At 35.4% G+C, this 517,511-nt stretch overlaps 1 protein-coding gene, 1 long non-coding RNA gene and 1 other non-coding gene across 5 annotated transcripts; 2 read left to right on the forward strand and 1 right to left on the reverse strand.

Annotated features, from left to right (window-relative positions):
• Nucleotides 1-108,067: 108,067 nt before the first annotated feature.
• Nucleotides 108,068-470,952, reverse strand: KCNT2 (potassium sodium-activated channel subfamily T member 2). Of its 3 annotated transcripts, XM_027613974.2 has the most exons (29): nucleotides 470,491-470,952; nucleotides 369,954-370,033; nucleotides 367,692-367,791; nucleotides 352,150-352,198; nucleotides 349,672-349,731; nucleotides 339,772-339,846; nucleotides 338,163-338,246; nucleotides 329,362-329,456; nucleotides 295,935-296,115; nucleotides 294,587-294,751; nucleotides 292,682-292,818; nucleotides 288,700-288,763; nucleotides 266,736-266,844; nucleotides 238,653-238,761; nucleotides 213,628-213,777; nucleotides 211,987-212,216; nucleotides 203,261-203,474; nucleotides 200,677-200,782; nucleotides 196,414-196,586; nucleotides 188,028-188,099; nucleotides 184,210-184,344; nucleotides 175,360-175,471; nucleotides 164,684-164,785; nucleotides 160,755-160,838; nucleotides 159,768-159,896; nucleotides 152,564-152,584; nucleotides 133,096-133,396; nucleotides 117,249-117,333; nucleotides 108,068-109,221 (listed from the first exon to the last, which is right to left on the reverse strand). In XM_027613974.2, exons 1-29 carry the CDS (start codon nucleotides 470,583-470,585, stop codon nucleotides 109,110-109,112), a joined length of 3,429 nt encoding a protein of 1,142 aa, XP_027469775.1. In that variant the 5' UTR covers nucleotides 470,586-470,952; the 3' UTR covers nucleotides 108,068-109,109. The 3 variants fall into 3 exon arrangements, with proteins under 3 accessions (XP_027469775.1, XP_027469776.1, XP_027469777.1); XM_027613975.2 differs by lacking the exon at nucleotides 152,564-152,584; XM_027613976.2 differs by lacking the exons at nucleotides 152,564-152,584; nucleotides 188,028-188,099.
• Nucleotides 414,416-414,523, forward strand: LOC113933763. The gene has a single exon (XR_003523466.1). It is a non-coding gene; the product is annotated as a U6 spliceosomal RNA (small nuclear RNA).
• A 340-nt stretch (nucleotides 470,953-471,292) lies between the features above and the next one.
• Nucleotides 471,293-487,330, forward strand: LOC113933637. The gene is made up of 5 exons (XR_003523411.2): nucleotides 471,293-471,390; nucleotides 472,372-472,431; nucleotides 478,509-478,561; nucleotides 480,868-480,971; nucleotides 487,274-487,330. It is a non-coding gene; the product is annotated as an uncharacterized LOC113933637 (long non-coding RNA).
• The last annotated feature ends 30,181 nt before the right edge of the window (nucleotides 487,331-517,511 follow it).

Below are 517,511 nucleotides of genomic sequence, written 5' to 3' on the forward strand. Positions count from 1 at the left end.
AGAATTGGGTGTTATACGCAAACAATGAATCATGGAACACTACACCAAAAACTAATGATGTAATGTATGGTGATTAACATAACATAATAATAATAATAATAAATGTCCTTAATGTTCTGGATGAAAATATAGCACTTCCCCAAATTCTTCTTCTACTACATCTATAACCTTACTATAAACTCTAAATATTCTGAATGACTTATTTGACTTATTTGACTTTCTAAAAATGAAACATATTCTATTTTTCCCCTGGCTAACAATATGGGTCTCAAGATTTGTTTCAAGTAGCACTTCCTAAGAGGCATTTTTTCCATGACCTCAAGAAAATGTCCCCAAGCTGTGACAATGAAGCATTATTTGCAATATTCTATCATAGCATGTATCACATGCTGTTATCATTATTGAGATAATTTTCCATCACCCCTCATTAGACATTGGCTCATTGAGAGCAGGAAACCAAGTTTTTATTCTTGGAGTTCTAGAAACTAATAGAATGCCTGGCATTAAGTTTCTTTTTCTTTTTCTTGTTTTATTTTGCTAGTAGAACTAAATCTCTACCATTAGAATCATAAGCACAAGTGAAAGTCCATTTGAGGATATAGGTTAAACACGCTCTTCATAAATCATTTTTGACTAAGTCTTGCAAATTTTATATTAATTTTAAAACTTTGTGAATGATAGTAACTATTCTCATTTGACAAATCATTCTCGTTTTACAAATAAGACAAATATTTTTCGTAAGAGATGGAATCCTCCATTATCATGATGTGATCACATCTTCATCACATTACAAAGGGTGTCTTCCCAAACCTACTCCCACTCCATTTCTTTTGCATTCTCAGAACCTTTCCTAAAAGTCTTTGGGGGAACTGGTATTTCAAACACACGAGAGAGAAATGGAATAACAATAATTCTAAATACAGTTGAAATTTAATAAGCAGGTCAGTATGGCCACTAGAAATTGTGATTGAGGAAAGATGCCAGTCCTGTATAACAGGTATTTAGGTGTATATGTACAGATAGACATACACACATGTACATATACATAAATATGCATGAGTTTATATGTGCTTTATATGTGTATGTGTACACACATATACACAATATATAAACGTGTGCACATATGCATGTATAATAGAAATTCATTACACATACCTGAATTTAGAAGTACTAATAGTTAAATTCTCTGTGTCTGTATCTCATTCTACATAACAAATCATACACTTTATTTCTTTTAGAGAAAAAACCAATAATAATTTTGTGATACTAGGATTAGAAGTCATATTTAATTTTATTATTTTCCAAAGTTTTGGAGGTCATACCTAATTATATTATTATCAATACTTTATACATAAACATTTACTTAGCTTGTAGTATAATCAGATTGATGTTCTAAGTGATGTTATAAAAATACTATATGTAAATCATAAGGAGATATTTATTTTTAAAAATCATACATTTCTTATGATTGTATTTATATGAAAAATCCCTTTTGCTTTTCCCCTTCTGATAGGGAAAGGGATGTTGAAATTATACTTTATAGTTCTACATTGATGCCCTCATCTTTTTTTCTTTAAGATTGATTTATTTATTCCAGGGAGAGAGAGAGCACACAAGTGGGAAGAGGAGCAGAGAGAGAGGGAGACAAGCAGACTTCCCACTGAGTGGGGATCCCAACACGGGGCTCAATCCCAGGACCCTGAGATCATGACCTGAGCCAAATGTTTGCTGTGCCATACAGAAACAATGGGACACAGAGAGGAATTTGAACAGACTTTGCTAGATTCTTCCCAGTCTACCACACCTGATTTATATTGTACTGTAATTATCTATGGTGATAGCTCCCTTCCTCTAAGTAAATTTTTTAAAACAATTATCAATGAGGTAAAAAAGAAAAACTTCTTGTCTCTTTTGTTTCTTAAAAATAGTCAGCCTAAAATAATCCACACACAATTTGGGGTAGCAAATTTTGCTCCCCTACAACTACAATTACAAAAAAAAAAAAAAGAAATTAAAAAGAGAATGCCATTATTATTCATCAAACAATAGTCACAGATAACTATCCTTTAGTTGACACTACAACATATCTTTCCATTATCCCTGCCCTTAATCACTCTGCATCCCAACCTTGCTCTTGTGGTAGGACTTTTATTGTTGTGTTAAAAAGTCAAGAGCATGGGAGTGCCTGTGTGGCTTAGTCAGTTAAGCATCTGACTCTTGGGTTTTGGCTTTGGTCCAGATCTGAGGGTCGTGAGATCGAGCCCTGTATCAGACTCCTTGCTCAGTGGAGAGTCTGCTTGAGATTCTCTACCTCTCCCTCTCCCTCTGCTCCTACCCCCACTCTCTCTCTCTCTCTCTCCTCTCTCTCTCTAAATTAAAAAAAGGATCTTTTTTAAAAAGTCAGAAGCATCAATATAATCTGTGAGTGAGTAAATCAGTCTTTATATCTATATCCATATTGATATCTAAACCTATATCATGTCCAAATCTAGATGTTTCAAATACATACTGAGTATGATAGTTATAACAGACATGAAAATGATATATATTTTGATGGATTTTATATCAACATGTTCTCACCAGCAAATATCAATTTCCATAAGTTACAAACTATTATGTTCACATTAATGTAATTGTGTATATTACAGTACCTTTAAAATAAGGGCCTTTAGTAGACAGGATTTGGGGAATAGGGACAATTGTAATAACACATATCCCCATGCCAAATGCATAATTAACTTTATATTATATTTTCTTTAAAAAAATTAAGATTTCTTCCATATTATCTTTTGCAGAGATAATGACATACAAGTTTTTTACTTTATTCATAGTTAAATAAACAATATAAAAATCTTTGTTAACCAAGTTGAATAGTTGCTTTTTTTTGTGCACTTGAGTGCTATTATAGCAAAAGCAAAATATGGGTCATTTATTTTTCTTTCAATTAGTACATTTATTAAATTCAGACATTTTATGTAGCTGAGAATTTTCTGTGTTTTTCTATTCTGTTACTCAAAGCTGCACAGCTATGATTACAAATGAACACTTCAATTTCAGAAATATTATGAATGTCATTTAAAAGTAGGCTCTGTTCTGGTTATTCTGTTAGAATCCCTTTCCCTGAAGACATGGTTTGTATTATATTTCTTTGTATCATAACAAGTTGCTAGCATCCTGCAGACAGAAAGTCAAAAGTCAGTTTTAAAGCTGATGTTAAATTGATTTATCATCTTTAGCAGAAACACATAGAAATAAGGAAATTAAAAATCTGATTATCTCCCACTGTGATATTTTCTATTCCTTCAAAAACAAAAGTGATGGCATTGGATAATTTCTTTAAAAGTAATTTATTTAAAGATAAATAGTATAGGACTATTTAATCCTGCAATGTTGAAGTTTTTACTCTGGTTGTTTAATTTTAACTCTAATTTATTACTTGAATTTGAAGAATGAACTTTCAATCTTTCAATTCTAGCAGCACAATTTTTATTTGACTTACTCTTTTTTATAAAAAAGCCTTATACTTCAAGTAAATAAATAAATAACACATTATAGTGAAAATCCTGATTTCAGTGAAAATCTAGTTTCTAGGATCCTAATTACCCAACTAAAAAGGTAAAATATAGCTTTTGTAAATGGTCTTTGCTCTAAAATATACCTAACATTTCTTGCTGCTATTCTTCCCTTTTCTGTGTGTTGTTCTTCCTATATTTTCTTGGATTATTTTTCTGCAATTTTTTCAAATCCTGATTATTTTGATTCAAGGTTTAATTCAGGTGAAATTTATTGAGTTACTGCCAAATAACATCTCAGTTACAAGGGAAACAAATATCAAACAGACTTTGTCCTTCAGCAATCACAAAAATTTGACAACGCCAACATTTTTTGAGCCCCTAATGTGTGCCAAACAGCTCCTGATACATATTACAGACTCAGTCACTCATGTTCAAATGGCTATCCTGCAGAGAAGGTTTCCTTATCTATTATTTATTAATATGAAGGGCTCAGAAACATTAGATACATGTGTCTTAAATAGTCGGGCCAAAATGTCAGTGTATTAGCAATAATACCAAACATGCTATGCCTACTACACCACATTACTGACACGATGTTACCATCATAGCATTAAGACCACCCAGAGGCTATGACACAGGGAAGGGAAAGGAAACTCCTGGGGAAGGGACTAGACAGGGGGCATTACACGTCCAAGTGCTGCCACCTAGCAGCATAGCAGAGAGTCTCCGGGTGAATAGTAAATGCCATCAATGTGTTTCCCTTGGCCATCGATGTGGGATCACCTACTCAGGTTCTCTAGGTTGTTTGAACAATGGGTCTTATAAATGAACATTGCTTGGGTTTTTTATTTACCATATCATCCTACAGCAACAGATATTATAGAAAGACATAATGGACTTTTTTAAAATTTAGATTCAATTAGCCAACATGTAGTACATCATTAGTTTCAGATGTAGTGTTCAGTGATTCATCAGTTGCATAACACCCAGTGCTCCACACATCACGCACCCTCTTTACATAATGGACTTTTAACAAAAGCTGTTGAGAGAACTTAGAGAACAATAGTATGCCAAGTGGTTAAAAATGCCACCCAGAGTCCTAATTACATTAAATTTACATTCCAATGGGATGTACAGCACATTTAAATTCACAACAAATGAAAAGACCATGGTGGAGATCCTAGGACCTCTGCCAGTATATTCACCCACATCAAACACAACCACCATTACCAGTTTACACAGGTAAATGCAAACCATTATCTCAACAGCCTATCTCGTTATCTCAACAGCCCTGACATTGCTGACTACAACAAGGTAGATCCACCAGGTACTTTCACCTTTTCCTTGTCCATCTTAGAAAATCTATAGCCTAGCCACTTCCCGAACTCAATCCTGTCAAGGACCTCACTCCAGTCACTAACTCTGGGGCAGTCCTCAACCTGTGTCATCCTCATGATCCAGCATAAGCTGGGTAAACCGCCCTCCACTACCTGAAGAGAGAAACATCCCTCACCTGTTACCACTTACTTTCCTCCTCTCTAGGCACTTTGGGACCAATGTGGACATGTTCCCAATATTCAGAGGTAGAGCTAATCATCCTCAGGCTGGGGAACACCATTTAGACGATACTGAGGGTAAGATCAGATGACCTCCAACTTTAACTTCTACTGTGTTGCTGTCCCTCTTCCTTACATGAGAAGTTCCTACCCTTGCCAGTGTCAGCTACACATCCACTGGTGTGTAGTCTAGCCTTGGCCATTCACACTGAACTGCTGAGAAGGTATGTCTGGAAACGACATGCCAATGCACACCACAGGGAGACAAAGAACACGAGTCTGACTGGGGACAATGGGTTGGCTATTCAGGTCAGTCTCTCATACTAACATGACCACAGACATCAGCTCCTTCTCATTCTACTTCTACCAGCAGCACCCATTCCAGCTAAGCCAGGCTCTCAAATATATCTTGTGATTCATAGATGCCCTCTAAGATGCCTCTATGGGCCAAATTTAACTTCAAATCAGCAAAACAAAACACACTATCATTAACTGGTGCCATCAAACAAACAGCACAATGGGTCACTACCTATCAAGTCTCACTGATGGAACACTCGGCTAATACTGCAATGCTCTTGATTGGTGCAATCAAATCAAAGATGCTATAATTCAGAGCCAATACCAGCACAGTCTACAGCATTACGGAGATAAAACTGTAGTTCTTACTAACCCCTAGGATGATGATAAATGTAACCCCTGCCAACAATGTACACCCTTATAACTATTGGCCTTTTTTTATCTATTAATTTTAATAATCTCTCTCCTTCTCCAGTGGAAGCACCATTTATTGAAGTGGAAAAAAATTGCACTAGCCAAGTGGCCAAGGGCACTTTACTCTGTGTCTCCTCGCTGGCTCCCAGTTACTATATACAAGGAAGGCAATGTATACAGCATACTATGTATACAAAAAGGGCAAGTTTTCCATAACAGTCGATGGCAGCGGGCTCTACAATAATTGCCACTCTGTCTGCCCAAGGTGAACAGTCATAGCTCCTAGCAAGTTAACCTCAGAACACATTAGCCAAGTCTACAGTGCCTAACCATTTATTCGTGTTTTTTCTGAATGTCATCCATTGAAGTAACTATACCTAGTAGACGGAACGGCCTTGTTTAACTCTTGATGATCTGTAGTTAGCCTCCACTCATTAGTAGCTGGCATGAAGCGCAGGCCACACCAGGGAATTGAAAGATGAACTGGTAGGAATCAATACCCTTTCTGTAACTAAGTTAAGACACTGTAACCTTTCAGTGTTTTGCCTTAGTGGTACTATGGAATGTTTACCATAATGGGAAGTTTACTGGTTCCCACCAGGCAGTACTGACCAGTAGTATGAAAGCTTTAGGCTTGTTTCACAAGTTTACCTGCTGACTGAAGAGGTCCATTCCAATAATGAGAAAACGGGCAGTCTGGGGCAGAGGGAGGCAGTGGGGAACAATTGGGACGGAAACATCCTTTTAGCAAATATGAGTCAATTTTAACAATCAAATGGGTAAATACCTCTATAGTCTTCTCAAGAAGCCAGCACCTCCAGGAGCTGGGGTGGGGGCTGGGCGGAGTTGGATCCCATTAAAGCACGAAGGCTTTCTGTGTTTCGCAAGGTCTGGGCACCAAAGTCCAACAAAGCCAGCCAGTGTTATTTATTTTTTTGGAGCACAAACTACAGTTAATGTGGTAAAAGGGAGACTGTCTGCCAGGAAGGACCAGCTGGATCCCCCTCAGCCACTGGCTGAAGAGATAGCAGGAATGGAAGGTAGGGTTGTCTCCAAGCAGACACCTGAAGCCAACTGTAGTCTAAGAACTGTAATTGCTCCATTGATATACCAAAGATCATTCAATTTGGGGCTTGCATGCCCCTTAGGGTCTAATATAACCTCTCTTATTATTTTAGAGTCCATGCATAAATGGTTTGAGGTGGCTTGTTTGGCCGTTGACAATAAGCTTATTATTGAAATCTGAACACCAGGCTCACTTCCTGGCTTATGGTGGGAAGTTGATATATGTTTAGTGAGAGGAAATACATGAATTACATTTATTGATTACTTCCAATAGGCCAGATAGGGGAACTTACAAAGAAATGGCTACATTTGAGCAATGTATTCATTTTCAGGGGTATTACACCAAATTTCTAACTTCAAATTGCAATTGCCAATTACAGTTAACTCTTGAACAACACAAGGGTTAGGGGTGTCAACAGCCCTGCCACAGAGTCAAAAATCTACATATAACTTTTGACTCTCCCCCAGATTTAACAACTAATAGCTTAATATTAGGCCGGAAGCCTTGCCAATAACATAGCCAATTACACATACTTTGCATGTTATATGTATTATATACTATATATTCTGACAATAAGCTAAAGAAAATTTTAAGAAAATCATAAGGAAGAAAAAATACATTTACAGTAATGTGTCAAAAAAATAATAATAATCTGCATATAAGTGGACCTGCACCGTTCAAACCTGTTATTCGAGGGTTGGCAGTACTGAAACTTAAATTAGAGCTGAAAGTATTAAAGTAATTATCCTGCTTCTTCACTTTTGGGCACACAGAGTTCAAATTTGACTATTGTTCTTGCAAATACCTGGTGCCAACAAGGTAGAGAACAGAGAAATAAGTAATCAAAAATAATAAAATGAGATTCTACTCAGGGAAATGATGTGTACCCTAATACGTCGGAAGAAAAAAAATCTGAAACACAAATTGAAAGGGCAAGAGTGACCTAGAAGGTAGAAATGCCAGACAAAGCCCATGTGAGGGTGGATAGCATATTGTGTGTGAGATGATACTAGACATCCAAAAGGCCATTTATTCCCTGTGCTTCGTATCAAATTACATTACACTGCCAAGCACTGAGATTATGGTCACCAGTATATTAAAATAAAAGCAGTACATGATAACTCATCAGCTTCTGTTGGGCTATTATGTCATGGAATATATAGGAAATTGGTGAGTAAAAATTAATTTAGCACATGTTTCTGGATGTTAGTAATACACTTTCAGACTGTCACAGGACTGGGAGAGCAGGTGATAATGCTAAGCTATTTACCATCAAAGTAGAGCTGTGCTGTGAACTGAGAACAGTTGGATTTCAAATCTCCTTTCTGTGAAATTCTTCTTTGCTCTTCACTTTTTTCTCCACAGGACCCGTGTGCATCAGGACCAGCTCAGCCTTGCTTTATCAACACCAGTGCATATTGTCCTAATAATTAGTTCTTCACATCCCATTTTTTTGTTTTTGGCTGTGGAGATATTGATTAATCCTGAATTTGTGATTATAACTCCATTCTCACTTATATCTCCTTAACTTCAAGAACACATAATAATGTGGGAAAAACCATATACAGTATTTGGAGCCTGAAAAAATTACTGTTTCATCTTGCTAAATCACCTATTACCAGTTTGATTTGGACAAATCATTTAATTCATGAGGCTTAAATCTCTTATCTATAAAATGGAAATAATACAATCTTGCTTGTAATATTACGAGTCTTGAAAAGAAGTGTTTATAAAAACTATTGGGAACTCTTTAAATGTTCATTCTCTTCTCTTTCACTTTAATATAAATGATATTTCATTTAAAAAAAAGAGCATTCCATGAATGAGCAAATTGAACTTCATCTGGCATTTTATCCTCTATAAACTTTGTGTAATTAGAGTGAAAACTGTATTCACATTGCCTGAAATACAGTTTGATTAATTAAAGCAATATTTTTATAGTGCACATCATGATCTCTAAAATTAATGAGATTAAAAGTTTCATTTCATATCCAATATTTACCATTATGCTAGTGATAAGATTGGATTCATATTGTTTCATCACTTGGCTCAGAACTAAAATGCGAGACTTAAAATCATACGCATGGCTTCTTATGTGAATCGTTTTGGCAAGATATTAACATCAATATCAGCAGAAGGCTGATAAATTTCCACAGACCATTGAATCAACAACCTCATATTGAACTATCCTACATGATTCTACTGTGAATGATATAAAAAAAAATCACAAAATGATCCCTAACTTCAAGTACTTTTTTCTTTTTGAAGGAACAACTTTTCTAAAAACTGGCTAATTTTTTCCATTTATGAAAAACTGTTGGAAGAAGGAAGTGAAAGTGCAATGGATTAATTTTTAAAGAAAAGACACAATACATATTCACTGAAATTTATATAGTCTACTTTTGGTTTAAGATTTCTACTGCTATATGATGGTCACTGGGAATCAAGTGTGAATTCCCATTTTATTTGAGGAATTGGCATCATTTCAAAAATAGAAGTTTGGTAAAGTTTCATTTTGTTTTAAAATCAAGTGTCCATCTGATTCAACTTGGTCATTTTAATTTAGAAGTTAAACATTAACCTTAACTCTACAATGCAAAAACCTGGAAGTTAGTATTTTATGTTATGCTCCACTGTTACAAAAGTGAAAAAAAAAAGTTTTTTTATGTAGAGCTATCAAAGAAAAGAAAAAAAAAAGTAGTGAGACATCGTGTTCAGAAAACAAGCATCTTGTGCCTGCACATAACCCATTCCGGCAAGCCCTTGGGCAAGGTCATTTCAGGATGAATATAACCCAGCTTGAGTTCAGAGTACCCCTTTGATCATGGGTTCACTCTCCTTGCACCCATATTTATGCAACAGTGGTTTGCTCTCATAGCAGCCTTCAGACCTACCTATAATAGCAGGAGAACTCCAGATATCTTCTTCAAACGATATGCAAACAATGAATAAAAAAAAAAAGAATCAACTGGCAAAAAAAAAAAGATAATGTTTGGTCACTTTTTAGAGAGTCCTGCCAGGAGGTGTCCAACATCTCTCTTTTGAATGCGTGGGTAATTAACACCCATTGTCATTAACAAAAGGACATCAATTAAAACTCTGAGGCCACAGAAAAAGGCAGTTTGACATCTTTCTAAAAAAATACCATTAGATCCTCACAACTTGTCTATGCAGGCAGTATTTTTTTTTAAGATTTTATTTATTTATTTGAGACAGAATGAGATAGAGAGAGAGCATGAGAAGGGAGAGAGTCAGAGGGAGAAGCAGACTCCCTGCTGAGCAGGGAGCCCGATGCAGGACTCGATCCCGGGACTCCAGGATCACGACCTGAGCCGAAGGCAGTCGCTTAACCAACTGAGCCACCCAGGCACCCAGGCAGTATTTTGTTCTATAAGAAAATAAGGACAGGTGCCTGGGTGGCTCAGTTGGTTAAGCATCTAACTCTTGATTTTACCCCAGGTCTTGATCTCAGGGTTGTGAGTTCAAGCCCCACGCTGGGTGTAGAGACTACTTAAAAAAAAAAAAAATACTCTAAGGAGATTAAGTAATTGCCCCAGTATCACAAGCTGGAAGAAAGAATTTCCGGAATTCCAGTGTAAATCTCTTAAACCCACTGCGGTTCTACAAGGTGCAATCTAGGTAGGCACATTCGTTTGTTGGTATGTGTTTGACAAGGACCCTTCTCAAGTTGAGGGCAGCAGTCTGATTTCCAGTTTCATTCACTGGAGAAAATGGGGACACTAATATAACCTGAGGCTTCTTAATAATTGTTTCAGTCAGATAATAGAGCCAAGTCCATGTGGTGAATGATCTTGTATTAATTAGATGGAGTATAAAGTGTAAGCCAGGGGTGCCTGTGTGGCTCAGTTGGTTAAGCATCTGACTTCGGCTCAGGTCATGATCTCAGGGTCCTGGGATCGAGCCCCAAGTCGGGCTCCACGCTTGGTGGGGGAGTCTGCTTGTCCCTCTCCTTCTCCCACTGCCCCTCCACCTGCTCATGTGCTCCTTCTCTCCTTCCTGAGAGTGGGTGGGAGGGGGGAGGGAGAGAAAATCTTGAGCAGACTCTGCACTCAACACAGAACAGATCTGGGGCTCAGTCTCAGGACCCTGAAATCAGGACATGAGCCAAAACCAAGAGTTGAACACTTAGCCAACTGAGCCACCCAGGTGCCCCACTCATTCTCACCTTCTGAAGTAACTATAAATCTCATTCCTGAGACATTCCAGAATTCTGCAGCCACAATTTACTTATTTCTTACTGACTTTCCTCCCTAGAAGCTCAGGTTTCAGATTTCTGCATATGGTTAAGTCATTAATCATCCATTTTTATATTTTTCGTTTCTGGAATTTTGTTGATGTAGCCTCTCTCCTGTTGTTCTCCCCCTTCCTTTTATATTGTCACATTTTAGGTACTGTATAAATATTACCTACCTTCCAGTACTTTCTCCTTTTTTGTCTGAAGAAAAAACACAAAGGCTCTGTGGCAAACTCTGTGGATTGACCACTCAAAACCATTCTCAGGCCTTATTTCCAAGCCTTCCCTTAGTATAGAAGATTCAATATATAAAGCCGCTGTCCTGTCTACCTTTGGCTAGGTACATTCTTAAAAAAAAAAATAAAAAAAAGCAGATGCCATTGGGGCTTTTAAGATAGCGTTTTAATAAGAGGGACTCGGCTCATAAGGCCCTCTTTGTTTTTGGTTTTTAGCTTTTGGTTTTTTGGTTTTCACTTTTTTCTTTACTCTTGCCTGGATTCTTAAGGTAGTGCTTAGAATCTCAGTCATACGGAAACATTGGCTTAAAGCTACATGATGAAGAAATGAACAGAATATTAGGATCTTTGCCTTCTCAGTAACATCACAGAACAACTACGGAAGCCCTTGACTGCTAAATTGAGGCTTCCTAATCCTGGGAATATTCAGTTTGTTATTTCCTGAGCTTTTATTTAGCAGCCTTTCCTAACTGACAGGACCTCTCTAAGCAAGGCACACTTAGTGTCCACATATTAATGAACCCTGGTACCTTTAAAAATCCAAAAATGAAAGTTATGAGCTTGAAAGTGTACGTGTATAAGTTATTTTCTCTAAAAGCAAATACTTGCTTTTTTAAATATTGACAGAATAAACTTTTCTTTCTAAAAAAGATTTATTTTAGAGAGAGAGTACATGCGGGAAAGCGAGAGAGGGAATCCTCAAGTGGACTCCCAGATGAGCAGGGAGCCTGTAGCAGGGCTCCATGACCTGAACCAAAACCAGGAGTCAGCCACTTAATGAACTGAGCCACTCAGGCACCCCCAGAATAAAACTTCTTTAAACTTAAAAGCCCCAGTCTTTGCTTTCAACTTGTCATATTTTGCTTTTTAAATTTTCCTTATTGCTGTAGTGATCATGCATACCAGATCATACACCACTAGTTACCCTTTTAGGACCTTATTTCACATTCTCTATATAAAAGGGAATGTATTGACAATACATATAAGTTTTAGCAGTCTTCTTTCAATATACCATAAACATTGGGATTCAGAATAAATAACAATAAATGTGTCTCTGGCAAAGATATCAATAATTTTTATATGACAATATATAAGTTGTATATTTCTATTAAATAAAAAGAATACATTCTCTAAACAAGTATGTCATATTGATTTCTGTAAGTTAAAAGTGCTAAAATATATTCTCAATACTTTTTATTATTATGCAGTTAATTAGAACATTAGGGAAACTTACTTCGAAAAACTGCCTAGTTTCCTGAAAGCATTGATTTTAAAAACAAATTATTTGGAGAGGGAATTGTGTGGCATGTTTGCATTAGACATCCAGTCCCAGGGGCATTATAAACATCAACAATACCATTTCTGTCACGCTAGCATTACTTTTCATTATAGTTGAGACATCTGACAAGCAGAGTCTCCATGCTACAATACACAAAGTCCCTTGACACCTTAGGCTTAATCCAGTTTGTTGGATTTCAAGAGTTTTAATCAATCAGAAAAACCAGGGGGGTTCTTTTCTCTATACACATTGCACAAACAAGAATCATATTATTGTAAAGTTGAAGAAGATTAGCAATGATGCCATCTGCCTTTTTTCTTTGTTTGGACATCATTTTTATTCTCAAATGAAATAAGTTTGGGAATTCTTGACTCATGAAAGTTGGACCATATCACAACAACAATGAATTAGCTTTTCATTTGTTTTGATTTAATGCACATCACAATATTCTAGAAAAGGTGTGATTTGGTTACACCAGAAGTTAAAGCTGAGACTTTTTCCTTAATATGACTTAGGGAGTAATAGAACTTTGAATGACACTTATACAATTCTCTATCACCTTTCAGTGGACACGTTATCAACATCCTAATCCATGTTAGTATCACTTTTTGCTTGGATTTACAAAACAGACTCATCATCAGTCTTCCCACAAATTTCCTCTCATCAATATTTCATCCACAGATATCATTCTGTAATGCAGAGCTGATCATGTCACTTCTTGAAACTGATGGTTTCCCCTTGCTCTTTCACCCAGATTCTTTAAATCCTTCCTCAAGATCTATAACAACAGCTATCAAAGCCCTCTTTTTGGTTGTTAGAATCACACTTATTTCCAATATGAACCTTCATGCAGCCTTATTATTTTCTTTGCTTAGACGAAGATGTGCTCTCATTCACCCAAAATCACTTTCTACTCATTCTTTAAAACTTCAATTTAATAATCCCACAATCAAGCAAGTCTTTCCTCATCTCTGAGACTCAGCAATTCTCCTATTTTATGATCTCACACTAACCTATATTTCTCTTTTGCAACTATCGTAAACCGATAACTAATTGTATATTTAGTTTATTGATATCTGTCATCCTTTCTAGAATTTAATTTCTATGAGACCAGTTCTGTTTTGTTCACCACTTGAGCATCGTAGTCTTGAATAGAAGAAACTCAATAGCTATTTCTTGAATATACAAATTAATACTGTTTGCCAATCCAAAACACAGCCATAGCAATGACGGAAAATAAAGTACTAAACTAATTTCTAATTATCATTTTAATATACCCAAGGAGCTCTGTCATACAGAAGTTAGGTATATAGTCTATAATATATGATTACTAGTCTGCAAGCTGTGTGCCTTACACTTTCACCACCATCTAAAAAAGAATATTGGATAAAATGAGCAAAAGTGATGTCAATAGAGGAACAACCTGAATCCTCTCTAATTTTGGAGGTTAAACTTTTAAAGTAATCAGTTCCATGTATTAGTTATAAGTAACTTGCAACACATCTCATATTACGATTGAGGACCAGCAAAGTAGGCTACCAAAGCTATGAATAATTTAGAGGCTAAATACAAGTTCTTTTTTCAAAGTATTCAAAGAAAATTATTTCAGACTCTTTTTAAAATATTTAAATTTTGCCCTGAATTCTTTTTTCTTTTTCTTTTTCTTTTTAGTTTCAAGTGTATGTAGAATTTAGTGATTCAACACTTCCATACAACACCCAGTGCTCATCACAAGTGCCCTCCTTAATGCACATCACCCATTTAGCCCATTTCCCCACTCACCTCCCCTTCTGGTAATCATTAGTTTGTTTTCTATAGTTAAAAGCCTGTTTCTTTTTTTTCTTTTTAAGATGTTATTTATTTGAGAGGCAGAGCAAGAGAGGGGGGAGGGCAGAAGGAGAGAGAGAATCCTCGAGTGGACTCCCCACTGAGTGAGGAGCTGGACCCGGGGCTCGATCCCAGGACCCTGGGATCATGACCTGAGCTGCAGGCAGATGTTTAACCAACTGAGCCACCCAGGCACCTCAAGAGTGTTTCTTAGTTTGCCTCTCTTTCCTCCCCAATGTTTGTTCATTTTGTTTCTTAAATTATAAAGTATTTGTCTTTCTCTGACTGACTTATTTCACTTAGCTTTATACTCTCTAGCTCCATCCAAGTCCTTGTAAATTTGCCCTGAATTCTTAACTGCCAGTAGGTAAGAATAGTAGATGAAGATGGCAGTATTGCAATTAACTTATAAGTTATTTCAACTGAATTTTGTCTTTCATTTTGTGGGATGGGGAAGAATATTTGCCTTTTCTAGACCACTGCTTTAGAATCCACAGATGCATAAAAGAGGAGGGAAGAAGGAAGAAAGTTAAAAGTAATGAAGGTCTTCATCTTACAAAATTGTTGAAATTTGACGGTATCTTGGAACAAATCCCATGAACATAAAGAACTAGCTAATCAAAGTCATCTCTGAGGTTGCCCTGAAGGCATGAGTTCATGAACACAACACTGTGTCTGCCCTTTAAGAATTAGGGAACATGAACAAATATGCCACCCATACTACACAGGCACCACAACTGCCTTTGGACACAGGGAGGCCAGAGAATGCACAGTGGGACATGGCGGCAGAAAAAACTCCAATTTCCACAATTCTGTTTATTAGCAGTAAGCACCTAAAAGGAACAGAAGATGACCTTTGTCTTTCTTCTGCCTTCTTAACTGCAGACAAGAGCATCTAAATAGGAAGACCTGATTTGCTTCTTGAACCCTAAGCATACATCACAGCTGTAAAGGGTGGAATAGGTACATATGATTTTAAGTCTACCAAATGGAAAAAATAGCTCAGCTGCAAAACCCACTTCAAATATTGACAAGGCAATCTTTTATAGGACATTTTATGAAGATAACCAGATGACTATGATTTTTACACTGAGAGTACTGTTATTCTTTGTGAACCCCTTAGTTCCTAACCTTAGAGTATGTGTGTGTATGATTGTGTGTGTGTGTGTATGTATTGAGTGAGGGAAGAGCAGATCCTACAAGTTGTATCCACTAATGATCTGACGTTTATCTTATTTTTTTCATGTCATTACTATCAATGTTAATTTCTTACTGAAAGCAGTACTAGTAAGAAAAGCCTATTATTTCTACCATTTGCAAAGGTGTATTGCATCAGGATACACACACACACACAAATACAAATACATATATGTTATTTTAATTAATGCCCGATTTTATTTATTCCATACACCAAATGGTAATTATTAATTTCTTATAAGATATGAGGAATCAGAAACATCAAGAGATAAAAATAATCTTCAATATGTCTCTTGCAGCATTATTTTCAATAGTCAAATGATGGAAGTAGCCCAAGTGTCCATCAATAGAGGAATGGATAAAGAAGATGTGATGTATATATACAACGGACTATTATTCAGCCGTAAAAAGAATGAAGTCTTGCCATTTGCAACAACATGGATGAAGCTAGAGAGTATAATGTTAAGCAAAATAAGTCAATCAGAGAAAGACAAATACCATATGATCTCACTCATATGTGGAGTTTAAGAAACAAAACAAATGAACAAAGGAAAAAAGAGAGAGAGAGAGAGACAAACCAAGAAACAGACTCTTAACTACAAAGAACAAACTGATGGTTACCAGAGGAGATATGACTCGCAGGATGGGTGAAATAAGTAATGGGGACTAAAGAGTATACTCGTCATGATGAGCACCAGGTGATGTATGGAAGTGTTGAATCACTATATTGTACACTTGAAACTAATATAACACTGTATGTTAACTATACTGAAATTTAAAAAATTTAATTAAAAAAAGATAAAATAGAGGTGCCTGGGTAGTGCAGTCGGTTAAGTGACCCACTCTTGGTTTCAGCTCCAGCCATGATCTCAGGGTGCTGAGATCAAGCCATGCGTTTGGCTCCACGCTCAGCCTGAGACTGCTTGAGATTCTTTCTCCCTCTCCTGCTGCCCCTTGTGTTCTCTCTCTCTCAAGTAAATAAATAAATCTTTTAAAAAAAGTTAAAATAATTTTTCTAATGACATGCAGCAGAAAAGAAATAAGATGAAAAAATAATACAGGAACCACACCGAGATCCAAATCTGGATCAATATGTCCCTATTAGGTTAAATTATCAAATCCTTAATACTCAAAATAGAGTGGCATCTAATAATACTCTTGTTATTACCCTAATATTACTAAATATAACATGAAATGAAATTTCAATCACTTTAAAGCAAATCGAAAACAGTGATAATTTTGGACCCTTTGTATGTATGGATGTTAAAATACCTAACCACTAAATTTTTCCAAAAATTTCCCCACAGCTGACACAAAAAAAGAAAGCTTGTTAGCCTCATAAAATGAATTGTCATCTCCAGACTGACAGGCTGCAGAACTAAAATTTCTTTTTTGAAAAGACAAAGCTGGAAAGAAATGTAAAATATGGCATAAATAATATCAAAATGAGTAATGGACAAATGAAGAGCTACATATTATAAGCATTATTTAAAATATAATCTCGGCATGCAATTTAAATTGAAAAATATATTGAACTTTGTAAAAATGTTCATTATAAAGGTTAAGGAAGAAGAAGAAAATAAATCTAGGAAATGGTCCAATTTTTTTCACTTAAAAATATTTATTAGCATATACAATGTTTCAGACATTATTTTGAGCACTGGGAGATTAAAGGATGGGCAAAAATTGATATTCACTGAATGTTATATTAGTAAGAGATCCAGATGTCAGTCAAATTATCACAAAATAAATGGAAAATTATAGTTCTGAATAATATATTAAGGCAGGTACATGATGGTGTGAAGTCACATTACAATGACACTTGATCTTGTCTGTGGATTTTGGAATGGTTTCTCTGAGAATAGTATTTAGTCAAGAAATGACTCAGTGAAGATTTGAGCGACAGAAAATGAGTAACAGTAAAGGAAATAAGAATGGATTCAAAAGCATAAAATTTCAAAAGCCAGTTTAAGAATATAATAAATGATTTGTCTTTCTTTGTGTGATATGGAAAGTACCTCAGTTGGAGAATGAAGGATGTTCATACACACACACATACACACACACTAAACACTATATCATACTCATATAGATAATACACACATGTAGGAAACAGAACATCACAACGACCACTGGTGCATGTTCACTAAGACTCGGAGATCTCTGAGAAAACTCGAGATTGCAGGGTTAAAAAAAATAACCCGAAAGGATCAGAGTGAAATGCCCTTGGAACGTGTGTGGTCAGTTCTAAAGTCCGCAGCAGAAGATGTCTTGTAGATAGGAAGCCAGCTGTAAACCGCACACTGGGCACTCCCCTCTTCGTCCCCTTGTCCTGTAAACAGCACACTGGGCACTCCCCTCTGTTCCTTTATTCTGGCTTAAAGATTCTTACGTGCCTGACTAACCCTGTATACATGGAGCAATGCGCCTTACTATGCCCCTGCTGTAAATCATTATAGATCTATATAGCTGTAGAGGGTATATAAGAGGATAGAAAATAAACCTCGGCGCCACGGGCTGTTAGCTCGGGGTCCCCTGTGCCTCGCTATACTGTCGTCTCTTTCTCAGTTCCTTCACCGCCCCAGGCCCCGACTCTCTGATGTCGGCACACACATAACACACACATATATGTGTGTATATGTATGAAAGATCAAATGGAGGTATTCAAGAAGTTTGGAGGGAAAGAAAAAAACATGAACTCAGCCTCACAGTCTTAGTAGTAGTCTTTTTGGTCCTGACTAGTGTCCAAAAAGATTTTAGCTATTTTCATTCTTTTTGGGTTCATTTGTTTTAGTTTTCCCCCTTTTTTTTTTTTCACTTTTTAGAAATAACCTATTGCAACGATGTGGATGGAACTGGAGGGTATTATGCTGAGCGACATAAGTCAATCAGAGAAAGACATGTATCATATGACCTCACTGATATGAGGAATTCTTAATCTCAGGAAACAAACTGAGGGTTGCTGGAGTGGTGGGGGGTGGGAGGGATGGGGTGGCTGGGCGATGGACATTGGAGAGGGTATGTGCTATGGCGAGCGCTGTGAATTGTTCAAGACTGTTGAATCACAGATCTGTACCTCTGAAATAAATAATGCAATATATGTTATGAAAAAAAAAAGAAGAAGATAGCAGGAGGGGAAAAATGAGGGGGGGGGGAATTAGATGGGGAGACCAACCATGAGAGACGATGGACTCTGAAAAACAGAGGGTTCTCGGGGGGTGGAAGGATGGGTTAACCTGGTGATGGGTACTAAAGAGGGCATGTTCTGCATGGAGCACTGGGTGTTATACACAAACAATGAATCATGGAACACTACATCAAAAACTAATGATGTAATGTATGGTGACTAACATAACAATAAAAAAAGAAAGAACCTATTGATCGGGACACCTGTGCGGCTCAGTTGGTTAAGCGTCTAACTCTTGGTTTTGGCTCAAGTCATGATCTCAGGGTTGTGAGATCAAGCCCGGAGTAGGGTTCAGCACTCAGCACCAGGTCTGCTTGAGATTCTCTCCCTCTCCCTCTCCTTCTCCTTCTGCACCTCCCCTCACTCAAGCTCCTGCTGGAGCGTACTCTCTCTCTCCCAAATAAATAAGTAAACTCTTTTTTAAAAAAAGAAATAACCTCTTGTTCAATTAGTTGTGTGGTTTAAAGTTAATGTAATTAATTAATAACCCCAAAAATGCATTCATTTCTAAATATTTTTAAATACCCATTTTACTGAAAAATTTCTTGAGTTATGCTTACAGTACTACATTTGGTTACATTTTAAATGGGGATTACTTAATGTTTAATGAAATTTTTATGGTACATATGAAGTAATAAACAAAGTTTTAACTTATTAATGTCAAATTAGTAATTATTTCATTAATATTTTATATGTTCCTGTAAAATTCTGTCACTCCTATTCCCCAAGTGTTTGATCGGTTCTGTTCACAACCCAGGTTTAATTGAATTCAAGACTTGCTTCCAGGGTTATACAATTTCCAGCTTTATAAAACCCTAATTCTCCAATGAACACTCGCTACAGAAAAACAGCATAATATAGACTTTGCAACCCAAGAGACACATTCATAATTTCTGACCACCACTACTTGCATGAGTAAATCATTTAATTTATCTCAGCTCCACTTTTGCATCTGAAAAATAGACATTATAAAATTAAACTTCAGGGTTGTTTTGAGGATGAAGATAATGTTTTAAATTACCTGCCACTCTTGATGTGCTTACTAAATTTGCCACAATAAATGCAATATGGTGGAAAGGAAATTAGACCAGGGATAATATGATTTGGGTTTAAGTCCTAACAAAAGCAATTAGCTATTTGATTCTTATATATAACACTTAACTCCTAAGACTCTGTTTTCTTATATATAAAATAGAATAAAACCTGCCCTGACTTTCTATGAACATCAAATGAGATAGTATAGAAGAAAAAATAGCAAAACTAAACTGATACTATAGATGCTCTTTATATAGTACCTAGGAAATTTCTTCCCATGGTATTTGTGCAAGTGCTATTGCTTGGCCAAGGAAATAGCCAACAAAAAAAGTAGGTAGGTTGGAGCTACTCAGTGGCATTCCAAATACCTAGGGAAAAAAACAAAACGAAACATTTCCACTAATTCCTATTTTGGTCATTCACCCCACCAAACCTCAGAACTTCATCCTTGCTTAAAATCACACCCTTCGCAGGAAGGAGAAAACAAGTGGCATCCAAAGAGACCAAGAGTCCAATACGTTTAACTGGCAGAACCACCCAGGTGCCTTTCTTTGCCCCATCTTATTTAACACTACTACTTTAACACATACACCCTTGTACATCCACTTACATATCACACACAATATCAAGTACTACCATCAGCATTGTACATAACAAAACTTACTGGGAAAATTGCTCTAAGATTGCATATTTAAAGAAAGTATATAGCCTTTGCTTTTCATTTTCTGAGGATTATAATGTTGCTAGAACTATGCCAGCAATTTCAATTTTATAAAAAAAAAAAAAAAAAACACTTGTGAAGGAAAGAAGAGGAAAAGAAAGAACTTTGGAAGGCAAAGAATTTAACTGGAAAACAATGAACTCTCTGGGACTACATCATGTTTGCTAAAAATCCCTGTTGTGCATACCTTAGACACTGAGGCTTATTAATATTCAAAAAGCCCAAATGAAAGTAGATATGCATACTCAAATTTAAAAATAGAAGATTTATGAAAGGAAAATCTTCCTGTGACTTGACACAGGTTCAAATTTTGCCTTTGACCAAAATGAATTAACATATAATGAGCACTATAATCGATTAATCCTGAATCAATTGCAGCAAGATACATTTCAGATGGCATAAGGATAATTATTAGAAAAGTGTCCTTTCAGATTAATGGTTTATGATATCCATTACCCTATGTTTTGCTAGTATGACTTTTTAAAATATTATTTTATTGAAGATTAAGGGACAAACAAAAAACTAAAGAATTGAGCCATCTAAGGGTTTGAAATAAATTTCATATCTGTCATAGCCAATACATGAGAAGCCAAGTAATGTTTACACTGCAGTAGAATTCCAAACAAACTGTATTAACTATCTGTTTTGTATTATTCATATGTGAATAATACACTATACAATTGAATACAATATCAATTGTGAATTCGATTTCCAAGAATTTCAAGTCTCATTTTTGGAGCTGCAGCTAAAATGCCGTGCCTGACTCCTATTGGATGTTATATATACTTTTCTGATAATATTTTATTGGTGTCTCTGGAATCATTTTAAAATTTAATTGAATAAAAAGATAAATATTATTATATTATAATAATAAATCCCAAATCTTCATAAATTATTTACCTAGTAAAACAAAAATCATAAAATTAGAGGATTCCACATATATTTCCTGAGCATTTTTTGTGGCTTTGGGGATTCCTGGTACTTAGGATTACAAAAACAAACAATAGCCTCAATGATTTCATAATTTATTAAAAGAAATCAACTCTCTCTTACATGTAACTATCAAAGTAATCAAATCTATGAATTCAGCATTATAAACTATGATGCAGCATTATGAAGAACATTCTCTGAAGCAATGAAGTATACAAAGTATACAATAAAGTATATTTTTTTGTAGAAAGTGAGATGAGGGTGTTACCAAGGGAAATGTTGAGGAAAAGCTTTATGGGAACCGGAATGTTCTATAGATATGAGAATAGGCTATGATGTCAGAAATACATGTAAACTAACGATAACATTGTGACTTCTTTGGTTTTAGTTCACTTATTCTTATGTAATTAATGCACTCCTGAAGTCAATAATGTCTTTTTTACAGAGATCACATATCAAATTTGGAATTGTATGCGAACAACCTGGCACAGAGCAATTCAGCCATTTCTAGCCATCTACATTGTATTCGCAAAGAAAGTAATATTCAAACTCATCCTACAAAATGACTACCATTTCTCCAGATGGAGTATGAAGATGTTAATTTCAATTGGAGAGAAAACATAAGCAATAGATAGAAAGGGAAATGTAGCACATGTACATGGAATATCAAATATTCTGTTATGACTAGACACTGTATAGAGAAAGTGTGTGGGGGGGTGGAATAAGTCACAAGAAAGACTGGGACCTGATAGGAAAAAATGTAAATGCTTCGCTCATAAGTGTAGGTTAGATTGTATAGACAATGGGAATGCAGAATGAGTGATGGAGGGCTCAAATGGACAGTAATAAGTTATCTGTAAATAACATTTATTTTATTAGTCAGTGATATATGAGCAATATTATCACATGATAATCTACTTATTTGTCTATACTGTACATTGAATAAAGATCCAAAACAGTTTAGCCAGAGCCACACTACTTTCAGTGATACATTCACTCTTTGTACTTTTCCTTTTTTAAAAAAACTATAAAATATTACAATGCACAAACAACAGGGAAAGTAAATAACTGTATCTCGTGGAAGAATCAAGTTTAAATAAATGTAAACATGTTGTCATCTTAAATTAGAATGGTCAGTGATAGACTTTGGGCACGACAGCCTGAGACGCTCCACTGGTCTGCTCCCTAGGCAAACTGGTGAAAATTATCAAAACACACACACGACTATTTTAATCCTCTGCAAATGGTCCTAAGAACAACAAACAAATAAAAAAAATCTTTCAAGAAAATCTACAATTTGTAAGAAAGGAGAGATATGTGGTTTGAGCCTAGACCATTCCCTCCCTCCCCACCTTCCTTGTCATGAAGACAGAGACTCTACTCCAGAATACAGCAGCCCAAAACACAAGGCTCAACTTCTTCTCAGCTCCCAGTTAGAGTGTTTGTTCTTTCCCTGAGAAGCAGGACTTTAGGGTTTCTCATCCCACCCCAGGGACAAATTTCTGAGGCCAAATTCTACGGTATAAACTGAAGTGGCTTTACTAATACCAGAGAAAATAAACTTTAAAACAAAAAAAAAAATGTTATTAGAGTTAAAGAATATAACGATAAAAGGGTCAATTCATCAGGAAGAAGCACCTAACATCAAAGCACCTAACCACATAAAGCGAACACTGACAGATCTGAAGGAAGAAATAGACATGAATTAAGATGAGTGGGAGACCTCAGTACCCCATTTCCAATAATAAACAAAATTGTCAGATGGAAAATCAATTGAAAAAAACTACAAAACTAAACAACAGTATGTATCAAATGGAACTAACAGACATATATAGAACATTCCACTCACGAGCGGCAAAATACACATTCTTCTCAAGTGCACATGGAACGTTCTCCTAAATAGATCACATGCTACATAACAAAACAAATCTTAACAAATTTAAGAAGATTGAAATAATTTTATATCTCTTTTCTGATCCCAACACAAGGAAACTAGAAATCAATAAAGAAAGAAAATTAGAAAACCTACAAATACATGAATATTAAAGCACTCTTAAGTAATCACAGGGTCAAAAGAGAAATCAAAAAGGAAATTAGAAAAAAAATCTCAAGACAAATGAAAATAAAAATACAAAATATCAAAATTCATGGGACGCAGCAGAAATAGTACTAGGAGGGAATTTTATAGCAATAAATGCTTATGATAAAAAAAGAAAAATGATTTCAAACAAATCTAACTTTACACCATAAAAAAAAAACAGAAAAGAGAACAAACACCACCTAAAATTAGCTGAAAAGAGAAATTAATTAAAATTAAAGCAGAAATAAATGAAATGCATACTAGGAAAACAACTGAAAAAAATCAATGAAACTAAGAGTTGGGTTTTTGAAAAGAAAAATAAAAATAGCAAACTCTTAGATAGACTAAAGAAAAAAAGAAATAAAACTCGAATAAATAAAATCAGAAATAAAAAAGAAGACATTACAACTGATACCACAGAAGTAAAAAGAATCATAAGAGTCTATTACAAATGATTACGCACCAACAAGGTGGACAACCTAGAATAAATGGATAAAAACAGAAATTGTTGGTGGGAATTTAAACTGGTGTAGGTACTATGGACACGGTATGGAGGTTCCTCAACACTTAAAAATAGAATTACTGTTTAATCTAGCAATGCTACTGATGGGCATATATCCAAAGGAATTGAAGTCAAGATGTTGAAGCGGTTATCTATATTCCCTGTGTTCATTGTAGTTTTATTCACAATACCCAAAGTCTGGAAACAACTTAAATGTCCATCAATAAAGTAATGCATAAAGAAAATGTAGCATATACATACTGTGGAATATTACCCAACCTTCAGAAAAAAAGGAATCCCTGCCTTTTATGACAACACGGATGGACCTGGAGGATACTATGCTAAGTGAAATAAGCAAGACACAAAAGGGCAGATGCTGTATGATCCACTTTTATGAGGAATCTAAAAGTAGAATAATGGTCACCAGGGGGGACATGGGGAGATACTCGTCAAGGATACAAAGTTTCAATAATGTAAATGAATAAGTCTAGAGATCTATGGTACAACATAAAGGCTATAGTTAACAACACTGTATTCTATATTTAAAAATGTGCTAAGAGGGTAGATCTTTTTCTTTTAAGTCATTTTTTTTAGAATATTTTATTTATTTATTTAACAGAGAGATCAAGAGAGAGCATGAGTAGGCAGAACGGCAGGCAGAGGGAGAGGGAGAAACAGACTTCCCGCGGAGCAGGGAACCCGATGCAGGGCTCGATCCCAGGACCCTGGGATTATGACCTGAGCCGAAGGCAGACACTTAACCGACTGAGCCACCCAGGCACCCCAAGGATAGATCTTATATTAAGTGCTCTTACCACAAAAGAGTGAGAGGAGGAGACTTTTGGAAATAAATGCATAAATTTATTATAGTCTAGGTTGTGGTGATGGTTCCATGGGTGTATACTTACCTCCAAACTCATCAAGTTGTATGCATTAAATATCTATAAATTTTTGGATGTCAATTATACCTCAATAAAGTGATTAAAAAAAAACTGTGTCTTATGTATTTGTAAAGCATATAGGGGTAAAGAGGAATGGATTACAAAGATACACCAGGAAACTTTTGGTTGTGATGGTTACATTCATTATCCTGATCGTGGTGATGGTTTTACAGGTATATACATATGTCAAATTGTATCCAATTGTGTATTTTAAATGTCAAGTACTTCCCAACAAAAAAAGAAAAGAATAATTTAAAATCAATATCCAAAAGCACCTGAGGAAGACACACTCTATACATGCCTGTTGTTTCTATAACAACATGAGGGAGGAAAACTGATAATTGAAAAATAAATTTATTCTATGTCCTAGCTTGAAGACCAAATTGTTGCTAGAGCTGTGTGACCTTTGAAATCTTCAATTACTTATTAGTAAGTGAATTTTACTTCTGAGTTTCTTTACAGAGCTTGCCCCAAAACTCATATCAGTCTCTGAGCAAAAGGTCAGAGTGTTCTCCCATGTAATATGGGTTTTCATTATTTCCTTATAAACTATGACATTTTCAAAATGTCAGCATCAGAGAAAACGTGAATGTTTTTTAGTCTTTCTTTTTGATATATAGTATGAGATATATTACATGGAATACATATGAAACAACTCTCTCTCTCTCTATAAAATATACATATTAAATATATATGAAAATATGCATGAGAAGAACACATAGGAAAAGAAAGCCCTGACTAGGTTTTCAGTAAGTTGCAGTCCTCATCTTGCTGTTTTTCTTTTATGTCATAATAACTAATTGGAATAGTTGCTGTGATGAAGTGTCTACTGAATAAGTAGCATCTGAAAGATGAATTAGTATTGCTTGTTAATTTTATTACTCTAAAGGAGCGACAGGGTGAATACCATCAATATATGAATCATACGTTTTGTGATTAGATATAAAATTAGCATGCATGACACTGCATTGTATCTATACAATAATATTACATGCACTATATGATGTTTAAAAATATTACAAAATATGAGTATAAAGGAAACAGATTTTGGCATCTATTAATTACTGATCATGAGAGGTGATTCAGCTGGAATTCCTCATTCCTACCATAATGGAGAAACTGGTACTGGACATGACTTCTGCTGTAAACTACTATGAAATCAGAAAATTTTGATCCCAATGCAGAAATACAATTACTGAAAACACACACACCCACACACACACATAATTTTAGACCCATGTTTAGACCGGATTCCTGCCTGGGAACACCTTTTACTGCATAGTGGAGGGAAGTTGAGTCCAAACAAAACACAGTGGTCTCACTATGTTGAGGAAGCAAAGTCAAGTCTGGAGAGAAGGTAGGACTCTCAGGGTCTAGAGGAGACAGAGTTGTGCAAAGGAAGGGTGTCAGATACTCGCATGGGGATCCTTCGTGTCTCCTGTTTTAAGTGTTGGGCTGCAATGCGCAAGGCAAGAAAACTCCATGAGGACCACCTGAGAAGGGCTGCCTTGAGTTTGAAAGCCAAAAAAGGGTACCAGAGATCACTCAGTCCAGGGATAGGTCAGCATTCAGGTTCAGCCAGGGCTGGGAGATTCTTCTGAACTTGAAAGACCAAAGTTTAGGAGTAAAATAAAGTCCATTCCTTATTACTGAGAACACAACCAAAATAGATTTTCCCTAGAAAAGAATGAAATTAAGCCTGACAGGATCAAAGGATTCTCCACTAATTCAACCACCTGCCCCAACAAAGCACAATAATAAAACAGCAACAAGTGTACAGATCCCAGCAACACCAATGAGCTAATTGACATTTGCAAAATTTTATAGACAACAAGATAAAAGATAACTGATGGTTCCATATATTTTTTTAAAAAAAATCTGTTTTTTGTATGTGAAAACCTTAAAAAAAAAACAAAACAAAACTCAAGACCCAGGTAGTTTCACTGGTAATTTACATCAAATGGAATCAAATATTTAAGGAATTGTATTAGACATCTAAGGAAGACATAATATCAGTAATACGGTGTGGTTCAGCTAATGTGTCCTGTGCACTGCCTCCTCCCATTCAATTCCAGTTATGTTCCTTCCTGGTTTCTTTTTGATGTAGAAGAATATAAAAAAATATCAAAACAAGTATGAAGACACACTCTGTGGCAGAAACTAGTTATTTGTGAACATTCATTTTTTCTTCTTTTTACTTTTTTTGAATTAGTTTCAGAGGTAGACTTGAGTGATTCATCAGTTGCATTTAACACCCAGTGCTCATCACATCATGTGTCCCCCTTAATGCCCATCACCCAATTATCTCTTACTCCCACCCACCTCCCCTCCAGCAGCCCTCAGTTTGTTTCCTAGAGTTCAGTGTCTCTTATGGTTTGCCTCCTTCTCAATTTGCATCTTATTTTATTTTTCCTTCCCTTCCCCATGTTCATCTGTTCTGTTTCTTAAATTCCACATACGAGTGAAATCATATGGTATTTGTCTTTCTCTGACTGACTTATTTTGCTTAGCATAATACCCTCTAGCTCCATCCACATCATTGCAAATGGCAAGATTTCATTCTTTTGATGACTGCATAATATTCCACTGTGTGTGTGTATAAATATATCATATCTTCTTTATCCATTCATCTGTCGATGGACATCTGGGCTCTTGACACCGTTAGATCTTTTTGCCCAGGTTCCTTACAAAATCAGACATGGTTGTTTTCACCAACAGAACAAGAACAGAATTGGCATCTGTCAGCTCTGGCCAATGTAGCTGAGAGCATGTATACCTTCCCCGTAGTCTGAATAGTCCTTGCCTGCTAGCCAGACTAACAGAATTCAGTCCTTAAAACAGAGAGGAGCCACTCCTTGTGGAGCCTGACCTGCTGACGACTGCATAGAGCAGCCCTAGTTAGAACACCTTTATTCCAATGATTCATTTGCATATTGGTCTGCAATGTGAATGAGAAATAAACCTCAATTATGGTAAGCCGCCAAGATTTTAGGTTTGTTTTTATAGCAGTTAATCCGCCCTAACTAAAAAGACTTCCACACTTTACCTCCTCATGCCAAACACTGTAGCTAAACATATACTTAAAAATATAATCTTTTTGTTTGTTTGTTTTGTTTTTATTTTTTATTTATTTGACAGAGAGAGACAGCGAGAGAGGGAACACAAGCAGGCAGAGTGGGAGAGGGAGAAGCAGGCTTCCTGCAGAGCAGGGAGCCCGATGCGGGACTCGATCCCAGGACCCTGGGACCATGACCTGAGCTGAAGGCAGACGCTTAAAGACTGAGCCACCCAGGCGTCCCAAAAATATAATCTTTTATAATTTTTAAAACATTCTAAGTTTTCTCCTTCAGTGCAATCTTCACCTAGGAAGATAAACTTTTGACTAAGCCTCTCTTAATTCTACTGGTTACATATTACTTAGAGCTAACTATATTACTTATTACTGGCAAATTCACAGAAATTCTCCTTTTACTATTCAGAGGTCATCCTATAGCTATTCAAGTGTCATTAATATCTTCCCTTTCATGTAGATTTATATGTTTCTATGCACACAGTGAACCTCCATGGGGGGGGTGCAGGTTTTTCTCAATATCTATTCTACCCTCAAATTAGGGGTTTTCTCTATGCTGTGTCTCAGAAAGGATCTCTCTCCACATTCTCTCCACATTCTCTCTCCACATCCTTTCAGAGAGGATCTCTCTCCACAGATGATATATCCTGTGCAGATATATCACCTTACAACTATTGCCCTCAGAAAAGGAAAGTTATTTCTAAATATGACTGGTTTGGTGCTAGCTGAAAGTACACAATCTTAACTTAATAGTAGAGATATATTAGTCAGTAGATTTTCATTCATTAAAAGATAGATGAATAAGCTGGGGGTAGTATACTGTAGTAGGAAAAGACAACTACTCACAGATTCTGGGAGTTGACTCAATTCTAGCTTTGCTATTACAAGTATTTTCTTAGGCAAGTCTCCCTAATATAGGAGTCTAAATGTCCTCACTGTTACAGGATAGTGGCTAGTAGATAACATTTATTGAGATTCACTGCTGTATAACAAATTATCCCAAAACTTAGAGCTTAAAACAACAAACATTAATCATCTCCCAGCTTCTATAGAACTGGAACCCAGGCCAGTGCAGGCTTGGTGGATAAGATCAGCAGCTCCCATGTGAAGAAAGCCCTTCCTAGATCCTTCTTCCCTATCTCTTCTACAGATCAAAGACTTCAGCTGCTGGAGGAAAGACAACAAACACCATCTCCCTTAGGCCTTAGTGAAAACCTATTATATCTAGGGAAATGGAAGAGTTAAAAAAAAATCCACTTCTGGAGCTGAGACAGAAATCCATCCTGAGTAAAGACCTATCGTCAAGCATGAAACGGTATTACAGAGAAGGTTCCACCTCTATTATTGAAGCTTAATCAGAACAACAGAAAATGCCCTATGTCCAGCGCTTCCCAATATCAAATGGTCCTACTACAGAGACAGTGGTAAGAATGTGGACAGAGATCCTCTCTGAGATGCAGCATAAAGAAAACCCCTAATTTTTTTTTTTTTTTTTTTTTTTTTTTTTATCTTTCACTATTTTATTTTATTTTTTTTTTTTTTTTTTTAATTTTTTATTGTTATGTTAATCACCATATATTACATCACTAGTTCTCGGTGCAGTGTTCCATGATTCATTGTTTGTTCATAACACCCAGTGCTCCATGCAGAACGTGCCCTCCTCAATACCCATCACCAGGCTAACCCATCCCCCCACCCCCCTCCCCTCTAGAACCCTCAGTTTGTTTTTCAGAGTCCATCATCTCTCATGGTTCGTCTCCCCCTCTGACATACTCCCCTTTTCTTCCTCTTCTATTATCTTCTTTTCTTTTTTCTTAAAATATGTTGCGTTATTTGTTTCAGAAGTACAGATCTGTGATTCAACAGTCTTGCACAATTCACAGCGCTCACCGTAGCACATACCCTCCCCAATATCTATCACCCAGCCACCCCATCCCTCCCACCCCCGACCACTCCAGTAACACTCAGTTTGTTTCCTGAGATTAAGAATTCCTCATATCAGTGAGGTCATGTGATACATGTCTTTCTCTGATTGACTTATTTCACTCAGCATAACACCCTCCAGTTCCATCCACGTCGTTGCAAATGGCAAGATCTCATTCCTTTTGATGGCTGCATAATATTCCATTGTGTATATATACCACATCTTCTTTATCCATTCATCTGTCGATGGGCATCTTGGCTCTTTCCACAGTTTGGCTATGGTGGACATTGCTGCTATAAACATTGGGGTACACGTACCCCTTCGGGTCCCTACATTTGTATCTTTGTGGTAAATACCCAGTAGTGCAATTGCTGGATCGAACGGTAGCTCTAATTTCAACTGTTTGAGGAACCTCCATACTGTTTTCCAGAGGGGTTGCACCAGCTTGCATTCCCACCAACAGTGTAGGAGGGTTCCCCTTTCTCCACATCCCCGCCAACATCTGTCGTTCCCTGACTTGTTAATTTTAGCCATTCTGACGGGTGTGAGGTGGTATCTCATTGAGGTTTTGATTTGGATTTCCCTGATGCCAAGCGATGTTGAGCACTTTTTCATGTGCCTGTTGGCCATTTGGATGTCTTCTTTGGAGAAATGTCTGTTCATGTCTTCTGCCCATTTCTTGATTGGATTATTTGTTCTTTGGGTGTTGAGTTTGATAAGTTCTTTATAGATTTTGGATACCAGCCCTTTATCTGATATGTCATTTGCAAATATTTTCTCCCATTCTGTCGGTTGTCTTTTGGTTTTGTGGACTGTTTCTTTTGCTGTGCAGAAGCTTTTTATCTTGATGAAATCCCAATAGTTCATTTTTGCCCTGGCTTCCCGTGCCTTTGGCGATGTTTCTAGGAAGAAGTTGCTGCGGCTAAGGTCGAAAAGGTTGCTACCTGTGTTCTCCTTTAGGATTTGGATGGACTCCTGTCTCACGTTTAGGTCTTTCAACCATTTGGAGTCTATTTTTGTGTGTGGTGTAAGGAAATGGTCCAGTTTCATTCTTCTGCATGTGGCTGTCCAATTTTCCCAACACCATTTGTTGAAGAGACTGTCTTTTTGCCATTGGACATTCTTTCCTGCTTTGTCAAAGATAAGTTGACCATAGAGTTGAGGGTCCATTTCTGGGCTCTCAATTCTGTTCCATTGATCTATGTGTCTGTTTTTGTGCCAGTACCATACTGTCTTGATGATGACAGCTTTGTAATAGAGCTGGAAGTCCGGAATTGTGATGCCGCCAGCTTTGCTTTTCTTTTTCAGTATTCCTCTGGCTATTCTGGGTCTCTTCTGGTTCCATACAAATTTTAGGATTATTTGTTCCATTTCTTTGAAAAAAGTGGATGGTATTTTGATGGGGATTGCATTGAATGTGTAGATTGCTCTAGGTAGCATTGACATCTTCACAATGTTGATTCTCCCAATCCATGAGCATGGAACGTTTTTCCATTTCTTTGTGTCTTCTTCAATTTCTTTCCTGAGTATTTTATAGTTTTCTGAGTACAGATCCTTTGCCTCTTTGGTTAGATTTATTCCTAGGTATCTAATGGTTTTGGGTGCAATTGTAAATGGGATCGACTCCTTGATTTGTCTCTCTTCTGTCTTGTTGTTGGTGTATAGGAATGCCACTGATTTCTGTGCATTGATTTTATATCCTGCTACTTTACTGAATTCCTGTATGAGTTCTAGCAGTTTTGGGGTGGAGTCTTTTGGGTTTTCCACATACAGTATCATATCATCTGCAAAGAGTGAGAGTTTGACTTCCTCTTTGCCGATTTGGATGCCTTTGATTTCTTTTTGTTGTCTGATTGCTGTGGCTAGGACTTCTAATACTATGTTGAATAGCAGTGGTGAGAGTGGACATCCCTGCCGCGTTCCTGACCTTAGGGGAAAAGCTCTCAGCCTTTCCCCATTGAGAATGATATTCGCTGTAGGTTTTTTGTAGATGGCTTTTATGATATTGAGGTATGTACCCTCTATCCCTATACTCTGAAGAGTTTTGATCAAGAAAGGATGTTGCACTTTGTCAAATGCTTTTTCTGCATCTATTGAGAGGATCATATGATTCTTGTTCTTTCTTTTGTTAATGTATTGTATCACGTTGATTGATTTGCGGATGTTGAACCAGCCTTGCAGCCCAGGGATAAATCCCACTTGGTCGTGGTGAATAATCCTTTTAATGTACTGTTGGATCCTATTGGCTAGTATTTTGGTGAGAATTTTTGCATCCATGTTCATCAAGGATATTGGTCTGTAATTCTCTTTTTTGATGGGGTCTTTGTCTGGTTTTGGGATCAAGGTAATGCTGGCCTCATAAAATGAGTTTGGAAGTTTCCCTTCCATTTCTATTTTTTGGAACAGTTTCAGGAGAATAGGTATTAATTCTTCTTGAAATGTCTGATAGAATTCCCCTGGGAAGCCATCTGGCCCTGGGCTTTTGTTTCTTGGGAGATTTTTTATGACTGTTTCAATTTCCTTAGTGGTTATAGGTCTGTTCAGGTTTTCTATTTCTTCCTGGTTCAATTTTGGTAGTTGATACTTCTCTAGGAATGCACCCATTTCTTCCAGGTTATCTAATTTGCTGGCATAGAGTTGCTCATAATATGTTCTTATAATTGTTTGTATTTCTTTGGTGTTGCTTGTGATCTCTCCTCTTTCATTCATGATTTTGTTGATTTGGGTCATTTCTCTTTTCTTTTTGATCAGTCTGGCCAGGGGTTTATCAATCTTGTTAATTCTTTCAAAGAACCAGCTCCTAGTTTCGTTGATCTGTTCTACTGTTCTTTTGGTTTCTAGTTCATTGATTTCTGCTCTGATCTTTATGATTTCTCTTCTCCTGCTGGGTTTAGGCTTTCTTTGTTGTTCTTTCTCCAGCTCCTTTAGGTGTAGGGTTAGGTTGTGTATTTGAGACCTTTCTTGTTTCTTGAGAAAGGCTTGTATTGCTATATACTTTCCTCTCAGGACTGCCTTTGCTGTATCCCAAAGATTTTGAACAGTTGTGTTTTCATTTTCATTGGTTTCCATGAATTTTTTTAATTCTTCTTTAATTTCTTGGTTGACCCATTCATTCTTTAGTAGGATGCTCTTTAGCCTCCATGTATTTGAGTTCTTTCCAACTTTCCTCTTGTGGTTGAGTTCTAGTTTCAAAGCATTGTGGTCTGAAAATATGCAGGGAATGATCCCAATCTTTTGGTACCAGTTGAGACCTGATTTGTGACCTAGGATGTGATCAATTCTGGAGAATGTTCCATGGGCACTAGAGAAGAATGTGTATTCCGTTGCTTTGGGATGGAATGTTCTGAATATGTCTGTGAAGTCCATTTGGTCCAGTGTGTCATTTAAAGTCTTTATTTCCTTGTTGATCTTTTGCTTAGATGATCTGTCCATTTCAGTCAGGGGGGTGTTAAAGTCCCCCACTATTATTGTATTGTTGTCAATGTGTTTCTTTGCTTTTGTTATTAATTGCCTTATATAATTGGCTGCTCCCATGTTAGGGGCATAGATATTTACAATTGTTAGATCTTCTTGTTGGATAGACCCTTTAAGTAGGATATAGTGTCCTTCCTCATCTCTTATTACAGTCTTTGTTTTAAAATCTAGTTTGTCTGATATAAGGATTGCCACCCCAGCTTTCTTTTGGTGTCCATTAGCATGGTAAGTGGTTTTCCACCCCCTCACTTTCAATCTGGGGGTGTCTTTGGGTGTAAAATGAGTCTCTTGCAGACAGCATATGGATGGGTCTTGTTTTTTAATCCAATCTGATAGCCTGTGTCTTTTGATTGGGGCATTGAGCCCATTTACATTCAGGGTAACTATTGAAAGGTATGAATTTAGTGCCATTGTATTACCTGTAAGGTGACTGTTAACTGTCTGTTGTCTGTGTTCGTTTCTGCTCTTTGCTGCTTTTAGGTTCTCTCTTTGCTTAGAGGACCCCTCTCAATATTTCTTGGAGGGCTGGTTTCGTGTTTGCAAATTCCTTTAGTTTTTGTTTGTTCTGGAAGCTTTTTATCTCTCCTTCTATTTTCAATGATAGCCTAGCTGGATATAGTATTCTTGGCTGCATATTTTTCTCGTTTAGTGCTCTGAAGATATCTTGCCAGTCCTTTCTGGCCTGCCAGGTCTCTGTGGATAGGTCTGTTGCCAATCTAATGTTTCTACCATTGTAGGTTACATATCTCTTCTCCCGAGCTGCTTTCAGGATTTTCTCTTTGTCTCTGAGACTCGTAAGTTTTACTATTAGATGTCGGGGTGTTGACCTATTTTTATTGATTTTGAGAGGGGTTCTCTGTGCCTCCTGGATTTTGATGCCTGTTTCCTTCCTCACATTAGGGAAGTTCTCTGCTATAATTTGCTCCAATATACCTTCTGCCCCTCTCTCTCTCTCTTCTTCTTCTGGGATCCCAATTATTCTAATGTTGTTTCGTCTTATTGTATCACTTATCTCTCGAATTCTGCCCTCGTGATCCTGTAGTTGTTTCTCTCTCTTTTTCTCAGCCTCTTTATTTTCCATCATTTGGTCTTCTATATCGCTGATTCTCTCTTCTGCCTCATTTATCCTAGCATTCAGTGCCCCCATTTTTGATTGCACCTCATCAATAGCCTTTTTGATTTCTATTTGGTTAGATTTTAGTTCTTTTATTTCTCCAGAAAGGGTTTCTCTAATAACTTCCACGCTTTTTTCAAGCCCAGCTAGTATCTTTAAAGTCATGATTCTGAACTCTAGGTCTGACATCGTACTAATGTCCGTATTGAGTAGGTCCCTGGCAGACGGTACTACCTCTTGTTCTTTTTGCTGAGGTGATTTCTTTCGTCTTGTCATTTCGTCCAGAGGAGAATAGATGAATGAGAGAACAAAAGGCTAACAGGTTTACAACGTCCCCAGCAAATATACTGTATACAAATCAGAAAAGACCTGAAACCAGGGGAAAGGAAAGGGAAAGAAAGAAAAAAGAAAGAGAAAAAGAAAAAAAAAAGAAAAAAAGATAAAAACAAAAACAAAACAATTCAAAAAAGGCAGAATATGATCAAATATGATCAGGCTAGTGCATAGATCAGTGCCACACACTAGATTTTGGGCGTATTTTGGTCTGTTAGAAAAAAGTGCCTCCTAAAATTTTAAAGGAAGAAAGACATATATGTACAAAATAAGGGTTGATACAATGAAGGGATGGAAGATGACTGTAAAGATGAAAATTATAAAAGATTTAATAAAAGGACTTGGTAAGATAAGTTGTTTGAAAAAAGAAAGAAGATTTAAGGAAAAAAAAAAAGGAAAAAGGGAGAGAATGTGATCAGGCAGGAGACTAGAACAAAGCCATACACTAGTGGTTTAGGGTATATTTTGATCTGTTAGAAGAAACTGTACCTCAAAATTTTAAAGAGAGAACAACTTATATATATATGCCAAAAACAAGGATAACTACTATGAAGGGATAAAATATGACTCTAAAAATGAAAAAAAAATAAAAAATGTTTTTTTTTTTTAAAAAAAGGGATTTATAAGATGTTGGTTGAAAAAGGGAAAAAGAAAAATAAAAAAAAGTCAACAAAAATTAACTTTGATGAAATAATGAATCATGGTAAAAAAAAAAAAAAAAAAAGAAGCCATGAATCTATGTGCAGTATTCCCCTAGCGCTGGAGTTCTCCTATTCTCCTTGATCGATCAACTTGGTCTTGGCTTGCTGGCTGTTTGTGCTGATCTTCTGGGGGAGGGGCCTGTTGCTGTGGTTTCCAAATGTCTTTGCCGGAGGCGGAATTGCCCCGCCCTTGTTGGTCCGGGCTAAGGAAGCTGCTCCAGTTTGCTCTCAGGAGCTTTTGTTCCCTGCAAGCTCTCGGTACAGCTTTGGAGGACCAGGGCGAAAATGGCGGCCTCCCAGTCTCCGCCCGGAGGAGCCGAGAACTCGGGGCCCCACTCCTCAGTGCGCCCCCAGAGAAAAGCAGTCACTCCCGTGTCCCCGGTCTCTGGCCGCACTCCGTGCTCACCCGGCCTGTGACCGAGCGTTGCTATCTCTGGCACCCGACCCCGCTCGGAGTCTCCAAACCCAGCAGATCCCTGCAGTGTGTTCCCGCACCGCTCCTCCCCGGGAAGGAAGGGGAGTCTCCCCGGATCTGCTGCCCGTTGGGTCCCTGCTGGGGGAGCCGTGCCCCGACTGGGCCGCAGATCACAGTTTGTGGCAACCCAGAGCTGAGAGCCCGCGACTCTGCTCCGTCTCTGCAGCCGGCTTCCCTGCTCTGATACCTGGGAGTTCTGCCACACTCAGGCACCCCCGGTCTCTCTGTGACCCCAAGGGTCCTGAGACCACACTGTCCCGGGAGGATTCCACCCCCCGCTTAGCCACTGCAGCGACGTCCCTCCACTGAGCCAACTTTTAAAAGGTCCGATTTTGTGCTCCGCGGCTCTAGCACTTGCCAGAAGCGGCCGGCGGAGGCCCCTCCCCCGCCGTCTATCCTCCCGAGTATCGCCTCGGATTCACTTCTCCGCACGCCCTACCTTCCAGTAAGTGGTCGCTTCTCTGTTCAGAGAGTTGTTGCTACTCTCCTGTTCGATCTCCTGTTGAGTTCGTAGGTGTTCAGAATGGTTTGATCCCTATTCAGCTGAATTCCTGAGACCAGACAAAATCTAGGTCTCCTACTCCTCCGCCATCTTGCTCCGCCCCCAGAAAACCCCTAATTTGAGGGTAGAATAGATACTGAGAAAAACCTACTGGCAAACCAATCCCAACACTAAAAATAAGACAATACTAGAAATATTTGAGGTCTATGGTACACTAAGGATAAAAATAGAAACAGCACATCCTGAACCCAGCTCACCTCCTAACAAACTTACTTCAAAACCCCAATTTAAGGGCCTTCCAGAATAAAAGGCAGGCCCATTTCTAGATGTAAGACTTCTCAGCGTCCACTATCCTGAATAAAATGTCCAGATTTTAACAACAAAACACTATAAAGACACAAAGCAATCAATAAGACAATGCCCATAGATGATTCAGATATTGCAGTATCAGTAAATTTTTTAAAAATTATGATTGTTGTGTTGAAGGTTCTAGAGGAAAGTATGCATGATGAGAATACTAATTTTAGCAGAGATGAAAACTGTAAGAAAGAATGAAATAGAATAACTCAAAATAAAAAAAATCTGGTAAGTAATAAAAAATGCTTTGACAGGTTCATCGTTGACCCAACACAGACAAGAAAAAAATCAGTGAAGTTGAAGTTATATTGAAGATATATGAAGATAGATCAACAGAAATTATTCAAAGTGAAACACAAAGAGAAAAAGGAGATTTGGGAGAGAGGTCTCTCAAGAGAAAACATCCTAAAAGGTAAAAAATGGAAGCAGCTAAGAGGCACAGCATTACTCTGACCTATTCTATTGGCCAAGATAGGCACAATTTCTGCCCACATTCAAGAGGGGGGCAGAAAAAAACACTACACCTCTTGGATAACCAGTGTTACATCGCATAAGAGCAAGCGGGATGGGAGTTACTATTTGCAGCCATCTTTGTAAAATATAGTCTGTCACATTAATACTTACTGACTTTCCCGCATGTGAAATTACTAGATGTTTTAAGATTAGTAGCCCCCAAATCAGCTACCCAAATGGAGTGGAGAGTTTGGCAACAAATCATATAACAGAAGGTAGAATATGCCAAATAGTATAAGCAAAGAAAAGAGTTTCGAAGGAAATAATCAACATTCCTGTGGGTAGGAATTAAAAAATAATGCATGCAAGAGTTGGACCCTTGCATGGACTGCTTGAAGGGACAGATACGATTTTTACAGGTGAGAAAACAGGAAGGGACATAATATCTAGGGAATATTCTTGTTTGTGGAAACAAGGAAGCAAACAAAACAACACCCCCCCCAAAAAAACCACAAAAAACAAGATGGGAAAACCTTCTGGAATCTTTGTAGGAAACATGAAAGAATAGTGTTTATAAATGAGCACTGGAAGTTTAAAAAGCAGTTGAGTGTGTGGATGTTACAAGGCAGAAGGAAGGAAACATTAATTGAGCACCAGCAATGCTTCAGCAAGGATTCTGTGGACTTTAAGCTACTTCACTCATACTATCTCCATAGCCACCCTGGAGCTTTTAGTACAAATAAAGGAAGCGGGGCTCGTTTCAAAAAACTTGCCCAAGGCAGAATAGGGAGTCAATTCACGTCCAGTTCCAGAACCCATATTTTATAGATTTCACCACGTGTCGCTTCTTGAAGGAATCTGATTTGGTCCTTTGTGGAAATTCATAGAAGAGTGTGGACAAGAAAATTGTGCTTTAGAAAGATTTGAATGGCTTGAAAAGAGATCCCAAGGAAGGCAGGGAGACCAGTCGGGAGACCACTACAACATTCCATTACAAGAGTTGTGAGACCTTAGGGGCGCCTGGGTGGCTCCGTCATTAAGCGTCTGCCTTTGGCTCAGGTCCTGATCCCAGGATCCTGGGATCGAGCCCCACATCAGGCTCCCTGCTCAGCGGGAAACCTGCTTCTCCCTCTCCCGCTCCCCCTGCTTGTGTTCCCCCTCTCGCTGTGTCTCTCTCTGTCAAATAAATAAATAAAATCTTAAAAAAAATGATCAAATGCAAAAATAACAACCAACAGCAATCAGCAGTACCGAAAGAGAGATAATGGCAACACAGAAAAGACACCAGCAATAGCCTTGAATATTAAGAGAAGGGTAGAAATTCTTTGAAAGCTCTGTAAGCTTAGCTACCAAAAATATATGAGAAGCAGGTGGAGTTTATGATTGACCTGGCATGCAGTTTTATTACCTGCAAAGAGTTCTGAGTATTTATAAATGAGCCAGCTATAAAACCTACAGCAATATTTTACTATTTCTCACCCACCAGAGGCCCTTCATAACTGAAATATTAAAAAGTGAACCAATGTCACAATTCCAAAGTTTTACTAGTCTATTTCTCTCAAAGAATGATCCAGTATTTTTATGGTAGGCATATGGTCATTTCTCAGGAAAACACCCACCTTCACAAACAAAATGAATGGAGTAACATTTCTTCCAGATTTTTCAGCATGGTCGCTTCTGTTGTGAACTGTTTGATTCATAAAGTAATACTGTGTTTCTAAAGTAATTTTAATTAAAGTCAATATTATATATTAGCTTAATTTTATTCTTACAGCTCCCCTGAGAGGAAGTGAATTACAATATTGTATTCTATTATCTCCATTAAATAATTGTGGAAAGTGCTACTTAGAAGAAATAATTATCTTACCCAAGGTCTTAAAGTATTGGTAAAACCAGCACAAATATTAAAACCCAAGACTCCCAATGCCCAAAAATGATACTTTCCCTTAAACTGAAATACTTTTGTGTCATTAATGAAAAACAAAATATCATATTTACTTAAATAATATTTTATTCCATGCCTATGCCCAACGTATTCATAAGTCTGGAAAAATTATTTGCCCCATGAAATACATGCTAAAATATATATATTCATATATGCTAACTTATTCATATATATTCACCATATATTTATATTTATATACCATATTTATGTTTAGTATTTATATTATATATATATTTATATAGTATTTCAGTAATGTGAAATTTTTCAGAATAACATTCTTGAAAAGATTATAAATTCTTGTTCATTTTTCTTCTGCTCAAGTCTGAATTTTCTGAAGCCAAGAAACGTGAAATAACATACACTTAAAAAGAGAGAGAACAGCGTAAATGCTACCTAGGATAATAAATTACAAAAAGGTACTTGCCCAAAAATGAATGTTCAGTGGTTCACATTTAGTTTTTAAATACCACTTTGTAAGTTTTGTGAATATTAATGAATATGTAAGAATGGATGGTAAATTGCAATGAGACTGTTGCAAGTTAGATCAATTCTGCAAATTGCCAAGTACCTGCTAGCCACTCCATAGTGTTGAACAAACATAAGGGTATCACTCTAAGATTTTTTTTTAATCACTGTAAGATTTTATTGATCATATTTCTCTGTCCTCAGGAACAAGGCCATACTGAAATATTTACTATCTTTTTGTTTATGAGTTTTTTTAGATAGGAGTAAATAATTACTTCTTTGAACTTCTTATTCAAAATAATTACCCTTATAGGTGAATAATAATTATGTGAATGGTATAGGTAATAAGAAAGTGGGGGGTTGGGGTTCCTCAGTAGCTCTGTCCCAGTGCCACTTGAACTCTAGGCTAGTGTTTTATCCCTAGAAAAATCTCTTCCCCTCAAATTCAACTCTGAATCATCCTTTTTTTGTACTCCATAATTGTTCATACTTCTAGTATAGGCTATCTCATCTCAATATAAATAATCAGTCTCTTTTCTGGATTGTAATGTCTTAAAAGACATTTCATCTTTTGCTTTGAATTCCAGGAGTTAGCCTGTCACATAGTAGACACTCATTAGTGATGCAGTGAGCCACTGAAAAACAGAGGGACTTTGGTGGTAGGCATGCCTCTGTGAACTTAAGCAAACTACTTAACCTTTTTTGAGATTTAGTTTCCTTACATGTCAAGTGGAAAGAACAATTTTTACCTCACAGAGCAATATTAAAGTTAAATCCAGTTAATGAATTTAAAAACTAGCTTGTTCTCAGTGTCAATGAATGTTAAAGAAAAAACTTTGTAGAAATAAAATTGAATTCCATGAATCTTAAGAAGTTAATGGAGTATGAAATAGACTAAACAATATGGACAAATACAGTGAAAAACAAACTATGAACCTATCCTTTCACTTCATAAGTAATCGGTACTTTTTTTTAAGATTTTATTTATTTATTTATTTATTTATTTGAGATTGAGAGAGAGAGAGTGCGTGAGCATGAGCCTGGGCAAGGGTGGGAAGGAGCAGAGGGAGAGAGAGAATCTGAAGCAGACTCGCACTGAGCATGGAGCCAGACATAGGGCTCAAACTCATAACCCCGAGATCATGACATGAACCAAAATCAAGAGTTAGACGCTTAACCAACTGAGCCACCCGGACACCCCAAGTAATCTTTTAACTATGAAATGATCATGCTGAAATATTTCCACATTCCTTTCAGAGGGATAACAATGTTATGTAGGAAGTAGCAGGGTATCCAAAAAAAGGGAGGGTGCTATTGTTTTAGAGTTCTTACTCCAAGAAGACACTCAGTTCTTACCACATTTCCCTAGTCCTATGCCAGTTACCAAGAAAGCATTTATTGAGCGGATTATTATTATCCGTTAGTGAATAAATGAGTGAAAAGCCATTCTCCCTTTCTTTCCACTGTAACTCCCTCAACTGCTACCTGGGCATAAACTGTCACCTACAATAAAGACTACCTTTCTCAGCCTCAAGGGAAGATCATAGGACTTCATCAGAAAAATCCCCCAAAACATGAACTCATAAATATATATTTTTAAATTGCAAAACATATAAGGAAACATGACAACATGGGCAAAGGCAAAAGTCATGAACAGTTGAATCAAATCATAAAGGTACCATGCATTACAATTATTGTATATTTATTAAATATTTGTAGTATACTCAAACAGTATTTTGAAAATATAGTGAATAATTACTAAAAAATAGGCATATTTGAAAAAGGACTGAAGAGAACTTCTAAAAATTGAAAATATAATGGTTGAAACAAATAATTAAAACGTGATACCTATTTCAAACGGAGGTAGTGAGAGCTATGGAAGCTTCAATAGGGAAGGAGACAATAATGCACAGCAGTCCCCATGAGTGATACATTCCAAGACCCTCAGAGGATGGCTGAAAATACTGCTAGTACCAAACCAATATACTGTGCTTTTTCCTATACATGTGTACCTATGACAATGTTTAATTTATAAATTTGGCACAGCAAGAGATTAACAATAACAGTTAATAATGAAATAGAACAATTATAACAATAGACTGTAATAAATGTTACGTGAATGTAGTCTCTCTCAAAATCTCTTACACTACTCTACTCACCTTTCTTGTGATGATGTGAGCTGATAAAATGCCTATCATTTTATCAGCTGATGAGATGGGGGGAATGACGTAGACGCTGTGCTCTAGTTTTGAGGCTGCTATTGACTTTGGATCATAAGTCAGAAGGAGGATCATCTGCTTCTGGACCATGGGTGACCTCAGATAACTGAAGCCTGAAGAAGCGCAACCATAGACAAGAGAGATTGTGTGTGTTATTTCATTGTCTTTTCTATTTATAGTAACACAACATTGGAAACAAGATAAAAGATTAAATTAGTGCAATACATGAACAGAATATTTTGCTAGAATTAACATGTTTTCAAAGCAGTTCATGAAGTTAAAATACAACATGTCAATCGGCTGCATGCATTTGACATCCAGAGCAGATTATTTACTAGCACTGCCCCATCCAACAACATTATTTTCAGTAATCATCATGCAATAATCAGTAATAATCATTCACTTTTCAATTTTATTTTAAAACAAAAAAATTTAAACAATAAATGTCAAATTTAAAGACATTACCCAAGGGGTGCAGGGGTGGCTCAATCGGTTAAGCATCTGCCTTTGGCGCAGGTCATGATCCCAGGGTCCTGGGATAGAGCCCTGCGTCGGGCTCCCTGCTCGGCAGGAAGCCTGCTTCTCCCTCTGCCCCTCCCCACCTCTGCCTCTCCTCCATTCTACCCCTCCCCACTCACTTGTGCTCTCTCTTAAATAAATAAATAAGATCTTTTAAAAAAATACATTACTCAAATTGAGTAAAATGTTTCATGTTTATTCAAATGTGCACCAAGCAAAATTATATTTCCTATCTCGCCCTGTTCCACTGTTTTAATTTTATTAAATTTAATTTTCATTTTCATTTAATTTAATTTTAAATACATAACCCAAAAATCTCCAAATGCACAGATAGAATGATAGAATTGAAATAAATCAAGTTCTGTTTCTTCACCTTTATAATCGTTATGCTATTATCTTTAAATTTCAAAAACTAGCATTTCTCAACCAGAGTTCCATGGAACGCTGCGTTCAGCAAGAAGTCACTAGGGTCTCCATGAAAGAATATGATTAAACCAAATAGGGTTGTTGTTTTCTTTTCTTAACTTTACATGACGGGCAGTGGATGGCCCCTTTACCAATTGTATCGGAGGATATTCAGGCCCAGCTGGCAAGGGTACAGAAGAACCATAGTCCTTCGGCTGAGTCCAGGCTCAGTGACATGAGAAAGGCTATCGATAAGTGATGAGTATGTTATTTCTCAGAGCGGCCAACAGCTGAACTTATCATTCTATCCCCTCTTTAATTAGCTCTCCCAAGCTCCACTTACAGCTGACTTACTTGAAAGAAAGAAAATGCTTTACTTCAATGATAAAAAATCACAGGGAAATTTTATTTTTTTAAAGATTTTATTTATTTCTTTGAGAGAGAGCACACTAGCAGGGGGAGAGGGAGAAGCAGACCCCCCACTGAGCTGGGAGCCTGACGCCGGGCTTGATCCTGGGACCCTGGGATCATGACCTGAGCTGAAGGTGGATGCTTAACCAACTGAGCCACCCAGGCACCCCAATCACAGGGAAATTTTAATCATAAAGAAGGAATTTTTACATATTGTGACTCAGCCACCCCTGCCATTCTGCTGTTTTAAATGCTACAAAACATGGCTTATGGAGATTGGAAGTAAATTGTATTGTGAAGTTTTCATGTTTTTAATCTCCTCATTTATTATGCCCTTCCGTTTTGTTGTTGTTGTTGTTGTTGTTTTTAAAGATTTTATTTATTTATTTGAGAGAGAGAATGAGAGAGAGAGAGAGAGAGCACACGAGAGGGGGGAGGGTCAGAGGGAGAAGCAGACTCCCCGCCAAGCAGGGAGCCCGACGCGGGACTCGATCCAGGGACTCCAGGATCATGACCTGAGCCGAAGGCAGTTGCTTAACCAACTGAGCCACCCAGGCGCCCCCGCTTTGTATTTTATTAGTTTTACATTTTACAAACCTGTCTGATAGTTTAATGTGTGTGTGTGTTTAAGATGACGTATGACCAGGAAGAGAAGGATTCTAAGATCTAGAACTACAAATAATTTTTATAGCATTAGTGATAAAGAATTACAATCCTCAAGTCCCTTCACTATACTAGTGCAATAAAGGACACACAAAAAAATTCTTTGTTATAATGAAAACTGCTCATCACTGGGTCCTTCACAGGCTGCTGATCCAAGCTGTCCTATCTTATTGTATGTGGCAAACAAGTGAGATATGCTACAATGTCTCCAGCTGCCTTGTAAAGCAGCTTAATGAAACATCACAGATTCTGAGAAGTGAAGGTCCTGATTATTTTAAACACATATTGGAATTTCAAACAGTATAACTTAAAAAAAAAAAGTCAGTGAAAAGCTTCAAAAAGCAAGTTATTCGGAAGTTACTGCCCAGAAAAGCAAAATCACATAGTTGGTGAGAATCTATTAATGCCAGCATATAGAATTATAGGAATAGTGTTAGGTCAAGATGTGGTATAAAAAAATGGAAAAGATTCCACCCTCATAAAGTGTAATAAGTTGATATATTGATAATATGTCACACGATACTGAAGAGGCTTTGTGTAATAAACTGATAAACAATTGCTTCTATGTCCAAGTTGATGAGTCAACAAATTTTACCAATAATTGTCACACTGCAGCTTTTTTAAGATTTGTAAATGGTAGTGAACTTTAAGAAAACTTTTCGGCTGCAAAGAGCTACTTCAAACAAGGAAAGGTCAAGATAGAGTTCGTGTTTTGTTCTCATATCTGAAAACAAAAGCTCTGTCTTGGAGAGACGTGATATCTTTCCTAATGTTTTCCCATGGTTAGACCCACTTGCAGACCAACTTATAGATGGTCAAACTGATTTGTAAAAATGCAAATTCTCCATAAGATGCTGGGATATGAATGAGTACCTTTTATAAGAAAGACTCTCCACAAAGTACTTGAAAGAAAAAGTCAATTTAGACATAGTACCTGGCTTTGAGGAGCTGAGAAACCAATCTAGGATGCAGCACACACACACACAAGTGCTTTTTTAAATATAATTACTTGGGAAAAAAAAATAAGCTACATAATTTCTGTGATGATCAATGTTCACAAAGACAGGAAAGTGAGATAGAAGTTGATTTTGGTCTCTAAGCACAGATCTTAATTAGGTCAAGTGGAGTGGGTAGAAATTTCCAGACATGGGAAATAATACAGGCAAGTGTAAACAGGTGTATGTCATTGACATATTGAATAACAAATGAGTAAATATTTTATGATTTCACTCAATGGTCAATGAATATATATTGAGCTCTTACTATGCCCCCCATATTGCACTAGGGATTGTTGGATCCAAGAAAACAGAACAGATGTAATAGGTTTGTGGAAGCAAGTATTGGGAGGTCATAAGGGAAGTAGCTAAGATTCAAAGTCTATTTTTCACCAACACAAGTTCATTAGAATACCCTTATGGGGGGAAAGATGTTGGATAATTGACTCACAATTCCAAAATATTAGTTTTCCTTAAAAAAAAAGGAACAACTGAATAGCCTTCATAATACAAATATTCTTTTCATAGACCTGCAAATTATGAGCAGTGTTGATATAATTGGAGCTTTATACTGATAGTATTAGCAAAATGTCAGGAATGCTGAAAGCATTGAGGATACACTTTCCATTCAACTTCCTGAACATGTGTTCTAGACATTAGCCAATGTATGTGTACATTAAAGTGAACATGGCTGAATCTTTTGTTTGAGTTTTTCTCCTAAGTCGAGACATTATTATTTGAGTCAGGCACACAGTCAAGAATACTAATGAGGGGCGCCTGGGTGGCTCAGTCATTAAGCGTCTGCCTTCAGCTCAGGTCATGATCCCAGGTTCCTGGGATCGAGCCCTGCATCGGGCTCCCTGCTCGGCGGGAAGCCTGCTTCTCCCTCTCCCGCTCCCCCTGCTTGTGTTCCCTCTCTCGCTGTCTCTCTCTCTGTGTCAAATAAAAAAAAAAAAAAATCTTTAAAAAAAAAAGAATACTAATGAAAGATTCATTGACTGCTTTCTCTACTCAGGACTGATGACCATGGCAGATGGAAAATATTATAATTCATAATCTCTGACTCTTCATATCACTTCTTGAATTTAATTTTAAAAGGGGAATAGAATGTTTTGTCCATTCTGTGTATCAGTTTATATAGAACAAGTTCAGGTATGTTTTGATTGTTCACAGTTATCTCCAGGGTTATTTATAGCAAACTTTTTACCATCATTTCCTTAATATTTAATCATGTCATACAAAGTAATGTATTTTATATTTATTTAAAAGTAAAATATTTAGGGGGTGCCTGGGCGGCTCAGTTGGTTAAGCATCTGACTTTGGCTCATGTCATGATCTCAGGGTTCTGGGATGGAGCCCCGCATATGGCTCCCTGCTGAGCGGGGAGTCTACTTGTCTCTCTCCCTCTCTCTCTAACCCTCCCCCAGCTCCTGCTATCTCTCTCTCAAATAAATAAATAAAACATTTTAATAAATAAAATAAAATAATAAAATATTTAGCTTTCCCTTATAATGTGTGGGATGTGTGGAACAATGGACAACAATTGAAAATGCCAACTTTGTTTTTTTTTTCAACTTTTTAATTACCTAGAAAGATAATTCATGTTGTAGCAAGCACCCAAATATTAGGCACATATACTCATTCATATTTAAATATAGGTTAAAACTTTTTGAATGCAATAATGTCTAATTATTATTATTTTGTACTGTATAAACATAGCACACCATTACTAATTATCATAAAATTGATTATATTCTTATACATATAAAGTTTTCAATTAAAATCACAATAAAAAAACATAACTTTGTATAATGAACAATAGACTCCTAATTTACTGTTTGAGGAGCACCATGTTTCTAGGGTTACACTGTTATTCTTTCTCTCTACATCATAGTGTGTGACCTGAACTGCTCCTCAAGTGTGACCCAGCCTCCCAGCCACAGTTGTTTGTTTCAGGGGTAGACACTGATCCAAGTCATAGTAATAAGTTCCTTTACTGAGAAATTTAGATCAGCAAATTAGAGAGGGAAACTATTTTCTCCTCAGTGCTGGATGTGCTATTAAGTTTTACTAGGAGATTGTCAGAAGCTATTTTTCTTGCCATATTGAGAAAGCTAAACTGCAGCAACAAACAATAAAGTTGTGAGAATAAACAGAATAAAGCAGATACAACAGGACAGAGGAACTCGCTGGCCCATACAAGTGCCTCTCCTCCCATTTCTAGCTCCGCTTCATCCTTGGTCTTGGATCTACAGAGATATTACAGACATTTTCTCACTTAACCTTCATAACTCTAAGAGGTAGCTTTTAAAATACCACTTTAGGGACACCTGGGTGGCTCAGAGTGTTAGGCATCTGCCTTTGGCTCAGGTCATGATCTCAGGGTTCTGGGATCGAGCCCCACATTGGACTCCCTGCTCTGCGGGAGGCCTGCTTCTCCCTCTCCCTCTGCCCCCCTCCCCACTTGTGCTCTCTCTTTCAAATAAATAAATAAAATCTTTAAAAATAAAATAAAATATCAATTTAAAAATATAGAGCAGAATGATGTCAGGAAGATGGAAGAATAGGAAAACCTAGATTCTTCTTTCCCCACAGAGGCAGAGATTTAACAACAAATTGAAAAAAAAAAAATACCTCTATGAGGAATCCAGAACCAGTTAAAAGATTCCTGCATCCCAGGCAAACATGAAGCCAACCACACTGAAGCCAGCAGGGAAATTTGTGACACTCTCTACTCTCTTGTCAGGGGCCCTCCCTTAACCCCCTTCTCCTTCACTGCTCACTCAGAGCATTTGGGAATAAGAAGGAAGAACTCAGTCTTCCACCTTCTGTGTAGGGAAAATCTAGCTCTGTCCTGCTGTATGTTTCTTTCCTGTGAGTCTCCTTCACTACTCACACAGAACACTTCACTTCTAGTACTTCTGGTCACCAAATGTGTGGAGATTTTTTCCCACAAGAAGCAATTCTCTGGGGTGACCTACAATTTAACTCAATTCTGACACTATCTACCCAGAAATAGCATCACATCCCACAAGGGAAGGGCTCAGTCCCACAAGACTGTCCTTACTCCATTTCTGATGCCAATCACAAGTAGTAGGTCCCCACATTACCCACAGCTTCTATCTGACTTGGCTCCAAATTGGATGTTCCCACAACCCCCTCCTTGGGTTTGATGAATTTGCTATAGTAGCTCACCGAACTCAGGGAAACATTTACTTATTTTAATGAGTTTATTAAAAGATGTGATAAATGATACAGATAAAGAGATACAGAGGGTAAGGTCTGGGAGGGTCCTGAGTGCAGGAGCTTCTGCTCCATGAAATTGGGTGCATCACCCTCCCAGTGTAGATGTGTTTGCCACCCTGGAAGCTCTCTGAATCCCCTACTACTGGTCTTTCATAGAAGCTTCCTCCCATAGGCATGACCATTGACTCTATTCTATCCTTTCTTTCTTCTCTGGAGTATGAGGGTTGGGACTGAATATTTCAAGCTTCAAATCATGGCTTGCTCTTTATGTTTATCAGCCCCCATCCAGAACCCATCCAAGAGCCCAATCAGAGTCATATCAATATCATGTCAATACAGCAAAAAACATTCCTATCACCCAGGAAATTACAAGATTTTCAGAAGCTCTATGTCAGGAAGCAGGACAGAGACCAATATATATTTTTCTATTATCTCATATGGAGCAGATTCCCAATTCTTATATTATCCCTGGGAAGAGAAAGGACTTATCTATCCAACTGACAGGCTCTAGGACTGGTGTCTTTCTTGCCTGTATCTAAGCACTGACAGGTTGGGGGTCTTTGAGAACAAAGACATAAACCATGCACCAGTGTTTGCAGTACCAGTTAAAACCCTAAAGATTCTAGGGAAAAAAAAAAAACTATTAGAACTAATAAATTTTGCAGTATGCAAACCAACTCTCAAAATTAGTTGTATTTCTATATACTAGCAATGACCAATCCCAAAAGGAAACTGAGAAAACATTCCTGTTTACTAAAAGCATCAAAAAGGATAAAATACTTGGGAATAAATTTAACCAAGGAGATGAAAACACACAAAACTATAAAACACTGTTAAAAGAAATCAAAGAAGATACAAGTAAATGAAGATACATCTATACTCATGGATTGGAAGACTTAATGTTATTAAAATGTTCGTACTCCATGAAGATAAAATATATGAACAACATGGATCATTACTATAACCAACCTATTAATTCCTAAACTATAAAAAGGGTGGCATATTTTATACAATCTTCTGTACCTCCTTTTTAATGCATTAAATAACATGTAGATCACTTTCTATGGGTTCGTAAAGATCTTTTTAATTATATTTTATAACTGCCTAATAGTCTATGGTGTACCATAATTCATTTTATTCTTTACCTTTTGTTTAAGAAACAACGTTGTCTGGGGCACCTGGTTGGCTCAGTCAGTTAAGTGTCCAACTTTTGATTTCAGCCCAGGTCATGATCTCAGGATTGTGAGATCAAGCCCCACATCAGGCTCTGCGCTCAGTGGGGTGTCTGCTGCTTGAGATTCTCTCTCTCCTTCTACTTCTTCCCCCCCTTCTAAAATAAATAAATAAATCTTAAAAAAAGAAACAATGTTGTCTACAGTCTTATATATTAGTAAACCAGTCATTTTACACCTGAAATACTATACCTATAGAATAAATTTCTGGAAGTTGAATAACTTAGCAAAAGAGCATGTGCACTTGTAATTTTTATAGATATTGTAAAATTTTATCAGAAAAATTGTACCAATTTATACACCTAGCAAAAATGTGTGAATGTACTAGTTATCCACACTCCTGGTCTACAAGATTTAATCTAACTTTCTAAACTTGGCCAATATGATAAGTAAAAAGCAATGTTTTCATGTGGCTTAAATAAATAAATAAATGTGGCTGAAAAACTTTTCATGTGGTTAATAGCTAGCTCTTTGTACTTTTGTTGATAGCCTTTGACGATTCCTTGCTTATTTGTTACAGTATGCCAGTGATTTAATTTGAATTTTTATAAATGAAAATGTGTATGCTCTTTTCAGCTGTTTGAAAATTCCTATGAAGGTGTGGGCCCTGATTCTTAAATATGTGTTTGATTTGGCCTAATTTATATACTTGATTTGCTCATTCTTCATTTTTTTGGCATTATTTATTAGTATATCTCAGTCTTCTTATTAGCCCCTAGACACTAGAGATGTACATTTGAATAAGACCCTTACCCATAAAGGAATTACAGTTTTGTGGGAATACAATTAAAATAGAATGATAAATCAGATAAGAGTCACACAGAACTGTACATAGGAGCATGTGGGAAATTGCCTAATCCAGAACTGGGGACACAAGAAGTATTACTGAAGGTGAAACCTGACAGTAAAATAAAAAAAAACACATATACCTTTAATTTAAAAAATGTAAATCAAAAATATTCTTTTAACTTCAGTTGTTTAAGTAATCTTGGAACTAGAGTTCCACATCAACGTGAAGGTAGGTATTGTGAGATATGAGGCTAGAGAGGTAAATGAATGTTGAGGAGTCTGGAGTTTACAGTAAAGATCCCCTGAAGGATGGCATGCAACTAACTGACAGGAAGAGTGAAGCATTTGAAGAGGAAAACATTGATTCAGTGAAAGACTAGAGAACGAATTGGAGCAGTAATAATGGCGGCAGTAACTACGCAGGCAGAAAATCACGCAAGACTGAATGTGAGGAGTCAACAAAAGGTCAGTGGATGACCGTGCAAACCAGGCAGCATTTACCTGCAATGCCTGATGTTAAATGCCAGGAATTATCTGGACATGGCTTTTAGAAATAGGGAGAATGCCCCAACCGGAAGGCACGTGGGGTACATAGTTAGACGTAACAGTATGTAGGAGCACACCGGAAGCTACCTAATCTAGAACTGGGGTTACAGGGAGGTGTCTAGACTGCAGCGCTGGACCCTGAACACCTCCAATTTAGAGATCTGCAATGAAGTGGCATCTTTAGGGGATGGAACTAATTTTTTTTAAGGTGGAAAATTATAGTGAACATTCTGTAAACAGATTAAATATACATTTTGCTTATCATTCAGTGAACTTTGCAGAGGTCACAGTCAAAAGACTGTAGAAAGTCAAGCACATTGAGAGGTTGGATCTTGAGGAAAGGATCACAGAGGATGAAATCTGAGGATGAAAGTTAAGTAAAAGAAAATAAGTGACCTGCAGGGGTAACATAATGGGCCAAAAACAAAGACAGCAAGGAGGTGAGTAATGCAAGGTTGATTAGCCTCGAGTGTTCAGATAAAATTCAATGTAAAATTGCCCATAGAGGTGTAAGCTGAGGCCTCAAGTAGAGGTTAGAGGCTTGGCAGAGCTAGCAGCAAATCTGAACTTGATTTTGTATGTTTGTTTCCAAGGAGTACTTGGGTACTAATGCAGACCACCTTCAGCTAGAAACTTTTGTTCCTTTGGTAATTTCTTTTTCTATCATTATTAATAAAACAGCTAGAACACCTCAGATAACAGTTGGGCTTCAGGAAAAATTTTATTTTCTATATCTGCAATAATAGAACTGCATTTTCCCACCTGCTATTGAACTAATACGCTATGAAATTTCCGAGTTTTCTGCATAACACCTGTATTGGCATTGAGTCAGGAGGGAGAAATTATGCTGGTTATTGTAACAGAGAGAAATTGAAATGTTTAACAATATACTAACTTGCAGTAAAGTTAGTAACTTGGCAACTGTAAAGGCAAAATGAGAAGTTAGTGGGGAAGGAGCAATTGCAGGAGGCAGTTACAACCCCTACACCTGCACAGGAAAATGGAGGCTAATGTTATTCAACTTGGAGGCTGGGGAAGAGGCCCTGGGGGATGGAGATGCAGACCTTGGAGAAGGGCATGCAGCTTGGCTGGGGCTGGTGTCTCTGGCTTTGCAGAGGCACCCACGGGCCTCAGACCCAGACTTCTGAGATGAAGTGTCAGGGGGCTGCATCAGCCTGGTCCTGCTTGTGTTAGAAAATCTGCAGGTTAGATTCAAATGCTTCCCAGAGAAGGCCCTGCTTCTGCTCTGAGATGATTCCCAAAACAGCAGGAGCTGACAAGCCATGAAATAGAAGGGATGAGTCCCCAGCCTCCCAGGATCCCTCTAGCAACTTCTGTTGGTGGAATGTAACAGGGAGACAGCGGGCAGAGTGGAAATGTGGTTTGCGACTTCCAGCGTCAGGATCACAAAGCTGAGTGTAGAAGGATGGAGTTAGGTCTGAGACAATAGCTTAATAACCAGCACCAGTACATTACTTACAGAGTTTAAATATGCCTGAATACTTGGACTGGAAAAACTCCTTACATGTAGTTATATGGGTAGGCATGTATGTATGTGTGCATGGGTAGTATGTAATGTATATATAGTATCTATCTGAACATATAATATATATATAATAAAATATGTTTACTATAAAGATTTCTCTTATGTTATAATTAAAAAGCCTTTGTCCTTTAACCATCTCTGATATCAACTTTTTAAAAAAAATGTACTGTGGATTTATTTTAATTTTGTTTTTTCTAGCACTGTTTCTTTACCTTTAGTAATCTAATTTAATATTTGAATAAATTGTCTGCTGTCTAACAGCAGCTAGAAACATTACCCATTGCAGCAATAAAACCTTCTTGGCCTTAGTAAATGAAAAATGCATTAATATCTGGCTTGCAACTCTCGCTGAGCATCCTGCTTCATAATGAGAGAAGGAATCAGCAAATCTGCCATCTGTCAGCACTTTCCCCAATACGGACTCTTCTTTCTCCTGCTACTTCACCTGTGAGCTGAATACTCATAAACATAGATTTCCAGGATTGTGGTATTATGTTTGGCTCCTCTGGAACCGGTATTTGGAAATCCACTGGCCTTGCCATCTTAAATCATGCAAATATTTTTTTTATCTTCTACTGTGTACTTTTCATCAAGCTTAAATGGACATCCTTTTTTATTTAAATTATATTTTCATTCAAGAAAATAGAAATAAAATACAAATATTTATGTGCATATAATAAAGCCATCCATACAGCTGCAAAAGGAAAATGAATATACATTTAAATAATTTGAGCACTGTTATTTCACAGAAGCCTATGCCATTATAGGCAAAAAGGAATCCAAATTCTCCTGACAATTTGCTCAAGGAAAGGAAAAAAACAACAAAAGCTTTAAAGAAGTAAATCATTAGAAAGAATAATGATATCTTTTTTAAAAAATAAATTTCTGTTTTTATGAACTAAATTACTCCTAAAGCATAAGTTACTCATTAAGTCTTCCTGTGAAAATACTGACCAAGAGAAAAGAATAAAATTAAAATATGCGTATCTCATTGTTTCACCAAAATCATTAGCAAATATTCATTCTAACAACATTTCAGAATGCAAATATGTATTAGTACACATCATTTTATTTTTTTAATGTTGGTGGTGTTGTAAGATCGGAGGCTCATATTCATGTAACCTGAATGGTTTATTATTCTTTACTGAGGTCATAAGGCTGCATAGCTGCATAAAAAATCCAAAGTCATTAGTTTAGTTTAGTTTTGTGACAGGAGGATAGTGCATTCAAAGTAGTAGAAGCACAATGATAACATTGAATGATAATGTTTTAGAGAATAAGTTTATTGTGTTATTTAAACTGAAAGATTATAATTTGATTTTTTCACTTGGAAAAGTAAAGCTGGTTGAGTGGGGAGAGAAACTAATTTGTCTAGATGGGAGCTCACAGTCTAATAAGAACTGTTTTTAGAATGTGTGTTCTTGAGTACTATTTAAGAAATATGAGACTGTGCTAACACTACACTGAAGAAAATCAATTTAAATTAGAAAAACTGGACCTTTTCAACTGGCGAGTTTCAATTATATTACAAACATATTACAATATAAATCGATCTTATTTTTCTCCCAAAGAATTGAGGCATACAGTCTCATCATTGATTGACAGATATATCCTTTTTATTTTTTTCCCAATATTACAGTGAGGATTTTAAAAGGACGCTAACCTTATATGTTGTGGTAGCCAGCCTTCAAAATGACCCCCATTGACTCTGATCTCATGGCATTCGTTCCTTCTGGAATCCCTTCCCATATTGAATACACCTAACCTATGTAAGTAATTGGATATTGCGGAAATGAGTGAGTGTCACTTTTAAGGATAAGTCATAAAAGACATTGTGTTTCTGCATTTGTAGGTCCTTAAACCACTGTTCTGGGGAAATAGTTGCTACATCATGAGGACACTCCAGAAGACTTATGGAGGGGCCCAAGTGATGAGGACCTGAGACCTCCCATCCATAGCTGGGAAGAAACTAAGGCCTTCTGCAAACAGCCATGTGAGTGAGCCATCTTAGAAGTGGTACCCACAGTCCCAGTCAAGTGTTGTTAATCGTAACTATGGAGAATATCCTGATGCCACCTCATGAGACAGTCTGAGCCAGAACCACCCACTTAAACTGCTCTTAGAATCCTAATTCTTTTTTTTTTTTAAAGATTTTATTTATTTATTCAAGAGAGATAGAATGAGAGAGAGAGAGCACGAGAGGGAAGAGGGTCAGAGGGAGAAGCAGACTCCCTGCTCAGCAGGGAGCCCGATGTGGGACTCGATCCAGGGACTGCAGGATCATGACCTGAGCCGAAGGCAGTCGCTTAACCAACTGAGCCACCCAGGCGCCCTCTTAGAATCCTAATTCTAATCTACAGAGACAATGGAAGGTAATAAGTGGTTTCTGTTGTTTTACGTCATTATGTTTTAATTTGTTGGGCTAAAGTAGGTAATCAATACAAATGTGTTTAATTTTAACCTTGAATCCATTGTTAGAATAACTTTTTAGGCATCAATAGGTAAATAATATATACATATATGCTCAATATTAACCTTGAATCTTAGGATTTCACGTGGGAAGAAACTCAGAATTCTACTTAAGATTACTCCACATCAGTCACAAAAATGTCTTATGTCCTTGAAGACTAGGTCAGAGGTTATTATAAAGCTGTTCAGTAATTGCACATTGGAAAATGGGACTGAACTTGGGAAGCTTTCTTTCTAACCAAAGAGCCTGTGCGCGCAGAGTACCGAAGGTGAAAGGGGGTAGCTGCATAGATGTAATGATTGTGATAATCACAGGAAATCACCAAAGATGTCAGATGTAGCAGCAAGATCACACCGAGCCCAGTAAGCCAATGTGAATAAAACTAGTTGCAGTCATGTTCTTGAACAAATTTAAGAATGAGGATTTCCTTGAGACGTAAGCTAGTAAAATGTCATATGCATTGGATGTGATTTTAGTTGTTTGAGAAACCAAACCTAAAGAATGACTCTATACCAATGACCAAAGAGTTTGGGGAAATACACAACTTAAGTCAAGATGAGTTGAGAATTATCTGAAAGAAAAGAACAACTGTAATGTGATTGTACTATGCACAGAAACCTGTTTATTTTGTCCCAGTTTGTAGTAAAAATAATAAATTCAATGTAATTCTAATAAAAAATACCCTAAGACTTTTTAGAGAATTTGACAGGTTGACACAAAATTTCATAGAAAAAATAAGAAGCTAAAAACAACCCATGAAATGATTAAGAGTGAATGTGGGGAGAAACTCATCCTACCAAATATCATTTTAAATTTGGTGGGAATGGATAGGACAATGTAGAGTTGATTTTTAAAAGACAACATATGATAAGTTCATCTATGACGGAAGGGTATTACAAATGAGTGAGGAAAAGATGGAGTTGTAAATATATATATATGTATATACATGCACACATTTATCTATTTAAATGCATAATTAAATGTATACATGTATATATAGTATATATAATTTATATATATTTTATTTCTATACATAAATATAGGAATAATATATAAATTATAACTATCCCTATAGAGAAAGCCAAATTATAACCCTACTTCAAGTCAAATACAAAAAGTGAAGAGGTAAAGATAAAATGTGAAAAACCAAACCATAAGAGTAAGCATAGAGACTGTCTTTGAGACATTAGAATCAAACAAAACTTAAATATGGTCTCACCAAAAACCCCACCCATGGTGCAGTGACCCATAATCAGGAGGAATCTCACAAATTCAGAGTTTCTTCCTGAGGAGCAAGGGGTTTGTGCCCCACATCAGACAACCCAATCCCCAAAGTGGCTGGCTTTGAAAACCAACAAGGCTAACATTCAGGACACCCAAAGGTTGTAGGGGAGTGAGATGCTTCTCTTAAAGGGCTCATGCATAGACTCATTCACCCCCAGGACCAGCATAAATACAGCAGTTTGAAAAGTGCCTAGACTATGTGTAAGGGAGACTTATTTGCTAATCTTAAAGCATCTGCCAGAGAAACAAAGGCTTATTGGGATTCTCTTTGGGGATGGAGGTGCAGATGGGCACCATTTTTGCACTCTCTTTCTACCTTTATAAAGCCAGTGGGTGCACCCTGGCCCTGTACTCTCCTGCTGCCTTGTTAAAGCCAACAGCACCCACAGTCCATACAGGGGACACTCCTTGATTGACTGGCTTTGATGGCCAGAAGGAGCTTGCGTTCCTGGGTCCCAGGAGACTGTAATAATCAGATAGACAGTTCTTGGCGGGTTACCACCCCCAGGGCATTGCACAGACAAGCAGGCTAAAACATACCCCCAAGTGTTTCTGTGAAAAAGGCCCATTTACTTGTTCTGGAGTGTGAGGAACAGATCTCAGGTTTACCACACATCTAGAGGGTATTGAGGCGTTCTCAGGGAACACAGACCAGGGACGCCATCTTTGTGTTCTCCCTCAGCCCCCTTACAGCTTACCAGTACCTCCCAGAAAAGAGCTTATATACTTATCTGAAGCCCCGCTTTTTGCAACTGCCACCCAGGGACACCTCTAGATCACCTGGTCCATTGGCCAGCATAACTTTGCAAGAAATAATGGGAGTGGCATATGTTCAATACAAAGGTCATCCTGCAACTCTTTGAGGCAAGTCGGTTGCTTCAAACCACTCAGAGAGATTTGTCTTAACTTCTCCAATTCATTGCCAGACTTATTCAAGAATTTGCAAATTTAAATTCAAAACAGAATAAAACACATCCTGAGGACTTTATATTAAAACAAATTAGAAACCTTGAACCCTTTCCCTCAACAGTACATCTGGCCAGTTGCCACCCTAAATATCGTCCTCATTTAGCATCTTGGCAAATGAGCCAGATGCTATACTAGGTTTGGGGAGAGTTAAAACAAGAGGCTTAGCCATCATTTATTTATGCCTAGGTTATCTAACACCTTGATATTATTCTCCAAAGTTATTTTTGTTCTGAGAACACTGATTTAATAACATCATAATCTTCATAATCACATCATAAAACGTCAGTTGGCCTTACTTTGTTTAGAAGATGAAGTCCAAACTCTTCAGCACAAGCTAAAAGGCCTGTAGGTCTGGATTTGACCTGGCATCCAGATGGTTTCCAGCTATCTTTCCCAACCTTGTTTATGTTCTAGCACAATTGTTCTCAACTCCGGCTACCGCCTGGGCTCACCTGGGAAACAAAATGCCAGTGCCTGGGTCCCACCCCAGAAAAATTAAATGAGTCACTATGAGCACAGACAAGGCAACAGTATTTACTAAAACTTCTCTAGATGAATCTAATGCGCATATGGCTGAAAAGTAGTTAAAAATTACCACGACTGCATATTGCTCTTCCTGTTGGCAAGTTAGCCAATTTTCGGGTGTACAGATTCAAAATCAAATAAAAGAGGGGATAAAATATTACATTGGGCTTCTTATTATTTCTCAAACATATGTAGGTTTCTACATTCCCAAGTGCTTTCAGTCTGCTTGGAGCAATCTTCCCCACCTTCCCCACCTGGCAGCCTTCTATTTATACTTCAAAATGTAGCTTTGATGCCCCTCCTTAAAAGTATCCTCAGGACAGTTAGTAAATTCTAGTTCTAAACACCACAGCACTTTGAATCAATCTCTCTTTAAACATTGTGGAGAGATTACTCACTCACCAGTCTACCTCCTGCATAAGTAAATATCACGCCCATAAGGAAAAGGAACCAGATATTTTTTATCTGCTTATCTGACCTGTTCCTCTTAAGAATGTAACCAGTCAGTCTACGGCCATACCACCCTGAACGTGCCCGATCTCGTCTGATCTCGGAAGCTAAGCAGGGTCGGGCCTGGTTAGTACTTGGATGGGAGAATGTAACCAGTCAGGTAGGAGGAAAATCAGCGTGTGGAGTCCCAGAAGCCAATGGAAGACAAATTTGGGGGGGAAAAAATCAATTTTTTAAATGCTGTTGATAATCAGTTAAAAAGGTGAGGACCAATGATTGATAATTGTATGTATAATATGGATGCTATTTGTGAGTTAGAGAAATAGTATAGTGTAGTGGCTAAATGTGCATGAGAAGCATCTGCCTGGGTTTTTATCCCAATGCCACTTTTTTACTAGCTACCTTGCAGTTTGCTATGAGGTTTAGATTTAGATTACTACTAAATGGTTTTATAAAGTACTTAGAACATAGTGTTATATTAGTGTGAGCTATATTACTAAACTATTAGTAATATTTTTACATAGCCGTTTCACTAGAGTGCAGAGAATAAAATCCTATTTAGAATAAGTTTAAGAGAGATTTAGAAGAGAGAAAGAGTCTGTGTATTCTTTACAGGAATTTACCATAAAAGAAAGCAGAGAGAAGAGTTAGTAGCTGGAGGGGAATATTAAACCAAGAGAGAATTTTTATTTTTAAGAGAAGAGAAATAGTAAGACGCTTGTATGCTGATTGGAATGTTTCGGTAGGGAGAAAGAAAATTTTTCAGGGCAGGAGAAAGTTAGCAGGATTACTGAAGTGATGTCCTTGAGGAGGTTAAAACGGGGAGGGAGGAATCTGTGTACGAGTGGAAAGATTGGATCTGGAAGTACAGTTTATCTGTGATAAAAGAAGGTAGAGAAGAGATTATGATTCCTGAAACTCTGGGGCCTAGGAATGATAGGTGGATAGCCCTGGCGGGGGAAGATTGTGGAAGTTCTTTTCTAATTGTTTTGATTTGCAGAGTGAGATAGAAGGCAGAATAATCGGCTGATGAGCAAGGAGTTGGTGGAGATTTGGGGAGAGCTAGAGATGTGAGGTAGTTGCCTAGGAGGGAAATGGGATTGGGGGCTGTGCTAGGATTGCCAGGGGGCATCACAAGCCACTTAAGATTTAAGGTTATAAATTTTAGGGAGATTGTCAGGATATGCGTCTGTTTTTCTCCTGCCTTATTCAGCGGCATAACTACAGGCACTGAAATGTCATAGAGTTGTAATAAAACAGGGTGTTATGTATTTGACAAAATTCTAGAAGAGAAATAAAGGAGTTGTGAGTGGATGCAAAAGAATGGTTATAATAGTGAACCACTGATCTTAAGATAGGTTATACAGTCAGTGATTGTATGAAGAAAATGAAGGACTCAAAATGGAGTAGGAACAGTGGATTCTAGGTCCAGGTGGGGTCTAAAGCCAGCTAGACATGTGAGTTTAGGTGGTTGAATTCATGTGCTTCTCTCCTTGCACCACATTCAAATTAAGTTATATTAACATTTATCCTTCAACTTTGCCCTTCGGTGTGGCCTCCTCCAGAAAACCTTCCCAAGCCCCACAGATTAGGTTGAGTGCTTCTCCGGTATGCTCCCAGACCACTCTAGGCTTATTAATCATGATCCATGAAAGTAATTGAATTATGCAGCAGACTTGTCATAAGAGGCTTGACTATAGGCTATTTGAGGGCAAAATCGGTGCTTTTTAAGTGGCAAAGTAACTGGCAAAGTAAGCATTCCAAAAAAATTTTGTAGGTACATGAAAATATGTGTGACAGAATCAATAATCAAACAAAAACAAAAACAAAGAATCAATAATCAAGTCCCTTGGTGTGGTAGACAGAATAAGGGCTTCCAAAGAAGTCCATCTTCTGGTTCCCACAATCAGGGACTATATAAGCTTACATGGCAAAAGGGACCTTGCACATCTGATTAAATTTGAGATAGTGGGACTATCCTGGACCATCCGGGTGGGTTCTCTGTAATGATAAGAGTCCTCCTAAAAGGTAAGAGGTGCTATGAGGATGGAAGCAAAGGTTGGAGTGATCCCCTTGATCATGAAGGAGAAGGCAGTGAGCTAGAACATGCAGTCAGCCTCTCCCACTAGAAGAAGCGAAGACATGGATTGTCCCCTGCAGCCTCGAGGAGGAACACACACCTTGAATTTAGCCTCTTAAGACTCATTTAGGACTTCTGACTTCCAGAACTGTAAGATAACACATTTGTGTTGTTTGAAAGCAATAAGCTTGTGGTAATTTTTTACAGCACCAGCAGGAAACTAATAGATATGACCATTAAACTGATGATACTCTTGGACTATAAACAGTACACTTCCTAACTCCTTAAAGGCATTGAAACATCCCTAGCAGATATCACTGTCCTAAGGGCTGAATTTCTATCTCAGTCCCACATAAACACAGATAGTTTTCCTCTGCTTTTGATTACCCCATTGTTTGATCTTCAAGATGGAGAATTAAATGAATTTTATCATGATGACAGATAAGTGTGACACAGTTCTGACTTCATGCCACGTGTGCTTATAAGATGATAACAAAAGCCCCAGCCTTACAGACATGTTTCATTTCAGTTGGATGTTAACATTAGCTGAACCCCCATTATACACATTATAGCAATCCCTTACGTGATTTAGTCTCTAGAAACAGTTTGGCAAATGACATGCAGGTGAATTCAAATTTGAGAAAATATTGGCAACCAGTAATAACTTTTTGCAGTCAGTTGTGAAAGTGACTTACAGTGACAAAATATATTATATACACTAAAATATTTAAGTTCTCTGGACATATCATGAATCATAAGGCAATGGGTATTTTATTTTTGATGCAGCTAAATGCATCTGCAGTTTGATGGCCCTCATAAGTAATAATCTGAATTGCCTATCAGAGGAAAGAGCTGGAGTTATTTACAAAGAAAAAACTAACCCAATAACCCAAGGTGTCACTATTTTATGCAGAAATAAAGTGAATCTGGCAGCAAGAATAATGAAATGAAATAAGCCATACACTTGAAATCTTATATTTCACATAAAAAAACTTCATAAAAACTATTTATAGACATCTATAGGTTTACTGAAATAGAATTCATATAAATTGCATAGATAATGAGCCACAGAGCTGACTCTAAAAATCCTGTAATGACTCCAGTCACCCAAGTGTCTATGCCTACGTCTTCCAACTGTCAGGCCTCAGGCTGACAATCTCTGAGCTTCCCCTTTCCCTCAATGCCTCCAAAACAAAGCCTATTTATTCCACAGAGTGCATCTTATGTCTATTGCTTAATTAAATCGCCCACCTCAGAAGATGCTCTCCATATAAGCCTTAGTTTCATTCAGTAGAGACCAACATTTTTGTTAATATGCAGATTAAACCAAAATCGGTTTTCCTTACATTTAACCTATGACCCCTATTTATTTGTAACTTCCTAACAACAGACTTTTTTCAAGTCATTTCATTTTCCAATTTGTACTATATTCACAACCAATCTTCATTTTCCCCTAATTCCTAATTATTGCTGTATTTTATAATTATTGCTTAAGGGGAAAGTATAAATATTATAGAAAGAACAGAGCCTTGGGAAACAGTTGCCAGTGTTACTTAGTTGTGCATGCCAAGTAAAGTTATTTACCATCTTGAACTTCATTATCCTCCTTTGTAAAACCGGAGATTAACAATTTCTGTGAGAAGGAAGAACAATTCAGAATATATAGGTAAATAAGTAAGATAAGGTGAAAGTGTCAAATACCCAGGTTGGCCCATTTGGCATACGATGTGTTTTCTCTTCTTTCAGTGTTGAAGCATGTTGGTAATCTTGAACAGGGCAAGCTGTAGCCAAGAGTGAGGAAAACCATATTTACCTCTGTCAGTGTCTTATCCAGTAACGACAGCGTCGGCAGCAGCTACAACCATCCATCCACCCATCCCAACCAGTCAATTCTTTTAGGTCTACAGTTCTCAAAGTGTGGTTCGGAAACCCCTGCACGTCCTTTGCAGGTGGCCCATGAAGTCAAAAATATTTTCGAAATAACACTAGGACAGTATTGGTCTTTTTCACTCTCATTCTCTTAATGTTCAGTAGACTTTTCCGGAAGCTGCATGACGCCTTTTTGCAACAGAGTAAAGGAAGGAGCAAATGTGAAAATCTAGCTGTCTTCTATTAAGCCAATAGCCAAGAGGTTTGCAAAAACATAAGATAATGCCACTCTTCTCATTCTATCTTTGAAAATATAGTTATTAGGCAAAAAAAAAATGTTATTTATGTTAAAATGTAATGGGTATATTATTAATTTTAAGTAAATTATTTAATATTTTTAAATGTGTTAGCTCTAATTTCTAATGCAGTAATCAAGACAATCTGCAAATACAAAACCCTTGGGGAGTCCACAATAATTTTTAGTAGTGTCAAGAGGTCCCTAAAAGAAGATTTTGGAACTACTTCTTTATATTTTCTCCTCTTGTGGATCACTCATAGTCACCCCATTCCATATGTGTCATTTTGTGCCTCCACTGCTTTTTACTCTAACATAATCATACTGATATGATTACCTGTGAGTATTAATTCATCATACAGTAATCCTCCTCATCCATGGTTTCAGTTTCCCTGGTTTCAGTTACATGTGGCCAACTGTAGTCCCAGAAGTAAATGATCCTGGTTCTGACCAATTGTCAGAAGGTCGATAGTAGCCTCATGCTCCGTGACAGCGCAGGCATCATTCCCCTCACCTCCTCTCAGCACGGAGGCATTTTATCACCTCACATCATCACAAGAAGCAGGGTGAGTACAGTACAATATTCTGAGAGACATAGATCATATCCACATAACTTTTAAGCCAGCATATTGTTACCATTGTTCTATTTTATTATTAGTTAGTATTGCTAATCTCTTACTATGCCTAATGTATAAATGAAACTTTTATCATAGTTATGTATGTGCAGGAAAAAGAACAATGTGTATATAGCATTTGGTACTATCTGTGGTTTCAAGCATCCACTGGGGGTCTTGGAACATATCCCTTGCGGATAAGGAGGGACTACTGTGCTACCCTTTGGGCTTGACTTTGTTCAACCATGACATACACATGCAAAGTCCTGCCTGCCTAGGAGAGTTCAAACGCTCTAATCTATATTTGCTCATCCCATGAAGGAAGATTGTTTAACACAGGGGGTATGAGGTCTTCTCAGTTTTACTGGATATGGAGGCACCCTTCCATAATACTCAGCCTGAAACCTGTGCCATTCATCTCCCTGCATGTGTTTGGATCCTCTCTCCTTTTTCCAACCAAGCAGAAACTCTGGATACAGAAGCCTGCTTCTCTGCACAGATGTTGCACCATACTTCTTTCTTACATTCAGAGCATGGATTCCAAACATAGCATCTTGCTTTAGAATCCTGGCATATACTAGCTTCTTCCTGTCAAACTAATTTATCCCTAGGGAAAGGCTAATTGTCTTATGCCAATGGACTGATAGAGTCTCCAAAAAAGCATTTACTGTAAAAATCACTGTGCCTGACCCTGTTAACTAAGCCAGAAGTGAAAATTTTTGGTTATTACTTTTTAGAATATCAAATTTTTTAAATATCATACTGTTAACAAAGGGTTTGATTTTTGTTATTGTTTTTCATGTGTTTCCTTGGGAGAGTGGTATTTCTAGAGCACACGAATTCCCGCATTCTACAGCTATACTATCTGATACGGCTAGTGAGCACTTGAATGGAGATGTGTCGTAAGTGTAAAATACACTTTGGGTATGGAAAACTTGGTACAAGAGGAGGTAGTCTATCCCTCTACTTTCTTTTTTAAGATTTTTTATTTGTTCATTTGCGAGAGAGAGAGTGAGCAAGAACATGAGCAGGGGGAGAGGCAGGGGGGAGACACAGAGGAAGAAACAGACTCCCCGCTGAGCAGGGAGCCCAATGTGGGGCTCGATCCCAGGACCCTGGGATCATGACCTATGCCAAAGGCAGAGGCTTAACCAACTGAGCCACCCAGGTGCCCCTATCTCTCTACTTTCACTTACAATGTTCTGTTCTTCCTACTTTCACACTTCTGTCTCTACAGTCCATTTTCCACGTAGCAACCAGAATGGAAACCATAAATCATTCCTCAAGACTGTCAAGGTCATGAAAAACAAAGAAAGTCTGAGAAACTAACAGACCAAAGGAAACTAAAGACACAGGGCAACTAGTCCAGAGGAGACTAAAGAACATGGCAACTAAATGCAAAGGAAAATTTGGTAAAATCCAAATAAAGTCTGGAGTTTAGTTAATAATAAGGTACAAATGCTACTTCCTCAGTTTGACAATGTACCATGGTAATATAAGATGTTAACAATGAGGAAACCAGGTGAGGTGTACACAGGGAGGGACTTTCTATACTATCTTTGCAACTTTCCTGTGAATCTAAGATTATTCCAAAATAAAAAGGGTGTAAAAAATTAAGTCAGACCATGTTATCTCTTTCCTTTCGTCCCTTCCATGTCTTCCTACTTTTCGCACAGTGAAACTAAGGTCTTTACAGAGCTCACAAGGCTCATCGACCTGTCTTTTCCCACCTCTAATGCCCCCCTGCCTTTCCTACTATCTAGCCACCTGGGCCTCCATTCTTCTCCTGGAATATGTCAAGTAATTCCTTCCTGAGGATCTTTGTATTTATTGTTCCTTCTTTTTAAAAATTTTTTTAAAAGATTTTATTTATTTATTTGAGAGAAAGAGAGAGAGAATGAGCTGTGGGAAAGGGCAGAGGCCCTCATAGCGTGGCATCTGCATTTCAAGAGAAAGCAACTAGAGACAGTCAGTACAGCAAAGGACTATACCCAGAACTTTTCTTCTACCTTATTATATTATATTATATTGGTCAAAACAGTGATAGGTCAAAGTCAAGGGAAGAGAAAGGAAAAAAAAAAAAGTCTTCACCTCTTGATGGAGCAGTGGCAAGATCACAAGGTAGAGGACCATGTGGACAGGAGGTATCTCTGACCACAACGATTCACATGCAAAATACACTCACCCCAAACCTAATATTCCCAAAGCATTCAATTAAGGAATCAGATCAGAATCTGCTGTATGATCCCTGAGGCCTTAGCCAGGACCACTCCAACAGCTGGGGGTGAAGTATGAAAAATCGCTGCTTCATCTCCACTAACATGGTGGTGGCTATCACTAACTAGTTGGTACTAGCCGTCAGGTGGGAGGTCAGCTGGGGCTGCCAGCCGGGAGCCATGATTCCTGTCCTTTTTGGCCTCGCCATGACTCCTTTAAGGCTGGCTTCTTAAAGGAATAAAGGAAAGGCTTCCAGGACAAATAAGTCTTGTGTTTGTATTCAATCAGTCAAAAAAGTCATAGGGCCACCCAAGTCGAAGGGTGGAGAAATGGTGTACAATAGTATGATGTTTCAAAATATGACCTCTCCTGGCAGACTACCTGAATTTGCTCTCTGGTTCCGCCAACTAGCATTCTGTGATTTTGTACAATGCTTAAGTCTCTAAGACTTGGTCTCCTTGTTTGTAAAATGAGGTAATAATAAGGACCTTATTGTGTCATTTAAGGATTAAGTGAGTTAAGTCAAATAAAATATTAAAAGCAGTCTTTGGCAAAGAGTAATCAATCACTTTTTATTTTCTCTGCATATTCCTTCACCCCAATCTTTTGGGTTACTATTCTTAGTTTTCAACATTCCAAGGATTATAGATTTTTCTGAGAGCTAGTGTAGGACCTTTTCCCACTCTTATCTCCTCTCTCATTTGCTACGGAGCTCAGATTATGTTTTTTATTTCTTAATTTATTATACATTATGAAAGATAAGAAAATGTAAGGCTAGCTCTCTGGATGAATAAAAGAAAATTTGAATGCAACAAAAGAGTATTGTTCTATCAGGAAGCTAACATTGTTAGAGTTTTGCCACATCGCTTCCTTTTTTTTCCCTTGATATAAGATGTGCCAGACATCAGTGACATGTGTAAAGTAATTGTGTAAAGTAACCCCACTCCCTTAGGAATGTCACAAATTACCTAGAATGCCATGCATAATATTATTTTAACAGTCCAAGAGGTATAACATATGACAACGCAAACAAGTTCACTATTTTAAACAACAAAAAAAGAAGCCCCATTGACTGAATGAAATTTACTGTATTCCTAACAGTGGTCACTTTGTTATAAATTCATACTTAGATATAATCAATTTTACTAGAAAAAATTTGCATGTGGCTCTTTTACAAATTCAAAAGCTAGACTAATACAAATGACATTTTTTCTACATAAAAGTTAAGATATTAAGAATTTTTGAACTGTATTTATTTGTAATCCAAGTGGATATATAAATAAGGATTTTGCAAAATGTACACACAGTTTCCATCAAAAATATTAATTAGAAGTAACAGAAACTAAGTGTGACTTATTTAGGCAGGAAATGCTTAAATGGATATTGAATAGTTAATTTCAGTAGCTCACAGAATCTCCAGGAATACTGCACACAAGGAAGACCATACTACAAAGTCACGAACACTGAAATCTGTTATGCCAGGATTGGACCATCATTGCTCACTTGCTCTTCACAAGACACCACTATTAACCACTGTTCATTTGAAGACCTAGAAATTCCTTTTTTGTTCCATGTGCGGGGTTGAAAATCAACATGTCTGTCGTATTATTGTAAATCTATTATAATTCAACTAAATTAGCTACTAAATTAGTAAAAATCAACTAAGAAAAAATTCTCAATACCGTATCTGCAAAATCCGTGTATGTTTCTATGTCTCTGTTTCAAACTTTGTTGTTTCAATCAATCAGTGGTCTGTTACTGGCTTTCTATATAGATTGAAATCAAACTAAAATTTCTTTTTCTTTTAAAGATTTTATTCATCTATTTGACAGAGAGAGAGACAGCAAGAGAGGGAACACAAGCAGGGGGAGCAAGAGAGGGAGAAGCAGGCCTCCCGACGCAGGGATTGATTCCAGGACCCCAGGACCCAAAGGCAGACACTTAACAACTGAGCCACCCAGGCACCCCTCAAACTAAAAGTTCTAACAGCATATTCAAGCTGCTCACTGACGCCCAGTCTAAAATGCATCCTGTTTTATCTCCAATACAGCTTATAAAACACACATGAAATTTAAAAAACTAAAACATCAAGACAGAAACTAATGAGATGTGGATCCAAGCATCATACAATAAAAGTTAACGTGTTGGGAAAGGATAAAATATTCTGCTCATAATGTGTATATTTTGAATTTGAATTTCTTTGAAACTGTTTTAATGAGGAAACCTAAAGGAAAAATCTCTTTCTAGTCATCTTTATTCTTTATAAAACATCGACTATTTGGCATTAGTGAAATGGATCTTAAATTATGAGCAAAAAGTTACAAAGAAAGGGGAGGAAAAATATGAGCATGAATTTTAGGAGATGGTGATGAGTGGTACACAATTAACATTAAATTATGATGCTATTTGGCTGGGGAACAAATAAGTGTTCTCCCCTGCAAGTTCCTTCGAGATGCCTGAGAGAAATTTATGCACAGAGAATGGAGCAAAGAAAGTAACACTTTGTCATAATTGGGAATTTAGCATCACATCCCCAAAGCAGAAATCTAGTGAGTTAATCAGCCCCCAACTATTTTATATGTTCTAAGCACTCTAGTCAATGCTAGGGACAACAAAATAAGCACTCAACGTGGTACCTGTCCTCTTGGAGCTTAAAGTTGATTGGGAAACATACAGATCAGGCAAATCACCTCAGACAATTGAATTATTCAAACTGTGCCAAGGTGGCAGACAGTGTGTGGGGGGGTGTCTGATAGCGGACATGATTCACTGTAGAGAGCTGAGAAGGGGGTTTCCATTAAGTTGAGACTGGAAAGGTGAGTAAGGGTTAGCCAGACGGAGAGAGGAATATAGAAGAACCGTATGTTCCAAGGCCAGGAGGTGAGAAAAAAGCATGAGAAATTTGAATTTACATAAATCCAGCATAAAGAGTGAGGGGAGAGTGGCATAAGGAGAGTCTTCAGAGGTGGGCAAGGGCGAAATCATTCTGACCTTACAAAGCCCTTTACGGTTTTTGGCTTTGTCTAAAGGTGACAGGGATCTATTGCCTTAGGGAATAGTATGATATAATTTGCATTTTACACATAACTTCCTTGCTCTAATGAGGAGAATAGGTTGGTTGGAAAAAATGCATGGAAGAGAGGAGAATAGATAGACACCCACTTCAGTGGTCTGGGTAGATGGTTGGCCCTGAAATTCCTTACCTACACTAGATGGGCCTAGAAGCAAAGAAGCCCAAGTTGTCGACCCTTCCTGTCACCCTTAAGCCTAAACCCAAAACAAGTTACGTGGAAGCAGTTAGTTGCAAATCGTAAGAATGCGTTTGCCTGTGTTGTTTAAATTGTCCTCTGCTTTGTATTCTGTGAAATATGTTCAGTTACGTTCAAGGACCAGTTTGAACTAGCATGAAATAAGATGCAAGTAGCCTGTTACTGCCTGAAAATCAGAAGTCTGACATCTGGCTAGGATATGAGTATACACTGCCATGAAATCTACCCCCTAAAATTACACAACTTTGGATTTTTTTGTGAAAATAATTAGCATATTTTATAAAGCTTTTCCATTTTCAACAACTGTTTTAAATCTTCTCACTAAGGAGGACATTACCATGTCATATTAAATAAACCCCAAATTTTGGATGAAGTGTGTGTGCGTGTGTGTGCGCATGCGTGCGTGCACATTGGGAGTGAGAGGGTGGGCAGGGCATATGATAGAGAATTTTTCAACCTTAGAGCCTAATAGCAAAATTTAAAAACAAATGACATAAAGATTGTGAATGCATTGAACTGCATGTTGTTTTTAAACATGTAAGTCTGAGAGCGATATCCTGCACCCTAGCAATCGTCCTGCATAGTGAATAACTCTGAGATTAATGTCAAGCTACGCGTTGAACTACTCGAGCCTTGGTAATAAAATACCAGGACTGAAGGAGTTCTGAAATGGCCCTCCACTCGGATGGCATCTTCTGAAACCTGAAAATCTCCAGTAAGAATGTTGAGATCAAAACCTTGCCATCCTGAGTGATGCAACCAGCACTGCTAATGGCTCTACCATGAGTGCCAATGGCCCCAACTTCCTTGTCTATCCTTTAAATAGCAATCCTTGCTTGATGTATTGAAGTGGCATGGGGGGCCGCTCTTTCCCTCTTTCCCTCAGTCTGAACAAACTGTTGCCATGATGATCGTGCACTTTCCCGGCAGAGGTGTGACTACTTGGATTCTGAAAGAATCATAGCCGACTTGCAGATGCACACTTGGGTTGTGTACACGCGTGAATATATAAAGGGTGTGTTTCTGAACTGGTAGTGGAGCAGCAGTAAGCGCTGTGACGGAGATTCAGAAAGACTCAAGCCGAGGCAGCTGGCCTGGGGCGTCGCTAGAGCCCTGCGGCTCTGACGTTGCAAACGGGGCTACAGAGCCCAGGACAAGCGCCTCCTCTAGCAGAAGGGAGTTGCTCCTACGCTTCCCTCATTGGCCCTCTGGGCTCGCCGGCTGTAGATGCAGCGGCTCACTCTGCACCCTCCTATTGGGCCACACGTACGAGCCTCCTATTTGGCACTGTTTGTTGCTAGGTCTGTGCTGGAGACCAGATAATTCTGAGATCAGAGACTCTGATGTCTTTTTTTTTTAAGATTTTATTTATTTATTTGACAGAGACACAGTGCGAGAGAGGGGACACAAGCAGGGGGAGTGGGAGAGGGAGAACAGGCTTCCCATGGAGCAGGGAGCCCGATGCGGGGCTTCATTCCAGGACGCTGGGATCATGACCTGAGCTGAAGGCAGACGCTTAACGACTGAGCCATCCAGGTGCTCCTGAGATTCTGATGTCTTTATATGTAAGGAAAACATTTAAATATGGAAGGAACAGGTTTTTAAAAATTTGCTGATTTAATGATAATGGTAATGAAGTCCCGCTCTCTGGAGAGGGACAGCAACTGGCGGCAGAAACAGGCTCTGAACATTGGCTTACCGGGCACAGATGCTACCGACTGTTAACGTAGGTGGGAAGCAGATTGAGCTAGAAGCCTGCAAGTGGTTGGTAAAGACTGAGTGTGGGCTGTGCTGACAGCGTGACCCCCCTGGTGGCTGCAGACGCCGGGGGATTTACAGTCTTTTGTAGGCTTTTCCTCCAAGGACATTGCCAGGTATCCATGGGAAAGCTGAGGAGGATCCTGGAAAAGGTTAACCGATTTTGCTGCCTACGAGATGGAAACAGCAGTTAGGGCCCCAAGTCTACACGAATCCATCTCCGCTGTGTCCTCTATGGAAAGCTTTAACTTGTACGAGGAAGAAGCACAAACATTTTAGCCTGAGGCATGGTAGAAACCTATAGTACCCAGGGTATGAAGACAGGGGAAAATTCTTTACCCTTGGAGAAGGGGAAAGGATGCATATTAGGCTCAAAATTCTATTTACAAGGGAGGCAGGAAAACTGGTGAGTCACGTGCCAAAGCCCAGGTCCCAGGTCCTGCCTCAGAGGGGGGCTTACCAGCACAGCAGAGAATACCACCACACACCACGCCATCCACCGCAAGTGTGAAATAAAACCAGATGTGGGATACACCTGTAGGCTGTAATAGGCAGATTTTCTTTAGGGAATATCACAAAGGAAGGGCAGGGAAAAGACACTCAGGGATAAAACCCTGGCAATTAGCTCACCATAGACACAAGATTTCACTAGAGTAATTTGAAATCTCTTGTGCAGTGACGGTAACCACAGCGACACTAAAAACCTTAAACTCAGTCCAACTTTTAAAGATATTAACATGAATCTCCACACTAAAGCCCTATCAGAAGGAAAGGAGGACTTAACCTCCAAGCAAAAAGGATATTTACCTTAGTATCAACTGTCTTATACATGTCCTGTATACACACACACACATACACATATATATAAGGCATAGAAAAGTGGTATGTGAAAGTTACAAAAGGAAAATGTAGAGAATGTCCAAGATAAGATAAATATATTCCTCAGAAAGATGAAAACTATAAGAAAGAATTAAATGAAAATTGGTGACCTGCAAGATAGATCAGTAAAAGTTCCCAAAAACTTGAAATGGAAAGAGTGGGTAGATAAAACAAAGCAAAACAAAACGAGCTGAGCATCCAATACCAGATGGTCTAATGAATGTGTAATTGGAGGGCCACCTGGTGGCTCAGTCAGTTGAGCATTTACCTTCGACTCAGGTCATGATCCAGGGGTCCTGGGATGGAGCCCCGTGTCGGACTTCCCGCTCAGAGTGGAGTTCTGCTTCTTCCTCTCCTTCTGCCCCTTCTCCTGACCCGTGCTCTCCCTCTCTCTCTCAAATAATAAATTTTTAAAATCTTTAAAAAGAAGAATGTGTAATTGGAATTTTAAAAGGAGAAGATAGAGAGAAGTGGCTAGAAAAAAAAATTTTTTGAAGAAATAATAGCAGGAAGATAGACACAAACCCAAAAAGCTCAGAGAACAACAAGAGGCATGTATAATAACTTTAAAAACTTTAGCATATCATATTCAAACTGGTAAAACAAAGAAGAAGGAAAAGAGACAATCTTGAGGGCAAAGAAAAAAGATTCATTAACCAGAGTAGGAAAAGAGTAAGAGTTTCCACAGATGTTTTAGTCACAATCCGTACAAGCAAGAAGATCCTTAAAGTGACAAAAGAAAAAAACAAACTATCAACCCAGAACTCTGTACATAGACAACATTTCCTACAAAAGAGATGGAAAATTGAGACTATGTTTCAGTAGAATAATAGTTGAAGGAATTTGACAGCAGACTATAAGAAGTGTTAAAGAAAGTTCTTTGATAAGAAAGTGTGATATAGGTCAGAAATTTGGATTTACAGAAAAAATTAAGTTTCAGAAATGAAACAAATTAAAGTATAATATTTTTGGTTTTTATCTCTATGCTAAAAGATAGCTGACTGTTTAAAAGGAAACTAGTTACAACATACTGTGGGTTAGTAGCATACATGACAGTGAAATGTATAACAAAGTGACACAAAAGATGGAATGGAGAAATTGGGAATACATGGTTACAAGTCCTCCTACTACTGGAGAGGTGATATATTATTATACGAATATAGGCTTAGATTACTTAAAATGATTATTACAAAGCCTAGAAAAATATTGACTTAGTCAAGAAGAAGCATAAATAATAAGTCAATAGAAGAGAGAAAATAGAATCCTAAAAAACATGTAAACTCAGATAAGGCAGGCAATGCAGAGAAAATAAAAAACAAATGGAAAAATAGAAAACATCTAGCAGATCTCAGATTACCTGAATCATATTAATAATAACTTTCAATGTGAATGGTTTAAACACATCAGTTAAATGACAGAGGTTGTCAAATCAGGATTTAAAAAGCTAGAACTAACCAACTCTATGCTATCCAAAAGGAAAAGTTCTTCACTTTTGGGGACTGAATCTTCTCCTTGGAAAGCTGAAGAAATTGCATGAGTGATAGCTAAATTATCTTTCAGATTAAAGACTCCGGGTTCTATTTCTTCCCATCACACTTTGTACCTATAGGCAGAGAGGGTAGATATGATCTCTAATGTAATAAGCTCATAATCTAAATTAAATAGAGGAAATACATTCTAGAAAAAAAATTGTAATGAGGCCACATTCTTTAGAACCAGGACCATGATCAATATTAGAAATTTTGCATTATGGAGAAAAATTGGCATTAGATTTAGAATGTTGAGAATGGGTAATAATTAGGCACTGTGAGGTGGTTCCTAAGAAAAAAGAAATGGATTGAAATGGCCCCTCATTCCAGCATAAAGAGTGGACCACAGGAAGTCTAAGTTCGGAGACATTTGTTTCATGCTCACTATTAATACCTTTTATGAATAACACAAATTTTGATGGCCTTTTTCCTATTGCACTTTTTATACTTCTGACACATTTCCTATAAGATAAAGATTGTTCTCTTTATCTTTCAAGTCCTTGCATTCTAAAATATTTTTCAAGTTTAATGATTACAAACTTTAGCCAACTTTTCCTAGCATGTTTAAAAAGTAGGTTTATAGGTGGAAACATTTCTTATTTTTAAGGAAGTTTATGTTTCACATGATAAATTTTTTTATTCAAGTATAACTTTGTTTTTTAATGTATTAAATACTTTTTAACATATTAAGTTAAACTCGAAGGATATATTAGGATCTTTCTCAAAAATCTATATAATGATAACTTCTTTGAATATTAAATAACACAAAACCGGTGCTTATAATTACAGTAAAATCAATAAAAAAGACAGTGTTGTGTAAGTGTAATATGGTAGATTATTCATAGGAAGCTTTATATTGAAATAACCCAATTTGCAATAGAAAACTATTTTCAATTTGGCCACAAGATGGTGATATCACTAAGCAATTCCAAAGATAAACCAAATATATTTGTGTTTCTTTCTAAGTCGAACCTTTAAATGTAACAATTCTCATCAGTCAGTGTCTTCTCCAACTTATTTTGTATTTCCAGGTCTGTCCCATGTCTTCATTTTTTTTTTTTTTTGTTTTTTTGTCCGTTTACCCACTGTAGATTGACTATCCCTCAAAGGAGATTGATTAAGTCTGTTTTCTTGAAAACTGTATGCAATGTGGGTGAAATAATATGTCAAAATAAGAAACAATATACTTGTATTTGTTTCAGTATTGCTATTTGTTTTTTTCATGTTATATAACAGAAAAGGTATTTCCTTTTCCTGGACTTCCAGTGTCAATTAATGTAACAGTCACAAACTGAGCAAGCACCTGGGAAAATAACAAGCTCAGAAACAAGCTGAAAGAATATTTTCATTAATTTGGTCAGGTGCTTCTCTTCCTCACCATCTGGATTTCCAGGTGTTGAAAGGTTTGCCAAGCCAGCAGAGGCAACAAACAATTGAGGACCTTCTCCAAGATACACAGAAATTGAGAGGAATTCTTAAAACATCATTCACAGATGATTTGACATCCTTCACGCTGAATTCTGTGGCTTGTGTCAAAAGGGTGTGGTTACTACTGTTGTTTTATGAGGCTCAAAACATTCAGGCTTGTAATGGTACAACTCATCTAGAATCTAAGTGCAATATCTGAAGGTCCTAGAGACCCTCAGTGTGTCATTTAGAGGATAGCAATTTGAGGATTTGTTGAAGCAGAGAATAAATTGTACTAGAAATTGTAAAGGCTAATGGTCCAAAGATAAAAAATGAGACAGTCTATGCACTATAAAGATAACTCAATTGTATCTTTAGAGAGAAAACTTAAATTTCTCCAAGTATTTATGGAAAATAATTTCTGCTATACTTGTTAACAGAGAGCATATTCAGGAGACCTCTTCTGGTTGAGGAATGAGCACATTTTTTTCTGTTGAAACTACTCTGCCATTGTAGCAAAAGCAGTCACAGAAGACAGGTGGGCCAATGAGTATGATTGTGTTTCAATAAAGTTTAGCTACAAAATAGGTAGAATTAAATACATAGGAATACATTAAACAAAAGAAATGCAAGACTTGTACACTGAAAACTACAAAGCATTGCTCAAAGAAATTAAAGACCTAAATAAATGCAAAGGTGTCACACACAGGTCCATGGATCAAAAAACTTAATATGAAGATGACAACATTTCCCAAATTAATCAGTAATTCAATGGAAGCCTATTAAAATCCCAGCTCACTGTTTTTAGTGATAGACAAGCTAATCCTAAAATTTATATGCATCAGAACAGCCAAAACAATCTTGAAAAGAAGGAAGTTAGCAGACTCATCACTTCTGATTTCAAATGTAAGGCAAAGGAACAGTTATCTAAGACTGTGGTACTGGCGTAAGGAGAGACAGAGCGATTCTCTGGGGAGATAAAACTGAATGAAACAGAATCACTATTCTCTGGAACTCAGAGCAGATTTACCTCTCTAATTCCACATTAACATTATTGAAATTCATTCCTTGAAATATGTAATGAGTGTCCAATTATGTACCAGGCACTTTAGGAGCACAGGTTTAAATAGGCAATATTGTTGCCTTTGTAGACCTCACGGTTTCTTAGAAGCAGATGAAATTCACACCAACAAATGCATGATTTCAACAAATGAATTATGTTTTGAAGTTTAAATGTAATCACATAGTAGTGTATGTGTGTGAGAGAGAGAGAGAGAATTTTAGTTAGCATTTCTAAGTATTTTGTTGTTCAACAAGGCTGAAAATCTCCTACAACAAAATACTTAGAAATGCTAACTAAAATATCACACACACACACACACACACACACATACACACACACACACACACACACTACTATGTGATATTTCAGAAGATAGTAGAATAAAAAGTATTTTCCCACATTTGATTTTTAATATTCCTGATATTTGAAGTTCAATGAAACTGTATTGCAATCAACAAGTAGTTGCAAAAATTAAATTCACCTAATTTACATAATGTTGGTCAAAACATTTATCTTACAGCTGTAAAATGACAGGTTTGAAAACAATATTTAATTGCAAATAATTAAATTCCACTTATCTGGATTCCCTCACTCTCTCTATTCATCATTGACATATTCACTAATTTAACAAAGATTTACTAGGCAACAACTGTGGGACAATCTCTATTACAGGTGCTAACGATACAATGTTGAGCAAACAGACATAAACTCTGCTATCAGGGAGTTTAAGTTGGCAGGGGCTGAAAGATACTCATCAAATTCAATACACCTGAAATGCATGATATTATTAAAAAAAAAGGTGTTTGGTGCTGTGAAAACTTACCCTTGCCGATGAATAATATCTTTGGGAAATGCCTTACCAATTTTCACACTTTATAATTTGTCTCCATGTTTCCAATCTTTACTCAAACTGATACATCTTAAACACTGCTGTTGGATGAATTTTATCTTCAAGCAAATATTTGGTAATGGCCAATCTTCTGTTCATTTTTAACTGCCCCTTCTCCCCCAAAAGGAGGAAAGTTCTTATTGTCATTTACAAATCTCCATCTATTTGATCCCGACCTGATTTTATTCCTCTCTCTCTCTTATCCCCACTCATGTATGTTTATTTTTCTATAAAACATCAGGATTCTTATTTGTTCCATTGCCTCTAATGTTTTCTGCCCCAGTTATGCCTTTCTTCATACTATTCTGCCTACTTGAACATTCTTATAACTTGTGAGTATAGGTTTAGGGAACTTTCTTGGGCCATTTCAGAATTAGCATGATGTTTTCACATTATACATATGTGGTGATTGCTGTTAATTAACTGATTGATTTTCTCACGCCCCTGTTGAATAATAGATGTTGAAACTGGTCTCCTGCAGTAAGATCTCACAAGCAACACTGTAATGGAGCACATATATGACTTTGAAATATAAAAATTGGTCATTTCTACTTAATAATAACATTTATTGAGTGCATATTAAATATATTAACTTATGCAAATCTCACAACAATCATATGAAGTATATAGCTTTATGCTTTTGTCATTATGAAGAAACTGGGACACCCAGTTACCGAACTTGCCCAGTCGTCAAATAATAGTAAATTGTGAGTCAGGATACATACCCAGGCAGTCTGATTTCAGAGCCCACATTCTGAATCACTTTGCCATAATGTCAACATAGTCCCGTAAGACAAAACCAATTTTAATCCATCAAGGCAAAATACATTCATAGCACCTGCACAGAAATGCAGCTTTGTTGAAGCTGATTCTTGGAACAGTTCCATTAGAAATTACACTTTTATTAATGGGAGAATTCAACTTCTTGCACTGGAAATAAATTTCTGCTCTTTTGTTTTCTAGCTACTGTTGCTGTAGGCAAATTGCTTAACTTTGCTAGGACTGTTCCCTCAATCTGAATGGCAGATAATAAAACCTGCCTTCTATGACCATTAGAAGTGTTGACTGACAGAAAGAATGCAACAATGTCCAGTACAGAACTAGACAATTTACATACTGTGTAATAAATTGCCTCAAAATACAGTGGTTTGAAACAAAAAACATTTTTTTTTTGTTTATTTCTGTGGGCCACATGGGGGGTCAGCTGATCTAAGTTGAGCAGGGCTGGGTTTGACTCCATGCTGCAGGCTGAGTCTAAGTTGGTCTTTCTCTCATCCTCCTTGGATTGGCGGGCTAGTTGGGCACATTCTTCTTACCCCAATGACAGAAGAGCAAGAAAGCAAGTCAAGCCCACCTTAAGCCTCAGCTTGCACTGTGTCTGCTTACATGCCATTGGCTATAGAAAGTGACATGGTCAAACATCAAGTCAGAGGGCAGGAATTGCACCCTGCTTCTGCTGGAGGGATCTGCAAATTCACAAGGCAAAGAGTATGGAGAGGGGGGTGAAAACAGACCAACATTCACTCTCTAATTCATAGAGACTCTATGCACATCATGTCAAGCGTAGAAGCCAAAATGATAGCCACAGTTATTTCAACTGTCCTTCATAGAGTTAATGCCATAGTACATTTATATAAGGTATGTCCTATGCAATATCAGGTCTACACAACTATCAACTATCTTTCTTTCTTTCTTTTTCTTTCTTTCTTTCTTTCTTTCTTTCTTTCTTTCTTTCTTTCTTTCTTTCTTCCTTCCTTCCTTCCTTCCTTCCTTCCTTCCTTCCTTCCTTCCTTTCTTTCTTTCTTTCTTTCTCTTCCTTCCTTCCTTCCTTCCTTCCTTCCTTCCTTCCTTTTTCTAAACTTTGCCTAGAAAAACAAGAGTAAAATTTCAAATCAATATTCTGTTCTCAATCATATCTAAAATGTGTTACTGACAGTGATTATTACCCAAGTTTGTCTCTTTCCTCAATATCTGGGATAATAAGCTATAGCATTTTAAGTAGTGATTTAAAATACTAAGCAAATTATATATAATTCCACCCATCAGAATGTCTTATTAAAATAATAATAAGGGGCACCTGGGTGGCTTAGTCAGTTAAGCAGCTGCCTTCGGCTCAGGTCATGATCCTGGGGTCCTGGGATCGAGCCCCACATCTGGCTCCCTGCTCAGCAGAGAGCCTGCTTCTCCCTCTCCCTCTGCCTGCCACTCTGCCTACTTGTGCTCTCTATCTCTCTGTCAAATAAGTAAATAAAATCATTAAAAAAATAATAAAATAATAATAATAATTAGTTTTAGTCAGTGTGCTGTCATTGAGATTTTTAGGTTGGCATTACCTTGTTTAATAATATATTTTAAAACCTTACAATTTCAGAAACTCTGACAAGAATTCTTATATATAGCAGCCTTTTCTTCTGCCTGAGAACTGAGCTACTGATAGAGCTTTAGAGAACATGCCTTAGTTATCTGGCCACATGGTGTTTCTACTACTGAAGACCAGAATGAAAGACTTGCCCATTTAACCACAGGCTGCCCTGAAGAAACACAGCCTTCCTAGCAGGACAGAGCCTTTATCAATAAACTTAAGGCACAAAAGCCCACCAGGGCTCATGCTTTCTGTAGGCCTGTAGATCCCCAAATGAGGAGGTGATGGACAGGGGCTGAGATCTCAATGTTCTCAGTTCCTGCTCCCAAATGGATCATTCTGAGGGGCCAAGACTGTTGCTCTAAAGACTGTCTCCACCTCTTGGGAAATTCAGGAGTAAGGAATAAGCATCTAATACATGTCTAGAAATTAGTGTTTAGCCTTAATTAGAAATACAAACATATAACCCAAAAAGTATTAATCACAACATTAATTATAGTGTCATATAAGGAAAAGAGTCTGAATATTCATTATATGGTCAGGATTCATAAAACAGAATATAAGGAAATTAGGTTTGGAACTGAGAGACCATAACTTTATAACTGACCATAGGAATATTATACAAATGGTAATCATGTAAGTGGTGCTGTGATTAAGTATAATGGGGGATGCTTTGTAGACTGGAAGATGAAAGAAGGGTTCTGAGTAAGAGACATTGATGCTGAGAACTGATGTATTTAAATTTGGGAGTCATTAACATAAAGAGTGCATATATTCATTATTTCAGTACCGAAGTAAATTAATCAAGTAGCGTGAGAGAAGGAGAGCAAGGACTGAGTACAAGAGAACTCTAGCCTGTAAGACACAACATGAAGACATGGCAATGGATAGAGAACAAATTAGGGAGGAAGTCCTGTGGTGTCATGGAAAAAAGAGTCAAAACAATGTGAAAGCCATTGAGAGGCCATGTAAAATGAGAACTGAAAAGTTTCCATTTGGATTAAGTTAGAAGAGAAAATTGATAAAATTATGAAAGCCTATAGCAACCTAAAATAACGTTATGGAAACCTTGGGAAATATTTATTGATGTTCTTTGTCTCTAATATAATCATTGCATTTTCTTTATTTTTATATCTAATTTATCTAAAGGTTTGTTTTTCCTCCTTGAACTATTTTCCTTTAATTTTAATCGAGCCCTGCCAATAACCTGAAGGGTACTTAAGATTTTTACTTCCATCTGCCATACAATCCTTCTGTTATATGGATTTTCTAGGTGCAAGGTATTTTATTGTTATCTGCAGAAAATTGTCTTCAGAAATGTAAAAATCTTCAATATGCATATTGAAGACTGAGAGTCATTTAGACTGAGAGCCATACATGGTCACCCAGTGATAGTCTTGTTTTTCTTATATTTCATAGGATTTTTTCTATTAGGCAGTGTTTTCCAGGATATCGCCTTATGGAGGTCTCTGTCCACTCTCTACAATATAGTGTATAGTTTTCCCTCTGATCCTGCCTGCATCTCATCCTCCATTGCTCTCTTCCTTTTGCTTGTGTATATTGACAACAGATCTCATAAGAAAAAGAAAAGATGAATGGGAGATATACTATCAGAGTCCTTCCATATCTCAAAAATGACTTTTTTCTATCATCAGGAGACGCTGATTGTTTTATCTGATATAGAATCAAAGGGGAAAATCATTTCCCTTAAAACTTTAAAGGCATAGCTCCATTGTCTTCTAGACAGTGTGTTATAGAGAAATCTGCTGCTCATCTGAAATTCATTTATTTTTAGATAACCTAAAGCTTTTCGGTTGTTATTTTTATGACCAATGGCCTTAAATCTCACAATGTATACCAAGATATGTGGTAGCCTTTAATTATGCTCACGAAAGTTTCTGCCTCTCTCTACTGAGCCCCTGTGGTAGGTTGGACCATGTGACCAGCTATGCACACTAAGGGTGAGTAAAAGTGATGTGAGCCATGTTGGCATACCGCAGTTGGTTGCTGAAGGGAGCCTTCCATAATGTTCTATTCTTCCACCACAGTGACCAACAATATTCTAGATAGTGCCTATTCAGCTCATTTGGTTTCCAAATTGAGGACAATGCAGAGCAGAGCTCCTTTAGAAATTAGGATAAATGCCTAAGTATGAAATACCCTTTAGTGCTTTAAATCCCTGGAATGTGGGAATTGTTTTTGAGAACAATATAAGCCTGCAAATCTAACTGATATAATACGTTCTCTATGCTTTCATTCTTTTACTAGGTAGACCCTTTTAAACAAAAGACTCATACTTCAGTTCCGAAAAATTTCATCTGCTTTAGTATTTTTTTAATGTTCTCTCTTGGCTGACACTATTTTTTTCCTTTGAGAATCTATTATACAGATTTTGCAATTATTTTCTGTTCTCTGCATTTACTCATATTATCTTATCTTGATTTTAACATAGTTTCTTTCAGCTTCCTACTGATCTTTTTAACTTTAAGGAGATCATGTCTTGACTTTTTTTTTTGCTTTATTTTTGTTCTCATTTCACAGAATCAATTTATTTCCCTAATTTCTCTAAGACACTAAAGGCTTCACAAAAGTTTTCTGTTGTTTCTTAAATTATCTTTATTTCTTTTGGCATAATCATTCCCTATTTGTAAATCTTGGTGTTTTTATTTCTTGTTTAGCATTTCATCCTTTTTTGTTGCTGTTTTGCTCATGGATATCTAACAGTGAGGCAATAGGAATGATTCCTGTAAACCTGATGAGCGAAAGCATCAGCAATCCCTATCCCTGGAAGTGGATGAATGGTTCCCGTTCCCAGGGAACATCAGCTCTCCCCTGAGCACCTGGTCCTTCCTTGCCTTCTCAGAGGTTGTAATCACACCCCATCTGTGCATTATTTGTTGCTCACTCTTTTCTAAAACATTCCTTTCAAAAAAGCGTAATTTTTTAATTAAATCTCCTGTTTCCCCCATTCTCCTGTAAGTCTCCCTTTTCCCACTTCTGTGCTTCCATTCCCACCATCTCCCCACATCCCACCACGAACAAAATGTGTTGTTGTTTTTTTAATAGAAAGAGCACTCGCGATCAGGGGGAGGGGCAGAGGGAAAGGGAGAGACAGAATCTCAAGCAGGCTCCACGCCCAGAGCAGAGCCCCACTTGGGGCTGGATCTCAGGACCCTGAGGTCATGATTTGAGCCAAAATCAAGAGTCAGACACTTAACCAACTGAGTCACCCACGGGTCTCAAAATGTGTTTTTATCCTTGCCCTCTTCCCTTCCTCAAACGCATTTACTCCTTAACCAAGCCCAACTGGCTTCTCTACTCTTTACCACTAAATTCACTCTAGTCAAAGTCACAAAAAGAACACAATTACCAAATCCAATCATCACATTTCTATTCTCACGTTATTTTATATTATCTCTCAGTAGCTTCCAAGACATTTGACCATTCCTGACTATGAAATAATTTCTTACTTTGATTTCTGGATACCATACTCTGTGGTTTCTGTTATATCTCTGAGGAACACTACAATATTATATCCCTCTTTTGGGGATTCTAGAACCTAGTTAGAATACCAAAGACCAGAATCCTATACAGATATCTGTTTAACTTTCTTTACCAAATTTCTCAATTTATATGAGCAAGGAACACTTGTAGGGGGAGGAGAGATAATGTGGCTGACACATTTATTAAGTAACAGGCCAAACTATTCTGTGGAACATTGATATGAGAAACACTGATGTAGGCTGAGCTATAGACATTATCAAATACCAGTGAATATATTCAAACAACATGAAAGAGCCTCTTTGTCAATGATTAGTAGAAGGATAGCGGATCATATTAGGTCTTCTTTTACAGACTGCTAAGCCCTATTAAACACAAACAGCATTCCAACTGGAGAAAGGAAAAGATTGATTGTATTGTATATGAGTAACTTTTTGTCTTTCTTCTTCACAACCTCCTGAGCAAAGATATGGAAAAAAAAATAGAAATACTTGCCTGAAATCCTTGCATTTCAAATTTTAAGGCCAGAAAGTTCAAAAAGATAAGAATACTTCTAGAATCAACATATAGAAATTCTTTCATTTTTTTAAATGGAGAGAATTAATGCAGACTTATACATTTATTTGAAAAAGCAAATACTTAATTTATATCCTATTACTATGAGATTGAATTAACCTGCATAATCCATTCACATGAACGTCCGATCATAGCCTCTAATTTGAAATGAGTATGTTACAAACCACAATGAAAAGATTTCTTAGAAATATATCCTGAACTTCAGTACTACCTACTAACATCCTATAGGAAAGATAGAAATTATTCTTTTTAATTCATAAGTTCTATATATGTTTGAAATCATTGCAAACCAATAATTATTCATAAATGGATACATAGAAGAAAAGAAAAATAGTAAGAAAGGATCTATCTTATCTAAATGTCCCATATAATCATTAAAAACCTGAGCCTTTTATTTTGATATGAAACATTGTTTTAAAAAATGTTTTTCACTAAACAGTCTTCCAGAAAATATTAATAAGTTTGTCATGTTAATGGATCATAAAGTTAAGCAATGTTGGGAATCCACTACTTACTATACATCTCCCTACTGGAGATTTCCAAACTTTGTTAAAATAATAAAGACCAGAACCCTATAAAGAAATTTCTTTTACTTTCTTTGCTTAATTTATCAAATTGAGCAAAGAGCCCTTGCTTGGTATACGTGATAAAAGCTGCACTTTTTAATTACAAATAAATAAAAATAATCTACTCGTAATTCACTAGCTTCCATTCATCAACCAGGCACCAAAATAAAAATTGGTTTCACTCTATTTCCCACCAGGGAAGCAACAGATGTGCTCTTTCTCACCTTTTCTTGAATCTTCTTCCTGCAGCCTAACCTGTCTAGTATGCACACCCTCTGCCCAATTGTGTGCCTCATGCAAGCTGGAGGATTTTGGCTTGCTTCCTCTGCAGTACCAGAAGGCTTTCTCTGCCCACCCCAGACAAAGCTATAAGGTCCACCCTGTTACAGGTGATGCTAGAGGCTTAGCTTCCATTGGGGCTTCTCTAGAGAAAATGGAACTAAGAGTCTCTCTTCTCATGGATCCATGAATGTAAAGGGAGAGCCCCCACGCTTTACCCCCCAACCCAGGATTTAGTTCCAGGGGAATCAGAGATCTCTTTATTCATCTCAAGAATCTTGGGAGTTCTCACCACATGGAGAGTTTTCTCTTGTTTAGAAGGAGGGGGAAAAGTCATTTTGTCTCACAACAGGACAATGCTATTAGAATTCTGGAGCAGATTATCAGGCAAAGTTATTCTTTACCGAGCACAGCCTCTAAAGCACTGAATATTTTTCTTTTCAGCTTTCAAAGGGGAGAGTGATCAGATAGAATATGTAGGTGGGGAAAAGCAGATCACTTAATATGCATCACACTCACACATATTATCTTCTTAAATAGATTAGAAATGAGCAAAGCCACTCTGTGTTGTGCTTTTTTAAAGATGAAAAACTAATATTAAACTCAAAGATAGTCTTTATAAAATTGAAACTAAAATTTTCATGATTTGTTTTTTGCGTATGAAAGGACAATTTTTTCATACCTTAGACATTCTTCTGGCAAAATTCAGTCAATTAGAATCTGTCATGATTATGTGTATTTTTATTATGTAGTCTAATGGAAAAAATTATCCTTAATAATTCTGTTACCCTTTTTTTGTCATGTTTAAATTTCACTTGTTAAGTATAGGGAGCAGAAAACAGGGAAACATAATGTCAGTATTAGTATATTTAATTTTTTAGAAAGTAATAATACTGTCAGCTTATTAAACTATCTTTAACATAAGACATGATATCTATGTCACTGGATAACTTTCTATTTTTTTTTCTTCAGTATAGAAACACAAAATTTAAATTTTATTTCAAGTAAATATGTATCTAGCTATAGACAAAATAATGAAAGAAACACTAAGGCAGATTTCAGTTACATTTAATTAAACTATTAAGTTGAAAAAGTTCCTCTGACCTCTGAAATAAACTGAAGCATTGTAAGGCTTAATTCAGTCTAAGTTTTCTTGTTCATTAATAAATGGTTAGCAAAATATTTTTGTCCATAATTTAAATTCCTAAAAAGAGATATATTTTATTTATATAATTTTTAAATTAATCATACCTTATACAATGCAGCATACTGCTAGTGATATTTCCTTAAGCTGAATTATAAAAACACGCCATTTATTTTGGTAAGTAAACTAAGAAATAAGGGATGTGAACCTATGAAAATCCAGTTTCACTTTTAAGTTTTAGATCTAAATGCATTCACTATCTTTCTGAATAATCTAAAGAGAATATGCAGACAAAAGTCCAAGTTTTCTTAGTTTGAACCATGATAATAATTCACTGTCTCTGATTCACTAAAGAGCATTTTCATATCATTCAGTTTAAGACATAGAATAAAATTTACCACCTGGTATAACCTAAGCTAAAGGCATTGACTGAATCAGAATAAAATTTGTCAATGATTTTGTGAATGGTCCTTTATCTTACATATTTATTGTAAGAAGGATGTTTCAAAAAATAATTTGGAATTATGACCTCTGAGTAGTGAATTATAACTTAAGTAAGGGACAGATACATTGTTACTGGCCATTTCCCTCTATAAAAGATAGTATATTTACACAGCACTTTTTCATTTACAAAGTAATTTGATGTGTCTAATCTCATCTCTTCCTCAAATGGATCTGATGATGTAAGTAGGAAATATATAACAGTCATTCTGCCAATAAGGAAATTTCAATTTAGCGGCGTTGAGAGGATGGGCAAGGATTACAATAACAGCAAGTGATGGAGCCTGAAGCTGCAATATTAGATGTCCCATCTTTAAGAAGAATGGCTGTCCACAAAAGCCACCGTTTTTCAAAGGAGTCTGCATTTTGTATGTACAGTTCATTGGGCAGCAGCCTCCCAAGTATTGTGGAACTTTTAACACTCCTGACCCCCACCTACTATAGTGCCACTACTACCTACTGACATTTACTGGGCAACCAAAAATCTCCCGCTATTTCCAAATGTTCTCCTTTGGTGCAGCATTTCAGTTCCACATGATAACCACTGCTAAACTGTCCAACAATGTGTCCCAGACCACTGAAGTTCACTTCACTGAACAGAAAAAAAATAGCGTGTGTATGGCATACTTGAGCAAACTGAAGGGAAGCTAGAGGGGTCTATGTTGGGTTTGATGAAAAAAAAATAGTTTCTTTTCTGTTCCTTACACATTTTTGATACATATAGATAAAATACATAGTACCAAAGAAAATATTAAATATAAAATTGGCATTAAACTTATATATCAAATTTTTTCAAATTATTTAATAGAATCTTGAGCTTTCTTTCATGAGCATATTTTATACCCAAATAAGCTTGAAATAACTATGCACAATTTTGGAACACATATTTTTCCTGATTTACTCTAAATTTTTAGTGATCAACTCCAGTGAAGACTTTGTAAGTCGTAGCAAATGGCAATACAGGTATTTATCACTTTTTCTCCAATTGGCAGACTCTCCTTTCCTATCATTAGATGGAATTTAGTGGCATTCTACTTCAGCTATCGATCATTTTTCCAAGTATGACATATCTTCCTTTGCTTTCATCCCCCAAGCAAAATGTTGAAAAGGTTGTGATATAGTGAGTGAAAGGATTCTGAATGCCACATTTTTCTCATTGAGAATCTCCAAATAGTGAAAAAGCATTTCACCAAAACACACAGAAATAACTCCACTATGATTCGAGTTATGACAAGCATAAAAATTACCAGTAAACAATTTTAACTTCTTCATTTTCAAAATGAAATGGTTGTTCTAATTTCAGAATCTTTTGTCAATACAAAATAATATATTTTCTAGTGGTTCTTTCCTGTAACCTTAATTTCCTGGGTACAGAGACATCAAATAAGAAATATATTTTTTACAATATCTCTTTTAGGGGCGCCTGAGTGGCTCAGTTGGTTAAGCATCTGCCTTTATCTCAGATCATGATCCCAGGATCCTGGGATCAATCCCCCCATCTGGCTCCCTGCCTGCTTTTCCCTCACCTCCCCACTGATGTTCTCTATTTCTGTCTCTCTATCTCAAATAAATAAATAAAATCTTAAAAAAAAAAAAAAAAAAAAAAAAAAAAGTCTTTTATTTTGAAACTCAGTATAACTACAGAAAAACCCATACAACATATACAGAAAATTTAACAAGTAACTATAGAGTGAATATCTATATAACCACAGTCAAGTCAGGAAAGAGAACACTACCAGCTCTCCAAGAGGCACAGAGTGCTCTCTCCCACCTGCTATAGTACATAATCGCACCATCATCACGGGCCCTTGAAGTTTTACTGCCCATGAATAAATACTTCCTAAACTAAAAATTAGATCAGTCACTCTCTCTTTCTTTCTCTCTACATCTCTGTCTCTGTGTGTTGAGGGGGTGGGAGTGGGGAGAATAGTTTCACTTCCAACTCAGATTTTTCATCCATTCAATGTTTAAAAATTAATTTAAGATATTACTCTTTCTGATAGTCAAGTTTTTTTCTAAATTGTCCAGTGGAAACCTCAAGCTGATTTCTATGTTCTTTTGATAAGCCTCCATCAGTCTTGGAGCGATACTATTTCAATACAGTTTTTTTTTAAAGCCAGGAACTCTTCTTCAACAAATCTACAAGATTAACCATTCACACATATTAGTCCCTTCTAATGGCTAAACTTCGGTAAAAACTTTTCCTTTAAGGGGCACATGGATGGTGCAGTTGGTTAAGCGCTGGCCTCTTGGTTTAGGCTCAACGTGATCTCAGGGTCATAAGACCGAGCCCCACATAGGGCTCTGTGCTCAGTGTGGTGTCTGCTTAAGACTTTCTCTCCCTCTCCTTCTGCCCCTCCTCTCCCACTCTAAAATCAATCAATCAATCAATCAATCAACCTTAAAAAAAAAAACCCAAACTTTTCCTTTGGTGTCTCATAGTCACTCTTGAGGCATCTGATCCTATTTCCCATTTCTTAGGGTAAAAAATTAGAGAAACTTGGATGGCTACAGCTTGGATTGTTTTACATTAACAATTTCATCATTTAAAATGGAATTCAGACCTAGAAGCACACTTTGATAAATAAGGGCTTCCCTTCTGTGCCAGCACCAATTTATTGCCTCATAATCCCAAATACATTTTTCATAGTCTGTTCTGTAAAAACAGCCCTGGCCCTTTAACTACTCCTCCTTTTCCAGAGGACAAGATGTTTAGATTTGTCCCTAGAAGGCATTTGGAGGGATACTGGACAAGGTCAAGTTTGTTTTGTTTTTTTCTTCTCTTCCTGGTTCCCATGTGCTCCCCATGCCAGCCTGCTCCAGCACGCATTTCTCAAACTTCAGATTCCCCAGTGAATGGCTTGCCTTCCTTCTGCTCCTTCAGTGAACAGCTTCTCCAGTAACAGCCTCCTGGGGGGCATGGCTGCCTGCAGCTTTGTCAGGCAACCCCTCCGGAGGCTTCACAGCAGAGTTGTCTGCAAGGCACCTCCCAGAGAAGCTTCTTTTGACTTTATAGCAAGTTCTGAAGCATAGCGCCTCTCTGAAGGCAGATTTCCCAGGTACCCCCGAAGCCAGATTTATAGCAAGTTCTGCCAGTGAGGCACCACAAAAACTTCTCTGTCACCAGTGAGCCACAGCTGTTGCCTTTTCCAACAGGGTCTGTCTCTTAGTCTTGACTTGGTGTGGGCGTCAGGGGGACAGTTCTTTAGGTGCCCTATCTCAATCTTAGGGATGATGACTGCTCCTTAATACATATTCTTCTGTCTTTATTTCTTCATTAACCAATTCCCCCATCACTCCAATATTCTGTTATCATTAAAAATTCTTTATATTAAATTTTCCCTATTCAAATTACAGCGTGGTTTCTCTTCCCTGAGTAGACCCAGACTGATACAGAATTGATACCAGGAGTGGTTCCAGGAGCTAGAACTGCCAAGATGGGATTTTGCCATTGGCCTGGTTCTGTCCTTGGACTTGAGTACAGTTCTGACCTCCTTGCCAAAGCAAATGAGATGCTAGCAATCCATGGCATGGCAGTAACATCACAATTAATTAAGCTATACCCTGTGATTTTGTGTGATGAAGCACTAACTAAAGCACACTGCCTTAGGAGTCAAAAGAAATCTGAGGAATGCACTTGAGGATTATCACAGTAATCACAGATGTTTGTGGTGCAAGATGAATTCTTTCGAGAACACGTGAGGGTTAGATAAAGAAAATGACAAGCTTGGGTCCTCTGAACTCTCAGTGCAAGTCACATCCTGATAAACAGAGAGCTTCTATGATGGCCTTAAAAAATCTCTTAATTTTTGTAGCCATGTGGTTTGTTGCTAAAAATCAAATGCAAAATTGTGGGCTGCTGGGTTACAGCAATGGAATTCACGGTCTCACCAAGTTTTCCATCTAAAAATTAGTCATTGAAACCTATGAAAGGTTGGATGGTTAGTTTTGTGTCAACTTGGAGGTGTTGTTGGATGAGATTTACATTTAAATTAGTAGATTTTGAGTAGAGCAGATTGCCCTCCATGATTTGGGTGGACTTCATCTAATCATTTGAAGGGCTCTCCTAAACAAAATGGAATTCTGCAGGAGATGGCCTTGAATTTCTGCCTCAGCTCCTCCCTGGGTCCCCAGCCTGCCAGCTCAACCTACAGACTTGACTTGCCAGCCTCCATGATCATGAGTCAATTCCTTAAAATAAATTCCTTCATTAAATATAAATATAGATAATATAAATATAGGTACAGATATAGAGATGGATAGAGATATAGATCCACAGATATAGATATAGATATGGATATAGATCCATATCATACTGCTCTGCTTTCTTTAGGGAATCCTGACACAAGAGGATTCTCAATTTCCTTGAGACCCATCACAATCACTTCTTGTTTCTTCTGAGCCCATAACGGGTGTCAAATTTCAGCATGCTCTAAGAAGACATGTATATACTATGCCTCTGGAAGAAATAACCTAGACATTATAAAAGTTGCAAGATTTATTTGCAATATATATTGACAGAAGCCTGGGGAGCATTGCGGGGGTGAATTCTAAGAGGGCTAGACCAAGGGGTGAGAAATGTTACAGTAGTTCATGCCAAATTATTTGGTGTCGGTGAACTTACAGAAATTTGAGGTTTAATGTCACAGCTTATAGCTAACTTGCTTGGCCTGACAGAAATATGGACTCAATGGTATCTTATATTTAATGAGGCTGAGGTGCCTGAGCTTTCGAAGCATAATGTAGAGGAATGAATAAAACAATCCCCTCATTAAATCTCAGTTTTTCAGAACTAACTCTTGATTTAAAGCCTGTACATCTTTTGTTATAACAGCCACATAGTCAATACACAAACTTATGGAGTGCTTCCTTATTACCTAATTTGTTTCAAGTATTCATTTCCACTTTGAATAATCCTTCCCTGGGTGCTTGTTTTGGTATTTCTTTGCAAAACACAGAACGCTCTTCCATATCTCTGAGGGATTTTAACTGTTCTAATAACTGAGCACATTTATTGATGTCAGAAGATTCACTGATCTGCAATGAAGAAGATTTTTATCAACTTCTGAATTAATGTCAACTTTACATCATTTGTAATGTAATGCATCTTATAATAATATTATTCTGAGGTGACATCTTTTTATTTGATTTATAGTCCAGAACATGGTGTTGAAAATTTCCTTGCTGGATGATGAAATGGGAAATTCTCTCCTTTTGTCAGGCATCTTGGTTTTAACTATTAATAATATCACTTTTTAACTTTAACTTTTTAAGCTCTGATACTTTTTTTCTAACAGTGCTTAAGAAAGATCTCTGTACATTACCTAGTTTCTATTTATAAATGTTTTAAAGTGTTTAAAATTCTTTTCTTGCATAAAATGATTTATTTGTGGTAAGGTGGTATCAGAGTTTGCTTTGTACCATTCCTTTATTTAAAAACTTTTCCAGCTAAATCATTTGGGCTGAGAGAGCAAAGAATCATAGGACATACAAATCCAATTTGAATAATTCATATTAGTTGCTTAATTTGTAACAGAATTTTGGGAAGGAATACTATGCCTGCCTTGCAAATCTTATGACTTTTCATATCTAAATTAAAAGATTTGACAATTAATAAGACAAACTGTATATGTGAGAGGAAAATATGGTTAAATGTTAAATACTTAAGGAGAATTCATTGCTTCAGAAATTGTTTAAAAAATAGGTCACCTGTGTTCTTAAAAATATTTTTAAAAATTATATCAAAATTATGTATACAAGAAGAATATTATTCAATATGAATTTCATTAATACAATAATTAAAGTCCAAACATTCATAAATTATAAATAAAGTGTATACTAATGTAAGCTAAAACCGTAAAAAGTATTTTTCTAGAGCCAAAAGCATTTTCCTAAAATTAATGAATTTCATTAAGCAATATTTAATAAAATGTTTTTTATTTCTAATGCAAATTTTTATAAAGTTTGATTAAAAACCATGAATTAGCTAATTATTAAGTTTTAGGTAAATTAAGAAAATGAACTATGTTTTCTCAAGAATTATTTAATGCTAGATAATAATAATCATGAAATAAAATAAGAACAACATATCTTTTATTCGTAGGACAAAAATATGGAAAGTAATAATTAAAAAAAATAAAACCTGAAAAATTGTTGTCTGCCTGCAAGACAAAAGATTTCCATAATGATAAATTGAGAGTCACTGAGTAATCAGGCTATCATTCAGATATTTCAATAAGAGGGTCAGGGGATGAGCTAACAATCTGTCAGTAGCTGATGTGCAGAAAATATTAAATATTTAAAATCTGACCTTTAAAAAATTTATTAAGATATAATTAACATATAACATTATCTTAGATTTAGAAGTACAACATAATGAGTCTATGTATGTGTATATTGAGACATGATCCCCACAATAAGTTTATAACATCCAACACCATACATAGTTACAATTATTTTTCTTGTAATGAGAACTCTAAAGACCTTAGCAATGAAAAATCTGAACACTGTATTCTTCTAATGTCTGTGCATCTTAGACCTTAATAACTGTCATGTGAACTTAGAGTGTTTTGACATTGTTGAAAAGAAACTTTTTTCCCTGAAATTGTACTCAGTGCAAATAACTTACCCTAGTCTATGCCTTGTAATACCACTGATAACTATGCTGTGTCAACAGTCATATGGACAGCTCTGACAGCCAAACATGAAGAAAGATACAGTAAATTTTGAAAAAGTCCATAGACATTATATATAAGTATGAATCAATCATGGTTTAGATGGGGAAAGAGTCACGAAGAATTCACCCACTATATCAAAACAAAGAGAAAGTTCCAACAACTTGTTCACATTAAGTATAAGCATGAAAATAAATGGAATGGCCACTGTGCAAACATAAAATGGAAGAGAAAAGAAATAGAAGACATAGAATGAGAACAAAGATGAGGTAAAAGTGAAAGGATGATGTGCAGAGGAAGAACTAAAAAGACTCGTGTGTGGGCACAAATGAGCATGAGTAAGGAAAAAAAGGTGGTATTTATAGACAACAATACTATCTTATAAACATCAAACTTGCTGAGAGACTATTCACATGACAAAAAAACAAGTATGTGATATGATGGAGGTGTTAACTAATGCTATAATGGCAATCGTATTGCAATATATAAATGTATCACATCAACATATTGGACACCTTAAGCTTATGCAATGTTACATGTCAAATATAACTCAATTAAAAAAAAGGTGGGAGAGAGGAATTGCATAGTCTGCAAAAGACAGTCAAATAATCTAATCTCATAGGAAACAAAAGAGAAGAAAAAAACTTATCTGAAAGGGCTCATTATAAGAATATTAATGAGGGTTGGAGTAGAGCAAGATGGCGGAGGAGTAGGAGACCTGGATTTCATCTGGTCTCAGGAATTCAGCTAGGTAGGGATCAAACCATCCTGAACAACTATGAACTCAACAGGAGGTCGAACAAAAGAATAGCAACAACTCTCTGAACAGAAAAGCGACCACTTTCTGGAAGGTAGGACGTTCAGAGAAGTGAATCCGAGGCAATATTCGGGAGGATATGCAGCGGGGGAGGGGGCCTTCATCAGCCGATTCTGGCAAGTGATAGAGCCGCGGAGCACAAAATCGGAACTTCTAGAAGTCTGCTCCTCTGAGGGACCTCGCTCCAGTGGCTAAGCGGGGGTTGGAACCCTCACAGGACAGTGTGGTCTCAGGACCCTCGGGGTCACAGAAAGACCGGGAGTGCCTGAGTGTAGCACAGGTCCTGGGTATTGGAGCAAGGAAGCTGGCTGCAGAGACGGAGATGAGGCGTGGGCTCTTAGCTCAAGGTTGCCCTAAACTGTGATCAGTGACACAGTCAGTCCACTACTCCTCCAGCAGGGACCCAACAAGCGGCAGATGGGGGGAGACCCCCTTCCTCCCCTGGGAGGAGCAGCGTGGGAGCGCACCACAGGGATCTGCTGGGTTTGGAGACTCCACACCAAGTCGGGTGCCAGAGATAGAAACACTTGGTCACAGGCTGGGTGAGCACGGAGTGCGGCTGCAGACCAGGGAGATGGGAGTGATTGACTGCTTTCCTCTAGGGTAGTACTGGGGACCAGGGCCCCGAGTTCTCAGCTCCTCCGGGGCAGAGATTGGGAGGCCGCCATTTTCACTCTCATCTTCCAAAGTTGTACCAAAAGCTTGCAGGGAATAAAAGCTCCAGAGAGCAAACCCGAGCAGATTACTTAGCCCGGACCAACAAGGGCAGGGCAACTTCACCTCCGACAAAGACATTTGGGAACCAAGGCAACAGGCCCCTCTCCCAGAAGATCAGCAAGAACAGCCAGCCAAGACCAAGTTTACTGATCAAGGAGAACGGGAGAACTCCATCACTATGGGAATACTGCACATAGAATTCATGGCTTTTTTACCATGATTCTTCAATCTTTCAAAGTTCAATTTTTTTTAATTTTCTTTTTTTTTTTAATTTTTCTTTCTCTGTTTTTCAACCAACATCTTATCAATCCCTTTTTAAAAAAATGTTTATTTTTCATTTTTAGAGGCATATTCTATCCCTTCATAGGAGTTACCCTTATTTTTGGCATATATATATATATATATATATATATATATATATATATATATATATAAGTTGTTCTCTCTTTAAAATTTTGAGACACAGTTTCTTCTAACAGATCAAAATATACCCTAAATCACTAGTCTATGGTTTTGTTCCAGTCTCCTGCCTGATCACATTCTCTCCCCCCTTTTTTTCTTTCTTTCATTCTTTTTTTTTTTAAATCCTCTTCTTTCTTTTTTCAAACACCTTCTTATCTTAACAATTCCTTTTATAAAATTTTTTATAATTTTCATCTTTACAATCATATTCCATCCCTTCATCATATCAACCCTTATTTTGGACATATATAAGTCTTTCTTTAAAATTCTGGGAGGCACTTTCTTCTAACAGACCAAAATACACCCAAAATCTAGTGTGTGGCACTGATCTATGCACCAGCCTGATCATATTTGATCATATTCTGTTTTTTTGTTTTGTTCTGTTTTTGTTTGTTTTTATCTTTTGATTTTCCTTTTTTTTTTCTCTCTTTCCTTTTTCTTCCTTTCCCTTTCTTTTCCCCTGGTTTCAGGTCTTTTCTGAATTGTTTAGACTATATTTTCTGGGGACGTTGTTAACCTGTTAGCATTTTGTTCTCTCATTCATCTATTCTCCTGTGGACAAAATGACAAGACAGAAAAAATCACCTCAACAAAAAGAACAAGAGGTAGTACTGTCTGCCAGGGACCTACTCAATACAGACATTACTACGATGTTGGACCTAGAGTTCAGAATCATGACTTTAAAGATACTAGCTGGGCTTGAAAAAAGGGTGGAAGTTATTAGAGAAACCCTTTCTGGAGAAATAAAAGAACTAAAATCTAACCAAGTCGAAATCAAGACTATTAATGAGGTGCAATAAAAAATGGGGGCACTAACTGCTAGGATAAATGAGGCAGAAGAGAGAATCAGTGATATAGAAGACCAAATGATGGAAAATAAAGAAGCTGAGAAAAAGAGATAAACAACTACAGGATCACGAGGGCAGAATTCGAGAGATAAGCGATGCGATAAGATGAAACAACATTAGAATAATTGGGATCCCAGAAGAAGAAGAAAGAGAGAGAGAGGCAGAAGGTATATTGGAGCAAATTATAACAGAGAACTTCCCCAATGTGGGGAAGGAAACAGGCATCCAAATCCAGGAGGCACAGAGAAGCCCTCTCAAAATCAATAAAAATAGGTCAACATCCCGACATCTAATAGTAAAACTTACGAGTCTCAGAGACAAAGAGAAAATCCTGAAAGCAGCTTGGGAGAAGAGATCTGTAACCTATAATGGTAGAAACATTAGATTGGCAACAGACCTATCCACAGAGACCTGGCAGGCCAGAAAGTACTGGCAAGATATCTTCAGAGCACTAAATGAGAAAAATATGCAGCCAAGAATACTCTATCCAGCTAGGCTGTCATTGAAAATTGAAGGAGAGATAAAAAGCTTCCAGGACAAACAAAAACTAAAGGAATTTGCAAACACGAAACCAGCCCTCCAAGAAATATTGAAAGGGGTCCTCTAAGCAAAGAGAGAGCCTAAAAGCAACATAGACCATAAAGGAACACAGACAGTAACAGTCACCTTACAGGCAATACAATGGCATTAAATTCATATCTTTCAATAGTTACCCTGAATGTAAATGGGCTAAATACCCCAATCAAAAGACACAGGCTATCAGATTGGATTAAAAAACAAGACCCATCGATATGCTGTCTGCAAGAGGCTCATTTTAGACCCAAAGACACCCCCAGATTGAAAGTGAGGGGGTGGAAAACCATTTACCATGTTAATGGACACCAAAAGAAAGCTGGGGTGGCAATCCTTATATCAGAGAATTAGATTTTAAACCAAAGACTGTAATAAGAGATGAGGAAGGAAACCATATCCTACTTAAAGGGTCTATCCAACAAGAAGATCTAACAATTGTAAATATCTATGCCCCTAACATGGGAGCAGCCAATTATATAAGGCAATTAATAACAAAAGCAAAGAAACACATTGACCACAATACAGTAATAGTGGGGGACTTCAACAACCCACTGACTGAAATGGACAGATCATCTAAGCAAAAGATTAACAGGGAAATAAAGACTTTAAATGACACACTGGACCAAATGGACTTCACAGACATATTCAGAAAATTCCATCCCAAAGCAACGGAATACACATTCTTCTCTAGTGCCCATGGAACATTCTCCAGAATAGATCACATCTTAGGTCACAAATCAGGTCTCAACCGGTACCAAAAGATTGGGATCATTCCCTGCATATTTTCAGACCACAATGCTTTGAAACTAGAATTCAATCACAAGAGGAAAGTTGGAAAGAACTCAAATACATGGAGGCTAAAGAGCATCCTACTAAAGAATGAATGGGTCAACCAGGAAATTAAAGAAGAATTAAAAAAATTCATGGAAACCAATGAAAATGAAAACACAACTGTTCAAAATCTTTGGGATGCAGCAAACTCACTCCTAAGAGGAAAATATATAGCAATACAAGCCTTTCTCAAGAAACAAGAAAGGTCCCAAATACACAACCTAACCCTACACCTAAAGGAGCTACAGAAAAAACAGCAAATAAAGCCTAAACCCAGCAGGAGAAGAGAAAGAATAATGATCAGAGCAGAAATCAATGAAATAGAAACCAAAAGAACAGTAGAACAGATCAATGAAACTAGGAGCTGGTTCTTTGGAAGAATTAACAAGATTGATAAACCCCTGGCCAGACTTATCAAAAAGAAAAGAGAAAGGACCCAAATCAACAAAATCATGAATGAAAGAGGAGAGATCACAACCAACACCAAAGAAATACAAACAATTATAAGAACATATTATGAGCAACCCTATGCCAGCAAATTAGATAACCTGGAAGAAATGGATGCATTCCTAGAGATGTATCAACTACCAAAACTGAACCGGGAAGAAATAGAAAACCTGAACAGACCTATAGCCACTAAGGAAATTAAAGCAGTCATCAAAAATCTCCCAACAAACAAAAGCCCAGGGCCAGATGGCTTCCCAGGGGAGTTCTACCAAAAACTTAAAGAAGAATTAATCCCTATTCTCCTGAAACTGTTTCAAAAAATAGAAAAGGAGGGAAACCTCCAAACCCGTTTTATGAGGCCACCATTACCTTGATCCCCAAACCAGACAAAGACCCCAACAAAAAGGAGAATTACAGACCAATATCCTTCATGAACACGGGTGCAAAAATTCTCACCAAAATACTAGCCAACGGGATCCAACAGTACATTAAAAGGATTATTCACCACGACCAAGTGGGATTTATCCCTGGGCTGCAAGGTTGGTTCAACATCCGCAAATCAATCAACGTGATACAATACATTAACAAAAGAAAGAACAAGAATCATATGATCCTCTCAATAGATGCAGAAAATCATTTGACAAAGTACAGCGTCCTTTCTTGATCAAAACTCTTCAGAGTATAGGGATAGAGCATACATACCTCAATATCATAAAAGCCATCTATGAAAAAGCCACAGTGAATATCATTCTTAATGGGGAAAAACTGAAAGCTTTTCCCCTAAGGTCAGGAACGCGGCAGGGATGTCCACTACCACCACTGCTATTCAACATAGTATTAGAAGTCCTAGCCACAGCCATCAGACAACAAAAAGAAATCAAAGGCATCCAAATTGGCAAAGAAGAAGTCAAACTCTCACCCTTTGCAGATGATATGATACTTTATGTGGAAAACCCAAAAGACTCCACCCCAAAACTGCTAGAACTTATACAGGAATTCAGTAAAGTGGCAGGATATAAAATCAATGCACAGAAATCAGTGGCATTCCCATATATCAACAAGACAGAAGAGAGAGAAATTAAGGAGTCGATCCCATTTACAACTGCACCCATAACCATAAGATACCTAGGAATAAATCTAACCAAAGAGGCAAAGGATCTGTACTCAGAAATCTATAAAATACTCATGAAAGAAATGTGGAAGACACAAAGAAATGGAAAAATGTTCCATGCTCATGGATTGGAAGAACAAACATTGTGAAGATGTCAATGCTACCTAGAGCAATCTACACTTTCAATGCAATCCCCATCAAAATACCATCCACTTTTTTCAAAGAAATGGAACAAATAATCCTAAAATTTGTATGGAACCAGAAGAGACCCCGAATAGCCAGAGGAATGTTGAAAAAGAAAAGCAAAGCTGGTGGCATCACAATTCCGGACTTCCAGCTCTATTACAAAGCCGTCATCAACAAGACAGTATGGTACTGACACAAAAACAGACACACAGATCAATGGAACAGAATCGAGAGCCCAGAAATGGACCCTCAACTCTATGGTCAACTCATCTTTGACAAAGCAGGAAAGAACGTCCAATGGAAAAAAGACAGTCTCTTCAACAAATGGTGTTGGGAAAATTGGACAGCCACATGCAGAAGAAATTTCCTTACACCAAACACAAAAATAGACTCCAAATGGTTGAAAGACCTAAACGTGAGACAGTAGTCCATCAAAATCCTAAAGGAGAACACGGGCAGCAACCTCTTCGACCTCAGCCACAGCAACTTTTTCCTAGAAACATCACCAAAGGCAAGGGAAGCAAGGGCAAAAATGAGCTATTGGGATTTCATCAAGATAAAAAGCTTTTGCACAGCAAAGGAAACAGTCAACAAAACCAAAAGACAACTGACAGAATGGGAGAGATATTTGCAAATAACATATCAGATAAAGGGCTAGTATCCAAAATCTATAAGGAACTTATCAAACTCAACACCCAAAGAACAAATAATTCAATCCAGAAATGGGCAGAAGACATGAACAGACATTTTTCCAAAGAAGACATCCAAATGGTCAATAGACACATGAAAAAGTGCTCAACATCGCTCGGCATCAGGGAAATCCAAATCAAAACCTCAATGAGATACCACCTCACACCAGTCAGAATGGCTAAAGTTAACAAGTCAGGAAATGACAGAGGTTGGTGGGGATGCGGAGAAAGGTGAACCCTCCTACACTGTTGGTGGGAATGCAAGCTGGTGCAACCCCTCTGGAAAACAGTATGGAGGTTCCTCAAACAGTTGAAAATAGAGCTACCATACAATCCAGCAATTGCACTGCTGGGTGTTTACCCCAACGATACAAATGTAGGGATCCGAAGGGGTACATGCACCGCGATGTTTATAGCAGCAGTGTCCACAATAGCCAAACTGTGGAAAGAGCCAAAATGTCCATCAACAGATGAATAGATAAAGAAGAGGTGGGTATATATATACAATGGAATATTATGCAGCCATCAAAAGGAATGAGATCTTGCCATTTGCAACGACATGGATGGAACTGGCGGTGTTATGCTGAGCGAAATAAGTCAATCAGAGAAAGAGATGTATCATATGACCTCACTGATATGAGGAATTCTTAATCTCAGGAAACAAACTGAGGGTTGCTGGAGTGGTGGGGGGTGGGAGGGATGGGGTGGCTGGGTGATAGACATTGGGGGGTATGTACTATGGTGAGCGCTGTGAATTGTGCAAGACTGTTGAATCACAGATCTGTACCTCTGAAACAAATAATGCAATATATGTTAAGAAAAAAGAAAAAGAAGAAGAAGATAGCAGGAGAGGAAGAATGAAGGGGGGGAAATAGAATAGGGAGATGAACCATGAGAGACGATGGACTCTGAAGAACAAACTGAGGGTTCTAGAGGGGAGGGGGGTGGGGGGATGGGTTAGCCTGGTGATGGGTATTAAAGAGGGCATGTTCTGCATGTAGCACTGGATGTTAATCACAAACTATGAATCATGGAACACTACATCAAAAACTAATGATGTAATGTATGGTGATTAACATAACAATAAAAAATTTAAAGACAAAAAAGTATTTTAATGTGTACAAAATTTTGTGAGATGAGATTTCTTTAAAAAATGAGTTCCTAAAAGCATCAGATGAAAAATAAGACCACAATAGAAGGAAGTTAATTAAGAACCCAATGAAATTACAAATAATAATTGTAGAAAAGAGAGAAAAATAGGGACAAAATTAGAGACTAAATTAGTAACCTAGAAGAAAGTCCAAGAAAATCATTTTGAATGCAGAGGAAAATTGTAAAAAAATTAACCTTGTAAGAGAGAGAAAAAAGTAGAATACATGACAGAAAAGATGCTTACATAAGAATAATGTCATTCCTTAAAAGAAGAGAATAGAACAAATAAAAATAATAAAAATAGAACAGGTAGAAGTATTCTTTAGGTAATACAATGTTTTCTCTAAAGGAAAGGAAAGAAAATCTGCCAAATGACAGAGCATACAGTGTTTTGTTAAAAAAGAGAGAGAGAAAAGAAAAAAAAAGAAACTGACACAGAAAAATAAATACCCAGACATATGCTAACGAAGTTACTGAACTTCAAAGATAAAGGATTTTTTTTAAATATCCTAGCAGAAATATCATGTCCCTTGCAAATAAAGATTAAAAATCTTATCAAGGTGTCCCCAGGCTTCCAGATATTTTCCATCGGCACATCTAATGCCAGAATGCCATAGAGCAATTTCCACACAGTCCAGAGGAAAATAAAGAGCAATGCAAGAATGTTTATTATCAAATCCGCCAAAGCTGTCATTCAAATCTAAAGCCAATAGCAGACATTCTCATACATGTAAGAGTACCAATGAGACTCATTGAAAGATGTGGACAGAGAAGTCAAATATATATATTTAACATTTGAAAAATCAAGTGCTGATCAGAAAAACCATGGTAAAGGGATTTTACTCACTGACAATAAGGATTTACTCCCAAAATGAAATTAAACAACTTCAGGAAGATAAATGCTATAAATACTAACAAATTTCAAAATAAAAATTTAAAAGAGTAAATGGGAATATATGTATATGCATTTATTTCTATGTCTTTATTAATGAGGAATCTTCAGTCGTTATTAATGGGGATTCAAAAGCATTGAATTTGGTACATTAAGAAATGAAACCTTTTATATATTACCTAAAGTTATACTAAAGAACCAAGAGAATACTTATAAGTAATGTCATAACTAACATATAGAGGAGGTAAAGGAGAAAAAGTTTGTGTGTTGTGTCAGCTTTTGACTTCCCAAAATGTCTACCAGAAAAGCCGATGTTGATGTTTAATGAGCAAACTTATATGTCGGATTTACTATAATAAAGGGGAATTCTGGTTTGCCAGAACTAGAATAGTGTCTCAGAAGGAAAAGTTCAAGTTTTAAAGCCTGGGTTGGGTGCTATAAAGTGGTTTTGCAAGGCAGAGAACTGACTGGGATTCTGTAAAGTTCATGACATAAAACTTGCATTGTTGGGCACAGAAAGAATCTTAAAGTGAATAATGATGAATAGGCAGTTAATTATGATCATTGTTTTGTTGGCTCATAATCTTATCTTCAAGAAACAAACACTTTCTGGAGCAAGAATCTAAGAATTTTTGCCTAAGGCACAGAATGCGGGTAACATGTTTGAAAAACTGAAACATAGTGAACGAGAAGTGAGCTGAAAGGTAAAGGCGTGGGTCAGATCGTATCTTTTAGGCCTGCTAAGTTGGGTCTCTATTCTAAGACTAATAGAAGCCTCTGGATGATTTTAACTAATAATCAATTTAAATTTTTGGAGAATCTTTCTGATCATAATTTGTAAAAGAATGGGGGAGGGCCACATTTGGCACATTCTCTGGAGTAGTCCAGGTAGAGGCTACTGTCTGAGTACTCTGGTGTGAGAAACAATTGGTGAGGATGTAGGATATGAGTTAAGAGGAAGAAATAACAGAACTCAGAAATTAACTGATGGGAAGGAGTAATGAAGGAAAAGAGGAAAATCAAAGATGGGCCTCAGGCTTGCCCTTGAGCATTTGAGGATCTCTCTTTTGTACTAGTATGAAAGAGTAGCCTAGTGTTTGTATCCTGTGAGCTAATGGCAGTCTGATTGGTATAATAAACAATGGGCATATCAGCTATATGTAGTTTCAACAATTTTCAACAGATTTATTTCTGAACTTCTAAAGTCTTCACGTCGATCATTTTTCGGTTCATAACAACATACAACCGCTACATAATTTTAAGATGTCTAAATCTATAGTAATTTTCTCCTACAAAAAAATCATTCCCAATTTCATCGCTCAGCTCCCAGTATTTTCCTGCTTCTCGGAGCCTCTGACAGAGCCAGTTGGCTTGAGTACTGTCTCCATGAGCAAACTCAACACTTTTAACTCCCTTCAGCAGAGCCTTCTGTGACTTTATGCAATCCTCCCTTTGCATCAGATTGATTAAGAAGTGGACACAGATACTGCCATGTTACAATATCAGGGAGATGATGTTGGGTGACCAACCATGTTTTTAGGAGGTCAAAATACCCCACCATTCAGCTTCTTGCATGCCCCGGGGCAAGATAGCTATGTCTGTGAAAGTGGATGCAGTGAACCATAGCAGGATACAAGATGTGGCAATTACAACACAGATAAGAGTGGTCAATATCCTATACACAAAACAAATGACTTACCCTGGATCATCATCTGCATCCTACGGTTTATTCTGTGATGATATCGGAAGAGTTACAAAGAAAGAATTGTATTTTGGACTCAGATGAAAATCATCTTCTCTCTGTGATACAAAAAGATGTTAAATTACTTCACTAAGTTATGTCAAAGTTATATGAGTTTTGTAATTGCTTTGGTGGCTATTTTATATAAAGAGGTAAACAAAAGGAAAGTGTTAAGGAATATTGAAAGATGTCAGGGAAGTTTGATTCTTCTAATATTGAAAAATTGCTCTGAGACCAAATAATTATAAGGCAGGCAGAGCTTGTCAATATCTTTTAATACTGGCTATTTAAGACAAACTTTACAAATAGTACAGAAACTATTTTGAAATAGTAAGCTTTTGCTCTTACAGATTCTTAATAATACACTTTTAATGGTTTGTTACTTGCAGTACACGGGTATCAATATTTCAACAAACAAGAAAAAATGATAGCATGACCCCAAAAGGACTCAATGAAATAAAATCATTTTATTTAATGGTTATAAAGTGATTTTATCTTTTAGTACTATCTGATAAATATCACAAACATATTAGTAAATAGGTAAAAAAAGGTTTTAACAGATTTCTTGTTTTAAAAATATGTGCCCTGGAATATTTACATTTCTAAGTGATCAAAGAACCATCTTCAACCCTGCTCATTTAGACTTTTCCGTTTATAACAATGACTCAGAGGTAACTGATTACTCTTCCTCTTGCTTCAAATTGGATTGTAGCTTGTTTCCTAGTCAAGGATAAATCTTAATTTCACTAAAGTGAGAAATGAGGATTGCCCACACGAAGTTGGAGGACATTGAGTAATTCAAACCAAAGAACTTTGCTCCTTTAGTTAGAGACAATAAATCAAGCACAGCTACTTAATTATTTTTAGCAACATGTTTTCCAATGGAAATTTCAGTCATTTCATAGTCATTTCACAGCATGCTTTTTGCCAAAAACATTAAAAATCAATTAGTTTTCATTAAAAAGTGATAAGATATTCTATTTTCAAAATCAAATCATTTGTAGCTTAGTTGGTACAAAACATCGAAAACGGAAGTATTTTTCAAAATTATTACAGTTTTCTCAACTTTTTCTGTCCAAGTTTGAATTCTTAGTTAAGGTAATAACCATTTCTGTTATATTTTTATGTTACTTAAATGATCTGGAAATTTATATTTTTCCAATGAATATATATTTATAAAATCTTTAACCTAAAACTTAAGGTCATTTTCTTCATTGGGTATTATTCTAGATTAAAATGGTCTTTTCTTATATTAAGCCCTAAGATTATGGTGTTTATGCGTTACTGCAGTATAGCCAAACCTGTCCTGCCAAGTATGTATCACAAAATTCCAGTTTCCTTGTGAGATCTTATGACCAGTATAGACTAAATGTTTGTGTCTCCCTCAAATCTGCATTTTGAAATCGTACCCTCCAGGGTGATGATGTTAGGTGCCTTTGGGAGATAATCAGGGTTAGAAGTCATGAAGGTGAAGCTTCAAGAAAGGGATTAATGCCCTTAAAAGAGTTTGAGAGAGCTTGCTTCTCTCTACTCTCTGCCATGTGAGTGTACCCTAAGACAGCCACTGCAAACCAGGCAGTGGGCTCTTGCCAAACACCAAACAAATCTGCCTTGATCTTGGACTTCCCAGCCTTCAGAACCATGAGAAATAACTCTCTGTTGTTTAAAACCCCCAGTCTATTATATTTTATTAAAACAGCCCAAGCAGACTAAAACAGTAAGTGAACAGTAAGTGAACCATGTCTGATTTAGGTAGTATTTAGATAAGATTTTGGACTTTAGACTTTAGAGTTAATGCTCAAACAAGTTGAGAGTTTTAGAACTTTTGGGATGCAATAAATGTCTTTTGCATGTGAAAAAAACTGTGAATTTGGGGGATGGGACAGGAACAGAATGTTATAGACCAAATGTTTATATCCCCCCACCCTGCAAATACATATGCTGAAACCCTAGCCCCCAGTGTGATGACATTAAGAGCTGAAGTCTTTAGGAGGAAATTAAGATTTGTTGAGACCATGAGGGCAGAATTCTCATAAATAAGATTCAGGCCCTTATAAGAGTCCCAAGAAAGTTTGCTTCTCTCCACTTTCTTCCACGTGGTGATCCAAGAAGAAAGCCATTTATAAACCAGGAAGCAGGTCTTCACCAAACGTTGAATCTGCTGATGTCTCGATCTTAGACTGCCCAGCCTCCACTACTGTGAAAATGAAATGTCTGTTAAGCCACCCAGTCTATGGTATTTTTGTTCTTGCAGCCCAAATGGATTAAGACTGATAGATTGACAGATTTTTATGTGGGTTTCATTCTATGGTCTCCACTAAAATTTAGAATCCAATACATTTGATGCATAATGATATAATTTTTGACATATGGCAATTATCAGTATTAAAAAATACTTACAAGTTAAAAATGATTACTTTAGCCATTATATAATTTATTTGTGTCCTGTAAGACTAAGCACTGTATTTATAAACTGCAACTTCAGTACTTACCGCAGGTCTAGTAATAAGAACATCTCATAGCCCTGTCTTTGGTGAGCTGAGAGTTTTCAGAGAAGAAAATAAATGCTCGTGTTCCAAGACCATCTTAAACTTTCTTATTCTATACGAATATTAATAACATACAGATCAGAGAATGATGTCTGTAAATTTAGGAATGTTTCGTTTCTGAATTGTATTTAACTTACAAATGCAAAGGTATCTAGCCTGGTATCACATGAAATGAAACCTATTTTGTATATTGTAGAAACAGGGGAAATATAAATCTCTGTGTAAAACCATAAATTTCTTCAGAGTGAGACTAAATTACAGTACAATTTGTTAAAAATCTCTGCTATATTTATACTTAGGAAGACAGGTCGTTATTTTGTTTCTATTGAAACATTTTTAGATATAAATAATATAATTCTATTGTGTAGTAAGATAGAACACAGACTTTAATTATAAGCCAAATAACTATATTTTTAAGACAATTTGGTATAATATTACATTGACCCACAGTAATTAAAGCTGACATGTCCCTCCAAATAAAATAGCTTGGAGAGCAGTCTTATTAAAAAAAGAAGAAAAAAAAGCAGAGAAGAGCAAAATGATATAAAGTGGTCTAATAATCCCCAGGATGAGCATGGTCTGTCTTATTTTTTAAAATATTTTATTTATTTATTAGAGAGAGAGCACACGAGTGGGAGGAAGGGGAGAAGCAGACTCCCCGCTGAGCAGGGAGCCCGAGTGGGGGCTTGATCTCACGTGGGCCTCGATCCCAGGACTTCAGGATCGTGACCTGAGCAGAAGGCAGACGCTTAACCGACTGAGCCACCCAGGCGCCCCAAGCATGGTCTGTCTTAAAAGTTTCCCAGCAGGTGCTACTTAATTTGTTGAATGTTCCCAAAATCTGTCCTTTAAATTGCAGTCCTTGAAATTTGGTATCAACATCATCGCAGATTTAATCAGACTGAAGAACGGCTGATTTGTGCGTCGTGTCTCAGCCAGGATTCAATCTAGAGAAAGAAACCACACAGTGATTTAGACAAAGTTTAATACAGAGAATCATTAGCTGTAGCAGAGCTTTGCAGTAATGACAGATGGGTCAGTAATAAGTAAAGAGAACTGAAAATAGTATGGCAACAGCGGCCATAAGGAACGGGAGTCATTGTCAGGGCTGAGACAGAGTGCCCCACGAGGAGGCCCCGGGACTGAAGTCAAGGCTGATAGAGATGTCACAGCTGTGGCTCACAGAATTGCAGAAAGTCACTGTGGTACTGGCACTGGCAGAACCTGCTGGAGATGTGGGGAGAATCGTTCATGGGGAACGGTCTCACTGGAGGCATTCAAGGACAACAGTATCTGAGGGGGTGTTGAGGGGGGCTCCTGGCCCCTGGGGAGGTTGACTGGAGAAGGGCAGGCGCATCAGAAGTCTGTGCTGGAAGCTGCACCCGCTGCACGAGTCAGTACCTTGCACGGAGAGAGCGGGTTATTTCTGGGACGTTTTGTCCGTGCTCCTCGGTATTTCCCAATATGCAGAGTAGGCTACGTAGGAGGCAACAAAAAGCCCCAGGGAACTCACCACCGTGCTGCTCTGAAAGACCCAGTTTCCTGGTCTGTCTTCCTTCTTCTTTTCACTTTTCAGTCTTCTGATGCTTGTTTAATACTTAAGAGGAATAGGCTCCAGTTCTCTGGAGCCAAAAGTCTATCTTTGCATTTAAAATTGTATGTTATCTAGCCAGTGCTTTTCTGGTCTTTAGTGTATCTGGTCTTTAAATTAGTGTATCTGTTTCATAAAAAAAAAAATTCTCTTCTAGCACATACATTCGTTCTTTTCCACCTTCTTTTTGTTTTCTGCTTTTCCCTCCCTTCCCTTTGTTCACTTCTTCACTACCTCCATTCTCCCTGACACTTCCTCCCTCCCCTTTTCCTACCACATAGTTATTCAGAAACTATTATGTTAAGAAGTGATTCAACAAGTTTTTTATGGCTATCTTTTCCCATGAGACGACCTTCATTGTTCATGTTGGTGTTTCTTCATGTTTATATTACTTTATATAGAAGTGACAAAAGGAATTTTGCAGTTTCAAAACATAATTGGTTAAACAATTGAAATTTTGGCAAAAAGCACCAAGGGTTTTCACCATCAGAAATAATTTTTATTATTTATTTTAAGCGATTCAATGTAACTGGTAGCAAAATGGTACATAGACAATAAACAGAGCCGATTCCCATAGGATTACAAGGACTATTACTGATTTTATGTTTTATTTTTGTGTGCAAGTTAAGTATTTTAAAAAGGCAACAGTTCGTTAAAAGGCTTTTAGAAGCATTTTTTATGCTTTAAATAACAGAAAAACTAATAAACTATCATTATTATAGCAAGCTGTTATGAATTGTGTCAATTATTAAATTTGGACTAATGTTCATAATCAAAAATAATTATTGTAAAATTTATGAAACAAAACTTTTAGTTTTATAGGAAATATAGTCATGTCCTAGCTTACAGTCCTAGTCTTGACAATGGTCAAAATGCAAAAATATTAAACTTGAGATCTCGTGGGGAAATAGAATATTCATAAAATATTACATTTATTCCTAAAAATAACTATAATGGAGTAATGAAATGGCAACTCAAAGAAATATCACATTTGATTATTGATGTCAAATATAAAATAAGTTATTTAAACTCACTATTGTTCTCCATTACATATATTAGTTCAATTCTGCCTTTAGTCTGAATAATTTACAGATGAATATATAAGTTTGCCAAATATATTTCATGTGTCTACAGCATACATGCATGAATATGCATACAATCTTCGTTTTAAGGTCTGCTTCCAATTTTAAGTAACTTGCTACAAATTCTCTACTTCCCTGTCTGATTAAAGAAAGTTAATGATAGGCTCTCCCTGTTTTAGGGGACATTCTTGGTGTTTTTGTTATTCTAAAATGAGAGTAATGGAAAATACTAAAAAACAACAATAACAAATATGCATTTCATCTTCTCTAAGCCAAATTATACAATGGCTGTCAAGCTATAATTTCACATGTTAGGTTTTACATTTTTGTTTCCAGAGAATTATTTGGGGAATTTTAGGCTTTCTTTATCTATGTTTTTTTTTTTAATTCTTCTACTGACTTTCCAACCTATCTGCTTCTTTGTGAAAAGAAAGAAGAAAATTCTCTTCCTAGTCTTAAATGTCCAATTTTTTGTGAAATTAAAATTTAATGTCAAGGCCAGAAATTTTTTAAAATACAAAATTAGAGGAAAAATATCTTTTTAAATTTATCAATGTCTCTCTCATGGGAATACCTTAACACATTTCAACTACCAGGCAAACTCTGCTCTTGTGCTTTTCAGTCTATTTCTGAAGGGGGATAAAGCAATAAAATAACACCAAGGATCAATTTATATTTAATTTATAACTGTAAAATTCTTCATGATTTATATTAAATTTCAATGGCAAAAACTACCTATCTTCACTACATGTTTTTTCCTTACAGTGTTAAAACCTATGTCCTACAGATGATTTTTCAAAATTAAAACAAATTTTTTAACATACCATTGTTTTGCGTGTATTTCAATACCAAAGCATAGAGGAGAACTTTTAATGTTTTGGAATGTCCTTGTATTCCATAAAAGGTATAATTTTGCCTGCTTGAATTTTAAAGTTTCTTTCTAATGAAATATACTATATAGATTGTGAAAATATTAAAGCTCAAGAGCTTAATGAAAACCAGTTAATGTTTTAATTCTTGGCTTCAATTTAAGTCAACATATGTGTTTTTAGTATTTTCTCTGGTAGGCATTCTTTTAGGAGAATAATAAATATTTGCTTCTTAACACTTTTCTTGGCATACAATGTATGTCAGACATAAGTTAGCAAAAAGTTCAGGTACTTGATTTTTTTTGTTTGTTTTGGTTTCCTCACTGTTTTAAAACATGCTGTGAACATCTCAAATTCTAAAATGAATATGATATCATATGAAAAGGCAACGAAAAAGGTTAAAATGATTTAAAGATTTATACTCTGAAGCAAACTATGAGTCTTACACAAAAGTCAGCCACACAAGTTTGTTGGTTAATCTCTGTGTAGATGCTAGACATTTATGATGAGCTCAATTTTATAAAACGGCAAGTTTAAAGAATATAATATGACTTTAATTTTTAAGAGGAGCCACAATCTTCTATGTCCATTGTGATGCACCAAATATAGTTGGATTTTCTGTTTACTTTCATAAAACCTTAATACTTTTAAAAATTAGCTTTGTACAGTTTGGATTATTGTCAAACAAATACCCGATTTAAATTTTTGTGTTTTAATTTAGGTTTTTAAAATCATTCCATTGATGTCTTTCAGATATTAATAGGAGGAGTACCAATAAGCAACACTTTAAATTTCAAAATAATCTAGACTTCTAAGAGAATAGATTGCTTTTAATACGAGTAAACTGATATATTCTGATCGTGTTTCTTTCATGCCAGCACCACTCATTCTTCCCCTAAGATTTAGAGTGGTTTCAAGCAAGATTTTTGTAGGGAAAAAGGGTCTCTTATCTTCCTTTTATCAAAGCTGAGTTTCCTCCCGAGAGTCTTGACCCATGGCATTGCAGATGCTGTTTTTTCTACTGGGCTCACTGTTTGGAAGGTATGCCAGCGGATCTGGTCGGATTAAGTATCTAGGAAAAGAAAACAAAGCAAATAACTATCATAGTAAATAAAGGCAAAACTAATTCACACTTACACCTTAGACTGCTGCTCAAATGTATTTAGCTTTTAGGTCATCTAAACTGAGTCTATGCATACCACCGGTAGAGGATTCACTTTTTACTTGGCCTATACAATTTGGCAGGACTTGTCTTGTTTCTATACCTAAACAGATTATGATGATGTATACTGATGAATCAAGAATTCTTTTTTTTTAGTTATGGTCTGTTTCACCTCCTTCATCTTACCAAAACTTTATGTTTTACTTTACTATCCTGTTGATTTATCATCCCTCTCTTTGGCTATTTTTCTAACAAGGAGACCTAAATCTCAGCCATGATCTTTCTATTACTTCACTGCTCTTACATTCATAAATAAATCTGATCTAAATAATTTCTATACTCTTTTTAATTTAAATATTTCAGAATTCTAAAAAAGTAGTCATTTGATACATGCTCTGAACAATAATACATAGAGATAATCTTAATTTTCTAGAAATTAATCTAAAATTCAGGTTCTGCTACAGTGAGCAATTATACAAAAGAATAAATTATACAAAAGAATAAAAAGAATAAAAAATAATTCTTAATTCGTTCTACTGGTAAATGGGAAAATGTTCATCCGCCAAACTCATACATTTCAATAATGTTAGAATTTGTTTTAAGAGAGATGTTTTACTTCAGACTCTATATGACATGAGCTTCCACTTCCTGAGTTCCTCTGGAATACTGTGTTGAGAACTGGGAATACAAAAAGTCACAAACCCTAACCCCTGTCTTGCACAAGATTAGTAGAGTTTAATTTAAAAAGCAGATATAAACAAGAAAAATAAATTCCAAACATCATGGGAAGACAAAAACCAACAACAACAACAATGAGAATTAGGGAATACTTTACTGAGAAGGTTGAGTTGAGCTTCTCTAAGCTTGCTCCTGATCTCTTTAGAAAATGAGTTTGACTTCGGGAGAATGGTTAAACCAGGAAATAGTGGAACGTAAATTCAGGAAGAAAAGTAGAAAACAGCTAACGAAGGACTTTAAGTTTCAGGATAAAATAGTTTCGATTTCTGTTCCAAAGGCAGTGGAAAGCCACTGACAGTTTGCTGAGAGAGGAGGAAAGTAAATGCATGTAATGCAGCATTTGAACAAAGCCTTGTTTCAGATGCAAATGAAACTAGGAATTCATAGTTTTATAATAATTTGGGAGATAGAAAAAATGAGCAGAAAACCTAATTTAAAGGGAGAACTCTAATGAAAATTGTACTTTTTCTCTTAAAAACTAAAGGAAAATTATTCATAAAATATGTTCCTTAATGAAAATGAGAAAAGGCAATTTAAAGCACTACAGTCTATTTTCTCTGATCAAATAAAAGGTGGAATTAATGTCCCTGAATCCTTAACTGGATATTGTTGTCTATGCACACTGCTTTGTAATTACTTTAAATATCACTAGCATTGTAGATTGATGAAGAAAACTAATGTGAACATTAAGCACTTTTTATTTGATAAACTGAACATGTTCCAATTTGTAAATTAAAGATGTACAACATGTTACTTTGATATATTTATATATTTTAATATGATTGCCCTTGAAACAATATTCATATTACATCATTATAGTACGTTATTATTAACTATATTCATTATACTATGCATTAGATCTCTATCTTTATATTCTTGTTATAAGCTTGGACCCTTAAACACCATCAATCTTAATCCCCCACCTCCCAATCCCCTGGTAACCACCTATTTTTTTTATGGGTTTGACTTTTTTTTGGATTCCATATATAAGTGGTATCAGTAGTACTTGTCTTTCTCTGACACCTCACTTCCCATAATGTGTTCAAAGTCCATCTATGTTGTTGCAAATGGCAGGATATCTTCCTTACTCATGGCTGAATAATATCCACTATGTATAATACCAAATCTTTCTTATTTATTCATCCATTGATGGGCATTTGAGTTGTTTCTGTATCGATTATTGTGAATAATGCTGCAATATACATGAGTGTGCGTATGTCTCAACAAAACCCTGTTTTCATTTCCTTTGGATAATATACCCAGAAGTGGAATTGCTGGATCATGTGGCAAATTTATTTTTACTTAAAGATTTGTCAGCTTTATCTTTTCAAAAAACTAGCTTTTAATTTCATTGATTCTTTCTATTATTTTTCTAGTCTCTATTTCATTTATTTTCATTCTCAGTTTTTTCTTAAAGATTAGTTATTGGTGGGGGAGGGGCAGAGGGAGAGGGAAAGAGTCTTAAGCAGACTCCATACTGAGTGAGGAGCCCAAGATGGGGCTTGATCTCACGACCTTGAGATCATGACCTGAGCCAAAACCAAGAGTCAGTGGCTTAACCGACAGTGCCACTCAGGAACCCCTTGTTCTGACTTATTATTTCTTTCCTTCTGTTAACTTTGGGCATTGTTTGTTCTTGTTCTAGTTCCTTTAGATGTAAAGTTAGGTTGTTTATTTGAGATCTTTTTAATTTCTTAATATATGCATTTATTGCTATTACCTTTAGAACTGCTTTTGCTGCGTCCCACAAAATTTGATACTTTGTATTTTCATTTTCATTTCTTTCAAGAATGTTAAGCTGTTTAACACCAATCACCTAGTTATTTATTAGTCTTTGAATCGAATTAAAGTTGCCCCTTTATTTAAAATGAACTTTTGAAAGAAAATTTTTAGAAAACCAAAAGGTATGATATAATCTATTACCCCCAAATTCATTGATATAGCTGCAAAAGTTGCTTTCTTTATTATCACTACTAAACCTATGAGTGTAATAAAATAGTTTCTTAAGTATGTATTTATGTACTACTTGTCACAGTAGGCTTTTTTTTTCGTGATATTTATCATTGCTCCAATTATAGTAAAACTTAATTATTTCAATGGCCACAAATACAGACCATTGCAAAAAAAAAAAAAGTTTTTTTATAGCAGTCAAGCTGATGTTTTAGCTTTAAACAAATAAAAAAATAAGAGTATCCACAAGGCAGAAAATATCATGTTTATTTTACCTGTAAAATACATATTGTAACATACATATTTTATTTGTAAGTTTAAATTTGGAGGGAATTATTTCAAATTATAAACATCTATTCAATGAAAGGACATGTTTATAGATTCAAAAGGTTAATATCTTTCCATTCCATCAAAAATAATCATGGGAAATAATTATATTAGGTTCAAAAGTTTATAATTTATTATGAAATATGAAAAAGGTAAGCATAACTCCCCACTAAAGACTATGAATTGGGGTGCCTGGGTGGCTCAACTGGTGGGGGTCCAACTTTTGGTTTTGGCTCAGGTCATGATCTCATGGGTCATGGGATCAAGCCCCGTGTCAGGCTCCATGATCAGCAGGGAGTCTGCTGGAGATTCTCTCCCTCTGCCCCTCCTTCCAGATGCTCTCTCTCTCTAAAATAAATAAATAAATCTTTTTTAAAAATTACATAGTCAACATAATTATTACTACTTTGAAAAGGAGGCATAAGAAGGTTGGGATTATAGAGAGGATGGAAAATTAATAAAAATTGCCCAATTTTGTAGGTTTAAAGGAAGGAAGACATGTATAAATATGGACGCAAGAAAAACAGAGCAGTTTTGTTTTATTATAGTAATATACAAAGTGAAGTCTCCAGGATGGGCAGTTAAATGCCAATGCATCATAAATAAGATATTTTCATGTATATTAAAGTCCTCCACAAATTCAACATCACCACTGGACATAATTTTTGATAGCTGCCTTAAGAATTCAAGCAGGTGAGATCATATGATACTTGTCTTTCTCTGATTGACTTGTTTCGCTTAGCATAATACCCTCTAGTTCCATCCACGTCATCGTAAATGGCAAGCTTTTGTGTTTTTTTGATGGTTGCATAATATGATCTCACTGATATGAGGAATTCTTAATCTCAAGAAACAAACTGAGGGTTGCTGGAGTGGTGCAGGGTGGGAGGGATGGGGTGGCTGGGTGAGGGACATTGGGGAGGGTATGTGCTATGGTGAGCACTGTGAATTGTGTAAGACTGATGAATCACAGACCTGTACCTCTGAAACAAATAATACATTATATGTTAAAAAAAAGAAGATAGTAGGAAGGGAAAAATGAAGGGGGGGAAATCGTAGGGGCAGACAAACCATGAGAGACTATGGACTCTAAGAAACAGAGTTCTAGAGGGGAGGGGGTGGGGGGATGAGTTAGCCTGGTGGTTGGTATTAAGGAGTGCACATATTGCATGGAGCACTGGGTGTTACACACAAACAATGAATCATGGAACACTACATCAAAATCTAATGATGTAATGTATGGTGATTAACATAATGTAATAAAATAAAATTAAAAAAAGAAAATAATACTATGTACCATTAACACACACACACACACACACACACACACACACACGCACACACACAAGAATTCAAGCAGGTGAAATTATTATGAATCTCATTCCCTAAAGCTCTAATATTCTAACCAGAATCATCAGATGTCAATATAAAGCATTATACTAATTAGTTGTATTTGAGGTGCATTATAAATTGTTTTCACACTGATTTTGGGTTAAAGTTATTCCTGCTGAGGTTTTTTCCTATGACGTTTTTGAAACATACTTATCTTTCTACCCTAAAATCATTCTTTTTTTTTTTACTTTTGTTCATCTGGAAGATGAAAAATTAATATTTTCTACATAACTAGCTTCTCTTCAAATGTCCAGTACTGTATTTCTGTATGCTTTCTAGACATGTATCTAAACTCTAGCTCATCATCTTTTTTTTTGGATGTTCGTATCAAATTTATTCATAATAGAAAACTCATCATTTCTTTTTTCCACAGCCAAAAATTCCCCTTTTCTTCCTAGAAAACTGCCTCCTTATTCTGACTTGCTTCAGTGAACCAACATTTATTTATTTATTTGGCCATCACATAGAATTGAATTTTTTAAAAATTTTGTTAGTTACTGTACAGTGTAATACTGGTTTCTGGAGTAGAAGTACTGATTCTTTGCTTACATACAACACCCAGTGCTCATCACAACAATGCCCTCTTTAATGCCCATCACCATCTAGCCCACCCCCCACCCACCTCCCTCCATCAACCCTGTTTGTTGTCTATCATTAAAAGTCACTAATGGCTTGTTTCACTCTCTCCTTTTTTTCTTTTCCCTTCCCATATGTTCATCTGTTTTCTTTCTTAAATTCCACATATGAGTGAGACCATATGATATCTGTCTTTCTCCGGCTGACTTATTTCACTTAGCATAATACACTCTGTCTCCATCCACATCATTGCAAATGGCAAGATTTCATTCCTTTTGATGGCCGAATAATATTCCATTATATATATATATATATACCACATCTTCTTTATCTGTTCATCAGTTGATGGACATTTGGGCTCTCTCCATAGTTTGGTTATTGTTGACAATACTGCTATAAACATCGGGGTGCATGTACCCCTTTGAATCTGTATATTTTACCCTTGGGTAAATATCTAGTAGTGCAATTGCTGGAGCGTAGGGTAGTTCTACTTTCAACTTTTTGAGGAACCTCCATACTGTTCTCCAGAGTGGCTGCACCAGTTTACATTCCCACCAATAGTGCAAGAGATTTCCTTGTCTCCACATCCTTGCCCACACCTATTGTTTCTTGTGTTGTTAATTTTAGCCATTCTGACAGGTGTGAGGTGGTATCTCATTATCTTATCTTTTGTATTTGATTTGTATTTGATTTGTATTTCCCTGATGATGAGTGATTTTGAGCATCTTTTCGTGTATCTGTTAACTATTTGGATGTCTCTTTTGGAAAAGCATTACTTCATGTTTTCTGCCCATTTCTTAACTGGATTATTTGTTTTTTGGGTATTGAGTTTGGTAAGTTCTTTATAGATTTTGGAACCCTTTTTAGATATGCCATTTGCAAATATCTTCTCCCATTGCCACCTTTTAGTTTTGTTGATTGTTTCCTTCGCTGTGCAGAAGCTTTTTATCTTGATGAAGTCCCAATAAATAGTTCATTTTGCTTTTGTTTCCCTTGACTCCAGTGACATGTCTAATAAGAAGTTGCTATGGGCTGAGGTCAAAGAGGTTGCTGCCTGTGTTCTCCTCTAGGATTTTGATGGTTTCCTGTCTCACATTTAGGTCTTTCATCCATTTTGAATTTATTTTTTGTGTATGGTGTAAGAAAGTGGTCCGGTTTCATTCTTCTGCATGTTGCTGTCCAGTTTTCCCAACACCATTTGTTGAAGAGACTGTCTTTTTTTCCATTGGACATTCTTTCCTGCTTTGTCAAAGATTAGCTGACCATAGAGTTGTGGGTCCATTTCTGGTTCTCTATAGTATTGAAATCTTAAAGCCATGTTAGACTTCTTTTCCAATTCCCACACCAATGACAAGTCTTACTCTTTGCCTTCCTACGTGTATCTATGTAGAAGCCTCCCTTTACGATTCATTTCCCTAATGCTATGAGATATTCTTATCTTCCTCATACTTTCCTAACAGCAATTTAACTGGTTTCCCTATTTTCATGCCTATTTCAACTTTAACCCATCCTGCCAATAAATTCTACTGCTTCTTGCAATGCTCTTTTAAAAAATTATATATCCTTTCCATCCCAGGCAAAACCTCCCACAAAATATATAAAAGTAGCCTTCTAATGCTTGGCATATTACTAGCTTTAGTTCTAAACCACTTGCATGGATCCACCTTATACTCTGCATCACAGAATATTCTCAGTCTTCTTAGTCTCTGACTTTATTCCTGATTATAGATACAAACACATGCTGTTGACCTCACACCCACCAAAACTTTTGGATCTTTGGTATTTGTATTATGTCAGTAATGCAATCTGAAATTAGCTACCTTAGCTCAGCAGCTCTTGATCCTGCTCAGCCTCAGGACCATGGACCTCAAGGGCAAGTCCGTATTAGATATTTCTCCCCTAGGCTTACACTATTAACTGTCAAAATGCCTTTCCTAAAATCTTGCTACTTTCTTGTTCATATATCTAAGTACTTCCCATTGCCTATAAGGTTTAAACTGAGTTTAAACTCCTTATTTTGTTATCTAAAGTCCTTCCAGAGTCAGGTTTAATATACGTTTCCAATATTATGTTTAGTGAACAAGAGAGATGCTAGTAATACAAAGCTTTTCTACTCTGGTCAAACCGGACTCTGTAGTATTGCCAAATGAAGCACATTATGCAATCCCCACTTAGTACATTTTCTCTAGCCATTTCCCTGTTCTGGAATGTCCTGTGCTCTCCACCTACACAAATCTTATCTACTTTTCAAAGTCTAGTTCAAATCCTTATAACCTCTGTAATCACTGTAACTCACAATAATGTCTTCCTCTTTGAAATTAGAAAAGCACTGTTTCACTCAGTTGATGCTTAATTCATTAGTAAAAAAGTCATATTATATATTGCTATTAAATTTTTTATGTTTAAATTGTATTTTGTTAGAGTGTGAGACCTTGAAATCAGGAAAAATGTCTTATCTCTATATCACAGTTTAAAGGAAACACTAATGCAATTGTACATGCATGGCACAGAGTTTTTGATTAACCAAGTTACTACCATAGACATTTTCCTAGTAAATGTTTTCACTTATTTTACTTAGAGCTTTTGGGAACTCTAAGAGATTTAGAACTAGATAAAATGGAGTATTTCAGGTTTTCCTCTGAGCTCTTCTCTTATTATTCTGAATGTTTTCTCTTGTTTCTCCAAATATATATGAGCTCACAGAATACAGAATTCCTGCTGCTATTTCCTTCTTTTATACCTTTATAATTCTACAATGCCTTTTTTTACAGTATTACACATAGAAATACATAAAATGCATTTATTTATTGAACATAAAAATTAGACTTGGAGTTTCTAAGCATTTATGAAACAAGAAATAAGGGACTTTAATGGTAGAAACAAAAATATAAAAATAAATAAATTACTGGTTTTCAAAAAATAAATGCCTTATGTGAAATAGGAGATCAACTTACACAACATCGTTCAGCTCTAGTCTGGTATCTGGAGATGGGTTAATCAGGATGTAGGAGAGGGTACTTTGATGATCATTCATTTCATCTAGAAGATAAATAAATGCCAAGTTTGTTATTCTACTTACAGAAAATTACAGGAATTACAGTAGAGCATCTAATCTTCAAACCATACAGCTGTCAACGAGAACTTGCTATAGTTTTGCCCACAGCATGATTGTGTACATAACTTTGAGTATTTTCAAATTACTGTCATTGGAAATATCTGACAGGTACTCATTTTTTTCCCAACAAATGATAAAAATAAAGTATCTAATTCTGTTCAGAACAACTAAAGTTATATTCTGTCCTTTAAGCTATTACACTGAAAAAGTATTTTTATTAAAGAAATATCCAGACAAGATGTTTATTAATTTATTATGCCTTCTCAATTATAAAAAATAATTGTGGTTATAGATGGCCAGATATTAATATTCATATGGGAAATTCTGTGAAAAATCATCTGATGACATTCTGTTTAAAAAGCACAACAGAAATGTATCTAAAAAGCTTGAAGGCTCTAAATGTTTCACATTGTTATAGGATATACCTGATATAAGCCATCCTAATGTTTTCACAAAATACAAAGAATCCTGTAGAGCAGAATTAACTGTAAGTTTCAAGGGAGGTGTACTACTAAATTATTTGTTGTTCTTCTAAAACAATATGTATTTTTAAAATAAAAGGCTTTGTCTTTTTAATTTTTTCAGTTCACTCCGAAAACATTGTCAGTCTTCAAGTTTGGAGAGCTAACTTGATATTATATAAGACACTGAAAAATAAAACAGCTTTGAGATCTCAACTTTTTAGCTGCCAAAGCTATGATATGATGTAAATGTAAAGCCATGTGGACACATACTTCAATAACACAATCCTCCCAAGGGTGACATTTTTAAGCTGTTGAGAGTACTGTTCAAAATCCTGCTCTAGAGCCATACATAGTATCCTTCTAGCCACTTCAGTTGAAGATAAGCTTGGTTCCTAAAACAAGGTACTAAATTTTGCAGTTTGATCCAAAATCTAAGAATATACTTCATACCAATGGAGATAACATCAATACTCAAATGCATAAAGTTAAAATAAAGGTCTTTTTTAGGCCAACATAGTTGACTCTGATAATTTCCTGCCCTGGAAAATATGTACCATTTTTGTTAAATAATGTCTACCACTGTGTTCATCTAACTAGAAGCTTATCACTTGAATATGTAAAATTTAATAATATTTTCAGTTATGATAGTTTAAGTTGCCATGCAGATGTGTCCTATTTTTAAAGTCTATAAATGAAAATCCTTATCTGACAAGGAAGATAAACTGCAGTGTAATCAAACTTACCATAAGTTTGCAAGTAAAACTATTATAATCCTAAGATAATCAAATTTATATTTTAAAAAAAGGAACATATTTGGTTGCATTTCTCTAGGGTAAACACAAGGAATTGTATCCTGTCAGAGGGATAGGGTTATCAGGCCAAATAGGGAATGCCTGGTGAAATCTGAATTTCAGATAAAAACTAACAATTTTTTGGTATAAATATGTCCCAAATACTGTTTGTGACATACTTATACTAAAACATTTATATGCTGTTTATCTGATATTCAAATTTAACTGAGAATCCTGTATTTTTACTTGTACCCTGTATTTTAAACCTGTCCATTATACCTAGAGGTAAATGGCCAACTCAACCAGTTGGAGCTCAGAATTCCAATGAATATAAAATGATGAGCTTACTTCAAACAAGGTAAAATTCCCACTCAAAACATATTGTACCGGCAGGAGATGAACAAGATCCTTTTTCTATATAAAAAGCAATTTTGATTTATCTATACTTTTTGAGAAATTTTCCCCTTATGAGAATTTCCATAAGTGCTGTACAAAGGAACAGATCGATAGTACATTCTAGAGACTTAAGCAGGATACTCTAAAGTGTATCAGGTCTACTAGAAAATCTCCATCTCATTTGGCTATGTATAACTCAATTTCTTATATAAACAGCAGCATTATTGAAATTTCTCGTATAAACAGTGAACATTATTAAACAATGGCATTAGAGAAAACAATTTTAACAAATAACTTTTCAGTCAATATCAATACCCAACCTCTCTCCGTGATTATTAACATAACGTTGTACTCATTTGTCTTCTGGCATGAAGTCAAGACATATTGGGGACTTGGTTTGCCTGTTACAAGTGTAAAAACTGTGTAGATAACTGAGAACTTTACAGCAGTAGATATAACTATTGTGTTGATATTTTTTCCTGCTCAAGTAGTCTGTTTTATTTATCATTCTGAAGATTTTCATGTTTCCATGCACTCCAGAAATTGAAGGGAATGTTTTGCTAATGTGCTCAGTTCAGTGGTCCCATAAGATTTATATCAAGACATGGGTTACACAATCAGAACTCATCACTCCTGGTTTCTTTCCCCACGCTTTTCCCCCCTACCCCCACCCATCGCTGACTTCTCTTCAGTGCTAGGTTAAAAAGAAATTAAAATAAATTGCTGAGTTCAAAGTTATTCTCTCTTGGTCTTTTATGTCTGCCTTGCTGTAGAGTTAATTCTAGTCTACTTTTTCTCTGTCATGCTGCTTTGTTGGGAAGTCCTACAGTTCATTCTCCTCTTTGTGACTCTGTGGTTAAGAATTAGAAAGCAAGGTTTTAGGGGCACCTGGGTGGCTCAGTCGTTAAGCGTCTGCTTCAGCTCAGGTCATGGTCCCAGGGTCCCCTAACCCTAACCCTGCATCGGGCTCCTTGCTACCTGGGGAGCCTGCTTCTCCCTCTCCCACTCCCCCTGCTTGTGTTCCCTCTCTCGCTCTCTCCCTCTCTCTGCCAAATAAGTTAAATTAAAATAAAATAAAATATAAAAAAGAAATAGAAAGCAAGGTTTTAAAAACCTATTGTGGTCACATATCAAAACCATATTCAACGATCTAGTTTTATCAGCGCCAAGTCTGGTATTAATCTCTATTGGCCATTCCTTATATTTATTTTTTTTTTGTTATTTCTAAATTCTGGAAGGGAAACTGTGGTAAATTTCCTGCCATAATCATAATCATCATCATCATCATCATCATTGGTGGTGACAAGTCCCAGTGAATTAAATAAGGCTCTTTACCAAAACTACAACATATTTAGTGAATAAAATAAAATTGCCTGGAATATTTGGTTCATGAACCAGGACCAATATTCTATTTCCTATCAGGAAAATATGTGCTAAGAAAATCTGTTGTGAGCATATTCGATGTGTTCCTGACAACTAAACTCTGACTCTGGCAAAATAAAAATCATTATATCATTATATATTTATATTGTTTTGCTGAAATTATTTAATCATTAATATAATTATCTTAAATGAAGCTATTCTTGTGAAAAATTAAAATAAATGTACCAGAATATTGAAAACTTTAAAAGAAATTGTATAGAATCAAAATAAAAAATTTCTAGTAGTAGTTACCAAGAAACTTATTTTGCTTTATTAATTAGCATATGCAATCATTCAATCAAAATCTCCATAGAGCAAATATTCTGCTTAGAATGTTGCATGTCAATAAATCTCATTAGAAAGGAAATGGATTTCTACGCCTACTTTTCTTACAAAATATTTCCTGTTGAAGAATCTTAAGAGTACTTTTATTTTTTATTTTTATTTTTAATTTTTTTAAAGATTTTATTTATTTATTTGACAGAGAGAGAGACAGCGAGAGAGGGAACACAAGCAGGGGGAGTGTGAGAGGAGAAGCAGGCTTCCCGCTGAGCAGGGAGCCTGATGGATGATGGATGCGGGGCTTGATTCCAGGACCCTGGGATCATGACCTTAGCGGAAGGAAGATGCTTAATGACTGAGCCACTCAGGCTCCCCTTAAGAGTACTTTTAAATAAGGAGAATAAATTTGATCAGAAAGAAATTTAAATTTTATATATGATGGTGTAGATTTCACTAAATATTTCTAAAAACATATCCATTGTGTGTTATGTAATTAAAGAGACATTTTAAGTAATACAAAGGTATCAATAAGAGGCTCGGTTAAGAACAGAGATTCTGAAACCAGAGTGCCTGCGTTGAAATCCAGCTTTCCCAGTTACTCATGTTGAGGCCTTAGGCAAATTACTTAGTTTCTGTTAATCTCTTGTGCTCAGTTTTAATTTCTTGTGCTCTAAAATGGGGGGTGGGGAACAATAGTACTATCTCATAGGTTATTGTTCAAATTAAATTATAAATGAATAATAAATATAATTTAAAAGTAACAATATAAATATACAGTTCTTAGAATCAGTGCCTCATTTATATCAAGTGCTATATGAGTTTCCTATTATTATTGTAGTAGGCAAAATCAATCCATAACTTGTAAATAATAACCATATAGGTATTGCGATATGAAGGTGTTAGCATGCAAAGACAGGAAAGGAAAAGTGTTCAAAGAACATTAATGGGAAAGCTGAGATGGATGAGTTAAAACTGCAGAAAGCAGGCCCTTGTGGATGGACTAAAGTGAGCAAGGAGGAGATTAATTGGGGACAATGTTGAAAAGTCAAACTAGGAGCAGATCCTTTAGGGCTTTATAGACCTTGATCAGAAGCTCAAATTTTATTCTAAAAGCAATGGGAAGTCATGGGAGGGTTACAAGGGTGGGAGACTAAGTGGTATGATCTAATTTGATCATATTGAATATATTACCTTACTTGGCTGCTCTGTGGAAAATTGACTTTAGGGGCTCAAATCTGGGTTCAGGGAGAGTAGACAAACAATATAGAAACCCAGGTGAAAGATGATGGTGGCTTGGGAGCAATGGAAATGGAAGATATTTGGAAGGAGGGAAGAAAAGATAGCTAGAGAACCTGAGAGAGTAGAGGTGGAGAGAGACGGGGAAGAAGGAAGGGAGGAACAAGGGAGGGAGGAAAGGAGAGACTGAGATTGTTTTAGAAGGGCGATACAACAGCATATACGGATGCTGATGCAAAAAGCAAATAAAGATGAAGAAATTGATGCTGTACTAGACTGATGGTATATTTTTCTTCAGTCACTACAAGAAATACCTTATTGAGGAACAGACTCCCAGTTGCACGGTGCTTACTTCTTCTACAGAGTCCAATAATCCAAATAATCAGTAATAGCATAACCCAGCAGTGATTTCATTTTTCCCTCTTCTGAACTTCTAAACATGTTATGTGTTATCCAGCTATAAAACTGGCTAGTTTTATAGTGTTGACCTAATTTGCTCATGTATTTCAGTTTAGTACCAAGCTACTCTTATGAATACAACTATTTTGTCAATTTTACTGAACTTACCAGTCTATTTTAGGGGGGGAAACGTGGTTAGAGAGAAGGATAAAAGAGTCATTCTATTTAATGCCCTCTATTTAAAATAATTTTCATTACCTTCCAATAATTTAGAACTATTTTGTGATACACAAGATGAGTATCAGGACTCTCTTAACCTCCCTTCATATAAACCAGTAAGAAATCAAGATTAGAATTAGAACAATTTAGAATTGTTTCAAATGAGTGAAACAAGTAGCATGATATAAAGCCAAGCTTCAGAAATTGTTCAGTTTCAACTCTGCCAAGAGCTAATCCATCACTTACAAGCTTCATACAAAAACTAGTTCTTGTAGGCCCAATTTTCCTTTTAAAATACAGTATTCAATATTTCCTAACCTTTTAAAATCTACTACCTTTTGTAAATATTAAAAGACCAAAACCCCCTTGCAATTTTTTAATATGATAGAGAATTCAAAAACAAAATTAATAAGTGAATGTCTAAGAAAATATTTTTTCAATGGTGTAAAATCCAGTTTTGTTTTGTTAAAATGCTTTCTCTGCTGTGCGTGCCCCTCCCTGCCCCACCAAGTACTGACTTTCAGAGGTTTTTGTGTATCCCAGTGAATGGGACTTGCTCAATAAATGCTATTTTCTTTCAAAATATTATGATGACAGATATTCTATATTAAGTGTTGTGGGCCAAAATGATACAGATTGTTTGCAAAGTAAGTGTTATAGGCACACCTATTTTTAAATAGAACATTAATTACATTTTTCAAATGTGTTCTATATGTTTTCAGGTGAAGTACTTCTAAATTTAAAACTATGATTCTAGTTGATAATCTGAAAAAGTAGAATAAATATACTACAGAAAGTCTAAAAGATTTTGGAAAGACCATACTTATTTGTTTTATTTTTTCATTTTAACAACTGAACACACTGCTTTAAATTTAAAGATACTTCACCTGAAATAATATCTGAGATTGAAGAAAAATATATTGAATATATTACCTGAACAATTTAAAAATAACATGTTTTCCAATTTTATAGCTCTCCTCTAGTATTTCCATATGATTTATAGGACGCACTTTTATGACAGTTAATAATCATAATTTGTCACACATGTATTATTTTGTTCTTCAGTTTAGTCAGTTAATAATGTTAACTGTACATGATTAGAGTCACAATTCCAAATCTGGGGACACAGCAATGAAAAGGTAAACAAAGTCCTTGTCTTCATACACCTTTTAAGCAATTTTCTTGAAAGGCAGTATGCTATGTAGATACAATCTTCACAAGAGGAGTCAGGCATCTCTAGTTATAGGTTTACTTATAAGTTAACTGTAAACTTCCTATATGATTTTAAGCATAACATTTAAATTATCTTAGGATAATCATCACTGTTCTGTTTATTTCATAGACTTGCTGGTTAAAAAAAAAAAAGAAATTCACTAATTCCAAGTGCACAGAGTCTAGATAAGTGCATACAGTAATGCAACTTATAACAATTATGATAGAGAACATTTTCATAATGCCAAAAAGGTCCCTCCTGCCCTTTTATTGTCAATTGTTCCTCTCACTCCCACCCTTAGCAATCAGTGATTTCTAGGAACAATGACTTTTCTAGAAGTATGCAGTGTGTTTCTGTGTGGCTTTTTTCTTCTTCACATAATGTTTATCAAGCATCCATGTTACAGCATGGATCTACTTTAATATTTATATAGCCACTCAGTTTTCTTTGAATTTATGATTGCATGAAATATATATTTTTATGCTTTTACTCTTAACCTGTTTGTTTCTTTAAATTTCTGGTGGGTTCATACACAATACAGAGTTGAATCTTGCCTCTTTAGTCTAATATGATGACTTCTGTCTTTTAATTGAAATGTTTAGTCCATTTGTATTTAATATAAATATCAATATGGTTGGGTTTAAATCTACCTTCTTGCTAGTTGTGTTTTATTTGTCCCATATGGTTTTTTGTTCCTCTCTCCTCTCTACCTTGCTTGGATTAATTGAGATTTTAAAAATTTCTTCTTATAATCATTCTAATGTATTTGCACTATTGGGCATTGTTGTGTCTCTTTAATTTAGTTATTTTGTAGTTTCTCTTGGTCATCATTTGGCAAATGTTTTCCTGTGAAAGGCCAGGTAGTAAATACTTCAGGCTTTTGGGCCATATGATCTCTGTTGTATTTAGTAAATTGTTTATACTATAAAGTGAAAGTAGCCATAGATAATACATAAACAAGCAAGGATGGTTGCTTTTTTTTTTTTTTTAAACAAAATCAGATGTACTATACTTGTTGCCCTTGCTCCAGGGTTTACAATATACAGCCTTAACTTCTCAGTGGCTATGCTTAAATAACATGCCACTTCATGTGTAGTATAACAAGCTTACTAAATTATATTTCCATTTCTACTTTCCTATTATTTGAGTTATTATTGTCATACATTTTTGCTTCTATATGTTCTGTAAATCTTAAAATGTTTGTTATAAACAGTAAATTGTCTTTAAACAAAATGCATAAAATAAAAACATATATTTTATATTTTCTCAATATTTACATTTCTTTTTATCTTTTTTTTTTTTTTGTAATCTCTACACCCAACATGGGGCCGGAACCCACAACCCCAAGATCAAGAGTCACATGCTCTTTTCATTGAACCAGCCAGGCTCCCCTACCATTTCTTTTTAGATCTAAATTTCCACCTGGCATCAATTTCCTTCTGTCTTAAGAACTTCCTTTAACATTTCTCATAGTGCAGATCTGTTGTTGACAAATTCTCTCTGCTTTTGTTTGTCTAAAACAGTCTTTATTTGCTTTTATTTTAGAAATATATTTTTATTGTGTATAAGGTTTAGGCAAACTATTTTTTTTCAGTACTCCAAAGGTATTCCTCTATTGTGTTTTGGTTTTCAAAGTTTCTGTCAAGAAGTCTACTGTCATCCTTGTACAGCTGACCATTGAACAAGGCAAGAATTAGGGTTGCCAGCCCCCTGTGTAGTAGAAAATCTGCTTGTAACGTATGACTCCCCCAAACTTAACTACTGATAGTCTACTACTGACTAAAAGCCTTACCAATAAATAGTCACTTAACATATATTTGTATGTTATATGTATTATATACTGTGCTCTTAGAATAAAGTAAGCTAGAGAAAAAATGTTTTAAAGAAAATCATAAAGATGAGAAAATACATTTAGAGTATTGTATGTATATTTATTGAAAATAATCCATGTATAAGTGGACCTGCATATTTCAAATCTGTGTTGCTCAAGAGTCAAGTGTATTTGTTTTTCATTCATAAAGTGTCTTTTTTTCTCTGGCTCCTTTTGAAGTTTTTCAGCAATTTTGTAGACTGTGTCTTGGCATTATTTCATTTGTTATATGGCTTGAGCTTCATTGAGCTTCTAAGATCTTGAATAGAGTTCCCATCAAATTTGGAAAAATTTTGGTCATTATTTCTTCAAATATCTATTATCTTCTTTCCTTCTGGGACACCAATTGCATGACTACTTGATACTGTCCCACCAGTAAGTAACACTCCTTATTTTTTCAAAGTTTTTATTTTTTTTCCCCTCTCTCTATTCTGCATTTTGGATAGTTTATTGTTCATTGATATTTTCTTCTGCAATAGTTATCCTGATGTTAATGTCATCCAGCACACATTTCATTTTTAATACTGCATCATAAATTCTGACCTCTAGGAGGTTCAGTATGGTCTCTTTTATAAATTCTGACCTTTAGGAGGTTCAGTATGGTCTCTTTTATATTTTTAGATTCTCTCCTTATCATGTTTCTGTGTTCCTCTACATCTTGAACATATAAATCATACTGTAATAACTACTTTAATATTCACAGTTTTCTGGATCTGTTTCTGTTGATTGATTTTTCTACTGGAAAAGCTCACATATATGTATATATATTTTATTTTGGGTCCATCTCCTTGACTTCTAGCCTGTATAAGTCTTAATTCATTTGATTCTTTTTCCTCAAGTAACAAAGTTATATGCTTTCTTTTGTCCAGAGTCTGCACACTATTGATCTATATTTTTTCTAGTTATTTAAATTGAGAACATAAAGGGTCATCATAACTGGAAGTTCCTTTTTGTTATTTTAATGCAATTAGGAAGCCATTCTCTGCCCTCTCAAAAATATTGAGTAAAAGTTCATTCAACCAATAAACTTTTTTTCTCAATGGTAAAAAATATTTCATTTTATTCAAATTGGCCACATTTTTCTTACACACATGCTAAAACACATTTGAACTTCTAGTCATAATGATAAAATATATGTATGTTTAAGTGCAGTTGACTGCAGTGTTAAATTATATAAAGATATTGATATTGAAAAATTAATGTTCTGGGAAGGACATGTTACAAATCCATGAAACAAAACTATATAGTTTTAATTTAGGGATATATGAAAAATTCATTGCCCAAATATTTCCATTTACCAGAAATCATTATCAGCTCAACAATTACCCCTTTTGAAAGCTTCATTACTTTATTTATTGAGAAAACCATTGAGTTTGTTTTTTTCTATTAATATTCTATATACAGAATGAGATTAACATAAAACAAGCTCATCTATGTATCCTTCTGTTTCTGACTGCCTCCTCATGAGAATCAGTTCTGGAAATACAGAGTAACATAAAATCATCCATATTCTGGGAATCTATCCTGGGAGTATATTGATTTTGCATATCAATATTCTTATACTCATTTTTATAGGAAAAAGGTAAACAATACATTTCAAAAATAATAAAAATTTAATATCAATTAATTTTGAAATGCTAAATTGTTGATGAATTTGTTACAGTGACCTCAGATACTTATATTATTCCTCCTAAGTACTAAAATCTGCAAAACATTCTTTTTTTCTTTTTTTGTTATTATGTTATATTAATCACCATACATTACATCATTAGTTTTTGATGTAGTGTTCCATGATTCATTGCTTGCTTATAACACCCAGTGCTCCATGCAGAACGTGCCCTCTTTAATACCCATCACCAGGCTAACCCATTCTCCCACCTCCCTCCCCTCTAGAACCCTCAGTTTGTTTTTCAGAGTCCATCATCTCTCATGGTTCTTCTCCCCCTCCGATTTACTCCCCTTCATTCTTCCCCTCCTGCTATCTTCTTCTTCTTCTTTTTTTTTTAACATATAATGTATTATTTGTTTCAGAGGTACAGGTCTGTGATTCAACAGTCTTGCACAATTCACAGCGCTCACCATAGCACATACCCTCCCCAATGTCTATCACCCAGCCACCCCATCCCTCCCACCCCCCACCAATCTTGAAGAAATATCTAGCTATTGTACTTTTCCCCTCTTTGGTAATTTGCTTTAGGAAAATTTGTAAATAATTTTGTACTAGAAAAGGTACCTGACTTATTGACTAAGATTTTGGGAAAATTTTTTTAAAACTTACATAAAAATGATAATTGATTTACAAAAGAATATGAGAAGTTGATCATTGTTATTATTACTACTACTACTATTACTATTGTTACTACTACTACCTTATCTATCATAACTTTGGGTTGAAATAACAGTCCTTTTTGTTAATTTTGCTTATTTCTTTCCCATAAGAAAGAGAATGGAAGAATTAAGTCTCCTTATTGTCTTAAAAAAAAAAACAGTACTTGTTTAATTTGTCCATTATTTCAGGCAATTATAAAGTTACTTTAGAAAGAAACTAAGACCTTCTGATAGATGTAATGAAAGCCAGTGGATAACTAGTAGTTATCTCTTTGTCACTTAAAAGGATTTGTTTTTTTTCTACCTTGGCATTTCATCTTTTAGCAACAGTGTGAAACTTACAACAATCCATGTCAAAATTGGCTAACACCTGTAGGAACAGTCACACTAGGAAGACTTACTTGCCAATTTATACTTACTAGTGTACATCATTCTGTGAGCTAATCATTAAGAATCTGTCAATAGTTAGAATAATTTTGTTTTGTGAATGTGAGAACTATTCTAAATAGATTGTTGAAGAATAATGCCAGTTACGAACATAAAGTATAATTATTCACATTTGCAGTATAGCTTACAGATTAAAAATCATTTTTTCACATACATTTTATTTTATACCATACCCCTTTAGGAAGGCTTTATTATCCTCATTTGATGGTTAAAGAACATGAATTTCAGGGCGATAGTGACATGCCTCAAAAACACATGGCCAGTTTGTAGACAATGCCATGAACTTTGAGGAGAAGTTTTAAAAAATTATAGTGAAGAAATTTCCCCAAAAAATTCAATGGAAAGCAAGCAGAATTTGTAGATTTTCACTTTAGCTATTTTACCAAAATATAGAGGTCCTCAAATTCCATCTCTCAAATCCTTGGGGCCAGATATGTTCCAGAATTGAATTTTTAGATTTAGAAAATAATATTGGCCATATCACATATGTTATGTAATATCACATGAAATATTACTTACCTTCCTGTCAAAATACCTACAAGTTTACTGTATTTAAAACATGTATTTTTCCTCATTTCCAATTATCTAAGCAAAAGGTCCAACTATGATCTTTTTCCTGTATTTTCAACTTCTTCATTAATGGCTCAATCTTAATAAACATGCTCGTATCTCTCTGTTCTTTAAAACAAACAGTCTCTCTTCCCTTTCCACTTTCCCATCCAGTTAGCTCCATATTCTCACCTCTCCTTCACAATGAAACTTCTTAAAAAATATCTGCTGTGGCAGACAGGTAGTTGTCTCTCAATAGAGTCATTCTTCTTGTCTTCTTTAACGTTAGATTTGGGCCACCAAAAATAAGATATATTCCTTGCCAATGGGACATAGCAGAAATGGTGAGTGCAATTACTTGATAGTATGTTTTAATTGAAGAGACCTTTCCTTCTCTGGTAATCTCCCTCCTTCCTGCTTGATGGAATGTGGACAAAATAATTGGAGTTCCCACATCTATCTTGTACGGTGAGATATAGAAGCAATAAATGGTGGAGCAATGAGATAGAACATAAAATTTCCAATACCTTGGGCCTTCTAATATATTTAAATCCACTGTATTCAAATCCTTACCTCATATCATTCCTCAAGCTACTCAAATTTGGCTTGTACACATAACAATTAACTAATACTACTTTTACCAAGGTCCATCAATGATCTATCACTCAACGACACTCTTTGACATTATTAATCATTGCCCACTATATCTCAGTCCAATACTTTCCAACATTTTTTTCACATCATAGAACACATAAGAAATGATATTTGTACTCACATTGGGGTAACAGACAAAACTGCTTATGGCTGGAAGTAACCAGCCTGAGGAGTGCCTCTGACCACCCCAGGCCCCACATGGCCTTCTGAAAGTATAAACGATCAATGTCATGATAAAACATGTAACCAATTGATAGCATACTATCATATTTTGGGTAATTCAGTTCTAGACATTTCAGTCTCTTGTTTTTAAAAAATACTTCTTCCCTTAACATTCTTAAAATGTTTTCCAAAGTTCTCCTATCCTCCTTTACCAGGGGTTATTTCATCTACTCCTACGATTTTAATTAAAATCCATATGCTCTATCAGCATTTAGAGTCTTAAGTCTATATAACATCTCATTTCTTTTTCTTGAGAACCAGATAGCAGATATCCACCTTCTTTTACAACATTGCCTAGTTAGGACTGAGCTAAATTTATTATCTTTACTCCAACATATTAGTCTTCTTTCTCTAAGCTCAGTGAATGTCACCACCATATACTTAATTGTTCAAACGAAAACCCTCAAAAGTCATCTTTTGACTCTTCCCTTTCCCTCTCCTTTATGTCTCATATCCAAGAGGTCAAAAGTAATCTATTCATTCTTTTGGAGCATGCCAGACCTAACTCAGAAAAAAGCAGATTATGACTTACGGTTAAATCAATCATCATGCATTTTTTTTAATGTATGTAAAAACATTTGTCAACTATAAATCACTATAGAATATTGATGATATGTACAAAGAACATGTGGTGTAGTGGAAACACAAGGAGACATAGAGTCAAAAGTTGTCAGTTAAAATACTGACTTGAGTGTCTAGTAGGCTAGGAAATCATTTATATTTGAGACCCTGTTTTTTCACCTGTAAGCACTCCATTTGTTCACACATTCAATGTGCAGTTACTGGGTTCCTATGTGTCAGGAAATGTGTAATATATTGGGAATCCAAAGTTGAAAAGATGAGTAAGATATTCCCTTCTCTCAAGGAAGGAAGACAAACATGCAAAATAATTGTTTTAAGGCACGCATCCTCAATGGAGGCAATATTGTCCCTGAGGGTACAAAATTTGTTTTTGTTTTGTTTGTTTTGGTTGAGGTGGGCAAAGAAAAATCTACTCCTTTTATGTATAAAGCACAGATGTACATACAGTAGTACTTAAATCGATAAATGAAAAATTTGTGATATTAACTGAATGCCAGTTCTGGGCTCAGCACATTGTTATTCATTATCCCATTTGTCCCTCACAATAAACTTATAAGACAGACATTACTAATTCCATTTCACAGTGATAAAAAGAGGCTTGGAGAGATTAAATAATTCAATGAGCCTACTGACTGATACTAGAATATAAGTTCCATAAATGCAGAGATCCTATGTGAATAGGTCATTATTCTATTCCCAGTGTAGCCCAATATTATCTGTTGCATGGATGGATTATTGTTGAGTTAGGAACACATGGAGAAGTCCAGAAGCTCATGATGTGTTAAATCCCAGTCCTGTTTTCATAATCTTTATGTTATTAACGGTGGCTAGTACATGGCCTTAGAATGGATTGATGGACCTATGGATGAATAGATGATTAGAATGGGACAGAGAGAAGAAGAAAGAAAGATGAAAAGAGAGAGAAAAAAAGAAGGTGGACAATATCCATTCTTTTTTTCTGTAAGAGTTAGTGTGAGAATTAAATTAACAGATTTATAAAAAAAAAAAAAAAAACCACAGAGAATAACTAAATGCAAGGTACCTGATAGAAGTTTCATTAGCAAAAACATAATATGTTCCCTGATGATTCTCCCATGCAGCCAGTTCATGCATTTTTGTGTCTCTTAGAGTCAAACTGTTATCTGCCACACTGCTTACAGGACCAGCCTTGAGTTATAATGTTCATGAAACACAGCTGGAACTTGGATGAACAATCATTTACTAGAACTTTCCAAAAAAAGAAAAAGTAGCCGAATAATAACTAACAAAAGTATACATAAATATAGGACTATAGTTCTATAAGAAATACAATCATACTGTCATCAAATTAGCAAAGAGCTATTAATATAGTTTTTAAAAGGAAGATCAATTTTTCTTTGAATTTACTCTTTAATGTAAGACCTTGTGTGATTATTAAAATTATTGGTAACAGATGAGTCTATACTATGTTTAAGTAAGTACTAAATAATTATTTCAATTACATATGGAATCCTGACTCCAACACATTTCAACTGTATGCCCTTGAGCAAGGTCTTTAAGCTCTAAGCTTCAATTTCTTAGGGTAAAGTGGGACACCTATCCACTCAGGGTTATGATGAGTAATGAAAAAATACACATAAAGCACTTAGCATAGTTCTAGCAGGTTAACTTCTTTTGAACTCTACCTAATTCAATAATTAAAATATCCCCCTATATACACTGTTTCAAGTTGAGACTTTAATAATAAAGATGAGATGGGACAAATATAGAATGCATTCCATTTTATCCTTAACCTGCATGAAATTTGTATTATCTTAGCTTCTGGTTTACCCAAGTTATATATATAAAACAAAAACCACTTTATCATCTGGCTTTACTCTAAGTTGACTAAATTTTTTTTAAATAAAATTCATAGAGTAGTAAAGAATATATTTTAAAATTATCTTTGCATTATTTATTTAAGCTGTGCTTTTTGGTCTACATGGCAATCACAGATCAACACAGGAACTTAATTATTGATGCAGATCTACACTATATGAAATCAAGTACTATTTGAGCTTAAAATTAAAGCTTTTGTAGACTTTTATTTCTGGACCACAAGAAACTAAACAAATTTTATGGATTTGCTTCATTTGTGGCTGGTACATTTAGTTACTTGCCAATGCCTCAAATTCATATTATCCCAGTTCCTAGAATAAGATGTGGTTTGGGTGTGTGTGAGAGTATGTGAGTGTGTGAGTGTGAGTGTGTGTGTGTGTGTGTGTGAGAGAGAGAGAGAGCATGACAGAACAGGATATAAATTTCAGCCATGCTATTACAAAGCTAATTAGCAAGTTATTGACTAAGTTTCTTTATCTCTAAAATGGAAAAGTTTTGGAGAAAATTAAAATTAAGGTAATCCATATAATAAGTTCAGCAGAGTGCCTAGAGAACTAAGCAAATACTTAATATTTTTAGCATTTACTTTTACTGTCATCATTATAATTTTCTGTATTATATATGTGTCAGTAGTTCCTTCAAACTGGCCTGTGAAACAAAAATGTGATTCTTAACTTACTAAATCTGAACCAACTACACAAATACTATGGCAAGAATCACAAGTCCATAGCATACAATATTTTTAAAGAGCATACCATATCCCACTGTAGAAAGACCCAAGTGTTTCATTCTATTTTTCACAAGTTCAGCAAGCTCTTGTCTTTCTGACCTCCTGTAGAGGTTCAGTCGCTGCTGGGTTATTTTCTCAGCTGTTTTACCAGAGTGTTTTGGACCTTTTCTGCTCAGTCTTCGGGCCCACTGCATGCTCTTTCTCCGCAGTAAGGGATGGTCTGACTGGTCACTGGATGTTGAGTTGCGGTGGTTGCTTCGGTGATGACTTTGTTCTTTGGAGTCTTTGGTGTCTTCCCACTCTTCTACGCTGATGGATATCTGAGACTTTAAAGGAAATGGATATTGATAATTAGATATTTTAGGAACTATTGAAACCTGGAGATAGGCTAATAATTTCTGCTAATAACTTGGTATCATTATGTAGCTCATGAGAGTTTTCACAGAAAGAGCAAATCATAATCATTGATTTACTTTGTTGTTACTGAAAATATTATTTGAAAATACATTGTTTTGAACTTATATATGAAGCAGAATAAATAGCTTTGCATCTACAATATAAGTTTTTATGAAAGGATTTCATTTTTCATGCATTTGTTATCAAATGACTAGCTCGCATAGAGTTTAGAACACAAACAAAAAATAATAATATAAATTTGCAAATAAAGTCAATATAATGGACTTTTCTAAATCTACAGCAGGTATTTTATATGAAATTTAAATAAAGGTTATGAAAATTGTTTTACTTTTGGAATTAATAATATTTTAAAAGATTTTTAAATTATTGCTCTTTCTAAAGATGGCATTGGAATGAACTTTGTAAAATGTGAATTTTTTTTCAATTCACTCATCTAACCCAGAAGAAAACACTTTTTAGGGGCTCCTGGATGGCTCAGATGATTAAGCATCTGCCTTTGGCTCAGGTCATGATCCAGGGTCATGGGATCGAGCCCCACATCGGGCTCCTGGCTCAGCAAGGAGTCTGCCTCTCTCCCTGCTCATGCTTTCTCTCTCTGTATCTCTGTGTCTCAAATGAATAAATAAAATCTTTAAAAAAAAGCACTTTTTATTTAATTCATACATTAATTATTTACCACATAAACCTTTCTTGATTAAAATATTAAAACATATTTCAGGAACTGTTCTCAGTATTCTAAGTGAAAAATGTTATAAATATTAATATTTCACAAATGTATTCTAGAATCACAAATAAAACTTAAATCAGGCTATTCTCCAGAGGAAGGAAAAACAATGAACAAACTCTAAGAGTCTATTTTGATTTACTTTTTTACTACTAAATCTGACTTTAAAGTAAGAAGCTTTCTTTTGACTGTAGGCCCTTAATAAATAAGAGCTTCCTGTTTCAAACTGTTGCTTTTGATACCAGGAAGTTAAATGAAATGCAACACAGATCAAAGCAGGAAGTTTTACTTACTAAAAGCATGTAATGCAAATGAACAGTTTCCTGAATTATACTGTGCATAACAGCAACATTCATGAATCTGCTAACTGTGTTTCCCTTCTATTGACTGAAGTTTGAACTTCAGCTCTAGCAGGCATGTTTTGCTGGCTTTTAAAGTAATAGAGTTTAAATTACCAATTTAAGAGAGGTCAAGAGGTAGATCCAATAAAATCCTTTAAAAGTGTATATAAATTATGGAGTCTCAGTCAATGACTTGCATACAATTCCTAGTGGCAAGCTATGAAACTATCTCACACTTAAATTCAATGAAAAATGTACATATTCATTCATATTTCTGTTTCAAAACAGTGAGTGATATTAGAAATAGTTTGTTTTAACTTTCAAGTCTCCATAAGAGAATATTTTATTAAAATATTTTTAGAAAACTTATTTGAGATATAGAATTTAAGTTGTAAGTATTAAAATGTAGACAGTTGCATGGTTTTGCAATAATGGATAACTTTATAAGTCTTAACTTCCTCTAGTCTCACCTACTTGATAATATACTGAAAACCCTCTTCTGTGGGAGTAAAATACATAAGCCGTGAGTAATATCTACCATCAGTAAAGAATATCAATCCTTGTTCAGTAGTTTCAGTTTATATGTACTCTGTAGCAAAAGTGGAAACATTCATATTTAGACATTTGTCTTGCAGAGTTTTGTTAATCACAATCTTACATTTATTTGAAGTGATCTTTCTAGTCATAAGTCCCAGTGAGTAATAGTTTGATTTCCTACAAATACGTGGAAATAGTAGCCTTGCAAGTCCCATAATTCAAGTAGAGGATGAAACACTATCTGTCCTTGTGAATGTTTTTTCTTAGTTATATATACAAGGAATTGTATCAAGTAAACATCTAGAACATGAACCGAAGCCTATGTATGTGTTAGTTAAACACTACTGAATACCCTATTCATCATTGTTTTGAACTTCCCTAAGAAAAGAATAGCGTGATTTATACATAAAATCCATAGGCATCGAGAGGTCTTTTTGTCAAGTATTCAATAAAATAAGTATCATTTCTTTGTATATTTCACTTTAAGTACAGAAAAAAGTAATTAGAAGGATTTGAGGGTTAGAAATCGAAACTGACAACACACAGATTGTTCCCTATGTTGGAATTTGCAGGTCTTTCTCCCATCCTTCCATATGACATAATGAAAAGGACATCAAATTTTACGTATAAGATTACAAATTTGAATGATATTTTGGTTACTTCCTAGCTTTGTTCCTACAACAAAACTGCTTAATCACTATGTAAAATGAGAATAATACCCATCTTCTACCTCATAGAAATGTTGTAGAAATTCCTACAATACATTAATGTATAAAGAAAACATGTGCCAACTATAAATTTCCACATATAATAATAATGTTAATATATCTTAGTTAAAATGATTATTGACAATATCAATTTCAGTGGAAATAAGCATTAGTTATTCTATTCCTGGGTACAGAATATGTATGTGTATGCTTGTGTGTTTTTTAAAAAGGTCCATTTATAAATATACTTTCTTGCTGTCATTTCATCATCTGATTTGACTCTATTGTGTTTTGAGTGTGACACACCATGATTTAGTGAATACAGTGTGCTGGGAGACAGAAGTGCCTTGATCATAGGACATGTTCCTGAATTAGAGTCAGAGTGATAGAATGCTTAAAAGCAAATGTGCTGGCCATCAGACAGACCTGGGTTTAAATACATGTTTCACCACTTACCAGCTCTGTATTCCTGGTTACATAAACTGCCTAAGATTATTCCCATTTCCCTATCTGAAAAATGGTAATATATTTTTACTTTGCCCACAGTGTTTTTGAGACGATCTAAGAGATAATACTTGAAAAGGGTATAATATAGTGCCTGTCTCAGCAAATGCTCACTAAATATTAGTTAATATTATGGCTCACGATCTGATATGAAAAGACAGTAAAAGAGAGAAGAAGAAATAATTATGAGGGATTATATAAAAGTGAGAAATGGGTATGAAAAAGACAGGTTGTGACTCATATTTGTGATACTGTTTTCTCTATCAGTGACCATATTTCACAAGAAATCAAGGTGCTAGAAACAAACCCTCAAGGGCAAAGATTCCTTGGTTAGTTTCATGAATTTGAAGAAGAGAACAATATTTAAGTTAAAGTAGAGATTTATTGCCCTGCCCTGCCTCTATAAATTATTCTTCACTATTTCTATGAATAATGAGAGGACTGTGTTTGATGTTTTGTACTTTAATTATCAGAAGACTGATATAATTATTAATGTGAAAAATCAAGACTTAATACTAACTTATGAGAATGAAAAAAGATATTTTCATATTGCTATGGTCTGATCTGAATGTTATGTCCCCTCAAAATTTGTTTGTTAAAATCTTAAACCCCAAAGGTGATGGTATTAGTAGGTGGGGTCTTTAGAAGATGATTAGGCCATAGGTGTGGAGTCCTCATGAATGGGATTAGTGCCCTTAGAAGAAAGACCCCAGAGAGATCCCTAGCCCCTTCTGCCCTGTGATTATTCAATGAGAAATCTGCTATCAGAAGGGGGCTCTCACATGACCATGTTGCCACCCCGATCTCCCACTTCCAGCCTCCAGAACTATGAGCAATCAATTTCTATTGTTTATAAGCTACCCAGCCTATGGTAATTTGTTATAGCAACTTGAATGGATATATTATATTATAGCAATATGAATAAGACATATTTTATATGAAATGCTTCTGGGACCGTATTTATACAGTCCAATATGGAAATCAAAAATTCATATATCTAATCAACACTTTTCATATAAATTTAAGGCATTATTATTTTTTAAAGTTATGTTATTCTCCAAATATTTATCAAACTTAATATGGTTTCTAAAAAGGCTAAAAATATTTCTTCACAAGAATAAGAATTGGCAGCTTTATAAATGAGAAAATGATTCTTATGCCTAAAAGAGCTTAATTACTTTCATTGTTTTCAGAAAGGCAGAAAGTGTCATGATCACAATAAATATCAAACATTCTTTTCCACACTCTACACACACATGCACACACACACACACCCCAAAAGGACCCAATCCAACTTCCTCTCAATTTTTTTTATTGAAGTTATTCATGTCATAAGATTATTGAGCAATCTGTGGAATAAAGTGGTATTTTAAAATAAATCAATTCGCTCAGTAGTTTGAAAGTGACTGTTTGTAATCTGGATTCATGAATCCTTTAAGAATAGTTTTATAGGCTTTAAAATAGCCTTAAACTCTGCTATCTGATTTATGACTGAAGACTTTCTGAATTGTTGCTAAAGAAAACAGAGGAAAATGAAACCACTGAAGATATGTTAGTTTAACATTTTATTTTTTTTTTTTAGTTCAAGTTTTTATTTAAGTTCTAGTTGGTTAATAAATATGGTAAAATTGGTTTCAGGTATAGAATCTAGTGATTCATCACTTACATACAACACCCAGTGTTCATAACAACTAGTGCCCTCCTTAATCCCATCACCCATTTAGCCCACCCCCACCTACCTCTCCTCCAGCAACCCTGTTTGTTCCCTATAGTTAAGAGTCTCTTATGGTTTGCCTCTCTCTTTCTTTTTCCCCTTAGTTTAACATTTTATAAAATAATTCCTATCTAATGTTTTCCATTAAAGGAAGGTTAAATTACAAGAATACTTGAGACATCATCTAAATTTAAATCCATATGCACCTTGGCTAGTGACTTTGGGTTCCATGGAAATTTCTTTGTATTAAAAAAAAAATTCACACAAAGATGTTTCTGTACTTTCTATAAAGGCTCAGTTTATAAGTTCACTTAGTCTGTGATCTAAGTAGAGAGAGAAAATAACTAGTTACATTGTATTTAGAGGTATTGTCATTTATTTATTTATTTATTTATTTATTTATTTATTTATTTATTTATTTTTAGAGAGAAAGCACAGGAGTGGGAGAGGGCCAGAGGGAGAAGGAGAGAGACAGTCCTCAGCGGACTCTCTGCCCAGCATGGAGCCACCTGTAAGGCTGGATCCCAGGACCCTGAGGTCATGATTCCAGCAGAAATCAAGAGTTAAACACTCAACCGACTGGACCACCCAGGTGTCCTGTATTTAGATGTATTTTCAACATATTTTCAGAATCATAGAGATAATTAGAGAATAATCAATACTATAGTCTAAAAAATGCTGAATTTGGAATCAAATACTAAGTTGTATTTTCAATCCCATCCGGCCAATACTTCATGACTTCAAACAAACCAACTGAGCTTCTTGAAAAATAGTGACAATTTTCACAGTTCCCATGACAAAATAAACAAAACTTAAGAGAATCTGTAGTAATACTCTAACATAAATTCTAAAGCCAAATAATTTACAATATCTAAAATCAGATATTTCACCTACATATTCTCTTAGGTAGCTTTCTATTTCATCTATTATTCTGTGAATATAAGGTTTACTCATTGTAGGTAGAACCTCCATTAACCTGTCATTCCAATCCCATAACTTCGAGAGTCAAAATTTAATTTTATGCCCAAGTGAAAAAAATTCCAGGTTTTCTCTTTAGAGATAATGCTAAATAATCCACAAATTTAGGCTACTTTTCTACTACTGTTGAACAAACTACATCTCCCTCTCTTCTCTGTTTTTTTCTCCTCTTTCTCTTTCCCTTTTCCCCACCCCATAAACAACACCCATCTTTCTGTTATTATCCCTAAAAGAAAATCAACTCACTTTTATGAGTTCAATCTCTTTTTTTATTGTTTGTTCTAAATTGACATATTAAGTTGCCTATTCACACATCCTTGGCAATCTGGTTTTGTGTATGTGTGTGTACATGTATGTGTGTATGTGTATTTGATTAAATCTTTGATTTTTTTGGTTTCTGTGGATTTTGAAACCTAGCTAATTTATTGTCTTGGTAGTATTTCCACATTGGTGGTTAATTTCTTTTCCCTTGAGCCTTCAAAACTGTCATTCAGAAACAACTAATGTACAGAGATTTCAACAGCCTACTGCCTTTCCTAGTGCTTTAAACCCAGAAAATAATACTTTTTTCTACCTTCTTTAGGATCTTGAATACTATTGCTAACTAAATGGTGGCTATCTTCCCTTAGAATTTAAATAATTAATTTAAATAAATTAAATAATTCATCTGTGTTAATAAGAGCAAGTTGAGAAGGGAATGTCATCCTTATTTTAACTGGTTGTATTATGTTAGGAGTCCTTTATAAAGTGATTCATAAATAGGTAGATGATAGATGGCATATACGTTACTTATTTTATTTTTCACCACATGTTCAGGAAGTTATACTCCAAAAGAACTACTTGAGTTCTCAAATTTATATAGACCAATATCTGGCGAACAGGTGTGGGAATGGATATTAAGGGCACAGGATAATGGTGGAAGAAACATTAAGTTGAATCAGGCAAAATTTATTGATATGGAGTCACTAAGCAAAGATTCTGCATTGGCAGTTGCAGCTTGGGGAGTTAGAAAGGGTTCTAACAGTTCATCTGGTTGGTTGGCCGTAACACGTACCAAAAGGTGGTCCATAGTAAGCAAGCTGGACATGCAGGACCTAACTTGGTTTAATATAAAGCAAGGGATTCAAAGCCTTGAGATTGGAATGTAAGAGTAGATTTGTCATTTAAGACCCACAATGAGAGAGTCTAGAAGGCATTCGTTTTACCACAACTGTGAGAAATAAATTTGTGAGCAGAGCCCCAGTATCCTTGAAGAGTTCAACAATTACTCTTCTGTCTGAGGCCAGACCTTAGGGTGGTAATTGCAGTCCCTCAATTGGGAAACCTAAATGAAATGGGAGTAGTTCAATCCCAGGCAATCAACTGCCCAAGGCAAGGTGAGTGAACATTGTTGCTACAATGACCAGCCGAGTCAAAGCAGCAATCAGAATAGTCTGACTTGCACAGACCCATGGCACTGGCTAATTGATCATTGTGTTCCTATAGGTAAAAGAGATAGGAAAACTACTAAATTTTTACCTAATCTGCATAAGCAGAAAACGTCTAGATCAAGTGAACAAAACTTTAACCTGAATCATAAAAATAGAGAGTAACAACCTTTCAAATAATCCCCAGATTTGAGCCAGTTTACAGAACCAAAACCCTTTGATGAAGGAGAGGCTTATTCTTTTTCTGGAAGGACCCAGTACACTGCCAAAAATTTATACCAGTAATCTTTTTCTCAGCCTTCCCCAAAGGGACATATGACCTTTCACCAGGGTAACTGTACACTGAGGAAAAGGAAATAATCAGAACTTTTAGAGACTAGTAGAGACTGGCTTTGAAATGATACTAATTCCACGACACTCAAAACATCACTTTGGTCCACAAGTTAGAGTAGGAGCTTATGGAGGTCATAAATAGCTCATGTGTGTCTCACAGTGGACTCAGTAGGTCCCAGAACCCATCCTATGGATATTTCCCCAGTTCCAGTCCTACATTGGCTCCATACTGACCTACTATGATGGGAAAGGCCAAGTAGAAGCCACTAGAATTGCTTCTACCTAAGAAAATATTAAACTAAAAGCAATACTGAATTCCTACAGAGATTGCAAAAATTAGTGCCACCATCAAGGACTTGAAATATGCAAGTGTAGTGATTTTTACCACATCCCCACTCAATTCACCTATTTGGTCAGGGCAGAAGACATAGGGAGCTTGGAGAATGACAGTGGGTTATCCTAAATTTAACCAGGCGGTAACTCTACCTGCAGCTGCTGCACCAGATGTGGTTTCATTGCTTGAACAAATTAACACATTCCCTAGTATATAGTATGCAGCCATCGGTCTGGTAAATGTCTTTTTACCCATCCCCATCAATAAGGAACACCAGAATCATTCTGTGCTCAGCTGCCAAGGCCAGCAATACATCTTCACTGTCTTACCTCACTGGTATATCAACTCTCCAGCTCTATGCCATAATTCAGTTTGCAGGGACCTTGACAACCTTTCCCTTCTACAAGGTATCATGCCAGTTCATTACATTGATTGCATTATGCTGAGTGGACCTAATAAGCAAGAAGTAGCAACTATCCAAAACTTACTGAAAAGACATTTGCAGGTCAGAGGACGGAAAAGAGATCTGGCAAAAATATATGGGACTCTTACCTCAGTGAAATTTTGAGGGGTCCATTGGTGTGGGGCATGGCAAGATATCCCTTCCAAAGTAAAGGATAAGTTGTTGCATCTAACCCCTCCTACAACCAGAAAAGAAGCACAACATCTAGTGGGCTTCTTTGGATTTTAGAGGCAACATATTCCTCATTTGGGTGTGTGTTACTATGGCCCATTTACCAAGTGACCCAAAACTCTGCCAATTTTTAGCAGAGTCCAGACAAAAGAAGGCTCTGTAAGAGGTTAAGCCTTCTATGCTAGCTGCCCTGCCACTTGGGCTATGGGATCGCGTAAAACCAATGGTACGTGCAATGTCACTGGTGGATAGGGATGCTGTTTGGAGGCCCTAATAAATGAATTACAGCTCAGGCCCTTAGAATTTTGGAGCAAAGCCCTGCCATCCTCTGTGAATGGCTACTCTTCTTTGAGAACAAAAGAGCTCCTTTAGGACTCTCTTAATATTATCATACTCTGTGATGTAGGTCAATGGGAAACTGCAAGAACCTAATCCAGATAAAACTACTAATGGCCCAGACCATTTGTATGAGTTTGGGGCTTCTGTTAACGTGGCCCTATGCCATATGTCTCTGACTTATCTGTGTGTTTCATACTGAATTGTGTGTACAGATATCAGTAAGAAGCATGACAGACACTAAGTTCAGGGAATGAGTCTTATCCTACGACCATTGGTTGTATGCCTCAACCAGGCATCGATCTCCATTCCATAGAGCATTCAGGGGAAGAACTGATATTCTGTGTATTATACAGGTCTATTACATGGTTGCTTGTGTGGAGGAAGAGCAGTGGCCATGCTGAGAAAATGGCTCACTAAGGTGCTACAAAATGCTGTTTCTGCTGCTATGCCTCTGTAACAACAAAGATCCTGATCCCCACAGTTAGCAAGAAAAGTACCCATGGGCCTGTGTGGCATAGCTAAGAGGCTAATGCAAAACTGAGTGAAGCCTTAGGCTTGTAATAAATAAATAAACAAATAAATCCAATAAAGCAACCATTGCCATCAGGGAGACCCATAGCTCTAATGAAACTGACTTGAGACTCTCTGGAAGAGGAGACGTATCAGCATGAGCGGGGTAGAAAGGATCCCCCTGAGGGCCTAGCAACCAAAGACAGCTATAACCGGGAAATCAAAGCGAAGGAAACAACAAACAAAAAATTGGATATATGGGAGGAAACAACTGAAACAGAAAGTCCATGATTCGTTCAACTTGAAAATTCTTAGTTTACTAAAAGTATTTTTAAAACATAAAGATAAAAGGAAGCTGATTGGCTTTGTGTTTCTGCAACATAGGTTCCAATTTTTACTATCTCCTGAACTGTACCAACTGGCAAACCTTCAGGGCTTTTTTTTTTTTTTTTTTTTTTTTTGGTTGGGGTTCACATTATAGTTATGACTGGAGATTCCAATAAACTTAAAGTACTGTAAATATGGAGATTGCACTAAAATTAAGGTAATCCCAATGGGGGTTATCAGATATAAAATAAAAACACATAGGTATACCTCATCTTAAACATCAGAACTATCGCCTTGCCTAAATCCCCCATGGTCATAACACCCATTGCCCTACAATATCCCCTAGTAGACACTGCACACTCTAATCCAATGAGTTATAAATTAAAATTAAATGAAATAAAATCCTTGCCACATACAATTGGTTTGACAAAATGGGGCCATATGAACCTTCTGTATGTCCAATGTAAATAGTTAATAAGGCCTTCAAGGATTGAACAGGGCTTTCCAGGATTGAAATCAATTATAAGAACTATTCAGAGAAGAGATGATAATTACCACTGCTTCTCCATTTAACAGTCCATTCGACTTGTTCTTAAACTCGGAAAGAATGAATGGAACCCCACAGTAGATTATCCCAACCTTAATGCCATGTTGTCAAGTATTAAAGTGCAATACCCAACATTACTGTAATTATTAACTCAATTCAATCAGCAATTGATAAATCCTTTGCAGTCATAGACTTGACGAACATCTTTTGTTTCATGCCCATTTTGACAGCCTCTCAACCAATTTCACCTTCGAAGGAACACAAATACTTCTTTACCTGGCTACACATAGGATACCTTAAAAGCCCTGCAAATGCACTCATCTTTGCAGGCAAGATCTTTACTGCATCCAACTTTCCCTGGGAACATAGGTATGACATTATATTGATGATATCTCTTGCAAGGGGATTTATTTGACACACTCATTTAGGACATATAAAAATTCACAAAGGAGAACACAAAAAGGGATGGGCCATTGTCTTGCACAAAATGCAAGGTTCCTTCAACTTAGTAAAATTTCTGGGCATTGGGCGCCTGGCTGGCTCAGTCGTTAAGCATCTGCCTTCGGATCAGGTCATGATCCCGGGGTCCTGGGATCGAGTCCCACATCGGGCTCCCTGCTTGGCGGGAGGCCTGCTCTCCCTCTCCCAGTCCCCCTGCTTGTGTTCCTGCTCTCGCTATCTCTCTCTCTCTGTCAAATAAATAAAATCTTTAAAAGAAAAAAAATTTCTGGGCATTATTTGGTCAGTCAAGGGATGTTCCAACTCTGATACTGTCAAGAAAAAGTTATTGATCTAGTAGTCCAAATAATATTAAAACAAATCTACATCTTTTAGTTTTTTGGGTTCTGGAAGCAACATATTCCTCATTTACAATTTTTTAAAGCCCATTTATGCTGCTACTTTCAAATTTACCCACACAGAATGAGTTACAACAAAAGATTCTAGATTCTCTCCAAATAGCAATACAACAGGCAATTACATTAGTTTCCCCTTTCCCTCCTCTGCCCTCTACCCCCAGAAGCATTTACTGTAGTTCCTCCTCTAGTAATCCTGGAAGCTCTGAATTACTCACAATGACCAAATTGCCCATGGGCTTTCAATGCAAGAATATATATGCAAGGTATGCAAGGTATAGCATATGACCACCTTGGTCATATGCTACACATTATGAGAACAGGAATTACAAGGCAGATGTCCTTAAGCATTTACATGAAATTGAAGAGTAAAATAATAATTAAGCATCAAAACTAGTGACAGAGGAGGTACAAATAAAATCATGTAAGTTTGAACAAGATTTTTTGAAAAGATTGCTCTATGTTGAGAATACCTATGACTGAGTTCAGTAAACATACTGAGCACTTGTGTGAAACACTGTTCAAGGTACATGGGATACAATAATGAAAAGATAGATATGTTTTAGAGATAACTCCCTAATTTTAACTTTTATACCTCAATATCCTCAGTTGGGAAAGTAGAAGAAAAATAGGAAATTAAGACTATGAGAACATATAGAAAAATTGATTATCGTGGAGGCCAAGAAAGAAGTATTTTTCATGGAATAGGATGGGCAATGAATATTATGAAATTGTTCTTACTACAGCTTTTTGCCCTCTAACATACATATCATAAATAATATCTATTGTTATAGAGACACCAAGGAAGAGTAATAAAAGGTCTTAGCTTATTTAGGATCATAGCATTAACTATGATGGGAGATTTTATTTTTAAGACTTATTTATTTACTTGAGAGACAGAGAGAGAGAGAGAGAGAGAGAGAGAGAGCGAGGTGGGGGAGGGGCAGCGGGAGAGGGAGGGAGAGAATCTCCAACAGACTCCCCCTGAGTGTAGAGCCTGACACAGGAATTGATCTCATGACCCTGAGATCATTTCAGCCGAAATTAAGAGTCAGATGCTTAACCGACTGAGCCACCCAGGCGCCCCTATGATGGGAGATTTTTTAATAAAGGTTATACATCTTCTAATCGTATGTATGTTATAGAGGTTACTGGTAATCCTGAGAGATGAATTTTCTAAATAGTAATTTACAATATTTAAGGGTTAATATTTCTCTAAAGTATATATAATTCTTTTGAGTTCTAGTATTCAGAAATATATTTCAAGTATTTAATGAAATTGCCTTAATTATGTCATGTTTCTATGACAATGCTACTAACCGATGCCACTAACATCACTTTTTTCATTGTTTTTCTTATGAAGTCAGACAATGTCCACCTGCTTTCACTGTGTAGTAGTGAAATGTTTTTTATCTTCTCTGGTATAGCATTTTTTCCTCTCCTCAAAATAATGCTTAAGTCTTTTTTTTTAAGGTGGAGTGATAATATTACCAGCATCAGAATTGTTATTATTGTACATTTTGCAACTACCTTTTTGTAGGTCTCAAGATACTTTTTTACTCTTCTAATAGTTATTTAATTTTAACTGTTGTGTTCCATACATTGATGTGTGTCCAATAGATCAGAATCAAAGTCTGGCCCAAATTTAGACTGATTTCTCCATCATTAATTTTTGGTTTATAAGGAAACTAAAAAGTGATTTTCCTTAACCAATTCATTCATTTTATGTCTAGAAATAACCACATAAGAATATATTTGCTTTCAATGACATATCAGATAAAGGACTCGTATCCAAAATCTATAAAGAACTTATCAAACTCAACACCCAAAGAACAAATAATCCAGTCAAGAAATGGGCAGAAGACATGAACAGACATTTCTCCAAAGAAGACATCCAAATGGCCAACAGATACATGAAAAACTGCTCGACATCACTCGGCATCAGGGAAATCCAAATCAAAACCTCAATGAGATACCACCTCACACCAGTAAGAATGGCTAAAATTAACAAGTCGGGAAATGACAGATGTTGGCGGGGATGCGGAGAAAGGGGAACCCTCCTACACTGTTGGTGGGAATGCAAGCTGGTGCAACCACTCTGGAAAACAGTATGGAGGTTCCTCAAAAAGTTGAAAATAGAGCTACCTTACGAACCAGCAATTGCACTACTGGGTATTTACCCCAAAGATACAAATGTAATGATCCAAAGGGGCACGTGCACCCCGATGTTTATAGCAGCAATGTCCACAATAGCCAAACTATGGAAGGGGCCTGGATGTCCATCAACAGATGAATGGATAAAGGAGATGTGGTAAAAATATACAATGGAATATTATGCAGCCATCAAAAAATGAAATCTTGCCATTTGCAATGACATGGATGGAACTAGAGGGAATTATGTTAAGCAAAATAAGTCAGTCAGAGAAAGAAAATTATCATATGATCTCACTGACATGTAGAATTTGAGAAACAAGGCAGAGGATCATAGGGGAAGGGAGGGAAAAATGAAACAAGACGAAACCAGAGAGGGAGACAAACCATAAGAGACTCTTAATCTCAGGAAAAAAACTGAGAGCTGCTGGAGTGGTGGGGGGTGGGAGGGATGGGGTGACTGGGTGATGGACACTGGGGAGGGTATGTGCTATGGTGAGCGCTGTGAATTGTGTAAGATTGATGAATCACAGACCTGTACCCTTGAAACAAATAATAATACATTATATGTTAGTAAAAACAAAACAAAACAAAAAGAACATATTTGCTTTCTACATAAAACATCCTTTTGGGGTTTCTATGTTTAGGTTTTCATATATTATACAAACATATATGTGTGTATAGAGAATAGCTTATACACCTGAATAGCTTTAAACTCTAAAACTGACCTACAACAAACAAATTATCAACAAATAGAAGAGCATTGAATAAGCACACAGGTTTAACATGCTCATAAATGTATTCCAATGGTCTACATTATTAGAATCATCCTTTCATTGCCAGGTTTGTCCTCTTCAAAGTTCAATTTTCTCATCATTTTCCAGAATTACAGGAATACACAGCCTAAGGCAATGGTTTCAACTATGGGTATATGTGTGTGAGGTACATCCTACATACTATAGGGTAAGTCAGGGAGGATATCATTCTATCACCTCCAGTATTTTACATTCCAGAAAAAAAAGGACCTAAGCATATGAATTTATGAAAAACTATTACTGTGATTCTAATAGGCATATAGCACCAATTCTGCCATGCCTCAAACATTTTAAACACACACACACACACACACACACACACACACACACACACACACACACACTCCTCTTTTGTATCATTTAAGAACCACTGCCCTAAAGCATCTGCAGTTATGGATAAATGAGCCTGTGGAAAGAAAATTTCTATGATATATGTAATGTCTTAATTAAAGAACAGACACAATGATATAAGACTTGGAAGATATAAATATTCACATTCTTATGTAAAGAATCTATACAAAACAGTATTATTGATCCAAGTATACTGTTGCTTACATATCACCACTCCTTTATGAAAACCTAGGTGACCCAGATCAACTTTATAATTTTCCATTTGGCTCTGATTATTTTATAGACTCTAGCAGCCATTCAACAACGGGCTGTGACTAAAGGCTTAATTTACTTCCTATGGCCATCCAAAGTGAAAGAATGATCTCCATGCAGTTTAACTTAAGTGGACAGAAAGCCATGACTATGTAGTTAAATTAAATCAAACAGACTGGATGCATTTAAACAGCTTCTTGCTAATAAGCATGCCATTGAGATTCTTACTAAGTTAGAGTAAGTAAACAATGCAAGTAAGAAATGTTTTCCTGGGGATAGAAATGCACAAGATAAGAATCAGAGCCAGAAAATCTTTTAAAAGAATTGTAAAATAAGGTAAGAAAAAGATCCAAGAGTAAAATTTCTGTAAGAAAGTGAAAGAAAATGACAGATGAGCCCAGACTTATGGTGTGTGTGTGCATGTGTGTAAATTAGAGTGCATTCGAGGTTAGTGAATATATCTATGTTTGACTAATATTACAAGGTATTTACTTATCCAAATTACAAGAACACTTACTATTATATTATTTATAAATGTAAGTGTATTGAAACAAATGTTTTCTAAGGGAATGCCATCCACTCAAAGCGATGTAGCAGAGAAAATTGGTGAAATAAGATCTATGTTACTCTATGTACTTTGGCCCAGAATTGTTTGCGATTAGCTATGAACAATTAACACATATCTGCCCTTTTTTTATAATTTGTGAAGTGATAATCATATGCTTCCTATTTAGTCTTCACTTTTCTATGTGTTGAGAATGGACCATTTCACACACAGCTAGTAAAAAGAAGAGCCAACATTTAAACCCAGATCATCTGGTACCGAGTCCATTGCTATTTGGTCAGACAGAATAACTGAATAAATGATTTGTACGGGGAACAGGGACAGAAGGAGTATCGATAAAGAATGGCCAGAATATAGAGCAGTTTAAAATCCAGCAAGAAGAAATTTGACTTGATAAAATAGGCATCAAATATCCACTATATGCATCATGCATCATGTGAGTAAAGTAAGGAATATGGTCATTAATCTGTCTGTTCTATGTAAGATTTTGAAGGGAAGAGAATTTAGATATAGTAAATCCATCAAGAAGTAATTACATTTAAGAATAGGCATGAAATTTTCATGTTAGCTTTCTGAGAAATCATTCTTGTATGTTTACTGATGCACTCCAAGCATCTAGGTGGGTGCATCTGGTGCCTAGTGGTGCTCACTAAATATTTGTAGTTCTGGTAGATAATAAAGTGAAGAGGATCTGGCAGAAAATGAGTTTGTTCTTCATTTTTAGAAATTAGGACAGAAAACACAAACTTGCTATCGATAAACATAGAAGTAATAACTGAAACCACAAGATATAACAAGTATTCTGAGATCAAGTGTAGAAAAGGACCAAAAGACTATAAAACATGACTTTAGTAAATGCCTGGTTACTGTTCAAGTGTCATTTATCATGTTGATTCTCAACCAAGGCTTTTGAGGACCTCAAAACAGATGGTGGAAGAGAGATGTGGTTCAGAAATCAATAGAGGCTGCTAGGGTGAGACCCAGTGATTAAAAGAAGCTCTGGTGTCAGATAGTGATAAATTCTAAAAACCAGGTTGGCTACTTCCAAAGTTTTTGATATTGGTCAAGTTAACTTGTCTACATCTCTGCTTACTTAAAAATAATAATATTGTATGCCATATTAGTTTCTGGTGAGGATTAAATAAAATAATAAAGTGCTTAGCATTGGGCAGGGATCAAGATTAAGGCTCTGGGTGAGACTAATGGCAGTGAAGCTTAGCCTACCTTCAGGTGGTTAACGGAGTATTTTCTGGAAACTAAAGATGAAGTCCAGTCCTAGAAGGGAGACAAAGGCAGATTGCTGCAGCTACTTGGAGTCTTGAGCTCCAGAGCCAATCCCAGGGACAATGGGTTAGGGAGAAGCCTTCAGATGAAGATCACATTGGCAGCATCTGAAATGAGCTGTTATAGGCAGAAACTGAACAGTAGAAAGAAGGGGAAAAGTTTAAGAAATAAACCAATAAAAACAGGTAAAGAAAGTAATTCATAATATGAAAACTGAGGATAAGAGAATTTTAAGATGTAGGAGGTAACGAACCCTGCTAAAGATTATATGATGTTTAAACAAATAAAAACTAATATAAAATACCAAGGATTTTGGCTTAAAGATTTCTACTGATTCAAGAACAGGATAAATAGAGTAGTGGGGAAAAAACTGTGGAAGACACCGATAAGGAATAGAATAGACAGCATATACGAACTTTTCTCAGAGCTTAACAAGAATAAGATAAGAAAAAATTGAATGATGGGGAGCCTGGCTGGCTTAGTCAGTAAAGCATGTAACTCTTGATCTTGGGGTTGTGAATTCAAGCCTCCACAGTGGGTGTAGCAATTACTTAAAAATAAAAAATCTTTAAAAAAGATGATAAAAGGGAAAATTTTTTTTGAGAACTGGGGAAACTTGGGTATATTTGAAGGTAAAGGGAGAGAGTTGATGGAGAGGGAAAAAAAAAACCTAAAAACAAAAACTAGAGCTGGAAATGATGGGAATTGTTGTAGAAACAAATGGAATTACAAAGATAAATGTCTTCATATCCAAAGTACAATTAGAGTTTCTTTTTTCCTTCATAAAAAGGATTGTAAGAAAAATACTTAGATTGGAAGACTCAAACTTCCCAGTTAATTAGAGGGAAGGCACTTTGCTTACACAGGGAACTGACTGAAGCATGTAGAGACTCTAGAATAATAACTATAAGAAAGAAAGCAATTAGTGGGGAAAAGTTCCAAGAGTCAACTTGCAATTGGCTGTCATGATTCAGAAATGAGCCAAACCTTTGCCTTCCTGCATCTGAAATGGTAAGTTAGAGAAAAGAGGTGATAGGGATGTGTAACATCTGAATAAAAAGTGCAGAACATTTGAATCAATACATAGAACTGCATCATAGTCAAAACCTACATCTAAAAGTTTCACTCCACTTCCAAACATAAAGCTATAAAGTCTTTAACCAGATGAAAATTCTGTTCTTTCTGGGACATAGAGTGAACCCCAGCAAGTGTTTCTACCATTGAGGACCAGGTCTGGACTTATACCTGAGAATCCCTTTAGGAAAGACAAGGTGAAACACCCCTGCTGTTGACATGTTACTAAAATATTTTATGAATTAATGCACGCCAATTCAATACCCTTGAGATTTTATTTGTACAGCTGGTCAGGTCAAATATTGGTATAAATTAAAAATTTAGAAATATATGTTGATCTTATTATAAAACATTTTCTAAAAAAGCAACAATAAAACTCTAAAATGAGTTCCTCAAACCCAGTATGTGCCAGGAATATGTTCTGTTTTGATCTAAAATTTTAATTTGCTCAACTTGCAGGCAGCCATGGTAGCTGAAACCCCTAAGCAGCTTCATGCCAAACAAACATTACATTTTCAATGTGGATCATGATAGGAGGAAAGCAATTCTCTAAAATGTTATTCATGCAGGCCCAAGGGAAGCTTCCCTGGTGAATATTTAGTAAATTTGGAAGGATTCAACATATAATAAAACAAAATAAGAATATTGAAAAATATAATAGAAGTATAGCTCATAAAATCAAAAATAAATAATTTGAGATGTTTAAAAGAATTTAATGAACAAAATTTGCATTCATTATATGGATTCCAATCTACGATGTAGGTAACAGTCATTACATCAAAAATGTGGATATTATGAATATAGAACTTTTCTCCAAAATCCAACAAGCTCAAAAATAGACTTGCAGCTTTATTTTTCTTTTCTTTTTCTTTTTTTAATTTTATTTTTCTTAAATCAATGTGTACTTTTAGATGGCAACTTTAGCACACAAGCTTTACACTTAATGGGCTAAATTCTACAATTGCTTTGACATTCAAAATGCAATTTTTAAAGTGGAAAATATTTATATTTGTAATGGTTTCATTAATTATATTTACGCTTGGGAGTCTGCATTAAGTGCTAAGAACATAATGAATTATTTATCATAGTTTATATGAAGAAAATGGAAAATAAAATTAAAAATACAAATCCCATGAAGATAATATCATGGTTTTAGGAATATAAGTGCATGTATACATACATAATATACTGTTAAGAATTTTATTTTTATTGTAACAAATCAATTATTAGCCCAGGTCAATGTTATCAAACACTAAACTGATGGCTTCTTAATGACAATAAATTAAAATTATTAAAGAATAAATTCAACGATAAAAATTGTGCTAGAGAAAGCCATCCCAGGTCCTATTATTCCTATACCCCTTTCTAGGAGGACCAGCCTACATAGGAAGCATAGGAAAAGATAAGTTTCACATCCCATGACCGCCAACCCTTTTTTAGTCTCAGTTGCTTGCACTAAAGGTGGGTACCTCATTCAAGGACAGACAGACAATACACAGCCAGTAAGCAACAAGCAGGTAATGACACCACAGAGTAAAACATATGATTGGATTAATATACAAACATAATTTGAAGACAAACAGGTAAAATGAATTTACAATATTATTAGGGAAATACAGACACGCTAACTTGAAAATAGAACATTTACAACACTTCAGCTTAGTTGATTTGTTTTATTTTAACATCTGAAATACTGAATTCAATTCTCTTTCCCTTTAACGGCTCTGAATTCATATATTAAACTATTTGAGGAAAGGGAGACAAAAATACTTACTTGTGATGCTGTTTCTCGAGACTGACACAAAGGGAGGAAAAAAAGAAACACACAAAATACAGTTTAAACAATGACTAAATAATACATACATGAAACAGTCAGCAACAAGGACAAAATATGACAAGTCCCCACTTAACACTTATAATACACGTATGTGTTTCATTATTTATTACAGGGCTTCTGAATAAAATTAGATAAGGAATAAGTTATTATTTTAGAAGTCTAGCAGAAAGTTCCTGTTAGATTATTTTTTGTCTGTTAGCTTAGTAAAATTCTCTCTCTAAGGTTTTGATAGAAAGAAAAAAGTGGTACTGGTAGAGAAAATAAAACAAATTGACAGGAGCTTATAAAGTGCATGAGAGAATACTTGACATAATTATTGGCATTCAATAACCATTATTGGCATTAATATCTGTACTGTATTAAAATTTAGATGGCATATAAAATCGTTTTTTAAAATTTAATATTTTAAATTTAGATATTGTCATAAGATTGCTTTCCCCTGATGTATAAATTTAATTAGTTTATAGAAATATTCTGAGCTTTCACCTTGGCTGTGAAGTCTAAAATTTGACCTTCCCAGTCACCATATAACTAACTCTTAAAACATTGCTTGAGTGAATAATGGCAGAGAATGGGCAGCTAGAATTTCAAAACTATCCTATCTCAATCCTTATTAAAATAATTTTATTAATGTGATTTTGCAAAAGATAAACTAATTTCAGTAATACATTTAAAAATACTATGTTCCAGTCTAAAAGTAAAGAGTCAATGATTGGTAGATGGGAAAATCAATGATTATTCCATTATATCACATGCTTTAAAGTTATAAGATTTGCTATTATGAAAATGACCAAAAATCAGAGTTACATATTTCACAAACTTATTGTGTACATTGAAAAGATGTTGGTACTTCAATATGTTTTTAAATGATCTCTAATTTCTAGTAAAATTTTCAGTGGTTATAGTACACTTCAAGCAAATGTACACTGGAAAACTGGAGGTAAATACAGTTCCACATTTTCTTACCAAATAACCATAGGAACAAATATGTTTATTAATTTAGAATTTATCAGATTTTGGAAAGGTAGTACTGTACCATATACTGTATGGTAGGAAATGTCCCTAGCATTTGGATAGCATTTCATAATAAAAAATAATAAATTTAATAATAAATTTCACAATAAAAATAATAATATATCTGCAATGAAAAGTAAGAATATTCACTTGACATGGAGTAATATTAAAATTTCCCAAATAAAGTGAGGTAAAGTAAATTTACTGAGCTTTTTGGATTTCAGAATTATGGATAAAGGATTATGGACAGAAGTATAGCTCCTCTTTGTCATCAAGAGCTGCATTCATTAGTCCTTACGCCTCCTATGTTTTTGAACCAGGAGATTCTGATGTTTATAAAGAGTCCCTTAAACAGACATATGTAGATGGTGGTAGAAGCTCTGGCAAGGTGATGCACAACCATGTAAAAAGGGGCAGGATCCAGTGGCACCCTACAATATAGCTGTATCCATGGGCTGATTTTTGAGTCACTGTTTACACCTCCACTTTATTCTTTGTGCTTGTATGAATTCTCCTTCCACCAATATTCAACCCCCTAAAAAACTGAGATTGTATTCCAGGTCTTTTGTACATTTTATAATTTTAATTATAAATATTCTTTATCATCATTTGTCTTCTCAAAGACATCTGCTCAAAGTATTGACTGTTTCCCCTACCCCCACAGACAAAGCTAAATAGTTTTTTTTCTATACATAGAACATGATGTGGCATGAAATCCTGCATCGGCTTTTAAACTGTATTTTTTTAAACTCCATGAAATAAGGAAGCAAGGCCTAGTTTTTACCTGTGTTTATTCCTACCACGTTCTGATATGAAATGTTGGCACTTAATAAAAAATTATCCATAGAATAGGACAGAATTTAATACTTAAAAGTATAATCTGAAAAAATGATCAATGTCTAATGCAACTACCATATGACTATAAATCTATTAGTTGTTTTTATTAGTTATAAATACATTGTGTTGTCAGAAAACGTTACAATTTGTTTTGCAAAATAGAAGCTTCCACCATAATCATTTTTATTTCCCTAGGACACAACTACTTTTATCTCTTTTAGCTGGATATGTAGGTCTTTATCTCAGTTTCTCTATAACATGCTTGATTTTATTTTATTTTTTCAGTTTCTGCTTTCATCTATTCACTTCACACTCTGGAAGAGAAGAAATTAATCTTTTCCACCTATTCCAGTAACTTTGCCATCTCATCATTTCAAAATTGTTCAAGTGTAATTCTGGTTAGATCAAAATTGAGGGCATATTATGACTAAGTGCAATTTACAGATGAGCTATACAGGAAACATTGTTGCTATTAATTTCCTGCACACACTTTTTTGTTGGTGGTGGTGATAATATATTCCTAAAGTTAACGACTTTGTTATTTTTATAACTGCTTAATTATAAATGTACGTAATTCACCCTGAGATCTCTGGCAATTGTTTAATCTTTCTTTAAGACATTGAGATATGTAAGATATTCTATAGATTTCATCTTCCTGAAGAAATCTCTCTGAAATCCTCTAACCCATTCCAGGTTCCCTTAGGTCTGATGGTCTTTTCACTGCCATCTTGGGGATTTCCTTGGCTTCATATTTGTTGCCTGGATTCCATAAAATGTCTGGTTTCCTCCATACCATGACTCCTTTCTCAGTGTATTCATTGGTGGGAGTGGTTTCTTTAGGAAGCAGGCATGGTAGAATGTTTTTGGAGACAATGTTGAAATATGATTTATCCTACTCTTACACAAGTTTGATAGGTTTGGCTGAATTTAGAATTCTCGTTTGGAAATATTCCCTCAAGATCTTGAGGGAATTGTTCCATTGTCTTTTGGCTTAGAGTGTTGCTGTTGAAAAATCCCAAATATATTTTGCATGTGACCTACCCCTTGCTCTCCTCCTGCACCTTCTCCTTCAATATTCTGAAATATTATGATGCTATGTCTTGATGTGAGTCTATTTTAATTCATTACCCTGGGCATTTGGTGACCGTTCCCATTTGGAAATTAACACACTACTATTCTGGGAATATTCTTAAATTATGACACTGATATCTTACTGCATTCCTTCTGTATGGAAGTGTTATCATTCAGATCTTAAACCTCCTGGACTAGTCCTCTAATCTTAACTTTACTGTTTCCATGTTTGAATTTTTGCTCCAGTTTCTTGGTGATTTCCTCAACTTTATGATATGAACTTTTTTTTACCTCTGCTATCATATTTTCAATTCCCAAGGTTTTCTTTTTCCTAAATGTTCCTTTAGTTTCCTGGGGCACCTGGGTGGCTCAGTTGGTGGAGCATCTGACTTGATTTTGGCTCAGGTCATGATCTCAGGGTGGTGAGATGGAGCTCTGCATGGGGCTCTGCATTGGGCACAGAGCCTGCTTGGGATTCTCTCTCCCCCTCTGCCCCTCCCATCTCTTCCCTATCTCTCCAAAAAAAAAAAAAAAGATAAAAATTCAGTTTCCTGTTCGTCTTTCATCTTTGCAATATCTTCTTTTTATTTTTATTTTTTTTAAAGATTTTATTTATTTACCTGACAGAGCACAAGCCAGTGGCATAGCAGGCAGAGGGAGAGGGAGAGGGAGAAGCAGGCTCCCTGTTAAGCAAGAAGCCTGACATGGGGCTCGATCCCAGGACCCTGGGATCATGATCTGAGCTGAAGGCAGTTACTTAACCAACTGAGCCACCCAGGTGTCCGAGTAATACCTTATTTTCTAATAATATTAATTCTAGCTTTTCAATATATAATTTTACTGATACATATTTGACATTTATAATTTTCAAATATAAAATCAGAGATATTTAGTAAATTTACCAAGTTGCATAATCATCACCATACATCAGTTTTAGAATATTTCCAATACCCCAATAAACCCCATTATGTTCATTAACTGGTTTCCCATTTCTTCCACCTCCCCCTGACTTAGGCAATCACTAATCTGCTTCCTGTCTGCATACATTTACTTTTTATGACATTTCATAAACATGAAATCATACAATTTGTATCTGCTTTCTTTCTTTCATTGAACTTAGTATTTTTGAGGTTCATCCAAGTAATAGCACATATAAGTAGTTTCTTTCTATGGATAAACAGTATTCCATTGTATGTATATACCACATTTTGCTTATCTGTTTACTAGTTGATAGACATTTAGGTTGTTTCCAAATTTTGGCTATTATAAACAATGATGCCAAGAACATTTGTATACAAATCTTTGGGTGGATAAATTTTTATTTCTCTTGGGTAAATACTTTATTTCATGTTTTGAAATTGTCTTCTTCCTCAATGATCTGACCTTCTTACATGTTTTTTTCCTTCCTATTTATTTTGTACCTTTGCGGTTCATTCTATTTCCCAACATAAAGAATTTTTAAATGTCTTCTCCTACTTAAAAGTAGGGGACTAATAAAATTTATTGAAAGCTCTGGGTGAGATTCTTTTTATTGAGGTTCATGGTGACCACCAGATTACTGATTGTCCCATGTCTACATTTTTAGGCATTTCACTTGGATTGGTCAGATTCCCTAGAGAAGATCACTAATCTGCTGCTGAAGGGTACAGTATACAGAATATACCTTTCACTTAGCTCTCTGAATTTAGTGTGGTATTATTGCCCTCAACTGTCCCTTCAATCCACAGAGTATCTGTGTCCTCTCGCCATAGAAACAAACCTTCAGTCTTTGCCTGCATGCTACAGCTGTGTGAACTGTGAGGGGGAATGGGAATCTGACAGCTATTTATGCAAGAATATGTTAGACTCTTCAATTCTAATTATTAAATGAAGTTTCTATCTCCTGGAATCAGGTGTCTTTCTTTAATTAAAGTAAGAGAAAATTGGCATGTGGGGCAAAGATAAATCATCTGAATTCTAACGCTTGACTTTTCTTGAACCATCTGATATTTGAGAAAGGTGGTGGAATGTACGAGCCAATCTTTCATCTCATGAGAGACTTTAAGGTCTTATTCTTTATTTTTATATGATCAGGAAAAAAAGTTTTCCTCTTCATACAAAATCCAATGTCTTTGAGTTATTATTTAATTGATGTCCTTTTTTAAAAAAAAAAAAAAAGATTAACTTAAAGGATATTCACTTTAATGGCACTTTTGTAGCTTGTAAAACTATGATTGAAGATAGATACTGTTCTTCATGTTATCTAAAACCTTTTAAATAAGAAAACCGATTATATACGTGTTCTTTCAATAACAAATCTTTCTCAGTGTTAACTTTTATCCTTTCATGTATCAGACTATAATTACTATATAATTCAACAGTTCTATTTTTGCCTTACTTACCAGGAAAGCAAAAGTAGAACTCTGGCTCAACTGTAGCACTAAGTTTATTTTAGATGTATGATAACATTAATTTCTCTGTCTCTATTAATACATTGTGTTGTAAAAAATCTTGATGGTTTTATTTTTATCTTTAATTATTTAGGTTGCCTCAATTTTTACACAATAGGCAGAATATAAAATTTAAGTAAAAATATATGTGCCAAAAGATGAATTGAATTCAATATAGGAAGACATAAGTTATCTTTATTTAACTTAGTTTCTTTCCTTTTATCTTCCCAAGGATGTGTGTTTTTTACAAGCTAGAGTTTTGGAGATTTATAAGCATTTTATTGAAGGATCTTTTTATGTGATGGGAAGAACTGACCAAAATGTAATGTTAAATGCTCCATGATGGCAACACAATTATTGCCATCAATTATCCTCTCCCTACTATAATGTAAACAGCACACAACAAAGTCCCTTAAAAATATAAATTGATGACATGAATATTAACTTGACCAAGGGCAGAATTTACTATGTTCAAATTCACAAAGCCTATATATAAGATAAGAGCATAATAATACTCTGGTGAATGGAAACTTTCTTTATACTTAACAAGCTCAAATAAGAAGTGGTTAATTGCTTAGGTGTGAAAGCACTTGTCTTCTCTTAACCTTTAATCAAATAATAAATTTTTAGACACAGTATTCTTAAAATTTTAGGCATATTTAGCCAAACTATCCTACAAAGTAGCAGAGATGGCAATAAAGTTCCTTTTAGCATGCCTGATCTACAGTGAAAGTGCTAGAAAGCATCCTCAGAAAAACTGAACAATTTCCTGCTGTCCTCAATATTACTTATTTAAATGTCAAACCATAAAATTTAGCAAGTAAACAAAAGTCCAGTCCTTTGCTCATATGCTTTCTATAAAGCTCTTTTTTGCTATATATGGATTCAGTGATTTTAATATAAAAGAGTTTAATGGTTGCATGGACTACTAAAGCACAAATAACAGATCTGAGCCTCTTAGTTAACTTTGCATAAGACAAAAATAGATATGGCTAACCAAATTTTTGAGTAACTTCAAGATATTTGAGAAGAAAAATATTTCAAGAATACAAACCATAATTTATAGTAAACAATTTTATAAATATTGGTAGGATAGTGTATTTATCCAAAATTTTTATTTCATAAAAGAATCTAATTTAAAAGGTGATGTTTTTACCAAGGATAAAAAAACTATTTAGAACCACATACTGTGGCCAGATCAGTGTGGATGTTTTTAGTTGTATGAAGCCATTGGAAATTTTGTTCCATATTAACAGATTCTAGTTTGCTTTTAAAAATACTTAGCTTTCCTCTGGGAAGGTCTGGTACTACTCCTGGGGTTTTACCTTGGCTTCAGTGTAGTCTTTAATCTAGAGTTTGAGAAGTGTGAATTTCAATGCTTACTAACTTTGTTTAACTGCCTTCCAAATATGTATATGTGAAATGAGGAGTATATTAAAAAGCTATATGGCTTGCCCTGAAAACTGCTCTTACATGTCAGAAGGTTACTTAAAATTAATTTGCTTCCTGACAATCTAGACATGCAAAATCTTAGACCTACAGAAGGCATTCAGAGCCCAAAGTTCACAAACTCTAGAAGAGTCCCTTAGCCAACAACATTTTAGGGAATTCTGATATAGTTTACTTCAACAAATACTTAAATTTTTTGCCCCCTGAGAACTGACACTGTGTGTTCAGAGAGCATTCTTTTTCACTTTCTGACTTTTTTTAGAAATCCATTTCCAGGATTAGGAATGGCTATATTCAATCAGATTAATCATTAAAACTGGAGTATTTTGGTATTTCCAAACCTCAGATGTAGCAAGTTTCTGAGATTCAGTCCTGTAGATTCCAATGGGAACGTCTCCGGTAGAGGAGCACAGCTTCTGGTAAAGTCTGGCATAAGTTCGGATCCACAGGTCATCCTCAGTGATTTTCATCTATAAGATATATGAGTTATTAAAAAAAAAAAAAACCTCAGAGGTTATTTTTCATTTTTTAAAGGCTAACTGTATGAATGTTTTGAAATCTCAAAGTGACATTTCGTAAGTGCTCATGCGTGTACTGAACTTATTTACGGCACTCTACCTTAGCTTATCCCAGGGGTTCCACAAACTTCAGAAGACCAACTACTGAATTTGTGGCAGCACAACACTGTGCTAGTTCAATATCGGTAGACAGTAGTAGTCACTCGTAATTGGGAGATGTTGGAAAACAGCTGTAGACTTTTTTGAATGTTGCAATGACTACAAGCTTCCACTGGAATTTAGCAGACAGGGTCTGCTGATGCTACAAATTTTCAGATGCAAAAGACGCTCCAGCACAAAAAGAAATTGTCCATCTAAAGTCCTAATAATGCTCATATTGAGAAAGGGGTGTAACAAAATGAGCCTAGGGCTCCCAGACAGAAGCATAAGTACTAGTCCCCCTTTGCTTATCATAAATGTGAAATGTTGGCAAGTCGCTTCATTGGATACACTTGGATAAAGTATATTCATTTATAAAAAAACAAAGGGGGTGGGATTAACTTAATGGTCACTGGTTTCCTCAACAGTAGGGCATCCTATGTCAGAAAACATCAGTATCAAATGCCAGCTAGAAAAAAAACACTTGTTCTGAATTTTGTATAGAATGGCTGTTTTCATGATTAATTTAAAATAATGTTTTCTCCGAAAATTTTTTAAAAACTAAAAAACCGTGAAGATATTCTTTGAGCACATATTAGCCAAAGTACATTATAGATGGATTCCAGAAACATCTATTAGAGCAATCTTCTATTCCAGCAAATATTAACTTACAGAACAAAGAAACCCTGATCCCGGAGTAGTGTCCAATCCCAACAGAAGTCTGGTGATAGAAATCATATAATCCTTTACAAATGACTGCAATATAAACAACATATGTATTTATTATGTGATTGAAATGTACAGAATAGCTCAGTGAGAACATCTTACCATTTCTAAAAGGTTACTTCCCATACACATCATTAAACCCCCACAAAAAAAGGAAGTAAAAATCTATCTTCTCAGTGTCTTAAATACACAGGTACAAGTAAACTGTCCACGAAGAAGTATGGGGAATAATTATTCACTAGGATATCCTGACATGCTTAAGTTTTATGTACTATTAGATATGATAAAACAGATTTATTTATTTATTTGAGACAGAATGAGAGAGAGAGCACATGAGAGGGGGGAGGGTCAGAGGGAGAAGCAGACTCCCTGCCGAGCAGGGAGCCCGATGTGGGACTCGATCCCGGGACTCCAGGATCATGACCTGAGCCGAAGGCAGTCGCTTAACCAACTGAGCCACTCAGATGCCCCATGATAAAACAGATTTTAATTAGTTTTTTTAATAACAAAAAACTATGAGCTAAAATAGAGAATATAAAAAAAAAACTTGAAAACTGAAATGTGCAAGGAGATATTCCAAAAGGTTTTTTAGGATTAAGCTCTTTGCTAGTAGAATAAATTTCTAATATTTCAGTAAATCTAAATATTAATGAATTAATAATTTAGTATTAAATATCATTATCAGACTATTTGATGTGCTAGCATATCAGATATATTTTGTTATATTGCTAGAACACTACTCAACAGAGTATTAAGTTAACAATGCTTTCAATTTCTTGAATTTATTCTTAGTTCTGAGTGAAAAGAAAAACTTTCAACAGATACAAGCACACTTCACCATAACACGTAATAATTATTTCATAGATTGTACGAAATGACTGTCTTGAATTTAATCTTCAAGTGTTAAACAAATGAAAAATTTAAATACTCATCTAGTTATTTTGCATCACCATGATTTTTTTAATACCTTTTAAAAAAATGTACTAGGCTCCTTTGTTCATTACTATTTTACGAACCGCCAGCATCGGAAAACTAAACACCGCCTTCTAAACAAGAACAAAGGAACGATATCCGTTCCCTTTCCTCAGGCCAAAGAAAGGGCAGTTTGGTTTTGAGGTGGGTTAGTGTCCTAACATGAACTTACCAGAGGCCACCAAGAGGAGTGGTGACGGGCACTTTTCAACTTCACCTGTAACCCAATGTGTGCTAAAGAAGAGGAATTTTTAAGTACATTCTCAGACACTTAAAACTATTTTCCAAAATGAAACACTGAAACTTCTCATGGGGAAAAAAAAGTCAACTGAAGATTTAGCAAATGACTATTATAAATTATTTTCGAGTTGGATGTGGTTATACAGCTGATTTGTTTGCTGCATTTGTCACCGATGCATCCCTTGTCTAGAGGTCATTTATCTTGTAACTTCATTAGGGCAAAGACAAGGTGTTAGGAGTGAGCCAAAAAGACAAGGACAGCCCCACCCGTGCACTCAATCTCATGAGATCATGGAATTTGATCACAGAAGAATCTTTCTCAGTTTCACTTAGCATCTATTTAATTGTATTTTATTTTATTTTCAAAATTTTATTTCTTTATTGGCGAGAGAGAGAGAGACAGCAGGGGGAGGGGCAGAGGAAGAGGGAGAAATGGGCTCCCAGCTGAGCAGGGAGCCCCCTGTGGGGCTTGATCCCAGGACCCTGAGATCATGACCTGAGCCCAAGGCAGACACCCAGGCACCCCCTATTTAATTGTATTTTAGATAATATTTTTTTTCTTCCCCTCTACCACTCCTCAGATAATACTTATTTTTTAATCATTGGTTTTCCAGCTCCATGAAGATGAAAATTAAGAAAATTATTAAAAATATGAAAGTGATCTGTGCTTCAAGTGGGAAGGAGAAAAGGGACTATTGACAAGATATTAATAAAGAAAAACAACGTTCTGGTAAGTTAAAAAAAAAAGTACCATAAGAAACTAAACATTTTACAAATGTGGAATTATTTACCACAAGGATAGGGTTGTGAGGAATCAAATGAAATGTGCATGGCCTGAAGATGAGGGTTCAAACTAACTACCGGATAGTTTGTCTTTCTGAGCCCTTGTGTCTCCTCTGTATATTGTGATTGATGATACTGCCTACATCATCAGTTTCTTTGAGGAAGCAAATGATATGATGTCTAGGATCATTAATAGTAAATCGTACAATTGTAGACATTAATAATAGTTCTTAAACATATAAACATTTATCCTCAAGAAGATGGGTTCAAATCACTAACCAGAAAATTAGATGGCATTCAGTATGTTTTAGTAATATATGCATACTTATTATATAAATTTAGGAATTATATATCTGATTTCTAATATTTATTTTTAATCAATAAATGAGTACTCTTTATCTATTTGAAAAAATGAAACAACATATCTTGTCTGACATCAGGCAAAGCTAAATAGGCAGTTACTACTTTGAAAATTATTGTTCTGCTTCACCCTTTCTGCAGTAGCTTCAGAAAAACTTAACTCCTGTTTGTGTACTTACAACAAAATAACATAAGGTAAAAATGAAGAGAAAGAAAGAACTATTGCGTTCCACTTCTGTAGAACAATTCCTCTTCTATTTAGTCCATCTTTTAGACTTTCTCATGAGATTTTATTTAAACATAAGATACCAGGGCTAAAAAATCTGAAAACCACTGGTGCATAATGACATCAAGCAGTTGACTGCTATTGACATAAAATCTTCAGTTTCAGCATTGTTCGTCAAACAATTCCTCCCCTCCAATCCCCTCTCTAAGAGATCAGAAGTATGTGTGTGGTAATGGTGTGTGGGGTGGAAGCCCCCCTCTTGGAGTGCCCAAATAATGTGTCTGGAAAGTTTAGGGTGAACAGGAGTGTTTATTCTCCTTTGCTGCGTTTGTTCCTGCACTCATCTGGCATAAGCAGATGGTTTGTGACATTGCTAGAGGCATATTCATGGACATAATTAGCCCAAAGGCCAGTAGAAAAGCTTTAGCCATCTTCAGATTAGTTTATTCAGCCAAGCATTGCAGAAGAGGGTACACAAAATACACAATCAAAAAGAAAATAGCACAACAAAATGTTCGGATGCTTAATCTGAGATTAAAATTACCAAATAATTTAAAACTCCATGAATATCTGTTTTCTCTTAATAGAAATACTTATAAATTGTCTGATTACTTGAATCAGAGAATATGATATATTAGTGCTATTCAGTATCTGGTAGTGTTAAAAAAAGATTAAAATATATTGGTGCAAAATCATATCCCTATAAATTTCTTAGCTATGATCAAATGACAATTTTATTTATTTATTTATTTTAAGTTTGGCATTCAGGAACAAACTAAATGGTTCTTAGTTGTTGCAAAATCTTTTTATATTTTTTCTAAAGTAGGTGGTAATTAGTGGATATTTAAAATATCCTTGGTTTATCAGTTTATTGACATCATTTTGATGTCTTATTTTTTTTAAAATGTGCATTATGAAGAAGGTTGTCTTTTTTTTTAATATAGTCATTTTGTTCTTACCTTCTTTTTTTACTCTGGTAACACGCTTACAGTAATAAGCAAAATATATTAAAATGTCACAAAAAACACTGTAGGACACTGATGCTAAAGAATGCCTAGAAATTATTTCATAGATTACTCTGAAAAATAATCTTTGATTATTCTGAAAAATTTCCTTACACAATGTTTCATAGGCACATTTGTCATTAAATACACAAAATGAAACACTGAATTACTTCCAGGGCCCATTATAAGTTAACAGCTCCATGAGAAACACTAGATGTATTATTCATTTAATAAAATTTAAATTAAATTAGAATAAACATTTTAGAGAGAAAAAAAGAAACACCGCATACCTGATAGAGAAGAGTGTCCAACATACTGATGCTAAACACCCTCCCAGCAGCAAAAGGCAGTCGAAACATAAAGGCCAAATTAGAACCTTTCTCTCGTTCTTTCTGTTCAGAAATGTGAAATAGAAAAATTTGTGAGGGCTCTATATTTTATGCTTTTCTGCTTAACTTTTCCTGACATATGTGAAGAAGATATTTTCATTATATAGTTGTTAGGTATGAATGTGCATTACTTCACACATTATAGTAAGTATACATAGCTGTATTTTTAATATGTCCCTTTAATGTTTATAAGGAAGGCTAAACTTCTCATACCCTAAATATGTATTCACTCTTTTTAATAAAGTTTTTATTTAAATTCCAGGTAGTAAACATATAGTGCAATATTAGTTTCAGGTATAGAATTTAGTGATTCAACACCTCCATACAACACCTGGTGCTCATCACAAGTGCACTCTTTAATCCCTATCACCCACTTAACCATCCCCCACCCACCTCCCCTCTGGTAACCATCAGTTTGTTCTCCATCATTAAGAGTATTTACTCTTCATAAATATTTCTGCAAAGGACTTGAGGTAATATAATAAAAGGAACAAACACAATAAAAGCATTTAATAAGATGTAAAAAAACAAAAAAAGCCTAAAGCCACATAACATATCATAACACCTGGAAGTTTTGCTTTTGAATATTCTGGATATTCTGAATATATGTAAGGACACAAAAATAGGCAGGTAGAAGCCACCACATCCAGTGGCTTCCAACTTTCTCTCATCTGAGTTTTCGTTTCTCTAAATGCCTTTTAAGTTGTGTCAGCCACACCAAACTGCAACTGCGACTAAACTCTGTAAATGCCAAAAAAGAAAAAAAAAAAAGAAGAAAGAAAGAAAAGAAAAAGAAAAGAAAACAGCGTGTGTGCATAATATTGCAGTGTGTGGGAGTTGCTTCTGAAAAATTCCGTTGCTATTATCTTCCATTAATGAATAAAGACATGAGAGTAAATGTTTGTGTAAGATTGTAAGGAGTTTCTTAAGAATCCAAGTTAATCTTGTACTTAGCAAACAGTAATCTCAAAAATGCTGGTTTTATTTGTTGCCAGCTTTACTTGGAAAGATAGATACAGCTAAGCAAATAAAAAAAGCAGTCCTTGTTCTTTGAGGCAATGCAAGGAACCTCCTGTTTCCAATGTAGCAAATTTGGAGGCTCCTCAAGAGAAGGAAAGCCTCCCATACCCAGATTTTAAAACTGTGTGCCATAGAGTATTACTCAAGGAACGAAAGAGGGCTACTCTTGTTGCTTGTTGTGAAGGCAAGAGGGTGACTGGACCTCGAGACATCCCCTGGACAAACAGATGAGGTTGGGACACAGCCTCAGCCCTTCCAAGTAGCAAGAGGAGTTATTCCACCACATCTATCACATCGATGTGGTTGAGAAGACTGTCTAGACTATAAGAATACCCTCACTTGAGATTGTAGGGAGAGAAGAAAGGGTAAAATAAGCAAGTGGTGCCCGCATTTTTGTCTGTTTCCATTATATCATAGTATAGTCTTTAATTTAGGAGCCTAGGTGTCAAGAATGCTTCGTTTGAACAGTACACATAGGTCGTTTGTAGATGACTTCTCCGTTCCTCCTTGCATGGACTGTTGTGGAGTCAGATTGGTTGTCTGGTGAAATACTAAAATTTTTTCCCCGGATTCAGGTTTCCTGTCAGTATGGATAACATTCTCATCTTGGAGAATTCACTGTCCTTATTATCAGTTCTGTAAGTCCTCCCCACTCTCTAAATGTCTAGTATGCTTCACACCCTCAGAAAACCCTTTCACAGCCAAGGATGCTGCTCTTCTGCTTGTGTGAATAATTCTGCATTTGTGATTTACTCTCCTTTTTTATTATTAACTTTCCTTACAGTAGAGAAAAAACACCAAAGATCTTACAAACACTATTTTCAAGACCTACTAGTTTTAAAGTTACATTAAAAAGTAAGAGCTCAAGTGACTCATTTCATCCTGATGAGAATACATTCCACAATTTCTTTCTTTACTTCTAGATGATGAAGAAGTTGGATTAATTTCTTAAACTGCACTTTATAAGTGCCATTATTATATGTGGAAAAAAAAAGAATTGCAGATGACTAATACTTAGTCTTACTGTCCATTCCAATGTGATATTGTGACAAGATCATTTATCTACCTCTCTGTATTGCAAAAGCAACATACAAGCTAGAAGTTTTATACTTTGGCAATAGATAATCCAGATTGTAACTATAGATGAATTTCATTTGGCCCGCATATATTTACTGAGGTCTAATAAGTTCCAACATTTAACATAAAAGCCTAAATTTCTGATTCCTTTTAAATTTGGAAAATCTGATATCATAGGTCATGTCAACAACTGGCCAGCATTGAAAGCATCTGCTTCTTATGAGATTCATCCTTTCTTACATATGATTCACTTTATTTATCTGTATCACCTAATTGCATGGTCGCTCCTGATTTCCACTTTGGACGATGAGATACATAGTTGGAAATGAGTCAAGGGATCTGTTAGCACACGTCTTGTTTAGACAGTAACTTATATCAGAAATAACACAGTAAACTAAAAACACATTTACAATGTGTGTTAAATTAAGAAAAAAATAGAAGAAAGTTTCGGCTACAGAATATTCCCATGGATTCAGAAAAAAATGAAGCTGTGTAATCAAGAAACACTTATCCATGAACTGTTATACATCAAGCACTGAACTAGGTTGGTAGGATGCCGAGGTAATTAACAGAAGATTCCAGTTTTGCAGGTAATCAGTTTTACTTAGAAGACAGACTTAAAATCAAGCATCTACAAAACCATGTGATATGAGCCTGCAGAAGTCCAAGTATTAAGGAAGCCTAAGGAGGATGCAGATAGTGTCATACATGAAATGACATCATAGTTGAACCTTAAGAGACAAGTTTGCCAAATAGGAAGCAATAATGCATTCCATATGCATGATCTTATTATTTTTGCTTTTTTATAGAATAAGAGATTTAAAATATTTACATTTTTATTAACTTCAGTTCGGAGAAAAGCAACCACTGTTCTTTTTTGTGCTTTTATAAAACTATGAAATAAACTATGTGTATTTACTTTTCAAAAATAAAGGTAAGTTCTGTACTATTTAATGATGTTCAAAAGTTGTAACTCATAAAACGCAACTATAATTTTAAAAATTACTAAAACAGGCTAAATCAACAATAGTCCCCATGATGAAGGAAGGCCTGAAAAACAAAACAGCTTGTGAAATTCTGGTACCTCACTGAAAAGAGATGAAGAATTAGAACCAACTAAACTGTCTGCAGAGCAGTTGGCAGTCCCCATTGGGGGAAATTTTGGAACAGACAAGGTTAGAAAATAACCTTGACATAATAAAGGAGAAAATCCAATCCGTTTGACTAGGTTATCAGTGGAGACGTGATGTTTTAAGGGGTACTTGAAAAAAGAGTTTGCTTTACCTTCATTAAGAATAAAAGCATCATTCAAGAGACTAGTTTTAAGTAAGGAAGCCTATGAGTTTAATGGTAATATCTAAATATACCCAAGTCCTTGGAAGATAAACAAAGGGTGCATACATTTCTTGTGGAAGTTTTATGACATGAAGGGCTGTCGATGAAAACTGGGCCATAATTTTGAAAAATTAACAGGAGTTCAAATGAATGACTCATTGCTGTCTAGACTATTTTTTGGTTTTCAGACTACTTCCAAAGGATTGTTGCGTATGTTTTGCTCCTAAAATACTGATTAAGGGGGCGCCTGGGTGGCTCTGTCAGTTAGGTGTCCAACTCTTGATTTTGGCTCAGGTAATGATCTCAGGGTCGGGGGATCGAGCCCCACACTGGTTCATAGACAGTCATCTTCTCCCTGGGTCCTCACATGGTGGAGGAGCTCTTTGGGGTCTCTTTTATAAAAGCACTAATCCCACTCATGAGGGCTCCACCCTCATGACCTACTCCCTCCCAAAGGCCCACACCATCACATCAGGGCCTAGGTTTCAGTATATGAATTTTAGGGAGGGACACAAGCACTCAGCCTATGGCAACTTTGGACATATTTATGAAATCATAATACTATGCACATTCTTAAGAGATAAATTTACATATTAAAATAATTATCCACATAAATAACATTTTATCACTCCTCTAGAGTGGATCAGGTAATGCTTTTCCATATTTAAAGGAAATAGAAACTAATATCAATATTCTCTTCAAATTCTTTCCGGACAGCCTTGGGAAAAGTTAAATATTTTCTTAAAAATGGGATAAAAAAATTTCCTAATGAATCAAATCCAGTGTAGGCAGATAGCACCAAACTCCCATTCAGCCATTCTAATGCTTCGATTATGAATAAAAGGTAGTCCAACCTGTTTGGACAGGAAAAAAAAAAAGTAAGGTCAAGTGTTTTTGTTTGTTCCTATATATCTATGCCTCCCATCAAATTATAAATTCCATGTATTTATTCTGTTGGTAACCTCTAGCACTGAGCAAGGTATTTGGCTCATTACAGGTGCTCAGTAAATATTTATTGGTTTGAATTTAAACTGAGAATATATAAAATTTGCCACTTGTTTACACAGTGAATATATTAAAAAATAAATCTGATAGTCTCACTTATTTCTCCCAGATGCAATCTCCAACTTTTAACATTTTGCTCTATCATTGACTACAAAGTGATATGATTTACAGACATGACTGTCTGCATTCTGACACCGATTCTTTGACACCAACTGGATGTCCTACAATTCAATTCAATTATGACACTACCCAGAGTTGGCGCAGACCCCACAGGTTAAGGGGCTCACTCCCACAAGACGACTCCCATTTCAGACACCAGCCACAAGTCCCAGATGTCTCCAAGACAACTGTACTTCTGTCCAGCCTGCTATAAATTTGGGGCTTCCCACAACTCCCTCAGTTTTGATAATTTGCTAGAATGTTCACAGAACTCGTGAAAATGCTATACTTAATGATTATCATTTTATTATAAAGAATGAAAAAAATGGCAGATAAAAGGTACATAGGGCAAGTCTGAAAGGATCCTGAGCACAGTAGCTTCTGTCTCCATGAAGTCAGGACGCACTACTTTCCTGGTACATCATTATGTTCACCTACCAAGGAGCTCTCCAAGTCTTTTTTTTCAGAGTTTTTATCAGTTTCATTCTGTAGACATGATTAATTAAATCATTGGCCACATGATTAAACTCAACGTCCAGCCCCTCTGCTGTCCCTGGAGGTTTGAAAGGTGATGAAGACGTTAAAGTTTCAATATTCTAATCACGTGGTTACTTTTTCTGGCTCTCATCCTGAAGCTACCCAGAGGATCCTCTATGAGTTGCTTCGTTAGCATAAAATCAGGTATGGTTGAAAGATATGAATAACAAAAGATACTCCTATTACTCATAAATTCCAAGGGTTTTTGAAGCTCTGTGTCAGGAACCAGGGACAAAGACCAAATATATATATATATATATATATATATATATACCTCACTATTCATCTCACTTTTCATTACTTTGCTTCTTACATCAGTGTGTAATTACCATATGATAGCTCAAGTGTAATTATGATCATTATTGGGGAATGGTGATAGTTCAAAAGCAATTTTTTAAAGCAAATTGTGCCGTAAGCATGAATAAAAGGCATTTTTAAAAATGCATCAAAACAAGAGATGCAGTAAGTCTTTATAGGGAAATGAGATGAAAAATTCTCTTTTTCCTATTGATGTCCTCCTCTTCTCTGTTTTTTATTTCCTGTCACATTTTCTATGTCCACTTAGCAGATACACTGTGTTTCTGATGCCTGCTACACTTATTTTGTTAGGGGAAGTGTCAATGACCCACCATAACCAATGACCAAACATGGGAAGTACTTTTGGGAAAACAATGGTAGTAATGGCAATATCCAAGACAAAAAAGGATAATATAAAACAAAACAACTCAAGAACAAAAGTGGACAACAACAAAGGGAAAATACAAGCTAAAGTTCAGATGTTCGGAAAATGTTTTGACAAATTTCATACATCTGTGGTATATTGCACGTGACAGAAAATGTGGACTGTCTACCAAAATCCATTGCCCTATTCTTCATAGGCATATGACTTGACTACATTTCCTAGTCCCCCTTGAAGTTAGTTGTGGCCAAATGATTTGAGTTCTAGCCAGTGGCATATTAGTGGAAGTCTATGTGTCACTCCCAGACCTGATCCATAAAAACCTCCATCTGTTGGTGTGTATATACTGTTATTTGCTGCCTTTAGTTGTACATTTCAAGAAAGACAGTAGCTCAAGCAAGAATTAATTTCGAGTAGAGACTAAAAATAAACTGGGAGCTCAGAGATTAGGAGCCTCTACTATTTAAAAATTGTGCACTTCTAAATGCCAACAGGAGAGAAAACTGAAACAAGGCATTGAACGACAAAGTCCAACCCAGCACTATTGTCTCGATAACCTCAAGGTAGCTTCCAAAGAGATAGACAGATGCATGGGTTGAGAAGGCAAACAAATAAGGAACTTAAAAATTATATTCAAGAAGGAACTTTGGGGATCATCTGGTCATAAAAATTTATGGAAGTAAGTATAATAGAAGTTTATCAAGTTTTGAAAGAAATTAGCAGACTCCTCTAAGAAATCTTTAGACTTTAAAAGTTTGGGGGAAAAATGCTTTCATAAGCTTAAAAATTTTTAGATTTTTTTCAAACTTGCATAAGCAATAAGCAGGATAAAAATTCACACAGGCTGCAAGAAGTATGTACTCCCAAAGTGATGTGGATTAAAAACAGCTCAGGAAGAAGCTTGAGGTGAGACAAAGGTCACATAAAACAACAGACAAGGGAATTCCTCGAGACAGCAAATCTAAAAAAATAATCAAGGAATAATCAAGGAATTTCCTTTTCACAAGAACAGACAGGGGTCCTCAACAATCATTCATTCATTGCTCACATCATTGTCACAGACCAGTAATCGTTCTGTGCTCTCAGTTCTCTCCTTTTCCTAATGAAATTTATTATTGTGGATATTCTTCAGTGAGTGGTCTCTTCCAGAGAGTTCTTACAGATTATCACTTCCATTACCAGTGGCAACCAGTGTTCTATTAGAATTCAAGGTCTACCAGGAAACCACCCAAATGTAATCATCATACAAGTAAAGCAGCCAGGGTCAATGCAATCTAATCTCTCACACTCGTTCTAACAAATTCTAGCACTTCTTAAGTTTAAATGAAAACAACTTAGTGCCAAAAAAGTGTGTCAGGCAGCCGAGCTGTTGTTTGTTTCTAATTCAAAACCTTGATCTTTATCTGTGAAGGAGAAAATGCATCTAATTATAGATAGAATAAAAGGATATTCATAAATATGCTTGAAAGATTAAAAATCTACCTCTTCCTCAGCCAATAATAACTTTGGAATATCATTCAATACTAGAAATAAAGATCAATTTCTCAAGCCTAAAAATATCTCCTTGTATCCAGACTACAAATATAGAAAGATAATTACTAAGTTAGCTGTATTTGTATCAGATAAAAAGCACTGATTGGAAATGAACAGTTACTATATCATTGATGGCACATATGTTAGTTTATTAGGGCTGCCATAACAAAGTACCACAGACTGGGTAGTTTAAACAGCAGAAATTTATTGTGTCAGAGTTCTGGAGGCTGGAAATCTGAAATCAAGGTGTCAGCAGCATTGGTTGCTTCTGAGGGCTGTAAGCAAAGGATTTGTTCCAGGCTGCTTTCCTTGGCTCGTGGATGGCTGTCTTCTCCGTTTCTCTTCACATTGTTGTCCCTTTATATCTGTGTCTGTTTCTGTATCCAAATTTACCGTCTTTATAAGAACACCAGTTGTATTGGATTAGGGCCCACATCAATGGCCTTCTTTAATCTAATTACCTCTATAAAAACCCTATCTTCAAATAAGATCACATTCAGAGGTACTAGAGGCTAGGACTCCAACACATCTTTTTTGGGGGGAGGAATACAATTTAAGCCATAACAGCACTAAAGTCTAAAAAGTTTCTATGTGACAGCATCCCTATTTCAATGGATAAAATGGTAATAACTGAATTGAAAAGAATTTTCCATGGCTTTATAACCTCCAAACCAACTGGTTTCAATTCCAAGTACCCAAGCCCCTCTACTCCTTAATAATTAGAGAATATACTGAATTCCTCTACTCTTTTAAGGAAATATCTAGTATTTGTAAGGGTAAATACAAATCTAAAAAATAAATGAATTTCCCTGATGCCAAAAGAGAAGAAAACTCCCTTCTTCCCCTTCTTTTTCCTGGAGCATTTCCTTTAGAAAACGCAGGATTGTAAATCCTTTTTATGTCGCTTTCAGAGGGATGCAAACCTTTTGAAAACCTGAATAATCTCTAGCCAGTTTTGTATCTCAGTGAAGTCTTTCTTGGAAGCCTTTGGGCCATCTTTCTGAAATGCGAGCATAAAGCATCTTGTCTCTCTGTCTTTTTGGGAGGTTAGTCTAGGTATCTGGCTGGAAGTTGTAACTTCTTGCTTGTTGCAAAGATATAAGAAGTTTTATTTTTCCTTTATATTAAGACAATTAACATGTATGCAAGTGATTGTATTTGCCTAGCTATATAAAAGAGTGAGATGCCTTTCTATTTTTGCAATCTCTTAAGTCGATTTCTTAAGATGTATATCACAGTCTGGTTTAATGCTTATTCAAGTAAAATTTTCTTACATTTGTGAAGAGGATTTCTAGGTTGGTAGAAGACTTTATTTTTAATTAATTCCCCAACAAATATCAAAATCTCATATTGTTCTTCTTTTTCCCTAGTGCAATAGACACACAATAATATAGACACAGACACTCAACACTATTGAAAACATCTTCCACAATTATGACCTTGAAACATCCACTCACTTGGCATAAAATTGAATACACAGAATGGAATATTTATTAGTGACATCCACAGTAATTTATAATTATGTTTGTAGTACCATTTATTTGAATACTGATTATATGCCAAAACCGGGCTAAATGTTTTGGATAGATCATGTGGTGTAATCTTTGCCATGACCTTATTATTTAGCTATCACCACTATTTTCTAGAAAAGAATCCCAAAGCTATCAATGTGTAAATAATTTAGCCAGGTTCCATTCCTACACTGATTCCAGCTGGATTCCTGGTAACTGGGTTTGCTTGTGGATGCTGAGCCAATCTAGCCATGCTTGCCACCCTTTCTGTGTTGTTAAAGCAGTGTGGCATAATGGGAGTTTTCTGTCCTGAACGTAATGTCCTTAAGATTCTCTTACTGCACTGACTTGATAGCTATATAATCTTGGAAAAGTTATTTTACCTGTTTTACACTCAGTTTCCTCTTCTGAAGGCAGTGCCTAACAGCAACTTAACTATGACTGCAAAGGAACAGTGGGAAGGCTCTACTAATAACATACGTGACCAGCTCTGACTGAAGATGGAAATCAACAAACCAAAGTGCAGTAATGGCTTTATTCAGCAATATGTCTCCTAGGAATTAGGACAATGTTGAGCATAACAGGTAGTCAAAATCACATGAAAAAAATGAACTAACCAAACAACAATAACAAATGTAAGGCATTGTTATCTGTACCTCTTATATTGTCATAAACAATAAAAATGGCATAGATTTAACACATTTTCACATGAATAAGATTGAATCTTATTGCTTTCTCTTACATCAAATTCTTCTAGTATACTAGTATCAAGTAAATGCTGGATGCAAAATCCATTTATAGCCACACTCAGGCTAGACATTCAGAATGGAAACCACACCTTTCTGTCCATATAACATGACTTGGCAATCCTACTTTGTCCATTCACATTACCTTATTCCCTTCCCAAACCTAATCAAACCCCCATTCCAAAGACCCTCATTAAATAAGATTTCCTATACTCAAGAAACTTTGACCTTGCTTCCCCAGTTCTGAAGCATTGCCAAAGCTCTCCTGAGATGATGGTCTCCCTTAAATAAGTAAGCAATTAACTCAGCTTTGTCTCAGATTGTGTTGGTGACATTTGGGAAGCTAACTTTCAACAAAGCCTACAACTTTTCTAGGACCTTAAGGATTATTTTAAACTGCAAAGCCCTCTATAAACACAGATTTCTTTTTTTTTTTAAGATTTTTTATTTATTTATTTGAGAGAGAGAGAATGAGAGATAGAGAGCATGAGAGGGAAGAGGGTCAGAGGGAGAAGCAGACTCCCTGCTGAGCAGGAAGCCCGATGCGGGACTCGATCCCGGGACTCCAGGATCATGACCTGAGCCGAAGGCAGTCGCTTAACCAACTGAGCCACCCAGGCGCCCCTAAACACAGATTTCTTGATATAGCACTCATGATATTAACAATATAACTGACATTATAAGTGAGTATATGCATTCTTGTTGCATTTAACTCTTTCATAGATCATGCTTTCAATTTATAATAAATGACAAGAGAACAAGATATTTTCATTATGTTCACTTGTGATACAAATGGTTCAAATCCATCAATTCACATTAAGAAATTGTAAACTAAGATTTTAGATCCAAAATAAGAATTCAAAACAGCATTTTTATTTTTACTACCTCATAGCCTTTCTTTCTACATATAGGAATTTCAGAGTTACTCTTTCAGGAGAAATAGTTAAATGCAACTTCCTTAATATGAAGTCTTACCTTTTCCAGTTTTGAAAGAGCAAGAGAGTAACAGTCTTTGGCTCTGAATTGCATGAATCTCATGTTGGCTGGGTGAGTAAGTTCTGTGATAATACTGAGACTGGAAAACAACCTACGTTAAAAAACACACACACACACAAAAAAAAATTGCATTACACTAACGGCAGCAGGCATTGCCACATAAACTGTCCATACAATGCAAGAAAAATGGAACACTATTTTCCAAAGAATATTTTAACCAACATTTTGGCACTATAAGAAAAATAAATTTAGTAATTTGGCTTTTATTAGACGCTTCTCTCTACAATTATGAAATGGCATAGAAGAGAAACTCATGAAGCTGATATAAGAAGTTACAAGGTGACTTTGTGGATAATGTTAAAATAGAAATTTGTAAGATGAATATGCTGATTGACAAAGATTTCATGTGATGAGCTTATTGCCCATAATATGAGTTCTTTGATCCTCTAAGATTCCCTATTCTCAGAGTATGCAATTTTAAATGTCAAATCTTGCTACCATGAACTTCTGAGAAGAGAAAATAGTTCAGCTGAAATAACATTTCATTATAATGAATTGAGGCCAAGGCTCAACTGATAGTGTTATTCTAAAGGATCCTGAGTTTTAACCCCATAGCTTTGCATTAGCTTTCTTCCTATTCACTTCCTTCCCCCGAAACACACACAAACACACACACACACACACACGTGCACACATACACACATGATAGTAGTTGTCAGATCATAACTTCATTATTGTTATTTTTATTTACTTAGGGCAATATTTAATATCTAAGTTAACAAGTAATTATCAAGTGTTTGTTATTGGACAGCTCTGATCTCCAGGACATAAAAAGAAGTATAAAGCGAAATTTTTGCCTTTAAATTAGACCCTACTACCTAGAGGGAACTACAAAAATTTATAAATTATAAGGCTGTACATATTTTTCCAGGGGTGATAAATATGGCTGACTGAGTCTTCACAGATTATGTAGCATTAAGACACCAGTGAATGGATAGCGTATGAGAAACATCTAGGACCGTGTTGCTATATAAGGCCAGAAAAGTAATTTGTGAGAAAAACATAGTTGCAAACCAACAAAAATTTATTTCATCTTTTGGGAAATTTTCATTTTCTCTAAGAAATATAGATTTTATCTTTCATAGATATTATTATTCTGACTTTGGATACATTTATGATTATTTGGATGATATAATCCTTTTCTAACACATTATATCACATTATATATATAGCTATATATTTGAGGTCTGAGTAAGAGTGAGTGGTAATATGACTGAGTGACCTGGTCATTGTACTTAAATGACTTATAGAGTGGAAATTAGATAGAACCAAAAAAAAAAAAACAGTGTATATGATGTACCATTTCTCTTCTATATAAATGAACCTATACCATTGTTATTTTAAACTGAGAAAGTGAACGCATTATCTAAGTCTGCCATCTAGTGAAAATCTATAACTAAATAATGCATAAATAATGAAATGTTTTATAGCATTGCCTTTTATATCTACAAAGTATTACTTACATTCAATTATAATACATTTATAAATTTGGTTCTGAAATAGATTTAATTATATATCTTTAAAATACTAAACTATAAATCTATTTCTGGGCCTTAATATGGCTTAAAACACATTCTGAATATAAGATATTCTAGAAATAAAATGACATAAAAAGTCTATCTTACCCAGGTATGAGGATCATAATAAAGCAATATTATAGTTGAAAAATAATATAGTTTTTTCTATTTAAAACTTTTCTACAATTAATTTATGTTCTGATTGAGAGATGTAAGTATCATTGTGGAGATGTGCAAAATCTCTATGGAATAGTTCTCTGCCTGAATTAATTTATTCAAAAAGTATTTTTGACAGACATGCCCAGTTATGCTAACCAATACAGAGATGAAAAACACACCATATACTCTATTTCCCAGACCACTGGGAGAACTCTGAGACTAGCTGCAATTATATATTCAAGCAAAACAAACATAAGTACATACAAATCTGGAAAATGTTTACAATATTTTAATAAAAATACTAAGCTAGTGTGCTACACTATAAGTTTTGATCTGTTGTGGTGGCTGGGAATGATGTTTCTGAGTAATGGGGGGTATACATTAATATATAGGTACACACATGCAGTTAGATACATGAAACACTAGTTTTAGACTACAACTGACTATCAACACAAAAATAAATATGAATATATTTTTTTACAAATACTTTTTAAACACTTTAGGTCTGAGTCCAAGTTAGTAATAAATGAGACTATAATACATATCAGATATCTCCTGTATTTAAATTTATCCATGTAAACCAATCAAAATAATAAAAAATATTTTTGTACTATATAAAGGAATCATTCTCGTATTTATACATATTCATTATCAATGTTTTCAATTATGTCATTTTCCATGTGTATAGGTATGTTATTTCCTCAATGAGACTATGACTACTTGTGCCAAGCTGAAGACAATATTCCCTTTTTTATTTTTTATTTTTTTAGCTTGCCATTTATGCTCTTAGCGTCCTGGGGATGCAGGTCTTCTAAATGAGCAGCTCTCCCCGCTCTTACTTTGCCCTCAAACCACTTTTCACATTGTAGCGAAAACAATATTTTAAAACTCTATTCCTGTAATGAAGAGCAACTTGTTACAAAGCTCTGCAAAGCCATCACCTCAGAGCCTTTGGCTATGCTGCCCCCTTGTGGAATGCTCTCCTCTTCTCTTTGCCCGCTTCGTCTATCTTGCAGGGAACAGATTATCAATTTCTCAGGGAGGTGTTCCTTGATCCCTGGAGGAGATCATTTATTCTTGTTGTCTGGATCTATATAACATTCTACTTTTTTTTTCAGTAGTTGCCACACTTCTCATTCTCCAGTTAAATATTTTTTTTAAAGATTTTATTTATTTATTTGACAGAGACAGCGAGAGAGGGAACACAAGCCCGGGGAGTGAGAGAGGGAGAAGCAGGCTTCCCACTGAGCAGGGAGCCCAATACGGGGCTCGATCCCAGGTCCCTGGGATCATGACCTGAGCCGAAGGCAGATGCTTAACAAATGAGCCCAGGTGCCCCTCTCCAGTTAAATTTTTAAATGACTAGTTTAATATGTTCCCGGCGTAGACTGTCAGCAACCCAAGGCCAGGAAGCCTTAATCACTACTGATCACTCTGTCTGCCTTCGGCACCATGGCAGCCATAGAGATAGCATCCTGTATAGTCCCCAAACTTACTAGATGCCCAATCATACCATGTGAATAAATAAACAATTGCAGGTGTTTGTAAAGGTCCTCCCGACCTATACGGGGTCAATGCGGGAATTTCTCCATTCCAAACAGATCACAGATCCATGACTTGACTGAATGTTTTCACTGACAGAGCACTAGTTATCTTAGCAGTTTGATCAGCTAAGTTTTAGGGGGGAAAAAAAGCGAAGCAAAAATATCTTCATATTAAAACAAAATCAGCCCAAGGGACTTCTGAACTAAGTCACTCCTAGACTTTTACAATGCAGATAAATCAATGCTAAATCAATTAAATAAAGAGACCATTAGACTGAGGAGGTCCTAATACTTTAGCAGGCTACTTAAGCAAGCCAACACCTCAGCCTGTAAATGCCTCAAGGATAAGAAATCAAAACCAAAGACAACCAATCACAGTCCAACTAGGCTTTCTCAAATAATACAACAGCTTAAGCTGTTGCCAAATAATTTCCTTGCTTTGCTTCTGCCTCTTCTCTGTAAGTCCCTCACTCCTGTCCTTGGAGTGTTTCTAACCACTTCCTATCTGGCACTGTCAAATTTGAACTGATTTTTACTCAGATAAACTCTTAAAATGTTTAATGTGCCCTAGTTTGTCTTTTAACATTAACAAGTATTTACATTTGTACGCATTCTGTATTAAACTAATATTTAACTATCCTGGGTGCTCTCTAGAAAAATCTCTGCTTCTCAACTTCTGGAGAAAGTTTTCTCATCTTTCCTTTTCCTGATGCAGAGACTTAGGCGTTGGTTGGCATCAGCTATTTTTTTCCTATATAGGATAGGATGAGCCAGTAAGTTGTCTTCAATGTTGCTTTTTTCCCCAGTTAAATGAGAATAATGAGAGATGCCGTTGACATGCCAAACATTCCCAAAGTAGAGCACGTTGATAGTCTGACATAGCCATTTTGAAGCAGTTGTTTTTAATTCAAGGCATATTTTGGAATGGTTGTTTAAATTTAGTTTAGATATTAACACTTGTTCATAAAAATGTAAATATAGGCAATATTCTCAAATATACCAAGTACTTCTCAGGTAAAACTTTAGCAAGAGAAACAAATTTTAAAGTGAGGACCTGCTTTTCTTTCAATTTGGAAAACTGCACAAACTTCAGGAGTGCTCATCAAATACTTGAGTGTTGAAACTTTGTATGCCAAGCTGTATACTCTGGATCTGGAAAATGAAATACTTCCTGAGTGGATTCTCTGGAAGAAACATGCAGGGGCCAAGCCAGCAAATCCATAATTGCCACACTGGATAAAGACACAATGAACTGTGTAGTCCAGTTTTTAATTCTAAAACTACGTTTATGTTATAAACACAATTCCAGATGAAAAGGAATTCTCCCCATGCTCCCAACTCTCCTCTAAGTCTTCCTAAACCCCACCCCCACCCCCAAATATATTGCTAGTGAATTAATGAGATTCTCCCATTTTTGCCTTTGGTCTTTTGGGACTGCGTAACTCTGAAAGGTTCTTGGACAATTTGGAAAGAATAAAGGCCTGCCAAGTGAAGCTGTATGTCCTAGTAAAGCAGGGGTTCGAGTTATCAGTTTGAGCCTCTGAATAACAACAAATTTAACCTTATTCCAGACTGGCAAAACAGGTGATACCAGTTACATCAATAACTTGTGAATTAGAGCATTGTTACTTTCATTTCATACTTGAATTCCATCTCATTCTTGTCTCCTGGGCTCTAATACAAGCACAGATTGAAGACTTTTCTAACATATTCCTTAGGTCGTTTCAAAAGCTGAAAATGTAAAAGTGAAAATGCCCCCACGGCAAAATGGAATGTCAAAATACTCAAGTTAAAATGGCATGGGCCCAAAGAGCTACACAGTCCTTTACAAATACTAAAATAAAATGTAGCATCACCCCATACAGAGCAATGGCATAAGGTCATCTTAAGTTGCTGAACACGTACAGATGCCAAGCAGATTAGAATTTGGTTCTCCTTTGAGGAAATCAATGCTGTTCATGAAGATATAAGGACTAGTTGTGATATTTTAGAGATACAATTATTGAAATAAATTTCTAGGCCCAAAACAGAGTTTCTCCTGCTGGGTTGCCATGTCAGCAAACTAAAACTTAGATAATTTTTGTGTCTCTGTGATAAAATTAATTTGCATATCAGGACCCACAAAACGGAGGCTGCCTCAGTGCCCTGGCCCACATCACAAATCTAAACTTAAATCACATGTATTTACAGTAAATACCTATTAAGGAAACCTAATATACACTAGTCTCAATCCTCAAATCAGCTCTAGCTAGCTCAGGTTATGCTAGAAAACAGGACCTACTAGCCTGACCAGGAAATGCCTGACCTCCTAGCCTGTCATGCTCTGTTTACACAGTGCCTCTTCTAACATTCTATAAATCTTGCTCTTGCCCAAAATCTCTCCAGAAAAGTGTTCCACCTTGTGAGGCACTGTACTTCTCCAATCCACAGGTTGTGTTCCCTTGAATAAAGGCTATCAAGCTAATTACTAAATTGTTTTAGATTTGTCATTTGATACCCGTAAATGCTCCACTTGACCAGAAACAAGGTATACCCAGTCAGCCAATCCCCAAATGCCAAACCAACTCTGGGCTCTACACTTATTTCTTTGTTCCTTGTTCCTTACTCATTTTCTGTTTTTCTCTTTCTTGTTCCTTGTTCTTTATCCTATAAGAGCTTCCTGACTCCTACCCTCTCTGGACCCTTAGGAATGGAGCCTGCCCACTTCATGAAGTGTTAAATAAAGTCTATTTGTATCATCTAAATTTTCTTCTTTAATCATTTTTAACACTCCTCACTCTTGTACACTCAATGTTCCCTTAGACATGGAGCCTTTCGCTTTAATCCTAAATAGCCTGGTATCCAACCACTGTGACTAGATTTCTGGTTGCCTATTGTTCACTTATGGGGATAACTGGATTCTACCTCTGGAATTAGTCATCTGTCTGTAAGGAATTTCATGCAAGGTAGTGGGCAGAGAACCTGAAAGAAAACTGGGAGTGGAGGAAGGGAGAATGGGAAAGAGAGCTGAGATCGGTATTAGTCCACAGCAGATAATCAGTAATTATCTGTTTAGGGTTTCAGCACAGGAGGGATTATAATGATTGATCTTGGAACTTAATCTGGTAAGGAGGGGAAGAAAAGCTCTCAGGTGACTAAGGATAGTGAAAATGTATTTGAACCAGTGGATAGTAGGTTCCAGTGGAGACACAGGACTGTTAAGAATTAGGGGTATTAGAAGAAATGAAGTAGAAAATAAACAGTAGTACTCATAGAACTGAATGACATTGAGACAATGGAGGGGATTATTGGTACTTCAAGGGAAAGGCTATGACCAGAACAGGTGGCTATAAGGTAAGATATTGAAAGAATTGTCTACATAGAATTATTGAAATCAAGAATGATGGTAGATACAGGGTTGTCAAGAGTCACAGGGAATCAGGAACCAAAATATTCAAGGAATGTGGGAATGTGACCTCAAAAGTGGTAACTGACTGCACCTATAAAATGAAACAACCAAATCTGCATGATTTTGGTCATTTGTCTATATAAAGAACATTTCGTATATCATGGGGTTCTATCAGTGTCTTACTTTTTTACTTTATTATGTAAGACTAGCCTAGTTTAGCATGCACTGACCAGCAGCTTAAGGACTATTCTATTAAAAAGTTTCATAGAATTTTTTTTTCCTGAAAAATATTGTTATGTACTTAGTGAAATGATGAATGCATAACCACACATGTATCTGCTCTCAGTTACTCTGGTCAGTTAGTTTTAAAAGATTAGAGCCTTTGCACCTTTCAGTAAGATGGGGATTTATTATTATTTATTTATTATTATCTTGAAATCAAAATAACTCATTCATAGACTATATAATAAAAGCCAAGTCAAATCAATTTAAACTTTACCATAATAAAAAATAAACCATAATAGAAATAAACTCATGATAAGTTGAAAATTAAAATGGTATGTTTAATCAAACAGACCCGGGATCCTCTCTTGTTAAAAATATAACTAGCTTTTGTCATGCATGGAACCAAAAAGTATGAATTCACTTTGTTCACTGGCTATAAATCTCATCCCTCTGAATTAATTTTCCACTTATAATTTTTCATTCTCTAGAGAAAAAAAATTACTTACATGTCTGTCATATTTTAAACATGTGCTATGTGACCTTTAAATGTACTATTTCATTTAGCTCAATAACTAGTTAGCTATATTCTAAATGAATTGCCACATTACAGTAACTTTATAGGGCACATTTTTCTTCTTCTGGAATAAGAGGTTCTTATGCAAGTTCAGAGTAAATTTTCCAGATGCTGTGACAGATTCTTCACCTACTTAATTTCTGGTCCTTACATTAACACCACAAGAAGGGTTAATTATTTTCCACAAGCATTTTATAGATGAGGGAAACTGAATTTCTGTGAGGTTAAGAAACATATTTAAAGTCACATAGTGTCTGCTGGAACCTCAGGGGTAGAGGTGCCAGATGAAGTTTGTTGCTATCCTGTTCCAAAGTCTGTGGTTTTTCTATTCTGTCACATGAAAGTGATCATGATAGTGCTAAAAATTAGTCACTAACATTCATTGAGTAACTGAAAATGACCAGCCATGTGCTACAGCATTATATATTTTTAAATCCCAAACAACCTTGTGATTAAGACATTGAGGTTTAGAGAAAGGAAGTCATTTGCCTAAAATCATATGATAAATAATCAACTTAAGTGGTACTCACATCTAAGCTTTCTCTTCTGAATTCTGAACTCAAACAACAAACTGATAATTACCCTCAATATATGCTTTGCTACAATATGATGGTACAAAGGTGGAGCAAGGGGAGATGATGAAGGAGTTCAGATTGTTTTATTTACTTCCATAATTTGGTAGCTCAGATATTTCCTTTAGACTTCCACAAAACTCAGAAAACTAAAATAATGATCTTTCAGATATTTGCGTTTTAAAATAATTTCAGAAAGAACCACTTCAAGTGACAGAGATGTCTTCATTTATAGGTAAGTTTGTCTTTGCTTATAGCATGGACTTTTCTCTGGTTTTCATTCTTACCCAAAGATAAGCATAATGGAAATTCTTATCTCAGTAAGTTTAATTGATGAAAGACAGGAAAATAGTGAGGATAAGGTCATGACTTGACTCCAAACATGGGTAAATTACCTGTTCACAGTCTTACAATATTTCATTCTTAGTAATCCAGATTGTAAATGCATACTTTTGGCCACTGCCAGGCATAAAACCAAAATTAGATCATGCATGGTCTCTCATAAATCTTGACTGCAACTGCACAGGATTTAGAATTTGTTATTGTTAAACTATATCAGAAAACAGATTTGTTATTCTATTTATTTTTAAAAGAATGACCCTGAGTTAAAAATTAACCATACGGTGCCAGTATTGGAGGCTAAATAAGCACTTGTTTTAGGATCAAATGAATGAATGTAGCTTCAGTGTAAGTGTCTCATGTTCATTCCTTATATACAGAGTCAGAGTCAAATATTTCACCAATATTTAGTAGTAGGTAAGCCACAAGGCTGAGTTACTGAGACATTTACCTGAAAAGGGTCTGCACATTTACAATCGTTTTGGCGTCTGCCATGTAGTCTTCCTCCGCACTCATGGTACTCTCTTTGTCCACAACCACCATGTTGGCAGCAAAAGTCACTCCACACCTGAGTAAATCATCTAGGCTTTGACAAAAATCAACAGAGAAGAATGGACTTTCAATAAATTACCATACTAGGATCAGTTCTTGCTTACCCACTGCACTTGTACAGGCTGCCCTTAGAGATGGCTTTCACACAGTTTGCCCTGGTAGATAGATGTTGATGGGAATTAAAATACAGTATTCTCCACTGATATGAAATAATGTGTATTTTCGAGCATTAGATCTCAACCGTTTCAAAGCATTATGCGTTAAGAATTTTTATTTAATATTTATTAATTATAACTAAAACATGAAAAACACCCATTTTGCAATCAAATAGAGTTAAAGCATGTTAGAACTGTGTTTTTATGGTTAGCACACTATTTCAAAGACATGACATTTATATATATATTTTTAATCTCTATGATACTTTTGGTAAGAGTAGAAATGAGTACTTAATTTAGATGGTCTAGCCCAACAAAGAAATATTAAACTGTGGTTTATTTTTAAATGTGTATTATTTCTTTGTGTAAAGCTATGTGTTAAAGATTGGTTCTACACAGCCACAGCATGAAAAATATATAAATATCAGCTGTATTCAAACTTACCATTCAGTCAGCCTAAAGTTCTTTTGAGTCAGTGATTTAATAACCTCATTTCTTTGATTGCGTGAAATAACTGCTAAACCAGGATAGAAGTTCCTATGAATTATATCTTCTCCCTTATCACTGATAAACACTATCGTTCTCCCATTGAATTAAAAGAAAAATGTTCCCATTAAAGCTGAAACAAAGAAACCACTATCTCCCTGACTCTGCTTCATAAAACTAGAAAAATATAACTGAATCAGATAAAGGAGACTAAACTTGAAGGAGTATAAGAATGTCCTAAGTAGAGTTGAATGAAGACAGAGAATTGGGCTAATTGATGTCCACATGTTCTGATTTAAAATAGGAAGTGGAGAACTTAAAGAACAGTAGTTCTTGGGCGCCTGGGTGGCTCAGTTGGTTAAGCGACTGCCTTCGGCTCAGGTCATCATTCTGGAGTCCCGGGATCGAGTCCCACATCGGGCTCCCTGCTCGGCGGGGAGTCTGCTTCTCCCTCTGACCCTCTTCCCTCTTGTGCTCTCTATCTCCCATTCTCTCTCTCTCAAATAAATAAATAAAATCTTAAAAAAAAAAAGAACAGTAGTTCTTTTAGATTCTTAAATTGCAGGTCAGTTCCCTGAGGATCTTTTTCCAAGCATATGATTGGCTGAACTAGCCACATCAAGTGAGAGAGTATTACCAAAGCTCTGAGTCCAAGATCCCCAGGAGTAGTCCAGAAAAATATATATATATATTTTGCTTGACTCAGAAATAATGTTCTGTGGCAGAGATTTTATGTCTAAAACTGTGGAAACAGAATGTTATTCCAAATAAATTTCCTATGGTGAGAGGGGCCAGGGCCATAATTTCCGATTAATATGATGATCAAGTTTAATCCCTAGAAATACTTTATTAGGATGTTTCTTTTAACTTGGAAATTTATAGTTGTTCTTATATCAAAATACATTTTTTTAAAAAAGAAGTAGGTGGAAAATTAATGTGATATGCTCCCTTATGGGCCACAAAAATGATGCCCAAGTCATATGCCTTCAATCCACCTTACTATAATTTTAAATCACTTTCTATTTCAGCTCTTATGATCTTCCCCCTCAATAAAAATGATCTCTCCATTATAATTATCTATATAAGAAAAGGGAAAGATAAGGTGATAGAAGGTAAGTTTGATTGTTAAAGGATATATAGATACAGGTGATGATGGGAAAAATGAATATTTCATCAACAATAAATCAATGAAGTTGAAACTTGACAAAAAATTTCACTCTGTGTACCTGTGCTAAATAGCTAATAGCTATATCTATATGTATCAGTTAATTCCATACTCTAAATATTGGCTGTTGTAGTTTACATATAACCTTGGCAAGTGATTTTAGTAATTATGATTAAATATGAGTTTAAATTTATAAAAAATAAATAAAATTGGAATGGCATTTCAGAACCATGTAGAAACATTTTGTTCTTCAGGTTTTAACCTTAAATTATTTATTTTTATATCCATTTAATACTACATTTTATTCTTTTTTTCCTTTTTTTAATCTAGCTACCAATTCTTATAACGCCACGTCTGTCATGATTTCTCTACACTATCCTATTTCCGAAGCCACTGCCTATTTTTTTAATTCAGCACGGTTGCTTTACACAGTTTGGCCACCAGATGGCTGCCTAAGAAAAAAGACAATATTCATGAAAAAATAATCTAAATGGCAACAACTTCCTTTTTACTGTTTCCCAAACCGTCTTTTTCAAGGAGAACTATAATGTGAATGTATGAATATATGGGACTGTTTGTGAGTGTTTTAATTCATTCAAAGGTGTTTTTGGTTTTTTAATGAAAATTTCAAACACTAACAAAAGAGAAGAACACAGTGAACCTCCATATTCTAATTACCCCATCCAGCTTCAATAATGATCAACTTGTTGCCAATCCTGTGTCACCTTTAATCATAGGAATTTGATACTCTTGGTTCTTTTCCTCACCATAAACACTCTTACAGAGAAAGAATTCATTTCATAGTTTACATCAGCAAAGACAGATGGGAGGTTTATTTATTTTTTAAATATTCTGTTTTTCTAATGAATTTCAATAGAATACTATCATTTCAAAGTAACATTACTAGTGAAGAATATAGGTTGATTTCACATTTGTGAATTTAAATAGTTATTTTAGTACATCTAACTACATCTTAGTTGATTAGCATTAAGAAAACTGATAATGGTCTCTCTCCCTCTGTCTCTCATGAATAAATAAATAAAATCTTTAAAAAAAAAAGGGGGGGCCCCTGGGTGGCTCAGATGGTTAAGAAAACTGATAATGCAAACTATATTAATGTAGAGTAGAGGTTAAATAAATGTTAGTCAGTTTGCTCTTTAATGTATCCACAGCCAATAAACACTTCCAAAGTTCTAAAACTTTGTTTTTTCAATCTACAGGACAAAACATAAGCACGAAATTTCTTAATTAGGAACTTTAGCTTTTTGTTTTGAAGGCTCTGGCTGACTTTTTTTAATGGAAATCTAGTACATTTTATAAGCATATTAGTTTTATGATCTTTAGTTTTATATTTCTTATAAATCATGTTCATCCTTAATAAAATAATTTGTATTTTAATACTAACACATTGCACACATTTGACTTTTTAATTAACAAATTTTTAGAAATTATAGACTGATATATGTTACCAGAATAAAGGAAGCTCTTAAGGAAATGCTCCAGTTTATAAATCTGGCTTAAAAGGAGCATCTCTAAATTATTTGAAGATTTCCAGAAGTTCCACAATGATATCAAGGCATCACAACATTGAACATTTAGATTTTTTCTACCCTAGGCCCATAGTAATAACGTTATTGCTAGAGACAACACAAAACTGAAATAGCTTTAGAAACTAAACAAAAGTGATAAAATCGACATGCAGCAAGATTTGTTTTAATTCAACAACAGATTACTGCTTAGGAAGTTTGAATACAGGATGTATAACACGAGAACATAAGCTCTGCATGCAAAATACACCATATTTGTAATACGGAAATGGCAAATTACACTCATCATGCAACACGGGGGCACAGCACATGACAAACCACAGGACACCACACTAGTTAGTGTGCCAAAGATTTTGTCACCTACTTGTCAATAGAGCCCACCATGTAGTAAACCATTGGAAACCAACAGATTGCATCCAGAAAATGCATATCTGGCCTAAGTAGCAGATGGGTTACAAAATGAAACACAATGTCACAACACTGGCAGCGCTTCTAGGGAAAGGAAGTAAGTTGACTTAGTTTGCATTTCCAAAACTAAACACCGTTTGACAAGATTGACAAAGTGCCTTTTTTCTTAACATTAATTAGGAAATATCATTTGTACTAGTTATGAATACACAATGCACTCAGAATTATAAAAACGTATTTCTGCTTTCTAAATCAGAAACATTATGGCATTATTCTACAAAAATACTGAAATGATATTCTTAATTATAACTAAAAAGTTTTATCAATGAGTTTAAAAATTATTCATGCAGAATAAAATGAGAAATTAATGATTTTTTCCTAGATGGCCCAAAGCATAGAGAACATGCTTATTAAAAGCACCTTTCTCTAAGGAATATACACAATTAAATACAACCTTTATTATATCAGTATATCAATCAATAAATAGGGTATATGCACCCATGCAACACATGTATTAAAGAAAATTAAAATGAAAGTAATTCACTTTTCAAATAATTGACTTACTCCATATATATTGTTGGGCAAATATTTACTGAAATCTTTACTTATATGCATATTTGAGGAAAGCATCATAAACCTGGATGCTTCCTTAAAAAAATCACTTAATCTATTATATTCATTTTATAAAGTTATTAATTCTTTCATGCATTTATTCACTCAGCATATACGTATCCAAAACTTTTTATTTAATAGACAATTCAGTATACTAAGGCATATGAGAATATCGTGTTACCTTGTACTATAGGAAATACAGTTTTTGGAACACAGGTATAAGAGCACACAATTACAATATGTGTTTTAATCAGAAAAAATAAACACTCAGAAGGCAGAATTAGGGGTCATTTCACAGAGGTTATGTTTAATCTGGATGTTTGCCAGTAAAAGAGAAGGGGAGGGAAATTCTAGGAAAAGGGAAGTGTAGCACCTATAATATCCCAGCTAGATGAAGTCTTTTCTTCCCTGACTTATTTTCTTCCTGTTGATCATCCCCTTAGCCCTTTACACTCTACAGAAAAAGAATGTACAATACAGTGAAATGAAAAAAGATGATCTTCCAAAGAATACCACTATTGTAATGTTGACCAATTCCTCCCATCATTAAATTTCTTCGTACTCATTTTAAAAGCCCATATTAGTACATATTATAAATGTACCACAATTCATTTTAAAATTCCTCAATTATTCAGTTTGTATGTTATTTTCACTTTTATGCTACTGAAGTCACAAGTTGTTTCCAATATCTTGCTATTATAAATAATACAGGTATGAACATCTTTGAATGACATTTTTCTAGCATTAGTTTTTAATCATTTACTGCAAAACATTCATAGAAGTGATATTAGTGAATCAGAAGATAAATATCTTTAAAGCTCATGATGTATATTCTTTTCAACAAATAGTAGCAGTCCCAGTAGCGATGTTTTTATAATGTCTTCTAGTTCTCTGTCTGAGCACTGTTCTGCTTCTTAAAAATAGAAGTGTCATTCTCACTGCTGATTCAAGACCCTCTATGTCTCTCTTGCCCTACGTCGTGATTACAGAAGCACATACGAGGATGCCAAGTGCCACAAGCCTGGGGCAGTAGAGATTTTGTGGTGATCTGAATAATCACTTTGCCTGTGTCTTTTTTTTTTTTTTTTTGGTTGTTATTTTATTTCATCTCGCTTTACTCCCATATAGTTTTAGTCAGATAAAGTGAGTAGCTCAATAACTGATGTGGCAGAGATAGATCCATAATCCTTCATTATTAATTGCAGATATATATTCCCTGGCTGGAATAACTACACTTTTAATCTGACTCATTCTTTTAAATTCAGATCATTTCAATTTATTTATGCTATCTTCTGTATTCTAAAGCTTAGTAAAACAAGAGTAAATGATGTTATTGAATAATTCAACTTAATAAAGATACTGAAAATCTGTGTAATAAATAGTACTGGAGTCACTGAGGACAAAATTAAGTCCTTACTTTATGCCAACCCTTCTGTTAGAGTTAAAGCTGAAAATATGGCCTTTGTATTGTGTTGCTTTGTCCAGTATGAATCACTAAATTTACTAAGACATCAATATTATTGCCTTGTTTTAGGAAACTCATGAATTTTACCCACATGCAATTCTGCCACAAATGTGTATTTACAATGTGCAAGCAATATTCCACATCCTCAGAAATTACTTCAGGATTTTCATTGCATAGCATGGTTCATCCTTACGTGGATTTGGCTCCGTTACAAGGTAAATCAAACCCTTGAAACCCAGCAAATACATAATCTTGATGAAGGACATCTAATGTAGGGAGTCTAATGTGCCCTACTTTTTGCAAAATGTAACTTGTATAGCAAATAGATTTATCTACTACTTCTATCGATAAAGATAGTTTATAACAAAACTTGAACTATCAAGAATACAGCAATTTGACATTTACATGCATTATGTTAGCTCATTTAAATAAATTGGCAATAGTGCTCATGTCATTAAACTGCTTAGTAACTAATGAGTAACATAAATGATATCATAGGCTCTTAATAGACTAATCTTTCTAATTACTGAAAGTTAATTGGCAAGCATAACCTTTACATTGAAAACCACCAAGCAAAAACATAAAACAATAAAAATAGGAAATGTCCCTTTCTTATGTTACATCCCCAAAGTACAGTTGAAGAATGGAATGTAGAAAAATAAAACCATTAATGCAATAGGATAAAATGTATGAATTTTTTAATCCGATTGCTAAATAGAGAAGACCTATCTATGTTAGATACTACATTATGGAAAACTAGTAAAAAATAATTGCATATTTAACTGTAAAGCTCATCACAAAGATTTTAACATATAAGAAACAAACATTTAAAAATGGGCTACTTATACAAAATTTACAGATCCTATTCGCTTAATATGTAAAAAAAATTTCAAACCAATAAAAGATAAACCTAACAGGAAAATAGATCTAGCACAAAATAAATATGCATAGACCAAAATTAAACATGCTGAATCTAACTAGTAATAAAAGAAATAAAAATTCAACAAGCACAAAAATTTATGTTAGTAAATAGAAAAAATTGAGCACATCATTAATCACCATCCTAACTGTAACTGTGTTAAGAAAGATGACAGCTTATGAGTCTAAAACATCATATTCTTACAAAAGTTTTCATTATAAAATTGCCAATATATTCAAATATTAATTAGCTAGTGTTAGGAAGTGAAAAGGTTTGTGGATTTGCATGGATTTGCAAAGTTGAAGATCATTATTTCCCACTTAACCAATAACTATAATGGATTTAATTGCTGATTTTTAAATTCAAGAAATGAATGTAGTGAGACAGTTTATTTTGTTAGCATTTCATAATTCTATACTTAAGTAGTTTATTTCTTAAAAATATATAAGGAGTTTCATTTCAACTGCTTAAAATAAATCTCCTTTTCTTGTTAACTGGGTTTTCACCCAAATCCACTCACCAGTTTGAATAATGACAATGTCACTTTCTTGATTGGAGGAAGGGGGGAAATTGACATTTCCTGACTGCCTTTTCTAAGTGAGATATTGCACTAGTGCTTCATATACACTGTCTTATACAGTCTCAACATTACTCATGAAGATAAATGTTCTACTCATTTTACATATGAGAAAACTGAAGCTTAGAGAAATTTGATAACATGCAAAAAAGGCTTTTTACCAAGAAGGTAAATAAGCTTAGACCTTATCTCAGATCTGTATGAGTTCAAAATTTGGATGTCTTTAATAAAGGACTCCAATATGTCAGACAATTTATCATTGTTTTTGAAATAAGCTGAAGTTTACTTGACACTATATATGAAAAGAAGATTGATGTAATAAAAGGATTGTGTAAATAAGATATAAAAAATAGGAACATAGGCCTGGATCTTGGACTTCAACTTTGTGTAGCTTTGGGTACTATATTCCAAAGCTTTTGACTTTTGTTTCCATCACTTATATGAAATGATATTATCAGATGACTAGATGACCTTTAAGGTTAGGGTGGTAATCAAAATATTTAAAATCAGTATGGCACAACAACAGACCAAACTAAACAGATGGCCATCCAATCAGAACTGAGACCACCCCTCATGAGCCAGTATCAAGTGCAAAATGTTTTCCATTGTGACTGGGTTCCATTTAGTTACCCAATGAGATCTAGAAGGCTTTCTATTTGGAAACATTATGAACACTTACTTCGACATATTATGTTTGTGAATATTATCAATTTAATTTGCATTTTTAAATTCCTACTTATGACATCTGTTATTATTTATTTGTTATATTAAATTAATTGGTCTTTCAACTAAACTTCCTAGTCATGTATTGAATATTATTTCCAGCAATTCTCATGTAAATTTAAAACAAAATCAAAACCTACTAATCATTATAAAAGTGTGCACAATCTTTAGTGTATAAATTCTTATAACATGGAAAAATTTGAAGAAGAAAGCAACACATTTCTTTGTAACACTGTAGGATACATTGCAAAATACTAGTCATGGCACAGCAGGATGAATCTCATTCTTTAAAAAAATGATTGCATAAAACTTCCTGGAACATTATTTATTAGTGTTTAGTTTTTGTCTCCTCATTCTTGACCAAAATAGCAGAAGACAACAAATAAAAATGGTAGATACCACTTTCTGGAAGTCACCAGGAAGCTAATAAACTTTACAACATGTACTTTCATCCTAACCCTTTGGAAGAAAAGTGAAACCCTACAAAAATCATCTAACAAACAACACCCTGGAAATAGTTGGAGTCCAGAATGTAAGTCATCAGAAAGGCAAGAAAATTTGTAATGCAAAATAATCCAAAGTTAAAATATATTGTTACTAAAAAGAATTGACAGAGTATTTTTTGCATATATCAAAAATCTGTAAATTAAGCAAGATCATATAGTTGAAAGAACAATGCACTATGAATTATATATATCACTATAGTCATTTAATTTCTTTGGTCTGTTTTTCCTTGTCTATAAAATAAGAGTACTGTAACAAAGCGACATAAGCTGGTTTATTTAAATGTTATCATTGTAACTTGTAAACTTTGAGATCTTAAGCTGCTTGCTACATCTCTCTGAGGATAAATCATCGCTATATGATGTGAATATATTTCTAAGGGGAATAAAATGTAAAATAAAGGTAAAATGTCTAGTATGATGACTGACATAGTAAATGTTCAACAATTATTACTATTATGAACAGAGGGTAGAAGTAAAGAATATTAATTTTATTAAATGACCTGTATGGTGTTATTCCAACAAAATACTCTCTGATAAAAGCTATATTTAGATTTACACAGAAATACTGACCAATTTGCCAGTAATTAAGAGAAACAGAATTTTGGGGTTTTTCTATGATTGGCCAGATTCAGGAATTAAGACTATAAAAACAACTACTTGCTTTGAAAATTCTAAATTACAAATCAATCAATCAACCAATCCATCAATAATTGGGCATTTTGGCAACCTGTTTATTGAAAACCAAACCTAAAGGGACTGATTTAGTTACAGCCATTCAAAAATCTACATAAGGTGCACATGTTAAGGAATGCTAGCCCCTGCCACCTGATCAATGGGATCATAAGGTGGACAAAGGGGTATTAGTGATGCTGAGATGGGATTACTTAATAAAACTAAATATTAAGATAGAGAAGAGATTATCTCTAGTCCATGAAGTGAACACCACCCTAAAATTTGGAGAGATGGATTCTTTGGGGAGGTGCAATATTGTGATTTATAAGAAACCTATATTTGGACATTCAGATCATCCATGGTTCTTGGGTCATAGCTCCCAAAATGCTTGAAATTTCCCGAGGATAAAAACAATGGGAGCATCTTTCATTAAAATATTTGTTCTCTTGTCCTCAGTTCCTGATATCACTTCAGAGCCATAAAAGTGAAATGGGTGTCTTGTTATTCATAACAAGCTCCTTTCCACCACAACTGGGTTGATGTTAATGAGGTGACTTTTGGAAAGCACCCCTTTTGGGGACTTGTTGCCAGGGGAGCCAACCATGAATAGAGGGTTGGAACTTTTAGTCCCATCCCCTGATTTCTGAAGGGGGGGAGGGGTTGGAGTTTGAGTTCAACCACCAATGGCCAATGATTTAACTAATTATGTCTATGTAATGACCCCTCCATAAAAACCCAAAGGAAGGAATTTGGGGAGCTTCTGGGTTGGGGAACACATGGAGATTTAGCAATAGTGGTGCCCTTAGAGAGGGCATGAAAACTCCATGCCCTTTCCCCATAGCTTGTCCTTTGTGTCTCCTCCTTCTGGTTGCTCCTGGGTTACATCTTTTTAAATAAACCAGAAATTTGGTAAGTAAAATTTTTCTCTCAGTTCTGTGAGCTGTTCTAGCAAATTAATGGTACTTGAGTAGGGAACTCTGATTTCTAGTCTGTCAGTCAGAAATATAGCTAAACAACCTGGACTTGTGAGTAGCATCTGAAGCCCAAGAAAGGGGCCACTGGAACCTCTAACCTATAGCCGGTCAGTCAGAAACAGAGTTGATATAAGCTAAAGTTTGTGAGTGGCTTCTGAAGGGAAGGGTGCAATCTTGTAGGACTGAACCCTTAACCTAGATAGTAATATTGTCAGAATCAACTTGAATTGTAGGACTCCCAGTTGGTGTCTCAAGTGATGCTTGTTGGGGATGTTGGAAATCACCCACCAACACATACACACGTTGAAATTAGGTCCAGGAACCCAACTAGATTCACACATTAGAACAAGAAATTTACCTTGAAACAATGTAAAACAGGGGAAAGGTCAGCCTTTACCCTTTGCTTTACCTTAGGGATGCTATAAGCACAGCTCTACTTTTTCAAGACTCTTCCTATCTTCCTCTTTGTATTCTGGGAGCTCAGAGGATCCACTCTGATCCAAGACATACAAGATGGGGATGCTATAGGTCAATCAACAATCAACTTGTAAATACCCCTGCCTTAAATTCTATCTTAAGGGAACAGACACACCATAAGCAAAAAGAGCCAAAACCTGATGGTATTAGAATTCACAGGGTCAATTGAGCATTTCTTGTGTGCCAGTTTAGCCAGTCCCTTAGAGCTTCCTGCCAGAAAGGTTCTAGAACTAGGGATAGATTCAAAGGCCTTGGAGGTGTTTCACAACCACTCCATTGCCATAGCCATCTGGCAACCCAACTTTCATCCTCCTAAGATTTGTTTCATTAAGCTTTTCTTTCTTCTGACGATGGGTCCAAGTTTCTCTTCCCCATACCTGCCCTAAATTTACCTGACCTTTCCTTGGACACCGAAGTGGTATCAGGAAAGTCACTGAGTCATCATATCTGAAAATGCTTCAACTGAAACCTCTAGAGTCTTCACAATTTTTAGAGTTGATTATCATTGTAATAATGATGCTAAAAAAGATGCATCAATGAGTGTCTTGATATTGGTATATTCACTATAAATGATGTTATGAAGTTACAGTGGAAAGATATTTTTGTTTTCAAGAACTTCTTTTGATAAATTTTAAAGGCAGAGACAAGGCAACAGATTTTGGCCTCATTTAGTTTATCCTGAAATTTTGCATCACTTTAGAATTTAAGAGGAGAGTTGGAGGATCCTAAAATATGGTATTGATCTAAGGACCATCTGCTACCAATTTGAGTCACAGAGAAAAATATCATAATTTTAGGATACAATGGGTTTGACCACTGCATTCATGACCTACACTTATATTTGCACAAGGATTTTTAAATGCTTAAGTAGTCTTATTTCACAAGAGTATATCAATCCAACATTTTCAAAATAAGTGATCATGGTAAAGCATTAATTATTCATATTATATTATAAAATATATATTTTAACAGTGGAAGAATCACATTAAGTTATGATGATGTGTCATAGTACCAATTAAGAATGGATCATTAATATGCTTGGTTGATAATTAATGGTTCTTTAGAAAGACCAAAAAAATTGTCCAGTTTTGGCAGAAATTTTCCAGGCTAGTTGATTAATTTAAGGAAAATAACTGTAATTATTTCGATGGCATGTTTCCCATTGGTACTGAGTGATGACCACTTGCAAAATAGTTTTAAATGAAAAGCTCAGAGTGTTCCAGTGATGTTTTAAGGAGTATTTGTGAAACAACCATATTCAATGATTGTTTTGTACCATAGCACAAAATATATCTCCCAATGAATCATGTGCCATAATGTATCTGATTTAAAATATTCTAAGCAAATTAGAATAAATAATTTTTGATATAATATTAAAAACTCTTTGTCTTGTTTGGGTATTTTAAAATATACTTACGGGTTGTCCAATAGCAGTACTATGGGATTAAGTTCTTTCTTTGGTCTATAATATGCCCTGAGAGGAACAATAAAATTATACAATCCATTTCCAGCTGTTTCAGCTGCAACTATAATTAGCTTATTTTTGAATCCATAGGCTTTTGCGTCCTCATAGTAGTTATGCTGGCAACTCTAGAGAAGAAAAATTATACAAAGAAATGCCATTTTTATACTCCACTAAAATTTGCTGAAAAAATTTAGGATATATGGAAAAGTAAAATTAATCTAACCTAGTAAATCCTTTATTTTATAACAAATTTGAAAATAGTTACATTTTTCTATGCCCAGTTCTCCAGCCTGCTTCAGGAAGTGAAGGTGTGCATGGACAAGACAAATGAATTTTAAGTGTGTAGCTTAATATGGGGGAAGAAAAAGTCAGAAATATGTGTGTGCACATGTTCTGCTGTAAACTAAAACATATTGCTAGATGACATCTGGGTATCTATATTTAAAAAATTACCATAATGTATATGTATATCAAAAAAATCATGTTATATATTTTAAATATATACAATTTTTATTTGTCAATCATACCTCAAGAAAGCTGGAAAAAATCTACCTCTGACTTTCATTTCCAGAAATATAATAATATTATAATTAAATGACCTTGGAACATTCCAAGTACTGAACATCTAAAGGGATGGATACCAAGAAAGATTTCTTTGTTGTTAAAAAACAAAAAAAGAAAACACTAGTTGTCTAAATGTATACCTGAGCTGGCAAGATAATAATAGAAATACACAAAAATAAAATACCAATACTAATAATAACAACAAAACAGTAACAATACATTATCAAAACTCATTGTTATCTTGAGGGTATTTTGCTATTTTCTAGAGAGCTAGTACTTACTGGACTTAACGTTATTAAACCAAATTCTTTTAAACTAAATTATCTGCATGGAGAACTGTTTTAGTGTTCTGCTCTTTTATCTTTCTAGGCCTCTCTGTGGGTTTCTTTTTATTTGGGTTGAGATTAGTTGATTCTTTGTGGATTCATCACCTATTCTGGAATATTCTCTACTTTTTATCTTTAATAAAAAAAATTACAAAATGCTGTTGGGAACAAGGCACCATGAGTCAGCAGAAACAATAAACAATAGAATTAGACTCACAAAGACTACAGATTTTGTTGCTATTAGATTCAGAACAGAAAAAATGAACGTGTTTACTATGTTTAAAGAAATAACATTTAAAGTATGAACAAAGAACAAGAGGCTACTTAAAATATTCAGGTAGATGTTAAAAGAAATACATATTCTAGAACTAAAAAGTATAACAATTAAAAATAAAAACTCAAACAATGGGTTAGATTGCACATTTGATGCATGTGAAGGGGTCAACTGCAAGACAGAGTTGATGTAATTACTCAGAATGTGAGAAGAAAAGAGATATAAAGTAGTATGGTAAAATTAAGATACTTGGAAGGTAGTATGACAATGTCTAACATACATTTAAACAGAATACCTGAAAACGAGATGAAAGTATCAGAAAGAAGCCCTATTCAAGTAAATATTAACTAAGGATTTTCTAGAATTAATGAAATACTCAAGTCCTCAGGTTCTGGAACTCCAGTGAATCCTAATTCAAGGAAATAAATAAAAATCCAGATTCATATGCATGGTAATAAAAATGCAAAACAACCAGACAATCAATCAGATCTTTAAAAGATCCAGACAGAAAAGAGAGACCACCCACAGAGAATACAAACTAGAATGATGGCCAACAATTCAATAGCAACATGGAACCCATAAAGCAGTAAACAAAATTCTAATGGGTTAAAAGAAAAAGAAAACTCATCCTGGAACGGGACACCCAACAAATCTGTCTTCCAAGAATAAGGACATTTCTAGGAAAAACTGAAATTGACAGAATTTAACACTAATAGGACTTTAGTAAGAGAATTTCAAAAGTTGTAATCAGTAGGAAAATGAATCCAGAACGCTTAAGACATTTAAAAAAAAAAAGAATGAAGGAAAGGGGAAATGATTTTTTAAAAAGGAAAGAGTAAGTCTTCATTGGAAGTATGACTGGAGATTTACTAATGTAAGTAGGATCCACAACCACATGAGGGAATGAAAAAGGTTACTCACAAAGAGGTCATGGAAGCAGAAGAGTGACAAGTGATGTTGAGATTATTAAGAACTTCAATATTTATGAGATAAAATGAGGAAAAAGAATTAATTTAGAAGATTCAGAAGTAGCTTAATTAGAAGAAGAAAAAAACAAAATAAAACAAGGAGAAAACAGGGAATTTAGTGTTGATAAACCTTGATCAGGAACCAGTTTGTTGATACTGCTGTAGAATGAACTGGGCAAGTAATCCCAACTCACACACTTCACAGATGCAGTAGGATTGACTGTTTAATCCCATCTCTTGATTGCCAGGTAAGCGTTCATTTACATAACAGACCACTACCTCCAGCCACCAATGCTAAATAAATAAAGGATAATACCAGATGTCATCAGCCAGTCAACAGCATTCTGAAACTTCGCCTTCTTAGTATGGTTAAAAAAAAAAGAGAGAGAGAGAGAGAGAGACAGTTCAGAGTCTTTGGCTTTAAAAGACCCTCTATTGTTTCTTCGCCAATCCTTATCTCTGAAAGTTTAGCTTTTCAATTGTATCAGGTTCCCTGCTTGGAGATAAATCATGTCCACTCTTTGATCTCCCAGTATGTTTTTTTTTTTTTCTTGAACTATGTGTTAAAAAGTAAAATGCAGGGACACCTGGGTGGTTCAGTCTGTTAAGTAGCTGCCTTTGGCTCAGGTCATGATCTCAGGGTCCTGGGATTGAGTCCCATATCCGGCTCCTTGCTCAATGGGCAGCCTGCTTCTCCCTCTGCCCCTCCCTCTGCTCTTGCTCTCTCTCTCTCTGATAAGAAAAAAAAAAATGTTACCAGAAGTGAATCCAGGTTTTGTGGGGCCTTGGGGAATCCTCTTTATGGAAAATAACACAAATATTATAAATTTTAAAAAAATAAATCACAGGTTCTTAGAAGAGGCCAATCCAGGTGAAGGAATCCTGAAGCTTAAGATTTATTAATGTTACCAAAAATACACAGCTAGTCAGCAGTAACAAATACTGCAGACAGTAAATTAAAACAAGGGCCAAAAAAAAAAAGGCATTGAAAGATGGGGCTGTCCAGCTTAATGGACACAGAGGAATCTTTGGGAGCAATGGCAAAGATTTTCTAATGTTCCGCTATTCTTCCTCAAGAGTGACAGTAACAGCCAGGCTTCATGATGTTTATTTTTATAAAAAAGTAATAGTAGCAAGAATACTAACAAAACGCATTAGGTGCCTACTCATTTATTAACTTCCTGGCACTGTGTTAAGCATTTTGCTTGCGCTAATTCACAGAATTCTCACGAGAACCTGATGAGGCTCATATTAAAATTACAACCATTTTACAGATATGGAAACTGAAATGTAATGGCGAAGTTATTTACCCAAATTGCAAAGCCTATAAGCAGAGAGCTGGGATTTTAACTCTTGTTAAACTCCAAAATTTAGAGTAAAAGAATAAATTCCTGGTTAGAATTAGCAGCACATTTTAATTTCTGGGAGGTGGAGGATTTGAGAATCTTCTTTTTATCTGCTTTCTTATTCATCAAGAGAACAAGCTCTTATACAGATAATGCCCAGTGGCCATCTTGGGAAAGAGATTTAAAAATGTTTACATTCTTGTAATCTTTCTGTTTTGAATGGCTCCTTTAGAACATCTGAGCAAGAATCAAGAGCTGCAATAAAATCTTTAGGAAAGGAGATAATAACCACAACACTGATACTAGCTTTCAGTCTAGTCAATAATGAATCTTTGTGGCTAACACATAGACAAGCTCATTTCACCATGCTGAGCAATTCCACATTAAGTTTTGAGGCAACAATGCCTTGCAAAATAAATAGTGCAAAATTGGCCAAAGTGATTTCGAGAGACTCTCGATGTTGAGAGTTCATAGGTTTGAGGTTCTGGCACCTTTGATTTCCTCTTTAAAAACATGACTGACTGACTAATCGGGCACTTTAGTAGAAGGGTAAAGCATTTGGGTAATCTTTAGTACAGTTAAGAAAGTACAATTCACCATTTTATGTATTGTATTTACATTTGAAAAGATAATGGTCTTTAAACATATTTTAGTCAAAAGCCTATACAGAATTATTTAAATATATGTAATTACAAAATGCTATAATTTCGGTTTTGGAGAAAACAACAATTGCTTACCTTGTCTAGTCTTAAGCAGCAAAATGGCACTTTTTCATGAAGGAGATGACAAAAAGTGGGTGAACTTCCTATATATGGAGAGTAAGGTGGGTAGCCTTTAGCATATCTGTAAAACAATATGAAATATTTGAGTTACCTTGAATAAAGCACACATAGTTGGACAATTAAGTTATAGCCATGTGTCTCTATTTTTATAAAATTAGGTGCAACTCTTTATGTTGCAATTACATTTTGATAAAGAAATAGTTAAGAGGGGCGCCTGGGTGGCTCAGTTGGTTAAGCAGCTGCCTTCGGCTCAGGTCATGATCCCAGGGTCCTGGGATCGAGCCCCGCATCGGGCTCCCTGCTCAGTGGAGAGCCTGCTTCTCCCTCTCCCTCTGTCTGCCGCTCTGCCTACTTATGCTCTCTCTCTCTCTCTCTCTCTCTCTCTCTCTGTTAAATAAATAAATAAATAAATAAATAAATAAATAAATAAAATCTTTAAAAAAAAAAAAGAACCCATGGACCCATGGACCAAATCTAGCCTATTGGCTGGTTTTGTGAATTAAAACTTTTTTTTGTTTTTTTTATTTTAAATGTTTGGAAAAACATTTTTAATTGGGAAAAAAAAGAAGAATATTTCATGTCACATAAAAATTACATGAAATTAAAATTTAAATATCCATAAGTGAAGTTTTTTTAGAACACAGCCATGCTCATTCGTTTTATGTATTGTCTACAGGTGCTTCAAAAATAGTTGGATTGGTGCAGCAAAGATTATATGGTCCGTAAAGTCTCAAATATTTATTAGCTGGTTCCTTTTAGGAAAAGTTTGCCATTCCTTGATTTAAAAGATTTAGAAAGATGTTTTTAAACTGCAATATTAATTTTTATAAAACACATTTAAAGCAAAATGACTTATTATGATTTACTCCATTAATATTCATTAGTTATGAATGAACGACCACAAAGGAGTAAACAGTTCAGTTAATTATTCAAACACCCACCAAAAACAGAATATTGATGGAAACATGCTTAAAATATTATCAAAGATAATTATTTGCTGACTCTATGAAAGTAGCCACCTGCATGCACATCACAACTGTATTAATTTTCAAAATAAGACTACCAAAAAGTAGCAGCATAAATGAAAATTAAGAAATAAAATTTGGTAGAGGCAAAATTCCTCTATCTAATATGAAAACTGTTTTCTCAGTAAAAATTACCTTCAAAGCCAAGAAATTTCCCAAACCTAGTTTAAACTGTTTTTCAGACATTATTAGCTAGGAGGATAAGATGGTACACATTTTGCAAATTTAGAAGTTGATAATCTCCACTATTATTTCAATATCTTTTTCAGTTTGCTTAAAAGAAAAAATCCACCTCTCAATCTTTTCAGAAGGATATGTAAAGAAAGAATTTCAATCACACCACACAACATCATTTCTAGAAATACACTGGCAGTCAAACCTCTCCTTGTTCCCATCAAATATTTCACAAACAAATTTGAGTACTCTTGATTTCTTGGAGAGTGGATTGTGTTCTGCAGGAACATCAAACTTCCTTGTAATAAAACTTTTTTTAAAGTGTGAAGGATTAAAAGAAGGATTTTTTTTTTAGTTTCAATTATATTTCAGTTCATTTTAGTTCAATTCAACGTTAACATCAACATTAACTGAACATCTATTATATGAAAGATATTGGGACTAGTGTTTAAATGGTGTTACCACTGCCATTACTACTACTAGTATTACTACACCTCCTAGTAATTATTACTCATTGAATGCTTACTCAGCACAAAGCAGTGTCCTAAGCACTTCTCCATTCTCAATTAATCTACATCTGAACATTATGAGGCAGTAATTATACCCCCTTTACAGATATAGACACTGTGGTTCAGACTGTTTAATCAGTCACTTGCACATAACCAGTATAGGGTGGAACTTACATGGGAAATAAACTCTTTCAGACTCTATTATCAAGACTGCTGACCACTGTGCTTTCCTCAAAAAATAGCAATATAATATGTGACTAAGACAAGTAAACAAAACTTACTGAAGACTAAAATGTGATTAATAGCATGTACACTGGCACTATGTATTATGGAAGCATAGTAAAGAGAACTAGTACCTCATGTATTCATTCATTCAAAATATTATTGATGTATACCATATGAAAAATACCTCTGAACGCTAAGATAAGGAAGGGAAGCTTAATGGTGGAAACCTGCACTACATGTCATTGAATAATGACCGAACTTTAATATGGATATGGAAGGAAATAAATTAAAAGTAGAAAGTACAATATAATTAACAAAAACACGCAATCATGAAAATGTATCCTATATCATTAAATACCAATTTATATATTTTCTTCTTTAAGGATAAAATTTGGAGAAAACTGATCCTGGAAATATATGTTGAAGCCAGAAATTTGAGGTCTTAAAATACTTTGTAGGTAATGGAAATACTGGCTAATAGGAAGGGTGTTCTGGTAGAAGTATGTGGAATTGATTCTAGGATATACAAAAGGTAAGGACATTAGCGCCCCATAGTAGCACAAATTCTAGTAAATCTTACAACTGTTCTAGAATATCTAAACATACTCTAAGTTTGCGGACATTTCTTCATCTGGTGTAGTTTCATCTTCTGATTGATCACTTAGAAGATCACATGTTTGAATTGATGATGTATCTGCAACCTCTAAAACGGGAGCAATGCTAGGTCTTCTGATTTCTTTGCTTCCCTCCGTAGGAAGAGACAGGGTGGGGCCACTTGTTGATCTACAGCTTGTGTCTTGCAAGTCTATAGCCACAGTACCTGCAACAAGGAAACATAAAAATCCATCAAAGCATTTCCCACCTAGATGATAATCAACATTTAATGATCAAAATGAAATACAACCAGTATAACTGGGAAATATATTATTGTTTACCCTTTAATCTTACAGGTTATTTCTTTCCCATGTGGACATTTTTGCCTACATGGATTAAAAAAATTGTGCATTTGTGCAAAGTGTATTTGCTGAGTCTAGTTCTATTGCACAAAACATAAGATTTGTGAAAGCCCTTAATAGTTAGGAATTTAAAGGGAAAAAAATACCTTGTTTCAATTTACATTTATTTAAAATTAACAAATAAAATTTTGGCCTTTTCAGTATAGTGGATTTCTCATTATATCCTTTTCCCCCATTTTGTTCTTATTCTCTTGCTGATTTGTAACCACTCTTTTTATATTAGAACCATTAATATTTTATATTTATTCAACAAATATTTATTGATCACCTACTGCATGGAAAACACTATCCTACGCACTTGGGATATGCAGGGAATAAGATAATGCTTCTACACATAAAGGTTTATCTTTAAAATAACCAAGTAGACAAATAAATGAAAAAAGTCATTTTAGATAATGGTAAATACCATGCAGAAAATAAAAGAAAATGATGTGGTAAAGAACACTGGGGTTGGGAGCAGTTGAAGGAATGAATTTTCACCAGGTGGTCAGTGTTCGGGAAGGCTACTCTGCAATCATGACCTTTGATTTTTCACTCAAAAGACAATAGTGAGTACTCAAGCTGTGGAAATACCTTGAGGCAGTAGTAACAGCAAAACCTAAATAGTTTAAGGCTTTTGAATACTGGGGGGTAGTCAAGAGTAAACAGAAGAAAAAAATTCCTTTGGGATTTTTTTATTGGAATTTCAAAATTAATTTAAACATCAATTTATGGAAAGCTGATGTCTCTCCCCTTCTGAAGAAAATAATACACCTTAACTGATGAGTGCCATCATATTTCTCTACCACTCACTTCATTTATGCACTAATACCTGGTTATCTGTCTAAAACCCCTCAGACCTCACTTTGTCCCATTTGAAACACCTATTAAAACACTCGCCACTTCTCTCAAACCTCTGACCTTGTCATCTCCTTTACTATTACAGCAGAAGTTTTTAAAGGGGGAATAAAACTAATGGATTTTAGCATCTTTTTCCTTGTACCATGGAAAGAGAGCTCAGCAACTGATTTCTAAAACCTCTGAGGCAATTACATGTCTCCACCGAAGGAGGGATAAACAGGAAATGTTTTTGAGGGTGAGAGTTGGTAGCACAAGTCTGGTGAGAATATCCGAGTCTTTCTCAAAACTGAAATCAATTTAAGTTTCAGAGACTTGTACCTCTTCATACACACAAAACTCAGATTAGCAGGAGGGGAAGCCTAGTGTGTCTTTAGTTCGTGGGGAAGCCTTCATGTGATGGGAATATATGAACATTCCCAGAACTGCTGTTTCTGAGAAAAAGATATGGGGACCAGTACTCAGCAATTCCAATATCAGAGCAAAGGTAAAGATTGTTGCCATCAGAAACTTTATGCTCATCCAATTTTTAGCACCATAAATAAGGATTAATCTATAATTCATTTTATCTTTGGGTAAGGGGTGAATGGGGATCCTAGAGAAAATAAGATTAAAATTTCTATTTAGTAGGTATGTAGAATTGATTAAAAATTAAATTTTATAAATTTGATTTACAAAAATAAAGAAAAGCCATGATTTACATCCTAAGGTTTTTTTAAATTTTTTATTGTTATGTTAATCACCATACATTACATCATTAGTTTTTGATGTAGTGTTCCATGATTCATTGTTTGTGCATAACACCCAGTGCTCCACGCAGAATATGCCCTCTTTAATACCCATCACCAGGCTAACCCATCCCCCCACTAGAACCCTCAGTTTGTTTTTCAGAGTCTATCGTCTCTTATGGTTCATCTCCCCCTCCGACTTACTACCCTTCATTCTTCCCCTCCTGCTAGCTTCTTCTTTTTTTTCTTAACATATTTTGCATTAATTGTTTCAGAGGTACAGATCTGTGATTCATCAGTCTTGTACAATTCACAGCGCTCACCATAGCACATACCCTCCCCAATGTCTATCACCCAGCCACCCCATCCCTCCCACCCCCAACCACTCCAGCAACCCTCAGTTTGTTTCCTGAGATTAAGAATTCCTCATATCAGTGAGGTCATATGATACATGTCTTTCTCTGATTGACTTATTTCACTCAGCATAACACCCTCCAGTTCCATCCACGTCGTTGCAAATGGTAAGATCTCATTCCTTTTGATGGCTGCATAATATTCCATTGTGTATATATACCACCTCTTCTTTATCCATTCATCTGTCGATGGACATCTTGGCTCTTTCCACAGTTTGGCTATTGTGGACATTGCTGCTATAAACATTGGGGTGCATGTACCCCTTCGGATCCCTACATTTGTATCTTTGGGGTAAATACCCAGTAGTGCAATTGCTGGATCGTATGGTAGCTCTATTTTCAAATGTTTGACATCCTAAGGTTTTAAGTTAAAATTCATATGTATAATATTTATCCTCTGCAGATGACCACATTGCTGAATTCAGAGCGAAAACAGAACTTATTATAGAAGAAATCCTTCAATTCCCTGACTGCAAACAAACATGAGAGTTTCAACAAACTTGTTCCTTCTTTTCTGCTTAGAATCTAGCAGGGAAAACAATTCAAAAAGTAGTTACAATTACAGAAACAAGCTCTTCTTTGAACATTTCCTTTGCTTAACAAAAACTGATTCTTCCACAACATCTTCCCCTCAGCCCTTTAAAAAGGTGGTGGGTAAATACCCTCAGTGTTCTCACAGACTCTTTCAGACTCTTTTCCTTTTATTCTTTCTAAAATCCCAGCTTTGTATCCCAGATCTTCAGATTCTATCACCACTATCTTTCACTGCTTTGTTTGGTGACTAATCCTATGTCATTCTACTTATTTCTTAATGTTTCTAATCAGTTTCTCCAATACTATGCACATTAGTTTGTCAGGACTGTCATAATGGAGTACCGCAGACCAGGTGGTCTACACAACAGAAATTTATTTCCTCACAGTTTTAGAGGCTGGAAGTCTAAAATCCAGGTGTTGGCAGGATTGGTTTCTTCTGAGGGCTGTGAGGGAAGGGTCTGTTCCAGGCCTCACTCCTCGGCTGGGAGATGGTCATCTTCTACCTATGTTCCTTCTCATTGTCTTCCTTGGATGTGTCTTTGTGTCCTAATTTCCTCTTCTTAGAAGGAAACCAGTCATAGTGGATTAGAGCCCACCCTAATGACCTCATTTTAACTTGATCACTTCTGTAAAGACCTTAGCTTCAATAGAGGTCACATTCTGAGGTACTGGGGGTTGGATTTCAACATAGGAATTTTGGTTCACAATTCAATTCACAACACTATTCCTGCCTCATCCAATGTGTTAAAAATACAGATAGGTAAGCCTTCTCACTTCCTTGAATTCACTAAAGAAATCATTTTCATCTGAAGCCCCTCACTTCTGCACTTTTTAGACCTTGTTATAACCATTAACAGCCTCACTGCATTTATTCATTTCACACATTCATCCTCTAACCACCACTATTTCCTATCTTTTCGGGTCATTCTCATTTGTGTGTCAACTTCAGCTAAAGTTTTACTCTTCTAAAACTTCTAGTTATAATATCAAGTTTGAATAATCTCCCTCACTCCCTTCATGTTCTGTCTTCTCTTTTTACCCATCTTAAATTCCATATTTAAGCATTATGATTATTCACGTGCATATACTCTTGGTTCCCTTGCCACATTTTTGTTCCCTTACATTCTTGGCAAAAGCAAACCCTGTTTGGTTGCTGGAGTGGAGGGAGATGGGAGGGATGCGGTGGCTGGGTGATGGATATTGGGGGAGGGTTGAGTGCTGTGAGTTGTGTAACACTGATGAATCACAGACCTGTACACCTGAAACAAATAATACATTATATGTTAATAAAAAATAGATTAAAAAAAAGCAAACCCTGTTTAAATTCCTGTTTAAATTCAACTCTGTCAACCATAAATTCAACCATTCTGTCATAAACCCCTCTGATCTGCCATTTTCTACTATCTCTCCAATGAAAGAGTGATGGTCACTGTTTTGTCACATTCACTTGCCAGTTTTCAATTCTCATGTTATTTGAACTATTAGTGGCCGTTGATGTAGCAGATCACTCCATTATCATGATACACTGGATTTCAGGACACCACACCAGGTTTTCCTACTTCCTTGCCAGTGGCTCTTTCTTGGATTCTTTTGCGGGTTTCTTCTCATCTCCCTGATATTTAATGTTGATATCCTGTAGGATTTAGTCCTTTGTCTTTATCCCTTTTCTGTCCATACTCATTTCATCAATGATCTTGTTCAATCTCATAGCTTTAAATATAATACATAAGCTCAGGAACCCCAAATTTACTTTTTCAGTGTATACCTCTTTCCTGAACTCTAGACTTTTATATCTAACTTCCTGTTCGACATCTTCCTCTCAATGTCTAACAACATGTGAAGTTCAGTGTGTCTCAAACTGAACTTTTTACCCATTTCCCATCAAACTTGCACTCCCCAAGCCTTCCCTATCTCAGTGGATGGCCATTCCCTTTTTCCAGTTGCTTAAACCAAAAACCCTGGGGTTCTTCACACTTCTCTTTTTCTCATAGTTTGCTTTCAATCATCAGTGAATCCTGTTACTCTGTCTTCAAAGTATACTCAGAATTTTCTCCTTCTTACCACCTCAATTTGAAAGTACTCTGATCCTTGGGCCAAACCAAGGATCTCAACAGCAGCCAAAGTGACTGTATTAAAACATAGGTTAGCATAGGTGAGATCATGCCATTGCTCTGCTTAAAACTTGCAATGACTATCTTTCATTCAGAGTAGAAAAAATAATCCTTACTTTGAGTTTAAAAGCCCAAACACAATCTGTCCTGTATTACCTCTTCCACCTCGTCTCCTATAACCGATCATTGCCCACTGTGTTTGAGTCACAAGAACTTTTTTACTGTTCCTGGAACACCCAGTCAGGCTTCCCATAAAGGCTTTGTAGTAGCTATTATCTGTGAGGAATGTTCTTCCTCCACATATCCACAAGGCTAATTCTTTCATTTTCTTCAATATTTTCTCAAACATCATCTTTTCAATGAGGCTTGCTAACCACCTCATTTAAAAATTCAGTCTCTCCAGAATTCATAAACCGTTTTATTAGCTCATTTGCCTTCTTTCTTTTCTCTTATTACTTATCACCTTCTAACACACTAAATTATTTCCTTATTTTTTATGTGTTGTTTATTGCCAGTCTTCTCTGTGATAGAACATAAGATCCGTGAGGTAGGGATCTTTATCTATTTGTTCACTAATTTATCACAAAAACTTATGAGTGTCTGGCACATATTAGGTATTCGGTAAGTAATTGTTAATAATGGAAAAAAATAAGTAGGGCTACTATAAAAAAATAATATGCTATGTCAATGACAAACAGGGTTACCTAACACAGTCCAAGCAGGGCCATGGACTATGTCTCAGAAAAAATGATATTAAGACTGAGATACAAAGGATTAGAAGTAGTTACCAAGGCAAAGCTGGGGCCTGGGGAGTAGACCTGTCAGAAGAAACTTCATGTGTTAAGGTCCACTGGCGAAAAACCATTAGTGAAGGTTGAAAGGAATTTAGTACGAATGGGACTTAGGAATGCAATTGAAGGGATAGTAAAATACAATACTAGAAAATAAAGGTGGAATTATTAAAAAAAATTTAAGTAAAGTGACTGTGTGATTTATCTTATAAACTAGGATACCCTTGAGAATCAAAGGGGGCGGTCTTTAATAATGACACCAGGATAATGTATATAAACTGGGACTGTCCTGGGACAACTGGGAGTGCCTCATGCAAACAAGAAATTTTGGTCATCCAAATTATAAGCCATGTAATATTATAAAATTTAGATTTTTTTCCCTTGGATAATAAGAAGCAATTCAAATGATTTATTTTTTAAAAGATTTATTTATTTTAGAGACAGAGAGAGAGAGAGCATGTACACATGTGGGGTGGGGGGGCAGAGAGAGAGAGAGAGGAAGAGAATCTCAAGCAGACTCCCCACTAAGCATGGAACCCAACGTGGGGCTTGACCTCACAATCCTGAGATCATGACCTGAGCTGAAATCAAGAGTCTGACACTTAACCAACTGAGCCAGCCAGGCACCCCAGCAATTCAAATGATTTATGCAGGAGAAGGATACTACCAAAATTATATAAAAATTATAAGTCTGGTTGCAAGGTGGAGAAGAGTGCAGGACAGCATGGAGGCATGGAGAGAAGCTTGGGCGGGGAGTGACCCTGCAGTTGAGGGGAAGAATGATGGACATTCAGACCATGATTACACAGACATTGGCAGAAAGAAGGGAATGACTCTCAGGGATACTTGATACTTTGATTTAATAGAATTGGGTGAATTCTGAGGTATGAGAGGAGAGGAACAGTGAAAAGTCAGAATTGTGACTTTCTAAATTATAACGTGTCATCTGTTTTTTAGTCAAAAAATGGAGGAGGAAGTAGTTTTAAATAAAAGCATAAAGATTAGTTCAATTTGAATATGCTGTGTTGGTTTTTCCTGTGACACATCCAGACAGAAATACATAACCAGTATATTGTTGTGAAGAGAAATTTAAGTTAATGATTTACATAAGAGAATCATCAGTTTTTGGAGGGCAAGTCAATCTGTGGGAGCAGAAGCACATGGTCAATACCATCCTATGCAGTGAAGATGTCCACTGGATTTAGTGACAAACAGAGTGGTGGCTTTGCCAGAGTAGTAATATAATGACTAGAGATTTCAGACTAAACCAGGCAGAGGCATGAGGGGACAATAAGATTTCAAGCCAGCAACTGAAGACAACTCTTTCAAGGAATTTACCTGTGAAGATGTCAAGCCAAGAGGTCCAGGTATGTGTGTCTGTGAGCGTGCGTGCATACGTGTCTGTGTGTGTGTAGAGATATGAAGACAAAGACACACAGAGACAGACAAAGGGAGGAGAAATGAGCCAATGATTTTGAAAAAAAAATAAAATTAGGTAATAAGGATGAATTAAAATAAAAAGGTCCCAGAGGAGGTAGTAAGTGAAGTCATTACTATTAAAATATTAAAAGTTGGGGCACCTGGGTGGCTCTGTTGGTTAGGCATCCAACTCTTGGTTTCGGCTCAGGTCATGATCTCAGGGTTGTGAGATCAAGCCCTGTGTAAGGCTCTGCGCTCAGCGTAGAGTCTGCTTGAGATTCTTTCCCCTCCCTCTCCCTCCCCTTTGCTCCTTCCCCTACTTTCTTGCTCTCTTTCTAAAATAAATAAATAAAATTTTTTAAAAAATACTAAGAGTTAAAAGAAAGGACACATTATCCTTGTGACAAAAATGAATGTTTGTGAGTTCATAGGTGGTTTGGTGGCAAAATTTAAAGGAAATTCTTATTTGTCTGGATCTATTCCCTTTTTTTTTTTTTTTACTTCTGTGTCATAAAAGCCAAGTTCAATGGTAAGAATGAGATGGAGGATGGAAGAAGAGTTTTGAGAAAAACAGAGAATATTTGAAACCTCTGTTGATAACTGGATACAGAACTTACAAAAGAACTATAAATGTGACAGGTGATCATATTCTAATGAGAAATATGAAATCATTGTTGACAATTTTGAATTAGCTTAATTTCTTTTTTTTTAAAGATTTTATTTATTTATTTGTCAGAGAGACAGAGAGAGAGAAAGAGAGCGCACAAGCAGGGGGAGCAGCAGAGGGAGAAGGCTCCCTGCTGAGCAAGGAGCCTGATCCGGGACTCACTCCCAGGACCCTGGCATCATGACCTGAGCCAAAGGCAGATGCTTAATGAACTCAGCCACTCAGGCATCCCAAATTAGCTTAATTTCTCACCAGTTTAATAGCTTAGAAACTTTGTTCTGTATACTTAGTTACACCAAGTTTATAATATACACAATTAGTTTCTAAGTTTGACTTTGAAATTTTAACAAACATTGAAGGATATTTATTATGTCTTTTAAAGAAAGAAACTAGGGCACCTGAGTGGCTCAGTAGGTTAAGCATCTGCCTTCGGCTCATGTCATGATCTCAGGGTCCTGGGATCGAGCTCTGCATAAGGCTCTCTGCTCAGTGGGGTGTCTGTTTCTCCCTCTCCCTCTGTGATCTCTCTCATTCTCGCTCTCTCAAATAAACAAATAAAATCTTTAAAAAGAAAGAAAGAAAAGAAAGAAAGAAAGAAAGAAAGAGAGAGAGAGAGAAAGAAAGAAAGAAGAAAGAAAGAAAGAAAGAAGAAAGAGAGAAAGAAAGAAGAAAGAAAGAAAGAAAGAAAGAAAGAAAGAAAGAAAGAAAGAAAGAAAGAAAGAAAGAAAGAAAGAAAGAAAGAAAGAAAGAAAGAAAGAAAGAAAGAAAGAAAGAAAGAAAGAAACTAGTGATATTTTCAAATTTATGTATACTTACCCATGCTGGCAATTATGCTATGTACAGGTAATCGAGAAGGTCCATGATAAAATGACCTTGGTACATTGCTTCTTTTCTGCTGGTCTTGGTTTTTAAATGCTGAATTCTCTTCTTTGGTAATATTAATATAAAAACATATATCTGTAGCATTCATAATATATCGAGGACCTGGATTCAGCAAAATGTTTTTATTATCTTCCCTCCGAACACCAATCAAGCAGACGCCAAACCTTAATTTAAAAAAATAAAGTTTAAGAATTATAATTCAGCAAAGCTCTTATGTTTTTTGTTTGTTTTTAAGTTTGCATATGTAAGAAAATTGGTAAACTATTAAAAGGTAGAGGAAAATTAAAACCCCAAATCACAGCATTTTCAAGCTTGAAAAGATCCATCAAGACTCAAGATGCTCAAGACAAAAAAAAAGACTCTCAAGACAAAACTTTCCTGTTTTTCCAGGAAAAGAAACTATGTCCTTAGTGTGTGGTGAAATCAATTTACTTGATCATGACATATATACTTTTTTTTAATGAAGACCAGAAAAAAAATAATGAAAAACATCAGGGTGTGTATCATTAGTAAGGGTAAGAATTTTTTATAAATCATGTGTGTGTGTATTGAGTCTTACCATAAATGTATATTTTCACTTGGTAAAAAATATAAAACAGTATTACTTTAGTCAAAAATGCTTAAAAGTCATTGGCCTAAAAGAAGAAGAAACTTACCCAAGGTCACATGAGGAAAAAAATCAGGGTCCCTAAATTTCTTTTAGTTCTGTTTCTACCTTATTTGGTTTACTCTGAATTTTACAAAAAAAAAAAAAATTAATAGTCTGAATAGGTGCACAGCTTAATTGGGAGAAATATCAATGACTAAATGTAATAGATATTAAAAATTTCTCTTATACTTTTTCAGGTTATGCTCCAAACACAAAATGTCCTGAATGTTTTTATTTCAATATGTCTAACATGTTACAATAAATCTAGCTTAAAAATATTTTTTAAACATCAAAAGTATATGTATGGATAGAATCATATTGAGAATTAAAGTGGAATACATTAAATATTAGATTAGTGGAATATACTAGATATATACAAACCTTAAAAATGTTATATCAATATATTTATAATACTGATAATATATTACTTTCATTATAAACATAGATTGTTTCTTTAGTAAATAATTTTTCTCAAAAAGGAAAAATATTATGTTCCATGTTTGAATTAGAAGGTACAATTGTTTACTTTTTAACTTATTTCTCTGGCCAAAGCAAGTTTTTTTAAATGTCTAGATTTTATAAATGTTATTATGACTTTGTCTACATTTTTAATCAGCACTTTAAAATTAGATCTCTAAAGAAGATTCATTTTCATGTATTTGTGAATTCTTAATGGATTAAAATATTTTAAAGATAACTTAAAAGTTACTAAAGTCAATATTCCTACTAAATTATACTTTATACCTAACACTCCTAACTTGTAAAGACCATACAGAAGCTCAGAGTTCAAATGTCTCAATAATTATGTTAAAAATTCCAGAATACTTGCAACTCGTGAGCACCAATATGGGCTGTATTTTAGAAAACTGTGTTTAAAGGGTGTGATTGATTTATATTTTAAGTCCACTCTGGAAGCAGAAACATACTTTTTGTGTGCATGAAAAGAGGCATATGTAAAACTCTTTCCTTCGTACTCAGCAAAAAATGTACTTTCTTCCAAAACAATGTGGTAAACTTCATTGCCAGAGCATCTACCGTACATCTTCTGCCACTGTTCTGGCGATTGCTGGCCTTCTCTGCAACACAAACACATACACATACACACACACACACACACACACACACACACACAGAGGAAAACACAGTGAATGCGGTTAAAAAGACAATTTTCATACATAATCTGGTTTCCCTACAGGAAGAATTGGTAAGCACAGTTCAAAGAAGTCTATGTGTGGTGCTCTAAATGATGATATTATTTATAAATACTACAATGAATTACTACAAAAATTTTGAAACTAACACAATATATAAGTTTGAAAGATGGCAGATTCCTAGAAAGTAGTTCTTCGTAATCCAGTTAATGAACGCCCTTTATCCTATGAACCGATAAGATATAGCATTTCATTTTAATTTCTGTTTATGTATATCCTGTCATGCATGTCCTGTATATTATACTTGTTTTATAGTCTAAATAATATGGCCCACTTCATCTCATTTATGATACCTGCTTGGCCCTGGTAGGTAACTGATTTTGCTTTGTATTTATAAGTGTATACATGTTAACTTATCAATTTGATTTCACAGAAAATATACTCTTAATTTCTGTCCATATCATAGCAATGGCTTTCTTCCAATTGTGTAGCAGTTAAGAAAAAAATACCTCTTCATGATAAAAGGGTCTTCAACGAGATCCCCAGAAGTATTTTTTAAAAGAACGTAAGTTTATCTCAGAAAGTACAGTTTGTATTTTCTGGAATGTTCTGCTCAGTGGCCTTGGATAGAAATAAAAAAGTCAACCAATGAAAAATGTATTGTGAATAAACAAGAGTTCTTCTTTCCCATTTTTTATAGTAAATTTCATTTTTTCTGAATAAAGCTTATATAGTCTATAAATACAAGAAATGCACTTTAAGAAGGAAAGTCATAAATATATAAATATCAAAATATTTCATCATAATGTCTGTAGATTCTGAATGGATAAAAGCAGATAACAAATTATATCTATCATATTTAGGGTTTAAAAAACCATTTTAAAACCTGAGTTTTATCTAAAGGATTATTAGAGATAATACATTTATTAATATTTTCAAAGAGTCAGTAAGTTTTAAAAAATCATATATTTTCCAGGTATGCTTCACTTTACTTCATTCTTTCTTATTTGTGCTTAAGAGTCAATTAAGAGTCAAGAGTTCATGGGGTGCCTGGTGGCTCAGTCGGTTGAACGTTGAACACTGGACTTGATTTCAGCTCAGGTCATGATCTCAGGGTCATGATCTTGAGCCGGGCCTTGAACCCCGCCTCGCTTGGGTCAGGGGATTTGCTGGAGATTCTCTCCCTCTACCTCTGCCCCTCTCCCAACTTACACGCACTCTCTCTCTCTCTCTCTCTCTAAAATAAAGGAATAAAACCTTAAAAAATAAAAGAGTCAAGAGCTTGGACCCTGAAGTGTGGTCACCTGATCTGAATCCTAATTCTGCAATCTTGGGTTGTTAAGTAACTTCTGAGTGATTTCCTACCTCTTCTGTGAAAAATAGCACCAGCCTCATGGGTTAGATAAAATGAAGTAATACAAAAAAATTTCTTAGCAGATGTTGGGATCGTAGTAATCACTCAGTAAATGTTAGCTTCCACTATTTTCCTCTTACACCTTCCTCATTGCTAAATTTTGGAGCCAATTTCAACATGTCTAGTCAACCTACACCATTGCCTCTAAAACCTTTACTCTTTTTTCTTTAATGCTAATATGTTTTTTGGAAATAGGAAAATAAAATAAAACAGACCACTTCTGACTACTGACTGCATCTGGCTCTACCTAACTACTACTTCCTAAAAATAATTTTTCTTGGTGGAGAAAACGTTCCCTTTGGCAAACAAAATAAAATTATCTTTGTTATGCTCCATAGTCTACTTGGCAAAATGATACTTGGCATAGATAGAATCCTTTTAAAGTGCTGGAAATGTAAGAGAAGGTGCCAGTAATTCATCAGAGTTTGTTTGAGATCCAAAAGGTAGCATGGAGTCAAATCATTGTCAGACAAGGGTACTAAAAGCTATTCAAGAGAATAATAAATCTAAGTCCAGGGGCTGAAAGGGGAATACAATGTTGTAACTTGGCAGGGAACAGAAAAGGAGGGTTAGGCAAGGACATTTCAGATGGGTTTCCCTAAATCATTTGCTTGTTCTCATGCTATTTTATGCTTCTACCCCCAGAAGACCTCTTAAGCTTTCTTCAAATATCCCAAATAGGTAAGAAAGAATCTCTAAGTTTCTGCTAATTGTAAATACACAAAATTTTCTCCTTTTAGCTCATGTTAATTGTGTGAGAAATGTAGGAAATGAGTAATGCCATTTAATACTAATGGCTATGTCCAGTTCCCACTTATTAATCCCTACATGAAATATTCATTGAGCACTTAGGCTGTGTCAGGGAGAGCTCTAGATTCAAAAGTTACGGCAGTTAACCAACACGACAAAAATGTTTTCTTGTTTGGAGCCTCTAGTGAAGGAAGACTGACAATAAACAAAAGAAGCAAACTGTGTTATGTGTTAGAAGTGAACTCCTGGAGGCGCCTGGGTGGCTCAGTCGGTTAAATGTCTGCCTTCGGCTCAGGTCATGATCCCAGGGTCCTGGGATTGATCCCCACATCAGGGTCCCTGCTCAGCGGGAAGTCTGCTTCTCTCTCTCTCTCTGACCCTCCTCCCCTCTTGCTCTCTCTCTCTGTCTCAAATAAATTAAAACAAAGAAGTGGGAGGGAGAAAAATCAGAGAGGCAAATAATTTTTAGGAATGAATTGGAATGTAAATGGTATGGTTGAGGAAGGCATCACTGAGAGGTTGACATTTGAGTAAAAATCTTTAAGAGTTATGGAGCAGCAACCACATGGGTACCCAGGAGAATACTGGTCCAGGCAAAAGTAGCCACAAGTACTTTCCTGAGGCAGAGGAATGACTGGTATAGCTAAGGAAAAGCAAGGAGGCCAGTTTAACTGGAGTTGAGGGAGGAGAAAAAATGAGGCCAGAGAGGTAGCAGGGCAGGGAGAGGGGTCACATAGAGATTTATAAAAGTTTATAATGACTCTGACCTGTGCTTGAGATGATTTGGCAGATACTGGAGGATTTCAAAGTTGGGTGCAAAAGATTCTGACTTAAATTTTACAAAAATCCCCCTGGGTCATGGTGCTGAGAAAAGATTGAAGAATAGGTAATGACCAATGAGGAGGTTACTGCTATGATCCACTAGATAATGTTAGTTTGGGCCAGACTAGACTCGGTCCTGAATGTAGACCAGAAAGGAATTGCTAATGGAAGAGAAAAGAAGTATAAAAATCTTAAGTATCCAAGTCCTTCAGAAATATGGATGGATAAATCAATCAATCAATCAATAAATAAAATCCATACAGACAACAGCGAAAATGTAAGTACTACTGCTTATAAAACATCATGGAGAAATCTCAAATATAAAAATGTTAAATAAAAGAAGTGCTTTTGGATTTGTCATTGTAGCTAACTAAGTCCTGGAAAATCAGAGTTAGTATGTGTAGGCTTCAGAAACATGTGGAATGTTTATTTTTTAAATCTGAAATGCTAGGTACATGTATGTTCATGATAATATTCTTATAACGTGCAAATGTATGAAATATTTCTAATTATATAGAATATAACATATTCTAATATCTAATGATATTTCTAATATCAAAAAGATATCTGTACCTCATGTTCAATGCAGCATTGTTTACATTAGCCAAGACATAGAAACAACTTAAGTATTCATAGATGGATGAATGAATAAAGAAAATGTGGTATAAATATATATTATGAATTGCCGTTCAGGTATAAGAAAGGAAATCCTGCCATTTGTGACAACATGGATGGACCATGAGGATATTAGCTCAGTGAAAAAAGTCAGACCAAGACAAATACCATATGATCTCATTTATATGTAGAATCTAAAAAAACAGAAACAAAAAATGAACTCATAAATTCAGAGAACAGACTAGTGGTTGGTAGAGGTGGGAGGTGGGGAGGTGGGTGAAATAGGTGAAAGTGAACAAAAAGTACAAACTTTAAGTTGTAAAATAAATAAGTCCTGGGAATATAATGCATAGCATGGTGACTATAGTCAATAATACTATATTATATATTGGAAAGCTACTAAGAGAGTAAATCTTAAAAGCTCTGCTTACAAGAAAAAAAATTATAAGTATGTGTGGTGATGGATGGACTTATTGTCATGATCATTTCTCTTTCTCTCTCTCTCTTTCTAAATATATATATATATATGTATATATATATATATATATACACACATATATATATATATAAAATTCTATGGGACGCCTGGGTAGCTCAGTTGGTTAAGCATCTGCCTTCGGCTCAGGTCATGATCTCGGGGTCCTGGAATCGAGTCCCGTATCAGGTTCCTTGCTCAGTGGGGAGCCTGCTTCTCCCTCTGCCTCCAACTCCCACTGCTTGTGCTCTCTCTCTGACAAAGAAAAAAATAAATCTTTAAAAAAATAAATAAAATAAAATTATATATATAGAATTATTATGGTGTACACCTGAAACTAATGTAATGTTACATGCCAGTTGTGTCTCAGTTTTTAAAAAGGGCATTTTATGGCTTATAGATGTGTAAAAAAGACTTTTATTTGTCTTCAGCTTACTATTCTACCTAAATTTTCTCTTTGTTTTATCTTACTTTATGTTTCTAGGCAGAATTAATTCAAGACTATTTTTGAATGGAGGAAAACAATTACATAAATAAAAAGATATTTCCAAAGTTCTTACAAAGAGAATTCTTTAATTCCACCATCTAAGTGGCTCTGGAACTCACTACTTGTACTTTTCTCCATCAATTCTTATACTCTTAAAATAGTCCTAAACCATCTTTTTGCCTCCTTGTCTCCAGTATTCTCCATTACAAATCAATTTATGGTGCTGTCCTAAGAGTCAATTTCAAAATCTCAAATCAGTTCATGTCACTCTCCTGTTGAAAATGTTTAAAGGACTTCTTTCTCTTGTGTGCTCTAGCCATGAGCACTTCTTCATTTACCCTGAACAAGAAACTCTTTCTTATACTTTGGCCTTTTCACAATGTTGTTCCTTCTATCTCCTACACTCTACTCATTCTTTGACCTACAGCTTACTCATTACTTTCTCAGCTTTGCGGGGCTGTACTTTTTTCATGATACTATAACACTAAATTGTATTAATTACTCCTTAATGTCTTGCTTCCCCAGTGAAATAAGCCACATGAGGAAAGGGATCATGTCTTGTTTACCGCTATATTTTTGAGACCCTGACATCCATTCTGGCACAGAGTAAGTGCTTAATAAATGTTTGGTTAAATGAACAAAGAATAATCTAACAATGTTCTTTATGCTTAATTACTAAATGTTCAGCTTTCCTAATTATATAATACCTGTCTCCTTCACCAGAATCATTTTTTAGGTTTAAGCAATTACTTTCCCTATGATGAATTTGCCATTAGAATTACAATTAGAAAAAAAATCACACCTGAGTTCCTCAATCGCTAATGGACATGAAATAAATTTTAACCTCAGCAGCAGTAAACACACAAAAGATATTAGGGACAAAAGGCACAGAATGGAAAGCTTAGTGAAAATTACAAAGAGCCATTTAATAAGGATTTAAGATGTGTTTACACTAAGCAAATGAACTTTTAGGGAAAATAATTGGCTTGTGCATTTACTGTCAACCTCAAAGTATACTCCAACCTGTAAAATAGTACAGTCTAGTTTATTTCATACCCTTTTAAGGCTGCTCTATCATTTTTACCGAAAACTCAATGGTAATCAGTCCTTCCTAGATAGGTTTATGTCCACCTTCCTTTTCAAAATAATTGACGGCTCCAGCAGTTCATAAAGGTATTAGTAGAAAAAGATAGAAAACAATAATAGGAATATGAAAATAAAATATTCTATTAAGACAATATATGGATTATGGAATATCAGTATACGTTTGTTACTTGAAAGAAACTTTCTGAGATGTCTATTCCCTTGAGTAAAGGGATATGCTGTAGAATTCATGCACCCAAAACCACAGTCATGAGACCCTTGGAAAAACTTTGATGGGTCAACTTATAAGGAAACAAAGCTTGTGTATGAATTTTAAACCCTAAACAAATGTCTAAGTGAGAAAAAATTTTTTAAAAAGGGAAGTGGAAGGAAAGAGGATTGCTTAAGAGAAAGGAAAAAAAAAATGTCTAGTCAAATAAATTACAAACTGCACATCAAAGTCTTCAAGAGCTTATAGCCTTCAACCATGTCCTGTCAAATCCCCCATTTCTGTCTTATAATAATGTCTTGGGCGGGTTCCTCTCTTTCAAATCATGTTCATTTATTAAAAAGCTCAGTTCCACCCAATTTGAAACTCCAGTCTTACCAGCTCAGGTTTATTCTCCCTGGGATGTTGCTGCTCTTCAAAGTAACTCTAACTGGCCATCACTATCATCTATGAAGGGGTCTTGTAGGCACACGTGAATACCCTTTATGGGGAGTGTGGGGTGAGCCTTGGTATATATCACTGGTAAGCAAGAAACCTTCTTCCACTTTCCCTCATCTTATTTCCCCAGTGGTATATCCTACAGTCTAGCTTCTTGAGTTTCCTCACCTTGTGGCCAACACACTTAGATGGGGTACCAGAAATATGGCTCAAATCTTAAGCTATCAATTGTTCTGCGTAAAATCCCATGTGTGGGATTGAAGGCTGCTTTCTAGCTCTACCATTTTTCTCTAATTCTTTTTCCTCATGTTCAAATAATCACAGGAAACCACATAAGCAAAAGTCTAACTAGGGAAAAAGATGCTAGTTCCCGCTTCCTGCAGAATTTCCTATTCTCCACGAGTAATAGGTAATTCTTTGGTACTTCCCCTCACGTGGTTGGGGGTAGGTGCAAGAGCACTGTGCTACTCTAGCCATACCCTCTCTGATCTTCTCTTTCTATGGAAAGGGGAGGAGAATATACAACGGGATACTTGACTCTTCTTTGTCCTCAGGTTTGAGTTATAGTCACCAATTCTGGGACATGAAAAGTCTCTCTCAATATGATAAGTATTGGCTAAAAAAAAAAAAGTATGTTTGTTCTATTCTGTTTATTTTTCCCAAGTTAGAAATATCATTTGTTCCAACTAACTTCCTGATGGTGCATAAATCAATTCTGACAATTGATTTTATTTTTCTTTTAAATTCAAGAAGCACCGGGGCGCCTGGGTGGCTCAGTCAGTTAAGCAGCTGCCTTCAGCTCAGGTCATGATCCCAGGGTCCTGGAATCGAGCCCCGCTTCGGGCTCCATGCTCAGCAGAAGCCTGCTTCTCCCTCTCCCACTCCCCCTACTCTCTCTCTCTTGCTGTCTCTCTCTCTCTGTCAAATAAATAAATAAAATCTTAAAAAAAATAATAAAAACAATAAATGCAAGTAGCACATTCCTCATTAATCTATGATTACACCTCTAAGGAAAATGGGTATTTATTGCCAGAAAGCAAATTAACTCACATACCAGTCTCCTGTGCTTCAACGTGATCAACCAAGTGGAAGCAGGACTGTTAGTGAGTAAGTACTTGGGTCTGCTCTTTGCAGAAATGTATTTTAATACACGCCTCTAAATACAGTACATGAATCTTACTTAGTTCTGTTTTTTAAAATTTTCCCCACATCAAATTTTTACAAAGAGAAGAAAAAAGGATTTAACTGGAATTTCCTGTTCCAGAACAATAAGTTGAAATCGTATTACAGTACATACTCTCTTTCTAGTTCAGTAATGTGCTTAACTACTCTGCTCAGTAATATCATTTGCATAAAAAAAAAAACAGAACAAGGGGAGCCTGAGTGGCTCAGTTGGTTGAGCGGCCAATTTGCTTTTGGCTCAGGTCAAGGTAAGATCAAGCCCCACGTTAGGCTCCATGCTCAGCAGGGAGTCTGTTTGAGATTCTCTCCCTCTGCCCACCCCCCAACTCACTCTCTCTCTCTCTCTCTCTCTCTCTCTCTCTCTCTCTCTCAAATAAATAAATAAATAAATCTTCTAAAAAAAAAAGTGTTCTAGTATCTTCAACAAGAATACCTGCGTTTCTTGCAAGTAGTTCCAGAAGTAATAATTCAGGAGTTTTGTCAAGCTCTTCAGCAGCCTGATGCTACAGTTTTTAAAAATTACTTAAAGGTATTCTTCTAGAGAGCAAAGCCCTAAGGACTGGATCTCAATGTGCCTCCATAATGATCAGGAATTCCAGTTAATTTATAAAGAAGGAGTTTTGTGTGCTATTCACACTGGTCTTTTTAACATTGCTTTAAGCTTATTGCAGTATATGTATTAGGATTTTTCTGTAAAATGGGTGTAATTTTCTCTGAATACAATTATGTGACAAGAGAAGTCGCTTACATGCCAGTTCAAATTGCTTTATATAAAAATGTTGTTAAAAGATACAGCATGGTTATCCTAGTACCTTTTATTTTCTTTTCTTAAAACGTTAAAATTTTATATAAAGACCATAGCAGGGAAACAGTGTACTTTTTTTTCAATTGCTAAATATAAAATGTTTGAAAATTTTAATTTTCTTTTATGTGTGCCATCTCAAAATATGGGGGGAATATAACAAATCAAAACTAATTTTTTTGTAGATAGCCATTACATTTCTTTAAACTGTTTCGATGCCAATGTGTGTTCTACAAAAGAGAATGGTTTCATAAATTAATTGATTTAAGAGTAGGTACCGGTGTTATACACTTTTATAACAAAATAAAAATAAATTTTACATAGTGAAAAAAAGTGTTCTGAAAACAAAACAATAACAACAAAATACAAACAAAAACAAAAAAGCATAAAACCTTATTCTACTGACAAGTTCCTATTTTATGTAAAGATGTACAGTGTTTTTATTTTTTATTGAAAACTCATACTAATAACTTCTAGAAAATAAAATTTGATTTTACTTTTATATTTTCTGTATGCATACAAGGATGCCACCAAACTACAGGTAAACTCAAGAGTAAGCATGGTATTACAAAACACTGCCTTCAAGGATATAAAATGTAATCATTAATAGGAATCCACATTTTTTACAATATTATGTTTGTGGTCTTAAACACCTTTGCATTTTAATCATTGGATTTAGTTTTGCCGATATATTTTGTTCTCTTCAATCCTGAATAATGTAGTTAAATATACAGTAAATGGTCGGTTTCAGATTCACCAAAATTGACACAGATTACCAAATTAGTTGTTTATCAAACTAAATTATTTTTTCATCATTAAGAATAAAGAGCACCTCATCACAAGGATTCTTGATATAAAATCCATTCTTTGCTATGTAATAAAATAAAAAGATATATTTCCACCATATATCTAGGTGGAAATTTCTGCCTTAGGAAAAGGATGTCATTTAGATTTATACTTGAAATGTTAAATAAAATAAAATTTACTTATTGATGCTTCATTTTAAAGAAGAGTAGGTATTTATTACCTCATTATATTGGTTAAAAGTAGATTTAAAACTCAAAGGTTTAAATCTAATTAAAATTAATACACTTTATTTAATTCTATACACTTGTGTTTTCCCAATTTAATGTCTACTTGGTTGCACATAGTTTGTATTCTTTACAGGGTGCTTTATTGCAAACACACATGAATTGCATTAATTCATAATGGTCCCAAACTGTTACATTATTTAAAAATCAAATTATTTAAATGATATTACAATCTTGCTTTTACTGTCAATGTCAGGAATCTACAGTTAGCACTGTAGGCCAAAGAAATGATTTTGACAAATTGTAGGCTGTGCCACTGGAAACGTAATTGTAATTTATGGGTGGAGAGGGTATATTATACAGACGCTTGCAAAACAGGGGAGTTTATAAAAGAAACAGCTAACACAAAACTCTGATGAACATTTATTCTTGCTAGTTCACTGACATACAAGTATGGGTATCTTATCTACGAAGAAAAGTATTCAAGATCACTAGATAGAAGAAGTAATAAAACACAAGATTAAGATGGCTCAGTCTACTAGGAAGAGGTTTATTCATTCCTACTCTTGAACAGCAGAACTGCCCAGCTTTTTATGTCATCAGACATGAAAACAAATCTGAGTTCTAAGATTAAATCAAGATAGTGTATGCTAATCACTTTTCTACCACTAGATGGAACTGGAAAGCTGTTTGCCATTCTCAGGACAAGAAAAAATTGTTGAAGTGGAGAAAATACAAAGTGCCATATTGCTTTCAAACATTATTAATAGTGAACTTAAACAAGGAACACTCTTTTGAAAGGAATCTCTGTCATGAAGAAATGAAATAGAGTTTAACTGTTAAATCTGAAAGACAGATGCTATGTACTTGAAGGTGGTCAAAATTCACTATCCTTAAAGTTAGTCTTTCAAAAACTCCAGTGTAATTTTCAAAGTGCTCACTTAATTCAAGAACCTGCCTAAATATCACACACCAAAAAAGTCTGTAAAGATTTTTCATCTACTTTTTTTTAAAGATTTATTTATTTTATTTGAGAGAGAGTGAGAGTGACAGAGAGAGACCGGGGGTTGGGGGGGTGAAGGGGCAGCAGGACAGAGTCTCATGCTGACTCAGCACTGAGCGTGGAGCCTGAGGCAGGGGCTTGATCCCACAGCTCCGCGACCCTGAGATCATGACCTGAGCTGAAACCAAGAGTGGGACGCTTAACCAACTACACGTCCCAGATGACCGAAGATTGTTCATCTACTTTTTAGACTGTCGGGCGAAAAAGTAAATTCCTCTGTCATAATGAACGTCATTCTCAGTCTTTAAGTCCACTACTAAGTAAATCATAGCCTGATGATTTTAAACTGTTCCACTTCAGCATTAATCAATAAAAATCCATAACTAAAATGTACTTGCCTCTTTCTCTCTCAGAACACAGCCTGCTTGCTTACCGAAGACCATACATTTAGCTTTGGTACAAGTGCTTTGTGCCCTTGTACATTTACATAGCACCACTCTATCTATCCCTTTAGTTTAGAACACCACTGTGAATTTCCCAGGAAAGTTATATACCATATATATATATACCATATATATATGGTATATACCAATATACCATAACTATTAATATTTTGGAAGATAGGAGTTACAGAAGCTCCTATTATTGTTATTTACATTTTATCATTTGAGTATTTTTTTGCCCTTCTAAAATTATTTGTAACTAGGAGATTTGTTTACTGTCTTCCCATGTTGTCATTTAATTTATTCTCAAGGTATGCAAGCTAATCTTACCATAGACAAAAGGTATTTTACTAATAAAACAAATCTATTAGGTGATATTTATAATATGTTCCAAATCAGGGCATGTTTACATTCTGTCCTGCTCTGTATTGAGTATTGGTCTTTTGTGATCAGAGTGCATTCATGTTTTGCATGTCCCAAACTCCTAACACAGTGCCTTATACTGTGTGGATGCATGTGATTATTATTTATGAAATTAATTAACAGCCAAAACATAACATTATTTTAACTCAGTGCTATTTTTAGCATATTATTTCATCCAAACCTTAAATTTTGACACCCACAAAAAGCTTCCAAATCTTCAGCTTAATGCAGTTTTGAGTATTTCTTAATGACAATGTTACCAAGATTTATTACTATGTATCATTGTAGGCATTATCTACGGACTGCCTTCTCTGAAGTATGAGAGGAAAGAATTATCTCACAACAGACTGCCCATAGGGGCTGTTCATATAATCATACTGCCATTTTTAATTCATCTTTGGAATTCCTCTTTCAGAGTTGTTCTGTAACTCCAGTGTCCTCAGAGCAAGTTTTGTAAAGTAAATATGTGAATCAGGCCAGACGTGAGGCAATGGGGAGTGTTCAGGCTTTTCGTGAGCTGGCTGTTACATGTCTGAAAAGGGCAAATTCATAGAAAACATATTTACATCAGGCTGGTAGCCAAGTAAAATTTATCTGCTAGCATAATTTGGCCCATTGGTTGTTAGGTTTGCAACCTCAGATCTACTAGTTACTTTGAAAGTGAGTTAAATGAAGAAACAGGCAGACATTCTGTTGCGGAGGTAGTATGGTTCCAAGATTTTTATCTGGTTCGTTGTGTGGTGTGGCAGTGGAAATTGTTTATGCAAGTTTAGTTTTGATTGATAGAGGCTAACTTTCTTGCTCTGCGTTATCCATATTCCTTCATACTTCTCTTTACGATTAAACTTGTTAAATAGATACTCTTGTCTAAAGTTAAGAATCCTAGTCAATACTGAGGGTTTTTTTTTTCCCTTTGAACAAGTTTTAAGAAATTTTTCTTCACCATTATTGTTTTGTAAGTTGGCAAGGCTATGCATCTAGGTATAATTCTTTTTCATTCATTATCATTTACAAGCAAGAGACCCTGTCAATTTAAAGATGTGAATCCCCCTTATTCTGTTTTAATTTCTTATATTCTATTTTCTCCATGTTCTCTGGAACTCCCACTAAATCAGACATTATTTCTCTTGGCTTGATCTCCTGTATTGCAAATCCTTTTTCTTATACATTCTATCTCTGTACTTTTATCTGAAATCCTCAGGATTTCTATGATATTATCTTTCAAAACTTTTTTTGAAAAATCTTTATTGAGGTATAATTGACATATAACATTATACTAGATTTAGGTATATAACATAATGATTTTATATGTGTATATATTGCACAATGATCACCACAAAAAGTCTGGTATCCATCCTCATACATACTTATGTTTATTTTCCTTGGGATGAGGACTTCTAATATCTACTTTCTCAGCAATTTTCAAATATGCAATACAGTATTATTAACTATAGTCACCATGCTGTATATTACATACCCATGACATTTATTTTATAACTGTAAGTTTGTATCTTTGACCCCTTTCACCCATTTGCCCACCCCATGTCCTCCACCATGACAACTACCAATCTGTTCTCTGTATCTATGAGCTTGGCATTCTGTTTTGTTTTGTCTTGTTTTGTTGAAATTCCATATATAAGTGAGATCATATGATATTTGCCTTCTTCCATCTGATTTATTCCACTTAGGGTAATGCCCTCAAGGTCCACCCTTGCTGCAAATGGCAAGATTTCATTCTTTCTTATGGATGAACAGTATTCCATTCTGTGCGTGTGCGTGTGCGTGTGTGCGCGCACGTGTGTGTGTGTGTGTGTGTGTGTGTGTGTGGACGTACTACAACTTATTTATCCATTTAACGACTGATGGACACTTACGTTGTTTCCACATCCTGGCTGCTGTAAATAATGCTGCAGCGAACATAGGGATAACGATATCATTTCAAGTGAGGGTTTTCGTTTCCTTCAAATGAATACCCAGAAGTGGCTGGATCATACAGTAGTTCTATTTTTAATTTTTTTAGGGACTTCTATATGGTTTTTCATAGTGGCTGCACCAATTTATATTACCACCTTCAGTATACAAGGATTCCCTTTTCTCCACATCCTCTCCAACACTTGTGATTTCTTGTCTTTTTCATAATAGCCATTGTAACAGGTGTGAGGTGGAATCTCATTGTGGTTAATTTTTACTTCCTTGATGATTAGTGATGGTGAGCACCCTTTCATACCTGTTGGTCATCTATATGTCTTTGAAAAATACCTATTCAGACCCTCTGCTAATATTTTAATCAGGGTTCTATTTTCTTTTCTTTCTTTCTTTCTTTCTTTTTTTTGCTATTGAGTTGTAGGAGTTTATTGAATTTTATTAAATTTTAATTTCAGCACTCTGTCAATTTCAAAAGATCTTTTTTACTGTCTATTTCTCCACCATAACTCCTGTTCTTCCTAAATCTGGAATAATAATTATATTAATTTTAAGCTATTCTAGATTCGTGTATTTATTTATTATGGCTTTTTTCTTATTATTAAAGAGAAGATAAGATCCTTCAGAAATATAACCAACAGAAATCTAAGTTAAAGAGTCTGAAAATTTAAAATTCTACAAATAAAAAAATATCCTCAGTACTTTATTCCTTTGAATAGCCATCATCACTGTTTTATAATTCTTTAATATTCTTCTAAACTATTATTTATACCTATCAAAAATACATTTAAAATATTTACTCATTTACTAAGGCTCTCCTTGCTTCAAAAAATATATTTGATTCTATTTTCAAATGTGATTTTTTTTTTTTACTAGTTAGTATAAAACCAACCTTCCCTATAGATCCAAAACAATTCCAGTGAGAATAGAGATAGTTGTTTCCATCTGGCTGGATTTATTTCCCTCATTTCATGCTGCATGCTGATAGCAAATGGCAAGAGCCATATTTCAAAATTCTGAGTATGAGATATAGGGATATTAAATGGATTCTTTTGCCTGTAAATATTTTGTTAAGTGGCAGGTTACACCTTACAGTGAGTAAGAAGGGATCACGCTATTTTGTCTGGAGCCACCAAATGCCCAGTTATAGAACACTGAACCCCAACTCCAAACTATCTACTAGCATACAATTCAGACATTTTCTTCTGATTTGTTTAGGAAAAATCATATTTTTCCCAGTGGTAAATGTCTGACTAACATTAACTGCAGGGGAGTGGTACCGTGGTAGATGGAACAAGGGTAACTTGTTTAGTATTCAGAAATTCAATTAAAATTTGACTTCTTTTTCTAGAAATCTTACACCCCGGAGCTTCACTGGGCGATGCCATTTTGTCCTGCTGCATCACCCTCTAGACTTCCTGGGAGGGGGTTTTAACAGGAAACGTTCCTTTTTCCATCTCCCAGAAATTGATTGAAATCTCTTATGCCTTTCACTTCTTTTTTATTAATGAAAGCTTATCATTTTTTCTCTGTCATTATTTTAACGGAGTTTCATGAGGGAGAGCAGATGAAAGCATATGGTTCATAAACTAGTTTGAAGCAAGGGCTTCAGTGAATCATCTTTAGTGCACTCTTTACTTCATTTATTTAATATTTGTTGAGCATCCATGCTGTGAAGGTATGAGTACAAGTTTTCTACCTTGAATGAAATTACAGCTCACTAAGCAAGAAAAAATAAATACATTAAAAGAAAAAAAAAAAACAGAGGTGCTGGTGGCTCTGGGTGGATGTTTGTTAAACATCCAACTCTTGGTTTCAGCTTAGGTCATGATCTTGAGGTCGTGGGACTGAACCCCATGTCAGGGCTGAGCATGGAGTCTGCTTGAGATTCTCTCTCTTCTCCCTCCCCGCTCTGCCTCTCCCACCCACTTGCGCACTCTCTCTCTAAAATAAATAAATAAAATCTTTAAAAAATACATACTCTGGCAGAATATATTAAAATTCTATACAAGTTCATAGAAATGAAAAATCACATTAAATTGGGGAGTTTAAAAATATTCATGAGGAGATAGAATTTTTGACTTAGCAAAATTCTCTAGAAAGCCAGAAGAAATGAATTCAAGGCAATGGGAACAACATTTTAAAAAAAAGATGTGGAAACCACAAAGTATATTTAGGATCATGTTATTTGGAGGATACGATATATATATATAAGAGAATCATGGGAGATGAAGATATAAAAATAAATTAAGGCTAGAGTGTAGACGGCCTTAAATCAAATGGACATATCTGAATCTAATTTGATAATGAATGGTGAGCTATTTAAGGCTTTTCAAACAGAGGATTGCCAGACAAGAGCAATATCCAGATTTCTCAAACTATGTTTAATAAAATACTGTTCCAGTTGACCTTTTAATAGGTGGGCTTAGGAAAACATTTCTCAGGTAATCAAACAGATTTTAGAGACACCAAATAAAATGCACTTCCATGGAGATTTTCAGTACACATAACTTATATAAAAGAAAAATAAAAGAAACCTTCAGAGGTGTATCATTTCCCTCTCTTGTGATTACCTCCATTCAGACCTCCAGTCTTGTAGTCCTTTTTCAAAAATGTTTTGTCATGGGAGAAATGGAAAAAGCACCATTGGGGTACACAGACAACACCATCTCTCTCAATTTCCATGGTCAAAGAAGCAGGCTTCCACAGAACCAGCAGAACTGTTTGATAGTGGAAACAATGATAACTTATAGATGTGTTTCAATAAAACCCATGGTGTCCCCCAATTCCACAGCTGTTACGGATGAATTTTATCCCCTCCCAAAACCATATGTTGAAGTCCTAACCCCTAGCACTTCAGAATGTTGACTGTATTTGGAGATAGAGACTTTAAAAAAGTGATTAAGGTGGGGGCGTCTGGGTAGCTCAGTTGGGGGAACATCTGACTCTTGGTTTTGGCTCAGGTCATGATCTCAGGGTTGTGAGATCAAGCCCCACATCAGGTTTCATGCTCAGCACGGAGTCTGCTTGAGATTCTCTCTCTCCCTCTCCCTCCGCCCCCCCTTCTCTCTCTCTCCCAAATAAATAAATAAATAAATCTTAAAAAAAAAAAAAGTGAGGTTGAAACAAGGCTGTTAGTGTGAGCCCTAGTCCAATCTGTTGTCTTCATAAGAGACAGGAGAGACATAGGAAAGATCATGTGAGGACAGAAACAGAAGATGGCCATCTGCAAGCTAGGGTAGAGGCCTCAGGAGAAACCAAACCTGCCACTACCTTGACACTGGGCTTCCAACCTCCAGGACTGTGAGAAATTAAATTTTTATTATTTAAGCCACCCAGTTTCTTTGTTATGGCAGCCCTAGCAAACTAATATAATGGCCAGGAAAATCTAAGCCCTTTACAGCAGGGTAGTGTGAGGTGGGAGATTTTAGAAGAAAAAGTGAGAATTATTATGTAGTTTATAGATGCCGTGAAATTCATACCCTGTACTGGAAAAGAAGAGAAGGCTATGGGAAGGAAATATGTTAAAGCCCTTTCTATGACCTTCCTTTTTTTCTGGAAGTCCGAGCAGCAGTAAGTTACCAGGTCCTAATAGTGTGAGGCATTAGGGATGGGAAAAAGATTTGAAGTACGGTGGGAGGGGAAAAAAAAAAAGCCTGTTAATATTCTCAACTCTGAAAACACTGAAAAGCATATACATCCATCTATTAATGGAAATAGAGGCTCAGATTTAGAAAAGTTTTATCAAATAAAGTTCAAAATTTATACTACCAGTGACAATTACTTGAAACGGAGCAATCAAACATTAGAACTGAAAAAAACAATTATGTTTTACTCTAAAGGAAAACCAAGTGCCTCTCATTCTCGTGGACACTCTTATTTTTACTTTTAGCTTCATATGGGAAGAGAGTGACTGGATTAGATCTGCCAGATGACAAAATGTAATCTTCTGTCACAGTTTTGGAATGGGAAGCTTCCAAGAGAATTAAAGGTAATTCACTTGAGCTTGCCCTGCCACCCCACACACATTCTTTTTTTCCATTTTCCCTTCTTTCAGTCAAGGGGGTAATTATAATCTGTTACTTTTTTTTTTTTTTTTTTTTTTTTTTTAGAGAGAGCACACAAGTGCAGAGGGGAGCAGGAGATGGAGAGAGAGTCTGAAGCGGGCTCTGTCCTGAGCACAAAGTCACACACTGGGCTCCATCTCATAAAACTGACATCACAACCTGAGCTAAAACCAAGAGCCCAGCGCTTAACCCACTGCATCACCCAGGCGCCCCTGATCTGTTACTTTTAAGAAACTTTCTCCTCCTTTCTCATGGCAACTGATTCCCTGGGCTCTCTGTGACCAGCTCAGTATTATAAAGGAGAAAAACTCTCCAACACTTCTCATCTCTACCTCTGTCCATGCTTCCCTCCCTTGTTTCCGTCCTTTTTCTGGAGATGGTAAAAGACATTCGATTTTCCTTTTCCCTCATCATAGTGTTTAAAATAGGGACTCCCCAGATGTTGGAATACAATAGACAAGAGAAGTCTCATGGTTAATTTTCATCTGAGATCAGAGAAACAATGAAGCCTTCCACATGGTCTAGTGCAGATCCCTATAGTTTTGCTTAGGTTCAAAGATACAACAAAATGGGCGCCTGGCTGGCTCAGGAGGTAGAGCATGCCATTCTTGATTTTAGGGTCGTGAGTTCCAGCCTCACACCTTGGGGTAAAGAACTTACTTAAAAAAAAAGATATAACAAAATATTGTCTCTTTGTTTTGAAATATTGAAATATATTGAAATTTTGAAATTTTGAAATATTGAAATATTGAAATATTGAAAACAAGATAGCTCTTTGTTTTCTCCAGATATACTTTTTTCCGATGATTTTGTCTGGAGAATTCCTCCAGTCAAAATACTATTTAAAATATTCAAATCACTCTCAAATAAAGCTGACTAAAATGTTTAAAAATAAATATTTAATTCCTCGGGCTTTCCTTGTCTTTCACCACCTTGGCATCTGGAAGAGTACTGGTCAGTTATTTTGTAAGATGTTCTCAATACTGGTGCGTCTAGGTGTTTCCTCATAATCAGAAAATACTGGCAAGAATACCAAAGAAATTTTGTCATGTACTTCTTTTTTTTTTTTGTCATGTACTTCTTAGCACATCATAGGGATTACATGATGTTGACATCTCTTTTTATTGGCAATGTTTTCCTTTGTCTCTTGATTAAGACCGTGTCTGTCAGGTTACTTCACTATAAAATTATAATTTTTCCTTTCATAGTTATTAAATATTATAGACAGACATGTTGAGACCACACAATGATCCTGGCTCTCCTTAAACATTCACCCGCTAATACTAGCACCCCTTGGAGGATTGTGTCTACGACAATTGCTTGTCTAATGATGACTTCCTATTTCTCTCTTTCCTTCCACATTATTAGTTGTAATTCTTTGGTAAGAAAGAGCTATGCTTCTTCCCCACTTATTTATTTATTCATTGCTTACTTACATCAGTGTATTTACTTGATTTTATGTTAAAATTGAATGTTATCATTATTTATTTAGTTTCTGAAATTGTGCCATCTTAGCTTGTTAGGAACACCTTCAGGTTATTTATTGTGTTATTTTGACAAAACCCCACACTCTTCAGAGCAACTCCTTACTTTGTGGAACGACAGGATTTTTCCAGACTCCTCTTACACATTCCCTGCCTGTATCCTGGATTCAGCCAATACCCCAAGGAGCCCTGGATGTTTTTATTAGAGAATTGTGTTTAGTGACCAAGATGTGAGCCTTAAATGTGCTAAGTGCTACTGAGCTGTCATTGCTCTCTCAGTAAACAGAGCTAGGAATTATATTTGTATATACTTACAGGCCCATACAGACACAGATCTAAATTTGTGTCTATCTTTGATATATATATGCATTAAAAGTCATGAGTTTATACTGATTTCCAATCTTACCTACAGGAACTGCCACCGATTGGAGGAGGATTAGGAGAAATAACAACTAAATGCAATGCAGGATCTTGGAGAAGATCCTTGAACAGAAAAGGGATATTAATGATACAACTGGTGAAATTCATTTAGGCCAATAATTTAGTCAATTGTATTATACCAATGTTAATTTGTCATTTTGATAACTGTGCTATGATACTGTAAGATATAAACATTAAGGGAAGTTTATATGGGAAGGGTATGTAGGAACTCCCTGTATTATTTTTGTAAATTTTCTGTGAGTCTAAATTTGGTTCAAATAAAAAGACTAAAAGTAGGCCATTAAAAATGTAATGTGTTATCCATCATTTCCCAATCTTACTTGAGTACATAATTTTACTTTTCAGGAAAATTATTAACTTCCATCCAAAAGCATTATTAATTGTGCCTTGGAACACAAATTTGGCAATGATATGAAATAAGAGAACCACTATTTATATACCACACAAAAAAATTAATTATAGTGCATTTGGCTTAATGTGTTTCTACTATGGTTGAAGATTTCCCAAAACTATTAAGCAACCTGTGGTGAAACAGTTATTTGAGAAAGCCTAAATTTCACTTAAATTTAAATGTACACAATTATAATGCTCATGACAGAAATTTGAACAAGACTGTCTCTCTACAATTTTACAAACACTTTGCATGTGGTTAGAGGTATGATAAAATTTTGCAAGCTAAGGAAATAACCACAAATGAAGGTGTTCTTCTATTTTAAAAGAGAACAATTACATTGAAAACAACAGACAAAACTTAATAGTGTTAAATTTTCATTTTACAAAAAGCATTGCAGCAATCCCCAAATCTGCAGTTTCCAGATCCCATTGATGAAAATAACACACTCACCCTGGTAACTTAATGGAGGGCTTCTTATGAAATAACCACCCTGAGGAACATATTTACAAAATTGCAACTTTTTGAAATTGATTTTACTAAAGTATAAAAGCAACTTTGCTTTCCCCTTACTTCTAATATATATTTATGGAATGTAGCCTTGGAATTCTTACATCTTTTCACTCATCCAAAATACTTAAGATACATATTTATATCATATACAAACTGATTTCTATTTGAAGCCTCCTTTTTTGTGGCCATGTAAATCAAAAGAAAATTATTGCAATATATTGTAATAATATATTATGAAATCTGAAACTGCCAGCAACTGTTACCTGCTTACATTTATATAACTTAACCATTTTCTCGAATATCTGTCTTTATCTTTATGTCTTCTGCTACATTTTAAAAATAATTTTACTGCATTTAATAATTTTCTTATTTAAATTATTTTTTATAATGTATTTCTTCCAAACAAACTTTGAAAAGGTCACCGAAAACTTGTATTTTTTTTTTTAAGATTTCATTTATTTATTTGTCAGAGAGAGAGAGAGCAAGCACACAAGCAGTGGGCAGTGGCAGACAGAGGGAGAAGTAGGCTCCCTGCTGATTAAGGAACCTGATGTGAGACTCGATCCCAGGACCCTGAGATCATGACCTCAGCCGAAGGCAGACATTAACTAACTGAGGCATCTCAAAACTTGTATCTTTTAAGAAGACAAAATAATTGTATACCTCCTATAACTCTACTTGGCTTTCTCCTGAGAAATCTTCCATGACTAAATAATATACTGCTGGAGAGTAAAATGCCTTACATTGTACATACTTGAGTCATCCTTTTCAAAATATATTTAATCCTAATCTCTGTAATACTTAAGACGGTGATTCGAAAGATTGGCCATGGTGAGATATATACCTTCACTGTTTATTGCTTGGAAACATTTTGATATATATTTGTTCATTCATGTCATTCTTTGTTCCAAAAAATATCCAAATGAAATTACGAACATATTCTAATTTAAATATAAATCACATGTGTGCATGGCCTGAGTCTTCCCCATCACAAATACATATATGATGGGTGATCTGCATTTGTCTTTAAAGCATCTTTCCTGCCACCCTCAAAGTATCTCTGACACCAAATTAAAAAAAAATGATTTTGATGCATATAGAATCTGACTCACTTGATAACACATAAATAGAGCCAATGAGAGAACTAAAGAGTACCTACCTATTATGGTCTGGTATGGCTGTACATAATCCTCAAAACCATCCTGTGAAGTGATTTCATCCACTTTCATGGTTTAAAGTGTTCCATATGCAGATGACAGCCAAATTTCTATCATCAGTGTAGCTAAGCTCCAGACTGTATATTAGACACAATTTTGGGAGTCTAACAAGTACCTTAAAATAAAAATCCTGATAAAATAAAATAAAAATCCTGATCTTCCCTGGTCTTCTTCACTGCAGTAAATCACCATTATATTCTTCTGGTGGCTCTGTCCAAAAATTTGCAGTCATGCTAGACTCTTCTCCTTCTGTTCCACCCCACATCTAATCAACAATTCCTGACAACAAAACCTTCAAAATACATCTAGAATCTGAGCACTTCTAATCACTTCCATTCTTGTGCCTCTGCCCAAGACAAGGCTTAATTTCTCTTAATCCCATAATCTCTTAATCGCTTTTGCTCAACCAAGAAGCCAATGTGTTTGTAACTCTTATTCAAATTTTATCACTCTTCAGCTCAGAATCTTTCAATGATTTTTCATTTGAGAGTGCTGGGCACCACCCTTCTAATGGCCTAGAAGACCATTGTTTCCCTGTCAGATCTCAGCTTTTACTCCCTTTCTCATCCTTCCATTCTAGCTCCACTGGTCTATCTGCCATTTCTCAGATCATCAGATGTGTCTATCTGAGATATATTTTACTTATTTATTTTTGATCTGTCTCCCCAATTGTAATAAAAGCTTCAGGACAGCTGGAATTTTTCTATTGGTTTCCTTGTTGAAACCACAACACCTGGAATGGTTCTGTCACAAGGTAAGCATTCAATAAATAATTGTCAAGTAAATGAATAAAGTAATGGATGAGAAAATTATTATCTCAAATTTTCCATATAAAATGATCGAGAATGAAATGGAATATGTAATTGGCTCAGTGTTAGTTAACTTTGCCAGTTAGTGAGTCAACCATTTCAAGCTGCCAGAATGGGTGATCTTTTATCTCTGTCACATTTCCTCCCTAAATTTATGAGCCCCATTTACAGCATGAACACTACCAAACAGAGGGAATTTTAGTTGTGATTAGGTTATGCAGTTCCCAGAAAGTCCAATTTTAGTTGCTATTTTAATGAGAGAAGTTTCTGAATCATGTATTTTATAATAATATGTTTGGTTTTGGCTCACTGATAATACATTAAAATTCAGGTAAAGGGCCAACTATCAAAAAGTAATATTAATTAACAACTATACTACAGATATACTAATATTTTTTAATAGTGCCAAGTTAGCAATCACCAGATTTGAGCTCTCTCTCTAATAAGAAACAATGACCTTTGCATTTTACATATAAAACTTAGGCTTTCACAATTATTTGCATGAATCAGTATACCCCCAGATAAGATCCTTTGATTTATATTTTATTCTTATGATACATAATCTAATTATCATAAAAAAGTACGCATATAATTTTAAATAAATGTGTATATATGTATATAGACATAGGTGTGGACACAGATTTTTTTAATTTAGATTACTTACATTGCTAACAGACATAGCTAGAATCAAGCTCATATTCTAATATGCAAAATATAACTGTTTCTTAAGAGGTTAAGAGGCAATGGTTGGACTTCACGGAAAGTTTTAAATAGTCCCGGTTGGCAATACTGTGCCCCTTTGTCATTCCCCTTCTTCCTACTTAGAGGGAGAATAGCCTAAAGCAAAGGAGGTGTTTTGTGATTACAAGGAGAGCATCTTGAGGATTATGTCCTACAGCTAAAAATGTTAGAATTAAAAAAAAAAAATGGAATGAACTAGGTGTACTGTTGAGTCAGACATGTTGCTCTAGATGCTGTGCCCCAGACTTTGGATTTATAAAATGGAGTGATGAAACGATTCAGGAGTTAGATAGTGGTGATGTTTCCACAAGTCTGTGAATATGCCAAGGAACATTAAATTATATGCTATAGATGGGTGATTTGTATGGTATATGAATTATGGCTCAATAAAGTTATTCTGGTGGACTACAGCATTTATTGTGACACTTAGATGTGAAGTAATTTTGCTGGTCAATCTTAATCATGGAAAATCCTTAATTATGTGGTAACAATGTCTTCAAAAACATTACTTTCTCTTTTAGTAAGGTAAAATTCATTAAAGTATGTTGGGAAAAGTCGTATTTTACGGATTGCTGAAATGTTTTTTAAACTTATATCAAGTGCAGGTTGTTCACTAGGGCAATATTGTATGCCAATAAGTAATATTTACTAGGACTTGAACAGTGCAATTTAACCAGTATAATTAATGATGAGCCTCATTTTTATCATTTCTACAACAATAAAACGAGACTAGATATTCAGTTCTAAAGTTATACGTCTATGACAAAGAGGGCATGGCAAAATAATGAACCTTGTGATGAGTTCTATGAATGTTCCATTAATTGGTGTTAATGTCATTTTCAGTATTTTATTTAATTTCATCAAAATGCAGCATATTTTCTCCAAAGAAAAACAATTTATTCATAATTCTGTTACATCTTTTCCATTGCACAAATTAAAGTTTTGTAAATGCATAGAATAGAAATATTTTCACTGAGAACCTTAAGAAAATTACTCCTCGGAAAATCTTACTATCTCAATAGAGCAGAGACACAATTAAAAGTAAGGGAGTAAAATCTACCTGAAAATACTGTAGGGTATTTGCTACTTTCCAATTAGCAGCCTACTCCATCTAGTACTAAATCCCAAAAAATTAAAAAAATTTAAAAATTAAAAAATAAATCCCCAAAAAGAATTTTCCTTCTTCTTGATTTGATTTGACACTTCACTTAAATAACTATCAATTAACTCACTAAATTTAAATAATCATATCCACAACCACCACAGTAAAATTTACTTAGAAAATCAACATTTTGTCTAAAATAGCAAGTAAGGACTAGGAAAAGGTATGAAATACAATGTAAGATTTGTCTCTTCAAATAAGGTGGGGATTGTGTTCACTGATTATATTTTCCTTGATCATCCAAGTCAAATACAAACTCTCTCATAGAACAAAATGGTCTGATGATATAATTTTCCCTCATCTACCTTGAAATGTAAATTAAAAAATGATTTCTTTTATACTACTTGCTAATTTTATAATAATTATAAAATTTTAATTTTGAGGTCAATCATATACATATAGTTTTGAAATAAAGACTCACCTCAGGAATAGAAAAAAATGGTTTTAAGATCTCATACTAATGATTGTCATCATCCTGTTTTTTAAAGTTTTATTTGCTAAGTATCTTGAAAATAGAAACAGTGCCCTAATACTAGACCTAACAAATGATGTAGACACTTAGAATTTAGGATGAAACAAATTACCTCAGAATTAGTTAGAAAAGACAGCAAATAACTGCCAATTTTTTATATGTCTTAGACCACCCCCCCCGGCCCCTTAACCGGTCTGTATTTGTCTGTCCATCTATATATCTATACATCTGTCTGTCAGATGAAGATAACTCACACAAACACAAGTACAGGTACATATCTAGCTGTATACCTTGGCTACTGTACTTCTAAAGCACATAACTGCACTTATATTATTTTTTTTAATAATTTAAAATGCATTATCTTAAAGAAAACACATACTTACTGCCCTCTAGAGGTATGAACCAGTAGTGTAATAAGTGTAGATGTTGCCGGGCATATACAGTTTAAAGCTAACATGGCGTATTTAAACTCTTCTTCACAAACAACATGATCTGTTTGAAATAAAATAGGTAAATTAGAATAATTTACCATGGGAGAGTACTATTTCCAAATAATATGAAAAATAAAACAGGAAATAAAATTACAGAAGTTTCCACATAAACACACTTGTCTTCGAGATGTTTTTACATGTGCAATTTGCCCCAGGAAAAATGAGAGAGAGTACTAGATTATGAGTTAAGTGACCAAGAGGGAAGGGGATCTTAGCCCCAGTTCTGTCTTTAATGAAATTGGCAGCCTTTGGCAAAATGTTTAATTTTCCTATGCTTCATCTTTACAAGGAGGTGAGAGGTAGATTGGAGGAGCAGTCTGGAAAACAAATCAGAAATTGTATAAAGTCTCCTTTAATTTTGATAATTCTATGGTATGAAATGCAGTAGTATTGATTTAAAGCATTATAGATTTATCAAATTCATAGTCACACAGCACACAGAATTATTAAACGATATGGTAGATAACATTTATATAACAGTAATAGGTTTTGTACAATCAAAATAACTATAATATCAGGCAATAAAAACTAATGCTAATATACATTTAAATTTAAATTGTACTTTGACCGCAAGACCTACAGTCATAAACGCAAAAGATGATAGAATTCAATCAGGAAAGATAATAAATGGCAACTGAAGTCAGTGACATAAAAACAATAGAGTGTACTAAAGATAGTGGCACACGAGAGGTTGCAGGCCACATTAAAGGGAGGTGATGCTACTCAGCCCACGTCCATTACTTTCATACAGCGATGAGGGCACAGATACCAGATATCCAATTTTCCACAGAAGTAATAATTTAGAGAGGTGATTAAGATATTGTTTACTTTGTGGAAAAAATAAAGTCTTTTCCCAAGTAAACAATTATAGCTGGTATTAGAAATAAAGACAATGTGTAAAGTACCAAGAAAATAAATACTCCCAGAAAATAGTTTTAGATGGTGGAGGAATAGGGGACCCTATTTCAACTGGTCCTCTGAATTGAGCTGGATATCTACCAGACCACTCTGAACACCCACAAAATCAGCCTGAGATATAAGAAGATATATCTGGATCTCTACAAACAGAATATCTCTGGAGGTTGATCTCAAGGTATGAAGTGGGGAGCTGTGATTCCACAGGCAGATATCGGAAGATAAACGGAAGGGGGAGGAAGCTGTCGTAAGCGTTTGAGCTGGGAAGGTGAAATAACACAGGAGCGCAACAGCCTCCCATGCTGGGGAACAGGCACAGACTTGCAGACCAGTAGCGAGACCCTCCTCCGCACTGAAACCTGGAGCTGTACAGATGTACCTGCAAACTGGGGGTGGCTTGCGGTTTTAGAAGCACAAAGGGCAGAGACATATCTGGACCTGGAAGAGAGGACTGGGGTTGCTGCTGAGGGGTGCACAGCCCAGGACGCTGCAGTTTTTAGCAGCACAGATAGAAATGGAGACAGTGTGACCTGGAGAACTCACTGAAGCACAGACTGCAATCTCTCTGTTCTGAGGCACAGGTTTGGATATGATCACTTCTGCTCTGACTCTCAGAAGAGACATGGAAAGCCGCCAGGTAAAACAGCCAGAACAAAAGACCCCAAAAAACAGTTTTCCCTGAGACCATCCTCCCCCACAGGGGCCAGGGCAACTCTGCCCAAACAGAGTTGCCTGAGTAACAGCATGGCATTGCTCCTCCCCCAGAAGACAGGCTGGAAGAACAAGAGGTGAACAACCCTAACATCCCTATAAAACAGGTGCATCTGGCTTGGGTGGTGGTCAATAATTTGGGCCCTCATTCCCTCAATCACCCCTCAACAGAATGACTAAGAGGAGGAACCCCAAAATAGGAAAGACTCAGAGACTGTGACCTATGCCACAGAACAAATGGATAGGGATATAAGATGTCAGAAATAGACTTCAGGGTAACAGTTATGAAGACAATAGGTAGGCTGGAGAAAACCATTAATGGCAACATAGATTCTCTAAGGGCAGAAATGAGAGCTAATCAGGCCAAACTTAAAAATGCTATTGATGAGATCCAATCTAGACACTCTAAGAGCTAGGGTAAATGAGGCAGAAGAACGAATTAGTGATCTAAAAGACAAACTGATAGAAAAGAAGGAACAGGAGGAGGCCTGAAGCAAACAGCTTAAAATCCATGAAAACAATTAGAGAAATAAGTGATGCCATGAAACGTTCCAATGTCAGAATTTTGGGATCCCTGAGGGAGTGGAGAGAGAGAGAGGACTAGAAGATATATTTGAGCAAATTGTAGCTGAGAACTTCCTTAATCTGGGGAGTGAAACAAGCATTTCCCTCCCAAGATCAAGGAGACCAGACCAACGCCCTGGCATGTGATAGTAAAACTACCATTTCTTAGAACCAAGGAAGCCATCTTAAGGGCAGTTAGGGTGAAGAGATTCCTTACATACAGAGGAAGGAACATCAGAATAACAGCAGACCTATCCACAGAGACCCGGCAAGCCAGCAAGTTCTGGGAAGAATATTCAGGGTACTAAATGAGAAGAACGTGCAGCCAAGAATACTTTATCCAGCAAGGCTTTCATTTAGAATGGATGGAGAGATACAGAGCTCCCAGGACCAGCAGAAAATGAAAGAATATGTGACCACTAAGCTGGCCCTGCAAGAAATATTGAGGGTGGTTCTATAAAAAGAGAAAGACCCCAAGAGTGATATAGGACAGAAATTTACAGAGACAATCTATAGAAACAAGGACTTCACAGGCAACATGATGACAATAAAAATCATATCTTTCAATAATCACTCTCAACGTGAACAGCTCCCATAAAATGGCACAGGGTTGCACATTGGACAAAAAGACAGGACCCACCTATATGCTGTCTACAAGAGACTCATTTTGAACCTAAAGATACATCCAGACTGAAAGTGAAGGGATGGAGATCCATCCTCCATGCCAACGGACCTCAAAAGAAAGCTGGGGTAGCAATTCTTATGTCAGACAAATTAGATTTTAAGCTAAAGAGTGTACTTAGAGACACAGAAGGACACTATACCATTCTTAAAGGCTCTATCCAACAAGAAGATCAAAAAATTGTAAGTAGCTATGCCCCAAACATGGGAGCAGCCATCTACATAAGCCAACTGTTAACTTTATCCAAAATAAAGAGTCATATTGATAATAATACATTAATTGTAGGAGACTTCAATACTCCACTCTCAGCAATAGACAGATCATCTAAGCAGAAAATCAACAAAGAAACAAGAGCTTTGAAACATACACTGGACCAGATGGACCTCATAGATATATACAGAACATTCCACCCTAAAACAACAGAATACTCATTCTTCACAAGCGCACATGGAACTTTCTCCAGAATAGACCACATACTGGGTCACAAATCAGGTCTCAAACAATACCAAAAGATTGAGATTATTCCTTGCATATTCTCAGACCATAATGCTTTAAAACTGGAACTCAATCACAAGAAAAAATTTGAAAGAAATTAAAACACTTGGAAGCTAAAGACTACTCTGCTCAAGAATGTTTGGATCAAACAGGAAATCAAAGAAGAACTTAAAACAATTCATGGAAACCAATGAGAACAAAAACACATTGGTCCAAAACCTATGGGATAGTGCAAAGGCTGTCCTAAGGGGGAAATACATAGCCATCCAAGCCTCACTCAAAAAAAAAAAAAAAATAGAAAAATCCCGAATTCACCAACTAACTATGTACCTTAAAGAACTAGAGCAAAAGCAACAAATGATACCTAAGCCATGCATTAGAAGAGAAATAATTAAGATTAGAGCAGAGATCAATGAATTAGAAACCAGAAACACAGTAGAGCATATCAATGAAACTAGAATCTGGTTCTTTGAAAGAATCAATAAGATCGATAAACAACTGGCCATAATATTCCAAAAGAAAAGAGAAAGGACCCAAATTAATAAAATTACGAATGAAAGGGGAGAGATCACGACTAACACCAAGGAAATAGAAACAATTATTAGAAATTATTATCAACAACTATATGCCAATAAATTAAGGAATCTGGAAGAAATGGATGCCTTCCCAGAAACCTATAAACTATCAAGACTGAAACAGGAAGAAATTGACAACCTGAATAGACTAATAACCAATAACGAGATTGAAGCAGTGACCAAAAACTCCCCCCAAAAAACACAAGAATCCAGTGCCTGATGGACTCCCTGGGGAATTCTACCAAACATTCAAAGAAGAAATAATACCTATTCTCCTTAAGGTGTTTCAAAAAATAGAAACAGAAGGAAAGCTTCCAGACTCATTCTCTGAGGCCAGCATTACCTTGATCCCCAAAGCAGGCAAAGACCCCATCAAAAAGGAGAATTTCAGACCAATATCCCTGATGAATATGGATGGCAAAATTCTCAACAAAATCCTAGCTAATAGGATCCAACAGTACATTAAAAAGATCATCCACCACGACCAAGTGGGATTTAACCCTGGGATGCAAGGGTGGTTCAACATTCACAAATCAATCGCTGTGATAGAACACATTAATAAGAGGAGAGAGAAGAACCATATGGTCCTCTCAATTGATGCAGAAAAAGCATTTGACAAAATACAGCATCCTTTCCTGATTAAAACTCTTCAGAGTATAGGGATAGAGGGAACATTCCTCAAGTTCATAAAATCCATCTATGAAAAACCCACAGTGATATTATCCTCAATTGGGAAAAGATGAGAGTCTTTTCATAAAGTTCATAAAATCCATCTATGAAAAACCCACAGTGATATTATCCTCAATTGGGAAAAGATGAGAGTCTTTCCCTTAGGATCAGGAACATGATGAGGATGCCCACTCTCGCCACTATTGTTAAACATAGTACTAGAAGTCCTAGCAACAGCGATCAGACAACAAAAAGAAATAAAAGGTATTCAAATTGGCAAAGAAGTCAAACTCTCTCTCTTCGCAGATGACATGATACTTTATGTGGAAAACTCAAAAGACTCCACCCCCAAGTTACTAAAACTCATACAGCAATTCAGTACTGTGGCAGGATACAAAATCAATGCACAGAAATCAGTTGCTTTCTTATACACTAACAATGTGATTGTAGAAAGAGAAATTAGAGAATCGATTCCATTTACAATAACACCAAAAACCATAAGATACCTTGGAATAAACTTAACCAAAGAGGTAAAGGATCTACACCCTAGGAACTGCAGAACACTCATGAAAGAAATTGAAGAAGACACAAAAAGATGGAAAAATCTTCCATGCTCATGGATCGGAATAAACATTGTTAAAATGTCTATGCTACCCAGAGAAATCCATACCTTCAACACCATCCCAATCAAAATTCCAATGACAGTTTTCAAAGTGGTGGAACAAACAAGTCTAAAATTTGTATGGAATCAGAAAAGACCCCGAATCACTGAGGAAATGTGGAAAAAGAAAAACAAAGCTGGGGGCATAGCATATTACAAAGCAGTGATCACCAAGACAGCATGCTACTGGCACAAAAACAGACACATAGACTAATGGAACAGAATAGAGAGCCCAGATATGAACCATCAATTCCATGGTCAAATAATTTCTGACAAAGCTGGAAAAAATATGCAATGGAAAAAATCCAGTCTCTTCAACAAATGGTGCTGGGAAAATTGGACAGCTATATACAGAAGAAAGAAACTCGACCATTCTTTAACACCCATACACAAAGATAAACTCAAAATGGATGAAAGACCTCAATGTGAGACAGGAATCCATCAAAATCCTAGAGGAGATCATAGGCCGTAACCTCTTCAACATCAGCCACAGCAATTTCTTTCAAGACACTTCTCCAAAGGCAAGGGAAACAAAAGCGAAAATGAACTTTTGAGACTTCATCAAGATAAAAAGTTTCTGCACAGCAAAGGAAACAGTCAACAAAACAAAGAGGCAACCCACAGAATGGGAGAAGATATTTGCAAATGACACTACAGACAAAGAGCTGATATCCAAAAATCTAAAAAGAATTTCTGAAACTCAACACCCAAAAAACAAATAATCAAGTCAAAAAACGGGGAGAAGACATGAACAGACACTTCTCCAAAGAAGACATACAAATGGCTAAGAGACACATGAAAAAATGTTCATTATCATTATTAGCCATCAGGGAAATTCAAATCAAAACCACATTGAGATACCACCTTACACCAGTTAGAATGGCAAAAATTGACAAGGCAAGAAACAAAATGTTGGAGACGTTGTGGAGAAAGGGAAACCCTCTTATACTGTTGGTGGGAATGCAAGTTGGTACAGCCACTTTGGAAAACAGTGTGGACATGCCTCAAAAAATTAAAAATAGACCCACCCTATGACCCATCAATTGCACTACTGGGTATTTACCCCAAAGACACAGATGTAGTGAAAAGAAGGGCCGTATGTACCCCAATGTTCATAGCAGCATTTTCCACAATAGCCAAACTGTGGAAAGAGCCAAGATACCCTTCAATAGATGAATGGATAAAGAAGATGTGGTCCATATATAAAATGGAATATTACTCAGCCATTGGAAAGGATGAATACCCAACTTTTGCAACAACATGGATGGAACTGGAGGAGATTATGCTAAGTGAAATAAGTCAAGCACAGAAAGTTAATTATCATATGGATTCACTTATTTGTGGAACATAAGGAATAGCATGGAGGACATTAGGAGAAGGAAGGGAAAAATGAAGGGGGGAAATCGAAGGGGGAAGTGAACCATGAGAGACTATGGACTCCGAGAAACAAATGAGGGCTTTAGAGGGGAGGGGGGTGGGGGAATGGGTTAGCCTAGTGATGGGTATTAAGGAGGGCACATATTGCATGGGGAAGTTGGTGTTATATGCAAACAATGAATCATAAATACTACATAAAAAACTAATGATGTACTGTATGGTGACTAACACAACATAATAAGAAAAAGAAAATAGTTTTAGCTACATTAATAAATAGAAGTTTGAATTTGTAGGTGAGTTGGATAACTACAGAGTGAACACATAGAGGCACCTGGGTGGTAGAGTCAGTTAAGTACTGCTACTTTGCCCCTCATTTCTCAATGTCATATGACAGCCAAGGTTTATTGATCATGCCACTAAAATCTTCTCTGTCTTTCCCACCTTTCCCACCTCCATTCTACTGTCCCTACTTGCTACAAGCTTTCAATCCTTATCCATAATTCTTAAGGGCCGGATATCAGCTTTTAGAATTATTACTATTTTTTTTTAGATTTTAGAAAGGTAATGTGCTTCATCTACCAGACCCTATGTAATACATCTAGGGAGCAGCCTATGCTTTAACATACTATTATTTCTGCAGCTAAATATGTGAATACTAAGGCAAAAAGTAAAATTCAGTATGGGGATTGCTACCAAATTAATTTCAGGTCAGATCAGATTTCACCACCAGCAGAAATACTTTTTCTTTCTTTCTTTCTTTTTCTTTCTTTCTTTCTTTCCTTCCTTCCTTCCTTCCTTTCCTTCCTTCCTTCTTTCTTTTCTTTCTTTCTTTCTTCTTCCTTCCTTTCTTTCTTTTCCTTCTTTCCTTCTTTTTTTTTCCTTCCTTTCTTCTTTCTTTCTTTCTTTTCTTTCTTTCCTTTCTTTCTTTCCTTTCTTCTTTTTTTTTCTTCCTTCCTTCCTTCCTTCCTTCCTTCCTCCCTCCCTTCCTTCCTCCCTTCCTTTCTTTCCTTTCCTTTTTTTTTTCCAGAATATTCTGGATTTTAGAATTATAGCTAAGGGATTGTGAATCTTTATTCAAACTATGATTATCTCTTACCTAGACAAATGCAAGAGCTTCTTAATTGCTTTTCATGTCTTCCAACTCCTCAGCAGTCTATTACCCTTCCAAAACTGTGCTGTCCAATTAGAGTTGCCATTGCACATATAGCCATTTAAATTTAAATAAATTAAAATACAAATAAAAGTTCAGTTCCTCCATCTTACTAGCTATCTTTTAACAACAGTAAAGTGCCCAATAACATTTGTGGTAACTGCCTACAGTATCAGACAATGTAAATATGGAACATTTCCGTTATCACCAATAACTGGACAGTGCTATTTGTTTAGCCAAATAGATTAATGACCTTCCATTAATCCATATATTTCAAATTAAAATGTCATTCATACACTGGCAGAATTTGGGTAACCTTACTAACATGCCATACCACCTTTTCATGATTTTTCTTAGCCACACTGCTGCTAAAATTGCTCATTTATAATAACAGAAGAGGAGGTAAAACATGTGGTTGTACATGCAGGTTGGTAGGTAGATGTGTTGGTGGAAGTTCATGAACATTTTGTTTTTCTTCCTATGGTTCTATTTTCTTTGTGAAATTGGTGGAAATGATTAAAGAAGAGGTTGGAAATAAGAGGAGAAAATACGGCATAGCTGTTTAAGAGAGTGGAAGAGGAAACAGAATAGTGAAACATAGAAAGATGTTTGGCAGCTCCTGGACCCCAAGAAATCAAGGATCATGAATTTACAGTAGGAATAGTCTGCAGGTTTGTTTATTTTGTTTATTTTGTTTCTTCAGACCACATTTAAATGCATGGAAGTAAACACCATCTTCTGTCAAGAAGAGAGAGAATTCACCACCAATGACTTCTGACAAACAAGTCTCACTAATGAACAGAAGGTCAATGAACAGAGGTTGAATTAAAATAGTGGATTATAATGGTGTGCTATGGAATTCAAACAGGTTAAGAGAAAACAGTATCTGCAGTTGTCAATAGTGGTAAACGTTTGGTAGAATCAATGAATTGTAAGTCCCAATGTAGTCAAATGATAGTTGGAGTTCTGTACTAGAGATGTGAACTGGAATGATAAGAAACAATGGTCAGAAACAGGGTCACCAGGAACAAAGATTATGGAGGGGTCACATTAACAAGTAATGACATGACCACTCTGGAAGTGAGTGCTGAGATAGGATGGTGAACAAGAACATTCAAAATAGGGAAATTACAGGTACACAAGTCTAGGGCATTGAGAGAATCATTTCATGGATATCAATATCACTAACTATTATACAGTGTTGGAAAGAGTGAGTAGACAAGGAGACCAAGTGCTTCTCAGCTCAATTTTTTTTTCAACTACTTGTCCTTCTTTTTTGGGACATTTCTGAGTCACAAACTGCCAATTTTTATCAGATAATTTTCTAATTAAAAATGTAAGACAAAGTTATAGAAAATTTAAGTATATTGAAATGCATAATGGAAAATTATATCTGTAACAGAAATCGCTATTTTTCCTTATTATCCCCTTTCCCCTGTATGCAGAAACAACATATCTATGGAAACATGTCTGGAAAATGTTTGGAAGGGACAAGAATACAAATGTGTGTAGGCAGCACCTTGCTGATATTAGTCGGTATATAAAGAGAGATGACCTGAGGTAAGAATTGATCACTTCGCAAGCAGAGAGAGAAAGGAATAAAGCTCTCTTAAACAGGGCATTATTTACAGGGCATAATTATTTAGAAAGCTAAATCTACTGTCCACGAAAGAATCTGGAAAAAGTGAACTGTACCCTAAATAGCAGGAGATGATACTCTTTCAGAGTCTTTATCAGAGGCTTTCCATTAAGACTTCTCACAAACCAATAAAGCCAGGCCTGTGGCAAGAATCAGATTAAAGTGCTGCATTCCCACTCAAAGTTGTTTTAGATGATGGCAAGGTAGCTGCCATTAAAATCGAGAGGGAGACATGAGCAGGGCAACAAAAACCAGTAAATATGGCAGGTTTAAGAAAGTTCTTGGAGAAGAACTTTGAGCACAATTACTGACACATGGAAAGGCATGAAAGAAATCTGCTCCAATTTGAACTTCCTCTGTGGCCACAGAGAATAGTGAACAAAGAATATCTCTGAATAGACATGAAAACATGAAGGAGTTATTCTCTAAGAGCAGAATGAGTGTCTAATAAGGAATTTATGAGGTCTCTGCCATTCATGTCTGACAGGATTTCATCATTGCTATGGACCAATGACTGCTGTGTGTTTCCACTTCTTCCTTTTTCCAAACATCAATATTTTATCACAATTATCTTGTTTCACTATTTTATATTCATATGCGATGGGGGTAGAGGTAGCTAACTGATTTATTAGTGTGTGTGTGGCCAGACCATGAGAAGCCACACCTAGAACTGACTTTGCATTACCCAGATATCCTGGACTTTAAGTTGGATGCAATAATTGATACAGCTCTGTGGAGTATTTTTCATAATAATGGATGAGTTTCTCAATATATATGGAAAATATTGTACATGAATACTTAGGTGGATAAGGATTTGAACTGTGGCTGAAACTATTATCACTCTTTTTCATTTTCTCCTTCTTCCTTTCAGTAATAGAAACTCTTATTTCCTCTCACCCATCCACAAATTTTAGCTGGGTGCATGGCTTCCCAGGTAGAAATTATATTTTCCAGCATCCCTTCAGTTAGAAATGTTCTCCTGACTAGGTCTGTCCAGCTTCTGTATTATTTTTTGGTGGACAAAAACATTTTCCCTAAACTCTTCCCCTCTTGTTGGTGAGACTAAATAATGGGAAAAGCTCAGTTTTGATTATGCAGACAGAGATAACTCCTTAGCAATGATAAAATCGGTCCATTTTTTTCTTTATGGTTTCTAATTTCCCTCCCTTGTTGAAGAAAGCATTTCGTCTTTCAAAATTATGTGCATCTCATAACTTCTTCTTATCATTTTAAAGTTTCTGTGTATTTGTTTTGATTTAGATTCTTCTTGTTTGTGGCTTGCTGTTAAAGCATGAGCACTGGAGATCAAGTGTTGTCACCACTGAGTGGTGCCATGGGCAAATATTGATCCCTCTGAGCCTAATTTGCCTTATTTTTTAAATGTGAATAATAGTATGTCCCTCATAGGATTTTGTGAGAAGAAAAGTAGACAATGAGTATGAAATGCTGATCAGAATTCTAAACAAGTATATATCTTCACATCATGCTTATTAAAAACAAAGACTTCAATAAACTATCTTGAAATAATGCATCTCATATCTTGAGATATGCCAATAATACATTTAAAAAATATAAGTAGCAAAACAATATAACATAAATTTATTGTTCTGGAATTAAAACATAATCCTAGTTTTATAGAAATGCTGATTTCTTCATGTATGCTCATATGCTCACATGCATGTCTGAATAAGCACAAAAAAATGTAAGAGCAGGAATCAAACTATTAACAGTAACTACCTCAAGGAGTGGGCAAATTTTCAAAAACTATGACTTTTAAAATAGTAGGATTATGTGAATTCTTGTTTTTTTTTATTGTTACATTTATTATTTTTTTATTTTTTATTTTTTTTATTTTTAAAAGTTTTATTTTCTCCAGCTAACTTTTTTTTTTTAAGATTTTATTTATTTATTCATGAGAGACAGAGGGAGAGAGAGAGAGAAGCAGAGGGAGAAGCAGGCTCCCAAGGAGCAGGGAGCCCGATGTGGGACTCGATCCCAGGACCCTGGGATCACGACCCGAGCCGAAGGCAGACGCTCAACCATCTGAGCCACCCAGGCGCCCTACATTTATTATTTTTAATGTAAAGGCTATTAAGATGAGCGATTATAATTAAAGATACAAGTTTATAGATACATATGAATCAAATCTGTTTTCAAGTCCCTTTTACTTTATGGAAAATAAAATTGTTAATTACATTTTAACAAGTCAGAATCTTTTTTTAAAGTCTGCCTCAGTATTTTCTGAGCTCTTATATGATTTCAAATACTAGAAACTTCTTCCGTGCAGTTGCTAGGTAACAGGTCTTTGGAAAGCAGTAACAACAGTGGAAAGTGCACTAAACCAATGCAGGGTTGTGATTTACAGAAATCAAATTATCCTTTGGAAAAGAGCTTTTAAACAGAAACACAAAACAGGATAAATTTTAAAAATTGAATGTTATTTGTTTTTATTTTATGGGGATAAGTTTATTACATAGACTGAACAAACTGTTATAAAATCTCTCACACATTCTTTGCTTATTAGACTGTTTATAAGCATGAGTGGGTCGATTGCTATGAATATTGTTTTTTTTTTCTTAATAGGAGAATGGATAATCTCTAACAATTCAGCTTTATTTTGACCCTATCACTTTAATCAATAAAATAATCAACTGGTGAATGTGTATCTGTGTTGCATGTGTATGTGCATGCACAACACATGCATGATCACACAACAGAGACTTTTGCCAATTCTAGGATAGTGAGCCATTCAACCATGAAATGTCTAAGAATAGGTTTATGTAAACCTTTAAAAGTCATTTAGTTTCACAGGATCTAAATATAAGAATGCTTATTAAATATATAGAATTCAGCTCCATTTGAGATTGGCAATATCCTATAAAACAGATTTATTGCACCTCAATAATTCAAGGTATAAAAAGCTTGCTTGATTTTCTAATTGCTTGAATCCTTGCATTATTTTAATGCTGTAATTTTTTAATGTATCACATTAATTAAATGCTCAGAAGGAGAATCAAGTTTCCTGTATTCCAGAGCAAAACAGTTTAATTGTATTAACCTCTCTTTCTTTGAAACATGTCAGAAAAACAGCAGACTTAATATTTTTTGAAAAATTATTGTCCCAGGACTCTGATTTCTTTAGGTTCTAACCAAAAGTATTCTTTCCTCACTAGCTCATGATAGTTATTGATATCATGAGAGCTAAGAATACAACTATTGAATCATCTTAATAGTAATAATAATACCAAACAATGTTTTAGCTTTTAAGCTAAATTATTCATATGTATGTGTGTATATACACATATTATTAAGCCTCACAGAAGCTCTATGATGTTTATTGTGTTAAACCATTTTCAGATAACAAATCAGATGTTCAGAGGTAAAATAACTTGCCTAAATCCATTATTAATTTAAATTCAAACTACCAACAGAGAACTCTACAAAAATTATACAACCTTAAAATTGATTAAACAAACGCATTAAAATAAATGATATATTCTAGTGGTTTTCCCTCTCCTGAACACGCTTTAAGGATTACTGCTTGCTACCAGATGGACAAATGACTCAAACAGCCACTAAATTAAACTGCTGACTGAAAAAATACAACCACTATGTTCCCCAAACACCCATCATTTAATAAGGTAGTTTGGAAGGCATGAAGTCAAACTTGACCTTGAAATCAATTTCGTTACTTTGCAATCACACACACAAAAATTGCAGCTAGACTAAAATGATTTGAGTCACTGATTCAAAGGTATTTGGAAAGATCCCTAGATTCATTAGTAGCAAATATACTGTTATACTGTGATAAATGTTAGAAAAAAAAATTAAATGCAGGTGCTATAAGCAAATACAAAAGGATATCTTTCCTGCCCTGGAGCAAATAAAAAAAACATCTCCAAGGAGGTGATGTTTAAACTAAGATTTTAAGGATAATTAAGAATAAATTATTTGAATGGTGAAGAAAGTGGACAGAAGTAATTTTCTTAAAAATAAAATCAGAGAGGTAGAAGGATATTTAAATTTTTCTGGAAATTAACAACAAAAAAAAGGTCTAAAGATTAAGGAGAGAAAATATTACAAAGTTGCTGACAGAGCATGAGGCATTGGGATCCAGCATAGAGATGAGAAGGAAATTATATTATAATAGAAGGAAAGCAGGAAGTGGTAAGTGAAAACGAAGCAACATTTGGAAAATATGGTAGTCAAAAATTTGAGGAAATTTTCATTTATTGGCTTCAGAGAATTAGGAAAAATGACATAAAGTTTGAAATTGTAACTGCAAGAGCGGAGAGTATTTTGATAAGAAAATATTCCACACTGTTAAGGGCCTCTAAGTTGCCCAAGTGAGTTTGTGGTGATATGAATCTGACCCACTAAGTGATTTTTTTTTCCAGCAGTGTTCAGCCAAGGAGCAGGAAAAGAGGATCCATCTATGTAGGATTTTGTTTGTGTGTATGTTTCTTTCCAATATGGAGCCGTAAAAAATTAAAAACAAAGGAAATTAGTATAGTAATATGAATTTGATTGAAATTACAGCCTATAGAATTCAGGTTGTTTAAAGAGGGCAGGAGAAGAAAGGAAGGTAAGGCTCAGGGAGAAGCCACACTGATGATGCTTTAGAGCAATGCTCGTCAGCTATTTGTGATGAAGAATCAATATTTTTTTTCCTTTTTCTTAATTTCCAACCCACTGCAGACACATACGTTGTTCTATTGCGCATGACTGGTATAGAATTTACACCATGCATGACTCACCTATGATTCTGATATGAGTCTACTCACTTTCTAAAGAGACAACACACTGATTATGCACTTGGATGTCACGGTGATGTTAAATTGCTATCAAAGTTGCTAAATGCTTACTCTCAATTGCTATACTTATCTTGTAGCCTAGCAAAAGTCTGTAGACTGAAACTGGTCTTTGAACAACATTTTGAATAGTACTGCATTAAAAGTCTTCATGAGGCAGAAGGAGCATGTTTAGGTGATAATGGAGGGTTGAACAAGAAAAATAGAAACAAGGAAGATTGAGTTTGGATATCGTGAGGTTTGAAGAGTATAAATAAGACTGGAAGTATTTAGGATGATGTCAAGGTCCAGGTATATACTCCATTACATATTTCTTTCACTCTAAATCTCAGGGAATTTTTGTCAATTAAACTGGAAAATGGATCTTCTGAATCAAGCATTCTATGAAGTTTAAAATACAATATCTTAGCACTTATAAATATGCCTGATAAATAGGAAAATGTTGCAAATGTTGTCCTGTGCTTGATTTAAATGATCATTAGATTTGGAGTCACAAGATATGAGTCTGAATCCCATGTCTTTAAGCATGTGGTCTTTAGGCAACTGTACTTAGTATTATATTAGACAAATACATATAATTATTTACATCTGTCTTATAGAAATATAAACTTCAGATTGAAATAACACAGGGCAGCATACAGTAAACTATAGAGTCTCATACCAAGTAAATATTTTTGTTTCATAAAAATAAAGAGTAAGTGGAAATATGAGCTTATATGAGTGCACACATTTCCCTTACCAACCAGGGGAGATGCTACAATTTACCTGATCCTCCCAGACGAATGATAGCCCATAGCCATATTTATAGTTGTCATGTGTAATCTGTGACAGCTGTTTTTTGGTAGTGTCATTATTCTGGACAAAATTGCAAAGGAAACTCTCACCTCATCACTTACATTACACATTTAGTATAAACTTATTAGCAACTGCTTGCCTGTTGACAGTCTCCCATAATAACCAAATCTTTCCCTTTCCTTCCAAAATGTTCTTACCAATGACACATGATAGATGATAGATAGATGATGATAGATGATGATGATGATGATGATAGATGATGATAGATAGATAGATAGATAGATAGATAGATAGATAGATAGATAGATGATAGATGATAGATAGATATAGATGATAGACAGATGATAGATAATAGATGATAGACAGATAATAGATGATAGATAGACGATAGATGATAGATAGATGCTATTGTCAACTAGATGCTTGTCTAACAATCTGAATGAAGTAAAAGTAAAGTACAAAAGAAGACTGAAATTTCAGTTTTACCAGGAGACATATGTAACTGAAAAGGAATTCCTCAATGCAAAGGGAGTTTGATTTAATGGGTAATTGAGCCGAATGTTATGTCTAACTAAGTCCTTGCCTACTTGGATGTTCTTCCTTAATATCACCAACTTTCCACCAAACAGCCCCCACAATTCTTCAACATAATATTCATATCAACAGATTCCAAGAAATAAAGTAAGTTGGGCATTTCAGTCATTCGCTACTCACACACGCTTTTTGACCTTAAGGGATAATTCCCTTACAAATTCTGTCTTAAAGAAAGTAACTTTCGGAAAAGTAAACTCATTTGAAGCATTAAAAGATGAATCCATGGACAATCTAGAGGCAAAAAGCATAAAAGTACAAGAAAAAGAGATAAAACTTTTGTTAGTTAAAAGCACCATAAATGCAATCCAAAGACAACTTGCAAACTGAAGAAAAAATGCAATTTTTAAAATGTCAAAATGTTCATAATTTTAGAATATGAAAAACCTCTAATTCACTAAGAGAAAAATAGTCATCTCTGTAGAAAATAAGAGTACAGGGATGTATTTTATATATGAATTAACCCACAAGTTAAATGGGCAATAGATACATGAAAATGTGCAACTCTGTTAGTAATCCAAAACTGAAAATTAAAATGAACTATTAGCGACAATAGCACGTATCTTTTAACAGCACACATTTTAGAGACAGAGAACACGGATTAAAGGCCTGGTTCCACCACTTAGTATGGCATCATCAACATTTCACTTAGTATCTTTGTGTCTCCATTTCCTCATCTGCAAAATGAGAATATTGTTGACCCTTGAACAACACAGGGGTTAGGGGAGCCAACCGTATGCACAGATGGCGAATCCACAAAGAACATTAGACTGCCCTAAAACTTAACTACCAATAACTGGAAGCCTTGCCAATAGCATAAACAGTGGATTAACACATATATTGTATATTATCTGTATTATACTGTGTTCTTACAACAAAGTAAGCTAGAGAAAAGAAAATGTTATAAGAAAATGATAAGGAAAATACAATTACAGTACTGTACTATATTTATTGGGGAAAAATGCACATATAAGTGGACTCCTGCAGTTCAAATGCATGGTCAAGAGTCAACCATACTAATAAAATCTCTCTATGGTAGCAAGCCTCCTGAAGAACTAATGGTTCTCATATCCTGGTATTCACAGAATAGGGCTGATCTGTGTAACCAGTAGGATATTGTGGAAATTACAGAGGACAGCCAGGGCTATGTCACAAAAGACATTGTGGTTTCTGCCTTGCTTTCTTTTAGGTCAATGTTTTCTGGGGGAAGCCAGCTGACACATCATAAGGACACTCAAGTAGCCCTAAGGAAAAGTCCAAGAGGTAAAGAACTGAGGCCTCTGGAACAGTCAGCATTACCTTGCCAACCACGTGAGTAAAGAGTGAACCACAACGGAAGCAGATCTTCCAACCCAAGTCAAGCCCTCAGGTAACTGTAGTCCCAACTGACGTCTTCACCGCAACATCATAAATATCCTGATTATTACCCTCTCAAATTCCTGACCCACAGAAACTGTGAGATAATAAATGTTTGTTGTTTATACCACAAAGCTTTAGAGTTGTTACACAGCAATAGATAGCTAATAGATTACTTTATAAGGTTGTAACAAAAAAATTGAGTTAATCTACAAAAAGTGCTTTAGAACAGTAGTCCAAGGCACCTGAGTGGCTCAGTCAGTTAAACCTCCAACTCTTGATTTTGGCTCAGGTCATGATCTCAGGGTCGTGATACTGGGCCTGGAGCCTGCTTAAGATTCTTTCTCTCCCTCTCTAAAAAAAAAAAAAAAGTAGTCCTTGCACAAAATAAGGACTATGTAAATGTTGACTGCCACTATTAGTATGACTATAATAATAATAATAAGTTCCTAATATTATTTTTCATTTGCCCAAGGGGCAAGAGTTAAAGGAATAGTGCCCACTTTTGCAAAAGTAAATTATACATTTCTGAAGAGCAAATTGGCTTTGTGTATTAAAATCAGAAAAGTACACATACTATTTAACCTAGAAATTACACTAGGTAATCATATAAAGCTTATCACACAAGTTCAAGAAAACCTCTTCTATGATATTGGGTATTTATTTATTTATTTTAGTCCTGGACAAAACTGAGTCATAGTAAGCTGAAAAACAAGGAATGTTGAACACACACAATCCAAGGAGGAACTGAATGCATCAAAATTACTCATTTACAATTTCAACATATTACAGATTTCTTTTCCTTATTTTCAAACACATACTCTTCCAAAATTTGTTGGAAATAACTTAGCTCAGCTCATTGCATTCACCTTGGTGATTTTTAAAAATAACTATCACTTTTTAAATTTGCCTTATTTTTCATTCTTCATTGGAAGCTGAGTTAACATTCAAGAAGGAAGTTAACATTCAAGTAGCTACTGACTGATCATTAGTTTTAGTCTATGAATATAGGAATACAGAATAGCCAATAGCTTAAATGAGAACTTGGCACCAATGAAAGTTATTGTTATATTAAGATATTAAATGGCATTTGTCATGGGTTATAAAATATAACAATATGTTAACTGTACAATTTCATAACTCAAATAAATTATCTTTTACCAATCTAATGATATTTCAGTTCACATAAGCAAATTATTATAGTCTATATAAACATAACCACTAGTCATAATTAAGTGAATAACACGTTCCCTGCGTAGATATCACCATTCCCAAATGTTTTCATGGCATTAATTACACTTGATAATCTGAACCTTGAGGGGAAAAAAATGTAAAAATGTAAAATCTATAAATACATGTAAAAACAACCATTATCAGCAAAATCACCTTCTAGCTAGTATTATGCTTCTATATAAAAATGAAATATAATTAATTATACATGTATTACATTAATAAAATTGGTACCCTACTTTAAGGAATTCCATATCTTACTTATTTCATTTGTATTGACCTTCATTTTAATATAATTTCTAATAAGGACTTTGGTTGGATAATACATACACACACCACATCTATGTATCTCATATATCTATTCTCATACGGCTAGACATTTTCCTTCTTTCTACATGTATTCTTATAATAAATAAAACTGCAATAAATGCCCTTTTACTTAAATGTGTGTAGCTCATATTATTTCCTCATGAAACCTTCACGTAACTGTAAACAGATATTAGTGACTATGTGACTAGTGAAGGAGACAGACAAGGGAGAAACACAGTAGGATAGAACTGGGTTTTCCCTACACAGGTGGAAAAACTAGATTTTTTTTCCCTTTTCACTATTTCACATATTGTTGTATATTTTTATTTTACTGAGTTATAGTACTACTTTTGAACATTGTTACTGGATCTTTTAAGTTTTTAAATTTTATACTATAGCCTGTATACTTGTAGTAATAAAATACTATGAGTCGAGCACTGTGCTTGTCACCGAAGATATAAAGCATTTAAGAAACTCATATCCTAGGGGCACCTGGCTGGCTCAGTCAGTGGAGCATGTGACTCTTGATCTTGAGGCTATAAGTTCAAGCCCCATGTTGGGTGTAGAGATTACTCAAAAACAAAACCTTTGGGGAAAAAAAAAAGAACTTTCTATTCTAGAATTAAATGAACATCTAAGCAACTACAAATCAATTAGTAAACTGCTATAATACAAATTATGTTAAATGGGAGGATATACAAAAAAGAGATTAAGGTGGCAAAAATAAAATAAAATGATTTCTCACTTTCTTTGGTTTCCACAGTCAACTGATTATTAGGTCCACAGAATATATCTGAAATGATTCATGAGTCTGTTCTCACTCTCCACATCCATCATCACCACTCTGGTTCAATCCCTGAGTCTCTCTCACCCGAACATCCTAATAGCTTGCTAAATAATTACTCCTGTGAAGCTCTTGGTGTCCCCTCCACTGTACTCCACGAATCCCCTGGAGTTACTTTATTATCTAGTTAAAATGTTATCCCTTTACCTGTAACTGTCATCTGTCACTCACTACTTCTCCAGCCACATTCCAATTCATTAGTAAAGCCTAATTCACAGTCTCTCTCACATATTTGTGTGTGCACAGTATGTTCTCATGCAGTCTGTTTTGAGGCAACATTAGACAAACATCCATGATAATATTACAGAATTAGGATATTATAATATCCTCATATTAGGATCTCATTCTTCTAGGATTAAAAATCATATTTTAAGAGACTTTTCAATACAGAATTACTCCAGGGACAAATATATTACATTAAATCATGAAAACTTTACCTAAATAGGTCTATCAGAATGACTAAATTCATCAATCAAAATCTGATGAAACTAGCACATAACTGGAATCATGAGTTTTTATATATATGGAGGGTAGCAAGGGCAGGGGAGGAGAATCATAAAGTCACAGCTGAAGCTCCACCTGGAAAGAACAGGCTCTATTAGAGTGGTATTCTTGGGCAGAACATAAAAGTACACTGGCTCACTGGTTAAAAAAAGGGTGATGTAAAGAAAATGAGAAAATCTGCCATTGGAACAAACAGCTAGTCCATCTGATTTATCATTACACCACTAGTACCTAGACTAACAAATTGTTCACAGTAGGACTCAATAAAAATGTTTTGAATAAGTAAATGAGAGTGAAAGAAGATAAACCTGTTCTTTATAAATCATTGTTATCAAGAAACTACCTTAGAGACTGAAAACCATAGATCTAGGGTATGATAGAATATGCCTGGCACTTTCCAAAGACAGAAGAAGAAATATGCTACTCTGGCTTTCAGAACCATGAAATTGAGTCTTGGAGAAATACAAGACTATAAGAAAATTAATGGAGAAAAACATAAAGATGCTTTGAGTTAATTCAATTTTAAGTGGTCCACAAGAAAATGGCTTTAAATATCTAATGTTCAATGGTGATTTAATCAAGTGTCGAAGAAAACAAACAAGAAAGTTGGTTTGGCTATTTAATAGACCCACATATTAAAATTTTAAAAGCTACAAAAAAAAAGTAAAGCAAATAAGATACTGTTTTTTTTGTTAGGAGGAATGAAAGACAAGAAAATATTTCACTTAAAAATAATTCACACCAATGTTAATTTTTTAGTTTTAATTAAACTGATATAGTTATATAAGAAATTAACATCCTGGGAAGCTGTGTGATGTGAAGGGTATACAGGAATGCTCAGTCCTGTCTATACTAATCTTCTATCTAAATTATTTCGATAAAAAAATGAAAAAGTAAATGCAATTAAAAATGAAATATTGATTTTTTTAATTTTTAATTTTTTAAAGACTTATTTATTTATCTGAGAGTGAGGTCAAAGAGCAGAGCAAGGGGAGGGGCAGAGGGAATGGGAAAAGCAGACTCCCCACTGAGCAGGGAGCCTCACTGGGGGATCCATCCCGGGACCCTGAGATCAGGACCTGAGCAGAAGGCAGACACTTAACGGACTGAGCAACCCAAGTGCCCACAAAATATTGATTTTAGTACTGAATTATAAAAATACAATTATAAAAGACATTTTGGGGACAATTGCCAACATTTAAATACAAACCAGACCCATGAAAATATTTCACCCTCTTAGGGGTGAAAATGTGGGAAACTGTTAACTGTTGAATGTAAATGGAGGGAATACAAGTTTTCATTGCATAATTTTTAAGCTGGGTGTTTGATTTTTTGTAAAGTAAAAATAGTGAAGAAAGAAAAAATTGAAAGACTCTAAATTGTGCTGGTCTTCAACATGGCCTTAGGTTAAGTAGCTTCTGATGATCTCTGCAATAACACAAACATCAAAGAGAATATTTTCATCTAAAAATAGAGAATTTTAAAAGTTGGGGTTTTCATCTTTTGAAAATGTAGGAATTCAAAGCATTATGTTCTTAAGTAGGTTGTAAGAATGAAATTTAAACTGATATCTATGTGGGTGTTATATGGGAAAGGAAGAAATTATTCAGCATGAAAAACTCACACTTACCATTTGGTGAAAGTCGAGTATTGCACATACATATGTTATTTAGAAACAGCTAACATAATTTCCAATATTTATATTACTTGGAAATATTTTCCACTCTCTTTTCTGGGTAGAAAAAAGTGAAGCATTGGGATGTCTTGTGTTTCAGCAAAAAAATTAATAGTGAGTAAACTGAGACAAGACCTTCATTTCTTAGTCAAATCATTTCTCCAAGATTTGTGTGTGTACATGCATATGCACACATGCACGTGTGTTTATTTTAAACAATATTGTTTTTATAGTGGTAGTCACGACTACCTACTATAAGAAATATGTTTATATAACATTGTCAATGATATTGTTAAAAATACTTTCGTCTATACTTTTAACTTGTATTGCAATTGAAATCTTTAAAATTTTTTTTTAAATTCCCAGAACTCCTACTGTTCTAGTATAATGAATCATTCTTCTAGGCATGTTTTAGTTGTGAAGTAGAGAGAATTTCATTCAGTCAACACTTTACTATTGAGGTATGATTCTTCCTTTCATTCATGAACTTTAATTCAAATTCTGTTACTTATGAAATATCATAGCCAAAGCATGGAAAATAAAATTCATAGAAAATTCACAATTTATAAATCGATTTTTACATTCTTTATTCTGACTTTTACATTTTCTACTCATACAAATTTATTTATAAAATGATTTTTAACATTCTTCTCTGCCACCTGTGGGTGAAAATTTACCAATATGATTTTTATGTCTTCTTAAATCTGTTAAAATGAGGTAGAAAATTTTCAAGGACCCAGTATGTTGAAAGAAAATCAGTTGACAAATGAAAGGTAACTGAATATTCACTCGTACATGATATAACCTTTTATCTGGGAGGTAAAGACAGAGGGGCAACCTAAATTTAGCAATTGATTTATTCATACAACAGGGATTCATCTCCCACTGATTTTCTGAGTATTTTCATCCGACGAGGAGACAAATAGCAAACTTCTTTTAGATTCAACTAATTGGAGAGCTCAGTTTATTCTTTAAGTTTATTCAAGGCTTTTCAATAAAAGAGTTCTTTTCCTAATAAAGTACATTTTTTTCCTTATGTTCCTTTTATTTTGGGTTTGTTTCTTTTTTAATGATTTTTGGAATATAGAGTGAAGAAAGAGATAAGGGTTTGGTTTTATTCTGATTAAAATTTGGTCTATAGAAACATGTCTGAAAGCTGAAATATTATAATGTTTTGCTTTTTTCATCCTGGTTTTTCCACTATGAGGAGAATATTTGTGAAGGGCTCAACATGTAGAAACCTTTATCCTAGGTGATTTCTGATCAGATATATGACCTTGGAGAGACTTGACTAGAGTTGCTAGTCCCACAAGCGGCTGCCAGAGAATATAAGATGTTACAAAACCACATTTTTATATTAGTCATAGCTATGGAACCCTGCCATTACTTCTTCCTATGTTTCAGTACCAACTGCCACTTCTTAAAAAAGAAGTGTATTGATAAAAAATATTTCTCACTGGAAAAGAGATTTAACACAACCAAAGCTATAGTACCATTTGACTTTTGTTCTACAGAGGTTGACAAAAAAATAACCCACCAGAAAGAATCTTTTAAAATTAATGATGTGGTAAAAGAATGCTGGCATTGATATACTGGAAAGAGGAAACTAGTGAGTTCAGGCTGACACTGGAGGCACGAAGATGTAGCAACCTATTATACCACACAAATGGTAATCACTACCACAAATGTGCTGGGGAACATGAAGACTAGAAGTAAGACTATAGGCAGAACTCATGGATACCTAGGAAAGCAGGAAAGGGGAGTGTTTTGACACAGCCATGATCATGGCATGAACTAGGGTTGTGTCAGTGGGTAAGCCTGGGATTCTCAGGGAGTCTAACCAACCTATAGGACTTGATGGATTGAATGCAAATGATTGAAGAATGATTCATGGATTTTGGCTTGAGTTCTAAGTAGATGGTGCTGAGAAGAATGGGAAAGAAACAGATTTTAAGTCAGGGAAAATCAGTAAATATTTGTAGACATCTTAATTTTGAGACAGCTGTTAGAAACCTAATAGGAGATATTGACTACACAAAGATACAACACTGAAGCTCATAGTGAATACTGAGGGAGAGATGTAATTTTGGAAATCATAGAAATGAATGAGGTCCCCTAAGGAAAAAGTATGTAAGGAATACTGTAGAAAATCGTATTTAAATAATATGGCAATTTTATATCTTGCTTTCCAGTGCTTACTCCTTTTATTTATTTTTGTAGTCTTACTGCACTCCTTAGGATTTCCAGGAAAATGCTGAGTAAAAGTGGTTTGGTAAGCATCCCTGTTTGTACCTAATCTTAAAGGCAGACTTTCAATATGTGGTCATTATTTTTTCTTCTAGGTTATTGTGTAGATAATTTTCCTTAGGCTAAGGAATGTTTTCCTCGTAGATTTCTAACACTTTTTCTTTCTTTCTTTTTCTTTTTTTCAAATTGTAAATGGATACTGAATTCTCTCTCAAAAGTTTCTTTTGTATCCATTGAAATACTATTTTCTCCTTTGACATGATGATCTATTTCTGGAATAATTTCAACTTGGTGATGATATATTATTTTTTAAATACATTACTTTGATAGTTTTGCTAATATATTTTATATAATTTTTCAACTATGTTAACAATTAAATTGGTCTCTAGTCATTTCTCATGCTATCCTCAATAAGTTTTGTATCATGGCTAGATCAGCCTCATAAAATGAGTTGGGAAGAGATCTTTTTCTACTCTTTGGAAAATATGTGCCAGCTGAGAACTATGTGCTTTTTGAATGTCTATAATAAGCCGTAAAACATCATGAGCAATCCCCAGTCACTTTTCCTGGGAATAAAGATAATATAGAATTGTGAGGAGGATGAAAAATAGGTACTCAAGATTCATGATAATCATCAATTTGATAGGTACCAATTACTAGTGACTGATGTTCTTTTGAGTATTTTTTAAATTATAATAAACCTATGAGATAGTTTCTCTTATTATCCACACTTTGTATTTCAAAGAACTCAAGCTGAGAGAAATTAAGAAGCCTGAGGTCACGTAGTTACTATATAGTAGAATGGAAATTTGACTGAGGATGGTCTCATTCCAGAATTTGCAGTATCGATCTCTTTACTTCGACTTTAATTTATCATAAAAAGGAAAATTGCTGAAAGCAAATTTTTCTATGAGCCATTTGAGTTTATTTTCTTCTTAGGAAATTTGTGGTAATTAAAATAATCAAATTATCTATGAAGTATATTTTTATGTTATTGAATCACATTAAAATTTGTAGTGGTTTATATTCAGAAATTCTGTATCATAGCTATTATTCTACCAAAGATATCTTCTATCTGCAGACTTACTATTTTTACTTTCCTCTCGTGATGAAATGAGTAAGAACATATCTTTTCTGCGGCTGAAATCATTCCCATATAGTCTTTTCTCTTATAACTCTCATCAAAGTGTAGATTATTTTAAATATAATTAATAATATAATAATTCATTCAAATGATATTGTAACAATTCAATAGTTTAATGAACATAGTGACTTGTTCAGAAGGAAAGAATCCATATATGATATGACTGGTAGATGTGCATAAAGTAATAGTTGCTAGGTCGCTATATTGTTTTTACTTTTTAATATTTTGTATATTTATAACTTAAATTTTGAAAGTTTCTTCTTTTCATCTTTTAAAAAAATGGATTTACTTTAAAAAAATACATAAATTATAGTCATGGTGGTAGTTTCACAATTTAGGGTGTATTGAAGAGGCTATTTAAATAAAAATAAAATTATCTCATTTTATATCCTATATAATTGGAATTGTGCTATTTAACACTCATGAGAATGAGAAGACAAAAATATAATGAATATTATCAAATGAATATTGGTTTAAGATTAAAGCAATTATTATTTTATTACAAATGATATTAGTTATCTTTTGCCAAATAACAAATAACTACAAAATTCAACAACTTTAAGCAACCAATACTTAATTTCTCAAAATTCTGTATGTCAGCATGACTTTTCGGGTTGACTGAGGCTAAGTCAGGAGCTAGAGAGGTGGGGGGCCTGGGATGGATAAGCGTCACTTTCCATGTGATTTTTTAATCCTTAGGGAGGCTAAATTGGGAAGCTTTACATGCAGTTCTCTGGGTAGTTTTCCGGTGAAGGGACAGCAGAAGCACAAACTTTTAAGACTTAGTCTCTGAAGTCATACAATGTAGCTTTTGTTACATTCTGGTCACAGTCACAAGACCAGCCTGTATTCAAGTGGTAGAGAACTACATTTCACCTCTTCATGGAATAAGCCGCAAGATCCCATCAACACTGGACAGACACAGGGAACATGGTTCATTGAAGACCATTATTTTAACAGTCTACCATACAAACTGTCAGCTTGGTACACTGTCTTTTGAAAGGTAAAGTCTGTAATCTTTTAACCTCATGCTGAGATGTGAAATTTATTATCTGGGTTTAAGAGTCTCATACATCACCCCAAACTGTTTTATGACATTTTAATGAAACTAGGATGCTTTTATCTTTTTATAATATAAAAGAAGAGTTCCTCTGAGATGTAATCTCAGCTTAAAAGAATACAGATAGCATTAAAAGGACTTTCACCAGGTGCCATAAATAAGAAATATTGTGATAAACTATCAGGATAGAACTTTTAACTATCCCATTCATTTCAATGGGCTTATCAAAATAATGGTGAGATAAGAATATGAAAGAGAATCAATGCAAATAGTCTTTGTAATTTTTTATTTGTAAAGGTGGACTATTTCAGTGAGTTTGATCTATCTGTTGTAAACCTACCTAGGGCCTGTTAAGAAGAGGAAAGAACTAAAGCCTATTCTGAATTTTAGTTATAACACATTCAAAATTATAAATTGTTTTCCCAAACTACATATTGCTTTAGGATCCACATATGATATCCATTTATTGAGCACCTAATATGTTTCAGATATTATTTAATCCTTACTGCTAATCTTAACCAATGAAATAGAGACATTATACATATGATATATAAAGTAACAGAAGAGAAAAATAGGGCTCAGAATACTAATTTGGCTATCTAAATCTTAAGTGGTGGTACTCAAATTTAAATTCACATCTTTAGGACTTATGTCATTACTGCCTTCCTTAAAATTATATCATAATAAGTCATTATCAGGTACGATAAAAATTTTTACAAAAATATTCCTTTTACTAAATAGTAATAAAAACAAGGCAGCTAGTTGCAAAGGTCTTTTAGATAAACAACTGGCATTTCCTGAATGCTAATTACATATGTAACAGGTAGCAGATGGAGAATTTACATGTATTTTCCATTAAATTTCACAAAGCCATTTACAAAGGAGGTGCTCTTATTTTAAATTTTCAGTTTAAGGAACAGGTTTAAAAAAAAAAAAACATAGCACCATCATCACAAACCATTTAAATCAGTAGTAGTACTTAAAACAAACTTCCAAACAGATACTAAAGTGCAGCCACAGTTAAGAGCCATTGATTAGTTTGCTATACATTTTTAGAGAAAACTGATGCCATTAGAAGCAAGAGTAAAAGATAAAAAAACAGCAAACTGAATTGCAATAATTTCGTGGTTTTCTTAATATTATGTAGAAATTTCTTAGTGTTTATAATTTTTCAATTAATTATCATATACAAATAGGTAACCATTTTAAGATATTTAAACACAGATGAAGAAAATACATTTTGCTACCACTTAGTTAAAATGATTTACATTTTAATGATGTTTGCAGCTTTACATTATTAAGGTGAAATGTTAAAAAAAACAAGGATGTTATTTTTTTTTAATGTACATAAATTACTGCTTGGATCAAACTTAGTTCCTACAGAAACATTTAAGAAAAAAATAAAGTATCATCTTACTGTTCATTTTCCAGTTTAAAGTATAATCTCATATGAAATTACTTTAAAAGTGGTGTCTCTATGAAAAACTCACTTGTATGTTTTTCTTGAAATGTTTTCAAAATCTATATTATTTCCAAATAAATCTATTTTAATACATTTGAATTATTTTAATATTACTCTAATGCATATGTAAGCTTACATATGTATTAAGTAATCTATAACAAAGCACTATGTGTAAATGTAAGTGTAAATTAATAGCTGCAGCATTCAAAACCTGTATTTATATTATGCATAAAACTGTAAGTGCTAATCTATTTATAGTCTTACCAAGGTATCCAGTAAATTCAGTTGCTTAAATCACCAAATTATATAAAAAAGTAAAAATTCACTCCTTAAACATTACTTTGCCACTTTTTAAAGTGAATATTCTCTCATAACAAGTAGATGAAAAAAGAAATCCTTCTATTCTATGCAATCATGAATATATTAAGTTGCCACTAATTTCAGAGACATAACCCTTAGTGTCACAGTTTGAGGAAATTTGAAGTATCTCAGTTTGAGACTGAACTTACCAGCAAATTTGATATGGAATTTATTTTCAGGCTTTAATATCTGGACATACAAAGGGCAATTTGGAGCAAAATCTTTTACAGCCCATGCTCTCAAAATTGTTTGGTGGTCCTGAAATGATAAATATCAAAAGATCATGAAATAAATTGAAAAATTTGTAACATATAAAGTAAAAATCTTCAATTGGTGTGTTAAATGGTCACACCCACAGTTTAAAATGCAACATAAAAAATAATGAATTGTAAGGACTTATTTTTAAAGATTCTTATTATTTCTATAAAGGAGAGTAACAATACCTAATTCAATCAATGCTAATTCCCAGCACTTAGAAAATTAGCAGCGATTAGGAGGAAAGTTTCTTGACAAGCTTAAAAGTAATTTTCTTAGAAAACAATTGAGGGGCAGAGGCTTCAGAAATACAGCACAACTAATAGTTTGTAATAACAGTTTCCATGGAAAAAATATGAATTCATAATAATTTTAACATGTTCAGGAAGATTGGCAAAAGGGGAATGACTACAGTGACCATGCATGTAGAGAATATACCATTTTAAATTTTTTTTGTATAATAGTAAAAGTAAAAGGATTTTTGACTCTATGGGTGTGTGTTGGAAAAGATCAGTAACTTTCAGATACTAAAAAAAAAAAAATCAAAACAGTTTTAAAAAAAGTTTCTGAGACTGAGAAAAGGAATAAAAAGCATGCTTAATATTACACATCGTATGACCCCATAAATTATTATTTAATTAAGTAGATCAAAGCAAATTATCAGAGAAATATGTCAGTTAGCCAATACATTTTGAAAAAGGAAACAAAATCATGTTCAAGGATACACTGTCCATATAGTAGTCATTAGACACACGTGGCTGTCTAAATTTAAATTGACTAAAGTTAAGAATTCCATTTCCCTATCACACTAGCCAAATTTCCAGTGTTCAAAGCCGACTGTGGCTAATTCAAAGCTGTATGGAACAGTGCAGATATAAGCATCTGCATCACCACAGAAAGTTCTATTTGACAATGTTGTTAAGGAAAGAAAAGAATAATTAAAAATACAAGTAGATATGAGGGATTGTTTATGGAAGTGCAGAAAGAAACTGTTGTCAGTGGTTGGCAATTCTAAGTTGCATGAAAGTTGATGAAGTACACTCAGAATTCCTTAAGTAGATAAGCGGACAATGTGTGTCTTCCACGCAAACATTCAAAACGTGATGATGAACCTGATACAGAGTGACAGTTAATTTTATGTGTCAATTTGGCTGGGCCATTAGGTGCCCAGGTATTTGGTTAAACATTATTCTGGATGTGGGAAATCCCAGAAAAGGGAGAGGCAGAGAAGAGAAGTCACAAATTCTGTGTATAAATTTATACAACATCGGCTAACCTCTAAACCACACATGCATGGGACAGAATAAGAGCAATCTCAACTGAGATTTGAATCACTGCCCACTAGAAGGATGATAGAGTTTGCATTCAAGTGAACCAAATTAACTGCTTGCTGAAACAAGAATATCAACACTCTTCAGAGGAATATTGGAGACAGACACCAAGGCTCCACAACATAATATAATATCCAGAATACATTGCAAAATTATTCAATATATGAAGTGCCAGAAAAATGTGACCTATTTGTTAATTTCATGGGCAACAAACAAAACTAAGTTCAATAAACATTAGCCTTTACATGATCTAGATGACTGAAATCAGACTAGGGCTTAAAGCAGGTAATAAAAATATCATCACTGAGGTAAAGGAAATATGCCCACAATAAATAGGAAAAAAATTCAGTAAAGGAATGGAAAATATTTTTTAAATTAAACAAAAAGCTCAAATATCTGAAACATATTCACCAGATGGGCTGTGAAGTATAATGGAGATGACATAGGAGAGTCAGTGAACTTATCATAGCTCAACAGAATTTATCAAATTTAAAAAACAGAGAAGAGGGATGGAAAAGGAACAGAGTTCAGGGACTTGTGCAACAATGTAAAAATGTCTTATATAATATAATTGGATTTCCAGGAAGAACACAAAGGAGAAAATAGAACAGAAAATGATTTGAAGAACTAGTGGCTGGAAACTTCCCAATTTTGTTAAAGGCATAATTTTTCAAGTTCAAGGAGCTCAGAAAATCCCAAACCACATAAACAAAAAAACTACCACACCTAAGCACTCTGTACTCTAATTATTGAAAACCAAAGGTAAAGATAATATTTTGAAACCATCCAAAGAAAAATAGTTGTATGACCAAGGACTCTCATCAGAAACCATGGAAACCAGAGGACAGGGAAACAATATCTTATAGTCCAGAATGAAGAGGGGAAAAAAATTTAAGCCATAATTTTATAGAGAAAAATCCTTCAAAGAGATGAAATAAAGGACTTTTTCAATTAATGAAATCTAAGAAAATGTGTTGTCATCAGAATTATACTACAAGAAAATTATAAGAAACTTCTTTATGCTGAAAGGAAATGATACCAGAGGGAAAGTCAGAACTTCGGTTATCAAAGAAGAGTATCAAAAATGGGTAATATCTGAGTGAACAAAGATATTTTTTTTCTTTAAAACATGTATATCTTTACAAAGAAAAATTTATAGTATTGTCTTGTGGAATTTGAAGTTTATAAAAATAACAGAAGAATAAGTGCAAAGTTTATAACTTTAATAAATTGTTCAATATTAAAAAATAAGTAAATTGTGAATATTAACATGAAGCAGACTATTAAGACTTAAACCTGTGTAGTGTAGTCCCTACAGTAGTCACTAAAAAAATTTCAAAAGATAATTTCTAAAAAGCCAATAGGCATAATAATAAAAAAAAGTAGAAAAGAGAAAACAGAGGAACATGAATTGGTAGGGAGAAACAGAAAACAATTTAGTTAGACCTACATCCAACCATATAAATGATGGCACTAAATGTTAATTAACTGAACATATTAAAATGTAAAGCATATTTGAAAAACAAAACTAAAACTCAGCTATAAGCAATTTAGGAGAGAGGGCACCTGGATGGCTCAGTCAGTTAAGCATCTGACTCCTGATTTCAGCTCAGGTGTTGTGGGATCAAGGCCGGGATCGGGCTCCACACTCAGCTCTGTGTCTGCTTGAGATTCTCTCTCTCCCTCTCCCTCTGCCCCTCCCCTGATCTCTCTCAAATAAATATATAAATAAAATCTAGTTACTGATAAAAGTTACTGATAAAAGAAGTGATAATAAGAAAAAAAAAAACCTCAATTTGAAAATGAGCAAAAGATCTGAACAGACCGCACCAAAGAAAATACACAGGTGACAGATAAGTACATGAAAATATGCTTAACATCATGTATCATTAGAGAATTATAACCTAAAACAACAATGAAATACCACCACACAACTATTGGAATGACTAAAATCCCAAACACTGACAACACCAAATACTAGCGAGGATGTGGAACAGTAAAAAGTCTCATTCATTGCTGGTAGGAATGCAAAATCATTCAGCAACTTTGGAAGAGTCTCCAGTTTCTTATAAAACGAAACATAACCATACCATATAATCCAGCAGTCGTGCTCCTTGGTATTTACCCAAATGATTTATCCACCCAAAACCTGCACTTGAAGGTTTACAGCAATGGATAAAACAAAGAGGTATATCCAGACAATAGAATATTATTCAGCAATAAAGAGAAATGAGGTGTCCAGCCATGAAAAGACATGAAGGAAACTCAGATGCATACTGCTAAATGAAAGAGGCCTGACTTAAAAGGCTGCATACCGGGTGCCTGGGGGGTGCAGTCTGTTAAGCGTCTGACTCAGTTTCAACTCAGGTCATGATCTCAGGGTCATTAGATGGAGTCCTGTGTGAGCACGAGGTCCTGCTTAAGACTCTCTTTCCCTTTCCCTCTGCCCCTCCTCCAGCACAGACTCACTCTCTCTCTCTTTCTCTCTCTCTCTCTCTTTCAAATAAATAAAATCTTCTTTTAAAAAAAGCTGAATACTATAGAAAGTGTAAAAACATCAGTGGTTGCTAAGGGGCTTGTCAGTGGGGGAGGGTGTAGAAGTGATGGAAAAGTGGAATATAGGGGATTTTTAGAACAATGAAAGTATTCTGTAGGATATTGTAATGATAGATAGATATCATTATACATTGGTCAAAACCCATAGAATGTATAAAGCAAAGAGTGAACCCTAATGTAAACTATGGACTTTAATTAATAATAATGTATCAATATTTACTAATCAATTGTCACAAATGTACTACACTAATGCCAGACGCTAATAACAGTGGGAACTGGGGCGAAGGAATGCTGGAAATTCTCTATATATTTTGCCCAATTTTTCTGTAAACCCAAAACTACTCAGAAAAATGGTGTATTAAAAAAATAAGTGCACAAAGTGTGAACTTTAGAGTCACAAATTCTGGGCTCTAATTTCACTCTAAAATTTACAAACTGCATGAGTTTAAGCTACTAAACAAATCTGATTCTCAGGACAAAAGGTTTGATTACGTTTGTAAAGTGGATGTAGACAGCTTGCTCTTCTCATTTCACTTGACCTCTGGCAACATGTGACATGTAGACCACTGCCTCCCTAAAATTTTCTCCCAAGGCTTCTGTGACACCAATTCCCCTTATAGTCCTTTGGCTCTCTTACCCCAAATGGAACTCATCTTCCTGCTGATAATTCTTCCTTTTCCTGGAGGTGGATTTTTACCAGCACCAAATCCGGAACTCCTCCATCCCTCATACCCCTGCATTCAATCAGTCCTCAAGTCTTGTTGATGACACCTTCTAAATATTGCTCTAATCTGTCCACTTCTTTCCAACCTCCCCGCCACAGCCTGAGTCTAAACAGTTGTCACTTCAGGCTTGGAGAGAAGGCAACAGCCTCCAAATCAATCTATTTCGAGTTTATATATATAACTATATAAAATAGTGTGTGTATATATATAGTATATATATATATATATATATATAAAACTATATAAAATAGTATATAAATATATAAATATATGAAATATATATAAAATATATAAAATATTTATATAAATAAATATATACTATATAAATAGTATATATAACTATATAAAAATATATATATATATATATTTTTTTTTTACTAATTCTGTGTTGTCAGATTTACTGCCATTTCAAACAACCATCTGATTGGATATTTGGCTACCGACAACCCGGCGGTGACTTTCTTTACTCTTAGCATCAAGTCCCAACTTTTTAACAAGGCTTGCAAGACCCTGTATCAAACTCTGCCCAAACTACTTCCCCAGCCTTGGCACTATTTATTCCAGTGCATTCTCCACTGTTGAGCCTCCAGGACTTCTGATGTGGACCAGGACCTCTGTCATGTATTCTAGGAGACCTTCTTCTTCTGATGGAAATCCGTAACAGCTGTTCCCACTGTGTTTGCCCATCATAGTGTGAAACCACCTGTTTTTTTTTAAGTGGATCCCCACTAAACTGTCAGCTCTAAGACAAGAGCCATGTTTTATACTTCATTCATCCAAAGTGCATCTCTAGTACTTCATTTTCATTTGTTTTCCAAAGATGAATAGGAGAAACCATATTGACTTCACAGGGATACTGTGAGCATTAAATAAGATGATGTAAAGAAGCATCCGGCATACAGGAAGCATTTAGTAAATATGCCAAGTCAGTGGATAAATAGTTGGTTGAAATACTGATCCTAAAAGCCCATAAATCTTCCTTGTCTCACTCATGCATTGTGCCCTATCAACAAGAATCTATGATTCTGTGAGTGGAGCATTAAGTAAGGAAAAAGGAAACAAGGTAAGTGTACAATGACATAAATGTCACATGAGGAATAGAAAATAAGTATTTGCTAATACACATAATAAAACTGGCACAGAAACAAGATTTTTAATTCATTCTTCTAACAACAGAGAATGATATTGATCTCTTTTTTTTTCTTGCTGACAAAATTCAGCCCAAAATAAGATAGTCTGAATTTAATTGTAACTAAAAAGTAAAAGTATCGACCATGACAACTTTGGAATAAACAGGCTAAATAATAAAGGAAGGTAACATAGGGTATTATTGGGTCATGGTAGGTGTCTATTGCTACTGTGAAAGCAGAACATTTCACTTAAAGTCAGTTTATCTAAAAATTAATTGGCCAAAATCATCTTATAAAATTCAACTTTTATAATTTGAAATATCTAAAAATTATTTGTTGGCATTCTAAAGGTTTAAAATACACCACTTTGCCTATGAAAAGGATCTTCTTTCCTGAATCCCAAATGACCCATAAAAGAACTCAGACATTTTAGATGAAATTTTATACACGAATTGTTTCCCACCCCTCTATGAGAATTTGTAATTTTCATTAAATTCTTAAATACAGTCTATGTCTCAGAAAACGGTAAGACATTCGTCTCATCAAAGGTTACTTTCAAGCCAATTTTCAATTTATAAAATACATCTGTAGCACTAAAAAAATTATAGATTTATTTTTTATATTTTGAGTATATTTTGCTAACTTACCTACTGAACACATTTTTTAGGGTCAAGTAAAACTGAATTCTGAAAGTTAAAATAATATATGTAAAAAAATTTGACCCCAATTTATAGGCAGCTAAACAATGTAGATACAACATTTATATAAGGGTAAAACATCTTGCAGCCAACTGGAAAACAAATCTTTCCTAAACACAACTCAAATGTATTGTTTTATAAACAACTCCTGCCAAATATAATCATTGCCCAGAGAATAATATATTCCCAGAAGTTCCTCTAAAGGCTTTGCAGTAGACTCAAAAGCACCTTGAGTGCAAGGGCCTATTTTGTTCACAGTTACATTGTCTGGGTCTAATAGGTAAATTGATAAATTATAAGCTTAGCTTGCATATAAATCTGTCTATATATTGCATATATCTACATATATATAATGAAATAAATAATTGAATGTAATTCTAATACATAGAATCTATAATATATGTCCTCTATAATTAATTGGTTTGAATTTATGACTGAATTAAGGAAACTACATAGTTCATTAGTAATGAACTGTAATTGATGTCTTTGGAGAATTAGGTTTCAAATTTGAAATATTTATTATTAAGTACAAAGGTAATTCAGGATGTTCTTAAATAAAATACTTAAAAATGAAGTATATAACCAAAAACCCTAATAAATATGAAAACATTAAGATATTGGGGCACCTGGGTGTCTCAGTTATGCTACTGACCCTTGATTTTGGCTCAGGTCATGATCTCAGGTCCTGGGATTGAGTTCTGCTTTGGGCTCCATGCTTAGCATGGAGTCTGCTTGAGATTCTCTCTCTCTCTCTCTCTCTCCTTCTGCTCCTCCCTCTTGTGTTGTCTCTCTCTCTCTCTCAAATAAATAAATTTAAAAATTCTTAAAAATAAAAACTCCAGGTGCCTGGGTGGTTCAGTCAGTTAAGCGTCTGCCTTCAGCTCAGGTCATGATCCCGGGGTCCTGGGATTGAGCCCCGCATCGGGCTCCCTGCTCAGCTGGGGAGCCTGCTTCTCCCTCTCCTCTCCGCTCGTGCTCTCTTTCGCTATCTTTGTCTCTCTCTTAAATAAGTAAATAAAATCTTAAAAAACAAAACAAAACATAAGACTGCTAGTATAATTTCCTCTTTCTTCCAAGTTTAAACAGAAGGAATCTGACATTATGTCTGAGGCCAAAACATTATCTTGGATTTCAGTTTTAAGACTGCTTGTATTTCCTGCTCTTTCCAATGTTCTCTCAGGGATTGTAACCCTACTTTCAATTTCCATTCTTACAGCTGAGAGTATACTACTCCTTACAGATACATCATGGCAAAAACCTGACTGCCTGTCTGAAATTCCATATATTACATATTCCTAGAATCTTCTTACCAGTAATTTTGGCACTGTGTAGCAGGTCAATTTTATGGCCAGTTAAATAACACGTCTACTTTCTGCTTTTGCTTGTCAAGAACCAGGGCCTATTTTGTGCTCTGCTTCTCAAAGCCGAAATCCTGTATTGTTTCTTAGTTCTTATTGGCCTAAGTTCCAGTAATTTGCCCAGAGTCATACATCCCTTATGTAATATCTTTTGCATACTTACATCCTCTCCCAGATTCTTCAGGAATCACCATCAATACCAAATCTAACTCCAGATCTTAATCCTCTTGAGTCTTCCCTGACTTACTCTTTTAACAAAGTTAAGACTATAGTGTCTTAAAATCTCACAAAGATCATTGACAAGTGTCAAGTGAATAATAATTAAAGTGATTCATAAACAGGCTAGGCTATCTTGAAAGCATGTAACTGAAGTTCAGTGACAATCATCTGTCAAGAATTTACCAAAAAGATATTTCTGGACAGATTAAAAAAATGAGTGATACTAGTGATCCCAGGGTGTCTTAGCAAGTTTAAAATTCACAGTTTGAAATTCTGTGATTTTCTGAATTGGAAAGGAAGATGCTTTTGAGAACAGATTATTAACCACTAAGTTCAATAACAAGCAAAAGATTTTGGAAAACCCTTCTAAAGAATTTATGGTACCTTGTATTGCATAATGAAATAATAGAAATGAATATGTGTTAAAGTGTTGCAATGCTCAAAATGGATCTGCTTAAGATAAAACAATATTCTTTTTAAAAAAGCTTAAATTGTGAAAGGTAGCAGAATATGCCTTTTTAGCATAAAGACTATTTTGATCTGATTATTTTTGAGAAAAAGCAGCCATCGGAGAAGCTCTTAAACCAAAGTAGAATCTACCCTTTAAATCTACATTCACAAGGGAAATCTCAATTTGTAAGGGTGACTCTTCCTGTACCAAGAAGAGAAAGATGACTCTAAACCACATCTCTTTATCAGTGGAAAAGGCACCAGACTTAAATCTGCACAACAACCTGTACTTTTCTTGATAACCTCTCAGAACTAGTCTCCCCACTCCAGCATCTTTCTTTTGTCATTAGCTGAAGACAATATTTAAGGTGATGGCTTGGACCATTTGGGGGAATTTTACTACTTTCCTGGGTATCTCCCATGTATACCTGAGGTATACGTATTACATTTCTGTTGTTTTTCTTTTGTTACTCTGTCTTTTATTACTGAGGGGGGAGGGGAGAACACCCACAGAACCTAAAATGTAGAGGAAAATTATTTTTCCTCCTCTACAATTGCAAACATTTTATTTCAGCTTTTTCCTCATGCTGTCTGAAAGGGTCACATAGGGAATTTGCTGTCTGCGTGTTTGATGATTGTTTGCCTTCTACTCTAAGATCCCATATGTTCAAAAATGCATGTAATTATCAGTAAAAAAATGAACATCTTTGACATTTCAGAGGAAAGATAACAGCATAGTATAAAATAAATTTTTTTTAAAAGTTACAACTTAGTCTTTGGAGTCAGATGACCAGGAAGTCTTTAAAAGTTTCCTTCAGTTTCATTTCCTGACAGCCCAATTTCCTGTCAGGTTTCTTCCTGACTATAGACCCTGAACACCCTTTTCTTAGAACATTTACTTTAGAAAAAGTCCAATTAAAATTCTTTTTTTCTGCCCCTTTGAGAATTAAATCTTCTCCCAGATTCTTACCAGTCTTACAACCCCGAAATGTCTTTCTCAAGAACCTGAGGGCCATCATTCTGAAGTGTAATCAACAAAGGAGCTAGAGCTCCCTCCTCCCAGTCTCTGTGGGAAGGCAGGACCCTATCCTTCATAAGAGATAGTTAGCAAATGATGGCATAATCACATGGACCAATCTCCCCCCTCCAGTACTTTTTCCACCTCGTTCATCCCAGAACTCAAAAATCCTCCAGCCTTTTGTTTCCAAGGAGTTGAGTTCAATCTCTCTCCTTTATTGCAACAGTCCTAAATAAAATCTTTCTTGCCTGTTTAGCAATGTCTGGTGCAATTTTTCCTTGACACAGGCAGAAAAGAGTGTAAATGTTAGGTCTTTGAGCTAGTATTCAAATAGCTAACCAGAGTCTTGCTTCATTAATCTACAAATTGGAGCTAGTAATAACTTCCTTACAGGGTTGTTGTGAAAAATACATCACATATATAACATGTATAAATATATATAAATGATCTCTAGCCTGTAATTGATATTTAGTGATGGTTAATAAATGAGAGCTGTTATTATGTATTTCTTTTCTTTTTTTTTTTTTCAGTTCCAAGAAGCAAGAAGTTTAAAAATCAGTTGTGCCAAGAAAGCTAAAAGAGCAAAGCAAACACTACAGGTTTTTTTTTCAGAAGTAGGCCATTTATGTAAAAATCCATATGCCCAGTTGAGCTCAGAAAATTAAATTCTTTCACTATTGCAAAGAAAATCCATCCAGAGGGTAAATCTATTATGCTGAATACATTATAATGACTCAGTGGAGACTTAACTTTGAACAAATCTTTTTGAGCATACCTAATGAGAGACTGAGTGGACAAGATATTGAAAAGGAAAGTGTCTGAACCTTTTAAAACGTATCACAATATAAGACATCCTTCCTTCTGTCCATTCACCACCTCTTAACTTTCAGCTAACTATCTAGGACTGTGATTCTAAAGAATGTCTGACATCCTCAGCAACTTCAGTCTGTCTACATTATCATTCTCTGTTACCTCTATACCCACATTCTCATTTCCCTGCTTACCAGCTTGTATCAAATGTTTCACCAAATACGCAGACCCTTGCACAAACAATCATTTTGCTTGCCTCTCTCAATCAGGCCTACTTTACAGGCAAAACTACAACCTTGCTAAATTCAACTCTCTTTCTACTACAAATAACAGATGGTTGACACAAACACACATATATGCTAAACAGGCCTTAATTCAAATTGAGAGTCCATAATATCACATAGGAGATGAACATTGCTTAGCAACTCCACATATCTCCAGGCCATTTACTTTCCTGATGCTCTAGAGAACTATTTCATACAGTTCCTCAAACCTCTACCCTCACTTCCCTCTTTTCTGATGATCTCAACTACTATGAGAAAATAGAAATAATAAGAAAATTTCCATAGCACTCTCCATCACATCCACCTACATACTTGCCTCTTGTTAAAATGGGTGAGCATTTTACACACTTAGCAAAGGGAAACCTTCTGCTATATAATGGATCATATTCTATCTTGTACATCCTATGACTTTATTCTTTGAATTTTTCACTTTTCTCTCTGATGGATCATTTCCTTTAGTATACAGACTTGCTAAAATTTTTTCTCACTAAAAAAAAAAAAGAAAAAACAGAGAAATAAAGTTTTCTTTCACCACACATTACCATCAGGTACTGTGGCATTTCTTTGCCTTCATTTACAGAAACCACTTCTAAAGTCTGTACTTGCTGCCTCTATTTCCACTTTGCTATTTAATTTTAAAGTTTCATTTCTAATCCAAAAATTTAAAGCTATGAATCTCTTTTTAGGCACTACTTCAGCTGTGTCCCTGCAATTTTGATATGTGCATTTTCATCACAATTCAATTAAAATAATTCTAATCATCCCTGTTTTGTATTTTACTGATGGCTTATTTAAAAATATGATAATTTTCAAATATTTGGGTACTATCCTGCTGTAGTTTCATTGTTGATTTCTAATTAATTTCTATTATGATCAGAGAACATACTCTGTATGTTTTCATTCTTTTAACTTTTCTGCTATTTCTTCTATTGTCCAGCATATGATCTTTCTCTGTGAATGTTCCATACGCATTTGCAAAAAATGTGTATTCTGCAGTTGTTGAATGTAATGTTCTATATGTCAATTAGATCTAGTTGGTGAAACTGAGCTCAAGTTTTGTTTTGTTTTATAACCCTACCGATTTTCTTTCTACATGTTCTGTTAGTAATTTGGAAAGCAATATTGAAATTTCTATCAGTTGTAGATTTTTACACCTCTTTCCAGTTCTGCCATTTTGTTCATGAACTTTGAGGTTTCACAAGTTATGCACACATTGAGGAGTGTTATGTCTTCCTGATGCCTTGATTCCTTAATTAACACAAAATGCTTTTTAGAGAAGATCCTTTAAAAGAAATTGAGAATTAATGGCTTATGTATTAAGAAAGAATTCTACAAAGATTGACAGCACAAAAGCAAGTGGAGAAGGGAATAGCATGAAGGAAAAAAGGTACCAATGATAACTGAACAAAATAGGGAAAACAATACAAAATATTCTCTACTAGGGGACATCTGGTGTTCTTAGAAGGAAGAGCTTCAGGTATATGGAGGGAGTATAAATTGGAATGAGGGATCTAAGGACATCATAAGTTTGAAATAGTGAGTGTTGCTTTTACCAAGAGGTTAGACCTAAAGAGGAGGAAGAATTGTAATAGTAATACCTATAAGAATATAAGTAGTTTGAAGTAATAGGTACCATAAAAGTCTAATGAAATAAGTAACATGGTGTTGCTTTATGTATTCCTGTCTTAATAATTAATGAGCTTTATGATTATATTTTAAGTTAAGCTTTCAAAATTTTAAATTAATGATCCAATCTAAAAGATCAATCTTCTCTAACATTTCATATGCCTCTTCCCCAGTGTTCGCTCCTTAATACTCATCACCAGCTAACATTCTATGCATTTATTTAATTAGTATATTGATGGTCACTTCTACTAGTAGGCCAGCTTCATTAGAACTGGTGACTATGTACACACTGTTCACAGATTTTTTTTTTCACTGCTATGTTCCTAAATATATCTTCAGTTGGTACATCAATACTTGGACAACAAACCACTCAATAAATATTTGTTCAATGAATGAATGGTTAAAAGTGGTGATAGTGTTACCCTACAGCACTTTTATTCCTATGCTATGCTCAGGTCTAAGAAGCATACAAATAATTATGTCAATTGGCCCTACGTAAATTTGAAGCTAAGTGGACTGAGACATGTAAACCTTACATGAAAATGTAAATAATAAATTTACTTAAGGTAGGATAGTAAGTGCAGATAGTAAATCTGCAGTAAACAGCAATGAAAAAATAATGAATGTTAACGAATACCTATAATATACAGTGGATTTTTTAAATAAAATTTAGGGTATGGCAGAAAATAATACAAAAAAAGAAAATATGTAGTGAAAGTGACCACTGGGTCTTCAGTGAACAGTGTGTACATAGTCACCAAATTCTAAATGTTTATTGAGTCCAACATTTAGACTTAATCAATAAACAATGGCAGAAGACTTAGTTTTGATCACAGGACAAAAGGTAAATGATATCAGCCTCCAAAGCAAAAATGGAAGTACCACGGACCAAAATTGGATCATGGAAAATTGGAAATGAAAGCTGAAGGAAAGAAAGAAACAAATGCCATATTCTTACAAAGCAGAAATACAAAATATAGTATCAGCACTTTAATGGATTTAAAGTCATTATCTTCTTTTAGGAAACAGACTAAAAATGGGAAGAAGAACAGACAACTGATGTCTGAAATCCTATATACATATATATTTTTTTTCTGATTAAAATTTCAAACTGTGGAACCACTTTTATGTACAAATGTCTGACCCGTTTGAACAGTAAGCTATTATCACCATGGGAAGCAGTTTGGTCCAAAGAAAGGAGTGTTAAAGTTGACCTGACCTGGGTAGAGCCCAGACTCGGCCGATCTGGGAAATCTAATTAACAACCCTGAGCCTTGGTTCTCTCGTCTATAAAACAATTGTGGTGAGCATGAAATGACATAATGTGAACAAAATGCCTGACCACATGAAAGCTACTCACAAAATGTCAAATTTGTTTGGTTTCTTTCTGCTTGTTTGCTTTATTAAATGGACTCGGAAAAAATAAGCTAAAATATGTATACCAAGAGTAGCAACATGGACTAGAGCTCTAGTTCTATATAAACATGCAAGATTTTTATAGAAAATTAGCATCACAATATTAGGTGTTTTAAAAATGTTATCATTCTTCACAATAAGTTATGTAGAAAAATACATGTTTGAAAGTCTGTTAATCTTTAAAATAAAAATAAATAAATAATAAATAAAAATGTTATCGTCTCAAGAAAAAAATGGGCATTTTCTTTAAAATGCAGATATCAAGTGCTCCATTCTTTTTTTTTAAGTTTTTTTTTTAGTAATCTCTACATCCAACGTGGGGCTCAAACCTACAACCCTGAGATCAAGAGTCACGTGCTCTACTGACTGAGCCAGCTAGGCATCCTTGAGCTTCATTCATTTTTTTAAATTAAAGTTGATCTAAAATCATCAAAAAGGATTTTTGACTTTAATGAAACTACACTTAATGATTTTTTAAAAATAATTTTTGTGATTCAAAAAAATTTACTAAGGATGCTGCTATAGCACTTTCAGTTTCATGATTACCCTATGATATCTAAATAAAGAATATAAAACTTTACATAGGAATACATTTATTTTTATGAAATATTATTAATTCCAAAACAGAATCCTTTGGAATATTTATTAATTTTTCATTTTGATATTCACAACTCTGCCTCTCCCAATTAGAATACACAGAAACTAATACTAGATTTGGCAGTATTCTACCTGGTTTAAAAAATATTATTAAAACAATAGGAGATGGGGCACCTGGATGGCTCAGTCGGTTAAACATCTGCCTTCGGCTCAGGTTGTGATCTCAGGTCCTGGAATCAAGCCCCACATGGTGGGGGTCCCCTGCCCAGCAGGGAATCTGCTTACCCCCTCCCTTTGCCTCTCCCCCGCTTGTGTGTGCTCTTTCCCACAAAAAATAAAATCTTTAAAAAAAATTAAAAATTAAAAAAAATAAAACAACACAACTCACTTATTCAATTTTGCAACTCAGCAATAATAAATGCATGTGTATCTATCAGAAATAGTGTGCAATCAACATTTTTCAAAGGTGTATCTCTATCAAAGAAAATAATATAAAAGAACATTTTCATAATAGAACACTTTAAAAAAACTTTTTGAGTATAGATGACACATAATGCTACATTAGTTTCAGGTGCACAACATAGTGATTCAACTTCTCTGTACCTTATGCTGTGCTCACCGCAAGTGTAGATACTATCTGTCACCATACATCATTATTACCATATCATTGACCATGTTCCCTATGTTGTGCCTTTTATTCCCATGACTTACTTATTGCATAACTGGAAGTCTATACATTCCACTCCCCTTCATCTGTTTTGTCTAACCCCCGACTCTCTACCCCTCTGGCAACCATCAGTTTGTTCTATATATTTATAGGTTTAATTCTGCTTTTTGTTTGTTTATACATTTGTTTCTTTAAATTCCACATATGAGTGAATTCATATGGTATTTGTCTTTCTCTCTCTGACTTATTTCACTTAACATAATATCCTCTGGGTCTATCTATGTTGTCACAAATGGCATGATCTCATCCTTTTTATGGCTGCATAATATTCCATCACGTGTGTGCACTCATGTGTGTGTACCACATCTTCCTTATCCATTTGTCTATCAATGAATACTAAAGTTGCTTCCATATCTTGGCTATTGCAAATACTGCAATAGTAAACATAGGAATGTATATATCTTTTTGAATTAGTGTTTCCATTTTCTTTGGGTAAATACTTGGTAGTGGAATTACTAGATCATATGGTATTTCTATTTTTAATTCTTGGGGGACCCTCCATACTGTTTTCCACAGTGACTGCACCAGTTTACATTCCCACAAACAGTGCACAAGGGTTCCCTTTTCTCCATATCCTTGTCAATTCTTGTTGCTTCTTGTCTTAATTTTAGCCATTTGCATTTCCCTGATGATTACTGATGTTGAGTATCTTTTCATGTGTCTTTTTTGGCCATTATATCAAAATGATTTTGAACCACATTTAGAAACATTTCTTTGGAAGTATGCCTAATATCAAAAACTCATCTCTATAGGTTTTAAAAATTTATTTTTTCCACACAACAGATAATCCTAACTTAGGTGTGCATAAATATAGAAGGAAAATATTGCAAGGTAAATCTAATATATTAAAAACAATTATTGGAAAGGTTCATTTCAGGAAAAAATATGTAAAAAAAAATTAGTCTAGGGGCACCTGGGTAGCTCAGTTGGTAGAGCATCTGCCTTCTGCTCAGGTCATGATCTTGGGATCCTGGGGTTGAGCCCCACGTCGGGCTTCCTGCTTTCAAGGACCTTGCTTCTCCCTCTCCTCCCTGCTCATGCTCTCTTTTGCTAACTCTCTCTCTCAAATAAACAAATAAAATCTTAAAAAAAATTAGTCTAAATTACTTCTTAAGAAATCATAAACATTTAACTAATTAATTTCACATACATATCTTTGGAATTAAAATTAAAGAAAGAAAAAAATTGCCTAATCTTATTTATTTAACAAATATTTCTCCAGGGAAGGTTCAATGTAGTTGACCTTTACCAAAGTAAAACTTTTTACTTTGTTCTGTAACTGTGCCAGTAAAATATAAATCTACATGTTTCTTCTCACTATCCAATAGTTTCAACACTATTTCTCAACCCCTGTTGCAGAGTATGCAAAGTAGGAGTGATTGATTGCTATCTCTTGCAGGATAGAAAAGAGTTTCCTGAAAATCTCCTAAAATTTTCCCACGTGATTCATTTGTCTAACGTGAGTAAGCTTGATTAAAATTAGAGAGACCAGATAGTTCTTAGTCAAGTGAAGCATAATTTCATCATGTAGGAACATATCATGATTCCAGGCCTTCTGGCCCTCCCAAGACACTCACTTACTTTCACTACCCAAAGCAAGTACAAGTGACAGTGATACTGACCCGACTGTATTAAGTGTAAAATTCTAGAGCTCATTTTCCTCTAAATGAAGATACAAGAAAGGTTTAATGAATGTGAAATGATTCAATTATAGCAGGACTGGATAATCATAAAGAACGACTTACTTATTCTCTTCTCCTACCCACCTCCCAAAAGGAACGACCTACTTGGGGAGAGGCAACTAAAATAGTTTGTCTGGACCAACCCCTCATAAGTACAAAAAGATATGATCAAAACAAGATGACCTAGATTTTTTGCCAAAAATGATGTATTTATTAACCTTCAGGGAATCAAAGAGCAGAGTTTCAACTCTCCTGATAGGATTTAAACCAAACACTGGGGTCAGAGGGGCAGGTGGACTAGAACTTGTGAACCAACTTCTCTGTAGGAAACAATGTAGAACTATTTGCAGCAGCGACTATGCCAGGCCTGTCCTAAGACAATAGCTAATATGGGAGTGTGTTCATTATCAAGCAATATGGTGTCTTCAATAGTAACACATAGCTATTTAGCATAGTGCAACATTTTTCTGGGTTCCTATATTTTTTTCTGATAAATCTTTAATTGGATCATCATGCCCGCATATGTAAAAATGATTTTAAAAAGAGATGAATGGTAGCCTACTGGTGTGTCCAAATTTGAGCACACTAGGAATAGTCGGCCACCCATTTTTGTAACAAGTCCTGAAAGTCTGTTTCTCTAAGGACTATAAACACTTCTGTAAGACCCTGTAAACACAAACACAAAACAGTTGAGAGGCTCTCCAGTCTTTGCCAAAGGAGCAGAAATACCATATACTTAGTGCCACTCATGGATATTGGTTTTTCTTCTTGCCACATGTCAAGACCTAAAACTCCATTCAGTTACTAGGACCGAGGCCCTTCTGCTTGTCCCTCTGTTCAAGGTGCCCTAAACTCTGACACTGACTTTTCTTCTGCGTTATTTCCCAACACTTTAAATGTTTTACTACATTCTCTTCTTCCTTGCATGGTTTCTGAAGATGAATCAGATGAAAATCTTATCTTTGCTCCATTGTAGTTAGGGTGTTCCCCCCACTCCTTGGCTTCTTTCAGGAATTCATCTTTGATTTTCTATAATTTGAAAATGATACATCTAGGTGTATTTTTTTTGACATCTCTTCTGCTGGGTGTTCTCTGAGCTTCCTGGATCTGTGGCTTGGTGTCCGGTATCAATTTGGGGAAATCCTCAGTTATTATGCTTTCCAGTATTTCTTCTATTCCTTTCTTTCTTCTCCTTCAGATATTTCCATTACACATATGTTACACCTTTTGCAGTTGTCCCAGAGTCTTTGGATATTCCATTTGGGTTTGGGTTTTCGTTGTGGTGGTTGTTTTTCAGTCTTTGTTCTCTTTGCTTTTTAGTTTTGGAGATTTCTGTTGAGTTATCCTCAAGTTCAAAGATTATTTCCTTAGCCATGTCCAGTCTACTAACAAGCCCATCAGAGACATTCTTCATTTCTGTTATAATTTTTTTTATCTCTAGTATTACTTTTTGGTTCTTTCTTAAGGTTTCTTTCTGTTTACACTCTCCATCTGTTCTTGCATGCTGTCTCTTTTATCCATGAGAGCCCTTAGCATATTAATCAGCTATTTTAAATGATTGGCCTGATAAGTTCAACATCTCTGCCATGTCTGTTCTGATACTTTCTCTGTCTCTACAAATTGCATTTTTTCAACTTTTGGTATGCTTTGTAATTTTTTCTTGATAGCCAGTCAAAACATACAAAGTTAAAGGAACTGCTATAAATAGATCTTTAGACACGTGCAAGTAAGCTATGGGGTAAAGGGAAGCATTCTATAGTCCCATGATTTGGTGTCAGTCTTTTGAGTGAGCCAATACCTCTGGACTGTGACCTTCACAAATGTTTTTTCAGTGTCTTGCCCCCTTAATTGAGAAAGGATGGCTAGAGTGGTTTGGAATTGGGTATTACCCTTGCCCCAGATCAGTTAGGCTCTGATAACTAGGTTTCCAGCAGGTTAAGCTCTGGTTAACTAGTTTCCCTGAGGGCAAGGCCTGTTAAGAGGAAGAGAATTCTCTGGTGTAATTCAAAATGGTTCCCTTTTCCTGACCCTTGCTGAAATCCCAAAGGGATTTTTCTCTCATATTTACTGTGAGAACTTGGTCAAACTCCTGGAAGTAAGTCTCACAAAATTATGGTATCCTTTCCCCAGGACTACATTTCCCAGGGTTTTTTTAGCCCTCAAAGTTGTCTGCACTGAACCTCCAGCAATTCATCAATTACAGTTCAGGTTTTCCTGCCCCCACAACTAATTCCCAGGTTGATTTCCACTCATGAGTCTTTGCTGGGGTAAATTACTATTCTCCATATTTGCGTGTCAGTCTCTCCAATCTTGGGCATAATACATTGCCCTGTTTCCTCACCTCTCTTGCTTTCCTCCTAAATCTTTTACACAATTTTTCATGCGTTACCCTATTTTTAATTTCCAGGAACTATTTTTGGTTCATTAAGTGTTTCTTGTTTTGACTTCATTTTTTTTGTTGTTCTACAGCCTACTATTCTTGTTTTATATATGTACACTCTCCTCAACTTATATTATTCTGAGGATATTTGTTATATATTTTAAAATCTATTTCTTCTCCCAGAATTGTGTAGTTTTGTCTGTTTCCTCTGAGTTCCTCTTTTCTATACACTTTTTATGTTTGTTCATCCATTCTTTCTTTTCCTTGTCAGAAATTTCCTTAAATGTTTAGTGACGCCTCACACCCTCTTCCCCAGCACCCGCAGGTGGTAGATGACCATATGTAGAAATTCAACACTCAATAGCTATTTGGGACGTCACTGAATGTGGGAATCTTATTTTCACATAGACCTTACTGTAGGGTGATTAATCTGTGATACTGCACTAGGGAACTTCAGACTTTATATATTTACACACATTCTCTCTTGTGATGTACCATTTCCCCAGAGAAAATTCCTCTAATCTTGTGCCAGTGGAGATGTGGACGTAGCTATTAGGTTTCTGAGTCATTTGGGAGAAGCACCTCACATTCAGTGGAGCAACTTACTCTTTAATATCTTTGACTTTACCCTGACTCTCTGCTGTACTTACTGGTTCTGAGTGACGGATATCCCTGGATCAAATTCTGCCAACAGTAAACCTGTTCCCAGGGTGGGGAAAAGGATCAGCAATGGATTTCTGGAGAGATTCAGGGAATCTAATTGCTTCTTCTACAAACTTTTAATCACTATTCATATGTTTAGTCCCACATATAACCCTACTTACAGAAGCATCTGGTGCCTCTATTTCTTGAGACTTTTGAGGGTACCTTGTAAAAAGCAGCCTGACTTGTTTCCTCTCTCAACTTAAATTTTAACTTCCTTCTGTCTAAGTCGGTTACCACTCATCCATCTGCTTTCTAGCTTCCAAACTTGTGTTAGTGCTGTCTCATCTATCATCTCTTTTGTCCTAATGAGTGAAATTTTTTATTCATTTCCTGTCAATTTAGCAGAGTGTCAGGAAGAAATGGAACACATTTGTTTAACTGAATGATCTCAAATTCACAGTTTAAAGGGTACTCTAAAAGATATTATATATTTATTTATTAATGTTTATGCTTCTCCTTGGTACTCAAAACATTATTGATACTGGAGGACTGCAAGTGCTTTAAAACCAAGTTACTGCTTAAGGGGCACAAGATTCACAATTACATAAGTTAAATAATTGTGGAAACATACAGTAGATTATGATCAGTTCAAATTCATTTATTCCATAAATACATTTGGAGCACCTAATGTGCCAAACCAATTAAGAAACTCCTGAAATAGTACTTAAGTGAACTGAGGAGGGTGTGGTCTGAATTAAGATAGCAACCATGGAGAAGAAGGGGAGCAGATGAATTTTTAGAAATATATAAAGAGATATTTTACAAATTTTTCCAAATTATATTTGCTCTATGCTCTTGTATTAGTTTGGTAGGCTACAGTAACAAAGTGGAACAAACTGGGTGGCTTAAATAACTGAAATTTATTATTTCCCAGTCCTTGAGGCCAGAAATCCAAAATCAAAGTGCTGGCAGGGTTGACTCCTTCTGAGGGCAAGGAGGGAAGGATCTGTTGCAGGCCACTTCCCTTGGCTTATTGATGGCTGTCTTCACATTTCATATGGCATTCTCCCTGATAACTGACAGTGTCCAAATTTCCTCTTTTTACAAGGACACCAATCATATTGGATGAAGGTCCACCCTAATGATCACATTATAACTTGATTGTCTTTATTAAGACTTTATCTCCAAATAAGTTCACATTATGAGGTACTGGAGGGGTTGGGGTTCAATATATGGGTTTTAGGGGACACAATACAAGCCCTAACAACCCTCTTCAAATAAAGGATGAGAAAATTAGTTTAAAACTGAATAAGAACTTTAGGTAAATTAGAGTGAGGTCAACAAGAGAACATAGAGCCTGCCACATTCAGGACTCACAGTCTAATTTAATATAACAGAGTGTCCTATTAAATGCTCCAGAAAAAAAACAAATCATGTCCCTGAAAGACCCATGCATAGATTGCCTTTCCTCAGTCACTACAGAAGCCACCAAGGCTTTGTCTCTGTACCACAGATACGGCTAGAGATAAACTCATCAGCTTAGAAACACAGGAGTTAATAGTACCTGCTCAATATAAAATAACAAAATACTTTTTAAAAACAATAAAATTAGCATGCATGTTTAAAAACACAAGTTATAATTTGGTAAATTATACCATTTAATTTAATTATGAGTTTATATAACTTTAGGCCAAAAAAAATGGATCACAGAGATTATATAAGCCAAAAGGTGTCAAGTTGAGATGTGCTTCCCAATCACGTGGGGATCTTTTAAAAATACACAGATTCCAGATCCCCACTTCATATACACTGAATAAAATTTTCATGAATGCATACTTTTTTAGAAGCTCTCCGACTGATTCTAATGCAGACTGCCTGATCCATCTGCTTTGTTTTGAGTTGAGGAAATTGAGACCATTTTAATGAAATTACATAGGAAAGGACATATTTAATAAAAATATATGACCTATTTCATTTTGATCAATAGAAAACCCAAGGACTAGTAGAAACTACTTCAAAAACAGTTTTGTTGACACAGTCCATAATGCTGCTCTTCTTATATTATGGCAAAGACAGTTTAGAGATATTTGCTTCCCTTTAGTAATATTTTAAAGTTACCTATATTTAACATAGTCAGATTTAAAAAAAATTTTTAAAAAATCTTCTAAGGGAAGAACAATTATGAAAGAGACTTTTAGAAACTTACAGATGATGTCCTATCCACTTCACAACGGCTGCTCAGAATAAAACAGGCCTCAGCATCATCCATCCTAAATACAGACAAAAAAAATAATAATAATTATACACTGAAATATCTTTGTAGTGTCTGAAAAATAGAATTCCAATGCTTAGTCCAATGTACACAAAGTGCAAATAAAATATGAGTATCCTTAGGTTTAAACGAAAGTTAGATTTCTAGCAGATCATGACTGTACTTTACTATAAACAAAGCAATAGTTGTTGAATCGGCTATATAACTCAACAGTTCATAATGACAAAAATTAAAAAAACACTCAAATTTTATTCTCTTTTATGATTATATATTTTTTCATGTATATGCTTTGTTTAAATTAAGGGAGTTGTATTGGCCTTTATGATTAGTTACATTTTAACTGCAAAGTTACTCAATTAATTGAGAGAAGGAAGAGCTACTTAGTATTCTTATATCAAACTCTACTGTACATTTACATTTCTTGGAGATGATTCATCGTCTTCTTCCCAACCCTTGTCCCTTATACTAAAGTTCTACATTGCTTAAATTTGGTGATAAACAGTAGGTTTCAGTGCTTGATAAATAATGTTCTAAAAACATAAAAATGTTGGGGTGCCTGGTTGGCTCAGTTGGTAGAACATGCGACTATTGATCTTGGGATTGTAAATTCAACCTCCCCATGGGGTGTAGAGATTACTTAAAAATAAAAAAATCTTAAAAAAAATAAAAACATAAAAGTGTTAATTTCAAAATAAGGAATGTTTTATCTTTCTGATTCATTATGATAAAATAAACCTCCACCCCCCCCAAATTTTTTTTCTATGCAGAGGAACGATAAAAGTCCAGGAAATTAGATCAAACCAAACAGTTTTGGGAAAATACTGAGTCATGGTTATACGATAATTAGTATCACATAACATTTTCTAAACATCATCTTCAACAAAGCAATTCAAAATTCATGCAACTGACCTTTGGAACTGGTTTGGAGAATCCTATTCCTTGTTTCTTGCATGGGAAATTGTGTTGAAGAACGTATTAGTTAACATTAAATCCCAAATCTTTATATGACATTAGGATAAGAAATGAACATAAAATGAATACTTCTTTCTTAACTCAGATTTTTTAGTATTACCAGTCTGCTACCTCTCTCATCCTCATTCTCATCCTTGGTATATTCCAATGAATGAATGCTTCTTGTAAATGTGATTGACTTTGCTGAGAAGTCATTTTAATAATATGAATAATAAATGAATTACTAATCCTAAATAAATCATGAATAAAAAGAGAAATCATTTTCCCTCTACCCATCTAGGTTCTTGGCTGAGACCCTCTGTAATAAAAAGACAGATTAACAGAAGAAAAGCAAACAGAAGTTTAATAACACAGGAGAGTACATCTCCTGTATACGTGGGACACACCCAGGAAAACTGATTAACTCCTCTCCCATGAAGCCACCACCTTAAACACCATCTTCAGCTAAAGACAAAAGATGTTTGGCTAACAGTGAGCCAGTTATGTTAACCTACCAAGAAAAGCAAAGTAAACCAGGGTAGGTTGTTATACAGATCTAGGTCCTTGCTTTCTCCACTCCCAAGAGTTTGCAGAGATTGAGTCATCCTCTTCCAGGTACAGAGAGAGAGAGAGAGACACCCTTATGGATGCAGATTTCCCTTATAAATGGAAATGTCTCTTCAAAAGGATTAACTTCTACTAGGTTTTCAGTTTTTCCTGTGTCTGCTGCTTCTTAAAAATAACCAGCTCACAATAATCCTTATACCATTGAGGCATATTTTGGGGTAGCAAATTCGGCTCCCTTCTATAGTATCAAGCTAAAATACTAACAGCTAATACTAATAGCTTAGATTAATTTATTAGGTAACAAAAAGCCTTCAATTATCACATAAATTCATAGTGAACATAATATGGGAATTATTCTTATGTGAAGAACTTAATGCATATGGTAAATTAAGCATATTGATTATCTATACAGATGAATATAAAGATCCAAATTATGTTAGTGTCTAAGCAACTATTTCTTTAGAGCTCCCAAATAATGTATATAGATAGCAAATAGCAAACACCTAAAGCCATCTATTGCTTGAGATACTAGGAGAATCTGACTTAACTCTTGTGTATACACTGACAATATCTATGAAGTATTTAATCCACCAGAAATACTAATGTGTTCTCAAAGAAGCTAAATTTCCTAATTATGCACCATTCATTATATCCTGGTGGTTTCTACTAACTTTTTTGTTTCAGAAGTTATTAAATCATTGAAAAATCTCACTTAAATTGCCCTACTGTATATAAATCAAAGGTAATGTCAAAGTTCCAGTTACAAAATATCTAGTCATCACTTTGCAGAATTAAGCAGCAAAAAGGATTTTGGGACTTTTCTTCTGTTCTTTTCCACTATCCACCTACATACACACACACACACACACACACACACACACACAACATGCATAAACACACCCATCTCCACTAACACACATACTCAACCATCCAGAAAAAAAAAGCAACGATTTAAAAAACACCTATGCTCTCAAATTCAGTGAGGAGACTTATATTTATATAAGAGCACATAAAACAACTCAGGAACAAACATGGAGATGTAGGATCCAAGGCCACTCCAAGATGGGCCACGTTGGCATGAAGATTACTTTGAGCTAAAAAGCAATCAAAACTCAGCAGATTCAGGAAAGCTCTTTATCTCCCTCCTCAACTGCCTGAAAAGAAGTTAGACAGAAAATCTGCTCCGGGAAGGGAGCTATCACCATAGATAACTACATTATGATACAAACTAGGGAGGGCAGGCAAGGAAGAACTTAGCAAAGCCTGTTTGATTCCAGTCCTCCATGTCCCATTGTTTCTGAGTGGCCCAGCAAACATTTGTTTACCAAACATTTACTCTTCTTTTATTATTATTATTATTAATATATAATGTATTATTTGTTTCAGGGGTACAGGTCTGTGATTCATCAGTCTTACACAATACACAGCACTCTTGTTCATCTCCCTGTAACTTGCTTTCCTTCCCTTGGTAGTCCCACACCTCTACCCCTTCTCCTTAGCTCAGAATGACATATTTTCCTGTCTTTGAAAGTTCCATGTCTGTATGGATTCCCTGTACATACACTATTAAATTTGATTTTCTCCTGTTAATCTGTCTCATGTCAATTTGATTCTTAGTCCAGCTAGAAGGACCTAGAAGGGGATAGGATATTCTTCCTCCCCAAAAAAAGACATGTTTAAAACTTTAAAAGCAACAGAAAACATGGAGCAAAACCACCCCTGCTGAAGGTTTCTTCTGGCTTCTGAAACTATGGGTGTTGTTTGCAGAGGCCCTGACTCCTTGGTGTCCGTGGTCGGCCCAACCATGTTTTCACTCTGTTCATATGGAACAATCCCATGACCTGTGACAAAGGTGTATGCCTATGTCACCTTTAAACCAGGTTGGCTAGCATATGTGCTACAGGAAAAGAGCAACTAAGACCCAGTTACCCTTCTGATTCCTCCAGCCCCAGGGACATCACAAGTGTCATCTGCCCGGTACATAATACAAACTCTAGAATTTAAACCTTTACTCAAACTGCTTTGGCATTTCATATAATGGTTAGCCCAAAATTTTTATTTGTGGAATAAAAACAGTATTCGGGGATTTGGAGACTACTCTAACAGTGAGTCTGGATAACTCAGCTCTTCCCTGACAGCTTGAGATAATTACACCACGCCACACTCCTCATTGTGTTGTGTGGACACAGTCCACTGAACATCCTTGCACTGAGAAAGGGAGCAAATACACCGATTTTATATTTTTAACCTTTCAATTTGACCAGCAGAGGGACTATGGCAAGACGCTGTATTCCCAAAAATACTTAAACACATCTTGCAAGACTGAAAATTGCTAAAATTTGGAGGAGAGAAAAGATATTAAAGTATTGCAAGATGGAAAATTGATAGGGATACCTACTTTGCTCTCAACAGATCCTGATCTTTAAGGGCTGAGCCTTGAAGGTAGATCACTCTTTGTGACCACATTGGAATCTGCAGTACCCTTCGAACTTGCACATCCATTTCAGTAGGACACAAAATCACCACATAATAATCCTATTCAAAACAAAGTGAGCAATGGAGCAAAATCAATAATGCTATGTTTTATATTATGTAAGTAAACAGAATGTCTAAGAACATTTAGAAATATGATGATATAGAAATAAACTCCTGCTAATAAGTAAAAATTTGCATTTAAAACTTGGACACACATTAATTAACATGATACTGTAATAAACATAACTGAGACATATAAAAATCTCATAAAGCAACATAAGGTCATCCTGACCTTTTTCAATCTCATTAGTACCATGAAGAGAAGGTAATCAGTGTATACTCAGTAGACATTTTCAACCTATGAAGTTTTCACTTATAACTGCAGGCTGATTCTAAAATATGTAATACATACAGAAGTGCTTAAAAATCAATTCATACTTCAAATTTTTACTTTTAGAATAGAAATTCTGATGGTGATTTATATCATTAGGAAATATTATAAACTGATAATACTGAAAAATCTCTGATGAATATCTGAAAGAATAAGGATTCATAAAAATATTGATAATACAAAGTAAATTTAAAACTTTGAGATCATATATTTTAAAATTATGATCCTTTTGAAAAAATACAAAAGTACTCTGAGTGATAAAATAGTTTAATACACTGATTATAGGAATTACAATTCTCTGGGCAACATTCATTATTTTATCATCTAAAATGTATCTAGTGGAAATTTGGGGAGTTTTGAGAATTCGCCACATTGATATCAGACAGCATCAAAACGTGGGGCATCAAATTTTCCCAAAAATAGGTTTTCTTTATGGATTATAATGAGCAAAACCACAATTATTTAATATGAATAATAATAAAAACAACAAATATGGTGTTTCTTCAAAAATGCAAATTAATTTATAAAAAACAAAAGAATGTATGATGTAATTTAAGTATCACTTATTTATAAATTAAATTTTTAAAAAAATTTTTTTAAATAGTATTTTAAAAGATCTCCAATACAGTCATGAAAAAAAAAGATCTATTTAAGGGAGATCTAATTAGATAACTCAGTACTGTTTTGATCTCAGGACTGTCCAACCTCTTGACACAAATTTATTGAGGAAATACAAGACATTCAAGTAGCTCCTTACTGTTTGGACTGAACTCAGTGCATTGAGCAGGAAAAGGAGATTATCTAAATCTACACTGGCCCAGGACCACACAGCAAGTAGCAGAAGTATCTGAGGATTTTATCCGCATAGACAAATGAAGAGATTTTTTTTTCTGAATTATTGTTCTCAATTCAGCTAGTTATTGTCCAATTTGGGGTCACTCATTGCTAGTATAAATAAGACCTAGGTACACTCTGGGAAACAAAAGGAAAAATGGAATTTTCAGACTTCCACATTTCTATCAGCAACACTTGATAAAACTTTTGATAATTTCAAGTGAGTAGATGATATTGTGAAATGACTTTTTCATTGTTTGATATCTTATGTTAAATTCCACTGTTTCATAAAAATGTCATTTGTGCATTACACAAGGGAGAAAAAAAACAATCCTTTTAATTCAAAAAAAAACCTTTCTTTGTAGCATTAACAATTCCATCTGTCTTTTAGTGTAGATACAGAAGGAAACTTAAAATACTGAGTATTCCTTAAGCATTTTTTCTATGTTCCTGGTTATATTTGCAGTTCTTCATTTACTGTTTCTAAATTTGAGTGTATAAATAAAAATCCTCCAGAATGCAGGCTGCACCATCAGTTAATTGACTTGGACAATATGTTAGTTAGTTATGATCCAGCAAACACGTAACATAATTTTAATGTACCTGAAGTCTTGGGTGAGCATAGAATTCATTTAAAAAGTCCATAAGTAAATCAATCTTCAGTGAACTGACACACAGAACAACATGCTTCTCAGTTTGAGCTCTATGTCGACTATAGTTTCCACCTGACTTTTGTCTTTCCATCCACAAATAGGCCAGCTGTTCAAACTGCAATGCATTTTCCACAAGTGAATAAAAAATTTGGGGCATGAAAATAAAAATCAATGCAATACATCCATTGTTTATTAGATACACTCAATTTCTTAGATGGAACTCATTGAGATTCAAATTATCCGTATTCCCTTCAACAACAGACTTTTCATGTGATTGCTGTACAAGTTGCTAATGCTTCCCAGGGGCCTCAGGTCTCGACAGAAACATATTAATATGATTTTCCCATTATATCATAACAGCACTAAAAGGTTTATGCCTCTGCTTTATGTCCAGTAAAGCAGGCAGCCATGATGTGTCATGCACTGCGTCAAAGAGAAAAATCTCAAAGGCATTTCTTCTACCTTCTTCAACCAAGTTCAGCACACACCTCATGCAATGAGAGATACCCAAAACACAAGGTCACATTCTAGTTGTACAGCTGTAGTTGGTATGTAAGGGAAGTGGAGGGATGTCAGGAAGGTACACATGCATGATTGGATAAAAGTAGGAAGATCATTTTCATACCTACATAAAGGATATTTAGATATACTGTGGTCAAAGGTTTGTAATGGAAAATACAAGTTCGATTTGTATTTGCCATATCCTGTTTCTGACCTGCTCACCCATGGGCACCTAAGAGCTCACTGTAGGAAAGAGTTGGAGATTGCATCTGCTTATCTTTAGTCTCCTTTTATATCTCTGTCCCTTTGCAACCACCTTATCTACTCCCAGAATGTTGTATATTAGTTACATATTATCATCTTCAGATTTTTAGTTGACCAACATGTGATCAGTTTTTATTTATTGCAATGTTTAGCTTTTATATTGTTTCAAGAACCAAAGGAAATCAAACCTTCATAAGTTTATTTCCTTGATCTATCATTCTGCAATTAAAACTATATTATCTTATGATCTTATAATTAATATAATTAAATACCTTATATTTCAAAGAAATGTCTTCAAGAATTGAAATGAGATGTGAGTTATTTCACGTGTGAATGGAGGGGGAAAAAAGTCAGTTTCTAATATAATGTGAAAAAGCATTTCCTGAGACCATTTTAATTCATTGACTAGATACAATAATAACATGTGTCAATATATTACATTAATAAACCACCCTGCATTTCTTACTAAGCATGAAAGATTTGATTTTATAAGATTTGCACATTTCTATAAAATTTACCCTGGCTCTGTTTACCTGTATGGGTAGAACCACAAGAGCAACACAAATCATGGCAACGACAAAAAGTTTGGAGGACCATGTTTCAGGGGTGACATCCCCAAAGCCCACAGTGGAAAATGTCACAATGCAGAAGTAAAGGGAGTCAAAGAGATTCAGCTTCTTCCCTATTCGTTCCAGATGTTGGATTCCACAAATGCTAAAGAAACAAACGTGCATTAAAATTAAAACTTTCAAATTGGGCACATTATTTTTCATTATTCTTTTGAAAGCACATTTCATAAAGCCATGCAGTAAGCTGGAATCTTATATTGTACAATCTTTTTTTCCTCAGGAAAATATATTTTTTTTAAGTTTTTTACCCACATTAACCGAATATAGTATTACTTTGATTGATAACCAAAAATTGTAGCCAAAATATCACAGAGTATACTGGAGTAGCATGTAAAAGGAATGGACTGAATTTCATGGGTGACTAACACAAACATTTTGAATGCATGCCAGGAAACAGAGACAGAAATTGCTAAATTTATTCCCTGTCAAAAGAGTGATAGTCTTTTTTTTTTACAGGAAGCCATCTTATTGTATAATGTGTGTGTGTTTCACATATATATATATATATATATATATATATATATATATATATATATATGAAAGGTTTGAGGAGTTAACAATTGCCAAGTCATTCTCAAGAGATCAACCATCTGTATAAAGCTACTAATGGTATAAAAGTAAGAGAGCAGCTTAGAAATTGTTACAAGATGTCCCCAAAGTAGAATTGTTAAAATAGCACTAAAAATAGCACTACTACTGGCAAAGAAAAAAAAAGAAAAAAGAAAAAGAAAAAAAGGAAAGGTGAGCCTTGGAGGGAGATAGGAGATTTGCACATAAATCAGTGTATAATGGCATACAATTCAGCAAGAAGAAAAAAAAACAGGTATCGATGCATATTATAATATGGATAAACCACAAAAACATGGTCAGTGAAAGAAGACAGATGTAGAAAACTACAGACTATATGATACTGTTCAGACAAAATGTCCAGAAAAGAGACAGAAAGCAGACTAGTGGCTGCCTGGAGCTGATGGTGGGAAGAAGGGTGATAGAAAATGTTCTAAAACCGGAATGTGGTGATGATTGCAGAACTCTGTAAATGCGTTTAAAATGATTGATATTTACACTTAAAATGAGTGCACGGTATGGCATGTAAATTATTCTTCTACAAAGCTGTCCAAAAAATTCAGTGTTTACTTTTGGATACTCATTCCAACCCCTATGCACAAGAAGACAGCTCGATTTTGATGACCACGAAGAGGTAATATTCAATGTTTAATTTTTCTATTTTCTTTTCTATCCTTTTAAGATAATCTTCCTATTTGTCTAGGTTACATATCAAAAAATATTTAATTATCTTAAATATTAAATGTTTTTTGATTGTTTTGTTTTTTTAAGGCAGAGTCTAAGCCAGTGGATAGGTAGATAGGTGTGTAAGCACACAGGTAGATAAACCAAGGGACAGAAGAGAAATAGTAGGGTACTTGTCATTATTTTACTGCTGAGGCAGAGACTGTTCTTTTTTTATTTTCTTTTTCTTTTTCTTTCTTACCTCCAGGTTTCCAGAATGGTTCAGCAAAATTGCCCTTGTTCTATGCTTAGGAATTTTGTGTGAGCTGCCAGGTCATATGAGTTGATTCGTATCAGTTTATTTGCTCTGCTGTCCCTATGCAATATAATAGCCAAACTAATTATAAGACTATTCAGATGGAACCTTACTATAACCAAAGAGAACAACTGTTTGATAACAAATATTTCTGCGAAGTAGGTTTTTTAATTTTATCACAAAAATATGTATTTGAAAATGTAAACAATTTATGCTTAACTTTTACACTTCAGTAGAAAATAAAATAAGAGGGAAGATAAATTACATTACAAATGTTAAAGGCTTACTATATACTGCATAACTACACATTAAAAGTCAGTCCCTGTTCATAGATAAAATGTCCATTTTCTAAATCAGATAAACATTTTCTTCACCTAAACTAGCATAAAAGTCTCCTACTCTGCTTCCTTGTCTTCAGATTGTTCTTTTTTTAATATAATCTATTCATAATGGCCATATTCACATTCTTTAAGCAAAGCTTAGAGGGGCACCTGGGTGGCTCAGTTGGTTAAGCATCCAACTCTTGATTTCAGCTCAGGTCATGATCTCAGGGTGTGAGATCAAGCCAGCCTTGGGGCTTAAGATCCTCTCTCTTCCTCCCCGACTCCTCCCTCCCCTCCCCTGCGGGTGCGTGCACTCTCTCGCTAAAAAAAATAAAAATAAAATAATCAATTAATTTTAAAAAGCTTGGCTATGTAAATCTCAGGTTTAAAAAAAAGCACTGGATTCTTACAGTTTAAGACCACTTTGTAATTCATGGTGTGATAGATTATTATAATAGCTGCCAATAAATCAAGCTTTCCTATGCTCATGCCTGTTTGCAACATGTTATGCTGTACTTCCCATCAAAAGTGAAATCTAGGATGCCTGGGTGGCTGATGGTTGGGCGGCTGCCTTCGGCTCAAGTCATCATCCCGGAGTCCCAGGATCAAGTCCCACATCCGGCTCCCTGCTTGGCAGGGAGTCTGCTTCTCCCTCTGATTCCCCCCCCATCTCGTGCTCGCTCTCTCTCATTCTCTCTCTCTCTCAAATAAATAAATAAAATCTTTAAAAAAAAAAGTGAAATCTAGTTCTCCATGTCCTTGCATTTGAACAGCCTAATACCTTATTTGACCAACAAAATTTTGTAGAAATGATGGTGTGTGGATTACAGAGCATGGATCTTACAAACATCCTGAAGTTAATGTTCTTGCTGACTTAGAAGTCTGAGATTACCATGCTGTACAGCAGCCTGGCATAATCTACTGAAGGATGAGAGGCTTGTGGAAAAAAAAAAAAAAATGTCCCAACTGACAGCCAGCACCAACTGCCAGACATGAGAGTCGGCCATCTTGGATGCTCCAATTCCTGTCAGGCCATCACATGACTGAAGCCAAGAATAACTGCAAGTGAGACCAGCAGGAAAACTATCCTGGTTTCAACCACAGAACTGTGAGAAACAACAAACTGCTGTTTTAAGCCACTACCTTTTAGGTGGCTTATTATTTGGCAATAGATATGTGGTACATACAGAATTAATTAGACTCCAACATCTGGATCTAATCTGGTTTTTCGCAAATTTTGCTCTCTATCTCCCCTTCACTTACTATTTGGATGGTTTACCTATCATAGTATATAATCCTTACCCTCTATATCAACTTTTGCCCAATCTATTCCCTACAACTGAAGCCCTCTCTCCATAACACCTACTGTGATTCCCATTTTTTTGAACCCTAGCTCAAAAATGACCTCCATTATAAAGACTTCATTTAGTCTCAAGTTCAAGGAATTCCTAGAAGTTCCCACTGAATTCCTAGAGCACATAGGAGTTCAGGTCTTATATAGGTAAACTTTTACAATAATACCTATTTTTAGAGTTTAATATTTATCACCCCAACTCAACTATTACTTACCCTATTGACACTATTTACACCTATATTTTTATTTCCTAGAGCACTTAGCACAAAGTGCTTAGTAGTCACTCATTAACTAACTGCTACAAGAACAAAAGAACACCTGCTTAAACCATACTCAAATAATACATGCAAACAAACTCCAGAAAGCAGTTCATTCATGTGTTTCTGCTTTTTATTACTTGCATACCCAACTCCCCAAAACTCAGTGGCTTCAAACCATAATAATTTATCATTTCACATGATTCCATGTGGTAGGTGGGAATTTTCTTGGGTTTTCTTGGGCTCATTCATGTGGCTGCATTGAGCTAGGGGTCTGGCTAGAATGAAGAGGTCCAAGGTGGCCTCACTCCTGTGCCAAATGGCCAGTGTTCACTGTTGTCTGTTTGCCTTGCTTGGTTATTCTCCATGTGACCATTCATCCTCCAATATTTTCAGTCTGCTTCATTACTGTCCCAGGGCAATGATAGCAACTGAAAGTCCTCTTCAGACCAAGCTTTATCTGCCCCATTCTATTTGCCAAAGCAAGTCACTAGATCAGCCCAGATTGGAGGAATGGCTGTGGAAATAGACTCTATCTCCTGATGAGAAGAGCTACAAATTTTTGTGATCATGTTTTTCAATCCACCAAACTGTATAAGTGAGAATACTTATCACAACTTATATAAATCTTAATAAATATTATTTAAAAAATCATGTTACAGTCCAAGATATTTAATTGCCTTGATATAACTGTAGTTAAAATCATGCTTGCAATCATTTTTTATAACCCTTATGTAAAATGCCATTTTACTTGACCTAGAAAAATCATGTGAAAATTTCACATATTTATCAATATCACACTTAAGATTCAAGACTTGATATACCTTAATACTCACTAAATCAATATGAAAATGAAGACACCCACATCAGCTGTTAAACACTTGGTATTATTATACAAAAACAAAAATTAACATTATTTTTAAGTAGTAATAAAGGTAAAAACACTGAATTACTTTTAGAGTTTTTCTCTAATTTTTTTTTTTAAGATTTTATTTCTTTGACAGAGAGAGACACAGCGAGAGGGGGAACACAAACAGGGGGAGGGGGAGAGGGAGAAGCAGGCTTCCCGTGGAGCAGGGAGCCTGATGTGGGGCTTGATCCCCGGACCCTGGGATCATGACCTGAGCTGAATGCAGAGAGTTGACAGCTGAGCCACCCAGGTGCCCCAGTTTTTCTCTGATTTTGAATAGGCCCGTCAACCAGTTTTATTTAGGTCTCATTTAATGGGCCACTGCTTATGTTTGTGGATAACAATGTCAATACATTTCAAAAAATACTGATGTTAACTTATCTTCTAAGGCCATAAATATTTTTGTAATAAATAAATGAACTTAGTTCCTTCTTCCCAAGAGAAAATAGGACAGAGAATATTTAAATATCTAGCCCAAGAAGATGCAGAGAAAGGGGAACCCTCCCTCCTGTTGGTGGGAACGCAAGCTGGTGCAGCCACTCTGGAAAACAGTATGGCGGTTCCTCAAAAAGTTGAAAATAGAGCTGCCCTATGACCCAGAAATTGCACTACTGGGTATTTACCCCAAAGATACAAATGTAGTGATCCGAAGGGGTACATGCACCCCGATGTTTATAGCAGCAATGTCCACAATAACCAAACTATGGAAAGAGCCAAGATGTCCATCGACAGATAAATGGATAAAGAAAATGTGGTACACACACACACACACACACACACACAAACACACTGGAATATTATGTAGCCATCAAAAGGAATGAGATCTTGCCATTTGTAACGATGTGGATGGAACTGGAGGGTATTATGCTGAGCGAAATAAGTCAATCAGAGAAAGACACATATCATATGATCTCACTTATATGAGGAATTCTTAATCTCAGGAAACGAAATGAGGGTCGCTGGAGTGGTGGGGGGTGGGAGAGATGGGGTGACTGGGTGCTAGATATTGGGGAGGGTATGTGCTATGGTGAACACTGTGAATTGTGTAAGACTGTTGAATCACAGACCTGTACCTCTGAAACAAATAATACATCATATGTTAAAAAAAAAAAGAAGAAGAAGATAGTAGGAAGGGAGAAATGAAGGGGGGAAATCAGAGGGGGAGATGAACCATAAGAGACTATGGACTCTGAGAAACAAACTGAGGGTTCTAGAGGGGAGGGGGGTGGGGGGATGGGTTAGCCTGGTGATGGGTATTAAATAGGGCACGTATTAAATGGAGCACTGGGTGTTATACATAAATAATGAATCATGGAACACTACATCAAAAACTAATGATGTAATGTATGGTGATTAACATAACATAATAAAATTTAAAAAAAGAGAGAAAAAAATAAATATCTAGCCCAAGAAAAGACTAATCCTTTCCAGTTATAGATCAAATCTTGTTCCCTCTGTGTTCACAACTTTAAATGCCCTTTAACTGTATTTAGAATAAAGGGCTCTTCTTGGACTTCATCTTCTAAGACCATCCCCTAACTCACTGTCCTCCAGCCATACCAGCCTCACTGCTATCCCTGAAACGTGCCACGTGTCACCCAAATCTTCTTTCAACTTTCTCCCTTTATTTCTAATATTTCCAATGTCCAAACAGAATCCTAAACTTCCTCTCTAATTTTGTTCCTCCCAAATTCTTCAAATCAAATGGTGACAAATACAGCTTTCTTGTTGATCAGAGCCATCCTTGACTTCTCTCTTTCTTTCACAACCCACATCCAAATCCTTAGCAAATTCTGTTTCTAGCTTCAAAACATAATCAGAATTCACTATCACTACTCACCACTGCTACTGCAGTGATCCTTGCCATCATGTTTTCTGCCCTGCACTGCAGTAAACACTCCCATCCTTCTGCCAGGAGCCTATCACCATCATGCCAGAGTTGCCCTATGAAAACGCAGGTCAAGTCATGCTATTCCCCTACTTAAAACTCTAAGAGGGTTCCTTATATTTCACTTGACTAAAAGCTAATGTTCTTTCACTTGCCTATAGCATACTACCCAATCTGACCCTTCCCTACCATGCCTTTCACACTAATTTTCTACTCTTTTCTGTGGTTCACTTTGCCCCAGCTACACTGACATTCTTGCTTTCTGATCAACATGAGAGCCATGTTCCTTGTCATGGAACATTCTCTGGATAGAACCTTATCGCCCCAGATTTTGTCATCACTAACTCCTCACATCTTCCAAGTCTTTACTCCTATATTGACCATCATCTATAATTCTAATCTTCCTTATCTAGCTTCATTTAAAAAAAAAAAGTTTTAGTCATGTGTTGGGTTTGGTGTCCATTGTCTATAACCCTCTATATGAATGGAGGTCTATTAAGACAGAAAGTCACATGCTTTCTTCAACCATGTTGCCTGAGCACCTAAAATAGTGCCAAGCACAGAATAATGATCATAGATCTCTACTGCCATATTTAAATCACCAAGCCATTTATCCTGTTTAGATATAAACTAAATACAATTTATTAATTTTAAAAAAGCACCCAAAATGTTTATCTGACTGCTGCCCTAACTGTGGAATCTAATATAAGTAAGCAGCAAGAGTAAATACATCTTTAGGGAGGCAGGGGAGGCAGATGCAATATTCCATAAACCTACTGACTTTCCCATCACCTTTTAATCAATATCACTTGAAATATCCAGGTACTATAAATAAGCAAATTAGGTTTTACTCTCCCTAGTAATTAGTATTTGTAACTCCAGCATTTGTTTCAGTTAGTACTACTTAAATAATATGATAAACAAAAGATTTAGAAATTGGAAATTTTATACTTATTGAAAGTCATCCTGCTTAGGGTGCCTGGGTGGCTCAGTCATTAAGCGTCTGCCTTCAGCTCAGGTCATGGTCCCCAGGTCCTGGGATCGAGCCCCACATCGGGTTCCCTGCTAGGCAGGAAGTCTGTTTCTCCCTTTCCCTCTCCCCCTGCTTGTGTTCCCTCTCTCGCTGTGTCTCTCTCTGTCAAATAAATAAATAAAATCTTTAAAAAAAAAAGTCATCCTGCTTGCATAATATACAAATAAACTGTGTAACTAAAAATTTGTCTTTTTATAAAATCAAATTGAATATTCAAATATAAGACTTGCATTTATTTAGTCTCATTACATTCTAAATTCTCTATGTCACTAATGTATTTAAAAATTATTTGAGTTATTGAATTAAGTTTGCTACATTTAACTATTTACTAATCAAAACCTTTACCTGAAATCCCATTCAGGACACTGTTAGTGAATATTGCAGACTTTAATACTACACTCAGTCAATCAGGTTAGTTATAGAACTGTCATAATATGAAAAGGGTCTAGCTTATGTTTTATGAAAGAAACCTACCACTCTCAATATGTGTATTACTGCTCTATGTCAATCATTCAACTAAAAAATAATTTTAGATTGTTCATATAAGCTATCTTTCCAAACAATTCAGCTACTTTTATGAAGGAATGGAAAAAGTATTATCTTCGGTGTCCACTATACTTCAATTTAAAAAAGTGTATCTTCAAGGGTGCCTGGGTGGCTCAGTTGGTTAAGCGTTTGCTTTTGGCTCAGGTCATGATCTCAGGGTTCTGGGATAGAGCCCTGCGTTGGGTTCCCTGCTCAGCAGGGAGTCTGCTTCTCCCTCTCCCTCTGCCCCTCCCCACTGCTTGAGCTCTCTCTCTTATAAATAAATAAAATCTTTTAAAAAAGAGTGTATCTTCAGGATAGGTAGATACATAGATAGCTTATTGTTTCTATTATATAATTCTTAAGGCCAGTTTTAGCATTGAAATACTCTTGATTTGCATTATGCATAAACATTAATATTTCATTTATATGTTAGCTATTTTTCATAGAATTGTGAATGCTACAACATGCTACACAAGAATTTGCAGCTATTCAATTATTATAATCCATTTTAATATAAATTGTTATCTTATTTCATTCACAGATGTCTTTGGAGCCATTATTGAACAAAAACTGCCTCTTCTCCCTGATCATAGTTGATGAATTTCAGTTAATTATTATTTTGTGTCTGTACCCAGAAGTGATTTTAATGATGGGTACAGATTTTCTGATAAACTAAATTTAAGAATGTGCTCAAATAGATCACACTCATAATCAAAATATCTTATTTTGCCTTATTGTAAGAGATACATCTTTCCAGCCGAAGACTAAGTTAAACTATTTAAATTATATCCTGAATTGAAAGTAGTGGAAAAAATTAATAATGCAGAATTTAAAAATAAATAATCATAGCTGGTAGATATTAGTAAACACTCTTATCTTTAAATTTTATAGTTAATCAAATTTAATATTGTTTTGTGACTGGGCAGTAATATTAAAAACAAAAAAGTCTTGCTTAAAATGCATGATTTTAGTGGATATGTAATCATAACAAAATTTTTTTAAAGATTTTTACTTATTTATTTATCTGCAAGCAAGAGAGAGAGAGTACAAGCATGGGGAGGAACAGAGGGAGAGGAACAAGTTGGCTCCACACTCAATGGAGTATGACTCAAGGCTGAGCCTGAGCCTGACTCAGGGCTCAATCTCATGACTCTGAGATCATGACCTGAGCCAAAACCAAGAGTCATATGCATAACCAACTGAGTGCCCCAGGCACCCCTAATTTTTAAAAATTTTTGTTTATTATCCTGTATTGTCTGCTTAAATATTTGAAATTAAATAATTTACTCCAATTTAAGATAGAAAAAATAAACCTGTGTAACACCAAGTTCTATTTATATTTTTGTTTAGTTAATTTGCATAAAAGTTAATCAGATTCATTTATAGTGGTCCAACTTTGAAATGGAAAGGTGCAAATTAATATAATTGTCTTATAATTTCTCTATAAAAATACCTGTGAATTTTAAATAAGAAAAAAACTGATTTATATAAAACCAATAGGTGCTACAAAACTTAAATATTTTATGATGGAAAATGGGTAACCTAATATCATAAAGGTAGGTCATGTTTATTCCTATTAATACATTTATAGATGGTTTACTAGTGTCAAGCATTGTACCGTATGATAGAGATGCAGATATGAATACAACACCATAGTCTACATAAAAGAGCTTCTAAAATCTAAAGTGAATGATTTTGACCACAACTTTATAATACTACTACTAGTAATACCATAAATTAATAATCAAACATTTAACTTATAACTTGATTAATGCTAACAGGTAAATTACTTAAGCTTTTTAAACTTTACCCCTCTCAACTGGAAAGTAAATGCAATATTAACTTAGCATTTGGTTATTATGAAAATAAAATGAACTAATAATGCTTAGTGAAATGCCTGACACATAATAATGTTCAATGAATTCAGTTATAATTTTGTTATTTAAATTCCAGCCCCAGCATAAAAGAAATAGATATAAAGCCCTTGTTTTGCACTTGACAAAAAAAGTTAATGTACTACTAACAATATATTCAGGGACTATGGAGAAAAAGAGTGGTGATGACAAAGTAGCAGGTCTGTTCCTCTTTACTGTGGATTTGATAAAGTTATTAGGAGCAGAAAATCATCCATGAATTAATGAGAGTAGCTATAATCTTGTCAATCTCTTCTCAATCCTGCAGCTCTCAACTGCTTTGGAAGTGGAAAGATGGGCATTAGGAGGGCTTCAAAAAGAAAAGTTAGGCAATTTGCAAAATAAACTCATAATCTTTAACTATGTACAAAGAGCACAGTCATGGTGATATTAGCTGACCTTTGGAGGATTCACTATTATCATTTACGGAAACTGACAACTAATTCCTGGTAATGCTATCAGGGGAAAAAGGGATAATTTTAAGCCACTATTTCTAAGCCAAAATGTCAATAACAAGCTAGTGACGTGTTTCAAAAAGGACTACTTAGCCTTCACACTGAGTGAAAGAATTTTTATGTAATTATGTAAAAGACTGAATATATGTACATAATATGTGTATAAATTTATAGAGTTCACCGACCTGGGTAACTACTAAGTATAGCATCATATGGTAATATTCATGATTTAAATGTTAAAATACTACTATTTGGTGGGGGGGGAGGAATATTAACAAAATTTCCACTTTTTCTATTATTTTATACATACACTCATATTTACTGTTATTTAAATAGATATCTAATTTTATATGACATAGGTTTTCTGTTTTATGAAGATTAATTAAATATACCTATTTTTGAAACTATGTATTTTGGGAAGTAGAAAATTCTTGCCATGCATGTGTTTATGTTTTTGCATAAATGTGGTTGATATTCACAGTAGTCAGCTTAAACTGGACTTTTGAAACTATTTCACAGAGCCATTCTGCCTTATAATGTAGTTTAGTTTTATGAATACCCATTTGTGATGATATTTGTTTTAAAAATCACTGTTACTGAATAAAAATCCTTTAGCAATTTTTTTTTTAATCCTTTAGCAATTTTATGGCATGGTACTTTGGCAAGATTTTCTAAATCAAAGTGAACAAGCACTTCAACTATACAGACTAGAGGACAAAATATGTCCTTAAATACCTACTCAAAACTTGACCATCAAAGAAATATAAATATAGAAAAATGCCCTTGGGAATTACATATCATCTAATATTTTCACAATGAATAAGGATAAGAGATTGACTATATGACTAGAGTCATGTGAAACAAATACAGTTTTTGAGAAGTATAATGTTTGATTTGGTTTTCTTTCCTTTTTTAAGATTTTATTTATTTATTTATTTAGAGTGCAAGTGGGCAGAGGGACAGAGGAAGGGGGAGACAGAATCTCAAGCAAACTCTGTGCTCAGCACAGAGCCCCACGCAGAGATTTGCACGACCTTAAGATTAGCAGAAATCAAGAGTCAAATGCTTAACTGACTGAGCCACCCAGGCGCCCCTGGTTTTAACCAATATTTGTAGATTTTCCAGTATGATCTATAGACATCAGGAGATAAAGGCAATGGATATCATGATATAAGGTAAAGAATATCAGGGAAAATTCTGTAGGTAGAGAGGGACGAAAATTATTTCATTTTTGAAGATGTTGAATTTATCATTCCTGTAAGATATATGTCCAATCCATTGTAATAATATATATTAATATATGCCTATAATATTAATATATACCAATATACCTATAATAAGCAATTTTTACCTCCTCTGTAAACCCTACTTGATGATAAGTTTTTTATGGTTCCAGTATTTCAGTTCTAAAGAATACTAATTTGCTAATATAAGACAAATAATAAAGATATAAATAATACTATCTATCTTAAGGTAATTAATATTTAGTAAGTGCCTCTGCTTGTTAAATATTTTATTTTGTATTGCTTTAGTTTTTTACTATAAACTTTTGGATTTAGTCTGGCAATTTACTACTATAGGATTTTTACATCCAACTCTTCAAAGTGACCTTGTTCTACAGTTCTGTATTTCAATATATGTTTCTTGAAACACCAATCTGCCGCTGTATATGGTTAGCCAATTAGCTAACTGGTCTGTGTTGCAAGGCTGTATATACCAGGATTATAAAGTCTCTGTAGGCATCTGTGTAAAGAACAATGTATCATTAAACCTGTATTTATCAGAAAAAAAAAATGGCAGCTCTGGGTTAAACATTTATTTATTTAGTGAAAGACTTTTCAGATAGTTTTAATGAGTTAATGTTTATTGTGGATCTCTGAGAATGGAATAATTTTCAAAAGATTAACCAAACATACCTGCCAAAATTCTTAGTTTTGAAAGAGTATCTCAAAGGATTAGGATTTTATGAACTACACTATGAGAACATTAGCTCATAGTTTGTGCTTTGTCTGAGTCTTTCGTAGCTTAATCATTAAATGACTGGGGTATCTTTTTCTTTGCCTGTGCCCTGAATTATACCGCCTTGGATTAACTGTTCATTAAAAGAACTTAACAGTGGGTTCCTGGGTGGCTCAGTTTGTTAAGCGACTGCCTTCGGCTCAGGTCATGATCCTGAAGTCCCGGGATCGAGTCCCACATCGGGCTTCCTGCTCAGCAGGGAATCTGCTTCTCTCTCTGACCGTCTTTCCCTCTCGTGCTTTCTATCTCTCATTCTCTCTCTCTCTCTCAAATAAATAAATAAAATATTTTAAAAAAAAAGAACTTAACAGTGAAACTGTCAGACCCTTGTTTTTTCTTTTTTTCTTATCTTTAATGGAAATCAAAATATATAATTTTATAAAAGTGCTTCATCTCTACTTTAATCTCAATTTGATAATGATTATATATCTCTAAATATGCATTTTGTAATAACCTACCATTCCTTCCATAGAGCCACAAGAATAAATAAGCCTCAAGCATCATTCTTTGGTCTTTACTGACTTCCTAAAAATCTAAACGTTGAACATATCTGGCAAAGTTTATAAATGGAGGTCCACAGCAGTCATACTGAGTACTAGATAAGCAGAGAGATAAAGCTTCCTCTCTCTGCTGACAAAGAAACTAAGAGAAGAGGACAAATTTTTTTCATAAGCACTGTGATTATTTGAAATGTGGATCACCAAATTGAGCGTGCCATATGGAAAGAAGAACTCTAAATTGTATCTCATTAAAAATAATTTAAAATTCTTTTTTTCTTAACTAGAATACTGTTAAATCTCACTAAGGATAATTTTAGTTGAAGAAACTATTCAAACACTTATGTAAAAGCCATAACCACATTAACAAAAAAAAAAGAATTGGGCCCCATTTTTTTTTTGGATTGGGCCCCATTTTGCACTAAGTACATACAGCCATGAAAAAAAATCATATCAAGCATTAAATTTATAATTACCCTTAGAAATAAAACACCTAATATAAAGTATTAATTTCCTAAGTTTCACTTTAAGTAGTTCTCCATTAGAAAAAGCTAACGTCTTAATGTATACATTTTTAAATATTTTTTTTTCTGACTCACCTAGTAAAGGAAAGATCACCAGGGTATGAGATAGAAATTATCTAAGGCTACACCAACCATAAAAGAGTGGCAAGTCTTCTTTTAAATACTTCAATTAAAGGGATTCTACATTGTTCATTACCATTCTTATTCAATATATTTCTTTTAACAAAATTACATTAAATAGTAATTTGTTACATTTCCTCTCTTTTAATCATTAGTGATTTAAACAAAATAAACGCATCTGCTGAACAGTCTTTGTAAATTACTCATAGACTCATCAGCCTATGGGCCATTACTATGATAATATGTGCAGATGGAGGCAGGGTTTTTGTTCATAGTAGGAAAGATGGAACTATAATCATGTAGTGTTTTGTTTTGTGTTCCTCAGGTTATATGCTGCACTGAGTGTGTATTCATACATGGATGTGTTCATACATGGATGAACCATAATCATTTAGTAAGAAATGTATACTGGGTCTCAGTATAAAATGTGCTTTCTACTATGAATTGTGAAGGAAGTAGACAAAAAAAATAAGGCAGTGGGATACAAGAGATGAGTAAAAGAAAATTAAACGAGGTGAAAATAAAGAGGTAAAATTATTATAGTCAAAAATAATAACATGGTATAGTTAAGAATCAAGTAAAATCATGATCATGTTCTTCTTGTAACTCTCATTTTAGGAGGCTCTAATTTTAAGAAATGAAACCTTTAAATGGGGAAAATGGAAACCCGTATCACCAGCATAAAGCTATTATATTTTCATATTTTTAAAACAAAATAACATGGATAAGACAGTAAATAAAGACAATGTGGTACTTAATCACCTTACATTTCTGTTAATAGATAAAAATATGTCTTATTTGCTACTTCTTGCTTCCTTGAAAACTTAGGATTTTTCTCTCCTGAATCTCCAATCAAGTGCTTATAATTTTATTTTTGCTCTTTTGTAGATCATATGCATTTGACAAAGTTTTACATTTATTTGTTCACCTATTTATTGAGTGTTACTACATGGTAGGCACAGAATTAGGTACTAGGGGAGACAATGGTATGGAAAAGTTGGCATGGCTGTTTCCTTGATGGGAATTAGAGTCCAGTGAAAGAGACATAAAATGATGACTAATATAAATACACATAAATTTACAAAGGAGAGCACCTTTGCCCTCCACCTGCTATGCTTTCCTATAATTGTGAATCTGACCTATTCAGGTGGATCAGGCTTCAATGACAAAGTGACGTTTACATTAACATAAAAAAAAAGATGAGTCATATTTTACTCTGGAGAGAAAAAAGGTAAAGCATTCTAAGGAGGAGGGAGGTTAGTGTGATGAGAGCAGTAGGGGGTAAAATAGTAGGACTCCTGAGCAGAAGAAAAATTAAGAATGTGAGATGAAAATGAAAAAATGGGGACAATCTTGATTGTACAGGAAACAGGAAATATTAAGAAGTTTTGTATTCAACCCAAGACACAGGGAAAATTTTAACAAGCATTAGCAAGAGGTAACGCAATTATATTTACATTTCACAAAGGTCACTCTGGTTGCCATGAGATGAATGGTTTTGAATGCAACCAGAGTGGACCTAGGTAAACCAGTTATCCAGCAGTTGTTATAAAGAGGTTACAATAATTTAGATGAGTGAGGTGATGTCTGAGAGGGACAGAAGTGGGTAGATTTGAAGGACATTTAGGAGGTAAAATCTGTGGGATTTGCTGATTATGTATTTTGTCGCAGAATAGGAGGCATTAAGAATGACTCCATTCTTTGGAATTACCCCCAAGGAATGGACTGTAGTTACTATTTCATAACTCTGCCTTTGGACATACTTACATTGAGGAATCTAAGAGGGTATGTCCCAGAAACAGTTGAATATAAAAGATTTAATTAAAACCCTAACAACTGGCCTAAGAAAATTTGTGTGCTCACTGTTATCAGATTCTTCATGGTGCACATTGTTATAACCTTCGATGTAAGAAGGAAAAGTGGAGGCATCAGACCCTACTCTCCAACAGCGTTGTGACCAAACATTATACACAGAAAACAAGTCATAAAGCAAATTCTGCCACACAAAACACTAATTCATTCCTGTTCAGTAGGAGCGAAGAGGTTCTTGTACTTTCTGTGAATAACAACAAACACACTGAAAGAAAGATTCATACAAAAAAAAAATGTGAAAATATATTAAGGGCAGGTTCAGCTAACAGGTTGATGGGATCAGACAACAGAATCCTCTGTTAAGTAAGAACAAGCTTGAAAAGGTCTCAAGACCCATGTCACCACTCCCTGAAAGGTTAAGCGTGGTTATTCTTAAAATCCAATTATGCAAGAGCAGATAGAACCAAGCAATACTTTCTGGCCAACTACACAACTAGAAAAATATTTTTAATTCCACTTTTGTTAATTTGTAAGGATTCTGACACAAAAATTGATGCTTGAAACTGATGATAGCCTGAGAGTGTGTTCTTAATTAGTACTTCACCTGCTTATTATTATCCCTTAATTTGTATGGACAAAACATACCCCGCTACCCCGAAATATGTGTGGGATTACAGAAAATATAACTAAAATATAGAACATATTCTTAGCAGAACAACATAAAATGAAAAGAAAATTGCCAAGGTCTGATCATTGAGAAAATACATCTTTTAATGAAATGCTATAGAAGAAGATGAGGGACATAAATAGTATGTATATCAGGGAGGAGTTAAGATGGCAGAGGAGTAGAGGAACCCTAAGTTTGTCTCCTGCCTTGAATACAACTAAATAGTTATCAAATCATCTGAACACCCAACACATTGAGAAATCAATCAGAGGTCTGAGAAAACAAATATTGCAAGTCTACAAGTAGAAAAGTGACCACCTTTTAGAAGGTAGGAGGTTCAGGGACTTGAATTCTGTGTCATACAGCTGCAGATAATATGGCGGCAAGGAGGAAGCCTGCTTAAGAAGGATACCACAAAGCATTTTAAGCAGCAGAGCACAAAATAATAAAAGAAAGGATAAGAACCATATGATCCTCTCAATAGATGCAGAAAAAGCATTTGACAAAATACAGCATCCTTTCTTGATAAAAATCCTCAAGAAAGTAAGGATAGAAGGAACATACCTCAAGATCATAAAGGCCATATATGAAAGACACACATCTAATATCATCCTCAATGGGGGAAAACAGAGAACTTTTCCCCTAAGGTCAGGAATACAACAGGGATGTCCACTCTCACCATTGTTGTTCAACATAGTACTGGAAGTCTTAGCTCAGCAATCACATAACAAAAAGAAATAAAAGGCATCCAAATCGACAAAGAAGAAGTCAAACTTTCACTTGTCACAGATGACATGATGTTCTATATAGAAAACCCAAAAGACTCCCGCCAAAAAATTGCTAGAACTAATACAGGAATTCAGTAAAGTCGCAGGATATACAATCAATGCACAGAAATCTGTTTCATTTCTATACACGAATAACGAAGCAGCAGAAAGAGAAATCAAGGAATTGATCCCATTTACAACTGCACCAAAAACCATAAGATACCTGGGAATAAACCTAACCAAAACTAAAGAACACTTATGAATGAAATTGAGGAAAACACAAAGAAATGGAAAAACACTCCATGCTCATGGATTGGAAGAACAAACATTGTTAAAATGTCTATGCTACCCAAAGGAATCTACACATCCAATGCAATCCCTATCAAAATAACATCAGCATTTTTCACAGAGCTAATACAAACAATTCTAAAATTTGTATGGAACCAGAAAAGACCAAAAACAGCCAAAGTAATGTTGAAAAAGAAAAGCAAACCTGGAGGTAGCACAATTCCGGACTTCAAGCTATATTACAAAGGTATAGTGATCAAGACAGTATAGTACTGGCACAAAAACAGACACATAGATCAACGGAACAGAATAAAGAACCAAGAAATAAACCCTCAACTATATGGTCAGCTAATCTGTGACAAAACAGGAAAGAATATCCAATGGAAAAAAGACAGTCTCTTCAACAAATGGTGTTGAGAAAACTGGACAGCCACATGCAGAAGAATGAAACTGAAGCACTTCCTTACAACATACACAAAAATAAATTCAAAATGGATGGAAGACCTAAATATGAGACAGGAAACCATAAAAATCCTAGAGAGAACACAGGCTGCAACCTGTTCAATCTCGGCTGCAGCAACTTCTTGCTGGACACATCTCTAAAGTCAAGGGACACAAAAACAAAAAGGAACTAAAAACAAAAAGGAACTATTGGGACTTCATCAGGATAAAAGTTTTTGCACAGAAAGGAAACAATCAACAAAACTAAAAGGCAATCTACAGAATGGGAGAAGATATTTGCAACTGGCATATCAGATAAAGGGCTAATATCCAAAATATATAAGAAACTTATTAAACTGGACACCCAAAAACCAAAAAATCAAATCAAGAAATGGGCAGAAGACATAAACAGACATTTCTCCAAAGAAGACATACAAATGACTAACAGACACATGAAAAAATGCTCAGTATCACTCAGCATCAGGGAAAGACAAATCAAAACACTGTTGGTGGGAACGCAAACTGGTGCAGCCACTCTGGAAAAAGTATGGAGCCTCCCCAAAAAGTTAAAAATAGAACTACCCTATGACCCAACAATGGCACTACTAGGCCCTTATCCAAAGGATACAAAAATTGTGATTCAAAGGGGCATATGCACCCCAATGTTTATATGAGCAATGTCCACAATTGCCAAAATCTGTAAAGAGCCCAAATGTCCATTGACAGACTAATGGATAATGAAGATGTGGTATATATATATAGATGTGTGTGTATACACACACACACACCCACACACACACACACACACACACACACACACACACACACACCACAATGGAATATTACTCAGCCATCAAAAATGATGAAACCTTGCCATTTGCAATTACATGGATGGACCTAGAGAGTATTATGCTAAGTGAAATAAGTCAGTCAGAGAAAGACAAACCATATGATTTCACTCATGTGTGGAATTGAAGAAACAAAACAGATGAACGTAGGGGAAGAGAAGGAAAAATAAAATAAGATAAAAAGAGAGAGGGAGGCAAACCATGAGATTTTTAACTATAGGAAACAAACTGAGGGTTGCTGGAAGTGAGGTGGGGGGATGGGGTAATTGGGTGATGGGCATTAAGGGGGAAACATGATGGACTGAGCACTGGGTATTATATGCAACTGATGAATCACTAATTCTACCCCTGAAAATAATAATACACTATATGTAACCAAATTGAATTTAAATTAAAATTTTTAAAAAATATGTGTATCTGCATTTGTGTGTGCATGCACCTAGTAGTGCCTCACAGGCCCACACACATGTTCGTAACCTCCATGCATATGTAAATGATTCTTCATGTAAATTGTTCTGACTTTAATATTGGGAAATATTAAATCATATTTAATATTGAATTATTGGAAATATTAAAGCCAGTGACTTATACTGGCTTTCTGAGTCTCACCATGACATCAGATATCCTTTCTAAACATATCTCTACTTGACTCCCTAATAATAGAATCACAGAATAAGGTCAATAGTTCTACAAATCATATTCCTTTTTTCCTTCTTTTTTAAGGTTTAATTTTCAAAAACAATTAAAAAAAATCACAATATCTATTTTGATTTCCTCTTTATTCGCACCTCCTCCTAACCATTAGTTTACTTAAAATAAAAAGGTATTCTCAATAGGAAAAGCTTCATAATCAAGTTATGAACAGTTCAAAGTAAGTTCTACTGGTTGCAAAGAATTTTGCATAAAAAAACCCAACTGTGAAGCATTACTTTAGTGCCATTGACTAAAGTATAGCTTTTATTATTTTTTTAAAAGATCTTACTATTGGGCGCCTGGGTGGCTCAGTCCTTAAGCGGCTGCCTTCCGCTCAGGTCATGATCCCAGACTCCTGGGATCGAGTCCCGCATCAGGCTCCCTGCTCAGTGGAAAGCCTGCTTCTCCCTCTCGCACACCCCCTGCTTGTGTTCCTGCTCTCGCTGTCCTGTCTCTGTCAAATAAATAAATAAAATCTTTTTAAAAAAAAATAAAAGATCTTACTATTTATTTGACAGAGAGAGACAGTGAGGGAGGGAACACAAGCAGGGGGAGCGGGAGAGGGAGAAGCAGGCCCCCTGCCAAGCAGGGAGCCTGATACGGGGCTCGATCCCAGGACAATGACCTGAGCCAAAGGCAGACGCTTAACGACTGAGCCACCCAGGCGCCCCTAAAGTATAGCCTTTAAAGTGAGACAAATAAGGGGAGATGAGGTCAGTGAAGTAGGCAGGGACAGATTATAAATCACTTTATATACAACACCAAGGAGTTTATATTATCCTGTAGACACAAATGAAAAACTTTAGGCAAGAAAAGGAATGATGTGATCAAACCGAGTAGTGTTGAGCTCGTTAATAAAAGTCTGCTGATACCCTGAATGGTTACTCCTGCTCCAAGCAGCAACTATATTTACACTAGACTCTTAGTCTCCAGGCTGACAAATCACCTTAAGACACTACCCATGCAAATCATCTAAGTGAAGTTAAAGCTGTGAGCAGAGACCATAATGGATATAAAAGAGCTACAAAATTTAGTCCTCAAGCATTTTCTAAGTTGTGAGCTCTTGACTCTGCAATTTACTCTTTTTTGCTTGAACCTTTTTCTTCTGATTCAGTTCATAAAAGTGAAGTACCTAGTCAGTAAAATATTAGCTTTACACACCATTAATTCCCATCAGATATTTAAAGATACGTACATACTTACAGTTGATAAAAATAAAATATGTATATATCTGAATTCTCTCCAGAAAAGGTTTGATTTAGCAATACATTTCCACATTACTTTTTTTTTTTTATCAAGAAATTAGTAAGATGAAGAGTGTAGGGGCCAAAATGGACCACTTTGGCATGTGTAGTACTTTGTGCTGAAGACAATGGAGACTATGCAGGCTCAAGAGAAACTTTTGCCCCTCCCTTAACTGCGTAGAAAAATCTAAGTTGGGGGTCTTTCCCAAAATAAGGGTTTACTAGAGATAAGTTTTATCTGACTAACCCATCTCTATGGAGAGACAAATATTTGTTTACCAAACATTCACTTTTTTTCATCTTCTTGTGAAATGCATCCCTTCCCTTTGAAGTTCCAGACCCCTACCCCCTTTTCCTTAGTTCAGAATGACATATATACCTCATTTGCCTGAGTGTCTTTGTAATTTCCATGTCTGTGTGGAGTCCCCCTACCTACAAAATTAAATTTGATTTTCTCCTGCTAATCTAACTCATGTCAATTTGATTCTTAGTTCAGCTAGAAAGACCTAGAAGGGCACAGGACATTCTAGCCACAGACACACCCCCTGACAACACTTATTTATATATCCTTGTTCGTGTGAAACATGAAATGGCACCAAATAAATATCAGCTAATTTAAGCTGGTTTACACTCATTTAACATGTTCCCACAGGCATGTATTGCTAGGTGCTACTACACAACAAAACCAATCCCTAATATTTGGTCTCTAGTCAACAGTTTCTGAATATCAAATAAAGGCACAAAATAAAGCTTTATATTATTCTATCTGAAATGGTCCAAAATTAATTAGCTACTAAAACAAAAGAGAATATACAGCTTACCATGTTACTTCATATTGTAAGGAGTGAGAATTATTCTCATAGCAAAAGTGACTCTTATTTTTATATAATAATTTACTCAAGTCCAGCTTTTAAAATGTAATACCAATATGTCATGTTCATTAACAGAAAATTTTACAATAATGATAGCACTTTTAGTTTTATAATATTCACAATATAATCACTGCTTAAAATCAATTGAAAAATTTCCTCTTTCCAAGAGATGGCTAAGTGAACATACGCCTATTTCATAGAGTATAATATTCAGATGATTCTGTATTATACAAATATAACCATATGTGACTAAGAACACTCTTGAGAAGTATCTGATCAGTTCTTTTGGTTATTTGACTAACATTTCCACTGATGTTGCATTTAATTGCTCATAAGCTAATGTCAAATAGACCAGTATCTATGTAGAATGGTCTCCTAGGTAAATAATCATCCTTCTTTTTCACTGGAAATTACAACTGTTTTCCTAATCAATGATATTTGTTCAAAGAGCAGTTTCAGGAGGTCAATGACACATTCTAAAGAAATTTACTGGAAAACATGATTTGTGTTGACATTTACTTAATACACATTTTGCTCCTATGGCTTCAATTAAAAAAAAAAATCTGTTAAGAGCTTTACCATGTCAGAGTATTTATACTCAAAGAAATTAAGCTGAGAATTAAAATTGTAATTAAGGTACTACCATTCAAGGAGATCTTTGGTCCTGTATTTTTTACATCAGAAAAAAAAATTAAGTAAAATCAACATATGCAATAAATATGCTATTTCCTTTGTTTTTTACTCATCATGAGACCCATTCAGCTCAAAATTTTAATTAACAGATAGTATCTCAATAGCACTTTTCTTTATTCTTAACAATTATGAATGTGAAACACTAAGCTGATAAGCAGGAAACCAATGCTATTTTTGCATTTAAAAATTTGTTTAAGAAATAATATACGGTATGCTTCTATACTTATATATAATGTCTACCATTCTGCCTACAGATAGAGATTCTTGAGTTCTGCAGGACAGGGAAGAGGAGATTAATTACCTTGAGAAATATGTGTGCTTTCTTCTTTCTCATAATGAGAGCTAAGTACAGTTAACATTTCTCCCTCCACCTGAGCTGCCTTAAAGCTTAATATGAGACTTATAATTCATTCTTACTATGTTGATGTGTTGTTTCTTCTATTCCTATTATAATGACTCAATTTCATATCTGTTTTTAAAACTGCCTCAAGTCTTTTCTTGAGGTTTGTACAATATTTTTCTTTATTTGACAAATTAATAAATTAAGGCTCAGAGAGACTGTCATTTAACTAAAGTCACACAGCAGGAAGGTGACACAACCAAGACATGTTTTTACCTAAAGTCCCTCTGGAGAGTTGCAGATATACATATGTCCCTGTGAGAAATAAAGCCTAAGAAGAACAATTTTTTCACTAAACTACAAATTGGTCCTCTAAATTATAACAATAAAAAATACATTCTATTTAAATAGCACTTTATAGCTTACAAAATAAGTTTATTTTATATAACTTTATATAGTTATTTTTATAACTACAAAGATAGTTTGATCTTTGTAGTTATTCAGCACTGGGCCCTGTTTGAAGTTATAATTATAAAATAGGAAGATTTAGTAAAAGGCAAACAAACCAAAAAATCCTGGGGAGAAAAGTTAAAGCATTCAGGAGATATTTGGCTTGAAGAAAAGACAACTGGGTGTTTCAATTGTCAATATAAAAGATAATTATAAAGCAGGGGATTGAAAGTGGTTTTTTACCTTGCAGTAGACACACTAGAGGGAACAAACTCATATGAAATTCAAATGAGATATTTAGAACATCCTAAAATCAATTTGTTAGCAAACCGGGAACCTAAAAAGAAATACCAAAAACTTAAATAGAGAGATATAACAAGGTTTTATAATAAACATAACTCACTGGGCTAATAGATAAGAGCTATAAAAAAAAGAATATTAAATAGTCAAATGAACCTGGATTATTAGGGATACTCAAAAATATTCTGTATAACATTTGCATGGCTTTGGTGAAAGTTAATATAACCCTGGAGTAAGAGATACATCAGCTTAAGCAATGAATCTAGAGAAAGGAGACGATGCTAAAAGGAGTCTCTCCACACTCTGAATCAAAATACTTTAAAATACATTGGCAAAGATTATGGGCAAGAAAGAGGGTAAAGCATAATACGATGAAATGAATTTACAGAATTTACTAATAGGAAATTATAAGAACAGCAATGATACGTGATCCCAAATATAAGGATTCTAAAAGTCAGTTGAAATGCAAAACTGTCTAAGCAATTTAAAGAGTTAGGTAACAGAACAGGAATTAATAAGAAGGTAAAGGCAGGCTGAAAAAACGAGGAATCTTAAAAGAGAAAAAAAATATATAATTGGTGGTGTTTTAAAAGGATGTATGAATTCTGCACAGATTTGACTGCTTGATGGTAAGAAAATGTTTTTATTATAATGAGAATGTACTATAAAAGCTCTGACGTTGACTGCAGTTTAAAATAGACAACCATCTGGGATGGATGGTATCGGAAGGGCTATGTTTGGAGAAGTGAAAATAAAAAGAATTCTTGGATCTATTTTAGTGACATGATTCTTTATTAAAATCTCCTGCTACAATTACATTCTTATCAAGTTCTCTTTACATTTTCACTAGTTTTTACTTTTTATGTTAACTGCCACCTTTTTTGGACACAGAGGTGAATGAAGATTCTGTCCCTATAAATTGTGTCATTTGTCCTTATACAATGTCTCTTACTATTCTGTTACAGCTTTATTTTGCTTTGTTTTTAATTGAAAATTCCACTTGGTTCATTCCCTAGGTGCTCTTTTCTAATGACCTTCCTTTCACAATTACCCATATGCTGATATTACCCACTCTACCGAGTCCCACCCCTCTCCTGAGCGCCAGGCTCCTACAGACAAATGGTTATTCAATACCTCATTAAGGTTTCTAAAAAGCAGCTCAACTATCATGGACTTTTTATTTTGCTTCCTCCTTATGTTTTCTTCCAGGTTTCTTCATCCTCGTACATGGCACTATCATTCAGTTTCCCAAAATGCAAATCTCAAAATCATCCTTCAATTTTTCTTTCTCCCACACCTGACATCCAGTTTGTTATCATAACCGTCACTTCTATTTTTTTTTAATTTACTGCAATAAGAACACGTAACATGAGATCAATCCCTCTGCACAAATGGATAAGTACACAGTAAGTGATATGAAGGTATAGTCATGGAACTAGTTAATGTGAAAGGCATAAAATGAACCCAGGATTATATCGCTCCAGTTTAAGATTTTTACCATTCATACCAAAGAGCAAGCACATCTTAGAGCTTACCGAAGAAACTCTGTAGTCACTCTGGTGTAACAAGAGCTGTCATTAAGATGGAAATTGAAGAAGTCCATACTAAGTGACAGAAAATAGGATAACTGTGTGAAGAACAACCTGAGTGAAATGCACATGGTAAATGAAAAAGTTTAAGCACAGCCAGAACCAGAATGGAGAATCTTTTTAACTGATTGTAAAACTATCGCTTTTTTGTCAAGGTTTCTCACACATCATTCCTAAGAAGGAGCCAGCAAATAACATGACTCAGTATACAGCTTGTCCTAGCCCAGAGGAGAATACACTCACTGACTACTTGAGAGTTCCTCAGGTAATTCTTGGCCTTAAAGTGCACCATTCACAGCAACAACCATGGACCTGGGCTCTTGGCATGGATAAGAACTCAAGTAAGATGTGATCCTGGGCACTTGGAAGGCTTATGGAGTCGTTCATGACAAAGCTCCCAGCACAGGTATGGTAGGAGCTAAACAGATGTAGTGTGAGACTCACCACCTTATCTCAGCACCAACCTGCAACTCGGTCAAACCTACCATATTGCAATGTCATACATATTTTTGTTAATAGATGGCTGCTTCATAAAAAAACAATATTAAAAACCAGAAAAATAAGATAGGCACTGAAAAATTTTACTAGATAAGCATACATTTCAAATATTAAAAGAATTTAAATGAATTAAATACAATTTGTTTAAAAGCTTCAATGTGAGCTTTAGGATTTTTTTTTCTTTTAGAAGATGTTTATTTTTTAAATGTTTTGTGAAGAATGCTGGAATTGAGAGTCTACCGGGAGATTTGCTTCTTTACAAAACATTCTTCGGTGTTATCTTTGACACAGATCCATACAAAATGACTTCAGTGTTATGCAATTCTAAAACAAAATCTGAACATTTTACCCTCTTTAAAAAAACTGAAAAATCGTAATTGATTTGCTTAAATAGACCCTGTATATAATAACAAAGGCATCTTAATTACTAATTGTAATTAGTGCTCTTTAAAAGTTGCCTCTTTTAAAATGTTAACTATACATTTGGTTATATAGTAGTCTCCTCTTATTTGTGGTCCTGCTTTCTGGGGTTTCAGGTATCTGCAGTGGAGGCAGATGTTCCTTCTTCTGTCATAGCATCAGGTCAATAGTAGTCTAAAGCTATGTCACGGAGCCTACCTCATTCCCCCGAGTTCATCTCACCACATAGGCATTTTATCATCTCACATCATAACAAGAAGGGTGAATACAGTACAATAAGATATTTTGAAATAGACCATATTTACATAACTTTTATTATAGTATATTGTTATAATTATTCTTTCCATTATTAGTTGTTAATCTTTACTGAATATATACTGAATCTTTACTGAAATTCAGTACTTTCCACAGTTTAGGCATCCAATGGGGATTGTGGAATGTATCCCCTGTAGATTAGGGGGAACTACTGTACAGCTTTCAAGCTTTAGCAAGTTTATAAGGAAAACACTAATTTGAATGAAAGGAAATATTGAGACTGTAAACTTTCTCACCATCTGGTAAATGTCAATTTGTACAATAAAATGTTTTCAGAGAAAAAAAGTCATATGGCAGAAATAAATAACCTTAAATATCTATGCACTCCCTATGAATCCTATTGCTGTGCACAGTTACTTGAAAACCTTAATTAGCAATGGCATTCTGTGCTAAAAGCATCTAACACTTTGATTTCATGCTTGTAGTTCAGACATTAGTATTCAAATCAGCCCACGACTTGCACTTTGGTATTTACTGGATGAATACCAATTAAATTGTTCCAAATAATCATTTTCATTTCCTATAGAGTATCTCCCTAAAACCAAATATTCCCATGGAATTTAAGATATTTGAGATGTTGGGAGTTTTACATTTTCTAGGGAGAAATTTTGTGTTTAAAGTAATAATAAATCTAGTTTTTCTATTGTTGCAAGAAAGTTTTCTCACCCTCCTGGGCATTGTCTTTGAATCTATGCAAAAAAGTTTACTGAATCATGCCATAAACCATTAATCTGAAGTCAACATACACTGCAATTGAGTAATTCATGAAAAGTGACCACACCTCACCTTAATGCACAAACATGCATTTTCGTTACTTCAAAATAAATGGATGATGAACACTTTTCAGAAGAGGCTCGGGATTTAGATCAGATGGGAGAAGCAAAAGTGAGATTGAACTCCCCCGAAAAAGAAATCAAAGAAAGAAGTAGAATAAAAAAACAAAAATCCTGAAAGATGATGGGAAGAAAAAAGCATGATAGTATGTGTATAGCAATGCTCTCTAGCATTTAATCAATATGGTTCTGAGGTCAATATAGGAGATGATAGTTTCAGTATTTTATTAAATTGTCTGTTCTCACAAATTCTAACATTAAAGGAAGAAAAATTCTCAAGACATAAATTCAGAAGTTATAGGGAGACAAAATTAACAGTCCAAATTTGATTTATATGGAAGTTCTTATATATGTGGTGTGTGTATGCAATTTATAAAAATTATTTCAAAGAGTATTTCTCTTCAATTAAATCTGTAGAAGTTTTTCTACCCAGTTATATTTCCTTGGCAGAAACAACAGCCCTAGAATGTCTTCACAGATTACCCTGAGAGTGTATAACCTCACACCAAAGTTAACTGTGGAAAGAAGGTATTTAAAGGAACCGTGTCAAAATACATGGTTTGAGTATACTTAATTTACAATATATTTCAGTACCTCCAGTTGATAAGATATTGTTTGGGAATTCTGACCCCAAAATGTTACTGTGTATCAACTACAAACATTTGTGAAGCATCTTATATATCCAACCAAGAGATGCGGGGCATAAAATGGTGAGGAAGGAAAACTGACTCTTTGTTCTTATATATCATGAATATCTACCAAGAAGCCCTGATAATTAAAGAAACATTGTACATTTATAATTTTTTCCAACACTGAGAAGCATAAAGGTTGGGCAGTTCCCATAATTCAGATAGCCTTCAAGAAAACTTCAGGGCAGAGCTTCAATTTAAAAGTTGGGACTCAAAGAGTAAGTAGGAGATAAAGGTGAAGGATTTGGATTTTTAAAAAACTTAATATGAGAATCACTTTATTAAGGGAAGGAATTAATTATGCAAATCATATTGAATATGATCTTTACATTTGACATTTTGTGTTAAATTTTGTTGTCTCTTTTTACATTCCTTAATTTTTGCGAGTGTTCTGTTTGTTTTCAAAAAGTATGCATATTCATTCTGAATATTTAAACCATAGAAGAAAGTATGCGGAAGACAGCTGAAAACATGATACACAATTCTATATCCATATATAATCACTTGAATATACTCCCACCTCTGCAGATATACAGAAAGAGAGATGGATGAACAGGTAAATGGAGGAAGTAATTTAAATAGATAATAATCATGCATACATCATAATTTTATCTAAATGTATTGTATATGTGTTCGCTAAAATTTAAAAAGAGAAACAAGGATTAGAAACTTGCTGAATTTGAGGCAATTTATTATTCACACAAAAGAGATAGCAATGGCTAAAGTATTCTATCCTTAATCAAAAATAGCTAAAAAGTAAGAGTTTGTCATCCTAATGTCTTACTAAACTATAATTCTACTTCAAATAGTAATTTAAAAATTCACAATAATAGAAATGAGAAAATTAACATAATTCTTTTATTTTTTAGTTTATTATTACTGTTAATGACTTCTAGAACATCATACAAATAACATTACAGTGGTTAAGCATGTGGGCTCTGGCACCAATTTGCCTATGCCCAGACCTGAGCTCTGCTTCTTACTAGTGTAGACCTATGATAATCTAAGGTTTATCTTTTTATTTGACCTTTCTGTCCTCTGTTTATCTGTAACATGAGAATTGCTGTGGCATGACCACTTTGGCTTTCTCTCATCCCTTCACCCCACCTTCTAATTGAAAACTTCCCTTTGCGGGCGCCTGGGTGGCTCAGTTGGTTAAGCGACTGCCTTCGGCTCAGGTCATGATCCTGGAGTCCCGGGATCGAGTCCCACATCGGGCTCCCTGCTCAGCAGGGAGTCTGCTTCTCCCTCTGATCCTCTTCCCTCTCGTACTCTCTGTCTCTCATTCTCTCTCTCAAATAAATAAATAAAACTTTAAAAAGAAAAAAGAAAACTTCCCTTTGCTACGTACCTATGTCATAGAAATTAAAAATGGTGTCTCTGCCTCTGCCTGGATAAGCCTTCAACTGCACTTCTGATAAAACTCAGTATGAAGATGGGGTTTCCCAGAGAAAGATCCAGGGTGTTGTTATTGCATAAACCACAGATTCTCATAAGCTATATATTTTTCCTTTTCCTTTATCCTTTTTTTCTTATTCCTATTAAGTACATACTTAATAATATGGGGGTAGCATACTTTCTAAGTTCTTATATGTCTGAAAATAACTATACATTACCCTCATAACTCAATGATGGTTTAAATTCTAACTGCCTAACATCTGGCTTCCCACTTACACAAAATTTAGTTGGGACAAAGAATTTTCTATATGTCCTAGTGTAATAAAATCTGAGGGCTGTTTCCAGATCTTCAGACAAACACACTTTCTGTCATTCATTTGTAATAAAGCAAAACAAATGTGACCAAACAAAACTAGTAACCAAATACCATGATGGTGATAACATCATGAGATCATGGTTTAATACTTCCTCCAAATTTCAGTTCTTACTTTTTCACTGTCCACTTCCTGTCACATGGCTATTTGCCTTAAGAGTTAAATCAGTAAACAGAGTTTAAGAACTTCGGCATCAAGCATTGAAATAAGTGTTAATCAAAGATGCACAAGAAAATCCCAAATACTTTTTGATTTAAGCATGTTAATAATTTTAACTAGGTCATGTTTTTAAACAATAAATGGACTTATTTTCTCCTGAAATGAGAATGAGGAGGTAAACTGAATTTCTTACATTGAACTAAAACATGAAATATCCATTTATATAATACAGATCTTGATGTTATAGCTCCATGAAATGATTTGAAAATATCTAAACATACATATTCAAATAAAAAATTAAAGTTTGAAACAAAGTAGGTGCAAAATAAGCCTACTAGTGTAAAATTAGAAACACCAAATGTATTACAAATTAGAGTACTTATTATTGGTTAGAATATGTTGATAATTAAGCTAAAGTCATGCGCTTAATTCCTGATGTACCAGTTTCCTCTGCTTTGTTACAGAGACACAGGCTGAATCACAATTCCCAGCTGTCTTGGAAGTGTGCATTATTGATCAAGAGGGGTACACAGTGGACGTGGGGAAAGATTAGTCCAAATTCCATTACAATAACAGGAAAAACAATTCTGAGCACATTCCTACAGAGAGTAGGTCAGCAGCTTAATTTTATCTCAGTTTGGCATGTGTTTCTTGTAGACAGATGCTTAATGATAGTTCTTTGTAATGTTAATAATGATGAAAAGAAGATACATTTTAAAACTATATAGTAGCTTTCCAAAACAGGTAATTTTAAGATTGTGAGATTCATGAACAACACATCCAGTTCATCAAATATTAGCTCCTGAATCTTTGGGGGCTTAAATTGTATGTATTAAAAATTCTGATTTGGAAAACCACTGACAGTCTTGCTCTATGACATAATGTAACCACAATTAATTAAGACTAATCCCACAACAATGTAAAAAAATTATATATATGTCTGTATATTTGTATAGTATAAAGCATTAAAGGTATCAGAGAGAGGGGAAATGCTTCCATTACTTTTAACTTAGTGAAGCTAACTAGAGGAAACAAATATTAGAAATATGTAGACAGTATAAAAAACCTGAATACATTACAATGGAGGAAAATGTTTTCTCATATTTCCCATTAAATATATTTTCAGGCATCTCAGTTCACTTTTATATTATTATTAATAAGTTACTATGCTTAGATATTTTAGAGCAAATTAGTTTTTGTGCAGTCACATAATTTAATCCTCTTACATACAGAGGATATTTGAGGTGGAAAAAAAATGAAATTTTTGGAGTGTTCATACCAAGTGTCATATCTTCTGATAGACATTGTATAAACATATCTAATTTAGTCTTCATCAAAAAAAAGTACAACAAAAATTTTATAGGGTGATTAATATTATTCTCATTTAATAATGTGGCAAATAAAGCTAGGTAAATTCAGTGAGTTGCCACGGGCTCCAAACTAGCATAGCCCTGAGTTTTAAACAAATGATATGCATTTGGACTTCTATGACTTATCAGTGCCAAAGATTGCTTATTGTTCAACAGTATCCAGTTTTTCTGTTTTCCATGATAGTACAATATTCAGCTGGGTATACTGTTTAGCAGCTAGACCAGATTTCTGTATACTCCCTTTCAGCATGTGTGGATATATGACCAAATTCTGGCCTATTTTATGCATGTAATTTCTGGGTTGTGCCTTATCTTCTTCCTTCCTACAGGCTGGAGTTAGAATATAATGGCAAGAGTTGAGTAGCCATCTTGAGCCACATTATGGAAACTGTTTTGAGAATGGCAGAAAACAAGTTATAAGGAAATTTAGTCTCCAGCAATATTAAGTTGATATAACCTTCTTGGACAGACTATTTAAACATTTCCATTTGTTTAAGTTGCTGAACCCTTATGTATATTTGTATTTTACAGTGTGTGTGGTGTAACTGTTTGCTAAAGCAGCCCGTGTGTTATAACTAATATAACATTGTTTATATTTTTCTTGTAGATAACTACACTTTTGATGGTAAATTAAAAAAAAAAAGACTTATTGTACCCTAAGATGATGGTCATGAATTATGAAAACATTTCGCTTGGTGTGCTAGAGAAAAATACACAAAGAAATCAAACTTCAGTTTCTCCATTCTTGATATTATAATTCAAAAACATATTAATGTAAATGTATTAATGAAAATGTGTTGATGTACATGTGATTAAAAACAATAACATTGTACATTTAAAATGTACATGATTAAAACCAATAATACGCAGGCACCTGGGTGGCTCAGTCAGTTAAGCATCTGCCTTTGACTCAGGTCATGATCCCAGGGTCCTGGGATCAAGCCTTGTATCAGGCTCCTTGCTCAGCGGGGAGCCTGCTTCTCCCTCTCCCGCTCCCCCTACTTGTGTGCTCTGTCAAATAAATAAATAAAATCTTTAAAAAAATAAATAAAATAAAATAAAATAAAACCAATAACACACAAGAACAACAACAAAAGCAACTCCAACTGCAGATAAAATAAAAAGTGAAGTACAAATAATTTAAATGATAAATAAACTGCAATTTTATATACATCATGAAAACCCATTATCTAGCACTACTGCATCCCTTGGCATAAGAAAGTGGCAAAATCTGTCTAGTTGCTTCTTTCGAAAATAAAAACTACTGAAGAAATAGACGAATAGGCAGAAAGAAAGAGCAAACAGAGAGCCCACCCTATGTGATTCACTGTGATAAGGATGCCTCCAAAACTAAAGTGAACTAAGTGTTATCATATAAAAATAACTTGTCTTTATTTCAGCATTAATATTTCTTTTTTAAAAAGATTTTATTTATTTCATTGAGAGAGAGAGCATGAGCAGGGAAAGAGGCAGAAGGAGAAGCAGACTCCCCACTGAGCGAGGAACCCAATGAGGGACCCTATCCCAGGACCCCAGGTCATGACCTGAGTCGAAGGTAGATGCTTAATTGACTGAGACATCCAGGTGCCCCTCAGCATTAATATTTCAATTACCTCTTTACTAAATATACTTTAACAGACTAATAATATTTTAAAAATCATTCATTTCACTTTTTGTAATTTTCCAGCATTTGAAATATTAGCAAGTACATGGGTATACAAGAGATTTTAATTTGGAGTATTTTTCTATAAATAAAATGAAAAAACTCCTAAACTATTCATATAATATCATTATCTTAAAATTAAGAATGTTTAGTGACTTTAGAAGGGAAGTCATTATTTTTAATATTTTATATTTAGGCAGCTAGGTGTTTACTAGGTGAACAATAAAAAAATTTGTAAGCAGTAAGAAAGATTTAAATGATAAGATGGCTTTGTGTCAATTTTAGAGAAATCTTTTATATTTAAAGACATTTAATATCTTAAAATACATTTATTTTTTAAGATATAAAGTATGTAATAAAACCTATTTTCAATACCCTTAATAGATATATTAACTACAAATTACTGATACAAAGTAGTTGCTAACCTACATATCTCAACCTATGTTTATATATATCTATCTATAGCTCTATTTATACCTAATTCAGTTGTACTAGTATATGGGGCATTCTTTTTATTTTGTACTTCCTAATTAACTTTTTCTCTTTCTTGATAGGTCAAATCCAGGACAGAGCACAATTACACATAATATCTAAGACTCCTGCAAAACAGATATATTATTCTACCTCATTTCTTTATTTTTCACATTTTTTCTCCTTTTAAGGATCTACGTGAATCCATATGTGCAGCGCAACATTTCCCATAGATTACTTTAAAACCATCAAAGTGAGACTTTCTGGAAGAAGAAATAACTGTTTTCTATAATAAAGCAAAGTACCAAGTCCTGCGTTGCTTTGCCAGGAGATCTGCCCTTGCTTTCTGCCTAACTGCACAGTAAAACATCATGGAGAGAAGGCATGGGCAGAGACAGTGATGGGCAATGACAGTTTTCTCAACAGTGTTTCTGCTCTGAAGATTGTAGAAATATAAGGGCACCTCCATGTCAGCAGTTTGAAAGAAAATTTTTTGTTTGACAACTGTGGCATGCAGTACAAATTCTTGTGATTTAGTTATTTACAACACTTGGGAATATGTCAAAGTTGCAGTAATTATCAATACCAAATGATAGATGCACCTTCTTTTTTTTCTGTAAGACTGAAGGAGATTTTACTTTTATTCCTATAGGTGATCCCTTACATTTATAGTGAGTATTTCTCTATTTTAGCCAACTCAACTAAAATGATGTGTATTTAGAAACTATAATTAAATGAAACAATAAAAATAATGATATGTACAATCTTACCAGGTGAAGATAAGGCATAGTAATGTAGATATTAAAATCAAAACTTGATTAAACATCGCGGATTGTGTACGCTGAATGGCTCTGTGCAGATCATTCTAAAATAAAACCAAAAAGCATATTTTAATTTTGAAAATACTACATATCCATGAGTTTCACTACATTTATTACTGTGTATTATATTTCAAATATCTTGTGCACACTCAATGCATATAATTTAAATGGATATAGCAACATATTTCCATTTTTGCCTAGGTCTAAATATATTTACCTTAGCATTCATATTACAAAGATGACATTATGGGGGACCACCAAAGCCCCAAATTTCAGTTTACTCCCCCTTATCAACATCTATAGAGATGTTGCACTGACTCCTAAAAAGCTCTCCACAGTAAGCAATACCTATAACGGAAAATTCTAATTTTAAGAGTAATAGCTAGGTCAACCTACAATCACATCTCATTCTCTGAATCAGGAAAAATGACATGAAATATGCCAGGCAATTTTTCATGAACAGAAAAAAACTAAACAGCCAATGAACAAAATTTTTCAGGTTTAATTTCATTAATATAAAGATAAGAGTGAATTAAAGATATAATTTCTATCTTTCCAATCGAAAAAGGTTAAAAAATAATAATACCCAATATTGTTTAAAATGCAAAAAAGTGAGCAATCACAAATGATTGATATTGCCCATGCAATTTGTTAAAAAATTTCTTGAAGGTGATTTGGTAACACAGGTCAGAACCATGCCCTTTTTATTTCATGTATTCATTAATTAATTTAATGAGTACATACTCAATAACATAACTTCTAAAAACTGACCACATGAAAATCATCAGAGATAAAAATTAATATTTATGTTCATCTTTATTACAAAATTACAATACTTATATGAAATAATGAATGTTCATTACTACTAAAATATGCAATACAAAATGATTAAACAAAGTGATCAAAACTAAATAATAGCTTTAGATGAAGCTATTAAAAATGATTAGAAGACATATGAAATTTGAGCACTACAAAAACAAAATTCAAATTATAACATTGAACATACAATGTAATTTCATATATGATATGTGTGCATTCTTTTCAGAGAAAATCTTACAAGAATATAAGTTATGACTAGTATTTAGTCTGTGGTACATTCATAGGTTTTCATAATTTATAGTTTTCTCTTCATCTCAAATATTTTATAATAAACTTTTAACTGTCTCGAAGTCAGTGTTGCATGAAATAAATCACTTCACCAACATAAAATCTCAACAAGCTACTATTTTCTCTTCCTCTACCATATATTTAACCAAACTGTTAAGATAACAAAAATCTAAGTTGATTAGAAGTTCACCTCTCATCGCTTGCTTTCTCTTTGACAGATGTGTTAATGAGCAGAAAAATAAATAAACATTCTCCAACCAGTGAAAGGAGAAGTAAAATATAGAAACACAATGGAAAATGAATCTTAAATTAATATTGCAAAGCACTACTTTCACTCTCAGTGATTGACTAATGATTCCTCCCTTGGTTAGGTTATTTTTTTTCCACCAACTAATAACACAAATTAGTGAAAAGAAGGTTATTTTTTCCCGGTGTATTTTTTTCTTTTGCAATTTTGGCAATCTATATATAGTGAAATAGTATTTTTGGGGGGGATAGTGAAGACAGCCCAACATTTCGTCAAATCATTCCACAGGTCATACTCCCTTATCATTTGGACATGTATTTTCATGAGATTCCAGTGGTTATTTAAAATAAATGTTTAGAAGCATTCATTTGGTTGTAAATACTCAAATGCTATCCAAATATACCTTTGGCTAAAATTTTTGTGTTCCATTTCTGTTCAAAACCATTTAAAAGGAAAACAAGTTTGCTTCCAAGCAAATTTAATTTCAATGTAGTAAAATTAACAGTATTGAGCCCTTACTACATTTATGCCAGGTACAATATTTTATACACACACACATACAATCTATATGTTATACATCTATGTAATTTCATTTAATTTTTATAGCAAGTCTGTAGGGTAACTACTTTAGTTCTCTTCTGAAGACAAGTAACCAAAGCTATTGGTAGCTGTGGTTTGGTGATATTTATAAAATCTGGGAAGAAGGGCACTTGGGTGGTTCAGTCAGCTAAGCATCTGCTTTTGGCTCAGGTCATGATCTCAGATTCCTGGGATCAAGCCCCCACTCAGTGGGGATCCTGCTTCTCCATCTCCCTCGGTCCCCCAGCTTGTGCTCTCTCTCACTCTCTCTATCTCAAATAAATAAATAAAATCTTTTTTAAAAAAATTCTGGGAGGAGAGGAAAAGATGGTGGAGGAATAGCAGACCATATTCCAACTGGTCCCCAGAATTGAGCTGCATATCTACCAAACCACTCTGAACACCCATGAAATCAGCCTGAGATGTAAGAAGATATATCTGGATCTCCACAAACAGAATATCACAGGCGGTTGGTTTCCAGGTATGAAGCATGGAACTGTGATTCCACAGGCACATAACCAAAGATAAACAGGCGGGGGAGAGAGCCATGGGGATCCTACACCACAGGTAAACAATAGCCTCCCATGCTGGGGACAGGGCACAGACTCGCAGACCCGTAGCAGTGGGGAAAGGAGTTTAGGGCAGCCCCCCAGACAGAAGCCCAGAGCATTAGGGCCCCACATGCGAACTGGGGGCGGCTGGTGGTTTTAGAAGCAAAAAGGACAGAGACATGCCCCAACCTGGAGGCGAGGACTGGGAGCCCTGCTGAGGGGCATACAACCCAGGATGCTGCACTTTATAGCAGCACAGACAGAAACAGAGACAGTATGGCATGGAGAGCTCACTGAAGAACAGACTATGATCTCTCTGTTCTGAGGCATAGGGTTGGAAATGATCTATGCTCTGACTCTCGGAAGAGACGCAGAAAGCTCCCAGGGAAAGCCGCCAGAAAACAAAAGCCCCAAAAACCGGTTTTCACTGAGCCCATTCCCCCTGACACATGGGGTAGGGCAACTCTGCCAAAACAGGGTTGCCTGAGTAATGGCATGGCAGGCCCCTCCCCCAGAAGACAGGCTGGGAGAACAAGAGGCAAACAACCCTAAGGTCCCTATAAAACAGGTGCATCAAGCTTGGGTTGTGGTCAATAATTTGGACTCTGTACATTCCCTCAACCACCTCTCAACAGAATGACTAAGAGGAGGAAGCCCCAAAATAGGAAAGACTCAGAGACTGTGACTTCTGCCATGGATTTACAAATGGATATAGATATAATCAAGATGTCGGAAATGGAATTCAGGGTAGCAGTTTGAAGACAATAGCTAGAATGGAGAAATTGATTAATGGCAACATAGAGTCTCTAAGGGCAGAAATGAAAGCTGAACTGGCAGAACTTAAAAATGCTATCAATGAGATCCAATCTAATCTAGATAATCTAACAGCTAGGGTAAACAAGGCAGAAGAACGAATTAGTGATCTAGAAGACCAACTGATAGAAAGAAGGATAATGAGGAGCCCAAGAAGAAACAACTCAAAATCCATGAACAGAATCAGAGAAATAAGTAAACCATGAAATGTTACAATGTCAGAATTAGTGTGATATCTAAGAGGGTGGAGAGAGAGAGAGGACTAGAAGATATATTTGAGCAAACTGTAGCTGAAAACTTTCCTAATCTGGGGAATGAAATAAACATTCATGTCTTAGAGGCAGAGAGGACCCCTCCCAAGATAAGGAAAACAGGCCAATGCCCTGGGCATGTAATAGTAAAACTCACAAATCTTAGAACAAAGGAAACCATCTTAAGGGCAATTAGGGGGAAGAGATTCCTTACGTACAGAGGGAGGAACATCAGACCTATCCATAGAGACCTGGCAAGCCAGAAAGGGCTGGCAAGACATATTCACGGTACTAAATGAGAAGAACATGCAGCCAAGAATACTTTATCTGGCAAGGCTGTCATTAGAATGGATGGAGAGATGCAGAGCTTCTAAGACTGGCAGAAACTGAAAGAATACATGACCACTAAGCTGGCCCTGCAAGAAATATTAAAGGGGGGTTCTATAAAAGGAGAAAGACCTCACAAGTGATATAGAACATAGAAATTTACGGAGATAATCTATAGAAACAAGGACTTCACAAGCAACATTATGACAATAAAATCATATCTTTCAATAATCACTCTCAACATGAATGGCTTAAATATTCCCATAAAATGTCACAGGGTTGCAGAGACAGGACCCATCTATATGCTGTCTACAAGAGACTCATTTTGAACCTAAAGATACATCCAGACTGAAAGTGAAGGGATGGAGATCCATCCTCCATGCCAACGGACCTCAAAAGAAAGCTAGGGTAGAATTCTCATGTCAGAAAATTAGATTTTAAGCTAAAGAGTGTACTTAGAGACACAGAAGGACACTATACCATTCTTAAAGGCTCTATCCAACAAGAAGATCGAAAAATTGTAAGTAGCTATGCCCCAAACATGGGAGCAGCCATCTACATAAGCCAACTGTTAACCAAAATAAAGAGTCATATTGATAATAATACATTAATTGTAGGAGACGTCAATATTCCACTCTCAGCAACAGACAGATTGTCTAAGCAGAAAATCAACAAAGAAACAAGAGCTTTGAAAGACACAAAAGACCAGATGGACCTCATAGATATATACAGAACATTCTACCCTAAAACAACAGAACACTCATTCTTCTCGAGCGCACACAGAACTTTCTCCAGAATAGACCACATACTGGGTCACAAATCAGGTCTCAAACAATACCAAAAGATTGAGATTATTCCTTGCATATTCTCAGACCATAATGCTTTAAAACTGGAACTCAATCACGAGAAAAAATTTGGAAGAAATTAAAACACTTAGAAGCTAAAGACCACTCTGCTCAAGAATGTTTGGATCAAACAGGAAATCAAAGAAGAACTTAAAACAATTCATGGAAACCAATGAGAATGAAAACACATTGGTCCAAAACCTATGGGATAGTGCAAAGGCTGTCCTAAGGGGGAAATACACAGCCATCCAAGCCTCACTCAAAAAAATAGAAAAATCCCGAATTGACTAACTAACTATGCACCTTAAAGAACTAGAGCAAAGGCAACAAATGATACCTAAGCCATGCATTAGAAGAGAAATAATTAAGATTAGAGCAGAGATCAATGAATTAGAAACCAGAAGCACAGTAGAGCAGATCAATGAAACTAGAAGCTGGTTCTTTGAAAGAATCAATAAGATCGATAAACACCTGGCCATAATAATCCAAAAGAAAAGAGAAAGGACCCAAATTAATAAAATCATGAATGAAAGGGGAGAGATCATGACTAACACCAAGGAAATAGAAACAATTATTAGAAATTATTATCAACAACTATATGCCAATAAATTAAGGAACCTGGAAGAAATGGATGCCTTCCCAGAAACCTATAAACTACCAAGACTGAAACAAGAAGAAATTGACAACCTGAATAGACTAATAACCAGTAACGAGATTGAAGCAGTGATCAAAAACTCCCCCCCCCCCCAAAAAAAACAAGAATCCAGGGCCTGATGGACTCCCTGGGGAATTCTACCGAACATTCAAAGAAGAAATAATACCTATTCTCCTGAAAGTGTTTCAAAAAATAGAAACAGAAGGAAAGCTTCCAGACTCATTCTCTGAGGCCAGCATTAGTTTGATCCCCAAACCAGGCAAAGACCCCGTCAAAAAGGAGAATTTCAAACCAATATCCCTGATGAATATGGATGGCAAAATTCTCAACAAAATCCTAGCTAATAAGATCCAACAGTACATTAAAAAGATCATCCACCATGACCAAGTGGGATTTATCCCTGGGATGCAAGGGTGGTTCAACATTCACAAATCAATCGCTGTGATAGAACACATTAATAAGAGGAGAGAGAAGAACCATATGGTCCTCTCAGTTGATGCAGAAAAAGCATTTGACAAAATACAGCATCCTTCCCTGATTAAAACTCTTCAGAGTATAGGGATAGAGGGAACATTCCTCAAGTTCATAAAATCCATCTATGAAAAACCCACAGTGATATTATCCTCAATTGGGAAAAGATGAGAGTCTTTTCATAAAGTTCATAAAATCCATCTGTGAAAAACCCACAGTGATATTATCCTCAATTGGGAAAAGATGAGAGTCTTTCCCTTAGGATCAGGAACATGATGAGGATGCCCACTCTCGCCACTATTGTTAAACATAGTACTAGAAGTCCTAGCAACAGCGATCAGACAACAAAAAGAAATAAAAGGTATTCAAATTGGCAAAGAAGAAGACAAACTCTCTCTCTTCGCAGATGACATGATACTTTATGTGGAAAACTCAAAAGACTCCACCCCCAAATTACTAGAACTCATACAGCAATTCAGTACTATGGCAGGATACAAAATCAATGCACAGAAGTCTGTTGCTTTCTTATACACTAACAATGTAATTGTAGAAAGAGAAATTAGAGAATCAATTCCATTTACAATAACACCAAAAACCATAAGATACCTTGGAATAAACCTAACCAAAGAAGTAAAGGATCTATACTCTAGGAACTACAGAACACTCATGAAAGAAACTGAAGAAGACACAAAAAGATGGAAAAATATTCCATGCTCATGGATCAGAAGAATAAACATTTTTAAAATGTCTATGCTACCCAGAGCAATCTATACCTTCAATGCCATCCCAATCAAAATTCCAATGACAGTTTTCAAAGTGCTGGAACAAACAATCCTGAAATTTGTATGGAATCAGAAAAGACCCCGAATCACTGAGGAAATGTGGAAAAAGAAAAACAGCTGGGGCATCATGTTGCCTGATTTCAAGCTATATTACAAAGCAGTGATCACCAAGACAGCATGGTACTGGCACAAAAATAGAAATATAGACCAATGAAACAGAATAGAGAGCCCCCCATGGTCAAATAATTTCTGACAAAGCAGGAAAAAATATGCAATGGAAAAAAAGCCAGTCTCTTCAATAAATGGTGCTGGGAAAATTGGACAGCTATATACAGAAGAATGAAACTCGACCATTCTTTTACACCATACACAAAGATAAACTCAAAATGGATGAAAGACCTCAATGTGAGACAGGAATCCATCAAAATCCTAGAGGAGAATGTAGGCAGTAACCTCTTCGACATCAGCCACAGCAACTTCTTTCAAGACACTTCTCCAAAGCCAAGGGAAACAAAAGCGAAAATGAACTTTTGGGACTTCATCAAGATAAAAAGTTTCTGCACAGCAAAGGAAACAGTCAACAAAACAAAGAGGCAACCCACAGAATGGGAGAAGATATTTGCAAATATCCAGACACTACAGACAAAGAGCTGATATCCAAAAATCTAAAAAGAATTTCTGAAACTCAACACCCAAAAAACAAATAATCAAGTCAAAAAACGGGGAGAAGACATGAACAGACACTTCTCCAAAGAAGACATACAAATTGCTAAAAGACACATGAAAAAATATTCATCATCATTAGCCATCAGGGAAATTCAAATCAAAACCACATTGAGACACCTTACACCAGTTAGAATGGCAAAAATTGACAAGACAAGAAACAACAAATGTTGGAGAGGTTGTGGAGAAAGGGGAACCCTCTTATACTGTTGGTGGGAATGCAAGTTGGTACAACCACTTTGGAAAACAGTGTTGAGGTGCCTCAAAAAATTAAAAATAGACTCACCCTATGACCCAGCAATTGCACTACTGGGTATTTACCCCAAAGACAGATGTAGTGAAAAGAAGGGCCATATGCACCCCAATGTTCATAGCAGCAATGTCTGCAATAGCCAAACCGTGGAAAGAGCTGAGATGCCCTTCAACAGATGAATGGATAAAGAAGACGTGGTCCATATATACAATGGAATATTACTCAGCCATCAGAAAGGATGAATACCCAACTTTTACATCAACATAGATGGGACTGGAGTAGATTATGCTAAGGAAAATACGTCAAGCAGAGAAAGTCAATTATCATATGGTTTCACTTATTTGTGGAACCTAAGGAATAGCACGGAGGACATTAGGAGAAGGAAGGGAAAAATGAAGGGGGTGGAAATCGGAGGTGGAGACGAACCATGAGAGATTATGGACTCTGAGAAACAAATGAGGGTTTTAGAGGGGAGGGGGGAGGGGGGATGGGTTAGCCTGGTGGTGGGTATTAAGGAGGGCATGTACTGCATGGAGCACTGGGTGTTATATGAAAAGAATGAATCATGGAACACTACATCAAAAACTAATGGTTTATTGTATGGTGATTAACATAACATAGTAAGATTAAATTTAATTTAATTTTAAAAAAAGAAAATCTGAACTATTTTTGTTTGTCAGGCCATAGGGCCTTCTTACAAAGGTGGTGACTTGACAATATGGGCCAAGTTAAGATAGCGCAGAAAGTTTTCATTCTGAATTAGGATACAAGCAGACTTAAGGTCTATTAACATCAATATTAATATAACACATCACTCTGACAGTATTTTACCATATCTCTTCCATTTTTGCAAACATTTAAATGAAACTATTTATTGGGATACTAAATTAATTTAAAAGAAATTTATTAATTTAAAATAAAATAAATTTATTTCTTTTAAAAATGAACCATTCACAAATTTAGTTGTACCTAAATAAATCACGATAGTATGAGTTTATATTTCATGGGAGAAAGAAAAATGAGAAAGTACAAGACTAAGACCTCAAATCATCTTCTCTCTGTGTTTAATATGAGCACTGCAAGTATGTAAGAAATAATGGAAGGTTGAAAATATTTTGTATTTGCACTTCATTCTTTCATACTTACAATCATATTTTCCAAGGCATGTTTGGCAAGCCAACAGTTTAGAAAGACAGGGACAAATAGATTCCTTAAGGAAGGCCAAAAGATCTGAAAAACAAACCAAAACTAAACTTTTACCTCAAAGCAAAAATCATATCCAGCAGATTACAATGTAAAACAAAAAAAAGTTAATAAAGACAATACAATTTTTAATACATGTGACAAATACTTTAGACTCATTAATGAAATGCAAGAAGATCCAATCTTTTCATTCATTGTTCTAATTCTTACTTAGGAAAAAATTCTTTGGGAAATTATTGTAGAAGCAGAAAGGAAAAAATGAGCTCCCACTAATGTCACCTATGACTATGGTAATTCTATCATTAAATCTTTCAGTGTAACGGTTTATAATAGATAGCACCTCTTTCTTCCCTACAACTCGAAAGGGAAAGTAGGAATAAGGAGAGAATGCTTTCCCTTTTCACAACATTACCACTTACTCTCTTCAGATTCAAAAATTTTAAGTGACACTGGGAACCATATTCAATTGGATTATATGTAGTTAGCCTGTCATTTAATCTAGTTCCAGTCTTTCCTGTAGATAAATCATTCAAATTAAAATAATTGTCAGAAGTAAGCAACCACTTGAGATAATATTTGCTTATTTCCATAATTTTCCAAATAAAATTCAAATGAAGTGTTAGAAAGCATATCCCCAACAGACAGATATTATAAATCTATGAGATAGAGATTAAAACCTAATTTTGTGATGGGAAAGTGCTTGTTACATATTTATGGGGCTGCAATTGAGCAGGATCATCGTAAAATTGGTATTCCACAGTACCTTGATAAAAAAGCAAATTGCTAATTGTCTGGCTGTTGGCAACTTTCTTATTAATGGGAGAACTGGACTTAGTAAATATTGTGTTTAAGCTAGAAATAAATATATGCTCAGTTATGAGAAACTTTTATCAATACTTAGTTTCTATTTTTTTTTTGTTTGTTTGAGCATAGGTGACATACAATGTTATATGAGTTTCAGGGTACAACTTAGTGATTTCACAAGTTTATACATTATGCTATGTTATCCACAAGGGTAGCTACCACTTGTCCTATGATATCACTACTATATCATTAATTGTATTCCTTATGCTATGCCTTTTATTTCCATGACCTTCATTCCATAACTGGAAGCCTGTATCCCTTCCCTTTCACCCAGTTTGCCCAACCCCCCCACCCTCTTCTTTCTGGCAACCATCAGTTCTCTGTATTTATAGATCTGATTCTGCTTTATGTTAGTTTCTATTTTTTTTAATTCCACAATATACACAAGAAATGGAGTGATTAATTTCTACTCTGTCTAGATAATATCAACACCTATTCACATGGCACATCTAGAGCATATATGTCTAAAAAAGTATTTTATTTTGCTATTGCATTACATCTCATTAGTTTTCATTTAATTCCATAATCTAGTTATCCAACTGATTTTACTCTTTATTTTTAATACCATGATCCTTACCAAAGCCTAAAATCATTTATTGGAGCTAATATAGTATTTATTAGTATTCAGATTTAAAGACTTATGTCTAATGACAAAATTAGTTATTTTAAAGATGCTTTTAGGACTTACTGAGATAATGAAGGGAACCGCATTAATTATTTCCAAGATGAAGGGTATTCGTAAAATCTGTTCCCAGATGTTTCCCTTCCAAGAAAGAATAAATAAAAATGAAAGTCAATTATACTGAATCCCATTAAAGGGCGAAAAAGACAGCACTCAGAATTTCTCTAGCAAGGATGCTTACATTAACAGAATACCAAATCATTATATAAAAATGTAGCAATGACTTTTAAAGATTATTTTTCTAAATGTAATTGTACTCCCTCGATTTTTTGGTAAGTTTAAGAAGTAAAGCAAACATTTATAGTAAGTCTTGAATATTGTACACAACACATTTTGATCATATAATATTTCATGGAAGCAAAGCTACGAGTGAAGATACACATATTAAAGAAGCTACAGAATCAGTAAAAAAGTGATTCAATCTTAATTTTTTTACTATATGAGTTATATTCATAAAAACTGTAAAGGATATTAAATAGCTTATAAATACATACACTTGTTAATGTTCATTAGTATTAACATTGTTTTTATGTTAAAACTTAAAGGAAGGGCTTTTCCAAGCATCTAGATTCTAATCTCCCAACCCACATAGTACAACAGTATTCAGCAAAACTGGTGACATAATTTTTGTGTCCTAGTGCAAAATGAAAATTCAGGGCTTCTTATTAACAAATTATTAACAATTTCCAGAAGATGATAGAATATTAATATAAGCACAGGCCCTTCTAAATGTATAGCCCTGTGCAAGTGCATACTACACAACCATGACACTGTCCCGATATAAACAGGTTAATCACTGACACTTTCTTAAATGGTGTCCAATGGGGGGAAAAAAAAAACTCAGAACTCCCTAAAGCAGCTTATTCTTCTATGAAGAGATCTCCATATTAGAAAGGTAATTTGAAATCTGGGTCCCTGTATTTTCCAATTATTTTATAACAGTGGCTTCAAAGTTAAGAGCCTTTCTTAATATTTCCTTGAGGTCCCAAAGGCTTAAAACATTACAGTAATATAAGATACTACCAAATCACAAAGCAAGGTTCTAGACTGGTTAATGTCCATGTACTCAAATATTAAGTAACAAGTTTTACTGTATTTCATTTATCACCATCTCCAGGTTGTACAGAAAGCGGTAGGGGGAGCAGGTAGAAAAAAAATGGAAGCAACAAGAAGGTCTCCATACGGAGATGTTAGTGGCGCTTGGGTGCTTCTCTCATCACTTCAAGCTAAGTGAGAAGGGATCAAGAGAACCACTTAGGGAGATTGGCTCACGTGTAGAGACTGTATTTGGCTCACGCCCAAAACATCTAAACATGAAGAGACAACAGTGCAACAAGAACAGAGGGTTGAAATGAGAGCAAGCCACAATGATGCCAATTCTAAGACAAAGGTACTTGTTTTCTGGGAACGAGACATAGACTCTAAAGAATAAAATCTATGGCCATTTTAAAGGAGTTTACACTCAGGATGGCTGTGTGCCTGAAGGGGAAACAAGACCTCAACAAATGGTGGAACTCAGAGTGTCAGGGTTTGGGTCAGAGCCCTAGTGGCCAGTCAGAGACCCTGAGGCATCCAAGCAGCTTCAGTCAAAAGCCTGCAGAAAGACCACAAAAGCCCTACTTGTATCTGCCATGCAGAACAGCCCAACACCAGACTACACTTGTGCCTACCAGGCACCTTCATCCCAAAGGCTGACTTCATCTCACTCCCTGTGCCTCCTCAGCCCCGGAGGGACCAGAATCAGCAGCATCAAGTAAGAGAGGAAGTGGGAATAACAGATAACCTCACAATGATTCCCCATCTCATGCAGATCTGAGCTGAGGATAAGCTGAAGTATTAAAGTGGATGAAAATTTTAAATGTTTATATATATTGAGCATAGTTTCCTAAATACTAAACTGAAATTTGCCTTGTGATTGGAGAGACTACAAAAGTTCTGAGACCTTTACAATATATCATCAGATCAGCATGGATCAAGAAGATGTGTGCATTTGGAAAAGTGTTGGGGAAATAAAATCTTTAAAAAAAGAAGTGTTGGGGGCCTAAAGGCCTTTCCTACTTGCACTGAGTCAAGCTTGTTTGATAAAGCAGTTGTAACTGACTGTGTGTGTGTGTGTGTGCAAGTTAATATTACCATTTCATTCACCAATTTTTTTTACATGACTCAGTTTCCAGAAGGCTTAACATCTGGCTTATTCTGTCCTTGGTGTGTTTTTACTGTTGACTGTACCTCTCTCTTTGGTGTCAATGATTGTTCCTGGGAAAGAGACTGATGTGACCAGCCAGAGAAGGAACAGTCTGGAAACAGTTACCACTGGTGATATGGCAGGATATCTCTATTGCACAGCAAGATTAATATTAGTTTTCTTAGCTGTGAGACACTGGACAAATTTAATTCATAATAAACAAAAACGTTGTATATCTCTGATGACTCTTCATTTCCATTTGTAATACATCAATTTTATTTCATGATTTTTTTCTCAAACAATTAAAAGAGTCTCATAACTGGTATCTGACTTAATTTGGTTAATTTCTGATTTATCTTCCATAATAAAGCAAAAAGATTCTTTCTAAAATGCCATTGCCAACATAATGACATCCAAACTACTCTTCAGAATATATGAAGGCTCATAATCTGGACTCTGGTTACTGGTTTGGTTTGTACCTACTAGACTTCTATTTCCATCTTGAATTCAGCCACAGATTCATCCATACTCAATTTTATACAGTTCTCTGAACAGGCTATTTCATACTTTTATAACTTTGCTCACACTTCTCCCACTGCTTGGAATGCCCCACTCCCCATGCCTTCACCACTAATCTCCTGGACAAGTGTTTGTAATGTTTTATAGAACTGCTTGTTTTTATGCCTATTAGGGCTTAAGAAGTATGTTAATGAGTAAATTAGGGGCGCCTGGATGGCTCAGTTGGTTAAGCATCTGCCTTCAGCTCAGGTCCTGATTCCAGGGTCCTGGGATCACCAGGTGTCCAGCTCCCTGCTCAGCGGGGAACCTGCTTCTCCCTCTCCTTCTGCCTGCCATTCCCCCTGCTTGTGCTCTCTCTCTCTCTCTCTCCCTCCGTCAATAAATAAATAAAATGTTAAAAAAAATAAGTAAATTGAACTTCCAAATATTTTATACATACTTTCCCCCTTCTGGGTATAATTATTTTGTTTTTGAACTTAAGTATTTATATTTCTTTCTATTGAATCCAAATGGAAACACTTAAAAGAATTTTATTGTTTTAAGCCTATCTGAATATAGTTACATATAAGTTGTTTCACTTGTAACCACAGAGTTCAAGTGGAAAGTTTCTGCAGAAAAGCATTTTAGGAGTACTTGGCTACATACACATCTCAGGTAATTTCATCTATGTTTCAACTTCAACTTATCATCAATAATAAACCAATGACTTCCAATGCTGTATCTCTAGTCCAGGTCAGTATTGCATCTCTGAGATTCTGTTTCATCTCCACTATCTAATGCATTACTTCACGCAAATGCCTCAAAGGCACCTTGTGTGGATTATGTCAAAAAGTATAATTTATGATTTTTGCCTGGTTGGTTCCCCAGTAACACAAACCAAAAATCCTGGAGAAACTATTCACCTCTTCCTTCCACCAGGTACCTAAGGACAACTGGTCGATAAGATCTCCTAATTCATGGGGCGCCTGGGTGGCTCAGTAGGTTAAGCATCTGCCTTAGGCTCAGGTCATGATCCCTGGCTCCTGGGTTAGAGCCCCGCGTTGGACTCCCTGCTCAGTGGGGAGTCTGCGTGTCCCTCTTCCTCTCCCCCATCGCCAACTTGTGCACGTGCTCTCTCTCTCTCAAATAAATAAGATCTTTAAAAAAAAAAAAAGATCTTCTGAATCATAAATGGATCTTGAGTTTCCCTCCTTCTCATTCTACCTCATTCCCACTCTTTGACCTGGTTGAGGCTCCTAACTGGTCTCCTTCCCTTCATTCTTTCTCCATTCCAATTCACCTACCATATCATCTGGATTTTTTTTTTTTCTAAAGGTACACCTAATGTGCCAATCCCCTAAAAATGAATAAACGTCCCACTGAGGGCTAATTTTCATGATCTAAAATTATACAACGAGGCAATATACTCATTGCTAAAAATAAATGAATGTCTTCTTATTTTATTCATTACATTTGGTTCTAAGATCTCAGGTTGTCTCCTGAACTTAAAGATACATTAATAAATATCTCCCCTAAAATTGCTAATGAAAAATAAACATAGAAAATATTCATAAATTCCACCGAGTGTTAGGGAGTAACTATGAGCCTATATTATGTAAATCTACATGATAAAAACAATTATCATGAAGAAAACAGCATGTACCCATAGAAGGCATTATAGAGAAGCATAAAATAAAATCCAAAATGCCCTTCAAAATTATGTTAAATACTTAATTCATTTTATCTTATTTTTACAAAGGAGATAAAAGGCATGGCTTTTTCCAAAAGGGTATTTATTTATTTATTTATTTATTTATTTATTTATTTATTTTTCATTAAGCTCCAGGCCCAAAGTGGGGCTTGAATTCATGACTCTGAGATTAAGAGTCACATATTCTATCGACTGAATCAGGCAGGCACCCCCAACAAGTAACTTCCTAAAGAAAAAGAAATTTCTGGAGTGGTGGCTCAGTGGGTTGGCTCAGTTGGTTGGGCATCTGCCGGTGGCTCAGTGGGTTGGCTCAGTTGGTTGGGTGTCTGCCTTTGGCTCAGGTCAGGATCGCAGGGTCCTGGGATGGAGCCCCAAGTCGGGCTCCCTACTCAGTGTTTCTCCCTCTATTGCTCCCCCTGGTTGTGCTCTCTCACTCTCTCTGTCAAATAAATAAAATCTTTAAAAAAAAAAAATTTTTTTTAGGTAGCTTTATCTGTTCTGAGCGTGTAGAACTACGTTTCTCTTAAAGAATTCAATAAAGTATAAATAAATTAATCCAAACATTTTATAACATTTGGTATGGACGTAACTTTCCTTAATCAACAAAAATGCAGGAAAATGGGTAATTTTCTAAAATGTATCAGGCTTTTATTTTTATCATAAAGAAAAAATGGAAGTTATAACTGTACAATTATGTATGTACCTCCAAAATGCACTTAAAAATTATAAGATGTATGGTAATATTGTTGTTAGACCAAGATGTACCCAGGGGCTTTTTAAAAACACTTTCTTCTTCAATATTAAAAATACCTGTATGTAAATATGTAACTAAAAAGGCTGATAACTTATTTTCTTTAGTGAATTTAAAATAGTGTAGTATCCCTAAAGCAGTCTTATTTTGTATCTCTAAATGTAAACTGAACAATAATTAGATTCACCATTTCCATGGCTTCATAAGCAGAATCACCAGTATTGGAACACCTAGTTGGCTCAGTCCATTAAGCTACCAACTCTTGATTTCCGCTGGCTTGGGTCATGACCTCAGGGTCATGGGGCTCTGTGGGGAGTCTGCTTGTCCCTCTCCCTCCCCCTCTGCCCCTAGTCCTGCTCTCACTCACACTCTCTCTCTAAAATAAAATCTTAGGAAAAAAAAAGAATCACCAGTATCTAGGAGTGTCTAGGAGTCCTAGTCAAATCCTTTGTTCTTTGCCAGAAAGGAGCCCATCATGGTGTTAAAATTTCAAAACCGTTGCTTTTTATAAAGTGATTATAGAAAAAAGAACTGTAGATTTAACAGAAGCCTTCTAGGTATGTTGGATTTTTGTTTGCAGAATTTTGGAAATTATGCTGGAGTTTGTTTTCGTTTCCTTTTGATTTAATGAATGTGTGTGTATAAATAGAGTTCTATTTTGAAAGCAGTTGATAAAGACATAGAGGGTATTTATGGTAACAGAAGAATAAGAACTTTACTGCTGGGCAATCCCGTGGTTGTTCTGCCAAGTAGCTATAAACATGAATGGAATGATGATTTAAGTACAGACCTGCACTTCTGTAGGATAGAGGACTAAATAAGTTGATATCAGGGATTTTTAAATCATTATCTGCTAACCTCAACATGCACTTTATAGTTTTTGCTTATTTAGCTTTTATTCATCAGTCTTTGTTTTTCCAAAACCTGCAGTCTCCACGATAGTTTAAACTGTTTAGTTAAGAATAAAGTCATCATACTTATTTTAGAATGTTTAATTTCAAGAATTATAAAGTGCTTACAGAAGACTGTATTAAATTTGTTTTTAAATATTGTATATATGTATATAATACATACAAATATGCACATTATCTGTACATATATGTAAACAAATATAAATATTGATTTGCTATTATGTTGATAGTTCAGAACTTAACATATCAAAGAACAATATTAGGAATATATACAGTTGCTAATGCAATATCTATTTCTGCTCACCTCTCTATAATTTTTCTTAAAAATCTAATTTGAAAAAAGATCTAATTTGAGAGGAGGAGCCTCATTTGAGTTTCTGCTATCCAAATTTGCCTTAATTATAGGCCATAAATAGTTATCAATTTTTAATTTATTCATTCCATATATTTTATCCAGCAGTCTATTGGAGTGGGTCAAAAGAGTCCATGAGTTTGACTGAATTTATGAGAGGAAAAAGAAGGTAATTACCAGCAACCTATCCTTCCAATGTCACATAATTCCTTTACATCCTTTGTTTCCTTTGAAACACACAAAACTCAACTACCATCTACCTCTCCTCCATCTAAGCCATTAATGTTTATGAAGGTCAAAATGGAAATATTATATATCATCTAGCTCTTATAATGCTACTAGGTCTCAGAATGCTTTGCTCTCGTTTTATAAATGGCAGGAAGAAATTAATTACAGATGTCAACATCATATGATTACAATGGAAAATTGTGTTGAATCTGTTTGTGTTTTTTAAATGATTTTTAAATTAGGGCTAAGGTTCCACTAAGCACCAAAGTTAATTTCATATTACTTTTTGGCTAGAATTTAAAGCAAATACACTAAAAAATGCAGATTAACATTTTGACCACTTAAATATCTATACACACTCTTGTACTAGTGGAAGAGATTTAATTATTTACCAAAAACACCCACGTGCCTAATTTTTTAGCATGTCATTTTGTTTTTATTACTTTCAACTTTCATCACCTACTTGAATACTAAGTAACTTAGAAGATAAAATCTTGGATAGTAATTCACTTGATTATCATTTCGTTCTTCTAGGTATCCAAAATCTAGATTTGTCAATCTATATACATTTATAGAGCAGGTATTTCAATGAAGAGATAAACTCATAAACCAATTAAAAGATCTTCCTCAACATCTTAGTCTATACTGTTCAACACTGAGTGAGTACTTCCTAGGTAATTTAAGGATGAGTGACCACCTACATGTAAGGACTTTCAACTTCTCTTCTCTAGCTTCAAAATATTCTTTCATGCACTCTTTCTACGCTCTCAGAAAAGAATGGAATGTATCCAAAGCAAATCAGTAGACCTCAGATTCCTATTCCAACTTATTCTTATTCTGTATAAAACTTGCTTCATCTATCATTTTTTTTTAGTCCCCTCTACCTACTTTCTCTAAAAGATGCAAATTTTTTTCCATCATTGGGCAATCTTCTCTGCCTCATCTGAACACTTCTAGGGTAGTGACCCTACCCCAGTCAATCAACATTCTTCATTTAACACTTTTACTCCCAATTGTATGCCATTGAAGTTGGTTTCTTACAAGTGAATAGCAAATGATTTCCTAAACTGTAAATTCAATAGCCTCTTCTCAAGCTCCTTAATAAACTTGTAGTTCCAACCCTTTCAGCCTTTCAGATAACACATTTCTTCCTTAGAATTCCTAACATCCTATTTTTTTCTCACAAATATTAAATCAACCCATCTATATTTTTTGGAAAGTCCACATTCTTTTCTTTCTATACTTTCTAATTCATCAATCTCACCTCATTAGATATTAGCATTATTTTCTTCAGATGGAGTTAAGGAGAATTTTTTTAAAAAATAAAGCCAGCAGAAAGGTGAGTTTGTAAAGATTTCTTGCTCTAAATTTAGGATTAAAAGTAGTCTAAGAAATGTTATCTTCAAAACCCTATGTCTTAGGGCACCTGGGTGGCTCAGTCGTTAAGCGTCTGCCTTCAGCTCAGGTCATGGTCCCAGGGTCCTGGGATCGAGCCCCACATCGGGCTCTCTGTTCAGCGGGAAGTCTGCTTCTCCCTCTCCCACTCCCCCTGCTTGTGTTCCCTCTCTCTGTGTCTCTCTCTGTCAAATAAATAAATAAAATCTTTAAAAAAAAAAACAAACCCTATGTCTTAAAAAGTGAGAAAGAAGCTGATAGGCTAAATAAGAGTTCCCCAAACACATAACCTTGAGTACACTTGTTGATATAGTATATGCCGACAACGTAAATTGAAGGTTAGTGATGGATATGATAGCCATTCCAAAGTCTTTCTACCCTTCTTTTCTATGTCTCTGTCTTCTCTGATTATTCTGTCCTTCTTCCAACAACCACAGTATAAGCATCTCCATCAAATGAGCCTTAACTTCTCCCTTGGTTATTATCCCATACTTAATAGACTTGCATGCTTCCTCCACCATCTCTGTGAAAATGACCTCCACATCTTAAATCTCTCTTCCCTGCATGTTCCAGATTCTCATTTTTAGTTGTCCACATATCATGTCTACCTATCTATCCATAAGCACCTCAAATTCATTATTTTCAAAACCATTTCCATTATTCTATCTATCCTGACCCCAATCTGATTTTTCTTGATATAATTTTTCTTAGTTTAACTGCCATGTTCCCAGTCATGTGAATGTAGAAAATGTTAAAGTGATATTTACCTTTGCCTTTTCCTCAACTTTCTCAACAAATCAGGTGATGATTTCTTTAGTTTCTACCTTTATATTTCATCTTGTGTCAACTCTGCCTATTCCATTCACCCAGCCAAAAACTCACTCCCAGTTTTCCTTTCTGTAATTGTGTCTTAATTTAGCACATGGCTCTCAGTATGTTGTCTCTCTGACCTGTGCTGCACAGATGTTCTGAACTAATACTAAAACTTAATTACAATTATAGAACTCTCATGTTCAACATCCTCCATCAAATTCCCATTATATGTTGCTATACAAGGCCCTCAGAATACTGTGCCAAATTTTCCCAACCAACATTTTTCCAAATGCCCCCCAAAATTCTGCCCAAACTTAAATATTTATCATTCTTCCAATTTTATATGCACATTACTTCTTTTATGCCTTTGCTAATTCTATAAATCCCTAGTGTCTTATCTTTTCATCTTTCCTTATTGAAATCACTGATTCAAGGACTCTGTTCTGCTTAAATCAGTCAAGTATTTTCATCCTATGATATGACATCTCTCTACCTCCATGGGACTTGATTTGCACCTCACTGGAAGTACCTACTGTTCTGTTTTGTATTATTATTATCTGCATAATTTTCTCCTGCTTATCCCCCTTTCTAGATAGAAACTCATTGAGAAAAGAACAATGCACAGTATGGGGCTCTTCATCAAATACAGACTCAATAAATATTTGTTAAATTGTGTTAGCCAGACAAAGCCTCACCAAAGATTAAATAACATTAAAATAATTCCTAACAGACATGTTTTTGCTCCCTCAATGTTTTTTGTACAGATCAGGAAAAGAGGTTAAGAACAATTAAAAGAAAGACCATTCCATTTGCTTGCCTCACATAAGCATGGATAACATAGGTAAGTTAACCCACAGGAATTAGTGAAATATTTTTAAGCCACCAAGGAAAACATTACTATACAACTACAGATTTTTATCACATACCATAGACGCCCAAAATAATAAAGAAGTTTAAGAAGGACTTGCTTTACCCCAGAGTATAAATTACAAATAGAGGAATACTGGGTTAATGCTAGTAATGTGTTCTATCAGCCAAAAACTTCTAATTAAAATAACTTACCTTATAACTGAGATAACCAAGTAGTATTGTTTCAAATAAACTTATCAATGCCACTGAAACCTGAAAAAAAATTGTACCTTAATGAGAAAATGCAACAGAATTTTAAAAATATATTCATGATTATAAAACTATTAACTTTATGTACATATATGTGTGTATATATGTATATATTTGTATAATATACAGATATACATATAAGGAGGTATTCTGTGGCACTGTAACTTCTCTATACAGGTGGCAGGTTGCTCTACAGGTTAGTTTTATATTTCTAACACTCCTTAATAAATATTTTTTATTATCTCAAATATAAATGTGGGATTAGAATAGTCAGACTGGCTGGAGTTTACATGATATGTAGAGAATAAGTTCTTTTGTGTATGTTTCTAATATGCACAATCACACATAGCTGCCCCACCACAGATACTACCCTCTCCCAGCAACACCTCCACCACCTCTAGAACATCTACCAAAGACAGCAGTTCCTTTCAGAAAATAAAAGAATGTAAGCTTCAAGTTGAGAGATACATTCTTTCTCTCTCCCACCTCAAACAAAATGAAAAAGCAACATCCTTAACACTAAACAAAAAAGTCCAGGTCAACACTTCCAGATATTTTCAGATTTTATTTGAATGGACTTCATAAACAATTCCTCTTTCACAGCTGGAAGAGCACGTCCTAGACAAGCTTCCACTTTCTCTACATTTGCTATTATATATACAATTTCTGCTGCGGAACTACCAAAAAGCTATGATTGCAACAGAAAAGGTAACTAGAAAAAATATCCAAATTATTTTGTATTAAGTACTCTCAGCACTTTGGGGTAGATGAGTAGAAGCAAAATAAGCAAGCATAAACAAGAAATGACCCTATAGATAACAAATATATTTGTTTACAGATTTTGAGATTTAAGACAATCTGCATAAGAAAGGCAGATACCCTGGAATTTTAAATTTTAACTCCTGTTAGAATGAAAACTTTGATTCAAGTGAATATTAAAACAGAAGGACAATAAAGAAGCTTATGAATGCATGGCAATATAAGTAAAATATGTTCAGAAGTACATATGGAAGCCAGGCATTGTTCTGATATAAAATGCACACCTCTTAGATGTTCTCCACAAGTCATTTAAATCATAATCATTCATGCTTTTTTTCTATAAGTAGTGTTAGAGGGTCTTTAGAACATTTGTAGCATGAATTACTCAAAATCCTATTTGAAAATGAACATTACTATTATTGTAAAATATCATTATCAGATAAAACCAATCTGAATAGGTCAAAATGTATTTCAAGGCGATATATGACTATTCTTAAAAATATTAACTTACTTTAAATGTGTATCTCACTGAAGAATAATATAGGAATCAAGCTAGAGATTAAAAGACTGCATTTTTTGTGAACACTTAAATATTTGAAAGGGTATTTGTAATTAACGACATTGCAATGCAAATCAGTATAAAAAAATTAAATGCAACTTGACTTCAAAAAAGTATGAAATACCCAGATATAGTAAAAACTTGATTTCATTATTATGATTACAATGCATACATAATTAAAATAATCCATTATAACATTTAAAATGTACAAACTTCACAATCCTCATGACTTTAAAAACCAAATCAAACACTTGATTTTAAAGTATTTTAAAGGCTGTTTATAAACAGTCAGTTTTAGAATCTTTCCATTACTTCCATGATTCAACTGTCTTCCAATCTGTAACTTTTGACTTTTTTATCTTAGTGACTATATTCTTTGAATAACTTTTACTTTTGAAAAATAACAAAAAAAAAAGTATCTGTAAGAGAGAGACAGGAGTAGAGATGGGAACATGTAAAAAGTTTGCTGGGCATAAAACTCAATAGAAAAAGGAGAAAAGAAGAGGTATAGAGGACTCTAGGGAACCCAACAATATAATTCAGACATGTTCCCTCTCATATTTTCTTACTCTTTCCTCAGGACTCCTTTTATGCCAGAACATACTTTTTGTTTTATTTACAAAATTATCTGCATTAGGGACCAAGCTCTTGCTATTGGTAATATGAGCCATTCATTCACTTGTTTATGTATTTAATAATTATTTATTTAGATTCTACCATGTTCCAGACACTGCAGACAGAGTAAAAGAGCAAACATGGTTATGGGCTTTTGATTAATTTTTCAAGGATTACATAAGATGAATACCTAGAGTCATTTGGGGAACTTGTGGTGCCTTAACACTGGTTTACTCTGTTTTTCTCCACACCCTCAAAAGCTTTATGAAGTCTAATCCGGATCAGAAGGAAATTCTCAAAAGGTAGAATGCAGGGCTCAGGCAAACATGAAGATAGGGGGAAAAAAACAGTGTCTAAGACATGCATCAAGATTAATAAGCAATAAAACAAACTCATTTTTAATATCAATACTTTTCTCTCCAATAGTATTCCTCTATGAAATAAGAATAAATCCAGAAATAGAGGGATAAAACAAAATTGTACATAACCTGTAAGCCCCATAACGGTAGACTTCTGTTCACCCAAAAGATATGAGACCTATAAAAAAAAATCAGTTTTTAAAAACATGAAAAATGCATTCATTTTAAAATTTCAACTGAAGTTGGAAATATTTAAATAATGCTGCATTAAAAGGCAATAAAATATCAAAATTGAAATTAGAAAAGCTTTATATTGTTTCAGTTTTCTTTTTGATAATATCCACTTCTATTCCAGGAATAGAAAATGGTTTATTTCTAAACCTTTTCTAATTTTGTTTTTATTCTCATGTTAATAAGGAAAGAAAAGATAATGGGCCCTTATCTAAAGAGTGATTATGGCAAGATAGAAAAACTTCAAACCATGTCAATTCTCCATTGAAAAGTCACTTAAGGGTCTTCCATAAACTCAAAGATTTCATTACTTTTAACACTGTGAATATTTTGGCAATACAAAGTCAACAGTATAAGTAATCAGAATAAAGTGAGTAACTCATAGAGCACATTAATATTTCAGATTCAGGTTTGTATAAAACATTATACTACCAAGAAAATCCATACCAAGGTTAGCATAAAACATTATGCAGGACAGAGTGACTGTCCTTAAATATCTCTTAAAAATCATATCATCCCTGTTGTTAAAATTATTTCTACTCTGCAAAAAAACACCATACACTTCTAATGTAGCCACTAGTTATAATTTTTAAGTACGCTCCACCCCCAGCGTAAGGTTGAACCTACTACCCCAAGATCAAGTCACATGCTCTCCTGACTAAGCCAGCCAGATGCCCCCACTAGTTATAATTTTTAACTTTTTATACCTTACCATTGTCTACATTATTTTGCGTATAGCTGATTCAAATGAGATCACTCACAGCAATATAATCTACTCATGAAACAATGAGAATAGTTATATTATGCTGCCCAAAAACTGCAAATAAAAAAAATACAAGACAGAACAAAGCCTAGTTGCTCTTTATAGTTATGAAGTATTAGAGGAGTCCCATAAAATATCAAGTGTATTTTTAAATCTTTAAGTTATTTCTTTTTGGTAATGTGTTAAATAATAATAAAGAGCAATAAACTTTCTAAAATTCTAGTTTAAAAAATCATAAACTTTAAAATAATATTCAAAAAAACTACCTACTATCTTAAACTGAAGTATTGTATAATTCCAGAATGTCACATCTACCTGGACAACTGATCTCTTCAATTGCTCCAAACCAAACCTATGACCTTTCTCTCAAAAACTGGTCCTCTCCATTTTGCACCTCTCACCAAATGGCACCAAATTCCATCGTGTCTGGTTACCCAAAAACTTAGGCATCATTGTAGATTCTTTCCTCTCCGGTATTTGCAAATACTTCATACATCAGTCATCAAACCTTTTCAATTCTTCCCACCAAATATCTGTAGAATGCATCTACCTCTCTTCATCTCTACTACCATAACCACCTCAACTAAACTACCATTTTTTGCAAATGGGATCCTTGCAAAAGCCTACCAACTAGGAACCTAAACTTCTTTTTGCCTTCTACATTTTTCCTCCAAATTACAACTACACAGATGCTTTCTAAATGTGATTTAGATCACATCACCCCACTGTGTACTGGCACTACACTTCTGTTAGAATAAAGACCAAAAACTCTTAAATGGCATTATTAAACTTACTCAATTGTGACATGATCCTTCCTATCTCAACCTTTTCTACATGATCTCTTCCCCTATCGTAGAGCTCTCAGCTCAACTCTCTCTCAGGGACCCCTTCCTTGAAGCAGCCACTTGATCAAAGTAGTCAACTAATCTCGTAGGCAATGTCACTCACCACACCTGTTCTGCCATTTATGTCAGTTGTAACTTTACATTTATTTGCATATGTATTTCTTTAATAGTTGTCTTCTCATTAAACTGTGAGTTTCCCTAAGATGAAACAGTATGTTTATTTTACTCACCATTATAGTCCCAATGTCTTTATGAGTACACACCTATAGTGAGTTAGGCATTCAATATAAACAAATGGATGGTGCCATAAAGGCAAAAATATGGCTGATGTGTCAGCAACACTGTCCTTTCCAAAACACATCTCCTTATATTCTCAGCAACAAGATATGTAAGAATGAAGAGGGATATGGACATTTTTCTTAGATAAAAATGATGTGCTATAAAAACTACTAAATAATTAAGTAAATAGCAATCTGAAAAATTTTAAAATAAATTGTGAATCAGAAGTTTAAGAGTTATCAAATAGCATTTTCTTTGGACTGGGATGTTATTTTATTTTGATAGTTCTTAAAATACCACAGGTATTTAAATTTAAATAAGACTTTGAAGAAAAGCCTTTTCTTAGACAAGGCCATGTTGTGTGAAATAGGCTTTATAATCCTTAAAAAACATTTCTGCATGGGGTGCCTGTGTGGCTCAGTCATTAAGCAACTGTCTTAGGCTCAGGTCATGATCCCAGGGTCCTGGGATGGAGCCCCACATCTGGTTCCCTGCTCAGAGGGAAGCCTGTTTCTCCCTCTCCCACTCCCCCTGCTTGTGTTCCCTCTCTCGTTGTGTCTCTCTCTGTCAAATAAATTTTAAAAAAAATTTCTGCAAAACTCTAATATATAAATTGCATGTGTGAAGTGAGCTCTCCAACAGAAAGTCATCTTTTCCACCAAATAGGATAAATATATAGAAGAATAACATATCAATTTTAGTAAAAAGCTAGTGCCCCAACTCTTCTTCATAAAATGAACTTATCATGAAAAAGGAATGTAGGATCTGATCTGCACATTTCTAGATCATCTCCAAAACAAAGAAGAGAGAAAACAAACTGGCAACCAGACCATAATTCCAAATGCAGCTTCAAGCCCACTGACAAAAAGGCATTACAAGGAAAGAATATCTATACAGGAATATTTACTGTAGCAGGAAAGGAAGTGGAAGAGAATTAAAGTAGCCTCATGATCAACAATAGAAAAAAAAACATGAAAATGATAAAAAAAGTCATCGAAAAGACGATGCTTATAATATTGACCTAACTACATCAGTGTGAGCATGTTATGTATACGTATTTATATAGAGAGAATTTACAAAAGATTGGTCATCAAAGTACTGTAGGTACTTATTTCCAGATGTTGATATTTTAGGCAACTTTTACTTCCTTTCCTTGCCATAGGTATTTATATAGTAATAATCACGAACCAACTATAAAGTCCTGAAAAATAAAATAAGTTTCACTTTTGTTCATTATAAAAACGAAACAACAAAAGCAAACATAAAAACAAAATGTATGGGATTTGGTTTTTCAGACTGAACTAGGTTTACAGATAAAATCCACTCTTGAAGCATCATTATGAAAACTGGAAGAACCATATCAAACCATTGAAATTACGGCAAAAATTAAATATAGAAAGTTGGTGACCTGTAGCCTCAGCCACTTTTCACAGCATGCTTATTTATGGCTTCTCCAAAAGGTAAGAACATAGCTGCTAAAAAATGTCAGAGAAGCTTTAGCAGCTGAGGCAGAAGTCCAGGGGTGAATATGTTAACAAGAAGAATAAAGCATTTGCTAAATACATGAAAGTCATAGGGTCAATATGTGGGGCATAATTTATATGAAACGACTTTTGACTCACAAACTCAAGATGAACACAGATTGATAGTTCTCCAAGAAAACAATTACAGCTCGTATTCTATTAACAGAAGTATAATACCCTAAACCAGGGTGGAAATTATAAAACTCTCCTAACCATAACAAATACTGAGAACTGAGTACTATGTATGGTACTAGGCCCACATCCCAAAGACATATAAAATTTAGTGTGCATCCAAAACCAAGGAGACCACAGTACAGATGCATAGTAGAGTCTTGACAATATATTAGGAAGATTTTTCAATAACTGATTCCTTTCAAAACACTAGATATACTTCATACCAGGTTAGACAGCCAGCTGTGAGGAGTACTGTAGGGAAGACTAAATGCTGACTCTCTAAGAGACTGGACTTTAAGAGTCTTTCCATCCCATGTGCACTGGCTGAAGCTTTCTATCAACACTCCTCTCCCCTCTCCAGGGTATAGAGTTGAGTGCAAAAAGGCACTCTTCAGCTAAAGGCTACATTTCTCAGCCTTTGTGTGAAAGTGTGGTGATATGACTGATTCTCACATGAGATCTGAGAATAAAATGCAAGTAAAAGTGATGCTTGTCATTTGTTGCCAATAATTTCAAGTATATATATACCTTCTCCATGCTCTGTTTACTTTTCCCAAAGCTGTTTGCAGAGGATGTTTAGGTCTTAGGCAGCACATAGACACAAAATAGAAGTGGTTTTCATACATAATAATGTACTTACCATGTTACAGAGTGTGTGCGTGCATGTATGTGTGAATCACCCAAACAAAGAAAAGATCTACAGTAAGAACACACCAGCATTAGACTCCAGCAAACAAAAAAATTCTTTTGAATTTTTGATATTATATATTAGAGCACTTGGTGCTACTTTAATCTGTACTGTAGCCAATATACATGAGAGAAGAAAAGGTCTACATTATAACATTCCTTCCAATTGGTCATCAGATATTAAAAAGATATTGTGGGGGTGCCTGTGTGGCTCAGTCAGTTAAGTGTCTGACTTGCATCAGGTCATGATGTCAGGATCCCAAGGCCAGTGGAACCCCAGGTCCACTGGGCTCTATGCTCAGCAGAGAGTCTGCTTCTCCCTCTCCCTCTGCCCCTCCCCTCACTTGTACGCACATGCTCTCTCTCTCTTTCTCAAATAAATAAATAAATAAAATCTTTAAAAATACATATATAAATAAAAGATTTCTTCTTTTGATAACTGTTACCCTAAAGAGGAAATAATCTTTAAAATGTGAATGTCACGCAAACATTTGTTGCTCTATTAGGCACTGATTTTCAATGTAAATCCAAATACCATACAATATAAGCACATTCGTGTGCTCCTTACCTTGTCCCTATCACTTGATGTTAAAAACTAATAATCACTTCCACAGTTTTTAAAGTGCAAGGGAATGCATTCGTTTTGACACACAGTGGAGAACTGTAAGCACCAGCAGGCAATGAGTCAATGCTGATGGCTCATCTCTCAGTGAAATTCATAAGCAACATGCCAGAGATATGTTTCCTTTGCTAATGCTTTTAAATCATTTACTACAAACTGTGTACATGTATTTACACAGAGAGAATTTACAAAAGATAGGTCATCAAAGTACTTTAGGTACTTTTTTCCAGATGTTGATATTTTAGGCAATTTCTATTTCCTTTCCTTGCCATAGGTATTTATATAGTAATATATAGTAATAATCACAAACCAAGCGTTTGTCATTTGTGCAATTTTATACATTAACAATAATATTTTTTTCATATCCTCAGTTTGTCCATACTTGCAACATTTTCCTATCAGTTTTGACTCTAAAGGGACTTAAAAATAAAGCAAAGCAGCACAAACTATCCACAGCTTTATTATGTCAGAAGCTCTAATTAAATAAATCTCTTTGCTGAATTAGCCTCATTATTTTAAAATAGAGCCTGTGCCCATAAAGGCCACTTCTGTTTTTCATTAACCAATACTGCATTGACTATGGGAACTGAACAGAACATTGTATTCAAAATGGAGCCATAAGTTATGTTGTTATGTTTTTTAATTGCAGTAATCCGGTTTTTCAAATGTATATCCTCTATAATTATGGCTAAATATTCTCAGTAATATGACACAGAAGTTAATTGTAGGAAACTTTGTTCCTCTTAATGTTTTTCAAGTAATATAATTTTACTCTGCCATCATCCCCCAATGCCCTTTCACCCTTAGAGAAATTCTTCTATCATGTCTCATTTAATGATTTTCAGGTCTCTCTAATGTACATTTTATTTATAAATCACCAAGTTTTAATAACTATTCTGGTATGTGTTTAGAAAGAAGTGCAGCATGAACCATTTTTAATAATACATAGACAGAAGAATGTAATAAATGTAATATGCACTGGCATGTCTAGCCAGTAGTCTTCAATCATCTTGACTGTGCAACACCATCAATAAAACTATTGAACATAATTTCATTAACTCAAAAACATTCACTGATGCACGAAGTCCTACACTAAGTATGAGAGCTACAGAGGCAAACGGAACATGGTCCTTGCCTTCCATAAGCATATAGAGAGAACAGAGAAGTAAATAGTAAAATCAAGGGCAATGAGTTAAGTGTTGGGAAAGAAGTATGCAGGGGAGGTTCAGAGAATTCCCAGAGGCCACTCCTAACCCAGAAATTAGGCTATAATCATGATGCCAGGTAAGAATTTCAGATAAGGTATTATACAAGAAATTGTTACCCTGAAGGTCCAGAAGTCCTGAGGCAAGTTAAAAAGGAGTGGGGAGTGAGGAACAAGAATGGAAAAGAGAGATCAAGAAGAGCAGAATATCCCAAGGCCCAGAGACAATGGAGAGCAGAATATGTCCAAGTGGCTTCAGGTAGGTCAGAATGGCTGGATGGCAGGTTGGTGACGTGAAATAAGCACAGGTCAGATTATAAAGGACCTTCATTTATTCAGTTATTCACTCGCTCATTTAATAAATAAGTACTGAGCATCGAATTTGTGCCAGGTTCTGAGAATTCAGATAACAACCTGTGCCCTCATGGGATAGCCACTGCAATCCCCATGGAATATACAGAAAACATAATAAACAAGTAAACTATGTACAATATACAAAAGAGATAAAGGCAATGGAGAAAAGTTAAAAGGGAAAAGAAAAAAGTATTCGAAGGAGTCTTGTGAGGAGAATACAATTTTAAACAGGATATTTAGGTAAAGCTTCACTGAAAATACAATTTTGAGTAAGATCTGAGGAAGTGTGCCTTATGTTATCTGATGGAAGAGAATTCCAGACAGGGGGAACAGCAGGTATGAAGGCCCTGAGCCAGGATTGTGGCTAGTATATTCCAGAAACAGAGAAGAGGCCAATGTGGCTGGAGCAAAATGGGTGGTGGATGAAGAGGAGGAGGTGAAGTTACAGAGAAACAGGAATTCTCACAGCCGTGGTAAGCACTACAGCATTTCAAACACAGCTGTGTAAAGATCCGACTTAGACTTTAAAGGAATACTGGCTGCTATATTAAGAATAAACCAAAGGGGAGCAAAGGCAGAATTAGCAGGACTAATTAGAATGGCTACTGCAGTACCCAGGTGACAGAAGGTGGCTTGTGCCAGGATGGCAGCATTGAGAAGTGGTTGTATGCTGGATATATTTTCAAAGTAGAAATGACAGAATTTTCTAAGGGGTTTGCATATGCTGCAGAGTGTGAGACCAAAAGAGAAGTTAAGAATAACTCTAAAGCATTTGGCCTGAGCAACTGTTAGGTTGGAATTTGGTTCAGCTGAAATGTGGAAAGCTGAGAGTAGAGCAGGGTTGGGGGAAGGACAGAGTTGTCACATGTTGAGATGTGGAAGAGCACAGAAGAAGCAGACCGGAACATGGCAAGTTTGAAATGCCTATTAAACATCCAAGTAGAAAGGATGAATATGCAGTTCAAATGGGGGAAATGGGAAGGTCCTGGCTTCCTGCAGTCAGTGATTTAAACAGGGATGAAAAGCATAAAAAGATTAGAGCTGGGGTGCCTGGGTGGCTTACTTGGTTAAGCAGCCGACTCTTGATTTTGGCTTAGGTCATGATCTCGGGGGTCCTGGAATCCCCATGTCTGGCTTCGCACTCAGCAAGGAGTCTGCTGGAGATTCTCTCTCTCCCTTTCCCTCTGCCTCTCCTGCTGCTTGTGCTCTCTCTCTCTCTCTCAAATAAGTATATAAATAAATCTTTAAAAAAAAAGATTAGTGCTGAAGGCCTCAAAGCAAAGGGCAAATATGAAAAAAATTCTGCTTCTCTGTATGTAAGGTAGGAATAATAAGATTAAGTGTATACTGAAGGAAATAACATAAATAAAACAACTAGTTCAATGCCAGAAAATAGCAAGAATTTCAAAATATACAACCTTTCACAGGCTGAAAATTCCCTGAGGGTAGTGAGTGTTCCTTTTCTTAGTTATACCATGATTCATAGCAATATAAATACATGCTAAGTATTCAATAAAGATATAGTAAAATAGACATAATTATATTTCATTAAATGAATTAAAATTTTATAAAGAATTATCACAAATTATTACACGATAAAATTTCACTTGATAATCTTTAACCCTTTAATAAATACAGAATAATTTTCTGTCTAAACAAGCTGAGGAGTAACCAATTCATTTAAATGCATATTATACTATCACTCTCCATTTTACTTTGATCTTCTTTATTTCTCAATTTTCTTAGGACAACTCCACATGCAAAAATAACTACAAAAGTTAGCCATCAAATTTGTCTTGTGCTTTGAAAATTATTTTAAATTTAGTAGGCTGGACAGGAACCCAAAGTGGTGATGAGTTAGAAATTATTACACAGCCAGTTCCCTTACCTACTACTTCCACCAAAGGATAGATCCTAAAAGGGGAAGTGTATAAATGAACAGAAATGCAATTTAATAGAAGCAACATGATAATGAATGTAAAAATAGGTTAAAATAAGTCAGTAAGTCATTTAACTCAAATAAGATAAAGAGCTACACAAGCTAAATCTGAGACTTAAGATAGTCATGCATCCCAATAAATGCTGGAGTATTTCAAGAGTTACAACTAGATTTTTGTTGTTGTTGTTGTTGTTTTGTTTTGGTTTTGATTTTTGGTTATTTTTAGATTCCACATATCATTTTCTAACTTATTTCACTTAGCATAATGCCCTCAAGGAATCTTAAAAAAAAAAAAAAAGTAACATCCAGTGGAACTGGAAATACTTATAAAGCTGGTATACAAAAGAGTATATCTTTTTGGTGTATATGTAAATCAAGAACAGACAGGTATGTGGGTCTTTAAAAAGATTAACCCCATATTAAACAATTACTTAGAGTACTTTGGTTAGCAATAAAAATGATATGGGTTGGTGTCCAGTATTAGCATTAGATAAGTAGATAATAAAAGAAGAGATGTTTATTTTTTTACTAGAGTGCTATTTTTTTAAGCATATTTATTTATTTAAGTAATCTCTATACCCAGCATGGGGTTCAAACTCATGACTCATGATCAACAGTGGCATGCTCTTCTGACTTAGCCAGCCAAATACCCCAAGAGATGTTTAAAAAAAGAACTTACAAAGATTATGTTCATTTATTAACTGAAAGCCAGATCAATTTAATTGTGACAAACCACTAAAACATTCTTAAGAAAGTGAATTCCATAGACCATCCTTTAAAATTATAATACAAAGAGAAGGAGTCAAGATGGTGGAGAAGTAAGGGAACTCTGGGCTTTCCTCCTCCCTTGAACACAGGTGTTACTGAGGTCAGATCACTTGGAACACCCAGGAAATCCATCTGAGAACTGGGAGAAGTTGGTCACAGTTGGAGTACAACTGGTCACAGTTGGAGGGAGACGGCATGCCAGGTGCCAGGTGCATGGAAGTGAATTGGGTGAGAGAAAAACTGCAGTGCCACAGAAAGGAAGGAACCCTTTCTGTGGAGAGAGAAAAGGGAGAGAAAGAGAGAGGGATTGAGAGTGCAACATTGAGTTCACAAAAGAAGAAAACTTCTCTGGACCATGGATTGGGAGCAGGGGTAATGAGTGTCACAGTGGGGGGAGGTAGGTCCCCACAATGCCAGGTCCTTTAAGATTTGAAGTCTTGAATCCCAGACGTGAACCAAAGATAAAATGCAGGGGAGGTGTAGGACCAGGCACAGATCTCACTATTCTGTGAGGGCTTCCTAAACAGCAGGGAGTGTGGGATCCCCTGTCTGGGATGAGAGAGTGTCATGGCACCATTTTCCCCATTGCCACCAATATGTGGAAATTCAGAGAGCAACACAGTGGCCCCCAGTGGAGGCAGAATATGTTTACACCAAACCCTGCCCCCCTGTGCCTGGCAAGTGCATATTTCCTGGGGTAGGTCTGACTCTGAGCCAGCGCAGCAGGTGTCTCCCCCAGAATACCACCTACCACAGGCAGCACCCTACATACACCAAGGCTACTGATCACTCTGCAGTTTCTGCTGGAAATAGGACCAGGCTTTGCTTTTTTTTTCCCCCCTTTGGAATCAGGCTTATAGTTTTTTGTTTGTTTGTTTGTTTGTTGATTTTTCATTTCCTTTTTTCTCTCTCTCTTTTTTTTGATCAGGCATTGTTTTTCTTTTTTTCTTTTTTCCAGACTTATGTTAACAAGCAAATCAAAGCACATCTAGTTAAAGGTCCAAGCACTCCCCACTGCAAGCAAAGAGGAACTCTGTAGAAGACTGACCAGTGGGAAAGAGCAGACAAACTGCAATAGTAGAGTGCACATGCACATGCATACACCAGAAACACTTCCTGAAGTGTCAGGCCCTGCAGAGTGTATGACCCCTTTTTAATGTAGCAGGACACATAACAAGCTTTCAAAACACACAAAAGACAGAAACTTAGCCAAAATGACAAGATGGAGGAATTTTCCCCAAAAGAAAGGTCAAGAAGAAATCATAACCAGGTACTTGCTCAAAACAGATATACGCAATATATCTGAACAAGAATTTAGACCAACAGTCATAAACTACTAGCTGGGCTTGAAAAAAAAAGCATAGAGGATACCAGAGAAATCCTTGATGCAGAGATAATAGACCTAAAAACTAGTCAGGCTGAAATAAAAAGTGCTATAACTGAAATGCAGAACCAACTGGATATAATCACAATGAGGATGGAAGAAGCAGTGGAGAGAATAGGTGATACAGAAGATAAAACTATGGAAAATAATGAAGCTGAAAAGAAGAAGGAAAGAAAACTACTAGATCATGAAGTTAGATTTAGGGAACTCAGAAATTCCATTAAGTAAAATAATATCCATATCATAGGAGCCCCAGAAGAAGAAGAACAGGAAAGGGGGGCAGAAGATTTACTTGAACAAATTATACCTGAGAATTTCCCTGATCTGGGGAAGGAAACAGGCATTCAAGTCCAAGACGCACAGAGCACTCTCCTCAAAATAACAAAAACAGCTCAACACTGCGACTATCATAGTGAAACTTGCAAAATACAAAGATAAAGAGAAAATTCTGAAAGCAGCTAGGGACAAAAGGTCCTTATCCTACAAGGGAAGACACATAAGGTTAGCAGTAGACCTTGCAGGCCAGAAGAGAATGGCAGGAAATTTTCAAATTGCTAAATGGGAAAAATATGCAGCAAGAATACTTTATCCAGCAAGGCTGTCATTCAGAATAGAAGGAGAGAGAAAGAGTTTCCAAGACAAGCAAAAAACTAAAGGAGTTCGTGAACACTAAACCAGCTCTGTGAGATATATTAAAGGGGACCCTTTGAGTGGAAAAGAGAGTCCAAAAGCAACAAAGAATAGAAAGGAACAGAGACAATCTACAGGAACAATGACATTACAGGTAATACAATGGCATTAAATTCATATCTCTCGATAATTACTCAATGTAAAGGACGAAAATCTCTAATAAAAAGGCATATGGTATCAGAATGGATAAAAAAAAAAATAAGACCCATCAATATGCTGCTTAAAAGAGACTCATTTTAGACACAAAGATACTTCCAGATTGAAAGTGAGGGGATGGAGAACCATTTATCATGCCAATGGACATCAAAAGAAAGCTGTAGTAGACATACTTATGTCAGAAAAACTAGATTTTAAACCAAAGACTGTAATAAGAGATGAAAAGGGTATAAATCATAATAATGTCTATCAAACAAGATCTAACAACTGTAAATATTTATGCCCCTTACGTGAGAGTAGCCAAATAAATAGTCAATTAATATCAAACTTAAAGAAGCTCATTGATAATAATACAATAATAGTAGGGGACTTTAACACCTCACTCATAGAAATGGACAAATCATCTAAGCAGAAGAGCAACAAGAAAACAGTGACACACTGGACCAGATGGACTTAACAGATATATTCAGAGCATTTCATCCTAAAGCAGCAGAATACACATTCTTTTTGAGTACACATGAAACATTTTCCAGAATAGATCACATACTAAGTCACAAATCAGGCCTTAACCACTACAAAAAGACTGAGATCATACCATGCATATTTTCAGACCACACTGCTATGAAACTTGAAGTCAATCATAGGAAAACATTTGGAAAGACCATAGATACCTACTAAAGAATGAATGCATCAACCAGGAAATTAAAGAAAAATTTTAAAAAATACATGGAAGTCTATGAACATGAAAACATTACAGTTCAAAACCTTTGGGATGCAGCAAAGGCAGTCCTAAGAGGTAAGTATATAACAATACAGGCCTTCCTCAAAAAGCAAGAAAAGTCTCAAATACACAGCCTAAACTTACATCTAAAGGAGCTGGGAAAACAACAACAAATAAAGTCTAAATCCAGCAGAAGAAGAGAAATAATAAAGATTAATGATATAGAAACCAAAAAAATAGTAGAACAGATCAACAAAACCAGGAACTGTTTCTTTAAAAGAATTAACAAAATTGATAAACACCAAGGCAGACTTAACAAAAAGAAAAGAGAAAGGACCCAAATAAATAAAATTATGAATGAAAGAGGAGAGATCACAATCAACACCTTAGAAATACAAACAACTATAAGAGAATATTAGGAACAATTATACACCAACAAATCAGGCAATCTGGAAGAAATGGATAAATTCCTAGAAACATATAAACTACCAAAACTGAATCAGAAAGAGTAAATCTGTGAATAGACCCATAACCAGCAAAGAAATTGAATCAGTAATCAAAAATCTCCCAACAAACAAGAGTCCAGGCCCGGATGGCTTCCCAGGGGAATTCTACCAAATATTTAAAGAAGACTTAATACTTATTCTTCTGTTCCAAAAGTGTTCCAAAAAGTAGAAATGGTAGGAAAACTTCTAAACTCATTTTATAAGGCCAGCATTACCTTGATTCCAACCAGACAAAGAACCCACTAAAAAGGATAATTACAGATCAGTATCCTTGATGAACATGGACGCAAAAGTTCTCAACAAGATACTAGCTAATTGAATCCAATAGTACATTAAAAGGATTATTCACCATGACCAGGTGGAATTTATTCCTGGGCTGCAAGGGTGGTTCAATATCTGCAAATCAATCAAGGTGATACATCACATTAATAAAAGAAAGGATAAGAACCATATGATCCTCTCAATAGATGCAGAAAAAGCATTTGACAAAACACGACATCCTTTCTTGATAAAAATCCTCAAGAAAGTAAGGATAGAAGGAACATACCTCAAGATCATAAAGGCCATATATGAAAGAATCACAGCTAACATCATCCTCAATGGAGGAAAATGAAGAACTTTTCCCCTAAGGTCAGGAACAAAACAGAGATGTCCACTCTCACCACTGTTGTTCAACATAGTACTGGAAGTCCTAGATTCAGCAATCAGACAACTAAAAGTAATAAAAGACATCCAAAATGACAAGGAAGAAGTCAAACTTTCACTCATCGCAGACAACATGATACTTTATGTAGAAAACCCAAAAGACCCCAACAAAAAATCTCTAGAACTAATACAGGAATTCAGCAAAGTTGTAGGATATAAAACCAACACAGAAGTCTGTTACATTTCTATACACCAATAATGAAGCAGCAGAAAGAGAAATCAAGGAATCAATCTCATTTATAATTGTACCAAAGACCATAAGATACCTAGGAATAAACCTAACCAAAAAGGTAAAAGATCTGTACCCTAAAACTATAGAACACTTATGAAACAAATTGAGGAAGACACAAAGAAATGGAAAAACATTCCATGCTCATGGACTGGAAGAACAAACATTGTTAAAATGTCTATGCTACCCAAAGCAACCTACACATTCAGCAATCCCTATCAAAATAACACCAGCATTTTTCACAGAGCTAGAACAAACAATTCTAAAATTTGTATGGAACCAGAAGAGACCCAAAACAGCCAAAGTAATGTTGAAAAAGAGAAGCAAAGCTGGAGGTGTCACAATTCTGGACTTCAAGCTATATTACAAGGTGTAGTCATCAAGACAGTATGGTACTGGCACAAAGACAAAGACATAGATCAATGGAACAGAATAGAGAACCTAGAAATGAACCCACAACTATATGGTCGACTAATCTTTGACAAAGGAGGAAAGAATATCCAATGGAAAAAAAGACAGTCTCTTCAACAAATGGTGTTGGGAAAATTGGTCAGCCACATGGAGAGGAATGAAACTGACCACTTTCTTAAACCATACACAAAAATAAATTGAAAATGAATGAAAGACCTAAATGTGAGACAGGAAACCATCAAAATCCTAGCGAGAACACAGGCAGCAAGTTCTTTGACCTCACCACAGCAACTTCTTGCTAGCACACTTCTGCACAGCAAAGGAAACAATCAACAAAACTAAAAGGCAACTTACAGAATGGAAGAAGATATTCACAAATAACATATCAGATAAAGGGCTAGTATCCAAAATCTATAAAGGACTCATCAAACACAACACCCAAAAAACAACAACAAAAAAATCCAGTTAAGAAATGGGAAGAAGACATGAACAGACATTTCTCCAAAGAAGACATATAAATGACTAAGAGACACATGAAAAAATGTTCAACATCACTCAGCATCAGGGAAATGCAAATTAAAACTGCAATGAGAATAGCAATTGCACTACTAGGTATTTATCCAAAGGATAAAAAATAATTATTTAAAAGGGCCCTGCACCCCAATGTTTATAGCAGCACTATCCACAATAGCCAAAATATGGAAAGAGCCCAAATGTCCATTGACTGATGAATGGATAAATTGAGTGAGATAGATAGATATATATATATATATATATATATATATATATATATATTCCAAATGGAATATTACACAGTTATCAAAAATAATGAAATCTTGCCATTTGCAATGACGTGGATGGAGCTAGAGTGTATTATGCTAAGTAAAATAAGTCAGTCAGAGAAAGACTCATATATGGAATTTAAGAAACAAAACAGATGAACATAGGTGAAAGGAAGGAAAAATAAGATAAAAACAGAGAAAGAGGGGCACCTGGGTAGCTCACTCAGTCCTTTAAGCGTCTGAGTGTTGGTTTTGGCTCAGGTCATGATCTCAGGGTCATGAGATAAAGCCCCAGGATGGACTCTGCTCAGCGTGGAGCCTGCTTGAGATTCTCTCTGTCTCCCTATGCCCTTCCCCTTGCTTTCTAAATAAATAAATAAATAAATAAATAAATATTTTTAGGCAAACTGTAAGAGACTCTTAACTATAGGGAACAAACTGAGAGTTGCTGGAGGGGAGGTGGGTTGGGGGTTGGGGTAAATGGGTGATGGGCATTCAGGAGGGCACTTGTAATGAGCACTGGGTGTTGTATCAAGTGATGAATCACTAAATTATTCCTCTGATACTAATACTACACTATGTTTTAACTAACTTTAATTTAAATAAAATACTGAAATAAAAATAAAAATAAATTAAATTATAATCCATTTCAAAGTAATAAAAAGAATATTGTTGAAGTTTGGACAAAGACACCTTACCATTCATTTCCTTGTGAAGGGTTTTCTAGTAGCACTCGGATTATGTATAATAAGCAGCTTAATAATTTGAGAGAAAAATTGAATAGACGAATTCTTAGACCTTTAAACAAAAAACAAAAATTTAATTTTTATTTGAACTTATTTCATGAAGGACCAAAAAAAATTGTCAAAAATAAAAACTTTAAGTACAGAACTTAAATTGTATTTAGAAACTATAATACCATAATTGTCTAAACTCTTAAATTTTAGGTAGCTGAATTTTAATTAGCTAAATATTTAAACAAAAACTGACATTGACAGATTGTATGCACTGAAAATGGCAATGAATATTATACCCAAGAATAAATCTAGGTTTGAGCATTCAGAAGCCACAAAAATCATTTCCAATCAAAATTGGTGCAAATATTCTTAGAAGCATAAGCAATTTTTATATCCATGAATTTTGGAATAAATTTTAGCTAGCTAGAAAACCTAGCCACTTACAAGTTCATCAGATAGTTTATAAATCTTTTACTTTCAGAACACCTTGTGGATTTGATTATAGAGAAATTATAATCATGTATATAATTATATATGTACTCTCGATTAGTAATTATATAATTGTAGAAGAGTCATAATAGCATTTGCTGGAAAATACATGCATACACACACACTTTTTAGTTCGACCAGTTGAAACTCACTTTTGACTTTAGGTTGAATATCAATGAAATCTTTGATATTTGGGGGTATTAAGACTGCTATGTATGTATCTATAAAACTATGTAGGTCACAGTTATGCAGCCTATAATACTTGATGATGAAGAAGAGCAATTAACAATAAGCAAAATATGCCTAAAGTCTGATTAATAGAAGCCTTACCTTTCCTGTAATTATCAGGTGGTATCTGATTCATGCATTATGAATAAAATTTTCAGAAAGTTCTTCTTATAATTATTATTTAATAAAATCTGGAAATGAAATGTCATTTTTTTTACTCTGCTATATATGAGTGTACTTGAAGTAATATTTCTTAACAGTAAAAGGTTAATGCTTATTAATTGTGTAATTTTTCCTAGGTTTCCCTATTAAAATGCTAGGTACATTTTATGGGTTAGCTTCTTCATAAAGTCTTTTAAACTGTTAATGAAATTGCCCTGGGTTTATAGAACTGGTCTACTCAAATGACTATTTAATCAAAGTTGGCTGCTGGTGAAGTATTCAAATAATGAATCTATCTTTTCTGGCCTGGAAAGATAGCATTGTTAGTATTAAAATCAAGAAAACCTATTCAGATGATGATGTGGCCACTTTAGGTAATACTTGTTGGTGGGACTTCCTTGGAAATGCTAAACAACCAGGCTGGAAAGGCATTAGCTATGATTAGCCTTAACTCTGCAGCTAACTTGCCATTAAGAATCTCTAACCAGTGTGCCTTATATACTGAAACAGTCCCTACCCTCTGTATTTGGATAAACTTCCACAACTTGGGCTTTTCTCTTTGAACCTATAGAGACACAACTTAATCTAGACCACCCCAAGAAGATTCCAGGGTCAAAAAGAACAAAAAGTCTACACAAATCCATAATATAGACTTCTCCATTGTTTGCTGACATTTTAAGCAATAATCACATGAAAAATTACATATTGACTCATTATATATGGCTTTTAAAAAATATGTGGCATTATAGGGAGGCGACAAGTATCACTGACATATCAGCCTTGAATGGTCTTAGGTCAGTGACTACGCCAATTTCATGTCTTCTTGAAGTTGAAATGTTTCCCAAATTTATCTGATGAGAAGAATTAGTGGAGTGTGAAACTCTGAGCTGAGGCCTACACTTCCTGATTCAAAATCTCCAGAGAAGGGTGCTAGTAATCTGTACATTTCAGAAAACCCTTGTTATCAGGCATGATTGGGAAGCATTAAACTCTTCCTCAATAAATCAGACAATTATTCCCGTTTGGTCAGAGCCTTCTCAGGATCCCTCACAGTTAAAATAAGGGGACCCACATTTAAATTATTTTCCTAAATGTCTCGACTAATCCACATGGTCCTCTCACAAGTCTGCTTATTGATGTGGGATTTGGGGAATTACAGGTATTCAAAAATCCTAACACCACCAAATGTAACATCTATAGCTTTCTAAACTTTTACTGCCTGGCAGAAAAGATTATCATATTTATTCTACATAAAAAGATATTTTGCAAAAGGATTGCACGGCTGAATTTTTTTAGGCAAATATGTACAAACATATACACATGAGAATAAAATGAATGACTTACTTGATCTCTGGTTTTTGATAAAAAATAACTTTAGTCTCTCTTTAAATGTGTTTTCATTCATATAGAATTCAACTTGTACCCTGCAAGCCAAAGATAAAAATATAATTAATCTAAAGATGAATACATTTTAAAATAATTTTATTTAATGCATTATATACTTTGAGTGAATCCCCACTACAGAAAATGAAAAATGAGTAAAAATACTGAATTTTTTGGAGAGAAGCAGTTACTTTCTAATTCTAAACATAGAATAAGTTCAAATATCATATATATTTAATTCAATTATCGGTATTACCGGATGTAATGAATGGTATAGATAATTCAAAACAGCAATAATATGTGTCTTTGGAATAATTTTGAGTCAGTGTTTTCCCAAGTTTTTTCTCTGTCATTAGAATCAATTAGGTGTTTGAAGAATCCAGTTTGAACACCACCACCCGATATGCTGCATCAGAATCTTAAGGGACCAGCCTGAAAATCTATTTTTAAAAAGCCTTTCCATCCATTTTGAGCCTATTTGGGACACCACATTATGGGACATTTTACCTCTTTATTTATTTAAGTTTGTATTAAAATATACATGGATCAACAAAGGAGTAGTAACAACATGTAGAATGTTAAAGTCAACATAGCTAGGTTATAAACCAGACAAAAAATTAAGGAACTGAATATTACATATTTAATCTACAATACAATAATACCAACAGTCTAAAAAGTAGTAGCATGCTAATAAATACATTTGCTTTCTCCCTAAATTCCAGCAAACTTCTCTCATATGATGACATAATTAATATTTTCAAAATACTAGGTGAAAAGAAATATTATGTTCATGATGATTTGTTAATAATCATTTGAAATGTTATTTTTTATTTGAAATTTTCTTAATTAAATGGTCTCAAATACACTTATCTTATGTTTCCAAAACAGCTAAGAAAGCACTTTAATGTTTACACAAACAGACTTAATTTCATTTTTCCTAATATCACAAAATTTTGACAATGTGATCTTTATAAACTAGAAACTTTATTTTGTAACTCTTAGTCCCCTTCACCTATTTTGCACCTCCCAAGCCCTATCCCCTCTGGCAATCACCATTTTGTTATCCATATCTCTGAGTTTTGTTCCATTTTGTTTGTTCATTTGTTTTGTTTTTTAGATTACAAATATAAGTGGAATTCTAGTTTTAAAATAAGTCATAGGATGTAATGTACAGCAAGGTGACTATAGTCAATAATATTGTATTGCAAATTTGAAAGTTGATAAGAAAATAAATCCTAGAAGTTTTCATTACAAGAAAAGAAATTCTTTGTAAGTATGTATGGTGATAAATGGAAAGTAGATTTATTGTGGTGATCATTTCACAATGTATACCAATGTCAAATCATTATGCTTACACCTGAAACTAATATAATGTATGTCAATTATACTTCAATTAAAAAATTGCAATATCCTCTAGCAAAACACTTACGTATGCATGCTTACACATACATAAACATACATGCTACAAAAGTGCATGCACACACATAGAGACACAGAACTCCAGTAGTATCTTAGAAATCCATCACTGAGTCTGTTTTCCTTGTTTTTTGGCTGAAAAGGCAGTTCATTTTAAATAAAGTAACTCTAATATTGATATCAAACTAAATTATTTCAAATCTGCTATGGATATAAAAGCAATTTTGAAAGGACATATGGCTATTATGCAAGTAATTCAGCAAAAGGCCATGCAAATTTGCTCTAGAGTCATCAAATTTATAAGACTATTAGTCCATTCTTACAATAATATTTGAAGTTCAGTACTGGGTTTAACTAAACAACAGAGGTTTAACTAAAATTAGGTCATTTAAAGCCTTATGCAAAATAATGAGGAATCTGGAAAGCATCTTATATGAGGACAAGTTTAAGAACTGGAAATGTTTAGCCTAAATATGAAGAGTTAGCAGTAACAGAATAGCAGTCTTTAAATATTGCAGTGGCCATCATTATTAAAATGAGATGATTCATAATATGATGCTCTATTGTATAAGATTAATCATAGAGAAATAGAATTAGGAATGAGATTACCCAATTTTGAAATGGCCATCATTGTGAAGTGAAGAGCTCTCCAATATATATAAATGTACCAAAGACTGGATAACACCTTGAAATGCTGTGACTATTTGTTTTTTTCCTGAGGTAAAGACAATGTTGCATTAGATAAATTCTCTCATTAAATGACTTCTAGATTCCCTCTTCATTATAATATTATGTGAAGTAAAACTATTAATTAATCTAGTGATCTCTGAGACAGTATGATCACCAGGGAACATAAGACATTAAAGCATAAGTTTATACAAAGGGTATTTTTTAAAGCTAAAGCTAACATACAAAGCAAAATACTTTTGGATCCATGTCTTTTCTCAGGTACAGAAAAATGACCTTTAAGTTAACTCCTCATGATATTGAGCAGAGCTTTCTTTTATTTTTTAATAACAACTTTTCTGAGAATCAAAGCCAGTTAGTGTTAGTATTTCTTAGAGGACCTTCTTAGCACCATACAGTTCTCTAATACTCAGGGACTTAGTAGAGTTTAGTGTTTATCCTTCCTAATTTTTTCATGATTTTAATTTATTTTAATATTCTCTTCATATTTCTTTTTCCAGATTTAAATGTGCTTTCCCTTTTTTCCTTCTCTCCTTCCTTCCTACCTTCCTTCCTTCTTCCTTCCTTCCTTCTTTCCTTCCTTCTGTCCTTCCTTCCTTCCTTCCTTTTGTTCTTCTGAACTCTCTCCTCCATCTAACTTTATCTGAATTTACCTCCATCCAAATAGGTCAACTTAATGCACTCTTTCTGGACCTTCCCCAGAATCCCACAGTTTTAGTCACATTTATCCAGGTGCAATAGTGGAATTATAATTGTATTTAATAAAAAAATAAAATGGAATTACAATTACTAGGTGGTATGTTCTCCTATTGACACGTTTTCATTGGTTAGTAATATTAGCTTTCTATTGGTCCACGTTTTATTGTTTGATTTGCATAGACCCTGCATATTCTTTGTGACATTTATTTCTGGGTATTTTATAATTTTGGTTGTTATTTTTAAAGTGTTTTGTTCTAACCTTTAACTTTTGGTTTTAGTATTGTAAATAGCTACCATGTTGAATTCCTTCATATGCAATAATACCTCTTTTTCCAGGTTTATTGCTTGGGTTTTCTAGACAGACAATCATATCATCTAAAAATCTCCAATATTTTTATTTATATTTAATTGTTGTTATGTTGACTAGCACTTATTGAAGAAAAAATATCAACTGTGGTATGCATTCTTAGAAGGCCTCTTGTGCTTTAGCAATAATTATATTGTCAACCCTGGAATTGCAATAAACATTTATATCTTACTAAAACTCCTATCAGGAGTGGACAGATATTGATTGCTTTCAAAAACCTATCTTGATTCTATCAAATTGATGGTACCTTTTGGGGATTTTTTTTTTACATTGGTTTGGTGAATTGTTTTAATAGTTTTTCTATAATGCAATTATTTTCTTCAATTCTGGACTAGTTTGGTAGTCAGACTATAACAATTTTGATTAATACAAAGATGTTTTGTGTAACCATTGTCAATTTGCCTTAATATTGACTTTAATTTGTTACCTTTTTTTTTCTTTTCTTTTCCTTCTGTTGCTCTGGTTACTTGAATTTAGTATAAGAATCATGCAGGATCTTGTTAAAAGCTAATTTCCTTGTTTCACTCTTAAAATTCTTCTTTACTAAGATAGGCCTTACCATTTTGACCACACAAAAAATGATTCTGTCCCAGGCTATCCACACACTGTTCTTTCAGAAACACTATTTCACTTTTTTTCAAGTGCTAATAATGCCTTGGGCTCTGTAGGATGCCAAACCTTTGCAGATAGTCTCTTTGGAACTTGTAGTAGATCGCTACCAAACAAGATTTTTCTCCTATTTCTATTTGGTGCTGTCCCTTCCTACCTCCCTCTGAGTCTGCAATATTGGTCACGGAGTCCATGCATGAGTTTTTATGACTATACTCATGTCAAACAAGGCAATACCTGCCTGGACATTCTGGCCTCAGCAGACAGGTTCAGTGGATACATGTTAGTCTCTCTATGTATTTATTGGTGGGTGTTTTTCTTTGGAAAATCTACATCCAGATGTTAAGTTCATGGACATAGCTCCATTGCAATTCCCCCCATGTCTTAAGAACTTTGCACCTGGCATCATTTTTGTGCTTTTAAATTGGTGTATCCTTCTAACTCTATGTTTGGTGCTCTGACTCCAAAGATTAAGGAAAAAAAAAGAAAATCTCTTTGTGTTCTACTGCCAGGTTTCTCTCACTCTATTCCGACCACACTATTAAGCCTAAAATGGGGCTTATACCTATGAGAATTACACATTCCCAAATATACATTATTGTAAATGTAGCCTTATTTTTCTAAAGTCATTGCTATGTGTTGAACTATGTCCCTTAAAAAGATATGTTGAAGTCCTAACCCCAGTACCTCATAATGCAACCTTATTTGGGAACGAGTCATTGCAGACATAATTAGTTAAATTAAGATGAGATCATACTGGAGTAGGATGGGTCTGTAATCCAATACCCCCAGTGTCTTTATTAGAGGAAAATTCGGACATTGACAAAGAAGAAAGATGGCCATGTGAAGAAAGAGACAAAGACTGGCCACAATCCCAGGAACACCTAGGGCTACAAGCTGAAAAGGCAAGTGAGGATTCTCCCCTAGAGACTTAGGAGAGAGCATAGCACAACCAACAACTTGCTTTCAAACTTCTATAATCCAGAGCTTGGAATTAATAAACCTCTGTCGTTTTAAGGCACATCATAAGGTTCTTTGTTATGGCAATCCTTCAAAACTAATACAGTAATATTCCATGACGATGACAGTAGCATTTCATAGTTATATGAAGTAAGTCTTTCAGAATGTAAGCTCCACGAGGGCCAGAATTGTATTTTGTTTTGTTCATGATTATATCTTTAGCATGTCACATATTACTTGGGACCCACTAGGCATTAACTGTGAGTGACTGAAGGCCTGAACAATCAGTGAGATCATATTATGCAACCATCAAAGAAACATGAAAGCTTGCCATTTACAACGACGTGGATAGAACTAGAGGGTATTATGCTAAGCAAAATAAGTCAATCAGAGAAAGACATGTATCATATGACCTCACTGACATGAGGAATTCTTAATCCCAGGAAACAAACTGAGGGTTGCTGAAGTGGTGGGGGGTGGGAGGGATGGGGTGGCTGGGTGATAGACATTGGGGAGGGTATGTGCCATGGTGAGTGCTGTGAATTGTGTAAGACTGATGAATCACAGACCTGTACCTCTGAAACAAATAATACATTATATGTTAAAAAAAAAAAAAGATAGTAGGAAGGGAAAAATGAAGGGCGGGAAATCAGAGGGGGAGACGAACCATGAGAGACTATAGACTCTGAGAAACAAACTTAGGGTTCTAGAGGGGAGGGGGATGGGGGATGGGTTAGCCTAGTGATGGGTATTAAAGAGGGCACATATTGAATGGAGCACTGGGTGTTATACGCAAACAATGAATCATGGAACACTACATCAAAAACTAATGATGTAATGTATGGTGATTAACATAATAAAATAAAATTTTTAAAAATTTAAAAAAATTAAAAAAAAAACTCATGTGCTCATGTGCAGTGTTCATTTGCAGGGCCTACTCTCTGCACTCTCTAATTTTATTTAAAAGAATTAAAGGTAAGCAACCCCATTTAACTTACCTTTGCATGGGAAGCAAAAAATAAAGAAAGCCAGGATAAGTGTAAAGGTACATTTTTTCACCCTTGAAAAGATTTGCCTTTTCATACTCCCACCCAACTGCATGAGTAGGGGGCAGGTGTAGTTTAAGCCATTAAAAAAAAAAAAAGAAAAAAGAGAACAGAAGAGAAAAAAAACAAAGAACTGTAAACAATAAAAAGTATCAAAAATACACAGCATTTAGGCTTGTAGTAAACTGTTTGATATGTATTATACATCTTACCACCACCACCTCAAGAAAAAGATCAGATGCTTCAAACTCCTGTCCATTTCTTTTCTCTCACCTCAACTCTACTTTTTCCCACTACACACACACACACACACACACAGACACACACACACACACAGACGCAAAAGCCCCCAAGATAAAATGCATACATACATGTGTATACATACACACATAAATGTATATACTTGCATGCAAACATATACACATACATTCTGGAAGTATAGAGCTTTTAGCCCCAGAAAGGCTTATAAATTTCCATAATATGACTACAGGCAGCACAGCCCCATCACAAACCTAACAGCCTCCCAATCAAAACTCATAACAACTACAACCTGCAAATCCTCTTTTCTTTTTCTCTATACTTTTAAGAAGAGGATACAAAATACCATGTAATCTCTAACTCAAATTGGAATAGTGCACCCAGTCATTTTAAAAAGTTAAAGGAAAATATAATGGGGCTCACACATCCCAGGACTGCTAGGAATGGCATGGTTAAATATCAAAGCCCAGTTTGGGGAAAAAGAAATCTGTGTTTTCAAAGAGGAACCCATTGGGTCTCAAATACTTAGGTCATGTTCAACAGATGCTAGTTCTTAGCATGAATCCAAAAATTACATGAAGACACTCATATACAATGAAAGAAGCACCTTTTAATTTTATATCATTAAATTCACCAATGATCTAAGACTTTATATCAATATTCAAAGAGCCTCTTTCATTTTGCATTCATAGGGAAAAGTCATATTTCAATAATGGGCACAGCTCACTAAGACATATATAGTTCTTTAGGATATTTTAGTACTTAGTACTCTTAATTCAAGTAAAAATAACATATATGACTTGGAATAGGTAAACCATATTGGGCTGAATATATTTAAAGACAAAGTGACACAATTTGGAGGAAGAAGGGAAAACAGTCAAAAACAGAATTTCACTCCAAAAATTGTAACATTAAAACTAATGGATTTTCTAGGGAAACTGACTTTTTTTCCCACATTAGTTTCTTTTTTTTTTTAGAATTCTTACTGCAGTTTATTTTTTAACAGGAGGAGCTGGAGTTCTGTCCTGAACCTACTTTTAGAATCTTGCTTTTTTTTCTTTTTATAAATTTTTTTAATTTTTATTTTATTATTTTATTATTTTTATTATATTATGTTAATTATGTTTACTTAAACATAGAAGATGCAGGCCTAGATTATCATTTTTAATTATCTCATGGTAATTCTTTTGTATATTCTTCTATATTAATAATATACTATTTTTTCACAAATCCCTTACATGTATAAATGGGGCTTCAGGTTTTGTTTACTATAAAGAAAAAAATCATCTATATTACTTAATAAATATAAATAAGTAATAAATACATTTTCTGCATTTTTCACTAAATAGCATGAAACCTGAACATCAAATTTTTTTTATTATGTTATGTTGATCACCATACATCATTAGTTTTTGATGTAGTGTTCCATGGTTCATTGTTTGCATATAACACCCGGTGCCCCGTACAGAATGTGTCCTCTTTAATACCCATCACCAGGCTAGGACAAAGAATATAGCAGTAATCTAAAAACCTTGTTAAAATCTCACCTTTAATAGTCAATAAAGTTGTCTCATGCAACTTTCCCAATACATTTTTCCCAAACTGTCCAAGAAGGCAGATAATGAATGATACAGTCAAAATATGTAAATATTATACTAGAAAAAAAATTGCTGTCAGTTTTGTCAGAAAAATTATCCAAGATTTAGAAATAAGCAATAGAGATTACTAGGTGGTCTTTCAGTGAAATACTGGCTTTGACATTCTATTTTCTGTGCAATTTTACAACTGTGAAGGAGCAGACATTACTACAAAGAGTTTTATGTAATCAATATGCAAAGAATTACCACCCACTAAAAAAGGTAACTCAAAAGGTTAAGGTTGATGGCCTTGTAGGGGTTTTGGAAGAGGGATACTAATTTAGCAATCTTATTCTAACATTGCTTAGTAATACCTAGCTTCTTCTTTTTTTTTTCCTAATTAATTAATTAATTATTTTTATGCAGTGTTCCATGATTCATTGTTTGCATATAACATCCATGCAATACGGCCCTCCTTAAACCCATCACTGGGCTAACCCAACCCCCCACCACCCACCCCTCTAAAAACTCAGTTTGTTTCTCAGATTCCATAGTCTCTCATGGTTCATCTCCCCCTCTGATTTCCCCCCTTCATTAGCGCTCACCATAGCACATACCCTCCCCAATGTCTATCACCCAGCCACCCCATCCCTCCCACTCCAGCAACCCTCAGTTCGTTTCCTGAGATTGAGAATTCCTCATATCAGTGAGATCATATGATACTTGTCTTTCTCTGACTTATTTGGCTTAGCATCATACTCTCTAGTTCCATCCACGTCATAGGAAATGACAAGATTTCATTCTTTTTGATGGCTGCATAATATTCCATTGTATATATATATATACACCACATCTTCTTTATCCATTCATCTGTCGATGGACATCTTGGCTCTTTCCACAGTTTGGCTATTGTGGACATCGCTGCTATAAACATTGGGGTGCACGTACCCCTTTGGATCACTACATTTGTATCTTTGGGGTAAATGCAGAGTAGGGCAGTTGCTGGGTCAAACGGTAGCTCTATTTTCAACTTTTTGAGGAACTTCCATACTGTTTTCCATAGTGGCTGCACCAGCTTGCATTCCCACCAACAGTGTAGGAGGGTTCCCCTTTCTCCGCATCCCCGCCAGCATCTGTCATTTCCTGACTTGTTAATTTTAGCCATTCTGACCAGTGTGATGTGGTATCTCATTGTTTTTGATTTGGATTTTCCTGATGCTGAGTGATGTTGAGCACTTTTTCATGTGTCTGTTGGCCATTTGGATGTCTTCTTTGCAAAAATGTCTGTTCAGGTCTTCTGCCCATTTCTTGATTGGATTATTTGTTCTTTGGGTCTTGAGTTTGATAAGTTCTTTATAGATTTTGGATACTAGCCCTTTATCTGATATGTCATTTGCAAATATCTTCTCCCATTCTGTCGGTTGTCTTTTGGTTGTGTTGACTGTTTCCTTTGCTGTGCAAAAGCTTTTTATCTTGATGAACTCCCAATAGGTCATTTTTGCCCTTGCTTCCCTTGCCTTTGGCGATGTTTCTAGGAAGAAGTTGCTGCGGCTGAGGTAGAAGTTGCCGCCTGTGTTCTCCTTTAGTATTTTGATGGACTCCTGGCTCACATTTATGTCTTTCATCCATTTTGAGTCTATTTTTGTGTGTGGTGTAAGGAAATGGTCCAGTTTCATTCTTCTACATGTGGCTGTCCAATTTTCCCAACACCATTTGTTGAAGAGACTGTCTTTTTTTCACTGGATATTCTTTCCTGCTTTGTCGAAGATTAGTTGACCACAGAGTTGAGGGTCCATTTCTGGGCTCTCTATTCTGTTCCATTGATCTATGTATCTGTTTTTGTGGCAGTACCATACTGTCTTGATGATGACAGCTTTGTAATAGAGCTGGAAGTCCAGAATTGTAAGGCCACCAGCTTTGCTTTCTTTTTTAACATTCTTCTGGCTATTTGGGGTCTTTTCTGGTTCCATACAAATTTTAGGATTATTTGTTCCATTTCTTTGAAAAAAGCTGATGGTATTTTGATAGGGATTGCATTGAATGTATAGATTGCTCTAGGTAGCATTGACATTTTCACAATACTTGTTCTTCCAATACATGGAACATGGAACATTTTTCTTCCAATCCATGGAACATGGAACATTTTTCTTCTAATCCATGGAATATGCAACGTTTTTCTTCCAATCTATGGAACGTGGAACATTTTTCCATTTCTTTGTGTCTTCCTCAATTTCTTTCTATTTCTATTTCTCTATAGTTTTCTGAGTATAGATCCTTTGCCTCTTTGGTTAGATTTATTCCTAGGTATCTTATGGTTTTGAGTGCAATTGTAAATAGGATCAACTCCTTAATTTCTCTTTCTTCTATCTTGTTGTTGGTGTATAGAAATGCCACTGATTTCTGGGCATTGATTTTATAACCTGCCACTTTACTGAATTCCTGTATGAGTTCTAGCGGTTTTGGGGTGGAGTCTTTTGGGTTTTCCACAAAAAATATCATATAATACCAAGCTTCTTAAATGCTCTGTGGACCAGTTTTAAGGTATTACTGTTTCACTTGTTAATTAATGAGTTCAGTATAATTTTTGACATGTTCTCATTTTATATTTGTACAAGGGACATATTTTTCAAACTGATTCTATAGAGGTAAAATATCAAACTAAACAAGAAGAATTAAGAGTAGCTATTTGCCCTACCTGATATCAAGACCTATTATCATGCTACTGTAATTAAGGCATTATGAAAGTGGCACAAAGAAAAACAAATTGACTAGTGAAATAAAACAGTTGAGAAATTGACTCATGTATATAATATATAACAAAGGTAGTATGACAGATCAATAGAGAAAACAAAATATTCAATAAATGGATTTTTAAATGGTTATCCAAAAAGGCAGAAAGAAAGAAAGAAAGAAAAGAAAGAGAGAGAGAGAAAGAAAGAAAAAGAAAAGAAAGAAAAAGGGAAAAGAAGAGAAATGAAAAAAAAAAGAAAAAGAAAAAGAATTACATTGGACCCCTATCTCATACCATATGGGTTGAATTATGTCCAGACAGGTTAAGGAAACTTTTGAATTCCTATGAAAAAAATAATAGTGAATACTTTTTTGACCTTTGAATAGTCAGAGTCCTTAAGATACAAAAGTAATAACATCATAAAATACGTATAAAATGTTTGCCTGGAAAAGTAAAAGTGTAAATCAATAAGTAACTTCCCTGATGGGCTCAGAACATTCATTTGGCTCAATTTATAAAGTTTAAAAATCAATTTTAAAGAGAACGAAAAACAAATTCACAATTAAGAAAAGATATTTGGATACAAAACCAATAAAGTTTAAAAATCAAGAATATATGAAGAATCCTTAACAAATCAATTATTAAAAAAATAAAAAACATGTAGCCAGAAATTATGAAATGCCATTTTACAGAAAAAGAACTTTATTGGCTAATAAACTTAGAAAGAAGTTTTCAACCTCATCAGTACTCAAGAAAATGCAAATAAGACTACAGTGACATAATATTTTATATCCATTTGGTTGGAAAAATCAAGAATGACACATAATAATGCCAAATGTTGAAGAGAACATGAATCAAAGGATTTCTTAATTTGGTGAAGTGTAAGTTGGTGAGATCACTTTGGTAAACAATTTGCCATTATCTAATAAAACTGAATATTCATATATTGGCAGTTCAGCCATTCCACTCCTAGGTAAATGCCATAGAGAAACTTACACACATGCACAAAGATGCATGTACAAGAATGGCTAAAAAAAGCACTCTTCCTGAGAGCACAGAGAAAAACCAGAAGTAATTCAAATATCCACTTACAGGGAAATGGGTAAATTGTAGCATATTTATGCAATGAAATATTGCAGTAAAAGTTAATGAACTATGGCTATAAGCAACAATATGAATGGATCTTAGTAACAGAATGCTGAATGAAAGATGTAAGTCTAAAAAGACTACAATATGTGCAGCATGGTAGCCCCTTTTAAGTTCAAAAATAACTAAAATCAAACAATAACTTATTTAGGAATACACATACATCTGTTAAACTATATTTTTAAAGAGCAAGAAAATGATTTATCCAAAGGATACAAAAATACTGATTCAAAGGGGCACATGCACCCTGATGTTTATAGCAGCATTATCAACAGTAGCCAAATTATGGAAAGAGCCCAAATGACCATCAACTGATGATGGATAAAGAAGATGTATAGGAGATACATATATATATGAATAATATATCCATTTTGGATCCATATTCTATTTCCATATATATAATATTCCATTGTGTGTGTGTACATATATATACTTACACACAAACACACACAATGGAATATTACTCAGCTATCAGAAAGAATGAAATTTTGCCATTTGCAATGACATGGATGGAGCTAGAGTGTGTTATGCTAAGAGAAATAAGTCAATCAGAGACAGACAAATACCACATGATTTCATTCGTGTGTAATTAAGAAACAAAACAGATGAACATAGGGGAAGGGAGAAAAAAAGAGAAAGAGGGAAGCAAACCCTAAGAGACTCTTAACCATGGAGAACAAATTGAGGGCTGCTGGAGGGGAGGTGGGGAGAGGGGAATGGGCTAGATGGGGGATGGGCATTAAGGAGGGCACTTGTGTTGAGCACTGGGTGTTGTATGTAAGTGATGAATCCCTAAAGTCTAGTTCTGAAACTAATTTTACCATATGTGTTAATTTAAATAATGTGTGCCACAAACTAAGAACTACAACTAAACTAATTATGAGCCTCTGGGGATACAAGAAATTCTTAAATATCTTATACTTCTAAAAAACAGAGGTAAGAGGGACTTGAGGTTACTATGTGAGAAGAAATCTCCATATTATACCAAGTAAGTGTATGAATCAAATCTTTAGCCCAGGGAGGAATTGGTAGAGAGCCATAGAAAACAGGATTAGCAAGCTTGGATGGGAGCAGAGGCACATGGAAAGCCTTTTCTGACGTAAGAAATACCAGGTGAAAAGGGGAAAATTGTGTGAGAAAAAATATAGTACATTCAGGGACTTCAAAGAAATTAAAATGGCTAAAGTACCAGGTAATAGCAATATGTGAAAACAGAAAGATAGAAAAGAAGCCAGATAATCAAAAGAACTTGAATAGAAGTCAAGATATGTATTAATAAACAGTAACAGTAATATTATCAGAAGGAACCACTTATTGAAAATGCCCAGACACTATACTGAGCACACAGATGTGTTACCAACTTAATTTTCAAGGCGAACCTTTAGCAGATACTATTAATATCTCCATTTTACAGATTAGGAGACAGAGGCATTTGTCCAAAGTCACACAAATAGTAATTGGTGAACCTAGTTTCACAGCCAGGCAGCCTAACTCCAGAGCCCACACACTTAACCCTGATTATATATGAGTTTAGCCAAGAGAGAAAAGTTATATGAACCAAATTTACCTTTTTTGCTGTTTTTTATTGAGATATAACTGACATATGACATTATGCTATTTTCAAGTATACAAAATGATTTGATATCTATATATACTGTGAAATAATCATCACAGTAAGGCTAGATAACATCCATTATCATACATAGTTATGATTTTTTTTTCTTGTGAAAACTTTTAAGATCTACTCTCTTGGCAACTTTCAAACATGCTATATATTAATATGTAGATAAGCTACAATAAATATGCTATGCAGTATTATTAAGTGTAGTCACCATGGTGTACATTACATCCTTGTGACATTTATTTTATAGCTGGTCACCTTTACTACAAATTCACTTTTTATATTTTAAATTTTTTTTTTCTTAAATTGTTTTTTTCTGATTACAGTATGCAAAACATTATAAAATACACTACCAAAGCTGACAGATATTTTAGGAATTTTTTGGATAACAGTTATTTACACATGCAAAAAAAATGCTTAGCAATTTCAGTTTCAACTACTTTAGTAAATAAATATTATTCTCTAGGACTGTATCATGTTAAGTACCATATAACTAGATATGGCAGACATGGAAATGTGGCACCCTAGCCCCCCTCCATCAAAAATTGCTGATAATTTCCAGCTCTCAGCTGCTTCAGGGTCTGTCTCAGGTGCAATGAGACACCCTACCTGGGCTCACACCTTTCTCAGGGCAGCCCACAACCGAAACTCCCTACCAGGATCTGCTTCTGGAGAATTTAATCAGAGGCACTGACAATTACTTTATTTAGATTGTTGATGAGTTTAATGGTTCCTCAACCTGATCAAAAAGCAAGAAATTGGTTATGATTAAATCAGCAACAAATCGATAACATCAAATTGCTTTATTGAAAGCAGAAAGATTTCAAAGTAATCAAGGATTTTGCTTCTGACAATGTGGTAGAAGAGATGTCCTATACACCCTCCCCAAATGAAATACACACAGAGACACACAGATACACACACACACTACAACCACCACCACCACCACACCACACCACTTCTTAACATGTATGGCTTAAGTAGTAAGAAAGTAAGGGAAATCCTTAGAAGTCAGAATAAGAATCCAGCAAAGTAAGCTAGCATTAAAGCTGTTGCTCACCCTGGTGCTTTGATGGTATAGAGTTTGTATTTTGACAGGCAGGAAACCTGTCAAAGAAATCCCCCACAAAGAGCTCCACAGAAATCCCCATCAAAAAACAGAATTCTTGAAAGACAGCATCGTGAGTGCATGAAGTAAGAAAAAATCCCTTACAGAAGAAGAAGATGGTGAATGCACTTGGCCATCTTGGCCATGGTTCTTATTGGTATTGAAAGGAAGAAAGAGACTGAGACTTGCTGTATTGATTTCCTGAGTTGCCATAACAAAACATCAGAGACTGGGTGACTTAAACAACAGGAATTTATTTTTTCATGGTTCTGGAGTCTGGAAATCCAAGATCAAGGTGCCAGTAGGGTTGATTTCTCCTGAGGTCTTTCTCCTTAGGTGACAGATGATACCTTCCGGCTGTGTCCTCACAAGGTCTTTCCTCAAGCATCCCAGGTGTGTTCAAGTTTCCTTTCTTACAAAGACACCAGTCAGATTAGATAAGGGCCCACTCTAATGGCTTCGTTTTAACTTAATTACCCCTTTAAAGGCCTTTTCTCCAAATACAGCCACATTCTGAAGTACTAAGCTAGATGGGCTTCGATATGAATTTTGCAGGACACAATTCATCCCGTAACACTTATTAACAATAAGCCTGAAATCACTGATTCCAATTCCTCACCTCTTGTTCTTTCTTGAACCTATTCCACCTTGTCACCAAATTTGCACTTATCAAGGTCACCAGTGATAGTTATACTGCACAACACAGAAATCAGGTATCAGTCCTCATCTATGTACCCTATCAGCATTCAGTGTAGGTGATCACTTCCTCACCCTTGAACCACTTTCTTCACTTGCCTTCCAATGCACCATTCCTTTGGTTTTCCTCGTACCTTATAGTTTACCCCTTCTGAGTCTCCTTGGCTGGTTCATTCTCTTCTATTCTTAAAAATCATCCTCTCTTATAACTATGCTCAAAGTGCAATCCATCTATATGCCCAAGATTGTCAAATTTATATATCCAGCCTAGCACCTCTCCCAAACTCATGCATTGGAATGCCTACTCAATCCTTCTACTTGGATCTCTCTAGTGGACATCTCCAATTTGGCATGACCAAACCAAGCTTCCTAACTTCCCTCCCTAAAATCTCCTAATCCGAGCTGATGTCAAATCCATTCTTCTGGTGGTCAAGACAAAAGTGATATAACAATATATGGATTCTCTTTTCACTTGAGCACATATTAGTATTGTTCTCCGGAGTTCTTTGAGTAGTAACAAAATCTTTTAGCCTAAGAAAGAAAAGAAAACAAAACAAAACAAAATGCTTGTAATGAACATGTTCAGTCAACCCTAGCTTGCACAAATGGACCTACAGATATTTAAACTTGCTTTCAGCTTAAAATCTATTTTCTAAGGCAAGTCATGGAAAAACAAAGCAAAACAAAACTTTCAGTGATAAATAGAAATACTGAACCCAAGTGGAAGCTCCATTCATGTATCAAGCTACAAAAATACCTACAAAATATTTTACACCATTGAAAGCACTGTGATGTGCAAAGTCTTCTATTCTAAGGCATGACCTTTAATTAGATATGACTGTAAAAACTGCTAGATTGGATCCCTAGTGTGAGTGATGTATAGTGACACAGAGGGAAGTATTGTTAATGAAATAACCACCCACTTTCTTCTTCCCAACACCTTGTGTCTGAGAAAGAAGGTACTCTGATCTGCCTGCTAATTTTTCAATGCCTATCCTCTCCCTTCCCCAATTAATTGCAATTGTGGCATCCAGGGTTCTATAAAAACTTCAGAATTGGTTTAAGTGAGAATAAAGTTTGTCCTCCCACAGTTTCCTAAAGCCAAATTAAACCTCAAGCTCCTCTAAAGTGATATTAATCAGTTTTCACTTATAATTATTTGCCCACTGCCTAGAATATAATGGATGTTCACTAATATACATGGAATTAAAAATTACTCAGCAGTAGTTGCTTCTAACACCCTGTTAGCATCCAAAGTTGACAACTATCAGCATGCAGGGGCTGGCAATCTGTGGCTACCGCCATCTGGCATCTATGCTGGGAAACAGAAACTCCCAAATAACCCTGCTCCAAAAGGAAGAACACATTTGCTAATTTGAAAATGCATGCTTCTGATTTGCTATGGATGATATGAATACTCTGGCATAAATCCTCTTTATTTCCTCAACCAGACTTAATTATCATACAAGTTATTGGGCTTTTAAATCTGTGAGTCACTACTTTTCAATAAAAATATTCAACTGGACCTTAAGAAAAACAAACAACCCTTAGATTAACTAAGCTTTCTTTTGCTTTCCTTTCTAGGCCTTGCCCTGTTTCCTTCAGGTCTCATTTTAGATGCCACCTGAACTTTGTTCCTCACCCAAGTCTTTGTTAAGTGACACACATGTATTTTTGCTTAATGCATTCTATTCCTTTAACCATAGACTTATTACAATGTATGAGTTTTGCCTTTTTTAAGGGTCTCTATCTTTCAAATGGACCTTAGAGATTAAATAACTGGTTCTATGCCATAGCACACAGGACACAGATATGTAAAAGGAGGAAAAAAGATAACTTTTAAAAATACATCATTACAAATTTAGTACATTCACATTTTGAAAGTGTATACCCTCTTATCTTAGTGCTTTGCAGGAATAATGAGCAAAAATAGACTGAATTGGACAGGAAGCCACCAAAAGCCAGATGGAATGCATCATTAATAACAACGAACTAGATAGAAGCCTCATCAAGAGTTGATTTAAGGGCATGTTTCTTGCTACTTGTCCCTCCAAAGCTGCTAGTAATAGTTTTGTTTGGCTCTAAAATTGTTAAGACAGGAACTGTATCTGTTTTGTTCAATTGGATTGTGTTTTCAGAACCAAACACAATGTTATGTACACATATTAGGTACACAATATATTTGCTGAGTGTTGAATGAATTTCGCTATATAAAAGTTGGCTTTTTGATCTCCTTATTTACATTCTTATCTGTCAAAATCATATGGCCAATTTTAAATATCTTCTGAAGATTTTTCTAATTTTCCATCATCCCTTCTTCACACATTCTGATGCTGTGGTCTACTTGGAACTCCCACCTAGCAATCTCTTTCAGCCTTCCCCTTCATAGTCCACCAAAGGAGGCAGTAATAAATCATTATTTTCTTCTGTGTGGGAGAAAAGTATTGTTGAAAAACTAATGCACTTCACATAAATTACTGGTAAAATAAAGCTAAAAATGTGTACTGTAAACATTTACTTAAATATTTACTTAAACATTTAAGTACATGTATAATATGTAGTTTACATATTTAAACAACTAGTCAATTGCTTCTCTATAGCTATATTATAATATAAAATAATTGATTTCCATTTATTTAGTTCTGTTGGATTTTTTTTACGTTTTAATATTATCATTAAATTCCAAAACTATCACTTTAGTAATTCCGCTAACACATGCCTTTCAGAATCATGAAACTATTTACTCCTGAAATGAAACATATAAGATAGCTCCTAGACCAAATAAGTCCTGAATTCAATCATCTATTTATAAGAGGGAAACAAAAATGAATATAACTCATCTCAAAGAACAAATGAAATAAAGTCAGAGTAGATAACTAAGTCTACTCTAGAGATTCCACCTCTTGTCATACCCATGTCTCTGGTTTAGGAAAATTGAAAAATATGGGTTTGGTTTTTTTTTTAAGATTTTATTTATTGGGCGCCTGGGTGGCTCAGTTGCTTAAGGGACTGCCTTCGGCTCAGGTCATGATCCTGGAGTCCCTGGATCGAGTCCCGCATTGGGCTCCCTGCTCGGCAGAGAGTCTGCTTCTCCCTCTGACCCTCCCCCCTCACGTGCTTTCTTTCTCTCATTCTCTCTGTCTCAAATAAATAAATAAAATCTTTAAAAAAAAGATTTTATTTATTTATGTATTTGACAGAGAGAGAGAGACCGAGCACAAGCAGGGGGAGCTGCAGAGCTACCCAGGCGCCCAAAAAAGTATGTTTTAAAATACTACAAGAACGTGAGGAAAATTCCAGGTCCTGGCTCACCATCTTGTCCATATTCACGGAAAGAAATTATGAAGAGTCTGTTGTAAAGTCTTTATAACATTTTTGAGATGAAGATAACTTTACTAGCATCCAGCTATATGAATAACTACAGCATGTCAGCAGAACTCTGAAGGCTGTCACCTGATCTTCTAATCCCTATTAAGAGGCCCTCTAAATGTAAGGCTGTTAGGTTTTTGTTAATAGTCATTCCACATTATAAAATAGCTGATAAACTCAAGAATACTAACAGTTTGCAAACTTGCTTAAAACTCTAATATTTCTGAAAATATGCATATTTCCTTCCTGCATACATAAAAATTGAGCAAGCCTTAACTTACCATTAACAAGAAAGGTGTTCTTTATAAATAAAAGGAAGTTGATGTGAAATCAAATCTGACTATAGATATACCTTGTGAAAATAATTGAGAATTGATTATAATGGAATTTTTTCCTTAATGATAGAATCACACTGTCCATTTAAAGAGGAAAAAAAAAAAAAGAAATGCCAACAATACTTGTAGTTTTCACCAACAAACTACGACAGAATAAAAACGTCTCTATATACTATATTTAACCAATATGTTGGTCATATTCTACAATCTTAAATTCAGGGCTTGGATTACAGGTCGGGAAGAGGAGGACACTGAAGCCCACATACTGAGAATGAGGAACAAGTAGTCTCCCTGTGAGAAATAAGCACATGGATGCCAGCAGTATAATATAACTGATATCCACTAAAAAGGCAATATGATGTATGATATGATATAAAATATATGATGTATATATGACATCATGTAAAATAATGAAGTTCATATTAAAGTCATATATATTATTTTCAGGGTTAAGCAAGATCTTCATGTTCTTGTATCTTAAATATCTTTATCATTAATAATACTGAAAAATTACATTAAAATTGCATTAGGACATTTCTATACTGGCACCCTTAACTTTAGTATTTTGAATATCAAACTATTTAGGCAGTTGCTATTTTCAAAATTTCATTTTACATATGTCTCCAGCTATAGGAGGGGCAGACAAGCAAATTAGATCTAATTTTGTGTTAAATAACCTGTCTTCTAGCCTAGAAAAAATTAATAAAAATCAAATGCCGGGAGGGAGGAGCAAGATGGCAGACGAGTAGGAGACCTAAATTTGGTCTGATCCCAGGAATTCAGCTGGATAGGGATCAAACCATTCTGAACACCTATGAACTCAACAGGAGATCGAAGAAAAGAATAGCAACAACTGAACAGAAAAGCGACCACTTTCTGGAAGGTAGGATGTGCGGAGAAGTGAATCCGAGGCAATATTCGGGAGGATAGACGGCGGGGGCGGGGGCCTCCATCAGCCGCTTCTGGCAAGTGATAGAGCCGCGGAGCACAAAATCGGAACTTTTAGAAGTTGGCTCCGCTGAGGGACATCGCTCCACTGGCTAAGCAGGGGGTGGAACCATCACGGAACAGTGTGGTCTCAGGACCCTCAGGGTCACAGAAAGACCGGGGGTGCCTGAGTGCGGCAGAGCTCCCGGGTATCAGAGCGGGGAAGCTGGCTGCAGAGACAGAGCTGAGGCGCGGGCTCTCAGCTCCAGGTTGCCATGAACCGTGATCGATGACAGTAGGGCCACTGCTCCTCCAGCAGGGACCCAACAAGCGGCAGATCCAAGGAGACTCCCCTTCCTCCCCCGGGAGGAGTGCCATGGGAGCGCATCCCAGGGATCTGCAGGGTTTGGACACTCCACACTGGGTCGGGTGCCAGAGATAGAAATGCTCGGTAAGGGGCCGGGTCAGCATGAATTGTAGCTGGAGACTGGGGAGACGGGAGTGACTGACAGCTTTTCTCTGGGGGTGCACTGAGGAGTGGGGCCCCGAGTTCTCGGCTCCTCCGGCTGGAGATTGGCAGGCCGCCATTTTCACTCTCGTACTCCAAAGCTGTACCGAAAGCTTGCAGGGAACAAAAGCTCCCAAGAGCAAACCCGAGCAGATTCCTTAGCCCGGATCAGCAAGGGCGGGGCAATTCCACCTAGGGCAAAGACAATTGAGAAACATGGCAACAGGCCCCTCCCCAGAAGATCAGCAAGAACAGCCAGCCAAGACCTAGTTTACCAATCAATGAGAATGGCAGAACTTCAGCGCTAGGGGAATACTACACATAGAATTCATGGTTTTACCATGATTCTTTAGTCTTTCAAAGTTAATTTTTTTAACTGTCTTTTTTTTAATTTTTCTTTTTCCCTTTTTCAACCAATATCTTATCAATCCCTCCTTTAAAAAACATTTTTTATTTTTAATTTTTAAAGTCATATTTTATCCCTTCACAGTAGTTACTCTTATTTTTGGCATATAAGTTGTTCTTTCTTTAATATTTTGAGATACAGTTTCTTCTAACAAATCAAAATATACCCGAAATCGTTAGTGTATGGCTTTTTTCTTGTCTCCTGCCTGATCACATTCTCTCCCTTTTCTCTTTTTTTTTATCCTCTTCTATCTTTTTTCAACCAACTTCTTATCAATTCCTTTTATAATATCTTTTATAATTGTCATCTATACAATCATATTCCATCCCTTCATCGTATTAACCCTTATTTTTGTACACATATAAGTTTTTCTTTCTTTAAAATTTTGAGAGGCACGTTCTTCTAACAGGCCAAAAAACACCCAGTATCTAGTGTGTGGCACTGATCTATGCACCAGTCTGATCATATTTGATCATATTCTGGTTTTTTTGTTGTTGTTGTTCTGTTTTTGTTTGTTTTTATCTTTTTCTTTTTCTTCTTTCTTTCTTTCCCTTTCTTTTCCCCCGGTTTCAGGTCTTTTCTGATTTGTTTAGAGTATATTTTCTGGGGACATTGTTACCCTGTTAGCATTTTGTTCTCTCATTCACCTATTCTCCTCTGGACAAAATGACAAGATGGAAAAAAATCCCCTCAACAAAAAGAACAAGAGGCAGTACCGACTGCCAGGGACGTACTCAATATGGACATTAGCATGATGTCAGAACTAGAGTTCAGAATCATGATTTTAAAGATACTAGCTGGGCTTGAAAAAAGCATGGAAGTTATTAGAGAAACCCTTTCCGGAGAAATAAAAGAACTAAAATCTAACCAAGTTGAAATCAAAAAGGCTATTAATGAGGTGCAATAAAAAATGGGAGCACTCAATGCTAAGATAAATGAAGCAGAAGAGAGAATTAGCGATATAGAAGACCAAATGATGGAAAATAAAGAAGCTGAGAAAAAGAGAGATAAACAACTACTGGATCACGAGGGCAGAATGAGAGATAAGCAATACCATAAGTTGAAAAAACATTCGAATAATTGGGATCCCAGAAGAAGAAGAAAGAGAGAGAGGGGCAGAAGGTATATTGGAGCAAATTATAGCAGAGGACTTCCCTCATTTGGGGAAGGAAACAGGCATCAAAATCCAGGGGCACAGAGAACCCCCCTCAAAATCAATAAAAATACGTCAACACCCCAACATCTAATAGTAAAACTTACGAGTCTCAGAGACAGAAAATCCTGAAAGCACCTCAGGAGAAGAGATATGTAACCTACACTGGTAGAAACATTAGATTGGCAACAGACCTATCCACAGAGACCTAGCAGGCCAGAAAGGACTGGCATGATAGATTCAGAGCACTAAATGAGAAAAATATGCAGCCAAGAATACTATATCCAGCTAGGCTGTCATTGAAAATAGAAGGAGAGATAAAAAGTTTCCAGGACAAACAAAAACTAAAGGAATTTGCAAACAAAATACTGAACGGGGTTCTCTAAGCAAAGAGAGAGCCTAAAAGCAGCATAGACCAGAAAGGAATACAGACAATATACAGTAACAGTCACCTTACAGGCAATACAATGGCACTAAATTCATATCTTTCAATAGTTACCCTGAATGTAAGTGGGCTAAATGCCCCAATCAAAAGACACAGGCTATCAGATTGGATAAAAAAACAAGACCCATCGATATGCTATCTGCAAGACACTCATTTTAGACCCAAAGACACCCCCACAATGAAAGTGAGGGGGGGAACCATTTACCATGCTAATGGACACCAAAAGAAAGCTGGGGTGGCAATCCTTATATCAGACAAAATAGATTTTAAACCAAAGACTGTAATAAGTGATGATAAAGGACACTATATCCTATTTAAAGGGTCTATCCAACAAGAAGATCTAACAATTGTAAATATCTATGCCCCTAACATAGGAGCAGCCAATTATATAAGCTAATTAATAACAAAAGCAAAGAAACACATCGACAACAATACAACAATAGTGGGGGACTTTAACACCCCCCTCACTAAAATGGACAGATCATCTAAGCAAAAGATCAACAAGGAAATAAAGACTTTAAATGACACACTGGACCAAATGGACTTCACAGATATATTCAGAACATTCCATCCCAAAGCAACGGAATACACATTCTTCTCTAGTGCCCATGGAACATTCTCCAGAATAGATCACATCCTAGGTCACAAATCAGGTCTCAACCAGTACCAAAAGACTGGGATCATTCCCTGCATATTTTTGGACCACAATGCTTTGAAACTAGAACTCAATCACAAGAGGAAAGTCGGAAAGAACTCAAACACATGGAGGCTGAAGAGCATCCTATTAAAGAATGAATGGGTCAACCAGAAAATCAAAGAATTTTAAAAATTCATGGAAACCAATGAAAATGAAAACACAACTGTTCAAAATCTTAGGGATGCAGCAAAGGGAGTCCTAAGAGGAAAGTATATAGCAATACAAGCCTTTCTCAAGAAACAAGAAAGTTCTCAAATACATAACCTAACCCTAACCTAAAAGAGCTAGAGAAAAAACAGCAAATAAAGCCAAAACCCAGTAGGAGAAGACAAATAATAAAGATCAGAGCAGAAATCAATGAAATAGAAACCAAAAGGACAGTAGAACAGATCAACAAAACTAGGAGCTGGTTTTTTGAAAGAATTAACAAGATTGATAAACCCCTGGCCAGACTTATCAAAAAGAAAAATGATCCAAATCAACAAAATCATGAATGAAAGAGGAGAGATCACAACCAACACCAAAGACACACAAACAATTATAAGAACATGTTATGAGCAACTCTATGCCAGCAAATTAGATAACCTGGAAGAAATGGGTGCATTCCTAGAGATGTATCAACTACCAAAACTGAACCAGGAAGAAATAGAAAACCTGAACAGACCTATAACCACTAAGGAGATTGAAGCAGTCATCAAAAATCTCCCAAAACACAAAAGCACAGGGCCAGATGGCTTCCCAGGGAAATTCTACCAAACATTTAAAGAAGAACTAATACCTATTCTTCTGAAACTGTTCCAAAAAATAGAAATGGAAGGAAAACTTCCAAACTTGTTTTATGAGGCCACCATTACCTTGATCCCAAAACCAGACAAAGACCCCATCAAAAAGGAGAATTACAGACCAATATCCTCGATGAACATGGATGCAAAAATTCTCACCAAATTACTAGCCAATAGGATCCAACAGTACATTAAAAGGATTATTCACCAAGACTAAGTGGGATTTATCCCTGGGCTGGTTGGTTCAACATCTGCAAATCAATCAACATGATACAATACATTAACAAAAGAAAGAACAAGAATCATATGATCCTCTCAATAGATGCAGAAAAAGCATTTGACAAAGTACAGCATCCTTTCTTGATCAAAACTCTTCAGAGTAGAGGGATAGACGGTACACACCTCAATATCATAAAAACCATCTAGGAAAAACCCACAACGAATATCATTCTCAATGGGGAAAAGCTGAGAGCTTTCCCCCTAAGGGAAGTCCTAGCCACAGCACTCAGACAACAAAAAGAAATCAAAGGCATCCAAATTGGCAAAGAAGAAGTCAAACTCTCACTGTTCACAGATGATATGATACTTCTTGTGGAAAACCCAAAAGACTCCACCCCAAAACTGCTAGAACTCATACAGGAATTCAGTAAAGTGGCAGGATATAAAATCAATGCCCAGTAATCAGTGGCATTCCTATACACCAACAACAAGACAGAAGAGAGAGAAATTAAGGAGTCGATCCCATTTACAACTGCACCCAAAACCATAAGATACCTAGGAATAAATCTAACCAAAGAGTCAAAGGATCCATACTCAGAAAACTATAAAATACTCATGAAGGAAATTGAGGAAGACACAAAGAAATGGAAAAACATTCCATGCTCATGGATTGGAAGAACAAATATTGTGAAGATCTCAATGCTAACTAGAGCAATCTACACATTCAATGCAATCCCCATCAAAATACCATCCACTTTTTTCAAAGAAATGGAACAAATAATCCTAAAATTTGTATGGAACCAGAAAAGACCCCAAATAGCCAGAAGAATGTTGAAAAAGAAAAGCAAAGCTGGCGGCATCACAATTCCGGACTTCCAGCTCTATTACAAAGCTGTCATCATCAAGACAGTATGGTACTGCCACAAAAACAGACACATAGATCAATGGAACAGAATAGAGAGCCCAGAAATGGACCCTCAACTCTATGGTCAACTAATCTTTGACAAAGCAGGAAAGAATATCCAATGGAAAAAAAACAGTCTCTTCAACAAATGGTGTTGGGAAAATTGGACAGCCACATGTAGAAGAATGAAACTGGACCATTTCCTTACACCACACACAAAAATAGACTCAAAATGGATGAAAGACATAAATGTGAGACAGGAGTCCATCAAAATACTAAAGGAGAACACAGGCGGCAACTTCTACCTCAGCCGCAGCAACTTCTCCTAGAAACATCGCCAAAGGCAAGGGAAGCAAGGGCAAAAATGAACTTTTGGGACTTCATCAAGATAAAAAGCTTTTGCACAGCAAAGGAAACAGTCAACAAAACCAAAAGACAACCGACAGAATGGGAGAAGATATTTGCAAATGATTTATCAGCTAAAGGGCTAGTATCCAAAATCTATAAAGAACTTCTCATACTCAACCCCCAAAGAGCAAATGATCCAATCATGAAATGGGCAGAAGACATGAACAGACATTTTTGCAAAGAAGACATCCAAATGGCCAACAGACACATGAAAAAGTGCTCAACATCGCTTGGCATCAGGGAAATCCAGATCAAAACCTCAATGAGATATCACCTCACACCAGTCAGAATGGCTAAAATTAACAAGTCAGGAAAGGACCGATGTTGGCAGGGATGCAGAGAAAGGGGAACCCTCTTACACTGTTGGTGGGAATGCAAGCTGGTGCAGCCACTCCAGAAAACACTATGGAGGTTCCTCAAAAAGTTGAAACTAGAGCTACCATACAATCCAGCAACTCCTTACTGGGTATTTACCCCAAAGATACAAATGTAGGGATCTAAAGGGGTATGTGCACACCAATGTTTTTAGCAGCAATGTCCACAATAGCCAAACTGTGGAAAGAGCTGAGATGTCCATCGACAGAGGAATGGATAAAGAAGAGGTGGTATATACATACAATGGAATATTATGCAGCCATCATAAGGAATGAGATCTTGCCATTTGCAACGACATGGATGGAACTGGAGGGTGTTATGCTGAGCGAAATAAGTCAATCAGAGAAAGACATGTATCATATGACCTTGCTGATATGAGGAATTCTTAATCTCAGGAAACAAACTGAGGGTTGCTGGAGTGGTGGGGGGTGGGAAGGATGGGGTAGCTGGGTGATAGACATTGGAGAGGGTATGTGCTATGGTGAGTGCTGTGAATTGTGCAAGACTGTTGAATCACAGATCTGTACCTCTGAAACAAATAATACAATATATGCTAAAAAAAAAAAAAGAAGAAGAAGAAGAAGAAGATAGCAGCAGGGGAAGAATGAATGGGGGGCAATTGGAGGGGGAGACAAACCATGAGAGACGATGGACTCTGAAAAACAAACTGAGGGTTCTAGAGGGGAGGGGGTGGGAGGATGGGTTAGCCTGGTGATGGGTATTAAAGAGGGCACGTTCTGCACGGAGCACTAGGTGTTATACACAAACAATGAATCATGGAACACTACATCAAAAACTAATGATGTAATGTGTGGTGATTAACATAACAATAAAAAATTTAATAAATCAAATGCCAAGTTTCAACTTTTATAAATGAGTGTTTTATTATATAATCTTCAGGTTTTCATCTTTTTTATGTCGTGATGGCTGGAGTGTAATAAGTGAAAAAAGGTAATCAAGAAAAGGTAGCATGGTTCTGTAAGCCACATTTAGGAGTTTGAACTTGGACTTTAAACTAAAGGTAACGGACAGCCATTTAAATAGAGAATTATTTGTTATGTCTGTGGTTTTCAATAGTTTATATCAGCATGGAGATTGCACAAAACGGGTCAAGATTAAATGTAAGAAAATCCCACCCATTCAGAAAAAAAAATGATGTTAAAATGAATAAAGAAACACTTAGAAATTGAAAGAAGTCAATTTGGTTATTTGGTCCCTGTGAAGAACAAGAAGTCCTATCTGACTACCGAATTTCTAGCTCAAGCATCTGATTCGATGGGAGTATCATTTAACAGGAAAGCAAATATCAGAAAAGGATCAGTGATTCAGTGGTTTTTGATTGTTGGAGAAGAGTGAGTAGACAGATAGGAAATGTCCAAATCAATCTTCATGGCATTTTCATGGTCATTTGTGGATTTTCGTAAAGGAGCAAATAATTTGAGTCTTCTGTAGGGCAAGTCCCCAGCTAAGGTTGAACAAGGTGACACTCTGCCTTCTTGTTTCACCTCTTATACTTTAAACAAGTGTCTTTTCTGTGGTTTCTTTAGGGTCTTGTTGTTTGCATTTTTGTGCTTTTTTTGTTGATTTCACTGTTTAAAATAATCCTTAAGCAGTAATGCTAAGGTGCTGTCTTGTGCTCCCAAATGCAAGGAGATTCTGATGCACTTTACAGAGAAAATACATTTGTAGATAAGCTTTCTTCAGAAATGAGTTATAGCATTATCAGTTGTGAGGTCAATGATCATGCAGAAAAAGGAAGAGTAAATCCATCAATCTGTACATAAGCCTGCTCTAGAAAATGTTAAATTAACATCTACAGTGCATGACGAAGCTGTGGAAAAGATGGAAAACTGGCAAAATTTTTGGATTCATAAGATGATGGAAGAAAAGTGTAATGGACAACAGTGTCCTAAGGCTAAAAGCCAAAGAAATTTATGATATGTTGTCCAGGATCAAGAAAATATGAAACCTTTCTCTGTTAGTGTTTTATTATATAAAAAAATACTGCATATATATAATTATTTGGAATATATATATATACATGTGTATATGTATATATATATATTTGGTTATCTAAACAGAAATACACATAAAACAAAGTTATGTGTCGATCAACTGCTGAAAATATGACCAGAGGCTACAGGAACCCAATCCTAAGTATTCACTTAGGAACAACAGCTTCATTCACTAATTCAGTGTTTGCAGAGGCTTGACAGCCCCTAACTAGTGCAAATAACAAGCGATGACTACATGTGTGTGTGCAAATTTATATAAATGTGAATAAATCAAACATTCACACACATATATGTATATATATTACATAAATACAGATATTATATACTGCTCTGACCCTTGGTCAGAACCTGTCTTGTAATTCTACTTGGATGATCTACTGTATTCTTGACCATTCTTCAAATGTTACCAACACAAAGGCACTGACTGTCTTGTACTTTTTGGTATACCCCCTCACTGTGTCTATTCTATCGTATATCCCTCAAAAGTTCTTGTTGAAGAAACAAAAGATCTTTTGAAATGGCAAATTAGCTCTTACTCATTTTAATGGAGAAAGGTGGACATCATAGCATTTATGAAAGCTGTTTATTACCACAAAGGCTTTAAGTGCACACATAGAATTGCATCATATCACCATGATGCTGGGTAAAATTACCTGAAATGTGTTCATAATTATTCACATGTAAATAATGACACTTTACTAGCAAAACAGGGTGACATTAAATCAATGATATTAATAATCTAACAAATTTCCTGGAAATGAGGCCATTATCTTTATAATTTCAAGTACTTTAAAAGCTGCTTGAATTTCTTTTATGGGAGAGAATACTAATAGGAAACCATTATTCCACTTGTAAGCCAGCATGTGTTCTTTGAGAGTAGCATGTATTTCCAGCATATGACAGATATATGCTTAATTACTCAGAAACTTTCATTTAAATAAAAAATATAAAGTTACAATTTGAAAAGTTCCAATTAGTTTAAATAATTTAATGTGAAGTAAAGTTGCTGGTACACAACTCATATCAAGAGCTATATAAAGCATAAAGTTAAATTAATTTCTCACTGTAATCTGCAGATGTTAAAACTATTTCCTAATTTGTTTAGTTCAGCAATTGGCATGAAAATGTCCAATTTGGGGGTCAAGAAACTATTCAAGGAATCTGTTTTCCACCTGTGCATCTTCAACAGTTACTTGGTTCAATCATTCTATCCTTATTATGCGCAAGTCATTTAGTAGGAAACTGACAAACACAGATAAAAATGAAATAAGAAAAAACAACCCCCAATGACTAACATGAACATGACCAAAAAATATTTTCAACACCAATGAAAATTTTCATTTCCAAAATGAACTTGTATTAATCAATCATACCATTTTAATATATGTCTGCTATATGTTAGGCATGTATTTTTAAAAATGTAATATTACAAAAATTATTTGAGCTGAAAATCATTATCCTCATTATACAGATAAGATTGGTGAGGCTCAGAAAGTTCAGTATGCTGTCTGAGATCACACTGCTAGTAAGTCATGCAGTTGGGATCTAATAAAAGTACAATGTTACAATGAAAATAAGATGCATTTTGAAGACTTACTCTCCAATTCCTTATAATTTATCTTGTACAGACACTCGAAGTAAAGGGTCGTAACTCCTTCTACACAAGAAATTCTTTAGAAATAAATTTTATTTGTAGGTAAAAAACTGAAACCCAGTGTAGATAGACAATTTGAGCTGAGGTACACCCGCTCCACACTCAGTGACAGAACAAGATCTAAGCAAAAACCTGGCCCTTAGATCATGGATGTTGATAACGTATAAAATTCCTCCTTCTATTTCTCCCTTACTTTTTTTTTTTTAAGATTTTATTTATTTATTCATGAGAGACAGAGAGAGAGAGAAGCAGAGGGAGAAGCAGGCTCCCCGCAGGGAGCCTGATGTGAGACTCGATCCCAGGACCCCCGGACCATGACCCGAGCCGAAGGCAGACGCCCAACCATCTGAGCCACCCAGGCGCCCTATTTCTCCCTTACTTTTAACTTACTGACTTTCTTAGCTTCAAGTGGATTTTGATTAACCACATGTAATAGGCATTTTTGAAAAGAAAACCATAGGATAATAATCAATAATGGAATGACAGCCATTATGTCACTAGTCTAATGGTCCCCATAATCAATTCTATGGGAAAACGGCCACTTCCAGGTAAAAAATTAAAAGCTATGCTTTTTATGTCAGAATATCCTGTCTCATTTTCAAACAACTTTTCAATTTGTTTGGTACATCAGTGCTGTGATCACTGCAAATCCACAGAGAGACAAATCCTTTGGATTTTGCATAAAACAATATTCTCTGGAGAGTGAGAATAAGATGTGGAATTACTCTGAACACACATTTTACACCCAATATTACAATCCTGGGTAGCTCCAAATATTTACAAAGGCTGCAAAAAGGTCTATAGATACCACTAATTTTATTACCCTTTGTCTTCCTCCAAGCACAACAGAAAATTCTAAGCTGCCATTATAATTGCAAAAACAAATTATGTGTGAACCTCTCCTCACATCTCTCAGAGTAATCATCTTTCTTTTCAATCAAGGATCAAACAAAAATGGCATACATTGACTTCTAACTTTCCTAATGATATCCAAGCCAAAAAAAGTGTTATTGACTAAAGGGCCAATAGGAAATGTAATAAATCTTTACTCATTATGGGTTATTACCCAAACACTTACTTTACCATAGTCCATTTAAGGAAAAAGCGTTTTAGTTTTAAGTGTTGATCATAAAAAATATAATCATTAATGGAGTAGAGATTTATCTTCTGTGGGAGTTTCCTTCTTGCTAACTCATGACTGCTTGTCAGTAATAAAAATTGGCTGCACTTCCCTTGCTCATTAGGTAGAATTATTCCCTTGACTGGTGACATCAATGTATTTGTAACAACCCCATCTGCAAGGCTGGCAGCCCAGCCTTAAATGTACTGATAAAAGGAGCAGGAATAGACGTAGTCACTTTGACAGAAAGCTATTGTAGTCAGTCAAAAACAGAAAACGTCAGGCATGATATAACTGTGCATCAGATTACCCCATACTTTTCATGTTTACAATTATGCTATGCAAAAATATCTTAGTCTTGAACATGAATCTTTTTTTTTTTTTAAAGATTTTATTTATTTATTTGACAGAGAGACAGCGAGAGCAGGAACACAAGCAGGGGGAGTGGGAGAGGGAGAAGCAGGCTTCCCGTTGAGTGGGGAGCCCGATGTGGGACTCGATCCCAGGACCCTGGGATCATGACCTGAGCCGAAGGCAGCCGCTTAACGACTGAGCCACCCAGGTGCCCCTTGAACATGAATCTTAAATAATGTGACTGAATGGCTTTTTTTAGAACAATTGTTGGGTACAACACATTCAAAATACCTTCCATTTAAGTAATAATGTTAGGGAAAAATATTATGTTGAATTAGAGCATTTTGATAATGATTTAAAGAGGGAGTATAGTCAATTATATATACTCATATTATTCTAAGGTATATATTCAATTGTTTTAAAGTGTCTCAAAAATAAATTGCTGAATTAAATATTACTAATGCTAAAGAGAATTCTTGGTAATGTTTATCTCCGATTCTCATTAAAGTAAATATATTTAAAAGATGCAATATAAGTTCACTGAAACTATGGGTTATTAAAAATACTCTTATTTTGGATGAATAAATAAAGAGCAAATAATAATAGTTTTATGTCAACAAAAACATTCATTGTTTTCATTATTTCAACCCCTTGATACTATAGCCTACCCTACAGTACCTTTTTCTTGAATCCGATACTGATGGCTAAAGTCGTGGAAAAGGCACAAATGTGGACCTGCAAGGAACTAGCTGTGGAGACATTATGATCTTCCGTTCAGATATTTGTTCAAGAGAAAAAATTTGTCTATAGCCACAAACTCCTTTCATCCAGTTGCATGATCAAAGGAATTGAGTCTTGTTTTTACCATTACTTTGGAAAGATTTTATAGGATGTAAACATTTCAGCTCCAGCAGCTGATTCTAATTTCTTTAATGCTATCTTTGATTCAGCATTGCTTGACAGACTATTAAGGAAATGTTGATGATGCAGGAAGACCAGTGTACTGGTTAACATGATTATTTTGCAGAGCACTGTGCATTTATTAATAGCAAATAAGTTGTTACAATATTCCTCTCTGTTTCTTTCTAAAAATCTTTTATTTATCTTTATTTAGTCTCAGGATGTGTGGTGTTCAAAATATAGAGCCCATCACTTCTTCAGAAAATATAACCCATAACCTTTTCTCTAGTAAACAAAATCAGATGTTAATTTTAAGGAAAGTCCATGATACTGAGACCATGTTTCCTAAACACACAAGCCTTATAACTCAGAAAAATATGAATGATCATAATTTAAGCAACAAGGGCTTTCTACAACAGCAACAAAAAAATGTATACAATCTAAATGTTAAATCCCAAAAGGACACTGTTGTTTAACACTATGAAATGGCTGACATACTGAGGAACACAGTAAATGTGGAAAAGTTTCTTATAGGCATAACAGGAATGGCAGAGCATACAAAAGAAAGAAAATATATACATGTATGAACTAATAAAATGTAGAAATATACAAAATGTGCAAGCCTCAATAAAGGGCAAATAAAACGTTAGGAAGCTATTAGCAATTTGAATAATAACAATGTTACATGGCAGAAGTTTATATAAAACTTCTTTTGTAGCCTTATCACGACAAACAATTTTTGTAGCCTTATTCATGGTAATCTTGTTCTGATTGTGAAAAATCAAAGCAATGTAATTGCCTAATAATACAAAGTCAGATAAATATTTTTTGATGCATCAGTAGTATGGAATAGTATGCAATCACAAATGATGTAAAGCCATTCACGACATGCTGTTAAATGGAAAAACAAGTAAATAAACCCAAAAACAGGTTACCAAATACTATTGTGATTTGACCCTGTTTGGGTAAAGCCATACATCTACATAATACTTGATACATCTAAGTATCAAGTATTACATATCAAATAATTAGCATTGGTGAAATTATAGGTTTTTTTGAAGTTTCTGGTGGTTATTGTTAATCAGTATTTTCTAACGTTCCCATAGTGTCCATGTATTACTTATGTAATAAAAATAAAACATTAACAAAATAAGATATGCCTTTTGTACCAAGTAACATCACTACCACAAGGTTTAACCATCATTTTACTCCCTAAAAAGCTTATCCTTTCAAAATCACTTTCTGAATGTCATTTACGAAGATCTAAATAGCTGCTCTCTGGCGACATTAGATCATTTCAAAATACGTCATGCTAGGGGCGCCTGGGTGGCTCGGTTGAGCGACTGCCTTCGGCTCAGGTCATGATCCTGGAGTCCCGGGATCGAGTCCCGTATTGGGCTCCCTGCTCGGCGGGGAGTCTGCTTCTCCCTCTGACCCTCTTCCCTCTTGTGCTCTCTGGCTCTCATTCTCTCTCTCTCAAATAAATAAATAAAGTCTTAAAAAAAATACGTCATGCTAGAAATCACATCATCCGAGTCAGAAGTGAGAGACTCTTGTCCTAACTGCAACTAACTAATTAGTTCAGCCAATTAGACTTCGGCCTCTTCCCTCTTTCCCAGGGTTATTTGTGTGAAGTTCAGACAAGAACTTTGAAAGGCCAAGTATTTACTGTAAATAAAGATTTTATGGAACATAAGCGTTTGACCTTATCACCACCCAGCGATGAAAAACCATATCTTCTAATAGCCTCATCACTTTTATTCTTCCGCAGAGTCTGTGGGGGTTGCCCCTCCCATTCCTTCAAATGCAGTCTGTGGACTTTGATGTTTACAGCTTGGAAGGTATTTTCTTTAACTAAGCTGAGCTGGGCCCATTCTTTTTTACCAACCTCATCCGGGAAAATAGACCCTCAGAGCACTCAGAGCAAAATCCCCAAGCACACTTCCAGAAGGACAAATCGCCCTCTGAAGATTATAACGTTAAGGAACACGTACAAACTTCACAGCTACACAACTTGCATTTAAATCCAGCTCTAAGACTGCCTGGCTGTGGGACTCTAAAAGCACCCAGGGTATTTCACTGTACTGAGACTCAGTTTCCTCTAGGTGGAAAAACAGGAATGGCAATTCCAACCTCCTAATATGAATGAGAATGAAATAAGAATGCACAGGAAATACCTAATGTAGAAATTGACATGAAGAAGCCTTTCAATTAATGTTTTCTTTCTCACACATTTGGTAACCTGGTATTCTTATAACCATTGTTATCACACAAGTGTAATAAAGTTTCACCCCAAAGCAAACAGACATTTTAGTAAGCTTCACAGTATTATCTCTGAGAAATGTGGATTTGTCATAAGTTTACTGAAATAACAAAAACAGCTCAAGAGCCCAGTGATTATTTCAGCAGGATTTCTAGTCGGTCTGGTCTGTACTAGAGTCTCTCTCCATGAAGTAATCAGAGATGTCTTTATTTTGGCAATTTAATGTAATTAGACTAAAATGGCTGCTGGTAGCAGTGAGAAAAATGAAGGCTGAATCAGTATTTCCCAGCATTTGGAAGTTCCATAAAGTGGTGACTAGGAGTACCTGGATAGGCTTATTTGTGTATTAACTTTCTTGCTCTGATTATGCAGAGCTGTCAAGAAACTCAAATTTGTGGCAGGATACAAAATCAACGTACAGAAATGTGTTGCATTTCTATATACCAATAATGAAGCAGCAGAAAGAGAAATCAAGGAATCCGTCTCATTCACAATTGCACCAAAACCCATAAATACCTAGGAATAAACCAAAGAGGTAAAAGATCTGTACTCTGAAAACTATAGAACGCTGATGAAAGAAATTGAAGATGACACAAAGAAATGGAAAAACATTCCATGCTCATGGATTGGAAGAACAAATATTAAAATGTCTATACTACCCAAAGCAACCTACACATTCAATGCAATCCCTATCAAAATACCACCAGCAATTTTCACAGAGCTAGATTCTAAATTCTAAAATTTGTATGGAACCACAAAAGACCTCAAATAACCAAAGTAATGTTGAAAAAGAAAAGCAAAGCTGGAGGCATCACAATTCCAGACTTCAAGTTATATTACAAAGCTGTAGTCATCAGGATAGTATAGTACCAGTACAAAAACAGACACATAGATCAATGGAACAGAACGGAAAACCCAGAAATAAACCCACAACCATATGGTCAACTAATCTTTGACAAAGCAAGAAAGAATATTCAATGGAGAAAAGACAGCCTCTTCAACAAATGGTGTTGGGAAAACTGGACAGCAACATGCAAAAAAATGAAGCTAGACCACTTTCTTACACCATACAGAAAAATAAATCCAAAAATGGATGAAAGACCTAAATGTGAGACAGGAAACCATCAAAATCCTAGAGAACACAGGCAGCAACCTCTTTGACATTGGCCATAGCAACTTCTTACTAGATATGGTCTCCTCAGTCAAGAGAAATAAAAGCAAAAATAAACTATTGGGACTTCATCAAAATAAAAAGCTTCTGCAGAGTGAAGGAAACAATCAACAAAACTAAAGTTTTGGCAACCTACAGAAAGGAAGAAGATATTTGCAAATGACATATCTGATAAAAGGTTAGCATCCAAAATCTATAATGAACTTATCAAACTCAACACCCAAAAAACAAATAATCCAGTTGAAAAATGGGCAGAAGACACAAATAGACATTTTTCAAAAGAAGACATCCAGACGGCTAATAGACACATGAAAAGATGCTCAACATCACTCATCATCAGGGAAATACAAATCAAAACTACAATGAGATATCACCTCATACCTGTCAGAATGGCTAAAATCAACAACACAAGAAACAACAAGTGTTGTTGAGGAGGTAGAGAAAGAAGAACCCACTTACACTGTTGATGGGAATGCAAACTCATGCAGCCACTCTGGAAAACAGTATGAAGGTTCCTCAAAAGGTTAAAATAGAACTACCCTACAATCCAGCAATTGCACTACTAGATATTTGCCCAAAGGATACAAAAATAGTGACTTGAAGGGGCACATGCACCCTATGTTTATAGTAGCATTATCACCAACAGCCAAAGTATGGAAAGAGCCCAAATGTATCCTGATATTTATTTACTGATAAAGAAAGAAGATGCAGTGTATATATACACAATGGAATATTACCCAGCCATAAAAATGAAATCTTGCCATTTGTAAGGACGTGGATAGAGCTAGAGAGTATTATGCTAAGCGAAATAGGTCAGTCAGAGAAAGACAAATACCATATGATTTCACTCATATGTGGAATTTTTAAGAAACAAACAGATGAACACGGGAATAAAAAAGAGGCAAACCAGGAAAGAGACTCTTAACTATGGAGAACAAACTGAGAGTTACTAGAGGGGAGGTGGGCAGGGAATGGGTTAAATAGGCGATGGGTATGAAGGAGGGCACTTGTGATGAGCACAGGGTGTTCTATGTAAGTGATGAATCATTAAATTCGACACCCGAAAATAATATTACACTGTATGTTAAATAATTGGAATTTAAATAAAAAGTCGAAAAAATTAAAATAAGAAAATGAAAAATTAATAAAAAAGAAACTCAAATTCGTGTTTCAGCTTCCTTTGCTCAACACTACATAGTAAAGTGAGTTTTTTTAGTAAACATGTCTTCATTAGTCTTTTCTCCCCTCTTGGGAAAGGGATGTCCTATCACATGTTGACATTTATTTATTTCACAGTGATAGCAAATGAGGATCAACAGAAATAATATTCTGATTTAAAACTTCAGTCCATAAAACATCTTTTTAAAACATCAGAGTTTGGGCTAACAGTACATGCTGCCAGGAACAACTCATTCTGACTCTGAATAGTATCATAAACACCAGCAGTAGCCAAGCAAAAAACAGGGATAAGTAGGTGATTCGTACAGTTTCCATGTAATGTATTTGGACATCAAATTGAGTTTCCAGGACTAACATCAACAGAACCATTCAACAGCTAAGTTCATTTTTAAACTTAACATCCTGGAACTCTTTTAACATTTCCAAGCGCAATCTTGGAACATGAGTCGTATTAACCAGAAAAGAAGGAAACTGTTGAAATAAACAAGAGAAGACATATATAATCCTTGAGACCATATGCTTCTAATTTCATCATTGAATTTTCCTCATACCTAGCAGAATTCAATGTGCATAATATTTATTAAATGAAATAAAAAGAAAAAAGTAGAAAAATTGTGACTGTATTGCAATCCCCAATAATTTATCAACAAGAACATACTTTTTAATAGATCTAACTATTCCCTAAAGCTGAGCCAAAGTCAGTTACTTCCATTCTCTATCTGAACTTTTACATGTTAAAGGAATGTTTATAGGATAATCTTCCACTCTATTAATGTGCTTTGATGAATAATCAAATTATTGAGCTCTTCTTATAAACCAAGGCTTAAACCAAATGACTTATAACAAAAAACGCTGCAATGAACTAAAGAGGCTCAGACAGCTTACTCCTCCATTTGATCCTAGAAACACTGTTTCCTCCCAAGTACATTTAGGTCATTCAAAGTTTATCCCTTCTCAAGCAGCAATTCAAAAGCAAAGGAAATTCTCAAATAACCGAAACACACAGAGACCTCTGACAGGTCACACTATATTTCCATTCTTTCTCTGGGCAAACCAAGGATTATATAAATGATATCATGACTAGAATGTGTATTGTCAAGTTAGTGACAAAGTGGATTATCAATGATATCACAATCCAACTTGGGTATTGCTTAACACCTGCTCATATCTTCTAAAGCACACAGTTTTCATTTTGATGCTAACAGAATAGTGTGAGAAAAGCTATTGATGTAGTGAAGCTCTCCTTCAATGTTTAACAATTATTGGCCTTCTCAAGACTCTATGTTTAACAAGAAAAGTATCCTCAATTACAAAAAGAGATCATAATCCTTATTTCTCTATGGAGATGTCTTCATATCTTCATGTCTCATAACTACAAGAACCATTTAAAAAGGGAAATATGATGATCCAGAAAGAAGTGAGTATAAATAGGAGTTAACTGTACTAACATTAATTGATAGCACTCTTGTGGACCAAAATGCATTTGGAAAATTTTCAGGTTCTTCCATCTTCAGGGATGCTTAATCTCCCCACCTATAAAATGAGATTTGAATAGTTTCCCAACTGGTCAGAAATCTAGCATTTCTTTAAATCTATTCATGTGGAAAGAAGAATCTCAGCTTGGTTACATAAAGCATTTATTCATTTACTCAATAATTTTTATGCCTTCTATTGTGCTTGGCATCATGTATAAAGCAATGAACAAAAGAAAAAATAGCCTCTGTTCTCACAAAGTTTATATTATGGTCAGAAGAATAAAAAAATGAAAAAACATAACAATAAATGTTCAATTACAAATTGGAATAAATGCTATGAATATGAAGGTCAAGGCACTGAAAGAGTAGATAGATTGAATAGGTGGGAGACAGCAAAGGCCTCTCCACTTGTACCATATTGCCTGGGCCAAGGGACTTGTCTTCTCATAGGCAGTCAGCCCACAAATAATTTTATTAGTTGAAAGTAGGCTTTCATTTGCAATTTGAGATAATGCCTGATTATCTATCATTAAGGCCCAGTATTCTTGCACTCAGGACAAAAGCTTAGAATGTGATGGATGGGGGGGGAAAAGGAGAGAATTGTTTCCCGTAAGATATGTGAGTCACAGGGCGCCTGGGTGGCTCAGTCAGTTAAGCATCTGACTCTTGATTTCAGTTCACGTCGTGATTTCAGGATCTCAGTGTGGTGGGATCTAGCCAGGCTACGGGGTCCATGCTCAGCTAAGAGTCTGCTTCTTCCTCTCCCTCTGCCCCTCCCCCAGCTTGCACGTGCATGCTGTCTCTCTCTCTGTCTCAAATAAATAAATCTTTTAAAAAAAGATATGTAATTCACTATCTCAGAAAACCACAATTTGCAAAGATTGCCTCCCACAGTCAATGAGTGTCTCTACTTCAATGTTGAATGCCTTTGATAGATAACCATTTTCAGTACATTCATACTTTGAGAGAAAATCATAAATGGAGGTATTGTTCCATGGAGTAAATTGATTTCCTACAAGACTATCAGGGAAATTGTCTCTGCATTCAAAGTACACAACTGGCTAGGTACGTTACTTTAAACTTTCTCATTTTGAAATCCTGCTCCAGGCAATAAATATGTGCAAGCCACAGAATTATTATTAACATGTATTTGCTAGACTTGGGAGACTAATTATTTGAGCTGATACAGAAATGTCTATGTCCTGAGATTATTCTCAGATGAAGAATAGGGAGGAAATGGGGAAACCAAGAAAGCTGTTGAGAACTAAATTAACATTAAGTAGGAAAAAAACATATTAAAACAAAGCCTCCGTCTTAGCCTTTAGAATTTCTTAAGGGAAAAGAAATGGTGCCTACTTCTTAGGCATTTGATTAAAAGGTTACACCTGGAGATGAAGCAAATTCAAAATCCACAAAAAAAAGGTTTATACATTTTTATCAATGTATAATAAGTAGATCTTAAAGTCCACTGCAAGAAAAAGCAGACTACATTATAGAACGGACACAACACTGATTTCTCTATGCTGAATCATCTCAATGGAAGAGATGAATTGTCAACCTTCTCAATACGGAGGAAAGAAAATTCTATAATTCTCCTACTAGAGATTAGCTACAACATGGACTATATACTACAGACTATTCCAAATCACACACTTGCCTTTTCTCTATTTCTGAGTCCATGTTACCAAAGTATAATTCTGATTATAATTTCCCTTTCCACGTATATGATTTTGCGTGGAAAATCGTATGTGAACAAAGTCATTACCCTAACATTATGGTTTCTATATCAACCATACTTTTGCTTGCTAAATATGAAGCAGTTGATTTGAAAATTGCACAGTTCTGGATGCCTCACAAAATCAAGCATTCTAGGATGAGTCTGAGACACTCCACCATGGGCCTCATCTAGGTAAGGCCACTATGATAGTGTTCCCCACATGGCCAACCACTATCTCAATTTTCTTCAGTTGGGCTTTATTTTTTTTTTAAGATGTTATTTATTTATTTGAGAGAGAGAATGAGCAGGGGAAAGGGCAGAGGGAGAAGCAGACTCCCCCCTAAGCAGGGAGCCCAACACAGGGGTGGACCCCAGGACCCTGAGATCATGACCTGAGCCAAAAGCAGACGCTTCACCAACTGAGCCACCGAGGAACCCCTAGTTTGGCTTTATATTTGAAATTTCAAAGATAAAATTCCAATTTTTCAATTGTCATCTATTTGTAAAAGTATGTGAATGTGAACAACACTCATTTAAATGTAGTATCTGTCACACATAGGAAATTGGAAAGCCAGAGAAGCCTAAATCAGTTAATGATAATTCTAATGATAATTAGATAATGATAATTGAAAGCCACTCTAACAAATATCTGAGAGAATGTAATACAATTTAGCTCAATTTGGGCTCTTAAAAAAAAAAGCCCCTCAAAAAATTATTTTTGAATCATGCTCACTTTTTTTTGTCTGTTTTTATAACCTTGGTTCTGTTGGTATTGCTACCTTATTAAACAAAGGTGTTATATATAATACAAGTGATAAGTAATTATGTTCATAGGGAACCCCAATTTGAAGTATCAATGACTATACATAATTTCAAGCTATATTAAAATTAGGTTTTACTAAATTGTAAGATCCAATTTTCAGTAGACCATTTGACTATACTGATTATTCTTAAAATTTTCTGACTTGTGTTTATTATCCTAGCACCAGCCAGTTGGAAATTTCACTTTAAAATGTATTCAGAGGATTAGAGCTTGAGAAATGAAGTATGTACTTCCATGAAATGCTAACTCTATTTGAATGAAGAATAAATAAATGGATTTGTACCTCTTAATCCCCTTTACCCATTAAGAGGTATAAACTTCCAGTTGTAAAATAAGTCACAGGGATGAAAAGTAGAGCATAGGAAATAGTCAATAATATTGTATTAACTTTGTATGGTGACAGATGGTAACTACACTTATCATGGTAAGTATATCATAATGTATATAATTGTTGAATCACTATGTTGTACAACTGAAACTAGTATAATGTATGTCAGCTATATTTCAATTAAATTTTTTTAAAATGGCTTTAACCTCTTCTTTGTGTTTTATGTTACACAGTTTTATATTTCATGTAAGCAAGGGCATTTCATAAATTTCATGCAAAATATTGTCAAATAACTTCCTGAAGACAAAAATCAAATATAAATACTTCAGCTTTTTGGTTATAAAAAGAAATAATAATTATACTTATAATAGTACTTTGGTTATAAAAAGAAATAATAGTACTATTTCCACTAGGGTTGATATAACTATATAAGAAAATAGTATTTTTCTTTAGGAAACGAAGTATACAGAAGATAGGTGTCAGTCATTAATTCAATAAGTATTTGCATACCTCACATGTATTGGGCACTGCATGGGCTGCTGGGAATACAGTGACCTCATAGGGCTTTCTTAAATCATTATGCCATGTATATAAAGTGTAACTATTTATACATTGATATTTTTCAACAGGCTTATCATGTCTTAACTATAGATTTCTGATTCATGCCTATAAATCTCAAAATGTGAATATTTTGCAGTGTATAAAATTTTTTAAATTTAAGTCCAACTAGTGTTCTTAATGATATTAATGTCTCCCATTTAGGATAGCATTAGTCTACATTCTTTCCAGCTGTTTTCAATTTAACCACACAGTATTTAGTTTTTATTTTAAATACTAGGGGCATTTTCCCCCCTCATTTATCTTGGTAGTCATTAAGTAATGACTGCAACTCTTATCAAAAAACAAAATGCAATGGCATGATCTCAGTATTAGCTTCTGCTTTAAATTTCATAGGCAGATACGAAATAAATCATTGTCTCTGACATCTACAGGTCATTCGGCTAATCTTCTAATAATTAGCCTTTAAACAATCACCAAAATTAAAGAAATAGTCTGATCTCTAAAACTCTATGATTTGGAACCACTAATGTAATTATTTAATTACAGAATGCTCCTGTAGACCAGAGATTAACCCACAAATCCCTAAAAAGGGCTTCCAAAACAGGTATTTCCCAGAACTGAAGAGAAAATATTTTATGGCATAGCTGATGAGTGTAGAAGGTCCCAACCACCCAATTAATTAACATATTTCAAACTATTAGTGCAAGATTTAAATAAACTTAAAATTTAACCTTTTCCAAACAAGCAATATTAGTTATAATGATATGCTCTTTAGTTTTTGCTTTTACTTTAACAATCCTGTTCAAATACTTTAATGAATCCTTACATATTTTGAAATAATCTCTATGAAATAAATCAGTATCAATGAAGGTATGTATAAATTTAAAGAATAATAAAGTGAATTAAAATGTGTTTTTTGTGTTGAATTCTATTTTAAAGGGTAGCAAATTTTACTATCAGCATTGTGACTGTAATTCAATACTGTTGCTGAATAAAAGGATCACTCTTAATTGTTTTTAAGTCCAGAGAAGGAATATGTAACTTATTTTATAATCCCCATACAAAAGCACTTTATTCTTCCTCTAACCATTGTGAAAAACAATCTCCCAATATTGGTGTGTCATCATATGTTCTGAACATTTGAGGATTGAAGAGGAAATGAACTGAAATTGCAAAATTAAAAATTGAATTATATATATAACTGCAAGACAGGGACCATATTTGAAAAAAAAAATTACTCTGTATTTCAAACTCCATTTGCCTATTTTCTAATCCAGTTCCCCTTAAAAGGAAGGTAGGTAAAGCAAAATCACTGAGGTGAAAATTATGTAATGAAAATAAATATGAATTCAGTTTTCCTGTTCATACCTTTGAGAAAATAACAGCATTGAATACCAACCAACAAATAAAAAACAACAAAGCTTGAAACACCTAAACACGAGCATAGAACTCTAAGTGGAAGCAGCACATTTATGTGACTGAAAAATAGTTGTTCAATTCTATAAACATAGAATGTGATAAGCCTCCGTTAAATACTACAGTCCACCTCTTAGCAAGTATATAACTTTGAGAATGTTACTAATCCCCTTCTTCCTCATTACTTTATCTATAAAATAGAATAACTACTTCACAGAGTTGGTAACTGGACTAAATGAGATAATGTACCAAAAAAAAGTGTCTAGCACTTAACCATCATGCAACAATTGTTACATCTTCTTCCCTAATATATTGAATTGGACATATAAGACAAAAAAATTAAGATATTTAATAAACAGTATTTTAAAAATATATAAGAAAAAATCAATTAGAAATGAAATTGTGTTAGAACCCACATTATCTTGATCCACATCAGGAGTCAGCAAATAGCCAATAAGCCAAATCCTGCCCACTGTTTGTTATTTTATAACTTGCGAACTAAGATTGATTTTATATTTTTAAATGGCTGGAAACAAATTTAAAGAAGAATAATATTTCATAACATGTGAAAATTTTATGAAAAACAAATTTCAATGTCCACAAATAAAGTTTTATTCAATCTCAAATGTGCTCATTCATCTACATATTGGCTATGGATACTTTTAAATTACAACAGCAGAGTTGAATGGTTGTAGAAGAGACTTTATGGCCTCCAGGGCTTAAAATAATTGCTATCTGGTGCTTTACATAGGAAAAATTTGCTGATCTCTGCTCTAGTGAGGAAGATAGCCTATCTTCTGCCATGACCTATTTTGCTACATTTTAGCAGCACTAATTTTAAGAGACTCACTTTTTGGTTATAAAAATTTACTTTAATTATCTGATAATACACTCTGCACTTTTAAACAAGCCATTTCCTATGAGATGAGATGATATTATGAAACTAAGAAAAATGTTTATTGATTGGAGGTACAGCTGAAAACTGGCTTGAGGACAAGATTGGGGAGAAAGACTTTTCACTACATTCATGTATAGTTATCTATTATTAATTTATGTAAATGTTACTTGTTCAAATATTAAAGAAATATGTTTATTTTTTAAACATGAGGTGATCAAACACTTTAAACAAATCATTTTCTCTGTCTAATTAAAAATTGTGTATGCGTTTAATTTACAAAAGGAAGAACTATAAAAGAGCATTCATAATTTTAAAATCATGATTTAAATGGTTTAACTAAGTCATTTACACTAAGCCATAATCTGCCTAACGTATCTATTAAGAGAATATAGTTTCTAAACTTTACTTTCTGTTTAGTTAGAATTTCTTAGTTACTTTCTATGAATTGACCCAAATATGCATTACTCTCCCACAGACAAAGCCACGAAATGACATCAAGTCTTTTCAAGACAAGAAAATAGAGGAATCTGATAGCACTTATGAATATAAAACTTCAGAAATCACCAATTTGACACTGATTTGACATAGATTTTTATAGAACTCTGATTTGCCAAAAGATAAGATATAAGATGAAGGAGATGGAGCTATAATATCAGTCTAAGATACCTGAAAATGGTTAGAGAAAACCAAACCCAGGACAACTCTCTACAGTACTCCCTTCTTACATAATTTCCCTTTTGAGTTCATCAACCTGTTCAAAGAAACAAGAGTTAGGAACAAATAACTCAGTGGAGAAAGAATACTGAACATTCCCATGGAACTTAGAGATTGGGAGGTATTTTTAAGTCCATTGTTTCATTCCCTCAACCATTCAACAAAAAAATATATATTTATTCAGTGCCTACTATGGGGAAAGTGCCAAGGTTGGCACTGGAGAAGCAGCAATGAAGAAAAAAAGCTATGGTCCTCCTCATGAGGACAAGAAGTAAAAGGTTCCGTTAAAAGATGATGAGGGCTTGAGGAACTGCGAGGACATGTTTATGAAACAAGAGTGAAGGAAACCTATGGAAGGAGCATATAACCTGGCCCAGAGCTCAGAAGTGCTCACTTTGGCGGCACGTACACGAAAACTGGAACAATACAGAAAAGATTTGCATGGCCCCTGTGGAAGTATTACAGAGGTCAGCAGAGACTTCACTGAGAAATATAATGAAGGAAGAGAGATCAGAGGGTAAGAGTCATCTAGAGAAAAAGTTAGTGGAACAACAAAAGCAGAAAATATTCAAGCAAAGTGAAAAGCAAAAACACTGTGAGATATTTTACATGAAGTTATAAATAGATAATATAACTATTTAGGAAATATATAGGCAAAACACTAATTTTAAATATAGCTATGGTGGTCTTGAAAGCTGTTGACTTACAATTCTTCAAGGGAATTCACTAGACCTAAGCTACATGCATAAGAAATTTAGCTCATGATTTAATTTGTAGCTTCCAAACAATTATATTTGATATGTAGATAATTATCCCATCTGTCTCTTGGCAATATCTTAGAGAATTAACATTTTAACATACTGCAATTGTGAGGATTCTAAAATCAGAAGACTAAAGTTTAATCTCAGTAAAATGCCTTGTGTACCTCTCATGAGGTATTATCAGTCAGAAGTCTCTTCCAGTAGAACCACAGAACTATAAATTCTGTCAGATTGAATAGCAAAAATAAAAATCACGTTTACTACCATCTTAATACTCTCAAAGAAAAATCTGTGAAGGTAAAAAAATAATGGAAAAGAAAATATTGGTAGATAAAAGGAGTCCAAAAAATATTAAATTTAACTTAAAAAATTGTACAGTATAATCTTTCACTTGTGATTTATCTTTGAGGAATCATTCCATGTTGGAAAAATAGATGTCCACTATAATTTTCTGAATGTTTCTTACTGAATAAAGTTTGTAATATTTCATAATTTAAAAATTAGACTCCTTAAATACCTGACAGAATGGCCAAAATAATAAGATTCCAACACCAAAGGCTAGGAGGGTGTGGGAAACTGAATCACTCACACATTACTAATGGGAATGTAAGTGGTATAGCCACTCTGGGAAAGTTTGGCTATTTCCTAAAAAAACTAAACATGCAAATACTATGTAACCCAGCAATTGCACAGTTAGGCATTAATGTCAGAAAAATAAAAATTTATGTTCACAAAAAAACTTGCACACAAATGTTCAGAGCAGTTAATCTGTAATAGCTCAAAGCTGGAAACAACCCAGATGTCTTTCAATGAGTGAATGGTTAAATAAACTATGGTACATCTATACCATGGAATACTACTCAGTAATAAAAAGAACTATTCATACATGGAATTCAGATGAATCTCTAAAGAAACCTAAATATCCAAGAAAGGTCACTGTATCAAAAACTTATAGTATGCCCACATAAGAGATCACATCACAAATTTTAAAAATGGGAGAACCTGATGTCCCATTGTGGAACTATCTTCAAGACTTCTTATAAAGTGAAAGAAAAAATGTACAATACAACTATATAGTCACTATCATTTGTATAAAAAAGAAATATACATTCCTCAACATATTTGCTTCCAAATTTATAGGATATTTCTTGAAGAATATGCAAGAAACAGAAGACCAGCTAAACTGATTGCCTATGGAAATGCAAACAGGGTGGAGGCAGAGATAGGAGAGAATTTTCACTTGATTCCTTCTATTCCTGTTTACAGAAGTTTTAAAATTTGAAACTATATAAATGTATTACCTATTTAAAAAATACATACATATATATATATATATATATCGGCCTCTAATAATGCTCTTCCAAAAGTAACAGAAGGGTGTTAATATAAATGTGACTGCAATTAGTAAGGTGAAAAGGGCAATGTGGGAAATTTTAGGTTTAGAAGTTGGAAATAAATTTGCCTAATATGTCTCTGGTCTGGAAGAGAATTGTTGGGTGTCAGAAATACTCCAATGGCTTGGACATTTTCTTTTATATGAGATATGATTCCATATTCTCACTGAGGCGGCTTTTCATTCTAATTTGTTTTCAGACAGAGTTCACTGGAAAAAGAAAGCCCTGAGCAGCATTAAGGCACATTGGCAGGCTTCGCACTTTCCTGTCTCGTTATACATGATCAAATTTGTTTTGTAATACAAATAATGTCTCCTGTGAGACTAAGCAGTGTGATTTTTCTCAGGATGTGAGCAGTTGAGAAAAAACTTTGAAATAATAACTGACTTCAAAAAAATAAGAATATTGGGTTTAAAACTAGTTTATGAAACGTTTTTCTGGACAAGAGAAAAAAATAATCCTCATTATTAGCAAAGGATTTAAAAAGAAAAAATAAGACCAGTGGACTTCTCAAAAGCCAGCAGGTTTGAAAAACATAATTTGGTTCAAATGTGTTTATACTTTATCCAGGCATGCAAAGCTACCAGCAAAAGTTACAACTCCTTTGAATTATGAAATATTTCCCACAGCCCTAATTCCAAGAAACAACCATTAAAAAATTGTCCAAGTTTAGATTTTTACTTTCACAAGAGGTTTTTGGAATCAAAAGAGAAGGCCTTGGGCGGTAAGCAAGATATAATTATGTAGTGACTATAAACTAAAAAGAGAGCAAGGAAAGAATAAAACCACCTCTATCCACTTAGCTCCGTTCTTCACCACCACCATGAAATGAAACACCTGGGTTGAAGAGAAGAGGGAACAGCATCAACGGGGATACAGAAATGGTACAAGGGAGAGTGAGCAGAGGCTGTGACCTTGGGGAGCAAGATCAGGCTAGGGAGATGGCTCAGCGTCCACAATAAGAAAGCATGATGAGTGACCAAAGATAAACCTGGAAGTAAGACTGCACCCCACTTGTCTTTTTTTATGACTTATTGTCATATAATTCACATGGCATAAAGTTTACCTACTTAAAGTACACAATTCAATGGTTTTTAGTATATTAACAGAGCTATACAACCATCACCAAACCTATTTTTAGAACATTTTCAGCCTCCCCAAAACACCCTGTACTCACTCACCCATTAGCAGTGGCTCTCCATCCCATCCACCCCCCAGCCCTTGGCAACCACTAAACTACTTTGTGTTTTATAGATTTGCCTATTCTGAATACTTCATATGAATGGCATCATATTATATGAGATCTTTTGTGAGTGGCTCCTTTTACTTAGCATGTTTTCAAGGTTCATCTATGTTATAGCTTGTATCAGTATTTAACACCTTTTTATTTCTGAGTAATATTCCTTTGTATGGTTAGATCACATTTCACTTATCCATTCATCCATTGATAGGTATATCGTTGTTTCTCTTTGGGGTATATTATAAAGCTGCTACCATAAACACCCATGTACAAGTTTTTGCATGAACATATGTTCCCATTTCTCTTGAGTATATACCAAGGAGGGGGACCTGCTGGGTCATATGGTAAATCTATATGTAACCTTTTGAGAAATGAAATTGCCAGACTGTTTTCCAAAGCAGCTGCACCATTTTACAAGCCCACTGGTAATATACAGGAGTTCTACCTTCTCCACATCCTCATCAACACTTGTTACTGTCTTTTTCAACATAACCATCTTAGTAGGTATAAAGTTAAGTTCTCATTGTTGTTTTGATTTGCATTTCCCTGATGGCCAATGATGCTGAGCATCTTTTCTTGTCCTTACTGGCCAATTGTACAACTCCTGTAAAAAAATATCTATTCAGATCCTTTGCCCATTTTTTTAACTGGGCTATTTGTCTTTTGATTATTGAGTTGTAAAAGTTGTGTATATATTTTAGATATAAAAATCTACAATATCTGATATATGATTTCAAATATTTTCTTCCATTCTGTAGATTATCTTTTCACTTCATGGATGATGTCCTTTGAAGCACAAAGATTTTTAATTTTGATCAAGTAAATTTATCTATTTTTTTTCTCTTGTCACTTGTACTCTTGGTATCATATCATTTGTTTTTATCAGAGAGGAAACTATGTATCTTCCGAGAGAGGAAGCTTATGAGCTACATGTTGACTTTGGTACATATGGACCTTCTAGGGATAGCAGCCAACAATTTGATATTTATATTATCAACAGATGGACACCTTCCCATAACTCTGTGTGTTTTCCAAGTCACCTCTGCCCTGTGGCCACAGTTCAGAATACTCATTAGCTTCCAGAAAAGAATGCTGTTTTTTAATTCCCAAAGGATAGTGAAAGTATAGAAGGCAAAACCTCTGCATCAAAATCTAGTGAATGATTAACTTACTTGTTACAAAAATCTGTGTTAACCTTACTACTGGGTTGAAACAGAAGAAAAACAAAGAACTTTGAGCACACAGAGAGACTTCCTTAAAAAAAGAACAAGCAAAATGAAAAAGAAAAAAAATTAAAATTATTGAAGAAAACTGTACTGAAATAAAACTCAAAGCTGCAGCAACTTACGGCACACTGTGGATGTTAAAAAACTGTTAGCAATTAAGACATATTCTAATAAAGGTATTAAACTTCACAGAAAAAGAATTTTGCATATATTCAGTAAATTACAAGGGGGATTGGTGAATTAGAGTGATCTGGTATTTCTTAAAGCAAATAATACCTGAAAACAGTGATATCTACAGTATTAAACAACAAAAGAATTATACATTCATGCGATTTGGCCTTTCAGTAAAAAAAAAAATAAATTAAATTAAAAAACATATCTCCTCAAGCATGCAAGAAGTTATAGAAATCAAATGCTCCTTAGACTTTCCTGGGGAGAGCTGAAAATATTTAATGAAATCCCTATATTTAAGAGATGAATTAAAATAGGGGCACCTAGGTGGTGCACTTGGTTTCTGCTCAGGTCATGATCTCAAGGTCATGAGATCAAGCCCCATGTAGGGCTCCCAGGTCAGCGTAAAGTCTACTTAAGATTCTCCCTCTGCCCCACTCCTCCCCGCTCTCTCTCTCCCCAAAATAAATAAATGAATCTTTAAAAAAAAAATTGAATCACAATAAAAACTCAGGATGGGAGATGCTATGATAAGTACTATGGATAAGTACAACCCTAAATAAATAAACTCAAACAACTATTGAAATTATGATTGTAGAATGAATATTAGAAAAAATATTGTTTTTGAAGGAACAAAATTGGGAGGTGGAAGTGTGAGGCAGTGTGATGATATTTACTTCCCCATCCTTTATTTGACAGATAACAGATGTCTACACTTGAAGCACATCCATCCCATGACATCATCACATTTTATAAGACTCTTAAAATCTAATTATCTCTTCTTTTAAAATATATACATATATATTGCTTCAGGTTCAGCAATACCTTTCACTTAAATTTCTTTGTTTTTAATAAATTCTCAATTCTGAATTTAGAAAAATTAACTCAATAACTTAATTTTTAAATGTTTTACATATATGTAATGTTTTACATGTTTTAAATGTTTTACATTTCATTTCACTAAAATGCCGTCTCATCTTTTCCCCATCCATGCATGCATCCATCCATCCGTCCATCCATCCTCCTATCTACAGCTACCTCTGTATCTGTATACAGAGATATCTGAAATTATCATATGTTAATAATGTTATCTTTTTTTTAATAATGTCATTTCTGAGTGGTTGAGTGAATTTCCTTAATTGTATTTCTCAGTATTATTTTAGTATCTTAAATGGGCATGTATAATTTGTACAAAAACAATACAGCTATCTTTTTCAAACACTGTTATTAAAAAAAATCATTTCAGGGGCACCTGGGTGGCTCAGTCAGTTAAGCGGCTGCCTTCGGCTCAGGTCATGATCCCAGGGTCCTGGGTTCAAGTCCTGCATCAGGCTCCCTGCTCGATGAGCAGCCTGCTTCTCCTTCTCCACGGTTTGTGCTCTCTTGTGCTCTCTCTCTCAAATAAATAAATAAAATCTTTAAAAAAAAAATCATCATTTCATAAAAGTAACAGATTAGAAGTAAACTCCAATATGGTAGAACACAAAACAAAAGCATTTTAAGGTAGAGCTTCTCAAATTTTAAAACAAAGACCAATCAGCTAGACAAAATGCAGGTTCTACTTCAGTAGGTCTGGTGTAGGTCTGGAGTCAGTCCAAGTCTACATTTCTAATAAGTGCCCAGGGCCACACACTGAGTAATAGCTTTTAAGGAACTTCACAGAGTTGCTCATTAAAAAGGCAGAACATTTATAAGCCATGAAAATGAGGATATGAGGGGAATTAGAGAAAACAATAGTAACTAATAAATAAAAATAGTTAAAACTTATACTTTGCCTTGCACTTCTACACTGAGTCATCTAGGGAAGATCTGTTTCTACAGTTTTTTGAAACATTCCTTTAAATTTTATGTTTTGATAAAGCAAAATTTATGTATTTTGTTATTCAATGAAATTTTGATAGTCTATTTTCTTCCACTTTTGTCTATTGTGATTCCATTTTTTTTATACATGAACTTTAAGTGTTGCAAAGCAAACTACTATATATGAAATCTCATAGGAAAAAAAGTAACAATTATTTTGCAGGTAATAAGCCCCCACACTAGAGAATGAGAATTTAAGGAGTAAAACCTGTAAAAATTATGTATAATTCTATTATGTGATTTGAAGCATCAAATCACAAACCCCAAATATTCCATCTCTGGTCACTTAATTTGAATTAAATCCTAAATCACTGGCAATATGCAAAAATCTTACAGCAATGTTTCTCAACTAGTATCAGAATCTGTTGGGGAGTTTGTTAAAAATGGGTGTTAAAGGGCTCTAGGGAACAGGATCCAAATGTGGATTTTCAACAAGTAATGCGTACTAAAATTTGAAAACCATGTAATTTTGTTATTTAGATACATTCAAGCATTTATTTTTTTTAATTTTTATTTTATTTAAGTTCCAGTTAGTTAACAGTGTAACGTTAGTTTCAGATGTGCAATACAGTGATTCAACACTTCAATACAACACCCAGTGCTCATCACGACAAGTGCATTCTTTAATCCCCATCACCTATTCAACCCATCCCCCCATCTACCTCCCCTCTAGTAACCACCAATTTGTTCTCTAGTTAAGTCTGTTTCTTGGTTTGCATCCCCCCTTTGCTCATTTGTTTTGTTTTTTAAATTGCACATATGAGTGAAATCATATGGTATTTGTCTTTCTCTGACTGACTTATTTCACTTAGCACAATACTCTCTGGCTCCATTCACATCATGGCAAATGGGAAGAATTCATTTTTTATGGGCGAGTAATATTCCTCTGTGTATGTGTGTGTGTGTGTGTGTGTGTGTGTGTGTGTGTGTGTGTGTGTGTGTGTGTGTGTACACTGCCTCTTCTTTATCCATTCATCAGCTGATGGACACTTGGGCTGTTTCCATAATTTGGCTATTGTAGATAATGCTGCTATAAACATCAGGATGCAAATATCCCTTTGAGTTAGTCTTTGGGTAAATACCTAGTAGTGCAATTGGTGGGTATTAGACTTGACACCATAAAAATCCTAGAGGAGAACACAAGCAGTAGCCTCTTTGACATTAGCCATGGCTACTTCTTTCTAGGTATGTCTCCAGAGGCAAGGAAACAAAAGGAAAAATAAACTATTGGGACTTCATCAAAATAAAAAGCTTCTGTACAGTGAAGGAAACAATCAACAAAACTAAAAGGCACCCTACAGAAAGGAAGAAGATATTTGCAAATGACATGTCTGATAAAAGGTTAGCATCCAAAATCTATAAAGATGTTATCAAACTCAACACACAAAAAACAAATAATCCAGTTGAAAAATGGGCAGAAGCCACAAATAGATATTTTTCCAAACAAGACATCCAGATGGCTAATAGACACATGAAAAGATATTCAACATCACTCATCATCAGGGAAATACAAATCAAAACGACAATGAGATATCACCTCACACCTGTCAGAATGGCTAAAATCAACAACACAAGAAACAACAAGTGTTGGTGAGGATGTAGAGAAAGGGAAACCCTCTTGCACTATTGGTGGGAATGCAAAATGGTGCAGCCACTCTGGGTAACAGTATGGAAGTTCCTCAAAAAGTCAAGTATTTTTTGTTCCTAGCTGAAAGCAGAGTTTAATTGAATAGGATCTGGGTATTTTAACAGAGGTTAAACCAAACAACACATTATAAAAGACACAATAAATCTTGGCAAAATGGCAAAAAGGAGAGTTTGGTAGGAAATCTCATGGGCCCTTAGGCCTGAATGTCTTACGCAGAAAGAGGATGAGCAAGAGGGAGGGCACGGTGGCCACAAAATGGAAGCCAGAAGGCCCCAAACACAGACCTCATGAGTTTACAAATGTTCTAAGACACCTATTCCTTTCTCTGGTCAGAATAACTAGGGCTAGAAATGGCTATTCTGGTTCAGCCTTGTTGGTTTACAAAGAGAATGAGAACCAGAAAAGGTAAATGGTTGTGTGTATCCAGTATCATAAAGATACAAATGAAACCCAGGTCTCTCAATTCCTTTTAGATATACCATTTGATTTCTCTGAAACCTGCTCTCTCAATATATAACAGCAGAAAATTTATAACTATGTTCTTTAAAATCAGTTCATATCTCTAATGTATGGCCTCTATATGTTCAAAGTCTTAGGGGTAGAGAAGTATATCTATCAATCTAAATATATAAAATTATATATATGTTATTCCTAATGATATGGTTCTAAAAATAGCAAACCATAAGATAACAAAAGAATGGTGACATAATAGGTATGATAATAATATTCTTGCTACCATTTTGTGAATATCTGTATCCTTATCTGATTTTTAATTCTCTTCCTTGAACACTGTAACTTTATAACTCTAAGGACTAGGCAAAATAATCACAACCCCAATTATAAAATATACCACAACCACACTTTTCTTCCTATAAGCCCCACATCAGGATGATCTTACATCAATTTACTGAATTTCTAATACATTTTTAGCCTATCAGTGGAGAGTTAGTTGAAAAAAAAATTTTTTGAGACCTTACTTTTTTTGGGGGGGGTGTTCAATAGAGATCAACAGCTTGTCTCAAATTCAATCCCACTCCCATATGCTTATTATCAACTTAAAAGGAAAAAAGCATTGCTCAAATAGACTAAATTTCAAAATGTATGCACTTTCTCAGCAGGAGTGAGAGAAAAAATTTAAGCCCAAAGATCCTGGCAAAATCATTTTGAAAATCAAACATTTGGATTGTCTAGATTCCTCTTAAGTGTTTTACTTCAAGTACCATGTGTAAGAAAAAACACAGAATGAAGATTGGTTATTTTAAACATGGCACATTCTGTGATCACTCTGTCAGAAAAACATGGATTTTTACAATGCATATAAATAATTTCTGTTGGATATACTATTTTAATAAATTATTATCAAAATCAGGAAAATAATTTTAGCTTTGTAGTCTTTCTCCAATAAGTTAATGTATTGTGTTAATATATATGACACCATTTAAGATTTTAAACATACTGGAACCAATATAACATTGTGGGTTAACTACATGGCATTAAAATGAAAAACTTAGTTTAAAAAAGATTTTAAATGTAAACCACACTTTCATTGTATCCATGTACACAGGTTTAAAAATAGGTACAAGATAACTTGTACAGGTTCTAAAATAAGTCAGCCAGCAAACACCAAAAAACTGAACATGTTCTGTTTCTCACTTCTATTCCCTATTTAGTTATCCTGGGAACCTCTGTTTCCTTCAGGTAGATGCTTCTGTTCTCTGAACCAAAGGCTGTAGGGGCAGTAAAAAGAAAAAAACATGGTAGAAAGGAGAAAGATTGCTGAAGTAAATTCAGCTAAACCCCATGGAAAATTTGAATGCGACACGGGAAGATTATGTTCCTAATGATGTATTTTTTTTTTCAAAATACAAGAAATTCTTCACATTCATATATTTATGATTCATGATTTCAGATATTTGCCAAAGTTGTGCCAGACCATGTTGTCTCTATTCACAGCACATGTTTTTACAGCACTGCCTCTATGGGAGTCACTGAAGAAAGTGAGTAGACACAGCTTGGCCTCCAGGAGGCAAGTAAAGCTCCGAGGTTCCTGGTTCTTGCCTCTTCTATGCCTGAGTACTTAGAGATGGATGAGGATTAACTCATGCTTAAATACCCTCTGAGACTACTAAATCTATCTTAAATCCATAACCTCTGTTAAATCACTTTCATCAGATTATAACACAAAAGCACAATAAGAACTGTTTTTGTTTTGGTTTGAGGAATAAAACAGAAATTTGATATTTGAAATTGTATACAGAGAACAGCTACAGGGAATAGGCGAGCCAGTGTGTGGCAGGTAGACGTGCGGATTCTGAGGGTGTTGAAGATGGAAGGACTGTTTTTAAAAGGAGAGGGAATCTCACGTGGAGAGGGGTTTATAAAAATAAACTTTGCTTTGTTATTTCATTTAGATGGTGGTGACAGCAGTTTCTGTATGCAAAGCATATATAAAGTAGGATCCTATAAAATTAAAATGTGAAAGTTCCTTAAAATCTACTTTTTTTTTTTAAGATTTTATTTATTTGACAGAGAGAGACACAGCGAGAGAGGGAACACAAGCAGAGGGAGTGGGAGAGGGAGAAGCAGGCTTCCTGCGGAGCAGGGAGCCCGATGCAGGGCTCGATCCCAGGACCCTGGGATCATGACCTGAGCCAAAGGCAGACGCTTAACGACTGAGCCACCCAGGCGCCCAAAATCTACTTTCTTCTATTTCTTAGAGAGACACCTTCTAAATCATCTAGAAAAGACAAATGTCCAGCCTTTGCAGTCAATGTTAGTGATAGGGAACCCACTTCATTAGGATGAAGTCTGATCCTAAATCTGGGACAGTTCTTCTACGTGCTTTCCTGTAGCTTCTTGCTATCTCTGAACCATGACAAAACAAGTTTCCTTTCCTAATTACATTCCTTTATAAAACATCCACTGTGGGCTTTAGTTAGTGCTAGGTAGAAAGTCTACCATATTGACTTAAATAAGCAAGGTGGTCGCTTCCCTGAAGAACTTGAATATGTCCAGGCATTGGAACATATTTCTCTCATACTCTCCATCCTGATATTTTCCCTTCTATTATAAGGAAAACAATTCACTCTTCTATTTTCCCTGGTTGGTGTCCTTTTTGAATTGTTACACTGGTAACTAACTACAACATGTGAGACATACTTTGAGAAGTTCAGAATATTATAGGAATCTAGGCACTATATTAAAAGTAATGGGATTTTGTGATATGTCAGAAATACTTATAAATGCAATGAACATCAAACTCTTGACAATTCTGTTGTCCTTCTTATCCTTGTCTATCAGGTCATCAGAGTGGTTGCCTACCCAATTCCAATCCCTATCTTGAACCCAAATAAAATAAGTCAAAAAAAAAAAAGGAGAGAACAAATAAATATTTTTATGACAATGGAAAACAGAGACCATACTCTAATTCTAAAATGATACTCCCCAACTCTCTCAATAGCTGTGTTCATCCTTACATTGTATTTGTTTTTAAAAAGAATTACTGATAGTTTTATTACTAAAATCATGAGTTTTTTCATTTTCCAGATGTCTCCACAGTAGTTCATAAAGAGCTAAACCATTCCTGTTTTAGAAAGACAACAATGGCATAAAATCTTTTTTTCATAATTCTTTTAGTATTTGCATGTATCATAATTTTGAGTAAGAATTAACCAAAAACATAGCAAATATCATCCTATCCTATTTCCTGAGGAATATAATGATGCTGAGGAACATTCCCACTGAACTATATCACCTGTAGTAAGCAGCTTCGTGTTAATTAATAGTCAAGATGTACTTTTTCATGGCCCCTGTGGATATTCTCCTCTTCCAAAGTTTATGACTCAACATAATCTCTGTACCAAATAAATAAATAAATAAATAAATAAATGGTGGGCTTATAAGAAAAATGACAATCTGGTCCAGTATTCACAGAGAATTTATTAAATAACACCAATGTAACTCAATTTTGATTACCACAATTAGCCCCATCTAATATCAAAGTGATGAGAAGCATGCAAAAAGAAAAAAAAGGGAGAAAATTATAAGATCACTAAAAGGGGAGGTAAAAAAAAAACTTCATATTTTTGAAGACTTATTTGTTAATAAGAGCAGGTAATTTACTTGATGAAGCAGGTTAATAAATCAGTTTTCCAGTTATCTACATTCTTTTAAATGAAAAACATGCATTTACTATTTTAAGATGCATCCTTTGTTCCCAAGGAAATCAAACTTCTTTATCAAAAAATACCTTTCAGAATTATTAAGAAAAAGCAATACAATCTAATTACTCTTATGTGGTGAGACGTGAGAGGTTGCACATCCTAACAAAAAGACTCTAATATTTTATCTCATTGCTGTCATCAAAATGTTACAAATCAGCATCCTGGCGAAGTGCATGATGTCTAATACTTTTTTCCTTTACTGCAAGCTGCTATTATAATACAGTGAGTGATTGATTTTTCTTCCTAATTAGAAAATAACATGATATAATGAGATCAAAGAAAGTTCTTCAGTAGCCATAGTCCCATATCCTATCCACTGCTGGAGAAATTACAAATGCAACTCCCCTACCATATGAAGAGGTGCATGTGGAAATCATAGATACCAAATAGAATCAAGTAGTTAAATCTATTAAAATCTACCTCGAGTTACAATTAACAAAAAAGACAAAGTAAGGATATCATGCCTAATCTGTAATCGTATAATAATTTTGAAATTTGCCTTCACTTCTGGGGGCTTTTTTCTTTCTTTTTGTTTTGCTTTGTTTTGGCCTGCAGCTTTTGTAGGAAAATGGGAGGAATAATATTTCTACAACCAGTGTAACAAGCCAAGTAATGCGTAACTTACCAGAATCTCTAATGTCTTTGGGGATTTGGTTGATGATTTGCCAGGAAAACAGAACCAAAAACAAATAAGCTGTGAACTAATGGTAAGTAGAGAAAATGCTGAATTAAATAAGCTCACAAGTCTCTTACATTTGCCTTTTTTCCAAATATTTTTCCGATGGTTTCCTATTTACTCTCTTTTTTATATAGTGTAATGCATTTTCTTTCAGAATTGAAACTTATTTTTAATTATTTTGTGAAAATATAGTAAAATTGAAAAATATATACTGATTAACGTGCCAGTTTTTTAATATTTTTAGCATGTAAAAAAATTTAGCTATAAATCTCTAATTCCAACACACAGGTTTATATATAGTTTTATGAAAAGGTGACAATACATCAATTTTCATAAAGCAAGCAATATCTTGAGAGGCACATTTATTTGAAATACAAATGAGGTACACATAAACAAAAAACAAGTAGGTAAACAATAGTTGTTTTACTTGGGGAAAAACATTCACTAAATATGCTCCTTAAGTTGATCATACCTAAATAAGAGCTTTTTAAAGATCACCTAAGGTAAAATGTCTTTTATGTATAATCTACTTACTTTTAATATAGGTCACAGTAAATAAATGGAATGTTTTTGTTATTTAAAATTGTATATGTATGTATTATGTATTATATATGCATATTTATATGCAGTTATATGTGTAGGTATTATACATATATGTATTATATGTGTGTGTGTTGTATGTTAACCTCGCAGTAAAAAAAAAAAAAACATATTTCCCATGTTGTTAAAAACTACCTGAAAAGACCATATTTTGTGCCTGCCAAGAAATGCATTCCATAAATACACATATTCATAAATTAGTAATCCATTCCTCCAATTTTGAGTATTTACACTGTTTCTAGCATTACACTGTTAAAAATGAACTATGAAGTGTAATTTATGTGCAAAATGCTTACTGCATTACACAGTAGATTCCCAGAAGTGGATTCCTTGTTCAAAGAGTATGGGCATTTCAAGAATCTTGATAAATATTGCCAAATCATTTTGCAAAGTGTTGTACAAATTTACATCCCCAGTCACAATGTAAGAAAGTTCCTATTTTACTACATCCCCTTCTATATTAAACAGTATGATTATAAAAAGCACTGCTAAATATGGCATCTCATTTTAATTGCATTTCTCAGTTATTGGCAATGTATTTTTTCTGTGGTTAGCATTTACTTGTATTTCATCATTTCTGGGTTTTTCACTTAATTCTTTGCAAAATATCCTCTGAAAAAAATTTTAATATAGCAATTAATCCATTGCTGTATTTTTCCAATGTTTTTTATTTGCCTTTTGATTTATATGTATGAGTGTGTGTGTTTCTGTGTGTGTGTATATACAGAGGGAAACTTTAAATCAAATTTATCATTCTTTTTCTTAAAGAAACTGGTTCTACAGTCTTTTTTTTAATCTTAGGAAGCTTTCCTCCATTCATATATTTGATATTCAATTATATTCTCTTTTACTTTTTTACTAATTTATTTTTTCATGTTACTCTTTTTCATTCGTACCTCTAAAAATATTAGTAAGGTGCTAACCATGCATCAAGAAAACATACCTTAAACTTGACATAAACCAATAGTGAACAAAACCTGATCCAGCCCCTGTGCTCATGTGGCTTAAAACCTCATGCAAGCGACAGCCATTAATGAAAGGAATGCTTGAAGAGAGATGTAGAAGATCTGACCAAATCAGTCTAAAGGGTGAAGGGGGTGGTGAAGCAGAAGAATAATCTTATGCTAAAGCAGTGTGCTGTGCACTCTGAAACAGGAAAGTAAGAACAATGGAGTTGAAAGTGTGTAAAAGGAGAGCATGGAAAGATAAGCTGAAGAGATAAGTAAGGGGACCAGGCAGCACTATAAGCCTCTTAAGATTTCTGGTCCTTATCCTAAGAAGAATGGAAAGCATTAAAAGGTTTTCAGTGTTGTAAAGACAAATACAAATTAAAAATAGAGGCTTAACTCTCCCAGTTGAAAATAGGGGAAGAGATTTCTCCACCCTCCCTTTTCTTTGAATATTTACTTTAGAAAATGTGTGTTTGCAAGTACTTTCCTCCTCTAAAATGATATAAATCCTTTTGAAAACTAGGTAAGCTTCTTGTGAGTTTATAGACAGACCCAGGACTGTCTTTCTTAAGCTGGGAGTCATCTCTTTGAAATATAAACATCAAGGGAGATAGCACCCTATCTCAGTTTCTATAGTAAGATAGCAGCCTAACTTCAGTGCTCCACGTTGCAAAACTATTTCCTGTAATAAAGAGCTGAGAAGTTTGTTTTTTCCTCTGGATAAAGCCAATTAGTTAATAAAGACAGTCACCCCAACTACCAGGTAAAGTTAGGAGGAACTGTGTGTTACAAAGGGCTCTGTCAAGTCCTCTTATTTGAGGACTAGTTATTGTTTAACTTGAGAACATGCATGTAACGGGTTGTATATGGTTGGCTAGATTAGAGGGTGAGATCCGTTCTTGCAATGTCTTACTGGATTATGATGTATCACATGCTGGTTTAATGCTTATTCATCGATAAAAGTTGTATCTTTTTCTCCTACCTTTGTAGAGAGAATTTCTGGACTATAAGATTCAGGGGTTTTTGTTGTTATTGCTGTTTTGGGTTTTTTTGTTTTGTTTTGTTTTAATTTAAGTGTAATTAACATACACTTGATACATCATTTTTCATCAATACACATCAATACATCAATTTTTGTATTGATCAATTAAGTAGATTTTGTTTTTGATTATTTTTCTTCAACAATGTGAAGAAAGGGAAAATATGTTTAGTTTTCTATTTCAAAATGATCTCTGGCTACAAAGGAGAAAATGGATGACAGGAATGGAATAGTTTCATCCAACTAATCATAGGTCCAGGTGAGAAATGGGAGAAGCTTGGAAGATTGGAGTGGTAGAGAAGTGGATGTATTCATGGATATTTCATGAGTAACAGCAATAGGATCTAGCAATGAAAAGGATATTACAGTAATTTGGGTAAAGATAACTCATAAGATATGTTATAACAGGTAGATAATCCAAAAAATAAGAACACAGAGTGGAGCAAGTTTGCTTGGTTGGGGAAAACTAAATTTGAGGTGACTGAAAAAAATCAAATGAAAATAATAAGTTGGCCATTGGGTCATTTATCTTGAATTTTATTTTGGTGAGTCTGAAGTAAGGTTCTAATTTCTTTTTTGCTTTTTCTTTTCTTTCTTTTTTTTTTCTGAATAGCTAATTACTTCCAGGGCAAATTCTATTTCAGCTTGGTGGTTTTGACAAAGTCCTCTCTTGCCAAATGCAAACAAATTAAACAAAACCAGAAAAACTGACAACCAAATGAAAATACTCTTCCCCTTCACAGTATTTTTCTTTTTAACTAGATTCCACCATCCAAATCTAATACAGAATCTTTGCTTCAAACTCATGTGTGATCTGCACCTACTTTCTGTATAGAGGATTAATATAAAGGAGTAGATAATTAGAGACTTAAATATCTTCAGAGGCTATCCCAGTATTTGAGCTTTCCTACTTCTTAGGACTTGGGCTTCAAATTATTATTCTTGCCTTCAGTTTGGGGTCTTTCTCAACAATTGCCAAGAATTCAAGGGACCTTAACCTAGATCTTATTCCTTACCCCTCCCAATTATCCAAGAAAGTCAAGCAATATTAAGAATATGAGGAGAAGAGAAAGCATTTTTTATTGTTTTTATTCTCTCAAAAAGGAACAATTTTCCATCCAATGCCTCCCACCTGGCCACTGCCATTCCTTTTCCAATCACGGGTAATGAAGAATTATGATGACTGGCTTAATATAATTGTCCCTGGATGTTGAAGAGTTACTGTATTACTGAAATCATCTGTGTGCGTTGTTACACAGAAATGCAATCACTTCAAGACAATGGGCCTTGTTGTTATTGTTCATGCAAATAACTGAAAAAATGGCCCCCCATTAAGACCTCAGTGAATATTTAGTGAGCTAAATAAAACAGAAATGAGCAGGCAGTGAAGGAAAAGATAATTCAGGGTAGGAGATCACTAACGATCATTTATTGACAAGAGAAGTGGGACCATTATCTCTAGGTCAAATTCCATCAGTTTAAAAAGTTTAAAACAGTGAAAAAAAAAATGAACTTCCAGAAAGGGAAAAGTAATAAAGTAGCAAAGGACACAGTTTCCTGAGTAGAGCAGCTGGAGTAATTCCATAGGTAGTTTGGTATCAAAATTGGTCTTTCAATGTTAAGTTGAAGAATTTCAACTGTATCCTTTGGACCACAGAGAAGACAGGGAGATGCACAATAAAGGTTGTTTCAGTGAGAAATGATTTAATCAGTCATTTTTATGAATAGGAGTTTGGCAACTATGTGCAAAATTAGTCAAATGCAATGGAACAAAAAAACAAAGGTCTTAAGAGACTATTTCAAGGCCAGATGTGAAGTAATCAAAAGATAGATTCAATGGTGGGAATAAGAATGGAAAAAAAGAAAACTTTATGAAGTCTAAATGGAAACTTACCTATAGTTTCACAATGGATAAACTATTTTTATAGTTTCATCATGCTGGGGCCAACTGACAAATAACTATCTAAAGAACACTTCTTCAGAGATTAAGAAGGAAACTGCACATCATTACCATAGCTAAATGTGGTAGATGAATGGCTCATACAGATGTCAACTTAATATGGGTACCTGCTATGAGAAAAGTATAGGCTGTACATAAATAGATTATGAGAGCTAGCATTTTGTTCTGTTACAAGATATTTTTAAAAAGCGAGATAAAAATATTGCTAGGTTTTGAGTGTTTGAGACAGTATTTTGCAAAATCAATGAATAAATACACATAAGGTCCATTGACCAAAATCTGTATTAAAAATGCATAAACACATAAATAATACATAAAAAAGCAGGGTTTATGTAACATCTAATTGAGAAAGATAGTTATTAATATGGCCCTTAATCAAAAACTTTACAAGTTGAATATTAATTACAAAATTAAATATGAATTCCTCCATTTAGAATTGGTCCATCATAAAACAGTTCAGTCTATCCAGTCATATCACACAATCTTATTCTATTTGAATATCAATGTTTTAACTAAACCACACTACACTAAGGACCATCTCTTGAACATAACTCACTTTCGTATGCCCTCTTCCATCTACCTAGAATGTCTTCTTGACAGTGTACCCTCTTAATAATTTCCTTATCTGTCAAGCCCAAACCTTAAATATCTCCTTTCCCCCAAAAGTCTAATTTTGTGATAACATTGCTTCTAGGTCTCCGCATGATGAGACTGAATCTCAAATATTGTTGGCATAAATCTAGGACTTTCTAATGTTTTCCTCCAGTTTTTACAAATAGGATTGATAATGGATGCTTGAGATTCATCAGGAAGTGAGAGAAGACAGGGTCCAGAAGAATTATGTTGTTCATTACCCGGAAAGATGCCTCTTACCTGTGTCATAAGCAGTTAGTGCAGGAGGGTGCTCATGTAAGTCTAGTTATAAGAACTTGAGAAAACTCTTGTGTGGTGGCTTCTATCTTATTCCTAAAGTGCACAATGAGATCTTCTGCTAAGAAAGAGATGAAGGTAGTAAAGAAGGACTACTGAGGAGAGTAGACAGCTTTTCAAAGAGCCTATGTGGGAAATGGGATATTATGGAATGGCCCGAGAACTGCCAAGCCACACCACCAACTTTAACCCTCCCTGAGTATTCCTGCCTTCCTTCATCCAGGACTTTGATTTTATTTATCCTAACTCTATGCCCTTAGCCTTGGGTTCCAATTTATGTGGCTGTTGTTTTCTTCACAATTCTCAGCAGCTCTAATATTCACACATACAAGAAATCAGCTCTCAAAAAAACCTGAAACTTGCTCCCCTCTCTGATGAAGATATGAAGTAACTTTTCTCCAAAAGAGAGGATCATAGGGGAAGAGAGGAAAAATAAAACATGACGGAATCAGAGAAGGAGACAAACCATAAGAGACTCTTAATCATAGGAAACAAACTGAGGGTTGCTGGAGGGAAGGGGGGGTGGGTGGATGGGGTAACCGGGGGATGGGCATTAAGGAGGGCACGCGATGTAATGAGCACCGGATGTTATCGAAGATTGATGAATCATTGACCTCTACCTTTGAAACTAATAATACATTATATGTTAATTAATTGAATTTAAGTTTTAAAAAAAGGTAAAAAGAATGCAAAAAAAAAAAATAAATTTAAAAAAATTTTAAAAAAAGAAGTACCTTTTCTCTGTTCTGTCTTAATACCCAATACTAATGTATTATCTGCATTCACCACAAATTAAAATGCTTTGTTATGTTATATAATGGGACTTTTTTTTCTCTCCAGAGTCTGACACAATTGAAGCAAAGAGTAAATTGAATGTATGGCAGAAAGATACTATGATAGGAATATGGAGAGAAGACATAGCTCTAAACTCAAACAACTCTCAGTAGATACAATCAAATCTACTGATGTGTTCCTTGTGATAATTTTCTATCCCTTTAAAGAAATGATAATACAGGACAACGGATGGGGTAGGAATCATTGAGGTAGTGGCTCACTCTATTACAATTTTATTCCTAATAAGTTTCCATCCTGCCATTGATATCCTAAAATTAATTTCTACTTCCTCCTAATTTTTTTAGGCTTTGTTTTGTTTAGCTTCCTACTGAAACATTTGTAAACATATTTAATTTTTATAGTTCTATTTCTAAATTTGTTTCTTTAAAAGGTAATTATTTCTAATAACATTAAATTCTTATATTAATTTCCCATCATTTCAGGACTATCTGCACTATTTCATTGAGCTCTACAACTATTTTGAATAAAAGTTTTAAAAGGACGTTTTATCCTTTTAAAATATACCTTAATATTTAGTATTGCCTGTCTAGTTTTCAAAATAACCTCTTGTATTCTCAACATTTATTCTTCAAATTAATTTAATAGTGATGTGTTGATTTTTTCAACAAAAGTTATATTTAAACTTGTATTGGAACTGTAATAAAGTTATGAATTTATCTGCTATTTGGTAACTTCATGAAGATAAAGCTATACTTCTACATTTGTTTAAGTCTCTATTTTACATATCCCGATTAAATTTTATAGATTTTTTTTTTTAGGATCATTTGGAACAATTTACTGCTATAGCTATTTATGGCAAAACATTACTGAAGGAGTTCAGACTTGTAGAGAGACCCAGAGAGCCCCGAATTCTTAATGAAGTTAATTCAAAAGAATAACAACAGGGAAGTAATATTGGCCACCCATAGGAGAAGGAAGAGAATAGCAGACCTGGGGCTACAGATCCCTATTCCAACTTAAGCAACTGGAGTTCATGTTCATCCAAATTGGCCAGACTGGGGAGAAAATTAAAAGACTGCTATTTCTTACACTGCTAGAAACTTCTATTAAAAATAAATTCATGCTTTTGTTTTGATTACAGGGCAGATGGACAATTTTGGGAGGTGGGGGGAGGCGTGGAGACTGAAGGAAAGTGGCAATCAAGTTAATCACCTCCAAAGTCACTCAAGGACCACAGGGGTTTTCTGTTTATGTAAGAAGTTTTGACCAACAATAAGTCTCCAGGGCCCAGGGAGCCTAAGCTGGTATAGAAAAAGCCCTTTGTATAAACTGGTTTCATGTAATGGGGGGGGCTAAAAAATGCAAAACAACACTTCTACTTTAATCCACTAAAAACACAAAAAGAAACAAAAAACTTTTCAAAAAGCAAGGATAATCTGTTGTTAGGATAAAATGCAGTAACTGTGGAAAGAAAAGTCTCATTTTGAGAAATTGCTGGAATTTGATAGTTCTTATTGCTAAAAGCCTATTAAATATTGGCATTGGCAGATTTTTACAATGCGTTTTTATATCATTTTGATTGAGCCTGAATAAACCTGACTTTAGAACAATCAAATAACTTTTTAATAATATAATGAAAGGAATTGGCAGATTTACTGATTTTGACTTATTTGTGGGACCCTCATCCCAACATTTTATATCACATAATGGTGTTACACTCTGACTCAAAACCAAGTAGACTAAATTTTTGAGCTTTGAGTACAGAGTAATACTTTGAGTATTCTCAAAGCAAGAAAATACTTTACACATCTTATAAACTGGCAGATGTAATGGTACACAATTGTCTGTAGCAGATTAGGGTGCTATCATAGAATGTGTGACAAGCTCTCATACTGAAGGACAAACCAAGGATGCCTAGGATTCTGAAGCAAGAATAAGTCCTCCTTGGGTGAGGAACTATCATTCTCTTCAGAAACAGCAAGATTCTGGCTTTCTACTGGATCAAGGTAAAGAGTAAATGCCCAACTATTGAACAGCAGAAGGGTCATCTTGAAGGTGCTCCATAAATAACTGATTGCATCTGATTCATGTAGCCATAAAATCAAGCATCCATCATTTCCTTTAAGAGAAATTCTCAGAGGGCAAAAGTAAGTTACATGAGCACACAGCTCACTCTCATAGCCTACTCTTGCCACACTGTCCTGATGTGGTCCCATATGACAAACTACCTATATTAATCTGTCTTTCCCTCCTCTTCCCCTGCCCCATGAGGACAGAAGTGCTTGCCTATTTTATTCACTTGTACGACCTCAACACTTTGAATAGTGCCTTATACATAGGAGATGCCTAACACGTATTTGTTCAAATAATGCTTTGAAGTCAGATATTTTTGCAAAGAAAAAGACAGGATGTTGCTATTAAACAGAAAGGGGGAAAATAAATTCACTTGTAGAAAATGCTTATGGATCCATTTACAGTATCTGTTGGAAGAGCTTGAGGAGCATGGGAAAAGACCTGAAGAATTCCCCAGACTCACCCTGCTCAAGATACTAAATTTGGAGAAGAAAAAATGAGAGGTAAAATGTGTTCCTGGTTATTAACCATGCTGATTAATTTGCCTCCATTATGAACTCCTTATCTATAAAGAAGATAGTTGTGATCAATAGGTCAATCAGGCCCTAATGCCTAGCAAAGCAGAGTCCCAACAGTGCAAATCCAGAAGAAGGCAAAGGACTGCAGAGACCCACATTTCCAGAAATCCAGTAAACTCTGTTATTGCCCAAGAGATGCAAAAATCTCTTTCCATAGGAAGAATCCAGATCAGCTTGGAATGAGGTATGTTTATGGAGAGGTAATGTGAGTTCCTGGAACGACAAAGCAGAAATGTCAATTCTTTTGTTTTAGTAGAGAAATAGCATATATCTTTGGTAACGTATATCCACACAAAAAATCTGACCCTAATTGTGCAGATGTTAAAACTTGCCTAAAGGAGATTTTTTTTTAATGTGAAGTAGGGCCTGAGAGGTAATATATTCTGACACCATGAATGAGAAGGTCCAAGTGACACCATTGTCCTCTTGCCTAACATAATGCTCAGAGCCTGCTGACAGAGGCTAATGGGCTTAAAAGGTGCTCACCTTTTAATCTTTTTCTCTGGTGGACTAGAAAACCACAACAAATCTTAACTGGATATGATAGTGACACATTTTGAGAGGTTACTTACTTACCTGCAATTTCAAGTTCTGTGTCTGAAAAGACCCCCTAGGGATTTGGAACATCTCCCAGTTCAGGGAAAACTGCTTTAACACAGGACACTCCAAATCCAGAGTAGCTTAAGCCTGGGTGGTAGAAGTTAGCGTGATGACCTAATGACTGGGACCAGTGAATGAGGATCTCTCCCGGCATCTAGGAAGGAAGGCAGATCTAGGTAACACACAAAATGGATCTTGGGTTTCTTAATATTGGCTTTCTAGCAGGTAAAAAAGAGTGAGAGAGTGCCATAAAGTGAATCAGAGAAGCCTGAGGAAGAAGCATCCACAAGAGATACATAAATATGTTTTGCCACCTTGTCCACAAATGAGTCAGCATTAGCACTTTTGGTGGGATAATTTGTAAGGCATCATTGTTATAAGATGCAAATGATTTATTTTTTTTTTATTTTTGGGGGGTGGGGGAGAGAAAATGAATGGGGGGAGGGGCTGAGGGAGAAGGGAGAGAGAGAATCTTAAGCAGGCTCCACTCCACACTCAGCATAGAGCCCGACGAAGGGTCGATCTCATAATCCTGAGATCATAACCTGAGCTGAAATCAAGAGTCCGGCGCTTAACCAACTGAGCCACCCAGGTGTCCCTTTTTATTTTATTATTATTATTTATTTATTTATTTATTTATTTATTTATTTATTTCAGTAGAGAGAGAGAGAGAGAGAGAGCATGAGTGGGGGGAGGGGTAGAGGGAGAGGAAGAGAGGAATGAAAATTATTATTATTTTTTCAAGATTTTGAGAGCACACACGAGACAGCAAGAGAACAAGCAGGGGGAGCAGCAGAGGGAGAGGGAGAAGCAGGCTCCCCGCTAAGCAGGGAGTCTGATGCAGGACTTGATCCCAGGACCCCAGGATTATGACCTGAGCCGAAGGCAGACACTTAACCAACCAGGCACCCCGCAAATGATTTCTAATAAGAGTGGATATTATTAATAAAAAGCTATTTTATTTTATTGAACACCATGATGCATTTTGATAGGCAAATGTAGGCTTTCAAGAAAGGCTGATGAAAAAGGAAAAGAGAATTTACAAATGACAGAAGGCCAGTCACTTTGTAGAATGAGTAACATGGGAACCACCAACAGAAGAGTCGCCACAGAGACTTTAAGAACAAGAATGTCTAATGCATGATTTTCAATTATTTAATGATGCATGCTGACTCTTGCTTCTTAGAAAACTTTAAGCATAATTTCTACCCCATATAAATGGGGATATAAATGGAAAGGGAATCTAGTGTCCCAGGTTTAGATGGATGCTAGGATAAAATAGAAGAACACATGTAAAATGAGAAGAAAAAATCACCAGGAACTGTATATCTGAGCTCATGTCTTGTCTTTCCAGAATTTTGAAAAATTTGAGTGTTGGTTTTAAATTTCCACAAGGCACCAAATCTTACCAAATGTGTGGGGTAGGAAACAACTATTTCCTTCACAGAGATTTGGACCATTGAATTTAATTTCAAAGAATGATGTTAACAGTCTTCATAGAAAAATATGACAGTTATAACTAATTTTAAGGTTTAAGATTAAAATAAAGACATACCAAAAACAGAGAAAGAATCCTGAGAGATACATTTAAAATTCTATGAATGTACAGAATATTATTCCTAAACGTGTGTGTGTGTGTTCATTTCATGGCTTATTTAGATCTAAAATCAACTGCACTTTTCATGTTGGGAATTAGCAGAAACAGTGCTTTTGATTTGGTTATACACCCAGCACTACATCTAATTGCTTAATTATCTTTTTAAAAAATTACTGAGGGAGGGGTGCCTGGGTGGCCCAGCTGGTTAAGCATCTGCCTTTGGCTCAGGTCGTGATCTTGGGGTCCTGGAATCGAGCCCCGCCTTGGGCTCCCTGATCAGTGAGAAATCTGCTTCTCCCTCTCCCTCTGCCCTTCCGCCTGCTTGTGTGCACTCTCTCTCTTGCTCTCTCTCTCAAATAAATAAAATCTTTAAAAAAAATCCTGAGGGATAGTCTTTTGATTTTTAATCAGACCAGGTGAAAATGATCTTAACAATTTAAATTGATGAATTACTATATAGAACTCAAAGTTAGATTGAAGATTTGACACATGATATTCATATTTTTCTTCTAGCTATTTATCCAGGATCATTCAGTGTTTTGAACACAAAATTATTGATGACTAAAAGAAGGAAGAAGAGAGGAAGGAAGCGAGGGAGGGAGGAGCATCTGAATGTGCTAACAGAAAACGGCTGAAATATTCATAAGATTCAGTAATTTTACTTCTAACAATTTGCAGTGCTTAATGGAGGAGATGCGAAAACATATCCTCCAGGAGGCATTTATTTTGTTTATTTTGTTTACAGCTTGCTTTTTTTTAAATCTTTTATTTTGAGAGGACTATAAATTCACAGGAAGGACAAAGAAATATTCAGGATGTCCTATATACCTTTCACCTGGCCTCTCCTGAAGCTAGCCTCTGATATAACTATAGTACAATACTAAAACCAGAAAAACTGAAACTGATCCAATCCAAAGAGCTTATTCCGATTTCACCAGTTATAAATGCACTCGGTGTAGGTGTATGGCGTGTGTATATAGCCCTATGCAACTTTATCACACTTGTAGCTTCATGTCACTATCGCCACAATCAAGATACTTAACTCTACCATCACGAGGTTCCCAACAGGTATCTGCTTGTAGCCACAACCACCACCCGGATCCCTAATACTTCCCAACTACTAATCTGTTTTCCATCCCCATAATCATGCAATTTCAGTAATGCTAAATAAATGCAGTCATACAGTATATATTCTTTTGAGATTCCCTTTCTTCCTCTCAGTATAATTTCCTTGAAGTTCATCTAAGTTGTTGAGTATATAGTTTTTCCTTTTTCTTTTTACTGCTGACTAGTATTCCCTAGTATAGATCTACCACAGTTTATTGAACCAGGGGTTGGCTGTTATGAACATTTGTATACAAGTGCCTGTGTGAAAATCAGCTTTCATTCCTTTGGGATATATGCCTAGGAGTGGAATTGCTGGGTCATATGGTAAATCCATTTTCAGTTTTTAAAAGGAACTGCCAAACAATTTTCCAGAGTAGCTGTTTCATTTCACATTCCCACAAGCAATGTATGAGTGATCAAGTTTCTCCACATTCCTGCCAGCATTAGAAGGAATTGCTATTTTATTTTATTTTTACTTTGTTTTTTTACCTTTAGCCATTCTGAGAAAAGTGTAGCAATTATCCTCTTGAGATCTTAATATGCATTTCTCTAATGGCTAATGATACTGAACACCTTTTTGTTTGTTTGCCATCTATATACCCTCTTTGGTGAAATGTTACTTATTTTCTATCTGGGTTGTTTTGTTTCTTTTTAAATGCTGAGTCTTGATAGTTCTTTATATGTTCTAGGCACAAGTCCATTATTGAAATGTGGTTTGCAAATATTTTCTGTTTGTAATTTGTCTTTTCATCCTCTTTACAGGTGGAAGCAAAAAGCACTGAATTTTGATGAATGCCCCCTCCAATTTAATGCTTGACAAGCTTATTCTGGTCTGGATAACTTCTTTTATGTGCAAATTGTATCACATTTATTATAACCCATTCTGGTTGCTGAAATACATATTCGTCCCACTTGAGAAAGCTAGGGACTGTAACTTTCATTGCTGCATCCAAAGTCCTTACTTGAGTGCATTCTACACAGTGAAAATTCAACAAATGTTCACTGAATAAGTGAAATCATTGTTTAATCCATGAAGGATTAAACCAATTATTGACCATGTTCTTAAGTTTCTCTTTTAAATTTAGAATTTTTGGAACTAGCATGATTTGACTGGGTAATTTTTGGGTTTCACCAATGGTATTTACATTAGGTTTTTTTTTTCTTTCACTCAACACCTCTCTTCTGAGATGATGCAAATAATAATATACTACAGTTTTATGGTGAATGAGTCACAAGTAAAATGTCCACATGTCCCTTGACTACAGCAGAGCTGCGAGTGCTCTAACCTCTAGCCAAGAAACATTTCAGCCATTATTCAGATTAGGAAAAGTCTGGCAGTTGAGCTGACTTTAATTTGGACATTTATGGCACAAACCTACAGATAACTTGACTATAAGCTTACATCCTATAGCCTACATAACTACCACAGATAAAACATTACCATTTAATGTGCATATTGTTTTTAATATTTCCCAGAGGTTTATATTTATAACATAAGATGCACTGTCCCAACTATCTTGTTAGCTCCTGTTGGGGCAGGTATGGTAACTAACACTTGGTGAATATCTGTGAAGTGCCAGCCAGTGTTTTAGGTTCTTTATATACATATCTTCAACGAATCCTAACAACAGCAATGCAAAATAGATATGGTTACTCATTTCACAATGGGAGGAACTGAAGCTCCCAAGATTAATTAACTCAAGGCTAATAGATATAAAAAGCAGTATAAACACAGATATATCTGGTTCAAGAGCTAGTGTTCTTGGCTTTATTACCATTTTATAAAGAGAAAACTGAGATTCAGAGTATTAAACAAATTATCCAAAGAGACACATACAAGCAGTGATATCACAAGAATTTGAGTGGTTTTTCTATTTCAATCTACTGTCTCCTAAAGGACTTATACTATTTAGAAAAACATTCCAAGCAAAACTCATTAGGAGCACCAGCTAGTAGCATACTTCAGAGTAAAATAGATATTGTCATATAAATGATTATGTGAAAAGTTTACACATAATTCTTAGTGTACAATTCTAAAAACATCTGTAAGATCTCATAGGCAAGTATGAATAAACACGTATATTCAAAAATTATAAAGTAAATGAAAAATACTGTTAATATGCCATTCAACTTCCTATGTTATTTTTTTCATATCGATACAGACCTGCCCTTTAAAATAAAAAAATACCTTTGGCTACATCTAAATATACATGTTTACATTATGCAGTTAATTAAAGCTTTTTAAGTCACTAAGCATTGTTGGTTATGAGTTCATTTTTAGGACTGCTAAATGTGAATTCACAGAGCAACCAATCCAATCAGTGGTATTATACCCCTTTCCTTCTTGCCTGTATTTTTTTAAGTGGTAAAGTCAGCAAAGTTAATTAAACTCATCCTTACCATCAAAGCATTTTCTTGGAAAAGTGATCAACTTTTTTTCTTTGCACAAACAATTTCTAAGTAGACATTCATGTAAGGACTTCTGGTGACATATTGAATAGGAAAAAAAATGCCTCTTGGAGAAATTTCGATATTTTTTCCTCAATTATGCTGACAGCTTACTCTTAAGTGTACCAACTGCTTGAAAAAATATGGACCTCTTATAAGGATGTACAATAAGAATCCGCTAAAAATCAACATCTACTCTGTCGCTTCTACTTCTGGCCAAAATGGGGTAACACGCACCAGATTTACCCTCCTTCCGAAATAGTCAAAGCACTGATGACATATACACACACAAAATTTCAAGGCCACAGACCTCAGGCAACAAAGGACCATACTCCCTGAAAGGTGAGAAACAAATGAGGTGAGTCCTATAGTTGCCTCAGTTTAGTCTGCTTAAGACCATTTGGCACAGGGAGGGAAAAATCCAAATAGAGCCTGGAAGACTCTAAATTGAGAAGACAGAGCCAAGAGTACGGAAAAACCAAAGCAGCTGGAAATCACAGGATAGAGGACCAGAGAAGCAAGAACTACACATAGAAAAAGCCCCAGAGATAGTGGATATGCCCCTCAAGTACTCAGCTGACTACTGATTAACACACACGCATGTAAGGAAACAGTCTAGGGGAAAACCCGGCAGAAACAGTGCCCAGCACGAACACAGAGCCAGGAAGGGTACCTGTCAATACCAACTAGCCTGAAAAACCTCAGGATTCCCAGGGCTGGAGTCCTCAGAAGGGTCTTGCCTCAGCAGTGGGCATAATAAACCCTAACCCACACACTGCTCTTCCGCAACTGCCTGATAAATCTTAAAAGCAAGACCCAAAAAGGTCCAACAGTTTCCAAGTAACAACAATCCAAAACACATTTAGAATATTTACACAAATACAAGATATCCGCCCCCAAAGGTAGAATTCATAACGTCTGGAATCCAATAAAAAAAAATCCCTGGGAATACAAAAAAAGCCAAAAAAATATGTATAATCCACTGAGGTTTTAAGTTCTTTATTTTCTTCTCAGGTATGCTATTTTGAAATCTGTGGATACTTTTCTCATTAGGAAAAAAGGACAATGAGCCTGAGAAATGCAAACTGCACTGTTCTTAGCATGTTGTGGGATTTTACTTAATGCTTATTTACTGTCCACTGTCCTAGGTCGCTGATATGGGAGAGTGCTCAAAATACAGTAATCGATATTAGAAAAAGTTTTCATTTGTAATCAAAATTTGGGAAAAATAGTCCTTACATATACCATAGTTAAGAGAAAAACCAATCCTTCGAAACTGATCCAGAACTGATACAGATGTTGGATGACAAAGGACAACAAGAAGCCCCTGGAAAGACTATGGGGGGAACCTTGGGAGGAGGGGAAGGGCTAGCGAAGACCAGAATGGGTGCAAGGTCTGTTAGTACCAATATCCCCTTCTCTACCACACATGATTGGACAAATATCACTCCCTGACCCCCAGAACACAGAAGGATGAGTAGTGGTAGACAGGATGGACAAGGAAGAAAAGAAAGGGGGATGGGAGACTGCACTGTCTAAAATCTGGGGCTTATATGTTAAAGTCTACATATTGCAAATTAATGTATAAAGGGCTCCTTTTTCACTAAGCTTCTAGAAAACTCAAATCTGGAGAAACTGACCCAAGAGACAAGAACTACAAACACTGGCATCTGGAACAGCAGGAAGGGGAGCATCAATGACAAAGAAACGATCAGCCCCTCTGTGTATCAACCCCAGTAAAGTTCACAGGCAAGAAATCCCCTTGATTCATAGAACCTCTGGGTACTTTTTGTAATTCACCACTAAATTAACGGCGGGGGGGGGGGGGGAGAAGACCTACACCAAAGTGCATCATCATGAAATATCAGAAGAGTGGAGATAAAAGTTTTCATTAACTAGGAGCAAATCTCACTGAAATGTTCATGAACTCCTCAACAGCAACACAGGAAGGTAACAGACAATAGAGCAATTCTACCCAAATTGTGAAAGGAAATCATTTTCCAAATAGAATTGTATATTTAGTCACATGGAAAGGTAAAATAAAAACATTTTTAAAATGCATAAGCTCAAAATTTTCCCTCCTAAAAACTCTTTCTCGGGAAGTTTCTGGAAGATGTTCTCCACCAACACGAAGGAAGAAACAAATTTAGGAAAAGGAGACCTAAATAAAAGAAAGTGAAGAGCATTCCCATGATGATGGAATAATAATGAATAGAAGTCTCAGCTCAACAGAGAAAAAGAAATGAACAAGCCTAGAGAGTTCTAAGTCCAGAATGAAGGTTAATTCAGAGGGAGGAGAAGGAGTTTCCTGAGTAACTCCACAGAGAACCACTAAAGATTTGAGGCTGTTTCTGACCATCGGATAACCTGAACCATCCTAACTGATGCACTACCTGATGGGTTTGGCTACACTGAGAAAGACTGTTTAGTTCTGCTTGAGTGTTCGGGAAAGCACTATCAATAGGAAACTAGAAAACCGAGCAAACAAAAAAATTAAAAAGATCAAATTCCTAAGAAACAGAATTTGAATAAGAAAACTATAATCATAGTATACTGCATTACTAAGCTTTGAACAATGTTTAAATAGTCATATAACATACATACTTGGTATTCCTTAAGCAAAAATCAGGAGTATATATGATGGATAGGGCATGGAAGGATGTGTGCTAGTGGTGTGGTTAGACTGTAACTCTTCCACAGAAGGAAGTCGATGGATATTGCCTAAAATGGAAAAACTAAGAAACATACTATAGGGAGTTAAAAACTGGAAAAACCAGTTAAAAGACTTAAAAGTACTTCTGTCTGAAAGGCAGATCATGGAAAAGCTGATAAGATGGAGGCAGGGGCCAGATGTTTTGTTGTTTTGTTGTTTTCCTGTTGTAAGCTTTCTGACTTCTTGGAACTACGTATACGTATTAATTCTAACAGAAACTTTTTTTTTTTAAGTCGGGTCATTTATTCTCAAGGAATTACAGTTACTACAGCTATTTACAAAACATACAGATGTTTAGAACAGATTAAACATGTAAACATTACTATATATGCAATTAGTCATTCTTTTGGCATTTTTAGCTTTTTATATCACATAAGCTTAGAATAAGATCACATAAATGCCAATCTGTGCCAAGAAAATGTTGATTTAGGCTGCAGTGCTTCTCCTTTTTTATTGGAATAGAAATACTGTTTTACATGATATTTAGGGAATGGGAAGCAGAAAATATTTCTCCTAAGTATTTCATTTTTGTAAGTTCCCAAATCTATATGCTTACAAATATCTAGATTTGGACCAGTTTAGTAAAAGTTTTAGTTTTATCTATATCTTAAAAAAAACATTAAATTTAATAATGTGAAGGTTTTTGAGTTCTGATTGCTTCCCTGAAAATGAAATACTGACTCATTTTTTTCCCCTTATCCCTTTTTCCCTAAGGCTACTCCAGAATTTGAGTCTAATGAAGTTAATGTAATCCAAAATTTCTTGGCAGCCTGACTCATTCCACAGGCACGCCTTAAGTACCCTAAGAAGAAGAGGGCTGGGGGTGCAGGGGGGGAGGGGTAAGTATTACTGAAGAAGAGATTAGCTTTCCTTCATTTGTAAAAATTTTCTGAATAGAGAAAGAAGTCCTACTCAAATACAAATTATCTTCAACTGATCTAAAAAGTATTTGCTAAAAGTAATGTCTTATAAAAATACCCAATTTATCTTTCCTCCATTATATCTTATTATGTTTTGAAAAAAAGTCTTCCATTTTGTTGGTCTCTTATTTAAATTATACTAAATGTGTACATGAACAGACCTATGATAGTTGAATTACGGGCATTACGAATGTCTAAATTTTCACACTTTAGAAAAACTGAGTCTCCTCATAAGAAAATTCTGTGGGAGAACCGCTACTGCCAGTCCTTCAGGAAAGCTTCCCTTAAAAAGATGTATTATAGGGGCACCTGGGTGACTCAGTCGGTTAAGTGTCTGACTTCGGCTCAGGTCATGATCTCGGGGTCCTGGGATCAAGTCCCACATCGAGCTCTACACTCAGCAGGGAGTCTGCTTCTCCCTCTCCCTCTGCCCCTCCTTACCCCTGCTCATGCTCTCGCTCTTTCTAATAAATAAACTCTTTTTTAAAATAATGTATTATATATTTCAAAATCAAAATGGATTTATTTAACATCTATCGATTATTTAACAACAATAGATTTTAGAAAAATAAACCAAAGACACCCCCCCCATTCCCATCTCCCCTCCTCATCTTCCTAACTTCTTTGGGCACAACCTAAAGGTCAAGAAGAATAAGGTTTGAGTTCCTGGCTCTGCCACTTTCTAGCTTTACAACCATCACTCAGTCGCTTAATCTCGCTACATCTAAGTTTCTTCATCTATAAAATGGAGATAACATTATACTTCTTCATGAGGCATGTAAAGCACTTAGAGAAGAATGCCTGCTAAAAGAGTAATGTTGTATAAATGGTGTATTAAAGAGCTAAAGTCCATGAATAGATTCCAACCCATACTACTTAGAGCAGGAGGAAATACCCTAGAGGTAGCTGTACAAATCTAAAACATCCAGCTTCCTTGATTCTAGGCTCTGCATCCTTTTATTTATTTATTACCTTAAATTTCTATGTTATCTTAAACTTAAAAAAAAGTAGAGGGAAGAAAATATGGTGGGAAAAAAACAAAGGAAAAGCACATCACTCTATTTGACATGTTGTGCTCTCTGTTTAGATTCCATATGGTCAGAAATAAATTGTAACCTCTGGTAGTGTATAAGTAAGGACATGGGTCAAAAATGCAATGTCTGGGGCACCTGGATGGTTCAGTTGTTAAGCATCTGCCTTCGGCTCAGGTCATGATCCCAGGGTCCTGGGTTTGAGCCCGGCATCAGCATCGGGCTCCCTGCTCAGTGGGAGGCCTGCTTCTCCCTCTCCCAATCCCCCTGCTTGTGTTCCCTCTTTCGCTGTCTCTCTCTCTCTTAAAATAAGTAAATAAAATCTTTTTTAAAAAATGGAATGTCTAATGTGAGGACCTTTGGTATTCAACAAAAAGAGTTACCTTCTTTCTTATGCAAACAGAAAATGAATTTGCAAAGCGGAACGAAGGTTTAGTGAGGTTTGGGGGGTTAGGTAGGATGATGGAGGGCAAGTTATGTAAGCTGCCTTACCAAGGAAGGTCAAGTTGCCATTTCTCTCCTGGCCACTATATCTTAGTGCCTCCAGGAAACACTCAAGATAGGACAGCTTGGACTGGGCTTGGTTCAAAGACTCACCACCTTGTGTTTTCTCACCACCACACCATTTATGCAGCAATGGATGCATCAGGCCAGGGTACAGATGAACCATGTCAGCTGCGTTAGCTTATCCAAACTAGATAGTATGATGGTTTGGAAAGAGTAAAATATAGAAGATTATGAGAATAGAGATCTACAGAAAAAAAAAATCTTCCTAAAAATGCTGAGATAAAAAATAAGTGACAGCTGGTCAAAACCACGGGTGACTACGGAGTGGCAGGATTGGGGTGAAGCGGGATGTCTCTAAAGGTGATTACTCATTCCAAATGAAGGAGTTCTCAGGCAGCAGCCTGAGATGGAAAGCCTGAGGCAGAAAAATTAAGACACTTCTCAATAGTCCAGATAAGAATGACAACCACATTAATTATAAGAGGAAGAACTAATATAGAAACATAAAGACATTTATATGAGCCATCTATGAGTTGAATCAATGAAACTTGTAGTAAACTAAGCTTTAGGTAGAATTTAATGCTCCTAGTTTGGGCGGCTGGTTGTGTGTTGCTACCACTCCCCAAAACAGAAAATACAAGAGAAAAGTAAAGGCAGAATCTGGGAGAAGAAGAAAGAATGGAAGTCTGCCCCCATACCCTCCATGACCACAGAGGAATCACCAAAAGGTTGACAGAACACAGTAGCAAGGAAAAAACAAAGGTCGTAATATAAATGCATACATCTCAAAGATAAGGAGATGCAATGGTCTATAATTTGTAAGAACAGAAACTCAGTCCCAGACACAGGAGAACAGAAGGAAAAGATTCTAATGTTACGGTTTAGTTCCTATTAAAATAAGCAATGGACTGAACTCTCTTTGAAAAATATTGAGAGTGTAGAGAAATTTATTTATGATTGTGTGGGAATTCCGGAAGGCTCAAAAGAAAAAAGCATTAGCAAAGGACAGTGCCTGGACAGTTAATTCAGCAGAGTATGAGGATGAGACAGAGTACGGATGAACGAACATATTCTCAGAAAATTAGATAGCTAAACATTTTAGTGATAGAAATACTGTTGTCAAAAAAATCCTCTCAATTTTTTCTAATCAAATTTTATTTTAATGATAAATTGATAGGCTTTGCTAGACTAGGAACCTTGGGACTCAGAGTAAAATTAATTGGCTTCAAGATTCCAGATGGAACTCTGGGTATGTTTTACTCTAGTATAAGTAAAATGTGTGATTTATCACCCAATCTAGTATTCAGGAAACTTTGTTTAGGGTCCAACCAAAACAAACACTATGTTTTTTGAGGGAGGAGGAGAGAAGGGTGTTTTGCAAAGATGAACTCTGGCTAAAGAAGATGCTTCCATTAGACCTGGCCCTATGGTGAAGACTCACCACACCTGTGTTCTGTTCAGTCTAAAGATCATTCCCAGGTAGAAGAGGCTGACCTCTCGGTATTTGCTGATTTTGTTATTCCCATGTATGAGTACAGTAAGATGTAAAATGAACTTGGGGTCAATTGGGAGAAATAGGGAGATATAAAAAAAGAAAAAATGACAACTCAAGGGAGTCATTATGAAAATGAAATAAATCCAAAGAAAGGAAGAAGAGGAATAAAGTTCAAGGGGAATGGGAAAAATCAGAAAGGTAAGAGAATTAGCAGCTCTGTGTCAAATACTTTACACAAATTATTTCTTCCAAAAATAGGTGGGACTAGCACACTAAGTAACAAGTAGTGAGTAAATAAATTGTGAAGGCAGGGGAAGAAACGTAAAGGTCTTTACAGATTTCCTACACATAAATGTGATCTATATTTTGATTATTCAGACTAGGCACATTTACTTGAACAATGAATACCAATGAATTCCCTTTGTCATTCTGCCTACCCCAATAAGCAAACTGTCCAAACGAATGGAACTGATTGGCCAATTTAGTGGAAATGACTGAACTATTTATTATGGCCAAGAGGAAGCTAACTAATTCAAAGTAATGCTCATTAAAAAGATCACAAATGAATTTGATAACTTATGAATAACAGAGCAACAAAGGAAATGAAATTATTTTAGAACAATTATTTTATTTTTTAATGAAAAAACGTTTTTCATTCATCCATTAGATTTATCAATTCAACTCCTTGAACATAGGCTCAGTAATTCATAAGATGAGAATGGAATAGCTCATCTAACGGTTCAAAACAGAAAATTTTAGATACACTTCATACTTGCAGCTACTTTAGTGTGTATATGAACTGTATTTTTATAAAAATAAGAAACACTGATGACATTCAATTTTTTTAGTTCTAGGTAATGAAACATTTTTTGCAGTATTTTAAATACATACATGCATTTTCACATATTTAGTATATTCAGAATGACATCATCTTTTGGAAAATATTTAAATGCATATAAATGCAAAGATAAACATTTATTTTAAATGCACATAAATCTCAACTCTATTAAGTTCTTAATAATATAATGAGTGTACTAATCAATCTCTTCACTTCTCTTCTTGCTACTAGACTTCCCATTTTGTAGGTTTGTTTAAAAACTTATGGGATTTTGGGGCAACTGGGTGGCTCAGTTGGTTAAGCGTCTGCCTTCGGCTCAGGTCATGATCTCAGGGTTCTGGGATCGAGCCCCATGTTGAGCTCCCTGCTCAGCATGGAGCCTGCTTCTCTCTCTCCCTCTGCTGCTCCCCCTGCTTGTGCTCTCTCTCTCTCTCTCTCTCTCTCTCTCTCTCTGTCAAATAAATAAATAAATAAAATCTTAAAAAAAAAAACATGGGATTTTTAAACTGTCGATTTAGAGTTTTAAAACTATTAGCGATATTATTAAGAATCTGATCATTTGGGGGCTTAAATTGCTTTGAAAATAGTTGATTGACTTCGTTCATTGCCAGAAGAATAACGTTTCTTATATACATTAGTATTCGTTTCTATTACCATTAATGACAGTAACTGATTTGATACTGAGACATCTTCTTATCCCACTATTAGGAGAACCAATAGCCAGTCACTTTTTCTCTTATGAAACATAAGTTTTCAGGAAGACAAGGGGAAATATGTAGTCAAGAGGAAAATAGCTTAGACAGCTGCTAAAATTAAAATTGAGAAAACATTTTTTTAAAACCATAAATGGTACAATTTACAATTTCTTCCACTATATACTATCATTACAAACTATTTTTCATGGGCTCTTTTCTTGATCTTTTAAGTGTATTTAGTAAGTGCTCATATGAGAACAAAAGTCTTGTTGTCTATAAGTAATGAAAGAATTCTTTATCTTGGAGCTTGACTCCCCAAAGCACAATTACCATAATAGTGTTAAAACACACTCAGAGCTTATGAAACATGAAACAGCAATAAATTTTGCCATCAAGAATCAAGATTCTACTTTTCTCACAGCTCTGTAATGAAATGTAGGATATATTCTACATGAAGAAAAATGCAAATAAAGCTTTAACAGAACCAACACTTCATATATTTAAAATTTTTTTTCACAAATAAGTGTTTTCAAAAACAATTTTTCTAAATCATAACAAAAAATCAAGTAACAACATACTGATGACTTCTAAAGCCTGACTAGGTATCCTAAAAATTCTAACATATTGCTAATAAATTAACAACAACAACAGCATTTATTTAGCAGTAATTATTACCTGTACTGAGCTAAGGACTTTTCCTGGATTATCTCACCTCCCAAAGACAATAAAATTATAATCCTCATCTTGTAGATGAAGACATTGATAACTACAGAGATTAAATAATTGCCCAAAGCTACACAGTCACTAAATGCTAGAGGACAGACCCAAGCCAAGCAGTAAGAGTTGGTTAAGAAATTATGCTCTCAACAGCTATACTACAGTGACATTAAAAGTACATGACCTTTCCCTTTTAATTATTTAGTTGCATACCATAATACCACAATTCATGAAGTATTATCATTTATTAATATTTTCTATCATTGTTCATATTGCTAAGTATCATGTTTTCATTTCAGAGTCCTAATCTAGGTGGATGCTTACAACATTCATCTCTGCAGGCTTTAACTATAATAATTTATAGACACATTTATATAAGTATTCAATACAGAAAAATTACTTAAATTTTCATTTAAATTCTAAACTATTATTTTAATGAAAAGAAGTGCCACAAATAACCCATAGCACATGTAATACCAACTCTTTGATACTTGCTTTTAGAATTAAATGGACTATCTAGTGGTCTAGGTAAATGTAACATGATAAAAAACAAAATAAAATAAAGGTCCACTACAAAGCCAGGACAGCTCAAATTGCCCTGTTTTGACATATTGACATGCTCCACTGCTCCTGACTATTTAATTCATTCCAGAGAAAAATGAATTCATCTTTTCAAAAGCAGTAGAGCTCTCTGGCTCAATGCCTGGCTGACTCTTGCCTTGATAAGAGAGTGAGGAAAAATTACGATCATCATAATCATCATCATCATAATCAATACTTTAAACAACTTTTCCTGTCAGCTGAGTCAGGGTGGGGGCAAATTCCCTTCTTATTATTAAACTAAACTGCCATTTCAAGTGAGAGTAGCTTTGAATATCAGCTTTTGCAGCTCAAATTCTGCAGGGATAGTATTTGAACATGGGTTAAATAGGCAGAAAAAAAAAAAAAACCCAGAAAACAAATAAAACATTTAAAGTAAAAGCTATTGCCCTATTGTCTCAGGCACAGTATGCTACAAATGTGATGATTTACTTGAAATAATAAAACCTGAATATTATTCATGTACATCATCAGCTTTTCCTAGAGGGTAAAGTCTAGGTGTGATTTGTTCATCTTTTTCCTTTTTTTTCTTATCAGCACACAGCAAAAATAGAGATTTTACTAGCAAACAAAAACATTGTAAGCATTTTGACATTTTTAAATGTTTTTTTTTAAGATTTTATTTATTTATTTGAGAGAGAGAGAATGAGAGAGAGAGAGCACGAGAGGGAAGAAGGTCAGAGGGAGAAGCAGACTCCCCGCTGAGCAAGGAGCCCGATGCGGGACTCGATCCCGGGACTCCAGGATCATGATCTGAGCCGAAGGCAGTTGCTCAACCAACTGAGCCACCCAGGCGCCCCGCATTTTGACATTTTTAAAAAGCAGGAACTTTTATTGCTGTTCCTAATACATGCACTGATATGTCAATTTCCTTGTTTTTTTTCTTTTTTTTTCATTTAGCCAATGATACAAATATACAATAAAACAAGGAAAATACACAAATAAAGTAAATATATAATGAGACAAGGATGATTCACAAGGAAAGGAAAAAGGACTAATATAGAGCTCTCTAGTCAACCATGTTGCAATGATCTAGAATCTGTATAGTTATGGGTACCATTAATTTTTATCAAATAATAATACATGAAATAATTATTGGACATAGAAACTGAAATATATTTCTATAGTGCAATATAGAAATATTAATTAAAAGCCATAAAATGTCCCTACTCATTGAAATATATTTCTGTAGTGCAATATAGAAATATTCATTAAAAGCCATAAAATGTTCCTACTCATTGTCAGGGTAAGCTTACATCTAAAAATTTATTTTAAGAAAATCATCAGTAGGGCCTTAGAGATGCCTATAAGCATTTAAAGGAAAGACTATATCAGCATGAAAGCAATCTAAATGCTTAACAACAATAACATCTACTTAAATAAATATAATATATTCATATTATGGTATACTATACAATCGTAAGTAATCTTGTTTCAGAATCTACTTAAAGATACGTTTCACTTAACAGATTTAAGTAGATGTACTTAACAATATGTTCAGTGAAAACAACAATTAATAAAACTATATCTTCTCTAGTATGACTTCATTCATGTCAACATAACCCTTAAGGTCAATATATAAAAAATAAATGTGTATATGTATATGAGTAAACAAAGATTTTATGTGTTCCTTAAAATGTCCCAACTGTATTAAAAAGTGTTCTCAAAACAACTATTTAGCATAGTATTTGTACTCTAGAAGTAGTAAAGATCAAAGCTTGATTTTTAAAATAAAGGAATAAAATTATTTCAAAAATTTATTAGCAACTGAATTTTCAAATAAGTTTCAACATAACATGTTGCCTTATTTTTCTGTTATAAAATTAATACTTGCTGTCCTTGGGGTGTCTACCCAACCAAGCACCAAACCTTCTGAGATCACCCCATCATCTTTAATCTTAGAAGTTGCCCTTTCCCTATAAAAGAATGCACTATGAGTATATGTGTTTGTGACATTTATTATATTCATTAATACTTATTATATTTGATTACTCATGCATATCTTTGATATTCTTGGATGTCTAGAGGTGTTCTGAATAGATCTAATGGTCCCTTTCATTCACTGTGTTGGTCATTGAACTTACAATGTACCATACTCATCCCATTTCATTAAAAAAGATTTTTACTTTAGGCTTATAAATACTTAAATTAGTTTTTACTAAGCATTACCAAGATGTGCTCCTATAAACCTTCTAAAAGCTATTTTTTTAGGGTGCCTGGGTGGCTCAGTCATTAAGCGTCTGCCTTCAGCTCAGGTCATGATCCCAGGGTCCTGGGATCGAGCCCCGCATCGGGCTCCCTGTTCTGCAGGAAGCCTGCTTCTCCCTCTGCCTCTCTCTCTCTCTCTTTCTCTGTCTCTCATGAATAAATAAATAAAATCTTTTAAAAAAGCTATTTTTTTAATAAAATAACCCTGACTTTCTTTCTGCCTTCCTCATTTCAATCCCAGATAACACATTTTTATAGCCATTGTTGTTTTAAAAACAGTATTGCCCTCTAGACTTAGGGAAGTCACCAAAATGTTAAAGTAGAAATTAAAAGGAATAAAGCTAAGTATATGTTACTTGTCCAGCTTTACCCCTCCCCACACTTAATTAGTTATGGCCTTTCACATAATCAATTTTAAATATGCCAAATCAGCAAAAACATAAAAGGATATCAGGAGAGGGGAGGGAGGGTTATATGAAAATCCTACAGTCTGCCATAAGTCATCAACAAATGCCTGTTACTGCCAGATAATATATTTATTAATGAGCAGGACAAATTAGAATTGTCAGATGACTGATTACAAGAAAGAGATATAGTGCCATAGTCATTGAGATGCAGGCTAGGTTTTAGAAGATGGCCCAAGCCCATAGTCCACCTCCTCTTCTGGAGCCTGGCCCTCCTGCTATTCCCTTAACCTGGCAGGACCTTCAGTATCTTCTTCCATGATCTTCTGATAATGTGGGATATGCTCTTCCAGGTGAAGAATGACTTTTCAGTTAGGGGGCTGATGTGGGCAAGTGTGCCATTACTCATAACCCTTATGGTTGGTCTACTTGAAAATTTTAGGTAAAACAAAATTGCTGCTTCTAAATTAATATTTTAAGGTTACTTGCCAGTAAGATTTCACCTCAGCTACAGCATATATATAATACCCAGCACTGAAAATACCAAAACTTCCTCAACACATATATAATTAAATGCTGATTTTGTTAAGATTTGCATTCTCTAGACTCATTAATCAACATGCTACAGGGGCAATTTAGAGTGACACACAATTTTCCAAAGGACCCAGTTACAAGCTGATGTAGTGTTTATTAACATTATGATTTCCATAAGGGAATTTAAGAACACTCACATGTTGAGCCATTCTGCTTATCAAGAGACTTAGGATACCTGCCGGAATTATAATTTCCTTTGAGAGCTGCTCAGAAGTGAAGGAGAACAATCAAATCGTTTAAAAAGTATACTTTAAGTTAAAATTATACTCGGAATTGGAACTATGAGTTCCCTATCTCATGATAGCCATCATCTTTTGCCCACTCTGCATCCCTCCTCACCTACCCACAACACACACATACACACACACATACACACACACGCACGCACACACAGACTTCTTCCAAAAACAAATCTGATCTTATTCATATATCTCAAAGTGGCAAAGTTATTTCAAGGAGAATGAGTTCATCTCCAGTCCCAGAGGTTGAAAGAAACTGTTCTAAGCTATCCACCGTGGTCTTATTACCCTTATCATGGTTTCATTTGAGCATGGCACAAAACCAATTCTATTCAATAGCACATGAGAGTAAATCTGTCAGGATGCCTCTGGCAAGAATTTTTTCACTTTAAATAAGGGCATAAGACAAGGACAGGATAATGCTTTTCTCCACTTCTGGACTTTGTCATTATATGCCAAACCTGGAACTAGAACAGCCATTCAGGGACCAAGGGAGACCAGTGTCAGAAATAGATAAATAATACCTGTCAAGGGATGCCAAGGGGAAAATGGAAATATCCTGGGCTCCAAAGTAAACCCTGAAACTACTCTGGTTCCAGAATTCTTGTTTTGTTGAGTGTATTAATTACTGAGCTTATCTTAGAGTGCTTTTCTATAATTTGCAACTAAAAGAATCAATAGAGAATTTCTTCTATTTGTGAAAGGCACTTAAGGTCTTTGTAGTTGAGTTTCTACCTATAAAGTGCACATGGGATTGCTTTACCTTTCCACTCATGTTATGAAGAATACAAAAACAATAAATTTTAAAAGGTCAAAATACAATATAGTAGTTTTTATGTGTACATATTATGGTAAACAATACCATCACATAATTGTTTTCCTCTGTGGTAGTTTCATAATTTGTTCATACTTATATCATTTTTATATAGTATGCTATATAATAACTACTTGTTTAATTGTCCTTCTTCCCTTTCTGAGATAAATGAAAGGCTGGGAATATCTGATTCTTTTCAGAGATATTAGCACATAACACAACTCATGGTCAGGACTTAACTATTGTTTGTTGGATTGAATTACATTTGATCAACGGAAGTGAGCATACTAAATTGCACCCTTCTTGGACATTTTGTAAGGCATAATTAGATACTACATACAAGAAGTATTGCCTCCTAGAATTTATAATCCAAATAAAGAATATCAAGCTGCATTGAATGAACATGGCAAGCAAATTTTTCACATTTCCTCTCATTTCAAAACATGGATATCCTTCAAACTAATCCATTCTCAAATTTGTTGATGATACTTCCCAAGTTTTCTGTTGTATTTTCTTGGCCATCCTCATCTCCCTGTTCTACCTCTTTTAGCCTACTAAAGTAGCTTACTCTCTCCACTTTTTTCTTCCAAACCCTTCCACATAGTTCCAAAAGAATAATTCCACTGAAGCTACAACTTTGACCATGCCAGCTCCTTATTCAAAACCTTTCAACAATTCCCCAGTCTACAAAAAAAAAAAAAAAAATCACTCTTTCACTTGCCAATATAAGTCTCCTACAGTCTTCCCCTAAAACTATTAATATCCATTATTAATCCTTATTGTCCTATATTGTTTCCAATTTAGTCTGCTTATTGGGTGTTTTCTTAGAATATGCCCTGTGGAAGGTCCATTAGCCATTACTACTTTATTTCCAATAAATGAATCCTAATATATAAAATTTGCTTTCTCCCTAGAACTTTCCAAGAAGCTTTTCCAATACTCCCATAGTACCATCCCTTGTACCATGTTCTAATTTATATAGTAGTTATCTTGTATGGCTTATCTCTCCAATACAACACAAGTTCAAGGATAGTTTGAGTGTGGGATCACATCATTCAAGTACTTCTCATACATCATCACACCTCAATGGTAGCAGAGTAAGTTCAATTAGAACATAATTTGGGAGGCACAGAGGAGCTTCCCCTTACTTCATTATGTGAGTTTACTAAAAGGAGACATTACTTGGAACATCTTGCAGAGGGAATAGAATCAGCAAGTCAGAACAATTTTATAATGAACATTTTAATTAGTCTTTTTTTAAGCAAACATTTAGTTACATAATTCCGTAAGTGATTAGAATTTGTCTCTCTCCTACCTTCCATGTGGTAGTAAAGCTGCAAGTATAAAGAGATACATGACAAACCTCTTTCTAGTACTGTAATGGAGTACTGAAATGGAATGAAGTTAAGTCAAAAGTGGTCATTCCACTATTACAAATAGGTAATGATCTGACTTAGGAAACAGAATATCAATAGGAATATATATGTTTTAGAATAATGTGAGAATAATAATAGGAATATACATGTTTTAGAATAATGTGCCTTCTACTCAAAGACTCGGAACATGTTTAGATAACTATGACTGATACATTTCACATAGGTTTTTATCCCTCAAGAAAATCATTCTAGTCATATTAACATTGCAAAATTAAACACACAGTAAACTATTGTCAGCACTCTTCTTCAATAAGAAAAAGTATTTTACAAGATTTAAGACAAAAAAACAATCCTCTTCTGTTCACTCCAATTATGTAAGTATTGCTACCACTACCTTAGCGAGCATGAGATGAAGTTGATCTTTCACACCTCCATAAGCCGCTTGGACGATAGCACCACTGGCTGTCGAGCAGATTGATGGCTTTCACTGAGCTGCTCCCAATGCAAATTTCAGAATTCACTTTAACAGTCATTTGAACTGTCACCGTATGAATTATGGACTGAAGCACATTCTGCTTTGCCATTTCCAAAGGAAAGCTCCTTGTGAATATCAAACTAGATGTGGGAAAGGCATTTCAAGTCAAATGATTTAAACTACCATACCTGGTTTTAGAATGAGCTTTAAAAAAAGCTGTTTTCCATGAGGAAAAATAATCTCAAATTTAAATGACCTCTATTTTTACTATAATAAGGTATATATGTATATAAATAGTGCACATATATATTCACAGCTGTAACCTTTTTTTCCTTTAAAAGTGGTGGGGGGGGTGGGAGATGGGGCGTCTGGGTGATAGACACTGGGGAGGGTATGTGCTATGGTGAGCACTGTGAATTGTGTAAGACTGATGAATCACAGATCACAGAGCTGTACCTCTGAAACAAATAATACATTATATGTTAAAAAAAAAAAAGAAGAAGAAGAAGATAGCAGGAGGGGAAGAATGAAGGGGGGGGGAATCGGAGGGGGAGAGGAACCATGAGACACGATGGACTCTGAGAAACAAACTGAGGGTTCCAGAGGGGAGCGGGGTGGGGAGATGGGTTAGCCTGGTGATGGGTATTAAAGAGGGCATGTTCTGCGTGGAGCACTGGGTGTCATGCACAAACAATGAATCATGGAACACTACATCAAAAACTAATGATGTAATGTATGGTGATTAACATAACATAATAATAAAAAAAATAGATTAGAAAAAAAAAAGGGCCTTCCTTATATTACAGAACTGAAATCCTGGAAGTCTTTGTGTAAACCGCTTCTGTTAAATAAATAAGAGGGTCCAAAATGAATTGAAGACATGGCTTTTTCCCTAGAAGGTTACATGTTATACATAAAATAACATGAGAGTAATTGCAAAACAACATAAAAATAAGTAAACTATATTAAATAGCCTGATTTGGAAAATGTCTTTAGTAACTCTGGCTCTCTGTCTAGCTGGGAGTCCACTCATGAAAAAGGGGATGACATGGACAGTTAGAGATGCAAGACAACCTAAATTCATCCAATGATACGAGCAAAGAGCAGTGCCTATCAGCATGTGAGGTGAGGGATGATTTCTGTGAATAACTACGGTGATTAAATTTCAAAAAACAGTTTAGGAAGAATTAATCAAGGAATCAGTTAATGAAGATCACTGAATACTGAACTCGGTGGCTTAAATTTCATATAATAAGCATCAGCGACATAGCGTAGGTTTTTAAAACGTGAATACATGTTAAAATCACGTTCAAGAAGATTATGATGAAGTTGCAAGAATTAAATGAAGATTGAGTTGGCGATGGGAGATTATTAGAGATGGGGTGCATAGAACAGACTTGGAACCATGAAGCATGCTGTTAAGTGTTCTATTCATTTAAATAAAAAGGAGTGAAATCCTATCAAAAAAGAATACATCTTAGGAAGCAAGAACTTAGGAAGCAAGCTAAAAAATAACACAAAACCACTGCAAAGTTTTAAAATAGAGAAATCAGGGAGACTACAGTGACATTGGTGGTGAGAGATATGTTGAAAAATATTGTAGTTGGGGGTTACTTTTATCAATTACTCAACCACCAGAAGTCTGCTATATAATTATGTCCTTAACATAAATCACTATGTATGTATATAGAAATATATAGAGCTACATAAATAAATTCAGGATACTTCAAAGTCTTAGTGGAATGTTAAATTCTATGATATTTACTTTAGCCATTTGTCCAAAAAGAAAATAAATGAATTAATCCAATGTGAGGAGGTGAGAATGACCACAATTCAGTCTTGTGTTTTGGGTAGAATACTTGTACACTCTCCATAAGCAACGCCCACTCTAGCCTCTACTGACAATGTTTACACCTCAGCTGTGCAATGAAGAATATAACTCTTTGTTTTTCTTAATTATTAATCAAAGTCATTTATATATTTTAAGTTTTGGGTTTTTTTTTTTTTAGTTAACCAAATTTAGTTTTGTGAATGCATTCATGTTTTTAAAACTATCATGAAATAGGCCAAGTTTGGTTTTGATGCTCTCCCCATTTCCTTTATGTGAATCTTTTAATTGAAATTTAGTTGATGTACAACGTCATATTAGTTTCAGGTGTACAAGATAGTGATTCATCAATTTTATATGTTATGCAATGCTCATCATAAGTGTAGTTACCATCTATCACCATACAACATTATTAGAGTATTATTGATTATATTCCATATGCTCTACTTTTCATCCCTGTGATTTAATTTTATAACTGGAAGTTTATACCTCCTAATCCCCTTCACCTATTTCACCTGCCCACCCAATCCCCTGAAGCAAAAACCAGGTTGCCCTCTGTTATTTATGAGTCTGTTTCTGTTTTTGTTTGTCCATTTGTTTGTTTGGGTTTTTAGATGCCACATATAAGTGAAATCATATGGTATTTGTCTTTGACTTATTTCACTTAGCATTAATACCCTGTAGGTCCATTCATGTTGTCACAAATGGCAAGATTTCATTCTTTTTTATGACTAAGTAATATTACAGTGTGTGAGTCTTTGTGAGTGTGTGTGTGGGTGGGTGGGTGGGTGTGGTGTGTATGTAAATCTTTATCCATTTATCTACTGATGGACACTTAGGTTGCTTCTATATCTTGGCTATTGTAAATGATGCTGCAATAAACATAGGGGTGCATATATCTTTTCCAATTAGTGTTTCGTTTTTCTTTGGGCAAATATCCAGTAGTGGAATTACTGGATTATAAAGTATTTCTAATTTTTTGAGGAACCTCCATACTGTTTAACACAGTGGCTGCCCCAATTTACATTCCCACCAACAGTACTCGAGGGTTCCCCTTTCTCCACATCCTCGCCAAATTTGTTATTTGTCATTTTGATACTATTCATTCTGACTGATGTGAGGTGGTATCTCACTGTGGTTTTGATTTGCATTTTCCCAGTGATGAGTGATGTTGAGCATCTTTTCATGTGTCTGTTGGCCATCTGCATGTTTTCTTTGGAAAAAATGTCTATGCAGGTCCTCTGCCCATTTTTAATTGGATTATTTCGGTTTCTTTGGTATTGACTTGTATGAGTTCTTTATATATTTTGGATATCAACTCCTTATTGGATATACCATTTGCAAATATCTTCTCTCGTTCAGTAGGCTGCCTTTTCATCTTGTTGATGGTTTCCTTCACTGTGCAAAAGCTTTTCAGTTTGATGTAGTCTATTTTTGCTTTTTTTTTTTTTCCCTTGCCTTAGGAGACATATTCAGAAAAATGTTGCTAAGGCCAATGTCCAAGTGATTACTGCCTTATTTTTTAGGGGTTTTATGGTTTCACGTCTTACATTTAGGTCTTCCAACCATTTTTAGTTTATTATTGTGTATGGTGTAAGACAGTGGCCCAGTTTCATTCTTTTGCATGTAGCTGTCTGGTTTTCCCAACATTTACTGAAGAGACTGTCTTTTCCCTGTTGTATATCTTTGCCTCCTCCATAGTAGATTAACTGACCACATACATGTGAGTTTATTTCTGGGCCCTCTATCCTATTCCATTGATCCGTGTGTTTATTTTTGTGACAGTATCATACTGTTTTGATTACTATAGCTTTGTAGTATGGCTTGAAATCTGGGATTGTGATACCTCCAGCTTTTGTTATGCGAGGTCTTTTGTGGTTTCATTTAAATTTTAGGATTACTGGTTCTAGTTCTGTGAAAAACACTATTGGTATTTTGATAGGGAGTGCACTGAATCTATAGATTGCTTTGAGTAGCACAGACTATTAAAAAAAGTTTTTAAAGAAGATACATGAAAGGCTCATAATCCATCAGTAATCTCAAGTGTTCCCTTTTTTGTCCTACAAAATATAACTGAAATACATTTATAAGTATCCTGAAAATCTACTTCAATTGAATAATTCTTTCTAGTTATATCAGTACCTGGCAGTGAGGATGTTACAAAAGTCTTATGAAACTTGCTATTCTTTTATGATAGGAAAGTGAATGAGGATACTATACAGTAACTGAAGATCCACGGGAGCGATGTCCTTTCAATCTGAGCACCAAGGAAAGCTGCATTTCTCCTGAATTACTAGTTTACGTCTCATCTTATGCAACTGATCATGTCTTCTGTGCTCTGGCTAATTTTGTGGCCCGTCTCCAGGAACTATATAGGCACTCACAGAATTCACATTGTGTTCCAACTCTACACCTGATTTGGATTTTTCCCCTTATTATCTTTTCTCTCTGCTGTATTTTCTATTTATTTTAAGCTACTGCATGTATTTATATGAACCATTGCAAATTTTCTTTGGAATAGTTGAAACTAATAGGTAGGGCTAAGTGTTAAGCAGTCAATAATTTCACATTACCCCATTTAAACCTCATAGCATCTCTACAAGAGAGTTTTCATTAACACCAGTAGAGTGGTTGAGAAAAATTAATTTCACCCAGATACAAACACCTTACAGAGTAGAAGTGTAAGTAGGAAACTCCAAAGTTCTACCAAAGAACATAAAAAAAAACAAACAAAACACCTAGCCATATCTAAAGAAAGATAATTATAGATTAACTAAAGTAGCAAAGACTATGGGAAATGGATGACCTTAGACAACGCTTCCTAAGCGAATACTTTAAGAGTATTGGTAAGTTAATTACATGATCTTATATGATGCCTTTTTGATTCATCTACATTCTGGTTTTATTTAAACAAACAAACAAATAAAATCTGTTTTAGTTGTTTTACTAATTTCCTATTTTAATCCACTCTCTCCAGACTGTCAAAAGAACAATGATTTATATTTAAAGAAAAAAAAAACCTTTTTCCTCACAGAAAATATTACCAACTTTGAAAATTCCATAGCTTTTCTTTTGAATTAATTATTGTAATATGGGCCCAGAGAGATATAGATGCTACATGATTTTTTCTGCCTTTAAAAGCATTTACATTTGTTTACATTTTGTCCTGTTATTTAGTAGCATTAAATCACATTTGTTTACATTATAAACATAGTTGATGGGCATTAAAATTAGTTTCAGGTTCCACCTCTTGTGATTATGTAACTTGGAACAAGCTATGTATTTCTGTAGCTCAGATAATTCATTATAAAAAGGGGAAGATAACAATTCCTCAGAGCTGGTGTGAAAATTAAATGAAATAATACATGTAATACGCTTAGAACAATGCATGGCATACATTCAGATCTTGATAAATGTTCCCTGCCTTTATAAGTACTAATGCAGTATCACCCATTTTCACTAGATCTGTATTCCCAGCAGAAATAGGTGAAATGGCACATGAACCCTTGTGGAGAGATAGGCAAGAAAAAGAAACAAAATTCTGAAAGCTTCCATTTATAATTTGCCAAAATCATCATCGCATATTATGGTGGTGACTAAAGTCATTGCCATCACTCCTCACTGGTACTTGTGCAGCTTACTGATCACCCTATCTGATTCCTAGGGGATCGAGTGGTATTTCAGTTTTTGACAGGCCCGAGACAAGCAGGCTGTCCATTATTAAACACACATCTGGTCCTTGTTGTTAATAACTGGTTGTTTGCAATGTGTGGACAATCTACAAGTTTTCCCACAGGGAGTCAAATGAGGTTGAAATGTGTTAATCCTCTTTTATCCCTATTCACACAGTGATTTACAAGATGGGCTAAGTATGCCCCTGTAATAACAATTCATCTTTATGATTCTGTGCAAAGTCCAGTGCAAGAAAGCCAAGAACAAGCAGTCCTTTATTTCTTAGATTCACTGTTTTTTGGCTTTGTATGCAAAATCCATTTCTTATACATATTTACATACTGTGAAAATTGGAAGTAACACAGCTCTGAGTTCAAGGAATGCACATACAGAGGGCATGATGTTCACTCTTTAAAGCCATGCCATAATTGCAGGAGTGCACATTACCAAAGCACAGTTCCAAAGGGAAGCCCAGGAAAAACTGGAAACAGGAAAGGGTCAAAGAGTGAGGGACTCGCTGCCAGCCACAGTCCCCTACAGACCAGCCAGGCTTGACAGTCAGGGTTTCTATTTCTGTTTACCTTTACTGCTTCTATTTGTCAGAAAAAGATAAAGATAAATATGATCGCCATCCAAGAGAAAATTGTGGAAAGCAATCTCACTGTCCCCCGTCCCCCTCTTTTGAGGATCCGCTTTTCCCCCATACCCAGGAGCATTTCCCCCCTATTCCTTTCAGGCAACCAGGGCTTTTACAGCCTCTGATTCATCCCCAGCTCCAAACCCATCTCTACTTCCCAGGCAAAGGAGACAAATAAATCTAATACCACTGGTGCACTGAATTAGTTTACATAAATGATTTTTTTTTCCCTTGAAATTATACTACATCTTAGATTCTCTTTAAGAGTCTGCTTGTTATAGTTATATCTAGTTACTGAGGAATCAAGGTCAGAAATTTCTAATCTACTCTTATGCTTCCAGATGATCAGATGCAAAGAACCCAATGCCATTTTCACAGCACTTTCTTTGCCTTCACGGAGCCAGGGTTTTTATTTATCTGCTGCAAGCAAGCACATGGTCACTCTGCTGTAAGAGATATATGTAAATCAGATACTTCTAGCCCTGCTTATCCATATCTACTCTACCTGGGCATTACATTCACTTACATGTCACTTTCTACACCTCCACACAACCACTTCTGAATTTGTCCTGAGGATGAGATGTTATCAGTGCTCTAGATGCACCTTGTCTTCTCACTCTGTGCTCCAAGTGACTTTCTCTTACATTGCAACTTTATTGCTATCTGATGATCAAGATCTTCTGAAAGGAATTATGTTTTTCACGATCCATTAAAGAAATAAAATAGGGGCGGCCTGGGTGGCTCAGTCCGTTAAGCATCTGCCTTCAGCTCAGGTCATGATCCCAGGGTTCTGGAACCGAGTCCCTCGATGGGCTCCCTGCTGAGCAGGGAGCCTGCTTCTCCCTCTCCCTCTGCCTGCCACTTCCCCTGCTTGTGCATTCTTTCTCTCTCTCTCTCTCTCTCAAAATACTAAATAAAATATTTTTAAAAATAAGAATAAAAACCCATATTGAGTCAAGGACTGTCAACAACTAAAAGTAATGGTCTTTCTGGATCATTACTACTTTGATTAATTTTAATTAACAATTTAAAACTCATAAAAGCAATAGTTTAAAAACATCTTGATCGAATGTATTAAATATTGCTCACATGGGATGTCTGGATGGCTCAGTGGGAAGAGCATGCAACTCTTGATCTGGGGGTCATGAGTTTGAGCCCCATGTCAGGTATAGAGATTACTTAAATAAATAAACTTTAAAAAAAATAAATAAAATTGCTCACAAGAGGTCAAGCTAACTTAATTTCAACTATAAATAGTATAAATATATAAAGCAACTGATTAGATTTCACTGAAAAAGTATTTCTTTTTGCTTCATTTTCTAAAAGTAAGTTAGACAAGGATGGTGCATAAGACAACATTGGCAATACATAAGTATGCTGATAAAAACAGATGATCCACCAATGACAAAGCGATTCATGAACTGTAAAACATTTTAATAAATAAGAACATGATTTGGAAAAGCCAATAAAAATACCACATCCACTATTAATAATAAGAAAATAAAAACATGGCCTAAGCTACAGGTACACATTATGACTAAATATATTGTTAGTTTAATTTTTATTTTGTACTAATAATGAAGATGAAAGCTCTAAGTATTTAGCCTTCATTTGTATTATTTCCTATACTACCTTTCAAATGTATTTTTGCAGAAGTTGAGTTACGTTACTAACAGAGAAGGGGAAAAGTGTGTTAATAATTTTGGTAAAACAAGTTAGCTGAAATCATTTTCTTTGTCATCCATAAAGAAGTACGTTTTTGCACCCATCCTCAAGACTAACTTGAAGCTGCCACATGGAGAAACTATTTAGTAGAAAGTTTAATCGCCTTGGGGCACCTGGGTGGGTCAGTCAGTTAAGCATCTGACTCTTGATTTCAGCTCAGGTCATGATCTCAGGATCATAAGATCGAGCCCCACATGAGGCTCCATGCCCGCGTAAGATTCTCTCTCTCCCTTTTCCTCTGTCAGAGTACCCCTCCCTCTCTTCAAAAAAAAAAAAAAAGAAAAGAAAAAAAGAAAGTTTAATCTCCTTAAAATGTCACACAACTTATGCAGAAAATGAAATTTTGACATTCCAACCTTCCTTATTCAAGACTGACTATATGTAAGAGTAGTCCGAAAACTTACGAGTGTAATACTCACAGAAGAGGTATTACTGACACATAAGTATATACAGAAAGTGGATATAAATATGAGAGTGGGTAAATCGTGTAAACTTTAAAAATAAATTCTATGAAATAGAATAAATGAAAGATAACACTTAAAGTTATGCAGTTGAAACAACTGACCGGATATTTGAAAACTGAATGGTGTTAACTAAATAAAAGCCCTACTCCTGTATGACTGCAATTGAGAATTGTCCACTAACAGGAAGTTATCAACAGTCATGACAATTTATCCACATCAAGTGCATTGTGTTCCAAACTTTAAAACTACTAAGTCATGATGAGGATGAGAAGGGTTTGTTCTAACTGTTTTAAGGTATTTAAAACTTGAAATTTACCAACACTTAACTGCAAGAGAACATCCTAAATCTTCATTGTTTTATGAATCATAGAAATATTAAAACAGAAAATAATAGATGTGAACGCTGCAACAATTCTACATATTACGGAACGGCTTCCATATAAACCAGTTAAATTTAGTCTCTAGTCATATTAGTTTTAATCATAGAGGAGCTTTGAAGATACTAAGTATCCTAAATAATAGATTCAAAATATATAGAATACTTTGAGCCATCTCTAACATAGAGACTTCAGCTACTTTATTTTCAAGTAATACTGACTATCCTATCTACAAAGGGTGTATGATCTTCTTGACAGTCTTAAAATTGAAATTCTGCAAAAACATCAACAATACTGTCAATATTCAGGAGAGGAGCTTATCTCTAATCTTATCTGTGAACACCTCCTGACCAAGCACTGCTTCACATTCCTCCTTATATTCTTCTTAAAACCTAACTTAATAAGGCCCTGAGATGCAGCATGTAGTCAAATATTAGCTGAATGGATAAATGACCATTAAGAAATATTTCATGAGCCACTTGAATTAGATTTTTGTGTTTTACTCAGGATGCCAAAGAAATAAATGTGAGTCATATGTGCAACAGACATCTCTAGGCATTAGCAGTGTTCTCATTTAGCAACTCTCGGTTAGTTCATGGCCTCAGAGAACTAATGTTATTCATGTGCTAAATGTGCAGTTCTCTGCGATGCTATGTCTAACTCTGTTCCTTTACGTCCTACTCAGAAAAGGTTATCAGAATGCAAATCAGGGAGAGGGAATTATATAAAGATGACATTGACACATATACATACACACAAAGTCTATACATACATGTGTCACATGTACATTACATATGCACTTAAGCATGTGTGTTTCCCTATTAAAAGGTGATACAGTATAAATGTAAGTGAACTATTCAAGGTTAGTTCACAGAAAATCTATGGCGTAGAGACCAAAATTCTCTCTTTCTCCACACTCCTTCACACATATGCTTTACTCATTTTCACATGCCAGGCAATCATGCCATATTAAGATTTAATTTAAAATTATTTATTTATTTTACTTTATTTTACTAAAGATTCTATTTATTTGTCAGCAAGAGAGAGAGAGAGAGAGCACAAGTGGGGGAGGGCAAGAGGGAGAAGCAGGCTCTCCACTGAGCAAAGAGCCCAATGTGGGACTTGATCCCAGGATATTGGGATCATGACCTGAGCCGAAGGCAGATGCTTAACCAACTGAGCCACCCAGGTGTCCCTGAATTTAAAATTCTTAACATGAAGAGCAAGGTAGAAAGTATGTACTTTCCCATCAGCTGATTCCTCCATCATTTCTAAGATGTGACTCTAGATGGAGAAGATATCTAATCTTGGTTCAGATTCCCCCAGAAGCATACCTTGAGATAAGGATTGGAGCATAAGTAGTTTATTTGGGAACTGATCCGAGAAAATACCAGTAGGGGGAGGGGGGGAGAAAGTCAATAAAACTTGTAAAATCAAACCAATTACAACTGTGGGCAACATGTTTCAGAATTATCCCAACCAAGGAGTTAGAAAGCTAAGGTATTTCTCTAACAATTCCTTATTTACTCATGTACTCGGTGGCACTTTCGGCTTGCTCTCCAAGACCTGGGGAGCCCCTGAGACTGGGGTGGTGGGAAGGGGCGGGAGGTGACAAAACAAAAAACAAAAAACTTCAGGCAGAGAATATTTATAGAAAACAGCCTAGAGAATACAGACAAAGCACTAAATGTATCTGGTGGTATAAACCATCTACCTATTCTTCTATGAAAGAATGCTTTCTCTTCAACTCCGTAGGAATTGAGTCCACGATAACTGAGTCGAATAAGAAGGCTACTCAGGCTCAGTTGCAAAGAGGAATTTGTGAGCACAATAAAGACAAAAGAAATGACTTTAGTTACTGCATATTAATTTAGAATTCTGAAGAAAAAATTTAAAAAGAACTGAAAACTGCTAATCAGAAATGAAGAAGGGAACTATCATTTAAATGAGCACCTAAACTGTGCTAGATGCTGCAAAATTATTCTTACAAATTCAAACAAATTAAATGGAAAGAACTTAGGAGCTTCTTGAGGAATCTGAGTCACAAAGAACAGAACCCAAGTGTCATCTGTGCACTTATAAGATATATTATCAGGATAAGCATTTAATAAATCCCAGAAACTTAGTTTCCTAGTTCCTAAAATACACACACATACACACATAAGCCCTTACAGACACACACACACACACACACACCATTAACACAGTTAACAGATTAGCCAGTGCTTAGTGCCAACTAAATGTTAGTTTTGTACCTTACAAAAATAAGATTATTGAATTTCATAACGGTCAAATAACTTGCCCAAGAAGACCCAGCTAGTGAGAAAATAAGCAAAGGACTGAAGGCTGAATCACTATTAACCCAAGGATCTTGTCTTCAAAGAAGGACAACAAATGCAACCAAAACTAAATATTAAGTTCTCATGAAGCCACAAAATCAGTCAAATGGATGAATAATTTTTAATGTTTAATACCTCATTTTAATAGTAAATATGGCCTAGATTTTAAGTTAAACTTGGGCTAGCATTAACTTTTATTATAATAGATATTTTAACTAAATGTGTAAAACTTTTTTTAATATAGCAGTGACTTACTTGGGTAGTATTCAACTAACCAAAATTCCTAATTACTGAAATATACTGCAGCATCCTTAGAAAAATGAAGAGAACCTCAAGAACAATTAACATCTTGGATACAATATTAAAAAACAAACAATATTATCACCACCAAGCCCAAAATATATCCTCTGTGAATTCAGTCCATCTCACACTTTGTAGAGAGAGGATTCCTATTCTACATAATGATCCTAAGGTTCTGAAGTAATAAATATAGATTTCATCCCTGTAATCATGATGGTGCATTTGATAAGCCATTTAACCAGGCTAATACAGTTTATTTAAATGTCAACTAGCTTTGCAATTGTTTAAATATTCATTTCTTTATCTTCAGTCACCCAGAACACCTTCCTTTCCAAGCATACTGGTAAACTGGCATTTGTTCCTTTAATTCTTAACAAATATATGTGTTCTGCCTTAAAAAAGAGTTTGCATTCAAATATTATCCTCTGAGAAACATCCATACCCCTTTACATTACTAATATGAGACCAAAGAAGAAGTCCAAAATTGATGCCCAAGATAAAATACTCGGTGTGTAGACACAGGAGTTGGTATTGGAGCTAAAATGGTGAGGAAGAGAAGGAGAGTATTGCCCAGAGCTGAATGGGGATGAGATTTTTGAATAGGACCAATAATGGATATTTTATGTAATTAAAATAGAACATTAATACCAAACTGAACTTAAAGGAAATATTTCAATTGAGTTAAGAGCCTAGTTAGTATACATAGATCATTTAAAAACAAAAATATATGGCATGTGATACATGAAATGACTATTCCAGAAAATACTAAATTCAATGAAACATAAAATGTGCCTTTTAAATAATGAATCAGATAGCCAGAGGAATTTCAGAAGTTCGACTAGGCAAAGCAGTGATGCTATAGATAAAACACATGAGCAATATTTTGCTAGTAATAAGCATTCTAGTTTTGAAACTTAGTTTTAATCTTGTGACACATATACTAGTTAGGTTAAAAATATATTAACTGCAAAAAGGTTGGGTCATGCTACACAAACACAATTACTAATCACAGTCACAGTTACCAGTTCAAAGTGAGTATTTTCAGTTGACAAGGTCATTTTCCCTAACTACCTGTTACATATTTAAACCAATTGTCTATCTATAACTCCAAATGTTTAAAGAGCATAATAAAATTCCCAGTAGCAGGTGAACACCTTAACAAGACAACACTGACAAGGAGTAAGTAAATAGGTGCAAGAGATTTTAAGTTTCCTATGTGCTTTTTCAATCAACTTGGACACATTTTCAAATTTGAGGGACACCTAAAGGGGAAAAATGAAAATTATATGGCACTGACACTGCGTGCTATTTGGATGTATTGTACCTCTCTAGCAGCCTTATACACACCCTAAGAAAGCGCAGATAGAAAAAAGGGTAAGTACCCAATAAATGCAATAAATGCCTCGCAAGGATAAGAAAATGAAAAGGAAGAGCTCCTCGTCTATGGCAATTGCTCTATACAGTCAAAATGGAGAGACATGTCAAAGAGTCCCTCTCACTCCCTCCCCCAGTCTCAGGCTCCCTTTTTCTTCTCCCCTTTTCCCCCTTCAGCCTCCCCATCTCTGTCTCATTTTCAGCTGTACTGCCAGAGCAAGACTGCACCGCACCACTCACCTGTCGTCGTTTTGCCATCCTTGGTCCCCTAGCAGCAAATCCCGAAACCTGTACCTGGGAGGCAGAGGGGGCACTTCGCTCTCCAAATCAACCATCCTTCCTCAAAGAGTGGGAAACATAAAACGACGAATGGAGGAGAGGAGGGAGAGAGACAGAAAATGCTGCGGAGTGGAGGGAGAGGACTAACAAGATGCGGGGGGCCACAGAGGGACGGGGAAGGGGAAGGGGCCTGGGAGAGGGAGGGGTCGGCTCCGTGCCGGAAGCTGAGGCTGAAAGGGGGCTGGCTCCTCTCTCCAGAGGGTGTGATGGGGATGATGCAAACCGAGCCCAGGAGCAAAAGTCTGGCTCTGACAAGAATCTACGCTGCCAAAGAACCGCCCCCAGGCTCGGCACCGCCTCTGGTCCCCAGGACTCGGGGGAGGCGGGAATGCAAAAGTTACTTCGCGTAAAAAAAAAAAAAAAAACAAAACGAACACGCGCGGTACCTAGAAAGAGGGGAGGGGGCGTGCGCGCCGCGCACCGGGGAGGCACTTTCCTAAAAGGCAGGTCCAGGAGCCTCCTCCGAGGGCAAACCCGGCAGCGGGTCTCCGCGCGGGCGTGCACGCGGCACAGCCCAGAGCGGGCGCGAGGGGGGACCGTAGGTTTTGGTCCCAGCTGCGGCCAACCGGGCTCTCCCCGCCAGAGCCTTCGCAGCTGCCGCCGGGGGCCGAGCCAATGAGACTCCCCCTCATTAGCATAACACCATGACGGCATGGAGGTGCCTTGGGGACAACCAATGGGGGCGAGCCTAATTAGCGGATTCCCGGCCTTCAGACCCTTCTCCCGGAGGCGGGGGCCACAGGGTGTCGGGAGTGTTCCCAGATGCCCCACGCGCCTTCGCTGTGCTCGCCTTCAGCTCGGGTAAGCGGGGTGGAAAGTGCACGAACGTGGAGAGGGAATCCCCGTTCCCAGCCTCAGGAAACCCCCCCTTTTTTTTTTTCTTTTTTTCTCACAGTCTGAAAGAAAGGAAGGTGTTTCCCGGATTCTGGATAAGAATGAAGGGGCCACTTTAGGCCGCTGAATAGAAATATTTAGATGATAGCTGGGAAAGCACATCGAAACGCACGGAGGACTATGTACTAGCAGTGTCAGTTAAATTACTGTTCCTGCTCTTAGTAGCGCTGTCGGCTTCCAGGTTGCACGGCCTTAGCCGTCGGAATGCCCCTCTTAGTGGCCCACCCTGTCAGAGGAAGAAGTGAATCCAAGAGTCCAGAGTTGGTTTTACAATATCAGCCGCTGTACAAGCCCTAGTTCTGTTTGTGCAGATTGTCTTCTGCCAAGCTCTGATTTCATCAGGGTATACGCAGACACTCAGTACTTAAAACCACCTGAGAGGCACTGGGCCTGAAGACACAGAGACTTTACCACCCATCCCCCATGCCCTCAGGAATCTTGATACCTAATATGAGACATAGTAATCAAACCTCAGATAAAGAGATTTGGAAGTCCCTGTGAGATAACACACTTAATTCATGGAGGGGGTCAAGAAAGATGTTGAAAGTGAACAAAACCTTCCATATTCGTTCGCAACCTATGTAAGGTGAGGGAAGAAAGCAGTGAAGCGAGCAGGGAGAATAGTAGGAGTGGGGGCAAAGTGATTTGAAAAAAACGTTTGGTTTATTCAGGAGACAGGGGTTAATTTGGTATGGTTAATTCTCAGTTCACGTGGTGGAGGGTTTAGACACAAAGTTGGAAATGCAAGAAGAAATCAGCAAAAAGATAATATCAGATAAAATAGGATGAGTACCTAAACTTGAAGAATCACAGTAGAAATAAAGTAGTCATACCCTATCTCTCTATCTTCCAAATCTGACCCATCTCAAATGACATATCCTTTATTAGATTTCCTGATTCTTCCAGCTAATGATGATGCCTTCCTTCCTTTCAACACTTCATACCCCTGTGAGTATTTTGCTTTTAGTACTTATAATATTCTGGTTTCCTCCCCTGCCTGTGGCTTATCTTTCTAGCATAGTACCTTCAAAATAGCAAAATCTCAGCAAATCTGTGTTGAGACACATTAAAAGCTTTTAAACTTAGAAAATTAATATTTTTTCACATTTACTGTAGCTCCAGAATTATGTATTTGTTTATGTTTCTTTCTCATGAACTTTGGTAATCACTTTGCCAAATGAGAAAGTTATACCACTACATTGTTAGTTTGGGGGTGGGGGTAGAAAATAACAGGTTTGTATTTTGGAGCTTATCATCTGCCATTACGATAACTCTATGAAGTTTATTTGTTTAATAATCCAGGTTAATATTTTTAATAGTCTGCCTTTAGACATTTGGCATAAAACTAAAATATTTAATATCAGTAACAGACAAAAAAAAAGGACACTAAAAAAGAAAAAAATTATCTATTGAGTGTTAGACTCCTGAGTAGCTGGAGGTTAGAGAGTAAAGCAATAACATTTTACTTTAAAAAAGGCTGTGGACCCTTATTTTATTGTCACAGACTTAATTATTTGGCTTCCAAGTGCCCAGATAACATTTTAGGAGGAAGCAAATGCATTAAAAAGAAAAAAATGTAAAGAAATAACTAAAATCCTGCTCAGCTAATAGTGTCAGAGCCCAGCTGTTATGGATACAAATGGTACAAAGTATCGTGATGTGCCAAGCCAAACCAGTTGGAGACCACTGCAGTAATGATACACTGATGTTCTGTGTGCTTTCACATTGTCAAAGTGAAGAATCTTATTACACTTCTAAATTTAAGAAAATTCTAAAAATAATGCAATATAAAAAATACTATCCTGACATTCTTAAAATAAAACAATATTTGGGCACTGAAACTTAAATTTATAATTGAAAGATCCTTTTGCTCTCCTTTATATTTTCTTTTCATTTTTCTTTAAGCAGATTTTATTTTTTTGTTGTTAATTTTGACTTTTAGTTCTCCCACCTGTCTTTCTACAGTTTTATTCTGTTTTTTTTTATGTCATGTCATGTCATTTCCTGCTGTTAAAATATATTTTCCTCTCTCACTCTTTTTATCTTGGTTTCCTTTTTTCACTGTGCTCTTTTAATATCCCATTTCATATACTCTTTTTCTCTCTGTGTGTATGAAAGCTTTCATTCTACCATAACATGACACTCGATTTTTAGAAACAATTTTAAATGTGGTTCTATACGTCACAATTTTGCACCTTACTCAATGGTTTTCTTAAGCCCCTTAATTAACATCTAGTGTAGATCAGAGCAATAGACTAGCTTGGTCCCACACTAACAAGAGTACTCACCAAAAATCTTCTGATTTATTATGCTGATGGAGTAGAAAGTATCAAGAATGAGGATAAGGAAGAAGACTGATTCTCTAGATTTAATTTTTTTTCTGAAGAATACTTTTTTCCCTTAAATTTTTTATTGTTATGTTAATCACCATACATTACGTCATTAGTTTTTGATATAGTGTTCCATGATTCGTTGTTTGTGCATAACACCCAGTGCTCCAGGCAGAACGTGCCCTCTTTAATACCCATCACCAGGCTAACCCATCCCCCCACCCCCCTCCCCTCTAGAACCCTCAGTTTGTTTTTCAGAGTCCATTGTCTCTCATGGTTCGTCTCCCTCTCCGATTTCCCCCCCTTCATTCTTCCCCTCCTGCTATCTTCTTTTTTTTTTCTTAACATATATTGCATTATTTGTTTCAGAGGTACAGATCTGTGATTCAACAGTCTTGCACAATTCACAGCGCTTACCATAGCACATACCCTCCCCAATGTCTATCACCCAGCCACCCCATCCCTCCCACCCCACCCCCACTCCAGCAACCCTCAGTTTGTTTCCTGAGATTAAGAATTCCTCATATCAGTGAGGTCATATGATACATGTCTTTCTCTGATGGGCTTATTTCGCTCAGCATAACATCCTCCAGTTCCATCCACGTCGTCGTTGCAAATGGCAAGATCTCATTCTTTTTGATGGCTGCATAATATTCCATTGTATATATATATACCACTTCTTCTTTATCCATTCATCTGTTGATGGACATCTTGGCTCTTTCCACAGTTTGGTTATTGTGGACATTGCTGCTCTAAACATCAGGGTGCACGTACCCCTTCAGATCCCTACATTTGTATCTTCTGGGTAAATACCCAGTAGTGCAATTGCTGGATCGTATGGTAGCTCTATTCTGAAGAATACTTTTGAGAATATCTTCTAGTTTCTTCTTTTTTTTCAATAAGAAAAAAATTCTTAAAGTTTTGATTTCTGTACTTTGATGATTATGCTAATATTTAAATATAAAAAGAAAGTTTTTTTCTTGCTGGAATCTGCCATTACTTTTTTCTTTTTTTTTTTTTTTGGTTTATTTATTTATTTATTTATCTATCTATCTATCTATTTATTTATGAGTAATCTCTACACCCAAAGTGTAGAGTGAAGAATGATTTTATTAACAAAAAAATTTATTGATAATTATCTTGTGAATAATGAACATAGTTGGAATCATAGAATATCATGAGGTTTTTGTTTGTTTGTTTTTACCTAAAACTAAAGAGCATGGGCATATAACATATATCATTTTTTGACAAAATTCTCAAACTATCAATGATTATGTCTACTTACCCTGTAAAAGCTATTTGAGAATGAATTTTTAAAAGAAAAAAGCAACTTTCTATAGTTAGGCTACACACTTCATAGATGCTTCATCTGTGGAGGCAGAAAAAGCATATTCCACATCTATTCTGATAGCATCATTTAGCTACATAACATCTCAGAGTGAAGAAAACATGTTTTCAATTATTTTTTAACAAATATTTATTAAGTAGTTACTATGATTTGAACTTCTCATGGTCTAAAGGGTGAGAGGAGGAGGAGTACATGTGGGAGGACAGACCATCCAATAGCCATACTAGAATGTGAAAGGTCACACTAGTAATTAACACTCCCTGCTCTGTTGCTAAGGAGCACATAGAGACATCTAATTCTGGTCTATACTAAGGGATGAAAAAAAATGAGTGAGTGAGTAAGGTGGAGGCAGAAGCAGCAGCAAATATACAGGTACAAATAATTAACATGAGAAAGCAATGGCAGGGGGACCTGGCTGTCTATGTCAGAAGAGCATGTGACTCTTGATCTCTGGGGGTTGTGAGTTCAAGCCCCAGGTTGGGTGTAGAGATTACTCATAAATAAATAAATAAATAAATAAATAAATAAATAAATAAATAAATAAACCAAAAAAAAAAAAAAAGAAGAAAAAGTAATGGCAGATTCCAGCAAGTGCAAAAGTATCATGTAGTTGGATCTCAGGGTGGGTGCCTACATGAGGAGGGAGCAGAAAGGGAGGGAGAAAAATCAGCAGGAAGACTGGCAACCATTTACTAAGAACTACATCTGGAGGGGCCTTGGGTACCATGCCAAAAAATGTGGGTTTTAACTGAACACAGTAATGACTCTTTTGAGGATTTTAAATCAGAAAGTGACAACAATCACATGGTCACTGTGTATATAACTGACTGGTGAGGGGGACAAGAATGGAAGAAGGGAGATCGTTTATGAGCTATACAGTATTTCAGGTGAGCTTTGCCAATTGTCTGAAATGAGACAGCGGTTACATTGCAGATGGAAAGTAGAGGACAGATCTATAGGAAATTCAGAAGACCGTATTGACAGGACTTGATAATTGAGAGACTGTGAAAGTTAATGGAGAACGAAGAATTGATATTCTCTAGGCTCTGAGGATGAGTAAATAGGTGACAAGTAGTACTGTTGGGCAAGATGCGAATACAGAAATAGGTTTGAGTGAGCAAATTATTACACTTGGAGCCATCAGCAGAAGGTCAAATGGAGGAGTCAAGAAAGTTTGGATATGTGAGTTTTAATACCAGGAGCAAATTTTTGTCCAGAGATAGCAAATTAGGGAGCATCAGTATAGAGGTGGCTGTTGCAACAGAGGAAGAATAAATACACCTGACCCTTAGTACTGTGAGCGGAGTCGTGTGGAGATGGAGCCCACAAAGGAGTCCAGGGAGAAGGGATGGATTGGCGAGCTGGGCACAAATCCAGAGGGAATTCAGTTTCTCCCACCAGAGTATAGAGACATGTGTTTCTCTATATTCTTGATTAGTTTTATTCTGTGACCCTTGATTCAAGCTCAAATAGATTCTGTCTACAGGGGCAAAAAGGTAACAAAGCCTGTCCTATATTCTAAGCATGTCCAGCTACATGAGCAGAATCATTTCTATTTCAGTAACATTGAAAAGAAGAAGCAGTAGAGAGAAAATGAAAAGGCAGAATACCATACTTGATTCACAAATTCCACCTGAAAAAAGGCACAGGTAAAGTAGCATAGGGGAAGGCCATTTGGAGACTTCATAAGAAGCTATGCCAATACTTAACATTATTTACCCAATACTTCTGGGGTTGTTTGTCATTCTAAAAATAAAACTTGGCTGAGAGGTGAAATGTGAATGCAAACCTTATACTGGAAACCTGTCAGGAGACAGGTGACATTCTATTGTATTAGTAGTAATACCCTCTGTGATCTTCCTTCTTGCTTTCTTCCCTCTTCTCATAGCTACCTCTAAATGCACATCTTACTCAGCATCATTCTTAACAGTAATACATATTTCCATGTATCTGCTTCTAAACAATCTTCACTTGACCGAGTTTTCAGAGGGAGAATATAGAGGCAAAGGGAGAACTATTTAGTGCCAAATGTGCTTCAATAACTTTGAAGCATGTTCTCCTACAGTAATCCAGGAATAACACCCACATTATTCTTCATTATTCACTTTTGGTGAGGAAAAACCTCCAGCAGGTTGGGAAAACTCCAGTTTTTATCTTGGATCCTTATGTTGGTAGTGTCCCAAATCCTGCTTATTGATAGAGAAGGCACCTTGTTCATGATCATCCCTCAGCCCTGACCCTTGTCATCTCCTAGCCTGCTAAAGCAAGGAATGACAGCTACCACTTTGCCTTTTTCACAGTTGTTGTCAATCAGTGGATGACTAGTAAGGGAATGAGAAGCTACATGTATGAATGGATGAGGTCATAGCTTTGTCAAGCATCAGAGCTTGAAATATTTGAAAATGAATAGCTACAGTGTGAGTAACTACTATGTGGCATATATCGAGTCAGGACTTTGCAACAATTCTGAAAATTAAATAACATTGTCCAAATTTAAAGGAAGGGAAAACAGGCTAAGATGTTATCGCCCAGCTACAAGGTGCCAGGCCAAGATTCAAAACCTTAATTTTGTGTCTTCCAAATGCATACTCTTCCTAATATAGCTGAGAGAGAAGTTTTATGGTCAAGACCAGTAGATATTTATGTTTACCAGTTGGTAATCTAAATTATGAAATAGAATTATAAAATTGCCCTATTAATTCCCCACTGATCCACTTTGTTCCAGCCTCAATTACCTTCTTTTCCACCTGAGGGACTTCCCATCAATTGTTTGTCCTGATATTTTTCTTCCCCTCTTCCCACAACTGCCTTATAATTTCTTTATCACTTCATCATAGAAAATTTCCCTACTCACCCAACACAAAGATGCTACCTAGTCACTCTCTGTTATATCAAACTACTCTATGACCAATTTCAAATATCTCTTTAAAATATTAACAGTATCTAACTTTATTGTGTTTATTTCTTTGCTTTATTTTTTCCTTGCCCCTCCATTCCCAACACAATGGAAGCTCTGTAAGGGTAAGGACCTTGTTGGTCTTGCTAGCATGAGTAGTGCCTGGTGTAATAGTATGGACTTGAAAACAAAGTTTGCTGAATGATAAAAAAACAAGAAAGGAAAGTAAGGAAGGGTAAAAAAAAGGAGGGGGGGATAGGTTTGTTCAAGTAATTACCTAGATTTTTCCATTACAATCTGGGAAAATTGCATTGTGCATTTAGACATTGTTTTTAAATGATTGTATATGTATGCATGTGCACGTGTCACACAAAACTAAGTAAGGCATGAAGATTTAAAAAGCATTTGTCAGAGCCTTATATTGAGATGTAATAAATTCTTTCTCATGCAGGGTTTGATTTGAGAAATACAGTAATGTTTTCATGAAGGAAAAAAGCATATAAGGTATGGTCATAGTAATTGAAATGGTTTTTCTTGCATTGAAATATTGTCATTGACTTTATTGATTCCTCTGATTTAGAAATTTAATTTGTAAGGAGGAAAACTTGAGGTGATTTCTGTATTATTTCTATAATATACCAACAACTTATTATATAAAATTACTATCTGTTCATTCCAGTATTCAAAATGACCCCAGAATCTTTAGTTTAAAATGTATAATAATTTGATAGCATTTTATATTAACAGACTAGATAGATATTCTTCTCATTTTGAAGATGATTAAACAGAGGCAAAAAAAAAGAAAAAAGCTAAAATAAGTCACTCAGCAGCCACTTCAGTATAAATGATATGGAAGTCCAATTTTCCTGATTATTATGCAATGTCCCTAGGCCACAAGCTAACAGTAGTTTTCATTGCAAATAACATGGTGGTGCAAACACAGTACATAACAAGTCAAAAAAGATTAGAAAATTTTCACAGTTTTTTAATTCACAACAGCATTAGATACATTGAGGTTACTGGTATATATGAATACATAAGATCCTTGACATTCACATATTTTATTTACCTACATATGTTGTAAACATTAATTATATTACCTTTATATACCAGATTTGGATTTTTATTTATTTTCATATAGCTCCACTTCAAAATATTAAATGGTGACTCTGTGGTCATTACCATCTTGATTTGTACAGTTTGAGTGTACAAATTATTTAAAAAATGAGCATTTACTATACATTTTTCTATTATACAAAAACAAGAATGAAATTTTGAAAATTGTAAATACTGATATTAATGACAAGATGTTGGATATTCATACTTAGAGATTGAAAAAAGAGTGGAAATCGAGAAGTATGGCCATAAGCAGCAGCTACTTAGCTCACTTCAGCTTTCTATTTTTAGTCTTCAGGAAAAGAACAAAATTATAGAATATGAGATATATCACTGAAGCTAAAGGTATATCATTGAAGAGGGTGACATGTAAAGGTGATATATTATTCATGATTTCACCTTTTTTTTAGTTCTCTGAGATTGGACTACTTCATTTGACATGTTGCATGTATCGTTGGAAAGTAGTGAGCTAAAATGTATCTCATTTTCATTGAAAATGCTACCTTTTCACCCTTAGATCACTCTAACCTGAAGGGTACAAAAATTGTAACCTATCTTTTACACACACACACACACACACACACACACACACACACACAAATTCTTAGTAATTAGGCTCTGAATTCCAGCAGTGGGTAGAGCTTGACCTAAAACCTACCCTTACTCTTTGCCTCCCCTTACACCTGGCCCCATTGCTTCCCAATCCATCCGTCCAACTACCTGGAAAGCTGTATTCTTTGTGATCAAATATACAAGTTCTGATTCTAGACTGCTTGGATTTAGAACCTGACACTGGCATTTATTTGCTGCTTGACCTTGAGCAGTTTATTCACTGTGCTTCATTTTCCCCTTCTACATAATGGAATAATTAGAGTGCTTATTTTTGGAGGATCAAGTCCATTAATACACCTAAATATTTTAGAATGGTGTTCACCACATAATTTGTCATTTTTATTACGTGTTTTCCTAAATGTAGGCATCCACACATTTAGAAGTCTTTTTCTTAATATAAACTCATCTTTGCTGTTTAGCAACTAATGAATTTAATTATGCTTTTCAAATTTCACACAACTGGTTGAACAGCTTTGATTACCTTTTAAGAGATAAACTAAAGTATGTATCCTCAGAGCAATTGAAACAACATATAATGTACTAAAGTTACAAAGAAAAAAATCTGGCTGTTCAGTGATTCTTCTGAACTCCCATGGAAATAATAAATATGGATAATCAGAAAAGTACCTTAAATATTCTCTAGTTAGAAGCCAGATCATGTAGGCATTTAAAATTAAAACAAGCATCTTGAATTATATTCACATGCAAAGCAGAAAAAAAATATGCACCATATTGAGTTCAGATGCAACAAGCTGAACATGTGCTACAGAGCTAAATGAGTAATGCAATTTTTACACTGGGTCCACGCAAACCTTACAGTTGCAGAAAATAAGGATATGGCAAAAAGCAATCTGGAAATGTCATAGCCAAATCAATAATTAAGAGGAAAGTTCATCACCTCCTACTGAAATATCAATACAAAATATATTGAAATACTGGTTAGTATGCAGAAACACAATATATGATATAATGTATATGATATATACATTAGGACTAACATTTTTAACAAGGCATTCACTCAGATTTAGGAAACATAAATAAGAAACAACTCTAATTTATGCTCTGGTCTTTTTGCCTACAAGCCTATGAGCTTCGCTTGGACTTGAGCCCTGGGAAAATCACCAAGTTGCACACTGTGGTACAGAAAAGCTGAATGCATCAGATGTTAATGACCAGACAGCCAAAAGTGAGTTTTTCAACTAATTTCCTATATCATTAATAGATTATTTTCCTAGTAGTTAACTACTAAATTGTATAAGGCCATGATTTCTCTATGACTTATCTGTTTTACCCAAGCAACACTTCAAATATAATTTATCCATAGTTTAACATACTAGAACATGGGTCAAATGGGATCAAGATTGTGAAAGTAATAAATTCAAAAGGCTTTGTTTTTTATTTTTCCCACCAATTTTTCCTTCCTTCCCATTATTCTTCAATGTTTAAAAATCTTGCTGAGGATCAGCTCCCTGATAAACCCAATCACAGAAGAAGGACTGATGCCCAGTTCCTAGGTGAACTCAGTCACTTAGAAAGAGCAAACTAGGGGCGCCTGGGTGGCTCAGTCATTAAGCCTCTGCCTTCCGCTCAGGTCATGATCCTAGGGTTCTGGGATCGAGCCCCGCATCGGGCTCCCTGCTCAGCGGGAAGCCTGCTTCTCCCTCTCCCACTCCCTCTGTTTGTGTTCCCTCTCTCACTGTGTCTCTCTCTGTCAAATAAATAAAATCTTAAAAAAAAAAAAGAAAAGAAAGAAAGAACAAACTAGAAGGTAGGTCATTTATTTATGCTGGAGTCATGTGAGAGCTAATAAGAAGGAATGAGTCAAATAGGAGAGAAAATACAAATGCCCAAATCATCACTAAATAATAATAAAGTAATCCATATTAGAGTTACTGCAGAAGCTGAATTGGACTCTGAAGGAAGAACCAAGTCAACAAGTCAAGTCAAAAGTGAAATGTGGATATCCTATATAAGGGGAAGATTCTAGAAACAACAATAGGCATTACAGGAAGAACATTAAGGTGAATGTATGTCCAGATTAGTAGATTTTTAATTCTCAGAAAAGGAGATTTTGACACTATTAGTGAAGGCTAAGGCTCAAAACGTCCTGCTATATTACTTACCATGTTTTGGTTTATTAGTAACAGAATAACTGATCTACAATGCCTTTTAAAAACTGAAGAAATCTATTATCTCACATATGGAGAAAATCAGAGGAAGAGCCGCTTTAACCAAGACATAATATAGTGATATGATGTCACAAAAGACTCAGTTCCTCTACATTTAATTGCCCTGCCTTCCGTGTTTCTCCCTGTGATTTAAGATGATTGCAGAAGCTCTGGGGCCTAGTTCATTCACTTCCACCAGAACATCTTTAAACCTAGGATTTCCTACAAAACTTGGAGCTACAAGGGTAAATACCCTGGATCGTTGGTTTTTCAATCTGCAACTAAAGAATAAAGATCACTGAAACAGACCAGTCTTATGATTTCTTCTTTCCCCTAATCCCTTTCAAAACAAAACAGAATAGACTTCAGTGACTCTGCATATGCTTTGATCGTGGTGGGATTCTACCACCCATTCTCACATACCTGCATGGACATGATCCAAGTTGGGTCAAGCAGTATGGACAATAGGAAAGAGGACTCTTTCATGTATGGATATCGGGACCAAGAAATTCTCTTTCTGCTGGGGTTTCTAACTAGGAACAACGTGTATTCTTCATATGAATGGCTTAAAAATAACTGGCATTTTGCAGCAACACAAGACAAAGGAAGCACCACTGTTAGAATACCCAGTCATAGGAATCAATAAATTCTCTTTTTACTTAAGATGGTTTCAACTGAATTTCTATCACTTGTACCCCCCAAAATTCCTAACTAATAAGTATATTTATATCACATATGGCAACCTCTTCAATGATGCTATGAATAATTACTAGTTGTTTTTGGCCCAATATCAGAATGATTTCCTAATAAAACTAAGTGATATAACAACTTTACATTTTGTTTTTCAGCAAATTCCACTGCTGTTTGGATGTTAATTTTCAAATTCTTGGCATGCACCAATATTCCATGTTCAGGTCCCAAATTTTGCATTCTGCAGTAATTACACACTCACCACAAAGCATCATACCACCTGATCCCATAGAAAAATGTAAAACATTTTATAATAAAAACAGGCTTTAAAAGATAAGCAATTAGAAATATTTTTACTGACCAGTTTTATCCAACTTCAGTAAACTAAGCATTCTTCCCTTCCGTAATTTTATCTGTTTTCTTCTAAATGGCAAATGAAACAACAATCAAATATAAAAAATGAAGGCTGCTATGTCTTCAATGGGACATGGGGACAGTCAAAGCCCAAATCACAGTCTCCAAATAGAAATTAAAAAAAAAAATTATTGGGACCAAAATGGCAGAAGGTGTCAGGAGCAAGTACAAAGTTCTAGAGATACTTTAAATAGTGCAGAGTTCCCTCAAAGTAGATGACACAGCTCTGAAAGGATCAAGGAAACCTTACTTGGAAGGTGTGAGTGGAATACAGGTGCTCTAAAGCAAGGCTGATGAGGTAAGGAAGTCTGAATAAGAAGCTACGTAAATATGTCATCTTTTCAGAAAGTGGACAAAAAGAGAGTCATCTTGGTGATAGCTAATCAAAGCCAGGCAAAAATAAATAGCTGGTAAAAACATCATAGACACCTGGAGCATAGGGCTTTCCTGTGAAAACTCTGAAGACTTTCTGCTCAAGACATGAGAAAGGTAAATAATGAGAGGAGACTTCCCTCGAGGAGATGACAAAACAGAGATGGTGAAAGTGTGTCCTAAACTTCTGGCACTTCAGCTTTAACCTCTCATCCATAATTAATTTCAGCAAATATATGAACCAGGTAAACATGCCCTATTTAAAATTAAAATCAGAAATAAATGACATACACATAAATAAAAAATTAAATGAGTAGGAAAAGAGAAATGCAAGAAGAGAAAAGCTTATAAAGAAAATAACACTAGAAGAAAGTTACCATGAATCAGAAGCTAGTTTCTAATTAATCGAGTCTTCTTGAGTTCAAACGAATTAAAAAAAAATGAAGAAAAAAATTAGTAAGACTAGAAATGTGAAATAAGATCACAGACTCAGAAAAAAATGTGAGATAAAACAATTACAGGGGCACCTGGGTGGCTCAGTTGGTTGGGCCGCTGCCTTCGGCTCAGGTCATGATCCCAGGGTCCTGGGATCCAGCCTTGCATCGGGCTCCCTGCTCCGTGGGGAGCCTGCCTCTCCCTCTCCCTCTGCCTGCCTCTCTGCCTACTTGTGCTCTCTCTCTATCTTTTTGTCAAATAAATAAATAAAATCTTTAAAAAAATTATAAAAATCAACGTTAGAAGCAGTGTATACATATATACATACACATTTGTATTCTATATATTGGGACATAAGAACAAAAGTGAGAGAATCAAATACAAGTTGAATAAAGAAAGACTAAATAAAACAGATCAAATCATAGATATTGAAAAGAAAGGAAATACAATATATGCATAATTGTTGTAACTAAATATGAGAACAGAACATATACTCAGTAATACCAATTATGAGAACAGAACACAGTAATACATGAACATAAAACATATTTAAAAATCCAAAGGTTTAGGTGGCTTAGTCATTAAGCATCTGCCTTTGGCTCTGGTCATGATCCCAGGGTCCTGGGATCCAACCCAGGGAGGAGCCTGCTTCTCCCTCTCCCTCTGCCTGCCCCTCCCCCTGCTTGTGTTCTCTCTCTATCTCTCTCTCTCAAATAAATAAATAAAGCCTTTAAAAAAAATTAAAAGCATCTTATTGGCATCCAGGGGACAAATCATGCAAAAAAGAAAAATATGAATGACATTAGGCATTTGCACAGGATCCTATGTTAAAAATGAGTGAAATATTTATGAAGTACATATGAAAGAGAAGCGTGACTCAAGACTTTTTATATTCAGTTAAGTTGACATTTTAGTATAAAAGAAATAAATTCATGAATATGCAGGAAACCATGAAATAGAGTCCAAAAGCCTGTCTTAAAATTTTGATTATGAAATGCAAGGAAAAAAAAAGATGAATCAAAATTAAGATCTCAATAACTGAGAAGCCACAGTTGGAAAGCACTGGTGGTAAAAAAAGAAATCCACTTAGATATAAAACTAAGATATGAAGAAAATGGAAAATTTAGTTATGAAATTCAGTGTAAATCTTAGAACCATAGAATAAACGTTAAACCTAACAAAATCAGGAAGTAATGAAAGGAGGATGTTGGAAGCACACTTCAGTTTTTTATATGAAATACATCCATGGAACCTGCTTTGGGCAATAAAATGAGAGTTGAAGTGATTTGTGTGATCTCTAGGAAAAAGCTTTCAGAAATTATATACAATTAGCTAGATAGCTTTCCCTCTTTCCTAGTGACTAGCAGCATTCCAGATGGCCTAGATCTTGAGGTAAGAACAAGATATACTTTAGTCAGTCAATGAGTTGCCCATTAAAAACAAACAGCATGAGTGAGAAATAATATAGACAAATATAATATAGTTATATAAACATATTATAAAACAAAATTTATTTTTTTGTATTTTTTGTACATTCTAAATACAAATATACTTTGTATGCTGTATTTTGCATATCTATATTTTTATATATAAAAACAATTACAAATACCATCATAAGCCATTAAAATTCAAGGTTTATTTTTTACCACCACTTTATCTAACTATTGGGGCACTTGGAACTTTCTGAAACTTTCCATGGCATGGTATTGGCTTCTGGAACTTAGCAGAATTAAATGAAAATATTCTCTCTCTTACAAAAAAAAAAAACAAAACAAATAGACCATCAGTATTCTCACATATCAAGAAAATATCAGTTGAGGGTCGCCTGGGTGGCTCAGTTGGTTAAGCATCTGCCTTTGGCTCAGGTCATAATCCCAGGGCCCTGGGATCAAGTCCCACATTGGGCTCCTTGCTCAGTGGGGAACCTGCTTTTCCCTCTACCTGCTGCTCCCCCTGCTTGTGCTCTCTCCCTCTCTTTCTGACAAATAAATAAATAAAATACTTTAAAAAAAAAATATCAGTTGACAAAGATTATCAAACACACACAGAATCTTGCTTTCAGGAGTAAAAGTGAGCAAAAACAACAGTAAAACATTGATAATTATATGGACTTTAGATATTGAAATTATCAGTCACATAATATAAAATAAATATGAAAGTCTGAATAACCTAGAATGCAGCACATGTAAAAGAGAAATAGAGTATATATAGAGAAGGCATCATATGTCTCTAACCTGAGTCCCACAAAGAGAACATATAAAAAGAAAAAAAAACATTTGAAGAGATCAAGACTGAGAACTTTTCAGAATAAATGGAAAACAGATAGGAAGCAGGGAATGAAGAAGGCATGAAATAAGTAAATAAAAATCCACACCTAGACATATATGAATAAAACATAAGAACACCAAAGACAAAAAGAAAATCTTAAAGCAGATAGAGATAAAGGACAAATCAATAAAAGCACTAGACTGTAGGAAGCCTTTTAAGCAAAGATGGGAATTAAGATAAAGGAATACTCTCTTTACGACAAAATAAAAATCAGCCTCTAATTGAGTACTCAGGAATACTATCTTTGAAGAAAAATTATGAAAAAAGATTATTTTCATGTAAAAAGCTAAGAATTTACTAAAAATAGACCAATTCAAATGATAATCTCATCCAGAAATACCCATACAAACATACCCAGAAATAATGTTTAGCCAAATAGGTGGGCATCCTGTAACCCAGTCAAGATGACACATAAAATTAACCATATATGCCTCTATTAAATAACAACAAAGGGATGGATTAAGGTGCAATTAAGTTGGTAAATCTATAGGTAAATTTAAATAAACTTTGCTTAAAAAATTAATAATTTTTAATTAGTGGTGTTTAAAAAAAGGACAGAATGAAAATGTTGCACAATAATAGCATGTAAATTGGGAAAGGCATAAACAGATTTATTTTTTAATATTCCAATTTTATTTACATTTTTTAATTTAATTTAATTTTATCATGTTATGTTAGTCACCATACAGTACATCATTAGTTTTTGATGTCGTGTTCCATGATTCATTGTTTGCATATAACACCCAGTGCTCCATGCAATATGTGCCCTCCTTAATACCCATCACCAGGCTAACCCATCCCCCCAGCCCCCTCCCCTCTAAAACCCTTAGTTTCTCGGTGTCCATAGTCTCTCATGGTTTGTCTCCCCCTCCAATTCCTCCCTTTGTTTTTCCCTTCCTTCTCCTAATGTCCTCCATGCTATTCCTTATGTTCCACAAATAAGTGAAACCACCTGATAGTTGACTTTCTCTGCTTGACTTATTTCACTTAGCATAATCTCCTCTAGTCCCGTCCATGTTGATGCAAAATTGGGTATTCATCCTTTCTTTTTCTTTTTTTTTTAATTTTATTTATTTGACAGAGAGAGACACAGCAAGAGAGAGAACACAAGCAGGGGGAGTGGGAGAGGGAGAAGCAGACTCCCCACCAAGCGGGGAGCCCAAAGCAGAACTTGATCCCAGGACCCTGGGATCATGACCTGAGCTGAAGGCAGACGTTTAACGACTGAGACACCCAGGCGCCCTGGTATTCATCCTTTCTGATGGCTGAGTAATAGTCCATTGTATACATGGACCACGTCTTCTTTATCCATTCATCTGTTAAAGTGCATCTCGGTTCTTCCCACAGTTTGGCTATTGTGGACATTGCTGCTATGAACATTGGGGTACATATGGCCCTTCTTTTCACTACATAAACAGATTTATTAAGTATTAAATAAATTTTGTGAGGGTGACTAAAATATGGATTAATTTTATATTTTTAAATCTAAATTTGTATGATAAAATTTAAAAATAACCATTTAAGGAATAAAATTAGAAGTAGGAAAAATGAATAAGAAAATGAAACTGAAGAAAAAACAACAAGGTCAAGAAAGGAGAAAATAGGAAAGTGTAGAAATAGGAAATAATCATGAGATGGTAGGGAAAATAATGAAAACAATTGATTATCACAATCACACTAACTGGGCTAAACTTCACAGTGAAAAGACACTTGTTAAATTGAACTGAAACAAAACTCCATTACATTGCAAAACAGCAGAGTTAAAGAGCATCAGTGCATAATGGCAAAATGTTCAATTTAACAATCTCTTGTAAGTTTTAAATTGTGTCTACCTAACAACAGAGGAGAGAGGGAGAAAGGAAAGGACGAGGTGGAAAGAGAGAGAAGAAAGTGAAATAATCCACCTACAAGGAGAGATTGACAAATGTCACAGTGTTATGTCATCATAGTTCTCAGTAGTTCACGAAATTAACATTTTTAAAATAGCAAGCAATTTGAAGGGTTTGATCAGCACCATTACCAAATTAGAACTAATATCTATAGAATATTGAACCATAACAGTTGAAGAATGCACATTTTTCATGCACATATAAAATATTTATGAAAAGTGATGATGTGCCATGTCATATAAGTAATTTTTAATTGCTATCATAGGGACTTCAGTGTCTGATGACAGTACCTTAAGGAAGACGACAATAACCAAAGATGACTAGGATAAAACTGCATTTGGAAATACAAAAACAAACATACAACTCACAGATCATAGACTAAATCACTATTGAAATTAGGCAATACATAGAAATAGAGAATAATGGAAATACTAGGTATCTTAACTCAAGTGTTGAGGTGAAGCAAAACAGAAGCAAATAGCCTAAAAAAGCCTTTTTTTAAAAGATTTTATTTATTTATTTGAGAGACAGTGTGAGCATGAGCAGAGGGCAGAGAGAGGGAGAAGCAGACTTCCCACTAAGCAGGGAGCCCAATGGGGGACTCAATCCCAGGACCCTGGGATCATGACCTGAGCCCAAGGCAGACGCTTAACCGACCGAGCCACCCAGGCGTCCCTTAAAATTCTTATATTAAAAAACAAAAAGTGTAAAAGTTAACAAGCTTAAAATTCATTAGATATCTATCTTACAGAATTAAAAGTAGAACAATAATAAATCCAACAGAAGTAGGAGGCAAATAATAAAGATAATAGAAAATAATGAAGTTGGAAAAACAAGAATGAATAAGGTTGAAAGTTAATTTCCTTGAAATGACTAATAAAATGAGTAAATCTCTGATAAGATTAATCAGAACTGAAAGAGAGCAGCAGAATTAAACAATATTAAGAATCAAGAAGTGCATCTAAATAATGCTACAACTTCTGAATTTGAGGCAGACATATTATGGTCCATGATACCATTTCTTTGAATTATAGTCCAAATTGTTCCCAACATGGTAACTTGGGTGGTACTTAGACTTTGACTTCATTCAAGGTCAACCTGTGTTATTCAGTTGTGCTAGAATGGCTGATGATGAGATATAAACAGTTTTCTCAGAAGAGTAATTTTTTAAAAAGTCATCATTGTTACAGAATCTGAACATCCCATGAGAGTTAATATTGTTCTAAGATTTGTCCAACCTATTGAAGATTTGTCATTAGCATGACTTGATTTTCTCTTCCAAGTCACCCTTATGTCAGCATGGGAATGATAATGGCCACTTTCTTATCTAAGCCTCTGTGGCTTGAAGTGGCTTCCATTGCCTGGTCAGGGCTGTAAATGTCATAACTAAAGATAGTGTGTCTGTTTGCACTAATTCTCCTGTGAGAACATCTAGTACTTTCTTCTAGTCTAAACCATGGTGTCAGTTGTCCAAGCAAGCATCCCTTAACACAATAACCATTCCCAGTCACTATTCTTCTGACATTTTTATAAGCGAGGGACAGGGGTCACCAATGATTATATCCAAATAAAATGCCCATACATTGAGCAGTTGAAATGTTCATATCAACAATATAGAGAACTCTCAGCTTCAAGGAGTCCTAACTTCTACCCTTACAAGAAGAAAAAGTGATTGAAAATCAATGACTTCTTGAACCCAACAGAGAACTGGGTTTGCAGACAAACCACCTCCCTGACATCTAGTAAGGGGTAAATCTAGACAGGCATGGCCCAGATCTGTTCATCCAGACCAGAAGTCACTGGAGCCATAACTGGTTAAATGATAATTTTGACAAATTGCTGGAGACTATGGCCTAGAGTGAGAATGAGAAACTCCTGTGGCTACAGTCCTGTAAGGGAACCCCTGCATTTTTGTGGGCTTTACTTTGAGGAACACCAGATTCCCACAATGAAGAGCCAAGAAAGATTTCCCTCCTGGATTTACAGAAGAAGAGAGCAGCCCTTCTGAAATATGCGGAGCCTTTTCCATAACAAAGGCCCACTCTCCAGAGCAAAGACTACCAGAACCTTCTTCCGGAGTCCTGGGGAAAAAGACATTCCTCTCACTCCAGGCCCATCTACCCTTCCTGTCTCACCTTAATGGGGAAGGTTTGAGAAAAGAAAAAAAAAAAAAAACCCTCCTGTGCAGATCACAGGCCCAAGAGCCAGGCCCACTGTAAGAATGAAATTTAACTGGAAGACTATAGAATGCCTCCTCTCTCCTCCATACCTTACCACCATACCAACAGGGCTCCTGCTGTTTACAGATGAAAAAGCTGCAAGACACAGACGTTTTCTGAGGAAGAGTATGTAGAGAAGCTGAGAGTCCAGAAAGGAGACAAAAGTAAGGACACGAGGAATTTGAATTCTCTGGCACCTATAGCTTCAGCAAACATGAAACAAAGCGCAGCTCCTAATCAGATCACATACATCCTCACAGTAGACACCTATTTACCTCAGTTCCTATCATCTGATAGAACCTGTGTGGCATTCAACAAAAAATTACCAGATATACGAAAAGACAACAAAAAACACAGTCTGAAGAGACAGAGCAAACATCAGCTATGACACAGTGATTGGAATTATCAGACAGAATATTTAAAATAACTATGATTAATATGTTAAAGGTTTGTCAACTATACCTCCAAACATTTTTTTTTTTAATGTTAAGAGCTTCAATGGGAAAAAATAGGCAATATGCAAAAACAGATGGGAGCAAGGAGATAAAGATTCTGAGAAAAAATCTAAAGGAAATGTTAGAAATCAGAAACACAGTAACTGAAATGAAAAACTGCCTTTGGTGGTCTCATCACTAGACTGAACATGGCCAAGGAAAGAACCAGTGAGTAGTGAATAGGTCAACAGAAACTTTCCAAACTAAAATTCAAAGAGAAAATAATAATAACAATAATAAAACAGAACAGAACCTCTAGGAAAATTTCAAAAGGAGTCAAATATGTGTAATTAGAATATTAGAAGGAGAAGAAACATAGAAAGGAACAGAAGAAATACTTGAAATAATAATGGCTAAGAATTTTCAAAAATTAATGATAGACTCCAAACCACAGATCCAGGAAACTTAGAGAACACCAAGCAGAATAAATTCCAAAAAAAGTACTCCTAAGCATATCACATTCAAACTTCAGAAAACAAAATACAACAAACACAAAATCTTAAAGACTAAATAGAGAAAATCCCCTTCTCTATTAGAGAAACAAGGATAAGAATTATGGCCAACTTTTCATCAGAAACTACAAAAGCAAGAAGAGAGTAGAATGAAATAAAGTATTGAAAGAATAATCTACTGACCTAGAATTCTATATCCAGCAAAATCAACTTTCAAGAGTGAAAGAGAAATAAAAATTTTCTCAAACAAAAACTGAGGGCTTTCATCCATGATAGACCTGCCTTACAAGAAATGTTAAAAGATTTTTCTTAAGCAAAAGAAAAATAATATAGATTCAGTAGCTAGAATCTACATAAATAAAGAAAAAACTTCAGAGTAAGAAATGAAGGTGAAATAAAATCTATTTTTCTTATTTTTAGTTAATCAACTAAAAAAGGCTGTCAAAAAGAAAAAAAAGAAAAGAAAAAAGCCAGCAAGTACAGTTGAGACACAAAATCCAGAACGATAACCACGTCAAATCTGGTATAGCAAATTCAAGAATGTTTAGAGTCTTCCCCTGGGAGGCAAGTAGGAGGATCATGTCCTTTAACGGTTTCTTATCCCCACTTATCCCCTCTTTAATTTTTTGAGTGTCAATCTAGGTTTGGCATCAACCTGTCTGCTTGGCTGCCATAGATCCACTTGTCTCTTATTTCATCAATTTCTTGGCCTTCAGCCATAGAGCATTTACTTTCCTACAGTTTTTCTCCAGATCCCAAATGACCTGGACTAATCTCTGGCTGCCAACCATCTTAAAGTTGGGGTTTTCTTTTTGTACATATCCAGCTCTTTTCCAAATGACCTGTTTGCTTTGGGGATTTTAGAGGCTAACTCTTCTGTTCCTTTTCCATTCTCCCTGGGGCCTGCATCAGACATTTCTGAGGTCTTGGTAGGTGCTGAGTTAGTGAACTCCATGACTATCCTGCCTCCTCCTAAACTCTGAATAGAATTCTCAGCAATTTCTCTGAAAGACCAGGATTGGTGAACACCCTGCCCAGTCTTGATTACTAGCTACCTGGTAACTGATCTTCCTGGTGATCTGTCATTGCCTCGAGGTGGGAAAACTTCAATTTAGTCTAACTAAACTCCTGCCTCCAAAAGCATATGGCACCAGGACAAGTGGAGCATGCCCCATGTTAAGAGGCAACTATCAGGCAAGGGAGCCACAGACAAATACCATTAGTGCCTTACAGTATGTATATAGCATGGGATTTATTGGGGGTTGGGAATAGATTTGCAAGCAGAGAAGTAGTGGGTCACAAGCAGTCTCCTGAATTTCCATTGCTCCACAACATAAGTCGAGTATAGACTCCAAAAGAGAGAGGACTGCTCAGTTGAGATTCCTTGAGAAAGAACAAGTCCTACTCCCACTGCATGTTCCATACTGGTAGGTTAGCCTAAGAGGAGCTAAGGAACATCCTCTTTCTCTAAATAAAAGAAATGTGTCAAAGAATCTCAGAACCTAGGAGAAATACTAATGGTGTGTACCTGGAGGACCATAGTCTGCATACCAAAAGCCCGTATTTTATCTCCTCAATCTTATGAAAAGAAGAAACAAAATCAAAACTTTAACTTCATGTCTCCCTATGTCAAGTTTTACCTATTTATGTCCTATTTATAGCAAAACTCATGGACAATTTTCAATGTCATCGCTTCATTTTTTAACCCCACTCCAGGAAGATTTTACTCTTTCCATACCACCAAAAATTATTTGGTCAAGGTAATCAATGATTCTAATGTTGCTAAATCCAATGGTTATTTTTTTAAAGGATAAATCCATCTTTTCGGTTGCTTAGGCCCCCCAAAAAAACTATAGAGCATTTTTGAGTCCTATTTTCCAATTACCCACTATATCTGTTTTATCAGGAATTTGAGCTATGCTTACCTTAAAATTGTATAAGGATCCTACCACTTCTCATGATTTCTAGTGCTAGCATTCTGGTCTGATCTACCATTAGCGTTCAGTTTAATGTCTTCTCTGCTTCTTTCCTTGATCTGCCATAGCCTGTTCTCAACACAACAGCCAGAGAAATCCTTAAAAATATAAGTAAGACAATGCCATTATTTTCCATTGCTTAAGATGCTACAATAAATTCCCATTTCTTCAGAGTAAAAGTCAATGTTATTATTAAGGTCTTAGAGGCCCCAGAGGATATGGTTCCCTCTCTGAATGTATGTCTTACTACTGTCTTCCTCCACATTCCTGCTTCAGGGTACACCCTGTTTTTTCTGCCCAGACATATACATGAATTTTTCTCCCTCCTTCAAGCCTTGCTCAAATGTAATTTTTTCAGTGAGGCTCACTCTGACAGACCTATTTAAAACTTGAACTTATACCCTCACTGACAGTATCAATAACTGGTGAGGATGTACAGCAACTAGTACTTTCATAACTGTACAGCCATTTTGGAAAACAATTTAGCAGATTCTTATAAATTTAAGCAAACTCGTATGATAGGAACCAGCAAATCCACCCCTAGGTATTTACCCAAAAAAAGGAGATTCTTGTGTCCATACAAAGACCTGTATACAAATGATTATACAGCTTTATTAATAATCTCCAGAAACAAGAAAAAATCTAAATGTTTGTCAACTGGGAAGTGAAAAGCACATTGTGATACATCCATACACCTGAATGCTACTCAACAATGAAAATAAATGAACTACTGGTCTATGCAACGTTGTTACTATAGCTCAAGCTCTGCTGCTCACCTCTGAAAAGTTAATACATAAGAGAAAATTGTTGGTTGGGAAGGAAAGGTTTCTTTACTCCGGGGGCCAGAAACTGGGGGATTCAGCTGAAGGATGTCCAAAGATGACCTCTGAAGTTCCAGGTTAAGGAGCAGGGTTTTAAAAGGGGAAATTCAGGGTAGGAGATTACATACATATTGATGAAAAGGGCAGGGAAACTTAGTACTAACCATGAAGGAAGATGAAGCCTGTGCATTGAGCAAACATACATATAACATACATCTCATGTTCCTTTTCGGATGGAGACTTAAGACCAGAAGGACACAAAATTTGGCCCCTGACATTAGGAGGTTATCATAGGACAAAGAGAAGACGCTATAGGCCTGCTCTGAGAGCTGGTATAAACTGGATGGAGTCTTGGACTCATTATCTTGGATAAGGAATGCAAGACCTTGCTTGTTTATAGGCTGGAACCATATCAGGTGACCCTGAATCCAGGCTTCTGCAGAGATAGCCAATGGATTTGTTACTGGGGCCTGAAAAAAACACAATAGCTGATTGGGGAAAACAGTTTTCTGAAAAACAAGCTTTAAACTTTCTGCTAGTTTTAACCACCTCAACCCTATAGGGCATGGTTTCAATACCATGGATAAATCACAAAATCACTCTTCTAAATGAAAAAAATTTGAAACAAATGACTACATATATTATAATTCTATTTATAGGAAATTTAGGCAAAAGGAAATGTATAAGGACAGTAATAAAATTAATATTTGAGAAAAAATGGAAATGAAAGGGTACTGAACACAAAAGGATACCAAGGAGTACTTTTGGTGATGGAAATATTCTATCTTGATTGTAGTGGTAGCTTTATGACAGCATTTCCCAAAATTCATTGAACTGTATACTAAAATAGAATGAATTTTACTGCCTACAAATTATACTGAAATAAACATTGGTCTTAAAAGACAAAGTTGTTTTTTGGCAAAGATTAGTGTAATTAACAACATTCTGACAATATTGATCAAATAAAAAGAGAACACACATATGCAGTGTTGAGAATGAAAAAAGGGACATAACTCCAGTTACAGCTATAACTGACATGATGACAGTAATATATAAACATTTTTGACGGAAAATTTACAAAAATAAACAAAATTGAAAAAACTGAATCAAGAATCAAGAGGAAGCCACAGTAGCCCAATAACTATTAAGATACTTGAATCTGCAGTTAAAACCCAACCAATATAGAAAAACAAGGTCCAGATGATTTTAGAGCAAATTATACCCCACTTTCAAAGAATAGATAATTCCAATTTTATACAAAGTTTCCCAGAGAATGCAAAAAAAGGGACAATTCCAATATTCACTTTGAAAAGCCGTGTAACTTATTATCTAAATTAGGTTTGGTTACCATAAGAAAGAAATATTATAAGCTGATATCAATTGCGAAAACAAATGCATAAAAAAAGAAAAAAGAAAGCAAACCAGCTCAGCAATATAAATCAAAGCTAACATAACATGAGTAATTTGAATTTATTCCAGCAATATAAGTTTGTGTTGATATTATAGAATTTTTTAAATTTATAAATATATACCAGATTAAAGGGAGGAAACTGTGTAATAAACTCAATAAATGAAGAAAAAAGTGATAAAATGTAATACCCATTAATGGCAGAAAGTCATAAAAAAAATATATGAAAGCCTCCTCAATGTAGGAGAGTAGCAACATTCTTAATGAAAACATACTGATATCATTCTCCTTACCATCAGAAAATAAGAAAAAAGAATATCTCTACTCAGCTTTTATCAATGTTGTCCTAAAAATCTGTGCCAATGCAGCAGATTTAGAAAATGTAATTTTAGAAATTACATAAATTAGCAATGCATAAATAGAAGAAAAGTGGCTGAAGACCTATATAGATAAAATGATTAAATTTTATTTGGAAGAATTTAAAGGAAGCCAAAAGGGGTTATACCATATTTGTGGAAATGAAAAAAATGTAAATTCATCTATACGTTACATGTAGTTTCACTAAATTTCCTAACAACTGACTCAAGCAGATTCAAATTACAGGTGGAGCAAAGATTCTAGAATATTCTGGAATAAAGTGGGGAAATTGTTTTATCTAACATCAAGATCTACCGGAAAGTTATGATAACTAAATAAGTATGATATTGCCAGTGGGAAGACAAAAATTAATCATTGGACCATTGAACACTACATCAAAAACTATACTAATAATGTACTATATGTACTATATGTTGGCTAACTTAACATAATAAAAAAATAATAAGAATAAATAAAAATAAAATTCAGAGTCCTGCATGTGACCACTTATATATGCAAATATGATATAATGAAGGTGACATTGTCCATCAATGTGAGAAGGAATATCTTGTACATAAATGATGCTAGGAAAATTGGTTATCCGTCATATTGGATTTTATTTCACACTATCTACAAAAACTCAATTCTAGATAGACATAAACATGAAAGGAGTATTTTGAAACTTTTACAAGAAAAGAATTGTTGTGCCTTCAGTGCAAGGAATTACTTCTTGTAATAATTGTAATATTTTTGTAATTACCTCTTGTAATAATCTTGTAATTACTTTCTTGTAAACAAAAAGTTTCAACTACATTAAAATTAAAATTTCTATTGAGAAAAGGACTCCAAAACATGAAATACTAAAAAACACACAGGTAGAAGAAATTAGTAACATGTTATCATCTTATAAAGAATTCCTACAAATCAATAACAGAAGAGACATACAACTTATTTTTTTAATGGGAAAACTAATGATTAGACATTACAGGAAGAAGCACCCAAACAGACCAATGAATATACCAATAAATATAATGGAGATTTATGTATGTAAATATATATGAGCTATGGAGGAAAATGAAGCAGCATAAGGGGATAGGTGTGAAAGGGGAGGAATTGGGCATATATTTTGGGGACAGGACAAACATGTCTTATGATGCATCAGCTGTGGTATAAAAAAAGAAAATGAGAAACTGAAGATGACCCCTGGATTTTGGCCTTGAGCAACTGCTTAACATTCATTAAGATGGGAAGACTAAGGCTTTTTGGGGGATGGAGGAATGAATTAAGAATTTTGTTTTATATATGTTAGGTTCTAGATGCCTATATAGTGTTAAACAGTTACTGATGCCTCAATTTGGGGAGTCTCTTCATATAATTATAGTAATAAATGAAAAGAAAAAGCCTACCTGATATTGCCATATAGCATAAAAAGATATTTGGCATAATTTGCGGTCATTTATCTTATTTAAGAAACTGAATTAAATAGGAATAGATGAAAATTTGATCTTTAATAATGAAACGTAAGTATTTCTGTTGATGTCAGGATACAACACTATAGCCACAATTATATTAATGTTGTGACAAACAAAATTATTTAAGATAAATAATGTGTATAAAATGTGGATAGAGTAATAAGTTTATTACACACATGTGAAGCTCTAGAGAGATTTGGTTCATTGAAAAAGCCCATTGAGGCATTAAGAAATAGAACCTGAAAAAAAGTAATTTTGCAGAGCTAAGATTCCTTAGAGAAGTGAATTTTTCCCTGTTATACTCCCTTCTTCTTCTTCCAGCCCCCATTACAACAATCCAGAAGAGAGGTAATTCAGGGCATTAACAGGATAGTAGGAAGTTTACTGGAGAATAGGGGAGATAGGTAACAAAAATTAATGAGTTAGAAATTCACAGTTTGATTAGGTGAAGCACAGAGGATATTTCTAGGGCAGTAAAACTTTTGTATAGTACTAGAGGGGTGGATACATGACATTATGCATTAATCAAAACTCATAAAACTTTACAGCACAAAAAGTAAAAATTCATATATTCAAAAATTTTAAAACTCAGGAGGTTGAATATCTCAGGATAGAATGCAAAATGTAACAAAAGAATTAACTGTATTATAAGTGCATGATATAATTTCACTGAAGGGGGAGGGAAAAAGAGTACTGACCTAAATAATTTTAGAAATTATTGGAACTGTAAGACTAAAGGCAAAGGAACTGTATATAGGGAGTACTGAGTTGGTGAAGTTATTTCTCATGTAGGTGTGGATTGATAAATCTGAAAATACTATACATGTATACTGGAATTAAACAAAAGTAAATCAATGTCAAATGGGGGGGCAGAGCAAGATGGCGGAGTAGGAGAACTGGATTTCATCTGGTCCCAGGAATTCAGCTGGATAGGGATCAAACCATTCTGAACACCTATGAACTAAAAAGTAGATGGAAGAAAAGAATACCAACAACTCTCTGAACAGAAAAGCGACCACTTTCTGGAAGGTAGGACGTGCGGAGAAGTGAATCCGAGGCGATATTTTGGAGGATAGACGGCGGGGGAGGGGGACTCCATCGGCCGCTTCTGGCAAGTGATAGAGCCGCAGAGCACAAATTCAGAACTTTTAGAAGTCAGCTCCGCTGAGGCACGTCGCTCCAGTGGCTAAGCAGGGGGTGGAAACCTCGCGGGAAAGTGTGGTCTCAGGACCCTCAGGGTCACAGAAAGACTGGGGGTGCCTGAGTGCGGCAGAGCTCCCAGATATCGGAGCAGGGAAGCTGGCTGCAGAGAAGGAGCCGAGGCGCGGGCTCTCAGCTCGGGGTTGCCATAAACTGTGATCCGCAGCACAGTCAGGCCACTGCTCCTTCAGCAGGGACCCAACAAGCGGCAGATCCTGGGAGACTCCCCTTTCTCCCCCGGGAGGAGCAGCATGGGAGTGAAACCCAGGGATTTGCAGGGTTTGGAGACTCCACACGGGTTCGTGTGCCAGATACAGAAATGCTCGGTCACAGGCCAGGTGAGCACGGAGTGCGGCCAGAGACCGGAGAGACGGGAGTGACTGACTGCCTTTCTCTGGGGGTGCACTGAGGAGCGGGGCCCCAAGTTCTCAGCTCCTCTGAGTGGGGATTGGGAGGCCGCCATTTTCACTCTCATCCTCCAAAGCTGTACCGAAAGCTTGCAGGGAACAAAAGCTCCCAAGAGCAAACTCAAGCAGATTACTTAGCCCTGACTGGCAAGGCCGGGGCAATTCCGCCTCCGGCAAAGACATTTGGGAACCACCACAACAGGTCCCTCCCCCAGAAGATCAGCGAGAACCGTCAGCCAAGACCAAGTTTACCGATCAATAAGAATGGCAGAACTCCAGAGCTAGGGGAATACGGCACCTAGAACCCATGGCTTTTTTTACCATGATTCTTTTATCCTTCAAAGTTAATTTTTTTTAAACTGTCTCATCTTTTTGAATTTTTCTTTTTCCCTTTTTCAACCAACATCTTAATAATCCCTTTTTAAAAAAACATTTTTATTTTTCATTTGTAGTCATATTCTATCCCTTCATGGTAGTTACCCTTATTTTTGGCATATATATATATATAAGTTGTTCTCTCTTTAAAATTTTGAGATACAGTTTCTTCTAACAGATCAAAATATACCCTAAATCTCTAGTGTATGGCTTTGTTCTGGTCTCCTGCCTGCTCACATTCTCTCCCACCTTTTTTTTTCTTTCCTTCTTTCCTTTTTTTAAAAATCCTCTTCTTTCTTTTTCAAACACCTTAATTTATCAATTCCTTTTATAAAATCTTTTATAATTTTCATCTTTATATTCATATTCCACCCCTTCATCATATAAACCCTTATTTTTATACATATATATGTTTTTCTTTCTTTAAAATTTTGGGAGGCACTTTCTTCTAACAGACCAAAATACACCCAAAACCTAGTGTGTGGCACTGATCTATGCACCAGCTTGATCATATTTGATCATATTCTGTTTTTTTGTTTTGTTCTGTTTTTGTTTGTTTTTATCTTTTTCTTTTTCTTTTTTCTTTCTTTCCCTTTCTTTTCCCCCAGTTTCAGGTCTTTTCTGCTTTGTTTAGAGTATATTTTCTGGGGACGTTGTTACCCTGTTAGCATTTTGTTCTCTCAGTCATCTACTCTCCTCTGGACAAAATGACAAGACAGAAAAAATCACCTCAACAAAAAGAACAAAAGGTACTACCGACTGCCGTGGACCTACTCAATATGGACATTAGTACGATGTTGGACCTAGAGTTCAGAATCATGATTTTAAAGATACTAACTGGGCTTGAAAAAAGCGTGGAAGTTATTAGAGAAACCCTTTCTGGAGAAATAAAAGAACTAAAATCTAACCAAGTCGAAATCAAAAAGGCTAATAATGAGGTGCAATCAAAAATGGGGGCACTAACTGCTAGGATAAATGAGGCAGAAGAGAGAAGCAGTGATAAAGAAGACCAAATGATGGAAAATAAAGAGGCTGAGAAAAAGAGAGAGAAACAACTACAGGATCACGAGGGCGGAATTCGAGAGATAAGTGATACGATAAGACGAAACAACATTAGAATAATTGGGATCCCAGAAGAAGAAGAGAGAGAGGGGCAGAAGGTATATTGGAGCAAATTATAGCAGAGAACTTCCCTAATGTGGGGAAGGAAACAGGCATCCAAATCCAGGAGGCACAAAGAACCCCTCTCAAAATCAATAAAAATACATCAACACCCTGACATCTAATAGTAAAACTTACAAGTCTCAGAGACAAAGAGAAAATCCTGAAAACAGCTCGGGAGAAGAGATCTGTAACCTACCATGGTAGAAATATTAGACTGGCAACAGACCTATCCACAGAGACCTGGCAGGCCAGAAAGGACTGGCATGATAGATTCAGAGCACTAAACAAGAAAAATATGCAGTCAAGAATACTATATCCAGCTAGGCTGTCATTGAAAATAGAAGGAGACATAAAAAGCTTCCAGGACAAACAAAAACAAAAGGAATTTGCAAACACGAAACCAGCCCTCTAAGAAATATTGAAAGGGGTCCTCTAAGCAAAGAGAGAGCCTAAAAGCAGCATAGACCAGAAAGGAGCACAGACAATATACACTAACAGGCACCTTACAGGCAATAAATACAATGGCACTAAATTCATATCTTTCAATAGTTACCCTGAATGTAAATGGGCTAAATGTCCCAATCAAAAGACACAGGCTATCAGATTGGATTAAAAAACAAGAACCATCGATATGCTGTTTGCAAGAGACTCATTTGAAACCCAAAGACACCCCCAGATTGAAAGTGAGGGGGTGGAAAACCATTTACCATGCTAATGGACACCCAAAGAAAGATGGGGTGGCAATCCTTATATCAGACAAATTAGATTTTAAAACAAAGACTGTAATAACAGATGAGGAAGGACACTATATCCTACTTAAAGGGTCTATCCAACAAGAAGATCTAACAACTGTAAATATCTATGCCCCTAACATGGGAGAAGTCAATTATATAAGCCAATTAATAACAAAAGCAAAGAAACACATCAACAACAATACAATAATAGTGGGGACTTTAACACCCCCCTCACTGAAATGGACAGATCATCTAAGCAAAAGATCAACAAGGAAATAAAGACTTTAAATGACACACTGGACCAAATGGACGTCACAGACATATTCAGAACATTCCATCCCAAAGCAACAGAATACGCATTTTTCTCTAGTGCCCATGGAACATTCTCCAGAATAGATCAAATCCTAGATCACAAATCAGGTCTTAACCAGTACCCAAAGATTGGGATCATTCCCTGCATATTTTCAGACCACAGTGCTTTGAAACTAGAACTCAATCACAAAAGAAGAGTTGGAAAGGACTCAAATACATGGAGGGTAAAGAGCATCCTACTAAAGAATGATGGGTCAACCAGAAAATCAAAGAAGAATTAAAAAATTCATGGAAACCAATGAAAATGGAAGCAAGACTGTTCAAAATCTTTGGGATGCAGCAAAGGCAGTCCTCAGAGGAAAGTATATAGCAATACAAGCCTTGCTCAAGAAACAAGAAAGGTCTGAAATACACAACCTAACCCTACACCTAAAGGAGCTAGAGAAAAAACAGCAAGTAGGCCGAAACCCAGCAGGAGAAGAGAAATAATAAAGATCAGAGCAGAAATCAATGAAATAGAAACCAAAAGAACAGTAGAACAGATCAACGAAACTAGGAGCTGGTTCTTTGAAAGAATTAAGATTGATAAACCCCTGGCCAGACTTATCAAAAAAGAAAAGAGAAATGGCCCAAATCAACAAAATCATGAATGAAAGAGGAGAGATCACAACCAACACCAAAGAAATACAAACAATTATAAGAACATATTATGAGCAACTCTATGCCAGCAAATTAGATAATCTGGAAGAAATGGATGCATTCCTAGAGATGTATCAACTACCAAAACTGAACCAGGAAGAAATAGAAAACCTGAACAAACCTATAACCACTAAGGAAATTGAAGCAGTCATCAAAAATCTCCCAATAAACAAGAGCCCAGGGCCAGATGGCTTCCCAGGGGAATTCTACCAAACATTTAAAGAAGAATTAATACCTATTCTTCTGAAGCTGTTCTAAAAAATAGAAATGGAAGGAAAACTTCCAAACTCGTTTTATGAGGCCACCATTACCTTGATCCCAAAACCAGATAAAGACCCCATCAAAAAGGAGAATTACAGACCAATATCCTTGATGAACATGGATGCAAAAATTCTCACCAAAATACTAGCCAGTAGGATCCAAAAGTACATTAAAAGAATTATTACCACGACCAAGTGGGATTTAACCCTGGGCTACAAGTTTCTTTCAACATCCACAAATCAATCAATGTGATACAATACATTAACAAAAGAAGGAACAAGAATCATATGATCCTCTCAATAGATGCAGAAAAAGCATTTGACAAAGTACAGCATCCTTTCTTGATCAAAACTCTTCAGAGTATAGGGATAGACGGTACATACCTCAATATCGTAAAAGCCATCTATGAAAAAGCTACAATGAATATCATTCTCAATGGGGAAAAACTGAGAGCTTTTCCCCTAAGGTCAGGAACGCGGCAGGGATGTCCACTATCACCACTGCTATTCAACATAGTATTAGAAGTCCTAGCCACAGTAATCAGACAACAAAAAGAAATCAAAGGCATCCAAATCAGCAAAGAAGAAGTCAAACTCTCACTGTTGGCAGATGATATGATACTTTATGTGGAAAACCCAAAAGACTCCACCCCAAAACTGCTAGAACTCGCACAGGAATTCAGTAAAGTGGCAGGATATAAAACCAATGCCCAGAAATCAGTGGCATTCCTATACACCAACAACAAGACAGAAGAAAGAGAAATTAAGGAGTCGATCCCATTTACAATTGCACCCAAAACCATAAGGTACCTAGGAATAAATCTAACCAAAGAGGCAAAGGATCTGTACTCAGAAAACTATAAAATACTCATGAAAGAAATTGAGGAAGACACAAAGAAATGGAAAAACGTTCCATGCTCACGGATTGGAAGAACAAATATTGTGAAGATGTCAATGCTACCTAGAGCAATCTACACATTCAACGCAATCCCCATCAAAATACCATCCACTTTTTTCAAAGAAATGGAACAAATAATCCTAAAATTTGTATGGAACCAGAAAAGACCCCGAATAACAGAGGAATGTTGAAAAAGAAAAGCAAAGCTGGTGGCATCACAATTCCGGACTTCCAGCTCTATTACAAAGCTGTCATCATCAAGACAATATGGTACTGGCACAAAAACAGACACATAGATCAATGAAACAGAATAGAGAGCCCAGAAATGGACCCTCAACTCATCTTTGACAAAGCAGGATAGAATGTCCAATGGAAAAAAGAGAGTCTCTTCAACAAATGGTGTTGGGAAAATTGGACAGCCACATGTAGAAGAATGAAACTGGACCATTTCCTTACACCACATGCAAAAATACACTCGAAATGGATGAAAGACCTAAATGTGAGACAGGAGTCCTTCAGAATCCTAAAAGAGAACACAGGCAGCAAGCTCTTCGACCTCAGCCGCAGCAACTTCTTCCTAGAAACATCGCCAAAGGCAAGGGAAGCAAGGGCAAAAATGAACTCTTGGGACTTCATCACGATAAATAGCTTTTGCACAGCAAAAGAAACAGTCCACAAAACCAAAAGACAACCGACAGAATGGGAGAAGATATTTGCAAATGATATATCAGATAAAGGGCTAGTATCCACAATCTATAAAGAACTTCTGAAACTCAACACCCAAAGAACAAATAATCCAATCAAGAAATGGGCAGAAGACATGAACAGACATTTTTCCAAAGAAGAAATCCAAATGGCCAACAGACACATGAAAAAGTGCTCAACATCGCTCAGGATCAGGGAAATCCAGATCAAAACCTCACTGAGATACCACCTCACACCAGTCAGAATGGCTAAAATTAACAAGTCAGGAAATGACAGATGTTGGTGGGGATGTGGAGAAAGGGGAACACTCCTACACTGTTGGTGGGAACACAAGCTGGTGTAGCCACTCTGGAAAACAGTATGGAGGTTCCTCAAACAGTTGAAAATAGAGCTACCATACGATCCGGCAATTGCACTGCTGGGTATTTACCCCAAAGATACAAATGTAGGGATCCGAAGGGGTACATACACCCTGATGTTTATAGCAGCAGTGTCCACAATAGCCAAACTGTGGAAAGAGTCAAGATGTTCATCGACAGATGAATGGATAAAAAAGAGGTGGTATATATACACACACACACACACACACACACACACACACACACACACACACACACACACAATGGAATATTATGCAGCCATCAAAAGGAATGAAATCTTGCCATTTGCAATGATGTGGATGGAACTGGAGGGTGTTATGCTGAGCGAAATAAGTCCATCAGAGAAAGACATGTATCATATGACTTCACTGAGATGAGGAAGTCTTAATCTCAGGAAAGAAACTGAGGGTTGCTGGAGTGGGGGGCGTGGGAGGGATAGGTGGCTGGGTTCTAGACATTGGGGAGGGTATGTGCTATGGTGAGTGCTGTGAGTTTTGCAAGACTGTTGAATCACAGATCTGTACTTCTGAAACAAATAATGCAATATATGTTAAGGAAACAAAAAAAGAAGATAGCAGGAGGGGAAGAATTAAGGGGGTAATTGGAGGGGGAAATGAACCATGAGAGACTATGGACGGTGATAAACAAACTGAGGGTTCTAGAGGGGTGGGGGGGTGGGACAATGGGTTAGCTATTCTGCATGGAGCACTGGGTGTTATGCACAAACAATGAATCATGGAACACTACATCAAAAACTAATGATGTAATGTATGGCGATTAACATAACAATAAAAATTTTAAGGAAAAATCAATGTCAAATGGTAGGAGCCTAGCTTCTTAGTGTTAGAAAGGGAGTTTACAGATAAGCAAGGAGGAAGGTTAGAATGAACTATCCCGTATTGGGTTAGAGTCAGAGCCATTGGTCTGAACATGTAGATACAGATAGATATGGAAATATGTGTATAATCAAAGACTAGTGCATATGCATATATTTCTTAGCTCTGCTGGCGGAGAGAGCCTAGAGGCAAAAACCGCAGTAACAAGAAGCCCGTCAGCATCCGGATCTTGGTTTCTAATATTGTCCTCTAATAAAAGGACCTAGAGCACCTGGAGAAATGGCTAATTCTAGGTCTGGGACAAGAAATGTACAAGATGATCCTGAGCCATCTTGTAGGGTTAGGAAATAAGGAAATGATAAAAAAAAATCAAAATTATACGGATGTGCCAAAAGTACACGAGTCACCCGAAAGAACTCAAAATGGCCAAAGTTGGACCAATTTAAGAAAAAAAATAAATAATGTAGTATTCATGAAAACTGCTGTTATATTCATATATAACAGTATTCATGAATACTGTTATATTCATAAACATAAGACATTAGTAAAACCATTTCAAAATGGAGCCAGAGCAGCCATTTTGAGGAAATACCTTGCATGTCTAATTTTCTGAACCTTTGAATTGGGCCAAATTACCAGCATTCCAAGAAGTCAGCAGGAAAGCAAATACCCTGTTTGAGAAGATTGATAAAATTGAACTTTTGCCTAGTGATCACTTCGCCTGACCAATCAAGGAAGTACAAATATAGCCTTGCTTCTCAGCACCAATGAACTCTTTTCAAAACAACTTACCCAATCTTCCCCTTTTTTCCTGTAAAATTCCTAAGTCCACCTTCTGTAATCAGTACACTATTTGAGTTTCTCCCTAAATCTGTGTACCCCAAATTGCAAATTCTTTGATCCCAAATAAAAGCTTTGCTTCTTGAACTGGTTTCTTGTTTTTAGGTTGGCATATAGGATTATCACTTGAAGAATAAACTAAACATCCAGAAATCCATACTGTTGCTCATAAATGATTGAATAAATAAATGGGAGTAAAGAAATGTATTTCCATACACATAATGTGATACTCTGGATGGGATTTTGGTAAAGAAAAGGGACGTTAGATAAAAACTAAGGAAATCTGAGTAAAGCATGGAGTTTAATTAATTACAATGTATCAGTAGTGATTCATTAGCTGTGACAAATGTACCATAGTAATGTAAAAACTTAACCACAGGGGAAACTGAATAGAAATATCCAGGGATTCTATGCACTATATTTGCAACATTTCTTTAAATTGAAAATTATTCTTAAAAAAGTCTATTAAATGTTAGCATAAGGAGAAATAGCAATATGAATATTCTTGTATCTGTTTTAAAAATGTACTTCTTAATTAAAACCTTTCCACCAAGAATAGAAAAGTGGAGTAAAAACTCATGAAAACTAGCCTTTTGAACACTTACTCATTTTTTCAAAATTTAGGTAGAGTATCCTCTATATTTTGAAGGCTTTCTTATTGCATAATTTATATTCGTGTTCTAGTCAGTGTTACACTTACTGGTATATTTACCTGTGTCCCTCTGTTTTACCAGAGGTTCCCAAGTAGGAGCTATGATTATTTTTCTCTTCGTGGTCAGAGTCCAGGAAACATAAGTACATGTAGTTACCAGAATGTGCTTATTAAATGCATGGAGATTGAGACTATGGAAGAGAAAGAACTAAAGACAAAGATACAGGAACGCCATATGGAAACAAGAACCAGAAAATGAAACAATCGAGAAGACATAACTGAACAAAGTTAGAGAAGATTAAGAACAAGAAAAATTCAGTATTATGAAAGACAAGGAGGGGAAGTTTCAAAGGAAAAAGATCAGTAATGTCAAAGGCATCAAAGAGGGTATGGGGAGTTTTTAATAAGACTGAGTATTGTTGGTTGAATTATGTCCCCCAAAATAGTATGTTCAAGTCCTACCTCCCATAACTGGAAATGTGACTTTATCTGGAAATAGGACCTTTGCAGATATAGTCGAGATATGATTGTGTCATACTAGATCAAGGTCCGTAATCAGTGACTGGTGTTCTTAGAAAAGAAAGGGGGAGATTTAGACACAGAAACATGGAGACAGCACACGAGGAGGAAGGCCACATGACAATGGAGGCAGAGACTGGAGTGATGCCACCGCAAAGCAAGGAACTACAAGGATGACAACCAGCACCAGAAGCTAGGAAGAGCATAGAAAGGTACTCCCTAGTATCTCTGGAGATGGTGTGGCCCTGCCAACACCTTCACTTCAGACTTCTGGCCTCCAGAACTGTGAGGAAACAAATTTCTGTTCTAAACCACCCAGTCTGTGGTAATTTATTGCAGTAGCCCCAAGAAACCAATACATTGAAAAGGACTAAATATATGATTGGGAAGCTCACTGGGAGCATTCCAAGAGAACTGTTTTAGATGGGAGGCATAAACCAAAATGACAAATAGCTGGGAAGTGCACGAATGGTGAAGAAATTAATTTCATAATCAAAAACCATCATTTCAAAATTTTCAGTCATCAAAACAAAAATAAATTATGCTTTTTCACTTATAATAATCAATATTTAAAGTTTGTTATATTAAGCAATTTTGCAAGGTTAGCAAAATCCCTAACAGCATGTTTTTATGTGCTATTGGGGGGGTTGGGAATTAGGATGACGTTCTTGGACAACAATTTTGAAATGGTTTTAACATAAAAATTCATAGCACTGTAACTTCACAAGTTTATTCTCATTTTAGAAATTTCCTTCCTAAATTTATTGTAGTCAATACTACATAATTGAATTTCACAGTTAAGTTCATAATGAAGTAAGAAGTACCTCTTTCTTTTTCTCTCTTTCTCTCCTTTCTTTCCCTGCTGATTCAGCTTTTCTTTGGAGCCAGCTCTATGTGCAAAAAATCAGGATACCATTTCATTTCTTGTTACTAAGGTCAATATGTAGTTCAATCTTAAAATAACATAACAAATAAAAAAATACTTCTATTTGGCTCCTCTAAGGCTGAACTGTGTTTTCAATCAGACAGTTACTGCTAGTAGAGAGATTATATCAAAAACTAGCAGCAGCCATTTTTTCATTAAAGATAGACTTCAGCTAACGGGGCACCTGGGTGGCTCAGTTGGTTAAGCGACTGCCTTCGGCTCAGGTCATGATCCTGGAGTTCCGGGATCGAGTCCCGCATCGGGCTCCCTGCTCAGCGGGGAGTCTGCTTCTCCCTCTGACCCTCCCCCCTCTCATGTGTGCTCTCTCTCTCTCTCATTCTCACTCTCTCAAATGAATAAATAAATAAATAAAATCTTTAAAAAAAAAGATAGACTTCAGCTAACTTTGAACATTGTTTTTAGGAACAAAAGAAAGTTATTGATTACTTAGTCTTTTTTCCCCAAGTTTTTATTTAAATTCAAGTTAGATAACATATAGTGTAGTATTGGTTTCAGGAATAAAATTTAGCGAGTCATCACTTACTTGTAACACCCAGTGCTCATCACAGCAAGTGCCCTCCTTAATGCCCATCACCCAAGTAACCCATCTCCCCACCCACCCCCTCCAGCAAATCTTATCATAAGACTACCTGAGTATAGCCAATTTCCCCCACTATTAAGGCCTTTTTAAAATTAAATGCTGTAACCATTTCAAGATGTCAGTATCAGAATCGTCTGATACTGATCAGATCGTCACTCTTAACCCTCATGGCACATGAAATGGAACATTACAGTAAGCCTCAGTTTACACCACAACTGAAGATAACAGGACTAAAGATAACAAATGAGACAGGTACAGTTGACTATTTTATTCAGTCGTTCAATATTTTTCATATATAAGACCCCAGAATTGCACCCTTCAGGAAATGACAATTTTAATCTGTGAACAATTAAAAAATAGATTTTTATATGCAATCTAAAGGGATCCTCATAACCTTGGCATTCAAATTTATTTCTAATCATTGCTTAATAGAGAAAAACAAAAACTGGAATATCATTAAGGAGCATCCCAAGGAATTGAAAGTTATGTTCCATCTTTTCATTTATTGAAACTGTGCTATGGGTTGATTTTTAAATTATAGTATTTGTATAAAATTAAATTTTAGAGATGATTACTTTAAAATTATCTTTTGAGAAATACTTTCTGAATGGAATTTTATCCTCCCAGAATACCTAAAAGAAAAAAAAATCTCTGTTTTATAATCAATTGTATTTTTGTTGATTTACTAATGACATTAGGAGTATAATTAACAGCATGTTTAATTATTAATTAACAGGTTTTCTTAATAGAATATAAACTTTAACAATGGAACTAGCAGCAACCAGGTTTTTTATGATATAAACAGAATATTATATCTTATCTACTAAAACTCGATCATGTACCCATCCTGACTTTTACATGTGTTTTATTCCCTTTGATTGTTAAATACATGTCAAAATTGAATCAAACAGACGTTTTCAGTATCATTTCATGTTTGAATTTCATTTAAATAATGACATATAAGCTGACCTAACTGGTTATATTAATTGGGCTATTAACCATTTACTTTCAACTAACTATACATCATAGGCAAGACTTGTTTTATTTTCCCCAAGAAATGATCACTTCTATCTTGCAGTACATAATTTAATAGATATTCCTAGAAGGATAACTTACAAAAAGAAATGTAGTCTACCAAATACAGCTTAGTATCATTACACAAAATATTACATGATGTTCCTTCCTATAAGTCTTTATTAGAGACGAGAAAAAGATTAATTCTAAGAGTTTCCTCAGTCCAGAGCAAAAACTGGTAACAAAGTTTGGGAATAGGGTAGCCCTGCTTATCCACAAGGGATACATTCCAGGATTCCCAGTGGATGCCTGAAATTGCAGATAGTATTGGACCCTATATATATATGATGTTTTTTCCTATACATACATACATACATATATAACTATGGTAAAGTTTAATCTAAAAATTAGATATAATAAGAGATTAACAACAGTAACTACCCATAAAAATAGGATAATTATAACACTATACTGTGACAAAAATTATATGAATGTGGTCTGTCTCTCTCTCTCTCTCTCTCTCAAAACATCTTATAGCACTGTACTCACCATTCTTCTTGTGATGATGTAAGATGATAAAATGCCTACATGGTGATATGAAGTGAGGTGAATGATGCAGGCATTGTGACCTAACATTAGGTTACTATTGACCTTCTGACAATATGTCAGAAGGAGGATCACTTGCTTCTGGACTGAAGGTGACCATGGGTAACTGAAACTATGGCTAAGAGGGGACTAATGTGTATACACTTGGAGTCAGAAAAATGGTTAGCCTAGTGTTGAAGGTTCAAATGTGGGACCAGACAGCTGGCTTCTAATCTACTTAAGTAATCTACTTAATCCTCTCTGAAATTCAGCTTCCCTTATGTGCAAAAAGGGAATGATAGAACTATCTTACAAGGTTTATAAGGGAATGGAAGCAGATGATACATTTAATACAGCACCTGACACATAAAAATTAATCATTAATCAATTTTCGTTAGATCAGTAGAGCTTGGAAAGTTGAAACAATGTCACTGCAGGGCCAAACAAGTGACTTTGCTCACGGATTTTTTTTTTTTATTAAGTTCCGTTAGCCACCATGTAGTACATCGTCGGTTTTTGATGTAGTGTTCAATGACTCATTAGTTGCATATAAAACCCAGTGCTCATCAGATCACGTAACCTCCTTAACATCCATCGCCCAGTTGCCCCACCTTCACCCGCCTCCCTTCTGTAACCCTCAATTTGTTTCCCAGAGTCCAGAGTCCCTCCTAGTTTGTCTCCCTCTCCGATTTCTTCCCGTTCAGTTTTCCGTCCCTTCCCCTGTGGTCTGTGCTAGTCTTTACAGTCCACATATGAGTAAAACCGTATGATAATTGCCTTTCTCCGATTAACTAATTTCACTTAGCATAATACCCTCCATTTCCATCCATGTCAATGCAAATGGTAGGTGTTCATCCTTTCTGATGGCTGAGTCATATTCCATTGTATATATGGACCACATCTTCCTTATCCATTCATCCACTGAAGGACATCTCGGCTCCTTCCACAGTTCGGCTACTGTGAACGTTGCTGCTATGAACATCGGGGTGCATGTGCCCCTTCTTTTCACTACATCTGTATTTTGGGGGTAAGTACCCACTAGTACAATTGCTGAGTCATAGGGTAGCTCTATTTTTAACGACTTGAGGAACCTCCATACTGTTTTCCAGAGTGGCTGCACCAGCTTGCATTCCCACCAACAGTGTAAGAAAGAGGGTTCCCCTTTCTCCACATTCTCGTCAACATTTTTTGTTCCCCGTCTTGTTAATTTCAGCCATTCTAACTGGTGTAAAGTGGTATCTCATTGTGGTTTTTATTTGCACTTCCCAGATGGCAAGTGATGTGGAACATTTTTTATGTGTCTGTTGGCCATTCGTATGTCTTCTTTGAAGAAGTGTCTGTTCATGTCTTCTGCCCATTTTTTGACTGGATTATTTGTTTTGGGGGTGTTGAGTTCGAGAAGTTCTTTATAGATCTTGGATACCAGCCCTTTCTCTGTAATGTCATTTGCAAATCTCTTCTACCATTCCATAGGTTGCCTTTTAGTTTTGTTGATTATTTCCTTCGCTCTGCAGAAGGTTTTTATCTATATGAAGTCTAACTAGTTCATTTTTGCTCTTGTTTCCCTTGCCTTTGTAGACATGTCTTGGAGGAAGTTGCTATGACCAAGGTCAAAGAGGTTGCTGCCTGTATTCTCTAGGATTTTGATGGATTCCTGTTTCACAATTAATTCTCTCATCCATTTTGAGTTTATCTTTGTGTATGGTGTAAGAGAATGGTCTAGTTTCATTCTATTGCATGTGGCTGTCTGATTTTCCCAGCACCATTTATTGAAGAGACTTTTTTCCATTGCATATTCTTTCCTGCTTTGTTGAAGATTAGTTGACCATAGAGTTGAGGGTCCATTTCTGGGCTCTCTATTCTGTTCCACCGATCTATGTGTCAGTTTTTGTGCCAGTACCATACTCTTGATGATCACAGCTTTGTAATACACCTTGAAGTCAGGCGTTGTGATGCCCCCAGCTATGGCTTTCTTTTTCAACATTCCACTGAAGATTTGGGGTCTTTTCTGGTTCCATACAAATTTTGGGATTGTTTGTTCCAGTTCTGTGAAAAATGTCGATGGTATTTTGATAGGGATTGCATTGACTGTGTAGATTGCTCTGGGCAGCTTAGACATTTTAACAATATTTGTTCTTCCAATCCATGAGCATGGAATACTTTTCCATCTCTTTGTGTCTTCCTCAATTTCTTTCATAAGTGTTCTGTAGTTTCTAGAGTACAGATCCTTTACCTCTTTGGTTAGGTTTATTCCTAGGTATCTTATGGTTTTTGGTGCAATTGTAAATGGGATCGATTCCTTAATTTCTCTTTCTTCAGACACATTGTTTGTGTATAGAAATACAATTGATTTCTGTGCATTGATTTTGTATCCTGCCACATTGCTGAATCACTGTAGGAGTTCTAACAATCTTGGAGTTGAGTCCTTTGGGTTTTCCACATAAAGTATCACATCATCTGCAAAGAGAGAGAGTTTGACTTCTTCTTGCAGTTTAAATGCCTTTTATCTATTTTTTGTTGTCTGATTCTTGAGGCTAGGACTTCTAGTACTATGTTGCACAATAGGTGAGAGTGGGCATCCCTGTCATGTTCCTAACCTTAAGGGAAAAGCTCTCAGTTTCTCCCTATTGAGAATGATATTTGCTGCGGGCTTGTCATAGATGGATTTAATAATATCGAGGTATGTTCCCTGTATCTCTATACTTTGAAGAGTTTTCATAAAGAAAGGATGTTGTATTTTGTCAAATGCATTTTCTGCATCAATTGAGAGGATCATATGGTTCCTGTCTTTTCTTTTATTAATGTGCTTTATTATGTTGGTTGATTTGCAAATATTGAACCACACTTGCATCCCAGGAATAAATTTCACCTGGTCGTGGGAATAATCCTTTTAATGTACTGTTGGATCCTTTTGGCTAGGAAATGGTGAGTATTTTGGTATCCATGTTCATCAGGGATCTTTGTAATTCTCCTTTTTGGGGGAGTCTTTGTGTGGTTTTGGGATCAAGGTAAGGCTGACCTCATAGAACAAGTTTGGAAGTTTTCCTTCTATTTCTATTTTCTGAAACAGCTTCAGCAGAATGGGTGTTATTTCTTCTTTAAATGTTTGGTAGATTTCCCTTGGGAAGCCATCTGGCCCTGGACTCTTGTTTTTTGGGAGGTTTTTTATTACTCTTTTAATTTCCTCACTGGTTATTGGTTTGTTCAGATGTTCTACCTCTTCCTGTTTCAGTCTTGGTAATTTATAAGTTTCCAGGAATGTACCCAGTTCTTCCAGATTGCCTAATTTGTTGGCATATAGTTGCTTATAATACGTTCTAACAATTACCTATATTTCCTTGGTATTGGTTGTGATCTCTCCTCTTTCATTCATGATTTTATTAATTTGGGTCCTTTCTCTTTTCTTTTGGATAAGTCTGGCCAGTGGTTTATCGATCTTATTAATTCCATCAAAGAACCAGCTTCTAGTTTCGTTTATCTGTTCTACTATTCTTCTGGTTTCTGTTATATTGATTTCTTCTTTAATCTTTATTATTTCTTTTTTTTAAGATTTTATTTATTTATTTGACAGAAAGAGACACAGCAAAAGAGGGAACACAAGCAGGGGGAGTGGAAGAAGTAAAAGTAGGCTTCCTGCTGAGCAGGGAGCCCAATGCAGGGATCGATCCCAGCACCCTGGGATCGTGACCTGAGCCGAAGGCAGACGCTTAACTGACTGAGCCACCCAGGTACCCCTAATCTTTATTATCTCTCTTCTCCAGCTTGGATTGGGCTTTATTTGCTGTTCTTTCTCCAGCTCCTTTAGGTGTAAGCTTAGCTTGTATATTTGAGACTTTTCTGTTTTTTTGAAAGCAGCTTACACTGCTATATACTTCCCTTTTAGGACGGTCTTTGCAGTATCCCATAAGTTTTGAATCGATATGTTTTCATTTCATTAGTTTGCATGAATCATTTAAGTTCTTCTTTAATTCCCTGGTTGACCCATTCATTCTTTAGCAGGATGTTCTTTAACTTCCAAGTGTTTGAATTCCTTCCAAATTTCTTCTTGTGGTTGAGTTCCAGTTTGAAAGCATTGTGGTCTGAAAATATGCAGGGAATGATCTCAATCTTTTGGTATCTGTTGAGGCCTGATTCGTGACCCAGTATGTGATTTATTCTGGAGAAACTTCCATGTGTACTCGAGAAAAATGAGTATTCTGTTGTCTTAGGATAGAATGTTCTGTATATATCTGTTAAGTCCATCTGGTCCAGTTCAAAACCCTCATTTCTTTGTTGATCTTCTGCATAGATGATCTGTCCATTGCTGTGAGTGGGGTGTTGAAGTCCCCCACTGTTAATGTATTATTATCAATATGTTTCTTTACTTTGGATATTAATTGGTTTATATAATTGGCTGCTCCCACATTGGGGGGAATAGATATTTACAATCGTTAGGTCTTCTTGTTGGCTAGACCCTTTGAGTATGACATAGTGTCCCTCTACATCTTTTACTACAGTCTTTGGTTTAAAATCTAATTTGTCTGATATGAGGATTGCTACCCCAGTTTTCTTTTGAGGTCCACTAGCATGATAAATGGTTCTCCATCCCCTCACTTTCAATCTGGAGGTTCAAAATGAGTCTCTTGTAGACAGCATATGGATGGGTCCTGCTTTTTTATCCAATCTGATACCCTGTGTCTTTTGATGGGAACATTCAGCCCATTTACATTCAGAGTAACTATTGAAAGATATGAATTTAGTGCCGTTATATCTCCTGTAAAGTCCCTGTTTCTGTAGATTGTCTCTGTTACTTTCTGGTCTATGTGACTCTTGGGGGTCTCTCTTTGCTTACTGTATCCCCCTTAATATTTCTTTCAGGGATGGCTTGGTGGTCACATATTCTTTCAGTTTCTGTCTGTCCTGGAAACTCTTTATCTCTCATTCCATTCTGAATGACAGCCTTGCTGGATAAAGTATTCTTGGCTGCATGTTCTTCTCATTTAGTACCCTGAATATGTCTTGCCAGCCCTTCTGGCTTGCCAGGCTTCTGTGGATAGGTCTGATGTTATTCTGAGGTTCCTCCCTTCGTACATAAGGAATCTCCTCTCCCTAGCTGCTCTCAGGATAGCTTCTTTTGCTTAAGATTTTCAGGCTTCACTATTATATGTTGGGTGTTGATGTTTTTATTGATTTGGGGAGGGGTCCTCTCTGCCTTTTGGACATGAATGCTTGCCTCCTTCCCTAGATTAGGGAAGTTCTCAGCTATGATTTGCTCAAATATGCCTTCTAGCCCTCTCTCTCTTTCCACCGCTTCTTGGATCCCAATGATTCTAATATTGGTTCTTTTCAATGCATCATTAAATTCTTGAAGTCTTTCTTCATGGGCTATTAGTTGTTTTTCTCTGTTTTCCTCAACTTCCTTCCTTTCCATCAGCCTGTGTTCTAGATCATTTATTCTCTCTTCTGACTCATTGAACCTAGCTGTTAGAACATCCAATTTAAATTACATCTCATTCAAAGCATTTTTAAGTTTGGCCTGATTAGATCTCATTTCCACCCTTAGAGATTCTGTATTGCATTTATGCTTTTTTCAAGCTTAGCTATTAACTTTATAATTGCTATCCCAAATTCTATCTCTGACATCTTGCTTATTTTGATTAGCTCTATGGCAGAGAACATCGCCTCTGGTTCTTTCCTTTGTTGTGAGTTCCCACTTCTAGTCATTCTGCCCAAGGAAGGATGGGTGAGTGAATGAAGAGTCCACAATATCAACCATGGCCCAAGCAAAATGCACCCTAGAAAAAAATAATTTGAAGTGGTCAGAAGCCACCACAGAAAAGCAAACAAATCCAGGATGAACCAAAACAATAAAAAGGGGGGGGGGGGGCGGTGGAGAGACATTGTAATCTCACTGGGTGGATAAAGCAGGGTGATCTTCTTGTTCTTGATTGAATTTTGGTCTGTGTGTTAGAGAACACTACATCCCAAAATTGCAAAGAAATAAAGCTTATGTATATATAAAAAATTAAATTGGATAGAGTGAAAAAAAGGACTAAAATGAGGCATAAATCTATAAAATGTAGATGAGAAAATCTATAAAGATATATAAAATGTAAAATGAAAAAAGTTAAAAAGTGACTTAAAAACATATGTTGGTAAAATAAGAATCTAGTTGAAAGAGGAAAAATGTTGGGAAAAAAAGGAATGTAAAATTTTAGACTGAAGGATAAACGAGTCTTGCATCAACATCTGAAGCTCAATATATTATTTTCCCCTGGCACTGAAGTTTTACATTCCTGTAGGATCTATAAGCTTGACATTCAGCTGTTCTTCCAGTCTATCTTCTGGGGGACAAGCCTGCTGTTTTGCTTCTCAGGTGTCTATGCCTTGGTGGAGTTGCCCCACCCTTTGTCAGGGAGAAGGTGAGCTGGTTGTCTGTGTGGCTTTTGTTCCCTGGTGGCTTTCTGCACCTTTTCAGAGACTCAGAGCAAAAATGGCTGTGCCGGGATCTCTAGCCCAGAGCCGCAAGATCATGGTCCCCCTTCTTCATAAACCCCCCAGGTCAAACTGTCTCCACTTCTGTGTGCACCAACCCTGCAGATGCCTGTGGTTTACCCCCACAGCAATTCTCCCAGGGGGAGTCCCCGGGACCATGAGCAACACTTCACTTTGTGTCTCTGTGACTGGGAGTGGTTGTGGACTCACATAAGGACCCTGCTCCACTGTGCATCACAGCTGGGTGCCATCCTACTGTCCTTTCTGGGGCCACCACCAACCTGAGAACTATTGCCCAGCTGTGGTCGCAGCCATTTCATCTCTCCCAGGGGATGTTAAACAACCCACAAGTTCCAGTCCTTTTCCTGGTGCTCAGGCAAAGAGCAGTCTCCCTACTGGGTTGGCTTGTGATTTATGGCAGCCGGAGCTGAGAGTCCCTCCTGGGCTCGCTGACAATAACCAGGCTCCCCATTTTACTGCTTGGGCACTCTATTGGATCAGGCACCCCCGTTTTTTCTGTGTCTCCTGGGATCCTGAGACCACAATGACCCACTGAGAATTCTGCTCTTTTCATCCCCTATGCCCTTTTCAGAAAGAGATGTCTCTCACTGGAGCAGATTCCTAAGGGTTCCAATTTTGCACTCTGTGTTA

Source organism: Zalophus californianus, chromosome 10 (assembly GCF_009762305.2).
Source record: "Zalophus californianus isolate mZalCal1 chromosome 10, mZalCal1.pri.v2, whole genome shotgun sequence".
Taxonomy (NCBI): domain Eukaryota; kingdom Metazoa; phylum Chordata; class Mammalia; order Carnivora; family Otariidae; genus Zalophus; species Zalophus californianus.

Excerpts from the sequence above, each read along its gene's own strand:
- KCNT2 (XM_027613974.2), bottom strand. The coding sequence starts at position 470,585 with ATGGTTGATTTGGAGAGCGAAGTGCCCCCTCTGCCTCCCAGGTACAGG. Across the intron at positions 288,764-292,681 it reads CAGGATCTGTTGAGAGCAAA|GATGGATGATGCTGAGGCCT; the intron begins GTAGGTATCCCT and ends GTCTGTATTTAG. Across the intron at positions 152,585-159,767 it reads AGAAACTTGCTACATCTGAG|TCTCGAGAAACAGCATCACA; the intron begins GTTTGGAAATAC and ends CCTTTGTGTCAG.